Source organism: Meriones unguiculatus, chromosome 7 (assembly GCF_030254825.1).
Source record: "Meriones unguiculatus strain TT.TT164.6M chromosome 7, Bangor_MerUng_6.1, whole genome shotgun sequence".
Classification (NCBI taxonomy): domain Eukaryota; kingdom Metazoa; phylum Chordata; class Mammalia; order Rodentia; family Muridae; genus Meriones; species Meriones unguiculatus.
This window is the reverse complement of record NC_083355.1, coordinates 100,696,551-101,273,266: the sequence shown is the minus strand read 5'-3', so window position 1 is coordinate 101,273,266 and position 576,716 is coordinate 100,696,551.

Sequence of the window (576,716 nt, the reverse complement as noted above, 5' to 3'; positions counted from 1 at the left end):
AGAATGGCAGCAGATTTTGTTGTTAACAGGAGTCCTATTATAATAACTTCATACCTCAGCTGGAGCGGTGAGACCAGGCACAATTATGGAATATTTTAGCAAAGCAGATGGGCTTCAATTCTTTGTAGAGATTACTCAGTTCTTTCAGAGCTCAAGAGCAGAAATGACTTTCTCATAATGTTAGACTTGGGAAATCAAGGCAGAGTCATCAGCACTTTTTGCCCTGAAAACTTTATGCCAGCTCTTTATTCTACACGGGGAGAAATATTCAGAACTTATGATAATGCTATTACTTACAAAGAAGACAATGATCTGGAAAGTGGGCAGAGACGACTGAGGGATATTATGTCTGGTGTATTCATCCAGGCCAGGTAAAGGTTTTACTTGTGGGGTCACAGCACAAGATGGAAAGGATAGAAGCTCTACAAGGACCAAATATATCCGGGCACAGGGTCTTTTCTGAGACTGACACTCAACCAAGGACCATCTATGGATATAACCTAGAACTTCTGCTCGGATGTGGCCCGTGGTAGCTCAGTAACCAAGTAGTTTTCCAAAGTAAGGGGAACAAGGACTATTTCTAACAGGATCTCAAGGTCAGGCTTCTTGACTCCCCCGCCCTCCCCCAAGGGAGGAGCAGTCCTGTTAGGCCACAGAGGAGGAACTTTGCAGCCAGCCCTGAAGATACCTGATAAAACCGGGTCAAATGAAAGGGGAGGAGGTCTTCCCCTATCAGTGGACTTGGAAAGGGGCAGGGAGGAGACCAGGGAGGGAGTGTGGGGTTGGGGAGGGAATGAGGGAGCGGGATACAGCTGGGACACATAGTTAACAAAATGTAACTAAAAAGAAAAATAAAATTTAAAAAAAAGAAAAAAAAAAAGATTTGAGGGGAACACTGACATTTCTACAAACAGTATAATTCATAGTGCTTTTCCTGAACAAGCTACAGTGGAGCTGAGTTCATGCTTTGGAAGGGAACTTTGGGCAGGATTTTGGTACCCAAACTTTGCCAAGATAATTTAGAGATGGAACACACACCACCATTTTGTATATGGCTATGGAACTGATTATGGCTCTCATCCATAGTCGGGACTTCCTGCCATTTCCCTTTTTGTCTCTGCAAAGAAAGGAAACGCCCTGGCTGATAGATTTATCTTAAAATCTAGTACTGGCCAGACAAGCATGTCCTGCTTGGTGAAATGTTACTTTTTCTTGGAATAGGAGAACACAGTTTCTACTTTAATTTGGGCTGAGACTCAGTGATTTTCCACACCCTCCACTTGGGGATTTCAGCATCAGGAAATAATGATTGTGGACCTACAGTTATCTGCTTAGAAATAAATCGTTTTCCTAATGAGGAGTGAAAATTTCCAAGGTAATTTCATTCCTTCACCATCAATTTTTAGTGGAAAAGAGTATTTGCATTTGATCTCCTAACTCATAACTAATTAAGCATATGTTTACCTAAATGTAGTAAAGATGCAGAATATTTATAATTATTTATGAGAATAAAGCACTAAAATTTCTCAACTTGGAACTGGGGATATGACAAGGTCAGTTACATGCCTTCTGGAAAAGAAGGAGAACCTTAGTTTGGATGCCCAGGACCTACCTAAAGAATGCCAGATGTTGTGGTACATGTCTGTAACCTCTTGTAGGACACAGGGGTTGAGACAGATAGAGCTAGTTGACCAGGCAGTCTAGCCATTCAGAGAACATCAGGTTCAAATGCACTCAAAGGCACACACCACACACACACACACACCATTGTATTTATTTATCATTTGAGGCCAAGTCTCATGAAGGCTGAATTGGCTTCAAACTTCCCAGGTATCCAAGGAAGGACTTAACTTCGGTCCCTCCTGCTTCTGTCCCCTATGCAGAGAGGTTCCAGATATGCTCTAGCACCACCACTGCCTGTTTTGCGTGGTGCTGTGCCTGCATTTGAGCCAGTTTGTCAGAGGAGCAATATTCACAGCGGTCTTTACCTTTACTACAATTTCTTTTTACCCTGATGCCTAGCAAGTTTATCAACTGCTGTGACAAATCTGGGAAATAGTTGCTGATTCAATAGTCACTGCAAAGAGCCATTTTGGTAATTCATTGGTGCATTAATTTACTCAAAAAATAAATAAAGGATCTAGATGCCAGGGAACCAATAAATAAACAGTCTAATCTTTTTCTTTTATAGACTTTATAAACAAATAATTTTGTTCAAGAATTTTGCAGTCACATAAACATTAGTGCCCTGATGTCAGTTTTTTTCAACAACAATAACAAAAATACAGAAGTTATTTCATTGTCTTTGTGTTAAACATACTGCTGTGGATTCAAAGTCTGCAAGTAATGGCAAATGCTATTCTTTCCAAACACTTAGTCACTGTACAAGTGAGTTGAATGAGATTCTGGATGGTGAAAGGTTTACCGCCAATCCCAAGGCTGTTCTGTAAGATCTATATCATCAGTAAGTAGGTATATAATTTTTAGATTTAGTTCCATAGGATGACATTAGAATAAAAAATACAATGAAGGAGCAACTTGGTATTAATTTATTTTCTTGTGGTTCTTCTGGAGACGAATAGTGCAGAATTGATCAACCAGCACACTTGGCTGCCTCTCGGGTCTTTCGAGGAGATTCCTTTGGGTGCCTCTCTTCCGGGTTTAAGTGTGTATGAGTGTCTTTAGTTTTCCTTGACTTGTATCTGACCAACATCTACCTCTTCTTTGCATGGTAATCACTACGTTCACTTCCGTGTCCCTGTGTCTTCACACGGTTTCTTGTAAAAACAATTAAGTACTGGGTTTTGGATATGCCTTCATCTTGCCCGACCTTATCTTAACTAAATTCTATTTATAACTAATAGTATTTCCAATATGGTTTAATTCACCATCACAGGAACTAGAATTCCAAGGTATCTTTTTAGAGACAATATTTAAGGTGAACCATGCATTTTTATATGACATTAAATAGGCTGCTTCTACTCTCAAAAGAAGTGTTTTGTCTTTCTGTGAACGTTTTGTTCAAGCTAGAAAGAAAGTATACAGTGTAGAAAAAACATGGACTATGAAAAGCAACTATGTTACTTTTAAATATATAAAGCTGATTATGATTCTGTGAAACTTGTATCTAAGGTTTGGAAAGTAGACAAGTAAAATAATAGCAGTAACCAGTTCAGGGCCTTTCCCTTAATTACATACCATGGATTCTGCTTACTTTCTTAAACAAATAACATGTGCAAAGAAAAGAAAAAGAAAAATCCATAATTCTAATTAAGATTAGTGGCTTTCATGTGTAGTGCCCCATGGGAAATTGATCTGGCTTGCTGCTCCTCTGGGCTGCCTCACCTCTATAAACTCCAGGTAGGCTTACTTCCTGCCCTGGGAAGCAAGAACTACTCTTGAGAACATAACTCATTTGTAAGGTATTTCCAGAACAGAGGAAAAGTTGTGCCAAATGTTACAAATCATATATGATCTCTGCCATGAGACCCTCAAATGATTTCATTTACAAGCACATAAAGCGAACTTTAATGTGAGCTGCAGCCCTTCAAGGAGAAAAACTGTGTACACTTTGCTTTCCTGTGCTTCCCAGGCTCAGCCTTCACAGAGTGGATGCTAGTTATATTGGCCAAGACTTCTTCCCTTCACTTCCTACTTCAAAAAGGAATGTACCATATTTAATCAAGAGGACACAATAGGCTACAATGTTATCTTCCAATGGTCATAAAAAAATAAGTATAAATATTTCCATGGAAATTTAATTTACTATAAATGAGGTGATTGAATTAAAGAGCTCCTGTCAGTTGAAGGGAGACCTGGAAAAGTTGTTAATGTACCAAGGATTACAAATCAGGCTTTCCTAGATGGAGTAAAGCAAGATTTTGGTAAACAAAAACATGTGCTAAAAATAACACTACATTGGAAAATGGCTGGATCAGTCTGGGGAGAAAACTAAGATACCATGTCACATATGACTTATGTATTACTTTAGATCTTTAGAACCATTCATTTTGTTTTCACTAATGAAAGGGCCAAATTCTAACCTCTAGTCAACTTTATGAGACCAAAATCCTGATTCAAACATCTCTCACCCCTTAGCCGAGTATCCCTATGTGGTTGTGATCACACATTCCTAGCTTTTAGCATAAATATCTCAACCCAGAAAATCCATCAGTTGCAAGCACATTGGAACAATGTAACTTAGGCTCCTCAGATGTGAGCCACAGTGGAATTCAGTCCAGAGTTCACACATACATTGTCTGTGTTCATTGGGTGGTGAAGGAGGTTAGAAACATGAAAGCTTATAGGCTAAATTTGATCTACTAGAACCTTTGAGCTGATTAGCGCATTGTTTGTTCTTTAATCTCAGGGCTTTTGTCCTGAGGTGATTTGTATTTTTTTTTTCTAAAAATAGTCCCCATTGGATTAAGCAGTCACTCCATGCCTAGATACCTAGATACCTGGAAATGAATTTGACCCTTCTTTACTTTTATGGACAAAATGTCCCCACTACCAATGCTCTTGCTCCAAGGTGATGATGTTAAAGCAGAAATGTTTTTGAAGTAACTAAACCATAAAAATGAATCTTTTGTGGATAGGACAGGACGCATCCCACTGAAAGGAACTGTAGAGAACACAGCCATGCTTTCTGCCATGTGAGTACACAATGGCAGAACAAACAATGCAGATCAGACTAGTAACCGTCACAGAATACTGAAACCTGTTGATTTCTTCGTAATGACTTTGTAACCTACAGAACTCCTAGGCATATACCCAAAAGATGCCTCACCTCTCAAGCATGCCCCATTGGGCAATCATGTTCTTAGCAGCTCTATTCATAATAGCCAGAACCTGGAAACAACCTAGATTTTCCTCAGTGGAGGAATGGATACAGAAAGTGTGGTACATTTACACAATGGAATACTACTCAGCAATTAAAAACAAGGAACTCATGAAATATACAGGCAAATGGTGGGAACTAGAAAAGATCATCCTGAGAGAGGTATCACAGAAGCAGAAAGATACACATGCTATATACTCACTTATAAATGGATATTAGGTATACAATATAGGATAAACATACTATAATCTAAAGCCCTAAATAAGCTAAACAGCAAGGAGGACCCTAGGGAAGATGCTTAACCCTCATTCAGAAGGGCAAACAGGATAGACATTGAAAGTAGGATAAGACAAGGAACAGGACAGGAGCCTTCTACACAGGACCTCTGAAAGTCTCTACCCACCAGGGTTTGGAAGCAGAAGCTGAGACTCATAGCCAAACGTTGGGTAGAGTGCCAGAATCCTTATGGAAAAAGAAAGACTGGAGGGGACAGGAACTCCACAAGCAGAACAATAGAGCCAAAATACCTGGACCCAGGGGTTCCTGCAGAGACTGATACTCCATCTAAGGACATCATTTCAAGTAATTACTTGACTTGCTATATTATGATTGTCCCATAAAATTATGCATTTGCCTTAATCATCCGGTGTTAAGTATTGAATCTTAATGTCTCACTGGCCAAGGACAACACTTTGTGTTTTAGAAGGAATGTGTTTATACACAAATGGAGAAACACGGCGCATCTAACATGTGCAAGCTACTATCAGGCAAGTGCCAGGAATGGCTCACGAAAGCCATTAGAATCTATTGAAAATAAAACTGGATGGAGGAGAGAGAGCCTGTTCTCATGGTGAAACTCTACCATAATTAGAAATTCAATATTACAAAACATCATTTCACCATACAAGAATTAAACTTGGTGATGGTCACCCTACACAAAGGCGGTGAACATATCAGAAGCTTCATGATATAAATTTTGAAATTAAAAATTACAAGTCACATGTCAGAGTGGAGGTGTTAACTGAGATGCGAAACATGTCTACCAAGCTACACAGACAATTCCGAAAATGTTCCTCCCTTTAAGACAGACAGTAATGCATTAGCTGAAAACATTTTGAAAAACTAATTAATAGCTTTCTTTTGTAATTTGAAATAAAAATAAGAAGTCCAGCAATGACATCAGACTTGTTGCCATCAGTGGGATTAATGTGTTTTTGGGATGGCAGTGATTCTTAATATCAGAAGGAAGATAGATTAAATTACTGCAGTGAGAAACAGGTCTCTGTGACAGAAGGGTTGACCCTGGAGGACTGGACTCATATTTAACAAGTCACAATCTTGCAGTAGAGTTTTATTGCCATTGTGTAACAAAAGAGATTAAGAGTTGCCATGTAGACTCACACAGCTGTCTGGATAAAATTTGCCATTTCTCACCCAAATCACAATCCAGTTCTTTTCTGAGATTCATAACCCACACAACAAAAGGCAAATGTCCTCATTTTGAGGAAGATTCCTACAGAGATTTTACAAACATCCAGTGATGAGTCCTTCATTCTTCCCCCAAAGGGTAAAAAAACAAACACTAGAAGGATGTCTGGAAAAGTGAAAACACATGAGTAGAATCAGGTATGGGTTGAACTTGCATCTCACCTGTTACAGAAGTTGGGACTTCCCAGTTTCATGACAAGCAAAAATATGTATTCAGATGAGGAAGAGAGATCTGTATCATGAAAGACACAACTGGCTAAAAGGTGTTTTTCTTTCTAAACATCTTCAGTACTAGTTCGGAGCATTTTTTTTTTCAATGCAGTTTATTCAGGAATCTTGAACAATCATCTGACCTTGGAGAAAGCCAGCTCACAGCTTAAAATGCCTCTGGGTAGCCAACCCCAGCGTGCCACGTGGGCAATGCAGATAGGTCCACATACATGGAAGCAAGCCAGATCCTCAGCTTTAGCCAAATGTGGAATTGTTCGTGACAGAGAGCACTCACCATCGGGAAGGTGGAAGGCAGAAACCAGCTCCATCTTTAAGGCACAGCATTCCGCAGCTCTCTACAGTTCCCCCTTTTTATTTTAGATGCATCAGGCAAGAGTAGAGGTCTGATCTCTGATATTAGAAATAAATTGGGACTTTGTACCGATGTTCATTTAGGTGTCATCCACCCAAAGAGCATCAGACCCGTCCGATACCTTTTTCTCAGAGGAGTCCCGCCTCTGAGTTCGGAGCATTTTATCTTTCTTGATCTAGCAATTACCAGAGCAGCAAAGCATGCAATGTTAGTGACTGGCAATGCAAAGCAATGTTGGCAGCAGCCAATGGAATGAGTCAATATCAACAGCTAACAAGCAAGTTAAAGATGGAAATAGGATGGGGGATTCAACATGTGACTCTCCATCTTATTAGGAGAGTAGCATGTGAATAGCAAAGAATAGATCATCTCTTTGATTTGGGGACAAGGAGAATGTATGGAGCTCTTGGATATCATTGACTCAGCCTACAATAAGCCAAAAGAATAAACCAATCTTATTATCAATTACTCCAGCCTTTCTCAGCTTTTGCCATAAGTAGTATAAAAAAGCCTCTGGAGCACCAGCTCAATGGTAACTCCATTCTTAGGTCCCTCCTATTTATTACATGTAGGGGTTCTAATGTTCCCTATGAACCTCCTGCTATGTAGGAGTTCTATTTTCTTTCTGTCTGCAATAAATTCTCTCTTTTTTCAAAGCTTTATCTATGTAATAAACTCCTTAAATATATGCTTCATTGACCATGAAACACATTTTTCAGTTTTCTGAGGCAAAGAAGACAGAGCTATTGACTCAGTAGATGCACTGGTCACTGTGAACTTCCATTGACCTAGCCATGGAGTTAAGGCTGTTTGGGAAAAGAAAATCTCTGTGTTCTAAAAATTTCCACTTTCTGGTTTCATCATGGAATAGCAAAATGTGTCTGATTCAATCATGACCTACTTGGGCATTTGTCTTTATATTTGCTTTCTCAACATTCTTTACTCATGGTAGGTAGAATTTATTGAAATTGCTTGCGTTCATTTTTGTTTTGAACAAACTCAGTATTACAAGGTAAAATATTTACACATTGGGGGTAAATTGAAATATTTAAGCAGAAAAATTATGTGTACTTTGTGGGGGTGAGATAAAGTAAAATTGAAGAAGATAAAAAGTTAAATTCAGAATGAAAAACACTACACAAATTGAAAGAAAAAAGAAAATTCATTCTGTATAGTTTATGTGCATGTTGTCCACCCATATTAAAAAAGGACATGACTTAAAATGTCCCTATTTAGCCTGGAGCAATGGCACATACCTGTAAAACCAGCACTTGGGGAGGCAGAGGCAGACCTATCTCTCTGAGTTTGAGGACAGTCTGGTCTGGTATACAAAATGAGTCCAGTATATGCAAGGCTGTGCAGAGAAACGCTGTCTCAAAAAATCAAAACACACACACACACACACAAACCAAAAATAAATATCTCAATTTATATCTTGCTGCCAACACTAACCTAAATTGAGTATCTTTGGAGATGAAGCTACAAAGTATTAGCTTACAGGGTGCTTTACTCTCAAAAGCCAACTATAAGGGTAGAAGAAGATATGAAATATAAAGATTGCCATTCTTAAACATGTAGGAATCAGAGCAATAAACACAAAATGTACGGTAGTTGTCAAAGACAGTGTTGTGTCTCTAGAACCATGTCAAGCAGAAGATAATGTTTCTCCAAGTGTTAGAATGTACTAGGGATGCTGCTGTTGCTCTTCTAGGCCCACATCCTGTTGGCACATGTGAGCTCACTGGCTTCCACGAACCGTTCAATAGCTTCCCCAAACTAGGTTGAGTACTTTTTTCTCTCTTGGTATATTATCTCTAACAGCAGACACATTGTTTATAGATGCAACCTAAAATAAAATGGCAGTTTTTACCTAGCTGATAATGATACTACTGGGTCCTGAAAAGTAGATTTCCATTATGAGAACTGAACCATAACAGATTGAAACCTAGGCAAGGTCTACGTGGTTTGTTAGAGCTTCTGTAGTGGAGTTGAGGTCTGAGGGTTCTCAGGAGCAACTCAGGTATAAAGGTATCATTTCCTTGCAGTTACTGCTCTGTTCACACGCACTCCCATTATTTAGTGTTTGCTTCATAAAAAGGTAAACTGAAACACTCAGCAAAATGGAAAACTTGTGATCTTTCTTTTGGTGTGGTGCAAATAAATCACATACTGGTTTGAGAGGCAATTTCCTTGAACCTGACTTGGAACAGCAACAAAGTGAGGAATAGATACTAGAAGAAGAGTGGTAAGAAACTTAGTGTTTGCAGGAAGCATCAGTTGATGAGATAGCAAAGCAACTTCACATACAACTTCACATACAACCTCATAGCTACCAATAAGGATTGGTAGCAGTAATGGTCTACAGTCATGACCATTGATGTGTGGGTTGTTCAATGACGGATTCATAAGAGTATGTCTTCTATCCTTGACAACGATAGTTATCGCTATTTACTTGACAGTTTGAATCAGGACAGAAATTGTGATGTGGACTGTATTATTACACAAAACCCTTGTAACAATGCTATATACTGGTTTCTGTTGACCTCCAGGTTTCAGAAAGGGAAACAACAAACTTAGATAATCAAGATTTTATAGTTGTACTTGGAAAACAGAATAAAATACATTAGCATTTTACTTTACCTTCAGCATTCAGAACAAATAGTTTTTTCTGTGTCCTGTGTATATTACAGGCTAGAAAATATAAGTTTAGGGATTTCATTACCAAAAATCTGGGCACCTAAGATTCCTGTGTGAAAGACAAAACTTTATGACTCTTCTATTCTACTGTCCCTCACCATAAGTCTTTGTGAATAACAAGACAATTTTTATGGGGACATTTGAACCATTTCCTGATATCTGATATGTGTGCATAATGAAAACATGATCAAAGTTCTAAAAAGTTCTAAATTATAAGTTTTCTCTCCAATCTTTTCAGTAGACCAAGGTTTAATTTGTGTTGGGTCCTTCCAGAGAATTCACACACACACACACACACACACACACACACACACTTGTATATTATCCATCTAAAATATTTTAAAAAAATTTTGTTTCACTATATTTCCAAATACGTATGGACATACCTCAAGAATCTTCACTGTCTCACTCCATTTCATATACAAGCATACATATCATATATTATATATGTATATATATATTGTGTTTATTATATATATGTGTGCATATATGTATACATATATACATATAGCATCCACACTTTTGCACACATTTTTACACTAGCAGCAGTCCTGGAGATCACTCTGCTCTAAACAGCTGCAATGCTCTTGTCCATCTATTTTAATAGCTTTTATTACCACCACCAAGGTTCCATGACTTAGTCAGCATTTACTCGTGGCCATGTCTACATTTCATCCTTCCGCTATGACAGACAGAGCTGCAACAAGCATGTGTGATGTAAGCACTGTCAGTAGAGTAATTTATTGGCGGATCATATGGGAAGATCAAAGGCTATTTCTGTCTTGCTTTCTGTTAATTACCAGTTGACATATTAAACATACTAATTCCCTGAGGATGTTTTTGGGATTGATGGATTGTGACATTTCTTTCTTCAAAGAGGACAGAGGCCATTTTCGGTGGCAACTGTCTTTGTAGTGTTTTTGACACGCACGGCTGCTGGGTCACCCCTGGCCTCCTCCAGTTTCTCTGTGCTCCTTAGTCATTGTTTCAACGCAAGGCTACCCCTGTGCAGTCCCAGGTGCAGGACAACACCATGTAAACAGACATTCCAGAAACCAGAACATCGCCATGGGGTGCAGGAGACTGCTGCCAAGCCTCAGATTAATTCAGGAACAGGACACATTCTTCGAGGAGAAACACATGACCTTTAGGTCCATAGCTTAGTATGTGGTTAAAAACAAAACATCTGATTTGTCTTGAGAGAGGCTTGAATAATCCAGACTTCATTTAATTAAAAAAAGGAGAGAAGGAGAAACATTTCAGCCACTCTCAATTAATTTTATGACTTCTTGAAATAGTTCTGGAGATAGTCAAAGTGGAAAGTTAAAAGCTAATAAATATATTCAGAGTTATGACACATAGAACACACACACCCTGGCTTTAGTTTCCTCACAAGGCAGGAATTCATGCATTTGGCACACTCGGTTCACTCTGTCTGTGTCTCCCTGTGATGTGCCAAACATCCAGATTCCTTTCCCAGCCTGTCTCTTTTCTTTCTGACCTTCTGACACCATCTATAGGTGATGCTGTTTCCAGGAATGTGCCACTCCTTTGTTCCTCGGATGCCACCTTTTTAAGCTCTCCAAATATGAAAAAATAAGTACTTAGTTCCAGAATGTTTAAAATCTCCTGTGCACTTACTCCCCCCTTCCCCCAACAGGCACTGGCAATGTACATTTCAGGCTTCTTTCACAACTATCCGGGAGGGTGCCAGAGATAGAGTCTACTTCCAAGCCCAATAATGAACAGTCCATTAGTGTGTTTAATTGTTTTCTTAGAGTGTTAATTCTCCTTATTGGATCTGCGTGTCTTTTGATGTTGTTGCTACTGTTTCCTCTCCTTTAAATACAGGCTCATTTGATTTCTGAGCTACTCGCAAATACAGTTCCACCCTAACTGCATGTTTGCTGGGTGAAGGGACAGGTACTGTGTAACTTCCTCCCACACTGCACAATCAGGAAAACTAAGAACTTCCATCTCCTCAGCTACCTTCACAATTCTGTCAAAGTGTCTTTAGACTGATCTACATCCCTGGGCAGGCACTGCCAGATCTGAAGCAGATGAGGAATTCAGAGGTAGGTTTGTGACAGAGACAAAGCTGTTTTCCTTCTTGAGACTTGGGTGATTTGACATTGACAGAAACATCTGCAGGCTGACATGTCCCTATTATGTTCCCAACCCTCCAAAGTTGGGGACTTACAAAGGGTTGGCCTTAAATGGGTTATTAGAGATGAGTGGACAATTTATGACATGAAAGCATTACTCTGTGGGGCCTTTCCATTGCATATATCCATTTATCAATGAGCTTGGTTGTCAGTCCCATGTTTTGCAAGCTATAGATGAAGACACTCCAGACCCCCCCCCCAAAAAAAATAAACAAAAAACAAAACAGCCTTATGTTTTATATCTTGATGAACCTAACAGAGACTGGAAATGTCAGTCAGTTACTTAGAGGTCATTGCCAGAAAGTTTGTTTATAAATACCGTAAACAGAGTGACCATGACAAGGGCATTTATAAATAATGAATTATGCTTGTTTTACTTCATCTTAATTTCAGTGGGGACTTGCAAACTTGTAATTGGAAAGCCAGGAGTCATGTAAGTTTTAACATGACTGGCATGTCTAACTTGATTCCATATCAACGGTAAAGAGTTCACCATCAATCTCTACAGTTACTATAACTGATCAATTTGCAAAGGATCAAAATGAAATAACTCAGTGTTGCTGTGAGGACTCTATTCAAATGCCACTTCTACAGATTGTTTTGAGGCCATCTGCCAAGTTTATGGGGATCTAGCAATGGAACAAAGCAGGTAGCAGCCTTGAAGAATTGCTGATTCTTCTGTTATAACAACTAAGTCCAGAAATGACATTTTCTTCAGCTGCCTTGTGCCTGTTCATAGTATTATCATAAATATGGCCAATATACCTCCAAAATAACACAGAAAAACAAAGTGATAATGGAAACAAACCTAAAAAAAAAAACACCTTACCTGTGTCATCAGAGGAACAAAAGCAAAAGAAACATGTGTTGCAAAAACAGTACTGTCTTAAGAAAAATTTTCACCTCCCAACAACATTTATCAGGATCACTTAACACTCCCTAATACCTTTGGCATGATGTGAAAGACAGAACGGGTGTGACTTCTAAAGATAAATTATCAACAGTAATGGAGGAAATATATAGAACATGAATGAACGTAAAGGCTCAAAACCTGTTCATACAGCCTGAATTTCACAATCTCTTATGTGATCTTTCAGTAACCTGGGACCTGCTATTTCTTTCGCTAGAATGGAGCAGACATTTGCCATGGAAGGCTCCCAGTTATCCAATGAGGGTGCATAATCCAGTCTGCTTTGATGTAACATAAGTTGGAGAGTAGCAGGTGGCCTTTGCCTGCTGTTTATCGTGGAGCTGGGGGAGGGGGAGGAGTTCTGTCAGATGTAGCATCTCCTCTTCATCTGCACGGAATTTGTGTAAATCACAAAGGAACACATGGAGAAAGAGTCACAGGTCCCTGCTTACCTCTAAGAAGCACAAAAACCCTATCCCACTGGCTCTTCTGCAGAAAACCTCCAGGGGTGGATCACCCATCATCAATAACATAATCATTGTGCTTACAAAATATCTAAATACATGAATTAGACAAAGAAAACAAAGACACAAAATGGCTTAAATGATTACAGCTCTCTAATATGTGTATTTTTTTACCATTAAATTCTAGATTTATGTTAAATCAACAAAGTAACTGTAGAAATGCTATTCTTTCTACCACATTATGTGTCTTGTGGATTATTTCGTTGATGGCTCATGAGTGTACTAGCTCAGCTAGCATGTTCCTTTTGCTTTTGGGTCAGAAATACAACCACAACATTATCTGTCAGAATAGTCTCACTAAAACTCTGAATAATTTTCTAAGACTGACTAGTGTTGATCTATCCTGGAAATCATAAGAAAACTCATACCATTAAAGGAAAAAAAAATCTTATTTTCAGGTATTTTTGATTGAAGCATGTGCAATTGAAGCTAATATTTCAATGCACACAATCATTTAAATCATGTTTAATCTTTTTAACTTTTACCAGAGTGCATGCTGTGTGTGACTATATGCATAGATCTAGTAACCAAGAGTTAATCACTCATCTACTTATAAGACATATATGCGTGAAGCAATGTAATTAATCAATTTGAAAGAAATAAAAAAATTAAATTAACAAAGTTTGACCTACTTAATTACTAGGTTTTTAAGAACCTAAGCTATAATAGCAGGAGAATAAAGCATTCATTCCCAAAAGAGAGGTTACATGAAAAAATGTTTTAGAGTATGGCTTGCAAGAAAATGTGTTGAAAGACAAAGCTCTGTTAGGGAGGTATTGACACAAAATATTTTGAAGCTCTCATGAGAAACGCAGGCTTTGACCTACATGTGATCAATGTTGTCTATTTACTATTGACTTTAGTCTATTTATAATTTAGAAGTCTGTACAAACAATGCACATTAAAAATATATAAACTTGCTATCAGATCCAAAGGACATATGATTGCTCATTAAAGAGACGTTATTTTTCAAAATGAAACTTTTTTTTTAGGTATCTACAGTGTGTGGAGGGACAGTGTCATGAAGAATGATCACAGTGTGTTAATTAACTTATAAATCAAAACAGGAAAATGCAGTGCACAATGAAATGCTGAAGTTTAATAACTATAGTCGTAATGTTCTCTCAAGGATTTCAAAAGTCTGCTATTTGTAAATTTTAAGATAGAAAGAAGGCATCAGGTGTGACACTGAGAAGTTAATACTTGAATCTCTATACCTTCATGTCCGAAGAAAATAACAATTTTAGACCAAAGTTCCCAGGTAGAGGTACTTTATTTTTTTCTTTATAGATGACAGCTGGTAATTTCTGAAGACATTGTTTTTATTATTGATGTTTGAGATTTCAATATAAATTTATTTGTGTATTATTACTATTATTATTTTAATTTTTGTGTGTCCCTGTGGGGTGCTGAGGTCAGAAGACAGCTTAGTGGGGCTGTTTATGCCTTCCACCCTTTAGTGGATTACAAGGATTAAACTCACGTGACCAGGCTTAGAAGCCCTGTGTCTTGAGACACTGATTCATCTCACTGACTTCAGAGGTATTGTTCTTACCATACCAACTAGAGCTTGTTAGCTGGTAGTTAGGAGATGGAGGGGATGCTGGTAAACTAAGTAGCCCCCATAACTCGTATCTAGATTTGATGTTGAAAAAAAAAGCTTTTGGGGACCCCATGTGAGACATTTGTAAGAGTTTGTTATAGGTTTTATTTTTAAATGAGAGAGACTTCGAAGTTTTGCCTTGTCCAATTAGGTACATGCAGAGGACACGTGAAGGAAGAATAGCTTGACACTATTCTTAAGGAGACCAAATACATGTTATTCTCATGTAGGGAAGTTTTCTTATATGAAAAGTGGCATCAATGTGTATTAACTTGTCTCTTAGTATTTATTTATTTCAGAGTGTCTTAACTAAAAACAGGAATGGCCTTATTAACCTAAATTATGCTTGAAATAAATGTGCCTCTATAATAGAACATTCCACTTTTAAAACCTTTACCTTAAAAGCAGCCAAGTAGATTTATTAGAGTTAATCTGATTCATCTTAACACATTTCTAGGTCTTTATGTTAAAACTTTTTATATCAAAACAGGAATAAAAATGGGGTCAGATTTTCATCATATGAGATTAAGGATTTCTAAAACAGGAAACCAGACAGCATAGGCTTTTGTACTTTAGGCCATTAGGAATACTTACTTTGTTAGTTTCTTATGATGCAAAGATAAAAGAAAAATTGCAGAGTGGATTTTTTTTCCCCATTAGATCCTTATTCACATTTGATATTCTCTGTTGAATGAACCTGTCTTTTGTCACAGGAAATACTACAAGCAGGAAATCTTTTCAGTTTATATTAAAAACATTTCTTATGCTTATTTTCATTATTCTTTTTTATTTCTTTTTTTATTTATTACAAATAATATTATTTGTTATTTATTTATTATTTATTATTTTATTATTCACTTTGAATCCCAGCTGTAGGCCCCTGCCTCAACTTCTCCAAATCCTTCCCTCTTTCTTCTCCTCCCATGCCCCTTCCCCAGTACACTGATAAGAGAGGTCCTCCTCCACTTCCATCTGACACTAGCCTATCATGTGTCATCAGGACTGGCTGCATTATCTTCCTCTGTGCCCTGGTATGGCTGCCAGAAGTAAAAGAAAAATAAAGGAAACATCTTTGTATGAGATAGTAGGAAGTGATTAGAATACTGTTAATGTCCAATATGAACCATAATCTCTTAGCTATAGGAATGATTACAAAGAATATTTGACCTGATAGGCTAGCGTCAGATAGGAGAGGAATAGGGTAAGGGCACAGAGAGAGAAGAAGGCAGGTGGATGGGACTGGGAGGAGATGTGGGAGGGGGTGCTGCAGGGATACAAAGTGAATAAATTGTACAGACAATAAATGAATAAATAGATAGGTAGATAGATTTTTCTAAAGCTACAATCATCTAAATTTGGCATGTGTGATTAGTTTCTTTGATTCTTGATAAATGGGGTGGGTGAATTTAGGGCATCTATTCTCTACTTTTGTCTGCAAATGTGAAATAATTGTACACCCCTAAAATAATCCTGAAGTGTGCTTTTATGCCAAGGTTTACCAAAGTAGCATGTGCATTTTATGAGTGAAAAGAATTATCCATGTCTGTTTCCTAAAAGTTTAGAAAGCATCTATGCACACTCACACACACAAATATGGTATATAAGGTGAAATAGGAGAACAGTCATCAATCATTCATAGTTGATTATCTTTTAAATTTATTCCATGCAAAGAAATTTCTGTGAAAAGATCCCTGCACAAGCAATATTTGGAATAGCATTCTGTTGCACAGTATCAACATACATTTTTTTATATGAAGAAACTGACAGAAACACGTGTTAGTTTAATTTCAGCAAATCTTCAAGGAACTGCATTTATGGAAATGGTACTTCAGAATTTCTGTTGTTATTCTTCTATTTTATTTTTGTTTGCTCTTGTCTTAAATCTTGTTCCCCAACCAAGAGCTACTTATTTTTTTTTTCCTTTTTAACTTTTTCTATTCAAAAGGCAAACAGGAGATGATGTTAAGCTTAGCTGTGTTTTCACTGATTTTTTTTTTCAAATGATTCAGTGAGGATAGGTCACTGAAGAATTTTTCATTGTCTTTGAGACTGACCCTATTCTGTGAGTCAAAACAGTGAGCAATTTTCATGCTGTGATTAGAATAAGAATGACCCACACAAGCTCATGATGTATTTGGATGCTTAGGGGATGGCACATTATTTGAAAGGATTAGGAGTTTTGGCTTGTTAAGGAAGTATGTCACTGAGGGTGGGCTTTAAACTTTCAAGGACCCAAGCCAGGCCAGGTAGCTCTCTCTTCCTGTTACCTGCTAATTTAGATGTAGAACTCAGCTTCTCCAGCATCCTGTCTGCTTACCTACTACCTTGTTTTCCAGCCATCATGCTGATAATGGATTAAACCTCTGAAACTGTAAGCAACCCCCAATTTAAACACTTTCCTTTGTAGGAATTGTCATGGTCGCACTGTCTCTTCATAGCAATAGAACATTCACTAAAACAATCCCCAAACAATTTTAAAAAACAAACATAAACATCCAACAAAAGTTGAACTTGCTTTGTATAAAAATGAAGCATCACAGTAAAGGTGTACACTACACTTTTCTCTAGACATTTAAGAATTCATTATTATATGTACCAGATAGCATCTTTGACGCATACTTGCTGTTGAATTTAGATACTTACCCATAGTCACTCCATTATTGTTTTAAGTGATGAGGAAAGTACTTCTTCCTATAGTTCATGCTTCGTTCCCAAATGTAATAAATTGTCTATTACCATCTATATTCTTTCCTATTAACCACAAAGTGCAAATGCCAGTTTGTGATAAGAATCAAGTCTTACGGAGTACATTGCTCTAAATCTTTACCTACCTATTTCCTGCCATCAAGATAGGCTCTGCTAGATAGAGATGATGTGTTCAGAGCAGAGTACAAATTGGCAAGAACCTTTGTCTAATATTCAATGAAGTTAGAGAAGACTGAATGATTTTTAAAAATGTATCATTATTCATATCCAAGGCTTCCTCTGCACTTCTGTGCACCATCTGGTCCTGATGGTCGAAGTGCCAAAATACCATAAGGAAAGTTGTTTTTGTGGTATTTCCAGTCCAACCAGAATCAGAAAGTACCAGAAATCATTTGAGAAAAGCTGTTGTCGTAGGACACAAAACCTAGTTTGTCAGATCAAGAAGTTTAAGAAAAGTAGCTAAAAAATCACACTATGTTCCAAATTTAAATCCTCAACAAAGAAAGGATATTCTGGATTCAAGGTTTACCAGATGTCACACACACAGAACCCATCCTACTACTTCTTCATGGACATATTCCATTCTTTTTTGATAAGCTAAACTACTTTGTAGTTTTTGGTTTGTTCACTTCTATTGTATTTGTGCATCCATTTTTGGAGAATGTTTACAAATAAATGAAGCAACATTTCCAACGTGAAATGAGTGGCAGAAAGAAGCATCTATTGAATGGCTTATAACACATGTACAAATTTCTGTAGATTACATGTAAAATATACATAAATTTCTACTTATAAGGCTTCTAATGGCTACAGATTTCTATTTTCTACTTCTGTATGGGGCATCACAGCTTGTCAAGGTAATTTAAATATTCAGGGCCTCAGTCTGCATTGTAAATGTACTGTCCAGAGGTTAAAAGTGAGTTGTTCAAGTTGATGGGATTTTCTCTTTCATTCAGTCCCCAAACCATCTCTGAATTATTTGACACTGACTTACTTTCTTACAGAGTAATTGAGTTCAATTAAAAAAAATATACTCCAGCACAGGTAAAGAGGTTAAATGATGTATGATTGCACAGCAATTATTAAATTAAGCAAAGCAATGTACCATTCTCCTAAAGCAAATGTCTTAGGGTGTAAATCCTAAGCTTTTGTGTCTGACAGATTCAAATCTTGGTTATACAACTGCCATTTGTGTAACCTACGGCTATTTACTGGCTTCTCTGATCTTCACATTTTTCATCTAAAAATGTAAAACCAATTATTTTACTGAGATGAAACGATCAATGAACTATAGAATAATAAAGTCTGGGGGAATAGCAGGTGCTCTGTCACCTCATCAATGCTAGTTTTATCTGAGGATTATGAAAAAATAAACAGCTGCAGGGCAGATGCATAGGGGACTGGCTATTACAAGAATGCATAGTAACTTGTGGTTAAGATCTACTTTATCCTTTGAAAGAAGAAGATGTCACTGTGGGCCTGCAACTCACAGAAGCTACAGAGGCAATAATACTGCACTCCATTATGAATACTACCCATTCAGTTCCTGTGGGCTGTTTTAAAATATTTCATTGCATTACAATGTAATGGCTTCAGAGGTGTATGATCCGAGGCGACATGTTTCTAAGTCAATGTAAAATACAACTGTCTTTCAGAATTTACAGTGTTGTTTGGTATTCTCTTGGCCCAGTGTCGAAGAGAAACTATTCTCAGATATAACTTGAATGTCTGGAGACAAGAAATGGATGTCAAGTGTCTTCCTTAATAGTTCTTCTCCAACTTCATTTTGAGACAAGGTCTCTCAATGACCTGGAAGCTCAGGGATCTAAACCCACGTTCTTATACTTGAATGGTAATTGAGCCATTTCCCAGTGCCACAAACAAATGCTTTAACTGAAAATAAAATTCTTGTCTTTTAATTTTAGGACTGTATTGTTTCTTCTATATGTATGCTAGTGTGGTTTTCCTGAAAACAAAATCTGTTCTTTAGGAAAATGGTCCACCTCATTGCTTCCTGTGGAACATTTATTTTCTTCTCCAATTAAAAGCCTGACAAGAGTCTCATAAAGACATATTCCTACATAGTTTTTCAAGAAAGTATAGTGCTGTATATACCAGTGTCTAGTCATTAAATCCAAATTCTTAATTCTCAAAGTAACAGCCTTTAACCTAGTTGCCATCATGTCTTATTCCTTTAGTATATACAAATTTACTATGATTCTTTTGCACTTCCTTGAGTCACTGAATTAAACTGATTCACTCTAATCCATGCTCCAAGAAACTATCTTCTCTTCCTACAATTCCCACATAATCAATAAAGCAATTACGGTGTCACCTTTTATGCTTTTATGAAGCATCAAAGGAGTTCAGAAACCCACCTTTTGGAGAACTTTACCTGAACCTTCCTCCTTTAACCCTGAACAGACAGAGTGGGATGTGTAGCAGCTGGTAGTTGCTTTCTTAACTGCTGTCACCCAGCACTAGGGTTCATTGCCCAAGCAAAGCTAACATAAGCATTTTTTTTTCCTTTGAATGATAAAACATACATACTATTCTGTTTGAGCTTTGAGACATTGTCTTATTAGGAATGCAACCTGTCAAGAAAAGCAAAGAATGTCAGAAAAGAACTCCATTGTCTCCGTGTTAGGTTACAATACTTTTATTAGAAGGTGGCATTCCCAGGGCTGCACCTGCCATTTGGCTTTGGGTGCTGGCCAGAAAGAAAAAGAAACCTCAATGTGCAGTTAAAATCTGAATGGCGCAACAGTGCAAGGCTGTAACAAATACCAGGGCTTGAACAGTTGCTTGGATGTTTGGAAGCACTCTGGGTGTCTGCGTGTGTGTGCGTTTGCATGTGTGTCTGCCTGTCTACGTCAGAATGCAGGGATACAGCGACACAGTGACGGTCACGTGACGTAATTGTTTCCGTTTTTCTTCCCCACTCTTTTAAGCTCTGTAGAAATTTGTGGAAACTTTAGCAGCTTGTGGTTTGAAGTGTTTATCTTATTTAATGAATTGAAAATTTAGTAATAAGTATCAGTATTAATAAAACATCAGCTAGATTAGAAATGGTCAAGAGGAAAACAACACATTTGTGCATGTGTTTAGGTATCTATTATGGCTATCTTCCTATGTAGATATTCATTTTTATACATACAGGTATTATGAATGTGCTAGATAGAGTAGTAGTGTTATTATTCTTTTGCTCTAAATGCTTTCTTCAATGTGCTTTCTTGAATTTCTGGTTCTAAATTATGTAGAATGTGTAGACGCTATGCTTGTTGACTTTACAGATGTGGCTAAATTCAGTACATTTTGCTTACCTCCCCTTTGTTTCTTGGTAGCTATAGGCTAGAGGCATGGAGAAGGAGAGGAGGTTAAAACAAAGAAACTAAGCTGATACTGAAGATAATGAAAAATATTTTATTGCTAGTTAATTCTGGATATTTAATTAAACCATAGAAAAAGTAGCTGCTTAAGGAAATCCATAGCATCTCTTAAAAAACAAACTGTAAATCAAAATAGGCAGTTTCTTTTCATTAAGTAAAGTGAGGTTTAATTCCTGGGAACTTTGATTGAGAAATGAGACAGTAAGCCAAGTTGTCTTTCCAACCAAATTAACAGCTAGTTGCTCTGACTTCCTTGTTGATGACTTCAGTAAGAAGGCTTCTTGGCCTTTGCTCCATATATCTGATGACCTTGGAAAGTGATGACTTTATAGCATGTGACCATGTGGCTCTCACCACTGTGAGTTAAGTGCAGAGCTCCCAGCAGTCTCAGTGGGGGAGCAGAAATAGTGATTAACTGGGTCCCTTTGAACAGGATGCCAAAACATTCCTCCTCAGACTCAAATGAAAATTCAACCTGGTTTATACAAGTTATTGAATATATTCTAAAACATACACGAGCTTTTGTGTGAAGATTTATGGAGGAACTGAGACTTGGTGTAAATTGAACATGCGAAATGCATTATATTCTGTTTTTGTATACCTTACTTATCTTCATAGTTCAGGATCAAGGTTAAAGAAAGGTGAAGTTTCAGGTCTTTCAGAAGTTTTAGTATGGTATATTTCCATTTCTACTGGGAATTTTTGTCTAACTGGTGTTTTTGTTTACGGTGAGAAATCAGACTTATTAGCCACAATATTCTTTAGAAAAATGAGAAGTGCTTCTGAACTTTAAAATCAACTGCATCAATTTAATATGAGACCATAAATGAAGACTAATGTTTTTTTATGTTCATTAACTGATAAAATATGTTGATATAGTCCAGAGTCTTTGTGAAAAAAATCATTTAGATGTTTTAAAGAAAATAGGTCTTCTGTTTTATTTTGTAATAGATTGATATTCCAAACATTAAAACATAAATTCTTCAACTTGAGTTCTACAATTCTCCCACCTCCTGTTTTATGAAAAAACATTTATGAACTTAAGGTTGAGTCAGGGCCCACTGTCAGCTGCTCAACTGCAGATAAAAGCAACGTAGGTCTTAGCCAAAGTTTTGCTAAAAAAAAAGAATCTCTTTAGAAAATTTTAAAGTATAGAAATATTCACCAGTCAATATAGGACTTAGAACCCTTGAAACACTTCCCACCAGAATGCTATCTAAGCAACTTCTTCTGAATATTTTTGAGGTCTCCTATGTTGCAGGAATTACTTTTTTTTATATCTAAATTTTAATCCTTTGTTGGTTTATGTTACTGACATTAAGGTGATATGAAATTATAAAACGATTATGGAAGTGAATATGCCATGTTGTTTGATCAACAGAATGTAATTTGCTTATGAAAGATTTGTAGACATTATTGAAACGATTTCTTGCCAATTTAAATTTAAAGTGAAAGTCTCTTAATATTGTGCTGAATTTTTCCTCTTTGCACATTCTGAGACTCAATTTCCACACCTACAAAAAGGATACAAGATTTCTGCTTCCTTTTTCAGAATTACATTACTTATTGTTCAGCTACTTTCATGACTTACATTTGAAAGCCCGCAATAATGAGATGTTGTTGCTTATTCTTATGTCTACAATATCCTGATCTATATTCATTCACCCCTGATATGTTTGCTCACATGGGAACACAAGTGGGTCCTCCTTTCTCATCGTTCAGGATTTGATTTTGCTGTAGAAATACATGTACTAAGGAATAAATTGGGTTGTTTTGGTTGTGGAAATACATGAAGTGAAGGATAAATTAGGGAGCTGCAAAGAATTGCAAAGTGGATATTGGAGTCACAGTAGGCATTCTTTTTGTTTGTTTGTTTGTTTGTTTTGTTTGTTTTTTCTAGACAAGATTTCTCTGTAGAGCTCTGGCTGTCCTGGAACTTGCTCCGTAGACCAGGCTAGCCTCGAACTCACAAAGACATGTCTTCCTTGGCCTCACAGGCATTCTTAGAGTTTTTTTGTTTTGAAACGTTTATTTTCTCTTTCTTGCTGAATTTAAGTTATTCTCCATTAAATATTAACCAATATTTGTGTCATAATATCTTCTCATTTCAAAGGGATCATAGTGTGGTGTCTGACAGATACCAAAGTTTATGCAAAATTTTTTGAAATAAATCTAATGCAAACTATTTGATATCAAGTAAAGCCAGCCAAGCAAGCCATGCTAAGCTGCAGAACAGGATGCTGAGCAGTGTCATTCTGATAAACAATTGACACATGGATCTCAGAGAAAGACATAAGTGTATATTCATGTCTATATTGTTATAAGTATGCCTAATAGAAAAGATGGATACAGCATACTAAAAACATAAATAATACAGAATAAGTTCTATAAAACACATAGATTAGAAAATTTGACAAAAATATTGGTTAATATTTTCAATGACAGAAAAGAGAACTCAGAAGATGCATGCTGGTAACTACTTCATAGGTCAGTTTCAGTGATCTCTTTATTTTACTGCAAAATAACATAAATTCAGCTATAAAATTTCCTCAGTGCTTTTGCTAGTTACCATGTAATGGCGTTGGATACAATATAGTTTTTAACTTTACAGATGCTATATCTTCGTTTTACTGAGCACTTTCTTTACCCTGAATAATCAATATAAACACAAATCAAACTGATTTACAGCGTCTGATAAATTTAGTGATGTAAATCCCTTTACTCTCTTCTACTTCCAAAATGAAGTGGTTGCATTTTGATTTATATAGAAACATCTTTATATAGTTCTTCAGCCACAGGAATAAAGTATGTAAAAGTATCAGTCAATGAGTAAACTCTTCAATACAAGAGAGTATTAGGGAGTGCTGTGCTTAAGGAAAATGTACTTTTATCTGTGCTGTAATTTAATTTTATACATATATATATTATTAAAGATTGAATGTGGTCACTGCCTCATGCAATCCATAGGACGTTAAAATTCTTTTCTTACAAGCTTAGAGGAGCTAACACAAACATACAACCGATTAATGAGTAACACTTTTGACAGAAGGTTAAAAAAGTCACTTTTTTAAAATTTATTCTTCTCTCATACATTACATCCCGACCGCAGTTTCTCCTCCATTTTCTCCTTCAAGCACCGCTCTCACCTGCTTTCGCCCCCAGATCCCCTTCTCCTTCTTTCCCTTCAGAAAAAGGCAGTCCTCCTCGTGGATACCAAGCGTGACATGTCAAGCTGCCGTAAGATTAGGCACCTCCCCTCCTATTAAGGCTGGACAAAGGCAACTCAGTAGGAGAAAAATAAGTCCCACAAGCAGAGAAAAGAGTTAGAGACAATCTCTGCTCCCACTGTTAGGAGGCCCACAAGAAAACCAAGCTACAGAACCATAACATATAGGCAGAGGCCCTAAGTCTGACCCACACAGGCTCTCTGATTGTCAGTTCAGTCTCAATGAGCCTCTTTGATCCCTGATGACACCTCTGGCTCTTACAATCATTCCTCCCCCGTTTCCGCAGGACTCCACAAGCTCCACCTAATGGCTGTGGGTCTCTGCATCTGTTCCCATCAGTTGCTGAATGAAGCATCTCTAATGATGAAAATGCTAGGCCTTGGTCTATTGGTATAGCAGAGTATCACTTTTTAGGCTGGCCACCTTTGGTTCTATTCTAGGTCTCTGAGATATCCAGCCCAGAGTCTCTGATTGCTCACCCTCCAGGCAGTGTCAGGCATGGGCTCCCCTCCCTTGGCATGAGTCTCAAGCTGGACAAGTTATTGGTTGGTCTCACCCATAAGTTCTGTGTCACAAGTTTGCAGGCAGGACAATTTGAAAAACTGACAGTTTTGTGGCTGGGTTGGTGTCCTGGAAGCCTTGCCTGCTTACAGAAGATGGTGGTTCAGGCTTTGTATTCCCCATTAGAAAGAGTCTTAGCTAGGGTCATCTTTATAGATTCCTGGGCATTTCCATTGCACTATTCTTTACCATTCTTCTTTACTCTTGAAATGCACCTCTCAATTTCAGTTGCCTTCAGCAGTACTCCCTTCCCTCCATCTTCCACCTCCCTTACTTGATTCCTCCTGCTACCATTCCCAGCCATCTCCAGTCCACCCATAAAATCTGTTTTTCCCCTTCTCAGGGAGATTCACATGCCCCCTCTCCACCTTGAGTTCTCTTTGTTACTTAACTTCTCTGGGTCTGTAGTTTGTAGCAAGGTTTTCCTTTACTTTACAGCTAATATCTACTTAAAAGTGAGTCTATGTCATGTTTGTGTTTCTGGGTCTTGATTGCCTTACTCAGGGTGATGTTTTCTACATCCATTCATTTGTTTGCAAATTTCATGATGTTATTTCTATAACAGCTGAGTAATTCTCCATTGTGTAAATGTACTACATTTTCTTTATTAATTCTTTGGTTGAGGGACATCTAGTTTTTTTCCAGTTTTTAGCTATCATGAATATTTATGAATATATTATGAACATAATGGAACAAGTATCCTTGTGGTCTCCTGGAGCTTCTTTTTGATATATGCCCAGGAGTGGTATAGTGGGGTCTTGAGGTAGATTGATTCCCAGTTTTCTGAGAAACTGCCATATTGATTTCCAAAGTGGCTTTCTAAGTTTGCACTCCCACCAGCAATGGAAAAGTGCTCCATATCCTCACCAGCAAAAGCTGTCACTTGTGTTTTTGATCTTACTCATTCTGACAGGTGTTAGATGGAATCCCAAAGTCCTTTTGCTTTGTATTTTCCTGATGGCTAAGATGTTGAACATTCCTGTTAGCATTTCTCAGTTACTTGAGATTTCTCTATTGAAAATTCTCAGTTTAGATCTGTACCCCATTTTTACACTGGATTATTTGGTTTGTAGATGACTAGTTTCTTTAGTTCTTTATATACTTGGGGTACTAGCCCTCTGTCAGATTTGGAGTGAGCGAATGTCTTTTTCTATTCTATAGGCTACTGCTTGGTTCTACTGACTGTGTCCTCTGACTTACAGAAGATTTTCAGTTTGATGAGGTCCTATTTATTAATTGTTGATTTCAGTGTCTTGCTGTTGGTACTCTGATTAGAAAGTTGTTTCCTGTGTCAATTATTTCTAGGTAATTTCCTATTTTCTCTTTTATCAGGTTCGGTGTATCTGGTTTTATGTTGATGTCTTTGGTCCACTTGGATTTTTGTACTGAGTAATAGATATGGATATATTTGTGTTTGAGAAGGTAAATTCTTACTTGGTCATAAAAAGTAAGTAGAAATCAATCCCAAAATGGACTTACAGTTGGAAATAGAAATTAAGCAAAATTGTCAGATAATGGAGAACGGGATATATGTAGATGTCAATGCATGAATTTCTGCACTTGAGTATGAGATTCTAGTATCAAAAAGTAAAAACATGATGATGGAGAGTCTGAAAAAAATGCACCAAGAATCTTAAAGTTAATTTATTCTCTTAGCCATCGGTAAGTGCTGTAAGTGATTTGTTCAGTTTTATACTTGACACAAGATCTCCAGGCCAATCTTTGTTAAAATAAATAAATAAATAAGTAAAGTACATATAGTAACAAGGTACAAACAAGAAAGTCAGAAAGGGAGATAGATGCTGCAAAGCTCAGGAGAACAAGGGTCCCAGCAGACTCAGGACCCTTGTGTTTAAGAAGAGAAAGGAGGTGACTGAATCCACTAATGTTTAGGAGATAAAATTGTAGGGCGAGTTATGGATTAAAAATACTGAGAGAGAAGGAGCCGATTTTAGCTTACAGGCTTGTAGTTCAGCTTTGGAGTTATGCAGTTATGGCCAAAAGATGGAAGCCGTAGAGGAAATAGGGATTTTATGGTAATGCTGGCTACCCTAGGTCCAAAATAGAAGATCAGTTAATGGGTGGCATTCATGTGGACATGCACTATAGGTCTGGCTTTAGATACTCTATAATGTATCATTGACATGTAGGAATTAGCAGAGGAGCAGCATTGCATTCGGTGGGGAACAGTAAGTAATATTTTTTTTAATAATTTTATTTATTTTATTATTTATACTTTATTTCAGTCAGAACTAACTTGAAGATACATCCACACAAAAAGGGTCTGAATAGTTGCAAGCAGAAATTCTAGCAACAGGGGAATGAATCACAGAGGAAAACACAAAGTATGCAGACCAAGAGTGAACATCACTATACAGAATAAACAAAACAACATTGAAAAAGAGTAGTATGCATGAATGAGATTATGCGATTTTATAGGTTTATATCTAAAATTAAAACATAATATATTCTCACATTGTATCAGCATTATAAATATCTTGATTAATAGTTCCACTTTTTAAGAAGCTTCAGTCACAGAGAGTAAGAAAATAGAAAAATGATAAAATATACACATAAACAGGAGAAATGAAACAGTTTCCATCACGCTTTCTAAACTTAATATTTCAATATTTATGATTCTAGGACTTTCATATGTGTGTGGTTGTATATCCACATATTAATCAATGTATTAGTTCTCAGTCCTTGGAAAATATACTATATTACTCAGAAAACATTTTAATTAAAATATGTGAGGTCTGATGATTATACTAGGCTTCTGATAATAAATACCCAGTTTGAAAACTTTATTTTAAATATCTGAGTACTTTGAGCTTTGGCATATTAATTGATTTTTTTTTTTTTACTAAAGAAATATACAGACTTAACTGAGTTAAGGATAAATACGTTTAACAATCTTAGTAGACTTTACAACATGTTTTCTAGAAACATAGATTTTGTTAAAATTTCATCACCCCATAAAACTTCTCATTTCCCTGGGATGCCATCATTCTGGAGTGCTCCCATTTTATCTATATTTTAAACTAGCCCCCACGGATGTTTCACCTATAGTGAAAAGGCAGCTTTTGATGCCAAGTATTTCTAGTTTCTATTATAAAAAAAGATCTCATGGAATCTTATGAAAGAAGTGGGAAATAGTAAGATCTGGAGAGGACAGGAACTCCACAAGGAGAGAAAAAGAACCAGAAATTTGAACACAGGGGTCTTCCCAGAGATTCATACTCCAACCAAGTACCGTGCATGGAGATAACCTAGAACCCCTGAACAGATGTAGCCCATGGCAGTTCAGTGTCCAAGTGGGTTCCATAGTAATGGGAAGAGGGACTGCCTCTAACATAAACTGATTGGCCTGCTCTTTGATCACCTTCCCCTGAGGAGGGAACAGCCTTACCAGGCCACAAAAGATGACAATGCAACCACTCCTGATGAGGTCTGATAGACTAAGATCAGAAGGAAGGAGAGGGGGACCTCCCCTATCAGTGGACTTGGGGAGGGGCATGCATGAAGAAGGGGGAGGGAAGGTGGGATTAGGAGGGGAGGAGAAGAGGTTAGGGGGGATACAAAGTGAATAAAGTGTAATTAATAAAAGTTAAAAATAGATAGATAGATAGATAGATAGATAGATAGATAGATAGATAGATAGAAAAAAGATCTCAGACCAAAATAAACCATAGTCTCAAACCCTGCCTGTTCTGGGTGGAATTGATTCTCACAGCATCCTGTTGCAGCCTCTGTTACCAAGTTGTTTCCCAAATGTGCTTCCTTCTTCTTTGACCCTGTTCAGACCTCCCCATGTCGTGCTTATATGTACAGCTTTGCTCTATTCTTCTTGTCCAGGTTGCCTACTGTTTCAACACAGTTTTGAAAATCTCACTTCTGAATGTTCATAGAAATGAGTTATTGGACAATGGAATACTGAGTGGCATATTTTCTTGATAGTGTTCTCATTAATTTTATTATTGGTGATGGAAGGTCCTGAGGAACAATAGAGAATCATTTAGCCACTGTCAGTCTTTCATCTGTGAAAATATCTTTGCATGACACTGGATAGCCAGTTGGGGTCTAAAATAAAGACCATCACACCATCACAAAGCCCCAAAGGCTTTATATGACTAATTGTGTATTACAAAAAAAAATTATTTCGAAAATAAAATCACAGATGATTTTATTTTAATTGATTTTCATATCTGTTGAGATATATGCATTGCTTCAGATTGATGGTTTTCCTAAAGACAATTTTATTCAAATTGAGCATTTTCTGAATGTAGTTGTGATTGGTTATATGAGTGTATGCAATGAAATTCTGTAGAGCCCTGGGTATGAAACTGTGTAGAGTCTTGGGTGTGAAAGGAAAACATTTGTACCAGTTTTGCATATAAATGATTTTATATACCTTTCCTCCATGCAAGGTGAGCAGGTAGGTGGAGCAGGAGAAAGCTCCTGCCCTCATACAGGGAAGAAAAGCCAATGTTCACTGGTGTTATTGCCAGCATCCCTGTGGCTATGGGGGTACAAGCCACTTATCTTTTCTGCAATTGATCTCCCTTCCAGTCACCCTGGTGGATCCAGGATCAGTAACTCCATAATACCTTTAGTTAATTCTCTGAGAATTCCAAGCAATATATTATAATCATATCCTGCCTGTCTGGAAATCCTGCCATATCCAGCTTCTCTACCTTCAATTCCATACCTACTTAACTTTGAATTTCTGTTCCTTTTGTTTTCTTTAGTTTCCTTTTCTGTTTTCCTCTTTCCTTTGCCTTCGCTCCTTCCTTCTTTCCTTCCTTACCCCCTCTCTTTCTTTTCCTCTTTCTGTTATTCTGCAAAGAGTCCAGTTACTGAGATGTGGATGGATAAAATGGATGTAGGAGGAGATGGTAGGTGGGGTAGATGGTTAAAATACATTATATAGAATTCTAAAATATATTATATAGAAATATTAATAAAGGATACTACTTAAAAAGCAATGATAGAAAAGGAACCACGATCCTTGTTTGAAAGAATAGGTTCCATGGTTTCAGACTACTGTGTTCCTATTTTAGAGCACTGGCAATGAGGCTCAGATAAGCAATAACTCCAGCTAAATATACATAGTGTGTTGCCTTTCAGTGTCTTTGAGAGTTCATTGACAAGGAGAGTACTCTGTAGGCAATTTCAATTTTATCACTCATATTGAAGGTTTTGACTCCTGTGCAGAATTTAGAATAAGAAAAAAATTTCCTTTTCCATTTCTGCTTAATTATCCCTGTATTCATTCATTCATTCATCTATCTATCTATCTATCTATCTATAATATTCCTCTGTGTGTGTGTGCATATGTGTGTGTAGGTATTAAATTTCTTCCTGGAACTTGGGTTATAGTTGTAAAGTCCCCACAAGTGGATGCTAGAAACATTACTTGGATCTTCTGAAAAACAAACAAACAAACAAACAAAAACAGGAATCAGTCTTAAGCAGTGCTTCCATCTTCTAGCCTTTCTTTTTTTATTTTTAAAAAAATATTTATTAATTTATGTATTTTTTCAATGCAGTTTATTCAGGAACCTTGAACAATCATCTGACCCTGGGGAAAGCCAGCCCACAGCTTAAATAGCCTCTGGGTAGCCAACCCCAGCGTGCCACGTGGGCAATGCAGATAGGTCCACATACATGGAAGCAAGCCAGATCCTCAGCCTTAGCCAAATGTGGAGTTGTTTGTGACAGAGAGCACTCACCATCGGGAAGGTGGAAGGCGGAAACCAGCTCCATCTTTAAGGCATAGCATTCCGCAGCTCTCTATAGTTCCCCCTTTTTGTTTTAGACGCATCAGGCAAGAGTAGAGGTCTGATCTCTGATATTAGAAATAAACTGGGACTTTGTACTGCTGTTCATTTAGGTGTCATCCACCCAAAGAGCATCAGACCCATCTGATACCTTTTTCTCAGAGGCAGGACCTGGGGCATCAACACGCATGCAATCAGACATGCTCTTCTCTGAGTCCAAAGCGGCTGACCCTGAGTGCAGTGCTTAGCTTCGCATCCTGAGCGTAACATTTTAGCCTTTTATGGTATCCAACCATGCTTGGGGAGACTTTCCTGCTTCAATGGCTGTAAAGGCCTGAATGGTCATGGCTGCATTACGCTGTTGTGAGACTCTAATCTTGCATATATACCACAGGCAAACCAAGGAGACCAACACCAGAAGGCCTGCTAACGCTCCCATGCCTGCCCATTCCTTCAGATGTTTCATGGCTGCAGCAATCCATGATGATAATCCTGTGGCTAGTCCTGCGTCCACTCTGGTAGAATTTACTGTGACAATGGCCACTCTCAGCTGCTCCACCGTAGTATTGAATTCTCCAGTCCAATTACCTAAAATATAGCTCGACAATTGTTTAGACAGATTTGCAGCACAGGAAAAATTCTCATGTTATATGCTAGTGACTTAAAGTCCAGCATACTTCCATTGACAGCCAAGTTGAGCGATTTGCCATAGGGTATCAATTTGCTCCTGCACGAGGTCAATCCTCTGATTGAACACCATCAAGCTTCCTTTTAGTTGAGCATTAATTCCTTTTTGTACAACTAAGGCATGAGCTACATTGGCTAAATGATTATTCAGGGTCTGAGCAGTCTGCCCAGTATGACTCATGGTTAATGCCCCAGTGGTAGCTCCAACAGCTGCCAATGAGATGGCAGTAACAATGGTGGCTGTAGTTCCAAGATCCCTTTTCTGTCTGAAGAGAGTCATAGCGTGAGGGGCATCAACGGGCACAGGCACCCAGCGAGGCATGCAAGTAACCAGGGCATACCTAAATTTACTACCATTCCAGCATTGGGCAAAAAAGCAAGTATCATTACCACAATTACTTGGCTCTATCTGGCTAATAATGAATAAAAATGGGGGATATAAACAAGCAGGTGTGGGCTTATAGGAAATATTATGAGAAGCCTTAACCCCCTCGTTGGAACATCCTGCATCAGTTCTAGAACTAGCAGTGGTGGTGTCCGAGGTCTGAGTAGGTTCAGGAGACCATTGCCCCCAGGGGCAAGATGTGCTCCATGCCAATTGACTAACTCCATGTTTTCCTCCCCTTTTGAAAGTCATTTAAGGTTCTTAAATTATTTTTTCCCCTTTTTTTTAAAAATTTTTCATCAATTACACTTTATTCATTCTGCATCCCGCCATAAGCCCCTCCCTCCTCCCCTCCCAATCCCACCCTCCCTCCTACCTCAGCTTGCATGCCACTCCCCAAGTCCACTGATAGGGGAGGTTCTCCTCTCCTTTCTGATCTTAGTCTATCAGTTCACATCAAAAGTGGCTGCATTGTCCTCTACTATGGCCTGGTAAGGCTGCTCCCGCCCAGGGGGAGGTGATCAAAGAGCAGGCCAATCAGATTATGTCAGAGGCAGTCCCTCTTCACATTACTATGTAACCCAATTGGACTCTGAACTGCCTGGGCTACATCTGTGCAGGGGTTCTGGGTTATCTCCATGAATAGTCCTTGGTTGGAGTTTGAGTCTCTGGGAAGTTCCCTGTGTTCAAATTTTCTTGTTCTGTTGCTCTCCTTGTGGAGACCCTGTCCTCTCCAGTTCTTACTATTTCCCAGTTCTTACCTAAAATTCCATTCACTCTGCCCAACCTTTGCCCATCAGGCTCAGCATCTGCTTTGATAGTCTGAAGGGCAGAGGCTTTCAGAGGCCCTCTGTGGTAGGTTCCTAGGTTGTTTCCTGTTTTCTTCTTCTTCTGATGTCCATCCTCTTTGCCTTTCCGGATGGGGATTGGACATTTTTGTTAGGGTCCTCTCTCTTGCTTAGTTTCTTTAGATGCACAGGTTTAGTGGGTTTGTCCTATGTTGTATGTCTATATGAATGAGTATATACCATGTGTGTCTTTTTGCTTCTGGGACAACTCACTCAGGATGATCCTTTCCAGATCCTACCATTTACCTGCAAATTTCATGATTTCCTTATTTTTCATTGCTGAGTAATATTCCATTGTGTAGATGTACCACAATTTCTGCATCCATTCTTCAGTTGAGGGGCATCTGGATTGTTTCCAGCTTCTGGCTATTACAAATAAAGCTGCTACAAACATGGTTGAGCAAATGTCCTTTTTGTGTACTTGAGCCTCTTTTGGATATATGCCCAGTAGTGGTATGGCTGGATCTTGAGGAAGCGCTATTCCTAGTTGTCTGAGAAAGCGCCATATTGATTTCCAGAGTGGTTGTACAAGTTTACATTCCCACCAGCAGTGCAGAAGGGTTCCCCTTTCTCCACAACCTCTCCAGCATGTGTTGTCACTTGAGTTTTTGATCTTGGCCATTCTCATGGGTGTAAGGTGAAATCTCAGGGTTGTTTTGATTTGCATTTCCCTAATGGCTAGTGAGGTTGAGCATTTCTTTAAGTGCTTCTCTGCCATTCGCTATTCCTCTACAGAGAATTCTCTGTTTAGCTCTGTTCCCCATTTTTTAAGAGGATTACTTGGTTTGCTGCTTTTCAGCTTCTTTAGTTCTTTATATATACTGGATATGAGTCCTCTGTCAGATAAAGTGTTGGTGAAGATTCTTTCCCAATCTGTAGGCGGTCGCTTTGTTTTGATGACGGTGTCCTTTGCTTTACAGAAGCTTTTCAGTTTCATGAGGTCCCGTTTATTGATTGTTGCTCTTAGAGCCTGTGCTGTTGGTGTTCTGTTCAGGAAGTTTTCCCCTTTACCAATGAGTTCTAGGGTATTTCCCACTTTTTTTTTCAAGCCGATTTAATGTGTCTGGTTTTATGTTGAGGTCTTTGATCCACTTGGACTTCAGTTTTGTGCAGGGTGACAAGTATGGATGTATTTTCATTTTTCTACATGTAGACATCCAGTTGGACCAGCACCATTTGTTGAAGATGCTATCTTTTTTTCCATTGTATGGTTTTGGTGTCTTTGTCAAAGATCAGGTGTCCATAAGTGTGTGGGTTTATTTCTGGGTCCTCTGTTTGGTTCCATTGATTCACCATTCTGTTTCTATGCCAGTACCATGCAGTTTTTAAAACTGTTGCTCTATAGTACAACTTAAGATCAGGGATGGAGATACCTCCGGAAGATCTTTTATTGTAGAGGATTTTTTAGCAATTCTGGGTTTCTTGTTATTCCATATGAAGTTGAGAATTTTTCTTTCCAGGTCTGTAAAGAATTGTGTTGGTAATTTGATGGGCATTGCATTTAATCTGTAGATTGCTTTTGGTAAGATGGCCATTTTTACTATTAATTAATCTTGCCAAGCCATGAGCATGGGAGATCTTTCCATCTTCTCATATCTTCTTCTAATTCTTTCTTCAGAGATTTGAAATTTTTTTCATACAAGTCTTTGTCTTCCTTGGGTAGGGTTACTCCGAGGTACCTTACGTCATTTGTGGCTATTGTGAAGGGTGTTGTTTCCCTAATTTCTTTCTCAGCCCTTTTGTCTTTTGTATACAGGAGGGCTACTGATTTTTTTGAGTTAATTTTGTATCCGGCCACTTTGCTGAAGGTGTTTATCAGCTGTAGGAGTTCCCTGGTAGAGTTTTTGGGGTCACTCACGTATACTATCATATCATCTGCAAATAGTGATAATTTGACTTCTTCCTTTCCAATTTGTATCCCCTTGATCTCCTTCAACTGTCTTATTGCTCTAACAAGGACTTCCAGCACTATGTTGAAGAGATATGGAGAGAGTGGGCAGCCTTGTCTTGTCCCTAATTTCAGTGGGATTGCTTTAAGTTTCTCTCTGTTCAGTTTGATGTTGGCTATAGGTTTGCTGTATATCGCCTTTACTATGTTTAGATATGTGCCTTGTATCCCTGATCTCTCTAATACTTTGAACATGAATGGATGTTGGATTTTGTCAAATGCTTTTTCAGCATCTAGGGAGATTATCATGTGGTTTTTTTCTTTCAGTTTGTTAATATGGTGGATCACATTGATGGATTTCCATATATTGAACCACCCCTGCATACCTGGGATGAAGCCTACTTGGTCATAGTGGATAATATCTTTGATGTGTTCTTGGATTCGGTTTGCAAGTATTTTATTAAGTATTTTTGCATCAATGTTTATGAGGGAGATTGGCCGGAAATTCTCTTTCTTTGTTGAGTCTTTGTGAGGTTTAGGTACCAAGGTGACTGTGGCTTCATAGAATGAATTTGGTAATATTCCTTCTGTTTCTATTTTGTGGAATAGTTTGAAGAGAATTGGTGTTAGCTCTTCTTTGAAGGTCTGGTAGAATTCTGAGCTGAAGCCATCTGGTCCTGGGCTTTTTTTTGGATGGGAGACTTTTGATGACCGCTTCTATTTCTTTGGGGGATATAGGACTATTTAGTTGATTTACCTGGTCCTGATTCAGCTTTGGTAAGTCAAATCGATCAAGAAAATTGTCCATTTCATTTAGATTTTCAAATTTTGTGGCATATAGACTTTTGAAGTAAGTCCTAATTATTGTTTGGATTTCCTCAGTGTCTGTAGTTATATCCCCCTTTTCATTTCTGATTTTGTTGATTTGGGTGGTGTCTCTCTGCCTTTTAGTTAGCCTGGCTAAGGGTTTGTCGATCTTGTTGATGTTCTCAAAGAACCAGCTCTTGGTTTCATTGATTCTTTGAATTGTTTTATTTGTTTCCAATTGATTGATTTCAGCCCTGAGTTTGATTATTTCCAGCCGTCTGCTCCTTCTTGGTGTGTCTGCTTCTTCTTTTTCTAGGGTTTTTAAGTGAGCCATTAGGGTGCTTGAATGAGTTGTCTCGAATTTCTTCTTGAAGGCACTTAGTGCTATGAACTTTCCTCTTAGCACTGCTTTCATTGTGTCCCACAAGTTTGGGTATGTTGTGTCTTCATTTTCATTGATTTCTAGAAAGACTTTAATTTCTTTCTTTATTTCTTCCCTGACCCAGCTGTCATTTAGTAACAAGTTGTTCAGTTTCCATGTGTGTGTAGGCTTTTTGTTATTTCTGTTATTGTTGAGGTCCAGCTTTATTCCATGGTGATCAGACAAGATACATGGGATTATTTCAATCTTCTTGTATCTGTTGAGGCTTGCTTTGTGACCCACTATATGGTCTATTTTGGAGAAGGTTCCATGAGGTGCTGAGAAGAAGGTAAATTCTTTTGTGTTTGGATGTAAAGTTCTGTAAATGTCTGTTAGGTCCATTTGATTCATGACCTCTGTCAGAGACATTGTTTCTTTGTTTAATTTCTGTTTTGTTGACCTGTCCTTTGTTGAGAGTGGGGTGTTGAAGTCTCCCTCTATTAATGTGTGTGGATCTATATGTGCTTTAAATTTTACCAATGTTTCTTTCACAAATGTGGGTGCCCTTGTATTTGGGGCATAGATGTTCAGGATTGTGATGTCTTCCTGGTGGAATTTTCCCTTGATGAGTATGAAGTGTCCTTCCCCATCTCTTTTGATTAATTTTGGTTGAAAGTCTATTTTATCAGATATTAGAATGGCTACTCCTGCTTGCTTCTTGGGTCCGTTTGCTTGGAAAATCGTCTTCCAACTCTTTACCCTCAGGTAATGTCTATCTTTGTGTCTTAGGTGTGTTTCTTGTATGCAACAGATTGCTGGGTTTTGTTTACGTATCCATTCTGTTAATCCGTGTCTTTTTATTGGAGAGTTGAATCCATTGATGTTGAGAGAGATTAATGACCAGTGGCTGTTAGATCTCTTGATTTTGATGTTGGCTGTGGTCATCACGTTGTGTTCTTGGTTGCTTTTTGTTTTACTGAAGTGAGGTTATTTATTTCCTGTGTTTTCTTGAATGTAGCTAGCTTTCTTGGGTTGTATTTTCCCTTCCAGTGTCTTCTGTAATGCTGGATTTGTTTGTAGGTATTGTTGAAATTTGTTTTTGTCATTGAATATCTTGTTTTCTCTATCTATGAGGACTGAGAGTTTTTCGGGGTATAGTAGCCTGGGCTGACATCTGTGTTCTCTTAGGGTCTGCATGATATCCGCCCAGGCCCTTCTGGCTTTCATAGTCTCTGTTGAAAAGTCAGGTGTGATTCTAATGGGTTTGCCATTATGTTACTTGGCCTTTTTCCCTTGCAGCTTTTAGTATTTTTTCTTTGTTCTGTATACTTACTGTTTTGATTATTATGTGGCAGGAGGATTTTCTTTTCTGGTCAAATTTGTTGGGTGTTCTGTAGGCCTCATATATTCTAATTGGCCTCTCCTTTAGCTTGGGGAAATTTTCTTCAATGATTTTGTTGAAAATATTTTCTAGGCCTTGGAGAAGGGAGTCTTCTTTTTCCTCTATACCTATTATTCTTAGGTTTTGTCTTTTCATATTGTCTTGCATTTCTTGTAAGGTCTGTGTCAGGAATTTTTCGGATTTAACATTTTCTTTGACAGATACATCGATTTCTTCCATTGTATCTTCTACACCTGAGATTCTTTCTTCCATCTCTTGTAGTCTGTTGGTTATGCTTACCTCTGTAGTTCCTGTTTTCTTCCCTAGATTCTTCCTTTCCATTATTTCTTCCATTTGTGTTTTCTTTAATTTTTCCAATTCTATCTTCAGGTCTTGAGTTGTTTTGTTTACTTCCTTCACCTGTCTGATTGTACTTTCCTGTTTTTCTTTTAGTTCCTTCAACTCTGTTTCTTTCATTTCATTCAGTGTTTTAAGCATTTCCTTTCTAAAGGCCATAAACTGTTTGGCTGCAGCTTCCTCTATTTCTTTACGGATGGCAATATTCTGTTTGAGTTTATCTTCCTCTATGTCTTTACGAATCTTATTTGTTTCCTCTGTTATCATCTTCATGAGCATACTTATTAGGTCATCTTCTTGGATTTCAGTTATGGTGGGGTGTCCAGGGCTACTTGCCCCTGGATAACTGGGTTCTGGAGATGCCACATTGCTCTGTCTTTTGTTGCTTGAGCTTTTAAACTGGCCTCTACCTATTGTGCTATCTTAGGTGTTTGGGGTTATTTTCTGGTGGTTCCTGGGGATCCTGTGGTGGAGAGAGTCCCCTTTGCAGAAAGCTGGTTTTTCCTGAAGGATGTCTTCTCAGCTTTTTGGGTATAGTCCCTGGATGGCTGGTGTTTTTTCAGGAGTTGCTCACCTCAGGGATATAGACCTGAGTGGTAACCGTGGTCTTTGTTAGTCGAGAGGGTTCTCCTCTCACCCAGGGAAGTGCTGAAGGCAGCTGCCCTGTTTCTGGGTTTCTTGTTGTAAATTTAATGATCAGCTGCTGTGACCCAGTTGGACATCAGGCGCACATCAACTGTTTGTGCCTGTGTCTGGAGCACAGCTGAGTGCTGGCACCTCGGCCCCACTAGTCTGCTAGACTTTTTCTAGGGAAGGATTGGGTGATTTAGGTCAGAACAGTTTCCTTCCTTCCCTGTGGATTCTCTGGAGACACGGACTCCCAGTGTCTTTTTTTTGCCCTGGTGCACACTGCTCAGTGTCCACCAGCTGGCTGGCCACAGAAACTGCCTGTGCCTGGAGCACAGCTGTGTGATGGCGGCTCAGTCTCTGCCAGCTGTCTGGTGCACAGAAACTGCCTGTGTCTGCCTTTGCAGCCTTTGGGAACCTGGGTGCCTCCCTAAGCTGGGTAATTTTCCCGGGGACCTTTTCAGGTTGGGGGTGTCGGGTGAGTGCTCTGAGATCAGACCAGCCGTTTCCCTCCCTGTGTGTTTGCACCGGATAGTGAAACTCATTCGCTGGTGCCCTGGTGCCCACAGTTCTATCTCAGGTGGCTGAGTCAGGCGCGCAGGCAGGGCTCAGTGCCCGAACCTGGGTCCCCGGCTCTGGCTCTGGGCTGGCTCCTGGGGTGCCCGTGGAACCCGAGTCTTTTCCAGGGGATGTCTGGGTGACCTAAGGCCGGTCCCAGTCGTTTCCTGTACCCTGGAGTTATTTCTCGACAGAAAATTCCAGTCTCTGATAGTGTGGTGTGCACGATTTAGTCTGGGACCATGACCAGAGGCTTGTGGCTCTGGGCTGGGGCTGGGGCTGGCGGCCGTCAGCCAAGTATCTGGTGGAACCAGGATCTCTTCCGCGGTTTAGCCGGGTGAGTTAAAAGCTGATTGAATCGCCCACCGTGGGGTATCCTCTCACCTGGGAAACACAATGACTGTGTTTTATGGCCGAGAGTTCTGATTGCTGGTCACTGTGCTGATCCTGCTGTTGCTGCTCAGAATGAGAGTCCTCCCGGCGCTGCCATCTTGCCCCTCCCATCTTCTAGCCTTTCATCTTCCCTGTTTTTCTATCCAGCCCCAATGTCTTTTGGCCTAATGTATTGTATTTGTTATGGTTGTCTCCAGAACTTGTCTTTTTGTCCATAAAATCATATGTATCAAAAGTGTTAAGAAGAAAGTCTCCCCACCCCAAATTCTCCAACAGAGTTTAGTGTTTGTGTGCACCTATGCGTGTATGTGTGTAGGTATTTTGTGCTTACAAACTCTTAATAGCAGGTTACCGAATGAAAAGGCTTCACTAATGTCAATAGTGATAGATAAGGTTATTTTCAGTAATTAGTAGCAATTTTCAAGTGTTAGACAGCTTAAGCAGTTAAACCGCTGTGGAGTTTGTCTAACCCTATTAGCACTTGGACCCCATAGGAGTGGGAGCTCTTGATGATGGTTGCTCACATCTTTCTGGAGCTCATTCCATGCTTCTTGCATTCAGAATGAGATGCACACATGCCTGTGGGTATCCTGGCACCAGTTAACGAAATCTGCTCAGTTTAGTCAAGTCTGGACAGCAAGGGATTTTCAGGCTGACCTCCAGCCCCAGCTCTCAGCAGAGAAAACAGTTCCCACCTTCTCTTTCTGCTCACTTGGACACAATTTCTGTGATGAAGGAGGCCTTGTGATGGGAAGCACTCCTGGTTCAAGCTGGGCTCTGGTATTTTTCTTCATTTCCCTGGGATGTAATTATCCTGTGATAAGCACCTTTGTGCCTAATAACTTAATTAGGTAATCACATCACCGCTATGAGTGCTGTTTTATGCAATGGAAATGTGTAAGACATAGTAAATCATCAAAGCGCCTCTATTCTGGCCAGCAAAGCAAAGCACTCAGTCCAGGAGTTGAATTCCGACCTTCCCCAGACAGGTTGTTCTATTTTTCAGGAGCTGGGTTGGAGGAAAAAACTTCTTTATATGAAGCAGGTGGAGAACGGTAAAATGGGGTTTCCTGGGTCCTGCCATTGTTATCTGCTCTCCATGCAAGCATGGAGTTTACAGAGAAGGATTGCTGCTTTTCCTCAAAATAGGCCCAGTAGAGGGATGGCAGCACCAGGTGACCAACAGCTAAGACTTCATCTTCTATGACCTGTTTATTTTTTCTTTACTGTTTGTATGTTGAGGGTGTATTCTGCAAATTAAAAAAAAAAATGGTATTTTTAGAACTGTATCATTTCTGTTTCAATCTCATATTAAGAAGCTTGTACTAAAGGGAAAAAGGACTGAAGCTACTGTTTTGCTAAAGAGAGGTAACCAGTGTAGAGTTGCTTTCTTTACAAGTGACAAATGACTTTTAGTCAAAAAAAAAAAAAAAAAAAAAAAAAAAAAAAAAAGAACCCATTATTGTCCTGATGTCCTTCCCAATGTTTTAGGTGGGCAGTGTGTTGCTGTGAACTTTGACCAATGATGTTTTGAAAATATTCACTCTGTCAGAGTATGTTAGCTCAGTCAAGATTAAGAAACGAAAATGAGGCCCAACTGAAGACATAATACAGTAAACACACTCTTCTCTTTGTAGTTTCATAGCTCTCTGATCACATTATCTTGTACTAAAATGATAGGTTGCTTTCTATTAATTATAGAAGTACATACTATATGAATTGGTCACATTATCGCTAGTGCCTAAAATTAATTGAGGCAATTACATTTTAATTTATCCTGCTGTAAATTGCTTGTGTTTTGCTCATTGGTTTGTTTGTTGTTGTTGTTGTTTTTTTTTTTTTTTTTTTTTCTCCTAAAAGGTTCTGGAAGACAGTAAAATTCACGATTGTTCCAGGAGATAACGAACTGAATTCAATTCCATGTCTCACCTGGAAGAAGGAAAAAACCTATTTCAGCAAGTTGTTTCAAATACACACACATACACACACACACAAGGACTTAAGAAGTCATATTACCTTAATCCAAGCTTCATATTATAAAGGATTCTATAACATAATCTGTACTATTTTTTATTTAAAAATTAGTGCTCTCTGTCACGAGCAATTCCACATTTGGCTAAGGCTGTGGATCTGGCTTGCTTCCATGTATGTGGACCTATTTGCATTGCCCACGTGGCACGCTGGGGTTGGCTACCCAGAGGCTATTTAAGCTGTGGGCTGGCTTTCCCCAGGGTCAGATGATTGTTCAAGGTTCCTGAATAAACTGCATTGAAAAATAAATAAATAAATAAATAAAATTAGTTTGATATATTGTTATTCACTTTTTTTTTCCTTTTTTTGGAAACAAGATTTCTCTCTATTCCTCTCTCTCAGGACAGCTCTGGCTGTCTTGCAACTCACTTTGTAGATCAGGATGGCCTCAAATTCTGTCTGCCTCTGTCTCTCAAGTACTGGGGTTAAAGGCATGTACTACCAACATCCGGCCAGCCACTTACTCACTTTTGTTAACAGAGTTTTTATAAAGTGTTTAAATTGTTTCTGGTGCCAGAGGCTCTTTTTTTATATAGTTAATTGTTGCTTCAAGTTGTTTTGTATAAAAACCCTATTTACCATTTTACACACAGTATTCTCGACTTAAGGGTGGAGTCCTCATTTAGTATAAGTTTGTTGGTTATTTTTATTCTTACTGTGACAAACGCCTGACAAAAAGAAAGTTAAGGGGGAAAAAAACCAAAACGTTTCCCATTGTTGTTGTTTCAGATTATAGTTTAAGTGATGGGCCATTTACGCTCCAACAAGTACACATAAGCAGTTATCAGTGAACGTTTTTGAAACTTGACTCTTCCAGTCTCTCAATACCTGCAGTTGTTCAAGTCAATACCACCAGCCCATTTTACAGTAAAGGCTTGCAATGGGTTTTGTGTCTTGTGTAACTTGTAGGAGTCTATTAGTTAACACCAATGAAAGGCAGTCAAGCGTGTTTCTCAGGAAGACTGACGCATACACAAGCTCAAGACTGTGCCGAGGAGTCCTGCACTTCCCCATAACACACAGAGAGGGGCCAAGATAGACGCAGGGACTTACGGCTTTGAATACAGGGGTCAGGAAGGCTTTTGGAAGTGAAAATGAACCAAAGAGATAGTGATCTTTGACAGCTTGTGAATACACATCCTTAAACACTCTAATAAAACTTTCTAAGTTCATATTATATAAATTGGTTTTTTTTTTTTTTGATTGTTTGTTTGGTTAGTTTTTTGAGACAGGTTTTTTCTGTGTAGCCTTGACTGTCATGGATTCACTCAGCAGACCCAACTGGACTTGAATTCACAGAAATCTGTCTGCCTCCGCCTCCCTGAGTGCTGGGAATATAGGCATGTGGCACTTCTGTGAGTAATTGTGTTGTTTTAAAGAGGACTTCTCAATGGAATTACTTTAGCTTGGGTTTCTTAATGGTTCCTGCACTTGTGAGACTCACCAAAAGTTTTTATTAAACTTTAGGTACTACCAGATTTCAAAAGCTAGAGTTCAGGGATCCCCCAAGATGAGAAATTCTATAAAGATGTAATCACTTAGGGATTTTTAAAAGATGCAAGCACTATCTCATGACTAGGCTGAACTCTTTGTGAAGGCTCACAATAGGTCTTTACCAGAGAACTGACAGTGATTCTCCAGAGGAACAGTGTATCAATGTTGGAAGCAAAGGGGAAATGGAGTACCCTTGACAAAGAACTCTGAAGAGGAAACTGGATGTTTGGTTGTAGAAACAGGATCCATCTTCAAACCCAATGAGTCATAAGTGTGCTTCAGTCTGGCAAAAGCAAGGGCAGTGAATACAGGTCCTGATGATTATCCTTTCAATCATCCTAGGACTGTTTGAAAACAGAAACGCATCTTATTCAGTTCATGGTACTCTAGAAAACCAACCAGAGATTGAAATGTTTGAAAACAATGGAAAATTTGTTCCCATGGTCTTAGAGGGGGGTACAATTCAAACATCAATCCCTGAGCAGGTTTGGTGTGTGAGGAAGGCTCAGTCTCTGGCTCCAATATGCACCCTCCAGAGGAAATAAACATGCTGTCATATCAAGGAAGGAAAACAAGCAAAAATACTAGGGGTCTTGTTTCAACCTCTGTTTTAAGATCAGCAATCCTATTCATGAGAGCTGTGCCCTCCTGTTTCTTACATTTCCTAAAAGATACCACCTTTTAATATTATCACATTGGCAAGTAAGTTTTAACATATGAATCTGGGGGAATATTCACACTGTAGCACCCTCCTTTCATACATAAATATGTATAAGCTAAAACAGGAAGAGCTCCAGAAAGATTTCTAATAATGCTAGATTTCATCAGGATTTTGTAAAATCCATTGCCAGCCTTGGATTGGAATAGGCAACAGAAGCAAACCCTCTTTATATGGTAATGAGATGTTCATTGCTTTGCCTCCTCCTAGAGAGGAGACTTGATCTGCCTTTGGAGACCTAGGAAGAGCATTAGCCTAACCACCCAGCCTGGCTTCAGGGTGATAGTCAGGTTGCCTAGGAGAATAAGTTTCCTGATTTCTGAATTCTGGCTATGGAATATTTATGGGTAATTTTGAAAAAGAAAATAGCCTGATAACGAGACTATTTCTCAGATGGTATAGGGGCTAGCTAGTGCAACATAACGTTTTGAAAGAGGAGGCTTTTCTGAATTTACATGAATTGAGAAAATGCTGAAATGCGAGCAGAAAATTTCTTCCTTAGAGACTGGTTATTAAGTAAACTAATGAGAGAGACATGAGAATAGAGTACTTTCGGGTAGTGAGTGTTTTGTTTAAGCTGGGTAATTTTGAGGAATAGCAGGTGCTGGCAGGACTTAGGGACCCTCCCCCCCCAGTGCCATGGTCCCTAGTGTTATGAAGCTGGTCGTCAGAGCTTGTTCTGGATTTTTGTGCCATCAAATATAGATCGAAGCATCATGCCATTCAAGTGAGAATCACCGTGCTTCTTGACCCTAAATAAAGGGTCTGATATTTCTGGTCTGATATTTCTGGTTGATTATTGGATGAAGGGATTAAATTTCCAATTTCTCAAATTTGAATGAGTGGTTTCTTTTTTTCCTTGTTAAATATTAAAAAGTAAAAGCCGGAAGTTCTTTGCCTAGTTAAAAAAAGGAACACACATCATCAACAACAAACTAAACAGCTCCACTCTCAAAAAATATTCTGGAAATGTCTCTTCTCTATAGAGGAAAGAAAGGAATGCTCATACGTCAAGAAAGGGAGGACATCAAGAAGCTTGAAGTACCAGCCCATGAAGTTTCCTGTTTGTCGTGGAGTTTACTACAGTCACCGCCTGTTGTACCACCATTCCCAGTAATGCAGTTTTCCACAACACTTCTCTCTTCATCAAATATTAAACAAAAACACTTTGGCCCATTAACGGTTTTCCAGAGTTTTCTGTAGTGTGTAAAACTTAAATAAAGTTGTTGCTTTCCCCTTGCTAATTTCTCCATTACTCTAGGATGTAAAATAAGGTGCCATGTGTGTGTAAAAGAAAATATTCTTTCACTGTGGACTTAAGTTCCTAACAAATGCTTATGCGTTTATGTAGCATAAAATTTCATAATACAGGATTTCAAATTAAGGTGACTAAATAACACCGACCTAGCCCAATTACGTGTATCTGTGTTGCGTAGTGATTTGCACCTGCTATTTTTTTTGCTGGAAGCATGCCTTTGAAGGACTGACAAAAAGCTCAAAAATTAATCACTATGTTTTGCTCTTAAAGAGATACTATTATGATATGATATAGACCAATATAAGTTACATGTTGACTTTTGCTAAGAAATATCTGGTCATATCCAACTCCTTTATCCTTAAGACCAAATCAGTTACTGGAAGGAGAAAGTAAAACAAATGTCACAGTGAGAGATCTCTGCTGTGAGGATAGAGAAATTTTTAAAAGAAAAGGGAAAGTTTAGAATGTCCCTGTCAAATTCAGTCTTTATTACTGCAATGACCTTATTGGAGAGCAGTTATTCAGATAGTAATAATCTAATTCTCCCAAATGGAAATACAGCATTGGCTAGTTCTGTTCCATGTCATATTTATGTTGTGTCTGCTATAGGCAGGTCCCATCAGGAAATTCTACTTTATGCCTAACTTGTATCCTGTCATACCACTTGTTCTGTAATGAATGCTCATATTCATGATTTCTGTCCTCGGTAGAGATTAAAAACAGCTGGCTGCAATTTGCTGTGCAAAGACGTTAAAAGAATCTTCTACATAATTGGAGACCACTATTAAATTGTTCCTCAGATGTCTCATTCCCAGGCTAAATAATCTCTGTTCTTTAACCTTTCTAATTACCCCTATCCTTTAATCTGCAAATCATCCTTTGGGCTCTCTGGGCGTGCTTGTACCTAAAGTGAAACGGGACATATACAAGTCTCCGAGTTACTCCTGCAGAGGTTCTACTCATACTTGAGCTCCCCGTACGGCCAAGACAGTAAAGCAGACTCCTATCAGAACTATCCTTTGAAAAAGGAGACCTAGTCTGAGAAAAAGACAGAGGCCATCAGTGTGGCTCTCACAAGGCCAGAAGACAAGAGAATGTTCTTTTCTCAGAACCACGCAGTTTTGTATTGTCAACCTAAGAAGGATAATTAAGTCCAGAAAGGCAACTCTGACAGATAACCTTATAACCCATGGGCCATGACCCCTTTGACAAACCTCTATCTCCAAAAATGTTTACATTACAATTCATAACAGTGGTCAACCTCTGGTGACATGCTATCTACTTACCACCAACATGCTTGGCTTTTTCACATGGGTGAAAAAAAAGACTGACCTCAGGTTTTTATGCTCACACAGAACACACTTTACTAAGTAATCTCCTCAGGCATATTGCTCCATTTTGTATATCTAGTCCTTAGGCTTTAATATATACCGAACTCATATATTCATCAACCCCCTAAGTTTAGCCAATGTGTATTGGATAAGGAAAAAGGTATAAGTATATCTGTCAATAGCGTTTAAAAGCTGTTAAGGCCATGGGACCTAAAGAAACCACTACTGCTACTTTATAAATGAGAATAATCTCTAACTGATTCTAATTTCTTATCTTTAAGTTCACATAAACACCTATCTCCTACTCTCTAATCAAAACAACTTATTTCTGCAGCCAACTCACATCATTACAGAAAGCCACGATTGGTCAGATTTCAGAGATTAACTTTCATTGTGTTCCCTGCTCTAATTAGTGCACATAACCTCTACACTCAAGGATCAGAAAACATCAAAGGGAAGGGGGAGAGGCTGGATTTCAACAGCTAGAGGATCAGGACATCTGTTGTAAAATAGTGTCTTCTAAAGAGAAAAATGTGAAACAAAAATAAAAACAAAACAGAACAAAAAAATACCCAAGAAATGTGAAGTAGGGTCTAGGCAGCAGGGGTTTGATCAGGGAGAAATTGGTGAGAAGAGTGGGAGTAAATTTGGTCAAGATACGTTGTAAAAATGATCAAATATTTAATAAAAATTACCAAAATCATTTGTATCTATTCACAAGTATTGTTAAATAACCATGGCGCACTTTTAAAAGCATGTAATTGCAACGTTTTAGGCTAGGATGAGGCCTGCATCTTGCCTTCTTAAGTAAATAGTATAACTACTAATTAAGCATACATTAATTTTAATCAATATCATAAAGTGCCAACTAACCTTGAGGTGCTTTCCACTAGATCTTACCAAAGTTTGGCAAATTTGGCAAATGCCTATTTGTGAGTAATTTCTATTTTTGGATTTTTGTTATCAGCCCTACAAAGTTAACTTTAAATACATAGAGAAGCCTAATATGTGGATGGCTCTTTGCTCAGGGAAACAAAATCTGTAATTATGTCATTTCCCTTCTGTACCATCCCTCTCCCAGATTAAGCCCTATTCACTTATCTGGTAACAGCAGTGATCTATATTAGCTAGCTATGGCTAACCCACTGGCTGTGTACTTCAATAGATGAACATAATGGAGATAGAAAAAAATATTAATAAGCTTTATTTAAAAATCTAAAATTTTCGTTTATAACACAACTATTGTTGATAACTTACACTAATATAGTACTGAAAAGTCTTATAGCATGAAATTAACATACTTATGGTATTAGTTTTCTGAAAACAATAAAATGGTAAAACCTTATGTAATGTAGAAAAATAAGTATATACTAAAAAATAAAATGTGATTAATTAATGTTATATTAACAAATTCAAATTTCAGCTATCTTCATGGAGGATATATGTAAATAATATATAATATGCAATGTAAAAATACATTATCGTAGACACTTCTTAAAGCATTTTTTGTTTCATGTAATATTTGATAATTTAAAATAGCTTTTACATTATTGAGCATACAAGATAGACTTTAAGTAACATGAAAGAAATGAGCATTAAAAAGGGAAAAGTGACATACTTCAAATGCAACCTTTTTTTTTTAGCACTTTATTTTTCAATCATTGTTTTGATTTCAGATTTTTTTTTTTTTGGTGTGTGTATTTATGATTGTGTTTTGGCTTATGAACAGAAGGGCAGAAAAGGAAATTAGATTTTCTGTGCCTGAAGGAATAGGTGGGTGGTTGTGAGCTGCCTAACCTGAAAGGCTAGAAATGAGCCCTGAACCTCTGGAAGATAAATATGGAAAGCTAAATAGTGAGTGCTCTTCAGCCCTTACAACTTTCTATAAACAAAACTGTGGTGAATGATTATTGATAATAGCTCCAGATTTGTTCTTTATAGTAACATTTTGACAATGAAATTGTTTTGTTAGCATAATTTAACTCATTTAAGGACTCCTAATAAAACGAGTTAAGCAAAGTTTCTTCAAGATGAATTGCCACTGTTTCATTGAGTAACTTATTCTTTTCAACAATACTCATAAGTGTTAATTAAAAATATCCTGACTTTAAAATAAATTATAAATGGAACAAATGAAGATTCAGAATTTGAGAAGGAATGAAACAGAAATGGAAGGTGAAAGCGTGATAATAGACAACAGTGTTTCAAACTATAAAGGTCAGATAGATCACCAGGTTCAAAGTGTTAAGCTTAGTTCCACCTAAACTTGAAAGTTGTTGAAAAATAAATCATATGTATGCTAGTGATTTGTGAATTTTAAATCATCCAGAAAAACTATTCTTCCTATGAAAGAATAGAATTCAGAATAAAGTCAATATTTTACCCAAGCCAGGAAAAGTAGAATTATGGATGTCAAGAGAAAGTTTCCTATTTTCTTTTGAATGACAGAATCAGATATCAACATTGTCATGTAAACAGGCTGGTCTGGGATTAATTCTCCAGCCAAAATGAACAGACACAAAAGACTTTTCAGGAAAGCTGTACTTTGCTGCTGTCCCTGTGGTCCTGGTCTTTAAAACAAACAAACCAACCAAAAACAAGCAGGAAGAGTTCTCAAACAGATGAAAAGTGAATCAGTGAAACCTACAATTAATCCTTTTAGAAAGGAAACGACAGGCTATTCAGTAATATCTGTCCTTTCTACTGCTTTTACTTTCCTTAGGCCATCTGTTTTGTGATTATTCCCTTGCTTAAAAACAATCAATTTAGGGATCTTACTGAATATTGTTTAATATAATACGAATGATATTGAGTTCAGTGTTCCATTTACTCCTCCTAATTTTTGGATTTAGCACTTAAGGCATGTCAACTTGTTGAGCATCTGGTCATCCCAAGATCAAAACGCAAATTTAATATATAGCTGAAATAGTTTAATTTATAAACTATTTATGAACAAATAGCAATGTTGCTTCTCTACATATTTCCATTCTCTACCCCAACCCTAACCTTTCATAGAATATGCCTTGCTAAAAAAGATTCAAATTATTTTGTTTTGTTTTATCTTTTTTCCCTTTTATTGAAAATACATATTTTTCTCAGATAATATATTCTAAACACAGTTTTCCCTCCCTCTACTTCTCTGAGTTCTTGTCTACCTCCTGCCCATCTGGATTCCCCCCCCCCTTTTTTTCTCTCTTTAGAAAACAATCAGGCTTCTAGTGGATAAAATAAAATAAGTTTAAACAAAAACCAACACACTGGAATCAAACTCTAAACAAATAAACAGAAGAAAAGGAGTACAAGAGAAGACACCCCCCCAAAAAAAAAGAAAAAGAAAAAACAGATGTCAACACAAAAATCCACTCCTTCACATGCACAGAAATCCCATAAAAACACTAAACTGGAATATGTAATATATACACAAAAGATCCTTATGGTAAAAGAGAGAAGAAGAATATATACATATAAATTAAAATTAAAGTAAATAAAATTACAAAAAAAGGAAAAAGAAGAGAAAGAAACGAAGGAAGGAAGGAAGGAAGGAAGGAAGAAAGAACAAAAACAGAATAGGTCCCTTCAGAGGACCTAATGGGACAAGGCTTCTCCAAAGATGCCACTAATTTTGTTGTCTGCTTGGTCATTTACTGCTGAGTATAGATAAGGCCTATCTTTAAGAGTGGCAGGTTTCCCCAGAGAGGCTCCTTTGGAAGAAATTAAGTTTTCCTTTGCAATTGGTTATCAATTAGACATTGATTCTAGAGTGAGGTTGGTGTCATGTGTGTGCTTCTCCTTTAATCTTTAGTGCTCATCTGGTATAGACCCATGTAGGCCTTGTGCATGTTGCCTCAGTCCCTCTAGGTCCATATATTCATTGATCCTACTGATTTAGAGGGCCTGGTTGTCTTTGTCTTCTCCATTCCATACAGATCTTACACTCTTTCTGCATCTTCATCAGAAGCGCTCCCTGATCCCTAACAGGGAGGATTTGATGGATGTATGCTTAGGGCTACATGTTCCAAGATTTCTCATTCTCTGCATAAGGTATGGTGGTGCTTCTCTGTATTTGTTCCTGTGGTGGTTTGAGTAGGTATGCTGCCTCCCCCAGGATTCCTGTGTTTAAATGTTTGGCCCATGGGGAGTGTAACTATTGAGATGTGTGGCCTTTTGGAGAAGTGAGTCACTGTGGGGTGGGCTTTGAGATCCCCTATGCTTAAGTTCCACCCATTTTGGAAGACAGTTTTCTCTTTGCTGGCTGAGGATCACAATGTAGGACTCTCAGCTCCTTCTGTTGCACTATGTCTACACACTGCCATGTTTCCTGCCAAGATGATAATGAATTAAATCTCTGAAACTGTAAGCAAGTCCCAACTAAATGTTACATATATATGAGTTGCCTTGATCATGGTGTCTCTTCACAGCAATAAAACCCCAAGACAGCTCCCATCTGCTGTAGGAGCAAGCATTGTGGATTATGGCTGAGCAAGACTGATCTATGGGCATAGCAGAAGGTTATTAGGGGTGATTTTATTGCTAACTTTTTTAGGCCATTAGTATTTGGATTTTACCTTAGGTCCCTGGATTAATTAATCTCATGTTGTTTGTCACCCAAGCAGTGTCAGGCATGGATACCATCTCATTGAGATGGAATCTCTACGGAATCTCTCTCATAGGGCTTTCAGATTTTGGTTAGTAATTTCCACTTCACAAGCATTTCTTACAGGCAGAACAGCATTTTAGATCAGAGTTGGTGTTTACCTCTCTCCTTTGGTAGCATGCAGAGTACCTGCCTGTACAAAAGATGTTAGAATGTAGGGATGAAGACTCTATGTAGGCACTGGCTCAAAATCCATAGCTTGTGTAGGTCTTATCTTTAACATTGGAGCTTTGCAGACAGTTTGTGGAGAGAAACATGTAGTTGTGGCTCTGTGCTCCCCCCATTGTTTGGTAATTTGCCTCATATGTGTAGGTATTTTAGGAAACTTCTATGTATTAGGTATCCATACTACACCTAAATGGAATTAATATTTGAGCTGTCTTGTTCATACTACCTCACTCATCTCCCTCTCACCACCCACTCTCAACTCAATTCAAGACTCTCCCATCTTACCCTTCCTATCTATTCAATTACTGTTTTCTAAGGAGATCTGTAGCTCCTATTCCCTTACTATAAATTTCACCACCCTGGTTGTACAGACTGTAGCTTGGTCAGCTTTGACTTAATAGCTAATATCCATATGTGATAGTTTGAATCAAAAGGACCAGCATAAAGAGTGGCCCTGTAAGGAGGTGCTACTTTGTTGGAGTAGGTATGGTATTGTTGGAGGAAATGTGTCACTGGGAGGTGGGCTTTGATGTTTCCAAAGCTCAAGCCAGGCCTAGTGACTCACTGTCTATTCCTGCTGCCAATGGATCCAGATATAGAAGTTTTGCTACTTCTCAAACATAATGTATGCCTACACGCTGGCATGCTTCTTACCATGACAATAATGGAATAAACCTCTAAACTATAAGCCAGATCCAAATAAATGCATTTACATTGTTCTGTTTACAGCAGTAGAAAGCCTAATTAAGACAGAAGTTGGTACCAGGAATTGGGTATTGCTAGCACAGGACAGACTGTGCTTCTGTTTGGAGGAATGTAGACTTTAGGAATTTGGATTAGAAAATCAGTTGAATGTTTAAAGCAGAATTTAATGAGCCACAGTAGTAGGAACATAAATGACAGTGGTGCTGAGGGTAATTTGAACTAGTATATGACTCAGTTTTCAGAGGAGAAGAATATTAACATGTGGTCTAAAGACTGTTCTTGGGATGTTTTGGCTGAGAACAGGGTTGCTCTCTACCCTTGTGTGAAAAAAATGTATATGTATATGTATATGTATCTATCTATCTATCTATCTATCTATCTATCTATCTATCTATCTATCTATCTATCTACCTACCTATATGCCTGAGGCTAAATTTAAGAATTATGGGTTAAAAGCTTTAGCAGAGGACATTTCAAAACAACCTATCTTCGCCAGACTTATGCAGATATGTAATAACAAGGAGCAAGCTGAGCAAGAAAAATACAAAATGTGCAATTAGAGGAGAAAAGGAGCACCAGAAAATGTAAACACATTAAAGAAAAGCCAGATGATAAGTGGAAAAATGGGAGTGGTGACCTCAGAGCAAGAACCCAACCAAATTATCTTTCAATAAAATAAAACCTGAAGAAGGATTAAAGAAAATCTTAGGGCTGTTTTATGGTGGCATACATCTTGAATCTCAGCATTCAGAAGGCAAAGTCTAGCAGATCTCTAAGTTTGAGGTCAGCCTAGTCTACAGAGCAAGATCCAGGACGGCCAAGCTTTGTCAGGGAAAAAAACATCAACACCAGAAAGCTATTGAAGCTGTAATTGAATGATGGGACCAAGTTCTACCCCCAGCAAACAGTAGAACTTGGCATCTTTGGCCTTGTGATTTTGGATTTAGAGCCAAGGATAGAAGAAAAGACTTGTGAAATCTCCCTCCATGACTAAAGGCAGCTGTTAAGGCCTATAATTAGTCAAGGGTGTCTCTGAATGGAAGCCTAGAGAGGCCATGGAGTTAAGCTGTGAAGAGGAAACCTGGATTGCAATGGGCACCTCAAAATGCTTGGAGATGCCATAGGTGTGGTCTACCTGCCAAAGAAAGTTGCTAAGAGGGAATGGAACCTACCTGTGAGGAAGAGGTGTGTTGCAGTCCACATAGATGAAAGGAAGTTTTGGTTTCTTTAAAATTTCACTTATCCTGAGATGCCATGGGCTACATCTGTGCATGGGTTCTAGCTTATATCCATGAATGGTCCTTGGTTGGAGTATCAGTCTCAGAAAAGATGCCTGCGCCCAGATATTTTGGTTCTGTTGCTCTCCTTGTGGAGCTCCTGTCCTCTCCAGGTCTTACTATCTAAAGGTAGATGGTAAGCCAAAAGCAATATACAAATTCAATGCAATTCCCACCAATATACCAACACAATTCTTTACAGACCTTGAAAGAAAAATTCTCAACTTCATATGGAAAAACAGAAAACACAGAATATCCAAAACAATCCTGTTTCTTAATTCTTGAGGAACTGCCACCCCGTTTTCCATAGCATCTGTACATTTTGATACTACCAGCTGCAATGGATGTGTGTTATCCTTACTCCATGTCCTCACTAGTATGAGCTGTCATTTGTTTTATTGACTTTTGGCATTCTACCTGGTTTAGATGAAATCTCACAGTAGAATTTAGCAGCTCAGTATCCAAGTGTGTTCCCCAGTGAGGGGAACAGTAACTATCTCTACATGGACTCAGTGGCTGGTTATTTGACCTCTCTCCCAACCCCCTGAGTGGGGAGCAGCCTTGCCAGGCCACGGAGGAGGACAATGTAGCCAGTCCTGATGAGACCTGATAAGCTAGGGTCAGATGGAAGGAGAGGAGGACCTCCCCTATCAATGGACTTGGAGAGGGGCATGGGAGGAGATGAAAGAAGGAGGGTGGGGTTGGGAATATATTAGGGAGGGGGCTACAGCTGGGATACAAAGTGAATAAACTGTGATTAATATAAAAAATAAAAATGTCATTAAAAAGGAAAAATCACTTACGTTATATATTTTTGTTCTAGTTCCAAGTATGGGATATGGGGTTGCTTTTCATTTGTTCACAGCTGACAATAGCTTCATGAAAGGGAGCTCTATCTTTGTCAGCTGGTAACTGCCTCTTGTCAGGGGAGGCATGAGTTTTCCCAGCTGGAAACCGTTTTGTGTGTACTCTGAGAGGGTATAAATAGGAACCCAAGGAAGTTGGGAGGGGGGACTTGGAGACATTCCTAGAGAAAAAAATAGCTTCCAGGAGGCTGCCGCTAATTTGCTTAGCGGCTGTTTGCTGTTTGCCACTGCTGTTTGCTGGACTGTTGGAATCTTGACAGTGAAGATTGGAATCACCTTAAGGAACTAAGTCTAAAAGATTTATATCCTTTGTCCCTACTAACTTTCTTTCTTTACTACCTACACTACATTCAGGGCCTTGAAGGAGGGTAGAGTCATTTATGAACTCCAAAATGTTGGTTTGTCTTTAAGAACTCCTATCATATTTATAAATGTTATTTTAAGGTTTCTTTTCTTTTTTTCTTGGTGTCTGTGGTCCATGCAGCAGCAGAGGTCTGGCTGATATCCTTCACGGTCTGTAATATCACAGAATACTATGCTAAGATCAGTGGCAGGTGCTGAAGCCCAAGGCCATGTGGAAGTTGGTGGTTACTAACATCCATGTGTAAACTCATGATCCGTGCTTCTGCTTCTGAATACTCTAAAGAGCAAAGAAGCTACTTTTGTCATAGTTTTGATGACTGCAGACTCACTGTTGAGAAAGAAGGACACAGAAACTTCTGTGACAATACCTATCACCCAACCCCAAAGTAACAGCCTAGACAAAAAGCCACTGAAGAGAACTCTTAAAATTTTTGATAAGGATGCTGAAGTATAGCTCTTTAAAACTGATGACTTCTGGTGGGGTTCAGGTGGGAAGAACTTGGTTTTCATTAAGGGCGGATCACTGGGAGTTTAGTAATGCTTCACTGAGTGTATGAGCAACAAAAATTGAAAAATTAGACTTGTTTCTTCTTCTTTTCTTCCTCCTCTTCCTCCTTCTCCTCTCTCTTTTTCTCCTCCTCCTCCTTATTCTCCCTCTTCTTTTACCCATCATGTTCCTCCTCCTTCTTCCTCTTCCTTTTCTCTTTTTCTCTTGGTGGTGGTGGGGGACAATGGTAGTCTTAATGGTTGGTGAGAGGACCTGGGCGGACTGAGAAGTGAAAATGGTTGGGATTCATGATGTGAAATTCATAAGTAATCAATAAAATATTATTTAAAATTAAAAACATGAGGAAGAATAAAAGCTCTTAAGATACCCTGCTTGCTTGCCTGGAAAGAGTCTCATTATTATTATTTTTTATATAAGTATTTAGACTTTGCAACTATGTGTGTGTATATGTGTGTGTGTGCATGTGTGAAGCAGACTTTTGTTCCACTTTCCATCTTTCCTTGAAGAAATACACATTTATATATATAAAATGTTTTAATAAAGAATTCTAAAAAAAAGTGAATTCTATAATCAGAGAATGCCATTTGGGACTAATACCCATTTAGAGAAAGTACTGAACTATCTCACTTGCTGATCTGACCTAATAATTTAAGAGAGAAATCTATTTTCATTTACCCAAGTTCATAATTTTAATAAAATATGACATGAGCTTTGGCTTTGTTAGGTGCATCAAACCTTTGAAAATTTTGACACATTGTTCTCTACAAACTCCATGTTTGAGAACTGCCCAACCAAGCTACTAACAAAAAAGGAAAATAACAAAATATATTTTTAGTGTTTTGATTCAGCTTACAACTTTATGTTGGGTTTATTCCTAGCTCTCCTGGAATAGATTTGGTGGGCCGTGGTTGAGACACACCTTATAGTCACTATGTTCCAAATTATAAGCATAGAGACATGTTTAGTAATGTTATGTAATAACTAGGAACTTTAAAGTACAATGTGTAATTGCAGATTTTTTCCCCTAGACTTTGTGATATCACATGACAACACTGAGGCCTGGTTGACAAATTAACTGGATTAAGAGATAGCTAAGACTAATTAAACACACCACACTGTGTGTTTATAGTGATTTCCAGAGAGACTCAAATGTGCAAGAATGACTAGTGAAGACCAGCCCCATATATGAGGTGATGTTTTCTAAAGATCTGGCAGTGCTGGAGCAAGACAGTGTGTAGGCACACACACAAAGAATTCCTCTTAGTGTGTATTTAACATCACTGTATTGTATGCTGACATTAGACTCCAGATACCTCACTCAGCCTTTCAACTTGGACATTGACTCTGTAGGGAGCTTTAAGCAGTAGTCTGAGACTACCATAGTATCCAGATTTTTATCCTGGACGGGCCTGGTTCTGTGCCTCCCTCACATGCCAGGGACCATGACTGGATAACAAGCTCCTATTGAGCAAGACAACTCAAGTCTCCCTATTTTAATAATTATTAAAACTTACTTGTGATTATAATATAGTTAGACCATTTCCCCTTCTCCTTTCCTCGCTCCAAAATCACCCATACATCTTTCCTTGCTCCTTTTCAAATTCACGGCCTCTTTTTTTCATTAATTGTTGTTAAATTCATATATGGATAGACATGCAATGATAAAGATATGAATAGAATGTTCTCAGTCTGTAAATGTTACTTGCTTGTATGTTTTCAGGGCTGATTATTTTGTATTGGATAACCAATTTGGATATGCATCCCCGGAGAAGATTGTTTCTCCTATTCTAAATATTTCTTGGCGGCCTGTAGTTATTGGTGTAGGGATGAAGTCTCTTGGGCATCCCCTTGTCAAAGTTAGTATGTCTGTTGTTATTGTCCTTTTTCAGCTTATGTTTAAATACATTGTTAATGTCACTTCTGAGATTCCTTAGGAGACACATTCTCTCAGGGTGCTTTTTGAGATAGAAGATTGTCCTGTTTTAAAATGTGCAATACTATTTATTAGTTCTGCCCCTCTTGAGAATTCTAACACATATTACCATTGCTTTATTTTATATTAAAGAGGCAAAATTCTGTAATTAAGCACATTCATTCTATACCCAAAGTTATATACACTCAAACTCACATTCTACCCTAATCAACTTAAATATTAGCCACCTTGAGCTCATTGATAACCCCTCTGTGTTTTAACTATTTTCCACATTAAATGTAGATAACTGCCAAAGTTACTCTTGGTTACGTAGTGCTGAGGCTAAATATGGTATGGCTAAGTATCACGGTACTTTACAATGGAAATAGTTAAATAGATGAACTTAAAGGGGGAAAAAAAACAAAGTAAAGGACAAAAAGAAATGATAATGAAGTAGCAATAACTATAAGTAATGGATAGTTTTTAAAATTTATTCTGAGTATAGACTCCTTACACAGTGTACAATAGTGCGATGGCATTATTTTTGACAAATACAAATAGCTTTACCATGCAGTAAACAGGCAGAGGCTGAGAGTGCTAAATTCAGATATGCTTCCCTGATCAGGGGAATCATAACAATTTATGGGAGGAGAGAAAATATAAGCTGTTTGTTAATTTGATTGTGAGAAGGAGATGTTTTAGCATGCTTTCCTGAAAGGTTAAGCTACTACTGTGCTGTTTCCTAGTCTGAGTGATGTTTTTCTGCAGGAGATGTCGCGCTTGGGTTGTCAGAAGGCCACTGACCTGTGGAGTCAACTTCTGCACGTACCCTTGAGTGGACTCTGGAGGATTTCCCTGTAAAAGAATCGAAACAATTTTGTTATTTAAGGAATATGCGTATCTCTGGGCATTATAGTTAAGGAATGTGTGAGTTATCTCATCAAAACCGCCATGTGCTGTGGTTTTGTTTCTCTGCTGCTGGAGTCACGTTGAAAGAGTCTGGAAACTCCAGAGATGAGACCACCTCTCCCCCTCCGCTTCCTATTTTCACCAAATGTTTTGCAACCTTCATGCTCTGCCCAAACACAAGTGATTATATAACCCTGGACTGAACCTTGAAAGCTTGAGCCAAAATAAATCTGTCCGTGTTTATCGTCCTTATTCTCTCAGCGATTTTCGTCAAAGCCATAAAATAGTAACACAGGGTGTGTGTGTGCTTCCACTGTTTTCAAAATTGTACAACAAAGGCGTTGCCTTAATAAGTAACAAGTATCTTGGAATATTGATGGCAGCAAGGTAATTCATAACTATAAGTTATTTGTTTGAAAAATATTAATGTTGCTAGTGATAGTTTTCTACCTCTCACGTACTAGGTGTTGGGTGGTGAGATTCCCTTTCCAGATATTTTTATCTCCTCTGAAATTTGAAAAGAACCCTATTAATTCTAAATTCCAAAAATCATATTGATAGATATCAAGCTAATGTTTGTGCTAAAGCCTTGTGGTTTTGAACCAAAATTAAGTGATGCATCTGGTTATGGCTACGGAGAACATGACTAGAGAGTTATGATTAGACTTCTGTAGCCATTTCTAGTGGTCAACGTGGGCAACTGTACTGCCTTAGCCATTCTTATGCATTCATCCTTATTTTCCTTTACTGAACACCAGCAGGCCTATTGCAGCCTCTATGTTTGTGAATGTGTGTTAGTATCATTATAAAAATAGGCCAACAAGAACCATGACCATAGGTAACTTTTGGATTATATGTATACTTGTAGAGTTTTAATTTCTTTGAATTTTTTTTTATATCAAGCCAGTATTGTTCTTTAAATCCTAAGTGTTTCAGAAAGCTCGATTCCATTCTGTTGATGGCCTCTCTGCTGTGAAGCAGACAGTCCTGAAATGAACAATATCCAGCTCATTTACAGTATTCTGCGCTCATAATTTTGGTCCTCTGGCTGCTTGCAGCTTAAAGGCTGCCTTTTACTTTCCTAAGATACTGGATGGTATCTTGCTGTCTTTTCCACTACTCCAAGAACTGGTTTTAATTGCAATGTGGAAGACACTCAGTCCTGGCACGTGTGCCATCTAGTTTGCTCCTTATCTGGGTAGCCTTCCTCCCACCTCAAATATTATTCAGATTTTTTCATACGATTTATAATTACTTTGTTGTTATATTTAAGAACATTCTATTCACATTTTTTCTGTTGCGATTATGATACAGTTTCCCATCCTAACTGAATCATGATTGATAAAATAACTTACTTGCTTGAATTGTACTTAAAATGCAGATCCATCCTTGTTGAGTAAAATCCCTCAAAAAGATTAACTAGCATACAGTAAAGGAATATCTTATCACAAGCCAGGCCATGCATTATATAAACTGCAATCTTAAATAAAGAAGAATTTTTACAGAGTGGAAAAGTGACTATGATACATAGCTTTGAGAAGTTATCACTCATATGTTCCATAACTATGTGTCTAAATGTTTTACCCGAATTTCAAGAGAAACCATTCAACTTCCACAGATGAATAAATTAAAGTAAACAATGCATATATTTACTCTAACAAGTAGAAACAGAACAGTCACTATTGTTTTTATATGTATCTATAATATTTATTCAGTTTTACATGTGTTGAAGATATTATAAACAAAAATTATGAAAAATAATGTTTAATCATTAGGATCTAGACAGCTTATAAACTCTAAAATGATTTTAAGTTATTAATATGTTGAAAGGATAGACTCAAATGTCAATCGTGGTAAATAAAAAGACAAATAAGTGAATAAATAAAAAAATATATATGTTATTGTTTAACTTTTGTAAAGCATGAGCCTTCTTAAGAAAAGAAAAATTACAAACACTACTATGCAGTGTTTTTTGTGTTTGCATGAGTCTAGGCCCATCTACTCGAGTTTGGGTACGCTTTTAGGGGCCACATCTCTGAAGAAAACATACTTTCCTTCCCCCAGCAGTCATCAATAGAGCACATGAAGTTAGGAGAAAAAAAAAATTGTGAAGGTGAGGAGAGGGGAGGATCTAAAGGGATAGGGCTAGGAGGTAGATTAGATCAAAATATGGTACGTTGAATGTATGAAATTCTCAATAAAATCATGAAAAACACAGATGCAAAAAACCCACACTTAATATTGTTTCAAGGAGAATGGCAAGTTATGCTGGTTTGGAGAAAGGAAGTCAGATTTTGAAATGAGTAATGCTCTTCCTTACATTTGGTTTGTAACCTGCTATACAGTCCTAACAAAGAGTCCTTTCTCAAATGCTCATCTCCAAAGTCCCTAAGATACACCACTTATTATTCTCTTTTTATCCCTACTACTTTTTTTTTTCTTTTTTTTTTCAATGCAGTTTATTCAGGAACCTTGAACAATCATCTGACCCTGGGGAAATCCAGCCCACAGCTTAAATAGCCTCTGGGTAGCCAACCCAGGCGTGCTACGTGGGCAATGCAGATAGGTCCACATACATGGAAACAAGCCAGATCCTCAGCCTTAGCCAAATGTGGAATTGTTTGTGACAGAGAGCACTCACCATTGGGAAGGTGGAAGGCGGAAACCAGCTCCATCTTTAAGGCATAGCATTCCGCAGCGCTCTACAGTTCCCCCTTTTTATTTTAGACGCATCAGGCAAGAGTAGAGGTCTGATCTCTGATATTAGAAATAAATTGGGACTTTGTACCTACTACTTTTTATCCATAATGATTTAATTTACCTCAAATTCTCTTTGTGTTAGTTATTTTAAAAGCCTTCTCCTTCCCTTCGTTGTCACGAGTATTCTAATCCATCTCTCAGACAATATTATCAATGCTACTGGCAATATAGCCTGGCTTTGTCGCTCAGATCTCCACTGGTATGATGCTAAGGTACTTGTACTTCTTCATCTTATATTTGCTATAAGTTTCATGTCTCTGCCAACCTAAAATTCATGCTGAAGAACAATCTTCAGTAAGATGACTACTTAGGATGTAGTCCCTCTGTGTGGAGAGTAGGTCCTTGAGGTAAGATATTTATGAAGGGAATTACCATATCCACAAGAAAAAGAAACAAGATAAGAAAATGAAAAGATACTCTCTCCTATCTTTGCCACATAGGAAAGCACCATCCAAGAAGAAAGCCCGTGGCAATGGTCACATCTCACTTCTCATCTAGATCTGAGAATAATATGTTTTTGTTATTTAAGGCACGTAATTTGTGAGACCTTGTTACAGTAGTCTAACCTGTTTCAAGTAAGATTTCTTCTAGCCTTTTGCCTTCTCATTAGCTTGAACCAGTTATTTTCTCTACTACTATTGCTTGTGAATCTGAACAAGAAACAGATATTATCTCAATTACTTTGTGTTTTCTTCACCTAGAATAGGTAGCTGCCTTAGGACGTTTGCTAAGTGTTTGTTTTATCAAATGGATATTTCTAACACTGAACAAGATGCTGAAGGGTCAGTGGTACAAGAGAGGTAAAATAATGCCTAGGAACTTCATAATCTAAATATGGAATCTCATGGTAATTACTTCCACACGTCTGTGAGGAAATTATTCAAGATGCTTTGTGACTAATGAGTAATCCATGTAAAAGGTATGTCATGTATTTCCTTAGGTATCAATTCCCTAACAACTCACAGATAGAATCATACATTTTATGTGTTGAAACAACACCTTTGAGACAGGTCTACCACTTGCCTTGAAGAAGTCCCACCCCAGATTCAAGGAGTTTATTGATCAACTACTTAGTGTAGTGATAAAATAAAGAGTGAGGGAGTGGCTTAGGAGGGCATTTCCAAGGTGACAGTTCTATGTTTCAAAATCATAGAATAACAATATATCGTTCACTGTTGAATGTTTTAAGTTATATAAACAAACAATGATTAGTAGAGTGTAGAAGCTCAGAATTAACTTTATTTATTTATCAATTAAGCAAACACATCTCACAAATGTGGGATCTAAATATTTGCTGAACATTTTATCCTATTTTCAAGATTTGTACAATAACAAATATCAATTTTATCATCTAAAAACCCAACACTGAAGGGGTTACTTAGATTCATTCATGTTAAAACAATACTTGAATGCTATTATATGTAAAACACAAATTCTTGCAGTGCACCAGCAGGTATCTATATGTAGAGATCCTTTAAAAATTGTTAATCAGGGTAGTGATGACCTTAGAAAAAGTTGGGTATGGAAGAGAGAGGGGTATGTGGCAGGTAAAGTTGGAAGGAACAATTTTTAATGTAACGAATTAAAGCTGAGATAGGCAATTAATCAAGTACTTTCAACTTTATCAACAGTTACATACAAATCTCATAAATATCAAATGTGTATAACTCTTGACGTCAGAATAATCACAACGTGTTTTATACAGAATTCATCTACACTTTTACTACAGCTTCTGGTGAGTTGTAATACAATAGCTATGTAGAGTTATAATTTTTACATTAATTTGCTAATATGAACACTTTTAACACATAACAACATTCATTTAAGAGTAGACTTTTAATACTTTTTGGGTAGCAAAGAATAAAGACACATGTTTTAAAACCTGTGTTTGTTGTTTAAATAGATTTTCATCACTCCTTCCCTTTTGTAGATTTATTTATTATACTTTAGCTGTGTGGGTTAAAATGTACAAGAGCAATGCAAATGTATACATATGGATATAATTTATACTATATTCATTACATATAATATATGCATGAAACATGAGTTCAGACAAAACAGATTCATTAAAATTATACAGAACTTTGATTTGCATTTCCCTGATGACTAAGGGTGTTGAGCATTTCTTTAAGTGTTTCTCTGCCATTCAATATTACTCTGTTGAAAATTCTCTGTTTAGCTCTGTACCCCATTTTTAATTGGATTATTTGGTTTGTTGGTGTTTAATTTCTTGAGTTTTTTTTATATATTCTAGATATTAGTCCTCTGTCAGATATAGGGTTGGTAAAGATCTTTTCCCAATCCATAGGCTGTTGTTTTGTTCTGATGAGAGTGTCCTTTGCTTTACAGAAGATTTTCAGTTTCATGAGGTCTCATTTATTGATTAGAGCCTGTGCTGTTGGTATTCTGTTCAGGAAGTTGTCTCCTGTGCCAATGAGTTCAAGGTTCTTCTTCACCTCTTTTTTTTCTTCTAACATATTTAGTGTGTCTGGTTTTATTTTGTAGTCTTTCATCTACTTGGACTGTACTTTTATACAGGGTGATAAATATGGATCTATTTGCATTTTTCTACATGTAGACATCCAGTTAAACCAGCACCATTTTTTTTTGAAGATGCTGTTTTTTTTGTTTTTTTTTTTTTTTCCATTGTATAGTCTTGGCTTCTTTGTCAAAAATAGAGGAAGATGATACAGGCAGTCCTGATGGGACCTGATAGGGTAGGGTCACACAGTGGGGAGGTCTTCCCCTATTGGTAGACTAGAGAAGAGGGATAGGGGAGGAAGAAGGAGGGCAGGTGGTACTGGGAGGAGATGAGAGAGGACATGCTACAACTGGGACACTAAGTGAATAAATTATAAATGATTATTAATACAATAATAGAAGAAATATAATACAGAGCTGTTCAAAAATAATTTAAAACCTCAAAAAATTGGAAACCATGCTGAGTGTTCTACAAAACAGAAAACAAACAGAAAAACCTTCTCCAGAAAATTGATTATAAATAATGAGGCAGATAATTTATCAGAAAGACAAGATTTAGTAGTTTTATTAGAGATGTGATTTAAGTGAATGATCAACATATTAAAAGTTGAACTAGGACTTTAAAATGTAGTTCACTTATATGCTTTAAAGCAACAAGCCTTGAGAATATCCAGGAGCTACCTCAGATTATAAATGAAGTGACACTCAGTGTCTTCAGTTCAACTATAATTATTTGGGAGGGACTTGGAGCATGAAAGCCCAGGAAATAGGAAAATCTATGCACACATGCTTCGTACATATTGTTCCTGCCTTGAAGAGGGGACAGATTTTTTTAGACATAATGAATTTAATAGAAGAGAAAGTACAATATCACAACAAACCAGGGAATTTTTGTCAAAGACTAAAATCTTCTGAAACTTCTAATAGTACAACTTTGTTAAAACACAACATTTCAAGAAGTGATGATTCATGCAGTTTAGAGTACACAGAGGCCAAGGAAGAACAGCCCTGCAGGTTCTGATGATGGGAACTGGTGGTGAATTTATCTTCCCTGCGCATAGTGCCAAATGAGAACAGATAAGGAGGGAGTGATTGGATGCCTTCTGAGTTTTCATTGGAAAAAAAATAAAAACCAGTGAATTGACTTCGAGTCAACATTCCATAATCTTATCATGTTGAGATAGTGGGATTTATTTCTCTCAACAAATTTTTTTGTTGAGTTTGAGAAAAGTTCATTCTTGGTAGCACTGTGAATGTATTATTTGCCCCTGTCCTGTAAATGATTTAGAAATTCCACTCACATCCACCTTAAATGGATATTCACAAGAATCCAGACAAGGTTCCGAAGATCATCCAACCCCCTAAATCTATACTAAGTGTCCTTTTAAGTAAGACACAAGACTCAACATTTAGAGATATTTAAGTAAAATTAAATGAATATACTGCTCTTAAAAATACTGAAAACTCTGAATGGAAAAGTTGAACTTGTCTTATCTATTGTCAGTAAATACAGAAGTCCTAATTACCAGGGTTGTTGCTACAAGAGGACACAAATGAACAAGTATTGACACCATGCTTCACATAACCCCTGACTTAAGTTCAGTGAGATTCACCAGACACTCCTATAAAATAAAACTATTCACAAGTCTTCAACTTGTATCATCTTGGAAGCCTAGGGGTAAGTCTGTCCTCTAAGGAGCTGTCCTGTGGCATTGCAGAGTCTTAGGTGGCATCCATGGACTCCACTAAAAGAATGTAATTCCTACTCAGTTCCTCCCTTCAGCTTGAACACAGCTTCAAGTAGGGAGGAGGCAAGCCGTTCCACTTTGGTTATAATGGTTTGGTTAAGAGTCTCCTCCCTACTTTCAGGTTGAATGTTTCCTTTATTCTAAATGACTGCTATATTACTGGTCCTCAAAAGTTATGTAAAAATGAAATAACATAATGGGGACTTCTTACAAGAATCCAGGGTAGGTGTTTCCAGTCTGTAGTGAAGAACTGGAAAAAATATATATATATATACACACACACACACACAAAATGACACATTCCTTTGTGTTTCATGGTACTTACCAGCCCAAGGAAATGCCTAAGCAGCAGAATTACATTTCTTCCCTCCCAGGAGAGTCTGCCTGGTGGACTCTCCCAGGCGTTCATTAAGATCCCACTCCCCAGCTTCTGCTCAGATTTCTTCTAGGTCTTTTTCATTCAGCACTCAATCACATTTGCATCCTTTTCACTTCCCTATTAGATAACTTCCCTGTTGTTCCCAAGGAGAAAATCATCCTACTCTAGTTTTTCTTTCCTGTATTTACAATCAGTTCTTACCTATGCATTCTTCCTGACTGTGAACTCTGCTTTCATCTCCTTGATGATCTGATTGCTTGACGTATTCAACTACCTCCCACACTGGAATAGACTGGAAATTAGAGAAAGTACTGATCCCCCTTTAACAGAATAGGGAGCCATCTTTGTTTGTAAGTAGGTGCTTCCCTCCTTTGAAATAGTAGAACCCAAAAGAAGCCAGCCTAAGACCAATTAGGTCCGAACTTTTCTTTCTTTCCTAGACATTCATGATTTCTTTTTTTTATTTTTATTTTTTTATTATTAATTACACTTTATTCACTTTGTATCCCCCCCATAAGCCCCTTCCTCCTCCCTTCCCAATCCCAGCCTCCCTCCCCCTTCTTCACGCATGCTCCTCCCCAAGTCCACTGATAGGGGAGGTCTTCTTCTCCTTCCTTCTGATTTTAGTCTATCAGATCACATCAGGAGTGGCTGCATTGTCATCTTCTGTGGCCTGGTAAGGCTGCTCCCCGCTCAGGGGGAGGTGATCAAAGAGCAGGCCAATCAGATTATGTCAGAGGCAGTCCCTCTTCCCATTACTATGTAACCCACTTGGACACTGAACTGTCAAACGAGTTTGTCTTTTGAGCTGGAAATTGAACCCACTGCATTGAGTGCACCAGCCAAGCATTGTATCACTGAGATGTATTACCTCTTCTGAACTCATTTGTAGCAAACCATATCTCCAAATCACAAGTCGTCAACACATCACCAATTACCAGTTAAGTAGACTGCCTATATCTTAAGGTTATGAGAACCTTGAGAGCCTACAAAATTTTTATACCTCATATTTGATCCATTTAATCACAGAATAGAAATGCTATCCTCCTCTTTGGGGGAGGCTACTCTTCATTTCTGATGAATCCTTTTGGTGCATTGTTAGCTCTGATATTCATAGCAATGTATCAGGAACTGTGCAGTTATGACAGAGTGACCCTTGAGCTACTGTAAGTAATGGGACCATAGTTTCTATCAGTCTTCATTTGGCCTCAAATCCTATGAGAGTCGAGTGTGAGGAGCTGAGGTCTAGAGGCTTCCATGTTCTTGAGGAAAGTTCCTACTTATGAACAAAGCTTCATTCTGCTGGTTTTCAAGGTAAATTACACATACTTAATCTCTCGTTCCTAATCCATATAAGGGGATTAGTCTATCCAGTAAGAAATGGGTGTCTTTCCCGAAGAAAAGTTTAGCTAATGAAGTTGTTTTCCAGTTTTAATGATGAAATATGGCTATGGTTTTTAAGCCATCTAATGATACTTGGCAGCTAAAATACATTTTTCTCTATTTCTGAAAAAAATATATAAATACCCATACGATGACCTCTCCAGTAGCCAGTGAGTATTTTATGCATGTATATAGTAACTAAATCAATAAAGTCTACAAATAACTATAGTAGCATCTTTAATTGATTTAGTTAACTTTGTTTTCTTCCATGTAGAAACTAAACAAAACTCCACATATTTCATTCTTTCCTCCTCTGAATATCTTCCCAGAACTTGTTTCTCTCCACCCTCCTCCTTAATAAATAGACCCAGTGTTGCACACATGCCTTTTGCGCCTCTGTTAATCTTGGCAGACAGCAGAATGCTGAAGCATGCTGGCTGGTGTGAAAGAAGAAGCTTTTCATGTGGCTTGGCAGTGAACACATTGGAGAGTGTTCACTTCTCTTCCATGGAACATACATTGATTGAGTGCCTATGGATTAATTAATTAATTTATTTATTTATTCATTTATTTATTTTTGTAGGAGAAAGACAATGCTTTAGTGCAGAACCCTACTAAATGGTAAAGCTACATTGTAATATGTTTTAGAAGTGAAAAAATATTCTTTCATAAAAGAACTGAATAATTTTTAGGTTATAATTTTAAAAATTACTTTTATTTCTTACATTACATTCCTTCTGCAGTTTTCCCTCCTTCCTTTCCTCCCAGATCCTTCCCCCAACCTCCCCTCTACTGAGATCCACTCTTCCTTTCCCTTCAGTTAAAGGCAAGCCTCCCACTGATATCAACCAAACAGGCAAATCTCCTCATATTAAATCTGGACCAGGTAACCCAGTAGGAGAAAAATGGTCCCAAAAGCAGGCAAAAGAGTTAGAGACAGCCCCAACTCCCATTGTTAAAAGTTCCATAAGAACAGCAAGCTACACAACCATAACATATATGCAAAGGAACTAGGTTGGACCAATACAGGCTCCCTGGTTGTCAGTTCATTCTTAGTGAATCAAGGGTAGTTGATTCTGTAGGTTTTCTTGGCTGTCTTTGACACCTCTGGCTTCTACAATCACCACCACCCCTCTCCACAGAATTCCAAGATCTCTGCCTAATGTTTTTGGACCTTCGCATCTGTTTCCCTAAGTCTCTGGACGAAACCTTTCTGATGACAATCATGTCATCATGTAGGATCCTGTCTACAAGCATAGAAGAGAATCTTAAGAATCATTTCTTAAATTGTGGTACTTTTACACAATGGAATACTATTCAGCAACTAAAATAAGGAAATCATAAAGTTTGCAGGCAAATGGTGGGATGTAGAAAAGATCACCTTGAGTGAGGTATCCCATAAGCAGAAAGACACACACTGTATACAGTCACTTATAAGTGGATATTAGACCTATAATATAGGATAAACATACTAAAATCTGTACAGCTAAAAATGCTAAGCAATAAGGAGGACTCTGGGTAAGATGATAAATCCTCACTCAGAAAGACAAATATAAGAAACAGGACAGGAGCCCTCCACAGAGGGCTTCTACCTAGCAGTGTATCAAAGCAGATGCTGAGACTCATATCAAACTTTGGGATGAGTGCAGGGAATCCTTTGAAAGAGGGGGAGTTAGTAAGGAGATGACAGGAGCTCCACAAGGAGAGCAACAAAACCAAAATATATGGGCACAGGGGTCTTTTCTGAGACTGATATTCCAACCAAGGTCCATTCATGGATATAACCTAGAACCCATGCTCAGATGTAGCCCATGGCAGCTCAGTGTTCAAGTGAGTTCCCCAGTAAGGAGAACAGGGACTGTCTCTGACATTAACTCAGTGGCTGGCTTTTCAGCAACCCCCCCCCCCGAGGGAGGGGCAAACCTGCCAGACCATAAAGGAGGACATTGCAGCCAGTCTTGATGAGATCTAATAAGCTAGGGTCAGATGGAAGGGGAGGAGGACCTCCCCTATTAGTGGACTTGGAGAGGGACATGGGAGTAGATGAGGAAGGGAAGGTAGGATTGGGAGGGAATGAAGGAGGGAGCTACAGCTGGGATACAAAGTGAATAAAAAGTAACTAATGTAAAAAAATTAAAAATTTCACAAAAAAAGAAGAATCATATTGTTGACTTTTTTTTTTTTTTCTGGTCATGTTTGTCTCTATCCCAGGTCTCTGCATTCTCCAGCCTCTGGTTCCTGACCATGCAGTCAGTGTCAGTGTAGGCTACACCTTGTGGCATGGTTCTCAAGTTAGAGCAGTCATTTGTTGACCATTCCCACGAGTTCTGTGCCACCTTTACCGCAGCAAATCTTTCAGGCAGGACAAAATGTAGATTGAAGGTTTTTGTTTTGGCTGGTTTGGTGTTCTGTTCCTTCCACTGGAAACCTCATCCTGTTACAGGAGATGGCTGGTTCAGGCTTTGTATCCATCATTCCTAGGTGTCTTCCCTAGGGTCACCCTCATAGATTCATAGGAGTTTCTATTGGATTAGTTTTCTACCTCACTCCCTGAATTGAGCCCCAAATTCCAGTCATCCTTTCCAGGTACTCCCTCCCTCCTTACCTTCCCAAACCTGTTTCCTCCTTTTCCCATACCCGCTCAACCCATATTAGGTGGGTATTTTTTAACAAATAGGTTAAAACCCCTTGGTGATGCATTCGAGGTGGATGATTGCACTTTGTACGATTCTGTTTGGAACTGTCCCAGAAAGCAGGAATATTCAATATCCAATGAATAAGGCTGAGATAAGGCGTGACATTTTCAGGAAGCGTGAGCTGGTTTTGATTTTGGTTGGTAGGTTTCTTGGGACAGCATACACCTCTGTAGTCCTATAGAGCCTGCACCTGAAATGTAGACTATGCTGGCATAGAATTCACCTGTTTCTCCTTCCCAGGTGCTTCAGTTCCTTTACGTTTGTGGGTTCTCTGCCTGGCAAAGAAAGCATGTGGTTTTAAACCAAGATTGTGACAGTTTGTTTTAATTAATGTGTTCATATATATATATATATATATATATATATATATATATATATATATAAAAATTTGTCTGATGAGGGATTCGTTTGAGAATGGGAGAGGCTTTCTGAATGAATATGCTGATGTAACAGGGGGTACAGTGTCCCTGGAAAATGTCACCCAAGGATGCGGTAGTTTCATTCTGCACAGATGATCACTTGAAAGGTAGTTTATAGCATGAGTGAGTTTTTCAAGATAAAGATAGCATATTGTAAAGCATTCAGCCATGCTATTATCTTCTTGTTTGATTTGTTCTCAAAAATTATATGAAATATGCAATAAAATAAAATTTCAGAGTATAACACCTATTTAATTCTGCAGGTTGCTCTTTACCTTATTTGTAAAGAATATGGTAAACATTTGGACTTTGTAAATCAAAGACATTTCCAAAACATAAATGCTGAAAAGCTTTTCAAATCAATGGCACTTGTTCCTGCAGAAAACTAGCCTACACTCACGAGCAATTGTTTTCCCACATGTCTAGTTGTCCTTGGTGCAAATGTAATCGGCATTTCATAGTTATGCAATGTATAAGAGAAAGCGATCATCTAGTTGAGGATATGTAAGTTCAAATATAAAACTTGGAGATAAGAAAGTACCCTGGGGCCTAAATGTTGTACACAGCAATAGGATAGGAAGTTGAAATGTAACATTTGGCATAACTGCCTGCTAAAAGTAAGCTTATACATACAGATATTCTTTATTAAATATTTAAATCGAAATACAATTATATTACCTCCTCCCTTCCCCATTTTAACACCCCCCTTTTTTTGCCTCATTACACTCTCTAAAATTGATGGTAAATGCACATCCATCCATACATATTACATAAATATATAACTATGCCCTGCTATCTCTGTTTACTGTGGCTTGTGTGTATATACCTCTAGGGAAGATCACTTTTTAAACAATTTTTGCTTAATTTTTATTAATTACAGTTTATTCACTCTGTATCTCAGCTGTAGCCCCCTCCCCCAACCTTTCCCAATCCCATTATCCCTCCTTCTTCTTCCCCTGTGTCACTCTCCCAGTCTAATGATAGGGGAGGTTCTCTTCCCCTTCCATCTGACCCTAGTTTATCAGGTCTCATCAGGACTGGCTACATTGTCTTCCTCTGTGGCCTGGTAAGGCTGTTCCCCCCTGAGGGAATGGTGATAAAAAAGCCAGCCACTGAGTTTATGTCAGAGACAGTATCTGTTCATCTGACCTAGGGCGCCCACTAGGACACTGAGCTGCCATGTGCTATATTTGTGCAGGGGTTCTAGGTTATCTCCATGCATGGTCCTTGTTTGGAGTATGAGTCTCACAAAAGACCCCTTTGCCCAGATTTTTTGGTTCTGTTGCTCTCTTTGTGGAGCTCCTGTCCCCTCAAGGTCTTTCTGTCTCCCCCTTCTTTCATAAGATTCCCTGAACTCTAACGGGCAGATCACTTTTTATTACTTAACAGTTAGGGCACTCTTACCAGGGGAAGACTAGTTGTGCCCATCTCAGCAGTCAAGACGTATCACATCTCCCGGGCTTTCCACTGTAAAATGAAAAAAAAAAAATCATGCATTCACTCACTTGTCCATGTAATCAGTCTTTCCACATATATTTAGTGGAAGCATACAAAATACAACACCTTTCTTAAATTTTGAAAATCTTAACGAACAAAGCATATTCAACTTAGATGAGGGAGAAATATGATGCAGCTTGGACTAATTGTGTAGGCTACTGCAAATGATATGAGTATGCTTTTAAAACTTTGTCCATACCCCCTTAATATACATGTATGCTCCCATGGAATTATTAATGTCTTTTACTGTGATGTGGCAAGATCTCTTTGGGATATTACATATTACGTAAATATCTAAAAATTCTAAATTCTAAATTGCTTTTGATCTTAGGCGTTTTAAATCACAGTGGGTCAACTGCTTTCATTGTATGAGGAGGAGGATTTCGGCGAATTCACAGGGGGTGGTGTGTTTTGTACTTCACCATGAAGCTTCATTCAGAAATTGTCAGCTGGTATGCATCCCTCCATGGGGTTGCCTGCCTGTGTGGGGCTAAGGTTTGCTGAACAGCCAGAGAATGGAAGTCTTTCTCTTTGAAGAGCACCAGGCGCCTACCAAGGAGCTACAATGACATCCTGTTTAACAGAAGTGACTAGCCTCTACCCATGTGGTCAGAAATAAAAAATAATTGAAACATGGTGTTACTGAAGTTTCCTGCTTCCTCTCCTGGTACAAGAAATGAAAGAACAGAGTGCAGAGGGTAGGGTTTCAGGTTTCAGCTTTTCCTGTCTCTCAGACATGAACCCACTAAGGAGACTAAAATTCAGAAAAGAAAATCCGAAGGATTCGAGCTTTATCAAGTAGGATGTGGGAATTAGAGGCTGAATATATCATACATTGCCACTCGGTATTCACTGTGCTCTAACAAACTCACCATTGCTGAGGTCAGATCACTGTATTGAACCACTATAAATCATCGTACCAGTGAAATGGAAACTGCAGCAATTAGCATACATATCATGCTCATGAGTCAAAGGGATTCCTCAGTCCCAAAACATTGTGACACTCCTTGTGTAATCGCTGTCCAGTTTGGGCTTGAGTGTCTCTTCGTCAATTGTCCGAACGAAGAAAAGCAATGCATTTCAACACCTACATACAGATAACCACATGAAAGCCCTACACACCATACGCATGGTACTCTTCCAAACATAGGAGCAGATATAATTCATTGGTACAAATGCTTTTGTTCCAAAGCTTCTTGCTGGGTGTGAGTTTTCAGAACCATATTAGGAAAGGACACTAGCTTTAAAATTCTTACTACAGACTCTGCTGTAAAATGTACAAAAGTAATTTAAGTGATTTTGAGGGAAAGACATGAGAACTGTCTAAGGCACACACTAACACTATTCTATTGGAATTAGATTGAATTGAGCTCTCAATTACAGAAGATTCTTTTAATATAGGAAATGAATGTCATGTGGCTCATTCCATCTCAGAGATTTAAAAAGACATAGAAAGCTGAAATGAAATAAGCACTTGCTTCCAATGTCTTCTGATTTAATTTTCTATTTTAAAGGCTGTGAAAACCAACGTTTAGGAGAGAAAGGACGTTCAGCGGGAACTACAACAACCAAAAGACTGCACAAGATTAAAAGGATGATCCTGCATTACAAATGATTTCAGAGGGCAGTTCAGACATTTTGTGTACTGTGGGAAGCAATAGAAAAGAATATGAACCAACGACAACTGAGCTTGTGTTTGATTTTTCATGAGGATTTAAGTGGCAATGTAAATGTCCGCCCTTAAATTCAGGGGCTCATTTTGAGTAGAATAAAAATATTAGATGGGAAGCACTCTAAGCATTTCTCTCAATACACAAGCATCCACAGAACTGAGTCTAACACAGCCATAGGTTAGCATTTCTGCATATAGATCTATCTTGCTTTGTATTCTGGGGAAAGCACGTTGAAAACCAAAAGACTTCAAGTTGTACAATACATTCCTGTATCTTTATAAGAATATTTGATTTTTAAAAAATGTAGCTTTTACTTATTAGGCCATCATAGCTTTTCTAAGGTCTAGATGATAAGACCTTCATTATCTTGAGAAGCCCAAAGCAGCATTGATCTATCCATAGCCAGTATCTAGTTATTCTAAAAGCTACAGTGGAAAAAAAAAATGCGCCTTTTTTTGTCTTCACAGTATTCTTAGAATTCAGCCCAAGCAGAATAACCTCTTAACATACACCACAATGTAATTATTCTTTCTGTGTTCCATGTAGCTTTAGATACTCACATGGTGATTGTACATATCCAATATTCTCAGGGTATCTTTGATCAACCCTTTCAGGGACAAGGAGCAATATCTCTTGGAGGAATACAAGGGATCTCAGTTGTTTTAATGGCTATTTTTATATCATCTGGGTTTCTCCTTTCAAGGACTGTTATTTCATTTTCCCCTTCTCTTTACTCCACAGAATGTTGCTATAATAGTTATCTCCTGTTCCTAGAAGAGATGACATCTGATTATAGAATGAATGATCATTTTTTTTTAATTCAGACTGTTAACTTAAAAAATGGTGTATGCTACTATGTAGAGTGAAAAAAAAATACTGGGTGAATGTGTTAAGAGAGGGTAAATTCACTAGCAATTTTTTTTCTGACATAGTTGTGTCCATATCAAGGAATAATGCCTCCCATCTCACTGAAGTAAGGTTCAGTAAAGTCTTCTTCTTGGTAAATGTGAATGTTAACCGCACGTGAAAGCATTAATGTTTACGAATAATTGAGTGACTTTTGCAAAAACTAGCATCTAAGTCTCCTCTTCCTGGATGTTTACAGCTTGGGACTTTTTGCCTATGGGGACCTCTTACTAATATTAGCTAGCTCCTCATGCCTTGTGTTATACACAATTAACACGCTGACATTCTGAGTTGCTGTGTAGTTGGTACCATTCCACCAGAGTGCAAACAGCAAACCTGACCTCAGCTTTTCTCTACACGTGTCTGTCCTGTCTTCCTTCCTGTAGCTTACAGTAGCTACAAGAAGCTGCCCCAGTCAGCTTTATAGTATCAAACAGTAGGAATCACTCTATGGTATAAAGTGTCTTCTTTCACAGTAGGGATTGGGCCGAGACCTGTTCAATGGAGCTTCGATCTCTTCCCCTGCACTTCAGTCATAAGGATGATGGCAACAGCTATTCATCACCATCACTTTCAGAACAAAGAGAAGAAGATAGAACAAGGGTAGACATTTAAAGTGAGAGAAAAATAGTAGATCAAGATTCTCTGTCTTCTTCCCCTTTGCCCATTCCCTAGTTCCCTGATAGGAGAAGACTTCTCCCTTTCTAGCTGACCCTAGCTTATCAAGTCTCGTCAGGGCTGGCTGCATCATCTTCCTCTGTGACCTGGCAAGGTTTCACCATACAGGGGAAGGTGATCAAAGAGCCGGCCATTATTATCTGTCTTACCTGCCTTCAAATCTCAACCATTCATCACAAGAAATGTGTCAGTCCACCATCTAATCATGTGAATTTTATCTACATGTTTTGTTTTTTTTTTTCTATTTGATTTCTTCAAGAAGCATATTTTTATTTATTTTATATTTTATTGATTCTTTGTGAATTTTACATCTTGCACCCTAATCCCACTCATCTCATCATGCCTCCAATCTACTCTCTACTCTTGCAACCTTTTTCCTAAAAAAAAAAAAAAAAAACAAAAGAAGCAAACAAACATTTTACTGTGAATGTTTCAATGTGTCACCCAGCAAACTCTTTTGTCCAACCAAGCAGCTTCACTTACAAATGTTTGTTGCAATGTGGCATTGATCTGGTTAAAGGCCTTTGGCTTCTGCCACACTTTCCTCTCTCTCTTGCAAGGATGATTTATTTTGTTGTTTTGTTCTTTGCTTTGCTTTTTTCTCCTCCTCCTTCTATTATTTATTTATTTATTTATTTATTTGTTTTGTATCTTAGTTGTAACCTCCTCCTGGTCCCCACCCTCTATCTCTCTTCTTCACCCCTTTTTCCTTCCCTATCTCTCCACCCTAGTCTACTGATCAGAGAAGACTTTCTCTCCTTCTGTCTGACCCTGATAGGTCCCATCAGGACTGCCTGATGGCTCATCTTCTGTGTGCTGGCTAGGTCAACCCACAGGGAAGATGTGATCAAAGAGGAAGCAACAGAGTTCATGTCAGAGACTGTATCTTTTACCCTTACTAGGGAACCCACATGGAGACTGAGCTGTCTATGGGCTACATCTGAGTGAGAGACCAATGAATTTTGGGTATTGGTTTAAAGTTAAGCCTGAACGAAGGCTAACCAGATGGAGACATGTCCAGCCACCTTCAGAGAAGAACCAGCCTTACTGCACTCTTTTCCTGCCCAATAGAGATACAGTTGCTAGGAAACAGGCCCCTCTCACCTAGGACAAGTAAACAAGGGAAGCCAGAACATTAATGGTTTGGGGGTCTTCCTATAGCCAATCAGTTCAAAATGCAACATCCCCTTTTGTGTTTTGACCAATAAATGCTTGCCAGGCAGGAATCCCCCTGCTTTGGGCATGCTGGGAGGGACCAGACTCTTTAAATCACCCACCTAACCTGAGCTTGGGGCTCTCAGCTCTCAACCACTTTGGTGGTGAGGGTGTGTGAGCCCAAGCTGGCTTATAATAAAAAGAACCTCATGTGTTTTGCAAGAAACTTGACTCCTGGTGGTCTTTTGGGGTCTCACGAATCAGCAAAACATGAGCAGTGGATCTAGGTCCTCTGTGTGCATGGTCTTTGATTGATAACTCAGTCTCTGCAGTCCCCCTGGGCCCTGCTTTTGTTGTTGTTGTTGATGGTTTTCCTATGGGGCTCCTGTCCCCTCTTGGTCTTTTTATATCTCCCCTCTTCCATAAGACTCCTTGCTCTCTGCCCAAAGCTTGGCTGTGAGTCTCTGCATCTGCCTCTATTCCCTGCTGGGTGGAGTCTTTCAGAGGACATCTGTGGTAGGCTCCCATCCTGTTCCCTCACCTCTACCACTTCTGATGTCTATCCTGTTTTCCCTTCTGAATGAGAATTAAGCATCTTCCCTAGGGTCTTTCTTGTTGGTTAGCTTCCTTAGGGTCTAAAATTTCAGTATGTTTGTCCTATATTACATGGCTAATATCCACTTATAATTGAGTATATATCATGCCTGTCTTTCTGCTTCTGGGATACCTCACTCTTGATAATTAAGGGTTGGAGAGAGATGGCTCAGTAGTTAAGAGCGCTGTCTACCACACTTCTACTGCTCTCACACCCTTGGGGCCTGGTAGTCCCCACTCACACCACCAAGGTTCTCCTCTTTGGAGGCCAGCTCTTTCACACTTCCCAGGCAAGGAATGGGACCAGCTCTGCTCAGCTCTCAGACATCTACAAAGCCCCAGGCATCCTCATAGACTGGGACCATACCCATGGCCTTTGATTGTAAAACGATTGCACAGGCCAAGGACATCAACACCAAGCCTTGTTTCTATAGGGCCATGGACTAGGAAGCAGACATAACCATTGGCAGCAGCATGGACTGAGATTTCACAATGGCCTCAAGTGTGCAGTGAAGGCTACTCACATCAGACTACTCCTCAACACCCTCATGTTTTCAGCTCCACATCTCTTCATAGTGCACAAACTGTTCTGCTTCTCTTTCTCTCCTATCTCTCCATCACATACTTACTCATCGTAGTGATGCCACATGACATCTTCTTTTGAAAGGCAGGATACTTAAACGTTTCTCAAACCAAAAGATTCCAAAGGTATTACATCTATGGCCAAAGTTAAACACAGCACATAAAAACTGTAATTCAATATAGAGTTGTCCAGTCTCATGGTTGACCCACCACCACAAACCACTACAGAGATTAGCAAATAGCCCACTGTTGAGAATTAATCACAGCAAGACATGTCCACTCTTCAGGTACTGCTCTTCTTCCTGGGCTAGGGGGCAGCTCTTCTGGGTGTGACAGTGACTTATGAAGAGGTAGGTTTCCACAAAGGAAGAAGGCATAGGCCCACTGCCACTTGCATTTGTTACTGGCTCTATTGATAGAAAGTGTAATTTCACCATTTCCCAAAAAGCAAGAACGGCAACTACTTTTCTATCTCTAGTTTCCCCACTCTGCATAGTGCACAAACCACAAACCTCTTAGCTTCTCTTCATTTTCCATCTCTCCACCACCTATATGCTTGTTTTTTTTCCTCTCCCACTCTACCACCAGCTTGCTTGCTTCTTGCCATGAAAGCATATTTTTAAATCACAGAATAAATTAAAGTTTTGTTATCTTATCCCTAGCATCTTCCTTTGATAGTCTGGTAAGTTCAGCATCACTCCTAAATTATAAGTTGTTACAAAAGTCAACCTCTGAGTGTTTTCAAGTCAATGAATTCACCATTTGACTATACAGTGGCACATAACCCAAATTTTGAGTGATTTACAATCTCCTCCCAGTTTATATTTCTATTTTCATAATGGAAGTGTGTTTAAGGTGTGTGAAACTTTGCTTCACTTTGCAAACTATTTTGAAGTGCTTATAATCTCCTGGAAGCTGCAATAATATTTCATATTTTATCATTAGTATGATCATTGGGATATCAAATAAATTAAGCAGATTCAATATCATGTTTTCAAAGTCATCAATATATTAAAGAATTCAGAACACTTTACATAGTTTCTGCAATAAGGTTAATTTAAAGTCCTTTAGTTATTATTGGCCATCAAACCTGATAGAGTCATTTGCCATTAATTCATTAGGACCATGATGTCATTTACACATAACGACGGCTAGTCTTTACAGTAAAGAAAAAAGATTAAAAACATTATGTATTTTAAATGTCAAAAATGAGAAGTTTACATAATGTGTCAGTTTTTAGAAGGTTAAATTATCTAATTTGAAAAAAAAATTAATGACATTGATGGATTCACAGTGATTACTTATAATTTAATACATATAGTCTTTAAAATTTAAATATATCATTTTATTAATTTATCAGGAGAAATAAATAAATTTATAGCTTTTATTGTTCTCAATTTGGAAAGAAAAGAAGTGTTAATCTATTTGAGTTGTCCACAGTTGTCTGGAGACCTTACTTCTGACCAAATTCAGATTTTACTTAGGGAAATTTCTGTACATTTACTTTGTTTACATTCTTTTGTTTGGTACACTTTAAATTGGAAAAAAAAGATGAACTTTTATTTAAAATCTGTTTTCTTCAATGAGTGTCATGGAATATACCAGCCTTTCTCCAGCAGACCACATGCCAAAGAAGATATATCCAACACAAAAGAGAATCCTTGATTTTTGTGTGGATTTTGTGTTGTTTTGGTATGAATAAGAATTTGAAGTACTGACAGGACTGTAGTGATTGTTGTTGCAATTTATTATCTCTAAACTTACAGGCTACTTTTGATAGGGACCTTTACAGAAAACTGATGAAAATATGGACTCTTTGGGTCAGACAGTTTGGGACAGACAGCATCAATAATTTCAGCTACCCGTGTCAATCCTTCTTTAAAAGATTCATTTACAAGCCCTGAGGATTATCTGAGAAGCAAAACAATTTCTTCTCAAGTAAGTTATAATTAGATCTAAGTAGATTTATGTAGGCTTTTAGAATCTTCATGTTTTCACCAATTATTCCTCTGACATATATTGTCATGCTTTAAGTAGTACAAATGACATGTTAAAGACTGAACTCAGTAGCTGGCTCTTTGATCATCTCCCCCTGAGGGGCCCGGGGCAACCTTACCAGGCCACAGAGGAAAACAATGCAGCCAGTCCTGATGAGACCTGATAGGCTAGGGTCAGAAGGAAGGGAAGAAGGACCTCCCCTATCAGTGGACTGGGAAAGGGGAAGGAGAGGAGAAGAAGGAGGGGCCAGGATTGGGAGGGGGCAAGGGAGGGACTACAGCTGGATACGAAGTGAATAAATTGTATTATATAAAAATAAAATATAAAAAATGCTGGAAAAAATTGCTAGTTTGAGCATTCTCTAACACAAATTGGAATTGTTGTTTTCCTCCTCCTTCTTTGAATTGAAGTGGTCTGGGGAGGTCACATGGCTGCGGGAGGACACCTGAGAGGACTGGAAAGCGAGTATTAGGGTAAATGACGTGAAATTCCTAAATAACCAATAAGCATATTATGTTGAAAAATATCACTATCATATATATCATTCTGCTACAAAAACAACAAAACTCTAGTTGTTCTATTTAAGCTTGGTTCTTCTTCTGTGTATCTTAAACTATAGGATATCAATTGTTTTAGAAACTGCTTGCAAGTTATAGTAAAAGGTCACTTTGTTGAAAATTCAGTATTTTTCTTTCACTGGGATTTCAATAGTCCTATTTCTGACTAAGTGTGGCACTGAGAGCAATTTGAAGAATGCAGGCAAGCTTCTTCATTTCAAAGCAAGCCTATATGATAGAAATCAGGACTTGTGTAAGCATGATCTTCTATTCCTCAGGGGACCAACTTCACAGAGTGAGTCAGTGGCCTTCTATTTAGACTCCTGAAGGATTGCAATCAGTACATTGACTTGAATACTTGGTTGTAATTTATAAATGAATCTTGACCTGAGCATATAAGAAAATAAAATTAACTTCAATTCTACTTTCTCTTTTGATTCTCATGGCCATGAATGCATTTGTTCCTTTTAAAAACAAAATGCATTAATGATTCTCACATATTAAATGCTATCCTTGAAATCTTGTGTATGATTTGCGTTATCCAATTTAGAGTGAAGTGTTGAAGGATAGGTCCAAGGGTGGGAGAGACAAAACTACAGACTTAAGTTTCTGTTTTCCGGCTCCTTAGTCATCATGTTTCTCATGATCATGCTGACCCTTTTGCCTCCTAAACTGCCCTATATGATGCATACAAAGTTATTTCCCTTGACTATTCAGATCTTTCAGTGAGTACACATGAGCCCTCAGTCACACAAAACCGCAGTAGGGAATTCAAAGAAATACAGTACAAGCTCTCCAGTGTTCAAACAATTAGGTTGGTGTTTATGCAGAACTGGTGGCCCTTTTTAACCCTGTTCAAAACAGCATAAAAAACAAATATCGCTGGCTCACAGGAGAGAAGCAAGGCCACATGGACATAATTTATAAGTTAATTAGCACAGTCTACTGGTCCAAGAAAAGACAGACGTGGCACCTGCTTCCAGGGAACAAATGAGGAAAGATGAAAGAGAAATACAGGCGAGCTTCTTCTCTCAGGAGGTGTGTGGTCACACACAGGTCACATTGTCTGCTGTACAATACAGAATTTTAATAGACCAAAGTGACTTTGCAAGTCTAGCTATAAATATGTATGCAATTAAAGCACACACACTGAAATTTCCAAACAGATGAACTATGGTTGGTATGTAACAACAGTTGGCATTTATATAGAATTGTTTCAGATATCAAAAATACTTTTTAATTTTACTTTTTTGTGTATTTTCAAAAAAAACATTCTTTTAAACTGAAAGCTATTAATTTTCGTAAGTGCTTATAAAGAAACAGCACAAAGGATAAATTCATAATATTTTTGACCTATGTATGTATGTATGTATGTATGTATGTATGTATCTGTCTGTCTCTACCTATCTGTCTGTCTATCTATCTATCTATCTATCTATCTATCTATCTATCTACTTATGTATTTATTTTAGTCTTTAGGAAGTCTAAAGTGGGTAAGAATACAATCTGTAGAGGAATATGTTAAATTGATCCAGCAATATGACTGCTCTGGCAAGGGATCACATTCAAAGACCTTCTAGGTCTATACCATAAGGCTGTAATTTAGACAAGCCATGGATTACATTATGATCTGGATGGAATACATAACTTTAATCTCTCTGGCTGGAATACAGATATTCTCTTAGTACATACCTTTAATCCTGAACAGTAACATCTAATTGACGGTCAGACAAAGTGAGGGATCAGAGAAAGATTTGACCGAATGAGTCAGAGAGAGTAAATGCCCAACTCTCAGGAGAACAGATAGGAAGGAGAGGATACTTAAGAGCAATGCAGGGAGAGAGAAGGAGTTGAGTTTGGTGTAATCCAGTTGAATGCTGTTGAGTTCAGTTGAGTTTGTGTTGTCCCATTTGTTTCTGTTCAGTTCATGCAGATCAGTTCACAGGGTTCAGAGGAAGATTTTTCTAAGCAGAGAAATTCTATCACAAGCCAAGAGAAGCCACATTGAATCAGCCAGCATTATGTCTCAGAGACTGAAAACGTTCTAGGCTTACATTAGCAAATGGAGGCTGGAAGTTGAAGTCTTCAAGACCTGGGTTTGCAGGAAATTAGATTGAGGAAAGGCTAGAAGCTTCCAGGCCTAGGCCTAGGCCTAGGGGGTACTTAGATAGAAATGGTCTGGGCTCAGCCCAAGCCATGCAGTCATAAAGCTTGGGAATGCCTCTCCTCTCATCCTATCATCTAAGGAAATAAAAACAACATTTACAACTATCATTCATATTCTGAGGTCACCTATTTTGACTGAAACTAGGATTTTCTTTTCACCATACGTTTAGGCAGAAACTATTGAAAATCAATTGCTGCCTTTTAAGGAGACAGAAATCTCAGCATCTCTTTGTATAACAAACATGCAAAATAAAAATGTCAGTAACCATACACAAAGCTGCTAGAACAAATAACAGATAAGTGGGGTTTGTTCCCTACCTAAGGGGTCTGAGGTGGGCATTTTCAAGCAGCTTGTATGTTAAAATTTATTATGGAGTGTAAAGTCTGTGGGAGAGAGAAAAGAAGGAGTCGGAGGGGTTGGAAGGCAGAGCACTTGCAACAGAGGCTCAAGCAAATTCCACTATAACCTCAGACTGGATAAGCCCTAAGGGTGGTCTCAAGTTAATACTGAGCTATTGGCTTTTACCACCCCAACTCTGAACATTATCCATACATACTAGTAAGTTTGTCTGGTGTGTGTGTGTGTATATGTGTGTTTATTATACCATGGAAACTTAATCTCTTAAAAACAACTAAATAAGCATTTTTTTAAAAAATAAAAAAGACATGATGTAAGATTTATCTAATACAGTGGTTATCAAAAAAGAAATAGCAGCTGTTCCTCAAGTACATTAATAATGAACACCTGGGAAAGTTCTAGAACTACTCCATTCCAAGCCCAGGATAAGTGAACCAAAAGCTCCGGTTTATGCCCTTGTGGTTCGCTTCAAGAAGCCCTCCAGAGAGTTCTGAGACACTCAGAAATTTGAGAACCACAGACATAGCACAATACTTTTAAAACAAATTTGGGCATTTGACAAATTACAAAGGTGATCAAAATGTCTCAGAACTCTGGGATGCAGTTCGGCCTCAGAAGAGGTCACTTGCATGGTTAGATTGGTTCAATTTTGGTGTCTGTGATTTTTTTTCTCAATTCTTTCTTGACTGATCTGTTTCAGGTGTTGTCTGGCAGCATTGCACCTGCAGCAGGTACTGTGTCTGAGGTTCACCCATCTGTGCCTTAAGAGAGTGCTCAACAGGAAGACCTTGTCTCCTTATTTGGATTGATAATAAGAAATAAGGCAGCCTTGAGACTGACAAGGATTTTTTATTTCAGCAAGTCTTGTCAAGACTGGGAAGTGGTTTGTCTGAGATTAACAATGACAGTGCAGAGAAGAAGATTTGTCTGAAGAATTATTTTTGCAGCAAGGATTTTGCCCTATAAATTTGTACCTAACCCTTTCATTGTGGAGCTTCAGCTGACGGCAATCTGAATGGAGATTCTTGAGCATTAAACACCTAAACGAAAGCTTTCAAAATTTAGAAATACAATAAAGTCTGGACAGAAAGAAAGGAGTCATTTTACAGTGGGAACATCTGGCACATTTTTCTGAACAAGGTATTAAAGATTAATGTTCCCAGTGGATTGTGTATATGTAAGAGTACATTTCATTTCATATTCATTCTGACATTCACAGTATAGTCACAAAGTCATTATATATACAAGGGCTATGTACTCTGGGATCATTACTATAGTTCTTTGCGTGAATAATACTATTATTGTCTCAATAAACAGTAAGTAGTACTATGTAATTTACATAGAGGCAAATTCCAACCATTTTAGTAAAAATTATTGTTTTTTGTGTGTGTGTGTGTGTGCATGCATGTGTGAGTGTGTACGTGTTTGTGGGTACACATTCACAAGTATATGGAGACCAATGGTGGAAGACCAATGAAGTCTTCCTTTATTGATATTTATTTATTTATTTATTTATTTATTTATTTATTGTGATGGGGTCTTTCACTAAACCCAGAGCTTTCCCATTAGGCTAGACTACCTGGTCATTCAGCCATAGGAATCCTTTTCCTCTTGTGTCTAGAAATAGGATTATAAATCTATGCCAAAACACATGGCTCTTTCACACATATTCTTATGAGTTTATCTTGGGTCCTCATAATTGCTAGATAAACACTTTATCAACTAAGCCATTCCCCTAGCAGTACATCCCTAATTTTATAAATGAGGATTAGAGCTTCAGAGATAGCCAATTTATCCAAATTTATATTTTTTTAAAATATCAGGCTGTATAATTGTCTGCACTGGATATTCAAATTCTCAAAAACTTCTCATCGGTAGTTAGAAATTCTTTTAGCATTACATGGAATATCTTCAAATTCTGGGTTCCCTGGTTCATCTTCAGAGACTTATCTGAGCAGAATAATTGATCTCAATTACCAGATCAGTTCATTCCATATTCATAAAGCAGGTGATGCAAACACTTCATTTCTCTACAGATTTAGGAGCTCATATTACACTAATGCCATAGGGTTATGGCAGTGGGTGAAAGGAGAGAGCATTTTGAGAAAAATCCTGCTGAAGTTTGATTATACTGAAAGGCATGCTCAACTCAGATAATGAGTCATGGATAGCAATACACTATTCCCATGACCTTACAGTCAAAAATCACTTCAAGCCTAGGTCGATTAGCCTTTGGGGATAGATTAGATCAGAAACCCAGTATTTCTAGTTCTAGGGTATCACAGTCTCTTTCGGATGGAATGAATGTCTTCTCACTCAGAAAGGTGATGAGAGAGCACATTTCCTAATAGGTGTCTTGGGAATGTAGAAACAGGGGCCAACTTTCTTTTTTTTTAATTAATTTATTTTTTATTACTTACAATTTATTCACTATCCCTGCTAAAGCCCCTTCCCTCATTTCTTTTTTTTCCTGTACTTATGCATATCTTTATTTTTATTTTTATTTTTTTATTTTTTATTAATTACAGTTTATTCACTATGTATCCCCCATAAGCCCCTCCTTCCTCCCCTCCTAGCCATACCCTCCCTCCCCCTTCTTCATGCATGCCCCTCCCAAGTCCACTGATAGGGGAGGTCCCCCTCTCCTTCCTTCTGATCTTAGTCTATCAGATCCCATCAGGAATGGCTGCATTGTCATATTCTGTGGCCTGGTAGGGCTGCTCTCCCCTCAGGGGGAGGTGATCAAAGAACAGGCCTATCAGGTTATGTCAGAGGCAGTCCCTCTTCCCATTACTATGGAATCCACTTGGATACTACGCTGTCATGGACTACATCTGTGCAGGGGTTCTAGGTTATCTCCATGCATGTTCCTTGGTTGGAATATGAGGGAGTCATATTCCTTCCCTCATTTTAATCTCACTCTTTTTCCATCTTCTCCCCTTATGCCCCTCCCCAAGCCCACTGATACTAGAGGTTCTCCATCCCTTCCATCTGACCCCAGCCTATCAGGTCTCATCAGGACTGGCTACATTGTCTTCCTCCATGGGCTAGTAAGACTGCTCCCTGCTCAAAGGGAGGTGATCAAAGAATCAGCCATTGAGTTAATGTCAGAGAAATCCCTTGTTTCCATTACTAGGGCACCCACTTGGAGACTGAGTTGCCATGGGCTACATCTGTGCAGTGATTCTAGATTATCTCCATACTCCTTGGTTGGGGTATCAGTCTCAGAAAAGACCACTGTGCCCAGATTTTTTGGTTCTGTTGCTCTCCTTGTGGAGCTCTTGTCCTCTCCAGGTTTTTCATCTTCCCCTCCTTTCATAAGATCCCCTGCACTCTGCCCAAAGTTTGGCTATGAGTCTCAGCATCTGCTTTGATACCCTGCTGGGTAGTGTCTTTGAGAGTCCCTCTGTGGCAGGCTCCTGTCCTGTTCCCTGTTTTCTCCCTCTTCTGATGTCCATCTCATTTGCCTAATTTGCAGACAAATGGTGGGAACTAGAAAAGTTCATCCTGAGTGAGGTATCCCAGAAACAGAAAGACACACATGGTATATGCTTACTTATAAGTGAATATTAGACATATAATATAGGATAATATAGGATATACTAAAATCTGTACACCTAAAGAAGCTAAGCAAGAAGGACCCTGGGTAAGATGGTCAATCCTCGTTCAGGGACCAACTTTCAATCTTTGTGGACAGAGACTTGCCATTGACATGCCTGAGTTTTGACAGGAATACTGCAGCTGCTTGTACTCAGGCCTTAAATTGGAGAGAGGAAAGGCAGGGTCTGTCATTGGCTGATGATGGATTTTCATCTGCTCATAACAAACCCGAGTAGCTCCGACAGCCTGTTGAAATAAATTTAATGTTATTTTGGAAAAAGAGAAAGAAAGCAATAGTGGATTCTTTTTTTTTTTTTTTTTTTTTTTTGGCAGCTAAATTCAATCCTGTGTGGAAGTAAAGCTAACATAATTTGAAGTGCCACAAGAACCTTAAATCTCCCATAGGACTTTTTAACTTGTCCTTTTCTTCTTTTCCCTCCCAGGCTTCTTCTTCTTCTTCTTCTTTTTTTTTTTTTCTTCCTTCAGGGAGTTGGGTTTCCTATATCTTGTGTCTGAGAGTCCTTCCCCTTCCTTAATGGAAGTTCTTCATGGTTATATAATGCAAGCATGTACTTAGTTTGATTTTATCTCTCTTAATCCCCAGGGGATTTTTATCTTCCTACATAGATGGAAGGTCAAATAAACCCAAAAGAGCTTACTAGTTGGCTCTGTACTTTCTGTGTCCCTAAAGTGGTAGATAGTGAGAATAGCTATGCAACCATCCCTTGGGGCATTATTTGATTAAAATGGCTTTTCTATTTTCTGACAGGCTGATGATTATGATATCAGATAATTGTCTTTTTTTCTTCCCCAGACAAAATAAGCCGTCTATCCTAGAGTATATTCTGCATCAAATTAGAAATACTCACATTAGACCTCACTGAGTTATATTTATTGACATGCTAGAAACGAATATGTTATGTATGAAGAAAATGACAAATGTCATAACATCATTATAGCAGAGATAACCTCACCTAACATTTTGGTTATGGCTATAACTTTGTAATCTTTTTTGCTCTCCTCTTTTTCTCTGTCTCTCTGTTTCTCTCATGTGTTCATACACACACTAAATAAACAAATCTTTGGAAAAAAACTGTCTTTTGAAACATGTCTCCAGTATGTTTATGATTTTCTTTCTTTTTGTTTAATGTATAGTTTCTCCAACTGTGGCTCTGAGTCAAACATCATCACTACTACCCGGATTAATGAGAGGGATTCGCTGGTCAATACCTCAGATCTACTCAACCAGAAATTCTTGAGTCAAGGCCAGCAGAGTGGTGCAATATCATCTTAGTAATTCCAATACAGGCCAGTAAGTGAGAACAGCTGGTAAGTAGCATTTGGTATTAGGAGAGAATTCCCAGCTCACGACATAATGCCACTGGGAGCTATTGTAAGTTTTGCAGCAATACTGGGATATAGTTATGGGAACAGACAATATCTACAAAATCCAATTATTTATTCTCTGTTTCTGTTTATTATTATTATTATTTTTAGTATCTCTGAAACTATCAGTTATTCTGTCAGACTTCATATAAGGTCCTTGTTATTTTTACATTTAGGATATTTATCTTTCAAAAATCCAGCCACTAGCTCATGTCAGAGACAGCCCTTGAATACCTTCCCCTGAGGGGGATGGGGGCAGCCTTGGCCACAAAGGAAAACAATGCAACCAGTCCTGATGAGACCTGATAGGCTAGGATCAGATGGAAGGGGAGGACCACCCCATCATTGGACTTGGGAAGGGGCATGGGAAGAGAAAAGGGAGGGAGAGTGAGTGGTATTGGAAGGGGGTAAGGAAGGGGGCTACAGCTGGGATACAAATTGAATAAATTGTAATAAATAAGAATAATAAATAAATTATAAAAAGGAAATAAAAGAAAAAAGAAAAAAAACATTGATAAATTTTCAAAAAAGAATAATTATCTTTATTGTGTCTCATGTGAAAGATCCTTCTAATCTCTTTACATTTTCCCCTGTGAGCCTTTCTGCATTGATAACTACGTATGATTTAGATGTAGAATGTTCTCCACAGATTCATGGGTTGAAATACTTGATCCCTAGATGAATGCAATTGTTGGCAAGGTAGTGAAACATTTACCAGCTGGATTTTCACTTGAGGAAGTGAAACACTGAGGATAAGTTTTGAGATGTTAAAAGCCGATTCCATTTTCTATATTCTTCTTCCCAACTGTGGATACAGCATGATCACATGCATCTCTTCTGTGTTTTTATGCTTACTCCACCATGATGGATTCTAACCCCTTGGACCATAACCCAAGTGGAAACATTGCTCCTTCCAATTGTTTACTTTTTGCTCTTTGACCCTTATGAGTAGCCCTGACAATTATAGAAGAATGAAACAAAATTTTAACGTTAGTTTTCCTAATTTGGGAAGCTTTGGTTAGGGTACCTTAATTTTGTAAACAGTGCTAGAATAATAAGAGAAAAGCATGCATATGTTTGAAACTTGTGTACTTCCTGTATATATTGTAGATACTTAGAGAAATGAATAAACTTAGGAGAGGTATGATGGTTAATTTTGACAGTCAATTTGGCAGTACCTAGAATAATCTAGAAGACAAACTTCTGGGAATGCCTGTGAATATGTTTCTGGATTATGTTAATTGAGAAGGGAAGATGCACTTTTAATATGTATGACATTATTTTATTGGCTGGGATCCTGGACTTAATTAAGAAGAAAAAAATCAAACCAACCAACCAACCAAACAAACAAACGAACAAACAAAGTAATAATCAAGCAATGTGAGTGTCAGCATTCATTTCTTTGTGATTACTCACTATGGATGCAATGTTACTGGTTTCCTCAAGCTCCTGCTTACATGTCTTCTATTCCATCTTGGATAGCATCCTCACAATTGTACTTAAGCCAAAATAAGCCCTTCTTGTATTAAGTTGCTTCAGGAAGAAATTTAATTGTAGCATAGGTAACTAGTATAGGAGATGACTTTCAACTTAAAAACTATTTTCTCCTGAAATGAATACAGGTGTTAGAAAGACAGTAATAGGAAATAAAGGATAAAACACAGCCAAAAAAAAAAAAAAAAAAAAAAAAAGAAGGTTAAATTAGTCTGGTTGACTTCGGTCTTCTCTTGCCATTCTAATTTCTCCAGTGATCCCCCAGCCTTGTTTCACAGCACAAGAGGAGAGACTTTAAAGAAAGCTCTACTTCAAGATTGCCAAGTCAATTTAAAAAGAACAAGTTCTACTTAGACTCAGAACATTTCCTGTGTCTGTACTTTCTTAAAATAATGAGCTCAAAATAATCCTTATGGCAAATAGGCATGGTTTGGAAATGGTTTATTCTGGTTTTCTGCATCCCATTTCTTTGACTGTCCTACTCTGATCTGCTACATATCTCATCTGCTGCTACCTACTCTTCCAGACTCTGATTTAGCCATTGATTTTCAGGAATTCATGCCTTAACAGAATCATCCTGAAGCATGCTTCCAAATCTTGTAGTGAAGAAAGATTTTATCACTCCTTGAGGCTTCATTTCATCATTACAGTGCTTGAACAGGCTTCTGTTATTTGAATGCATGTGATTTCTCATGTTATTTACAGCACAATATGAATTTATGCTCAGTGTTATGTATTTATTTTTTACAGGATATTTCTGCATAGGTGTGACTGTCTTATAATTTACTAGGCTCACCTGAAAGCCCTAGAGTTCAACTCACCTCTGCCTCCAAGTGCTTGAATTAAAGGTGAACACCATGACATCTGGCTGTTCAGTGTCTTAAATGAGATTTAGTAGCCTTTTTCTAAAACTTGACAGGAATGAAGGAAAAAATATCACTTTTGAAACTCTTAATACAGAACAAAGCAACAAGTATTTTTTAAATGTTGAATCTTAAAATAAGGGCTGGTGACAGGGCTCTCTGAGTAAAGACACTTGCCAAAAAACTTGACAACCTGGGATGATCCTCAGGATGCATTATAGTTTTCATTAAGATTAATCATTTGTAACTGACAGCATGAGGTACAGACACCAATATTAACAGGAGTTTGGAACAGTTCATTCAAGCTCTTTTGGGTAATCAATAGTAGTTCAAAACTTCAGTAGAGAAAGACCAGGTAGATGGAGTGAACACAGTAAGAGAACAAAATTTATAAGTGGATTCTGAGGATGTGACTGTATTTCTGCATCTGGTATAAAATGATTACAGATTAGGTATTGATTCTGACAGAGGAGCAAAGAATGTTGTGTTGAGATGGAATCTGCTTCCAGCGAAGGAGATGTAAAAAGCTTGGGGCCAACACAAGCTAGAGATTGAAGTCCTGTCTCAGACAAGCATACCAACAAGTCATATTACTACCTCCTCTACCACCATCACCAACATCAACACCACCACCACCACCACAACAGTGACAACAACACAAAGAAAACACCACAGTCTTTCAAGAATGGTCAAATGCTGTGACAAACTTCATTGGTGCCATATGGTGAGAGGTGGGCAGTACAACTTCCTGGAATCTCAGAGGGTGACCCTAGTGAGGACTCCTGGTAGTGTGGGGTGTGGCATCTGAACTGGCCAAGTTCTGTACCGAGTCAAGGCTTCCAGTGTTAGATCTCAGTTGCATTCTTTTGAGTTGGTAATTGAGGGAGTGCCATGGAGACCTGGTAACAACTCAGGCTGATGCTAGTAGGGCAGAGGGTTGCTTTCTGAAAATTGACAGTGGGGGCCCACTGTTCAAGACAACATCCACAAAGCTCATTGAATGTAAAGTTGGATAGCTCGTCCCTGCTTAGAGCTTTCACCCCTACATTCTAGTCTTTTTGGTGTGGGAAGGTACTCTTCAGATCATGGAAAGAGAATCCCAGCCACAAAACGTTGAGATGAGGCCTATGCCCTACATTGCTTGGATGGCCTGGAACCTGAGGGAGATGGATAAGACAGAGACCTATAGTAAAACTAAACACAACTGGAAAAAAAATCAAGGAAATGTTTCCCAATGATAATTTGTTATACTCATTGATCTGAACCTTGTTCAGTTGTCATAAGAGAGGTTTCCTCCAGCAGCAGATTTGAGTGGGTGCAGAGCCCCACAAACAGATGTTATTCAGAGACAGTCTAAATGGAATATATCCATTGGGTCCCTCTGCTTTCCTCACCTTGGAGCTCCAGGAATCTTGCAGAAGAGGACAGGGAAGAGTTTGGGAGTCAAAGAGAATGGAGGAGACCAGGAGAACATGGCCCACTGAGTCAACTAAGCAAAGATCACTTGGGCTGACAGAGACTGAAGCTGCAGGCAGGGACCTGCTTGATTCTGCACTAGATTTTCTGCACATGTAGCATGGTGGTTACGTGGTGTTTTTGTGAGACTCCGAACAGTGGGAGCAATGTGTCTCTGACTCTTTTGCCTGCTCCTGATTCTCATTTCCTCCTATTCGGTTTCCTTGTCGAGACATGATTTGAGGGATTTACCTTGGCTTATTGTGTCTTACTTTGTTGTGTTTGGTTGTTGTCTCTTGGAAGCCTGTTCCTTTCTGAAGGGAAACAGAGGTACAGCGGATGCTAAGAAGTCATGAGGTGAAGGGAAGCTGGAAGGAGTAGAGGGAGAGGAAATTGTGTTCAGATGTACATTATATACATTTAAAAAGTATTATAATAACCACTTACTTAACAGACACCACACTGATCAAGACCATGACCACCAAGATAAAACTCGCAGAAAATTCAGGCTATTAGTACTAGTTTTTAACAATAAACTACTTAAATTATGGCATGTACGTTGCTGTTTTAGATCTAAAGTTGCACAGTTTTAGACTGCACTGGATTATAAACATAGCTTTTATATGCACTGGAAAACTAAAAAATTCATGTGGGCTTACTTTATTGCATTGCTTTAGTGCAGTTATGGAACCAAACCTATAACATTTAAAATATGCATTATATTGAGAATCTGGAAGAGAGTAGATTATTTATCTAATAGGAAATAAAATAGATGTTAAACACTTCATATATCAAGATAATGTGTTTAAAATATTTTATTAAAATCATTCTGAAAAAAACTCATAGAAAATTAAACAATTCAATGTAAATTTTGTCTTATTGTTCTCATTTCCTTGTAAAAACGATGTTTGAAAGTTACGTTGACCAAGGTCAACGTAAAGCAAAGTTGGACTAAATAACTTTGTTATAAAATAAACTTGATCATAATAGAATGATACAATACTTTTTGAAATAACACTTACAAACAAAGCATTTTTTTAAAAATATTTTTCTCACTTTTAATGATGAGGATTCCATAATTTGTTAAATAATTTATTTATTTCAGCATTCTACCTGAACTAAAAGCCCCTTTTTGATTTGTTGCTTCTTATCTAGATTTTTAAAATATTTTTATTAAGCAAATCTGAAACATCCAATTGCACCTTGCCATTAGGAGATATTTATTCATTACTTTAATCAAGGCAAGGTAGGACTAGTTCTCAGGGTCCATTAAATCATGGGCATTGATTGAAGAGCATAAGTTCTGCCTCCTGCATTAGTAAGTGATCAGAAGCAGCAGCTAGACATGAAGTAAAGAGATAGTATGACTTAGTGGACACATCAGATAACTGTAGCGAGAATTTTGGTTTCTTTAAAAACATGGAAATGTTGTGTGAATGTTTTTTGTTTGTTGGGTTTTTGTTGTTGTTTTAAAAACATATTTCCAGGTGTGGGGTATGTGGCTGCTCCAGATTGTCCAGAGCAGCTGACAATTATTCGTCTTATTCACTAGCAGGGGTGTGGTTTTGGCAGTTGAGGAGAGTTTAGCTTTTACATTCTGGGCACTCTTCAGAAGTTATACAATGCCAGAGCCCCGCGAGACGTGGTGGTTGCTGCTGCTCCTGCTGCTGCTGTTCCTGCTGCTGTTGCTGTTTGCCATTTGCTGGATTGTTTGTTGCCATTTGGAGATAGCCTGATCAAACTTTTCCCAAGGAACTCAGTATCTTTAATCGGCAGGAAGCAGCATAATGATATTGTTTCCCCCTTTCATCTCTAGTTTTCTTTCTTTCCTACCTAGTGTTGGGGGATTGGAAGGGATAGGGGTGGTGTACAAAGATAAGATAAAGAACCCAATAAAGTGATCAAAAGTCTGGTGAAAGATAACCCTTCACATATGCCTCAGACAAGTTTTCCATCTGAAATAATTGCACCCAGCTTAAGATGTCATCTCATATTGTTAGAAGGCATTACAGATTCCACAGTGTGCCTGCTCCTTATTCAGGTTTATATTCAGACCTGAAGGGGTCCAGTGGATGCCACCCCAAACATGACCCATTTATATGCTGAATAAGTATTTAGAGATACTGAAGAATTGGGATGTGTTCAAAGAAACTTGTCTCTGAACTCTCACTTGTCTACCACAAAAACAGATCTCCTAACATGGGCTGTAGTTGATATCTGATCAACCAAAATAAAATTAAACTCATGTAACAGAAACAAAAAATTAAAAGTGAACTACCCTTAGGGACAAGCCAAACTCTGTATTTTTTTCTTGTCCAAGTTCCTACCTAATTTATTTTTCTTTAAACACTGATAATTTACCTAAAGGGCCCATTTCTCTCTCCTCCATGAATCACTCACTATACCTGAAATTTGTATCTTGTTATTTTGCTTGGCACTTAGCTTCTCATGCTGCATGTAGAGAATAATGTTGTCATCCTCATAGGCTATAGAATCCTTGAGGGGATACTCCTCAGGACATATCTGTGAGGAATTACCTACAGCAGGTTAATTGAGGTAGAAATAACCACCATAAGTGTAGGCAGTGTCATTTTGTGGCTAAGGGTACTGATCTGAATTAAAAGAAGACAGAATTCTTCTACACAAGGACATCCAGTTATTCCAGCACCATTTGTTGAAGATGCTGTATTTTTTTTTTTCCATTGTATGGGTTTGGCTTCTTTGTCAAGAATCAAATGTGTTATGATCCACACAAAAGTCATCTCACCTGGGGCTTTCCAGTTACTCCACAATAGACTGGTGAAACCTTGGTAACTTGGGTTACAGTGCAAAATCCCAAAGGATTGATTGTTTACTGGATTTTTTTGTCTGACCCTGTTTTCAATGTGACTTAACGTCATTTTCTGGGGCTTAAGACTATGAAAAATAGGTAGAAGGCTGAAGCTCCTTTGGGAATCTTATGGTTCTTGAAAGATACTTAGTTTACAATTCAAAAATGTAGAGAACAACAACAAAAAAATCTTCTTTCTATAGGCAGAATCCATGGTCATTATCACAGGCCTTTCAAAACTGTATTCCAAAGTTCCTATCCACCACAGTCATGAGTCAGACACTGAGATTTATGTCCTTTTCCAAAGGACAAAATGCTAATTATTAAAACATTATAAAAATTAACTTACTAAGAAAGACACAAAAATACCTACCTGAATATATATTTATTCCAGAATCTCCCACCCAATGCTTATGGCAAACATGGACAAACAATATATTATTAGAAGGATAATAAAAATTAGCAACTTTTATGCATTTGTTGATGACTAACAGTAGAAGGTAATATTTTAATGGATTTGCCAATTTTTATTTAGAAACTGCATTAAAAGAGTAAACAGCATGATTCCCAAGTAACTAGCTTTCTATATGCACAACCTCTTTGGATTTTGCAGACACCCTTATCAGTCATAAAAATAAATGAATCTACCCCCACTCCATATGGACAATGTTTCCTTGTTACCTTTGAGACTCTTAATATATGTGGTGATTCTTTTTAAATACAAAAGCTTGGCACTCTTTTCCAAACGCTAACTGAAACTTTCTTCAAAAATGTCCCCTTTAATGGTGCTTTTCAAAACCAGTCAAGTCAAAATCTGCATTGCTGAATACTCTTTGCAGGTGTCTTTATGGTGTTCCTGCCTACTCTGTCAGTCCCTCAGACTGGCCACTTACCAGAAAGCCTTAGATATCTAAGTCAAGCTTTTGAGCAGAGACGTTTCCAATTCTATAACTGTGAGATGACAGCCAAATGTTTAAATGCACATGAATAGTGTCATGTCTTGATTAACCATGGACGCATGTGAAAGCAAAAGGCCATATTTCCTGGTGGAGAACACCGAAGCCATCAAGTACTGGAGTGTGTTTTCCTGTATTGGCCAAGAGTCTGTGTGAATGGACAAAGCTAAATCAATCTTGAGGTTTTCAAGATGAGCTCTTAGTCTTAGGCCAACATCCAGCTGGGATATAACACAGATAGAGATAAAGCTGGTAAGCACGTAAAACAAAATGAGTTTAAATACATTAAAAATGATAATTCATATTCAGACAAAAATATTTTTGATAAACATTAAATTTAATATTTCTGGCAGGAACTGGTATCTGGTATGCAATGAGTATGCGTGTTCTCTTGGACTTAACTGTTAATATTAAGCCATACAAAACCAAAGGTTAGTCGTTCTCCATTAGTTAGTGGTGATTATGGCTGTCCTATAAGAATATTCAAATTTAAATGACTTCTGAAGGAGAATTAAATAAAAATTTCTAGGTCTACATGGAAATAATATTAGTCTGATCTCTACTTCTTGGTTTATAAAGCTTTCGTCTTCTCATGAAGCCTAACCTGAGAGTCTTTAGGTTATGTCTCACTTCCCCTGCACAGCTACAGGTATGAACCAATTTTGATCATGCCTATTTGCCTGTCACACAGAGAACGGGCAAAGCCTGAGATCTTTACCTGGAAAGATACATGGAGATTGATGTAAAGGAGGTCTCTCACACAGAACTCAGGCTTGGAGCAACCATACTCTCTGTAGCATGGAGATGTCCGATGTGCATTTAGAGAAAATGAGATAAGCATGGACAAGCAAAAATGAGAGCTGGTTATCATAACTTAGCCATAGAACTCACATTCACACATTGCTGAATCTGGTCTTCAAAAATTAGTGATAAGAAAGCAAGACAGTCAGTCAGAATGAAAGAAAGAAAGTGCTGAGCCAGCACACTGAATTTTAAATTTATTTTTTTTGTTTGTGGTGTGTGTGTGTGTGTGTGTGTGTGTGTGTGTGTCTATGGAGGCAAGAACAGAGCAGCTGTGAGTCGCCTGACCCAATGTGTGTGCTGAAAATTGAACTTAAGTTCACTGCAAAAGCAGCAAGTGCTAACTGATGAGCCATTACTCCAGCCCCCACAACACTGAATTTTTAAGTTCTTGTTCTTCTTGTATTATCAAATAAAATTTGCCTCCTTGTAACTCTCAAACAGAACAGTTCTAAAAAGTCATGAAGGAACCTACTGAAAGTATCGTATGGCTGTCCTGTACATGCTTAAAGATCTCCTGTATGATGGAGCCTCATATTCCTAGACAAAATATCACTTAGCTCCACCGAGAGAAACAAAGCTGGCTGGTGTTGAGCAGGAATGTGACACTGCATGAGAAATCCGTTTTTCCTCTAAGGCTTCTCAGCCAGGTCAAGGGTAATAACTACATAGAACATAGATCTAAGATGTACTCTAAGTGCGGAAGTGAAGTAAAACAGAACACTGCACACTGGAGAGAAATGATCAGAGTTGGCCGCAAGAACACCACCACACGCATCTTTTTAAAAATAGTAGGTAAGATAATACATCTGAGAAAGATTTAAAATTCCATCTAAATTCAGCCAAAGCCTAGGAAGTGCCAGAACGAGTCAGTAAGGAAAAAAAAAAATCAGTTACAAACTATAAATGGAAACATGAAGTACCAGTTTGAAAAAAAAAATGAGTATTTCAAGAATTTTAAGTTGATCAACCAATTGACAGAAAATTCCACTTGTTCTAAAAAAAAGTCAGGATATAGAAAATGCATGAGATTGAATTGAGATTATCAATGTTTGAAGATCAGGTGAAATAAGAAAGTGTCATCCCAGATTTTTTGGTTCTATGAAATTCTGGGCCTGGGGGTCTTTTTTTTTTTCCAACCAAGGACCACGTGTGGAAATAACCTAGAACCACAGCACAGATGTAGCCCATGGCAGATCAGTGTCCAAGTGGGTATCCTAGTAAGGGGAACAGGGGCTGTGTCTGACATGAACTCAGGGGCTGTGTCTGACATGAACTCAGTGGCTGGCTCTTTGATCACCTCCCCCGTGATGGGGCAGCAGCCTTACCAGGCTACAGAGGAAGACAATGCAGCCAGTCCTGATGAGACCTGATAGTCCAGGGTCAGATGGAAGGGGAGGAGGATGACCCCTATCAGTGAACTGGGGGAGGGGCATGGCAGGAGAAGAGGGAGAAAGTGTGGGGTTGGGAAGGGACAAAGGAGGGGGCTACAGCTGGGATACAAAATGAATAAATTTTAATTAATAAAAAAATTAATAAAAAAGGAATTAAAAAAAGAAAGTGTCATCCCTACTGATAACATAGATGTAAACAGAGTAGTCACAGGTAAGAAGGGATAGATTTCTTTAGCTTCACATAGCCAGTCTAAAACCCAAATTACATATGTCAGCTCTAAACAGTTCATGGATCAGTTTGTAATCTCTCACAGTAGAAATCGTTATCATCAAAGATCTATTAAGACTTTCTAATTTAGGCACTACGGATAACCTTCAATTCCTTCCTATGGGAAGAGTTTCTGGAGCAGGTGGGCAAAGGCTTCAGAGTTGTGACCTGTGATGTAATATGTGATTAGATTTATTTACAGAAGAAAATAAAGAGAGATTTTTAGAATAGATCAGGAAAATGATCTATCTATGGAGGCTTTTAAGAAAAGGTTTTGTTCCATCATAGTATCGAATTCTCCAGTCCAATTACCTAAAATATAGCTAGACAATTGTTTAGACAGATTTGCAGCACAGGGAAAATTCTCATGTTGTATGCTAGTGACTCAAAGTCCAGCATACTTTCATTGACAGCCAAGTTGAGCGATTTGTCATAGGGTATCAATTTGCTCCTGCACGAGGTCAATCCTCTGAGTGAACACCATCAAGCCTCCTTTTAGTTGAGCATTAATTCCTTTTTGTACATCTAAGGCATGAGCTACATTGGCTAAAAGGTTCTTCAGGGTCTGAGCAGTCTGCACAGTATGACTCCTAGCAGCTGAGAGTGGCCATTGTCACGGTAAATTCTACCAGAGTGGACGCAGGACTAGCCACAGGATTATCATCATGGATTGCTGCAGCCATGAATCATCTAAAGGAATGGGCGGGCATGGGAGCGTTAGCAGGCCTTCTGGTGTTGGTCTCCTTGGTTTGCCTGTGGTATATATGCAAGATTAGAGTCTCACAACAGTGTGATGCAGCCATGATCATTCAGGCCTTTACAGCCATTGAAGCAGGACAGTCTCCCCAAGCATGGTTGGATACCATAAAAAGCTAAAATGTTACGCTCAGGATGCGAGGCTAAGCACTGCACTCAGGGTCAGCCGCTTTGGACCCAGAGAAGAGCATGTCTGGTTGCATGCGGGTTGATGCCCCAGGTCCCGCCTCTGAGAAAAAGGTATCGGACGGGTATGATGCTCTTTGGATGGATGACACCTAAATGAACATCGGTACAAAGTCCCAATTTATTTCTAATATCAGAGATCAGACCTCTACTCTTGCCTGATGCGTCTAAAACAAAAAGGGGGAACTGTAGAGAGCTGCGTAATGCCGCGCCTTAAAGATGGAGCTGGTTTCCACCTTCCACCTTCCCGATGGTGAGTGTTCTCTGTCACTAACAACTCCACATTTGGCTAAGGCCGAGGATCTGGCTTGCTTCCATGTATGTGGACCTATCTGCATTGCCCACGTGGCATGCTGAGGTTGGCTACCCAGAGGCTATTTAAGCTGTGGGCTGGCTTTCCCCAGGGTCAGATGATTGGTCAAGGTTCCTGAATAAACTGCATTGAAAAAAAAAAAAAAGAAAGAAAAGGTTTTGTTTAGGGTAGATTTCAAGAACAGGCAGAAACTGTCTAAGGAATACCAAACTATTTAAGAAAACTGGACCAGCATATATCAACTAGCTAAGGATCAAGGACCTATAAGGTTTTTAACAGTACAAGACTAAGGGATTTTCAGAGCATGTTTTTCTAGGCTTTAGAACAATATTGGATTCTAAGATTTATCGTCTTTTCAGAGCATACAAAAATATATGATACATTTCAATGTAATTACTAAAGTCAGCATATATTACATTTATGGTTTTGAGTATATATCAAAAATTCCAATATAATCAGGCAAAGGATGTATATCACTATTACATAGTTTATGTAGCAATGCAACAAGTTAACAGACATACTATTGGGGTCAGTATCAAGGACAATAGAAAATGTTTGTCTATTACAAGAATCCTTCTTGAAAAGTCTAAGAAATTAAAACTATTAGACTAAAATCTTATATTTGGCTTTATCTGCTTAAATAGCAAGGTTAAGGAATTAAGACATGAATTGTATTATCAGTTATAAATCTGATTATGGTGTGGTAAACATGTTCATTAATAAACAGCAACAAAAAAATGCTTGAAAAACTCCGTAATAAGAACTTTTCAAACTGAACTAATATGATTTGTTTTGCTGAGACATGCAGAAGAGGTCTTAAAAATGGAGAGACATACCAAATCCACAGATGGGAAACTGAATATGATAAACCAATTTTCCCTTTTTAGATTTTATGCAAATCTAGTAAAATCATAGCATAGTGTTTTTGAACTTGACAATACAAATTTATGACTCATTTAGAGAAATGTTGATTGAGAACTCTAGAGAAACATTTTAAGCATCATAACTAGTGCATTTGTGACTACATAGCCATCAGTTATATACATTTGTAATGCAATTATAAAAGATAGAGCTTCTCAATACTTACACAAATTTAGATGAACCAAATCACCTATTCACATAATTAAAAAAATGAAATCATTATGTAACAGCTAGGAGGTAGATGCAGAACAATACAGCATTATTTATAAATAACACTATGTAGGCACTTGAAGCCTTTAATTGAAAGTTCCAAATGTCATATGTAAACATGGACAAATTACATGCAACATGGAGCAAAGACAATCAAAGCAATTGTGTCTAAACTGGGCTAAACAGCTGAAATAAGTCTGAGGGATGACTGTGTAATCAGAAGTAACATAACAAGATGATTTCTTTGCACAAATTTATGTCTGTAGTGCTTCAGAAAGAACTGTAAATGCAAGTAGAAGTTCAAGAACAGTATTTTGTTAGAAACAAGATGAAGACTGAGAGTTTTCATGTATAGAGAGATTAAAATGTAAAATCTCACAAATACTATCTACAGAATGCCAAACACTAACATCAATAATCACTTCAATGAATTGCTACCCTGACTGAAAAGAAGACAGGTGAATACACTGATACTCTAAAGAAGCTAAGCAACAAGGAGGACCCTAGGGAAGATGTTTAATCCTCACTCAGAAGGGAAACAGGATAGACATCGGAAGTAGGTGAAGACAAGGAACAGGACAGGAGCCTTCCACACAGGACCTCTGAAAGACTCTATGACCAGGGTATTTAAGGAGATACTGAGACTCATAGCCAAACTTTGTGCAGAGTGCACGTAACCTTATGGAAGAAGAGGGAGAAAGAAAGACCTGGAGGGGACAGGAGCTCCACAGGGAGACCAACAGAGCCAAAACACATTGGCTCAGGGGGACTTGCAAGACTAATACTCCAACCAAGGACCATGCATGGAGAGGACCTAGACCCTCTGCTCAGAGGAAGTGCATAGGCTGCTCAGTTTCCACATGCATTCTCTAGTAAGGGGTACAAGGACTGTCTCTGACATGAACTCAGTGGCCCGCTCTTTGATCACCTCTCCAAGGGGGTGCAGCCTTGCCAGGCAATAGAGGAAAATGATGGAGCCATTTGATGAGACCTTATAAGCTAAGGTCAGATAGAGGGGAAGGAGGTCCTCCCCTCTCAGGGGGCTAGGAAAAGGGGCATAGGGGGAGGAGAAGGAGGGAGGGGGCTGCAGTGAGGATAAAAAGTGAAAAAATTGAAAGAAAGAAAGAAAGAAAGAAAGAAAGAAAGAAAAAGATGAATAAAGAATGGTTAGTGTTAGTATTTAGGCAGCCTGCTTCTGAGTTGCCTAGTAACCTATGATGTCATCATGTGTCACCTACCACACCTGACAGGTGTGGTTCAGTTGCTTCATTAAAGGATCAACCCGCCATTTTGTTGCTGTCTGGCTCTCATGCCCTCTTGCCCTCTTACTCTCTTACTCTCCTAGTCTCTCCCCTTTCTCTGTCTGGGTACCCTCTCCCTTCCCCCTATCATGTCTCGCTTTCTCCTTTTCTTTCTCTCTTCCTCTCCATCCGATAAACCTCTGTCATATATAATCTGTGCACATCATTATTTCGTTGGTCCTAATATTGATGCATTGGCCAGGAAGGGCTCTCCTTAATTGGACCATGATATCTGCAACAGATTTTTCTTCTGCTCTACCTATCCTTAACCAACAGTCAACCATATATGTCTTAAAACCTACACTTTCTCTCAACTTCCCTGCCTTTTTTGGCACACCTGTCCCTCTGCTTGTGGCCCCTCAGACTAGGTGTCCTGCCATGTACTCTGAGCAACTGAGACAAGGCAGACACTCAAGTTGTGCCAAAATTGGCTTGGAAAAACTAAAACGCTCATGCCAGAAGCTAAAACCACCACTTCTAAATTGCCTGCTTCTAAACTATTGTTGTTACGTAAGCAAGTGCTGGGGACCCTACACACACACACAGAGGGCTTTAGATTGTACTGCTGCCTCATGTGCCATGGCTAGGTTTTAAATCTCCCACTGCTGCCAGAGGCTGGCGTGCAAAGGAGGGTTTTTAGTTGTATAGACTTCCAATCAGACATGCCACGCATGCTTTTCAAACTGGGCAGGGACAGCTTTCCCGCCAGAAAGCACCTGATCTCGCCCTGCCACCTCAATTGCACACTGCACGTGGCAAGCCATTTTAAAATAGAGAAGCGGTGCCGTGGGCACACCCCTCCCCAACTCCCGCAAAACTCCAAGCTGCGCATTCTAAATACTGGCTGTCAAAATATTTCTGACCTCTAAGCCCCTACTTCCCAGCTTTTAAAATTTTTTTCCCCTGATTTCTGTAGACTCTGCTCTTTAAGAAAAAAAAATAAAATGGTGTAAATTCTTATCTAACAATTTATATAATTTGCTCATTGGATTTACATTCATAAGACTTCCTTAGTCATAACTGTTTATTTTATCTCCTTTTAGACTAAAAGCAACAAGTCTTATTTAAAATGAGTGTGAATTTTTATGTAAATTTAAAGTTATATTTTTACAACATGCTATATATATATAACGCTAAAATTTCAAAGTTATAAAGGTCTATTCAAATTAAGCTAATTCAAAATGTACATCGAACTGCCTGTCTTTGTCAATTTCTGAATTAATAAATAAATGCTGTTTCTCCTGCCATGAGCTGCCTGTGATCCAGATTCACCACTAGGCTTTCTGGCTAATAGGTTTGATATAATGAATTAAAATGTAATTTTAAAATTGCTTTATACTGCCCTCCTATATTATTAGTATTAAAACTCATAACTTAGGGGTTACTACATACAAGTTTTTAACCAGTACTCTAAATTAAGATCTATTAATTTTAGAGACACTTATTTGTTTATATTAAAATGATCATTATGCTATATCTTCACTGTCAAAAGATTAAAATATGTTTGGTCTTGTTTTCTAAAAATGATAATATTATTAATCTACAGGATAGTCTTAGACTTTTATAAGCTATGTATTTGTACTAAAACTTACATATACTAAATCATACGGGAAACTTTTATGCTCTCTCTTTAACGGATTATATTTGTGACTGTAAGGCTCCAACTTAACAAGAACAAAACCTGAAGTCCCTTTATTTAATGGTTAACAAATGCAAGTTAATACTCATCTCATAGATGATCAAGTCCTTTAACATGTTCAAAAATATATTTATAATCCTACTGATTCAGACATGGCTTTACTGCCATCTTTGATTAACAGCTAAGGATGGTCCCTGAGTCAGAAGTTGGGTAAAAATAATAAGAGAAAAGTCTTCCCGATAGGCTCATCTACTGCACAAAAACTATGCTCCAGACCTTGGCTGCTGCTCTGAGGCTGTTGGCATTCCACACAAAAACAAGAGGTCTGCAATGCTCCATCTCATCTTGGGATAGCCAAAAATCAACTCTGCCAGGTGACTGTTTCAAATGCAGCCAGGAAGGACGCTAGTCCCATGGCTGCTTCAGTAAGCCACAGAAGGCCTGTTGGCACACTGGCTTCTGGAAGTCAAAATGCTCCCATGCAGGCTTGTCCTCTGTTCCCAGCCATGGAGTCTCAACTAGTACAAGAGCCACAGACACTGCCAGCCTTCCAGCTCCTGGGCATGGCGGAGGACAAATGGCTTCTTTTTTAGCGACCTCCACCACTCTCGCCCAGCCCAGGGTAACATTGCAGGTCTGTTTTGGCCTCACACTGGAGTCCCAAGGACATATTGCCAACTTCTGTCTTGGGAGATATCAGATGCCTTCTCAGTTATTTTCATATGCAGGAGACCAGGCCTTAAGCCTGTATCAGGCCTACATACAATAAGCCTTGTTGCCAGACTCAAGAAACAGGCCTCAGATGTAACATTTTACCATCCCTTTAGCTGAAGGACAATAAATGTTCATAGCACCCTATGTCTCATGGTACATAACTAGAAACAAAGGTCTAAGAAAATATTGTTTGAGGGTCTAAGAAAATGTTTTAAGGTTGGTAAATGCAAGTTATTGATGTTTGAGGATATAAGACAGTGTTTTAAGGTTGATAAAAAAGTTGCAAGGTTTAAGGTATCCTAAATAGGTAAAAATGCTTAATATTTCCCCCTGTTGCTATACTACTGTTATATTGACTGTCCTGATCTTTAACCTTTATCAATAGATTTTTTTAATCTAACTCTAATACAAAAGCATTACACTATACCACCCACTATCCTGGTTCCATGTTCAAGATTTTAAATCTCTTTTAAATCTCCATAATATGTAATCATACTAAAGGTTATAATCAAGTGAGCTTTTGTCCCTTCTACTTCACAAAAGGCTTCTGCCTTTTCAGAGCTCACCTTAAAGAATGTTTATGCTGATAACACAAATGGGCATGTCTACTGTCCTTTCTACAATGCATATTTCAGTGCAGATTACAACTGTGATGCTAGCATGTCTAAAGTTTTGTCTCCTTTGTAAAACTTAAAAGCATGGAATCTTATGTAAGAAGTGGAAAATAGTAAGAGCTGGAGAGGACAGGAACCCCACAAGGAGAGCAACAGAACCAGAAAATTTGAACACAGGGGTCTTCCCAGAGATTCATACTCCAACCAAGGACCATTCATGGAGACAACCTAGAACCCTTGCACAGATGTAGCCGATGGCAGTTCAGTGTCCAAGTGGTTACATAGTAATGGGAAGAGGGACTGTCTCTGACATAATCTGATTGGCCTGCTCTTTGATCACCTCCCCCTGAGGGGAGAGCAGCCTTACCAGGCCACAGAAGATAACAATGCAGCCACTCCTGATGTGATCTGATAGCCTAAGATCAGAAGGAAGGAGAGGAGGACCTCCCTTATCAGTGAACTTGGGGAGGAGCATGCGTGAAGAAGGGGGAGGGAAGGTGGGATCAGGAGGGGGTGGGGCTTATGGGGGGATACAACATGAATAAAGTATAATTAATAAAAAAAAGTAAAAAGCAGAAAACAAAAAAGTAATTCCTGTAAGTTGCAGAAAATCCACCTGAATCTGCCTGTCAGGTCAGTGGGCTATTGCCTATCTCAGTGGATGTGATTCCTCCCCTTTCCCTGGTGTTTTGGATTTCCCTTTCCTAACTACTTGCTTGCTACATGCCTACATCCAACACCATTTGATTGGTGAGTCTTCCCTTCTGGTTGGTATCAATTCCTGGCTACCGATTGTTACATTTGTACGCCCAACACCAGCCATTTGGTGAATCTTCACTTCTGGTTGGTGCAAATGCTTCCTACCATTCTTGCCAACCTACATCCAGACCCTTCATCTAGGACAGTCCTCCTTTGAGTAAAATTTTCCCTCTACCAGCATGGTTTCTCTCCCTCCCCCACTCAGTCATCTATGAAAATCCTACCTCAAGGCAAACCGTGTCTGCTGTAACTGTGCCTTTGGTCTCTGGACAACACTGACCAGTTGTTGGAACAGATTTTACCAATCTACTGAGTCAAACCTTGCTCTTGGGACACCTTGACAGGTCACTGACTCCTAGCTGCCCAATGGGAATATTCCGTTCATCTGTTCTTCCAGATTTTCTTCTGGGATATTGTCTGGAGAACTTCAGATTTCTACACCTAGTGTCCGCTTTAAGAGCCTCTAATCTTACACACCTTTGTAACCAAACTTGGCCTCAATTTCCTTAGATAACATATCCAAATCAAACCCTTTTTAATTACTGCCAGTAATTGGGTAAATGGAAGTTCCCTCAGGTAAATGGAGGTTCCTGTGTTCAAGTCTCTTCAGATCCAAACCTTCCACCTCTTTTCTCTCTCCCAAAAGTTTTAAATGTACACCTAAAGAAATTTTCTCCATAACTTGCTTAACTTTGTCTTCTGCCTCTACATATGTTTCACTATCCTGACCCAGGTGTTTCCTACATCCAGAGCAGTGCCAAAGCAGCTACCACAGGTGTTCTAGTCTGACCTCACAGCCTTCCATCCAGCTGGACCTGCACTTTACCTCCCAGCCATAGATGTTCTCATAGACCTTGGACAGCATCAAAACAGCCTATTCTTCCTGGACTTGGCCAACATTTCAGCCTTTTAACCTCCCTACAGTGGCCCCAAGTCAGCAGGAAGTAGCCAAAAGAGAATCTTAATCACTTATTACTAACAAAAAGGCTGGAATTATGTGCTTCAATTGCAGGACAAGTAGTTCCAGGTTCTCCCAGCATTCCCCAGTCCATACCTGCTGCCTTGCCTGGCTGGCAACTCTCTACTGGCATCCTTCTACCCTGAACTTTTCAAGACAGGGGCTTCCTTCTCCTCCTCCTCCTCTTGACCATGTAATCTGGACATTTTCTTGCTATTTTTTTTTCTCTCTCTCTCTTACCCCCTTGCATGGCAACCAAGAGCTGCTTCCAGTGAACCTAAATTTATATACTTTAACTTACCTCACATGAGAAGCAGCCCAAGATTCTCATTTTTTAATAATAGAAAAAGGGAGGAATGTTAGTATTTAGGCATCCTGCTTCTGGGTTGCCTAGCAACTTGTGATGTCATCATGTGTCCCCTGCCAGGGAGCCACACCTGGGAGGCGTGGTTCAGTTGCTCTATAAAAGGATCAACAGCCACTTTGATGCTTTCTTGCCCTCTTACCCTCTTACTCTCTCACTCTCCTGCTCTCTCCCCTTTTTGTATCTGGGCACACCTTCCCTTTCTCCTATCATTTCTCACTCTCTCCTTCTCTCTCTCTCTTCCTCTCCATCAAATAAGCCACTTTCATATAAAATCTGTGTGCATCATCATTTTATTGGTCCTAACAGTTAGTCTATATTTTATCATTGTATTTGTGTATGTACTTGTGTTCAAACCTGTACATTTTAATGACAAGTAAAGGTCCATGCGTGTTCCACACCAACAAAATACAGTTTCATATGTTATCACAGAAACTCTCCATGTTACCCTTCTACCTACCTCCTTTTTGTCCCTGTGCATCCATTTGTCATTCATAGAAACTACTTGTCTGTTCTTCATCTCTATGATGTTATCATATTAAGACTGGTAAATAAGAAACACTTTGACTTTTTAAGATTAGGTTTTTTTTCTATTACTTGTTAGTGTATAATTCCTTTAAGAAACATGTGAGTTTTGCATGTAAAAAATATTTCATTTCTACTGTAGGATGGTGTGTCCCATGGTGTAAAGATTCTGCTATTTAATTAATTATTCATTGTTTGAAAAAAAAGTGTCTGTGTTATATCCATCGCTGGCATTCTTGGGATACTATGAGAGTTAATAGTGCTATAAACATTTCATGAAAGTTTTGGTGTGAACATAATTCTTTATTTCCCTGGGACAAAAGCCCAAGTATAAAGAGCTGCCCAACTGTTTTCTTTTACAAAGGTTACCCTCCCAAATCCTATTAGGAGACATAAAAAAAAATAATAGCAGTAGCTAAAAATGCTCATTACAAATTTCCAGAAGATGTTTTTTTTTTTTTTTTTAAATACAAATTGTATCATAGTGCAGTATGCTATCTTTAATTGTCAGGATTTTAAATGAGGGTTAGTGGTTTCCAACATAATGTCTTTCCCATGTAATCAGTACCTCTAGTAGGTAACAGAATGTTGCTGGGATCTCAAGTCATAGGTAGAAGGTACCATAACTAATAGTTTCAATATAGCTGCACCCATATTTTCGACTCCTAAAACTGTTCTTGTTATCAACTTTGGAATTTGCTAATGTAGGTTCATAAAGTACATATATATAAATCTGTATACTTTTATGAGCTTAATCCATATTTTGGCATACTGTGGTTTGCATATGTTTTATTCATTTGCACCATTGTGTGGGGTTCTAACCTATGAAAATTTTATTACTTGTTCTACCTATGATTTTCAATTTTTAGCTATTAACTACAAACTATCCTGTTTCAAATGTATTCTGCATATCTATAAACATATAAAAACACTTGTTTTAAATATCTGTCTCAGAGAAAACTTAAGATTTCCAAATTCAGAAGGCATGTGTATATTCAATTTTCTGAGATTTTGGCAAGTAGTCTTCTTAACTATATATGCTAATTTATGTTCTCACTAGTGGGGTATGAGATCTCTTTTTCACATATGTGTCTACATTTTTTTTCACACAAAAAATCTAAGATAAAAATGTTTAAAAGTTTTTTAATGTCACAGAAAGAGTTTTTGGTTTAAACATCAGGTTTGTTAGGCCTAGTGGCATAATTTTTGTGTTAGAACATAGTATTGATTGTTTGATGTCAATTAATATAACACAACATATATCCAACATTCTCTGTAAATAAATGTCTCACTCATTTTTTTATGCTGATATTTTTTTCTATTTAAAGATGAATCCAGCATTGTGAGCTCTTCTTGGTTCTGTCAGCATGCAGTCCTACCCATTGATTTCTGCTAAGATAACCTGCCATATCCATCACTTCAGTGAATGCTTATATTTTTATATTTAACTTTTTTCTAGTCTTTAGTAGCTTGCCACAAACAGTTTGTAACTTTTGAGAGTAGACACAGTATGTATTTAAACATATAGTAACATAATTTATTTTATATATTTATAAATATATATTTAAATTAATTAACCTGTACCTCAAAGGGTATTTAAGATTTCAGTCAGATAACAGATAAATGAAAGCTGAGGCAAAAAAAAAAAAAAAAAAAAAAAAAAAACAAAAACAAAGCTTGGAGACAATCTGTTGTTTGAGCTGGCAGGGATGCTGAATCCAAAACACTGATCAGAGTTGAAATTAGTGCCTTTGTGATTTATAAATTCCCACAGATCATGGTATATAACATTGTCTACAGAAGGAATATGAATTTAAAATTGTCATTAATTTGCTATAAATTTGTTTTAAATGTGGTTTGAGTAATGTGAAATTAATATGAAAAAAAAAGATGTGAAGTTAATGAAAGGTATAATATCTACCAGTAACTATTCTCAAACATACGATTAATAAGGGAAGGGTTTTTTAACCCATGGAAAGGAATAAATTTTCATGAGTCCACATGTGTTTGTAAGTATCTCATAGGTGCACTTGGACTGCTTTAAGTGTTCTGAATGTGAAGAAAGGGAAAGGAGAAATAATCTGTAAATGATGGAACTAGATGCTTCAAACTTCTTGTATGACCTGAAACTTGACCATCTTACTTGACAATGTACAGGTCTTTGCTGGACATTATTAGCATGAACAACGCATTGTATTATTTCTATAGGACCCAGTTCTAGTCAGTAAATCATATCTTAAAAAGTGAAAACTGTAAATGATTACATAACAATTATTGGAAGATGCTAACTTTCTTAGTAGCTAGGATGAGACAAATTATAGTAATAGAAATGTGTTTTATTCATTGGTTTGCAAAATTTAGCTTTCTCTCTCTTTTTTAAACAGTGTTATTTTCATTGAAAAAGACATTTCCATATAGTATCTTCTCATCACAGTTTCCCCTCCCCTTGCTCCTTCCAGTTCCTCCATACCTATTCATGTCACATGATTTTCTCCTCTCTTTAGAAAACAATGGGCAGGCAAACAAATAACAAACAAATCATAATAATAATCAAAAAATCACAAGAAATGCACACACAGAGAGGTGTATACATATAAACAATATTCCTAAAAACACAAAATTGGAACTAATAATATACAAGCAAAGAGCCAATAAGACATAAAGAAAATGCTTAAACCAAGTGATTTGAGACAAAAATGTCTATGAAAATACCATTGAATTTGTTTTGTATTGCCAATTTACTTCTAGACATGAAGACTCCCCTTGAGTGTCATTTACACACCCAGTGAGATTCTACTAAAGAAAACTGGCTTTTCCTTTGTAAAAAGGTGTTAATTAAAGAGACAGCTTCTCTGAAAGACTCTACCTAGGAGTATATCAAAGCAGATGTAGAGACTCATAACCAAACCTTCGGCAGAGTGCAGGGAATCATATGATAAAAGGGGGAGTTAATATGAGTGGGAGAGGACAGGAGCTCCATAAGGACCAAATATATCAGAGCACAGGGGTTCTCTATGAGACCATGTATGGATATAACCTAGAACCCCTGCTCGGATGTAGCCCATGGCAGCTCAGTAACTAAGTGGGTTTCCCTAGTAAGGGGAACAAGATCTACTTCTGACATGAATTCAAGGACTGACTCTTTTACCTCCCCCCCACCCCCTGAGAGAGGAACAGTCTTGCTAGGCCACAGAGGAGGACATGGCAGCCAGTCCTGAAGAAACCTGATAAACTAGGGTCAGATGGAAAGGGAGGAGGACCTCCCCTAGCAGTAGACTTGGAAAGGGGCAGGGAGGAGATGAGGGAGCGAGGGTGGGATTAGGAGGAAATGAGGGAGGGGGCTACTGTTGGGCTACAAAGTAAATAACCTGTGATTAATATAAAACATTTTAATGATGAAAAAAAAAAGAGAGGCAGCTCCTTGTTTATTGATAGGAAATTGTGTCCATTTACCCGTCTGGGTGCTAGGACCTCATCTGATTTAAACCTGTGTAGACACTGCATGCTGCCACAGTCTTGACATGTTCGTATGTACACCAGTCTTTTTCTAGGACTCACCTATCCTCCTTGGGTCTTACAGTCTTTCTACCTCCTCTTCCATATACCTCTCTGAGCCCCGAGGAAAGAGGTTTAATAAAGACATCTCATTTAGGAGTGAGTGTTTTAAAACCCCTCACTTTCTGAATATTGCTCATTTGTGGGTCTCTGTCAGTTTCCATCTACTGTAAGAGAAAGTTTCTCTGATGATGGCTGAAAAAGACACTAACTGATGGGTGTAGAGAAAAGCCATTAAATTCTTTGGATTTATCAATGTGAGCATTTGGGATAAAGGATTAATCCAATACATTCTTAATAGAAATATGATGGTTACCACATTATGGAGTGCAGTCAAAATTGGAAATTCAAGTATATGTTCACTTAGCAATTTCATAACTTGAAAACTTGGATTTTAAAATATCTGCAGAAGGGTAGGGAATATAATTCAGTTTTAAAGTGATGGCCAGATGGACAATCCCTAGAATTATCTCAATAAGTAAAAGATATAATAAGGGGGTTAACACTAAAGGAATTTTTACAAAGTCCCTACCAAAGTGCTTAAAGATTTATAATACGGAAAACTCGTTAACTGACTCTTGACTATCATACCTCATTAAAAATAGCCATGCTAGGAGAGGAAGAGACAGGCAGATCTCTGTGAAGTAAAGGCTAGCCTGGTCTATAGAGGTAGCAAGTCCTAAGTCAGCCAGAACTACATAGTGAGACCCTATCCCAAAACAAACAAAAAAAGCTCCATTTTTGTGCTGCCATTGAGGGATGAATTCCAATTATTAAATAGTACATAAAGACTAAGTGCACAAATTTGTATATTATTTGATTTCCTATTTTGTAAGTTAAAATATACATACCATGTTATAAATTAAATACATTTATATAAATATACATACATACATACAATATATTGCATAGAAGTTTAAGTGGATGTATTTACTAACTATTATACACATCTCTGTACCAATTTACATTTATAATATCAATCAAAATCTAGTATTTCAGTAATAATAAAATAGAAAAACTAAGTCCTGTTATCAAAGTGTAGATGGTAAAACATCTGTAAAGAGAATTAACTGCGGGTTAACTAGGAAAAGCAGCTTATCCTGAGGACTCTTAGTTTGGAGAAGTTTGAAAGCCAGAAAGACATCTCTCATTGTCTGTCATTCTTCTCAGTATTGTCCCACACCTGCTTAGGACACCTCTAAGAGGTACCAATAGGTCACCTACCTCACTTCTGGTAGCTTTGAATTCTAAGCATATCTCAGATAAATCTTCCTATCTAAAATTTACCTCCACTTCCCTTAGTTTAGTTTCCTTTCGTGCCCTGCTGTTAGAGAACAAATAAACCAGCAGTCAGTTCCTTCCCAGAGATCTGGGAATGACAATTGAACTTGCCCATCGATGGACGTTCTCCTGGTGAACTGTGGAGAATATTTCAAAGCGTGTTTGTGTGTGTGTGGCGGGGGGGGGGGGGGCTAAGGAATTGGTTAGAGAAGTCAGAAATAATTCTGAAATAAAGTGACATTTAAGCATCTGTTTCTCTGAAGTAGGTGGCTATGGCTGTTGAGGACTTATCAGAAATTACATTTTTTTCTTATTTCAGTGTTTATATTGAACGTAAGTTTATTTTATTTTTGTGATTCATTGTTTCCCTCTTTAATTTCATTGAAAATTGATAAAAATAATAACTTTTAAATAGGGAATATTAATATAATTTAAGATGCATTGATCTGTACTCATGTTTACAATAATGTGTTTCTTTTTATACCTTTCTCTGTGTAACCACCTCCTTCGCATTAAACTGAGTCTGAGAATTAATGTGTGCTCTTTACCAAAATTTAATAACATTACTTTCGAGGTGAGCTTCTCTCACAGATTTCTGGCAACTAGGAGCCCATGGATCAAGAAGAAAATCAAGTGTAAGAGTAAAGTGGGCCATCCTTAAGTTTAATTAGCTGCTTTTCTATACCTGTTCCTCTGAAAGGGAACACAGATGGAAAAGTAATTAATGTTCAAGCTAATTAGAGATCTCATTTGCCAATTTTACAAGATAAATAAAACAGATTGCAGGAAACACTCAGCTGGCTGAAAGCAAGGTGAAGAGATGTTTATCACTGGCTTATTACAAGCTGTGTGGCACATGATGTATTTCCCTGTCTGTCATTTTAGCAGGGAGGGCAAGAGAAAGAGTGAATCTTTTTTTTTTTTTTAACTATAACACAATTTAAGCTAGCACATATTACAATAGTTGGTTTTCAAGTATTTGATTTATTGAAAAATGGTATCTGTATGTTCAAATTCAGTTTTAAAAAATTGTCTGATCTTCTAAGAATATACACCAGTTCTCTCTAAAATGCCAAACCCTTGAACACTAAAATTCAGTGTTCATGTATGCATTTTCAACTTAAGCCTTCTTTTTGAAAACTTTTAGTTGGAATTCATCATCCTCCAGAAAATATTTCCCAACTGGTGTCACAAGAGTCAGCTCATGCTATTGCTGGGGTTTCCATGTGCTTCACAAAGAAAACTACGGTTGATGAAACATGAAAGTCAATGATTACCGTAAGTGTCCCATGACCCAAACTTTAAAGTGCTTTGTGTCCACAGCACCGTGTGGATGCAGGGCTCCTCTTCACACAGTGATAGGCTCTTAGACACCTGTCACGGTTCACTGAAGTGTAGATAACTGAGAAGCTTCCGAGGCTGCCAGGAAAAAATCTTGACGGTGGACAGGATTTTTGTCCTTTTTTTGGACTATCTTCCCTCATTTTGAGGATTCGTAAAATTGTTCAACCATTTCCCTAGATGAATAATTTTAATATCTTTTAATTATTTTAATTTTTTAAAACATTTAATCACTTTACAGCCTGATCCCAGCTGTCTCCCTTCTCTCCTCCCAGCTCCACTCTCACAGCAAACCTCTCTCCATCTCCTCTCCTCCATATTCTCAGGGAAGGGAGGCTACCAAGAGGTACTATCCAACCTTGACACCTCAATTCACTGAAAGATTAATCTCATCCTCTCCCATTGAGGCCTGATGAGCTCCCCTGCCCCAGCTAGGGGAAAGAGATCCAACAGAATCAGAGACAGCCCCTACTCCCATTGTTAGGGGACTCATATGCTGATCAAACTGCATATCTGCCACATGTGTGCAGGGGGTCTGGTACAATGGAGGCTCCCAGGAGTCTATGGGGTGACCCTAGCTGAGACTCCTAGCAGAAGGGGTTAAGGAGCCTGAAGTTGCCACCTCCTGTAGTCAGGAAAGACTTCCAATGGAGGGAGGGAACATCAACCCACCAAACTACTACATCTTCCACTGACCGAAGGTGACACTGAATATCAATAATTATTGATCTTCCCTATTCCAACATCATTCCTTTCTCTCCCTCCAACTCATTTCTTTTCTCTCCAGTATAATATCAGAAGGCATGATGTATATTGGAAGGAAAAGGCTGACATTTTTGTCTCAAAATAGAAAAACAGCCAGAAATCCCATGTGACATACGGCATAATGTTCTAGGAAAATCTATAGAATCCATTTGCTTTAAAATAGTGAATGGAAGGTTTCACTCTTATTTTGTCATAAAAAAAATGGACTGTTGAGTGCACACACTATCTCTGATTTTTTTCCATCATTTATACTGGTGATTCCGCAAACCATATAACATTAAAAGACAAACACACTTCCGAGAATTAACTGGGAATATGACGCTGTACCTTAGCTAGCATCATTCACACTGTTCTAAGTAGACATTTAGTTGATTTTCAGATTTTAAAATTCTATGGACATTTAAAAATATAGTTCTTCACTTATGAGAAAATCTGGAAAGATTTCTTTCAAAGTTAAATATGGGGATATATTTTAAAGCATTTAATTTTGTAATAATGTAAAACAAATTATTTAGTTTACTTACCTAACTTTTAAATATACTCTTATATAATTATTAATTATATTTTAACAGATAATGCCATGTTAAAGAAAGAATTCTTCATTCTTCCTAGATCTAATAACTGAGAAATCTATCATGTAAGTAAATTTTTTGGTTCCTGCCATGTCAATGAAGAGCCTAGAGCTTCAGTTTTATTCTAAATTGTGTAGGTCAAGGGTGCATAGAAGACCCATGATGCTATAGTTCTACTACAAGAGAAACTCTGCTATGATCTTTTCACAAAATGCACATTGTTTTTGTCTTTGAGTGAAACATCTGGAAGATACAATTTTTTGACAGAAAAATTTACAGAGCACTTATTTAATACAGTCTTTTCTGAACTTAGTATACAATAAATGTTTAAGAGTTATCTAGCTATACATTTTGTAGGTGCACTAAAGTCCCTTCTAACCCCAACTCCAAAAATGGTCACTGCTGGCAATTGATCTTTCCTCTTCATAACTTTTTTTTGTGTGTGTGTTGGTATAAAAGGTACACCCATCATATGCTTATGTCATCTGCTTTATAGTTGACTTACCTACTGATGGTCATGGCGATATCTTATTCCATCTTACTGGGTTTCCTTTATTGTCCTCCAAGGTCAATAAGGCAACAAGAGTAGAGAACCTTAGCTTTTCTCTGACTTTATCTCAGCCAATCTCAAAAACGATTTGGGTTTCAAGTCTTGCGGAGAAAGTGGTACAAGGATTAGCAGCCTTATAGGCTGCTGAGGTTGGATACATCGCTTTGGTTTGCTTTAGACCTCCCACTTCCCATTTTTCAAGTAAGGCTAAGCATAAGCTTTATCACTCATTGGGATTTAAAACACTATATGAAAAGAGAAAAAGGTCTGAACTTCGTGAAAGAACAGAATCTCTTTTCTGGTCTTAGCTGGTAAGAGAACATTTTGATGGCCTCAAAGATTAGCATATGATGAACTATTTTTATCTCCCTGAATAGCTGGTCCTTTCAGTCTTCTGGCCAGCAGATTACCACATAGATTCACAACAGACATGCTAAGGAAATGAAAGTGATAATTATTACCTCAATGAGAAAGCATACTAATGATCCCCAGAAACCATCTCCAATATGAGTGTCAACAAAGCTTCCTTGTACAGCGTTTGTATGCTGGGCTAATTCTTTTTCTCACTGTCCCCCTGTCCTTCTGTTATGCTGCTGCTTGCAGATTTCTGGTATGAAGCATGTCAGCTTTCTTGGACCCAAGCACAAAAATCATGGTCTTCCCTCTTCCTCTTCTCCACTTTCCTTCTTTTAGGAATTGTCAAGTCTTAAAGCTTGAATTCCCCGACTTTCCTCTTCAAATCTAGTAATATTATCCCCAAAGTTTCTTCCAAGACCATTTATAAATTCTTTTATTAATGAGAAACTGAGAACCCAAAATGTAACCTTGGTTGCCTTCTTAACAAAAAGACTGCTTGTTATATATTATTCAAAGCCCACTTTAGAAATGCAAGCTTTAGAATGGTAAGAATTCTCTGTTCTCTTGATATTTGGAACTGAAGATGTACCATGTGGGTCTGTATTTTCTTTTTGGGGGGCTGCAGTTTGTGACACTAAGAAATTTAATAGGGTAGTCTAGTGTGGTGGTGCATGCCTATTATCCCAGTACCCTGGGAGGCAGAGACAGGCAGATATCTGTGAGTTCAAGGCCAGCCTGGTTTACAAATTGAGTCTAGGACAGCCAAGCTACACAAAGAAAGCATGTCTTAAAAGAACAAAACAAAACAACAACAACAACAAAAAAAAATTAATAGGGTGAGGCCTATTGCTTTGAACCACAATTTTTTTGTATCTTAAAGCTTGTGATATTTCATACAGGAATTGTTATGCATATAAAGAATAAGTACATTACACAATTTGCATTTTATTTTCTAATAAAAACATTCTTTTTGAAATTTATTTTGTTCTCTTTAAAAACCTTCCTCAGTACCCTCATTTATTTTTTTTTTAATTTACTCTTTCATTTTGCTCTTTACTTTGTTGTAGAAAGGCTGATACAAGGACAAACAAGTTTAGTTTTACATGAAATTTCTTTTTTTCATTTTCATTTTAATTTTTTTACTCACAATTTATTCATTATATATCTCAATTGTAGCCCCCTCCATCAACTCCCCCCAGTCCCAACCTCCCTCCTCTTCCCTAGTCCACTGAAAGGGATTATTCCCCTCTGCCTGTAGTTTGTTATGTCTCATCAGGACTTTCTGGATCCTGTTCCTTGGTAGCCTGGCAAGGCTGCATAATCAGGAGCCAGTGATTAAAGAGCAGTCAACTGAGTTCATGACAGAGGCAGCCCTTGATCCTCTCATTCAGAGATCCACATGGAGACTGAGCTGCCAATCTACAAAATGGAATATTACTCAGCTATTAAAAACAAGGAAATCATGAAATTTGCAGGCAAATGGATGACTAGAAGAGATCATCCTGAGTGAGATAATCCAGAAACAGAAAGGCAGGCATGGTATACATTCACTTTTAAGCTTTTATTAGCATTATGATATAGGATAGCCACCTACTGACCTAAAGAAGTTAAACAACTCGGAGGACCCTAGGAAGTTTTTCTTTTTAAACATAGATCAGACTAAAACAAGACTCTTTCTATACCATGAGACTTTATGGGAAATATGTGTTGAAATGTCAAGCCAGATACAGTAAAATGTCTTCTACCTAGTACAAAAACTCTTTCTCTCAAAACCTTTTAAAATTTAATTGAAAGTATATATCATATCAGCACCCAGGCTACTACATTAAAGTAGCATTACTATTATAGACACAAATCTTATGATCTAGTAAATTCTGAGGAGAAGAATCCACTTCTTGTTTCATCAGCCCCATTCAGCATTGATGGTCTATAAAGGAGGACACTCAGCACAGGAAGTGATTTGTATTTACCAGTGGACAGGTTGGGTCCACCAAGGTTATGCAATTGTGTTTTTCAACAATTGTCAGGAATATGCAGTGAAGATCTGTTAACTTTATGCTTAGTAGGTTCAAAGAATAAAGTAGACAGGGACTTTTTTCAGAGTCTTACGGATTCTTAGAAAGGATCCATAAATCAAGTTGGATACAATATTAGGTGACTTCCAATACTTTCCCAATACCAACTTTTCTAACAATCTTCTATAATTTTCTTCATTGGTATATTTTAATTTTATCTTTCTTTTAAAAAGGGTTCGTGTGTCTTTTCATAAGGGATCATTGTTATTGGAGGATTGGAAAGTAATGAGTCAATTCTAACAAAATCTGAAGAAGATGGCTGCCTTAACTGAACATTAAGTTATATAGTTTTTAGTTTATGGCAGAGATAGGTGAAATTCTTAACATTCCACATTGAAGTAGAAAAGAAGAAAGAACAAGGAGCTTCCTACCAATGATCTCCAAACTTACTTGATTCATGTCTGAGGAAGAACACTCATACTCTCATGAAGTTTTCTCCCATGAGGGTGATGGTTATTCCAATCAGAACAAAATAATTCTTTACTGAATCCTGTTGGCCTTCATCAGACAAGTGGAATGAACAGAACCATGGTTGTCTTTGTCTATTTGAAACTAGAATGTTCTTATATGTGAAGTAAAATTGCAGGTAATATTTTAGTTAGGCTGCACAGCAAGACTAGGACATACGTCTTGAAATGTCATGTCTAATTGTTTTCAGTCACTATAAAAGAATGACCAAGTCTCTGCTCAATGCATAAAGAATAAGGATATATTTTGGATTTTAGTTCAGGAGGCAATGAGATTCAGAGCAAGGCTGTGACACCCGCTTTGCTTCTGTTAGGGGGCCTCATGATTTAAAATGAGGAAGCACAGTGGAACTGACTCACTGACTCTTGGGAAATAAAACAAACAAACAAACAAACAAACAACACTGAAAACAGCCCCCGCCATAACTTAGCTGTGCCTTTGAGAAAGAGGTAGCAATAAATCAATGAGGAAGAAACTCAATGACACAAAGACCTCTTAGCTAGTCTTACCTCCCAAAGCTGTGTAATTGAGAAGCAACTTTTCTGATGTATGACCTTAAGCAATATTTATTACTCAAAGCACACATGTGAAAAGTTTTGTTTGTCCCTCATACTGAAACTTTTTCTGTAGATGTGTTCTGCTTAGTACTATATATTATACCACAGTTAACCAAAACTCTGAACAATATTTGTCAACTTTTTTTTTCAGCTTTTGGAGGATGTTAATATGACAAATAAGTTTGCACAACAAGAACTAACTTTATGATTACTTTTCAAGAGCTGGTTGTGAGGAGGTAACAGAGATTCTGGAAAGGGCCTAAGAGGTGGAGGTACTTGGCATGGATTTGTGGAATTCCTCACCATTTACAAAAATTCTCTAGTGTCATAAACACAAGCACTTTCATTCTTTACAATAACAACCTTGAGTATTAAATTTCATGCGATTTTAGATAGACATTACTTTATGCCCTTTGAGGTATATAATAAAAATGTCTTGAATAGGCATTTAAGATGTGAATGTAGTTTTCATATGGTTCACACTTTTTACCCAGCCTGAAACAATGCTAACGGTTATATAATAAATTACAGTTTAGTTAAAGAGTATCTGTGCATTGCATTAGGTTTGGAATGGACTCCCGAAAGTCCCAAGAGATGACTCCTTAATAAATTGACCACTGAAAGCACTTACTGAGTCAAGTTACAATTTTTTTGCTGTTGTTGTTTGTTGTTTTATTTTTTCCTTTTCATTTAAAATAGTCAAGAAACTGAACATTCTTTGTAAACTGACAACTGAGTAATCAGTCTTAAACTGATTGTTGTATTTTTTTTTCTGTTTCAGAAACAGCATTACTGGATAAGACAGGGTGTATGATTCTTCAAGATCAGGATATGAATAATTCCTGGGTCAGAGTTTGGATCCAAGCCCACAGGGTTTTCCAATCAAAAAACTTTCCGCTACAAAGTGGTTATTTCATAGTGATAAATGGATTTCTCCTTTTGAGTCTCCTATAATATCCACAGTCTAATATAATTTGAATTGTATTTATATTAGTTCTCATGAATCCTATTAAGCTTTTTAGGCTGTCCTAGATGCTGTTTTCACACTCTTGCCCCTAATAATATTTAACCCAGAGCTATGGGTATTATATAGATAAAATAAAAACCCTCTTTTTATGTGAGTGTTCTTCTGTTCTTGCCAGTTTAAGTGAAATTGTATGAGCTGTTTTTTATTTTAATGTGTGTTGTTTTGTTTTGCTTTGTAATGGAAACTTGTTACTGTTTATTTATGGAGAACAAGTTTATGCAGATACAAAGTGCAGGACTAATTATAAATCATCATGACGGCCTGTTGAAATTTAAGTTGATTGGAATTAGTCTGTTTAGTTACAAAAGAAATGCTTTAAGAGATTAATAAGTTAGATGCCAAGATTTGAGTGCATGCAGAAAAATGGATTGAAAGAGGCTATTGGGATTCAACGGTTCAAATTTACTGCTTGAAATCACTGAAGGGCTCATGCTTTCATGAGAGGATACATCATGTACAGTGGTCACATAGAAGCAGGACAGAGGTGTCATCAGCAAGGTTGGGAATAAAATAAAGTCTCCAGCATGCCATATACCAAGAAACTATGGAGATCAATGTTCTTTTCCCCCTTTATAACAAATCAATACATTAATATTTTATTCTTATTTACAGAAAAACCAAATAAAACCAAACAAAGATCTCTTAAGACTCGAAAAGCTCGTAGTTTTAACAGCTGAATAATATTCCATTATGGGAATGTACCATACCATATCTTCTTTACCCATTCTTTAGTTGAGGAACATCTAGGTTGTTTCCAGTTTCTGGATTTCATGAATAAAGCTTCTATGAACCTAGTTGAGCAAGTGTCCTTGTGGTATGGTGGAGTATCTTTTGGGTATATGCACAGGTGGGGTATAGCTGGGTCTCAAGAAATAAATATTCCTAATTTTCTGAGAAAATACTATGACATCATACAATTTCCAGGTAAATGAATGAACTAGAAAGGTTATTGCAAAGGAGATGACCCAGGGCTAGAAAGACAAACATGGTATATTCTCACTTATACATGCATATTAGCCATAAAGTAAAGGCTAACCATGCTACAATCCACAGACACAAAGAAATTAAGTAACAAGGAGGGTCCAAGCAGAAACAGAATAAACAAGAGGGGTGGACAGAGGGTGGGAACTGGGTAAGTTTAAGGAGAGCAGGAAGGATCAAGTTGGGGGAGCATGGAGAGAGTTAATACTGGAACCAGCTTGTGGGGGCATCTCTGAGATGAGCTAGAAATCTAGGACAATGGAAACCCCCGGAATCTATGAGGGTGACCCACACTAAGACTGCTAGCAGTGGGGGATATGAAACCTGAATTACCCATCACTTGTAACCAGAAAAGGCTTCTAATGGAGGGACCAAACCAGCCACAAAACTTTAGATCCACAATCTTTCCTTCTAACAAGATATGCAGGGGTAAAAATGGAGCAGAAATTGAGGGAATGACCATTGACTGGCCCAGCTTGAGAGCCATGCCAAGAGAGAGAGAGCTCATTCCTGACACTATTAACACTATACTTGCAGACAGGTGCCGAACATAACTGTGATCTGAGAAGCTTCACCAAACTACAAATGGAAACAGATTCAGAGACCCACAGCCAAACATTAGGAGAAGCTTGGGGAATTACAAGGAAAGGGCAATTAAGGACTAAAGGAGCCAGAGTGGTCAAGAACAACACAAGAAAACCCCCCAGAATCAACTAATCTGGGCCCATAAGCTCCCACAGAGTCTGAAACACTAAGCAGAGGATGTGCATAGAATGGACCTAGGCCCTTAGTACATATTTAGCAGTAATGCAGCTTGGTCTTCATATGGGACTCTGAACAGCAGAAGCAGGCTCTGTAGCTGACTCTGTTGCCTGCCTTTGGACCCCTTTGTCTTAACTGGAATGCCTTGGCTAGCCACAATGGGAGAAAAGGCCCCTAGTCATACTGCAACTTGATATGCCAAGGCAGGTTAATATCCATGGAAGACCTCCCCTTTTCTGAGCCTCTTCTGAGGAGAAAGGGAAGAGGACCTGAGAAGGTCATGGCGAGAGGTGAAGTGGGAGGGAGGAACTGGGTGGAGAGGAGGGAGGGGAAGCTGTGATAAATATGCAAAGTAAGTAAATTAAAACAAACAAACAAACAAAGACCCAAAAACGCCTTAAGAGTTTCCTTTCCTCCCCCCCACACCTGTAAAATTAAATGTATGAAGCTAAATTTGAAATAATGTTTATCAAACTTTATTTATTTTTTATTTTTGGAAAGGGCCACGAAGTTGTGAAGAAGAATCTGGGTCTACAGCTGAGTGTCTAGATTTTAGTTTCAATTCTGTTCTTAGAGAAGATGGGAGTTTGTCTATGATATGATACTTTGAGCCTTCCCTTTGATAAATTGGGAATCTGGGGAAAAGAAAAGTACTTGATATATGTTACATAATACATGATGCTAAGCAAACAATGGATAGATATTAACAATTATTATGGTGATGCTGACAGGGACCTTGATGATAACAGTGTTTACTGTATGAAATGTATATTCATATTTTGATTACTAATGGTCAGCAAAAAGTAAAAAAAAAATACATTTTTTTTTTCTATGTAACACTGGTCTCAGCATACAGTTTGTGCTCAACAGATATTTACTAAATGAACAATGAATGGGTGCAAAAAGTCACAAGTGATCATTGTATATTATTTTCCTTTCTCTATGGAACACATCATGTCACCAATCTGAGAAATTGTGCATAAGCTCATATCTTCATTTGAAGAATAATTACTGTTCTTGCTCAAAAATCCAAATACTAAACATTTGAATAATATCAGATGTTATATATAATGCTTCCACTGGGCTACTAAAGGCATTTGTAAAAATTACTCAAGAAAGATACAAGTGGACAAAAGTTTTGTTTGATCCAAGTGTGGACCTGTCTGTTTTGCCACTGCTTGTAGTCTCTCAAGGACGCACAGGCCAACAGGGCCATATAAAGAGAGTCATTTGCGTTTTCTCTGCTTTTCTCTTTCCAGAACTACTCCTTTTGCTAGGATACTCTTGGCCCTAGCACCATCTTTCTCAGAACCGACCTTAAAAACAAAACAAAACAAAACAAAACAAAACAAAACAAAAACCTTCCTGATTTTCCTGTGGCCATCGTGTTTGTAGTGTGTATGTGTGTGGGGGGGGTAGGATGACAGCTCTGTTGTGGCCCTCTGCAGTGTCAGCAGGTGCCTCTCCTGCTTCCTCACCTGCCATTTCTTTGTAAGTGAAACTGTTTTTAAAATGTTACTCTGGGTGAGAAACTGCTCGCTTTTCCACTTGTGAAACGTGAGGGCGTCCTTTCTGAGGTGCCACCCCTAAACATCAAGGTAGATAACCTCTCTCTCTCTCTCTCTCTCTCTCTCTCTCAAGATTCAATGGCTTTTCATCCTCCAGTCACTATTGATGTACAATTTGAAATGGAATGTCTGAAATTATGATGGTCCTGATTTATAGGATTCATAATAAAAATGTCTGCTGAATAAATTTGGTTTTGCCTTGGGGGAAAAAAAAGAAAATAACAAAAATCAATTCCACATTTTGTGATATTTGGTGCCAACTGAATATCCAGAGAACTGGTAAGAGATTATGCTGTAATTAACTGTTCTTCTGAAGAGAGGAGAATGGCAGTACACGTACTGGGTCGGGGAGCCTGGTCACCAGTTTCGGGCTGACACCAATCAGCTGGCTCCCAGGCAGCATTAAAGGGAAGAGGAAGCAGCCTTCGAGTGTGTGTATGTGTCCAGCTTTTTGGACATACTTGAGTTCAGGCAAAGTGACACATATACTTACCTTTTATTCCTAGTGTGTCCCGTGTCTTTCCAGGATCCTGCTCCGATTTCTTACATTACAATTCTCTAAAACCACGGAAACTCATTTGTTGGAACATTCTCTAGTCTTACATTCTGTATCTTCTATATAACCTTGATTGATTTATCTCCATTTGAGGCTACTGTGAATGGATTTATCTCCATTGAAGCTACCGTGATTGTTTTGTCTGATCCAAATTTCCTGTGAATCTTCTTGTCATTGTTTTGAATTTTCCTGATATCAATGCACTTTGTTGAACAAATAATTCATGGTATTGACTGTTTTCATTTTCTTTCTATTCAATGTTTTAGATAGTTTTTTTTTTTGGAGGGGGGTCTAGAATTGTGTATCTCAGCAGTTAATGAAATAATGTGTGAAATCAACAAAGGAAAAAAATTAAATGTCACAGAAATAAAATCAAGGCTAGTTGGAACTCAAAAATATATTTGCATTACAAATGACTAAATTCAAGATTTGGGTAAAATCATCACATTTCAAGGACAGTAAATTTCATTCATACCTACACATAACCTTAAGTGTCAGAAAGGTCTTCCCTTACATTGTTTTAATATGCCCAATTCAAAGTTTGTTTATTCCCTTTGTTTTTAGCAACATCTGCTATAATTGGGAAAATAATCTTCTGTTCCCTCTTTTAAATTAATTTGTTCAACTTTATCTTAATCCAGATTAGTATTCTGAATGTGAACTAAGACAGTAGATGCACATGGCAAAGGTTTACCTTTTTGTTGCTCAGTGCTGTTGTAAGTATGATGTATAAGGTGATGATTTATATAAAAACAAGGTTATATGTGTGAATATTACTAACTCCTTATCCAAGTGGTGCAGATCCCTTGTACCTGTATTTTGCTGTAAAAAGGGCTGTTAGCCAGGATGCAATCTGTTTATGCACCCAATGAAGGGAACAATCCTTCCTGAAAGAGTTCCTAGTTCAGGCTGTGGAATTTTAGATGTTTCTCTCTGGTGGCCAAGGTGAGCACAATATCTCTAGAGGGCCAGAGGTGCAAGTTGAGATTGTTGTTTTTCTGATTTTACTTTCTTTTTTCCTCTACCTCATACAAGCTTTATTTTCATGATTAGCAGCCTGAAGTCTCAAAAGAACTTGTAACAGTTTCTTGTTCTCAAAATCGGAAAAGTAAAAAGTTGTTGTAAAGCCCCTCAAATAATGATATACATAATGTCTGAATTTCACAAGTATTCCTTTCCATCCACTACAAAAAGAAAAAAAAAAACACAAAGAAACAAAAACTGGAATCAATAAAGACATACTATACTATAGTGGAATATGGCTTTCTTGTTTAATATGTTGAAAGCACCTCACAGTGTTCTAGACCCTGTACTTTGAAAGAGATGATTTTTAATGTGCTAACTAAAGTATTCATAAATGTAGTCTACTGTGGCTTAGTTTTTAAAACCACAGTTCATCTTAACTACCATTGAGTTATCTATGTAAATAATGATTAAAAAGCAAATCCTTAAATAAGCCTCATTGGAAAACTGGAAATTAATTACCACAATATAACCAGTTAAGTGGAAATGAAGTAAATAAGGACAGAGGAATAATTGCTGCCTGTGGGTAATTTCATGGCTGCAATCTACCCTGGGAGTGAAAATTTCCTCTCAAATGACTTTTAAAGATGTCTCATAATGGGAAACGCACTTTTTCAAAGAGCAACTTTATTAAAAAAAAAAACTTTGATCATATTTTTTGGTGATATATTTTATTGAATTTTTAGAATTTGTTTTATTAAATATAGTTTTAAAACTAGTTTTGTTTACTGTTTTATGCTCTATCAGATATTAGGTGCCTTGAGAAAAAGACATCAATCACGAGGGGAAAAAACTATGCTTCTGGTTTCCTAAGGAAACATTGTTAGGGCGTATTCCATCAGTAACAGAGTGCATGGAATCTTATGTGAGAAGTGGGAAATAGTAAGAGCTGGAGAGGACAGGAACCCCACAAGGAGAGCAACAGAACCAGAAAATTTGAACACAGGGGTCTTCCCAGAGATTCATACTCCAACCAAGGACCATTCATGGAGACAACCTAGACCCCTGCACAGATGTAGCCCATGGCAGTTCAGTATCCAAGTGGGTTACATAGTAATGGGAAGAGGGACTGTCTCTGACATAATCTGATTGACCTACTCTTTGATCACCTCCCCCTGAGGAGGGAGCAGCCTTACCAGGCCACAGAATATGACAATGCAGCCACTCCTGATGTGATCTGATAGCCTAAGATCAGAAGGAAGGAGAGGAGGACCTCCCCTATCAGTGGACTTGGGGAGGGGCATGCATGAAGAAGGGGGAGAGAGGGTGGGACCGGGTGGGGAGGAGAGGGGCTTATGGGGGGATACAAAGTGAATAAAGTATAATTAATAAAATAAAATAAAATCTTTTAGGTGACTTTGACAATCTATCTCCAAAATCCCTTGCAGCAAAACTGTCTTGGGGTGTTGGTAATATCATATACTATCTTTGTCAACCGTAATCCTGAGGCCAGGGATGAAAGAATTTTCAGAAGTAAAATATAGGATATCTAGTGTATCAACCACTTGTCTGTTGCTGTGAAAAAAACACCTGACAAGAAACACCTGTAGGAAGGAAGGGTTTATTTTAGCACATTATGATGAGGAGATGAATCTTTTTGTTAAATTCATTTTCTCCTTATTATTTAGACCAAAACGTCAGTTCATAGAACAGTGCCACCCAACTTGATGTGGGGGTTTGCACCTCGATCTACCGACTCTAGAAAAATCCTTCATTAGACATTTGGATAAGTTTATTTCAATGATGGTTCTAAATCCCATCAATTGCCAATTTCAATATTAAGCTTTACACCTAGCCTCCTGATGATAAAGTTTCAGTTGGAGTAGGTTACAACTTGAGAATTTTCTCTCATCCCATTTCCAGGATAGGGTTTATCACATGAAAAGCTTGAATGATAAATCTCCTTATCATAAGGTCCCTAGTTCAAAGACATTACGGCATATCCTTCTGTATGACTACAGAATTTACCTTTCTAGGCTTATAAACATGGATTGATAGTGTGTCTATAACACTCTGATGGGGTGACAAAAATGTAGAACCTGTATACATGCTGTTCTCTGTCTTAGGACACTGTCTCTTCACTATTTCATTTCAATAAGCGTTCTCCATGCATATTGCAGAAATTTTACAGTTAAATATACAGGCTGTGAAAATTCATTCATATTGAAATTATTGATAAATCTGATCATTCATGCATTTGATGTTTTTTTGTTTGTTTGTTTTGTTTTATTGCTCTCCTATTTTTTTTTAATTTTTATTTTTTCAATGCAGTTTATTCAGGAACCTTGAACAATCCTCGGACCCTGGGGAAAGCCAGCCCACAGCTTAAATAGCCTCTGGGTAGCCAACCCAGGCATGCCACGTGGGCAATGCAGATAGGTCCACATACATGGAAGCAAGCCAGATCCTCAGCCTTAGCCAAATGTGGAATTGTTCGTGACAGAGAGCACTCACCATCGGGAAGGTGGAAGGCAGAAACCAGCTCCATCTTTAAGGCATAGCATTCCGCAGCTCTCTACAGTTCCCCCTTTTTATTTTAGACGCATCAGGCAAGAGTAGAGGTCTGATCTCTGATATTAGAAATAAATTGGGACTTTGTACAGATGTTCATTTAGGTGTCATCCACCCAAAGAGCATCAGACCCGTCTGATACCTTTTTCTCAGAGGCTAACCCTAACCCGCATGCAATCAGACATGCTCTTCTCTGGGTCCAAAGCGGCTGACCCTGAGTGCAGTGCTTAGCCTCGCATCCTGAGCGTAACATTTTAGCTTTTTATGGTAGATCTCCTATTTTATCTCTACCCTCTGTAAATTTTTTCTTGTTTACTGTAGTTGAAGTCCTATGACAAGCTGCAGAGGTTGGGATAGAAACCTTAAAGAAGTTCAGAGAGCCTTGATGTGTAGACTTCACTCTCCACAATGCGTCTAAAAAGGAGACACGTTTTAAAGTTAACAATTATTTGTTCGATCAAATATGCTCATAATTTAGTATGAAAAAATAGATGAGAGAGGATAAAATGAACCTTTGAAATGTTGGTTGCAGAATATCTCCTTGGAATTTATATACAGAATATGTACCTTGCGAAGAGACACTTTATAAACTTTGAGATTTATGATCTACTAGTACATGGAAAATAATTGGCCATGAGTAATTTACAAGAAGCTGCTTGTATAGCACCCACTGGGAAAGCTAATTTTATTTGATCTCTACATCTCATTGAAAAATTGCTAAAATGATCAAAGCCTCATGTTGTCAAAGAAAAGAAAAGTGAAATAATAACAAACTTTCCTCAAAAATATGATGATATCATATAATAGGACTCTAATTTTTCAGAATCACATAAAAGTGCTTTGAAGGAAGTATCAAGTAATGCCCTGGAAGTTGCATGCTGATCATCAAATCATAATATTCAAATACACAAAATCAAAATGTGGTTATGAAACTGAATGAGCCTCAAGAGACAAGGGGTTATAGGTAGTACTCCTTGGACTGGGGGAAGGGCATGGGAAGAGAAGAGAGAGGGAAGGTGGGATTGGGAGGAGACAAGGGAGGGAGCCACAGCTGGGATACAAAGTGAATAAATCACAACAAATAATAAATAAATAATTAATTAAAAAGTGAAATTTGAAGTCATTTGAAATAAATGATGAAGAGTCTAGAAATATCCATTTGTGCAGATTGCACTGCTGTAATTCTCTAGCATGTTTGTAAAGATTCTGGTAACTAAGGATAGTCATGTCATGACCACTTCAGGCTGAATGCCATCTGAGGGCAAGTGGGAGTGATGTCACTTAGATAAAGGAATAGCTGTGGGACCAGAACTATGAGTCCTTTTTTGTCACACTGCATCACAACATATCAAGGACCTCACATCTTCTGGAATGAATAATGCCCGAGGGGTACTTTGAGCATGAATTAAATAGCCATTTTTCATAGTTCAATAATGAATGAGGACAGATTTTTTCAGTACAATAAATGTGTCTAGCTATAAATAATAGTACTTATATGATGAAGAAAAATTAACTTTATCTTCTCTGTTCCAAAAATCTAAGTCTGGTGTCTGTAACTATTCAAATTTTGTAAGGCTTGGTGTCCATACAATTAAGTTTTTTTTTTGTTTTTTTTTTTTTAGTAAAGTCAACGTGGGAATGCACAGAAGTGAGAAAGACATTTCCAGGTTAAGCTCATTTCTTTATGTCTCCCTAAACCTCAGAGAGCTTGTCACCTCAGCTCCTTCTGGAAGAGTAAAGACAGCCACAAGCACATTCAATTTCTCTTATTTGGTGGCAGCAGACCCTGTGAAAACAGATTTAAAAAAAAAATTACAGTTGCTACATTTTGTTTTCTCCTGATCAGTCACAACTAGAACAGTAATGAGATAAGATAAATATATTTAATAATTTCCTAACATGAGGTACCTTATTTCCTTAGGTAGTGGAAATGTATCTTGAACAGTAAAGATTTAAATGATCCATCCCTTCAGATTTGTGTGAAAGTTTGTATATATACATTTGGGTGTGGGTGAGAGTGTTAATCCCAGAAGCCAGAGGTCAACCTCAAGTGTAAATGCATGTTTCCCTCCCCCAACCCAGCTCCTCAAATAACAACTCTGAGGCTTAAATATATTTACAAAAAGCCTAGGCCACTACATCTAGCCATATTCCCTGAGTTGCTCATATCTGATATCCACTTAATTTTATTCTTAGTTCTGCCATATGGATGGTTATCTGTGTTCAGTTTATGTCCATCTTCTCAGAATCCTGGGGCAAATCTCTGCCTTTGACTGTCTTCTAGAGGTGACCTCTCTCTCTCTTCAGAACTCTCACCTCTTTATTTCCTGCCTCAGCTAAAAGGCCATTAGCATTATATGGACAGCTGATTCTCCTATACAGACACAAGAGATTCCATCTAAATGCAAGTATCCTCCTCAGGAGCAGCCTATTACCTTGCTGGTATAGATAGAAGGCAGATAGATGATAGATAGATAGACAGATAGATAGATAGATAGATAGATAAATAGATAGATAGATAGATCATAGCTAGATAGATAGACAGATATATACATACATACATACATACATATGTATGTATCTATAGCTATATCTAATCTATATCGATATTGATATAGATATATAAAAATTTCCCAGACATTATATCACTGGCTAAGCTGACTGTACAACAAATTCTAGGTAACTACCTCTTTCCATTTGCCTTGTTTTGGGATGAAAAGTGTATCCAATCATCTTCAGCTTATTTTTTGTTCTTTTCTTTTCTTTTCTTTTCTTTTCTTTTCTTTTCTTTTCTTTTCTTTTCTTTTCTTTTCTTTTCTTTTCTTTTCTTTTTTTTCTTTTCTTTTCTTTCCTTTCCTTTCCTTTCCTTTCCTTTTCTTTCCTTCCTTCCTTCCTTCCTTCCTTCCTTCCTTCCTTTCTTTCTTTCTTTCTTTCTTTCTTTCTTTCTTTCTTTTTCTCTCTCTTTCCTTCTTTGAATTAAATTCAGGCCCTCATGCTTTCACAACAAGCATGTTACCAACTGACATATCTCTGAAACCTGCTAGATATATCCGATTTGAAGAAATTTTTTAATAACTTTATTAAACAAACAGGGAAAGACTTTTTTTTGCTGGAATCTTTGAGATATTCTGGCTTCATAACAAACTTTAGTATGCACATATCTGAGCACTTTAGAGAAGAGTAAGACAAGAGCATAAGAGAAGAGGACACAACATTCAAAGAAAAGACTTAGGCTGAAGGAAATTTTAGACAGGGACATTGAGCAAGACCATAAGCAGCTAATACAGGTAAATTTTTTCTTCCAGTAAAGTTCCCTTAAAGTAAAAATATAATGGACTTTACAGTTTTTTCTTTTAAATTTTTTTATTATTTTAATTATTATTATTTATTAGTTTATTCATTTTGTATACCATCTGTGGTCCCCTCTCTCAACTCCTCCCAAACCTGCTCTCCTTTCTCTTCTCTCCCTATGCCCCTCCCCTAGTCCACTGATAGTGGAGGACTTCCTCCCCTTCTTACTAATCCTAGCCTATCAGATCTCATCAGGACTGGCTACATTGTCTTCCTCTGTGGCCTGGCAAGCCTACATCCCCTAGGGGTAGGTGATCAGAGAGCCTGCCACTGAGTTCATGCTGTAAACAGCACCTGCTTCCTTTACTAGGGAATCCCACTTGGAGAATGAGTCTATGGGCTACATCTGAGCAGGGATTTTAGTTCCTCTCAATGCACGGTCCTTGGTTGGGGTATCAGCCTCTGCAAGGCACAGAGGGCCCAGTATTTTGGCTCTGTTAGTCTCATTTTGGAGCTCCTGATGCCTCCACATCTTTATTTTTTTAATTTTAATTTTATTTATATGTTTATTTATTACAGTTTATTTACTAGGTACCCCAGCTGCAGCCCCCTCGCTTGTCTCCTCCCAGTCCCACCCACTCTCTTTATTCTCCCCTATGCCCTTTCCCTAGTCTCCTGATTGTGTAGGACCTCCTCCTCCCCTTCAATCTGACCCTAGCTTATCAGGTTTTATCAAGACTGGCTGCATCACCTTCCTTAAGTGGATATTAACCATAGTATAAACATAATAAATTATTTTTTAATTCGTGAAATTACATGGACTCAAATGAGAGTCATGTTTGAAGTAGCTTGCTTGTAAAACTACATTAAGGTTCAAGGTATTTTTGTTTCTTTTCAAATGTTATAGATTCTTTTTGCTATATACTATTCCTGATATAAAAAGCATGCCAAAATTAAGTCTGGAGAGAAAAATTTATTTCTTGGCATTGTCACATGTTATAGATGCTTAGATAATCACAAATGCAAAAATGTACACTTAAATAGACATTGGATTCTCACTTAAAGGTCATGGGAAATGTTTGAGGCCCAGAGTGTCTGAAAACAATGAGATGCAACAGCTCAGTTGTCTAAGACTGTTACTGACATAACATAACTGGGATATAGGATTGGAGCAACTTTCCCACCCCCACAAATGTATAATAAAAATAGTGTAAAATTTCTTGAAAATTCAAAAAAGGAAATGTACACTCAATACAGACTTTAAAAGGTGGGTTATATGAATATGAGTTATAATGCATAAAATAGAGTATCCAGTATGTTGTAGAGTAAATTATCCACACACACACACACACACACACACACACACATACACACACATACACACACACACACACACACACACACACACACACACACACACATATATATATATATATATTCAAGGCACCGTCTGTTGAATGTGTCACGTGTGTGGAAGCCTGGACTGGCCTCAGGAAAAGTGGGGGTGTAAAACTGTATCAAGGGAATGAGGAAGATATGTTGGTAGTGACAGTTGTGTGGAGAACCATCCCAGGACCATTTTACTTGTTTATTTCCCTGGATGTCAATCAGCAACTTGTGCAGTCTGGCATGGATCTGTCAGAGCAATTTCCCTCCAGACACACATAAGCTTTGAAATGCTAATTTATCCCCTAGTTTAGACTGTGGAGTGTAGTTTCCTGTTACCTTGTAACTGACATTTACTAGTGGATTGTGAACTCTACACATTCACTAATTGGTTAAAGAGGTTCATACATATCCCATTTCTCCTCATAGATGGTTCTATTTGTTTTGTTGTCATGATTTAAATATAAGTCTGAATTACTTTCTCTTCTAGGACATGTGTATTTGGTTGTGATGCTGTTCCTTAAGAGTTATTAAATCATGAACAAATTGGACTTTATTAATCAATTATTTTAAAATATAAAATTTCTTCTTTATAGACAACTCTAGTCATTAGTTGATAATTTTGTTAAATCACTAGGACAGGACTTAGACCAAAGCAATCACACAGAAAATATTTGCAGTGGTTAAAAGAGTGATAGTTCAAGCAACATCTGCTCTGATCTACTATGGATGAGAGCAATATATATATTTTAAAATGGATATATAATTTTTTCTTTATTTTTTATTCACTTTACACCCTGGTTGTAGCCCCATTCCTCCTTCCCTCCCAGTCCTATCCTCCTTCTATCCCTCCTCACCTTTTCCTCATAAAGGGGTACTGCCTTTCCCATCCTCCTGAGCTCATCAAGTTCCATCAGGACTGCGAATGTCCTGTTCCCCTGTGTCCTGGTAAGGTACTCCTGCCAAGGGGAAATGATCAAAAAGCTAGCAAGTGAGTCCTTGCCTGTTGCAGCGCCCCCTTCCCTTATTAGGGAACCCACATGAAACATAAGCTGTTCATCGGCTACATCTTTGTAGAGAGCCTATGTCCAGTCCTTGGTGCTTCAGTATCCATAGGCCTTTCTGGGCCCAGGTTTGTTGGCCCTGTTTGTCTTCTTGTGGAGTTCCTGTCACCTCCAGCTCCTTTTCTTTCCTCCCACTTTCCCCCAAGGCTCCTTAAGCACCCCCCCCCCCCAGCCCGATGTTTGGTTGTGAATCTCAGCATCTGTTTTGAGGATCTGCTGGGTGGAGTCATTCAGAAGACAACTCTTTCCAGCTCCAGTCTGAATGCTTAGCGGAGTACCCTTCATAGTGTCAGGGGTTGGCACTCTCCCGTAGGGTTGGTCTTTGGATGGGACAGGCATTGGTTGTGCATTCCTCAATCTCTCCTCCATCTGCTCCATCTTTATCCCCGCACTCTTGTAGGCATGGTAAATTTAGGATTGAAGTTGTTGTGGGTGGGTTGGAGTTCCCCTCCTTCTACTAGGGAGCTTGTGTAGTTAGAAGGTGGCCTCCATTACTAGAAGTCTCTGCTTGAGTGCCCCTCATATCTCCCTAGGACAGTAAATGCCTGGAACAAAATGGCTAATATGGCTAGTGAGTCAAGCTGTGGATTTGACTGGGAGACTGTGACTCAAAGAAGTTTCTGAGACATTGTAAGGAAGCTGGGGCTGAGATCTATTAGTTATATCCTCCGGAAGAAGAGATCAGCTTATCACTTTATTGCTGTACTTCATGTTTTTTGAGGCTCATTTTTCTACTAGTTCTTGTGATTCTCATTTTTCTACTAGTTCTTATGAAGAAGCTACCTGAAAATAATGTATGCATTGTCTACTACATGAAAATAGCTATGATGCCTCAAGAAGGAAAAAAAAAAAAAGCAAACAACAATAGGTATTTATTTATCTCAAGAATGAATTGGTTTGCCAAGGGTGAGCTAATCTAGGTTGGGTTTGTTCTGGAGGTAGACCATGTTCCCTCATGTTGGTTTATCTCTGCCTGCAATGAGTAGGATAGCCTGGGCGCATTATTTTTGTGGAAGCAGAAACATAAGAGGGGAACAAAAGAGAGGAGGATAGGCCCAAGTTTCAGAAATGCTGGGTATAATCTGCCTGATGGATTCTCCATTTTGTTGTCCTATGTCATTGAAAACAGTGAAGCCATTAGAATGTGAACAACACACATGATGCAGGGAGAGAGGCATAGATACAGGAAAGAATAAAAACAGTGACAAATTACAATGTCAAAACAGTTGATTTCCTGTTTCTTCAGCTAGCAGCATTTCTAATTGATATAAACTCTGGCTCCTTGTCTTCATAATGTCTGCCTGTTTTATAGTTACACCTATCTAGAATCAAAAGACATCTTGAATATGTTAAAAACTAATGTTTTTGTTTTTGTTGTTGTTGTTGTTTTAACTAAGATTCCTGGTATGGGTAATGCTTTGCCTGATAAAGTGAAAAGATCCATATTGCTTTTTTTTTTTTTTCTGAAAAAATGTTTATGTTTCATAAAAAAAATATTTCTGGCTACTCTAAGTTCTTCCCACAATTTAACATTCAAACATTTGGAACTGGTTTGACTAAAAGGGAAAGAAAAAGTTTAAAAATGTTAGCTGGCAATGTTCTAACATATTATAAAACAAACAACTGAAGCTAGCGACCACCCATGCTGAGAGCTGTTGCCTGGGCTTGTGAGATCCGTCGAAACTCTCTTGAAGGGAGTGTGTGTATTACTTCAGAAAGCCTGGGAGGAGCTGGCCAGGCATGTTGATATCTGCACTTCGGTCACTAGTCATCTGCTCTATCTTTCGGCAATTTCCTCTTATTAATCAATGCTCAATTGTAACCACCTACATGTAGGATCAGATATTCTTTGTTTCACATTTTGGCACTGCTCTTTTCTGGCTGTGTCGTTGTAGACAGCATGGTTTCCCTGTACATGATTTCCTAAGAAGCATCATTTCTTCTATGTAATTCATAAATTTCTCAAAATTGGTAAAATATTGACATACCACTGGCACACAGGAAGTACTTTAAATAGAGTTATTATTTATAAGGTTATGTAGTCTATTGGTTAACTTTTTCTGAATGGCTTACAGGATTATTTCTCATTCATATTTGATGTTGCATTTGGGCCAGCTTGGGCTTGGGTCCATAACTTTTTTTATGCTTGTGTTTAGCCAGAAAAAAAGAAACGCTTATGTTATAGTGCACATTGGCATTCCTGTGGCCAAGAAAAAATGAGGGATTTAGAAAGCACATTTGATGTCAAAAACACACCATCATCGTTAACCAGTGGCTGGGAAGCAGAAAGAGCCACTCCTGTTCAGACCACATTGCCCAAGGCTGTTCTTGTAGGGGCCTACTTTCGCTTACCCAGAGAGCACAAAGGTTCTTCTATCTGAAAACACAATAAGGATAGACTAGATATAAATATTGTACGATTATGCACCACATCTTAATGAGTTTGTCTGTTTCTGAGATATACAGAATTTGTGTGTGTGTGTGTGTGTGTGTGTGTGTGTGTTAACTATACAAGAGGCCTATTTTAGAAAGTGGAATTTCCCTGATTTTACCGGACATACTAGTACTGGCATCTCAAGAATCCTGCTTCATTATATCCAATTGTTTAGTCTCTAAAATTTACATTTTGAGACATATTTACTTTTTGTGTAAATGGCTTTTCAAAATTTTGTTGTATTAATATAAGCTATAAAGTGTATATAAATTATCAAGCTACGGGATATGGAAAGAAATTATTGGTCAGCATTTCACTCCTGAGGAGACAAGAACAAATGTCTACCCATGCCAGAATAGAGTAGCAATGAAAAACTGAAGGAAAAATTACATCCATGTCTAGCTTGGTGAACCAAGTTTAGTGAGATTACATAATCATGAATAAGTAGTTGTTTATAGTAGCATAAATAGCCCAAAGACAGCTGTATCACTGAAAAGTCTTACCTCCATATGAAGTATAGCCTTCTCAAAGCTAAATAGTTTTATCCTCCATTTAAATTCTTACTACCTATTGAGAACAGCATATCCTACAACTGAAATGCAGACATAGGAGGGAAGGAAAGACTTAAATCTCAGGTAATGATCCAATGCCATTCTTCTGTAAGTTCTTTATCGGGAAGTCTTGTGTGGATCACAGCAGCTCTGATGTAGATAGTGATGAGTTTGTTGTACAATAGGGTCAGAATTCCACAATAACGAGTGAGCTACATGTAGGAAGAACCGTGAGGTGTGTGTGTGTGTGTGTGTGTGTGTGTGTGTGTGTGTGTGTGTGTTATTTTTCATCTACTGAGAAATAAGAGTGTCTGAGCAACTCATCTAGGCCTCTTTGATGAAACAAAAAAATAAAAGAAGATAGAACTCATCAGCATATGAAATTTTTTTTCAGGTAGAAATATAGATGAAAAACTATCATGAGTAAATTTACAGACATTGAGACACTTGGTGATTTGAAGAAAATAGCAGTGACAAAGGAAATGACATGGTGGAGTACAACGGTGAAGGTAAAACCAAGGATCTTCTTTGAAAATAGAACAGCTAGTCAGGGCAAATCTGTCTTTTGGGAGATCAGAATGAGTTGGGTGATTTAGGCAGAATTTCCTTGGTACAAGGCTGGAGACAATCTTCTACCCTAATAGAAAGTGTGAGGCAGTGATATTTTTGAGAAAAGAAGTGATATTATTTTACTTGCTTTTTTATTGGTAAATATATTTTAATTTTTAATTTTAAGATTTTTTACAATTTATTCATTATGTATCCCAATTGAAGGCCCTCCCTCAACTGCCCCCAGTCCCACCCTCCCTCCTTCTCCCCCATCCTCTTTCCCTTGTCCATTGAAAGGGGGAGTCCTCCTTCTCTAACATCTGTCCACAGCTTATCAAGTCTCGTCAGAACTACCTGGATTGTCTTCCTTTGTAGCGTGGTCAGAACACATCGTCAGGCAAGTGATCAAAGAGCAGTCATGACAGAGCTCATGACAGAGGCAGCCCCTGTTCTCCTTACTCCGGAACCCACATGGAGACTGAGCTGCCAATCGGTTACATCTGAGAAGAGGGTCTAGATGCTCTCCATACATTGTCCTTGGTTGGTGCATCAGTCTCTGCAGGACCCCGGGAACTTAGAATTTTTAGCTTTGTTGCTCTCACTTGGGGGCTTCTCTCCCCTCCGTGTCCCTCTACCCACTCCTCACCCCCTTCTTCCCATAAGACTCCCTGCGCACTGCCTAAAGTTTGGCCGTGAGTCTCAGCATCTGCTTCAAAAAGCAACTAAAACATGTGCTTAGTGCCTCTTGGGCGTTGATCCGCGTATTCTGGTGGGGATACACTATGAGAATGACAAATGGAGGCAGAATTGTCACGTAGGATTCAGTTGTGTGTGACATGCAAGGATAGCGGAAGCTTACAATATCATGGAGGACACAGGGTGAGGAGATGTGGATGGAATCTCAACCGAAATTGACAGCAGAGCCAAAATGAATTGAATACAGTTGAGAGAGCTTGAGCAAGGATGCTGGAAGACTAAGGATGGGGAAGAGATAGAGTAAATAAACCGTGAGCTTATGTTGAAAGTATTTACTACTTCTCAAACTGGAGGCTGAGAGAAGTGAAGACCAGAATTTAGGACCCATATATACGTTAGATTCGGGGGCTACTGTAAGCTCCGAATCCTGCAGGTTTTCAGGAGGCATCCGCACAATCTTTGTTTTTCTCTAGGATACTAGCTGAGTTGGCCTAGGAGTCCCTGCCATTCTAAGGTATTAGGAAGTACAGTTTCAGGCTTTTTCTTTTTCTTTCTTTTTTTTTTTTTTTTAAGAGAACACATATTAGTCCAAGAAAGAAAATTTAAATTATAAGAGATAAACCTTAAAAATAAAGAAAAATGCCTAGGCATTGTCATAAAATTTTGTATCAAATTCTACTTGTTTTGTTCATTTGATAAGTATTAGAATGTTCCTTATAGAATATATGGTATCTTATTCATAGTAGTCACCAAGTACACATTCGTTACTTTCTTTTCAAAATACACAAGAAACTCATTAAATAGAGCTTTGTATAATAATTGGAAGATGAAAAAGTCTAACTTTTAAAAGACAAGAAAAAATACTTTGTCTTTTTTTTTTCTGGCTGAAAGACTATATTTTCTTGTAGTTTTCAAGTTAAAATCAGGGACCAGACCATGCTAAGTAGACATTCCACTGCTGAGCTCCATCTCCAACTCACACAAAGCCACTATTGAAGAGCTATCGCTCAGAGCGTAAAATACTGACCTTCTCAATAAACCATTCCTCTGAAGATACGGAATGCTGAGGCCAGCAATGGTTGAGCAAGATAATAATAGAAAACATGGTGCAGACTTCTCAGCAAGGTAAAAGAAATAATTGCTTTAGATAATTCAGGTTCCTATACCTTATTTTGCATGACATCAGCATCTAAAATCTCTTCTGATTCTGTATTAGAAAGATGCTGGTGAGCAATCCAAACCTGAAATGTGAAAAGTAAGTTGTCAGTCCACTAGCCTGTAGTAGGCTGTCAAAGATTGGCAAGATCTTACTCCTTGACAGGCCTTTGAATGTTTACATGTGCCTAATCTCTATTTACGCTTGCCCTGTCCAGTCAAAGGGGCCACCATTACTATTTTAACAGGGAAAAGAATGTGATAGAATGTTCCTCTGTTAGGTGGAGGGAAGTGTTAATACATTTTGTCTTTGATAAGTACTTTTTGCATTTTAATCTCTTACAGTTTGCTTGCCAGATTACCCTCAGTAAGGAAAGGGAAATGGAGTGATTCAGGCTGTGTTAGCAAGGCTGTGTTCTTGATGTTCAGTAATATGGACCTGAACTAGATCTTTTCATTCTGAATTGAAACTTGTCCATTTTTCCTTCTTAGAACTCTGTTTGTGTGTGTGTGTGTGTGTGTGTGTGTGAGAGAGAGAGAGAGAGAGAGAGAGAGAGAGAGAGAGAGAGATAGACAGAGAGACAGAGAGAAAGACAGAGACAGACAGACAGAGACATAATGAAGTTATGTCACAAAGGGAGTCATAGGATGTTTCTGTTCTGCAACACTGCCAGTTCTAATATGTGGAGCAGTTCATTAGGAAGCCTTAATAAGTTATTTCAATTACCTCGTCAGGATTAAGTCAGCAGCAAATATTGGGTTTCTTTCTTTCCTTCCAAGGTGCAATTACATTTAAATGATAATAACAAGTGCCAAAGTGATGTGAATGCACAAGGCACATGAGGTGATGCCCTTCCTGGCTGACTGGGTTCCCTTGGGAGCTTGTCATATCTCATCAGCTGGAGTCCCTTTATGCAGAGAACAGAGGGATGCCCACAGGAGTACAAGGACTCCAGAAGCCTTCCTTCAGCTGGTTCTGGGTGCTGAAATTCCCTCCATCCTTTGATGGGCAGGCAGGGATTCTTTCTGTTAGTTATTGCTGGCTCAACATTATCAAGTTTGGCAAACAACCTTGTCCCTTATCTGTCACCTGCACCTAGTTTTCCTCTGTTCTTTGGTTTCATTGCTAAAAGTTAAGTTAGCTAGAGCCTCCTGAATAAGCTTTAAGGATGCCACTGCATTTCTTCCTTTTCCTAAAATAGGATTTCTAATATGTATATTAGAAGAGGAAAGATCTTAAAATGGTTTGTTTAGAGTAAAAGGAAAAAGGAGGGACAGGGATGTCAGGAATATTCTGGATGAAAAACACAACTATTCGGTTTCAATACTTCATATTTTAGAAGTGTAAAATTAGCTAAGAGACAAGAACCTCATGCAGAGGCCTCACTTTCATCTTATCTCTTATCTGGGCATGGAGACACATTTTCTAAATTGTTACATTTTTCCATGTGTGTGTACAATCTTCAATACTTATCTACGTGTTTTAAATGACTGAGGCAGAACATCAAATTTGAATACATTTCCTGTACTCTTATTAGTTGAAGAGTGGTTAAAGTAAGTCTTAACCTTTATTTCATATGTCCAATAAATTACATATTTTTCAAGTTATGTTTATGTATATCTTACATGTAATATTTCATATTTTGATTCCTATCCTTCCTTCTCACTTCCTAGGAAACTTTCTTGAAAACCTTCAGTCTAAGGAATAAAACACAAAGTTCTTACTGTGTGTGCCATGGGAGTGTATCAATAACAGAAAAAGGGGATTCAAAAGAGGAACAATTAACAGAACAAGAGCCTATTGCAGAGGGCCTCTGAAAGACTCTATCTAGCAGTGTATCAAAGCAGATATAGAGACTCATAACCAAACTTTTGGCAGAGTGCAGGGAATCATACCAAAAAAGGAGGAGTTAATATGACCAGGAGAGGACAGGAGCTCCACAAAGACAAAATATATCAGGGCATGGGGGTCCTCTATGAGACTGTTTCTCCAACCAAGGACCATGTATAGATATAACCTAGAACCCCTGCTTGGATATAGCCTATGGTAGCTCAGTATCCAATTGAGTTTCGCTAGTAAGGGGAACAGGGACTATTTCTGACATGAATTCAATGACTGGCTTTTTTATGTCCCCTCTCCCCATCCCCCTAGGGAGGAGCAGCCTTGCTAGGTCACAGAGGAGGACATGGCAGCCAGTCCTGAAGAGACCTGATAAGCTAGGGTCATATGGAAGGGGAGGAGGACCTCCCCTAGCAGTGGACTTGGAAAGGGTCAGGGAGGAGATTAGGGAAGGAGGGTAGGATTGGGAGGGAATGAGGAAGGGGGCTAAGGCTGGGATACTAAGTAAGTAACCTGTGATTAATATAAAAATAAAAATTATTAATAATAATAAAAGCAAACAAACAAAAGAGGGACAAATGATGTATAGCTCAAGGTGAAGGTCAGGAAACGCAGGTTCTTTACACCCTTGCTTTTGAATTTGAGTCTTTTATTGATACAATGGTTATTAATTATACTTTTCACACAAAGCCAAAGGAATCCTTATTCTAGGTTCCTTATTTACAGTGAAGGAACTTGGGATTCATGCTTTAAAATCCAACTTTCAAGAGACTGCCCTCAGTAAGTCAATGTCCACAATGTGCTCCATGGTAGATACAGTTACATTTTGTAGGGTAGGGGGAAAGGGTGTTGCTATATAAATCAGTACCTCATGATGAAACTCACCAAAAGAACAGGTATTTTTGGGTGTAAATGGAGGTTATGTTATTGGAGTTTAGCAAAGGAGATAACCAAGCCGCATTGGGAGTGCTTTCTTCCTCTGTCTCCCCATAAATCTTTTGCCTTCATAGAGCTAAAACATCCAACACTGGATTTTGTAGAAATATTGAATTGATGATGAATAAGCATTAAATTCACTTATATTTCAAACTCCCTTCAGAGGACCTGGGCTGTCTCAAGATTTTATTTGAAATAAGCAACACCCTTATCCTGTAAAAGCCATACAACATCTGAAGCTTTTCACAGCCTACTGGTAGTGTCTACCACACCACTTTACCCTGTAACATTTGATCTCCGTGGTTTTACCCACTGAACCAACTTTAAGCCAGAAACTATAAAGATAGTTCCAGATCCTTAAATTCCCTTCATCAGGTTGGCTCAAAAGGATTCCTAGCTAGACACGTATGCATAGTTTTATTAAGAAGCACTCTGAAGGAGGACATGTGTGAAAAGGAGACAGAGAACAGGGCTGGGCAGATGGACATGTGAGGGGTCCCTGCAATGTTGTTCTCATTTTTGTAAAAATTTTGTAAAAATAATTTTGTAAAAAAATTAAACAAAGGATTGGGATGGGCTGTCTCTATCTCAAACAGAAAGCTGATGCCTGACAGGGAAAGCTGGCTGGATTTGCAAAACAGTTTCCCTGGGCTATAAAATTCTCTTAGGTTAAAAGAAAGGACTGAATTGCTGAATGGTTTGCAACTGTAGGGTACAAATGAAACTGTCCAATTGTGTGATCTGAGGTACTTCCTTGTGATCTGTCTCAATTCCCATTTTCAAAATGATTGAAGAGTCCTCAAAAGACAGGTGCTGAGTTTAGAGAAATTGTAATTTTGGGTATTAAAACTAAGGGATATTAGGAAGGAAGAAGTCAAAATTTTATTTTCCTATCTTATAATTACAAAATTTTATTTTCCTATCGTATAATTTGTGTCTTTATGCAAAAGCAGGAATTTGGATTTGCCAGAACCAGAATTTATTAATTTGCAGGTAAACTAAAGATTAGGGCAGAAACTATGAAGAAAGAATTTTTAAAATGAAACAAACAGGATTTAAAGTGGCTAAAATGGTTCTATTGCTCTCCTTGTGGAGCTCCTGTCTCCTCCAGGTCTTTTTATCTCTCCGTTCTTTCATAAGATTTCCTGCACTCTGCCCAAAGTTTGGCTATGAGTCTCAGCATCTGCTTTGATACCCTGCTGGGAAGAGTCTTTCAGAGGCCCTCTGTGGTAGGTTCCTATCCTGTTCTCTGTTTTGTACCTCTTCTGAGGTCTATCCAGTTTGCCTTTCTGATTGAGGATTGAGCATCTTACCCAGAATCATCCTTCTTGCTTAACTTCTTGAGGTATACAGATTTTATATGTTGATCTTATATCATATGTCTAATAACCACTTATGAGTGGGTTTATAGCATGTGTGTCTTTCTGCTTCTGGGTTACCTCACTAAAGAGGGTCTTTGGCCCTAAGGGTCTTTTCTGAGACTGATACTCTAACCAAGGACCATGCATAGAGATAACTTAGAACCCCTGCACAGATGTAGCCCATGGCACCTCAGTCTCCAAGTGGGTTCCCAATAAGGGCAAGAGGGGCTGTCCCTGACATGAAAGCAGTGGCTGGCTCTTTGATCACCATCCCCCAAGGAGGGGATGGGGCAGCCTTACCAGGCCACAAAGAAACACAATGCAGTCAGTCCTGATGAGACCTGATAGGCTAGGGCCACATAGAAGTGGACTATCAGTGGACTTGGGGAGGGGCATGGGAAGAGAAGGAGAGGATTATAGCTGGTATATAAAGTGAAAAAATTGTAACAAATAAATAAAAAGAAAAAATATAAAGTGGCTTTTATGTCCTCAAAATGCATCCTTTCACTTTCCATGAAAATAAAATAAAGCTATATTAAACTTAAAAAAAATTAAAAAAATGAAGAGATACTAGACCTATATAAGAGGAAAAATAAATGAAGTAGAAATCTTTCTGGAGGGATTTTCAAAGTAGAGGTGACAGGCTTATAGCAATAATGATTCTCATGACGATAATGATAAAATGGAAATAGCTGTGATCAGGGCTTGCTGGGGAGCTATGAATGAGTCATATAATTTGAAGGAATTTACTATTGTCTTGTGGCTGGGGATCTTTCCTTTGGTAAAGTAGATATATGCCACCAAAGTGGATTCAGATGCTACATGATAAGTCTATCCATATCACTTCTCTCCTTTTATTTAATCTACCTTTTATTTCATTTTATTTTTCTTCCAAGATACCCCCCTTTCCCCTACACCCAAGAAGTAATTTTGCTTCTAAAGTTTTGCTCTTCTCCACTGAAAGCCAGAAATAAAATAAAGAACCTAGACAGATAGTTTGGAATTTTGGAGTGCTTCATGTGTTTGCTGACTCAGTATCACAGGAAAGCATTTTCATATCATATATGTTATAACACACACTTGTATGTAACATATGTTACAAATATAAGCAATATATAATATATATGATAATTTGTTTTATACATTTATATATAGATGGTATAGATACATGTATGGATATTGATAGATAGATAGATAGATAGATAGATAGATCCCTCTCTCTTCTCCTTCCAGTACCATTTGTTGAAGATGCTCTATTTTTTCTGTTGTATGGTTTTGACTCCCTGTCAAAATCACATGTCTGTAGATACTTTTTTTTTTTTTCTGGGTTTTCTATTCATTTCCATTGGTCACCTAGTCTATTTCTATGACAGTATCAAGCAGGCTTTTTTTTTTTTTTTTGTACTTTTATATTTATTTATTTATTTATTTCAATTACTATTGCTCAGTAGTATAGCTTGAAGTGAGGTTTGGAGATACCTCAGAAGTTCTTCTATTGTATATAGGATTGTTTCAGTTATTCTGGTCTTTTGTTTTTGTTTTTCCATATAAAGTTGAGAATTGTTCTTTCAAAGTTGATAAATATGTTTGTTGGTATTTTGATGGTGATTGCATTGAATCTGTAGATTGCTTTTGGTAAGGTGACCCTTTTTTCTATGTTAATCCTAACTAGCCATAGCATGGGACATCTTCCCGTCTTCTAGATCTTCCTCAGTCCATTTCTTCAGAGACTTGAAGTTCTTGTCATACAGGTCTTTCACTTGCTTTGTTAGAGATACACAGAGAGTATATATTATTAGTGGCTGTTGTGAAGGGTATAGTTTCTTGATTTTTGTTGTTGTTGTTGTTGTTGGCCCATTGGTGGCTACTGATTTTTTAAAATTAATCTGTTATCCTGCTACTTTGCTGAAGCTCCTTGTCAGCTGTAGGAGTTTTCTGGTGGAATTTTTGGGGTTGCTTACGTATACTATCGTATTCTCTGCAATAGTGATACTTTGACTTATTCCTTCCCAATTTGTAGCCCCTTGATCTTCTACTTGTCTTATTATTCCAGCTAGAATTTCAAATACTATATTGAAGAGGTAAGGAAAGAGTGGGCAGCCTAGCCCTCTTAACAATTGGGGTAGTTTTTTTTTTTTTTTTTTTTTTTTTTTTAAGTTTCTCTCAATTTAATTTCATTTTGGCTATTATCTTGCTCTGTATAGAGTTCATTATGTTTAGGTATGTACCTTGTATCTCTGATTTTTCCAAGACTTTCATCATGAAAGAGTGTTGGATTTTGACAAAGGCTTTTTCTGCGTTTAATGAGATAATCATGTGATTTTTTTCTTTGAATTTGTTAATATGGTGAATTTGATTTTGTTGATGGATTTTCATATGTTGAAACATGCCCGCATCTCTGGTATGAAGCCTACTTGGTCATGGTGGATGATATGTTTGATATGCTCTTGGATTCAGTTTGAGAGTCTTTTATTGCATGTTTTTTTTTTGCATAGATGTTCATGAGTGAAATTGATCTGAAATTTTCTTTCTTTGTTGAGTGTTTGTAGTGGTTCAGGTAACAGAGTGAGTGTGACTTCATAGAATGAGTTTGGTAATGTTCCTTCTGCTTCTATTTTTGTGGAATGGTTTGAGGAGTATTGGTATTAGCTCTTCTTTGATTGTCTGGTAGAATTCTTTGCTAAAACCATCTGGCCCTAGTCTTTTGTTATTTGGGAGACTTTTGATGCCTTCTATTTCCTTATGGGTAAAAAGGGACTGCTTAAACTGTTTACTGATCTTGTCTTAACTTTGGTAAGTGAACTCTATCAAGAAAAATGACCATTGCCTTTGAGAGTTTTCAATTTTGTGGAATGCAGGCTTTTGAAATAAGATATAATGATTTTTTTTATTTCCTCATTGTCTGTTGTTATGCCCCCCCCCTTTGTTTCTGATTTTGTTAATTTGGATACTCTCCTGCTTTTTAGTTAGTTTGCCTAATGATTTGAATATCTTATTGATTTTCCTCGAAGAACCAGCTCTTGGTTTTTTTTTTTTTTTTTTTGCTTTTTTTTTTTTTTTTTGCATTATTCTCTTTCTTTCCAATTTATTGATTTCCGTTCTGAGTTTGATTACTTTGGAGTGTAGCTTTCTATGTTCAAGAGCTTTCAGGTGTGCTGCTAGGTTAGTAGTATGAAATCTCTCCAGTTTTTTTATGAAGGTGCTTAGTGATAATACCTTTCCTCTTAGTACTGATTCCATTGTGTCCCATAAGTTTGGGTATGTTATGCCTCTGTAATTTCTTTCTTTATGTCTTCCCTTTCTAAGTGGTCATTGAGTAAGAAGTTGTTCAGTTTTTATGAGTCTGTAAGCTTTCTGTTTCTGTTGTCTCTGTTGTTGCTGAGTTCCAGCTTTAATCCATGGTGGTCTGATAAGATGTATGGGGTGATTTTAATTTTCTTAGATTGTTGAGGCCTGCTTTGCAACCCAGTATGTGGTTAATTTTGGAGAAGGTACTGTGAGTTGCTGAGAAGAAGGGATATTCTTTTGTGATTTGGGTGAAATATTCTGTAGATAAATGATAGATCAATTCGATTTATAAAGTGTGTTAGTATTCGTATGGCAGGAGTCTACTGCAGAAGGCATCTGAAAGACTCAACCTAGCCTGCTCTTAGATCACCTCCCCCTGAGGGGAGAGCAGTATTACCAGGCCACAGAAGATGACAATGCAGCCACTCCTGATGTGATCTGATAGACTAAGATCAGAAGGAAGGAGAGGAGAACCTCCCCTATCAGTGGACTTGGGGAGGGGCATGCATGAAGAAGGGGGAGGGAGGGTTGGATCGAGAGGGGAGGGGAGAGGGGCTTATCGGGGGATACAAAGTGAATAAAGTGTAAAAAAAATAAAAAAGTTGTCTATTGAATATTTCCTTCCCCAACAGCTCTTAACATATACATCTTTCTTCTGTATAAAGTATTGATGTTTGTGGTTACTATATTTGCTTTTACTTCCCATCTTCTCAAATTAGTCTTTGTAATTAATGCTCTCACTGTGACATTGCTTTGCTAATAAAAATTTCAAAAACACCTCTGTTCTTACTACAATTTCACATGAACATTTATTTCGTTACACAACCTGACCCAATCTATCTTTCAAATCTTATTACTCATGTTCTCTACCTCCTTTCATTACATAAATTATTAGTAGCATACCATATGGCCGGACATCAAAGGAGTTCTTATTAAACTCTCTGCTTTTTTAGAACTTTCAAAATTGTAGATGCCTTATCCTTCTCCAGGAGCATATCACAATGCTTGCTCTTCCTACGTGATGTCGAGTTGGTGATTGCTTCTAGTTGACATTCCTTACCTTTCCATAGACACATGATTGAATCTAGAGATCATGGGAGCCTTACCTGTCCCTGTTGGAAGCACATAATTGCCTCCATACTAGTAATGTGATTTTTACTTAGTAGAGAACATTTCAAATTAGTTCACTATATGATTATTAATTATGTGCATTTATTGTCCTTGCTAGATTAGAAGGTTCTTGAAGATAATGCTGTGTTTGAATGATATTTATATATTCTATAACAGCTGACATATTATATTAATCTGCAAATAAAACAAAGGAACAGAAATTAAAGTAAAATTAAATTGTTTAATGACCATCTATATGAATTACCTTAACAGTGATGATGGTTTTCCAAACTATCCTACCAAAAAAGAAATGTTTAATTTAAACCATGAAGTCTGATTGAACAAACAGAGCTTGGTGGGTAGAACGTGAGTGTTTGACATGAGTACTTTAATAACAATTGTCTTCTTGACAACAGTCTCACAACAGTACTCCTCTAAGCTTTCTTCTGGATATTGATTTAGGTTTTCTGTATAAATCCTGCTGAGTCAGCCTAACAAGACTGCTACCTTAGATCTGAGCATGGAAATGCTCTCCATTCTTCCGGCCAGTAGTTAGCAAATTCTTTTTTTTTTTTTTTTTTTAAGATTTATTTATTATTTATACAACATTCTGCCTGTACACCAGATCTTACAATAGATAGTTATGAGCCACCATGTGGTGGCTGGGACTTGAACTCAGGACCTATGGAAGCACAGCAAGTGTTCTTAATCTCTGAGCCATCTCTCCAGCTCCTAGCAAATTCTTATACTTGGTTTTAGTATGAAATTCCACATTTCTAAGCAAGTGTGCACTAACTTCAAACCTTGCTAACTGGTTGTCTGTCCCCACCTCCAATTGTGCTTGGAGTTTTGCCTAATGCCTCCCTCTCTCTTCAAAGAAAAATATAAAACAATGGCCTTCCTTGGATAAGTTCTTTATCTTCTTTAAAAAATTTCAAGAATAACAGTAAACACAAATTTGTATTTGATTTTATGAGTTTATTTAAGTAATCTCAGTAAAATTTATACTGCTAGTAACATATTAAATATCTTATTTGAACATTCTCCTGGGGTGTGCAACCTTATCAGGCCATAGAGGAAGACAATGTGTCCAGTCCGGATGAGACCTGATAGGCTATGGTCAGATGGAAGGAGGAGGACCTCCCCTATGAGTGGACTATGGGAGGGTCATAGGGGGAGAAGGAGGAAGAAGTGGGGAGACTGAGAGGAGACAAGGGAGAGGGCTACAGCCAGGATACAAAGGGAATACGTTGTAATAAATAACTTATTTGAAAAATTGAGAATATTCACAGTATTAATTCCTCCCTTCCTTGACATAAAAAATATGGCTCCTGTTGCTTTTGCTTTAAGGAAATGTGATCTGATAAGCCCTGAAAAAGTTCCATTGCATAGATTTAATTTTGCCAACAAATCCTGGAATTTAAAAATGTACCAGAACTCCAAAAACCCAAATGATCAGAAATAAGAAAGCATTTGTTCAGTAAGGCACCAAGCAACAGACAGAAGAAAAACCATGAGAAAGACTTTCTGGTTTAATTGTCTGGCTTAATTATTAAGTTGATAGGAAGAAGCGGAATTTAGAGGGAAAATATATGAACAAAGGGTATATGTCTACTTTTGGACCTGTATACCTAACTAACGACTGTGTTGCGCTTTTATGCGCATATTAAGAATTTTAAAATATATTTCACTTTCATTTATTTCTCATTCTTTGACAAATAGCTGATGGTGTAGTTGGCCTACCTTATGATGTTTCTATGAACACTGTGAATGACTCTGAAAAAAAAAATAGAAGCAAAGCACAAGAGCTTCTTGGGTCTTTATTGTTTTTCTTTTCTTATCGCTACTCAAGAACACAGTAAGTACTTCTGCTTATCTTTGAAGCCAGAGACATGGTCCTACTTACTACATAACTTCAAGGGCAAACACCATCAGATACTTGTCAAAACATTTCGATCTTAAACACAGCAAGGAAACTGTAAAAGGAAGCCATTCTAAGCACTTAAAAATCAATCCTTGCCTTTAAAGAATTTTTTAAGAGTATGAGGAAAAAGCAACTTTATAAGGTTTAAAATTAGATCGGCCGATTACATAACAAGCAGCAGCCTTGTTATAGTGGGAATGGGTGCCATACTCATAAATTTCCCCATGCACTAAAGAAAAGCACAAACCGTAATGAGTTGAACTAAATACCCAGAACTCTGTGGTATGTAAAAAGGAGGCTTGGCCACATTTTTTTTTTTTTTAAGTCATGTGGTAATGGCATTAAAGTGTGCAACATCAGAGCCTGGGGTAGCAGGAAACAAGGAAAACACTGGCTACATGATGAGAGGAAATCAGCAGGCTGCTGTGGACAGGAATGGGGCAAAAGGTCAAAAGGATTGTTTGACCTTTGAGGAGTCCGTAATCTCCTCAGAATAAAGGGTGCCCACAAGCAGATACCTCCCTATACGTGGCTTCTACTGCTTAACTTTGTGTAACACTAAGGATTGTCATAAGTGAGGAAATCTATTGAGACAACACTTGCAAAATTTCAAGACTTTGAAGAATGTTGTATATTTATAGCCAACATTATGACATAGTTTAAAACTGTACATTAAGAGTCTACACAGCACACGATAAAGTTATAAGGCGAGCACGACTGAGACCCCTTCACACTATTTTGTACTAACTAATTTTCTTATCCATACATTCTTGGACACTCCAAACCTGATGAACTGTGTTTTAATGCCCCATGTGTGGAAATTGATATTCTTCAAAATGAAAAAGTGCAAGAATTATAATTTGCATATCATCTTGTCCAAACTTCAAGAGCCTTTAAACCACATTAAAGAAGGTGAAATTGACAATCACTTAGAGAAACTGCATACGGAGGCCACAGAATTTAAATCTCTTCACTTGACTCCAAGGAGTATGCCTGCCAACAAATATGCCAGCGAGTGGGCGGGGGAAATGACACCTCCCTCTACGAACACAACTATTTTCAGGTGGTGACAGTAATCAGCTGAAACGGCCGAGATTCAGCTAAGATCATGAAAACTACTTTAATCTAAGATTTGAGGAGTGAATTGACTTCAGGAAAGGTCATTCATAGATAATCAGAACCTAGCCACTATGCATTTTTCACAGGGTATGTTTATGATTGAGGCACTATTTTTCTAGGCATGATATACAAAAGGGTCAGAGCAGCCTTGGATTCATATCCTCATGTTTTTGTTCTGTTTTATTTCATTTTTTTTTCCTTGAGTCAGTGTTTCTCTGTGTAGACCAGACTGTCCTTGAACTCAGCTATCTGTCTGCCTCTGCATCCAGGGTGCTGGGATTAAAGGCATGAACTACCTGGTACATTTCCTTGTGTTTTATCATTGCATAGGGAAAAGCAGTATCCCTTCCCAATACATGTACATCATTGCTGTCTATGACTTTCCAAATTCTCCATGATGATGCCAGTGGCTGTGGGAGAGACACCTAAGAAAATATGACTGACAAAGAGGTCAGTTATCAGTTTAGAAAATTACACACTTCATGGCCTGTTTGGAAGTAGAGTGGGGTGATTTAAATACATTTTCTTTGCATACCAGCACAAAACTTTGCATACCAGCAGAGAACTGCTCCTCCCTTGGGGGTTGGGGAGTCAAAGAGCCTGCCATTGAGTTCCTATCAGGGATAGTCCCTGTTCCCCTTACTATGGGAAACCAATTTATTATTGAGCTACCACGAGCTTCGTCCAAGTAAAGGTTCTAAGTTATATCCATACATGGTCCTTGCTTTAATTTTTATTATTATCATTTATTACAATTTATTCAATTTGTATTCTGGCTATGGCCCCCTCCCTCATCTCATCCCATTCCCACCCTTCCTCCCTTTTGTCTCCTATGCCCCTTCCCTAGTCCACTGATAGGGGAGGTCCTCCTCCTAGAAGGGAGGTCTCATCAGGACTCATCAGGACTGGTTGCGTTGTCTTCCTCTGTGGTCTGACCTGGCTGCAACCCCGCAGGGGGATGTGAACAGAGAACCTGTCACTGAGTTCATGCCTGAGAATACCCCTGCTTCCTTTACTAGGGAACCATATTTGAGACTGAGTCTATGGGCTACCTCTGGAGCTGGGTTTTAGGTCCTCTCCACGCATGGTCATTGGTTGGGATATCATTCTCTTCAGGGCAATCAGGGCTCAGTGTGGTCTTTGGCTCTGTTGGTCTCCTTTTGGATTCTTATCCCCTCCAGGTCTTTCTATCTCCCCCTTCTTTCATAAGATTCTCTGCACTCTGCTATAAGTTTTGCTATGAGTCTCAGCCTCTGCTTTGATACCTCAATCAAGTGGAGTCTTTCAGAAGCTTTCTGCAATAGGCTCCTGTCCTGCTCCCTATCTTCTGCTTCCAATGTCTGTCACATTTGAAATACAGGCTAGGACTGGCAAGGAATGGGTAAAGGCTAAGGAGAGATGTCAGTTTTCTTCCCTGTTATGCTTAAGCAAATATTGCGTGTTGTCACTTTTATAAGAAAAATGATTTTCAATATTTAAAAAGAAAAGTCAATCAATATTTTATCACGTGTTTTTACGAGGGAATGTCTTTGTATAAGAATGTCTGATTATTGTTTGTGTTTAGTGTATTGTTCAATTCCAAAATAAATTTGTCATTCAACTTGTCATCTCAGAATTCTACAGCTCATTTATTTCCCATAGCTTAATTAAGAGGATTTTTTTTGTGTGTATGTATATGAGACATTATTGCTGCCTCCAGATAAAAATGACAGACTAAACAGATGAAAGTTTAACAGTATTCAAAAGAAATGACTGCTGTTTTTTGAAGACAGGGTACTTTGCTTCCACAGCTTTGGCTCCAGAAATTATATGCAAATTTAATCACCCTTCATGAACACAAAGAAACCTTGCAAGATACATAGCTGGAGAGTAATGTAACTTCATACCTCATAAATCATAATCTAAAACATGCACTATTTTTAATTGCCCCATTAAATAATTAAGTTTGACTTAAGGAGCAAGTCACACCCATCCTGGAGGCACTCCAGAATAGACAGGCTGATGTTTGCTTAATGAATACCTATCTTCAGAGAGCTAACTGCGTTCATCCATTAAGCCTGAATGCTAGTGGGTATTTTGATTCATTTGAAACAGTTCATATAATCATTTAAATTAGATTAATGAGGGGCTTGTATTTTCCTCTCATCAGTTCTAAATTAAGAGTAATTACAAATCGAACAAAAGATTGGTCAAAGATTCTGCTAGCTTCTGTTTGGATATTTCCCATTAAATTGTCCACTTCAACAGGAATGAAAAGTTTGAGATCATCTATGCTTGTAGGTTTCCATGGGGTCAAGGTTTAGACATCTGGCATTTGTTTTTGCAAGGGACATCTTACTCTAAGTCTCAATAGATAAAGTAGATATTTATGTTTGACCTGAGGGTATGGTTCACCTACAGACCTCCGAGAAATCCATCAGGAAAAAGCATGACATGATATTGCCTTTCTCTGTTTTACTTGTGAGCATCAAACGTTGTGACACAAAATTTTTTCAGTTAATCTTCTAAAATAGTTCCTTTAATTTCACTGATCTTGTGTGTGTGTGAGTGCGTGTGCGCACACATGTGCACGTGTGTGCGTTGTGTTTGTGTGTTTATGGGTATGGGTGCATGATTTGTGCATGTATATATCAAGGTCAGAAGTCAACCTGAGGTCACTTCTTAAGAGACAGTGTCTCTTATTGGCTCAGAAATCCCAAATTATATTAGTCAGGCTGGCCAATTAGCCCAGGGTCCTGCTTGTCTAAGTTTTTCCAGAGGAAATGTTGGCCTTTCTTTCTGGCTTTTTGCTGTGAATTCTGGGAATCCAGCCTGGCCTTCACAGTTAGACAGCAAGTACTTCCCTGACTCGAAGAGAGTTCCCATCCTTTATTTTTACTCACTTTCAATGGTGGGACCTTGTGTCATTTTGTCCACTGAGTGAACAAAGAGTGGGAAGACGTGGGAATAGCTTCTTTATGGTATTATTGCTTTATTTTACTGTTCACGGAAAACAATTTCTTCTTGGCTCTGTGGCAGTGAAAACGTCTTGAACTTCCCCACTTAGTCTTTGTGTCATTTTCAAAGAGAGTGCCTGAATTTATCTTGGATGAATTTCAGGGGAAATGGCCACACCAATGCTGAGGTCACCACTTGACAGAATCACTTCAAATAATGAACACCTCGACACCTCCCTAAACCTAATATGCATTCCAATATTAGTTGCAGGTCATTTCAAAGAGAGTGCCGAAAATGACAGAACCACTAATTCTTTCCATACTTTAATTGCCATTCACTTTATCTTTTGCCTTACATTGAATGAGCAAGAAATCATAAGTTGCATTTGATAGATAATATAAAGCATGCAGTTGTATGCATAAAAATCAGATACATTCACCTGAACACAGCAAAAGAGTTCTGCTCCCACAGCAAAATTTTTCTCCCTGAGAGGCACTGAGGATGCTGTGTGAAATTTTGATAAATGCTTCAAACAATTTGTTGAACAAAACTGAAATTCCTGTTCGAGGTACATAGGTAGGTATATCAATGAATGCACACAGACAGAGAGATAGACACATATACATTCACACTCACACAGAATCCTACATGTTATGTGTACAGAAGAAAACATTTTTGAATGTATTTAATTTAATCTTCACTGGAAACTCTGAATTTGACTTATTTCTACTCTATGCATGAAGAAACTAAGTCAATAAGTTTGTGTGATTTGCACATATGCAGAGAGTATGGCAAGAATTCACATGAATCTGAAGTAAGTCCATAGTCCATTTTTTTTAAATATGACTTTCCCTAAAACATTTTGGGTAAAAGTCATTGTGCACTAAAATCAAGACATATAATTAATGTAGAGTAACTTATTGTTTTTTTGAAAGACAGAAGACTAAATTCATTTGCTGCTCATTGCTTTTCTCTACTTTGTGTTTATAAATATTTGGCATTATTTTTTTTTCTGTGAAACACAAAGAGAAATGTTGACTCTGCTGTATTGTCTCTTGTGGAGGTCAATAGTGAAAAGGGCCTCTCTTAGAGTTTAGTCACAGATATTCAGACTGTGGGATAGACTGAATTGTGGGAGCTATACACAATTTGTTCTGCCAAGTATGAGATCGTCCTGCAGAGTTTGTTTTGAGAAGGCTTGTGAAGAAAAGCCTGCGCTCTCCACATATTCTTTTTCTCTTGATCTTGCATACTGGGGTCAGGATGTGAAGAGAGACGACACTCAGATGTCCCAATTTCTTCCTCTGAAATTGTTTTGGAGCCCGTAGTTCCTGTTATGTTAGGTGCTTCTGCAATTGTGGTTTAGCAGTGTTCCCAAAAGCTGGAGATTATGAACGAAACAAAAGGCCATTTATGTAAGACTCACAGAACTGTACGTAGCATATAGGTGGATATCTCTATAACGACAGTGACAGGTTTAAAAGACTTCTAAACAATGGTCTACACTGAGTCACCATTCTGGGAGGAAATGAGCAATGGAACGGAGAAAACTCACTACCAGTTCTCTTAGCCCATGGTCCTCCACTCCTCCACCCGGCTCACAGCCACTCTCTCCAGAACCCGAGGATCCCTTGACCTACTGGATACAAGCACACACTACAAAAAGAGCACTTCCCAAGGAGGTGCTTCCTGTTCTAGGGATCTGTGAGGAATCTCAAAATGAAAACAAACCAAAATCCTGGTCTCTGAAGCCTTGAAGGGTTCAATGCACGTGTCTACTCGTAGGCAAAGCTAGTGTACAAATTGAAGCCATATAACCCATGCAAAATTTCCAACAAGGAAGACACTGGCGATTTGTGTTTGGTGAGCCTATTAAATACTGGTAGGTCAAACTTAGAGCACATTTGTTGCTTTTTCTTCAACAAATCAAACCTGATCAGACCTACCTCTCTTAGAATAAAGAATTTTTTTATACCTCCAGTACGTATCTTAATGATTCCTTCTCCATTTGCAATACCACTGTGAGCAAGCAATGAGTTTCCCTTTTTACAGGCAGCAGTTGGCACGTTTTCTCAGAAGGGCAGTGTGAAACAACAGTCTAACAGTATGGTTAGAAAGGAATCATCAGGTCTCTATTGATTGCAAAAAAATTATAAAACACTGTACTTGCCCCATCAGGTAAGGGTATAGATTTCTTCATGAGCAAAAGCTAGATTTTCAGAAAGTGTCATAGAGCTAGTTTGGTAAAATTTGATTTGATTAAAGGTTTTGTTTGGTTTAAACAAAATAATTTTAATATGTGAATCAGAAAAATGGCTGTGTTTGCTAGGCAAAATAATGCATAGCAATGAACAGATCTTATGTTTTTTTGGGGGTTAGGGGGACAGTAAAGATGCTAATTTAATTTTTGTATTTGCAAAGAATCCTAATAAGACAAGCAAAGAGGTAAAAAGATATCATAGAAGGAAACAGATCAAACAAAAATATGTAGAGGTATGTGAACAGTATTTGGGAGCCGGTTAACTGTCTACATACAATGGAACTCATAAGCAGAGTAAAGATGCAACAATGTTTTACCTTTAAACAACTTTAAGACTTTTATGTAAATGATGATCTTACTCTCTTTCTCTCTCTCTTCTAGTCTGACCTCAAACTCAGAATCCAAGTGTGTCACTCTTCTGAGGGCCAGTATTACAGGTACACATAAATTCTTCACATATCATTATCAGTTTAATTTAATATTTACTGGATGAGCCCTAATATTTACCCATAATATATATCTTATGAAATTCTGTGTGGAACTTTTATTTTCCAGATGCACTCTTTGTTTGCACTTAATGTGAAGTGGACATTGGACAAACAGTGAAATTAAGTTTATCTGACTGGAATCTTCACATTTATCATTTATTTGATGATGAACTATAGGCATTAATTTGCTTAACATTCAGATACAACAAATCACCTCACACTGGCTTATACAGCCTATTTCACCTAATCCCCCTCTTGGTAGTAGTGAGTAAAATTCAGAGCTAGAGGGAGGAAAGGGCTTAAAAATCTTTATCATTTAATTTAAATATTAATTTATCTAATTGTTCTTTTGCTATTAATCATGAATATATCAGCTAATAAAATGAAAATAAATATAAAATATAAATAAATCTGAGAAAAATAAAATGGAATTACATCTTAAATGTTTCTTTCAATAATAAGTCTCTATAATCTTTTCTACTGCCCACATACAAAAGTAGTTCTAGAAGACTCATTATATCATTTGGTTTCCTTATCAGAATCTGATCCAAAATCTTGTATTGAACCATTGACCTGGGTGACCAAATAAAGCAATGAGACTTGAGCCACAAAATATTTTAGTGACCTCAATCTTCCAGCAGGGCGTATAAATCCACGTGTGATAATTTGGTGTGGTATAGCAGTTAGATAGTATTGTAACTACATGTGTTACCCAATACCTTGTTCATATAATAGTTCCAGTAAGCTGCTGTCCAACAATTTTTGAAGACTGATTGAGTATATGTTAGTGTCTAGCAGTGTTGTGCATCGTTACATAAATAGATAAAAATATTACCAATGAGTATTCTTATTAATTTTGAAGAATACTATTTTTTTATCCTATTCTCGTGGTGTTACACTCAGTTTGGGAAAGACATGATGCTTTTAAAATATGTTAGTGATCTGTATTAGGAAGCCGAGATCACCTGACATAGTTTTCCTGAAATTTAAATTGAGATTGTTGCAGTTAGAATCAAATTCATTATGATGCCACTGGAGAGGTCTATCAAAATCTCTATTTGCTTCATTATGCACTTGTCTGATCAAATCCATTTATATCTAAAATTTGTTAATTCTGAAGACTGACAGGATGACAGGAAACAGCTGTTAAAAGGAAACACAGTGCTTATGCTCTTTCATATAATTACAAGCAGGTTTCCAAGAATGTTCAAAGGGATTACTTACAGTTACCGTCTATTATGATATCATAGATCTTCTTCTCATAGTGAATAGTCAAATTTATCATGTTCTTATTGTAGAAATATCAATACAAAATTTCTCTGCAAGAAAATAAAGAACAAATTACTTAAAAACAAAACAACAAAAAAAGAAACTTCTAAAATAGTTGGAATCAAACTTTTTTTTGTGTTCAGGAAATAAATTTTATGATGATAAGATTATATGTATATCAATAGAAAAATTATGAGTAAACTACCATAATAATACCTAAATGAATATATACTTTTTTTTTGCTATGTGTGGTTTTACATATCATGTGATTTTATTTCAGGCATATGAAAAGACAATTCCTGACATTTTATTTTATAAAAAAAAAATCTTTTCATTTAAAATGATTTACTTGATGTGTTTGTCTGTCTATCTATTTGTCTGAGTGAGTTCATCCATCTGTATATAGTGCCTATGGAGACCAGAAGAGAGTTCCTTTAGTCCTAGCCTAATCATGCTTTATGTTGTAAGTCTTCTTTTCTGTCTATACCAACGAGAAGAAAAGAGAAGCTCTCTGACCTATAAATAAAACTCAGCTTTCTCTAATATGTACAGGTTTTCTAACTACAAACACAATTACTGTTTGCCTTTAATTCATAATAAATAACATTCTAAGAAGCCTTCCTGATGGATGCAGAGGACCCACTGGTTTTTTTTTTTTTGTTTGTTTGTTTGTTTTAATTTTTTTCCGTAATGCATCATTAGATTTTCAAGTTGGTTTTTTCAAATAATTTTATAAAATTCAGCTTTATCATTATCTTACACAATTATGGAAAATTTGTATAAAATTCAGTAATAAAACCAAACTATTTCAGTTTGGAAGTTTTATTAAAATTTACCTGAAATTATATGTAGATGGATGAAACAAAATAGACTTTTACTTACTTGTTGGCAAATTCCCTACTGTGAGTATGAGTCTATGCTCCTTAATTTTGGCAATATGGTATCTTTTCTTGATGATGGACTTTAACAATCAAAGCCTACGGAACACTTCCCATCATTGAATAAATATTTGTACCAATTTTAGAAGAGTAGAAATATATTATGGCTGTCTGAATTAGAAACATATATTGCTTCTGGCATGTTAGGACATGTCCAAAATTCCATAACACTGAAAACACGGAAGCAGGAGGATCAGGGTTTCAAAGTTAATCTTGACTATCTAGTGATGCACCAGCCCGTCTGAGCAACATGAGACCCATTCTCAAACAAGCAAACATCAATAGATAAACAAACATTCATATAAAAAGGCAGCTGATTTGATTACAATAAAAGAGAACACTTTAGTAATGCTGCTTTCTCTCAGGCAAAGACATTTGATGGCAAATGACAAATTAAAGCGTGGTAACTTGTAATTTTCTAAAAGGCAGAGAACAGTAAAATTTGTAAATCTGTCTTACATGATTTTAGGGAACAAGCATAAACTCAATTTGAAGGTAATTTTACAATTCTCATCATCTTTTCTGTTTATCTTCCTTCTCTCCTTCTTTATCAAAATGTCCCCTGTTGTGTAATGGACATGTTTACAGAAGAATGATTAGTACTAAACAACAAGAAGATCATCATGGGTGTTTCTGATCATCATAAAGAAAAATTTATTAATAACAACTACATTAACTTGCCTTTCACACCACCTTTAACTAAAGGCTTCAGAGTTTTGTCCATAGTACCTAGAACTTATTTTTAAAGCTTTTCACTGGTTTTCATGGAAAAGCAGACATCCTCCAAAATATCTGTTATAAGTTTTCCCACAAATTTGAGATCACCCAGCATTAATTGATTTTGCTACTTTTAAGGATAATTGAAGTAACTCTGAGAGAGTTTCTCAGAGGGTAAATGGTTCTATTTATTTTTTGGTTTCATTAGTTTTTAAGTATGTTGTATATAAAAATGTTATTTCACACCACATTTAAAAAAAAAAACATGTCAAGAACTGGAGAGATGCCTCAGCTGTTCAAGGCTAGGCTCACAACCAAAAAAAAGGAAAAAAAATGTCAAAGTTGGCCCAAATTTTTATCATTTAGTAAAAAGAAGGTTTTGGTTTTGTTTTCATTATAGTTGGACTTCAATTGTTCTGTAGTGCTGAGAACAGAACTCAGAAACTTGTGTATGCTTGTTAAACATTTCTAAAATCGAGCTACTTTTAGTGAGATGTATGAAGCATTTGTAAGGTAAAGCACTTAGAGCTTTAGCAATATAAAAACAAATGAGACATGGATTTGCTACCCTCCCAAGGTTTGTGCATTTAAAATACTGCACATGATTATATAATATAGTTACAAAATATTTATTTAATAGTAAACTATTAACAAGGAATATCCTATTTAGTTGTTTAATCAGTCACATCTTTATGGTTAGGAAGGTCCTTTTTGTTACTAGACATGCCAATGAGCCTACAACTCTTCTTTTTTTGCCTTTTTTCCCCACTGGTGATGCTTCTTGAAAACCTCTATAGAGGAGACAATTCTGAACTTTCCACCTACTTTGAATGTGTTCGTCTTTCTGTATTTTCCCATTTATTGCTACAAATTATGAAACTAACTATCATTAATAAATGTATACAGAGAGATACACACACACAAACTTTACACAATGTTTTTTAATTCACTGATCATTAGACAAACTAGACTATATCTTTAATAAGAAAGAATGGGTATGGGAAATGTGTTTTTTGCAGATGTGTTTCTGACTTGGGTGTTGGGTTGAGGTACAGCCTAAAGTGTGGTTAAGTAGCTTAGTTGTCATCTCAGCTGCAAGTTCAGAAGCTACAATGTAACAAGATGGTCCACTGAGATATCAGCCTAGGATATTAGAAAAATGGGTGTTCTGGGTCAATAGTAGGAGAACATATTTTGGAAGGTCACTATGGGCTCATGGTCAAAGTTTTCACTGATTATGTATAGAGTGAGTTCTACAAAGCCAATAACAAACAGCCTCAGTGGAACTGTGAACAGGTAACCATATAGGAGCTCACATGGACTAGAATAGAAGACTAGAGGGATAGAAAATTTGGTGAGAACTTTGGGCATTAATCTGACGCCGCACTAAGTCCATACAATTATATAATATATGTTCTCTGGAATAAGAGTGATGTCTTAGGACTGAGGACCAAGCAAAAGTATACTAGCTCTAGGAACAAATAAATTCAGATTATACAAGACTAAAATAAATCTATAGTAACTTAGCTACGCAAATAGTAGCAACAACAGAAATACTTGCACATGTGTATAGACAATTTTTTTTAAATAATGTAATCATTAAATCCTAGTAGGATAAGACAAGGAGGTAAGCGAGAAAGAGGGATCCAATTATAAATATTATCAAACACAAGAGATATGACTATTTTTATGGACAATAAATAGCAATAAAGAAATCCAATGTGTCATTTTTGACAACTGAAATCATGAATACAATGGGCAAAACTCTTGAAAACTAAAATATACCCAAATTGGCAAAGATAAAATAGAGAATCTGTGAATTTTTAATAATTAAATGAATTAAATTTTCTAGAAAAGGCACCCAGGCTTCTCTGAATTTAATGTATAAATACTTTGAATACTGAATTTTTATATTCAGTCTCTGAACACATTCCAAGTTCACATAATTATTTTAAATTCAAATAAAGGAATGAAAATATATTTACAACATTTTTTTTCACAACTGGAAAACCAATATCCCTCATAAATATCAATGCATTTGCTAATATATATATACACAATTTTCATAAACTAAAAATAATTATGTGTGACAGACATATGAGAATATTTAAAAATATAGAAAACAGAGTTTTGTTTTCTTGTTTGTTTAATATTTGAACATCTAGGATGGTGCGAAGGAGGGGTTAAGACCAGGACTAGGGGAAGGCTAGCTAACAATATGGACCATTTAAGGGGTTACCTGAAAACCTACTAAAGTAGAAGCGTCTTAAAATATACACATATATGAGAGAAATCTAACTGAAGTCACCAAATAAGGAGACTTCCCATCATGAAATGAAATCATGTGTCAGGAACTGATTATATCTAACTGAATTGTTGACCACAGTGGTGCCCTGGAAACCCTGAAGCAGCTCAGGCCATGGCCAAAACTAATTGTTCCTTTCCATAAAAAGAAGGCAATGTCCTATTTCTGAAGAGTACATATTGGTGTCTCATTGAGCACACATATGCATCTGTGTATTATGTTTTTCCTGATTTTTCATAGTCTCTTTTTTGTTTTTTTCTTCTGTATAATAGTTTGCTTTGTTTTACTCTTGATTGCTTGTTTTTAAAAGAAGGAGAGAAGGCATGAAATTAGGTGTTTTGGAAGGTAGAGGGAGTATTTGTGAGGAAACAAGGGAGGGAAAAATGACCAAATATATTGTATAAAAATATTTATTTTCAAAAAAGTAAATAAATTGTTCTCCTATTTGTGTAAAGTAATTTCCAATAAAATCTCCACAGACTTTGACATTTTCTATAAAACTTGAAAAGTCCACTCAAAAGAAACTTTGAAAATGGCAACTGCTTTGGGAAGCTCTGGCAGATTTATAAAAGTATATGTACTACAATTAGAAATTTTACTCTTAGATGCAGTCCCAAATGCCCACAGAAACATTCATGCAACTTAATTAATAGTACCCCAGAATTGGAAAGAGTTCCAATGTCTATTAACTGAATGATATAACATTGTGGATTAGTTACATTGTGGGAGGCAGAATAATTTAAAGACAACATACTGACGATTAATAAAGAATACAAAAAAATGCAAATGCAGACCTCCTGTATGATGTGGTTTATACCTAGCTCCAAACAGGTGAAATTTAACTTCAGAATAATAAGTAAGGAGCCAAGTAAAGTGACTTAAACAAATATCCATTGGTTTGGCAGGCCAAGCTAGGAATCATGAATTTCTGACCAACCTGGGTAACACAGTGAGACCTTTTCTCAAAAACAAACAAAACCCCAAAAAATCCAAGTGAAACAAACAGAAAGCAAAAGGAAATGATAAAAGAGTTGTCCAATTTGGGAAAGAGATTGATACTGTGCATCGGAGAACAACTTTATGTATAAATTATTTATTTCTGCAAATTTCATGATTTCCTTCTTGTTTTTTTTTTTTTTTTTTTTTTTTTTTTTTTTTTTTTTTTTTTGGCTGAGTAATATTCCATTGTGTAGATATACCAAAATTTGTGCATTCATTCTCAACTGAGGGGCATCTGGGCTGTTTCCAGCTTCTGGCTATTACCAATAAGGCTGCTACAAACATGGTTGAGCAAATGTCCTTATTGTGTACTTGAGACTCTTTTGGGTATATGCCTAGGAGTGGTATGGCTGGCTCTTGAGGAAACGCTATTCCTAGTTGTCTGAGAAAGCACCAGAATGATTTCCAGGATGGTTGTACAAGTTTACATTCCCACCAGCAGTGGAGGAGAATTCCCCTTTCTCCATAACCTCTCCAGCATGTGTTGTCTCTTGAGTTTTTGATCTTAGCCATTCTGATGGGTGTAAGGTGAAATCTTAGGGTTGTTTTGATTTGCATTTCCTGATGGCTAATGAGGTTGAGCATTTCTTTAAGTGTTTCTCTGCCATTCGATATTCCTCTATTGAGAATTCTCTGTTTAGCTCTGTACTCCATTTTTTAATTGGATTACTTGATTTTTTTGCTGTTTAACTTCTTTAGTTCTTTATATATACTGGATATTAGTCCTCTGTCAGATATAGAGTTGGTAAAGATCCTTTCCCAATCTGTAGGCTGTCATTTTGTTCTGACGACAGTGTCCTTTGCTTTACAGAAGCTAAAGATAATCCTGAGTGAGGTATCCCAGAAGCAGAAAGATGCACACGGTGTATACTCACTCATATAGACATAAAATATAGGTTAAATCCACTAAAATCTGTACACCCAAAGAAACTAATCAAGAGGGAGGACTCTTGCTAAAGTGCTCAATTCCTATCCAGAAAGGATGGACATCAGAAGAAGGAGAAAAGAGGGAACAAATCAGGAGCCTGACACAGAGGGCCTCTGAAAGGCTCTGCCCTGCAGAGTATCAATGCAGATGTTGAGACTTATGGCTAACCTTTGGGCAGACTGCAGGGAATCTTAGGAAAGAAGTGGGAAACAGTAAGATCTGGAGAGGACAGGAACTCCACAAGGAGAGCAACATAACCAAAAAATCTGAGCACAGGGGTCTTTCCTGAGACTGATACTCCAATCGTGGACTATGCATGGAGATAACCTAAGACCCCTGCACAGAAGTAGCCCATGGCAGTTCAGTATCTAAGTGAGTTCCATTGTAATAGGAACAGGGACTGTCTCTGACATGAACTGATTGGCCTGCTCTTTAATTACCTACCCCTGAGGGGAAAGCAGCATTACCAGGCCACAGAAGATGACAATGCAGCCACTCCTGATGAGACCTAGTTGACTAGGATCAGAAGGAAGGAAAAGAAGACCTCCCCTATCAGTGGACTTGGGGAGGGGAATGCATGCAGAGGGTGGAGGAAGGGAGGTATTGGGACTGGAGGAGGGAGGGAACTACAGGGGGGATACAAAGTGAATAAAGTGTAATTAATAAAGAATAAAAAATAAAAAAAATATTTATTTATTTTTAGGGATCATATTTTAACAAGCATGTCTAGGTTTCTGTAACCAACAAATGATACATTTCATTTCAAGGAAATATTATCTGTGATTAAAAAGATTTTTTGATAGATGACCTGGCATCTTGTGTGTTCTTTCTCCACTTTCCTGCAGGCTTTCTAGCAAGAAGCTATTTCCTATTTTGTTTGTTCTTCCTCAAAAGTAGGACTTTTGCAATTATCTTATATTGGTGTTACATTGATGTGTAAGTATTAGAAAGCATTTAACAGGATAAAATATAAATAAAATCATTATACTCACTGGCAATTTGAAGGGAGGTATTTTGAACATGTTGCAATGGGAAAAATCTCATTTGCTATATGTATTGTCTGTTAGAGGTACTGGGCATTTTAACACTAGATAAAGAGAATGGTTGAAAAGGTCATTATCATATCTATCTTATTACAGGTGCACCAGTTCTCTCTGTATGTGGTGTTATAATTCTTGGTTAAGGTAACCTGCAATTAGCTTCTGTCCGATGGCATTTCATGAGAAATGGCAGAGATAAGTGATTCACTACATGGTCCCTTGTCACTTAGTAGAAGTCTTTTCCTGCTCCTTAGATCAGCTGCCACACTTCCGAAGTGCTCCTGTTTAAGTAAAACATATTTTATTTAACACAGCTCTAAAATAGTAGGAAATCTATGGTGACAATTTGCTTATAACAAAGAGCAGGCATAAAATGTTTCTTTTAAATTAAATGCTGAAAGACCTTTACTTAATAAGAAATGAGAGAAAAGAAAACCTTACTCTGAGGTTGTTAAGGTTAGAGTGAGTTTAAAATGCATGAATTTGTGAAGAAGGAAAAGGAAATTTGTGGTGCATTTGCTGTGGCATTTCAGGCTGCACAAGTTCCAGCCATGGTTCATTTTGATATCTTTGCTAAGACCAAAAATGAATTAAAGTTTTGTATAAAGGCATGGACACAAATCATATTTTGACTGAGATTTTTATGTTATGTCCTTGAAAATATGTAAAAACCATCAAAGAAACAAGCCACTCACTGCCTATGAGACCCTTACTAAGGTTTGGGAAAAGGTTTGGGAAAAGGTTTGGGAAAAGGTTTGGGAAAAGGTTTGGGAAAAGGTTTGGGAAAAGGTTTGGGAAAAGGTTTGGGAAAAGGTTTGGAGGGTGTTATTAGGAATCTTTCTTTCTTTCTTTCTTTCTTTCTTTCTTTCTTTCTTTCTTTCTTTCTTTCTTTCTTCTTTGTCTTTTCAATCTACAACTATTTTTGTATTTTTTTCAATTTTATATTAGTTTATTTACTTTACATCCTGAGGGTGTCCCCTCTCTCCCCTACTCCCAGGCCCCTCACTTCCTCTCCTTTCCTGTTGTTCCCCTCTCCCTTTCCTCCCAGAAACGGGGAGCCCCACTTCTCCCATATGAACCTTTCCCAGGCTATCAGGTAGCACTGAACATATCTTCACCCCCTGAGGCCAGGCAGGCAGCCCTGCCAGGGGGAAGTGATCTAAAAGCAGGCAACAGAGTCCGTGTTATCAACAGCCCTTCTCCTCTCTATTCACCAGGTGCTCCATATGAAGACCAAGCTGACCTTCGGCTACACCTGTGGCCGCTTTGGCTTCATGTATGCATGAGGTTTAGGTGCAGATTATTTTCATGCCCCTTAGTTTATGTCTCAGTCTCTGAAAGCCCCCATGTGGCTGTATTTTTTTTGTCTCTTATGTTATTCTAGTAAGTTTTCTGTCCCCTCCTAGTCCTTCCATCTTTCCCCTAACACTTCCACAGGACCCCCCAGAGTTCCGCCCCATTCTTGGCTGCCAGTCCCAGCATCTGTCTCCATCTGCTATTGGCTGGAGCCTCCTCAATGATGTTCATAGCAGCTTTATTCATAATACCGGACACTAGGAACAACCTAGATGTCCCTCAGTGGAGCAATGGATACAGAAATTGTGGTACATTTACACAGTGGAATACTACCCAGCTATTAAAAACAAAGAATTCATGAAATGTGCAGGCAAATGGATGGAACTAGAAAAGATCATCCTAAGTGAGGTAACCCAGACCCAGAAAGACATACATGGTATGTACTCACTCATAAGTGGGAATTAGACCTATAGCACAGGGTAATCATTCTAGGACGTACAGATCCAAAGAAGCTAAGTAACACGGAGAGCCCAAGGGAGGGTCCCTGAATATCACTCATAAAGTGAAACAGAATAGACAGCAAAAGGGGATGAAGAGAGGTAACTGGGCAGGAGAGGGAATGGGGCAGAAAACACAGGTGGGGATCATATGTGGGGGGAAGGGAGGATGGGGGTGCAAGGGCTGAGAAATAGAAGGGAAACTGGGGAGGATATCTCTGGGTCAAGCTGAAGACCTGGCTTCTTGAAGAATATGGGTGTGATTCTAGCTGAGACTCCTAATGGGGGGGGCATGAATACTGAAGTGACCCCCTCCTAGCTAGGCAGGACTAATGGAAGAAGGAGGTCAATAACCCACGGACAAAACTTGTGAACCAAAAATTACCCTTCGTACAAGACGTGTAGAGATAACAAGGGAACAAAGATAGAGGGAAAGTCCAAATAATAATTGGCCCAACCTGATACCCAAACCACGGTAGAGAGCCAATCCATGACACTAACAATGATACTCTGCTATGCTTTCAGTCAGAAGCCTAACCTGACTAGTGATATTTCCTGTTCCTCTGACAAAACACCAGACAGAAGTAATTTCAGGAAAGGCGAGCTTTTCTCCACCCATCCGAAGTAGTCTGCTGTGTTGGAGAGGCGATGGTGGCGAGAATGACTCTAGCTGGTGTTGCAGCACTGAGATGCAGTTCCACAGCATCATCCGTCAGCAGAAAGCTTCACTCATTTTTACAGAAATCCCGCAATCTGAGACTCCCGCACACGAGCGCTGTCCATTCAAGGTAGGTCTTTGTTTTTCCTGTAAAACTCCTTAGAATACTTTCACAGACACTCCTAGAGGTTTCTCTCCTAGACTGCTCTAAATGTAAACAAGTTGATAATCAAGGTTAACTATCATAGTTTGAAATTTTAAACAGAAAATAACAGAGATGCTCTCTCTGCTACAGAAATCACTGCTATCATGCTCTTGCTAAATTGAGCCAGTCAGTTAAGGAGAAAAAATATTTCAAGCAAGTTCCCGAGTTATGATGAAGTTGAAATATTCTATAGAAGATGTCAAAAGAAACTATATTCATAAAAGTGTAAAAGAGATACAAAGTTTTCAATATGGAAGGACAGATAAATTTTGGGATTATGTCACAACAATAGGTTGCCTTATGCCACCTATTGCAGAGTCTATGTACACTAAAACTAAACAAAACATGAGATGATAGACAGACAGACAAACAGACAGACAGATAGATAGAATAGATAATAAATAATCGTTATATGTACAGATATATAAAACTATACTCATGGAACCTTTAAGTATAAGTGGGTCCATCATTAGCTATTTTTAATCATCTTTTAAATATATAATTTAATGCTTATATTTTATTATATAAACATGTATATATAGAAAAATCCATCACACTTATATGCTTTGATAATATTCGTGGTTTCAGATATTAACTAGAACATTGCAAAATGTCACCCATTCATATTGGTAACTGGTATACCTTTATTTCTTGTATATGATTTAAATTTACTTACTTGTAATCTATACACAAAAGTAGAGTATACTTGAGTTCATTTAGTGTTTGAATCACCATTAAGGAAAAACTAAATGTCAAATGTAGTAGAATAATGGAATTCTTATCTTAATGGCATAAAATGCATAGTTAGTCACTAATGAGTTTAAATGTCGTTATTAGAAATGCCAATGTAATCAGATATGTTAGTGCAAACCAATAATCCCAGCAATTAGAGGCAGGACCAAGCAGAAAAATGATGATAATATTTGTATTCAGGAATTATGGGAAACTACAAATGGAATTGCCTGTTTAAAATTACTTTAAATATTTAATACAGCTGAATGCAGATGAAAAAAACTGGCTGTAAGCACTTCACTATCCATGTGTTAGGATGAATATTCATGTTTTTGTGAATATACTCATTGTCTATTCTTTGTGTGTTCTCTAACTTTTTATTATGTACAGAGACTGGTGTTGGTGGTAGGAACCTCAAACTGCTTAACAACCATCATGGGCACTGGGCCTGACCAAATGCAAAGAGGGAGGGGGTAGTAAACAGGGAGCTTTTCCCAGGACGTGGTAGAAAATAGATCATAATAAATGGTTCCTTCGCCCATTTATGTTCATGTGTAATTAAAAAAAATGTCACCACATGTATGAAAAATGTAAAAAGTAGATAATTAAAACCTTTTTTTACAAATAATTTGCTTGACCTGTTTATTTAGTAAACTCTGTATGAATATTTTAAGATTTAAAATGAAATTGAGCTACCTCATCTAGCTGACTCTTGTTTTTCACAGTTTCTATATAGGTTTTTTTTTTTGTGATATAGTTATATTTACTTTTTGAGTATAAGTAAAAAGGTTATAGACATAAAGGAAAAATATATGAACTAAAGAAGAGAATTTAAATAGTTTATTGACATTTTCAGTAATGTTTCAGATTTGTTCTTCACTGTAATGACAAATGTAATTCAATTTTGAGAAATCCTGATAATGAAAATTGAAATTCATCAATGTAAATGATTTTATCCACTCTAAATATATACATAGTATGTAGTTTGCTAAAATGCTTATTAGAAAGATTGTTTTGAAACAAATTGTGTATGAAAAATTATCCAAATACTCTGAATGAATTGGAATTACTGAATGAATTTAAATGATATGCAGTAAGAGAAGATATTGCAGATATAATTTACTGTCCCACTTGATGTTCAATGACCATGGAAAACTGGAGAGAAATTAGAAGGCTGAAGACTTACAAATACAATTATATCCACCACATTCTTAATCTGAGATTAAGGAAAGTTTTTTTTTTTGTTGTTTTGTTTTTAAAGAAAGAATGAACCTTTGAATTTGTTTATTGATTCTTGTAGTATAAATGTTAAGCCTTATTTCTTTTAGAGTGTAAAGATTTTTGTAAAATTCACTAGTGTTTATGAATAATCAGCTACTTCTAAGGAATAATACCCTGCTTTCAGTATTTTAAAATGTAGGTGTTGTTGTCATGGGTCCTTTAATATACTCTCCATAAACAAAGTGCTCATGAGCCTGGAAAAAGAGGAGGTAAAGAGAGGTAAGCATTATTTTGAAATCCTAAACTCTGAGTCATCATAAAATAGTTATTTACTTATAGCCTATTTGGAATTATCTTGGTTTTCTACCATGTCCATTAGGTGACATGTCTGTGGCCAATAACAGTGAAGAATGCCTTGAGCTGTCTGTTGATACAGTCCAAGACTGTCACACATAGGACTGTGTTTCTTTGGACTTAACACTGTAGAAAGTGTTACATTAAAGACACTAATTTTATTGGCTTACATTCATAGTGCCCACCAATTTCTTTGGATCCCAGAAGTCTTTTACTTGCATTAATTTTTAACCGATGGTAAACATTCTGAAAGGCTTGTGATTAATAGGACTAAAGGAAAGACTGTGGGTAACTGCATTGCAGCGCAATGGCAAAGTGTGTTTTTGATGACTGAATCTTGTAGAGTCACTTGCAGACAGTAATGAAACAAAGCATTGAGTTTGTTGAAAATAAAATAAAGTCACTGTAACTCATCTAGTAAAAATTAAGAAAAGTAAAGATTCCAAGAAAACTTGATAGTCTTTAGATTTAAAGAAAATTAGGAGGATGTTTTGCTGTAACAATATTCCCATGTGCCAAGTATTCCCTACAAAGAGGCTGTTTAATGAAGAGGCCTAATATTCTAAAGTTTGATTTTGTTGGCAGGATTTATTCCTAAATGTTGAGGTGGTTTTCATCTGATGACTTTTAAGTTCTGTTTTTCTTGTGGGAGGGTAGAACATAAATGCTCAAAGCTAGAGATTACTTCATTTCTTCTGACTTGTGAATAATTTTAGAAATAGAAACGCCTTCGCATAAAAATAGTCAGCTATGAAATATGCATTTTGTTTTGAAAAGATATGACAGAGTATTTGTTTTTCCTCTTATTTATTAGCTTTAAAGTAGACCTGGTTCTGTGGTCTCTTTCAAAAAACCTAGTAAGCTTTGTCTGTTGGATGAAACAGATTGGATATGATTATGAACTTACAAAATTTAAACAGAGCTAATGAGTTTAAATTTACTGGAAACACTATTTAGACTGATATTCACCTACTTCTACCTTTATAGAACCCTTTAGAGTTGACTCTGTAGTAATTTCACATTGGTTAGAAATTGTTGATAGCTGCCTTGAACTACAAAGGACTTGACTCATGATCACCAATCAGTACGCTGAATGAACCATTTTTTAAAAATATTTTTTTCTTAGAATCTCTGATTGTTTTATTTCATATATCTTTCCCAGATGCTTGCATTGTTTATTGTTGCTGCCTTGATTATTATTTCTAGCCCTTTTCACTGATCTGGGACAGTACAAAAGCAAAAATCAAAACATGGAAAATTGTACATGAGGAACTTCTTTATTCTGCAAGCAAACAAAGTGAAACAGAAAAATAGTACTAGAGAGTCAACCAGATAGTTGGTAGACAGGCAGATAGATGATAGATTGGTCTTAAAACTGTGTTTTGAATCTTGCCACTTTACTGCAGGTAATTATTAGGTCCAAAACATTCTAGTTGATTTTTTTTAAGGCCTTCTAAGTAAAAAATCACATAATTTGAAAATAGAGATAGATTGGCATCTACATTTCCTATTTCTTATTACTTTTGTATCCTTTTCAGGTGAAAGACTTTAATCCCTATATCAAATAAGAGAAGGGAGACTGGGCATACGTGTCTTACTCACAATTTTAGAAGAAACACTCTCACTTTGTCCCCATTAAATATAGTGTTGGCTTTAAGTTTGTTTTATACACCCTATACAGGTTAGTAATTTGAGGACTTTTTACTTAGTGTATGTTATGATTGTGTAAAACTGAAACATTACATCTACTACTTGAAAATGAAGTTATAAAAGAAGCAAAGGAGTGATGATTATAAAACTCAGGAAAATACATTTTTTGGGGGAGAAAGGCATTTCTGTTCCTATGCATATGGAGGCACAGAAGGGATGTATGCAATCTTTGTAGTTTGTCTGGTTTCTGTATGCTTGCTAATGTGATGATATTAATATGTCTGTTTTTTATTAACTTATGTATTAGTCATGGTTGACCAGAGAAACCACAATGCATCTGATTTGTTATAAGATACTACTCCATGCAATTAAAGACACCAGTAACTGATGCCATCTTCACTAGACTTTAGAGACCTATGACACTTAGCTGTGTAGATCCACAGCCCGAGATCCAGAGGAACTTGATGTCGATGGCAGTCCAGGCTGAGGGCTGAGACTTACGGCCACCAGGGCAGGGGAGATTAGTGTCCGAGTTCAAAATGGGCAATTCCACTCTTTCCAACACTTGCTTCATTTAGACCTGCACTCTTAGGATGATGTCCACTAAGAGGTGTGGACATCACTATGTGTGACTGCTGCCAGAAACACAGCACAGCACGCACATACACAGACACACACACACACACACACACACACACACACCATACACAATAGTAAAGTAGATATTTCAGTATCTCATGGTCTGATATTAATCTTTACAATGTGAATTTTTGTGAAATGTTTAATGATATAAAGTGATTTACAAAAATAAGCCAGAAAAATTAAGACTGTAAAATGTATTTATTGAAGCAGAATGGGGAAGTGCAAGTACATTGCAGAAAACTATGCCCTCATATAATCTGAAGATTCTTAACATGGAAGATGATGAAAACAGCAGTGTCAGGGTGTAAGTCAAGTAACTAGCAGCTATTAAAAATATTAAAGTTTAAATTACTTATAACTTGAATATGTTTCTCATGATTACTAGTATTTTTACAGAGATCAGAAGAAACATGTAGTTGTTTTAGTGAGTTTTAGGCTAGAGAAATATTTGAAGTGAATGATGCAATGGCCAATTGTATTTAGCTCATACTTCAAACCTATTTTTTCTCTGTTCATCATTTCTTCTTCAAATTCCCTTTAGTTCTCCTGAAAGTGTTTAAATTGTCTCAGAACATCTAGGTTAAAACATGTTGTATGGTATTTAGAGATGCTATAATTTGATGCTAGGATTTCTTTGAAATCCCTTTTGCTTTCTCTGCCCTCTCAGTTCCTCCCTCCCTACCTCCCTGCTTTCCTTGTTCCCTTCCTCCATATGTCCCTTACTCCCTTTTTTAATTATTTTTTTCTCTTTTCCTTTTTTTCTAGCCCTGCTGATGAAATCTAGAGGCCCAAACATGCTAAACATCTACTCTGCTATTGAGTATAATCAAGGTAGTACACTTTTTAATTGTCCACCCCTTTTTCTGAAGAACAAAATATATGTGGTAGTTTTTCTTCATTCCCATTGATAATTCTACTAAAATCTCCCTTGTATGTCATCTATTACTGGGAGAGAGGACTTTTCTATTAAAGTTCAGCAAACCAAGAGTCTCTAAAGTTAAGAAATTATAAATAGCACAAAACCTTAACAAAGTCTTAGAACATGAAAATCCATTTTTTCTTTTTTTTTTGCAGTTATTAAAAGAACATAAAGAGGAAACGAATAAAAAATAGAGGCCATCATGGATATAAAGAAATCCACACTGAAACAGGTGAAGGAAAAGAATAAAAGTTTTAAAGACATGAAAACAGAGAGAGTCAATAAAGAAAACACAAAACTAGAATGTCACAGAGATGGAGAACTTAGAAAGCAGATCAGGAACCACAGAGTTAAGTCACCAACAGAATTCAGGAGATGGAGGAAGGAATCTCAGGCACTGAAGATACAATTGATGAAAGTGGTAAAGCTCTCAAAGAAAACATAAAAACAGAAATGTTCCTGGCATAAAACATCCAAGAAATCAAGGACTGCTTAAAAAGATGAAACCTAAGAATAACAGGAGTAGACAAAAAGGAAGACTAAGGTTCCAAGGTCCAGAAAATATTTTCAAGAAAATCATAGAAGAAAATTTCCCCAACCTTAAGAAAGACATGCTCTTAACCTTACAATAGACTTACAGAACACCAAATAGTCTAGACCAGAAAACAAATTCCTCCTGCCACACAAGAATCAAAACACAAAATCTACAGAACAACAACAACAACAACAAAAAATTAAAAGCAACAAAGGAAAAAGGCAAAGTAACATACAAAGTTAGGCCTATCAGAATCACACCAGACATTTAAACAGAGACTATAAAAGCCAGAAGGGCCTGGACAGATATTATGAAGACTCTAAAAACACCACAAATGCCAACCCAGACTGCTATTCCCAGCAAAACCCACAGGATAAAGACAAATTCACGACAACATTAACAAAAACAAAAGAAAAGATGCCTACAAACACTCAGTCACCACCACCACCACAATAAAAGGAACTGGAAGTCATTGGTAAGTAAGTAATAGCTATCAACATCAATGGACTCAACCCTTCAGTAAAAAGATACAGACTAACAGAATGGTTGTGGAAACAGAGCCCAGCATTCCGCTGCATTCAAAAAACACACCTCAGCAAAAAGATAGATACTACCTCAGGGGAAAAGACTGAAAAAAAGCCTTTCCAAGCAAACAGACCCAAAAAGCAAGCTGGAGTAATAATCCTAATACCTAATAAAACAGACTTTCAACCAAAATTCATCATAAGAGTTGGAGAGTGACACCTCATTCTCATCAAAGGAAAATTCCACCACAATCCTGACTAGCTATGCCCCAAATACAAAAGCCCCTATATTTATAAAAGAAACATTATTAATGATTAGATCACACCTCAACCCCAACACCTGTAGTTTGAGACTTCAACCCTAACTCTCATCAAGGGACATACCATCGAGACAGAAGCTAAAGAGAGAAATAATTACACTTAGTGATGTCTTAAAACAATTGGACCTAATAGATGTTTACAGAACCTTTCACCCGAACACAAAAGGGTATACATTCCTTTCAGCACCTCACAGAACCTTCTCCAAAATTGACCACATTGTTGGGCATGAAGCAAGCCTCAACAGATATAAAGAAGTTTGAAATAATCCCTTGTATCATATTAGGCCACCATGGTCTTAAACTAGACATCAACAGTAACAAAAATAAACATAACAAACAAACAAAAAACCCAACACAGGCATGGAAACTGAACAACTCTATACTCACCAACAACCGGGTAAGGGAAGAACTAAAGATGAAAATAAAGACTTTCTAGAATTCAATGAAAATGAAGGGACAACATACCCAAACTTATAGGACACAGTGAAAGCAGTTCTAAGAGGAAAGTTCATAACACTAAGTGTCTTCAGAAAGAAATTCAAGACATCTCATACAAGCAACGTAATGGGACACCTGAAAGCAATAGAAAAAAAGAGAGAGAGAAGCAGACACAGCCACGAGGAATAGACAGCTGGAAATAATCAAACTCAGAGCTGAAATACTTAAGTTAGAAACAAAGAAAACAATTCAAAGAATCAAAGAAACCAAGAGCTGGTTCTTTGAAAAAATCAACAAGATAGACAAACAGTTTGCCAACTAAAAGCTGACTAACTAAAAGGCAGAGAGATACTATCCAAATCAACAAAATCAGAAAAGAAAAGGGGACATACAGACAGACACTGAGTAAATCCAAACAATCATTGGGTCCTACTTCAAAGCCTATATGCCATAAAATTTGAAACTGAATGAAAAGGACATTTTTTCTTGATAGAATTTACTTAGTAAAGCTGAGTCAAGGTTAGCTGAATCTAGGTAAATAAGTGAAATATTCATATAACCCCCAAGAAAATAGAAACTTTCATCAAAAGTCTTCCATAAAAAAAAAAAAAAAAAAGCCCATGGCCAGCTGTCCAGATGTTTTCAGCACAGAATTCTACCAGACCTTCAGAGACAACCTAATTACAATGCTTTTCAAAATATTCTGCAAAATGGAAACAGAAGGAACATTACCAAACTTGTTTTATGAGGTCACATTCACCTTTATATCTCCACGGCATAAGACCCAACAAAGATTGCGGCTTTTGGGAGCCTGACTCAGACCAGTATCTGTAATGAACATTGATGAAAACTCCTCAATGAAATACTCTTAAACTGATTCCAAAGAACACATCAAAGATATCATCCACCATGCATGACCAAGTAAGCTTCATCTCAGTCATTCAGATGTAGTTAATATATTGAAATCCACCATAAAAACAAACTGAAAGAAAAAAGAAAACCACGTGATCATCTCCTTATATGCTGAAAAAAAATTTGACAAAATCCAACACCCATTCATGTTTAAGGTTTTGGAGAGATCAGGGATACAAGTCATATACCTAAACATAGTAAAAGCAATATACAGCAAGCCTATAGCCAACATCAAACAAAATGGAAATAAACTTAAATTCAGTCCCACTGAAACCAGGGACAACTCAAGGCTGCTCACTCTCTCCATATCTCTTCAACATAGTACTGGAAGGATTAGCCAGATCAATAAGGCACCTAAAGGAGATCAAGGAGATACAAATTGGAAAGGAAGAAGTGAAAGTATTACTATTTGCAGATGATATGATAGAATACATGAATAACGCCAAAAATTGTACTAGAGAACTCTTACAACCAATAAACATGTTCCACAAACTGGATGAATTCAATATTAATTAAAAAATCAATAGCCATCGTATTCAAGAGACAGAAGGGCTAAGAAAGGAATTAGGGAAACACCACCCTTCACAATAGCCACAAAAAATCATGAAGTACCTTGATGTAACTCTAACCAAGCAAGTGAAAAACTTACATGAAAAAAATAAAACTTCAAGTCTCTGAGGAAAGAAATTGAAGAAAATATCAGAGGATGGAAAGCTCTTCCATGCTCATTGCTTGGTAGGATTAACATAGTAAAAGTGGCTATCCTACTAAAAGCAATCTACAAATTCAATGCAATTCCCATAAAGTCATCAACACAATTCTTTACAAACCTTGGAAGAACAATTCTCAACTGCATATGAAAAAACAAAAAGGCAGGTTAGCTAAAACGTCCCTGTACAATAAAAGATCTTCTGGAGGAACCTCCATCCCTGATCTCAGGCTACCCTAAAGAACAATAGCAATAAAAAACCTCATGGAACCAGCATAGTCAGACTGGTGGATCAATGGATTCAAATTGAAGTCTCAGAAATAAACCAGCACACCAAATAAATAAATAAATAAATAAATAGATAGATAGATAGATAGATAGATAGATAGATAGATAAATAAGAACCAGCGCACCTCTGGACACCTGGTTTTTGACAAAGTATCTGAAGGATACAATAGGAAAAAATTAGCATCTTCTACAAATGGTGCCGGTCAAACTTGGTGTATGCATGTACAAAAATGCAAGTAGATCCATACTTATCACGCTGCACAAAAGTAAAGTGCAAGTGTATCACAGACCTCAACATAGAACCAGTCATATTAAATCTGTTAGAAGAAAAAGTGGGGAAGAGCCTTGAACACATTGGCATAGGAAACAACTTCCTGAACAGAAAAGCAACAGCACAGCCTGTAAGATCAACAATCAATAAATCTGAAACTGAAAATCTTCTGTAAAATAAAGAACACTGTCAAGAGAACAAAATGACAGCCTTCAGATTGGGAAAAGATCTTCACCAACCGTACATCTGACAAAAGGCTAATAACCAGAATACATAAGGAAATCAAGAATTTAAACACTTTGTTTTTGATAGGTGAGTAGTATTCCATTGTGTTAAAGTACCATAATTTCTGTATCCATTCTTCCAGTGAGCATCTTCTAGGTTGTTTCCAGCTTCTGGCAATTACAAATAGAGCTGCTATGAACATGGTTGAGCGAATATCCTTGTTGTATAGTTGAGCATATTTTGGATATATGCCTAGGAGTGGTATAGCTGGATCTTGAGGTAGCACTATTGCCAATTTTCTGCGAAAGCACCTAATAAATTTCCAAAGTGGTTGTAGAAGTTTGCACTCACAATAGCAATGGAGGAGGGTTCCCCTTTCTCCATATACTCTCCAGCATGTGTTGTCATTTGGGTTTTTGATCTTAGCCATTCTGGTGGGTGTAAAGTGAAATCTCAGAGTTGTTTTGATTTGCATTTCCATGATGACTAGGGATGTTGAACATTTCTCTAAGTGTTTCCCTGCCATTCGATATTCCTCTACTGAGAATCCTCTGTTTACCTCTGTACCCCATTTTTAATTGGATTACTTTGTTAGTGTTTAATTTCTGAAGTTCTTTATATACAGTGGATATTAGCCCTATGCCAGATATAGGGTTGGTGAAGGTACATTCCTAACCTGTAGGCTGACATTTTGTTCTGATGACAGTGTCCATTGCTTTATAGAATTTTTCAGTTTTATGAAGTCCCAATTATTGATTGTTGATCTTAGAGCCTGTGCTGTTTGAAGTTGTCTCCTATGCCAATGAGTTCAGGCTCTTTCCCACTTTTTCCTCTTTTGCAAGCAAATTGTAGGAACTAGAAAAGATCATCTTGAGTGAGGTAACCGTGAAACAGAAAGATATACATGGTACATGCTCACTAGTAAGTGGGTATTAGCCATATTATATAGGATACAAATATTAAAATCTATGCTTCCAAAGAAGCTAAACAAAAAGGAAGACCAGAGGTGAAGATTCTCAGTCCTCATTCAGAAGAACAAATGGAATACACATTGGAAGCAGGAGAAGACAGGGAATAGGACAGGAGCCTACCACAGTCATCCTCTGAGAGACTCAAGTGATTGAGGTTTTGAAGCAGATGCTGAGACTCACAGCCAAACTTTGGGCAGAGTGCAGGGAAACTTATGAAAGACTTGGAGGGGACAGGAGCTCCAAATGAGACCAATGGAGCCAATTAAACTGAGCCCTCAGTGCCATGCAGAGACTGATACCCCAACCAAGGACAATGCATGGAGAGGATCTAAAACCCCAAGTCAGAAGTAGTCCAGAGACTCATTCTCCAAGTGGGTTCCCTAATAAGGGGAGCAGGGGAATTTTATGGCATGAACTCAGTGGCAGGCACTCTTCACCTTCCCCTGAAGAGTGCAGCCTTGCCAGGCCACAGAGGAAGATAATGTAGACAGCACTGATGAGACCTGATAGGCTGGGGTTAAATAGAAGGGGAGGAAGACCTCATCTATCAGTGGACTAGGGGAGGGCACTAGGGATAGAAGAGGGAGGAAGGGGGGGATTGAGAGGACATGAGGAAAGGGGACACAGCCAGGATACAAACTGAATAAAGTGGAATAAATGATAATAATAAAAAATTTAAAAAAGAAGTTAAAAACCAACAAACCAAATAATCCAATTAAAAAATGGGTACAGTGCTAAACAGGATTTTCAACAGAGGAATATCGAATGGAGGAGAAACACTTATAGAAATACTCAATGTACTTAGTCATCAGGGAAACGTAAATCAAAAGGATGCTGAGGGTCCATCTTACACCCAATCAGAATGGCTAAGAACAAAAACTCAAGTGACAACACTTGCTGGAAAGAATGTGGAGAAAGGGGAACCCTCCCCCATTGTTGTTGTGAGTACAAATTTATATAACCACTTTGAAACTTAATTTGGCACTTTCTTGGGAAAACTAGGACTAGTGCAACCTCAAGATCCAGCTATACCACTTTTTGGCATATATCTGAAAGATGTTCAGCCATACAAGTACATTTGCTCAACTATGTTCTTAGCCACTTTATTGGCTATCACCAGACTCTGGAAACAACTTAGATGTCTCTCAATCAAAGAATGGGTACAGCAATTATGATACATTTACACAATGGAATTACTACTTAGCTATTAAAAACAAGAAAATCATGAAGTTTGCAGACAAATGGCTGGACCTAGAAAAGATCTTCTTAGTGAGGTAACCCAGAATCAGAAAGATATGTATGTTAAACACACACATATATTAGCCATATAACATAGGACAAACATTCTTAAATCTACAGACCTAAAGAAGCTAAGAAACAAGGAGGACTCTAGGGAAGATGCTTAATTCTCATTCAGAAGGGAAAACAGAATAGACACTAGACGTGGTAGAAGAGAGAGAACAGGATGGGAGCATATGCAGATGTCCAAACTCCACCCAGCAGGTAATCTAAGCAGACACAGAGATTCACAGCCAAAATTTGGCTAACATAGGAAGTCTTATTAAAAATGGGCAAGATAGAAGGATCCCAAGTGGACAGGAGCACCACAAGGAGACCAACAAAGCCAAAACAGACAGGGCAAGGCAGGGACTACAGAGAATGATACATAAACCAAATATGCGTAGAGGAGACAAAAACCCCTTTCCAGTTTTAGTCCATAGACAGCTTGGTCTCCTTGGGGATTCCCTATCAAGGGGAAAAGAGACAGTTTCTGACAAGAATTAGGTTGCCTGCTCCTTGATCACTTCTATGTAGGGGAAAGACTTAGCCAGCCCTCAGAGGAAGAGGATCCAGACATTCCTGATGGGACCTGATAGGCCAGGGTCAGAGAGTAGGGGAGGAGGACTTCCCCTATCAGTGGAGAGAGATAGGGGAGGAAGAGAGAGTGTGGGATTGGGAGAGCATAATGGAGGGGGCTACAACTGGGATACAAAGCAAATAAATTGTAAAAAAAACAACAAACAAAAACAAGAACAAATCAGACTTTAGAATACCATTGAGGAATTAAGTGAAATGATTAAGTAGTTAGAGAGAAAGTGTGTAAATTTGAACTGGCATGTGGAGAATAATTAAATTGTAATTACAGAAGTTTTATGCTGCAAAGAAATATCTGTTTTTCTTTAGGTTTAATTTTGTGGTGTGATCTCTTTAATTTTTATCTTTGACATGAAAAAACATGTTTCTTTCATTTTCATAAACGTTGCATTTTTAAGTTGTTGGTAAAATTCATTTGTTTCTCTACCAAGTCTGTTGTCAAAATCCTGAAATCACTGAGTTTATCAACTTAAACTTTGGGCCTTTACTGCTCCAGCTTTGGAGACATGGAATGAATGAGTCAACACTTCTTTCCTTCAAGCAGAAGCGAGATCTGACTTTTCTAATATCATATTACTGTTGTGATGGCATTCTAGAAAGAATGTTTGCAGCACGTCTCTGAGTGTTTGCATAATCTGTCTATTCATGCTTTTCTGTTCTGTGATATTCTGCTGACATAATCTCAAAGTGGTGACCTGAAGTTTCCAATGTAATTAATAAAGAACAAAACTCTGCAACAAAACCAGTGATTATGGTCAACGTGCTTAAGATTTTCAACCATTAATGCTTTTTAGACTTATATTTTATTTTCCATTTGAGTCTGTGTTTTACAATAAAAAATAGTATATTTCATTCTCGTTACTTAAACTTTTTTATTAGTTTTTTTCCACTTTTTAATTTATTTATTACAATTTATTCACTTTGCATCCCAGCTGTAGTACCCTCTCCCATCCCCTCCCAACCCCACCCTCTCTCCTCTTCTACTCCCATGCCCATTCTCCAGTCCACTGATAGAGGAGGTCCTCCTCCCTTTCCATCTGACTCTAGCCTATCAGGTCTCACCAGGAAACTTTTATTTACATTTATATCATCCTGATTTTTGGTTTCTAAACAAGACTACTTTCAGTCTATTATTTTAAATGTATAGAATAAAATAAAACTAATTCAGTTAAAAGTGGTAAGCTGAAGAGAAAAACAAATATTGAGGATCTGTCTCAGCTTACATTCTCACTCTAAGGAGCAAGCATCGGAATGCAGTCTGGAACTGCATTTCTCACACCTCCCGATTGAGACAACATGCAATAAAGGGCATCATTAGGTAAAATCTATAATAGTGTCCTTAGCAATTTGTTGGCCAGTATCTAGGGATACGACGAGAAACTGCTGGCATTCCATATTTTTCTGTGATCACTTCAAAATAATATCTCACGATATCCATCCTTTTTATTTATTTATTTATTTATTTTTTATTTATTTATTTTTTTTATCAGTTACATTTTATTAACTCTGTATCCCAGTCGTGTCCCGATCCCTCATTCCCTCCCAGTCCCTCCCTCCCTCCCTCCCTCATCTCCACCGTGCCCCTTTCCAAGTCCACTGATGGGGGGGACCTCCTCCCCATTCATCTGATCCTGTTTTATCAGGTATCTTCAGGACTGGCTGCAAAGCCCTCCTCTGTGGCCTAACAGGACTGCTCCTCCCTTCGGGGGTGGGGAGACCAAAGAGCCAGTCATCGAGTTCCTGTTAGAAATAGTCCCTGTTCCCCTCCCTTTGGGAAACCAATTGGTTACTGAGCTACCACAGGCTACATCTGAGTGGAGGTTCCATCCTAATACACTTTAATTTTACAAATGGAGAAATTTAAAATTTAATATCCACTTTTGACTCTACAACTAAGCACAACATTTTCATCATTTTAGAACTGTCTTCACATGCTGCGGCAAAGCTATGTGAACCCTCTCACCATTCATGCCTTGTTCTTCTAGCCTAGGGGTGAACTGTGAGTTATCATTATTATACATGGATTTCTGGTTCTCTGATTGGCTATTTTTAACTGCAAGACCAATGCAGAGGCTAGTCAGTATTACAAGGGAGGAAGTTAATGCTCATGTGACCGTAGATGCTTAGCAAGGCCATGGTAGTTAAGAGAGAGAGAGAGAGAAAGAGGATGGCCTTCATTTGCAGATGCCATTTTATACCTTTTTGCAAAGATGTGGACTTGGAAACAGGAAGAAAAAAGAGGTACAGAATTTGAATCAGTGAAAAACTGAGTGGAAGTGAAAATTTACAGAACTTATCTACATTCAATAAAGAGCTGAAAAAACACACAATAAAGAAGACTTTAGAGTACAAAATAATTAATAATACAAGTGCAAACTGACATTTCTGACCGCCCTGTTGAGCCGCAAGCACAAAAAAGATAATAGAAGCTGGCACCCTCAACACCATACTAAATGTGTATTGGATTACTACTGTAAGAGATTTACTTGTAACAGTGTTGGCAAATAAAAAGCAGAGAGAAGAAAAGAGGGAGAAAAGGGAAAAGATGAGTGGGTAGGAGAAAGAGAAGAGAAGTGAAAGAAGAAGGGAAGGGTAAAGAATAAAGAGAAGATAGAAAGGAAATGAGGGAATGAAGGAGAGGAAGGGGTTTCAACTAAAACTAAAACAAATAATATGTAATTTTGAGGATGCAATTGTAAGGAACTTTTATTTGCCAGATTCAATTGCTGTCTTGGAAGCTTATTGACTCTGTCTGCTAACCTAGACCTAGTCCTGGAAGCTTGTAACCTCCTAGCCTCCACACAATCTAACCTAGGCTCAGAATGTTTTCCTCCTCTGAGATTTAACTGCTGAATAAACTCACCCTTTTTGATCTTACTGAGCTCTGTTCTGGCTAGTTCAATTCAGCTGTTCTGGCTCAAACTCCTCTCCCAGCTAATTTATTCAATCTGTCTTTTCTCTCAGCCTCTGAAATGTTCTGTGTGGCCTTAAACTAATTCCAGCAATCTTTTCTAATCTGGCCCTCCTCCGGATCATTCAGTTTTCACCTGAGTTCTCTCTCTGAAAACAGACTCTATTATTGCCCCAGAAAAATTGCCTCCTGCCTCTCTCCCCTTCTCTCTATCACCCCTTAAGTAGCTTCACTTTCCTCTCTCCTCTTCTGAGAGTTGGACATATCCTATTCTGTCACGTCTTTCTCTGATTTATCACTGTTTCTGCCACTCAATTACACATAAATTTCAAACATGGATGCTTCCTTATACAAACTACTTTTAGCTTCATTGTTTGGTATTAAAGGCATGCACCACCATGCTTGGACCCATGTTTTTCTTAACCTGATACTTGCTGTATACCAGGCTGGCCTTGAATTCTGATCTTGCCTCTGTCTCCTGGATTAAAAGTGTGTTTGTATTCCAGCCAGATCTCGCAGACCTAGAAGGTTTTTGGATGTGATCTCTTGCCAGAGCAGCCATGTTCTGAATTAAAATTCCTCTACATGCAATTAATAATTTCATTTGTATTCTGAGTGCATTTTCATTGGCTCCCCAGCAAGGAATTTTCCAAATGCCTATATAAAGATAGAATTTTCAGATTAACTGTAATTGTTCCATAACAGCAGTTATTATTCCTATGAGGAATAAACGTTAGGACTGTTAGAACTCTTTTGCATAGCTCTATCTTTTTCTATTGGGAAAATAGAGTAGAGGAGACACAGTCTGGCAATTGATACCCAGAAAATGATGTATTGGTTTCATGGTATGGTAGTGGTAATGGGCATGTTTGAGGTTTGAATGCTTACCAAAAGGTGACGTTGTGGGGACATTCTTTTTTATTTATTGAGAATAGCAAAAATAGACAGTTGAGAAAGAATAAAAGGGAGATGAGTAGGAGCAGGATCCTGGAAGAGAGACTTGCTTGTGTCTGTCTAAGTGTCCAAAGTTGGACCATAGTACTCTAAGGTTCACAAGCTTATAGAGTCCCAGAAATATAGATAGATATGAATTTGGTTGATCATAATCAAATAGTTCTGAATACTGTATCCCACCTCACAATAAATACAACCTTGGAAACATCAGCAACCTTGCACAAAACGCCTCTGACTGGAATAAGCCTGGATGCATTCAGCAGGGAGAGCCTTGATTTGAGTGCTGATCAGGTTCAAATTTGTGAACTCTGACAGGACCTGAGTAGATAGCTAGACACAGTGGTTGAAGCCTCAGGTTGCCTGCTGTTTTCTCTAGACAGCTGTCAAGGCTGATAAAACCTGTCACGCTTTCCCAGGCTGTGAAACCATTTAATAGCAAAAAGACATCACCCTAGGAAGCACAGTCAAGAGGCATAACATTTTTAGAGCTGGATGGATGAATTCTTTGTTGGTGTCTCCTTACAGCTTAAATGTTGACCCATTCCTGGAAGGCATCCTCACTTGCCCCTAGTAGCTGCTTAGGATCTTACTTCCTGATGTTTGAGGTGTTTGACGAGCACCTTGTCACTTAGCTGTTGGAGAGATACAAAAGGCACAGGTCAGGTATAGAGCCGTAAGGTAGTGTGTTAGGCAACGTTTAACAGCAGGGTGGTTCAGAATGTCTAAAAGAGCTTACATTTCTCAACCTGTCTCCAAAAGTATTTGATTTCCTTTTGAATGTCAAAAATAATAATAATTTTTAAACAGCTTGCAAACCACATCCAATGGCTGCCTGGATTTGGGTTCACAAAATGAACTGAAATTAAAAATGAGATAATGTCTTTGCCAACTGGTTTGCAATGCCCCCACCTTTGGAATGAAAAAAATCTTGTTTACCAGAGGAGTTGTGAAATTCTGTTTTTCAAGGGTAGTATATTATTATTATTCAAGAAGAACAAGTCCTAAGAAGTGAACTAATTTAATGAGCTCTCACAGAAAATATTTAAATGATTGCATAAATAAGATGAGGCCCAAATATAATTAGAGTTTTCAAGGTTACAAAATAGTTGGGTGAGGAGCAATTACATAGAAACGGATGAACAGCTTGTCTTTTCATATTTAGTCCATTTTTACACTTTTGTATTTTTCTCTTCTGTATGTATGACATTCGTACTGGCCCGTGTGGATCTCTGTGCATACATGTTGAGGCCAGAGTTCCATATAGTGTTCTTCTTTTTCTACAAGTTCTAACTGTTAATCTTTCTGTTTGAGATGGAGTCTCTTACCAAACATAGAGTTCATTCATCCATTTATCGATGCTGGTTCCCAGCTGAACCCCTAGCATCTACCTGACTCTGCCTTCTCAGTGCTGGGGTTATATAATCTTGATGGCTTTCACCTAAAACATGGAAATCCAAGCTCAGGTCCTCTTGTCTATATGAGAGGCACATTATTGACTGAGCTGCCTCTCCATTCCCAATCTGTTTCTTTGTCTGTGTGTGAACTTTTATGACTCCTCACCTCTAGCCTTTCTTTATTTTCATCATTATACAATAAAAGGAAGATCATAGTTCCTATGTTGCTTTGGGTTGCTTTCATACTTGGTGAAAGGTCAGAGCTTGCTGGTCCCAAATCACTATAGATGTTACTGCAGACGAGGATAATAGAAAGATTTTAAGAGCCAGAAGCAGTGGATGACTACCAGGAAACAGAGTATTCAGGACACATCAGGAGAGGTGACCATATGATCTCACAGAGATTGTGGGCAGTATGCAAGTTTAATCTAGATACAATATAGCATGGAAGAAGCTGGAACAGAACCTGAAATAATTTTATTGTTAACAAAATTTAACAAAGAATTAAAGGACTCTTGTTCTAAAATGACTAGAAATGGTCTAAGCAGCCAACTGATTTCAATCATCTTAAATATTTTGAAAGCCCACCTTCAAAAATCTGTGAACATTTCTGAAATCATGATCTTGTTCAAGACTCACTATTGAAGCAGGACGGGTGGAATTTTCTACAGGTGGACACTGTTTTGGAAATTCCCACTAGTAAAACCTAATGAAAGGATGGAGAGATATCTCAGGGACTAAAGCAGAGGAGTCAGTAAAGTGTTGGCCTTGTAATAGTGAGGGCCTGAGTTTGATCTCCAGAACTCAACTCTAAAAAGGTAAGTATGGGGTGAGGATCCAAGATGGCAGTGGCCCTAGCACACCGTATCTGATCAGCGGGCAGAAGCGACCAACAGACTGGACTGTGGGTCCCAAAAACACCGGCCACTATGTTTACCAGGTGGGAGGAAACCTCAGTGTGAGGGAAACACTTGGGACCAACCTCATGTAATACAGCTATTTCTCTGGGTGACCTTATCTCCTGCAAGTACCTAGTCTCCAGCACCTAGCCAGAGACCTACCTATTGTGCTCACCTTCCCAGTCTGAACTGTGGGCCCCCAAACACCAAAGACTGGGCCTCCTAGTCAAGAGGAAATATCACAGGGAGGGAAACAATCAGGTAAGACCTCAGGGCACCCAGCTAATCCCTGGAAAATTTTCAGAATTCCCTCAGGCTCAGAGTATCTAGGCGTTAGCCACAGGCCTGTGTGCTATGCTCACCTGCCACTGATTACTTTCTGGGTACTTGTAAATAGATGTCCAGTGTCAGACATATTAATTCCTGAGAGCCACAGGATCAGCTCCAGACATTGTTCCAAAGCTCAACCTGTCTCCCTAGTGAGCAGAACCACACTTGTAGGCTCCCTGGTTCTTCTGGAGGGCTTTACCCAGCAAACACAGTGTCTGAGCAGCTGCTGATCATTAAATTCAGAGCAAGAAGGTCAGTGGCAGGCTAACTCTCTCTGGGACTTACCCTGGTGAAGGAGAGACCAGGGGATCCAAAGAAGCCCAGCTAGCCCACAACACCATATATGTTAGGAGAGCTGCAGCAATTCCCTGAGAAGTACCATCCACTCAGAAACCATATCCAATAATCTGAGGAGGGCTCCTCTGGAACAACCAGCTTCCTGCCCAGGAAATTTTCTGAACCATCCCCAAGCTTCAGGACTTCAGAAGGCACCTGAAACTATCAGTCAATACCTGAGATAGTCAGATGGGTCATGGCCAGCACAAGAACACAATCAACAGAAGCTGAAGCTGGCATCTCCAGAACCCAATTATCCAAGGGCAAGTATCCCTCAACACTTGAACACAAGGTAATCTCAAGAAAATGACCTAAAATCTATGCTTATGGAGATAATATAAGAGGAAAGAAGATATGTGAAAAAATACAGGAAGATAGAGTCAAACAGGTTCCTCAGAGAGGAAATAATTACATCGCTGAAATAAATAAAAGAAATAGAGGAAAGTTCAAACAAACAAGAGAAGAATTGAATGAAAGGCAGGAAAATAGAAATAAACAGGTGAAAGAAATCAACAAAATGATTCAAGATCACAAGATGGAGAATGAAACATTTAGGAAAGCACAAATTGAAGAATCCTAGAGAGGGAAGAAAATATGAACTACGGAGGTAATCCTCTCCAACAGAATACAACAGATGAAAGAAAGAATCTCAGTGTAGAAGATACAATGGAAGAAATCAGTGCATCTGTCAAAGAAAAAGTTAAATGAAAAAATAATTCTTGACACAAACCATCCAAGAAATCAAGGACAACATGAAAAGAGGAAACCAAAGAATAATAGGAATAGAGGAAAAAAAAAGGTTCCTGGCTTCAAGGCCCAGAAAATATTTCCAACAAAATCATAGAAGAAAATGTCCCCAATTTAAAGAAAGAGATGTCTATAAGCATACAAAAGGCCTTACAGAACAATTAATAGATTAGACTAGTAAAGAAAATACTACCACAACATAATAATCAAAACACTAAATATACAGAACAAAGAAAAAAATACTAAAAGTGGCAAAGGAAAAGGGCTAAGTAACATATAATGACAAACCCAGCAGAATCATACCTCAGCAGAGACTATGAAAACCAGAAGAGTTTGGATGGATATCACGCAGACCCTAAGAGAACAAACATGTCTGCCCAGACTACTATACCCAGCAAAATTCTTAATCATCATAGAATGAGAAAACAAGATATTCAACCACAAAAACAAATTTAAATAGTACCTACCCACAAATCCAGGCCTAAATAAGACACTAGAAATAAAAATACAAAAGAAGAAGGTTAACTACACCCAGAAAAACACAAGAAATAAATAACTTCACTATAACAAAATTAAAAGTAGAGAAGCACAAAAACACACTTTAACAACTGACATCAAAATAAAAGGAAACAACAGTCACTGGATATTTATCTTTATCAAAATCAATGGATTCAACTCTCCAATAAAAAGACACAGACTAAGAGAATGTATTCTTAAACAAGACTCAACATCCTGCCTGCGTAAAAGAAATACATCTCAGTCAAAAATATAGACATTACCTGAGAGTAAAGGGCTGGAAGATGGTTTTCCAAGGAAATGGATCCAAGAAATAAGCAGGAGTTGCCATTCTAACATCGAATAAAATAGACTTTCTTCTTCTTCTTCTTCTTCTTCTTCTTCTTCTTCTTCTTCTTCTTCTTCTTCTTCTTCTTCTTCTTCTGATGTCCATCCTCTTTGCCTTTTGGGATGGGGATTGAGCATTATAGCCAGAAGAAGAAGAAAAACAGGAAACAAGTTAGGAGCCTGCCACAGAGGGCCTCTGAAAGGCTCTGCCCTGAAGACTATCAAAGCAGATGCTGAGACTTATGGCCAACTGTTGAGCAGAGTGCAGAGAATCTTATGTAAGAAGTAGGAAATAGTAAGATCTGGAGAGGACAGGAGCTCCACAAGGAGAGGAACAGAATCAGAAAATTTGAACAAAGTGGTCTTCCCAGAGACTCATATTCCAACCAAGTAACATGCATGGAGAAAACCTAGAACCCCTGCACAGATGTAGCCCATGACAGTTCAGTGTCCAAGTGGGTTCCATAGCAATGGGAACAGAGACTGCTTCTGACATGAACTGATTGGCCTGATCTTTTATCACCTCCCCCTAAGAGGGGAGAAGCCTTATCAGGCTACAGAGGAAGACAATGCAGCCACTCCTGATGATGTCTGATAGACTAAGATCAGAAGGAAGGAGAGGACCTCCCCTATCAGTGGACTTGGGAGGGGCATGTGTGGAGAGGGAAGGTGGGATTGGGAGGGGAGAAAGGAGGGGTTAATGGGGGGGATAAAAAGTCCCAATTTATTTCTAATATCAGAGATCAGACCTCTACTCTTGCCTGATGTGTCTAAAACAAAAAGGGGGAACTGTAGAGAGCTGCGGAATGCCGTGCCTTAAAGATGGAGCTGGTTTCTGCCTTCCACCTTCCCGATGGTGAGTGCTCTCTGTCAGGAACAACTCCATATTTGGCTAAGGCTGAGGATCTGGCTTGCTTCCGTGTATGTGGACCTATCTGCATTGCCCAAGTGGCACGCCTGGGTTGGCTACCCAGAGGCTATTTAAGCTGTGGGCTGGCTTTCCCCAGGATCAGAAGATTGTTCAAGGTCCCTGAATAAACTGCACTGAGAAAAAAAATAAAATAAAATAAAAAATAAAAAAGGAAAGAAAGTAATTAAAAAAAATAATTATAAAGGTGAAAATTCTCACTGTGAAATTAAAACCAAAAGGAGCCAAAAAAAATGGACTTTCAACCAAAATTAATGAAATGACATGAAAAAGTCACTGCATACTCATCAAAGGAAAATCCCACCAAGAAAACATCTCAATTCTCAATATCTATGCCCCAAACACAAGGCCACCCAAATTTGTAAAAGAAACATTAATAAAGCTTAAACCACATATAGATCCCCACAAACTAAAAGTGGGAGACTTCAACACCCAACTCTCACCAAAGCGTAGGTCAACTAAACAGAAAGAAACAAATACACAATGACACTATCAGATGTCATAAATATAATGGACCTAACAGATAACTACAGATTTTTTCACCCAAATAAAATACAACTTAACTTCTTCTTAGCACCTCACAGAACCTTCTCCAAAATAGATCAAATAGTCAGTCACAAAGCAAACCTGAACAGATACAAGAAGACTGAAATAATTCCCTCTATCCTATCAGACCACCATGGACTAAAGCTAGACATCAGCAACAGGAATAGTGAAAAGCTTGCATACTCATGGAAACCAAACAATTCTCTATTCAATGACATCAGGGTCAGGGAAAAAAGTAAAGAAAGAAATCAAAGTTTTTCTAGAATTCAATGAAAATGAAGGCGCAACATACCCATACTTATGGGACACCATAAAAGCATCATTAAGAGAGAAAGTTCATAGCACTAAGTGACTTCATAGAGAAATTCGACACATCTCATACAAGGAACTGAATTGAACTCCTGAAAGACCTAGAAAAAAATATAAGCAGACACACTCAAGCAGAGTAGACAGCTGAAAATAACCAAACTCAGTGCTGAAATCAGTAAACTAGATATAAAGAAAACAATTCAAAGAATCAACAAAACCAAGAGCTGGTTCCTTGAAAAAAAATCAACAAGATAGACAAACTTTTTCCAAACTATCTAAAACGCAGAGAGATGCTAACCAAATCAACAAAATCAGAAAAGGGAGACATAAGTACAGACACTAAGGAAATCCAAACAATCATTAGGTCCTACATCAAAAGCCTATATGCCACAAAATTTGAAATTCTAAATGAATTCAACAATTTTCTTGATAGATTCCACTTACCATAGTTGACTTAAGGTCGGTGAAATAGGTTTTTTTTTTAAGTTTATTTATTTATTTTTAAATCACATCCAATGCCAGGTGAGCTGGAACACATCTTTCATCTTAGCACTCCATAGGCAGAGACAGGCAGATCTCTGAGTTCTAGGCCAGCCAGTTACATGATAAGTTACAGTCTAAAAACACCCACAAGAGAATAATGTTCAACTGAGAACAATATTGAGACTACATGTGACAGGGAGGGGTAGAAAGAATTGACTCCCCCCACACACCGTGTCTTCCAAGTAGTTGGAACTACAGGTATCATTCTTGTGTCTGGCAAAGGAGGCCTACTTTCTGATAGATTCGTGCTTTACATGTGGCAGGCGGTCTTCCTCATGTGGCAGAAGGGACAGGAAGAGGTCCAGTGACAGTCTGTGACCACCCTCGCAGCAGCAGCTCACCCTAAGGAAATAAAAATAGTCATCAAAAGTCTCCAATCAAAAAAAAAAAAAATTCCAGAGCCAGATGATTTCAGCACAGATTCTACCAGCTCTTCGAAGAGCTAATTACAATACTCTTCAAACTATTCTGCAAAATAGAAACAGAAGGAACATTATCAAACTCATTCTAAGAGGTCACAGTCACTTTGATGCCTAAACTGCACAAAGACCCAACAAAGAAAGAAAAGTTCAGGCCAATTTCCCATGTTAACAATGATGCAAAACTATCAATAAAATACTTGCAAACAGAATCCAAGAATACATCAAAGTTTTTATCCACCATGAACAACAAGCTTCATCCCAGGCCTGGAGGGGTAGTTTAATATACAGAAATCTATCAATACAATCCACCATAAAAACAAACTGCAAGAAAAAAAAAAAAAAAAACAAAAACAAACAAACAAACAAAAAAAAACATGATAATCACCTTAGATGCCAAAAAGCATTTGATAAAATTCAACACATATTGATGTTTAAAATCTTGGAGAGATCAGGGATACAAAGCATATACCTCAATACAGTACAAGCAATGTATAGCAAGGCAATAGCCAACATCAATGTATCCAATTGATGGAATGCAATCAAAGACCCAGAAATTAAGCCACTCACCTAGGAACACCTGATTTTTTACAAAGATGCCAAAATCATACAATGGAAAAAGATAGCATCTTCAACATATTGTGTTGCTCTACCTGGATGTATACTTTAGAAAATGCAAATAGACCCATATCTATTACCCTGCCCAAATTAAAGTCCAAGCAGATGAAAGAGCTCAACATAAATCAAGACATATTAGATATGTTAGAAGAAAAAGTGGGGAAGAGCCTTGAACTCATTGGCACAGGACACAGCTTCCTGAACAGAGCACCAAGAGCTCATACTCTAAGATCAACAATCAATAAATGGTACCTCATGAAGCTGAAAAGATTCTGTAAAGCAAAGGTCCCTGTCATCAGAACAAAAAGACAGCCTACAGACTGGGAAAGGATCTTCACCAATCCTACATCTGTCAGAAGGCTAATATTCAGAATATATAAGAACTCCAGAAATTAAAGACCAGCAAACCAAATAAGCCAATTAAAAATGGGGTAGAGAGATAAACAAAGAATTCCCAGCAGAGGAGTATCAAATGGCTGCAACACACTTAAAGAAATGCTACACAGCTTTATTAATCATTGAAATGCATCTTATACCCATCATATTGGCTAAGGTCAAAAATTCAAGTGACAGCATATGCTGGAGAGGATGTGGAGAAAGAGGAATCCTCCTCCATTACTGTTGTGAGTACAAACTTGAATAACCACTTTGGAAATCTATTAGGTGTTTTCTCAGAAAACTGGGAATAGTGCTACTCCAAGATCCACTCCTGGGCACATACTGAAAAATGCTTGACCATTCAGCAAGGCTATTTGCTCACTTATGCTCATAGCAGTTTTATTCATAATAGCCACAATCTGGAAACAACCTAGATGTCCCTCAACTGAAGAATGGATACAGAAATTATGGTATATTTACACAATGGAATACTACTCAGTTATGAAAAATAAGGAAATCATGAAATTTGTAGGTAAATGGATGGAACTAGAAAAGATCATTCTGAGTGAGGTATCTCAGAAGCAGAAAGACACACATGGTATATACTCACTTATAATCTGATATTAGCCCTATAATATAGGGTAACTGTACTAAAATCTACATACCTAAACATGCTAAACAACCAGGAGGACCCTTGGGAGAAGGCAAAAATCTCATTCAGAATGGCAACAGGAAGAGAGGGAACAGGATGGGAGCCTACCATAGATGTCCTCTGATAGGTTCTACCCAACAGGGGGTTGAAGCAGAGGCCGAGACTCACATCCCAACTTTGGGCAAAGCAATGGAGTCTTATGGAAGAAGGGGGACTAGAAGGAGCTGGAGGGCACAGGAGATCCACAGAAGACCAACAAAGCCAAAACATCTGGGTTCATTGTGGCCCGCAGAGACTCATGCACCACCCAAGGACCATGCATAGTGAGGACCTTGAACTTCTGCTCAGATGTAGCTGGTAGGCAGCTCAGTCTCCATGTGGGTTACTGAGTAAGGGAGTAGGGACTGTCTCTGAAATGAACTGGGTTGCCTGCTTTTTGATCACTTCTTTCTGGTGATGTGGCCTTGTCTGGCCACAGAGGAAGAGGATACAAGCAGCCCTGATAAAACTGATAAGCTAGGGTCAGATGGCTGGGTAGGAGGATTCATCCTTTCAGTGGACTAGGGAAAAGGAATAGTGGAGTAGAGAAAGGGAGGACAGAAGGGAGAGGAGGTGAGGGAAGGGGCCACAATGAGGATATGAAATGAATAAATTGTAAAAAATAAAAATTAAAAAAATAATAGTCAAAAATTATTAAAAGTAAGATAATAGCTCACCTGTATTACCAGACCTGGAGACGGAGGGATGAACAGCTCTCTGGGTATCAACTGGGCATAAAATTGGTGAGTTTCAGGCAAGTCAGAGGCCCCGTGTCAAAATATATGAATAAATAAATAAAAGATGGATGGTGCTCAGGAGCAAAACCTCTGGTTTTGTACGGTTTCCACATGCATGTACTCACTTTTGCAAGCATATACACACCGTACCAAACCCAAATACAGATCTGACTACAGTTTTAACCACCTTCCCTCCTCTCTCTCTCTCTATATATATATATACATGCATATGTATATATACTTATTTTATTTTTCTTTGAAATTAAAATATACATTGAAAATTCAAACTTAAAGAAGATTGATTTGCACGATATTTATCTGCTATAATTTTAAGTTATTTGAAGAAAGTTTTCAAACCATTTAAATGATTCACAAAGGTCAGGTTCAGTATATTAAAACGTTTTTCAAACACATCTGGCTGTAAGTATACTTATTGTAACCTCTACCTTCATATCTCATAAAACAAGGCTCTTAATTCTTTTTCTTACATACCATGTTATGTGCTTAGAGGAAATATGTTAAGTCAAATGAAATTGACAAATGGATTTAGCCTAGGAACAGATGCATATAAAATCTAACAGATGGGTCTCTATTTTCTTAGGTGAGCTGATCTAGATCCATTTTATCAAATTACAAAAATGATGGAATATGAAGCTCAAATGATATATAAATAAATCGAAATAAGAATGGATTGATGCCATAAAGTGAATGAACCAGAATGTTTATTAAAATTGAAATATACATGTGTGGTGTTTGAAAAATGTTCCCTCATTGACTAACTTGTATTAAATATTACAAATCTGCATTGTATGTGCATTTGTTTTTCCTATTTTGCTGGTTTTCTTACCTCTACTTTTCAGAGGACAAAGGGGACATAGACGTCTATAGGCTACTTCTTGCTGATTGGAGACATAAAGTTCATTGAGTGAAGTACAATCTTCATAGTTAGAATATCCAAAAGTCCAGCAAACCAGTAATCTAGCAATAACAAAGGCAGCAGCATGCAGAGAAACAGGATGAGCCAGCAGCTCAAGAAACAGCAGCAAGACAAACAAGCAGAAACATGGGAGCAGTAGCCACCTTTCTGGGTAGTCTCGTCTTTTTATACCCTCTCCACCCAGAATTAAACTATCTTCAGCTGGAAACTAGGCTGCTTCTGTGGACATTCTGAAGCAGTCCCATATCTGACACCTGGAATTAAAAGACCATTCATGGAGATAACCCTTGCACAGCTGTAGCCCATGGCAGCTCAGTCTGCAAGTGGGTTCCCTGGTAATGGAAACAGGGACTGTCTCTGACATGAACTCAGTTGCTGGATCTCTGATAACTTCCCCCTGAGGGGAGGAGGAGAGCCTTACCAGGCCACAGAGGAGGGCAATGATGCCAGTCCTGATGAGACCTGGTAGGCTAGGGTCAGATGGAAGGGGAGGAGGACATCCAGAATCAATGGACTGGGGAAGGGCCATGGGATGAGAAGAGGGAGAGAGGGCAGGATTGGGAGTGAATAAGAGAGGAGACTACAGCTGGGATACAAAGTGAATAAATTGTAAAATAAAAAAAAAATTAAAAAAAAAAAACCAAACATGTTTACGTATCATAACTGGGTTTTTAAAGCAACCAAAACTCTTAATACACCATATTCCAAAGCAATATTGGTATGCAGAAGAGTGCCTACCTTGTAATACAAGGATACATTTGTATCCTGTACTCTACAAACATATGCCACAATTGTTTAGTTAGATTATCTAAAAATGCAGTACCCAGGGGGTACTGCTGAGACCATCAACCAAAGTAATCACATTCAGAGGCCCTCCACCCCCTGCTCAGATATAGCCCATACACAGCTCAGTCGCCATGTGGGTTCCCTAGTAAGGTTAGAAGAGACAGGAATTAAGTTACCTGGTCCTTGATCACTTTTCTCAGGTGGGGCAACCTAGCCAGCCCTCAGAGGAAGAGGATTCAGGCAGGCCTGATAGGCTAGGGTCAGACAGTAGGGGAGGAGGACTTCCCCTTTCAGTGGACTAGGGAAGAGAGGGGAGGAAGAGGGATACAGAGTGAATTAATAATAATAATAATAATGATAATAATAATAGTTTTTTAAAGAAAACACATTTCAATGGGGAAAAATCGGAGTCGTTCAAGTAAGAGTATTGAATTTCCACCTCCTTCTCGGTTGGGGGGTTGCGGCCATGCCAGGCCACAGAGGATGATGAAGCAACCAGCCTTGATGAGACTTGATAAGCTAGGGTCAGATAGAGGAGGAGGAGGTCCTCCCCTATGAGGGGACTAGGGAAAGGTTACAGGGGAAGAAGAGGGTGGGTGCCTGGAAATGGGAGGAGACCACAGAGGAGGCTGCAGCAGGAATACAAAGTGAATAAATTGTAATTGATAAATATATAATAAAATTAAATTTAAATAAGAGATCTATAGTGACAGGATTCCATCCCTCCACACCTACTTCTCACAATATTGCTTTTCAAAACATGACATTTATAGCATCCCTGCTTATTTAGTTTTTTCCAAGTTTCACTTTTCTTGGTCAGTATTATTTTAAGATGTTTTCAATTGGTCTTTATGTAAAAAAAAATGCTGATGTCTCTCTCTAAACAATTGTCGAGCTATATTTTAGGTAATTGGACTGGAGAATTCGATACTACGATGGAGCAGCTGAGAGTGGCCATTGTCACGGTAAATTCTACCAGAGTGGACGCAGGACTAGCCACAGGATTATCATCATGGATTGCTGCAGCCATGAATCATCTGAAGGAATGGGCGGGCATGGGAGCATTAGCAGGCCTTCTGGTGTTGGTCTCCTTGGTTTGCCTGTGGTATATATGCAAGATTAGAGTCTCACAACAGCGTAATGCAGCCATGATCATTCAGGCCTTTACAGCCATTGAAGCAGGACAGTCTCCCCAAGCATGGTTGGCTACCATAAAAAGCTAAAATGATACGCTCAGGATGCGAGGCTAAGCACTGCACTCAGGGTCAGCTGCTTTCGACCCAGAGAAGAGCATGTCTGATTGCATGCGGGTTGATGCCCCAGGTCCCGCCTCTGAGAAAAAGGTATCGGATGGGTCTGATGCTCTTTGTGTGGATGACACCTAAATGAACATCAGTACAAAGTCCCAATTTATTTCTAATATCAGAGATCAGACCTCTACTCTTGCCTGATGCGTCTAAAACAAAAAGGGGGAACTGTAGAGAGCTGCGGAATGCCGTGCCTTAAAGATGGAGCTGGTTTCTGCCTTCCACCTTCCAGATGGTGAGTGCTCTCTGTCACGAACAATTCCACATTTAGCTAAGGCTGAGGATCTGGCTTGCTTCCATGTATGTGGACCTATCTGCTTGCCCACGAGGCACGCTGGGGTTGGCTACCCAGAGGCTATTTAAGCTGTGGGCTGGCTTTCCCCAGGGTCAGATGATTGTTCAAGGTTCCTGAATAAACTGCATTGAAAAAAAAATGCTAATGTCTAAAATAAAATACTAATGTGAACATTTAAAACTTAATTTAAAAAGTGTATCAAGCATTAATTGTGGTAAGGTACTTCAAAAGTTTGCAGAACACTTTTTGTCATTTATGTTTAATTTACATTTGAAGTATCTGAAATGACAAACAATTAAGAAATGCAGTTTCACCAGAATCATTCCAAAATATTTGATATTCAGCAAAAGTATGGGTGTCTATGGGTATCTTTATTCTTTCATTTTAATAGTCTTATTTAAGTAAAAATTTTATTGAAATTTATGGCTGACTTTTTCATGAGTTAATGCAATGATAGTATTTAAAAAGTAACCAAAGTGTTAGGCTATAAATGAATAACAGAGTCTTTAATATCTGTTACTTTGCATAAACCAGATCTACAACCTTGATTTTAATTGAGAGCTGAATTGCTTGCTTTTGCTATGGGAAAACTTGTAGCATTTTTTCGATGATAAACTCCCCGTCCTCTGCACATGGCACAGAACAAACAACTTAGCTGAAACTACTTTGTCCAGAATGTTGTACTTGCCCATTAAAGGTGGCATGACAAATAAGCTCTGTGAGCTTAGAGACTCACAGACAACAGCAAATGATTTTCTCCCCTTTAAAAAGTTTAGGATAAAAATAATGGAAAATTACTGTCTACTACTAGCATACTTCTGGATTCATGACTGTCTTTGAGTGTTGCCCTTGTGTACTTAAAGAGATGAAGAAACTTTCTGGTTTCCCTTCATAGTATCCCTAATCCAATTCATTTGATTGTAGTTTTATGCCTTATCTACTTCTCAAAGATGGCACCACTAAAATGGGGAAAATTCTCTCATAAGAAGTACTGGGGGAAATACGCAATGGTTTGCTTAAATTTATTGCTCTGGGTTTGGATACTTGTTGGAATATACTGTTTCTCATCTTTGTGATTTTTCTCTCTACATGTTCTAAGGCAGTTCCTGCTTCTTTGTATAATGTGTGACTTCTGGGTAGGCAAAAATACATCACTCAACTTTACAAATATAGTTCAGAATCCACCAAACATTATATTGTTTTCCATTTTCAACAGAACCAGTGAAAAATCACTTGGATAAAAAGAGAGTTTAAATCTTGGTGATAACATTGAAAACATGACAGTAATAAAAAGAATTGTTTTGTTATTGGGATGAGGAATGTTCTCAGTTCAATAATCTATTTCCCAAGAACATCCTAAATGAGGAAAGGATATGACAAATTTCATAGAAGAAAACAAATGAAATTGAAGGCAAAAATGCAACAGAGAAAATGGATGAAACAAATATTTATGAATAATTTTTTATACCATCAATAAGATTGAACAACCTCCTAGTAACAGTAAAAAAAAACAGTATAAAAATAAATGTAGAGAAGACGTAAGATACCAATATAAGAAATGAAAACGGAGACATGAATGCAGAATCCATAAGCATTAAAATGTTCAGTCAAGAATTATTATTCACTTTAAAATTGTCAAGTGACTTAAAATGAACACTGAAGGTCAAAAATACCAAGATTCAACAAAAGTAATTAGCTAATCTTGATAAACCTGGATTATTACAAATTGAAAATAATTTAAAAGCTTTTCCCACATAGATAAGATGACTTTAATGTATTTTTCTTCCAGTACTAGACACTGAGTATATTGTCCCATGGATGTCTAGATAGTGTTCTACCAATACAGTATTTCCAATTTCCTTTTATTTTGAGAGAGGACCACATTGCCCAGACTAGCAATGAAGATATGAATCTTTGTCAACAGGCCCAATTTTTAGCTGCTTCTGTGAATAGGCTGTGGCAAGCATTTAAATAATTGTCACAATTTTTGCAGAATCTTTTCCACAATGTATGTGCTTGAGGAACATTTACTACCTAACACAGAAATTCTACAAAATATACAAAATAAAAACTCTAGATCAAAATGTTTCATTAACTTAGACACAGAAATATTATGAAGATGCATTTTGTGAAGTCAAACAATGTCAAGGGTTTATATGCCATGTTAAAGTAAAAAGTACCTCTGTCATGTGAGATTAATTTGCAAAAGCAACTGAATGCATTCAATCATATCAACATCCAGGAGAGAAATCTACAAGCTTTAACCACTGATGGTACATAACACTGCACTGTAAACAAAATCAAGGCAAGATAGCCATGGAAGATTATTATCTAAACTTAAAAAAAAAAACATAGGAAACATCTATAACCACCTGGGAGTAGAGAAAATGCCTTCATTTAAGATCTGAAACAAGAATGGAATGTCTATTCTCATCAGTGTTATTCAGCATTGCACTAAAAATTCCTGTTTTGATAAGACAGAAGAAATAGATGATGAAGAGGAAAATACGAAGAAGTGATATGTGCTTGTTTGCAAATGAAGTCACCATCTATTTAGCAGTTTCTAAGAAGTCTGCTAACTTACCTGCTGTAATAAGATGAAGTTATATATGTCCACGAAGAAATTATTCATGTTTGTATAATTAACCTTGTACATGTGAGAGTCAAAATAAAAATAGTAGCACATAAATTCTCTCCTAAGGGAATAAAATTCAAGGTTTGCACTTGATAAAACATGTATGTTAGAAATTGCTAAGCTGTTGCTGAAGAAAATATAAAACCTAAATCAACAAGAACGGGTATTGTATGAGAGAGTTAGGCGTTTCGTGGGGTAACAGCATTGACACTATGCTCCTCATCTGTTTAACAGAGTTCCTAGAGAATGTCCAGTGATGTTTCATTGTGTACATGCACAAGCTGATTTTAAAGCATAGACACATAGAACAAAACAGCGTTTAGAACAGGAGAGGAAAGTATGGCAAAATGAACACACCAAGGAGGAGTCCTACTATGTGCTGTTAATGCTTCTTCTACATCTACAGTAGCAACACCAGACCCTCTCATCAGAAAGAGGAATGGGTGGAACAGAACAGGCAGAATACAGAGCATTCAAATACAGTTCTGCACAAATGAAAAAGCTATGCTGAAAACCTTGGTGTGATGTACATATAAAAACAAAATATGTGACTAACATAGTCCTTCAATTGCACAGCAGGACACTTATAACAGAGGAATGAAAGCAAATGCCCACTTAGATATATCAATACAGAATTTATTTCACTGTTTTGCTGTAGTGCATCCCTCCCCCTAATGAAGACAGCAGAAATGTCTTTCAACAGATGAATGAGGAAGCTATGGAACGTTCATATGAAATACATAATGATACATGCAACAACTGGAATGGATTTTCCAAATTAAAAAAACTCATATTTTAAATAAAAAATTACTCCCTATATATTTCATCTACAAAGCACCTAAAATAACAAAATTTAAAAGACGGACAGTCATGGTAAAACATTGAGGAGTCAAGTGGGGAAAGAGGTGGTGTCTTTTAAAGAAGCAATGCCCATAAGAGAGATAGGCCTGAAGTTCTCTTTTTTTGTTGGGTCTTTGTGTGGTTTAGGTATTAAGGTGACTGTGGCTTCATAGAATGAGTTTGGTAGTGTTCCTTCTGTTTCTATTTTGTGGAATAGCTTGAGGAGAATTGGAGTTAGCACTTCTTTGAAGGTCTTGTAGAATTCTGCGCTGAAGCCATCTGGTCCAGGGCTTTTTTTGGAGGGGAGACTGTTAATGACTGCTTCGATTTCCTTGGGAGATATAGGGCTATTCAGTCTTTCTACCTGATCTTGACTTAGTTTTGGTAGATGGAATCTTTCAAGAAAATTATCCATTTCATTTAGATTCTCAAATTTTGTGGCATATAGGCTTTTGTAGTATGACCTAATAATTGTTTGGATTTCCTCAATGTCTGTGGTTATGTCCCCATTTTCATTTCTGATTTTGCTGATCTGGATAGTTTCTCTCTGCTTTTTAGTTAGTTTGGCTAAGGGTTTGTCTATCTTGTTGATTTTCTCAAAGAACCAGCTTTTTGTTTCATTGATTCTTTGGATAGTTTTATTTGTTTCTAGTTGTTTGATTTCAGCCCTTAGTTTGATTATTTCCAGCCGTCTGCTCCTTTTGGGTGTATCTGCTTCTTTTTGTTCTAGGGTTTTCAGTTGGGCCATTAAGTTGTTTGTATGTGATGTTACGAATTTCTTCTTGCAGGCACTTAGTGCTATAAATTTTCCTCTGAGCACTGCTTTCAGTGTGTCCCATAAATTTGGGTATGACAGGAGTCTACTGAGCGCATCTGAAAGACTCTAACTAGCAGTGTTTTCAAAGCAAAGACTCATGACCAAACCTTTGGCAGAGTACAGGGAATCATAAGAAAGAAGGGGAGTTAGTCTGATGGGGAAAGGATAGGAGCTCCACAAGGACCAAATATATCTGGGCACAGGGTCTTTTCTGAGACTGACATTCAACCAAGGACCATGTATGGATATAACCTAGAACCTCCACTCAGATGTAGCCTGTGGTAGCTCAGTAACCAATTGGTTTCCCAAAGTGAGGGGAACAGGGACTATTTCTAACAGGAACTCGATGACTGGCTCTTTGGTCTCCCCACCCCCGAAGGGAGGAGCAGTCCTGTTAGGCCACAGAGGAGGGCTTTGCAGCCAGTCCTGAAGATACCTGATAAAACAGGATCAGATGAATGGGGAGGAGGTCCCCCCCATCAGTGGACTTGGAAAGGGGCACGGTGGAGATGAGGGAGGGAGGGAGGGAGGGACTGGGAGGGAATGAGGGATCGGGACACGGCTGGGATACAGAGTTAATAAAATGTAACTGATAAAAAAAAAAAAAAGCCAGCCACTAACTTAATGTCAGCAACAGTCTAAATTTTTTAAAAGAAACATTAAAATAAAAAGAGCTATACTATGTAAAAAAAATAAATAAATAAATAAAGAAGCAATGCCGTAGATTTCTGCAGGGAGTCATGACTGTAGAGTTAACAGATCTCTGTATAAGTAAAGACACACACGGACACAATCATAGAATTAAACTGAGAATATCTATAGAGTATTGTTAATTTTATCACTATCAAGGTCCTGCTTATAAATTGCCAAATCTTGTGAAGTATTATTGTTGGTATATGGGGAGAAACATACACAGGGTCTTCTACATGTTTTTAACTTAAAGTGTCATGTGTATTTATATATGAGAAAACAGGTGATTAGAAGGCATTAATTAATGTTATCTTAAGAATTAGCCCATGACCGAAAGTTCTAGACTCTGGTGAAGTCCATAATGGTTGTCATCATGCCTGCTCAGGATTAAGCTCATTTAAGCTTCTTCCGTCATGATTGTGAGTTTTCTAATATGAGGTTTAATGTGAGATAGTAGAAGTACATAGTGTGAATGTTTGGTTATAGTATGAGCCATAGCAGACGGATCAGCAGTTTGGATAGTCCAGCCTAGAAACCATGGAAAGCATATCATAAAGAATTGGGAGATTTAAAAAAATTCAAGGAGTTTTACAGTTGAAGCATACTTTATTCACTATGGATGAGGTTGATGTCATAGAGGTATTATAAAGAAGCACAAAACTGGCATTTTAACAGTGTTCTTCATAATTCTGTTATGCTTTATGTCATTTGTCATATGCGCTGCTTACTTACATCATATTTTGTCCAATATCCAGAGTCTGTCATATACAGACCATTCCAGATAGCTATGCAAGTGGCATATTATCTAAACTTTATATATGTCCATTATACCTGGTTTTCAGAACTTTTCATGGACCTACAAGAACAAACACTCATTTCCCCCCATTTTTTCCATGCTATTTTGAAAAGGGACTATCCTGGACCTAAGGTAATAATAATTTCTGATGATTATTTAACACCCATATTAGTTCCATTTGTCATTACTGTTAAAACATGCTGAACTAAAGGACAATAAGGAAGGAGGTAATAATTTTTTTTTGTTCTTAAACTGAAGGTACAGTCCTCTGTGGTGAAGAAGATGTGTTAACATGGACATGAGGCAGCTGCTCTATTATCAAGCACAGGAAGCAGAGAAAGATGAAGTGCCAGTACTCAGCACATTTCTTCCTAAAAGTCTGGGAACATAGCTGGTGGAACGGTGCCTGCATTTATTTAGAGTCAGTCTTCTCACTACAGTTAACTCCATTTAGAACTTTTTCTTACAAAGATTTGTCTCTGAGATGATACAAGATCCTACCAAGTTGATGATCAAAATTAATTTTAATTACGAAGTATGACATTTTCTTTTAAATATGTAGCTCAGGTGTTTCACACAAAATTTATCTAAAAAAAAGAAAAAGAGGTTAGGCAATAGGGCTATTTTGTATCTTTCAATTTCTCTTAATAAAATCTGCAACATATCAGGTATCTTCGGGACTAGCTGCAATGTCCTCCTCTGTGGCCTAGCAAGGCTGCTCCTCCCTGGGCGGGGGAAGGAAGGAGAGTTCAAAGAGTCAGCCAGATACCTGATAAGCTATGGTAAGATGGAAGGGGAAGAGGTCCTCCCCTAGCAGTGGACTTGGAAAGGGTTAGGGAGGAGATGAGGGAGGGAAGATGGGATTGGGAGGGAATGAGGGAGTAAGCTACAGCTGGCATACAAAGTTAATAAACTTTAATAAATATTAAAAAATTAAAAATTTAATTAAAAAATGTGCAGTATAGAGTCAAACAACAGATGTTTAGCATAGGCATCTCTAGGAATATCTATCATATTTTTCTTAATACATATCTTCATTACTTGTATGTACACATGTGGGAGCCTGCACATGCCATGACACACATGTGGGAGTCAGAGGGTAGATTGCAGAAATGTTTTATTTCTACCATGTGGGTTCTGGGATTTGAACTCATGTCAAGCTTAGTTGCAAGCACTTTTACACACTGAACCACTGAGCATAACTTACCTATCTGTCACTTGACCCTTTGCAAATATGAATCCCAGTGAGATGGTGCAAAGGTACCACTGTGATCCACAACACTTGACACCATCAATGGAAACTCCTAGAAGATAAGGTATTTACTTTTGTGTAAGGACTACTAAGCTGTGTGTAACAATGATATACATTTTAATACATTATCTCATTAGAGTATTTGAAAAGTACTAGTTTTGCTAATGTGTAGGGCAAACCTTATCTTCTAGCTGTAGTTTTACGTAGTCATAATCACTGCCTAAGAACATTGCTGAAATCCAGTACAAGATAAACATACACGTTGTAAAATATTTAGTCAACTTTTCTATCTAAAATATTTAGTATATTCACATGCTAGTCAGTATGTTGAGTTATGATAAAACTAAACAACTGTAATTTTAATTTCCCTGTTGATGTAAACATCTCTATTTAAAACATTGAATATGTAAAACGTTTAGTAAGTTTTGCAATATCATTTTGTGTTCTACTAATGCAATACCTGCTGTTCATGTACTCAGATACAATTATGTGATTGAGTGATTTAACTGCCCTTTTTCAAATATAAGATAGTAACATAATTTGAGAATAAATAAGTATTAGGCAAAATCATTTTATGTGAAAATTGTGGTACTTGTAGGAAGTTTTAGCAAACATTTATGTAGCAGGTTTCTGCATCTCTATAAGCTGTAATTATTAATCCTGGATCTCGGGAACATTTAAAGTTCCCAGATGCAGACACTAATTAAATACTTCAGTCAAATAGCTTAAGGGGAAATAAACCAATATATATCTAGGTTAAGGGTGGTGACATATTGAATTATCTTCTAATACTTCTCTTTAAAGGGATAACTTCACCCAGAATGTATAAGCAACAGCAGTACAGTTGGATTTTATTCTCAGGAACTTGTGTTCTTCACTTGGAATGTCACAATTAAACATATGCAAAGCCAAATAGATACATGTGTAAGAAAACATCAACCACCACTCTGTAACAGTCCGTCTTTTCAGTCTCTTCTTCACAGAGCTCAGTTTTAATTTTTAATATCACAGCTGAATTGTTTCTTTCAAAGCTGTTCCACTTCACATATGTCTCCAGATTTCATTATCAAGACTCTCTCTAAAGGGACGCTAAATGGTCACATGTTTAATAGAATTTGAGAGCTGATATTGAAAGACATACCATTCAGAATGAATTCCCCATCTGTCTTCCAGGGTCTCTAAAATCACATTACTTCAGATGTATCCTTTACTTACAGTCATCATGTTTCAAGAATATCACTTTTAAAATAAAATTAGGATGAATGAGAAATTTGAAAAATATGACTATCTTTTTAGGTTAGCATTCAGAATTTGCAGAATTAAGATTGGCTAAAATCTTTAAAACACCTTTAGAATATTGTAAATATACCATGAGTTCTATAAGGCAAAATTTTAGAAATTCAAGGAGCATTTGAGAGAATCTTATCCCCTGTAGCCTAAACAGATAAGATACTTGAGAGAAAACACATTATCATACTTCATAGTTTTTTTTAAAACACTATGCATTATGGTTCAGCACTTTAGCAATCAGTTATTATAGCCCAACAGCAGGAAAAAACTTCAAGGTCATGTGAAAACTAACATCTCCTTTTACTTGATTTTTACGTTACTCTGTGCAATTGAGATAATCTCAATTACAAGCACTTCACTGATCATTAGGTTGGCTGTAAGTGGCAAATTTAGGCTCAACTTTCCTGAGGTTGGCAATATAAACCAAGTTTCAAATAGTCAGATTAGGACTCTTACGTGTCTCCTCCAACTTGGACCACAGGTAAGCTATCATCATTTCGTATGGCAATGGGATATCATGACAGGCAAATGCCTGATGCTTGCTGAGAGTCAATAATTGAATTTTAACATTGCCATGGATTATTATATGGTGGGGACCTTTCAAAATATTTGTAAGGTGTTCTGGAAAGTAATGAGCCTGAACATATGTCTTGGAGAATGGTTATATTAGATCACTCTTTCTACTTCCAAGCAGTGCTACTGATTATAATTCTTATAATATAATTCATGGAGAACATTGTACTAAAAAGTTGACCTGTAGAAATATGCAATAGATTGTGATAAAACAGACAGTGAGTGTGCTAAAGGATAACTAAGCATTTGGCAAATTTTGGAGAGACCGTACGTGTGTGCTGAACCATGCTGGTAGAGTTAAGCTATTCCTGTTAACTCAATTAGAAAACAAAATTGAGATATTTGAAAATCCAATGGGTTTTTGGGATCTGTGAGTCACTTGGACATGAAATGGTGGGCTGTTGTGATGGTGCTGTTGGCAGCATCTTCCAGATAGTTCAGGAGCATAGAAGAATGAAAACTGAGGACCTATGGGAGGAGGTGGATCAACCATGAGTGCACAGTGTGCTAGAATCGGAAACCAGAAAATGAGACAGTGGAGTCTGAAGAGCCTAGATAACTTTTTGATGTCTAAATTCTGTTGGGATTTTAAACAAATGTGGCCTGGGTCCCCTTGACTGAAACGCTGTGCAAGCCTTACACAAAGATCCCTCATCCTGGATTCCAATGGTTCCTGTGACAGCAGTGCTCTGGAATGCACCGTTTCAAGGGTGGCTGAGTGAATGCTCTGAGATACACTATTGCACATCCAATTGCTTTCTTCCATCAACAAACAAACAAACAAAAACACATTACCACGATGCGACCTGATAGGCTAGGGTTAGACAATAGGGTAGGAGAACTTCCCCTACCAGTGGACTAGGGAAGAAGGGTAGGGGAAAAAGAGAGAAGGAGGTTGGGACTGGGAGGAGACAAGGGAGGGGACTACAACTGGGACACAATAAATTGTAAATACTACTAGTAATTTAAAAAAGAAAAAAAAAGAAAATTTAAAGTAATAACAAAGAATATACAATAAGCTGCAAGGAACATGGCGTTTCATGTGTCATAGGAGAAGCTCCACAGGTTTGGATGAATCGATATGTTGTGGGCATTTAATTCTCCAAAATGAGACTGCACCCAAGGAAACATCTGTGAACAAGTATGATTTAACAAAATAAACATACCAATTTTTCCACAAAGTTTTATTTCCTCAGTTTCTAGGATTGCAGTTTATTACAAGACAATCTTTCCCAATTAAAAGTCCACATTCATTTTATCGAAATGCTTCTGAGTTGAAGAGCAGTGTGCTTGGACACTTGAAAAGTGCTAATGAACTCGTCCACATCTCTGAAGTTTTAGTCTTAGATCATTGGTGTGACTATGGTGGATATTCACTCGCCCTCCTTGCTCTGACAAAGAGCAGAGGCTGTTTGTCTCATCGCTAGACCTTGGACAGTAATAGTCTACACTGGACACCCAGTGGTTATTCTGTGTAGGAAAAAAAAAACAACAACAATAGGTCACACTGACAAAACTTCCTACAGCCTCTGAAGATCACATTTTTCTTAACACACAGTTGTCTAATCTTCTGACCAATGGTGAATGGTCATGATAAGTGTCCACTATTGACTGTTTCTAGACTTTGAAGTTTGCTGTAAGTAACATATAATAAAGAGTGTTTATTTACATAATGTTTATTATTAGCCCTAAGATTATCACGGCAGTATTATTTAACCTGTTATTACAAATAATAAGATATAGACACCTATTAGATTTATAATTGCCGTATTTACCTTGGGCTGGGCAGATATTTCAGTTACACTGTCTCAATAATCTCACCATCCATTTCCCAGCCTCCCTCCAATGCCATCATCTTGATCTTCCTCATCTGGTCTTCCTTTCATCCATAGTCTCATAATGCTTGCTTGTCTTTCTCAACTGGACCTTTTCAAGCCATTATTGGAGTCCTTCCTTCCAGCTCATGTGGTTCGTTATCCACAATAACCCATCATGGCATTCTCCTTCCTCCTCTCTTCTCATCTGTCTCTGTCCCATGATTTTCCTTTCTGAAGGCCAGAAACCTTAACCACATCTAACCCATTCTGTTCTGCCTAGGTATAGGCTGTTTAATCAACCAATCAGATGTAATTACTTGGGCACCTTTACACAGCAAGGATAGGTTTTACCATGTCTTGAGGGTTATCATAAGAACAACCTCCTACAAATACACTCAGGATTGACAATCGAAATCTTTCCATGCAAGAGGCTCTTGGCCTCTTTATGCATCTGTTGTGAAGTCTCATCAGTTTATTTTTGTACTTTTATTGCTTAAATATAAAGTTGGTTGATATGGTGGTTTTTGTACTGTTGGAGGAACTTTCTGGCTTTTTATCAAATAGTCTAACATATTAGTTATGATGAGGGAGGTTACCTGAAGATGTGCTAATGTCTTTCAGCAAGCCAGTCAGTGCTAGGGATACAGACATACTATTTCTGTCACTTGGACCTCTGCTCCAAGCAATATAATTTTCTAACAATTGCTTGAAATTAATAAGGGATTCATGTTACTTTTAAAGTATTATTTCTGTTTTAGGGAACTGATGAATTTCTCTTCTATCATTAGATTAAGGCTAGAAGTAAATTAATTTCATTAGTTAATGTTTAATTAATTACCACAAATTGTATGTCTACAGCTACAGAACTGAAAAACCTAAGAACAAATGGGAGCCTAGTAACTTCCTGTTTTCAGCAGGTTTTTTTTTTTTTGTTTGTTTTATATATATATTTTTTAACTCCAAACAGTATCCCTGCATTGAGATGATACTCAGGATTTTGTAATTTTGTAAATCCCTCATAAAAAAAAGAAAAAAGAAAAACAACACTCATGAGCTTCTGGTGTTATAGCTTTTCCTTAGTAATGAGGTTTTAATACAGTGTCAGATATTTCTGTCTGTGACTCTGTTCCTTCTGGCCTTGGAAGAGTATTGTCTCCTGTTGAGAGTGTATGAAAGGAAACATCCACAACAATTTAAATCTATCAGAACAGTGAATATCTCCTGCCAAATAATATCCGTTCTTATACTCTTTCACTTATGTTGCTGAATAGATTAAACGATGTAAGAATGTGACTAAATTACAGCTAATCTTTTCATAGCCAACTTACTAACATGATTTCAGTTGCCCTCGGAGTAGAATATTTCCCCCCAACTTTATATTGCTTTTGCTCCCCATTAGAGGCTGGTAACAATAATAGCTATCATTATGGAAGATCTGCCATTTCTAGCTGCAGCCATTATTACCTCTTACTTCAAGTTATATACCATAGCTTCTGATTTACCTAGGGGAAACTGTGAGATGACAAATAACTTCCTCAAGGCCGTAAGGGCTGTGCGCTGCTCAGCCAAGATTCAAGCTTAAATTCTGTTCTTTTCCCTGTACTTCACAAAGAATATCTGAAGAAAAACTATGCTACGATAAGATGGCCAAAGTGCTCAGTTGGAGCAGTGCTGGTGTTTATTTCACTGTATAGAGACTTCTTTCACAAAACCCTGTGCAAAGTATATTTTTCTTTTAAAAAGCTTCAATTACCATATATCGTGGGTTTAAATGAAACAGCCATATAAAAATGACTCGCATTTTTCTGTATAAACATTCAGATTTGGATTTAGTGTGGAGGTTTACCTAGCCTGCTGCTACTCTAAGCAGTTGCAGCCCTGGGGCAAAAAGTAGGAGCTTCACTGCTTTGGGTGGAGTTGCTCATTAGACCTCACAGGGACAGAAAAAGTAGGCAGCAAGCTGGGATGAAGGCACAAGCTTCCTTCAGTGGTCCTCTCACTCCCATGGACTATCAGACTAAGAAAAGACGTACAGAGTGACTGAGGAGAGGGCTCAAGGGGTAAACTGGTTGCACAATTAGAATTAGCATGCCCGGGTCTTTCAGCAAATATGAATTAAATCCAAAGAGGTATAAGAAATATAATCTACATCTCATTGTCTAATAATGAATAGGCAGAAATTGTAAAGTTAGAGAGTCATAAAAATGTACACACAGGAAGAAAGAAGTGATTACTTACACTCCAGCGATTACTTACACAGCCATGGAGACCTGCACCTTGATTAGCAGAGTTTGTGTATAAACCAGACATGCTGAAAAAAGTCTGTGCTTGAAGCACTGGGGGTGGTCACAGACTGATTTTTGGGGTGTTCTGGCCAACTAGTCTAGAATAATCAGTTAGTTCAGTGTGAAATCCTATCATGTACAAGTAAGATGCTTCAGCATTAAAGATACTTGCAGCAAAACCTGACAACCTGAGTTCAATCCATGGGTCTCAGGTGGAAGGAGAGAAATGAGTCCCAGAATTTTCCCTCTGATATCCACTTATATGCACAGCACAGCACACACACAAACAAACACACACTCATTCACGTGCACACATACATGCATTCGTGCATACACAAACAGGAAAACAAAAATAAATGAATAAATTAGTTAAAATACGTGAAGATTTGATTGGAGAAGCCATACCAAGTCAATGACTAGCCTTTACGCGCCCTGTACAAATGAGTGTATCTGCACTGATAAGGGAGGTCCTCCTCCCCTTCCATCTGACCCTAGTTCATCTGGGACTGACAGCACTGTCTTCCTCTGTGGTCTAGCAAGGCTGCTCCTACCTCAAGCAGGTGGGAGGTCAAAGAGCTCACCACTGAGTTCATGTCAGAGACAGTCCCTGTTCCCCTTACTAGGAAAACCCACCTGGATGCTGAGCTGCTGTAGGATATGTCTGAGCAGAAGTTCTAGGTTATATCCGTGCATGCTACTTGGTTGGAGAATCAGTCTCAGAAAAGTCCCCTGTAGCAATTGTACCAGTCTGGTCTTATAGAGGCATTTTCTCCTTTGAGAATCCCTCCTCTCAAATAACTCTAGCCTGTGTCAAGTTGGCAGAAAAGAAGCCAGCACATTGTGGTTTGAATAAGAAATGTTCATCTTAGGCTATGTGTTTTAGCTTTTGATAGCTGGTGGTGTTGTTTGGGGAGGTTGTATAGCCTTTGGAAGAGAGAGCCTTACTGGGGAAAGTTGGTGACTGGAGAAAGATCTTGGGGTGTTATAACCCAGTCTCACCTTGCAGTCTCTCTGTTGCTGTTACTATAGACAGCTGGCCTCCTACTCTTGTCTGAATGACCTCCCCTCTGTGACAGAATTTATTGTTTCATATTTTAAACCTTAATAAACCATTCCTTTTTAAGTTGTGTTGTTCAAATGTTTCCTTAAAGCAAGAAAAAAAAAAAGCTAAAACTGTGGATTTGTTTCTTCCCTCTGTCTCTCTCTCTCTCTCTCTCTCTCTCTCTCTCTCTCTCTCTCTGTCTGTCTCTCATTATTTTTGGCATTGCTTTTCATGAGTGAATCAACAGATTTGCTTAGGTGTCAATTTGGAGAAATCTTTGCAATATTACCTTTTACAGGCTTGTTTAAGAGCTAGATTTGTTCTGGTCTGTGCTTTGACAATGATGAAGGTAGTTGAAATGCAAGGAATGATAGGTTAACCATGGAGTATGTTGGTATATGACCTCAATAACACTATATTTGGAGAGATCTGAATGAGCTGATTTTGCTGAACTGTTCAAATTGGTGAAACAGTTCACTTTTTAATTTTTTTTCTTTTCCAAACAGACCTATGTTAGCATTAATTCGTTGCTTCATTGTTTTTCTACAACAATATAGACATGGATTACAACACACACACTTCATGTGTATGTTTATTTACTTGTATCTTTATACATATACAGTTGCATACTGCTTTAAGGTTTAGTTACATAATATTTTAGGTCAAGAGTTACAAAGTAGTTCTTAGGGGTTAGGAAATAAGGCTTACATATTCCTTTCTGCAAGTTTTATTTTTGTATATTCTGATGCTTCCACTATCCTATACCCTAGAATTGGAAAAAAATATTTAACTGTGGCTCATATCCATTAAAAAAGTAGCTTTCACAATGATTATTTTTCACACCCCCACTTTGTATTCATAAAAGACATGAAACCAGAGGATCTTGTGGAAAGAAAGGGGGGAGAACTTAGAGCTTACTGAATTTTAAATCAATTTCAGTAGAATTCAGTGGTGGTGTTGGCTGCTTTATTTTTTTTCCTATCTCTGAGATACAGGCAGCCATGAAAGCAGAGGGATTGAAGGGAAGAGCTATAGCCACCCTCAGCTGCTAACAAACTGTTAGCTGGTGTCAGCACACACAACTAACACAAGCCCCTGCATGAACAATGAATTAATTATTTTTTCGCTCTATTGGCCTCTTATTTGGGTTTTTTATGCCTGTGTTTGTTAACAGTACTTGCCTCTTCTCTGTTTGTTTTTAATGAGTCCTTTGAAAATGGACTTAGGACTCATTCAAATTACTAATTCTAGTACTGTAGGATTCATTCTCATTTTCATAGAGAGAACAACACACAAAATAGGACACCCATTTGACTCAAGGGGAGATGAAGTTTGTGCACCATCATGGCGAAGATAAGACAACTCACTAATGGCTTTGGGAGACCTGGGATTGGATTTTTAAAATGTAGAAACGATTAACACATCCCAATCTTTGTGGGGGAGACCTTTTTATTCCTCATAGATTCAGCCTTATGTACCTATTTTATTGTTGGGTCATAATTAAAACCTTGATTTCTTAGGAGGCCAACAGGGGGACTACAAACTGTTGTTCTCTAACGTGAAGTCGATTGTGTGTCATCATAGACTGCAATATACTGTTCTCTGTCCATCATTATTGTAAATTCTCTGAGGTCAATGATCATCATGCCTTAAGTATTTTTGTATCATCAATACTTAGTATATATTTTGAATGTAATCCTGGAGTTTTGTTCACAGAATAAATAAGTATAATCTCTATTAAGTATTAGCTCATCAAGCGGAATGACCCTTCTTGACAGGATACATCTAAAAACCTCGCAATTTGATTTTATGCTGGTGATTAAGCTGATATGTTATGTATGCAGTGTGGATAGGAGGGGATTTTGTAAAAACTTATCATGAAGTAGTTTGTTTAAATCAACCAGAACTGATTGTGTCAATGTAGTTGGTTGTCGGAGGAATCGAATTTACATATCAGGAAGCTGTTTGGAATGCTCTAGGATGACTCCCACTTTGCTTTCCTGGCATTATAGTGTTGATGTTAGTACTTGTCCATCCTGGCTCATAGCTCTGTCTCTGAGCAGACTACCTTCTCTGTGTGGGTGTCCATATGACTATGACTTCTCTGATAATGACATCTGGTTTTGGGTTATGTGTATTGCTAACCTAATATAACATTATCTTAAACAACTATATTTTAAACTGCATTTTTAAATAATGATACACCAAGAGTCATGGTAGACATAGATAAAAAAGTATTATTCAACCTGGACTATCTTCTGGAGTTTACTCACTTACTGCTTGGGGGGGGGGGAGTACCTCAGAGCTCCAAGTCTCAGTTTCTTTTCCTGAAAGAATAAAGATCTGGCTTCACATCTATAGAACTGGTTAGAAGGTCTATTTGAAGCTATGTGTATTAATTTTAATATTATATATCACGTGTTTAAAGGAAAAAACCCAATTTCCTCTTAAATTTATATAGTAAAAAATCTAGTAGAATTACGTTCAGAATTTTTTTATTTGTATGTCTCTGTGTGTAAATGAATGAATGTGCGCATGTTGCTTTGTATGTACGTATGTGTGTGTATCTACGTGTTTATGTAGTTGTGTGTGCTTTCAGATATGTACATGCCATTTCACATACATAGAAGCCACAGAGGGACAGTGGATGTCGTCTAGTCTTCTGGTCATAATTTCTTGAGATACGGTCTCTAAGAACCTGAAGTTCACTGAGATGGTGGCCAGCAAGCTCACAAAGTCTTCTTGTCTTCTTTCATCTAACACCAAATGCACAGTCCTGGGCTACAGATGTATGTGCCAACACCAGGCTTTCTGAATGAGTGCTGAGGATCTAAACTAAGTCCATCTGTTTGAAGAGCAAGTACTTTCCCCACTGAGCTCTTTGCTAGCCCCTAGTGTGATCCTATTTCTGACAGTACCTTTCAGGACATAAGAGTGACAAAATGCTAAAGCAAAATTTCCTGCCAAGAGCTCAGTGAAATGACAAAACAGAGTATGGATGACGTCTCAAGAGAAATCGTAAGAGTAAATTTAAGTCAAGAAACAAATGTTCACAAATGTTTGCTTTGGATAACACACCCTTCTGAGAGGATGCTCTCAGAAATATAAGGTAAAAACCAAACAACTAACAGAACAGGGCATTAAAAGCTGTCTGTTGTGGCTTAAAGATAATGGAATCAGCACTGACTTGCAGTAGTCAAAGGGGCATTTCGTAAAGAATAAACCTGGGAAAAGGATGACATTCATCCTCTTCAAAAACACCTTTTTAGTATATAGCATTAGATTTACACTTGAGAAGAATTAGGTAATATAAAATGACAAGGTACACGCAACCAACCAATGGGAGAACAATTTAAGTTGTTCAGAAAATAAATCCATAAGGCAACAGCCCCAGCAATTTTAATACTAAAACATGTGCTGAGATTCTTCTGCACAATGTTCCAGTCATCTCCTATCATCTAGAAATTGTGCAATAGGGTGTACTGTCACGTGGCCATATTTTTTAAAAGTGGAACTGAGGCACAGAAAACAGAGATGTGTTGATGAAGCACAAATTAAAGTGATCAACAACATTGTTGTGGGCAAAATGATTTTTACTGTGTGCTGTTCTTATCTAACTAAAAAAAATCAGTATTTTTAGGACCTTTCAGTATAAGTAACTGATGATTTTTTTCATTAGCTAGAAGATTTCCCAGTCAAAAAATAAATGTGAATCTTTGGGATGGTGTCATAAACTTAACTACATTCTGCTAACGGTGCTCACAGATATAACTATTGTTCAAAAATTCAGATATGATTCCTGACTTTCAAAGTGACCCAGAGGTTCAGGCAACCATCTTGAGTCCAGATTCCATCTTTGGCTGATGTTGCTATTTATAGACATCCACACAGAGGTAAAGCGAGCAAAATCACTAAGGTAAAAGTAATGAGCTGGCTTTTTTTCCATTGTATGATTTTGGCTTCTTGGTCAAAAATAAAGTATCCATAGGTGTGTAGGTTTGGTTTTGAGTCTTCTACTGATTTCATTGATCCACCATTTGGCTTCTATACCAGTGCCCTGGAGTTTTTATTACTATTGCTCTGTAGTACAATTTAAGACCAGGCATGACCTCCAGATGATCTGTTGTTGTACAGCATTGTTTTAGCAATTCTGGGTTTGTTTCTTTCCATATGAAATTAAGAATTGTTCTTTCAAGGTCTGTAAAGAGAGCATCTTCAGCAAAGGTCTAACTGGATGTCTACATGTAGAAAATGCAAATAGATCATATTTATTACCCTGCACAAAACTAAAATCCAAGTGGATCAAAGACCTCATCATAGAACCAGACACACTAAATCAGTTAGAAGAAAAAGTGGGGAAGAGCCTAGAATTTATTGGCGTAGGAGACAACTTCCTAAACAGAATACCAATAGCACGGGCTCTAAGATCAACAATCAACAAATGGGACCTCACGAAACTGAAAAGATTCTGTAAAGCAAAGGACATTCTCATTAGAACAAAAGGACAGCCTACAGACTGGGAAATGATCTTCACCAGCCCTACATCTGATACAGGGCTAATATACAGAATATATAAATAACTCAAGAAGTTAAACAGCAACAAAACAATTAATCCAATTTAGAAATGGGGAACAGATCTAAACAGAGAATTCTCTGTAAAGGAATATAGAATGGCAAAAAAATACTTAAAGAAATGTTCAATGTCCTTAGTCATTGGCGAAATGCAAATCAAAATGACCCTGAGATTTTACCTTAACCCATAGAATGGTGAAGATCAAAAACTCAAGTGACAACACATGCTGGAGAGGATGTGGAGAAAAGGGGAACCCTGCTCCACTGCTGGTGGGAATGTAAACTTTTACAACCACTTTGGAAATCAATCTGGTGTTTTCTCAGACAATTAGTAATAGTGTTTCCTCGAGATCCAGCTATAACACTGCTAGGCATATATCCAAAATATGCTTACGTATCCAAGAATATTTGCTCAACCATATTCATAGCAGCTTTATTGGTATTATCCAGAATCTGGAAACAAACCAGATGTCCCTCAATAGAGGAATGAATACAGAAAGTGTGGTACATCTATACAATAGAATACTATCCAGCAATTAAAAACAAGGAAATCATAAAATTTGCAGGCAAATGGTGAGAACTGGAAAAGATCATCCTGAGTGAGGTATCCCTCAGAAATCAAAAAGACACACAGGGTATATACTGACTTATAAGTAGATATTAGACATATAATATAAGATAAACATACTAAAATCAGTACAACAAAAGTAGCAAAGCAAGGAGGAGGACCCTGGGTAAGATGATCAGTCTTCACTCAGAAAAGCAAAAGGGATGGACATTCGGGAGAGGGAGAAAACAGGGAACACGACAGGAGCCTACCACAGAGGGCCTCTGAAAGACTAACCAGCAGGGTATCTAAGCAGATGCTGAGGCTCATAGCCAAACTTTGGGCAGAAGGCAGGGAATCTTATGAAAGAAGAGGGAGACAGAAAGACCTGGAGGGGACAGGAGCTCCACAAGGAGAGCAACAGAACCAAGAAATGAGGGCCCAGGGTTCATTTCTGAGAGTGATACTCCAACCAAGGACCATGCATGGAGATACCCTAGAACCCCTGCACAGATATAGCCCATAACAACTCAGTGTCCAAGTAGGAACAACTCAGTGTCCAATAGGTTTTCTAGTAAAGGGAGCAGGGACTGTCTCTGACATGAACTCAATGGCTGGCTCTTTGATTACCTGCCCCTGAGGGCAGAGCAGTCTTACCAGTCCACAGAGGAAGACAATGCAGACAGTCCTGATGAGTCCAGATAGGCTAGAATCAGAGGGAATGGGAGGAGGACCTCCTCTATCAGTGGACTTGGGGAGGTAGGATATGGGAGGGGATGAGGGAGGGAGGATGGGTTTGGGAGGGGATGAGGGAGATTGGTACAGCTGGGATACAAAGTGAATAAATTGTAATTAATAAAAAATAAATAAATTTTAAAAATAATGAGCTGGGAATAGTTAAAATTATATAAGTAGGAGAACAACAGAACAAGAAAATTTGAACACAGGAAACTTCCCAGAGACTCATACTCCAACCAAGGACTATTCATGGAGATAACCTAGAACCCCTGCATAGATGTAGCCCATGACAGTTCAGTGTCCAAGTGGGTTGCATAGTAATGGGAAGAGGGACTGCCTCTGACATAATCTGATTGGCCTGCTCTTTGATCACCTCCCCCTGAGGGGGGAGCAGCCTTACCAGGCCACAGTAGAGGACAATGCAGCCAACTTTGATGTGAACTGATAGACTAAGATCAGAAAGGAGAGGAGAACCTCCCCTATCAGTGGACTTGGGGAGTGGCATGCATGCAGAAAGGGGAGGGAGGGTGGGATCAGGAGGGGAGGAGGGAGGGGCTTATGGGGGGATACAAAATGAATAAAGTGTAATTAATAAAAAAAAATTTCAATCACACACCAAGTTATTTTGTTGCTTTGAATAAATAAAAAAAATATTGGTTGAGTGCTTTTTACTCTTATACATCAGGGCTGTCTTCATAGTCTTCCTCTGTGGCTTGGTCATGCTGTTCCCATCTCAGTGAGAAGTGATCAAAGAGGCAGTCACTGAGTTCATGTCAAAGACATCGCCTGCTCCCCTTATTAGGGGGCCCATCTAGAAACTGAGCTGCCATTCCTACCTCTGTGAAGGGGTCCAAGTTATCTCCATGAATGGTCCTTGTTTGGAGTATCAGTCTCAGAAAAGACCTCTAGGCCCCAATTTTTTGGTTCTGTTGTTCTCCTTGTCAGGCTCCAGACCCTATTTTCATTCAGGACAGTCTCCCCAAGCATGGTTGGCTACCATAAAAAGCCAAAATGTTACGCTCAGGATGAGAGGCTAAGCACTGCACTCAGGGTCAGCCGCTTTGGACCCAGAGAAGAGCATGTCTGATTGCATGCGGGTTGATGCCCTAGGTCCCGCCTCTGAGAAAAAGGTATCAGATGGGTCTGATGCTCTTTGTGTGGATGACACCTAAATGAACATCAGTACAAAGTCCCAATTTATTTCTAATATCAGAGATCAGACCTCTACTCTAGCCTGATGCATCTAAAACAAAAAGGGGGAACTGTAGAGAGCTGCGTAATGCCGCACCTTAAAGATGGAGCTGGTTTCTGCCTTCCACCTTCCCGATGGTGAGTGCTCTCTGTCACAAACAACTCCACATTTGGCTAAGGCTGAGGATCTGGCTTGCTTCCATGTATGTGGACCTATCTGCATTGCCCACGAGGCACGCTGGGGTTGGCTACCCAGAGGCTATTTAAGCTGTGGGCTGGCTTTCCCCGGGGTCAGAAAATTGTTCAAGGTTCCTGAATAAACTGCATTGAGAAGAACAACAACAACAAAAAAAAAAAGATCAGAAAGAAGGAGAGGAGGACCTCCCCTATCAGTGGACTTGGGGAGAGGCATGCATGCAGAAAGGGGGGAGGGTGTGACCAGGAGGGGAGGAGGGAGGGGCTTATGGGGGGATACAAAAGGAATAAAGTGTAATTAATAAAAGTTAAATAAAAATTAAAAAAAAAAGAAATCTAAAATAAAACTAAAGATTAATGCTTAAATGTATGTTTTAACTCTGAATCTATCACTAACCACAATAATACTCATTGTTCCAAATGACCCTCTCAGTTGAATTGCTTGGCCGAATAAATATATTTCTTATTTAAGTTAAAATGTGTAAGCCAAATTTAGCACCACACCTTCCTCATTCACCACTTTTCACAAAATGATTAAACTGGTAAGTGCTAATTTTCATTGCATAGATCGGTTGCTTTTGGGTATAATAGACCAACCTGAAGCTCCATGACATTAATGGGCAAGAACATGGAGATAGGATGAATACGCCAGTAAGGGAAAGATTTAGCAAGAATGCTATCAAAGGCTTTCTGTGCCGAGGATAGTTTTGAGATTCATATTTACTGCTGCATACTTGCCCCATAGAATGAACTAAGCAACAGAAAATTAATATGTACCCATCATGTTCTTAACATTAACATCATCCTTGCTGTCAGCTACAATCTTTCATTAAAAAGCTTATTAAATTATGGAGATCTTATTCTCCAAAACTAAGGGAAAGCCAGAAAATGGATATTTAATATTATTCTCTACGTCTAATACACATGATTTTGTGTGTGTGAATGTGTGCATTCATGTGTTGATATAGTCTTAGTATATAATGTTTTTTTTGAAAAATTGTGCCCCAGAAACTATTCTAAGAACTTGAATAATGAGGAAGAAAAATAATTTTAATTGAAAAGGGTTTATTGACATTCCATACCATGTAATATGTTCAGAGAAAAACAAAAATGAAGAAGAAAATGATTTTCTTCTCATGAAACTCAGTCACTTCAAAGAAACATAAGTAGGCAAAACATTCTGACAATTTAGCATATATTTAGGGGAAGATAGATCCCGAGGAGATTTATTGAAAAAATGTATTAGAGCCAATTTTTAGAGTGAGTTGACTGAGCCATTGGATCTTTTTTCACTTTTTTAAATTAATTACACTTTAGTCACTTTGTATCCCCCCATAAGTCCTTCCCTCCTACTCTCCTGATTTCACCCTCCCTCCCCCTTCTTCAAGCATGCCCCTCCCCAAGTCCAGTAAATGGGGAGGTCCTCCTCTCCTTCCTTCTGATTTTAGTCTTTCAGACCTCATCAGGAGTGGCTGCAGATCTTTACATGGTAGAATTGATAAAGGAATAAGTTTCAAACATTTATTGGGCCTCCCCTCCCCCCAAGGGAGGAGCAGTCCTGTTAGGCCACAGAGGAGGGCTTTGTAGCCAGTCCTGTAGATATCTGATAAAACAGGATCGGATGAATAGGGAGGAGGTCCCCCCTATCAGTGGACTTGGAAAGGGGCACGGTGGAGATGAGGGAGCGAGGGAGGGACTGGGAGAGAATGAGGGAGCGGGACACGGCTGGGATACAGAGTTAATAAAATGTAACTGATAAGAAAAAAAAAATAAAATAAATGACACCTAAGTTAAAAAAAAAAAGAAAATGCAAAACCAAACAAACAAAAACAAACAAAACAAAACATTTATTTTATTTTTGTTGTATTTCACCTGTAGAAAATTTTAAAAAATGAGAAATATTTGAAAATATACATGTATTCATGTATTTATATTACATAGAGCACTCACAAATATGAACTCTCTTTTTCAAGTAAATATTCCTTGAAGATAAGGACAGGAGAGGAATTTTATAAATATTGCCAACTGTTCCCCTGGACCTCAATTAAGACATATTGGTACAAGTGGTGTATGTTAGAATGTATTATTCTTTAGGCATTAAATCTTTGGCTCTGTGGAAATCAAAACAAGATCTATTGGAATGTGAGTGTTTGAGCATGTGTGTATATGTTGTACCTGTGTTGTGTGAACACAGTAAAATGCTGTTGGTAGTTCATAATTTAGAGGAGATGAAAAGTTTATCCACTTTTAAAAAGTAGTATAAAGAAGCATATCCTCTGAAATTCTGTCAGCTATGTGAAGCTTGCAATTTTAGTTTGTAAATATTGCGTATGACATCAGAATGATATTATTTCTTAGCGCTTCTCTTTCTCTTTTCTTTGTGCACAGGTAGCTTGCCTTAGAAATGACCTTTGCTTTACCATGTTCTAATGCTTATTAAGTAAATTAATAGTACAACATTCTGAAACCTATAGCTACTTTGATTACAACATACTTCTTATTTGCAAAAGGATGAGATATTTTCATAAAGAATGAATAAATTTTTAAATTTTAAATTACATTTTGAAAAATTTTCAATGTGCTAGCACCTTTTATTTATTTGCTTATTTTTTATCAGAGCTGTTTGGCTCTCTTTCTCTTCTCTCTTCATAATTGAGTAAATGGCCTTTATTTTTAAGAATGCATGTTATTTCTGCCCACAAGGCCTGCTTTGAAGATAAAATAAAACACTTTAATTTTCATGATTATATGACATCATTTTCAAACTCTTGTTTACTTAGTGAACCAATCTTTTCTCACTCTTTTCCTCCTTATTGCAAGGGCAATCATGCCAAGCCTCATTCATATGGAAATGTACTGAAAACAAATTAAAATGGTATTAATGGAATTTTATATGCAGGAAATTCTTACCAAGGCATGTATTTGTGATTCATTACTTAAAAAAAAAAAAATACCATTGTCATGTCCTTTCCTGAGCAAAGGGTAATGCTTTAATTAGCTATGCATGTTTTCACATGCCACATATTTGCACTTGGGCACATCCAACCATATATTTCTGCCTAGATATCCATTAGAGACCTGATTCAACAACTGCTACCAATTCAGTCTAGGACATGGGTAAGGTGATTCGTCTTCCTTGGACTCCTCAGAGATCATTCTGGATAATTTATCTCCTAATGGCATTGTGATAATGAAGTAAAATATTACCGGCCCCAGTCTGGTACACAAGAGTCACTAGTAAAAACACAGGGGAAAACAAAAAAAAAAAAAAAAAAAAAAAAAAAGGAAATGATTCATCATTCAGAGATGATTAGGTGCTGTAAGGGGAAATGGCTGTGATGGAGGAGAACATTTGGGAATTTCCTTTTCACCTAATTATCATACCTTGAATTTCAGGAGGGAATTTTTTGAGAAATAAGAAATCTGTGGTCTGAGAAGGGGAAAAGGGTTTCCATTTTCCTTTATCATTATTAATTTTTATTTTTATATTAGTTACAGTTTATTTACTTTGTATGCCAGCAGTAACCATCCTCCCTCAGTCCTTCCTAATCCCACTCTCCCTATCTCATCTCCTCGATGCCCCTCTCTTAAGTCCACCAATAGGGGAGGTCCTCCTCTTCTTCCATCTGATCCTAGCTTCTCAGGTATCATCAGGACTGGCTGCAATGTCCTCCTCTCTGATCTAGTAAGGCTGCTTCTCCTTCCCTGGGGTGGGGGTAATAGAGCCAGCCACTGAGTTCATGTTAGAGATAGTCCCTGTTCCCCTTAGTAGGGACACCCTCTTGGACCACTGAGCTGCCATGGGCTACATCTGAACAGGGCTTCTAGGTTATATCCATGCATGGTCCTTGGGTAGAGTATCAGTCTCAGAAAAGACACCTGTGTCCAGATATATTTGTTCCTTGTGGAGCTCCTGTCCTCTCCAGGTCTTACTAACTCCTCCTTCTTTCATATAATTCCTTGCACTCTGCCCAAGAATTGGTTATGAGTCTCAGCATCTGCTTTGATACACTGCTAGATAGAGTCTTTCAGAGGCCCTCTATGGTAGGCTTATGTCCTATTTCTTGTTTTATCCTACTTCCAATGTGCATCCCATTTGTCTTTCTAAAGGAAGATTGATCAACTTACCCCAGGTCTTCTTTCTTGTTTGTCTTCTTTAGGTGTATAGATTTTAGTATGCTTATCCTATTTTATAAGTCTAGTACCCATTCATAAGTGAATATAAAAATACCACAATTTCTGTATCCGTTCCTCTGTTGAGGGACATCTGGGTTTTTTTCCAGGTTCTGGCTATTACAAATAAAGCTGCTACGAACATGGTTGAACAAATGTCTTTGTTGTGTACTAGAGCAAATTTTGAATATGTGCCTAGGAGTGGTATAGCTGAATCTTGAGGAAGTGCTATTCCTAATTGTCTGAGAAAGCACCAGATTAACTTCCAAAGTAGTTGTCCTAGTTTACATTCCCACCAGCAATGGAGGAGGGTTCCTCTTTTTCCACAACCTGTTCAGCATGTGTTGTCACTTGAATTTTTGATCTTAGCCATTCTGGTTGGTGTTAGGGGAAATCTCAGGGTCGTTTTGATTTGCATCTCCCTGATGGCTAAAGAGGTTGAACAATTCTTTAAGTGTTTCTCTGTCATTCTCTATTCCTCTTGAGAATTCTGTTTAGCTCCGTACCCCATTTTTTAATTGGATTACTTGATTTATTGCTCTTTAACTTCTTTAGTTCTTTATATATGCTGGATATCAGCACTCTGTCAGATATAGGGTGGGTGAAGATCCTTTCCCAATCTGTAGGCTGTCGTTTTGTTCTGACAACAGTGTCTTTTTTTTTTTTTCAATGCAGTTTATTCAGGAACCTTGAACAATCATCTGACCCTGGGGAAAGCCAGCCCACGGCTTAAATAGCCTCTGGGTAGCCAATCCCAGCATGCCATGTGGGCAATGCAGATAGGTCCACATACATGGAAGCAAGCCAGATCCTCAGCCTTAGCCAAATGTGGAGTTGTTTGTGACAGAGAGCACTCACCATTGGGAAGGTGGAAGGCGGAAACCAGCTCCATCTTTAAGGTGCGGCATTACGCAGCTCTCTACAGTTCCCCCTTTTTGTTTTAGATGCATCAGGCTAGAGTAGAGGTCTGATCTCTGATATTAGAAATAAATTGGGACTTTGTACTGATGTTCATTTAGGTGTCATCCACCCAAAGAGCATCAGACCCGTCTGATACCTTTTTCTCAGAGGCGGGACCTGGGGCATCAACCCGCATGCAATCAGACATGCTCTTCTCTGGGTCCAAAGCGGGTGACCCTGAGTGCAGTGCTTAGCCTCGCATCCTGAGTGTAACATTTTAGCATTTTATGGTAGCCAACCATGCTTATTTGCAGAGGATATGATAGTATATGTGAGTGACCCCAAAAACTCCACCAGAGAACTCCTACAGCTGATAAACACCTTCAGCAAAGTGGCCGGATATAAAATTAACTCAAAAAAATCAGTAGCCCTCCTGTATACAAAAGACAAAACGGCTGAGAAAGAAATTAGGGAAACAACACCCTTCACAGTGTCTTTTGCTTTAGAGAAGATTTTCAGTTTCATGAGGTTCCATTTATCGATTGTTGCTCTTAGAGCCTGTGCTGTTGGTGTTCTGTTCAGGAAGCTGTCTCTTGTGCCAATAAGTTCTAGGCTACTCCCCACTTTTTCTTTTACCCGATTTCGACTATCTGGTTTTATATTGAGGTCTTTGATCCACTTGGACTTTAGTTTTGTACAGGGTGATAAATACGGATCTATTTTCATTTTTCTGCATGTAGACATCCAGTTGGAACAGCATCATCTGAAATTTGCAGGCAAATGGTGGGATCTAAAAAAGATCATTCTGAGTGAGGTATCCCAGAAGGAGAAAGACACACGTGGTATATACTCACTCATATAGTTTCATAAGATATGATAAACATAATGAAATCTATACACCTAAAGAAGATAAACAAGAAAGAGGACCTGCTGTAAGATGATCAATCCTCACTTAGAAAGACAAATGGGAGGTGCATTGGACATAGGAGAAAACAAGTAGCAGGACAGGAGCCTACGCAGAGGGCCCCTGAAAGACTCTACCTAGCAGTGTATCAAAGCAGATACTAAGACTCATAACCAAACCTTCAGCGGAGTGTAGGGAATCATATGAAAGAAGGGGGAGTTACTATGATGTGGAGAGGATAGGAGTTCCACAAAGATCAAATATATCTGGGCACAGGGGTGTTTTCTGAGACTGACACTCCACCAAGGACCATGTATGAATATAACCTAGAACCTCTGCTTGGATGAAGCCCATAGTAGCTCAGTAATCAATTGGTTTCCCATAGTAAGGGGAACAGGGACTACTTCTAAGATTAACTCAATGGCAGGTTCTTTGACCTCCCACCCCCAAGGGAGGAGTAGTCCTGCTAGGCCACAGAGGAGGACTTTGCAGCCAGTCCTGAAGATACCTGATAAAACAGGGTCAGATGAAATGGGAGGAGGTCCTCCCCAATCCGTGGACTTGGAAAGGGGCAGGGAGGAGATGAGCGAGGGAAGGATTAGGAGGGAATGAGGGAGTGGGATACAGCTAGGATACAGAGTTAGTAAAATGTAACTAATAATAATAATAATAATAATAATAATAATAAATTATAATAAAAATAAGTGAATATATATTACGAGTGTTTTATTGCTTCTGGGATACCTCACTCAGGATGATCTTTTCTAGATCCCACCATTTACCTGCAAATTTCATGATTTCCTTCTTTTTCATTGCTGACTAATATTCCATCGTGTAAATGTTCCACAATTTCTGTATCCATTCCTCCTTTGAGGAACATAATAGCCAGATTCTGGCTATTATGAATAAACCTGCTACAAACATGGCTGAAATAATGTCCTTGTTGTGTACTTTGGATATATGCCTAGGAGTTCTATTGCTGGGTCTTGAGGAAGCGCCATTCCTAATTGTCTGAGAAAGCCCCAGATTGATTTCCAAAGTGGTTGTACAAACTTACCTTTCCACCAGCAATGGAAGAGTGTTCCACTTTTCCACAACCTCCCGAGCATGTTTTGTCACTTGAGTTTTTCATCTTGGCCATTCTGGTCGGTGTTAGGGGAAATCTCAGGGTCATTTTGATTTGCATCTGCCTGATGGCTAAAGACATTGAACATTTCTTTAAGTGTTTCTCTGCCATTCTATATTCTTCTACAGACAATTCTCTGTTTAACTCTGTTCCGCACTTTTTAATTGGATTACTTCATTTGTTGGTTTTTAACTTCTTTAGTTCTTTATATATTCTGGATTCAATACAGTTCCCATCATAATACTAACACAATTCTTTACAGACCTTGAAAGAAAAATTCTCAACTTTGTGTGGAAAAACAAAAAACCCAGAATTTCCAAAATGATCCTGTACAACAACAGATCATCTAGAGGTATCTCCATCCCTGACCTCAAGCTGTACTGCAAAGCAATAGTAATAAAAACTGCATGGTATTGGCGTAGAAACAGAATCAATGGATCAATGGAACCGAACAGAAGACCCAGAAATAAACCCATACACCTGTGGATACTTGATTTTTGACAAAGAAGCCAAAACCCTACAAAGGAAAAAAGACAGCATCTTCAACAATGGTGCTGGCCTAACTGGATGTCTACATGTAAAAAAATGAAAATAGATCCATATTTATCACCCTGCACAAAACTAAAATCCAAGTGGATCAAAGATATTAACATAAAATCAGACACACTGAATTGGTTAGAAGAAAAAGTGGGGAAGAACCTAAAACTCATTGGCACAGGAGACAACTTCCTGAACATAACACCAATACAGGCTCTAAGAGCAGCAATCAGTAAATGGGACCTCATGAAACTGAAAAGCTTCTGTAAAGCAAAAGACAGTGTCTTCAGAACAAAAAGACAGCCTACAGACTGGGAAAAGATTTTCACTAACCTTGTATCTGACAGAGGGCTAATATCCAGAATATATAAAGAACTAAAGAAGGTTTTCCAGTTTTAATGTTTAAAAATTTTTGTTGGTGATGGAATTATCATTTCTTAATTTTAATGTGAATCAAAAGATTCTGGGTTTGTATGAATGATATTTGTATGATATATGTATTAATAGAATCAGAACCAAATATCACTAGGAGTTTCATAAAACGTTTTATAATTAGGATTATATTTATATTTAATAGACTCATAGAATTTAAAATGTACCGGAAATTCATTTCAATTAGATATTATAGAGAAAAATAACACTTCACTACTTAAATATATTTTTCCTATCCAAAACTGACTTGAAGTCAAGACCTGGACTTAAGGGCTTGGTAATACGTGTATACACATGTGTATATAGACACAAATATTCACACATAAATGCAAACTATTAATCTATATCACCTTCCATTTTCAGCTACCTCAGGATGCCTCAAAGTTGGTGTACAGGGTTTCAATTTTATTCTGCTCATGCATTAGACTATGAAGCCCCTGTAATATAAGTTCTAAGTATATGTGCCTAGGAAATCCTAAAACCATCTTGGGAAGAGGGGTAGATTTTTTTAATCTGTTTATTGTTTTATACATAGAAATGCGGGCCTCAGAGAAGTTAAATAACTTAGCCAAATTAAAGGGTCATCAAAGTACCTGGTACTTACTGACACACAATCAAAAATTCCTAGGAGTCTGATTTGTACATTACCTAATTCTAACATATGAGAGGAACCTATGACTGCCTTTTGCCTGTGGGAACATGGCAATGATGAAAAATATCATTTGTTATAATATATTTATTTGAAAGTATTTATCTTGAGTAGGCAGAACCTAATGGTACTGGGACCCTGAAAGGAGGGACTAATATTTTCACCAAGTAAATGGTTTGTCTGCTGACCATGAGAAACCACTGTACTGTACATCCACAATGAGTTTTCAATTATTTTGGAAGAAGACATATCAAGCTTCACATGAGAACACAGCTAGGTCAGCTCTTGAATATGACATTGGAAAACCAGAAAGAAAGGATTTGGTCATTGATATTTGGACTCCTGAATCACGGGTCCTAGGGGACATGCACAAATGATGCTATATCCCACTAACTTAGATTAATTTTTACATAGCAATAGAATATTGATGGAGTTATAAAGAAAAGCCCTGATGTCAGAATGTCTGCTTTCCAGAAATGCAACCAATAGTCACTGTCTGACCCAATCTCTCAGAGACATTCCATAGTCTTGTATCTTAGAGCTAAACAGGTGCTCTCCAATGTCATAGTGGTTTAAATTATGATAGTTTTATATTCAGATTTGGTTGTCATGGGGGGCAGAGTATCATAAGCTTCATCAGTCGTTGACTTCCAACCAAAATATAGCCTAAGCTCGAATTTAATCTTGACCTTCTTGTCTTCAATGTGCAATAGCTGGGATTATGGGAAATCATAAACACATCTATCTACCCTGTCTTTAAGATTTTTGACTGGAGAGTATTATGACATTGATACACATCCAGAATAACCCATAGATCAAATTCTAAGCTTTAAACATCACCTGCATAGTAAAAACACTTTTTCTTGTCCGTTTTTGCAGATATAATAATATGTATTTCACATGAGACGTGCTTACAGGGCAAACAACAGTTATGCTACCAAATAGAAAATTGCTAAGCCCCTATGTCAGTAGGCTAGGTGCACATGCTGTTTTTGTTTACAAAGTTTTCAAATTCCATTGAGTTTACTGTAATACAACCCCATCATAAGGTAAAGCATGTCTACAGAGAAATCTGTGGATTTTCCAGTATTTTTTATCTTTGGTGTTTTGGAACCCTGTTACTGACTTCTGTGTTAATTTTGTATGCTGTTATGTTACTCTAAGCATTCATCAATTATAAGATATTTCTGGCAGAATTTTATGCTTACCTTCATACAGAATCTTATCATCTTCAGATCAAGATACTTTGACTACTTTTTCTATTTGTGTCCCTTTTTATTTTCTTCTCTTGCTATGGTTTCAAGCTATATGTTGAGCAGGAGTGGAGAGAACCGATACCTTTGTCTTGATCTTGAAATTAGAATAGTTTGAAATTTTCTCCATTTATTATAATATTTGCTGTCAGTTTGTTACAGGCCACCTACATTCTGCTTCTCTTTCCCCTCACCTTTTCTAGTTTTACTGTGAATTTTATCAGAATGGGATGCTGGATTTCCTTTAAGGCTTTTTCTATATCTTCTGAGATAATTATGCAATTTCAGTATTTCAGTTCATTTTATGTAACGAATTACATTTATTAATTTACGTATTTTGAAATATTTCTGAAATTAATTCAATTTGACTGTGATGAATGATCTCTTTAATTTAAGCTTAATCTTAAATTAAATTTGCAAGTAATTTCTTATCTATGCTCATAAGGTTAGTCTATAATTTTTTTTTTATTTGTTGTATCTTTGATTTGTAAAAAAATAATGTTGGATTCATAAAAAGTCTTTGGAAACATTGAAAGTACCACTTTATTTTCCATTTTAGATAATAATTTGAGGGGTATTGGTGTAAGTTTTCTTAACTTCTGGTAGAATTTTTCTCCGGGGAAATGATAGCAGTTTATACACTATTGCTGATAGTGTAAACTAGTATAGCCACATAATAAATCAGTCTGAACATTCATTGTAAAACTAGAAATAATACTACCAAATTACTTAGCTATATCACTCCTGGACATATACTCAAATTAATGTATATTCTATGACAGAGCCATTAGTATTTCCGTGTTCATTACCAAACTAATCATAATTGAATAAGTTTAGGGGCATATCAACTGGTTACTAAGTGATACAAATATAGTAACTATACACAAATGAATATTATTCAGTCATATATAAAATGAAATTGTGAAATATACAAGTGAACGGATGGACTTTGAAAAAACGATCCTGAAAGTAGTCCAGGCTAGGAACCTTGAACACTACATGCTCACTATCATACGGAGCCTGGATTTCTCGCATTAGTTTTGTGTGTTTAAATTGAAGTGCCTCTGGAAGCCAGGAAACTGAAAATGTCCATTGAAGTGGGGTGTCTAAAGGGAGGGAGGTAGCAGAATGCACGTAAACTGAAAATACAGGGCAGGGCAGATACTGGGTACAGGAATGTTTAAGTAGAAACAAGGTGACAGGATTATGGAAACAGTGGAATGGAGAAGGCTAAACAAATTACAAGGCTTATGAAGAAGTCCACATGTAATTCTACTATACTAGCATGGAAGTCAACTAAAATATATAAGATAAAATACAGTCTGAAGGGAAATATGATGCATGGCTATAAGATAAATAAATGTATCTGTGAAGTTACAACTCTAGCTTCAGTGTTCAATGTGCTTTTCAATGCTCTGAGCACAGTTCTTGAGACTGGATAATTCAGAACAGAAACGTATGTCTGTTGAGTCCAGTGATCAACATACTTTCTAGATCATTTTCTTTTTCTGATAGGACATGTACTTCTCTTCCAAAATAGTATTATCCAAAGGGAGGTAATGATAAATTCTCTCAGGATGGGAAGGATGGACAGTGAAAAGGGGGAAATAAATAAATAAACCACTCCCTGAGTGTCTTTTTAATTAATTAATTAATTAATTGATTGATTGATTTTATATTCTACCTCCCCTTCTCCTCCTGTTCCTAAAATCCCTCCCTCTGTCCCCACCCCCCTACCCTCTTCCTCAGAGAAGAGGAACCATCTCCCCAACACCCCAAACAACCTACTCGAGCTCATCATGAGTTTCTAATTTTGCCTGTACAGGAGGTTTTGCTTAACTCAATCACCAACTAAAAGGCACAATGCTAGATGCTATTACAGTGATCTATGCTTCAACATAAATATTGGGTAGGACAAGAACACTGAAACTGCCATTATATCATGAACAATGGACTGTTCGTTGTCTTTGTTTCAGTCTTCACTTCATCTGTGTTCTTGTACCCTGTACTTCTTGTAAAGTATTTAGATCAACTTTTTAACAATTTCAGATACAAATGGGAAGCCATATTTATTCTTGGTATGAGCTCATTCTTACCTTGCTTGAGTTATTCTGGAGGTCTCTTTAGTTTGCTTTGTGACACTGGGGATATTCATTGAGGAACAGTTAATGCTATTAACTATGCCATCTAAGAATGATTAAAAATGATTCTTTTCTAAGTGAGAATAACTTAAAATAAAATGTTACCTTTCATGCCTAAAAATCCTTGTAAAAGTTCACTTAATGATTAATTATTCAGTACTATATAATATTAATCTTCATAAATTTCCTAAATATTGATTCTTTTTTTATTATCAAACTAAGATGAGCTAGGGTTGGGTATCTTACTTTTTGACCCTAACAGAAATCCTCGGTGGGTTTTAGTTCATTGTTCCATAGATAATTCCATCTTCTACTAGATCCTTAAATCCATATTCACCTGCTGCAAAGCTTGAGTATCTAAAGAGGGATAAAAATGTCAGATGATTTCAATTGTATTAATTTTTATTTCTACCAGGTGATGTATGTCACTTGTAACTATCAGAAAAAGAAGGCACGTCTCTGCCTTTATACATGGTTCTCATTTAAGAGGCTGGTCTTTAGAAAGCAACATAATTTTAAATTTGTCTCTTCCTTCTTCTCTTCTTTAGAAATGCATCACTGCCTCTCTCAGGAATTTAGAAACATCAATCCTCTTGTCAGCTTCCTCTCCAAACACGCATTCCAGAGAGCTGCTAATTTAATTTTCATTCTGTTTAGTTTCATTTCTTCCTTCTTGGGATTCCTGTTTGAAAGAGCTTTTAACAGTCTTCTCTGGCATATGGCGCATATGCTTGTAGGATAGGGAACCAGCTTGAGTACAACAAGAATAAAAATAAACTGCACAGGACCAAACTCCAAACTTTTTGGGAGGTCCTCAATGGTGGTGCCGTTTTGTTTTCTGTCTTTCATTTCTTTGCTTGCGCATGTCATGGATTTCTGTTTGGAACCAGAGACAAATTTCCCTCAAATACACAAAGACAGAAAAAAAAATACATTGTTTCACAAATCAAAGAATCAAGCAAAATCTAAGAGCTTTGAAATTTTCTTCACTTCAAGAGATCTTCAGGACCTTGTTTCTTCATCAAAATCCCATAGCAAAGGATAAGAGTCATTGAATGTGCTTCTCAAAATGGAGGAAATAGGCAACTTCTTTTGACATTATGTTATAAAAGAGACAAACAGGAAACAGAAAGCCACACACTAAAGGGTAAAAGCCCCCAAAGCCAAATATTTAAGTCTCAGCTACTCAAGAAGCAATGGAAAGAAAACGAAAATTTCTCCTGAAATCCCTTTGGCATTATATTCCTACTGAATGTTTTCAAAACACACTAAGCAGTCTTCATCCCTAGAGATTGCCTTTCTCTCTTGATTTATGTGTTTACACTTGTTCAACTACTCATGGTATGGTCTATTATAAAACAAAATTCAGACCATGCCTGTGGGTTAGGGTCCAGGTGATTCACCGAGTGATTCAAGATGTGGGTGTGGAAGGCTTTAGTGCTTGGATAGTGTTTCAGCCTGAGTGGTAACAGTGAAAATCTATGTACAACAGAAAGGGAGAGAGAATGTATAGGGAGCAACTTTTTTGTTTGAAACATGCTGACAGTTCTTTGGGGTTCTGAGTTGTCTGCACTGAGTTGTTTGAATGATTATCAATCAACAAATTTTGTAGGAGCAAAGCAAGGAGGTAGGCAGAAAATCTGATTATCACTATCTATACTTCATAAGTTTGATGGGGATGATAACACAAGAATTTAAACACAGAAGTCACTGATAGGACTAAAGTTTCTTTGTTTGCTATTGCTTTCAAGACATTATGACTGAGATAGAGAATTAAGGAAAAGATGAGAAGTTCCTCAGCATGAGAGGAATTTCAACATCAAGAGGATAACATGAGTGCCAATGGACGTAACAGCTGATATGGAGTACGCTGGAAAATGGCACTTGTCTTCTGCTAGGGATGACAAGAAGAATCTCTTCTTTGAATTTTGGTTTAACTGGGATACAGGTTGCACACTCAAATGCCTTGTAGAGCAACAGATAGCAAATGGGCCATATAACTGCACAAAGACGGTTACTTGAAAAGATAGTGATTGCTGAGTAGTATTCCATTGTGTAAATGTACCACCATTTCTGTATCCATTCCTCCATTGAGGGACATCTAGGATGTTTCCAGCTTCTGGGTATGACAACTAGAGCTGCTACAAACATGGTTGAGCAAATTTCCTTGTTGTATACTTGAGCATATTTTGGATACATGTGTAGGAGAGGTAGCTGGCTCTTGAGGTAGCACTATTTCCAATTTTTTGAGAAAGCACCAGATTGATTTCCAAACTTGTTTGTACAAGTTTACATTCCCACCAGCAATGGAGGTGGGTTCCCCTTTGTCCACATCCTCTCCAGCATGTGTTGTTACTTGAGCTTTTGATCTTAGAAATTCTGATGGGTATAAGGTGAAATCTCAGAGTTTGTGAAATTTCCAGGCAAATGGGGGGAACTAGAAAAGATCATCTTGAGTGAAGTAACCCAGAAGCAGAAAGACACCATGGTATACACTCACTCATAAGTGGATATTAGCCACATACTATAGGATAAACATACTAAAACCTATACCCCTAAAGAAGCTAAGTAAGTAAGACTGTTCAATCATCATTCAGAAGGATAAACTCAATAGACATAGGAAACAGGAGAAGACAGGAAACAGGACAGGAGCCTACCACAGACAGCCTCTGAAAGACTACTGATTGAAGCTTCGAAGTAGAAGCTGAGACTCATAGCCAAATTTTGGGCAGAGTGCAGGGAATATTATGAAAGAAGAAAGAGACAGAAAGACCTGGAGGGGACAGGAGCTCCAAAAAGAGACCAACAGAGCCATAAAAACTGAACCTTGTGGACCCGGAAGAGAATGATATCCCAACCACGGACCATGCATGGAGAAGACCTAAAACCCCTGGCTCAGATGTACCTCATAGACTCAGTCTCCAAGTGGGGTCCCTAGTAAGGGGAGCAGGGACTTCCTCTGGTATGAACTCAGTGGCAGGTTCTCTGATCACCTACCCCCTGGAGGGTGTAGCTTTGCCAGGACACAAAAGAAGACAATGCAACCAGTCCTGATGAGACCTGATAGGATAGTGTCAAATAGAAGGGGAGGAGAACCTCCCCTATTAGGGGACTAGGGTAGGGGCACAGGGGGAGAAGAGGAAAGGAGGGTGGGATTGGGAGGAGATGAGGGAGGGTCCACAGATGGGATACAATTTGAATAAATTATAATAAATGATAATATTAAAATGGGAAAAAGATAGTGATCATTTTAAATAAATCAAAATAATCTTTCTGTCTAAAGAGAAAACAGCTCCTTCCCTCCATAGAATGGATTGAGAGTCAGAGGAGTGAGAGGTGGAGAGAATCGGACAGGAGATGGGAGAGGGGAAACACATCCAGAATATATTTTATGCATTTTGAGGTAAAAATTGGGATTTTTTTGCTGTAAAATATACAACAGAACTAGCATGGGGTCAAGTACAGCTGAAAGCATATAGCTTCAGGAGACAGGGAGTTATGGGAAATCAAAAGGCATGGACTCCTGATTTATAGGGACAATTGCAATTGTTGGTTCAGCCCTTTTAAAGGTACTCTATAAAAGCAAAGCAAATAAGCAAACAAAGACCTCGAATCAAAGAGCAACAACAACAACAAAAAGCCAACATGCACAGTCAAGAACAGAAGCTCCCGTTAGCCCTAACCTATAACCTCATGTTGTAAAGGAACATGCTGGAGATATTTGAACAAAACTATTTTTCAGGGTTCCATATGCTGGTTCCAAACTGAAGTTATTTACGAAGCCCGGATTTGATTCATCTGGTAAATACTAAATGCTTTCTTTTGGCATAGCACGCTCTCTAAATCATTTTTGTTCGGAACTGCTTTTATATTTGAGATTAGATAAAATATGTAGTCAGGCAAGTTGATATTTCTGTCTGAAAAGAGTGGCCTCATCGAGGGACTGACTGACAAACACCCATCTCATCCCCTCAGTGTATCTCCATGGACTGAGCGGCACATAGATCACCTATATTGCAGAACACAATATGTTTGATAATAAACTTTTAAGCTCTATTCTTCTGGCTACACAAAACCATTACTTTCTTGGATATCACCAATATATTATCTAATGGGAAAGATAAAGACAATTTCAGTAAGGTACTTTGAAGAACATTTGATACACGAGGGGAAAAGAAAAGCAGGATTTGATCACTTAAATTCATTTTCTCTGATGTGCTTAGCCGTATAATATTGATTGATACCGTATTTCACACATCTTATACATAAACATGCGGTAGTGTTTTGTGTGTTGTGAGTTTTAAATGATTATTTCTTTGGCATCAGAGAAACAAAGTTTACTGCCTGAGCAAAAGACATCTGATAATTAAGGTGCTTTTCCAATGACAGCGAGAGGAGAGAGGAGAAATAACAACCTTTGATGCTTCGCTATTTGAAGCTGTGCAATGATTACTGGATAATTTATGAAATGTTGTCCTCCTTTAAATATAGATGTACCAAAGACTGTATATTGTAATTCTGGATGAGAGGTAAAGTGTACATAATGCTTCATTATCTGTGATCAACATTTTATGTCATCGGATATGCAAAAGAGCATTGTGAGCCCTGCTAAGGAAGTGTGATATCTGTGTGTATCTGTACTTGTGTAGCATATGTGTGGAAGAGGTGTCTCCATAACTGTGCTAGTGTATGCATATAGTGTGTGTTGTGTTCTGTCTTTGTCTATATTTTATATGTATGTGTGTTTGCAGGGTGTGTAGAATGTGTTTGTGTATGGTGGTTGGTGTAGGTGTGCTTGTCATATGTGAGTGTGTGTTTAATGTGTGCTGTGAGCATATCTGCTTACGGTACACATGTGCATGTTCATGGGTATGGTATTTGAGACATGTGTATCTGTTTAGTATGTGGTGTGTCGTGTGTGTTTGTAGAATGTGTTGTGTATGATATGTTTGTATGTGTGTTTCTGGCATGTAAGTATGGTGTATTTGTATGTATGTTTATATGGCATATAGTTTGTGAAAATGTATACATACACACATACATACTTATATAATGTGTATAATGAGAATTATAATCAGTCTCAGAAATGTTGTCATTTAGTCTAGTTTGAGGATAGACCTACAGTTCCTCAGCTGGTTAGTAGTGAAACTAAGTCTTCTGCTACCTACTTACAATGATTTATTATTGTAGTAAATATACTTGCTTGTCCAGGATTCTTAGGTGGATGCTTCATTGATCTATTATGTAGCTGTCACTCTTTTACAGGGAATGTTATCTATCTCTTGATCTAAAGTAATATTTATAAATTGTATATGTATGTGTGTTGTTTGTGGGGTGTGTAGAATGTCAAAGTAATTGGTTCAAGATGTACACAATGAACTAAGAGAAGCATAAAGTTATTGTTTTTTAATTACTGGAGGAGAAAATTAAGGAAACAGAAATGAGAGCATCCAGCCCTAGTAAGTAATCATACTCCTCTTGAAGAATCCTAGCTTTTTGGCTAAATGGAGATTGTTGTGGAGAATAGCAAAGGTTAGAATTTCTTTGGCAACAGTTAATGGTTTGTAAATTATTCTAAAATAAAAATTTCAATGTGTAAAATAATGACTCCAAAGGATTTTGATTCCAGGGACCATGCTAAAAGGTCCACAAGTTGTAGTCTACAAATGCATGAGTTGTATGATATAAAAAGCTTTATAAATCATTAATCAATTCTAAAATTAAAAATACTTTGCAAGTGAGTATTGTACAATTGCTTAAATGCTAAAAGTGACTAGATTCCATTGTCATAAACAAGATGTACTAATCAGTGTGAGATTATTGGGGCATCAACTATTCTGTCCCCAGGTCCCATAAGGCCAATCCTAGAGTATCAAGACTACGCTAAACACAGAAGAATTCACATCACACCTGAGAAAACTTGATGGTAAGAAACTTACCTTATTAAGTTTCTTGATGTTAAGAAACTTACCTTATTAAGTTTCTTGATGTTAAGAAACTTACCTTATTAAGACATTGGAACTCATTGGCACAGGAGAAAACTTCCTGAACAGAACACCAACAGCACAGGCTATAAGAGTAACAATCGATAAATGGGACCTCGTGAAACTGAAAAGCTTCTGTAAAGCAAAGGACATAGTCATCAAAACAAAATGACTGCCTACAGACTGGGAAAGGATCTTTACCAACCATATATCTGACAGAGGGCTGATATCCAGATTATGTAAAGAACTAAAGAAGTTAAACAGCAACAAATCAAGCAATCCAATTAAAAAATGGGGTATGGAGCTAAACAGAGAATTCTCAGTAGAGGAATAGAGAATGGAAGAGAAACACTTAAAGAAATGCTCAACCTCTTCAGCTATCAGGGAGATGTGAATCAAAATGACCCTGAGATTTCACCTAACACTGACCAGAATGACTAAGATCAAAAACTAAAGTGACAACACATGTTGGAGAGGTTGTGGACAAAGGGGAACCCTCCTCCATTGCTGGTGGGAATGCAAACTTGTACAACCATTTTGGAAATCAGTCTGGTGCTTTCTCAGACAAATAGGAACAGCGATTCCTCAAGATCCAGCTATACTACTCCTAGGCATATATCCAAAAGAGGCTCAAGTACACAACAAGGACATTTGTTCAACCATGTTTGTAGCAGCTTTATTCGTAATAGCCAGAACCTGGAAACAACCCAGATGTCCATCAACGGAGGAATAGATACAGAAATTGTGGTATTTTTACACAATGAAATACTACTCAGTAATCAAAAAGGAGGAAATCATGAAATTTGCAGGCAAATGGTGGGATTTAGAAAAGATCATTCTGAGTAAAATATCCCACAAGGAGAAAGACACACACCATATATACTTACTTATATAGACCTATAAGATATGATAAACATAATGAAATCTATACACATAAAAAAGATAATCAAGAGAGCGGACATGGGGTAAGATGATCAATCCTCGTTTAGAAATGTGCATTGAACGTATGACAGGAGTCTACTGAGGGCATCTGAAAGACTAACTAGCAGTGTTTTCAAAGCAGATACAAAGACTCGTGACCAAACCTTCGGCAGAGTACAGGGAATCATATGAAAGAAGGGGAGTTAGTATGATGGGGAAAGGATAGGAGCTCCACAAGGACCAAATATATATGGGCACAAGGTCTTTTCTGAGACTGACATTCAACCAAGGACCATGTATGGATATAACCTAGAACCTCTGCTCGGATGTAGCCTGTGGTAGCTCAGTAACCAAATGGTTTCCCATAGTGAGGGGAACAAGGACTATTTCTAACAGGAACTCAATGGCTGGCTCTTTGACCTCCCCACTCCCCAAGGGAGGAGCAGTCCTGTTAGGCCACAGAGAAGGGCTTTGCAGCCACTCCTGAAGATACCTGATAAAACAGGATCGGATGAATGGGGAGGAGGTCCCCCCCCATCACTGGACTTGGAAAGGGGCACAGTGGAGATGAGGGAGGGAGGGTGGGATTAGGAGGGAATGAGGGAGTGGGATACAGCTGGGATACAGAGTTAATAAAATGTAACTGATAAGAAAAAAATAAAATTAATAAAATAATATCTGTGCTGTAATTGCCTAGCCCTGGATTGTTTTTTATGGGTGAGTTTTGATGAATGTTTCTATTTTCTTAGGGAATAAAGGACTTTTTAATTTAATTATCTGACCTTGATTAATAGTTGATAAGTGGAATCAATCAAGAAAATTGTCCATTTCATTTAGAATTTCATATTTTGTGACATACAGGCTTTTGAAGTAGGACCTAATAATTGTTTGGATTTCTTCAATGTCTGTCCTTTTGTCCCCCTTTTCATTTCTGATTTTGTTGATTTGGATAGTGTCTCTCTGCATTTTAGTTATTTTTGCTAAATGTTTGTCTATCTTGTTGATTTTCTCAAAGAACCAGCTCTTGGTTTCATTGATTCTTTGAATTCTTTGCTTCATTTCTAGTTTATTGATGTCAACCCTGAGTTTGATTATTTCTAGCTTTCTACTCCTGTTGGGTGTGTCACTTCTGTATTTTCCTGGGCTTTCAGGAGTACAGTTAAGTTGCTTGTATGAGATGTCTTGAATTTCTTTATGAAGGCTCTTAGTGCTGTGAACTGTCCTCTCAGCACTGATTTAATTATGACCCATAAGTTTTGGTATGCTCTACCTTCATTTTCATTGAATTCTAGGGAGTCTTTAATTTGTTTCTTTATTTTTCCCTGACCCATCTGTTGTTGAATAGACAGTTCTTTCATTTCCATGTGTGTGTGGGTTGTTTAGTTTTTTTATTATTGTTAAGGTCTAGTTTTAGACCATGCTGGTATGATAGGATACAAGGGATTATTTCAGTCTTCTTGTATCTGTTGAGGCTTGCTTTGTGTTTGACTATATGGTCTATTTTGAAGAAGGTTCTGTGAGGTGCTGAGAAGAAGGCATATTCTTTTGTTTTTGGATGAAAAGATCTGTAGAAATCTATTAGGCCCATTTGATTTAAGACCTCTGTAAGTCCTATTATTTCTTTATTTAGCTTCTGTCTCAATAATCTGTCCTTTGGTGGGAGTGTGTTGTTGAAATCTTCCAGTATTAATGTTTTGGGATGGATGTGTGATTTAAGCTTTAATAATGCTTCTTTTAGGAATGTTCAGGATAGTTATGTCCTCCTGGTGGACTTTGCTTTTGAAAAGTATGAAATGTCCCTTCAGATCTTTTTCGATTAATTTTGGTTGAAAGTCTCTTTTATTAGATATTAGGATGGCTACCCCAGCTTGCCTTTTGGTTTGAGCCTGTTTGCTTGGAAAGACTTTTTCCAGTCCTTTACTCTGAGTTAGTATCTATCTTTGTTGCTGAGGTGTGTTTCTTTTCTTTTTCTTCTTTCTTTCTTTCTTTCTTTCTTTCTTTCTTTCTTTCTTTTTTGAGGTGTGTTTCTTGAATGCAGCAGAATATTGGATCCTGTGTTTGCAAATAATCTGTGTCTTTATTTTGTAGGGTTGAGTCCTTTGATGTTGATAGACACTAGTGAGAAATGAATGTTAGATCCTTTACTGTGAAGTTGGTGGAGATAGTGTATTTGTGTGCTGTTTTCTTTTGATATTTTGTTGTGGAGTTATCTTTATCCTGTGTTTTCTTGGGTGTGGTTGATCTCCTTTGATTGGAGTTTTCCTTCTATTATCATCTGTAGGTCTGAGTTGCTGTGCATACATTGTTTAAATTTAGCTTTACCATGGAATATTTTGTTTACTCCATCTATGTTGCTGGTTTACTCCATCTATTTTCTGGGTAGAGTATTCTGGGTTGGCATCTGTGGTCTTTTCATGTTTGTATTAACTCTGCCCAGGCCCTTCTGGCTTTCATATTCTTTTTTGAGAAGTCTGGTGTGATTCTGATAGGTCTGCCTTTATCTGTCCCTTTGCCTTTTTCTCTTGCTACTTTTAATATTTTTTTCTTTGTTCTGTAGATTTAGTGTTTTGACTATTATGGTGCAGGAGGAATATTTTTTCTGGTCTAGTGTATTTGGTGTTTTATAAGTCTCTTGTATGTTGAAGGGTATCTCCTTCTATAGGTTGGGGAAATTTTCTTCTATGATTTCCTTGAAAACATTTTTTTGTCCAGATCATATTAATTCCCCCTTCTGTAATATGACCTAAAGAGGATAGGAACTCCACAAGGACCAAATATATCTGGACACAGGGGTCTTATATGAGACGGTTTCTCCAACCAAGGACCATGTATGGATATAACCTGGAACCTCTGCTTGGATGTAGCCCGTGGTAGCTCAGTAATCAAATGGGTTTTCCTAGTAAGGGAAACAGGGATTATTTTTGACATAAAATCAATGCTGGGCTCTTTGAATTCTGCCCCCCGCCAAGGGAGGAGCAGCCCTGGTAGGCCACAGAGGAGGACTTTGCAGCCAGTCCTGAAGATACCTGATAAAATGGGGTCAGATGAAAGGGGAGGAGGTCCTCCCCTATCAGTGGACTTGGAAAGGGCCAGTGAGGCAATGAGGGAGAGAAGAAGGGTGAGATTAGGAGGGAATGAGGGAGTGAAATACAGCTGGGAAACAGAGTTAATAAAATGTAACTAATAATAAAAATAAATAAATAAAGACAAAACAAAACAGAAAAGCATGCAGAAAAAAAAAAAGAAAACATTTTCTGGACTTTGGATCCTAGAGTATTCTTTTTCGTGTATTCCAATTATTCTTAGGTTTCATTTTTCTCGTGGTGTTCTTGAATTCTTGGATGTTTTGTGTCTGGAACTTTTTTGTGCTTATGTTTTCTTTGATAGATGTATCAATTTCTTCAATTGAATTTTCAGTGCCTGAGATCTTCTCCTCCATCTCTTGTATTCCGTTGGTGATGCTTACCTCTGTGGTTTATGATCTCTTCTCTAAGTTTTCCATTTTCAGGATTTTCTTGGGTGGTGTTTTCTTTATTGATTTGAATTCTGTTTTCATGTCTTGAATGATTTTATTCATTTCCTTCACCTGTTTTATTGTATATACCTGTCTGTCCATGATGGCCTCTATTTGCTTGGTTGTATTTGCCTGAGAGATTTGTTCCTTTCTTCTTTATGTGCCTCTACTAGCTGCAGAATCATAGATTTAAGATAATTTTCCCATGTTTCATCTGCATTAGAATATCTATTGATTTATGGGGTTTCTGGTGAAGCCATCATGTCCTGGTTTTTGTTGCTTGTTTTCTTAAGCTGGCCTCTAGCCATCTGGTTGTCCATAGCCTTGACTATCTGTTCATGGTGCCTCTCTGCCTGTCACTGGAATCTGGAGTAGTCTTCAAGATGAGCTATATCCAGGGCCTCAAGAATGGGTGCTGGCGATTTGGATGCAGCTATTGAAGGCAAGGTTCAGGCAGAGTTGAGGGGCATGGTTAGGGAGCTGGGGCAAGTGCCTTGAAGGGAAGCACACAGGTGCATGTGCATGGGAGTACATGTGGATGTCCACATGCTTGGAAATGTGAGTGGAAGCTCAGGAGACAGGCTTTTTCAGATGCCTTGAAAGGCAGGGTGCAGGTACAGGTTTTTGTATGAATGCGGTGCACTTGCACAGGTGCCTTAATGGGCTTGGTGGGGCTGGCAATTTGTAAGGTGACTCATAGAGGAGAAGAGTTGTGGCTTACAGGCCTGCCAGACTGCTTTTGCCGATTAGATTCCTCTGGGCTGTGCCATCTTACATCGATGACCAGTGTGCTTCTATTGTTTGTCTGGTATCCTCGGGGTGATCAGCAAAACCATGGCTTGGATGGTGGGAAACCTGTCCCTGTAATCCTGATGCTGACCTCAAAGGGCAGGATGGATCCATTGTCTGGCTACTAGAGAGGAGGGTCTCTGAGCCTGGAGCTCTGCACTCCCTGGCATATGCAGAAAGTGCTGGAGGCACAAGTTAGCAACTCTTAGATCCTGGAGATGGCCACAGTGGGCCAGGATCCAATTGGCCCCAACTCATGGGATGTCCTCTCTAGTCTGGGAAGCCCCAAAGTTGATATTCTGTATCCAGCCACCTGTCCAGTCACCAGTTTCAGAGTGTGGGATACTCTGCCCCTCAGATACTGTGTACACTGGTCACCACCATGTTGCATTCTTGTTGTTACAGTTCTTTATTTTAAATTTAATTTTATTTATATATTTATGTATTAGTTTATTCATTTTGTATCCCTGCTGAAGCCCCCCCCCATCTCCTCCCAGTCCCACCCACCCTGCCTCTATTCCCCCTATGTCCTTTCCCTACTCCCCTCAAAGAGGAGGACCTCCTTCCCTTCTACCTGACCCTAGCTTATCAGGTCTCATCAAGGCTGGCTGCATCATCTTCCTCTGTGGCCTGGCAAGGCTACACCCCTCAGGAGAAGTTTGGTTCTTAACCTCTAATTACGAAATCAAATTAAGATGGTAGTTTAGCAGAACACAGTGTGTTTTGTACCTGCAGTTGAGATGTTATGCTTATGTCCTTGTTTATTTGAAGTGCATTGTTTTGGTAATTTCATAATGAAATCTCTGGAAGCAGAGAACGCAAATATATATATATATATATATATATATATATATTTTATTTTTTTATCAGTTACATTTTATCCACTCTGTATCCCAGCCATGTCCCGATCCCTCATTCCCTCCCAGTCCCTCCCTCCCTCCCTCATCTCCACTGTGTCCCTTTCCAAGTCCACTGATAGGGGGGACCTCTTCCCCATTCATCTGATCCTGTTTTATCAGGTATCTTCAGGACTGGCTGCAAAGCCCTCCTCTGTGGCCTAACAGGACTGCTCCTCCCTTCGGGGTGGGGAGACCAAAGAGCCTTTTTCTTATATCTGTCACACTGGCATGCATGCTATTCATACTACATAGTGTTAAGGTAATATTTTGCCTCTTGGTTGAATATTTAACTCAGTTATTGCATGGAAAAGGCAAAGTAAGCAACTTTGTCAAATGCATATGGATTAACTTATTTTTTTTTGTTTTTGTTTTTGTATTTCCATGCCATTCAAGGCAAATCACATACAGGCAGTAATCAGTATGAAAAGACTAAAAGGATGGTCGCCATGCTAGAGGTTTGTGATTACTAAATTACTGACAAAACCATACACAGAAAAAAATGTTCTACCATCAAAGGATTCATATTTAGTTTACAACAATCATAAATTCATCTTGTTTTTTAACTTCAGTAATCTTATACACACGTGATATGTAATTAAATATATTAATCTTAAAGAATTTGATTTAATGAGTGGCTAGAGAGATGAGTAGCATTTATTGACTCAAAATGGGAGAACTGAGAAAGTTTAGCCTAAAGTCAAAATAATGATTATTAGATACTGGAAAGGTGAGAACAAGTAGAGAAAAGGAGCTGGATTTGGTCTGTTTAAACATGTACCAATAATGAGCTAGCACCTTGAAAACCTGAAATATAATTTTTTTCTAGAATTTTTTAGTTATTGTATATTAACTCATAGGTGCAGTGAGTTTTATCACAGTAATATCATGGTTTAGCAAACAGGTAACCTATGTCTATAATTTGTTCTGTTCATAAAAGCTTGAAAAAGATCAGAAAGTTGAGTGCCTTGGGATCCAAATCAGTACATTAACTGTGTCTGATACCTGAAGATTTTCTTTGCAAACTTTACCAAAGTGTTTGGTCTCTAACTTTTGAATCAGATAGCCTTTAAAACAGTCTCTCTTCTCCCATTAAATATACAGCTGACCTTGTGTAGTTCTCTAACCTCTGAGATTTTCAATTTTCTTATCTGTAAACCTGATTTGATAACAAAACTTCAAAGGTTTTCTATGTGCTATATCTTATAAAACTTTACAGGCGGAGAGGTATGTCATAAACTCTAACTGCACGAAGAGTGATGCATATTAATTATGGGTAGTAAAATCTGTTGACAGTATAAGAAAACAGAGAAAGAATAAGGGGCAGAAATGAAGTGTTTTCAAATCGATATTTCCCCAAGTGTCCTTTGTGTTGAAGGTGGAACCAACAGAATTCGGAATTAAAGGCACCTTGTGTGTCTAGCCTGCTTTCTGGATGTCAGTTTGAATATCAATGCTGGTGACAAGTTTTGGAAAATGTTTCCAAATATCTCACAGTTGTCTTAAGACTTTTCAAATACGGAGCTGATGAGCTATCAGATTTAATTGATAAAGCTCTACTAAACATATTGTGAGCATGCAGTCATTTAACTGGGCATGGGTTCTGGCAGTAAGAAAAACAACAACAATAATGAAGTGAGATTAGGGATAGGATACTCAGGAAGCTCAGGCCCAGAAGGGACATTCTGAGGTTGTAAGCACCATAGCAATGCTATTTATGGTTGATTTAAACAGAAATGGCAGCTTAAAAAATTAACAAAACAGACAATTTTATAAGCAATGGCATGTGTCTGATATGCTGGGAAATAATAGTGTCAGCAAATTCCGCATGGGTAATTGGTTGTCATTGTGTATATTCACAGCAAATTGGGCCTTTTGCTCCTAATTTAAATACCCAATTTTGCCTAATTATGTTGTGTATTTACATTTCACATTATCTTTGTTAACACGTGGAAATCCAGCTGGTGACCTAGCAGGAATTCCCTTGAAGCTATAACTCTTAATTACCTACCCTGGAGCAAGACTGGTCTGAATTTAGAGGTAGTCAAAATGGGTTTACAGAAAGGATGTTGCAACATTGCACAGATGTGCCAGTCCTGGTGCTTTTGACATGTAAGTCCTTTCTGAATATTTTATGGTAGTTAGGAGCAAAACTTGTATATTCAGATTGAGCAGAGTTCCAACACAAATGAAAACTTTAACTGGTTTATGTGACAGGAACAAGAATCTTGATTCTTCTGTGCCGCAGTGTCCAGTACTAAGATGGATAAATAATGATATCCAAACTGAAAACTCTTGAGAAGAATGGAAATGTAGGAATCTATCAAAATTGAAATACAGGGCATATTCAATTATGTATTATATAATTTCATATTTTATTATATTTCTTGTGTGTAATGAGAAAAACATATGTCACCCAAACTTGTTACTATATAGCATAATGGCCAATATTTTTTAGTAATAAATAAAACATTAATCCCATTCTTAATCGAAAGGATTTAGCAATTTTATACTCTCTATTTTTATTAAATATACCTTTTTGTTGGTTTTGTGTCTAAGATACTGAAGGGCTGGCTCAGTGGGTGGATATTTGTTCATTGCTAATTCAGATTAAAGATATTCTCATAGAACTGAGTTGGTGTTGGAAGGTTTTACTTAGTATTTGGCTGATTTTTTTGTACTTGACCACCTTAAGAGATTGAGAGAGTATTTATGCTGCCTTTAGAAAATATATCTCAATTAGAAGAGACTGCATTTAATATAAAGATGGGAAACAAATGGACATGTCATTCTGAAATCTGTTTTCACTCTGCCATTTTGTGCTCTTGTCATGTAACCCATTATTTGTTTTCCCTTTTTAAGGTAATTAATATTGGATTTCTGCAGACTGCAATTAAAAGACTCTCCTATTTAAATCAAGTAGGCTAGGCACATCACCTACAATTACATAGATATTTAGTTGTTCAGGTGGGAGACAAATTCAGGTCATTACAGAAAAGTCAATTATATAGTTACTGGATATTCAAGTTAAAGAGTAAAAATATTGGAACTTTACCATTGCTAATACTACTACTACTATTTTTTATTAAAGTAAAATACTTGGACCTTGTGGAGATCCTGGCACAGGGGTCTTTTCTTAGACTTATTCTCTAACCGAAGACCATGCATAGATATAACCTAAAACGTCTGCTCGAACGTAGCCCGTGACAGCTCAGTTTCCAAGTGGGTGTCCTAGTAAGGGGAACAGGAACTGTCTCTGACATGAGCTTAGTGGCTGGCTCTTTGACAACCCCCCCACATCCCCCGAAGGAGGAACAGCCTTGCTAGGCCACAGAGGAAGAAATTGCAGCCAGTCCTAATGAGACCTGATAAGCTAAGGTCAGGTAGAAGGGGAGGAGGACCTCCCCAATCAGTGGACTTAGAGAGAGGCAGGGAGGAGATGAGGGAGGATGGGACTGGGAAGGAATGAGGAAGGGGCTACAGCTGGGATGCAAAGTAAATAAACTGTAATTAATATGAAAATGAAAATTTAGTATAAAAATAAAATACTTGGCATTTTTAATCTATGTGTTTTATAGTTTGAAATGTTTACCTCTTACCACATGTATGTTTTCAAGTATTTTTCCTAGTCTGTAGACTTCCCCTTCCATTTTTGATTCTATAGTTTGCTATGCAGAAACTTCTTAATCTGATACAATTCTACTTGTCTATGTTTGCTCATGTCAGCTGTATACTTGAGTTGAATAGGAAAAAGGTTCAGCCCAATTTTGAATAGTGTTGCCAATTCCTCTGGTAGTTTTAGCATTTTAAATGTTACTTATTATTATTTTGCATGTATGCAGGTACATGCCATGGTGTGCATTTGGAAGTCAGGCAACAACTATGAGAGTCAGACACATCCTTAGTTTGTGGATATGAAACTCAGATGTTCAGGAATAGCAGCAGATACCTTTACCTATGGACCAATAATGGCAGCCTCATTTTAGAACTCTAAGTTGTATGTTTATATTTTTATTTATTGTTTTGTTTATGGACTTTCAATAATTATGGCAGTAATGCACAGTGGAAACAGTTTTTATTCTTAATAATATTTTAGGGAACTGGATGTTTGTATGCAGAAAATGAAACTGGATCTTTTATGTCATATATGAACCAATTGACTATAAATGTTTAGGTTCTCTGGGTTTTCTATTCTATCCCATTCCTCTATGTGCCTGTGCCATATTATATTGATTATTATAGATCTAAAGGAAAGCAAATAAGCTAATAATATTATAGGAATATTTAATAAATATTTATCAAAGAAGACCCACAGTAACCAGTATGCAATTGACAAAAATGCTCAGCATTCATAATCATCGTGGGATTGCACATCAAAGCCACAGTGTGGTATTACCTCCTCTTCTCTAAATATACAAGGTAAGAAATGCCGAAGGTAACATGGGAAAATGGCTTCCTCTGTGCACCATGAATGTGGATATAAGTTGTAATACCATCATGGAAAACTCAATGGAGAGTTTAAAAAATCAGCTACGACATAGCTGACATATGATTAGTGTAGACATGCCACCTGTCAGTATGCAGTCAGAGGATTTCAAGTCGGTATAACTAGTGTATTTATGGGACCACTTTGCTCATTTCAGCACTATATGCGGTAGTCATGTAAACTCAAGCTAAATGCCCACCAGTGAGTGGACAAAAACATGCTACATCTCCCAATGGAATGTTTTTTATGCCTACAAAGAAAGGTTATATCGTGACAAGTTCAGTGAAACTGAAGGAACTGTAAATAATATAAATACAGAAAAAATTAGAAAAAGTGAGATTCAAATTATAAAAATCTAATTGTTCAAATCACAGTAACAAAGTAGAAGGATATTTTCTAGAGGCTGGAGAATGACATGGGATTAAGTCCTCTTTGCTCAGTGATACAAAGAAATTTTAACTTGTAAAAAATGAAATTTTTTTTCACAGTAATTGCATACCTTGTGACTGTAATTAATAAAAATGTGGAGTTAAATGTTGCTAAGTCAGTAAAATTGAAATGCTTTCCAGACTGAAGCAGAAGAGTAGATGATGCAATGGATAATTGCTTAGCCTGGTTGAAATGTTGCTCAGGTCCTAATGATGACTAAATGATGACTAAAACACAGAAAGGTATTGTTATGTGAATAAGAGTTAACCATTCCAAAATAAAGATAAATAAGAAAAACACCTTCTAATGATTAGTAAGCATTTCTTTCATCCTAATGTAGTAACAAATGGAAGAAATATATCTCTGAGAACTCATAATAAAAAACTACTTTTACAATAAGATATTTTTAATAAAAATAACAAATAAAGACTATCGTAACAGATTATTGAATAATCACCCCAACAAAGTAGCATTTCCTGAACAAAACATCATTTGTTATGTAAAACAGAAATATCTCCAGACAGATGTCTGGATTTTGTTTTCAGAGATGATAGTTCTGAACTAGTAACTTTCAGGAAGCTGAGCAAGAGCAGAGTCTAATCTCTGATTATGTTACAAGGCAAGAAGAAGTAGACTATCGTGACTTTATGCTGTAAATAAATAACTTATTGCTACATACAATTCAACTAAGGGGCTAGAGACAGGGACAGACAGTGGAATTTATTGTTTATTCTTTTGATTTGCGGTGAACAACTTCTCTAAATTAGTAGCAACCATAAAGTTCATATGTAGATGGGCATGTAGATGTGAAAAAAACACATGCTATTTCGAATATTATTCATATGATTAGGTTAGATTAAGAGCCTTAACCCCTTGTTATTGTGAAGCAAGTCTTTCAAGTTTTTTGTTACAGGTGGCACCAGTAAGTCAGTACCTAGGGTGAAGTTATTCCCAAAGGAAGGTGATAAGATTTGCTTTTTAATCTTAGAAAGTCGATTGATCTGGGATATATCCTGAATGCTCTTAAACACCATCCCACAGTGAGCTAATACTTTATCTTAAGTGTAGATCTGGTTATACAAATGGAAATGTTGGGTTAGAAATATAACAGGTACCGTGGCAGGGGAGTGTTTTGATTTTGAATACAGAGAATCTCAAGAAAACATGTTCTGCCCTTTAATTTCTTTCCTTATGGTTTTAAATCCATATTTTTTTTTATTTTGCTATAGGAGACACAGTATTATCTTGATTAATGTCTGTATCTTAAGGAGATGATGAATGAGAACTCACATCCATCATTCCGGCTCTCACTCACTTTAAGGTGATCAAAGTAAATATATTTTATTCTGCTAAGAATGTGTGGGCTTGGTTATGTAATTTGAATGGTGATGTGTTTGGAGTGCTGCTTTACCCTTATAAATGCCTGGGAACAAAGAAGAATTACCTCTCAGGGTCAAGGTTTTTTTTCTTCTATATGAGATTTTATTCCTACTTAATATGAAAAGTTATAAAAGCAATACAATTCATTTCCTATCTATTATTCACTCTCAAAGTATTTTTGAAAAATAAAAGAGAGAAGATAAAGCTTTTTGTGAAAACAAATCCAAACACACTATTTCAACATTTCTGTTCTTCTAGGTTGATGTTCTAAACTTTTCTTAATTATAATAAAACTGTTATCTTAATCATGTACTGAAGAGAGTCATGCAGTGGACATGTGATACTCCTATTTACCTATAAAAAATCACTGGAAATACTTTTCTGAAATGAATGTATGCTTTTGTTTTTTTCATATAAATATACCTTGAATTTCCTTAAATTTAAAACAATTTGTTTCTTTGTCTAGTTATCACCTTGAAAGCATCTAGTATTGCCTGTGAGAAGAGCCTCTTGTAATGTTTGTGTGACATTATCTACATTAGTAGAGTTAGGAAGGCTCTCTCTCTCTCTCTCTCTCTATATATATATATATATATATATACACACACACACACATGTTGTGCATGTCTATATGGCATCATTCTGTCGGTTGAGATCCTGACCTAAATAAAAAAGGAAAAGGCAAACATTAATTGTTCTTCCTTTCTTGATTGTGCATGCAGTGTGACTAGCTGTCTCCGATACCTGCTGCCTTCACTTTACCACCTTAATGAACTGTAGCCCTGAATACTGAGACAAATTAAAACATTCTTCTTAAGCTGCTTTTGTACAGTGATATTTTTGTTATAACAATAAGATAATTAATGATTATATATTGTAAGCTATCAAAAATGCAACTATCTAAAGCATAATATGTTGTGTATTGTATACATTAGAAAAAAAAAAGAAAAGAGGGAACAGGACATAAGCCTACCACAGAGAGCCTCTGAAATATTCTACCCAGCAAGGTATCAAAGCAGATGCTGAGAATCATAGCCAAACTTTGGGCAGAGTGCAGGGAATCTTATGAAAGAAGGAGAAGAAATACCTGGTAGGGACAGGAGCTCCACAAGGAGAGCAACAGAACCAAAAACTCTGGACACAGGGGTGTTTTCTGAGACTGATACTCCCACCAAGAACGATGCATGGAGATAACCTAGAACCCCTGCACAGATGTAGCCCAGGACAGCTCAATCTCCAAGTGGGTGCCCTAGTAACTGGAACAGGGACTGTCTCTGGCATGAACTCAGTGGCTGGCTCTAGGATCACCTTCGCCTGAGGTGTGTGTGTTGGTGGGGAAGCAGCCTTATTAGGCCACAGAGGAAGACAATGCAGCCAGTCCTGATGAGACCTGATAGACTAGGGTCATAGGGAAAGGGAGGAGGACCTCTGATAAGAGTAGACTCAGGGAGGGGCAATAGTGGAGAAGAGGGAGAGAGCATGAGATTGGAGGGAAAGAGGCAGGAAGCTACAGGCAGGATACAAAGGGAATAAACTCTAATTAATAAAAGTACAAATAAAATATATCTTAAAAAAGAAAGGTTTAATATATTCTAACTGAATTTTGAAAATATTGTGTTTCCTCATTATATTTTCTTCTTTTATTTTTGTTACCTACCTCTTTGCATATACTTGAAAATAAGTTTTCTTTTTTTTTAGGCTATTGGAAATTTAATAATATATAATAAAATGTATTATTATTAATTATATAATATATAATTATACAGTTTTGTGATGCTTTTTTTATTTTTTATTTTTTTAAGTGTCCACGACTTTATTTTCTTAGTCTTTTCTTATGCTTACAATATTTCCTTGATTCATTTTTTTGCTTTCTGAGAACAACTACAAACATAAAACACAAAGGGTTGTAGTTCTGAGTCTAGCACCTCAGTGACTTCTCCCCCTCTCTACCAAAAGCACACTAGAGTTTCTACACATGAGGCATTTGCTTTCTTTTTTTATAACTTTTTTATTTTTTATTAATTACACTATATTAATTTTGTATCCCCCATAAGCCCCTCCCTCCTCCCTTCCCAATCCCACCCTCTCTCCCCTTTCTGCATGCATGCCACTCCCCAAGTCCACTGATAGGGGAGGTTCTCCTCTCCTTTCTGATCTTAGTCTATCAGTTCACATCAAAAGTGGCTGCATTGTCCTCTACTGTGGACTGGTAAGGCTGCTCCCCCCTCAAGGGGAGGTGATCAAAGAGCAGGCCAATCAGATTATGTCAGAGGCAGTCCCTATTCCCATTACTAGGTAACCCACTTGGACACTGACCTGCCATGGGTTACATCTGTGCAGGGGTTCTAGGTTATCTCCATGAATAGTCCTTGGTTGGAGTATGAGTCTCTGGGAAGTTCCCTGTGTTCAAATTATCTTGTTCTGTTGCTCTCCTTGTGGAGTTCCTGTCCTCTCCAGCTCTTACTATTTCCCACTTCTTACATAAAATTCCATTCACTCTGCCCGAGAGTTGGCCATCAGGCTCAGCATCTGCTTTGATAGTCTGCAGGGCAGAGGCTTTCAGAAGCCCTCTGTGGTAGCTTCCTAGTTTGTTTCCTGTTTTCTTTTTCTGGCTTTCAGAGGCCCTCTGTAGCAGGTTTATAGGTTGTTTCCTGTTTTCTTCTTCTTCTGATGTCTATCCTCTTTGCCTTTCAGGTGGGGATTGAACATTTTAGTTAGGGTCCTCTCTCTTGCTTGGTTTCTTTAGATGCATAGATTTTAGTGGGTTTGTTCGACGTTGTATGTCTATATGAGTGAGAATATAATGTGTGTGTCTTTTTGCTTCTGGGACAACTCACTCAGGATGATCCTTTCCAGGTCCCACCATTTAACTGCAAATTTCATGATTTCCTTATTTTTCATTGCTGAGTAATACTCCATTGTATAGATGTACCACAATTTCTGCATCCATGCTTCAGTTGAGGGACATCTGGGTTGTTTCTAGCTTCTGGCTATTACAAATAAAGCTGCTACAAACATGGTTGAGCAAATGTCCTTTTTGTGTACTTGAGCCTCTTTTGGATATATGCCTAGGAGTGGTATGGCTGGATCTTGAGGAAGCGCTATTCCTAGTTGTCTGAGAAAGCGCCAGATTGCTTTCCAGAGTGGTTGTAAAAGTTTACATTCCCACCAGCAGTGGAGAAGGGTTCCCATTTCTCCACAACCTCTCCAGCATGTGTTGTCACTTGAGTTTTTGATCTTGGCCATTCTCATGGGTGTAAGGTGAAATCTCAGGGTTGTTTTGATTTGCATTTCCCTAATGGCTAATGAGGTTGAGCATTTCTTTAAGTGCTTCTCTGCCATTCGATATTGCTCTATTGAGAATTCTCTGTTTAGCTCTGTTTCCCATTTTTACAAAATTAACTCAAAAAAATCAGTAGCCCTCCTGTATATAAAAGACAAAAGGGCTGAGAAAGAAATTAGCGAAACAACGCCCTTTACAATAGCTACAAATGAAATAAGGTACTTCCGAGTAACCCTAACCAAGGAAGTCAAAGACTTGTATGAAAAAAATTTCAAGTCTCTGAAGAAAGAATTAGGAGAAGATATGAGAAGATGGGAAAATCTCCCATGCTCATGGCTTGGCAGGATTAACATAGTAAAAATGGCCATCTTACCAAAAGCAATCTACAGATTCAATGCAATGCCCATCAAATTACCAACACAATTCTTTACAGACCTGGAAAGGAAAATTCTCAACTTCATATGGAATAACAAGAAACCCAGAATTGCTAAAACAATCCTCTACAATAAAAGATCTTCTGGAGGTATCTCCATCCCTGATCTTAAGTTGTACTATAGAGCAACAGTTTTAAAAACTGCATGGTACTGGCATGGAAACAGAATGGTGGATCAATGGAACCAAACAGAGGACCCAGAAATAAACCCACACACTTATGGACATCTGATCTTTGACAAAGATGCCAAAACCATACAATGGAAAACCGATAGCATCTTCAAGAAATGGTGCTGGTCCATGTGGATGCCTACATATAGAAAAATGACAATAGATCCATACTTATCACCCTGCACAAAAATGAAGTCCAAGTGGATCAAAGACCTCAACATAAAACCAGACACATTAAATTGACTAGAAAAAAAAGTGGGGAATACCCTAGAACTCATTGGTACAGGAGAAAACTTCCTTAACAGAACACCAACAGCACAGGCTCTAAGAGCAACAATCAATAAATGGGACCTCATGAAACTGAAAAGCTTCTGTAAAGCATCATCAAAACAAAACGACTGCCTACAGATTGGGAAAGAATCTTCACCAACCCTTTATCTGACAGAGAACTCATATCCAGTATATATCAAGAACTAAACAAACCGAAAAGCAGCAAACCAAGAAAATAAGTTTTCAAAAGAAAATTATTTTCCTAAGCTTCAAATGTAGTCTAAATTTAAAAATAATTACAAATTTATTATCTAATCTGATATTGATGCGTTTTTATGAAGGAAAGTTTCTGTAGGCACACACATTATATGTAGCTATATAGTTTGTGAATTTATGTCATTTTAGGCAACGTAGAATTGGGTTTTGCCTAATAAGATTCATCCTAATCCAGGACAAATAAAGAAAAAAAATTATTAATAGTTTAATTTTATATATAATTTCAATTAATAGAAATTAATTTCTCTGTAAGGAAAGCTGAGTAGAAAACAAGTTTAATTATTTTCCCCTAATGCTAGTAAAGTAATTGTTATGGCTGATTTCTTAGTAAAAGTAATACACGAAGCAATCTGTTATCAGAAACAACTATTCAGCAGTAAAAAACTTTCACCCATTTTTTTAAATTTTTCAAGACTTTTCTTAAGCTACATTCTCAAGGTACAAATTGATTCACATATAATTTTATTTAGCAAAAAAAAAAAAATCCACTCCAAAAGTTCTATTATTATATAGAACAAGTTATGTACACTGGAATACTTATTGGCCATGCATCAAAAGATATTGTCCTGCTTCAGATGTCTATTGCATTTGTCCTTCTGAATGAGAATTGAGCATCTTCCCTAGGGTAATCCTTGTTCTTAGCTTCTTTAGGAGTACAGATTTTAGTATGTTTATCCTATATTATATAGATAATATACAATTATGAGTGAGTATATAGCAAGTGTGTCTTTCTGCTTCTGGGAGAAGACAAGGAACAGGACAGGAGCCTACCACAGATGGTCTCTGAAAAACTCTGATGATCCAGGTATCAAAGCAGATGCTGAGACTCAGAGCCACACTTTGGGCAGGGTTCAGGTGATGTCAAGAAAGGGGGAGATACAAAGACCTGAAGGATACAGGACCTGTAAAAGGAGACCAGTAGAGGAAAAAAAATGGAGCCCCTGGTGGCCCTGACACTTCAGTCAAGGACAATGCATGAAGAGGACCAAAATTCCCAGCTCAGATGTAGCCCATAGACTCAGTCTCCAATTGAGTTCCCTAGTAAGAGCAGCAGGGGCTATCTCTGGCATGAACTCAGTAACAGGTTGTCTGATTACCTCCCCCGGGAGGTTGCAGCCTTGCTAGGTCACAGAGGAAGACAGTGCAACCAGTCCTGATAAAATGTGATAGGCTAGGGTTAAATAGAAAGGAAGACCTCACCAATCAGTGGACTAGGGGAGGGGCATATAGGGAGAAAAAAAGATGGAGGATGGGTTTGTGAGGAGATGAGAGAGGGGGCACCAACAGTGATTCAAATTGAATAAACTGTAATAAATTATAATAAAAAGATATTGTCATGAGAATATGAACAATATGAATAAAGTGTTATTAGTCCATTCTATCTGTGTGGGAGGGTATTTAATTTCTAAGTGGCAGAAAACAACTGTTTTACTATTAGCAACCACTTCTTTTGACCCACACCCTGCAACTGAAAACCAGCATACACTGGTTACCTGAGACATTTCAGCTGATTGAATTTATATGACAGGCTTGGAAACTCTCTCATTTTGTAGCCATAATCAATCGATAAACAAATATTGGTAAGTAATACTCATTGGAGTAGTCTATCCTCCTGAGATTGGGAATTGCATTTCAAGTTTATTATAACTATACCAGAATGGCAAATAGTTAGCCATCAGGAGTTATAAATTTTAAAGATGTGTGCATGTCAGTATACTTGGGTTTAAATTCTTGAAGTTCAGCATATCTAGTAAGATGTATATTCTGTACACATCTTGTTCTGGTTGCAGTAAGAAACAGGAATGGAATCAGGGAAGGAAACTGTATAGAACTCAACAGACAGGTTGCCCAAAGGGGCCCAACATTCTTTTAATGGCATAATGCCAACACAATTTCAAAGGTCATAAATAAAATGTGATGGAAATAACAAAGAAGAAAAAAAACATCATTTCAATGGGGACAGAAAGAGTGGTAACATTTTTAAAACATTTATGTAAAATTTTGTCAAAATCAATTTTAAATGGAACATTAGAGATGACTTTTGTTAAAATGAAAGAAATGTTATATATATATACATATATATATCATAATATCATATATATGATGCATTATATGCTAATCATCCTTAAATTTCAAGAAGAAAATGAATCTTCAGTTGAGTGAACTATATATGATTTTAAAAAAAGGTTTGCTTTTATAAAAAACATGAAATCAGTTCTTTGGCACTTCAGTAGTCCCGAATTTATAGGTTGGTTATCCAATCTTCCCAGTGTGACAGCCTATAGGGGATTCAGGGAAATAATTGGGGATAGTATCCTGTTTGGTCTTATGACTCAATTTTTGAGGTCATTTTTCTCCTTCTTCTGTCTTTGTATTGTTCCTTCTGCTTTGTGAGGATTCAATTAAAAGTAGTATGAATAAAAAATGCTGCTGAATAAATATCAGATTTGTCAGTTCATTGACATTGAACATTCAGCTGTTAGAACATTAAAAAATTTATTTCTCTTTCATATAAAGTATCCCAACTCTGCTTTCAGTTAGAGCAGCACCAATGGTCCAAGACACAGTGCTATGGACCAAATGTGATCTTTCCAAAATTTGTATGTTGAAGTCCTCAACCCCAAGTACCACCAGACTCATGTTATATTTATTTTTTAAATTAATTAATTTTTAGTAATTACACTTTTTTCACTTTGTATTCCAACTGTAGCCCCTCCCTCATCCCCTCCCAATTCCACCCTACCTCCCTCATCTCCTACCATGCCCTTCCCCAAGTCCACTGATAGGGGAGGTCCTCCTCCCTTTCCATCTGACCCTAGCCTATCAGGTCTCATCAAGACTGGCTGGATTGTGTTCCTCTGTGGCCTGGTAAGGCTGCTCTCCCCTCAGTGGGAGGTGATCAAAGAGCCAGCCACTGAGTTCATATCAGAGACAGTCCCTGTTCCCATTACTAGGGAACCAACTTGGAGACTGAGTTGCCCTGGACTACATTTGTGCAGGGATTCTAGATTATCTCCATGCATGGTTCTTGGTGGGAATATCAGTTTCAGAAACAACACCTGTGCCCAGATTTTTTTTTGGTTCTGTTGCTCTCCTTGTGGAGCTCCTGTCCCCTTCAGGTCTTTCTATCCCCCACCCTCTTTTCTTAAGATTCCCTGCACTCTGCCCAAAGTTTGGCTATGATTCTCAGCATCTGCTTCGATACCCTGCTGGGCAGAGTATCTGAAGAGGCCCTCTGTGGTAAGCTCCTGTGGTATATTTAAACTTTACCTCTAACGAAGTAATTAAAGTAAAATAAAATATTGTTTTTGCACGTATCAAATTTGAATGGTGTCCTTACAAGAGAACACATCATAAAAATAAAAGTACAAAGACACAAGGACAAGATACTTTTAAGACAGGAAAGAAGATTCAGCATAAATAAGTCCCACCAGCATCTTAATCATGAAATTCTAGATTCAAGAATGATGACAAATTTTATTTAGGCATATGGTGTTACAACGTTCCACCACCCTTAGCAATTTTTTTAAATTCTTTATTAATTACACTTTATTCACTTTGTATCTCCCTTGTGATTCCGTCCCCCCTCCTGTCCCAGTCCCTCCCTTTCTGCACCTTCTGCATGCATGTCCCTCCCCAAGTCCACTGATAGGGGAGGTCTTCTTTTCCTTCCTTCTGATCCTAGTCAGTTAGGTCTCATCAGGAGTGGCTGCACTGTCTTCTTCTGTGGCCTGGTAATGTTGCTTCCCCCTCAGGAGGAGGTAATTAAAGAGCAGGCCAATCCGTTCCTGTCAGAGACAGTCCCTGTTGCTATTACAATGAAACCCACTTGGATACTGAACTGCCATGGGCTACATCTGTGCAGGGGTCTTAGGTTATCTCCATGCATAGTCATTGGTTGGAGTACCAGTCTCAGAACTAAAGCAAAGGACACTGTCATCATAATAAAACCACTGCCTACAGATTTGGAAAGGATCTTCACAAACCCTATATCTGACAGAGGACTAATATCCAGTATATATAAGGAACTCAAGAAGTTAAACAACAACAAATCAAGTAATCCAATTAAAAAATGGGGAACAGAGCTAAACAGAGAATTCTCAATAGAGGAATATCGAATGGCAGAGACTCACTTAAAGAAATGTTCAAGGTCCTTAGTCATAAGAGAAATGCAAATCAAAACGACCCTAAGATTTCACCTTACACCCATCAGAATGGTTAAGATCAAAAACTCAAGTGACAACACATGATGGAGAGGTTGTGGAGAAAGGGGAACCTTCCTCCACTGCTGGTGAGAATGTAAACTTGCACAACCACTCTAGAAAGCAATCTGGTGCTTCCTCAGACAACTAGAAATAGCACTTCCTCAAGATCCAGCTATGCCACTCCTGGGCATACATTCAAAAGAGGATCAAGCACACAATAAGGATATTTGCTCAACCATGTTTGTAGCAGCTTTATTTGTAATAGCCAGAAGCTGGAAATAGCCTAGATGCTCCTCAGTGGAGGAATTGATACAGAAATTGTGGTACATCTATACAATGGAATATTACTCAGCAAATGTTGACGACTAGATTCATGTGTGAATTTTTCTTCTGGTTTCGTATTTTTCATTCATCATGGCATTTTTCTCTCATATCCATGAGGGTTGAGGAAACAATCTACAAAGGTATAGTCTTTCTTTTATTACCCTAATAATATAGTTATCTTTTAGCACATAAATACTGTCTTTACAACTATACATAGTTGTAAAGTTATCTTATCCTTTTTATTTTAGCTTCCTTGTATCTGTATTATCAATTCTAGATGAGAAAAAAAGTGGTATTTAAGACAGTTTAAGAATTTATATTTTACATGTCCTGTTAGTTACAAAACTATTGACTAGGATTGATCCAAGATGGCACCCACCAGCATGCAATATGTCTGGGAAGCAGAGGATCTGAAACTCTGGAGTTGGTGAGTGGAGGGGCAGCTGAAGCCAGAACATCACCATTGAGGCTTCCTGGGCAAGAGGGGACAACATGTATGCTGAGACCATTTAGATCCAGGTACCTGTGGACTTCTCTGGGGACTAAGAGTGGTGAACATTCTATCCACTTGACTTTCCCTTGTCAGGCCTTCCTCCTCCTCAGGGGAGGTGGCACACAATACCCACTTCATAGCACAGAACCTCCTGCCTGGAGACTGAGACAGCAGAGGTGGCCTCCTAGTTCCTCAGTGGCGGCTGCCAGCTGTACCAGCCTTCCAGATCCCAGGTCCCATACCAGCCTCCTGGTTCCTGGGTCCAAGAGCAGCTGTAGGGACTCCCAGCCAGTGACTGTACAAGCTGCCCAGTCCATCAGTGGTGGGCAGCCATTGGTAAGGGATACCCAAGTCCACCAGGCGTGCAGGGCCACCCTGCTCTGTGGACCACTGTAGGAGCTCCCCAGGAATTCCCAGCAGGCATCTGAACCAGCCTCCCAGTTCTGCTGCTGTGGCTGGACTTCCAGTGGACTGCTTCAAAAGCATAAGTTCTACGACAGCAGTGCCACTGAGCTCGCTACACTTGCATTTGCCCCCGCAGGCCCAAATCTGAGAGTAGTGAACAGGGGGAACCCCTGTGCTTTCTGATTAGACATGCTAGAGAGTGAGTGTGACTTCAAGTGCATGCCTGCAGAGCCCCGGATCCAGGGTCTCTCTGAGCTAGCAGCCAGACGTAGGATCTCTCCCACGCACACACCCACTGTAGGCGACATAGGGATTCTTGGGACAGCATCCTCAAAACTGAAGCCCCTGTTCTGCTGGTCTCAGTCTAGTTCAAGCAAACAACTCCTGAAGCCCAGACAGAGCTGAATACCTCAGTGGCCTATAGTCTTCACAGGTATTCAGGGAATCTGTACCTGCTCATTGCGCCACCCACAAACAGCAAGAGCAGCCACAACCCCTCCTATGCATCCAGTACCCCTTGTCTCACATTCCAAGCATCTACTCTCTGTAGCACCCTGTCCTTTAAGGCACACTTCCACACACACACACAGCCTTGCTTGTCTGCATTTGTGCTTCTGCACCAGCAAATCTTTTTTCTCTTAGAACAGCTGAAACACCAATGCACACTCTTAAACCAGTGGACCTCTCTCTGAAGAATACTCCAGACACCAGCAAAAGACAGATCCTGGCTGAACCACAAACTCCAGGAACAAACAGTGAAGGTTACAGATAAGCAGATGGCCAGAAGTTGGTGTTAGAACACAACCAACAAAAATCAGAACATCAGCAACCCCCAAATCAGTGGATACTCCAATTGGAAACACGGGAAAATGATTTTAAAGCTATGCTTATTCAATTATTAGAGACATTTAAAGAGGAAAAGAGGAAATGTCTCAAAGAAATAGCCCCACAAATGGAGACACAATTAGTGACATATAGAGAGGAAACGAACAACAACAACAACAAAATAGAGACCATCACAGAAAGACAGGAATCTGCATTCAAACACATGAAGGAAATGGTGCAAGGCACAAAAACAGAATTAGAATCAATAATAATAATTAAAAAAAACACACAAACAGAAAAATCCTGGAGCTGGAGAACTTAGAAAAAAAATTAAGAGCCACAAAGGTAAGCATCACCAATACAATACAAGAGATGGAAGAGAGAATCTTGGGTGGTGAAGATCCACATACAGAAATTGATACTTCCCTCAAAGAAAAAGTATAATTGGAAAACTTCCAAACACAAAACATCCAAGAAATCAAGGTTGCCATGAAAAAGACAAAAATCTAAAAATAATAGGAATTGATGAAAAAGAAGATTCTAGGCTCCCAGGACCAGAAATTAATTTGAAGATAATCATAGAAGAAAAGTTTCCCAACTTAAAGATATGTTAATAAACATACAGGAGGCCTACAGAACACCAAATAGACTAGACCAGAAAAGAAACTCCTCATGTTATATCATAGTTAAAACACTAATTCTACAGAACAACAAAAAAGGTATTAAAAGCAACAAGGGAAAAAGGCCAAGTAACATATAAAGGTAGAGCTATTAGAATCACACCAGACTTCTCATCAGAAATTATGAAAGCCAGAAGGGCCTGAGTAGAAGTCATACAGACTTAAAGGGACCACAGATGCCAACCCAAACTACTATACCCACCAAAGCTTTCAATTAACATAGATGCAGAATAGTAGATGACAAAACTAAATTTCAACAATATCTACAGAGCAACCCAGCCCTACTGAAAATACAGAAAAATTCCAATCCAACAAAAGCAACTACACCCAAGAAAACAGGATGCAGATAACTTTTCAACAAAAAATTAAAAGAAAACAAGCAAGGAATCACAGTACCACCACCAACCCCATAAGAAAAGGAACTAACATTCATTATGTCACTATTATCTATCAACATCAATGGACTCAACTCTCCAATAAAAAGACACAGAATAGTAGAATGGTTGCAGAAGCAGGATCCAAAAACCTGGTGCATCCAAGAAACCCACCTCTGCAACAAAGGTAAACACTACATCAGAGTAAAGGGCTGGAAAAAATCTTTTTCCAGTAAATGGACCCAGAAAAGAAGCTGGGGTAGTTATCCTAATATCAAATAAAATAGACTTTTAACGAAAATAATCAAAAAAGATAAAGCGAGTCATTTCATTCTCATCACTGGACAAATCAATCAGGACATCACAATTCTGAACATCTATGCCCCAAACACAGGAGCACATACATTTGTAAACGAAACATTATTAAAGCTGAAATCACATATTGATACTATATATCCCAAGGAAACAGAAGCAGTCACCAAATTCTTCCTTCCAGAAAAAGCCCAGGGCCAGATGGTTTCGGTGCAGAATTCTACCAGACTGTCAAAGAGCTAACTCCAATTCTTTTCAAATTATTCCACAAAATCAAAGATGAAAAGATCTCCCGTGCTCATAGATCAGTAGGATTAACATAGTGAAAATGGCCATTCTGCCAAAAACAATCCACAGATTCAATGCAATTCCCATCAAAATACCTACACAGTTCTATACAGACCTTGAAGAACAATTCTCAACTTCATACGGAGAAACGAAAAACCCAGAATTGCCAAAAAGATCCTGTACAACAAAAGATCGTCTGGAGGTATCTCCATCCCTGATCTCAAGCTGTACTACAGAGTAATAATTATAAAAAACTGCATGTTATTGGCATAGAAACAGAATGGTGGATCAATGGAACCAAATAGAAGACCCAGAAATAAATCCACATACCTATGGATACTTGATTTTTTACAAAGATGCCAAAACCATACAATGGAAAAAGACAGAATCATCAACAAATGGTGCTGGTCCAACTGGATGTCTACATGAAGAAAAATACAAGTAGATCCATATTTATCACCCTGCAGAAAACTAAAGTCCAAGTAGATCAAAGATCTCAACATAAAACCAGACACACTAAATCAGTTAGAGGAAAAAGTGGGGAAGAGCCTAAAATTCATTGGCACAGGAGACAACTTCCTGAACAGATCACCAATAGCACAGGCTCTAAGATCAACAATCAGTAAATGGGACCTCATGAAACTGAAAATCTTCTGTACAGCAAAAGACACTGTTCTCAGAACAAAACAACTGCCTACAGATTGGGAAAGGATCTTCAAGAACCCTATATTTGACAGATGTCTAATATCTAGAATATATAAAGAATGCAAGAATTTAAAAAGCAACAAATCAAGTAATCCAATTAAAAATGGGGTACAGAGATTAACAGATAATTCTCTGTAGTGGAATATAGAATGGCAGAGAAACAGAGTTACCTTCAATGTCCTTAGTTATCAGGGAGATGCAAATCAAAACAACCCTGAGATTTTATCTTACACCCATCAGAATGCCTAAGATAAAAAACTCAAGTGACAGCACATCATGGAGAGGATATGGAGATAGGAGAACCCTCCTCCACTGCTGGTGGGAATGTAAACTTGTACAACCAATTTGGAAATGAATCTGGAGCTTTCTCATAAAATTAGGCATAGCACTTCCTCAAGATCTAGCTATACCACTCCTTGGCATATATCCAAAATATACTCAAGTACACAACTAGGACATTTGTTCAACCATGTTCATAGCAGCTTTATTCTTAATAGTCAGAACCTGGAAACAACCCAGATATCCCTCAACAGAGGAATGGATACAGAAATTGTGATCCATTTACACAATGGAATGCCACTCAGCAACTAAAAATAAGGAAATCATGAAATTTGCAGGCAAATGGTGGGGTCTAGAAAAGATCATCCTGGGTGAGGTGTCCCAGAAGCAGAAAGACACACATGGTATATTTTCACTTATAAGTGGGTACTAGACCTATAAGATAGGGTAAACATACTAAAATATGTACACCTTAAGAAGCTAAGCAAGAAAGAGTTCCCTGGGTAAGATGATCAATCCTCACTTAGAAAGACAAATGGGATGGACTTTGGAAGAAGGGGAAAGCAGGAAACAGGACAAGAGTCTACCACATAAGGCCTCTGAAAGACTCTACTCAGCAGTGTATCAAAGCAGATGCTGAGACTCTTAACCAAACTTTGGGAAGAGAGCATGAATCCTATGAAAGAAGGGGAAAATAGTCAGACCTGGAATGGATAAGAGCTCCACAAGGAAGAGCAACAGAACCAAAATATCTGGGCACAGGGATCCTTTCTGGGACTTAAACCTAGGACCATTCATGGATATAACCTTGAACCCCTACTCATATGTATCCCATGACAGCTCAGTCTCCAAGTGGGTACTCTAGTAAGGGGAACAGGAACTGTCTCTGACATGAACTCAGTGGCAGGCTCTTTGACTCCCCCCCCCCCCCGAACTCCAATGTGAGAGCATCTTTTCTAGGCTACAAAGGAGGACAATGCAGCCAGTCCTGATGAGACCTGGGAAGCTAGGGTCAAATGGAAGGGGAGGAGGACTTCTCCTATCAGTGGATTTGGAGAGGGGCAGGGAGGAGATGATTGAGGGAGGGTGGGATTGGGAGGCAATGAGAAAGGGACCTACAGCTGGAATACAAAGTGATTAAACTGTAATTAACATAAAAATAAAAATTTAATTAAAAAAGGAAAAACAAAACAAAACTAGTGACTGAAATCAGATATTCCACCATCTAAAATATTTTGCTTTAGTGACTTTGCTATATTTGTGTGTGCAGTTCTCTTATAAAAGGATTCTCAGTGAGAGTTCAAACTGCCAAAGGCTTGACTAGGAACAAGATGAAATTACAAGTTGAATGAATTACTCACAGGTTGTTTCCTCTCAGTTTTAGAATAGAATAAATTGATGATGCATTACTAAAAACTCAAGTTCATGGTTAGAGGTTTTCTAAAGAAAAGATGTCTTGTTAGTAAATGAACAACAGTATCCAATGTGAATCTTTCTTTTCTAGGTCTCATTTTTATTGTAAATACAGCATCTTAGCCTGTATGCAAGGCTGTGCTCAAAATTATTATTTTTCTCCTCTGAATCTCCTAAATTTGGGGATTTCAGATATACACCACCACATAGAATGTATGCAAATTCATTGAGCAATTTTCCTGAGAGAGTGTATAGCATCTAGAGACATGCACTGTTCTGACTTCACAGATGTTCAGACCTGGGTGGCTAAAAACAGACAAATTAAAACATTTGTTGTTGTTGTTTGTTTGTTTGTTTGTTTATCAGTTCTAGGGATCAGACCCAGGAGTTTGTGCATCCTCAGCAAGCATTCTATCATTGAGCTGCAGCCATGCCCCCTTCCTACTACCAAAGTTAAATATTACCAACAAAGTGCTCAAAGTTTTGATTATCTAAAGCAGCATGGAAGCCTTCTGATTGCTACTAATCCAGAATCTCTAAAAATGATCCCATGCAGAATAAATAGTGCCTTGATTGACTAAGGAAATTCAGAGAGGTGCTAGGGTCTCACTGTCACAATCCTAAAGTTTGATGCAAACGCAAACTATGCATCATTGACCTGACCTCATATGGGCGCTGTCAGAATTTGAGTAGAGAGCCATAGATCTCATTTGTCTGGTTTTCCTTGGAGCAAGTTAGAGTGATTTCAAGGAGACAGAAACACAAAATGTTGTTTTTCAATCCCGTACTTGTGTTGATTTTACTTTAATCTTATTATCCAAAGAAGTAATGGATTCAAAAGTCAAATCAGAGCATAACTATTATAAGTGCATGTCAGGGAGAAACATGTAGAGAAAGATGAAATCATAAGGCTTTTGGATGATCTAATTTTCTAGAACATTCTGGGCTTTATGTCATACTTCTCTGTTTAATCTTTATTTTCAATTTTGTCAATTATTCTTTATATTTCACTCTCTCATATAACTAATCTGACAACTATATTTTTGTCATTTCCTCTTATACCCATTTAGATTTTTTCTGTATTTCTTCTTCTTCTTCCTCTTCTTCCTCCTCTTCTTCTTCTTCTTCTTCTTCTTCTTCTTCTTCTTCTTCTTCTTCTTCTTCTTCTTCTTTCTCTTGTGCTTCTTCTTCAGAAAAAACATAATTTACTTCAGTTCTAACAATTATACATCACACACTAGATTATAAAAAACATTCTATAAGCCATCCTTTGTTTATTACAATGTGGCTTTGTCCCTGTAGTTCCACACTCACTAGAGAACATCAGGTTTCTCTAGACTCATAAGGTGGGTTCAGGCAAAAGAAGCCTTATTTCTTCAAGATGGTTTTTAGATTTATCTCTTGCCCCACAATCTTAATATAGTGAATAAGCTCATATTTTTTCCTCTGATCTATCTTTTCTTTATAATCTGTCCCAAAGAATGAATTATCTCTGATGATATTTTCACTTTCACATATTTCCCGATGTTTTAATTACTAAGGAACACTCATTTTTTGCATTGATATTGGATTCTCTGGCTCTTTACTATCTCACCCCCCTCTATCTTTGTATTTCATTTATTACTATTCATGCATTAGATGTGTATTATTAGTGCTTTTCTTTCAAAAGTGTGGCCTTAATAGGTACAGAGAAGTAGAATCCAGACAGCCCTGATGAGACCTGATAGACTAGGGTCAAATAGTAGGGGAGGATATCCTCCCTGTCAGTGGACTAGGAGAGGGACAAAGCAAGGATAGAGGGAGGAAGGGTCTGAAAGAAAGGAGATTAAGTTCAGGCTACAGCCAGGATACAAAGTGAATATATTTTAATAATCGTAATTTAAAAATGGAAAAAAAAAGTCTACTCTAAAGATAAAAGAAAACAATTTAGAAAATTGACTAACTCCATGTTTTCCTCCACTTTTGAAAGTCATTTAAGGTTCTTAAATTATCTTTTTTTTCCTTTTTTTTTAAAATTTTCATCAATTACACTTTATTCATTCTGCATCCCCCCATAAGCCCCTCCCTCCTCCTCTCCCAATCCCACCCTCCCTCTTCCCTCTGCATGCATGCCACTCCCCAAGTCCACTGATAGGGGATGTTCTCCTCTTCTTTCTGATCTTAGTCCATCAGTTCACATCAAAAGTGGCTGCATTGTCCTCTACTATGGCCTGGTAAGGCTGCTCCCCCCGAGGGGGAGGTGATCAAAGAGCAGGCCAATCAGATTATGTCAGAGGCAGTCCCTCTTCACATTACTATGTAACCCACTTGGACTCTGAACTGCCCTGGGCTACATCTGTGCAGGGGTTCTGGGTTCTCTCCATGAATAGTCCTTGGTTGGAGTATGAGTCTCTGGGAAGTTCCCTGTGTTCAAATTTTCTTGTTCTGTTGCTCTCTTTGTGGAGATTCAAAGATTGTATGTGGTGAGAGGGGAAGTAAGAAAACCAAGTGACTAAGGTGAAACATCGTAATCACCAGGATAGAAATGTTGACTATAACTGTGAAACGGACACTGGCCATCATGGGGAGGGGGGAAACAGGATTTTCCTAAGGAAGGCAATAGAATGGGAATCTTCAAGCAGAGAACGGAGAGAGAAGATCATACTGCAGGAAAATGCTGGCGTGGAGGAAAACAACAAACAATATTTTCTGAAGCATTTCCTGTCATTAGTTGATAGGACACAGATTAGTGGGAGGCCATGTAAGCATGGCTTTTATTTCAAGATGCTTTAGAAATTTGTAAGAACTTTTGAGCAGGAGGATAACAAATGCAATCTTACCCTTCAAATGTAGAACAAACCATGGGATCCGGTTCCTTGGAATTATAGGTCAATTATATCTTGATATATTTAATATACTTTTTCCTTCTTCGCTTTGATCTCAGTAATTTTAGTAGTGGATGTCAGTGTTAGGTGGGCCCCTCCGGTGGGATTCCAGCTTCTGGTGTCCTGAAACAAATATTTGAATGGAGACACAGGTGTAGTAAGAAGCAAAGGGATAACATTTATTAAAAAGGAATATGTTTTTCAGGGAAAAGAAAAAGGGAGTAGGAGCAGAGAAATAGCTTAGCAACACATTGATAATGATACTTAAGGGGTCTTTTATGTCTAATGGTAATAGCTTTATGAGATTTTCAGGTTATTTGCAAAGAACATACATTTTACATATGCTCTATCTGCTTCATGTAGATCTACATGAAATTTCTCACTAGTCTTAAAGATAAGGGCTTTCTGTGTTAGTATTATACTGTATCACAAGGAACCTTCAAGTATACTGAGCTGTCTTTTGTGTCTGACACAGCTGCTCTAGCAAGTTCTATTCAGTCTTGCCCTGGAGTTTCTAGAATTTGATTTTTTTCCAGTAGGTTTTGCTCATGCTAAATTTGTAGGCTCTGTTTACTGATTTCCTGACCTTATTCCTTTGATAGTTGAATCATTTTCCTCAATGACTATTAAAATGCTTTTGTTAATGCATTTAATGATTGCCTCAGTTGGCCTTATTCTTATTTCTAATATTTGGCACATTCTTCTTTTATAAACATTGGGAAAAATAAAAGCAAAGTCTCAAATCATATAGTAAATATTATAAATGATAATTATGGAATAATTCTAATCTCGGGGAAGGCTAAACACTTATGAAGATGAAAAGGCATTTGGGGCACATAGAGAATAAAATTACCCATTGATTATATTATTTTAAAGACCATTGATTAAGATACTTAAATGAATGAATAGGCATTTTTCTAAGAATAGCTGAATAAGTTGTCTTTCATACTTTGGAAGAAATAGGGTAATTTTCACTTTTATTTTGGTTTGAAAAATATAGAAAAAGAACCAACAAATGGCTCAGCAGGTACAACTGCTTGTTTTAAACCTTGCCCATTTGAATTTGTAGCCTTGGGCATGCATGCTAGAAAGAGAGAATAAACTCTTGATGGTAGTCCTTTGACTCCAAAGTGGTGCCTTTGCATGGCAGCGTCCCTCCTCCAAACAAACAAAAACTACACTCAGGCATGATAACTGGAAACTGGAATCAGTTCATATGAAAAGAATAGATTTGTGTGAAAGCTGGATCAACTCCCATGCTTTTGTATGAAATATTACTGCCTGTCTAGCTATTGTATTATGTGTTCATAATAAAGTAATCCATATGTGCAAAATGGATGTGTCACACCGAAAGAAAATGTTTAAAATGCCAAGTAAATACCACAACAAATGCCTGAAAAATGCTTAGCTGAAGGTTTCACTTTGCAAATTCTTTTGATGTCCCACTTTACCCATATTTTTGGTTTAGCAAATGCAAGGGTACTGTTTTTGATAAAGGAATAGGGTTTTCATGCATTTTAACATCTATTCAGTTTATATTTAACCAGAAATGTAGCGTAGCTGTTATGGTTGGTAACTTTTTAAAGTATGCTTTTCAAAATATGGCCTCGTGTATCAATTTATCAAAGGACGGACAGGGCTTGGTTATTGCCTACTTGTTCTCTGAGTTTCTTCCTGCGTTTAATTTTTACTTTTCTAGTTTTCGTTACTTAGGATAAAGTTTTAGAAGATGGAACTTCACTCTTGTCTTTGAATTAAGGCTTCTTGCTTTTTGTAAATATTCATTCATCAAAATTTGCCCATGTGGGTCTCACAGAGATTTCAATTTGCATTAATTCAATAATCTGTCTAATAGGAACACACGCTACCTCTAGCTCTAACCTTTCATTGTGACATTGTGCCCCTGCTTGTGCAAAGTCAAGAGGGACCTTTTGCTTCATTGAAGACTTTTGTTTCTTGACAGTTCAGGTCTTCCCTTAAAGTATCATCAAGTTTATTTCTCAATATTTTGTTCTTTTCATAATATTTATTTATGTGTTAATTTTATGTGCACATGCACAAATGGGCATGAGCGTTGTGTCACAGTAAATATTTGTATTTTTAAAGAAAATATCTAGGAAAGTAGTGGATATCACGTTTTACTTTGTAGTTTCTAGGAACTCAAGTTGCATGTTTGGGCCGTAAGCATCATTATCTTTCAGCCATCTCACTGTCCATGTATTTTACTAGGTTTTTTTTTTTTTTGTATTTTATGGAAATGACAGTTTTAGTTATATGTATGTATACATGTATACTACATGAGTGCCTAGTGTCTCTGGAGGTCAGAAGAAGGTGTTGGTTCTCTTAACACCGGACTTACAGATACTTTTAAGGCACTGTGCAAGTACTGGGAATCAAACCTGGGGCCTATATCTTAATAACTGAGCCATGTACTTAACCTGTTTTTATAATTTGTAACACTCACACTCCTATATTTTAGAATATGACAAATAGTTGAATTTTTTTGGTCCTACAATTGACCTTATATAAGCTTGCATTTTTTTAATGTTCTGCTTTTCTTTTATCATGTTTCAGTGTTCGACTAAATGGTAAAATTAAAGGGCAATTTCATTTAAGACTCTTTTATGGAGTCTTTAGCCAAAAACATTCATGTGCTGTGATTGAAATATTCACCCTATCCACAGGATTAATGCTTCTATAAGATTAGGGTTCTTTCAACACTTCTTTGTTTATAGTAACTTCTGTGTCTGGTATTTTAAGAGAACACGGAAAAACACAGCTTCAGCGAGATAGTTGTTGTACCTGTTAGCATTTTCCCAGAATCTTAACCTTCATGCCCACACAGCTTAGTGTATTTGTGAAGGACACAGACTGTGGAGTACATAAAAACTTGGTCGTAAGGTTTCCTCTGCTAGTTATTAACTATACCACACAATTACATAATCATTCTGAGTTAAACACAGTAGTGGGGGCTTCTGTATTGTCAGTTATGGACTAGGTTAATCCAGGATGCAAAATCATCTGCATTAGTTTCAATGGGATACACCAGAATATTTTAAAGTATAAAATGAAGTGCCTGGAGATATTAAAGGAAAGCAAGGGAACTGCAACTCACGACATCAATAGAAATATGGACATGAAGGTAATCCTGGGATCACAAGATATCAGTGTCATTTATTGATCTATCAAAAAAACGTGCCCTAAAGTAGAAAGTTAAAAGTAGTGTAATATCATTAATAGATTTACAGGATAAAACAAAAAATTGCTTAGCCAGTTCCCATTAAAAAAAATAACAAACAATAGGCTAGAGTGTGTGCCATTTCAGTTGAGGTCATAAAATACTACATCAAAGAAGTAAGGGTTAATGAAAGGAAAAGGAGATTGACATTGCAGAGATTGACATCCAGCTTGCCAAACTTTTCTTCTCGAGTGAAATTTGATTTTCTACAGGGGATTGTAACAGTATATTTAGCTTCAAATTACTTCTCTATTTTCATATTCTGTTCACTACTTAGTCATAATACTAATAATGGCGTCCCTTACTCAAGTAGTTGATAATTCCTTTGAGGAACAGCGTGTTGTGCTTGGGCTGGGGAAAGCTGGTCATGCAGACAATATCACGGGCCACAGGATCACAAGGCAACAACAGGTCGAGAAAGTTTATAGGTGGCACCATGAAATATTTTAGGCTGAAATAAAGATTCCCAGAAAAGCATGAGATAACAGAAAGGAATTATGGATAAGCACATAATACTCCTCAGGAAACGTAAATACAATGACACCCGTGATTTGTGGTCTATGTCCTTCAGTCCCTTATTTTGTCTATGGCAGAGATGGGTTAGTGAATGGTCTGTTACCTGTGAAAAGGGTGTTTTATATGATGCTACCTTACTGTTGATCTAAGCAACTGTTGATCTGGGAACTGTAGAAGAAACATGCCACTAAGGAATAGTAAATTAATCTATAAAGATCTTACAACCAATCATAATGTTTCCCTGCATTTCATGGTCCAAGAAAAATTGCTCAGAAGAAAGCTTGTTGATTTCACAATCAGATGTTCTTCTTTTTCATGTGCAGAAGTGACAGCTTAAAATTATACTGTAGGAGAATGCCACAAGGTGCTGTGAAATAGGAAATTATATAAATAGTTTATGATTAAATTACTTAAGTTACATATTTGACAAAATTAAACATGTGCCATATCTCTAGAATATAAATGAAGAAGACATTATGAAAGACATTGAAACAAACTGTCCAGCAATGGTGGGAATTAATATTTTTCTTTTCACAAATAAGGTGTTTGGCTTACAGGCATTTATTTTGGAATAATTTTCATATTTTAACATACAAAAATCAAGAATATTAAGTAATTTAATTTAAATTTGTTACATAAATATTTTAATCAATTTGTTACAATAATGTCTATTTTTATTTTAAAGAATATTATATGGTAAAAATCAAAGTTTTAATGACTTTTTAATTATAATAATGAGAAAAATGTCAAGGCATTCAAGATGGATCAACAAAAAGTAAAATTATGTTACAGAAATTAAATTTAACTGAAAATTATTGGTATTTACCTGCTAATTCTAGCAACCTTGAAATTGGAATTTGATTTTGATGCCCTATTTGAATTAATTGAAATTGAAATTGAAATGAATGCCCTATTTACTAAGCATAAAATAAAATAGTATACTAGAAAAAATGCATAATAAATAATGACAATTTTATTATTTATTTATGTATTTATTTATTACATTTTATTAACTCTGTATCCCAGATGTATCCTGCACCCTCATTCCCCCCCAAACCTTCCCTCCCTCCCTCATCTCCTCCCTGCCCCTTTCCAAGTCCATGGATTGGGGGGATCTCCTCCCCTTTCATCTGAACCTGTTTTATCATTTATCTTCAGGACTGGCTGCAAAGTCCTCCTCTGTGGCCTAGCACAGCTGCTCCTCCCTTGGGTAGTGGGGAGGTCAAAGAGCCTGCCATTGAGTTCCTGTTAGAAATAGTCCCTGTTCCCCTTACTATGAGAAACCAATTGGTTACTGGGCTACCACGGGCTTCCAAGCAGAGGGTCTAGATTATATTCATACATTGTCCTTGGTGGAGTGTCAGTCTCAGAAAACACCCCTGTGCCCAGATATATTTGGTCCTTGTGGAACTCCTATCCTCTCCACATCATACTAACTCCCCCTTCTTTCATATGGTTCCCTGCACTCTGCTGAAGGTTTGGTTATGAGTCTTAGTATCTGCTTTGATACACTGCTAGGTAGAGTCTTTCAGGGGCCCTCTGCGGTAGACTCCTGTCCTGTTACTTGTTTTCTCCTATGTCCAATGCACCTCCCATTTGTCTTTCTAAGTGAGGATTGATCATCTTACTCAGGTCCTCTTTCTCATTTATCTTCTTTAGGTGTATAGATTTCGTTATGTTTATCATATCTTATAAGATTATATGAATGAGTATACACCATATGTGTCTTTCTCCTGGGATACCTCACTTCGAATGATCTTTTCTAGATCCCACCATTTTCCCGCAAATTTCATGATTTCCTTTTTGATTGCTGAGTAGTATTCCATTGTGTAAAAATACCACAATTTCTGTATCCGTTCCTCCATTGAGGGACATGTTTCCAGGTTCTGGCTATTACAAATAAAGCTGCTACAAACACAGAGAATTCTCTGTAGAAGAATATAGAATGGAAGAGAAACACTTAAAGAAATGTTCAACATCCTTAGCCATCAGGGAAATACAAATCAAAACAACCCTGATATTTCACCTTACACCAATCAGAATGGCTAAGATGAATAAGTCAAGTGACAACACACGCTGGAGAGGTTGTGGAGAAAGGGGAACCCTCCTCCATTACTGGTGGGAATGTAAATTGGTACAACCACTTTGGAAGTCAATCTGGTGCTTTCTCAGACAATTAGGAATAGTGGTTCCTCAAGATCCAGGTATACCACTCCTAGGTATATACCCAAAATTTGCTTAAGTACACAACAAGGATAATGACAATTTTAAAGAAGTAAATTGGAAGAGTACAAAGGCATTGGGGAATTGATAAGGAAGCTCAATATGTGCAAATGATGACTAAAGATAAAGAAGAGAGAGAATGGAAGACTATGAAGAAGGAGGATAACAAGTGAGAACTAGAAAGGGTTAGGTGACAGGTTAGAGTAGATCTATGCCTCTCAATTTGCAATATAAAAAGAAAACTTCACTAGGTATATTGAGTAAAACTACTAAAAACAAAATCCATAAGCAGGCACATGAAAAGCATCCTGAGAAAAGAAAATAATGTGCTGGTAGTTTTGGGTAGATGGTCAACTTACATTCACGCCCACATTGAATGCATAGAAATTGGAAAGAAATATCACATAAAATAACCTATCCATTCTATCAATAAAATCTGAAAAGAAATATGAAAGACCTTTCTCACTGTCATAACTAATGACAATTAAATGGTTTCTGACCCACAGGCTCTAAGAGTAACAATCAATAGATGGGACCTCATGAAACTGAAAAGCTTCTGTAAAGCAAAGGACACAGTCATCAAAAGAAAATAAATGCCTACAGATTCGGAAAGAATCTTCACCAAAGCTTAATCTGATAGAGGGCTAATATCCAGTATATATAAAGAACTAAAGAAGCTGAGTTCAACACTTCCCAAACAGATCAACTTTTATCACTATATAAAAACGTATAAATCATCAAATCCCTTAGACATTATAACCTTACTGTGTTAAGTGTATAACTGATCTACATAGTACTTGCAGTTTCTTCATTTGTAACATCATTATCATTAATCAACTAGAGTCCCACAGCTATTGAAAATTCTTCTAGCTACTGCATTTCTTCTGTCTCACATTCTATATTTCTTAGTGAACACATAAAAATGGTTCTAGTTGATTAATGATAATGATGTTACAAATGAAGAAACTGCAAGTACTATGTAGATCAGTTATACACTTAACACAGTAAGGATATAATGTCTAAGGGATTTGATGATTTATGCATTTTTATATAGTGATAAAAGTTGATCTGTTTGGGAAGTGTTGAACTCTAGGCTTAATAAAACACTCTTTGAAGACAAAAAAAAAAAAAGAAGCTGAAAAGCAACAAACCAAGTAATCTAATTAAAAAATGGGGAACAGAGCTAAACAGAATTCTCAATACATGAATATTGAATGGCAGAGACTCACTTAAAGAAATGCTCAACCTCATTAGCCATCAGGGAAATGCAAATCAAAATGACCCTGAGATTTCACCTTACACCTATCAGAATGGCCAAGATCAAAAACTCAAAAGACATCACATGCTGGAGAGGTTGTGGAGAAAGTGGAACCCTCCTCCACTGCTGGTAGGAATGTAAACTTGTACAACCACTCTAGAAATCAATCTGGTGCTTTCTCAGACAACTAGGAATAGCATTTCCTCAAGATCCTGCATATATCCTAAGCATATATCCAAAAGAGTCTCAAGTACACAATAAAGACATTTGCTCAACCATGTGTATAGCAGCTTTATTTGTAATGGCCAGAACCTGGAAACAACCCAGAAGTATCACAACAGAGGAATGGATACGGAAATTGTGGTATATCTACACAATGGAATATTACTCAGCAATAAAAAAACAAGGAAAACATGAAATTTGCAGGTAAATGGTAGGAACTGGAAAGGATCATCCTGATTGAGCTATCCCAGAAGCAGAAAGACACACATGGTATGTACTCACTCATATAGACATATAATATAGGATAAACCTACTAAAATCTGTCCACCTAAAGAAACTAATCAAGTGGGTGGACTCTGACTAAAATGTTCAATCCCCATCCTGAAAGGCAAAGAGGATGGACATCAGAAGAAGAAGACAACAGGAAACAAGTTAGGAATCTTCCACAGAGGGCCTCTGAAATGCTCTGCCCTGCAGACTATCTCAGCAGATGCTGAGACTTATAGCCAACTGTTGGGCAGAGTGCATGGAATCTTATGAAAGAAGTGGGAAATAATAAGATCTGGAGAGGTCAGGAGCTCCACGAAGAGAGCAACAGAACCAAAATTTTGAACACAGGAGTCTTCCCAGAGACTCATACTTCAACCAAGTACCATGCGTGGAGATAACCTAGAACCCCTGCAAAGATGTAGCCCATAACAGTTCAGTGTCCAAGTGGGTTCCATAGTAATGGGAACAGGGACTGCCTTTGACATAATCTGATTGGCCTGCTCTTTGATCACCTCCCCCTGAGAAAGGAGCAGCCTTACTAGGCCACAGAAGATGACAATGCAGTGACTCCTGAATAGATCTGATAGACTAGGATCAGAAGGAAGGAGAGGGGGACCTCACCTATCAGTGGAATTGGAGAGGAGCATGCGTGAAGAAGGGAAATGGCACGCCTGGTTTGGCTACCCAGAGGCTATTTAAGCTGTGGGCTGGCTTTCCCCAGGGTCCGAGGATTGTTCAAGGTTCCTGAATAAACTGCATTGAAAAAAAAAAAAAAAAAAAAAAGAAGGGAAATGGAAGGTGGGATTAGGAGAGGAGGAAGGAAGGGTTTATGGGGGGATACAAAGTGAATAAAGAAAAACAAACAAACAAACAAATTTATCACTGTGGACTTTCTTGACAAGAAAGGCTGAGACCTTTTAAAGGAAGATAAAAACAGAATAAATAAAACTTGCTAATATTCTTTGTGTGCAATAAAAAAGCATACATATATAAATGTAATTGTTTGTTGTTGTTTGCTATTTTTGTTCTGTTTTGATTTGCTTGAGACAGGGTTTCTCTGTGTAGAGCTGGCTGACCTGAAAATCACTCTATAGACCAGATTGACTTTAAAATCATGGAGATCTACCTGTCTCTGCCTCAGAAATGCTGGTCTTAAACACATGCACCACCTTGGCCTAGGTATGTACAGTGATATTTTAAACAAGTATTACTATATTTCAATAGATATCAAATAACAAACATAACAAACAGTGCATGATGTTGTGTTCTAGAATGTCCCTAACCTTCAGAAAATAGTAAGAAATTGTTCTCTTTGTTATTAATCATTTCCTTCTAAAATAATAACTGGAATATAAAATTTGAAGATAATATGTGTGGGTAATTCAGTTGTTATTAACTTCATGTTGTTCAATATCTGGGTTAAAATCTACTGCAAAAAAAAAGACAAGAGAAAGGACAAAAATATGAAAGGGACAGAAACAAAAGAAATCAAACCAATAAATGTAATCAAGTGTATTTAGATCAGTTATTTAAGAGGTTTCATACTTTGTCATGGGGAAAAAATTCCAATTGTTAACAAGCAAAAATGCCCCATTAATGTACTGTTTATAAGACATGCACTTAACATATATTACAAAAATATTTAAAGTAAATGGAAAAGTGCATACTACACTAAAAATGTTACTGTGGCTATAACTATCAACAAAGAAAGTATATTATATCATAAAAGCATTAGTAGCTTGTAAAGAACATTTAATGATCCTTTAAGAAGGTGTTCTTCCTAAAATTCTTATGATTTAAATTTACTTAGATATGAAAATGGCCTCAAAATTGTTAAAGCAAATATTTGCCAGGCTGACAGAAGAAAATAATAAAAAAGAGATAAGATGATAATCATTGTTTCCAGCTGCAATATTCTATGACCATTTCCATTTGCTGTAAAGAAAGGCTTCTTGGATGAGGGGTGGTAGCTGCACTTTTACAGATTTAGACCCAAAAATACAAATGAGTGAGAATGTGGGTTTCTCTTTCTGGACCTGAGTATCCTCATTCAATCTAATTTTCCTAGTTCCATTTATTTTTAAAATTTCATTTTTTACTTAAAGCTGAATTGTATTGCATCGTGCATACACACACACACACATACATACACACATGCACAGATATATCAGATTTTCTTTATCCACTTATCTAATGAAGATTTCAGTTTTGGTAGTTTCATTTCTTGCCTGTTGTGAATAAGGCAGCAGTAAACACGGATGAGCAAGTATCTGTGGAGCAGGAGGTAAAGTTTTGTTTGGGCAGATAGAAAAGAGTAGTATCAGTTGGTCATTTGATAGATTTATTTTTAATTTTTCAGGATTCTAAGAAGTGATTTTTAGAATGGGTCCAACAATTTCCCTTCCCAGCAATGGTAAATGAAATTTTCTTTTTCTCCATAACCTAGCCAGCATTTTTTGGAAAGGGGAGGGCATCAACTATTTTGTTATCTAAGCCATTGTGTCTAGATTGAGATGAAATCCCAGAGCTTTTTAAATTTACATTTCCCTAAGGATGACGAACACTTTTCTTTTCTCTATTATTATTATTTTTTAAATTTATTCACTTTGTATCCTAGATGTAGCCCCTTCCTTTGTCTCTTCCCAGTTCCAACCTTCCTTCCTCTTGCTCCCCTATCCTTCCTCCCTAGTCCACTAATAGGGGAAGTCCTCTTTCCCAACTGTCTCATCCTAGCCTATCAGGTCTCATAAGGACTGTATGAGTCCTCTTCCTCTGTCGGCTGAGTAGGTCATGCAAACAGGGAGAAGTGATCAAGTAGCAGGCAACAGAGTTCATGTCAGTGACTGCTTTTCCCCTTACTAGGGAAACCACATAGAGACTGACTTGTCTATGGGCCACATCTGAGCAGGGGTTCTATGTCCTGTCTATGCATGATCTTTGGTTGATTCATCAGTCTCTGTAGTCCCCCCGGGCCCAGAATTTTTTGCTCTGTTGTTCTCCTTCTGGGGTTTCTATCCCTTCTGTGTCCTATCTTCTCCCTTTTTGATAAGACTCTCTATGCTCTTTCCAAAGTTTGGCTATGAGTCTCTGCATCTGCTTTGATCCCATGTTAAATGGAGTCTTTTAGAACAGATCTGTGGTAGGTGCTGTGTTGATGAAAAATTACTCAATGAAATACTTGTAAACTGATTCCAAGAACATATTGAAGATATCATCCTTCACAACCAAGGAGGCTTTATCCCAGTTATGCATGATGAACACTTTTTGAAGCATTTCAGTTATTTATATTTCTTCCATTGAGAACTCTATGTTCAGATCCCTATCCCATTTTTTTTTAGTCATGTCATTGGTCACCTTGATTTTTATTATTATTATTATTTGTTGTTTTATGAGTACTTTTTACATTTTTGATATTAACCCTCCTATACACAAATGACAAACAGGCTGAGAAAAGAAATTAGGGTAACATCACCCTTCACAACAGCCACAAATATATATGAAGTATCTTGGTGTAATTCTAACTAAGCAAGTTAAAGACCTGTATGATAAGAACTTCAAGTCTCCGAAAAAAGAAATTGAAGCAGGTAACAGAAGATAGAAATATCCCCCATGCTTATGGATCAGTAGGAATAACATGGTGAAAATGGACCTCTTACCAAAAGCAATCCACCGATTCAATGCAATTCCCATCAAAATAACAACACAAATTCTTTAAAGACCTTGAAAGAACCATTCTCACCTCAACTTTGTATGGTAAAACAAAAACTCAGTAGCCAAAACAATCCTCTACAATGAAAGATCTTCTGGCGGTACCTCCATCCCTTGTTTCAAGGTTACTACAGAAAAAATAGTATTAAAAACTCCACAGTACTGGCATGGAAACAGATTAGTTGATCAATGGAATTGAACTGAAGACACAGAAATAAACCCACACATCTACTGGCACTTTATTTTTGAGAACAAAGCTCAAACCATACAAATGAAAATAAATAAAGTTTAGCTACATGGATTGGGGATGTCTGCATCTAGAAAAATGTAAATAGATCCATATCAATGGCCCTGCACAAAACTCAAATAAAGTCGATCAAAGACCTCCACATGAAACCAGAAACACTAAGTCTAGTAGAAGAAGAAGTGGTGAACAGCTTTGAACTCATTGGCACAGGAGACAACTTTCTGAACAGGGCACCAACAGCTCAGGCTCTAAGAGCAACGATTAATAAATGGGGCCTCGTTAAGTTTAAAAGCTTCTGTAAGGCAAAGAATACTGTCAATTGAACAAAATAGCAGCCTACATATTGGGAAAAGATCTTCATCAATCTTAAATCTGAAAAAGGGCTAATTTTTAAAGTAAATAAAGAACTCAAGAAATTAAACACCAACAAAACAAATAATGCAGAGAGATAAACAGAGAATTCTCAACAGTGGAATCTTGAATGGCAGAGAAGCATTTTAAAAAATGTTTATTGTCCTTAGTCATCAGGAAAAGGTAAATCAAAAAGATTCTCAGATCCCGCTTTATACACATCAGAATATCTAAGATCAAAAAACATAAATAACAACACATTTTCAAGAGGTTATGGAGAAAGGATAACCCTCCTCCATTGCTAGTAGGAATGTAAACTTGTACAACCTCTTTGGAAACCAATCTGGCTGGGAGGAACCTCCACAGTGAGGGAAACATCAGGTACAACATCAGAGCATTCAGCTGAACCTACCTCCCCCAAAAAGTTCTTAGGAAATGTTCCTGGGTTCCTGAAGGCACACATTCACCAGCACAGAGCCACTCGCCTGCTCCTGCATGCTCTGCTAACCCTCCCAGACTGAACTGTGGATTCCTGTTGGTGGAAACCCCATGGTGGCAGAAACATGGTGGGGGGTGTCTAACCTTAGGAAACCCAGCACTGGAAGTTTCTGGGTTCTGGAAGACTCCAGGCTCTAACCTCAGGCTGCATGCAGCAGTGCTGTGGTCACCTTCCACTGATTACCACTTGGGTACTGGGGCACAGAGCTCCAACCTCAGACATATGGAAGCCTGGGATCCAAGGGATCATCCTGAGACACTGCACCAAGGCACAATCTGTTTCCCTAGCTAAACTGACCAAACCACAGGGTACCCTTCTTCTTCAAGAGGGCTGCGCCCAACATACACAGCCTAAGAGCAGCAGCAGCTCATTGAATTCAGAGCAAGAAACCCAGCAGCCTGACAACTGTCTCCAGGACTTCTGCTGGTGGGAGGAGAACACCCATGACCACCAATGACCACAGCTACCAAACAGGTTCAGAAGCCTGAGGTGAGCTGTGGCAACTCCCGAGAAGCACCATCCATTAGGTGACCATACCCAAAAAGCTGAGGAGGCCTCCTTTAGGCAAAACCCTTTTCCTGTCAAGGGGATTCTCCCCACCCTAGGATTCCAGGAGGTACCAGAAACTAACAGACAACACTTGAGACAGCCAAATCATTATAGGCCAGCATAAAAGCACAACCAACAAAACCCAAAGCAATATGGTATCTCTAAAACCCAGTTATCCAGGAGCAAACATCCCTGGACACCCTATCATAATTGAAATTTAAGAAGATGACCTTGCGTATATGTTTATGAAGAGGATAATAGGGGAAACTAATAAAATGCATAGAGAAATAGAGGAAGATGAAGTCAAAGAGATGACAGCCATCAGTAAAGAAATAGAAGAAGATAAAGTCAAACAGATTAGGGCTATCCATAAAGAAATAGAGGAAGAAAAACTCAAAAAGAGTATGGCCATCCATAAAGAAATACAGAAAGATGCATCCAAAGAGTTTGTGGCCTTGAGAGAGGAACTAATTAAGGCACAGAAGGAAATAAAAGAAACAGAGGGATGTTCAAACAAACAGGTGAAGGATTTGAAAGAGGACATCAACAAAACAGCTCAAGATCTGAAGACAGAACTGGAAAAATTTAAGAAAACACAAATGGAAGAAATCATGGAGAGGAAGAACTTAGGGAAGAAAACAGGAACTACAGAGGCAAGCATAACAAACAGACTATAAGAGATGGAAGAAAAAAGTCTCAGGTGTGGAAGATTCAATGGAAGAAATCAATGTATTTGTCAAAGAAAATAATAAATCTAAAAAAATTCCTAACACAAACCATACAAGAAAGCCAAGACAACATGAAAAGAATAATAGAATAATAGAATAAGAGGAATAATAGAAATAGAGGAAATAGAATATTCCTGTTTTCATGGTCCAGAAAATATTTTCAACAAAATCATAGACAAAAATTTCCCCAATTTAAAGGAGAGGCCTATAAGAATACAAGAGGACTACAGAACACCTAATAAATTAGACCAGAAAAGAAAATCCTCCCATCACATAAATAATCAAAACAGTAAGTATACAGAACAAAGAAAAAAATACTAAAAGTTGCAAGAGAAAAAGGCCAAGAAACATATAATCTCAAACCCATCAGAATCACACCTGACTTTGCAACAGAGACTAGGAAAGCCAGAAGGGCCTGAACGGATATTATGCAGACCCTAAGAGAATACAGATGTCAGCCCAGGCTACTCTATCCAGCAAAACTTTCAGTCCTTATAGACAGAGAAAACAAGATTTTCAATGACAAAAACAAATTTCAGCAATGCCCATACACAAATCCAGCATTACAGAAGATACTATAAGGAAAAATACAATCAAGGAAAGCTAACTACATTCCAGAAAACACAGGAAATAAATAACCTCACTACAACAAAACTAAAAGTAACCAAGCACACAAACATACTACCACAGCCAACTGCAAAATTAAAGGATCTAGCAGTCACTGGTCAATAATCTCTCAATATCAATTGACTCAACTCTCCAATAAAAAGATACACACTAACAGAATGGATGTGTAAACAAGACCCAACACTGTTGCATACAAGAAACACACCAAAATCACACAGATAGACATTTCCTGAGAGTAAAGGGCTAAAAGATGGTTTTCCAAGCAAATGGACCCGAGAAGCAAGGAGTAGCCATTCTAATATCTAATAAAAGAGATTTTCAACCAAAATTAATCAAAAGAGATGGGGAAGGTCACTTCATAATCATCAAAGGAAAGTTCCACTAAGAAGATATCACAATCCTGAACATCTATACCCCAAACACAAGGGTACCCCCATTTGAAAAAGAAACATTAATAAAATTGAAACCACACATAGATCCCCACACATTAATAGTGGGAGACTTCAATATACCACTATCAACAAAGGACAGGTCAATGAAACAGAAATAAAACAGAGAAATAATGATTCTAACAGAGGTCATAAATCAAATGGACCTAACAGGCATCTATAGAACCTTTCACCCAAACACACAATAATTTACCTTCTCAGCACCTCATGGAACCTTCTCCAAAATAGAAAATATAGTTGGTCAGAAAGCAAGACTCAACAGATACAAGAAGATTAAAATAATCCCTTGTATCCTATGTGACTACCATGGACTAAATCTGGACCTCAATAACAACAGAAATAGCAAAAAGCCTACATGCACATGGCAACTGAACAACTCACTGCTCAATGACAGCTTGGTCAGGGAAGAAACAAAGAAAGAAATTAAAAACTTCCTAGAATTCAATGAAAGTGAAGGCACAACATACCCAAACTGATGGCACACCATAAAAGCAGTGGCAAGAGGAAAGTTCATAGCACTAAGTGCCTTCAAGAAGAAATTTGAAACATCTCATATAAGCAACTTAATGGCTCACCTGAAAACCCTAGTGCAGAAAAAAAAAAAAAAAAAAGAAGCAGACACACCCAAGATGAGTAGATGGCTGGGAATAATCAAACTCAGGGCTGAAATCAATCAATTAGAAACAAATAAAACAATTCAAAGAATCAGTGAAACCAAGAGCTGGTTCTTTGAGAATATCAACAAAATAGACAAACCCTTAGCCAAGCTAACTAAAAGGCAAATCAAACTGAATCAAATCAACTAAATCAGAAATGAAAAGGAGGACATAACAACAGACAATTAGGAAATCCAAACAATCATTAGGTTTTATTTCAAAAGCATATATACCACAACAATGGAAAATCTAAATGAAATGGACAATTTTCTTGATCAATTCCAGTTACCAAAGCTGAATCAAGAATACGTAAATCAGTTATATAATCTTATATCCCCTAAGTAAATAGACGCTGTCATCAATAGTCTCCTATCCAAAAAAAGCCCAGGGCCAAATGGTTTCAATGCAGAATTCTACCAGACCTTCAAAGAAGAGCTAACACCAATACTCTTCAAAATATTACACAAAATAGAAACAGAAGGAACATTTTACCAAACTCATTCTATTAAGCAACAGTCACCTTGACACAGAACCTCACAAAGACCCAACAGAAAAAGAAAATTTCAGGCCTATCTCCTTTATGAAGTTTAATGCAAAAATACACAACAAAATACTCACAAACCAAATCCATGAAAGGATCAAAGATATCATCCAGTATTACCAAATAGGAATAGGCTTCATTTCAGGTATGCAGGGGTGGTTAAATATATGGAAATCCATCAATGTAAAGCACCAAATAAACAAATTAAAGGAAAAAAAAAAAGACACATGATAATCTCCTTAGATACTGATGAGCATTTGACAAAATTCAACATTCCTTTGTTTAAAGTCCTAGAGAGGTCAGGGATACAAGGCACTTACCTAAACTTAGTAAACGCAACATACAACAAGCCTATAGCCAACATCATACAAAATGAAGAGAAATGTAAATCAATCCCACTGAAATCAGGGACAAGGCAAGCCTGCCCACTCTCTTCACATATCTTGATCATAGTTCTTGAAGTCCTTATTGAAGAGCAATAAACAATTAATGGAGATCACCTTACACCCATCAGAATGGCCAAGGTCAAAAACTCAAATAACAACACATGCTGGAGAGGTTGTGGAGAAAGGGGAAGCCTCCTCCACGCACTGCTGGTGGGAATGTAAACTTGTACAACCCTCTGGAAAGCAATCTGGTGTTTTCTCAGACAACTAGGAATAGCGCTTCCTCAAGATCCAGCTCTACCATTCCTAGGCATATACCCAAAAGAGGCTCAAGTACACAAGAAAGACATTTGCTCAACCATGTTTGTAGCAGCTTTATTTGTAATGGCCAGAAGCTGGAAAAAACCCAGATGCTCCTGAACTGAAAAATGGGTACAGAAATTGTGGTACATCTACCCAATGGAATATTACTCAGCATGAAAAACAAGGAAATCATGAAATTTGCAGGTAAATGGTGGGAACTGGAAAGGATCATCCTGAGTGAGCTGTCCCAGAAACAGAAAGACACATGATATATACTCACTCATATAGACATATAATATAGGATAAACCTACTAAAATCTGTACCCCTAAGGAAAGTAATCAAGAGGGACGACTCTGACTAAAATGCTCAATCCCCATCCTGAAAGGCAAAGAGGATGGACACCAGAAGAAGAAGAAAACAGGGAACAAGTTAGGAACCTGCCACAGAGGGCCTCTGAAAGGCTCTGTCCTGCAAACTATCAAAGCATATGCTGAGACTTATGGGATACAAATTGGAAAGGACAGCTGATAAACACCTTCAGCAATGTAGCCGGATTAAAAAAAAAATCGGTAGCCCTCCTGTAAACAGAAGACAAATGGGCTGAGAAAGAAATTAGGCAAACAACACCCTTCACAATAGCCACAAGGACATAAAGTACCTTGTTGTAATTCTAACAAGTCAATGACTTATATGAAAAACCCACCAACCAAAAAAATAAAATAACCTTACAGTCTCTGAAGAAAGAAATAGAAGTTATCAGAAGATGGAAGATCTCCCATGCTCATAGCTTGGCTTGGCAGGATTAACATAGTAAAAATGGCCATCTTACCAAAAGCAATCTACAGATTCAATGCAATCCTCATCAAGTTACCAACACATTTCTTTACAGATCTTGAAAGAGAAATTTTCAACTTCACATGTAATAACAAGAAACCCAGAATTGCTAAAACAATCCTTTACAATAAAAACATCTTCTGGAGGTATCTCCATCGATGATCTCAGTCTGTACTACAGAGCAACAGTAATAAAAACTGCATGGTACTGGCATAGAGACAGACTCGTAGAAAAATGGAATCAAATAGAGACCAAGAAATAAACCCACATACTTATGGACACCTGATGTTTTTACAAAGATATCAAAACCAAGTGGAAAAAACGATAGCATCTTCAACAAATGGTGCTGATTTATCTGGATGTCTTCCTACAGAAAATTGCAAATAGATTCATACTTATCACCCTGCACAAAACTAAAGTCCAAGTGGAATAAGGACCTCAACATAAAACCAGAAACACTAAGCCTGTTAGAAGAAAAAGTGGGGAAGTGCTGTGAACTCATTGCACAGAAGACAACTTCCTGAACAGAACACCAACAGCACAGGCTCTAAGATCAACAATCAATAAATGGGACCTCATAAAACTGAGAGGTTTATGTAAGGCAAAGGACACTGTCATCAGAACAAATGACAGCCTGTAGATTGGGAAAGGATCTTCATCAAACCTATATCTGACAGAGGCCTAAAACCCATAATATATAAAGAATTCAAAAAGTCAAACAGCAACAAATCAAGTAATCCATTTACAAAATGGGCACAAAGCTAAACAGAGAATTCTCAATAGAGGAATATCCCAGATAGAAGAATAACCCAGATGTCCCACAATGGAGGAATGGATACAGAAATTGTGGTACATTTACACAATGGAATACTACTCAGCAAATAAAAGCAAGAAAATCATGAAATATACAGGCAAATGGTAGGAACTAGAAAAGATCATCCTGAGTGATGTATCCCAGAAGCAGAAAGACACACATGGTGTATACTTACTTATAAGTGGATATTAGACATATAATATAGAATAAATATATTAAAATCTACATACTTAGATAAGCTAAGAAAGAAGGAGGACCCTGGGTAAGATGCTCAATCCTTATTCAGAAAGGCAAGTGATAGAGACTTTGGAAGAAGGTGAAAACATGGAATAAGGCAGGAACTTTCCACAGAGGGCCTCTGAAAGGCTCTACCCAGTAGGGTATTAAAGCAGATGCTAAGACTCATAGCCAAACTTTGGGCAGAGTGCAGGGAATCTGATGAAAGAAGGGGGAGATAGAAAGACCTGGAAGGTTCTGGAACTCCACAAGGAGAACAACAGATCTAAAAAAATGTGGTCCCAGGGGTCTTTTCTGATACTCCAACTAAGGTCCATTCATGGACATAACCTAGAACCCCTGCACAGATGTAGCCCATGGCAGCTCTGTGTCCAAGCGGGTTCCCTAGCAAGGGGCTGTCTCTGAGTTGAACTCTGTGGCTGGTTCTATGATTACATGCCCATGAAGAGGGGGAGAGCCTTACAGGTCACAGAGGAAGACAATGCAGACAGTCCTGATGATACTTGATATGCTACAGTCAGATGGAAGGAGAGGGGGGTCTCCCCTGTTGGTGGACTGGGGAAAGGGCATGGCAGTAGATGAGAGAGTGAGGGCAGTATTAGGAGGGATCCTGTGTGAGCTGGGATACATAGTAAATAAATTGTAATAAATAAATAATTATTAAAAAATAAAATCAAATTAAAAATATCAAAAAGAAAAGAATGAGGGAAAGAAAAAGATAATGAATAATGAGTAAATCTGACTTGACTGGCATTTACATGTGGGTATCTTATTTAGACCTTACCAAAATAAAAATGAACATTCTTTTCAAAGAAAAAAGGTACATGCATTAATGTTGACTACCTGTTTGTGTGTGAGACTTGTTGATGCAAGTTTCTCACAGCTGTCAAGTCTATGTGACCTTCAGAACCTACCTGATCCACCTGGTGTCATGTTTTCAGCAGCATGAGTTTCTGTTATATAGTTACTTCCTCTAAATTGATACAAAGCATTTATAGTGGAAAAAGAGAAGACTCAAGGCCTTCTCAATAGAATTACAGGACTCACGAACACTCACATGTTATACAAGCAGTGATAATTTGCCAGAAGCAATGAAACTCCTCTTTGAAGCTGTCTACTCATTGTCCATGGAAATTCGGTGATGGTTTTGGTGAGCTATGATCCTTATTGTTGTGCGATTGTTCTATTTGATGACACAACTATGCTCCTACAAGTAACCCCAATAAACTCATTATTTCAGCAAGGCAGATGTGTGCAGATTTGTCAATGGAAGTACCTTATCTAGAGTGAGACCATTTGTTCATGTCTCTCTTAGGACATATTTTGTAACAGTAAAGCAGAGAACCCAGCAAAGGTGTCTGGATTATAAAATCTGGGTAGAAAGAAATGGGTATTGTTTAAAGTTCTTAATTGTGTTGTAATTTGTTACAGAGAATAAAAAGCTAACACAGTCCCTGTTGCTGTAAAAATCACTATGAATATCTTCATTACTAAAATGTGGAAAATCAAACTCATCACTGAAAGTTATCATGTACTTGTGCGGATGAAGGCCAGATGTCAGCTTTCACTGCTACTCCTCAAGAGCTATCCATCTTGTTCTTTTGAGATGGGGTTTGTCACTTGCCTGGAATTTACCAAAAAGGCTAGATTGCTTGGCGAGGGAAATCTGAGGAGTCCTCTTGTCTGACGTTTTTAACCATTGGATTAGAACAATGGACAACCATGCCTGGCTCTGGAAATTGACCTCAGCTCCTCTTGTTTTTGCCACAGGTGCTTTGCTAACTGACCCAGGTCCCGAGCATTGTCCTGTGGCTTGGCTCCATGAGTCTATATCACATATTAGCTTATTTCTTCTCCACCTCCCACTCATTCCTGCTTTCTTTAATAACAGCTGATAAAGACACCAATCAAAAATATTCTCTCCACACCCAAATTTCAACCACCAGATGAAAAGGAGATTTTCTTTATTCTGAGACCAGGTCATGAAAACTATACACAAAATCCAACACATATCTATTTGTACATTTCTTGAACTATTCTGCAACCTTTCTTCTTTTCAGGAGTCTCTAATGTCTAAATGCAAGTTGCTGGTAGCAGATAGGTTAAAGTAAGTTAATTGTTTTGATTAAATTCTAAAAATAATTGATTTTTTACTCATTAGAAGAAAAGAACTAATATTGTGCTCATGTTTCAATATGATGAATATGAATGTGGTTTGTTGGCATCAGTTTGGGCAGGGAGTTTTGCTACCCACTGATAAGGATGGTGGGTAATGAGGAGAAAAATAGGATGAAGTAAGGATTGCCATTTTAATTTTTTTTATGGTATTATGAAGTGAGCTATAAATTGCTTCTCAGAGGATGGAGACAGTTGTGTCATTAACTGACTCTCAAATTCTACCTTAGTTATGAGAGCTATCTCAGCTTATTTTCTGTGCTCAGGCAGGCCATTCCAAACCCTGTATAATTTTTTGAGGTCCTTCTGAACTCTTGAAGCAAAGGAATCTATCTGAGCAAAATCAACCTGTTGGAAAAGGACACAAACCCGAGGAGCGACGAGGTCTATCACCCCCAAATTGTCTTTCCCTGGAAATTCTGCATCTACTAGGGGTGAATAGCTCAGTTTTTGATCTAATATCACCATTGTGGGAAAGTTTTCTCTGGATAAATTATCTCTCTTTCCTCCCCATCTGTTTTCTTTCCCTTGAGAATGTGAGTCTAATTTTCACGGGTTGTTTTGTAATGTTGGTTATAAATATTTCTGTGCTGGGAATATTCATGAGTATATCACTCTGAAAGAAAAATCAGATTAATATAAATTGAAACTGACTGAGCTAACATCTTCGATTTTCAAATATGATTTACTCATCTCATATTTATGTTTATAAATACATGTACTATCTTTATTACTACTAGTAGTAATTTTGAGTATTCACCATGTTACGTCTTCATTCCTAAGGATTAAAATAAAAGATTAAAAATGAAAATTTTCATCTCATGATAATTCTGAAGCTCAGAGGTTTGTGCTCTTGCTTGGGAGACACCGCCAACCAGAAGAGTGTAGTGTTTAAGTACTGGTGGGGAAGTCCATTCCAAGTTAGCTATTTTCTCTCTAACTGTGTATGTAGAAATACACATGTCTGTAGGCATGAGGATGCAAAAGCATGAACCACAGTTCCCTTATTTGGGTCATCAGGGTTGTTTGTCATTTTGTGATTTTGGTAGAAAGTTGTCAGATTCCTGACATAGTTTATTTATTAATCTGCAAATCTTGTATAAAAACACATTTGTTATAGGACTATTGTGATGAAAATTATATATGCTGCCTGGTATTGGGTTAGTTAGCATGATCATTATTTTTTATTTTTATTTTTATTAATTACACCTTGTTCACTTTATATCCCCCTGTACCTCCCTCTGTCATCCCCCCCAATCCCACCCTCCCTCTTCCCCACCTGTGTCCCTCTCCCAGTCCACTGAAAAGGGAGGTACTCCTCCCCTTCCCTCTGATCCAAGTCTATCGGGTCTCATCAGGAGTGTTTTATTTTTCTCCACACTATTTGCATCAGAGAATCTCTCTTACTATTTGCTCTATGTAAATACCCATCCTACTGTTACTCTCCTTACTATCTGTATGGTAACAGGAGTGGATTTCAGTGGTTCACACTTTCTGAGAAGGAAAAACAAAAATAGACATGAGAGGAATGCATGCTATTGTTTCCCCAAGAATCACATCTTGACAAAGAAACCCTCTATCTGTAGAAATTGCGCGTGCGCACACACACACACACACACACATATGTAACAAAAGCCACATTTCTCTCATGTTCTTATGTTGATTCAGCCCTTTTGTTAAACCTCAGTGTCTTTGGGAATGGCATAATAGGTCAAGGAGCTGCCTCAAAATCAAACAGCATCAAGGGGCAAAATTAAGAAGGTGACATCACTGAGTCAAGTATCTTGTGTATCAGAAAGCCTCATTTCATTGACACTTCAAAAACATTCAATTTAATTTGAGGGGTTAGAGAGGATAGATTTTTGTCCAGAAATTGCATATCTCCTTAGATTTATTTAAGAAACACTTGTATAATTCTTCTAACAATGGTCCCAAGCCCTTAGTAATGCCTGCTGACTTACTAGATGTCCATTACAGTTACCTGCAATGGTTCTTTCTCTTATTTTTTATTTAATAAATGTGAACATAGAAAAGCAGAGTGCCAAGTCATTCATTTAAGAAGTTTTGGTCAAGGATTCCAACACAAAACATACACACCACTAGCAGCCTCATTGTAAAACTACACTGGGTAGAATAGTATACACACACTTGGGCCTGAGATGATCACTTTAAACAGCAAAAATATAGTCTTCTTGGAGACAATCCCATAAACTCAGTAGAGGACTATATTATTTTCATTGCTACGAGCAAAGAAACCAAGGTTCATAGGTTCAGGATTCTGCAAAGATCTTATTAACATCTTAACAAGGAGAGGGCCTCACCAACTCTTTTCTATATTTAAATCTCTCCTTTGCTTTGTTAAATTTTTGTATGTCTTGCTATAGCATCATGAGCAGATGGAAAGGTCTCAGTGTGGAAATCAGTGAAGTGTTTCATTTTAGTTTTAGGGGGGAAAAAGCTAATTTAATACCAAGACTGGTTGCCATTCAATTTCAGTATGAAATTGTTTAATGCTGTCCTCCTTGCCTGAAAGAAACTTGTTACCTACCAACTACCACTTTTCATATAAAGTGACCATTTACTATTAAGGAATACCTCTAGAAACAGACTGTCATGTATTCCCCCGGGGAGCTGTATCTTAGGCTATATGAAGCTCCCTGCAGAGCCTAGGAAGAAGCACGCAAACAGAAATACAAGAAGGATAATATATCTTTAAAAGCTGTGTTTGCAATATCCAATGTGTAGACTTAGAGACCATAGCTCCTTTTGGGTATTATATTTTCGGCTCCTGACATATGAGGCTGACTCACTGCGGCAGTCAGACAACTTAGAGCAATCTGAGGCTCGGCAATATTTCACACATCTCCCATTGGTTTCCCCCAAGAAACTTTGCCTATTAATATGTCTGGCAGAGTTCTGACTTAAGCACTCAGCAAGGCTGTAAAAGACACTCACATAGGGTGACAAGCATGGGAAGTGGCTGCTCACAAAGGCGACTTGGGTTGCCTATAGAGAACCACAGCTCTAGGGAGCGATAAAAGTAGTTTCTTTCTATCAATGTTGGACATTCTTGAGGAATCTACAATTTTTATAGCAGTGTTTCCAAAAAGACTGTCATAACTTTAGGTGTCTTTTTTTTTTTTTTTTTTTTTTTTTTTTTCAGAAAGTCTCACCTGCTGTCTTGAAAAGTTAAGGTCAGTGGTATGATACTCTGTCCCTATTATATTACAGATTGTGTTCTTTGGCATTTTATTAGAAGTACATAGTTCGCAGTTTCTTCTAGCAAAAAGGCAGAGAAGCAAACTGAACAGAAATTAGCAAACAATGAAGCAATGCGTTCGAAAGAGAGCAAGGAAGGGTGTGTGGGAGGGTTTAGAAGGAGGGAAGGGCAATGAAAAAAATAATGTAATCATGTAGCTTAGTCTCAAAAAAAAAAAGAGAGAGATAAGAGAGGGAGGCAAGGGTTGTTTTGGATGATTATAGTCCCGTTTCTACCCAGAGAAGCAAAATTTTGAATCCTGACTCTGCTGTGTGATTTTGGTCATTTGATATTTTGCAGCTATCACTTGACTATTTTTAAACAGAGTTTTTTTTTTTTTTATGGAAACAGTCACACAAAAAGGAATCATGTATAGAAAACACTTAGGAAATGACTAGGTATATCAAACCACTCAAGTCAACTAGCTTATTGCTAGTTATTAAATTACTTCCTTCCATCGGCTTCCTATTCATGCTGTTTGAATAGAAAGACTTTTTTTCTCCCTCAGGAAAATTCTTCTAGGAATAAAATTATTTCATTATAAAGTCTCTTGACACTTGGGACTTTCCTGTCTAAAACTAAGTAATTTAAACTCCTGAAAGAAAAAGGAAAGGAGAAGTCACCTGAAAAGAAGAGAGATAGGAATGAGCTTAAAGTACAATGAACAGACGTAAAGTTAGGGAGGTCAGGAATTAAAAGAGGGAATTAGCAAGGTGACTGAAGGAGGAACAATTCCCAGATGGGGAAAAAGTTGAGATGAAAGTCTAGCATTAGCCTGGGCCTCTGCAGCCACTTACTGCTGTGTTCATTTGTTTTAAGGAAAGGGACTCTGAGGCATTGTCTTAAATTCTTAAGGCTAAACTCGTGATTGGTATCATGATTAATATTAAGGGCAAAGGTAGCATATTAAAAATGCCAAAACCATTGGTCTGTGAGAAGACAATAGAGTTTTAGTCAGAAGGGTATCAGATGAAATCAGAGGAAAAGAAGCCCAGGAATTACAGAGGCAAGGGTATTAGAAAACTTAACTTCTGTCCCATGAGACTGAAAGACTTTGGGGTAAGGAGCAGCAATTGCTTGAAGTCAATGAATTTCAGAACATCAGGGTGCCTTATTATCCACTGTTCTTTTTGGCTCTCATTCCCGAAGCACAGGCTGAAAAATGTTATGCTAACAGAGAGAGAGGTGAAATTGATGGGCTGTGAAGAGAGCTGTGGGCTGGTCACACAACCATAATTTTCTCTTGCTGTCAATTCCCCTATGAATTAAGTGATTTGACCTTGGACAAATTGCTTAAGCTCTTTGAATATAGGTGTCTTTAGCCATAAAACAGGGGATGTTACACTTATCCATAAAAGGCATTTGTGGTGTATTTAGCATACCTCACAAAGCATCTATTTGCATTCTATAAATTTATTTAGCTAATATTTTTTTTTAGCTAATATTTTTCATTCTGAAAATTAAGCTTGCTGCAGCTAAATTGTAGGCTGATGCTGAGGGCTGTTTTTATTTGTATGTGATCTACCTGTGCCTTGGTATTTTATGTCAAATTATTCCTATCTGTCCTCAAGGTTTTTAATAGTGCAGGCTGGCAAAACACTGTAAAAACAACCAAATTGAAAGAGTCAATTAGATAATGCATGGATGCTAATCATCACCAAGAAATCTTCACTAGAAAGAAGTTTTTACAAAAAGTCAGAGCAGAATAAGTCCTTGTCTTTGAGTGCTAAACTAAATAAAAACACACACACACACACATACATATTATATTCATACATCCTCCCCTTCACACAGACACTCACTCTTAACACACATTTACATCACTCATTACAGTGAATTTTAAAATTAGATATTCATTTTATTTTTGTGTTAGTATCATTAGATATTATAGCTTTCCCCACTTTGCCAAAGCTCTCCAGTTCCTCATTGAGAGGAGGGATGGAACTTTATTAACTGTTTGAAGTTCAATTGTCATTAAAAAGAGTGAGAAATTTTGTTTTAAGCACATGGATTTATCAAAATGAAAAGTCTTAAAATTTTAGAAAATGATTGACATATTTTTTATTACATAGCTGTTGTGGGTATGAACATGTTTTTGTTTTGATACCGGGTATAGGATATGGGACTAATTCAGATTGTCCACAACAGCAAAGTATTTGCTTCATGTGGGTTGTGAGAGGGGCTCTTTGTCAGGTATAGATAGTTTAAATCTGAGAAATCTGGAAAGGGAAAAAAAATGCTAGAGCCCTGATAGTAAGGGATCTCCAAGAAAGAAGAAGGCTGCCAAGGCTTCCCCACTGCCACTCCTGGTTGCTGTTGGTGCAATGTGATAAGAAGTTGGACACAGAATGAAATTAAGATTGGACTTTCTCTGAGGTTCCCAATGAGCTTAACAAGCAGAAAGTGGCCCAAGAGAAGTTCACTTCTTTTTCCCACTAACGTCTCTGTCATACCTGGTATTAGGGTGATGGAAGGAATTGGGGTGGAGAAGGAAGAAAGATGTATTAAAAAGGTAAACAAAATAGTTTTTTAAAAAGTAGTGTCAAAATTTTGGTCAGAGTGCCAGACTCCTTATAGAGGAAGAGGGAGATAGAAAGTCCTGGGGGTCAGGAACTCCACAAGGAGAACAGAGGCAAAATACTTGGTCCTACAGGGACTGATAACTCCAACCAAGGACCATGCATGGTGTGGACCTAGACCCCCTGTTCAAAGGAAGCCCATTGACTGCTCAGTTTCCAAGTGGGTACCCTAGTAAGGAGTACAGGGGCTGTCTCTGACATGAATTCAGTGGCTGGCTCTTTGATCACCTCCCCCTAGGGGGTGAAGTCTTGCCAGGCCACAGAGAAAGAAGATGCAGCCAGCATTGATGAGACCTGGTAAGGTAGGGTCGGATAGAAGGTGAGGAGGTCCTCCCCTATCAGGGGACTAGGGAAAAGGGACTGGAGAGGGTGGGTGGGAGTGTGAGGAGACGAGGGAGGGGGCTGCAGTGGGAATACAAAGTGAATAAATTGTGATAAATAGATATATAAATAAAATTAAATTTAAAAATAAAATAAATATATTTAAAAGAAAAAAAAGTAGTGTCAACAGGTGGTGCCCAGACTACCTGGAATAATGGGAAACTAAGTTTCCAATGCCCTAGAAGAAACAGTAGAGTATGGAGAAGTGAATATATTGTATCAGGATATAAGAAAAGGTTTACTGTGGCTGCTACCTCTGATATGTTTCCCACTTTCCTGGGGGGGGGGGGTTCTGGTTTTGTGTTTTTGTCTTTATTTTTTAATAATTAATTTGTTTTTTTATTAATTACCGTTTAATTCACTTTGTATCCTAGCTATAGCCCCATCCCTCATTCCCTCCCAATCCCACCATCTCTCTCATCTCCTATGCCACTCTCCAAGTCCACTGATAAAGGAGGTCCTCCTCCACTTCCATCTGACCCTAGTCTATCAGGTCTCATCAGGACTGGCTTCATTGTCTTCCTCTGTGGCTTGGTAAGGCTATTCCCCACTCTGGGGGAGGTGATCAAACAGCCAGCCCTGTTATATCAGAGATAGTCCCTGTTCCATTTACTAATGAACCTGCTTGGAGACTGAGCTGCCATGGGCTACATCTGTGCAGGGGTTCTAGGTTATCTCCATGTATGGTCCTTGGTTGGAGTATCACTCTCAGAAAAGACCCCTGGGCCCAGATTTCTTGGTTCTGTCACTCTCCTTGTAGAGCTCCTGTCCCTTCCAGGTCTTCCTATCTTCCCCATTCTTTCATAAGATTCACTGAACTCTGACCAAAGTTTGGTTAAGAGTTAATGAGGATCCTCAGTCCTCATTCAGAAAGAATACATTACTTTTTTTATTTTTATATTAATCACAGGTCATTCACTTTGTATCTCAGCCATAGCCCCCTCCCTCTTTCCCTAACAATCCTACCCTCCCTCCCTCATCTCCTCCCTGCCTGCTTCCAAGTCCACTGATAGGGGAGCTCCTCTTCCCCTTCCATCTGACCTTAGCTTAATAGGTATCTTCAGGACTGGCTGCAATGTCCTAATCTATGGCCAAGCAAGGCTGCTCCTCCCTCGGGGGTGGGGGGTGGGGAGTCAAAGAGCCAGCCATTGACATCATGTCAGAAATAATCCTTGTTCCCCTTACTAGAGAACCCACTTGGATACTGAGCTACCATGGGCTACATCAGAGCAGGGATTCCATGTAATATCCATGCATGGTCCTTGGTTGGAAAAACAGTCTCACAGAAGACCCCTGTGTCCAGATATATTTGGTCCTTGTGGAGTTCCTGTCTTCTCTAGGTCATACTAATTTCCCCTTCTTTCATATGATTCCCTGTACTCTGCCCAAGATTTGGTTATGAGTCTCAGCATCTGCTTTGATACACGGCTAGGTAGAGTCCTTCAGAGGCCCTCCATGGTAGGCTCCTATCCTGTTACTTGTTTTTTCCTACTTCCAATGTGCATCCCCTTTGTCTGTCTAAGTGAGGATCGATCCTGTGTTCTCTTTTTTTGTTTATCTTCTTTAGATGTACAGATTTTAGTATGTTTATCCTATCTTATGGGTCTAGTACCCACTTATAAGTGAGTATGTACTCTGTGTGTCTTTCTGCCCTTGGGATATTTCACTCAGGATGATCTTTTCTAGAGCTTACCATTTTCCTGCAAATGTCATGATTTCTTTGTTTTTATTTGCTGAGTAGTATTCCATTGTGTAAAAGTACCATAATTTCTGTATCCATTCCTCAACTGAGGGACATCTGCGTTGTTTCCAGGTTCTGGCTATTATGAATAAAGTTGTAATGAACATGGTTGAGCAAATGTCCTAGTTGTGTACTTGAGCATATTTTGGATATATGCCTAGGAGTGGTATAGCTGGTATAGGTGGTTCCTAATTGTCTGAGAAAGCACCAGATTGATATCCAAAGTAGTTGTACCAGTTTACATTCCAACCAGCAATGGAGGAGGGTTCCCCTTTCTCCACAACCTCTCCAGCATGTTGTCACTTGAGTTTTTGATCTTAGTCATTCTGATGGGTGTAAGGTGAAATCTTAGGGTCATTTTGATTGGCATTTCCCTGATGGCTAAGGACATTGAGCATCTCTTTAAGTGTTTCTCTGACATTCTATATTCTTCTACAGACAATTCTCTGTTCAACTCCATACCTTATTTTTTTTTTAATTGGATTGCTTGTTTTATGGCCCTTTAACTTCTTTAGTTTTTTATATATTCTGGATATCAGCCCTCTGTCAGATATATGGTTGGTGAAGATCCTTTCCCAGTTTGTAGGCTGTCGTTTTGTTCTGACAACATTGTCCTTTACTTTACAGAGCTTTTCAGTTTCATGAAGTGCCATTTATTGATTGTTGTTCTTAGAGCCTGTGCTGCTGATGACTGTTCAGGAAATTTTCTCCTTTGCCAATGAGTTCTAGGCTCTTCACAAGAATACATTTCTTAAGAAATCATGAAATTGAAAGGATACCACAAAAATGAAAAATCAATTATTTTCCTATTTTCTTTTAGAATTTTTGTGCACTTTCAAATACTTAGGTTGTATATATCAACACACTTCTTAATATCTCATATTCTTGTCTAGATACTTTGTCTTTCTACATTCCATTTTAAAGAGGGTTGGACAAATGGTTGAATAATTGAAATACTTTCGAGTAGATATAAAGGGGTTTGAGAAACAAAACAAAAATGGATGAAATAAAATAATCATAACCTGCACTCATTTTTAAATGATTGCACAGTTGGCAGTGCAACTAGAAAGTTTTCAGGTAGAGGTTGAACTGCTGGAAAAAAAAATTGCCCTTGGTTATGGAGAATACCTGTTTCTGAATGGCAATTTTGCACAATTGCCACTCAGCACTGCTCCTCAAACTTTTGGTGTCAAGTTCCCACAGCTCCTAGAAAGCTGTACAGGGTGAAAGGGTTAAAGAAAAAAAGTCCATTTCAAGACAACAAACAAAAAAGCAAACAAACAAAAGTTAATTTTTAGGAAATTAAGACTCCAGAGCACCTCATCAACAGATTGCCACCATCAAATTTTCCAGCAGCCACCAGAAGTCTTAGATATCAAAATTCTTGGTGCTTCAATTTCGGCAAATTTTGTCATTTGGAAAGAAATTGTGACCAACATTTCTAGTAGCCCGGGATTCTTGGTGAAAACTGGAGTTTGTAGACTCTGTGATAAAAGGTTTCTTTTGACTATTGAATGCATGTTCAAGAGAGACATATGAGGTAACTTCCTGCTGTTAGGAAACAGCTTTGGAAACCTAGCTCAAGACTCAACAGCCAAAAAGTAGGAGCCATTCCAGACAAGAACAGCCAAGAGTTACCAGCTTATAACAGAAATTATTGATCCAAAAAGCATTTGGTTCCTTTAAGAAAGCAACAGCAAGTCTCATTCATATTAAAAGAAAAGCCATTTTGTCTTTAACAGAAACAGGGAAATTTTGTGGATGTAAACATGTTTTTGTTTTGACTCCAGATGTGGGATATGGGACAGATTCAGACTGTCCACAGCCGCAAACTATTTGGCCACATGCAGGCTCTGAGGGGGGCTTTTTGCCAGCTGTAGATAGTTTAAATCTGAGGACTCTGAGAGACAATAAGGGCCAGATCCTAGAGAGCGTTGGAGGGGCTTCAGGAAAGATGGCTGCTGGTGTTTCTCCCCATGCTGCTCTTGTTGCTGGTGATGCTTTTGGATGAGAAGAAATTGGAGATACCCTGAAATGAAGATTGGACTTGCCCAAGGAACCCAAGAACCCTAACCAGCAGGAAGTAGATAAAAAGAACTCTGATCCCATTCCCCACTAACCTCTTTTCTCTTCTACCTAGTATTGGGGAGTTGGAAGGGATTTTGGTGGAGAAAAAAGAAAGAGGGTTAAACATCACAGATTAAATAGTTTAAAAAGTAACACTAACACATAACAGCTACTGCATACAGAAGAAGGGTATAGCACCAGCAGAATTGGAAGACGTCAATAGATATGTTTCAAAATTATATGGCAAGAGCTAATTTGCTCCTCTATTTCTAAAATAGTGCTCCACAACACTCATTGAATCTTGCTTTTGTAACATTAATTATGAGTTGATGTGACTTTCAGCAATATTAAAATATGAACAAATCAAGGGAAAGTTGTATCCCAGTACAACTTTGTTTTTACCAATAAACAGAAGATACAAGTATCTTGACTCTATTTGTAGATTAATCTCTTCTCTCTAATACAAATTATCAAGTAAACAAAGTATTCTTTTGTTTCTGTTATTTGCTTTACACTCCATTTGTAGCCCCCTCCCTTCTTCTTCCCTCTATGACCACTCACTCGTCTTCCCCTTAGATACCAGACTCCCTGCTCCAACTAACTCACCCCAGCACATATAGTCACATCAAGACTGAGTATATCATCTTTCACAGTGTCCTGGCAAGCCAGGCCGAACAGGGAGAAGTGATCAAAAGGCATGCAACAAAGACTATGTCAGAGACAGCCCACATTGCTCTTTCTAGGGGATCCACATGGAGACCAAGCTACACATTTGGTAGATATGTGTAGAGGGCCAAGGTCTAGTCCATGCATGTTTCTTGATTGGTGCCTCCATCTCTGCAAGTCCCCTGGGCCCAGGTTATTTGGCACTGTTGGTCTTCTTGTGGAGTTTCTGTCCATTTCCAGGTCCTTCTATCTCTCCCCAACTCTTCTACGAGTTTCCCTGCTCTCTTCCCAAAGTTTGACTCTGAGTCTCAGCTTCTGTTTTGACTCATGTTGCTAGGTGGAGCCTCTCAGAAGACAGCCATGCTAAACTCCTATATGCAAGCAAATCAGAGTGTTGCTAATAGTGTGATGGGTTAGCCCTCTCCCTTAGAGTGAGACTCAGATTGGGCCAGGCATTGGTTGCAGATTCCTTCAGTTGTGGCTCTATCTTTATCCTTGCACATCTTACAGGAAGGATAAATTTTAGATAGGTGGTATTCCCTTCCCTCCACTAGTAGTCCTGTCTGGTTTGAGGGTGGCCTCTTTAGTCTCCATGATGCCTGCTACTAAGGGTTTCAGATGAGGGACATCTGGGTCATTCCCAGTTTCAGGCTATTATGAATAAAGCTGCTAAGAATGTAGTTGAACAAATGTCTTTTGTTGTATGGTGGAGCATCCATTGAGTACATACTCAGGAGTGGTATGGCTGGCTCTTGAGGTAGAGCTATTCTCCATTTTTTGAGAAACCTCAGAAAATTGATTGATTTCCTAAGTGGTTGTGTAAGTTTGCACTCCCTGCAGACATGGAGAAGTGTTTCCCCCTTCTCCACAAACTCACCAGCTTGCACTGTCACTTACTTTTTTGATCCTGACCATTCTGATGGGTGTAAAATAGAATCTCAGTGTCATTTTGATTTGCCTTTCCCTGATAACAAAGGACACTGAATATGTCTTTAAGTGGTTCTCAGCCATTCGAGATTCCTCTGTTAATAAGGGGAGCAGGACTTCCCTTATCAGTGGACTGGGAGAGGGTCTAGGAGAGGGTGGCAAAGAGGGAGGGTGGGATTGGGAAGGGAGGAGGGAGGGAAGTACGGGGGGATACAAAGTGAATAAACTGTAATTAATAAAAAATAATTAAAAAAGAATTCTCCATTTAGTTCTATACCCCAATTTTTAGCTTGATTATATGGTTTGTTGGTGTTTAATTTCTTGAGTTCTAAATATATTTTGGATATTTGTACTCTGTCAGATGTAGAGTTGGTGGAAATCTTTTCCCAAGCTGTATGTTGCTGTTTTACTCTATTGATAGTGTCCTTTGCTTTACAGAGCTTTTCGGTTTCATAAGGTCCCATTTATTAATTATTGATCTTAATGCCTGAGCTGCTGGAGTTCAATTCAGGAAGTTGTCTCCTGTGCCAGTGAGTTCAAGGCATCTCCCCACTTTTTCTTCTAACAGATTTAGTGTTTTAGATTTTATGTTGAGGTCTTTGCTCCTCATGGACTTTAGTTTTGTGCAGAGTGATAAATATGGAATTATTTGTATTCTTCTACACATAAACATCCAGGTAGTCCAGTACTATTTGCTGAATATGTTTTCTCTTATTCACAATATGGTTTGGCTTCTTTGTAAAAAAAAAAAAAAATTAAGGTTCTGTCAGTGTGTGGGTTTATTTCTGGGTCTTTGGTTCAATTTCTTCATTGATCGATCTGTCTGTTTTTTTGCCAGCACCAGGTAGTTTTTATTACTGTTGCTATATAGGACAACTTGAATTCAGGGATTTTTATGCCTTCAGATGACTTTTTTTTTTTTTTTTTTTTTTTTTTTTTGTAGAGGAGTGATTCCAATATCCTGGGTTTTTTATTTTTTACATATGAAGTTGGGAATTGCTTTTTGAAGTCTGTAAAGAATTGTGTTTGAATTTTGAAGGGAATTGCATTGAATCTGTCAATTGCTCTGGTAAGATGGCTATTTTTACTATATTAATCCTACAGATCCATGAGCATGGGAAATCTCTCCATCTTCTGATATCTTCTTCAATTTCTTTCTTGAGAGAAAGTTTTTGTCATACAAGCCTTTCTCTTGATTGGTTAGAGTTACACCAAGATATTTTATATTATTTGTGGCTATTTTAAAGGGTGTTGTTTTCTTAATTTCTTTCTTAGCCCTTTTATCATTTGTATAAATGAGGGCTACTGATTTTTGTTGTTGTTTGTTTCTTTGTTTTTTTGAGTTAGTTTTTTATCCTGCCAATTTGCTGAAGTTGTTTATCAGCTGTAGAAACTCCTGGTAAAAATGTTTGGGTCACTTAAGAATGCTATGATATAATTTGTGAAAAGTGTTATTTTGACTTCTCCATTTCCAAATTATATCCCTTTGATCTCCTTTAGTTGTCTTATTGCTCTAGCTACAATTTCAAGTACTATGTTGAATAGATATGGAGAGAGAGTAGGCAGCCTTGTCATGTCCCTGATTTCAGTGGAATTGCTTTAAGTTTCTCCCCATTTGCTTTGATGTTGGCTATTGGTTTGCTGTGTATTGCTTTTATTGTATTTAGGTATGGGCCTTCTATCCCTGATGTCTTCAAGAACTTTTAAATGAAGGTGTGTTGGATTTTGTCAAAGGCTTATTCAACATCTAATGAGATGATCATGAGGTTTTTTTCCTATCACTTTGTTTATAAGGTGGATAATATTAATGGATTTTCATATGGGTTCACCATCCCAACATCCCTGTGATGAAGTCTACTTGGTTATGACCAATGAAGTTTTTGATGTGATATTGGATTAGGTTCACAAGTGTGTTTTTTAATTTTTTTACTATTAATTACACTTTATTCATTTTTTATTCCCCCATAAGCCCCTCCCTCCTCCCCTCCCGATCCCACCCTCCCTCCCTCTTCCTCATGCATGCCCCTCCCCAACTCCACTGATAGGGGAGGTCCTCTTCTCCTTCCTTCTGATCTTAGTCTGTCAGATCACCTCAGGAGTGGCTGCACTGTCATCTTCTGTGGCCTGGTAAGGCTGCTCCCCCCTCAGGGGGAGGTGATCAAAGAGTAGGCCAATCAGATTATGTCAGAGGCAGTCCCTCTTCCCTTTACTATGTAACCCACTTGTACACTGAACTATCATGTGCTGGTTCACAAGTGTTTTATTGAGAATTTTTGAGTCAATGTTCATGAGGGAAATTGATCTGAAATTCTCTTTCTTGGTTGAGTCTTTGTGTGGTTTAGGTATCAGGGTGCCTGTGGCCTCATAGAATGAATTTGGTGATGTTTCTTCTGTTTCTGTTTTGTTGAATAGTTTGAGATGTGTTGGTAATAGCTGTTCTTTGAAGTACACAGAAACCATTTGGCCCATAGGCATATTTTTTTTTTGGTTGAGAGATATTTAATGAGTGCTTCTATTACCTTAGGGTTCATGTGACTATTAAGAATGTTAACATGATCTTGACTTAATTTGATATATAGAATTTATCAAGAAAATTGTCCATTTCATTTAGATTTTGTATTGAAATCTAACTTCAATCATGGTGGTCTGATCAAATTCAAGGTGTTATTTCAATTTTCTTCTATTTGTTAAGGCTTGCTTTGTGTCTGAATATGTAGTCATACCTTTGCAGAAGGTTCCGTAACTACTGATAAGACGGTATATTCTTTCGTATTTGGATGGAATGTTTTGTTGATATCTGTTAGGTCTAACTGATACGTAACGCTGGTTAGTTTCATTATTTCACTTATCAGTTTCCATTTCAATGATCTGTCTATTGATGAGAGAGGTGTGTTGAATTCTCCTACCGTTAATGTATGTGGTTTGATGTGTGATTTAAGCTTTAAGAGTGTTTCATTTACATATGCAAGTGCCCTTGTATTTGGGGTAAATATGTTCAGAACTGAGACATCATATTGGTCAATTTTTTCCTTTGATGAGTATGAAGTGCCTTCTCCATTCCTTTTGATTGATTTTTATTAAAAGTCTATTTTATTAGATATTAGAATAACACAGAATGTTTCTTGTGTGTGTTTGCTTGGAAAAACTTTATTGATCCAGCCCTTTTTTTCTGAAGTAATGGCTATCATTATTGCTGAGGAGTGTTTCTTGTATGCAACAGAATGACGGGTCTTATTTAACATCCATTTAACCTGTGTCTTTTTATTGAGGAGTTGAGGCTACTGATATTGAGAGATATTAATGAACAGTTGTTACTTCTTGTTACTTTGATGTTGGTAGTGATAAAGTACATGTGCATGCTTCTTTTCTTTAGGTTTTGCATCTGTTTGTTTCCTGTGTTTTCCTGGTGTAGTTAGCGTATTTGGGTTGGAATTTTTCTTCTAGTATCTTCTGTAGGGCTGGGTTTGTGGCTAGGTACTGTTTAAATTTGGTTTTGTCATGAAATGTCTTGTTTTCTCCATCTATGGTAATTGAAAGTTTTGCTGGCTATAGTAGTCTGGGTTGACATCTGTGTTCTCTGCTTCCCATTAACATAATCTGCTTTAGATGTAACCAGTCCTAGGCTATTTATATTGGAATAGGAGAACCCCAGTTTGAAGTATCTGTAAGTACTGGAGCAGTGTGGCCCCTGCTTCTGTGCCTGGTCAGCGATGAAAAACAATGATAACCAACTGGGAAACCTTCCGATCCCAGAGTATTTACTTATAGGACATAGTGAGCACATGGCATGCATGGTGGGCATAAAAACTTACTTCCGGTTAGAGACACATACTTCTGTTGTAGATACATACCTCAGGCTAATCCATATCTCACTTTGAAAACCAAGCTCAGTCCTGAAGATACCTGATAAAACAGGATCAGGTGAATGGGGAGGAGGTCCCCCCCATCAGTGGACTTGGAAAGGGGCACGGTGGAGATGAGGGAGGGAGGGAGGGAGGGACTGGGAGGGAATGAGGGATCGGGACACGGCTGGGATACAGAGTTAATAAAATGTAACTGATAAAAAAAAAAGGCCCTATCCACCAAGGGAGAAGTTATTATAAGAATCACCCAGAGCCCCCTGTCACCTGAGAATCCCTTTGTGGTCATGCTAGCTACTTTGGCCTGTGCATCTGCAGTGAGTGTTTCTCAGCATGTGTGTTGGTCATCCTCCATTGCTTCAACTTGTAGATTGGATGGATCCAGCTTCAGTTATCTTTACTAATAACTCTGTTTTTATGACTGGACAATGGGACTGTAATAGACTCTTTTTTTTTTCATCTGAAGAAATAACTGCAATTAATTTTTCATTAGAATTTGAATCACTTCCTATTTGCAAAAGATATCATGACATTTGTATTCCTATTGCAAGGCAAATATGGGCTTATATGATACAGGATATCAGAACTACTAATCATATGGATCTCTTTGCAAGTTATTCTCTAGGTTTCTATGATCAATATTAAAATGTAACTAATAGTCCTGGACATAATTTGGATGCCTGTGTTAGGTGGCAGAACATTAAACAAAATCCTTTCACTGTTTTAATATTATTAATTGCTCATGTGTCAAAATACAATTAGATTTATCTACAACACCTCAAAACTACTCTGGATATCCTGCTATTAAAAATAATAATAATAATAATAATAATAATAATAATAATAATAAAGAATGGAGCTGTGTGAGGAGAAAAAAAAAAAAAAAAAAAAAAAAGAAAACCAAGCTCAAATTAAGAACATATAGTCTTTATGTTTCAGCTTCCTGAAAGTTGAATTTACAGATATTAGTGATTGGGTCCACTGAAAAGTTTACATCTAAGACCCAAAAGTGTAGGGAAAGATAAGAGATGACTGGAGTGGATATGCTTTTAAAATTGGACAGAATCCAAATTAATTTGTACCAAAACCTAATAGTTTGGTATTTATAAGCATGTCTCTATTATTATATATACATTTATTTGGTATGAATGTATATGTCAGGGGCAAGGGAGACACATGTGTGCCATAATCTTTGTCTAAAGGTTAGAACATAACTTGCCAGAATCAATTCTCTCTATTCTTCACTTGAATCTCTGGGATCGAACACAAATCTTTAGGCTTGGTGGCAAGAGCTTTTACAAACAGAGGCTTTTTTTTTTCATCACAGAAGCACATTTTTGTATCATATGTAGTCAATTGTTACTTCTTAGCCTCACAGCCTTCAAATCTCAAAGAAAGAACACCATTGTTCATGTGTGTTCTGAGCAAAGGTTATACTAGAAAAAGTGTGGATGAAGACACTAGGGGATGAATCATTGGGCACTGTGACAAGCACTGGGACCAAAGCCAACTGTTCCCCAGAAACAACCTGATAAATGAGAGAGATAGAATATCACAAAAATTTACAGAGCAAGATGTTTGGTGCTGTGCTTGAAATGTGAGATGTCGGGTAAGTTCCACTCAACAGTACAAAATCTGAGAACTTCCCTGAAACAGAAAAAGAAGTGGTATAAAGAAAAAAAAAAAAGAAACATGTGGAAGAATAAAACAGAAGCAAATGGAAGATGCAGAGAAAAGTTGAATAAATCAGCATTCACTACACGAAAATAAAAGAAAATAAAAAGGAAATATGGAGAGTAGTGGCACAGTAAAAACAGAATCTCAGTAAAGAACATTTTATGGACTGTATTTTTTCAGGTAGAAAAAAGAGGAAATGGGTGATTCAAGACGATGCTTTGTTATCTAATGCATAATGCATAATTTCCCTGAGTGTATGCTGGCTAGCTTTCCAGGTTGGTTCTGAAGATTTAGAAGCACATCCACTGAGCCATCTCTGCAATCATAGGATTCAACCTCTATGAGAAGCTTCTGGAACTTTGATCTAATCAGACTGTAAGCCTCTTCCTCCTGTGATTCTTACTGAAAGCTATAGCATGACTTTATATATTATCAATCAGGATTGTGAAGATTATCCTTAAAGAAAAAGTAATGCGCAACTACCAGGATACAGCACAATGAGTGTTTGTAGTCAGTGTTGCCAGAGTTTTAGCACTGAGTTTGTGAATAAGATTGTCTTTATTTAATGTTCAGGGCAATACTTAGTTCTAAATGTTTTCACCCATTTATTTCCCATCAGGCACAATCACGTCCCAACAGTCCCAAATGCTCCATCTCTTTGTTATCTGAGGTCAAATACTGTCAACAAGAAACCCTTGGTTGTTTCAAATGTATCCACATTGCCTTGGGGATATAGTTGGTAGAGTGTCTAGCATGCACAAGCATAAAACCAGGTGTGCTGGCATGTCTTTGTAACTTCAACATTAAAAGGTGAAGCCAGGACCTTCGGGAGTCTGAGTTCACTGTCAGCTAAATAGGCAGTTCAAGGGCATCCTTGACTACATTAGACACTGCCTCCAAAACATTTTTACATACCATTGTCAAAACTGTTCCCATACACAGTATTTTGTTGTTGTTCTTTCTTCTAGGTTGGTTTATACTTGGAATGATGAAAAAAGGCTGATTGTGTGCAAGAATTTGTATGCAAAAAAAATCACACGTAGTTTAGGAATGATACCAGAGCAAAACTGTGATATATATATTACCTCCAGGATATGTTATAGATCACAAGTTAAGTTTGCAGAAGTCAGTTTCATGTCTCAGCCTCAGTTCCCATATTTATCAAACAGAGCATCGTTGTCAACCAACTTAATATAATTATGATGCATTTAAATAATTGTTTAAAATAGCTGCACATTTAGCAATGTAAAAGCCGTACTATAAAACTGATATGAACTGATATGAAAGAGAAAGGTTAAGAGTTGATTTTGTCTTTCTATTCTTTGTCTTACTAGTACATTTTTTTTTTCTGAAACCCACTGCATAGTAAATATTTGTAGCATTGGGCTACATTTTATGCATTAACCTGAGAATGGGCCCCGATTTAACATTTTTGAATCATTACGTATATTCAGTTCATCCTAAACAAATGACAACCTGTACTTTGCATATGTTTATGCTTCCCAAGACCCTAGAGTCTATTTAAACATACATCGAATACTATATGACTCAATAGAGATGTCTTAAATTACCTCAGAATAATTGACCCATTCATAGTACTAGATTGCTTCACATGGCATTGAAGCCTATAGTGTAGCAATCACCTTGTGTGATAGGACATAATGTACTCTGGGACAAATGGTTTACAAAATTCTCAAAGGTTAAGGCTTGTCAGTGGCTGAATATGCCTATTGTGTTTCAGTAATTGCCACTTAGTATTTGATTTAATGAGCACTTGGGAATAAAGAATGTTTCTATATAGACATGGCTGTTATGCTAATTTTTACTCTACTGTTCTCTCTATTTCCAAATTGTGTCTATAAACCTCCATTTTCTGTTGTAAATCTCTCTCTCTCTCTCTCTCTCTATCTATCTGTATGTGTGTGTGTGTGTGTGTGTGTGTGTGTGTGTGTCTCCTTCTTTCTGCATACATTCTCCAGTCAGTGGCCTCATTAAAAACAACTACTGCAAATTATAGGGTTTCTAGTTAACTATTGAGATCTAAAGATGCAAATTCTATTGTAAAGACACAGTAAAATAGATGCCTATCTTCTTAACATTTTAGGTTGCCCAATTTTCTTTACAAAGTACTGTTTCTGTGGAATTTGTTAAGTTTTTCTAATTATATGACTCTTGGAGGGAACCTGAGCATACATGTTTATAAAAACTTTAGTCCATTCTTTCAAGCTAGAAAAAGTACTTAAGGCTTCTCTAAAATGCTCACTGATGTTAGCAAAATGAGAACGTTGAGAGGGGCTACTTCCATCTCACTAAGACCTTCAAATTCTGGAAGCCTCTAGAGGGAATTTCTTTCACAATAAACATTACTAACTTCATATGGAAACTGAAATCCTAATCTCTGGACAAGTTAGCCATCATTAGGTTATCATCTATTCTATTTATATTCATAAATCTGTCATGGACAGTTCCATAAACTAGAAAAAAATTAATTTTCTTATTAATGTTTGCAATGATATTTCTGTACAGGTGACAGTAAGATATTTATTACTCTTTCTTAATTGTAAAGTGCATTGAATACTGCCCCCACTGTGCATGTATATGAATGAAAAAGAATTTAATGAAGGCAAAAATATATAAAAATCAAAAAACTGAAAAAGATTTTGACCAGGTTTTGTCATACTAATTACCTTTTAGGGTTCTTAATAGCAAGTTAAATCTGTTCTCTATTTCTTAATCTAACTGAGACTAGCAGACAAAGGCAACAGATTTATGTTATTTTCTAATCAATAAATTATTCTTCTTTCTGAGCAAATTGTGCATGCCATAAAAGCTACAAGAGGTAAGCTCTCTGTGTTAGACTAAACATTAAACAAACTCTTCTAGACATTGAACAAGGCCCTATGTTGAAACTTTAGACCATTCTCCTTCACTATCATTAGCAAACTGAGTTGCCTTCTGTCACCTCCATCTTGATAAAGCAGGGAAAGTCAGTTTCTGAAGATAATATTGTTGTATGCACAAACAACTCCATGAGGAAATAGTTAGAAACTGGCCTATAAATCCCTGAGGCTGTACTAACTTTCCATTTTCAAACATCTATATAAACTCCAAGTATCCCCTTCCTTCTTGTCAGAAACACCTTTCACATGGGAGAACGTCTGCCCTTTACTGTTTGAAATAAATAACATAGTGTATTGAGGACAGACTTCAGTCTCTTTTCTACCTCTGTTTCCTTTTAGCTCCCTCAGGAATCCAACACTATGGACCGTAGTTTTGAAGAACATCAAAGCAACAAGTTTTTCTTAGAAAAATAAAAAAGAATATATCTAAAATTACCATTTGGAATTTGATCAAATCATTTCAAACCTTAGAGAAGCAACTTTGCAGAATATTGATAATTAGCAATGCAGTCAAGGACTTCAATTGCAACAATTTATTCATTCAATAAACCAACACACAGCTACAGATGGTTCTTTAGTAATATAAAATATGTAAATAAAGAAAAAGTAAATCCTCAATCTGTTTTTATTTTTGTTGTAGTTTGAAGTTACTTTTTGAATGACTAAACCAGGCAACTTGTTCTGAGCATCATAGGAAAACTTGAAAACCAATAAGGGCCCAGCTAGCTCTAGCGTAGACTTGCAACTTCTCTCAAATTCTGGACTCTGAGGCTGGAAAGCTGGGTGTAACACAATCACCAGAATTATTGTGTGACCCTCCTTTGAGGTATAATAATACTAATGCACCAAATCTTAAGAAAAGTTGAATGAAAGTATAAGAGAAAACTATGCAGAATTCATTTTTTAATTTTTAATATGTAATAAAATCTGTATTTATGAAAAACACGTTTATATACATGCATGAATGAAGAGGTCTAGGATAATAATGTAAATGCATAGATGTAAAGAATATGTGTATTTTTTTGTAATTTTCTTTTTTTTAATTTTATTGTTTTCTTATCAGTTACATTTTATTAACTCTGAATCCCAGCTGTATCCCTCTCCCTCATTCCCTCCCAATCCCACCCTCCCTCCCTCCTCTCCACCCTGCCCCTTTCCAAGTCCACTGATAGGGGAGGACCATAACCAGACACTAGAGATAGAGATACCACGAAGATATGACTGTCAGATAACATAAAAAAATCTTCATCAAATGTATTTGAAGAGGCATATAACAGCAAGACATTGAGTTCATATCAGTTAACAACATAAAGTAATACTGTTGAAAGGATATATGCAATTAGAAAATCCACAAAAAGCAATTCATTGGTCCTACAATGTAATGTTTTCTCAACATGCTTTGCCTAACTACGATCTTTTAAATTGAATGCTGGGGAAGATATTTTTTCTTTTTTATTTTTTATTAATTACAGTTTATTCACTTTGTATCCCCCCATAAGCCCCTTTCTCCTCCCCTCCTAGCTCTACCCTTCCTCCCCCTTCTTCTTGCTTGCCCCTCCCAAGTCCATTGATAGGGGAGGTCCTCCTCTCCTTCCTTCTGATCTTAGTCTATCAGATCCGATCAGGAATGGCTGCATTGTCATCTTCTGTAGCCTGGTAGGGCTGCTCTCCCCTCAGGGGGAGGTGATCAAAGAACAGGCCTATCAGATTATGTCAGAGGCAGTCCCTCTTCCCATTACTATGGATCCCACTTGGATACTACGCTGTCATGGCTGGGGAAGATTTTATAAGGTAAATGGTACTTAGGATGGTAGTTAAATATAAGACCTAAGTAGTTCTTGATTTTCAATTTGAAGTTGATTGGTAAAACAGAAAACAGACCTCTATATCCTCGGCAAAGTGAGGAATCTAGCTTATCATGCCACTGTATGAAAACAACTGCCAAAAATCCAAACACTCCCTGTGTACCTAAATGGAGAATCAGATGTCTCAGGCTTTTGCTTTTCTGAATCTGTATGTATCTGAATGAATCCTTAGCTGAAATGAGACAGGACAGTGTCCAGTGAAGCCAGAGATAATGAAATATCAAGCAGCATAGTAATCAATAGGTGTTTCTTAAGTAATTCCGAACCAAAGAGACCAGAATTCCCCAGGGCAACAGATGCATTCAGGGGAGAACTGTCCTCCATAGAAACCTCACTCTTAATAAACAAAGTTGGGAATTCCTCTATATTAGCCAGTCGACCAATGGTTAAGAACCCTCCCTTCTTTAATGTGGCGTTTGTTTCAGACCTTTATCTTTCCAGTCTTACATCGCATTCCCAAGAGCATTTTCAGTAACTCTTAGGCTTTATTATCTCATCTCCTTCAGATTTCCATTTCTGTGCTGCCCTGTTCTTGGTACAGAGTATTCTTCCCCAAACCACATACATTTATTACTACTTTCAAGCACAATTTAAGCTAAGTAGTCACAGTGGGTTATTTGACAAAATGAGCAGAATTCATCAGTAGGACCACAAATGCCTCAGTGGATATTTTCCTTCTTTTAACATCATTGGCTATTGAATTAGGAAATGATCTCTTCTTAATGTTATTAAATTATGAGATTCCCTATGGCACATTCTCATTAAGTCTCACAAGGTTTCCAAAAGAAGCAAGGTAACTTTTTTTTTGTGACGGAAGCAATAGCAGATATTATGGAACAATCCACTGTAAAGATTGGCCACTGGCCACAAAAAGGAGAGCCCTTAAACACTCTCATTATTTTCGTAAGGTTTTCTTTTATGGGATTCAAGCAGAGGAGCATGAATAATTTAGGTATCATTATTTAAGTATCTCTATACTTTTATTTGTGGGTTAGTTTATATATTCTTTTTCCTTGCTGAGCATATATATGTATCTGATTTTAACCAAATGCACGACCAATTACATACAGACATATGATAAAGGAAAGGGGGATTGTTCTAAAAGTTTATTTGATAGATATAGTTCTCCTTATTTTCCATTCTAAACTGGACCAGGTAAGCTTGATCAGCTCTTCTAATTCTTTGTCACAGAGAGTTGGGAGTACAGTTGAATAGAAATGTCTATATTTGACCATTACTTTGATGGAGAAATGTATACTAGTGCTCAGAGCTAAATGTTTGAGTAGATGTTTTATAGCTGTTTTGAGGCTACTTGCTAGGTTTCCTGCACAGAAAGGGTTGTGTTTGCCTAGTGTGTGCTGATGAAGAACTAGGCTTCTAAGTACATTATTACAAGACAGGGGGAAGTAGGTAATCAAAATCAAATATGGTCCCTGACTACACTATCTGCTGTACTGCTTCAGTTCTTTCTTATTCCTTCCATGATAATCCATTCACTTATTTCTTCCTATTGTTGAACCTTCTTTTTCTTTTTTTTTTTTTATCTCTCTGGCCATTTTTTAATTGCCACTTCCAAAGCGAAGTTTTGAAATTCGTATAAGTAGAAAACATTCCATATACTTTATCTTGGGCGCTTAAAAAAATTAGCTAAGAAGAGAACACTGTTATTAAAAGTATCAAGAGTTTTTGATCTTAGACCTTCTTATTGGTGTAAGATGAAATCTTGGAGTAATTTTGATTTGCGTTTTGCAGATGACTAATGACACTGAACATTTCTTTAAGTGTTTCTCAGCCATTAGAAATTCTTTTGTTGAGAATTCTCTGTTTAGCTCCATACACCATTTTTAACTGGATTATTTTATATATTGCTGTATAATTTTTTGAGTTCTTTATATATTTTGGATATTAGCTTTTTGTCAGATGCAAGATTGGTGAAGATCTTTTCCTAGGCTGTAGACTGTCCTTTGCCTTACAGAAGCTTTTCAGTTTTAAGAGGTCTCATTTATTAATTATTGATCTTAGAGCCTGAGCTGTTGGTGTTCTGTTCATGAAAATCTCTCCTGTGCCAATGAAGGCTCTTTCCCACTTTCTCTTCTAATAGATTTAGTGTATCTGGGAGATGATAGGAGTTCCACAAGAAGAGAAACAGAGCCAACTAACCAGGGCCCAGAGGGCTTGCTGAGACTGAAGCACCAAACAAGGACAATGTATAGACTGGACCTAGATCCCCTACACAGATGTAGCAGATGGGCAGCTCTGGCTTCATGTGGATCCAGTGTGGCCTGTATCTGACATGGACTTGGTTGCCTCCTTTTTGATCACTTCCCCCTGGATGGACTGACTTGCAGGGGAGAGGATGTGCTCAGTCCTGATGAGACTTTTTGAGCTGAGGTGGGGAGACATTCCTCTTTTCTAAGGAATAGGGGAAGGGGAATGGTGAAAGAGGAAGGAAGGGCAGGACCGGGAGGAGAGGAGGGAGGGGAATATTATCTGTATGTACTGTATGCAAATTGAATAAATATATTAATAAATAAAAAAGAATAATGAGATGCAACCTGGGGGAAGATGGTGGGACTTGGATGGCATGCTACACTTTGGGGGATAGAGAGATGGCAAGGCCTCAGCCCTTTGACCTCCCTCAGTTGCCTGGATGCCTCAGCTCAGGCCCACACCCCAGAGGACATTGACTTCAGTAATCTGGAAGAGACACAAAGAGTTCTGGAGCTTTGGAACTTCATGCAGTGCCGTGGCCAGAAGAGCAAAAGGGGTAGAGCCTGTCCAGATGGCAGACCTACTGAGAGATTTCATGGAGACAGATCCCAAAGACAAAATTGACATTGGGCTGCCCTGATCCAGAGTCAGCCGGATCCAACAGAGTAGAAACACTTTGTCCAGGAGCTTCAAGCCAACGTGGAAGCCTCCTCATAACCAGCATCCCATTGGAAGCAGAATGGGCAGCAGAGTGGGCAGCCTGGGGAAGGACATGCGACCCCTACCTCAAGCAGTACCTGGCTGAGTGCTGTGGCCTCTGCCAAGCGCACCCCTACCTTCTAGTCTTTTTGTTGTGAAACATAATCTGCAGGCTACTTGAAAGAGAAACACTGACACCAACCCAGCAACAAAACGTTTGACTGACAATCTGTCCTGTTTGCAAGACATGTTGGGACAATGTGGGAGCTGCCAACCAGTGTCTGATTTAACACGAGGCACAGTTGATAAAAGAGACACGGTGCTCAACCGTGCTTGGATGGCCCGAAACTTGAGACTGTCTAGCCTAGAGACATGGGGTTGAACCAAAAACAACTGGAAAAAAAAGAGTAAAAGAGAAAAATCAATGAAATGACTCCTAATAATATATTTTTTATACTCAGAGATCTGTGCCTTGTCCAGTCATCATCTCACAGACTTTCTTTGGCAGCAGATGCGAGAAAATGCAGAAACCCAAAGACAGACATTATGCGGAGAGTTAAATTGGAGGTATTTATCGGATCCCTTCCCTCAGAACTCAAAAATGCTCCAGAACAGGGGTCAAAAAGAGAATAGGAGTCAGAGAGGATGGAGAACACCAAGAGACCATATAAACAGGACATATATGAACTCACAGAGACTTGTACCAGGTCCTCTGTGTATGCTGTGGCTGTTAGTTTGGTGTTTTTTGTGATACTCCTAAATGTGGGAGCAGATGAGCCTCTAATTTTTTTGCTTACTCTTGGGTCTCTTTTCCTCCTGTTGGGTTGCTTTGTTCAGCTTCAGTGTGAGGGCATTTCCCAAGTCTCAATATATTTTGTTTTATTGTTTGGTTATCATCTCTTTCAGGTCTGCTCTTTTATATCGGGAAAAGAATGGGGAGTGTATCTGGTGGACAGCAGAGATGATGGGAATCTGTGAGGAGTGGAGGGAGGGGAAACTGTTTTCCAAATGCATTTTTATGTATTTCAATTTCAAAAAAATAAAACTGCAAGGACCATGCCTATGGAGTTACATAAAAATAACTATGTATGTATATATACACACAAAAAAAATAGAGAAAGCAAGGAAGGAAGGAAGGAAGGAAGGAAGAAAGAAAGAAAGAAAGAAAGAAAGAAAGAAAGAAAGAAAGAAAGAAAGAAAGAAAGAAAGAAAAGAAGGAAGGAAGGAAAGAAAAAAGAAATAAAGAATCCATTAGTGGTGTAGGCATACAAGGCAAAGCCTAAGGAAAGCTTAAAAGGTAGCCAAAGCACAGATTTTGACACTTAGATCCACTAAATCTAGATGTGACTTCTTAGTGAATGTAATACAACTGAAAAAAGCTGCAAAGAGAAAAGCATAACTATGGACAAAGAAGCCAAATCAAGTCATAACAAAAACAGATCCATTTTTAAGTAAAATGCTTGTAACTGTCCCTCTAGTCCTAATTGACACAGATGAATACTTCAGTTTCCTTTTTTTTTTTTGTCAGCTTTTACTTACATTTATTTTTTTATGTAGATAAGAAAAATCTTGATTTTTGGGAAGATGAAAGGAAACCATATCACTTGACTAGAAAGATAGTTAAACCACAAATTTTCTCAAAGAGTGCTGATATTGCGGAGTATAACTATCTAAACTTGGTATGAAAATGGAAACTGAATCTGTTATGTGCTTCTTTCTATTCTTACCAGGAAGTCTGGAAAAAAAATCTATCTGTGCTGTAAGCATATCTATCTTAATGGTAATAGAATCACAAATTCTGTTGGCACATTGGAGTTCCCCTGTGATGACTTTAATTTGTCACTTTGTATTTCTAAAGCTTTAAAGAATGTGCAGCATATGTTTCTCTATTTTATTGTAAAATTTCTTATAACTAGTCAATGATTTTTATAGTACAAATTAGGTTGAACCAAATGAAAATTATTATGCTCTAGAAGTTTTATCTACCACAAAACTAATTTCATAAGTATCCATGAAGCATAGTTAAACAACTTTTCTCCTGCATAATTTCCTGATGGACTCATCACAGTGTTTTTCTATAAATACATTCATCATTAATTCACCCATTAAGCGAATATTCATTAAGAATATTCAATGTGAAAAAAGGTCAAGTGATATGACTCTAGAAAATATACAAAGCGTATTTATTTCCTTGATTAATCTTAAGTACAAATGAAGTGCAAATCAAAAAGTCCAAATGTTTTAAGCATTCAAATGCTATTTAGGAAACCCATAAGTGCTTCAACACTGGGTGCCATGGACAAGGAAGTGACAATGAAAAAAAAAAACATCAATGACCACTATATTCTAAAGGCTTAGACTGCCTTTAATCTAATAAAATGAAAATTATCTTCTGTGATCAACACTTTAAAGAAATATTCCAGAGCTAAAAGGTTTATAATTTATAATTACCATCTCCTGCAAGATAAAGCTCCTCTGCTGATGGTTAAGCAATGCACTGATATAACTTAGAAAGACTTCTTCTGGCTCTATATATCTAATTGAAAACTTAATAAATTTATTTTTAGTACATTTAGGAAATTATTCAACTTAATAAGCTGAATAAGATTCCATTATGTAAATATACCACATTTCCTTTATCCATTCATCAGTTGATAAACATTTAGGCTGTTTCCAATTTCTAGTTATTTTAAATAGAGAAGCAATGAGCATGGGTAGGCAAGAAGAATATGACAAAAGGTGAATAGAAGAATCTGATAATAGATCAGTTTTCTAATTTTTGGGAAACCTCCATATGGCGTTTCATATGTGTGCCAGTTTGTACTCCCAGCATCAGTGAATAAGTCTTTCACTATCTCCATATCCTTAACAGCATGTTCTGTCATTGGTTATGTTGATCTTGGTTATTCTCACTGAAATTAGATAAAATAGAAAAAAAAATTTTAAAAAAGCATTACACCCTAAATGAGATGTCTTTATCAAGCCTCTTCACTTAAGGCTCACGGATCTATGTAGAAGAGGACAAATAGAATGCAAAATGTTCTAGAGCCAGAAGTCATGGATGATGACCAGAGAGCATTGTCTTCCAGAACACTACACATGGGATCACAGAGACTGTGGTATCATGCACATGACCCGCACACTCACAAAACATAAAATCTCAAGACAAATAGACATAAAGGCCTTAATCAGGAAGGTGCTGCAACTGATATCTACTGGGGGGAGGGCAACAACAAAAAAGCCAAAACCACTTTTTTTAAATGAAGTTTGTCCGGCTATATCAACCAGTGGTTTTGAAATTTTGTCTTAATTGCTTTCTGTTTTTTTATTTTTTTTTAATTTAAATATTTTTAAATTTTTTCTGAGAGATACAGACAGACAGACAGAAGGCAGAGAGACTGGTGTTCAGGGAGATGGCATAGGGCAAATGTTCAAAATATACTACACTAAAATACATTTTTTTAAGATTAGAAAGCATTTATGAGGTAACATTTGACCTTATTTTTCATCAAATTTTAGGTTGAGTGTGAATTCAATAGATCAAGACATGTGCTGGTGTGGTTGTGGATGGAAGGGTGAAGTGTTAGAGCAGAGTTTGTTTCAAGAATGTGAGCCAATGGCTGAAATGAGGATGAAAGATAAGGAGTGAAATATTAGCAGATTATGCAAAGAAGGGCTCTGATGGTATCTTTAAGGTTTTTGGTCTTTCTATTAAATTCAAGTATTTAAACATTTGTTCAGAAGTGTTTAGGAATCAAACTCATATTTTAAAGAAGTTCTTATTGCTACATTCAGTCAAGAATCCTTTGAAGCAAAGCTAGAGTAGAGGCAGGTTACTGGCAAGAGTTTATCAAAGGATATTCAGGTAAAGGTTTGGAGAGTGGGAACTGAACACATCTCAGCCATCTTAAGATGAATTCTGTTGAGGGACTGCTCAACCTGAGGCAGTGTGACTGCTGCACATCCAGAACAGCTCCTTCCTGGAAACATGACTGCGTTTTAAGGGAATGAAGAAAGAACAGGCACACTATATATTTAGAAAAATAAAAACTGTTATCAGTTGGGCCGTGCTCACTCAGACAGAATGACACTAGCTATGCAAGCAACAAGCATCCTCAGCAAGTTTGTAAAGGAACTTCAGCAGTGCAGTCTATTTCTGTATTCTGTATGTCTTGCACATGGACCAGAGGAAGACCTTGACAATTTCTCGCCTGACCCAAGAACGGCTTCGGCAGCTCTAATGGTTCTGATGCATTGGTCCTTGTCAATAATATACATTTAACCAGGACTTCATCTGTTCTTTATACATTCACTCAGGAATTACCTCACACCAAAGAGGGGTTTATTACTCAGAGGGGTTAAATGCACAGTGTGAACTTGAAGATCATTTCACGGAAGGATCTTGAAAGGCTAAAGTTTCCTTGAATTATCAACCCCCAGCTGTTCTGAACCAGATACAGCATCTAATAGTATTAGAAAATGTGGGAATGGAAGGGTATCTAAGTCCCTCAGCCATCTGTTCATTGGTAAGGTATCTTGCCTTTCCGGACCTCTTTTGAAATATAAAAACATCAAGTATTTTATATTTCTCAGTAATAAGGATTCATTCCTACAACTCAATACAAAAGAATTTGGCAATGGAAAGCATAAAATTTGTTGTAAGTCATTAATATTGTGCATGATTTTGAATTAGCCTATTTCTAAACTATAAGAGAAAATACAACTTATTTTATTGCTTTTGCACATAGAAAAGATACATCATTTTCCCCTTTTCTACTGCATGACATTAGAGGTTTTAATTCTAAGTCTTTTGTATAAAACTTTGAAACCTGTGGATAATAAATAATTACTTCTAAATGACCTGTTATTAAGTGCTCTTTTTAATCACCTTGCAGAATGAATTTAGCTTAGGATAGAGTAGGACAAGGATGACAAAGAATGGGTTTTAAATGTCTCTTAGTCAGCTGCATTGCATCTGAATTTGTGAGCTATAAAAACTTCATTTCATTAGAGAGAAACTAGTGCTCCATGAACTTTTCTTTTTACAGCAAAAGTTTGAAAAAAAATCTTCTCAGAGAAAAATAATTTTGTTCATGGGTTGACATTTCCTTCCGACACCTATAGCTGGTAAATCTTTTTAGTTTTACAGAAAGAATGAAGTCTATTGAACAGCCCCTGTATTAACTTTTGAAACAAATTAAGGACAGAGATAATATAAAAAAGCGTTACATGACATACCCCAAATCCAAAGGCAGTTCACTAGTAATCTGTCTACATATAAGCATTTACTCTCACAACTCATAGCAGCAGCCTTCCTACTTACAGGGATTTTCTGAACCCTAATAACTCTAGATTTCGACTGATGCTGCCTCTCCTAGATGGTGAAAGAACTGTTACATACATGGCAAGGTTTTCTTCCTGGACAAACTCAACTTGCTTCTTGATGAAAGAACAATGGTCTTTAGTCTTTGATTAATAGCCTATTTGTGCCTGTTACTCAAAGGAAACTTGGAGGAATTAGTCAACTTTTTAGATTCTTGCTTTTCTTAGGTAAAAACCCTAGATAATTTGTAAGCATCTAAGGGTCAGAATTTCTATATTAAGCTATTAAGCTTTAAGATTTCAGGCCTACCATATGTGTCTTTCTGGGTCTGAGTTATCTCACTTAGCATGATCTTTTTTATTTCCATTCATTTGCCTGCAAATTTTATGATTTCCTTTTTTTTTTTAATTCCACTGTGTAAATGTGCCACAAATTTTTTAGCCATTCTTTGGTCAAGGGAAATCTAGGTTGTTTTGAGATTCTTGCTATTACTTATAATGGAATTTTAGCCATGTAATACAGGATAAACATGCTAATAAGCACAGACCAAAGAAGATAAATAACAAGGTCATCCAAGGGAGGTTGCATAAATGTCACTTGAAATAGAATAGATAAAGGTGGTGGTTGAAGAGCAAGGTAGGAGAGGGGACATAGAGAGTTAAGAGGATGGAGATCAGTCCGAGAGAGAGAGAGAGAGAGAGAGAGAGAGAGAGAGAGAGAGAGAGAGAGAGAGAGAGAGAGAGAGAGAGAGAGAGAGAGAGGAAGAGAGAGAGAGAGAGAGGAAGAGAGGACAGAAGTCCTGTAGAGAAAAAAGAAACTGAGGGTGGGGACATCTCTATGACAAGCTGGAGACCTACATCAGGGTAGGCTCCTGGGAGAGTATGAGGGGGGCTCAAGCAGAGGCTCCTAGTAACAGAGGCCATAGATACTGAAGAGGACATCCTCTAAGGAGACTAGTCTCCTAGTAGAGAGAGAGGAACACCAGCTCACCCACAAAAGCTGACCCCAAATTTACCCTGCCTATAAGATATGCAGTGATAAAGACAAAGCAGATAGATTGGAGATTGAGGAACTACCCAAGCAATGCCTGGATCAACCAAAGACTCACCCTGTGGGAGAGTGCTAATCCCTCACATTATGAATTCTGCTAAACTTGTGAACAGGAGCTTGTCAGAGTTGTCTTCTGAGAGACTCTATCCAGCAATGCCTCAAAACAGACAGTGAGATTCACAGCCAAACATTGGGAGATGAGTAGAAAGTCTTACAGAAAAGTGTAAGGAAAGAGAAAACGACCGGGAAGTGACAGGAGATGCACAAGAAGACCAACAGAGCCAACTAACCAGGACCCAGAGAGGCTTGCTGAGATGGAAGCATCAACCAAGGACCATACATGACTGGACCTAGGTCCCTACAAAGATGTAGTAGATGGAAAGCTTAGGTTTCATGTGGATCCTCTAGGAAGAGAAGTGGGGACTACATGGGAAGTGGACTCACTTGACAGCTTTTTTATTAATTTCCCCTGTCAGAATTGTCTTGCCAGGCCACAGGTTAAGAGAACATGCTCAGTCCTAATGCAACATGGTTAGCTGGGGTGGATGGGAAAGGAGCTCCCCTTTTCTGAGGAATAAGCAAGGAGTGAGAAGGGAGGAAGGGACTGGTAACAGAGGAGAGATTGGGCTACAACCAAGATGTCAAGTGAATAAAAAACAAATTAATTAAAAACAAAGACACAAAGAGAGATCAGGCCTAGACACCTGATGAAACCTGATAGACTAGGGTCAAATGAAAGGGGAGGAGCACCTCCCCTAACATTAGACTGAGGGAGGTACATAGGAAAAGAAGAGGGTGAGAGGGTGGGATTGGGAGGGGATAGGAGAGGGGGGTATAGCTGGGATACAAAGTGAATAAACTGTAATTAATGAAAATAAAATAAATTAAAAAGACATTACTATGAATGTTGAGGTTGTCTAATTTAAGCAATAAGAAAATCTTATAGGACCAAAATAAATGAGTAATACTCACATCACATGGGGGTTACACTTCTAAGCTCTTGAGTTGTAGACAAGGTCATTTTGAGCTGTACTGAGAGAGTAGGTAGGAAGGAAAATAATAAATATAAACACTTTTATCAGTGAGTCTTTTAGATTTTATACTTGTTCAATGACAATCAAGCATATGCAGATTTCTATTTATGGAAGTCCTTGCATGATTCTGTTATGTGATTGCAGCATACTTTCAGAAACAAATATTCAAGGGCACATCATGATTAAGAATTTCCCCACTTCCCATTTTCATCCTTTCCATTCCTTTACTTTAAGTCTTGGTTCTGCTTGACTCATCAATCGTCTGTGTTCCCAATATTGTTTTAGGCTATTTGTTCACTAATTCTCATGTACTGAGGCAAAGAGAAAATTCATTTATTATTTGCCATCCAAATTGGAGATAGAGCCTCCACTGGGCAAAGCAAATAAACCTCTACCATTCTTTAGCTTTAGTGCCAATCCTTCCCTAATTACTCTGCACAAAAGGCTCAGTTTAAAATCAAATTGTCAAAGAAGTCCTAATGAGGTTGGAGAGTGTGATCCAGGGACAGGGACCAGAGACAAAGGCTTGCCAAGGACAAGGAAGGAGAGCTTGGGTGGAAGCAGCTGGCTTAATCTGCCAGCACAAGAAACTAGTGTGTCTTAAGAGGATTGAATGTTAGGCACGAATATTTGGTGGCAGCCACACATTCACCCTGTTTGGCAAGTTCCTTAGTCGTCCTTCCTATCATTTTCTTCATCTGTAAAATGAGGATTTAATAAATAAATCATATATATCTATATCAGATAGAGTTAACCTCTGGCTTAATAGTTTATGTTCGTTCCTTTGTATCACTCACAGAGAATAACAAAGAGCAAGCAAGGTGAGGAGTAAACAATTTGTGAGAATATTGACTTTTATTCTGGTTTAGTTGGGAGACTATAGGTTTTGGACAGAGCTCCTGTGAGATCTGACACACATTTGAAGTGAGCAAGTATTTGACTTTTGTTGCATTCTCAGCTGAACACCCTTGGTGGGGGAAAACTCGAGAATCAAAGGTGACTTTTCATCATTGATTTCATTTTGTCCTTGCAACTTTTGACATCTTAATGACAAAACATTTATTTTTAAATATCCCTAGGGATTTCAAGGGGCTAATTTATTCTCCACCACCTGTTATCCTGGCAATAAATATTAGAATACCACGCCCACTTTCCACGTAACTACAATGAATTAATAGTTCTTAACTTCCTGACCTGTGCTTTCCTCATCCATATTACAGGATACATACGTTTTTTCAAGTTATCTCACTGTGCTGTTTCAGTGTCAGCAGAGATGAAATGTATATGAGCTCAATGAAATTACTCAAACTATAGAAATAAATGTTTAATAACCTATGATGCTGCTCAGGCCTTTCTAAAGTTTTAAAACCCGGTAATTTGACTTTTGTGTGTTTTCACATTAACAAAAACTTATAGAAACAGAAAAGATCTCTTTATTCTTCCATACATATCAAGCTAAATAATCAGTAAATCCATCATCAAAATATAAAGACTATGCTTTCTGAAGTGCTTAGAAATCAAGTTGTTTTCATTAACAGGCTCTCAGGAATGTCTATAATGCTTCATTTCCTCCTTACATAATGTCTGCATCAAGCTGACTCTGTTCTTTCCCAAACTGAAGTTTGTCAATATACTCATTTATTCCTACACATTTACTGTCATTCTTTATCTTTTCACTTTTGGGGAAAATTGGGATGTTTTTGTGTTTGCTTACAGACACTTCTATCCACTCTGTATACTTTCAAAATTCCTCTTATGTCAAGTTGTATCATTTGGTTTTCTCTCTCTTTGCAAGTCAATCTCAGATTCAGAAGTTTGGATTTTTTAGTATCCAAACTTTTGTCTGAGAACTGGCCAAGAGATTTCTCAACAGTTCCAGAGCTGAGCTTGTATGAAGCAAAGACAGATACAACCTTCTATCACATGATATTTCTATATGAATTCATAAAGGAATGCAGAGAACTCATTGGTGCTCATACACAATCACTCTGTTTTTGCAACATTTCAGGATTTCACTTTAAAAGTCTCCTAATCTCTTAGAGTCTCACTTTCAATATATTTAACATTCTCTTTAGATTCCATCATGCCCACTTATCTGATAGTTTTCCTAAGTAGTCAGTATTCATGTTTAGACTCACCTTTGGTGGAAATTTTTCAATGTTGTCACTACCTGAATACTAAGAAGCCCTGTGATATGAATTGTTAGAACAGAAATGGGAAGAGAGACACTGTTTAGACAGTGTTTCAGTAATATCTGGGCTCAATGGCCCACTTCATAGATTACAGAATGTAGCTTGTCCATGCTCTTGCTGGGCTTGTCTTTTCCAAGCTTCAGTTTCCTCAACTGCAAGTTGATATTCATGCAATATCTCAATCAGAGACTTGTTAAGACCTAACAAGGAGTGAGTCATTACTTAGGGAAAGCATTGAAAACTTCCATGTCATTGCAATTTCTTAAGGTATGTCATTCTTTAGCAGTGCAATTAAATGCTGTGGGATTTTGTGGGAATTTTTATTTAATTCATTACCGAGAAATTGAAATCCTGAACATGTAAGAACCAGACTAAACTTCCCCTTCAGATGTTAAGTTTGTTTCATATTAAATAATGCTCAATACTAATTATGCTACCAAATTTAACTCCAGTTTTGTTAGTGATGACGATGACAAACAAACATTTTCTTGGCAAAGACTATGTAGTTTATAACTAAGTGGAAGGAAGAATATAATTAACAGCATCACTAATAAGTATATGAGTTTGGGTGAGAAACAATTGATCAGGGAGCCTTTAAAAAATAGATTATACAGAGTAAAGGAATGCAAACTGCTGCCTTTCCTGGTTGTTACAAACTCATTTTCTCAAGTGTCTATGTGCACTGTAGGATTCTGCTTTACAAAATTATTGTGCTTGCCATGATTTACATGGCATGATTAATGTCTGAAACCTATTTAAAAGAGTTGTCATTGAGAATTTTGTAGCACAAGACAGTTTACATCAGCAGGGAAGTAATTTCAAAGCCTTAGATCGCACTACAAAGTGGATGTCAACATTGCATCAAATAGATCCCTTCACTGAAAAAGTGGTTTCAAAATCAGCCTGCTCATGCTAGTGAATTCATCTGCATATGTGAATGTATTTGTGTTTACTTTGAGTTGGTGAACACAGATGCCTTAATGTGGGCTGAAAATATTGCTGTTGAAAAAAGAATTAGAAAGTTACATCCTGAATTTGTCTGCTCCCCGCTGTGCTTCATTTTCAATTGAAATGTTCACATAAAAGGAAAGATAATTATGTGATTCATTTATTAGCTGGCTAGAGGATGTGTGACTTCACACAGTGGCTGAATGACTTTGCTGGGCTTTGAGTTTTTCTCAGCGAACTTACACTTTTCAGACAGGATACTTCCCTGGGTCTTTGTTGCATCAGTGTTGCTAAAAACATAAATGGCTGCTCATTTCTCAGTTTCCTTACTGCAAATGGGTCCCACAAAGATCTTTGAAAATAGGCTACTCTTTGGAAATGAGTGAGCAGACCCCCTGCTTGCCCCTAGAAAGAAACCAGTCTTTCAAGAAACAAACCATTTCATGTAAGAACCACAGAAAATATTTTAAAAAACTGAATACAAACAGTTATTTCCTTGAGCGATGTCTTATGTTTTATTCTTAATCCATGTGTGTAACCTTTGTTTCCTGAGAAGAAAACATTGTGATGATTCACTCAAAGAAATAAGAATGAGGCAATTGCAGTCAACTCATTGTCAGCTCCAGTAATATGTTTTGGGGGCTGTTTCTATTATTTATGGCTGTGTAGCAAATTGTTCCTTGGCTAAGTGTCTCCAAACATCAGATGTGTTAGTTGTTCATGATTTTAAAAGTCAGAATATTCAGAGACCAATTATGTGAATTATCTCTTCAACTTCATGCCATCTAAGGTATTGGTGGAAGTTTCATTGTGAACTTATGGATACACTTTAGAGATGTGACTGCCCATTGAATACACACAGTAAGTCTAACTCAGTATTCTTTTTCACAATTTTCTTTTTATGTGGCTCCTCATTGTATAGAATCTTGATTTCAGGAAACAGCATTCCATGAATGAGGATACGAGACACTGTAACATACAAGAAAACATGGAAGAACTCAGTATGATAATGTAAAGGTGCTAAGATCTGGAGCTCAAAGCAGTAGTTCTTACTTGTCTTATTTTTTAAGACTTATTTTAGTGAAAGTAATATATCATTTTAAAAATATCCTTGAGATGCCCAAGTACATGCTTTATCTTTCTGAGGTAGATTTAAAGATGAGCTCACAAACATGAAACTTCACATGTGACAACTGCTTTGTAATCCTGAGATGGTAAAGATCACAGCTTTAAAATTGTGGGGTGGGGTGGGGTGGGAAACCGTCTGGCAATGTTTATGGCACAATGCCTAAGAAGGAGAAAAGCAATGTCTTTGATCATCCTTGGTGATTTGGTTCTGTTCCCCTAGAGAGACTAGATGCAATCAGATAAGCATTTTTTTTTTTTTTAAGTACAGGTTTGACAAGTCCAGGGGGCTGCTAAAGACTCTCATACGCATTCCACTATTCAAACACCAGGACCAAATGCTGCCTCAGATGCATTTTCCCTTCCCAACCAAAAATTCCCAGCCCTCCTTCCCAACCAAAATTAGCGTTATTAATTTGTCCTATTTTTAAATATCAAAGGTATCCCCAGAATGGTATGAAGTCTCTTATTATTTCTGTCTAACCTGTGTGAAATTTTTATTGGCATTAAATGATTTGCTTGCATATGACACACAGAGAATAATAATAATAAAATTACAGTTGAAGCTCTCTTTTCCTCTGTCTTTGTGAAGAGTTCTCATCTACCACTGGCATATACTGACAGACCTATTATGTTTAATTAAATAAATTCCCAAGGGAACAAACCTTACTTTTAATTAATTGATGTTGTCAAGTTCAAGACATGTTAATGATCTTAATTACTAACCATGAAGTAATATTTCTTAAGTCAAAGGTAAGGGGCTCTTGGTCCTGATGATTACAGTAAAGTTCACCAAGGTAAGAAATACTAAGTTAAGAAAAGAGAAACAAAACCAGTATCTACTTATTCATTTTTTGTTATCTTTCTACACAGCCTGCTGTGTAGAAGATATTAGGAGATACAAGCACATGCTGATAAACTGAGAACTCCAGACCCATTTAAAGAACTCATACCATCACTGAATTGTCAGGTGGCCATATGAATCTAGTGCAGCCAATTCCTTTGATATTTTAAGAAATGCCAAGAATCCAGATTTTTCCATGTGCTCCCATATTTTTAAATGTTAGAAATAATTCAGATTTAAAACAGTGTGTGGGCAAGTTCTCTACAGATCAAACAGAAATTTTAAGGGAAATAAAAAGTACACACAGATTTGCAAGGTCAAATCAAGTAATATATATTAGGCTTAAGTTTGAGATCCTCACATGGTTTTGGTTTTCTATTTAATGTAAGAGAAATTATTAGAAGATTATATATGAAAGTTAAACACAAATGCGTAATATCCATAAACAAACACTCTGATATGCTAGATGCCTCTATATGACATATTTCCAAAAGCACCACAAATTCATCTTTTCCTGTTGTACATCTGTCTGATTGCTTCTGTTCCTAACATGAGATAAAGAATCTGAACTTGACTGTATGACCTATTTAGTTATCAAGATGGTAGCCTATAAGATTAGGTTACAGTCCTCTGAAGTGATTGTATACAATGCTTCTCTCTCTGTCTGCTTTATGAAGCTGTTGTGATATCACATGAAAGAGATGCACTGGCTCACTGGAGGAAGATAAACCACGTGGAGAGAGTGAGTGTCCAGACCTTCTGGATAGCCCGGTATATCCGGCAGAGGTGGTTGAAACTCAGCTGTGTACCAGTACAGTCTAATGTATCCAGCACAGCCACACAGAAGTCCATGGAATGACAGGAAATACATGTTGTATAGAGCCACTTTGATCCACATACTTTTAAGGTGAAATATAAATCTTTAGTAGTAAAGATTTTTGTCATTTAATTTTTAAGATGTTTTAGAAAGGCTACTGAGTATCTGTAAATTCTAGTTTCCCCAGTACATTTTTACAAATTATCTGTGCATGAAATTATACATAAATGAACATAGCTATATCAGTAGTTCCAAATTCACCCATACTATCTGTCTATGTATCTATGTATCCATGTATCTATGTATCTATCTGTCTGTCTGTCTGTCTATCTGTGTGTCTATCTATCATACAGAGAAATTTTAATTCAGAACATGGATGCTCTGGCAAAAGATCACATCCAAAGACCTTCTAGGTCTGTGTGATCAGGCTCTCAAGAAATCACATCCAAAGATCTTCTATATCTATGTGAAAACAAATGTGCCTTTAATGCAAGAGCCAGAAGCAAGCTTAGTCCAAGACCAGTCTGATATAGAGCAGGTTTTAGGTAAAGAAATGCTTAGATCCAGGCATGGTGGTAAATGCTTTTAATATCAAACAATGAAGTTTAAGTAAGTTTGTAGAAAAAAGCACTTATGTTTGAAAGTGTTGTGTATTTGAGTGACAGAAACAGTTACAAATCAGAGAAAGAATTGACAGAATAGGATATGCCTAACTCTCAGGAGAAGAGAGAAAAGGTGGAGCTACAATACAGAGAGGAGAAGGAGCACTTTTTACCAGGACAGTAATAGAGAGACAGAGATTACACAAAGAGAGAATTCAGGTGAAGACTGAATGGTCCAGAGATTGAAAAGGAGCCAAGAGTAGTCCCTTTTCCCCTTCCTATGGGAAACCCTTTGATTACTGAGCTACCATGGGCTTCATCCGAGCAGAGGTTCTAGGTTATATCCATACATGGTCCTTGGTGGAGTGTCAGTCTCAAAAAAGACCCCTGTGCCCAGATATATTTGGTCCTTGTGGAGCTCCTATCCTTTTTACATCATACAAACTCCCCCTTCTTTCATATGATTCCCTGCTACTTCTGACAGGAACTCAATGGCAGGCTCTTTGACCTCCCCATCCCCCAAGGGAGGAGCAGTCCTTCTAGGCCACAGAGAAGGACTTTGTAGCCACTTCTGAAGATACCTGATAAAACAGGATCAGATGAATGGGGAGGAGGCCCTCCCCAATCAGTGGACTTGGAAAGGGGCAGTGAGGAGATGAGGGAGGGAGGGCTTGGGAGGGAATGAGGGAGCAGATACAGCTGGGATACAGAGTTAATAAAATGTAAGTATTAATAAAAAAATAAAAAATGAAAAAGAAAAAAGAAAAGGATCCAGGAGATTAGAGCAGATTGCTTGACTTAGTTTGAAGCCAAGCAGAGCAATGAAGGGCTGAGAGAGGCCAGTCTGAGTAAGTTAGCTGGGAGAGGAGTTTGAACCAGAACAGCTGAGCTAACTCAGCCAGCCCAGAGCTCAGAAGAAAAATTAAGGATGAGCTTATTCAGCAGTAAGTCTCAGAGGCAGAAAACATTCTAGGTCTATGTTAGATTGTGTGGAGGCTAGAAGATTCTATGACTAGGCTTAGGTTAGCAGAAGGAGGCAGTATGCCTCTGAGATGATAATTGAAACAAGCAAATATACTATCATCTATCTTCATCATTCTACTTATTTATCTACTATTTTTTATCTGTTTTTGTCCCTCTACCTGATATTTAACAGTTTGTTTTATGACCATGTGATTATTAAATGAGATGTGAGAACTTCCTCATCTGCTCATCTCAAAGTTTCATGTAGATGATGTTAGCAGTATAACAATGTTTTATACTTTCCTAGTATTTTCATAGATGTATTTGTTTTGTATATTTCTTTTGCTTGTAACAGAAAGGCAATTTGAATAAACTGAGACATTCTGAGACCACAGCTCTCAGACTGAAACAGCTCACTCAGAAGCCTGAGCTAATGATTCTGCAGGCTTCTAAAACTAACCTAGTTGACTGACACACTTTTTAGGGTCTTAATTACCCTCTAGACCCCAGAGACACACACTACAATAATATTCAGGGACAATCCATCTAGCATTTATATCATAAGTTGAAGTAGATTTTTGAGACTAGTTGTAAATTAAGAAATTTTGATCCTGAAGGGGTCATTATTTTTTTCCCAGAGGGTCTTCTGCTATAAGAAATAAATCTAAAAGACGTACATAGTGGGGACTGTGGTGCTGATTCTAATCAAGACTGTGGCATCTTGTGGGAAAGTATCAGGTCACACATATTCTTTTTTTTTTTTCATTTTTGAGGTTACCTTGATAAAATCGACTAATGATTCACTGAATATATTTAAGAGAAAACAAAAGACATGAACAGAGAAATTGGGAGGAAGGTTAGGAGGGAGGGAGAGAGAGAGACAGAGAAAGAGTGAGAGAGAGATATTTTTGTTTGGCAAATCGATAATTCCCTTTTACATTTAAGAGTACCCTGGTAGTACATCAAAGCAGATGTTGCTTGCTTCCTGGGCCTGTATGAGTTTTGAGCCCTCACCTTCTGTATCCTACTTCTGCTTTAACTTCCATGTCAGGTTTGTCATTTGCAACACCATTACTGTAAATATTGCTAATATCGGAGTTTCCTCTAGATCCTTTATATCACTCTTTAAATATGGATAATAAACCTGCTCATCTTCATGAATTTTCTATTAATTTGCCTTATGTGACACAAAACCAACCCAGATTCATACCTATTCATAAAGTCTTGAGTATGTTTTTCTTTTTATTTTGCAAAAGCCCACTGGCTTAAGTTAGAGCTCAACTGCTCATCCTTTTATTTGTGATTATAATTGTAGAATTTATAGAATCAACACTTGGGGCAAAATATTCTAGTATTATGGTTTATATGCCCCTTTGTTTCAGTCGATGTGCTTTGAGCTGCTAAAATGCCTCCTTCCTTTTTCTTCTTCCCTCTTCGGCACATGTGAGAATGTCTTACCGTCATCAACATCTGGTCTGTGATTTCTAAAATTCAGCTATAAACTTGCTTAAAACAATACATGTGCTCCAAACACAGCTGTCTTTACATTTCTTTTGATCCCAGTGTAAAAGAAGCTACATGTCATTTTGTGATTTGAGGCTTTTCAAAGTGAGGGAACTAATAGATCTTGAACTTCTCAGTACCGTCCTTTTCATCTTCCTCCTAAGGGCACAGCATGTGCCAAAATTGTGTGCAGAAAAAAAATTCCTCCATGCATTAATGATTATGTTACGGTTTGGAAGAAAAGTAACTTGGACAAACTGAGGCATTCATTGGCTCCCTTGGTCATTCTTTTAAAAGTCACCCAACCCTGAACATGTTTCAAATTTGCTTTTCTTTACGTATTTTGCTTTGGGGAGGAGATAGACTCATTATGTGAGTTTATTATGTGATCAGACTAATTTCAGCCTTAATTTCCTCGCAGGCAAAGCTCCTACATTTCTGAACCCCTCAATTAATATCATAAATATACTAAAATCATGCCCCGCCATGGTCTCCTTTAAAAATATCAGTGTCAACTGGCACAGTGTCCTTTTATTTTTCTTGTTTATACATAATGGAACAAAACATAAAGTTAGAATCATTAAACTTCACGGGGTAGAAATCAAGATTACATGAGAAATGGACCTGTCAAAACTCACTACCCTGCTATAGAGGCATGAGGAAAACAACAATATTGTTTACATATTGTTTAAAAGATAATTTTGTTTACTTGACATGCAAGTTTCATTGATACTTTTTTTTTTACAACAGAGAAACAGGAGTTGGTTTTCAAAAGTAGTGGTAGAGAAGTAACATATTTTAGAGAGTATGTTTTTAAAAATGAATAATAACAGATCAAACACATTTCAGTCAAGTAGTTAAATGAATTAGAAAAACATATTTTAAATTAATGTGGTTTTCAGACTGTTTCTATTTGTCACTCAGTCTCACTAAGAGGAATCACTGTGTTGTAAGCAAATACATCTTCTGTTTGCTTATAAAGCCTTTGGGAAGACTTTGCTTATCTCAGACTGAATCAACCATCTAAATCCTGATTGATGTGAAATATGAAGAACCTTCTTTAGATTTTACTCACATAATGTATGTTTTCCTTGCCACAAACATTGGTATAAAATATGTAAGTATGAATTTAAGTTTGCAGTTTCCAATATTTTGTTTCCAGGTATTAATTTTATTTTCAAAAAATAACAAGAATGCCTCATTTGATAACTTGAGCTTTCATAAACTGCATTATATAAAACTTGTAAATAGAAAAAGAAATCACATGCCAAAATTAACCAGATCTGAAGAATATACACTTTTGTGGATTTCTAAACAGTTAGAAAATATATTTACAACAGAAGCTGTGAAGCTTCACATTAAATGATACATTTCCCATATTGAAAATACTTTATGAGCTTATCCGCCACAAACAGCAAAACACAAAACAAAACAAAAACTACTACATGCTTAGAACTATAAAACAGTTAACCTTATTGTAGAGGACTTTTAATCCAGCAACAGAGCTATTCTGGGAAGGGATCACTTCCAGAGACTTTTCAGGTCTGTGCAATCCTGCTGGAATACGGACACCCCAATAGCACACACCTTTAATCCCAAACGATGCCATCTAATGGCAGACAAAGCGACCAATCAAAGAAAGATTTGCCACAATGAGTCAGAGATAGGATGTGCCCAACTCTCAGGAGAACAGCCAGGACAAGGAGGCTACCTACGAAGCAGAGAGAGAGAGAGAGAGAGAGAGAGAGAGAGAGAGAGAGAGAGAGAGAGGAGAGTCGTTGAGTTCATCCAGTTTGTGCGGGTTGTGCATTTAGTGCAGTTCATTGTGTGAAATACAGAAACAGTTTTTCCAGGCAGAGAAATTTGTTCAGTGGACAGGATAAGCCAGTTTGAACTATTCAGCATGGAGAAGACTTTGAGCCAGAGCAACTGAGTTGAATCAGCCATTCATTCAGAAAGGACTAGAAAGCGTGAGCTTATCAGTACAAAGTCTCAGAGACTGAAAACATTCTAGGTCTAGGTTAGCAGACACAGCTAGAAGCTGAAGCTGTCAAGATCTGGGCTTACAGAAGATTAGGTTGTATGCAGGCTATATAGGATAGAAGCTTCCAGGCCTAGGCATATGGGTAGCTAGAACAGAGAAAGACGTGCTCTGAGCTCAGCCCAAGCCCTTCATTCTTACAGTTTGAGTAAGCTCTTGTCTCATCACCTCTTCTGAGGAAATAAAAACAAAACAAAACATTTATACATTATATTGTCTTTCAGAAATCATTGGTAAATTTAAGTATAAAACTTTAATGATGTTATTTTAAAAAGATAAATGAAAAGATTCTTTGAGTGGTAATCAATATTTATTTATTTATTATTTTTTTATTTTATTTGTTTATTTATTGATTGATTGCTTTTATTAATTTTTTAATTTTTTTAGAGTGGTAATCAATTTTAAGCTGATTTAGCTTCAAATGATGATACTGAAATCATCAAGCTTCTAAATATGGCACATTTTTAATATAATTGTGATTAATTTTCCCTCCCTGACAAAAGTTTAACATTGTAGTATACATGACACTTTTATCTTTGCAATGAAGGTTTCCCTCTATCATCCCACACAAAACTGTGACGTTGGAGGCATGAATTGACTGACTGGTTAATGTCCACTGAAGGAAGAGCTGATCAATGTATGGGACCTTCGAATGTTTCTGTTCTGACCAACAGATGCTTTAACAGATGCTTTGGAACTTAAGGGTAACACAGAGGGTGATGGGAACATAAAAGAGGAACTAAAAACAAACAAACAAACAAAAAAAAACAGCATGAAGAAATTAGACTGACAAGACAAATTAGATGTGGATACAGAAAAAACTATATTTTTTTTGCATTTCCTTAAATAGATTTATGCTACTTTCAAATATCCACAGAAATTAGAAATCTTGCCAGCTATTTACATATCCTTTCAAGTTTTCCTAAAGTCCATAGTCATAGGCAAGGATATTCTCTGAGATGGTCTGATATCCTTAAGTTGATAGAAAAATGTGAGCAAAGGTATTTTCAGTAGTAAGAATGAGTTACTTGTCTGATCTGGGGTGGGGGGAAGCTACTTGTGTTTCTGATATATCTGTAGATATTTCCTAAAACTCAAAATTTACAAATGTTGCTCCTAACATTGGTGAAAATGACACATATGTAACAGAACTTCCAAAACTTCACATGTTTGAAAAGGCTCCATAGTGCTATCTCAAATCAAAGAGAAACAGCCAACTCAAAATCAGGTTTTTTGTGACTATTCCAGGAAGACAATGAATTTGTTTTACTACATCTCTTTATATAAGATCTTTGACTCATAAAATATGAAGGGGAGGAGGACCCCCCCATCATTGGACTGGTGGAGGGGCTTAAGAGAAGAAGAGGGAGGGAGAGTGGGATTGGAAGGGTATCCAGAAGGGCGCTAGAGCTGGGATACAAAGTGAATAAACTATAATTAATAAATATAAAATTTAAATTAAAAATATGATATAGACTCCTAGATCATCATTGGACTTTAGATAATTGCATTTAAGCAGTACTCCTTTGAATGGGACCTCTTCCTACAATGGTGCATACATTTCTTATTAATTATTTCATGTAATAATTTATTCAATACACATAATTAATAAAACGACACACATTGTCCTACTTTTTCTGTGATAAAAAACCATGACTAATGATAATGATAAAATGTGAAGTTCAAAGGCCCTTACAGTTCTAGAGTGAAGGCATGGTAGTGAGTGGCTAAAGGGCATCTGGAAGCTCACATTTTCGGAGGTAAAGAGAATGGGGATGTTGGGAGGCTTCCAACGTTGCCCCTGTGGCATACTTCCTCCAACAAGCCCATACCTCTTAATCCTTCCCAAATAGCTCTACCAACTGAGGACTAAATATCCAGGCGTGTAAGCCCATGAAGGCCATTCTCATTCAAACTCCTACACATTATAAGCCATAAAATTGTTGAGGCTGCAGGGATGACTCATTGTGGGAAGAACCCATTGCACAAGTGTGAGGACCCGAGTGCTTAGTCTCAGACTCTGGAAATATGCATCTGTAATCCCAGTGCTCCTAAGAGAAGATGGGAAGCAAAAATAGAATCGCCAGAAACTTTTGAGCCAGCTAGACTCGAATATACAGTGTCAAATAACAAATTACAAATTCTGCTTCAAACAACGAGGAAAGTGAAGGCTGACCATCAATTTGTGCTCCGACTTTCACAAAAACATGGTGGAATGTGCACACATGTACTCATACATGCTCATGTACCACACGCATGCACGCACGCACACACACACACACACACACACACACACACACACAAAATGAGAGGAATGGTAATATGAGCCTCCAAAAAGCTCAGATATTTAAGGTGAAATGTGTGATATGTACAGTGATAAGGAAATATTGGCCTCATGAGGGTGGTCTGGAGTATTGTTTACTGAAAATTAAAGATGAGAGAAATCATATATGATTTACTTCCTACCACACTGTGATACATTCATAATAATAATAATAATAATAATAATAATAATAATAATAATAAATGCAAGTATAGAATGATCATTTTAGCGTGATATGTTAAGACAAGTGGCTGCTAAGAAGTCACAGGGAATTCAGTATTACTATAATGTAATTGGTGAGAAATGCCAATCACACATTTGGAGTATTTGAAAATCCTTGTCATGTGAAGAAGGTTACCGTTATGCAACAGAGAGTGTACTAGCATGCTTACAGAAATAAAGTATTTTCTTGTAACCATTGAGGGTGGCAAAGTAACAGGCAGAGCAACAGATGTCTATGACATAGAAAAACTAGTGAGTTATGAAAAAAGACTAATCAAGATAAGGAGGAAACTAAAAAATGTAGAATTCAGGAGCTGATATGTGGACACAAAATATATCCTTGGTCATATATTGTTTCTTTAACAGGATAGCTGACACTGGACAAACTTTAGAGGAGAGAGGGTGAGTACAGCTCCTGGTTTGGAAATGGCCTTTTCTCAAAGTCTACCAAAGAAGAAAGACAAAATTCCCTAAAAGCTCATTCTAGTAAGGAAAATATTAAGCTATTTACTAGAGTAGATCTGTCTCATCTCTCTAAATCTTTAAGGCCCCACTCCTACTAACCAACATCAGTATCACAGGATAAAATACTTTATTGCAAGTTTTAGTAGTTTAAGAAGATAATGCACAGAGAGGAATTGATAAATAACCAATCATTGCTTAAGTGTGAGGAAGATGATGCTACCTACATGTGCTGATATCAGAGCTTTGAAGGAAATAGTGACTTTACTGTGCTATCATTTCAGTGTCTGGTGGCTTTTACTGAACATTTCTACAACTCCTGTTTGAAGTCATTTGAATCCCTACATCAAGAGGTAATTTTCTTTATCATACACTGTATGGCCAATATCATGCAATGAAATCCAACGGCTTCATAGTTGGGACAAATGACAGAAAACATCCAATCCAAACATGTAATGGAATAAATTCTTCTTACAAAAGCACAACGGTTAGAATTATTTTGGGATAGAATATGGTAAAGATCTGATGACTTCTTGGTCGTTGCAGTGTAGGAGCCATCTTGATAGACTTTGGTTCCATGGAACTTATGCTGTAGTTGGATACATTTCTGCTCACAGAGACCTTGCAAGTGAACTTATGGATGGTAGATTAGAATGCAGGCCAGCTGGAGGTGATAGTAAATTAAACATTGCTGAGCATCAATACAGAGAAACACAGGTGTTTACACCAAAAGAGATTCATTTACGTCAGGTTCACTAAAAGTGAAAAATGCTTCTTTGTGGTACTTTCTTCAGGGAGAAATCACACACTGGAGAATGTAGACAAATATTAACAGGTTGCTATTTCTTTGCTTGCATTTTCCTTTACATATTTAAATCAAATAATGATGGGTTCACAGATGTTTTGAGGTCTACACATACCCTTTTATGAGGTTAAACTGAGTGGGCTCTCTTTAAAATAAACATCATTCAATTAAGTTCATGTATGAGCTCATTATTGTTCATTTACATGTCTTGTATGGAAAAGAATACACATATATTTCCTTAGCTAAGAGTTATTTTAAAAATTCTATTAGTAAAACATTTAGCATTTGAATATGCCTCAAGAAACTAAAGGAACATGAAGTCATCCATTTAGTCATAAAAGTGCATATAGACATATGAACATGGATTCAGGTATATATGAGTAGACAAATATACAGACACTTAATTCATTATCACTGGTTTTGCACATCACTGATATTGGTTTGGGCATATATTATAGTTTTAGGGGTTCAAAGAATCATGGTGGGCCTTCTCCTAACATCCTATGAGAAAATTTCTAGGTAAGGCAAGATGAAAGCAGAGATTTCTTGCACCTAAAGCAAACAGCAAAAACTTTGTACATCTTAATATTTTGCCGATATTTATTTGTTCAATTCTCATCAGAAATGGCATAATATACTTATTTCACTGAAAGAAAAATAGAGAATATTTTGTTTATAACTAAGTTTTATTTTTCTTTTTGTCAATTTTAGTGTAACTGTCACCTGACTGGCTAGTGTCACAGTTCTTTTCTCATGACATTGGCTTCCTTAAGAAATTGATATTTTAGGAGTTTTTAATAAAAATGTAATTGCTGTTCATTGACTTCTTGTTAACCGAATAATGTCAATATTGACATCCTTATTCATAATCAAATGTATCTTCAAATTTGCTGCTTGAGTGATTGGCTGGCTTCATACCTAGTTAATTAATGCATGGATGGATGGATGGATAGATAGATAGATGGGAGGGAGGCCAGATACATGCATGAGTGGGTGGATATATAGAGAAACAAACCAGTACGTGAGTATGATCTGCAAGGAGCATCACATTTACTTAGTTGGGAAGCTCATGCAATGAAAGGGCAAAATCAATCACAATAACATTTGGGTTTCAGAGAAATCAATTTGATAGAAATCATTTGCCTACCGGTCGGCATTTCCTCTGAATTGCTAAGTACTACCCACTCTACTGATTGAGAACAGCTTCCTATACATGAGATCGGCATATGCAAATTAAAATATCATTGACTAAGGTGACATATGGCTTAATCTTTGCTTTAAGTGAAATCTTATCAGGCGTGAAAATGTTTAGTTGGAAATAGAATTCATCCTGACAGCATGAACTTTAGATGTTTTCTTTTTTTTTCTTTTTTTCCTCTCTTTTGAGCAGCAGTTATTGGTTTATCGTTAGCTTAATCAGAGTCAGATGAAATTGTGTTTGTTTTACTTCCTCTGTGCAGCCCACCAGCAAAAATCAAGAAGATTATATTGGAAACATAGCACACAGTGACATTCAGAGATTGATGGCTAATTTTGTCCACCTGTTCCCAGGTATGTGGTTGGAGGCAGCTTCTCAATCACTTTGGAAAACTCTATGCACCTCGCCAAATACAGAAAAGATAAAAGAATATGTTTTTCTCTTTAGTGTACATATGCCAGGAATCTATTCTCCTAACCAGAAGAGACAGTCTGTCATTTGATATTTCTCCACCACTAACTTTGCTGAGAAGACCTGTCTTCTCTGACTCCCTTTTATCTCGATTCTCAAAAATCTCATTTCAAGAGTGAAGGAGTGAACATCATCTCACTTTCTTATTTGCACTGATTTTCTTATAACTACTCTTTTCCAAGGGGTTTCATTAATGTCCCTGCTACTCTCTCTTCTGCAGTTAATATTTACAGTGACAAAACAGAGAACAGGCACATAAATCTTCTATGTTCATTTTGGCTAATAGCTGTTTTTACAGAGAAGAGGGTAAATATGATTTCTTAAAAAGACTTTACATGGATGAACTGTTCACACCCGACCTCCTAAAATGGCATTAGTAGGTATTAGCTAATCCATGTCCACAGATGAGGCATAAATTAATTCATTAGGAGTGTCATAGTGAACAAGAAGCAGGACAGGAGCCCACCACCGAGGGCCTCTGAAAGACTCTACCTAGCAGTGTATCAAAGCAGATGTTGAGAGCTGGCCAAATTTTGGACAGAGTGCATGGAATCACATGAAAGAAGAGGGTGTTAGTAAGACTTGGAAAGGACAGGAGCTCCGAAAGGATCAAATATATCTGGGCCCAGGGGCTTGTCTGAGACTGATTGTCTAACCAAAAAACCATGCATGGATATAACCTAGAACCCCTGCACAGATGTAGCCCACGGCAGCTCAGTATCCAAGTGGATATCCTAGTAAGAGTAACAGGAACTATTTCTGACATGAAATCAATGACTGGCTCCTTTACCTACCCTCCTCTCCTAGGGAGGAACAGCCTTACTAGGTCACAGAGGAGGACATGGCAGCCAGGCCTGAAGAAACCTGATAAGCTAGGGTCAGATGGAAGGGGAGGAGGATCTCCCCTATCAATGGACTTGGAAAGGGGCAGGGAGGAGATGAGGGAGAGAGGAGGAGGTTGGGAGGGAATGAAGGAGGAGGCTACAGCTGGGATACAAAATAAGGAAAATGTAATTAATATAAAAAATAAAAATTTAATTAAAAAAGGAGTGTCATTGTCAGTGATGTTCCACAGTTGTGATTATCGCTGTGACCTCTGATATATGACAAACGATGCATGTCTCATCACTAAACATGGCTAACATGTAACGGTTTCTAGTTTGTTCTTTTGGAACTGAACAGGTTCAAGCTTACAATCTTGTTCATACAAAGAACATAACGGTAGGCTTCTGAACATATATCTTGAGTTAAAAAGTGCTGAGAAAATGCTGGATCTCCTCACATGTGTGACCATGGAGACATGATCATGTAAACTATATTGATGAGATATCAGCTGTAGCTATGTTCTCTAAGACACACAACCAAAATCATTTTCTGTTAATGAATACAGACTAAAACTATTATTTATAATATTTTCCATGTTTTTTTATAAAATATAAATTGTGGTTACACATTTAGAGACTTTCACATGCTGCCTTACAAATAAATTCTCTCACACACGCATACACACAAAACTTTTTGTTAATGAGATAGATGATATAAATATAGATAGATAGATAGATAGATAGATAGATAGATAGATAGATAGATAGGCTGATTGATTGATGATGTCCAACAGACATGTTAGAGTGTAAATATGGAATGAAGGCTTGGCTTCTCTGGAACTCATTCTCTATTCCTGGTTGGTTTTCAGTTTACAATCAACTAATCTCAGCCTCCTGGTTGTTGATCTTATAAGCCACCATGATCAGATATGAAAATAATTTAAAGCAAAAATGCTATCTTTAATACTGGGTTTATATATTGGGCTGTTACTATCTTTTGATTTGACATGAAATGATAGTAAGTCCATAACATTGTTTTCTGAAATAAAACAACATAAATAGAAAATATAAACATTCCTTATTTATGTAAGTCAAAATAACATACTATTGCAAATGTGGTTGGCTCTCTTTAAACCTATTTTTTTTTCTGGAGAATTTCTTCTCATTCTTTATTTTGATAAAGTACTTACCATGTTTTAAAAATAATATCTATACATGGTCCTTGGTTGAATGTCAGTCTCAGAAAAGACCCTGTGCCCAGATATATTTGGTCCTTGTGGAGCTCCTATCCTTTCCCCATCAGACTAACTCCCCTTCTTTCTTATGATTCCCTGTACTCTGCCAAAGGTTTGGTCATGAGTCTTTGCTTTGAAAACACTGCTAGTTAGAGTCTTTCAGATGCGCTCAGTAGACTCCTGTCATACGTTCAATGCACATCCCATCTGTCTTTCTAAATGAGGATTGATCATCTTACCCCATGTCCGCTCAATTGATTATCTTTTTTAGGACCATGTATGGATATAACCTAGAACCTCCACTCAGATGTAGCCTGTGGTAGCTCAGTAACCAATTGGTTTCCCAAAGTGAGGGGAACAGGGACTATTTCTAACAGGAACTCGATGACTGGCTCTTTGGTCTCCCCACCCCCGAAGGGAGGAGCAGTCCTGTTAGGCCACAGAGGAGGGCTTTGCAGCCAGTCCTGAAGATACCTGATAACAGGATCAGATGAATGGGGAGGAGGTCCCCCCCATCAGTGGACTTGGAAAGGGGCACGGTGGAGATGAGGGAGGGAGAGAGGGAGGGACTGGGAGGGAATGAGGGCTCGGGACACGGCTGGGATACAGAGTTAATAAAATGTAACTGATAAAAAAAAATAAAAGAAAAAAAAAGAAAGAAAAAAAAATAAAAATAAAAATAATATCTATTCTTGTTTTTTGTGTTGATTATATTATGGATATTTGCATTCCTGATAAGTATTTTAACTCTTTACTATTTAACATTTAATTTCATAATATAGCTATGCAGTAACTTAGTTCAACTTTAATCTTCCTGAAACCGTAGGCTGTTGAACGATTTTTATCATTATAATAATGTTGAATAAAACTACGTCAGGGTACTCAGTGTTCTAGTAGAACAACAAAATACCAGAGATAACTACTGAAGGTGTTTAAGTTGGCTCACAGATTCCAAGCATGCAGTCTATGACCAGTTAGAACTATTGTTTTAAACCTATGCCAATTTAGTGTGCATGAGGAGTAGTATGAAGTGATGCCGAACGCTTACCTCATGGTGGCTTGGATACAGACCAGGCAAAGCTGGAAGGAGCTGTCATCCAGTGTCCTGTTGAAGACTTTGCCTAAAATGACACCTTGAGCTAGAAACAAGAAAGTTCCTTATAGGAAAAATAATTTAAGAATAATATTAAAATTTCATATGTATGTTATTACAAAGTGACAATTTCTCTGCAGAAGAGTATGTCCTCTCATTTGTACTTCAATAGTTTGTGAGAATAATTGCTTCGATAACCATCTATAACATTGATTCCCACCATTATTTTGTTGGCAAGTATAGTATACCATTCCATTTGGTCTTATTATTTATTTGTTTACTTATACTTTATAGATATTTGCATGAGTTTTAGCTAATTTTAATTCTCCTATACTATGTTGTTTCATATTCTCTTTTGTACTTTTATGTGTTCTTCTCTACTAATGAAGTGAGATGCTGAATGATCTGAAAATACTTTAAAAGAATATAATTCATAGAGAGATATGTTTTATGCACTTTAAAACTTGAAAAATCTGCTCAATAACATTCTCAAATTTACCCTATGATAATATGCTTAAAACAGAATGGTGGCACCCCAATAAAATAGCATTAAGTTTCCTGAAATTTTACATTGTCATGTATCTGCAAGTGGTTTTAAAGATTTACCAAAGGCCTCTTGATATTTTCTGTAAAAGGAATCTTTCTTTCTCCTGGTTCAGGTGTGGTCTCAGAGCATTACTGCCTCTGTCTGCTAACCTAGGCCTAGTCCTGGAAGTTTCTAGGCTCTGTACAATCTAAGCTAGACCTAGAATATTTTTAGCCTCTGAAAATTACTACTTTTTTAAAAAATTCTTTATTAATTACACTTTATTTACTTTGTATCCCCCCTGTGGTTCCCTCCCTCCTCCCGTCCCAAGCCCTCCCTTTCTCCACCCTCTGCATGCATACCCCTCCCCAAGTCCACTGATAGGGGAGGTCTTCTTTTCCTTCCTTCTGATCCTAGTCAATTAGGTCTCATCAGGAGTGGCTGCATTGTCTTCTTCTGTGGCCTGGTAATGCTGCTCCCACCTCAGGGGGATGTAATTAAAGAGCAGGCCAAAAGAGGCTCAAGTACACAATAAGAACATTTGCTTAACCATGTTTGTGGTAGCCTTATTTGTAATAGCCAGAAGCTGGAAACAACCCAGGTATCCCTTAGTGGAGGAAAGGATACAGAAATTGTGGTACATTTACCTAATGGAATATTACTCAGCAATAAAAAACAAGGAAATCAAGAAATTTGCAGGTAAATGGTGGGATCTGGAAAAGATCATCCTGAGTGAGTTATCCCAGAAGCAGAAAGACACACACAGTATATACTTACTCATATAGACATATAATGTAGGAGAATTACTAGTTAATAAGCTCACTCTTCTTACTGAGCTCTGGGCTGGCTGTTCTGGATCAAACTGCTTTACCCAGCTGACTTACTCAGTCTGGCTTCTCTCTTGGACCCTGAATTGCTCTGCTTGGCCTCAAATTATCTTTAGCAATGTACGCTAATCTCCTCATTCTCAGGCTCATTCAGTCTTCACCTGAGGGATTTTGTTTTGTTTTGTTTTTTCTGCAATCTGTCTTTCTATTATTGTTATTATATTATTGTCACTGTAAAACTGTCTCTTCTCTCTGTGTGTATTGCCTCTTAAATAGTTTCCCTTTCTTGTCTCTTCTTTGAGTTTTGAGTGTATCGTATTTTTTTGTGAAACCTTCCTCTGATTTGTCTCCTTTTATCCCACTCAATTAGACATTATTTTAAACATGGGTGCTTTCTTCTACTAACTAACTGTACTTTCATTTTTTGGGATTAAAGGCATGTACCACCATGTCTAGATCTATTAGAGGGTGGCCTTGAACTCAGATCTGCTTTCTGTCTCCTGATTTAAAGGTGTATTTGTTTTCCAGCAGGATCACACAGACCTAGAAGATCTTTGGATGTGATCTCTTGCCAGAACAGCCATGTTCTCAATTAAAATTCTTCTACAATTTTCATAATCTGTATTTCAGAGCTTATAAGGCAAAGGAGAGAACATTGTGAGCTCGAGGCTAGGCTGGGCTATGTAACAATTCTCTATCTCAAAAATAATAAGATTGGTAGAAGAAAAATAAATTATTCAGAAATATGTAAAGCATTTTATGACAGATTCAGATTCACGCACACCAGGGATTTATTAGAACTTCACATACGAAATCAATTACAGTCATTCCCAATCTCAGGGAGATGAAATAAAGGCTATGTTAACTAGATAACTCTTTCACAGGTCTTCCTATTTTCAATGTAGTAAAATCTGAGAATTTCCAGTTAAATTGACAATCTGATATGAACATTTGAAACCAATTTATGAGAAATATCTGTTCACCTTTTCTTGTTAAAGGAAGTTAATTATTCTTCAATGAAGTCACCATGTTAAAATGAGAGACTGAATTTTTCTTAGGTTTGGAGTCTTCTTTTGCCTCCTCGGTGAAAACAAATGAGCTGAAGAGAGTTCTATGTCTAGGCAAGGTGGGATTAAATAGTTTGCCTCATAAAAGAATGGCTAAATTATAAACAAACTGACATGAGTAAAATTTACTATAAATATTTCAGTGAAGACTTTCCCACAGTTTCTCTAAAATGGATTGTTCTCGGCAGCATCTTCTTTATCTCATTATAAATTGAAATGTGGAACTTAATAAAGAGCATCAATATCCCTGATCAATACTTAAGTTAATCTTGCTTTTATTTGATTTACAGAACATGTTATTTCGTATGTTTTGTGCCAACTGCCATTGTTTAAAATGGTTTTTTAGTGATTGATAACTCATTACAATTAGTGAGAATGTTAATTTTTTTATGTTTAAGTTTCAGCAAATTATTCCCTCTGAAATTGTATATAAGGAATGCTTCTTTTGTTTAGTGTAGTATGGCTTTGTGGTTCATCTGAAGCTCTACAAATAGTGACTGCATGTTTAGGTGATATTTCCATTTCTCTCTCTCTCTCTCTCTCTCTCTCTCTCTCTCTCTCTCTCTCACTGTCTGAAGTGTTCATCAGACAAAATGACATTTCAAACATGGAAGAACTGGATTTTAGGTCTAAGCTAGATGTGTTCGTGTGACTTAATTCCCAACAGGTCAGATTCTCAAATCTGTTTCTTTAGAGCTTTGGAAAATTAGGTATATGTCCAACTCTCTGATGAGCAAAGACTCTACCATAGTATTCTCTGAAGAGCAATTGGCACTATGTTTGATATATTTTAGACAATGTATAGTCCTTCTTTCTCTTCTTTGCCACTATCATTCCTTTGTGGAAAAGAAATTTGATTCCCAGAATCATCTTCCTTCCTTTCTTTCTTTCAAAACTACCATTATTTACTTTGCATAAATACTTGTGGACGTGTGTGGGTGTGATTGTGCCATGTATTGTAGGGGTCAGAGGAAAATTCCAGAAAGTGCTTCTCTCCTTTCAACATGTGTGTCCGAGGGCTGTAACTGAAGTCCTCAGGGTTGGGAGCACATGGCTTTACACACGGAGCCATCTTGCTCTTCCGTTCAGAGTATTTTGTAGTATGTGCTTCATAATTGACATGGTAACTTGGAAGGTAAGAGTGATACAGAAGAAAGTATTTTGTAGGGAAAACAATAAATTCTGCAATCACTTTTCTGACTTCTGGAGCTCCTCTGGAAACTATGAGATGGGACATACATCAGGATTTGGGCAGTCCTCTATGTATGTTCACAGCAAGCTCCTGTTAGATTTGTCTTACAATTGCTGTGTTTTGGTTTGTGAAAGACCACAGGAAATTTCAAAAACAGCAAAAGCACAAAAATCTAGAAAAAAAAACATAAAACTTTGCATTAAAAATTTGCTCAATGGGAGCATTAGCAGGCCGTCTGGTGTTGGTCTCCTTGGTTTGCCTGTGGTATATATGCAAGATTAGAGTCTCACAACAGTGTAATGCAGCCATGACCATTCAGGCCTTTACAGCCATTGAAGCAGGACAGTCTCCCCAAGCATGGTTGGCTACCATAAAAAGCTAAAATGTTACGCTCAGAATGCAAGGCTAAGCACTGCACTCAGGGTCAGCTGCTTTGGACCCAGAGAAGAGCATGTCTGATTGCATGCGGGTTGATGCCCCAGGTCCCGCCTCTGAGAAAAAGGTATTGGACAGGTCTGATGCTCTTTGGGTGGATGACACCTAAATGAACATCGGTACAAAGTCCCAATTTATTTCTAATATCAGAGATCAGACCTCTACTCTTGCCTGATGCGTCTAAAACAAAAAGGGGGAACTGCAGAGAGCTGCGTAATGCCATGCCTTAAAGATGGAGCTGGTTTCCGCTTTCCACCTTCCCGATGGTGAGTGCTCTCTGTCACGAACAACTTCACATTTGGCTAAGGCCAAGGATCTGGCTTGCTTCCATGTATGTGGACCTATCTGCATTGCCCACATGGCACGCTGGGATTGGCTACCCAGAGGCTATTTAAGCTGTGGCCTGGCTTTCCCCAGGGTCAGATGATTGTTCAAGGTTCCTGAATAAACTGCATTGAAAAAAAAGAAAATTTGCTCAAGTACACAATAAGGACATTTGCTCAACCATGTTTGTAGCAGCTTTATTTGTAATAGCCAGAACCTGGAAACAACCCAGATGTCCATCAACGGAGGAATGGATACAGAAATTGTGGTATTTTTACACAAAGGAATACTACTCAGCAATCAAAAAGGAGGAAATCATGAAATTTGCAGGCAAATGGTGGGATCTAGAAAAGAGCATTCTGAGTGAAGTATCCCAGAAGGAGAAAGACAAACATGGAATATACTCGCTTATATAGACCTAAAAGATATGATAAACATAATGAAATCTATACACCTAAAGAAGATAATCAAGAAAGCTGACAAGGGGTATGATGATCAATCCTCATTTAGAAAGACAAATGGGATATGCATTGAACTTATGACAGGAGTCTACCACAGAAAGCATCTGAAAGACTCTACCTAGCAGTGCTCCAAAGTAGATACTAAGACTCATAACCAAACCTTCAGCAGAGTGCGGGGAATCATATGAAAGAAGGGGAGTTTGATGTGGAAAGGATAGGAGCTCCACAAGGACCAAACATATCTGGGCACAGGGTCTTTTTGAGATGGTCACCCAACCAAAGACCATGAATGGATAAAACGTAGAACCTCTGCTCAGATGTGACCCGTGATAGCTCAGTAATCAATTGGTTTCCCATAGTAGGGGGAACAAGGACTATTTCTAAAAGGAACTCAATGACTGGCTCTTTGACCTCCCCACCCCCCAAGGGAGGAGCAGTACTGTTAGGCCACAGAGGAGGACTTTGCAGCCAGTCCTGAAAATACCTGACAAAAGGGAGTCATATGAAAGGGGAGGAGGTCCTCCCCTATCAGTGGACTTGGAAAGGGGCAGTGAGGAGATGAGGGAGGGAGGGTGGGATTGGGAAGGGAATGAGGGATACAGCTGGGATACAGAATTAACAAAATGTAACTAATGAGAAAAATAAAATTAAAAAAAAACAAAAAAAACCTTCACCCTAATATATATATTATCACCCTAATATATATATATATATATGCTAAAATATATTGTCTAGATTGTAGAAATGTTTTCTTGAAAATTGGAAACAATTATTTTGGTGACCTAAAGCTGAAGGTTGAAGCTGCCCACATTGGCTCACAGCCGTGAACTAGAACAAGGATAGCAACAGAACCAAGAAATCTAAGCACAGGGGTCTTTTCTGAGACTGATACTCCAAACAAGGATCAAACATGGATATAACCTAGAACCCCTGAACAAATGTAACCCATGTCATCTCAGTATCCAAGCGGGTGTCCTAGTAAGGGGAACAGGGACCGGCTCTGACATGAACTCTGTGGCTGGCTCTTTGATCATCTTCCTCTGAGGTGGGGAGCAGCTTTACCCGGCCACAGAGGAAGACAATGCAGCCAGTCCTGATGAGACCTGATAGGCTAGGATCAGATGGATGGGGAGGAGGACCTACTCTATCAGTGGACTTGGAGAGGGGAATGGGAAGAGATGAGGGATGGTGGGTTTTTGAAGGAAAGAAGGAGGGGGCTACCGCTGGGATACAAAGTGAATAAACTGTAATTAATAGAAATAATAAAAAAAGAAAACAAAGCAACAACAATGAAAGGATTGATTGGAGTTTGAGGAGAGTATGAGTTAAAGACAATCATAGCTACAGAGTGAGGCTTGTGTAAAAAAAAAAAAAAAAAAAAAAAAAAAAACAAAAAAAACTAAAACAACAACAACAAAAAAAAACAAATAGAAACCAAACATTAAATCTGAAGTTGTAAGCTAGGTGTCTTTATTTGATTGACATTATGTTGTCAGCAATGATGTTTTCCAGGCTGCCACAGTGTATCATCAGGCAGGTACTCTCAAGTCTGATGTCCTGAGTTGTATCCATGAAAGCCACACAGTAGAGAGAGAACTGACTATTGTAAGCTGTCCTCTGACTACATCTGACCTCTGTGGAAAACATGCATACTAGAAATGCATGCACATGTCATACACACACACTCACACACAGTGTAAAAATAAAATACACGACAAAATTTTAAAAGGAATGTTTCAGAATTAAAGGGAATACATGAAATATATTCACAAAGGTTTTAGAATTAAAATATCATTTCTAGAATTCTGTATAGACATATGTTACATATGTCTATGTATTTCAGTGATGACATTATGACTCGTTTATTCCTTGTGCCTGTCTTTTCCATTTTTTCTATGATAAACGGGTATTTACTGGGTAATTAAACTGTCATTTGTCATGGGAAAAATCCAATAGATTTGTGTTTATTGACACTAACTTGTGTTTGCCATATGGAATTTTAAATGAGAGAAACATATTAGAATACTCAGCACTGTTTTATTTTTTTTAGAAAAAAAAATGGTCATTTTTATGTTATGTCTATGACTGTTTTTTTTCTGTGTGTGCTTATGTGTGGCTGTTGCCAGGGAAGTCCATAAAAGGTCATCTGATATCCTGGAACTAAAGTTACAGCTATTTATGCACCACCATTTGGGTGCTTGGAACTAAACTCAGGTCCTCTTCAAGAGCAGCAAGGCTCTTAGCTACTCAACATTCTCTCCATATCTACATGACATATTAAGCACACACACACACACGTGAACTAATGTATTCTTTCAGATGAGGGGGCTGTGTGTAGCCTTCTTTAAGTTCCTGCTCTATATTTCAATAAAAGCAACATTACCAAGAAAGTTATGTCAAATATGATCAAACAGTTATAAGTTCAACTATTAAGTCACAGGAATGCATATTTCTGTGTGGAACTCAGTTGTATAACTAATGTGTTCAGGAAGAACTGTAGCTACTATTATGTCACAATTTCTAGTTTTCATAATAAAAATTTTCCAATTCATAATTATATCCTGATTCTTCAGGCAATACCATTAATATTACTTCTTGTACTTAAAAATGAAAAATGATCTACATATCTGATGTATAAAATGATGATGATAACAAAGTTCAATGGGTGCTTTCCTATGTTTTTCCTCTTAGGATTAAAAAAATGGCATTACCTTACTGATGCTTGTCTTGGTCATTTGTGGAAAAATGCAAGAACTTGTCTATTTTTCTTCATCTTCCCCTTCCATTAGAATAATGTTATTATAACATTTACTGCATTTCTGGTCTTATGACATTTATTTATTATGATACATATGTTCAATTGCTATAATATGCTCACTTTATTTCTTTATTCATCAGAGGTTGGAGAAATTTTTGAGCATGCTTATCTGGTTATGTAAAGTGTTCAGATTCATAGCTGAGAAATGTATTTGGGGTCAAAGTCAGAATTATCCATAATATTTTATAAGAAATATTTCTTGCATTGTTACTATTGTGTATACTTAGAACACAAATCATTCCAAAATACCAGCTCTTCTGAATCTTTCATTCTACTCAGAAGAAGAAAGTAACATGAAAAATAAATGTGTTTCAAAACAGAAGCTTTGATCATAATCCTCTCTTGGAGGTCTATATGGTAAAGGCTTTGTTTAAGGATGGTGTTATTTGGTTTCAGTGCAAACACCCCCCCCACACACACACACAAATACAAAGTACTGTAAATGTTACAATAATGGAAAAATAACTAACACTGTACAATAGATGGTATGACATACCGAGAATGAAATTACAGATGAGAAAAATGGGGGTCCTAACTACATTGTTATTAAAGACTTCCTTTAAAGCCACACACAGAATGTTATGTTTTCCAAAAGTGATGGTATTTCAATATTAAACAAAATACATAAGGTAACTGCAAATTAACGATGGCCACTTAAGGGTAAATGTTTATTGGGTTTTTATAATGATGTTTGAATATCTTGCAATTTCTACTTTTACAATAGCCACCTTGCTATGATTTTTTAGATAATGATTCTGCAATATGAATAGTATTTCTAATTAATGTTTTAAAATCCAGAAATAAATATTTCTGAAAGGAAAAAAAAAGAAAAAAAAAAACAGTACATTCAATTCATTCAATTCGTTATTACCTATACTGCTTTGAAAGGTGTTGAAGTTATGGTACTCAAAGAACAAAATAACCAAGGGTAATACAAGACAGAATTATACATCAGGAGAGAAGTTGTAGTAATTCACACTAAAAGAGTTAATTATGATCTTGTAGAAAGCACTTATCACCTGACAGAGTAAGAGTTCACTTAGGTAGAGGATGTTGGAATAGTCAGTGTGGAGTCAACCAGATGTGCTGATTTCCTCTAATATCTTGCTTCAGTAAATAAAATGATACATTGAAAAGAAAAGAAATGGAAACCTATTCAGACTGCTGAATACAATAGTTGGTGCTAAGGGTCAGAGACATTTGGAGGAGGGTGAAGCAAATGTTCATTTGGAGTTGGCCAAAGAACATAAAATATCTGTTATCTAAAGGAAGAAACTTAAGTGGTCTAATGTCTATAGTAAATAACAGTGTATAAAAATCTTTAAAATGCTGATGATTTGGATATTGTATTCTCACCAGATAATTATTAATTCTATGAATAATGCATACAGCAATTAATTAAATGTAGTTATCCCACTGTGCATACTAAAACATGATGGGGTACATCATACACGAGTAAAATTTTATGTCAATTTAAATAATAATAAAGATAAAATATTTACAATCAGAAGGATGGATAAAAGAAATGATGTGATTGTGTTCTTTCAGTGGGAGCTGAGGCTGAAGGGTTGGCTTTGCTGGTTACTTGAGGGAATGGTAGAATATTAGATAACTGGGCTTGAGAATTTTATGATCCTAAGGAGGGGCTGGTGAGACTGGAGAACCAATAAGTGCCATGAGTTTACATACCATGGAAAGACAGGAGAATGAAAGTCACACACAGGCAAAGACAAATCACAGGCAAACAGTGGCATCATTGTGGCCAAGAAGAGGGATGACAGACACTGAATACATGTCACTGTGGTGTGTTTCTGATAGCTGTATAAGTGTGAGCCAGCTGTCAGCCCTTGGCAGCATTCAAAGGCAGGAAGTCTTGGTGGTGGGTGTCATATGTAAATAATACTAATTCCATTTCCTACTAAAGACACTTTTGGAGGAACACAACTTCTTAAGAATAGCTTGATTCATTTACATTCTCTGTAAAAGCGGGAGTAATAAATAACTGGGATTCCATGCACATGGTACCCTTGGTTGTACATTACAGTCAAAGCGACTCCCACCTGCCAGCATCAGCATCACTCTTCCATCAGGTCAAACTTCTACCTTGGTCACACTTCATTAGTTAAAATAAAATAAATCTAGTAAGGTTTCTCCTCCTCCTCATCTTCTTATTCTGACTCTTATTATTATCCTCCTCTCCTTCTCCTTCTTGGTGTCAGTACTCCAGAAAAGACGTGTTTATAGATTTCCAAGTTATCCTTACTCTGATGACTCAAGAGGGGGAGAAATATGACTATATAAAGCAAAGTTTTTCTCTGATTAGCTCTTCAGAAATTTTGCATGAAATGGGAAATTTCGTGGTGAGAGCACAAGCAATATGATCCCAGGATTGGTACTAGTTTGCTGACTACCTGAGAGTAAGAGTCAGGGCCAAGACTAGAGCTGTTGGTTGGGTCCCCGGTATATCAGAAACACCATGGAACCTTGTCTTGTTGTTCTCCTAACTCTTAGCATTTAATTGGTGAAAGGAGTGTAATCAGGGCTTCCTGACAGGAGTCTTGTAAGGGTTAGTTAATTGCTGTTTGTTAAGGATACTGGGATTGTCAGATTACAGCATTAAGGAAGTGTCAAGTTTGTGTTATTATGGAATTATTTTTCTTTGTTTGATAGGAAATACCATTCCTGTGTAATTTGCTTGAACAGTAAAATAAGCCATTTTAATCAGTGCACAATCAAGCTCTTATTCACTGAGGACAAGGGTGTATACAATCGGCAAGAAGACGAGTGTCAGCTGACACAAGGACAAGAGTCTGAAAAGTAGGCGCTGAATACAAAGACAGCCCAGAAAAGGGAACTTGGGGTAATCATTTCCTGAGTGCCCAGAGGCCTCATGTTACAGACACAACATAAACCACTAATAATAGAGGAAACAGAAAATATGTAACCTTAGCAAGTAGGACAACCCCTCTAAAATTTATCCATGTCACCAAGAAATGGCTGAAGTATTTGTTCATATGACTTTGTAACTGTGTCAAATGTTTCATCAAAATCTAAATGGGACTTTGGCATGCAGAGTTATTAAACACTTAGCAACCAAAAGCCATATGTGTTTGGGTGTTATTTTATGCATATAAATATACATTAGCTGTAACTTAGGCATTTCTACTTTTTTTGACCTAAATTTCAGTTTAATCGGTTAATATTAAGTCTCAGATGAATACATTCACTATTAATTTATTTTAAAAATTTATCAGAATTCTTCTAACATTTTGTTTGAGGTTTTTCAAATTTGAATCTCAATTAGGAATTATGAAATGGCAGAGAAACAGTGATAAAAGGAATTTTGCTTTATCCATTCCGACTCTACTTCCTGAATATGACGGATTTCAGCTCCTCTCTTCTTTTTTTTTAATTATTTTTTTTTTCAATACAGTTTATTCAGGAACCTTGAACAATCATCTGACCCTGGGGAAAGCCAGCCCACAGCTTAAATAGCCTCTGGGTAGCCAACCCAGGTGTGCCACGTGGGCAATTAAAGCAATCCCACTGAAATCAGGGACAAGACAAGGCTGCCCACTCTCTCCATATCTCTTCAACATAGTGCTGGAAGTCCTTGCTAGAGCAATAAGACAGTTGAAGGAGATCAAGGGGATACAAATTGGAAAGGAAGAAGTCAAATTATCACTATTTGCAGATGATATGATAGTATACGTGAGTGACCCCAAAAACTCTACCAGGGAACTCCTACAGCTGATAAACACCTTCAGCAAAGTGGCCGGATACAAAATTAACTCAAAAACAATCAGTAGCCCTCCTGTATACAAAAGACAAAAGGGCTGAGAAAGAAATTAGGGAAACAACACCCTTCACAATAGCCACAAATGATATAAGGTACCTCGGAGTAACCCTAACCAAGGAAGTCAAAGACTTGTAGGCATTTCTACTTTTTAATAGTAGTTACATTTGAATTTTCAAAGAAAATATTGACTAGTTTAATATTTAAACATTGTGTAACAACTTATTTAAATTATAGTCATTTTTCAAGTGTTGTTTTCCTACTACACATATCCCTACCTATAATAAATAGGTCGGTAAGCATATTTACTAGAAATAATCATTTCAAAAATATGTGAAATGGTGGAATTACTATAATATATGTGATACCTACTTGTTTCCAGATAATTATTTTCTAAAAATATATGTAACATAAAATGATTGTCATATGTTGTATCAAAAGATATTTAATATTTTTGAAAGCTTTAAAAATCTTGTTATAGTTAGGTAAAATTCTAGAAGCTTTACAGTCTTGTTAGCACTCATTGTTCAGTTTAAAAATGTCTACAATCTGAATTATGAAATATGCAATAATACACTTGACACTTAACCTGTGTGTCAACACAAACTGAAGAGGGAGCTATCATCATAGTCCCCTTGGACAGTTTTAGAGGAGCCTCACAGGTCCCTACTTAACTCTTTAATTTTACAATCTAGTTACAAAGGTTCCACGTTCATCTCTTCCACAATCATCCCTTTAAAACGACGGTCAGATGTTGGTACAGCACTAATTTAAATGTGCTAGTCACTGCTCACTTTCCTCCGTTCTCAATAAATCCCATCCATGTCTCTCCTGAAGCGTCTTCAGTGTGATCCTGGACTATGTTCTCACAGTTGCCTTGTCACAGACACTTTTCTGCACTCACCGCTTCCCTAGGAAAATCTCAGAAACAGGATGCTAGGTTTACCGGATGGCATTAGATCTTTCTGTTGCTTTTGCAGGGCTTCTGTCTCACTTCATTCAAATTTCTGCTAAAATTTTACCTGCGAGTACTTTCCTAGCAATGTGCTACATAATAGTGACACTGACACCTCCTTGTCTATACCTTATTCTGCTTTTAGCTTCTTGATACTGTCAACCATTATCTGCTGTAATGTACATTCATCTTTCTTTGCTAGCAAGGAATTTATTCACTTGTTCATTGTATAACACAAATTTGTGGAATAATTGAATATTAAATATAAATACTTTCCTCCAAATACAGAGGTTCTATCAACAATACCTTCACTCATATTTATAGTTGATAGACTTTTACAAAGTAAAAAGCAGTAATCAAGAATAGCTTTCTGCTGCGGAATGCTATGCCTTAAAGATGGAGCTGGTTTCCGCCTTCCACCTTCCCGATGGTGAGTGCTCTCTGTCACGAACAATTCCACATTTGGCTAAGGCTGAGGATCTGGCTTGCTTCCATGTATGTGGACCTATCTGCATTGCCCACGTGGCACGCCTGGGTTGGCTACCCAGAGGCTATTTAAGCTGTGGGCTGGCTTTCCCCAGGGTCCGAGGATTGTTCAAGGTTCCTGAATAAACTGCATTGAAAAAAAAAAAAAAAAGAAAAAAGAAAGAGGGAGATACAGCTGGGATACAAAGGGAATAAACCATAATTAATAAAAATAAATATTATAATAAAAAAGAATAGCTTTCTGTAGACATTAATATGTGACAAAACTGTACCAAATTCATTTAATTTTCAGCACAATTTATAAAAACATTGAAACAATATCCTATTGGGTTTAATAGTTGCTTATTCCAACCAAGGTCTATGCATGGAGATAACCTACTTCTGTACCCCTGCCAGATGTAGCCCATGGCAGTTCAGTATCCAAGTGGGTTCCATTGTAATAGGAACAGGGACTGTCTCTGACATGAACTGATTGGCCTGCTCTTTAATTACCTCCCCCTGAGGGGGAGCAGCATTACCAGGCCACAGAAGAAGACAACACAGCCACTCCTGATGAGACCTAATTGACTAGGATCAGAAGGAAGGAAAAGAAGTCCTTGGGGAGGGTCATGCATGCAGAGGGTGCATGCAGAGGGTGGAGGAAGGGAGGGATTGGAATGGGAGGAGGAAAAGAACCACAGGGGGGATACAAAGTGAATAAAGTATAATTAATAAAGAAAAATATCAATTAATTATATTAAACTAAAATATTGCTTATTATAATAATTTTGGATGTTAATATACCATAATATCTTATTTTTATAATATAATTTTCTAATGAAGAGTCTAATAAAGCAATATAGATATTATTGAAATCTAGTGATATTTTGTTTCTGTAAGAGAATAATCAAATCTGACAATGACGTTTTCTGAATACAGCCATAAAATTCTATATAAGCTTCGTAACTGATTTCTTCAAATCATTCAGAATCTATTTAAATCCCAAGTAATTGTAATGAAGTCAATTATTATATATTTAAACAAAATATTTCAAATGATTATTTCTTTTAATATATATACATATATATATACATATACATATATCAGTGGAGCATACTGATTTCTATAATAAGAATAAAGAAACTTGAGGAAGTGAGAGGGCTCAGCAGGTAAGAGCACCTACTGGCAAGATGAATTGAATATAATTCCTGGAATCCACATGGAGGAGAGAACCAACTCTCATAATTTCTCTTCTGACCTCACCTGCACACACTGGCATGGGTTCCCACTCATATATGAGGATAGATAGATAGATAGATAGATAGATAGATAGATAGATAGATAGAAGATAGATAGCATTCTTTGAAACAAAGATGTGTCCAAAGGGGATTCAAAAGGTGACTAAGACCTTAAAAGGGAAAATTTCACTTGCTATTTTTTGGGCAAAGCACTGAAGCTATTTTAATTAAACAATAATTAAAAAGCTAGCATCCAGAAAAAGAGATGTCACGAAAATAGAAACGTCACATGTGGAGTAAATAGAAAGAGCCTTGGGAAGGGAAAGAGGAGGAAACTTAAGGGAGGGAGTATAGCAAGAAACAGATGCCTTATAGATGCCGTTGGGAAATGGGGTGAGGTGACTATTACTGGAGATGAGTGAAGAAGGAAAATACAGGGAGAAAGGGAAGAGCGACAAATGACAATAATAATAGTTTAGAAATCCATAAGAAATATACTATTTTTATAACTTACTTAAAATACATACATAATGTGTGTGTATGTGTGTGTGTTTGTGTGGGTACATAGATAGATACCACTACAGGTGATCAATGATTGCCAAGAGAGGGATAATCAGGCTCCATACTGGTTGTTTAATCTCATTTGTTTCACTGGACATTTGCATATATGAGCCATGATAAATGGGCTTATTATGTTATATATGTATGTATATACACATATACCCTAATGCATATATATATACATATATATATACATGTCTATTATATATTATCATTTGTGTATCTATGTATCTCTCTGTGTTTCTCTATATCTCTTCTGTTTTTCATATATATATATTATATTGAGAAAATGTGAATTTAGGAGGGATGGAAACTGGAGTTTGAGGGGAGAAGAATGTGGTTTAGACGTACAAGTTATATATTAGGCTCTCAAAATTATAAAATTAAGATTAAATACAAAAGAATGCTCAATATAAATACTTACATATGTTTCTCAATATTGAATAGACATTGAATATTCTAAATTAAGATCTGTAAGCATAGTGGCATGAACCTAGTATTTACAAATGTCAAGATGTGCTTCATGGAATTTAAAGATTTAGTGATAATGAATGAGATGTCCTCTAAGGTTAATTCATGGAGTTTTCAAGTTGCAGAGAAGTCAGTTTTGCACAGCAGTTGCTGCACCATCATCAGGCCTGCCTCACTTTGTTCTGTTCTATCTACGAAGAACACAATACAAAATTTAAGCTTTGCAGGAATTGTCTCTGAGTTCATAGAGAGACAGATGTCAGTATTGACATTTGGGCTATAATTCCAGTAATGTGCCATAATCCATGACCTTTCATGTTTTCCATTTAAGGTCAGGAAGAAGAGACAAATTCAATTTTCATTATGGGGACATGTGACCAATGCTTAAGTCAGGGCTTTAATGTACTTAGGATTCATATGAATTTCTCTTGTGAAACACAGGTTTTATTTACCTAAACAGAATGCATTCATTTTCTGGCATGTCCGAAATAAAATTACCATGAATTTATTATTCTCAAATTAAAACAACTCATTTTGATGTTAAGCTTCTATCTGGCTTAACTGTTCCTGAAAACAAGTCAACATATTATCAACAGGCAGCTGTTTGGAAGAATCTCAGGAGCTGAGGCTTAGGTTTTATTTGGCAGCAAGTTGTAGGTGTGAGGGCCGTAAATCATCCCTAACACACTAGCTGAGAAGACACCTACACACAAAGCTCTAGAGCTTAATATACTCAGAAGGAAAGCAATCCCTTACCTTATTGTGATGTTTGCTGTGTCCTGCTTCAGTCTTTTATATAATTTTTTTTAATTCATAAGAGAAGTCCAGGCATGGGAGGATTAATAATGCTTTTCAATTGAGTTACCCGGAGACATAATTTGTTACATTATTTGAATTTTATTATCTTGATACCATTTTATGGTTCCTAAATAAAATGAAAAAAAGCCCCTTAACACTTATCTAAAAATTTAAAATCACAATTATCCTTTAAAAACAAGTTTGAAATGCTCTTCTGCTCTTTATTGTACTTTTCCAATGTCAACTCCTGATTAATTTCCATACTCATGAGAACAAATGACGCAGTACATGGCAAGTTATATATCTGTCCTTCTAACAATGCTGTGAGTAAACTCAGAGAAGGTTCCATGCCTTGCTTATCATTTATCTGCAGTATCTGAATTAACTTGTAGCCTGGAGTAGCTATTTAATAAGTGTTCATTGGAGTTTTACGTTAACAGCCATTCTAATTGGTTGGTTTCTAACCCATCTCTCTTCAGTGTACATCCCCTCCAAATGCGTCATATAAAAGCCAGCAATTAAAAGCACCCTTTAAAACCTTCAGGAATGTGCTGTAATATGACCTCATCATTGTTGTCAACAACAATAAACATATTAATTAAACACTTACTCTAACTCTGGGTGACAGACGTTTTTGCTAAAAAGTTAAATGTATTGTAATTTGTGTCACCCAAAAGATTTGTTCAAGCTTGGAAATGCAAATACTGTTTAGAGGAGTATTTTGTTCATTTTTTTTAAACAAAAGATTCAAACAAATTTACCAAATTAAAGTGATATATTTTCATGACAGGAAGAGATAATTTGGAGGACAGAGATAATAGTTTATATTTGTATAAGTTTAATTGGTGTAATTATTATTATTGTGAAGAGCTTCTAGATGAATGATGTCTGTGAGAAGAAGTCCACATCCTAACCAATGGACCTGGTAAATATATTGCCCCAGGTGGAAAGTGGGGGTTGAAGATAGAAATTTCGTTAAATAGCAGCAGTTAGAAATGATATCTTTATTATCCAGATGAATCAAACATAGCTCATGACTCTCCCAAAGCAAAGACCCTCTCATGGTGATGGTAGAAGAGAGAGATATGAGCATGGAGGCATGATCAAAGAGATGCCAGTTTATGGCATAGGGGATTAAGCCCTAACAAAAGAATACCCATCTATAGGAGCAGGGAAATGCAAGAAAATGAATTCCATGAACTCACTGAAGGAAGATGGCCTTGACAATTGTTGATTTTAATGTCCTGTGACCCGAACTAACTCTTCACCTATAGAATTATAAAGCACTAAACTAGCAAAAGTGTAAGTCCTTGTGTTCCCTGTAACTTATTCTAGGAGGAATACAAAATTACCATAATACCATATTGCCTTTGGGCTTGACAACTCCCTAGCTTCACATTTAAATATGCTTTGTGCTTTATTCCCGATTATCATATCATGGGTCTGTTTAAAAGTGAGATATTCAAACTGGAGGCTTCTGTTATCCAAATTATGTATTTGATACACTTCAGTAAGACTTCTCAGTTCGCTGCATGAGCAAAGGATTTTGTAGCAAACCCCTGTCCTTTCACACAATAGAAACCAAAGCTTGCAAAGCTCATGCCATTTACTTCAGTTCTGAATGACTCATAGCAAGAGTAACAACATAATAGGGCCCCATATTGTAATCTGGAGACATGTGTGCTGTGCTTTGGAAATCAAATATTGTTCCCCTTGACATTTTGACAAGTAATTTCGACAGCAATATACATTTGGCTAACTCACTGAATGTAGTACTTCTCGTCCTTTGGATTGTGCGGGGTTTGCACTATGCTAAGAATGAAAACAATTATAGCACTGACTCGCAGCTGCCAACTGAGCAGATGGTCTTAGACTTTAGGGTAACAATAGCAAAGGAAGAAAATGTGAAGGAGTCTGGTGAAGGGACATGGTAGGCTGGGATTATGTATGTAATGTATATATAAAGTGTGTATATATATATATGCATCCCTCAATCCTAAACTGATGAAATGGAGGAAGGATTCAGATAAAACATGATATAGTTTGCTAAAAATAAAAAGATATGAAAAATTAGGAGAAAACTGCTGTTAAAATCTTGTTGACCACAAGCAATAAGATTATAATGTTAACATTCTTAGCTGCAGAATGAGCCAGCTGAAAGCATGACCAGACATGACGCTTTTGTCTTAAATGGCCTCTGTGTGCTTCTGTTTTAAAAGATTAAAAGAATGATTATTTTGGGTGGCAACAAGGAAAAATAATGAGAACTAAAACTCCATCCCCATAAATCCAAACAAAATATACATGTGTGTGTGTAGAAACAATGAGGTAACTATCCTTTTAAACTATTTTGAGTAATTATATCTTTTTAAACTTTTATTTTATTTTTATTTAATTAATTTCTTTTTTATTTTATTATTATTATTTTTTATCAGTTACATTTTATTAACTCTGTATCCCAGCCATGTCCCGATCCCTCATTCCCTCCCAGTCTCTCCCTCCCTTCCTCATCTCCACCGTGCCCCTTTCCAAGTCCACTGATAGGGGGGACCTCCTCCCCATTCATCTGATCCTGTTTTATCAGGTATCTTCAGGACTGGCTGCAAAGCCCTCCTCTGTGGCCTAACAGGACTGCTCCTCTCTTCGGGGGTGGGGAGACCAAAGAGCCAGTCATTGAGTTCCTGTTAGAAATAGTCCTTGTTCCCCTCACTTTGGGAAACACATTGTTTACTGAGCTACCACAGGCTACATCTGAATGGAGGTTCTAGGTTATATCCATACATGGTCCTTGGTTGAATGTCAGTCTCAGAAAAGACCCTGTGCCCAGATATATTTGGTCCTTGTGGAGCTCCTATCCTTTCCCCATCAGACTAACTCCCCTTCTTTCTTATGATTCCCTGTACTCTGCCAAAGGTTTGGTCATGAGTCTTTGCTTTGAAAACACTGCTAGTTAGAGTCTTTCAGATGCGCTCAGTAGACTCCTGTCATATGTTCAATGCACATCCCTTCTGTCTTTGTAAACGAGGATTGATCATCTTACCCCATGTCCGCTCAATTGATTATCTTTTTTAGGTGTATAGATTTCATTATGTTTATCATCTCTTATAGGTCTATATAAGTGAGTATATCCCATGTTTGTCTTTCTCCTTCTGGGATATTTCACTCAGAATGATCTTTTCTTACTACTCAGCAATCAAAAAGGAGGAAATCATGAAATTTGCAGGCAAATGGTGGGATCTAGAAATTAATTTCTTAATACAGTTCATTTACTTTGTATCACAGATGCAGGCCGCTCCCTCATCACTTCCAACTCACACGCTTCCTCATCTCCTCCCATCCCCTCCCCAAGTCCACTGATATAGGAGGACCTCCTCCCCTTCCCTCTGACTCTAGGCTATCAGATCTCATCAGGACTGGCTGCATTTTCTTCCTCTTTGGCTTGATAAGGCTGTTCTCCCCCTTCAGCGGGAGGTTATCAAAGAGCCAGCCACTGAGTTCATGTCAAAGCCAGTCCCTGTTTCCCTTACTAGGGTACCCACATGGATACTGAGCTGCCATGGGCTACATCTGTTCAGGTTTATCTCCATGTATCATCCTTGGGTGGAGTTTCAGTCTCAGAAAAGACCCCTGTGCCCAGATATTTTGGTTCTGTTGCTCTCCTTGTGGAGCTCTGTCCCCTCCAGGTCTTTCTATCTCCCACTTCTTTCATAAGATTCCCTGCACTTTGCCCAAAGTTTGGCGATGAGTCTCAGCATATGCTTTGACACACTGCTGGATAAAGTCTTTCAGAGGCCCTCTGTGGTAAACTCTTGTCTTGTTCCCTGTTTTCTCCCTCTTCATATATCTACCTCATTTAAATTTCTGGGTGAGGTTTGATCATCTTATCCAGGGTCCTCCTTATTGCTTAGCTTCTTTAGGTGTACAGATTTTAGTATATTTATACTATTTAATATGTCTAATATCCACTTATAAGTGAGGATATGTCATGTGAGTCTTTCTGCTTCTGGGATACCTCCCTCAGGATGATCATTTCTAGTTCACACCACTTGCAAATTTCATGATTTCCTTGTTTTTATTTGCTGAGTAGTACATTGTGTAAATGTAGCACTTTTTTTTTTGTATTCATTCCTCAGCGGAGGGACATCTGGTTGTTATGAGTAAAGCTGCTACAAACATGGTTGAGCAAATATCCTTGTTGTGTACTTGAGCATATTTTGGATATATGACTATGAGTGGTGTACCTGGATCTTGAGGAAGCGCTATTTCTAACTGTATGAAAAAAAAATTGCCTGATGACACACTGGTTCTGTTTTTGTGCACTGAGTTTATAGCCTTACCAGCTATGTTCATGGCTGCTTGTAATATAAATTTAGTTTCCCTGGATTTGGTGAGAAGCACTTTACCTGCTGAATGATACCCATCTTTTTGTATTGACAACACTTCTCTACCCGAATATCAATTTAGGTACTAAACTAAAGATAATAGCTATTATTTCTTAGGCATGAATTTTATATTAAGAATATCTTCTTATATATTGCTTCATGTGATACTCAATTAAAACCTTTCATACATGTTACTATTTTAACAACTTTTAAAGGACACACATTTAAGAAGTAGCAAGTAAGTCGTGAAAACCAGGTTTATATAATTCTAGTTTCTCTAGAAGTTATCCTCTCCCCCCCAAATAAAAGGTATTCCAAGGCAATGATACTACACAACCCAAAAAAAGTTAGTAGTGATACAATTAACTATATAAGCCAGGTAACAAGCCACTCTGTCCTCAGAATATCACAAATAGAACCAAATGCCTGTGGTGTTAAAACTATGTGGCTTTTGCATTGGACATTGTTTAGTTTGCTTCCAGAAGTAGGAATAATATTTATGGAGGTATTTTTAACAGACACACACACACACACACACACACACACACACACACGTGTCTTCTTCCAGATATAGAAACAATAGTATACAAGAAGGAAAACCTATGAAAGAGATTTTTATGACACAGCACAATACACACACACATGCACACAAGACTGGATAAATTCAGTACATTTCTGCTTCCACACCTCACAGAAAATTCAGGGACATGAATACTTAAAGAAGGCTGGGCATGCAATGTAGCTGTTTGGACTAAGATAAGGGAAGATTATAGTGGATATCTAAACGTCTCTTTAATATATTCCTTACTGAGTCTTATTGATAGATTTGTGAATGATAAGAAATCTCCAGCTTGGATCTCCAAGGATTTGTTCAAAGGCCTTAGATTTTTGTCTCAGCCTAGCCTGGCCTACTGAAAGGATTTGTAATAATCTTTTGTCCTGCTCTGCCTCCGAAGAATGCTTGATCTGCTCATATGCTTTAAACGGTTCCCTAAGAATCGCACATTTGTCATTATATATTTATGTTTCAGAATTGTTTTAATATTTATATATGTTTAATATAGATGTATATAAAATGTGCTGTTTCATTTAAAGAGATGTGTGTGTGTGTGTTCAAATATTGTTCACACATGCAGAGGTCAAAAGGCAACTTGTTATAGTAAATTCTCTTTTCTTTGTTTCCTGGGTCCCAGGAAGCAAATTAAACTCATGTTTGATGGCAAACACTTTTGTTGTCTTGCCAGATCAGATTTTTGTTCACTTTTCTTCAGGGATTCTTAATAATTTTTTGTTTCTAATTTTCATTTGTTTATTGAGGGTTGTGTAAAAGTAACAAATTAATGACAATTACTCTAGAGATGTAGAGAAAATGGTACCCAAATGAGCATAAGTCAGATGAAAAGGCCTGCTTTATTCATCTCTCTCTCCCCATATCTATATCTATGTCTATATCTATATCTATATCCCTATATATATTATATATATATATGTATTATTCACCTTCCTGCTTTATTCACCTTTCTCTCCCCATACACACACACACACACACACACACACACACACACACACACATATATATATATATATATATATGTTAACACTTGGTTAGCATTCACTAGTGTTATTGAGTGTATAATTTATTGAGTGTATGAGGGAGTGGTCCATAGTCGGGATACAAAATGAATAAATTGTAATAAATAATAAATAAAAAATGTAAAAAGAAAATCCAATCATGATTTCAAGTGAATTAGCCAAAAACTAGATAAAATTAACATAATAATAAAGATTTATCTTCTGACAGCTGCAAATGGTAGGAAAAAAATGAATGTTTTAATTTTATTTTTGTTTTTGAGACATTTATTATTGAAACCATCACAGAAGTGCAAGGCTCTTAATATACAATTTATAGGTAATGTTAAGTATTTGGTCATAAGAAAAGTTAGAAGATTCTGTGAGGTTTTTGTCTTCATACATGAAGCCCAGAATAATTCTGATTTAGGAAGCAACATATTAAAGTGAGCTAACTATTTTGTTAATAATAAAAATAAAATTAAGGAACCATGGATACAAAAGAGTAGTAGAAATGAAGGGTAGGGGCCTAAACCTTAGATCCTTGAATGTCTAGGGCTACAATTAATAAGGTTTATTAACAGATAGATTAAAAAGTCTGAGGCAATAATAGAAGTCAAATGTGATGTTTCTAAAGTGAGTAAAAAATGGGGAAGAAAGAAGTTTGGATGGAGTTGATATGTTTTCCATTTTTTCAGCAGGCACAACTTGAGGTATTTCTAGCTTAGTCTTCTTAGAAAAATATAACGAGAAGCCAGGTATGGTGACCCATGTCTGTAATCCCAGAACTCTGAGAAGTAGAGGCAGGAAGAACTTTGTGAGTTCGAGGCCAGCCTAGTCTACTGGTGTACAGGGTGAATCCAGGACAGCCAAGGCTACACAGAGAAATCTTGTCTTGAAAAAAAAAACTTTTAAAAATTATTATATTAATATTATTAATCAAAATTTATTCACTTAGTATCTCAGCTGTAGCCCCTTACCTCATGTTCTTCCAGTCCCACCCTGCCTTCCACTTCTCCCCCTATGCCTCTCCCTAGTCCACTAGGTCCTCCTCCCCTAGTATCTGACCCTAGCCTATTAGGTCTCATCAAGACTGTCTGGATCCTCTTTCTCTGTGGCCTACTAAGACTGCCCAGCCAGGAGGAGGTTATCAAATACCAGAGATGGCCTTTGCTCCCCTTACCGGGGAACCCCCATGGAGACTGAGCTGCCCATGGACTACATCTGAGCAGGGAATCTAGGTCCTCTCCATGCATAGTCCTTGGTTGATTCATCAATCTCTGCAGCCTCCACCACCAACCCCAGTCCCAGATTTTTGGCTCTGTTTGTCTCTTTGTGGAGCTCCTGTCTCCTCCAAGTCTTTCTATCTCTCCTTTCTTCCGTAAGATTCCCTCAACTCTATCCAAAATTTGGCTATGAATCTCAACATCTGCGTTGATACCTGCTGGGTAGATTCTTTCAGAGGCCCTCTGTGATTTACTTCTGTCCTGTTCCCTATCTCCTCTTTATATATGTGTGTGTGTGTGTATATATATATATATATATATATATATATATATATACTCTCTCTTTCTCTGTCTGTGTCTCTTGCTTACTCTCTCTCTTCTCTCTCTGAGTATGGAATGTAAAATAAGAATTGGTGTTAGAGAGACACTACATGAAGAACTGAAATTGAATTGGGCATCTTTGAAGAAAATAGAAGCTGTCTAATTAAATAAATTAAATATGAAAACACAACAGAACAGAACTGAACAAACAATTTCATTGGAGCTGAACTAGTAAATTTAATTCATCTCACAAGTGTGAAATGAGAAAAGCATGATATAATACATCATCAATAACAGATTTTCAAAATTACATATATCTTGAATTTTCTTTATAGTATCAGTACCAAATGTATGATTTTTATAGTATCGCAAACATTTATTTATCTTTGTATAATTGTCTCCTACCCTAGATAATTTTCTTTGTAGTAGACCTGTGAATTCAGAAGGTTTATGTTTAAAAGCTCAGCTCTCTCTATATAATCAGGAGAGCTATCAAAAATATTTTTATACTGTGGGGAAGGCACTTCCATTTAGCACAACAAAAGAAAGTATAAAATAAGTATTTGATGTTTAACAGAATCCAGAAGTAGAAATGACTTAGGGATTCTTTCTCACATAGTGTGTTCTCACTTTCTGAAGTAAGAAAGCTATTGAGGCTTTGGGAATGTGAGCTGTGAAGTGAAGAACTTGATGATCATTCAGAAGTCTTCTGCTGCTCTTTGTCTATGAAAATATTTTGCATGCTTTTATTTTTTTCCATAGTTTCGGTTTTCCTGTTCATCAAACTTTGTTTTCATGAACCTAAGGAAACCCAGAAACTCTGAAAGGTGGTAATTTGTCTTTGTCTCCAGAAGTGAAGTTTTAAGACTTTGATTGGTCTAGATTCTAGATTTTCTAATTAAGAGTCAAGTCAAATTGAAATAACATAAAACTTTTATCTGCTGTCTAATATGCAAGAGTTTATATCAGTTAGGGTAATTTCTATACAAGCTCTCTCGTATGGCTCAGTAACACCACCACCAACAAAAGCAGAAACTCTATTGAAAACTATAGCAGTATATTTCCTATAAGCCCACACCTGTTTGTCTATATCCCCCATTTTTATTCATTATTAGCCAGATAGAGCCAAGTAATTGTGGTAATGATACTTGCTTTTTTGCCCAATGCTGGAATGCTAGTAAATTTAGGTATGCCCTGGTTACTCGCATGCCTCACTGGGTGCCTGTGCCCATTGATGCCCCTCACGCTATGACTCTCTTCAGACAGAAAAGGGATCTTGGAACTACAGCCACCATTGTTACTACCATCTCATTGGCGGCTGTTGGAGCTACCACCAGGGCATTAGCCATGAGTCATACTAGGCAGACTGCTCAGACCCTGAATAATCATTTAGCCAATGTAGCTCATGCCTTAGTTGTACATAAAGGAATTAATGCTCAACTAAAAGGAAGCTTGATGGTGGTCAATCAGAGGATTGACCTCTTGCAGGAGCAAATTGATACCCTATGGCAAATCGCTCAACCTGGCTGTCAATGAAAGTATGCTGGACTTTGTGTCACTAGCATACAACATGAGAATTTTTCCTGTGCTGCAAATCTGTCTAAACAATTGTCGAGCTATATTTTAGGTAATTGGACTGGAGAATTCGATACTATGATGGAGCAGCTGAGAGTGGCCATTGTCACAGTAAATTCTACCAGAGTGGACGCAAGACTAGCCACAGGATTATCAACATGGATTGCTGCAGCCATGAATCATCTGAAGGAATGGGCGGGCATGGGAGCGTTAGCAGGCCTTCTGGTGTTGGTCTCCTTGGTTTGTCTGTGGTATATATGCAAGATTAGAGTCTCACAACAGTGTGATGCAGCCATGATCATTCAGGCCTTTACAGCCATTGAAGCAGGACATTCTCCCCAAGCATGGTTGGCTACCATAAAAAGCTAAAATGTTATGCTCAGGATGCGAGGCTAAGCCCTGCACTCAGGGTCAGCCGCTTTCGATCCAGAGAAGAGCATGTCTGATTGCATGCGGGTTGATGCCCCAGGTCCCGCCTCTGAGAAAAAGGTATCAGACGGGTCTGATGCTCTTTGGGTGGATGACACCTAAATGAACATCGGTACAAAGTCCCAATTTATTTCTAATATCAGAGATCAGACCTCTACTCTTGCCTGATGCGTCTAAAACAAAAAGGGGGAACTGTAGAGAGCTGCGGAATGCTATGCCTTAAAGATGGAGCTGGTTTCCGCCTTCCACCTTCCCAATGGTGAGTGCTCTCTGTCACGAACAATTCCACATTTGGCTAAGGCTGAGGATCTGGCTTGCTTCCATGTATGTGGACCTATCTGCATTGCCCACGTAGCACGCCTGGGTTGGCTACCCAGAGGCTATTTAAGCTGTGGGCTGGCTTTCCCCAGGGTCCGAGGATTGTTCAAGGTTCCTGAATAAACTGCATTGAAAAAAAAAAAAAAAGAAAAGAAAACTATAGCAGTAAATAAAGACATACTCCTATTTACCTATAATTTGAAAGCATTCTATTTCAAATGTGTTATTCATACATGCATAGGACTAAAAACACATACACACATTTTACTTGCATGCAAATGAATGTTAATCTAAAAGTTTAATTCTTATCATTTGGACATGTAGAGATCACTTTTTGTGGTCAAGATATGGTCTCGCTATGTAACCCCGGTTGGTATCACACCTACACAGTCCTGTTACATTTTTCCAAGTTTCCAAGTGCTGGGTTGGAGAGCTGTACCAACATACTTAGCATGAAAACAGAGTCTCCAACCCAAAATTGCTGTGTTTGGATATAAGAAATAAAGACTCCATAAGCACTTATATTATAATATGCATTTTATCTAAAATAGATTGAAAAAATATAATTTCTTTTATTACTAGCAGCATTCACTTGGTATTCTTTAGACTGAATATTACGAATCCATCTTTGAATGCCTTGCTTTCCTTTTTTGTGGCAGAGAATTCACAATGGATTTGACATTGTGTACGATTCCCAAAACTACTAAAGTTCAAAAATATGATCCAACTGGTTTGAATGTTTATTAATTTTCTATGTAATATGATCTTCAATATTAAAATATTTACCAAAGTTAAATTTATTATTTATTTGTTGAGATTTTTAAAAGAGATTCTCTGTGTTAACTCTATATTTAAACCCAATAGGTCAGAGACACCAGAAAATTTGCTAAGCAATGGAACAAATAGATTAAATTTAACAAATTTATATTAATGAGAGTGATTTATTGCTCTTTTATACAACACTATCATATGTAGGCATACTTTGCATTTACTTTATTGGTTTCTTATACCTCTGCCTCCATTTCAATACTTCAACCCAAGGTAGAAGAAAAGGAAGTTTAAAAAGGAAAAAGAGATAAACCCCTTTAGACTTAGATCCTAGAGCAATTCCAATCTTTGTAGGCAGTATATCCAGCAGTTCAGCTAAACAAAAAACAAGCAAAAAGCTAACACAGTAGGGAGACTATCCAGCTGTGGCCTCTTTTCCTACACGGATTGCTTTTTCTCTCAGTTCTCTGGCATTTATACCCTTGCAGAATCTTCAGAATTAAATTATCTGCAGCTGGCAAATATGTCCTTCTCAAAGGCAATCATAGTTAACAGCCATTAAAAAAAACTAAAAGTAGCCACATATCTCACATTCTTGGGATTATACAAAAACATATTTACATAACATAGCTGAGTTTTTAAAGAAACCAAAACTACAATCATTCTTGACTAGGAGTCAATCATCAACAAGATATTTCATATATGGCATTACAGAAAATATTTGAGGAATGTTGCAAAACTTTTTCATACTTGAATAGGAGAAATAATGTGTGTGATCTTTGAAAGCTCATCCCAGAAGAAATTTATTTCTTGTAGACCATTGTCCAGGTGAGGCTTTGGTTACTCCTCTGTGAACCTTGCATTACTAGACATTCTTAAAGAGTCAAACATCCATAAGGGACACATGCCTACATGTACCACATTTCAGTAAAATCATATTTTCTTCCCCAAAAAAATTTCAATTTCCAACATACTGTTAAAGTTATTTAGAGATGTGACTGACATTGAGTCAGCTGGTTTGTTCCTTGCAAGCACAAACCACATGCTTGGTCATGATTTTGACTTACTAATCTCCAAGAATATGGAAGAAATATTTCCTTAAGAGAATCAATACAAAAAAAATTAATGGAGGAAAAATTTAGTTAAGGCTGATACAAGCAGTGGTAATGATTTGTCTTTTTTTTTTTTTTTTTTTAGAGATTTATTTGTTTTTACTTTATATGCATGGGTGTTTTTCCTGCATGTATGTGTTTGCACAATGTGCATTCATTGTCTGCAAAAGAGAGAAGAGAACACCACATTTAGTAGAACAGGAGTTATTGTAAGCCACTGTCAACTGCATGTGGTGCTGGGAATTAAATTCAGAACTTCTGGAAGAGCAGTCAGTGCTATTAACCACTGAGCCACCTTTTCAGGTAATGGTTACCATTTTTCTTAGTAAACTAGAAACAGTGAGTACACAGATGTGTTTTGTTTTGTTGTGTTATGATGGAGAGATTGCATTGCACAGGTATGTGTATGTGTTGTTTCAAGATGTGTTACTTTTTGTGGAAGCTGATTTTTTTTTAATTTTTAATTATATTTTATTTACTTTGTATCCCCCCTCTAGTTTCCTCCCTTCTCCCCTCCCAATCTCTCCCCTCCTCCTCCTTCTCCACACACTCCTCTCCCCAAGTCCACTGGTAGGGGAGGGTTTCTTTTTATTCCTTCTAATCCTAGTCTGTTAGGTCTCATCAGGAGTGGTTGCATTGTCTTCCTCTGTGGCCTGGTAAGGCTGCTCACCCCTCAGAGGTAGGTGATCAAAGAGCAGGCCAATCAGTTCATGTCAGAAGCAGTTCTTGTTCCCATTACTATGGAATCCACTTGGACACTGAACTTGAACTGCCATGGGCTACATCTGTGCAGGGGCTCTAGGTTATCTCCATGCATGGTACTTGGTTGGAGTATGAGTCTCAGGGAAGACCCCTGTGCTCAAATTTTTTGGTTCTGTTGCTCTCCTTCTGGAGTTCCTGTCCTCTCCAGATCTTACTATTATTTCCCACTTCTTTCATAAGATTCCCTGCATTCTGCCCAAAGTTTGGCCATAAGTCTCAACATCTGCTTTGTTAGTCTGCAGTACAGAACCTTTCAGAGGCCCTCTGTGGGAGGCTCCTAACTTGTTTCTGGTTTTCTTCTTCTTCTGGTGTCCATCCTCTTTGCCTTTTGAAGTGGGGATTGAGCATTTTAGCCAGAGTCCTCCCTTTTCATCAGTTTCTTTAGGTGTACAGATTTTAGTAGGTTTATCCTATATTATGTGTCTATAAGAGTGAGTATATACCATGTGTGTCTTTCTGCTTCTGGGATAGATCACACAGGATGGTCCTTTCCAACTCCCACCATTTACCTGCAAATTTCATGATTTCCTTGTTTTTCATTGCTGAGTAATATTCCATTGTGTAGAAGTACCAAAATTTCTGTATCCATTTTTCAGTTGAGGGGCATCTGGGTTGTTTCGAGGTTCTGGCCATTACCAAAAAAGCTGCTACAAATATGGTTGAGCAAATGTCCTTATTGTGTACTTGAGCTTCTTTTGGATATATGCCTAGGAGTAGTATAGTTGGATCTTGAGGAAATGGTATTCCTTGTTGTCTGAGAAAGCGCCAGATTGATTTCCAGAGTTGTACAATTTTACGTTACTGCCAGCAGTGGAGAAGGGTTCCCCTTTCTCCACAACCTCTCCAGCATGTATTGTCACTTGAGATTTTGATCTTGGACATTCTGATGGGTGTAAGGTGAAATCTCAGGGTCATTTTGATTTGCATTTCCCTGATGGATAATGACATTGAGCATTTCTTTAAGTGTTTCTCTGCCATTTGATATTCCTCTACAGAGAATTCTCTGTTTAGCTCTGTTCCCCATTTTTTAATTGGATTACTTGATGTGTTGCTTTTCAACTTCTTTAGTTCTTTATATATACTGGATATTAGCCCTCTGTCAGATAGGGGGTTGGTGAAGATTCTTTCCCAATTTGTAGGCAGTCGTTTTGTTTTGAGGACCATGTCTTTTGCTTTACAGATGCTTTTCAGTTTCATGAGGTCACATAAAAATGGCCATCTTCCTCTGAAAGGCTCTGCCCAGCAGACTATCAAAGCAGACACTGAGACTTTATGGCCAACTGTTGGACAGAGTACATGGAATCTTATGTAAAAAGTGGGAAATAGTAGGTTATGGAGAGGACAGGAACCCCACAAGGAGAGCAACAGAACCAGAAGATTTGAACACAGGGGTCTTCTCAGAGACCCATACTCCAACCAAGTACCAGGCATGGAGATAACCTAGAACCCCTGTGCAGATGTAATCCATGGCAGTTTAGTGTCTAAGTGGGTTACATAGTAATGGGAAGAGGGACTGCCTCCAACACAAACTGATAAGCCTGCTCTTTGATCACCTCCCCCTGAGGGGAGAGCAGTCTTACCAGGCCACAGAAGATGACAAAGCAGCCACACCGGTTGTGATCTGATAGACTAAGATCAAAAGGAAGGAGAGGAGGATCTCCTGTATCAGTGGACTTGGAGAGGGGCATGCATGAACAAGGGTGAGGAAGGGTGAGATTGGGAGGGGAGGAGTAAGGGGCTTATGGGGGGATACAACGTGAATAAAGTATAAAAAAATAAAAAAGTTGTTTAAAAAAATGGCCATCTTACCAAAAGCAATCTACAGATTCAATGCAATTCCCATCAAATTACCAACACAATTCTTTACAGACATGGAAAGAAAAATTCTCAACTTCATATCGAATAACAAGAAACCCAGAATTGCTAAAACAATCCTCCACAAAAAAAGATCTTCTGGAGGTACCTCCATCCCTGATATCAAGCTGTACTATAGAGCAACAATAATAAAAACTGCATAGTTCTGGCATAGAAACAGACTGGTGGATCAATGGAATTTAATAGAATATCCTGACATAAATCCACATACTTCTGGACACCTGATCTTTGACAAAGATGCCAAAACCATACAATAGAAAAAAGATAGCATCTTCAACAAATGGTGCTGGTCTAACTGGATGTCTACATGTAGAAAAATGCAAGTATATACATAATTATCACCCTGCACAAAACTAAAGTCCAAGAGGATCAAAGACCTCAACATAAAACTAGACACACTAAACTGCTTAGAAGAAAAAGTGGGGAAGACCTTAGGACTTATTGGTACAAGAGACAACTTCCTGAACAGAAGCTGATTTTTCATCAAACATTTAAACTAATTTTCATCTTCTACTATTGTGAATATCAGGTTAAAAATGTCTCTTATATTAATTGATTCAGGTTATAACACTAACAGTTTAGCTTGAATTTAAAATGAAGAAATTTCTAAGTGAGGATTGATCATCTTACCCCAGGTCACCTTTCTTGTTTATCTTCTTTCTGTAGACAGATTTTAGTATGTTTATCCCTACTTACAGGTCTAGTTCCCACTTATAAGTGAGTTTATAGCATGTTTGTCTTTCTGTTTCTGGGATACCTCACTCATGACAGTCTTTTCTACATCCCACCATTTGCGTGCAAATTTCATGATTTTCTTGTTTTTAATTGCTGAGTAATATTCCACTGTGTAAATGGACCACAGTTTCTGTATCCATTTCTTAACTGAAGGACATCTGTGTTGTTTCCAGGCTCTAGATATTACTAATAAAGCTGCTACAAACATGGCTGGGCAAATGTCTTTGTTGTGTACTTGAGCCTCTTTTGGATATATGCCTAGGAGTAATATAGCTGGATCTTGAGGAAGCAATATTCCTATTTGTCTGAAAAAGCACCAGATTGATTTCCAAAGTGGTTGTACAAGTTTACATTCCCACCAGTAATAGAGGAGGGTTCCCCTTTCTCCACAACCTCTCCAGGATGTGTTGTCACTTGAGTTTTCGATCTTAGGCATTCTGATGGGTGATTTGCATCTCTCTGATGGCTAAGGACATTGAGCGTTTCTTTAAATATTTTTCTGCCATTCTATATTCCTCTACAGAGAATTCTGTTTAGCTCTATACCCCATTTTTTAATTGGATCACTCGATTTATTGCTTTGTAACTTCTTTAATCCTCACTTAGAAAGACAAATGGGATGGACATTGGAAGTAGGAGAAAACATGTAACATGACAGGAGCCTACCACAGAGGGCCTTGAAAGACTCTACCTAGCAGTGTATCAAAGCAGATGCTGAGACTCATAACCAAACGTTGGGCAGAGTGCAGGGAATCATGTGAGAGAAGGGGGAGGTAGTATGACCTGGAGAGGACAGTAGTTCTACAAGGACCAAATATATCTGGGCACAGGGGTCTTTTATGAGACTGTTTCTCCAACCAAGGACCCCTGCTCAGATGTAGCCCATGGTAGCTCAAGTATACAAGTGGGTATCCTAGTAAGGGGAACGAGGACTATTTCTGACATGAACTCAATGGCTTACTCTTTTTTAAAATTTTCTTATTAATTACACTTTATTCATTTTGTATCCCCCCCATAAACCTCTCCCTCCTTCCCTGCCTGTCCCACCCTCCCTCCACTTTCTGCATGCATGCCACTCCCCAAGTCCACTGATAGGGGAGGTCCTCCTTCTTTCTGATCTTAGTCTACCAGTTCACGTCAAAAGTGGCTGCATTGTCCTCTATTGTGGCCTGGTAAGGCTGCTCCCCCCTCAGAGAGAGGTGATCAAAGAGCAGGCCAATCAGATTATGTCAGAGGCAGTCCCTCTTCCCATTACTATGTAACCCACTTGGACACTGAACTGCCATGGGATACATCTGTGCAGGAGTTCTAGGTTATCTCCATGAATAGTCCTTGGTTGGAATATGAGTCTCTGGGAAGTTCCCTGTGTTCAAATTTTCTTGTTCTGTTGCTCTCCTTGTGGAGACCCTGTCCTCTCCAGCTCTTACTATTTCCCACTTCTTACATAAAATTCCATTCACTCTGCCCGAGAGTTGGCCATCAGGCTCAGCATCTGCTTTGATAGTCTGCAGGGGAGAGGCTTTCAGAGGCTGTCTGTGGTAGGTTCCCAGTTTGTTTCCTGTTTTCTCCTTCTGGCTTTCAGAAGCCCTCTGTAGAAGGTTCCTAGGTTGTTTCCTGTTTTCTTCTTCTTCTGATATCCATCCACTTTGCCTTTCAGGATGGGGATTGACCATCCTCTCTCTTGCTTAGTTTCTTTAGATGCACAGATTTTAGTGGGTTTGTCCTATGTTGTATGTCTATATGAGTGAGTATATACCATGTGTGTCTTTTTGTTTCTGGGACATTTCACTCAGGATGATCCTTTCCAGGTCCCACCATTTACCTGCAAATTTCATGATTTCCTTATTTTTCATTGCTGAGTAATATTCCATTGTGTAGATGTACCACAATCTCTGCATCCATTCTTAAGTTGAGGGGCATCTGGGTTGTTTCCAGCTTCTGGCTATTACAAATAAAGCTGCTACATACATGGTTGAGCAAATGTTCTTTTTGTGTACTTGCGCCTCTTTTGGATATATGCCTAGAAGTGGTATGGCTGGATCTTGGGGAAACACTATTCCTAGTTGTCTGAGAAAGCGCCAGATTGATTTGCAGGGTGGTTGTACAAGTTTACATTCCCATGAGCAGTGGAGAAGGGTTCCCCTTTCCCCACAACCTCTCCAGCATGTGTTGTCACTTGAGTTTTTGATCTTGGCCATTCTCATGGGTGTAAGGTGAAATCTCAGAGTTGTTTTGATTTGCATTTCCCTGATGGTTAATGAGGTTGAGCATTTCTTTAAGTGCTTCTCTGCCATTTGATATTCCTCTACAGAGAATTCTCTGTTTAGCTCTGTTCCCCATTTTTTAAGTGGATTAATGGCTTACTCTTTGACACCCCCTCCCCCTTGCAAGGGAGGAGCAGCCTTGCTAGGTTACAGAGTAGGACTTTACAGCTAATCCTGAAGAAACCTGATAAGCTAGGGTCAGATGGAAGGGGAAGAGGACTTTTCCTATCAGTGGACTTGGAAAGGGGCAGGGATGAGATGAGGGAGGTAGCGTGGGATTGAGAGAGAATGAGGGAGCGGGGATACAGCTGGGATAGAAATTTAATGAACTATAACTAATATTAAAAAATAAAATAAAAAAACAAAAAAAGATTTTCCATTTTCAAATAAGGACCTTATTGCATTTCAAAAATAAAATAAAATGAAGGAATTTACTATTATATACCATTTATATATTTTAAGTGTAAAACTTGAGACGTGTTATAGTATAGTACTATACTTAAATTATAGCATCATGTCTACAAAAGGAGGGTAGACAATTTAGAAAATCAAAATATATATACAAAACCTTGGAAACTGGATACTAGAAAAGCATACATACCATATTTCTATTCTTTCAAAATAGGTTCAATAGAGGAACAACCTGTGATTTTGGGGGATTTGTGCAATTCATATAGGGGAAGCTTCCCAAGATGGGAAATAGCTGTTGGGGAGAAAGACTCAATTCTTTCCTTCCCTCTGATAATTTGGCTTCATTATCCAGTGATCCAAAGTTAATAACCTATGCTGCAAGAATAAACTTGGAGTGTTTGAATTTTCTAGTACCTAACAACAAGCAGGCTACAAGGAAATGTGTTGCATAGTTGGGTATTTTAATAAATGGTAATGGACATAGACAGCAGAAATGAATCTGGAGTACTTGGAGTCATTTCCCTTGATCAGAGGTTTAATACAAACCTGACGTAAATATTATTACTTTGCTCTGTTTTTGACAGTTTAATTTTTATTATATGTATACTTCAGCATTAACTATGAGGTGAAAGAAAATCAATGTCTATCTCTCAATGCTCTAGGGATGTTTTATAAAATGTGGGCTTATTTTTGGTATAATGTTTGACTTTTATGCATCTTCAATTAAAATACTATTTTAAGAGTTCAGAGAGAAAACATAATAAAACAAACAAGCAAACAAACAAAAAACAAGGAGGGGTATGCCTGCAATAGCCTTTAATCCCACCATTCTGGAGGCAGAGGTAGAAGCATCTCTGAGTTTGAGGCCACCCTGGTGTACAGAGGGAGTTTCAAGAATGTTAGGATTAGACAGAGAAACTCTATCTCAAAATAAAGAAGAGAAAAGAAAAAGAAAAATAAATAATTCAAAAGTGAAAAATAATATTGGAAAAATTAAATATCATACACAAACCATAATGTTTGATTCATATTTAAAACTGTATTGAACAATAAAATTCAGAATAAAGCCATTTAATTAAATCACTATATGGAAAATAAATATATCAGAGTAGAAAATAAAACATTTTTAGTAATTAAAAAAGAGAGAAAAAGCATTGTATTCTTCAGTTAGGCAAAGATTTCTTGTCTATTATTATATTCTTGTCTATTGATTATACAACTTATGATTTACATTAGAATTTTCACCCTGGAGTTTTTTTAGAGCATTTCTTCCTCTTGTGGTGACACTTTTTAAGAAGCAGGGGAACCTAGATTGTGGGGTATACAGGAAGAGATGGGTCACTAAAGGAAGGCCTTAGGAAATCACTCAGTGGATTGTATTTCATGGATCTCTGCTTCTGGCTGTGACAGGAATGATAAGAAAATGCTACTCTCATGTACAGTTGATGAGTGATAAATTGGTATACCTTTTAAAATTGTTAGTAGATTTTTAGCAGTTACATGGAAGTTTCTTTGTTGAAGATCATGCCATCTGCAAAAAGCTATGTCATACATGAAAACATACACAAGGGATTCTAAATCCTACCAAAGAAATTTTCGTTCATCTATGTTCATTGTTGAACCATCTACAGTAGCTAGGAAAAAGAATTGGTCTACATAGTTCATCAACAAAAAAACAATAAAAGAAAACAAACAAACAAACAAAAGAAACAAAGAAAATCTGGCACATAAATACAGTAGCAATTACATAGCCGTAGCAGAATCATGATTTTTGCAGGGGGGAAAAAAAGGACACAGGTAGAAATTTTGTTAAGTAAACCAGATTCAGAATGCATATTTTCTCTCATCCATGGATTATAACTTAGATGTGTTGTGTGTGTGTGTGTGTGTGTGTGTGTGTGTGTATGTGTGTGTAGTTTATAGGTATGAAAGTTGAACATGAGAGGTTAAAAGTAAAAGAAGTCTTAACAGTTTTATGAGTTAACAGAACATATATCACCTGAACTTGAAAAAGGATTATTTGTATGAAGAACACCAACCAGCACGTGGGAAAAAGGCAATGGGAGTTTTAATGGAGAAGGGAATGGCAAATTAGAATCAACAGAAAGTAAATGGGTATGTGGATGCCAGAGTGAAATCCATTACGGTGTGTACTGTAGCTAATTGAGAACTAATGAAGAAGAATGGCAAAGTTATACAAGCCTCCCTGCCTAACATACTAGACTATCCATTATATGTTAAGATAATGCAAGAAGAAATATTCAGAGTGGCTTTCTTCATAGCAGTGCCATACCGGAAACAGCACAAAGTCAGTAACTTTGTGAATAGATGAAGAAACTGGTGTACACACATCAAATTTAATTTATTTTTTATTTTTTAATTTAATTTTATTTATATATTTATTTATTACAATGTATTCACTTTGTATTCCCTCTGCAACCTCCTCCTTCATCTCCTCCCAGTCCCATCCACCTTCTCTCTTCTCCCTCTATGCCCTTTCCCCAATCCACTGATAGGGAAGGTCCTCCTCCCATTTTATCTGACCCTAGCTTATCAGGTCTCATCAAGGCTGGCTACATCATCTTCCTCTGTGGTCTGGCAAGGCTGCACTCCCCAAGGGGGGTGTTTAATCAAAGAGCTGGAAACTGAGTTCATATCAGAGACAGTCCCTGTTCCCATTACTAGAGAACCCACTTGGAAACTGAGCAGCTAATGGGCTTCCTTTGAATAGGCAGTCTAGGTCCTTCCCATGTGTGGTCCTTAGTTTGAGTATCAGTCTCTGTGCCCCTCTGGGCCCAGGTATTTTGTCTCTATTGGTCTCTTTGTGAAGTTCCTGTTCCCTCCAGGACTTTCTATCTCCTCAACCCCATTATATTTAATTTAAAGGAATAAACCACAAACCTTATATAAAGGAATATACTGGATATACTACAGTGTGAATGAATTTCAAAATAAGTATACCAATTTTTTTTATTAATTACACTTTATTCACTTTGTATCCCTCCATAAGCCCTCCTCCTCTCCCGATCCCACCCTGTGTCCCCCTTCTTCACACATGCCCCTCCCCAAGTCCACTGATAGGGGAGGTCCTCCTCTCCTTCCTTCTGATCTTAATCTAGCAGATCTCATCAAAAGTGGCTGCATTGTCATCTTCTGTGGCCTGGTAAGGCTGCTCTTCCTTTCAAGGGGAGGTGGTCAAAGAGCAGGCCAATCAGATTATGTCAGAGGCAGTTCCTCTTCCCATTTCTATGTCACCCACTTGGACACTAAACTGCCATGGGTTACATCTGTGCAGGGGTTCTAGGTTGTCTCCACGCATAGGACTTGGTTGGAGTATGAGTCTCTGGGAAGACCCCTGTGTTCAAATTTTCTGATTCTGTTGCTCTCCTTTTTAAAGAAAGAAAATAGACTACATATTGTACTCACATAACACGTAAACAGTCACACACACACACACACACACACAAACACACACAATTTCAGAAGTTGAAACAAATATTGACTTAAAAGCAAATCAAATCAGTGGTTGGCTGAGAGCACCAGGGAAGAATAAAAAATAATGAGCTCATTATTTTGTGCGATAATTTTAAACACATAACATTATGGAACCTAAATATATGTAGTTCATGTTTTCTCATTTTTCTTTAGTAGAATCATTGAAAATTATCTTGCTAAGTATCACACAATCTGGAAATCATCTTCTAGGTCTCTGAACTTCTAGACTTGTAAAAATGGCTGCATTCCAAAAGATGATTTCCCCAACCTATGCTATATATTCAGTCATGCAAATATTTCTTCCCTCTATGATTTGTATACATGTGTCTGTGTGTGTGACTTATAGAATGTGCTATGAAAATAAAACAGATGGTTTAGCCTAGCTACTGATTCTTGATCCAAATTTGTAAAAGCTAAAGTTGTTTGCTTTTATTTCAGACTTAACTTATTTTTAAATGCATGTGACTTAGTTTACTAATTAAATGTGCACTCTAATTGTTTTCAGAAGGAAATCATCAACGCAAAGTCTATAGCTATGAAGCATGTATGCACCGTATGTGCTCTGTCATGAGAAATTATTAAGCACCTGGTGTTGTAGGACTATAGTGAAGTAGTGTGCTGGAATCCAAATCTTTGCATCCATCCCTTCAAGGTATAAGAGACAGAGCTACTATCTTCCTTATTTTCAGATTCTGAAATGTTACATTTTCTTTCTCTGAGAACCAGTTCAATCAAAAGTAAAAGTTAAACTATAACAACAGAATATTTTGCCATACAGTCAACATGAGTTTACTATTAAAGAATCAATGGAATCATATTTGGATTTAGCTTGGAAAGAAATCATTCACAAGAAATGAATCAATTCAGTCTTTAATCCTGGGTGCATATCAGCGTTACATCTGTGGCTTTATCAAAATGTACATACTTGGGCCTAATTTGAAAACCACTCATTTGAATAAAGAAAGAAAAACAATTGGGGAAAAGTCACATATATGACTTTGATATTGAATGTACAGTAAAGATGAAGTGAAAGAGAAAAAGGAATCTAGACTGCAGTACATCTTTTAAGTGTGTTGAAGAAAGGAACACAAAACAACCTGTCAGCTCCTGTATTGACTTGGAAGAAACATCTGACTGTGTGTGTGTGTGTGTGTGTGTGTGTGTGTGTGTGTTAGTTTCATATCCAGATACTTATCTGAAAGTTTTTATCAGCTGTAGTAGTTTCCTTATGGAGTTTTTAAGGTCACTTATGTATATTATTATATCACCTGCTAATTAAAAAATTGGCATGTTTTTATATAGTTAAGCAAAGAGTCACCATGTAACCTAGCATATTTTAATACTATAGTGTCACCTAAGATATAAGTCTAGAAATAGTTTGTATAAGCAAATCCACAACAAAGATCTTCATAATTGTGGCATGTTTTGGATAATCTAGTTGCTCATCAGCAGGTATGTAGAGAGCAAGCATTTTATTCACATGATGTGAATTCCCACAAAGCAACATTGAGAAAGGGAGAGAGAGAGAGAGAGAGAGAGAGAGAGAGAGAGAGAACACTGAGAGAAGCAACAATGCAGCTGTATTCCAAAACATTTTGTTGAGTAGAAAATCAGACAAAAATTTTATCGTGAATGATTCTAATATAAAAAACTCAGAAGAGACAAAGCTGCTCTTTAGAGACAGAAAGCAGATGGGTAGTTATCTGCTCTGAGAGCTTTGTCTTGTGACAACAAAGAGAGACAAATAACCCTACATGAGAAATATAGTTATACTCTCTTGGAGAAGTTGAGATTTTGGTTGTAGTTGTGACGTATGCACAGATGTTTATACAAATGAATTTTATCATGTGTAAATTATACTAGAACATTTTTTTTTTCAAATGATGGAGATCAAATCAAGGTTCTTGCTTTTGTTATAATAGTACTTTAATACTGAACTAAATCTTCAACCCATAGACCCAGGTAAATTAATTGAGAGGAAAATAATCTTGTTTAGTATCTTACTGGAATTCACGTAATTGAAATCAAACTCACTAAATTCTATGTCTGCTTGCTGTCAGGTCAGCCAGGATAAATCTCTCTTATGGGCCGTGGTTTGCAATGTCTCTAGGCAATGATTTCAGCTCTATACTTTCCTCCACCTTCCAAGCCCTACACACTCTATTTGGCATTAAGCTGCTTTACCCAGATATTTTCTGAAATGAGTTATATTAAAATATTTGATAGAATCTAAGAAAAATGTGCAAAGATCTTCATTGTCCAACTCAATTTCCTATATGTAGTAATAGATAAAACAGTTCCTTAGTCACCAGATTATCATTATTAGCAAGAATTTTGAATTTTTAAAAGTTCATTCAGAAAGGAGAGGAGAACCTCCCCTATCAGTGGACTTGGGGAGTGGCATGCATGCAGAAAGGGGAGGGAGGATGGGATGGAGGGGGGAGGGAGGGGCTTATGGGGGGATACAAGATGAATAAAGTGTAATTAATAAAAAAGAAACAAAAAAATAGTTCAAAAAATAAAATATATGTATACAGGTAGCATAATTATATTTTTAACAAGTGAATGGAAATCAGAGATGTCTTTAAAATTTTGAAATGGAAATGTAGAATGTAAAAGTTTATAAAAAAAAAGTTCATTCAATTACGAGTTTCTTCCCATTCATTCTGACAAACCCTAAGAGGCAAAAATCAAATATTAGGTCATGAAATTATGACTTTATAACATCAGACATTCCTATGGATTATATTCTATTTACTAATTTTTGTAAATAATTTTAAGTTTATTTTTTAGTGGAAGATTTTATGATAAGCCAGTTAATTTTTATATACTATTTACATTCTAGGTAATCTTTCAAAAATTTTTAATTATTACCCTAAAATTGTGCATAAAGTTTGGCACAGTGTGCTAAGTGGATGTAACATGCAGAGTAGATAAACACCAACTAAAGTAACCATGATTTATCATAAAACATGCAATTTTAGGGAAGATTTCATTACGAAATATTACAATATTGAGTTTCTAGACTTACACTTGGTATTTACAAACATGGAAAACTGTGGCATTTGTTCCATATAGCGTCAGACTATTCTTGTCTTTATACACAATAACATCAAAAGTAATGAAATAATTTTCAACACCAAGACAATATTTATGCTATTTCATCCATCTCAGTGCTGAGAATGACTTGTTTCTTACTATTGTCTGGAGCATAGCAAGTTATCAGATAGAGAATGAGAATGTCAGTGAAAACATGCAGTGACTAAAGCTTAGGAAAGGCAGGCATATAAGTAGTGTCACTGCCACCTCTCAGGAAAGTGGCACCAACACTGAGAAGGCAGTGCCACCTTAAAGTGCTGATGAGCAAGGTGGAATGGTTGTTCCATTAAGGAGAATGATACTTTTTTCTGCAGAATTTCTATCCCAGCATAGTCTTGGGAATGGTGGTTGGGATGGGTCTGCTCATCCTTCTGAGTTCCAACTCAGAAAGACACAACCCCAGCTCCCCACCCCTTGTCTCTTAGATGCTAACCCGAACCTAGATACACTTGTTTCTTGGTACTTTAAGCTTCCTTACTCTTTTTATAATTCTCCTACGTTGCAGCCATGTTGCTGTCTGCCATCACGTGGCTGATCTGCTGTCCACATTAACTCAAAAGTCACGCCCTCCTTTACCCCTTCTAGTCTCCATTTTTCTGCTCTGGGCAACTGTTACTCCCTAACTCTGCTGATAAATTAACCTTTCTATAACAAAAAGAATTCTAGTAAAGTTAAGTGATTTGATTTGGAAATGGCAACCACATTTCTGAATTATGTCCTTTGATGAAGAGTTTAGAAGTTTGAATCGAACTTATTTTATACTTGAATTATATGAAAAAGTGAAGGAAATGTTATTATATGAAAAATAAAATAGTTTGGTCAATTGGAATTAAGAAAGTTCATGGTAATTGTTGACTTGTCGATTCTTCGGATGACTTTAGTCAAGTCAGTAAGGAAAATAAATTATGAGTGAATATTTACTGCACTATGTTGAATAGGTTCTCGCCCAAAGAAACATCCATGTAGAACTCTATGTTGTTGCAATTATACAATGCAACTGTCTTTGAGGATTCAACTAAATCATCTTTAGATGAAACTACTTTAGACTTATAGTGTGTCCCAAAGCCAAGTGTATGTATAAAAACAATGAGGAAGAAGAGGAAGAGAGGGAGGGATTGGGAGGGGACAAAGGAGGGAGCTATAGCTGGGATATGGGAAGGAATAAATTGTAATAAATAAAAAAAATAATAAAAGAAGTAACCCATAAAAAAGAACAGGATAGGAGATATACAAAAAAAGTCATAGATGCAGGTCATGTAACGTTGGCAGCAGAGAGTTGATTGATGCAATTGTAAGTCAGGGGACTCTAGACATTTCTGAGAGGCAGAAAAAGAAAAGAAAAAAAATCCTGAAATAGAGTTTTTCTTGTTGCTGAGAGAAGGAAGTGCGCTGGTACCATGATAGAATTTGTGGGTTCAGAAAGATGGCAGAATAAATTTTGGTTTTCAAACAAGTTTTTTTTTTTTTCTCTTTTCTTTTTTTTATTTTAAGAACTTGATGTAAATATAATAAATGTTTCTGGACATGGAAGCACCTGCCTATAAATATTTGGGGAGTTGAGACAAAAAGATTTTTAAACATAAATTTTTATCAAGGTTCAGATGGCATGGATTCACCAGCTTTGCAATATTGACTTTTGACTTAGAGTTTCTAAAGAATTAAGACTATATAATTTCTTTATGCAGATTATAACTAGTTTTGTTTGTTTACAGCAATACAAACTCTCTTTGCCTTCTGTTCATACCAGAGGAAAGAGTAATTACCAATTGAATGTATAATCTATTAATAAGACTTGTCAAAATTTGAAAATCTAAATGAAATGGACAATTTCAAACAAGTTTGATGTGATTTGTTTCACTAGCCCCAGGTAATCATTCCTCTAGTATTTCTCTTCCACCCAGAGCATCACTATGATGTATACAAGATGTGGGGAAAATCAGCTGTCTAGTTCCCAATGGCTAAATTTGACCTGGCATTAATTATTCCTAGGGAAAGCCAGTTTTATCGGTGTTAGAAAAGATCAAATCACATGTTAGAATCATTAATGTAATCATCTGGATTTATGTTAAAAAGAAAATGATCAGTTTAACTTAGAAATCAATTAGAAAATTAAAAACATAAATAAAACAAAAAATGCAGCTAGCCATTAAAAGAAATAGTTTGGGGAGGCAGGGCAAGATGGCGGTGCCAGGAGGACTCTCATTCTGACCATCAGCACAGCAGGATCAGCACAGTGACCAGCAATCAGAACTCTCGGCCATAAAACACAGTCATTGTGTTTCCCAGGTGAGAGGATACCCCACAGTGGGGGATTCAATCAGCTTTTAACTCACCCAGCTAAACCGCTGAAGAGATCCTGGTTCTGCCAGCCACTTGGCTGCCAGCTGCCAGCCTCAGCCCCAGCCCCAGCCCAGAGCCACAAGCCAGTGTCTCTGGTCACGGTCCCAGACTGAACCGTGCGTATCACACTATCAGAGACTGGAATTTTCAGTTGAGAGATAACCCCACGGTGCAGAAAACGATTGGGACCGACCTTAGGTCACGCAGACATCTCCTGGAAAAGACTCGGGTTCCACGGGCGCCCCAGGAACCAGCCTGGAGCCAGAGCCGGGACCCATGCTCCGGCACAGAGCTCTGCCTGCGCGCCTGATTCGCCGCCTGAGATAGAACTGTGGGCACCAGGGCACCAGCTAAAGAGTTTCACTGTCTGGTGCAAACACACAGGGAGGGAAACAGCGGGTCTGATCTCAAAGCACTCAGCCGACACCCCCACCCCGAAAAGATCTCGGGAAAATTACCCAGTTTAGGCAGACTCCCAGGCTCCCAAAGGCCGGAAAGGCAGACACAGGCAGTTTCTGCCCACCAGGCAGCTGGCAGAGACTGAGCAGCCATCACTTAGCTGTGCTCCAGACACAGGCACAAACAGTTGCTGCGCACCAGATGTCCAACTGGGTCACAGTAAATTTACACCAAGAAACCCAGAAACAGGGCAGCTGTCCTCAGGACTTCCCTGGGTAAGAGGAGAACCCTCTCGACTAACAAAGACCACAGTTACCACTCAGGTGTAGAAGATACAATGGAAGAAATCGATGTATCTGTCAAAGAAAAAGTTAAATCCAAAAAAATTCCTGACACAGACCATCCGAGAAATCCAAGACAATATGAAAAGACAGAACCTAAGAATAATAGGTATAGAGGAAAAAGAAGACTCCCTTCTCCAAGGCCCAGAAAATATTTTCAACAAAATCATTGAAGAAAATTTCCCTAAGTTAAAGGAGAGGCCAATAAGAATACATGAGGCCTACAGAACACCCAAGAAAATTGACCAGAAAAGAAAATCCTCCCGCCACATAATAATCAAAACAGTAAGTATACAGAACAAAGAAAAAATACCAAAAGCCGCAAGGAAAAAGGCCGAGTAACATATAATGGCAAACCTATTAGAATCACACCTGACTTTTCAACAGAGACTATGAAAGCCAGAAGGGCCTGGACAGATATCATGCAGACCCTAAGAGAACACAGATGTCAGCCCAGGCTACTATACCCTGCAAAGCTATCAGTCCTCATAGACGGAGAAAATAAGATACTCAATGACAAAAACAAATTTCAACAATAACCTACACAAAAATCCAGCATTACAGAAGACATTGGAAGGGAAAATACAACCCCCAAAAATTAGCTTCTTTCAAGAAAACACAGGAAATAATTAACCTTGTTACAATTAAACAAAAAGCAACCAAGCACACAACCTGATAACCACAGCCAACATCAAAATCAAGGGATCTAACAGCCACTGGTCATTAATCTCTCTCAACATTAATGGACTCAACTCTCCAATAAAAAGACAGATTAACAGAATGGATACATAAGCAAAACCCACCAATCTGTTGCATACAAGAAACACACCTAAGGCACAAAGATAGACATTACCTGAGGGTAAAGGGTTGGAAGACGACTTTCCAAGCAAATGGACCCAAGGAGCAAGCAGGAGTAGCCATTCTAATATCTGATAAAATAGACTTTCAACCAAAATTAATAAAAAGAGATGGGGAAGGACACTTCAAACTCATCAAAGGAAAATTCCACGAGGAAGACATGACAATCCTGAACATCTATGCCCCAAATACAAGAGCACCCACATTTGTTAAAGAAACATTGATAAAATTTAAACCACATATAGATCCCCACACATTAATAGTGGGAGACTTCAACACCCCACTCTCAACAAAGGACAGGTCAACAAAAGAGAAATTAAACAAAGAAACAATGTCTCTGACAGAGGTCATGAATCAAATGGACCTAACAGACATTTACAGAACCTTACACCCAAACACAAAAGAATTTACCTTCTTCTCAGCACCTCATGGAACCTTCTCCAAAATAAACCATATAGTGGGTCACAAAGCAAGCCTCAACAGATACAAGAAGATTGAAATAATTCCTTGTATCTTGTCTGATAACCATGGAATAAAGCTGGACCTCAACATTAACAGAAATAGCAAAAAGCCTACACACACATGGAAACTGAACAACTTGTTACTAAATGACAGCTGGGTCAGGGAAGAAATAAAGAAAGAAATTAAAATCTTCCTAGAAATCAATGAAAATGAAGACACAACATACCCAAACTTGTGGGACACAATGAAAGCAGTGCTAAGAGGAAAGTTCATAGCACTAAGTGCCTTCAAGAAGAAATTCGAGACAGCTCATACAAGCAACTTAATGTCTCACTTAAAAACCCTAGAAAAAGAAGAAGCAGAAACACCAAGAAGGAGTAGACTGCTGGAAATAATCAAACTCAGGGCAGAAATCAATTAATTGGAAACAAATAAAACAATTCAAAGAATCAATGAAACCAAGAGCTGGTTCTTTGAGAAAATCAACAAGATCGACAAACCCTTAGCCAAGCTAACTAAAAGGCAGAGAGACACCATCCAAATCAACAAAATCAGAAATGAAAAGGGGGACATAACTACAGACACTGAGGAAATTCAAACAATCATTAGGACTTACTTCAAAAATCTATATGCCACAAAATTTGAAAATCTAAATGAAATGGACAATTTTCTTGATCGATTTGACTTACCAAACATGAATCAGGACCAGGTAAATCAACGAAATAGTCCTATATACCCCCAATAAATAGAAGCGGTCATGAAAAGTCTCCCATCCAAAAAACGTCCAGGACCAGATGGCTTCAGTGCAGAATTCTACCAGACCTTCAAAGAAGAGCTAACACCAATTCTCTTCAAACTATTCCACAAAATAGAAACAGAAGGAACATTAACAAACTCATTCTGTGAAGCCACAGTCACCTTGGTACCTAAACCTCACAAAGACTCAACAAAGAAAGAGAATTTCAGGCAAATCTCCCTTATGAATATAGATGCAAAAATACTTAACAAAATACTTGCAAACCAAATCGAAGAACACATCAAAGATATTATCCACTATGAACAAGTATGATTCATCCAAGGTATGCAGAGGTGGTTCAATATACGGAAATCCATCAATGTGATCCACCATATTAACAAACTGAAAGAAAAATACCACATGATAATCTCCCTAGATGCTGAAAAAGAATTTGACAAAATCCAGCATCCATTCATGTTTAAAAGTATTGGAGAGATCAGGGATACGAGGCACCTATCTCAACATAGTAAAGGCGATATACAGCAAGCCTATAGCCAACATCAAACTAAACAGAGAAAAACTTAAAGCAATCCCATTAAAATCAGGAACAAGACAAGGCTGCCCACTCTCTCCATATCTCTTCAACATAGTGCTGGAAATCCTTGCTAGAGCAATAACACAGTGGAAGGAGATCAAGGGGATACAGATTGGAGAGGAAGAAGTCAAATTATCACTATTTGCAAATGATATGATAGTATATATGAGTGACCACAAAAACCCTACCAGGGAGCTCCTACAGCTGATAAACACCTTCAGCAAAGTGGCATGATACAAAATTAACTCAAAAAATCAGTAGCCCTCCTGTATACAAAAGACAAATGGGCTAAGAAAGAAATTAGGGAAACAACACCCTTCACAATAGCCACAAATGACATAAAGTACCTTGGTGTAACCCTAACCATGCAAGTCAAAGACTCGTATGAAAAAAATTTCAAGTCTCTGAAGAAGGAATTAGAAGAAGATATGAGAAGATGGAAAGATCTCCCATGCTCATGGCTGGGCAGGATTAACATAGTAAAAATGGACATCTTACCAAAAGCAATTTACAGATTCAATGCAATGCCCATCAAATTACCAACACAATTCTTTACAGACCTGGAAAGAAAAATTCTCAACTTGGTATGGAATAACAAGAAACCCAGAATTGCTAAAACAATCCTCTACAATAAAAGATCTTCTGGAGGTATCTCCATCTCTGATCTCAAGCTGTACTATAGAGCAACAGTTATAAAAACTGCATGGTACTGGCATAGAAACAGAATGGTGGATCAATGAAACCAAACAGAAAACCCAGAAATAAACCTACACACTTATGGACACCTGATTTTTGACAAAGATGCCAAAACCATATAATGGGGGAAAAAAAGCATCTTCAACAAATGGTGCTGGTCTAACTGGATGTCTACATGTAGAAAAATGAAAATAGATCCATACTTATCACCCTGCACAAAAATGAAGTCCAAGTTGATCAAAGACCTCAACATAAAACCAGACACATTAAATCGGCTAGAAAAAAAAGTGGGGAATACCCTAGAACTCATTGGTACAGGAGAGAACTTCCTGAACAGAACACCAACAGCACAGGCTCTAAGAGCAACAATCAATAAATGGGACCTCATGAAACTGAAAAGATTCTGTAAAGCAATGGATACTGTCATCAAAACAAAGCGACTGCCTACAGATTGGGAAAGAATCTTCACCAACACTTTATCTGACAGAGGACTCATATCCAGTATATATAAAGAACTAAAGAAGATGAAAAGCAACAAACCAAGTAATCCAATTAAAAAATGAGGAACAGAGCTAAACAGAGAACTCACTCTAGAGGAATATAGAATGGCAGAGAATCATTTAAAGAAATGCTCAACATCATTAGCCATTAGGGAAATGTAAATCAAAACAACCCTGAGATTTCACCTTACACCCATGAGAATGGCCAAGATAAAAAACTCAAGTGACAACACATGCTGGAGAGGTTGTGGAGAAAGGGGAACCCTTCTCCACTGCTGGTGGGAATGTAAACTTGAACAACCACTCTGGAAATCAATCTGGCGCTTTCTCAGACAACTAGGAATAGTGCTTCCTCAAGATCCAGCCATACCACTCCTAGGTATATATCCAAAAGAGGAGCAAGTACACAAAAAGGACATTTGCTCAACCATGTTTGTAGCAGCTTTATTTGTAATAGCCAGAAGCTGGAAACAGCCCAGATGCCCCTCAACTAAAGAATGGATGCAGTAATTTTGGTACATCTCTACAATGGAATATTACTCAGCAATGAAAAATAAGGAAATCATGAAATTTGCAGGTAAATGGTGGGCCTGGAAAGGATCATCCTGAGTGAGTTGGCCCAGAAGCAAAAAGATACACATGGTATATACTCACTCATATAAACATACAACATAGGACAAACCCACTAAAACCTGTGCATCTAAACAAACTAAGCAAGAGAGAGGACCCTAACTAAAAGCTCAATCCCCATCCTGAAAGGCAAAGAGGATGGACATCAGAAGAAGAAGAAAACAGGAAACAACCTAGGAACCTGCTACAGAGGGCTTCTGAAAGCCAGAAGAAGAAAACAGGAAACAACCTAGGAACCTGCCACAGAGGGCTTCTGAAAGCCTCTGCCCTGCAGACTGTCAAAGCAGATGCTGAGCCTGATGGCCAACTTTCAGGCAGAGTGAATGGAATTTTATGTAAGAAGTGGGAAATAGCAAGAGCTGGAGAGGACAGGAACTCCACAAGGAGAGCAACAGAACAAGAAAATTTGAATACAGGGAACTTCCCAGAGAGTCATACTCTAACCAAGGACTATTCATGGAGATAACCTAGAACCCCTGCATAGATGTAGCCCATAACAGTTCAGTGTCCAAGTGAGTTACATAGTGATGGGAAGAGGGACTGCCTCTGACATAAACTGATTGGCCTGCTCTTTGATCACCTCCCCCTGAGGGGGGAGCAGCCTTACCAGGCCACAGAAGAAGACAATGCAGCCATTCCTGATGTGATCTGATAGACTAAGATCAGAAGGAATGAGAGGAGGACCTCCCTTATCAGTGGACTTGGGGAGGAGCATGCATGCAGAAAGGGGAGGAAGGGTGAGGTCTGGAGGGGTGGAGGGAGGGGCTTATGGGGGGATACAAAATGAATAAAGTGTAATTAATAATAATAAAAGAAAAAAAGAAATAATTTGATGTTTGTTTTACAAGAAAATGAAATAGAATGACAAGTAAAAAAAAAAGAAGGAAATATTAGTTGAAGAACATAAAGAAAAAAATGTAATTTTTCTCTGTAAACTATGACTAATAGTAGCAACATCATCATGGGTTATTTTAACAAAGGCAGCAGATGCATGTGGTAAACACATATGAAGCCTTTAGTCCCAAAATAGACTGCAAATAACATGGTGAGTCTATAATGGTTTTGGTATTGGAAGATAAATTGGAGATATTTTTTCTTTTTTTTACAATTGTTTATATATTGCCTAGTTAATATTGTCTGAAAATCAATATCAATTTGTGCAAAAGAACAATAGAGACATAGGGATTATGCAGCCAATCTAACCTCTGTATAAAATATAAATTTATCAATTTTCTCCATTTACAAAACTTTTATAATTAATATCCAAAAGACCATAATTTCATAGATTGTTTCGCAGACCTTAGTCAAACCACACAGGAATCTAGAAGTAACTGCCTAAATAAATAGACTTAATAATCGCCACCTTGTTTTCATTACCAGAATGAAAATGTTCAGTGCTTATTTTTTATTTTTTTTATTTATTTATTTTTAATGATTACAGTTTATTCACTTTGTATCCCCCCACATGCCCCTCCCTACTCCCCTCCAGGTCCCAACCTCCCTCCCCCTTCTTCATGCATGCCCCTCCCCAGTCCACTGATAGGGGAGGTCCTCCTCTCCTTCCTTCTGATCTTAGTCTATCAGATCACATCAGGAATGGCTGCATTGTCATATTCTGTGGCCTGGTAAGGCTGCTCTCCCCTCAGGGGTAAGTGATCAAAGAACAGGCCTATCAGTTCATGTCAGAGGCAGTCCCTCTTCCCATTACTATGGAACCCACTTGGACACTGAACTGTTATGGGCTACATCTTTGCAGGGGTTCTAGCTTATCTCCAGGCATGGAGTATGAGTCTCTGGGAAGACCCCTGTGTTCAAATTTTTTGGTTCTGTTGCTCTCCTTGTGGGTTTCCTGTCCTCTCCAGATCTTACTATTTCCCACTTCTTACATAAGATTCCCTGCACTTTTCCCAACAGTTGGCCATAAGTCTCAGTGTCTGCTTTGATAGTCTATCAAAGCAGTTTTTATTTTTTTCAAGTAAAATGTTTTATCAAATGATTGTCTTTAAGGAAGCCTTTGAGAACATTGTTTACAATAATGCACATTTTCTCATTTTGGAAAAAAAATAATACAAGTTATTCCAGATGATTTTCTTCCTATTTCCAAGGATTCTTAAAGATTGCCAACCGAGTAATTCTTTAGATTCCACCTTCAGATTGAAAATTTTTACAGATGATATATTTTCTAACAGTTTACTTTGCTTATACTGTGCAGTGATATGCTCTCCAGACTCCAGTGAGATACACAGCTTAGAATAATTTTTAAAGCAACAGTATAATAAAATTATTTGCTATAATAGTAGAATAAAGTTTAAAGTAAAACTAATACTCATTAAAATTTTTCTATAAGGCCTTCTTCTTCTAATGTAAATGATAAGTACAATTACAGGGAAGCTTTAAGAAAGGAAAGGAATGTTTAAGGCTTCAAATCATTTCCTACTATCTAGACAAAGGAAAGAAATCAAAGACTATTTTTAAAAGTAGACTTTAAAATAGATGCCACCCTTGATGCCCTTGATGACATGATGTTCAATTACTTATTTCAGTTCTATTTTCAGTGAGTTTAATATATATATATATATATATATATATATATATAATGTAAAATGAAAAATAAATATTATTTGGGTGGCTTTGAGTTTGTATAGCTCATATTATGATATATCAAACATTCAGACAATTATCTGTATGAGTTGGCAAAGTACCCAAGTTTACATATTACAAATTTAAGAGAGTTTTAAGTCTTTTGACTGCTAATATCAGCTTTTACTAATATTTTTATCATTATGGCTTAGAATTCAGCTTCTCCTCAAAAAAGAACACTTCGCCTAAGAATGGGGTGGATGGGTGGATGGATGTTAGATTTGCTGACTATTGTAACTGAAATTACTAGCTTTCCTTATATCTTTCCTGCAAAAAGTTACCAGGGTTGAAATAAAATATTTGTAATATTGATATAATAATGTATCTTGGACTTTCTCTTAAAGTAAATTAAGAGGAAAAATATGTGTGATGTTAAGTTTATTTGTAAAAATATGAGCCAATGACAATGTTCTATTCTTTTGTACAAATAAAAGAATTTATAAGTTGTGATTCAATGAGGAAAAGTAAAACAACCTTGAAGACTTTAAGAGAATGATCTTAAATAATGTAATAGAGGTGAGTCTTGTTGTTGAAGAGTAAAGGAGAAAAGTCATGAAAATCACCAGTAGTTTTCTTGTAAATCAAGCTTTTTGTAGGAGTCAGAGACAGCTTTAAAACCCAAGTTTAAAGTGAATAGAGCAACAGAACTAATTGTTGGACAGGAAGACACCTAGGTTTCAGTATTCCATTAGTAGAGGAAAGTGGGCCCTAGCTTTCCATTTTTCTTGATTTCATTAACAAGAACCCCTTGGTGGCTATTCATCATTGAAAACTTGACTACATAATTAACTGAACCCCCAAACTGGAGGGCACACCTCTGAAGGATTTTATTTAACTTGAAGGGAAAGGATTTTCTTCTAGATTCTGAGGGCAAGCAGACACACTTTTAATTCAGATCTTTTGATCTCAGGAAACCCACGCCTAACCTAGACCCCCCTCCTGAAGTAAGCATATAATAGTACACAGAAGATTAAGCTTTTGCTCTTTGGCTGCTAGTTCTTACTTTGCCAGAAAGTCCATTTCTTCACTGGCATTAGTACATACTTCTTTGGGAGTTGAGCATATACTATGGAAAACCAGCTGAGACAACCAGTATTCTAGACTGAACAATGAATGTATTCATTGACCTTCCATTCACAGGCAACCATTGTTGCATGACATGGACCACAGAATGAACCCATCCTAATAAAACCTCTTTATATATGTTATACGAATAAAAATAGATAAAATACATATTTTGTATATTTTTATATACATAAAATGATTCCTTCTATAAATTTTATTACTCTAGAGAACTTTGACTAATACAAACTCAGTTGCCAATTATTCTGAGGATTGAAACTCCCAATTCATAAGTAACATATTAGACAGAGGAAAGTGGTGCTGTACCAAGATGAGACAAGAATGCATACCTAATTATTAATTGATTGATAATAGTACTTATATTTATACTAGCAGATAAAGAAGAATTTGTGGGAAATTTTTTTCTGCAAAATAATTTTGTTTCAGCAAAAATACACTGTTTGCAGAGGTATGGGGTTATGATTTTTGTTCAAGAATGCATCACTTTCATGGTGTCTGCCTTTAAAGTATTATGTTGTCCTATATATATATATATATAAAAGTGTGATTGATGTCATAGAAAATAATGACTTGAAAAGTCTTGTTATTGCTGAAAGTTGCAGAAAACTGAATGAAGACTGACAAGCTTCTGAAAGGGCCAATAAACTTTTGCAGACTTCAGGAAATCAGATGTCTCCATAAAAAACAAAGTCATGGTCACCCTTAAGTCACATGAAACCTGATCACTAAGGTTTTAAATGATGCCAGTTACAGATATTACAAAGATATATCTGAACCTATGGGAAATTGGTGCACAAACACACACATGAACACACAAGGTCTACTATGGGCTGTATGAAAGTGACACCTTTAAGGTTGTATGGTATAGTAAAAAGTGTTACCACTGGAGTCAGAATACAGATATTAAAGTCCAATTATAAAAACACACTCATAGAATGGAATCCTTCCTGTTTTGATTATTTCTGTGCCTGACATTTATATTAATTAAATGGAATACAAACTTTACTTTATTAGTAAGACTGCTGTAGGAATTAAATATCTCAATACTCCAGTGATTAGAATGTTATAGCTCCATATCTGAGTTTTATGTGGTCCCTAGTTGGTGTCAATCTTTGGACAGGGTTAAGAAGTATACTTTTGTATGAGGAAGTGGATCATTGGAGTTGGGCTTTGAGCTTTCAATAGGAAGTGGCATCCTCAGTATATTCTCTGCTGCCTGCTTCTGGTTCAAGGATTTATCCATCAACATGCTGCTCCAGCTGCCAGGCCTACCTGCTACCATGTTTCCCCATCATGATGGTTATCAACTCTTTCCCTCTAGAAACATAGCCTGGATAAGTCCTTCCTTCAGCCTGCCATCATTGTGCTTTATTGCAGTAATTGAAAAGTAAGCAACGTAGAGGTTGTCACCAGGAAGTGGGCTATTGCTGTGAAGAGCCTTTCCGTGAAGCTTTTGTGGAGTAAAGTGATGTGTGATGTCCTTGGTCATTCTATCCTTTAATTTGTGACAACCCTCACATCCATTTCACATGAACCTGAGAGTCATATACTTGGATTCCAAGACACCCATGCTTAGCTTCCAATTTTATTGCTTAGGTAATGGGTGAGCACATATTTGTTTCTTAGCTTTCTGTATTTTCCTTTTTTCTTTCCTTTTTTGTGATGTATGAGGAAGTTTTATTTATATTTAATTTGATGTATTCCTTTCCTTTACATATTTACAAATGTTAATAATAGTTTGGCAAATTAAGGAAAAAAGGCCAAACCCAGTTATATTTGGTTCATCATTCATTTTTTTTTTTTTTTTTGCATGGTCCTCATATATATAGTGAAAATAAGATCAACAGCATTTTCTTTGCTCTAAAAGTGAAAATACATTTGATGAAGGAATTGAAACTAATTGTTAATGTAAAAGGTTAGCTTGTGCTGTAATTGTTGTGCTCAGCATGATGCAAATGACCTCACAGACATATAGTCTCTTTTTAACTCTCAATAGTCAAAAAGGAGTTGATCATGTTATAATAAAATCCCTTGTTTAATACATTTATATTTTAGAACAAATTTTCTGTTTTAGAAATACTCACTGTGAAAATAAAAATGAATTTGCAAAAATAATTAAAAAACATACTTTGTTTCCTTATCAATATTTGGCATAAATAACAAATATTTTCTAAAATGTACTTTTAATTTCTGTGAAAACTTAAAATGCACATTTATAATGTTTATTATTTTCTTACCATATCTGCCAAACATATCTGGAAATATGATGTGTTATTTTTGCTTCCCTTTCTTTAAATGCTGTGTATGTCATACATTTTACACACATTTTAATGTACAGAAACACATGCACACACACACACACATACTGTACAAACCTAAATTGGTTAAAGGTCTCATCATATCATAAAGAACTTTGGTTTTGATGTTGTGGGAGTTTCGATGATTCCAGAGTATTCTACTTTATTTTTCTGAATTCCTTTTCTTAAATGTACCACCACATTTCTGAAGCACACAACCTTATTTAGATTTATTAAATTTATTTATTTATGTCTAATAAGCCTTGAATTCAAGTCCAGTTTTTTTCAACACTGAATCTGATCAGAAAAACAATAACAATAAAAATACTAGTAGCAACATCAATAATAACTATAATAGTGGCAGGTGTTGCTGATACTTCACAATGCTTTTGTTTGAAAGATTCTAAGTCATAAATAATGCTATTAATTTGAAATAAGAAGGTTCCTCATCAACTGTTTTGTCTCTTAATTCTGTAAGATCACTACAAAGTCTGGATTGATAAAATGTTTTTAAAATGAACAAGACACGTATCATCTTTAATCCTGAATGCCTTTTGTGCTTGTCTGAGTACTTACAATCCACTTGAGTCACTGTATTCTAGCAGAATTTTCTACTGGGTAACACAATTTCAGAATTTTTATAGAACTGTTGACAGACACAGAAATAATTTTGAACTAAGATTTTCCAAGATATGAGACAATGTTAATATGCATCATCTTCTTTTTTAAAATATCAATTGTTACTTCATTACATTATAAACTTTTCAAAAATCAGTTCTCAACAAATATTATTTACTGACCATTCTTTTGGGTCTAAAACCAGCAAGCTTATCTCCATTCTTCATTCATCAACTCACTAGCAGGATCTTGTTTTTTTAATGTATTAAAAGATGTGTTTATTTTTTATTTGTATGTGTGACAGATGTTTGTGTTTATCTGTGGGTATATAGCGTATGCATGATGATGACTGTAGAAGCCAGAAAAGTGTGTTAGAGTCTATGAATCTGAAGTTCCAGGCAGATGATAACTGCCAGTTATGGGGTTTGGAAACCCAATCTGGTCTTTTGGAATGGCGGCCAGTGCTATTAAACAATGTCCCATCTCTACAATCTCTACCACACTAGCAAGAGTCTGAAGAATCATAGAGCTTCAAATCCTGTTTGGACAATAAAACCTTACTGTTCTGCATTCTTACTGACCTTTTTCCATATTAAGATATGACACTACCTGTAACTCTTTGCTCCCCAAAGAATATCTACAGGTTTCCTGGCCATATAGTATACATCATTATGTTATAGATCAGTTTGCTTCTGACTCTATGCTACTTTGCTTTCTGTAATTTAGTGCAATTGTTTATTTATTTCTGGGTTTTGCATCTGCATGGCTTGAGTGTTAACTCTGTGATAACCTCATCACCGGAACTAAATTTGTCATCAAATTTGGGAGCCAAAGCAGAGCAAACTGCTGTAGTCAGGACGCATTTGCCCAGGAGTGTTGCTAACTACAGAAAGATATAAGAGAATAAAATAGATACAGTTTCAATGCCTAAGAAATTTGTGTTGAGCGTACTAGTTATATGACATGAACATAGGTAATCGCTTAGAACTATATTTAAATTTTGTTCTCATTATCCCAGGCTTCTATGGGAAACTCCAAAGAAAACAATTTTAAACTTTCAAGCTAATGAGGAGAAAGAAAGGAGCACAGTTAGTGTACTGAGGAAAGGAGCAACTGAATGTCTGTCTGTAGAGGGAATGGGTGTCATAGAGGACAAAGAAAGAGGCCACATGAGAAAAAGGAAATACATAGTTGAAATAATATCTAGGAGTTTTTGTGTGATACATAGCAAAAAGCATCTGTTTGCTGAGATAAAGTCAATAGTGACCGTAGCATGACCTGGTTTCATGCTAGAAGTGAGGTAGATTTCAGCCTGTAGTGGATACTGATGACAGCACAGTGGGGAAAAGAAGGAATGTAGATTCAGACAGAAGAATCTCAGTTTAAACATAAGGGATGCTGAGAAGCAAAATAATGTTTTCTTTAGCAGTAAGTAGAGTCAAAGGAGTGATATTTTCAGATAAGAAATGCAAGTGCAAAGTTCTGTTTTAATGAAACTGGTCCTGTTTTAAGGAAAAACAGTAGATTATACAGAACATAAGGTAGTTTAGCAAAAACAAATTTTGTAAATATTGCCCAAGGCACACATGAATAGCCCCGGTGAAAAGATACTCCGTGTGCTTTACCAAAGAGAAAATAGATGTTAATACAATTTGAATCATTTATTTGCTTTTGGAGTGTTAAGGAGAAACATTCATGAAGTTTTCTCTTCCTCCAGACAAATTCATTAACTCTAGTGCCACAAGAAGGAGGAATGAAGATTTGGGAAAAGCAATAAGAAAGAAAAGTTAAGAATTATGATTGTAGGTTTGAGTCAAACTGGCCATACACAACAATTTAAATCAAGCAAATTCTACCAATCATCTATAATATATCTTCAATAACATTCAGCTTAGTTTAGTCAACAAGAAAATACATGAATTGTGTCTTTGACAACCTAGGTAATTGACTGAAAAAGAAGTTGGGACACAATGGAGTTATTTGCTTTAAACATCTCCCCTCTCCCCCAGGGTCATCTTAGTAGGTTCCTGGGTAAGATGCTCAATCCTCACTCAGAAAAAAAAAATGGATGGACTTCGGAAGGGGGAGAAAACATTGAACAGGACAGGAGCCTACCACAGGGCCTCTGAATGACACTACCCACCAGGCTATCAAAGCATATGCTGAGGCTAATAGCTAAACTTTGGGAACAGTGCAGGAAATCTTATGAAAGAAGGGGAAACCAGAAAGACCTGGAGGGGACAGGCACTCCACAAGGAGAGCAATAAAACCAAGAAATCTGGGCATATGGGGTATTTTTAGAGACTGATACTCCAACCAAGGACCGTGCATGGAGATAACCTAGAACCCTTGCACAGATGTAGCCTATGGCAGCTTTGTGTCCAACTGGGTTCCCTAGTAATGGGAGCAGGGACTGTCCTGTCTCTGACATAAACTCAGTGGCTGGCTCTTTGATCACCTTCCCCTGATGGGGGAGCAGCCTTACCAGTCCACAGAGGAAGACAATGCATCCAGTCTTGACCAGCCCTGATAGACTAGGGTCAGATGGAAGAGAAGGAGGACCTTCCTTATCAGTGGACTGGGAGAGGGGAATGGGAGGATATGAGGGAGGGAGGATAGGATTGGGAGGGAAGGAGGGAAGGGGGCTACAGCTGGGACACAAACTGAATAAACTGTAATTAACATAAAAAAATAAAAATAAAAAGTCCCCAGATTTCATAGCCGCAATTAATGGAAAGAGAATAAATCAGAAGGAATGTATAAACTACTGAATATCCTAAGTCAACGGACTGAGGATCCTGACACATTCTCTTATTTTCTAATGCCATTGAAGTATTGAGTAAATTATTTGATTTTTTATCTTTATGAAATATCTGTGAAAACTGTTGTCCATTTCCCATGTTGGACACAGAAATGACCTACCCAAAGCCCCAGAAGAAAGACTTGCGTCACTATCTACTATCACCAGATCTTTCAGTTCTCACCAACTTCAAGGATTTTCTAGATGTGGACAGCTGCATTGCTTGCACTCTTGTCTTCACTCTAGGCTGTCTTCATCCAAACAGGTGGGATATACAGGTGGCCTTTGTAGCTCAGTAGGGAACCAAGATTAGACACTCGTTGCTCACGGGACACCATAAAATCTGTGTAGCACTTCATACTTTACATTCCATTTCTCTTTCTTATCCACCATTGACTGAATTTTCTCCTGTAAATGTATGTGCTGAATCAATCTCTTTTAATATGAATATTGGACTTCCCTAATCTAAATATCTACACTATTTCAAGACATTTTGAACAATGCCCTAATGTTATAGGCTTCCATTCCATGAATCTTTATTATAGACACACAACTATATTTTAATGTCACATAAAATCACTTTCAGTCCATATGGACAAATAAACTTCTTCTGTAGATGTTATTCCTGTTCTGAAGATATCCCATTGTTATGCAAATATGTTAATGCCTGAAAACAATCTAAAATTTGCAACACTTTTGGTCCCAAGATAATAAGATATTCAAAGTTTAGTGACTCAGTGTAGGTAGCATGTTAAATGAGATTTTAAAGTCTATCTTAATTGTGTTCCACAATTATAAAAAGAAGATAAAATAGTCCTCCCTCCCTTGTCTTTCTTTTTATCTCCCTCCTCTTTCTCTCTCTTTATGAAGGAAAGTGAAGGACCCAGAAGAATCAAGAACTGCTTACTTAAAAGACATCAGGAGGAATCCTAGTGGAAGTCAGTCCTGCTGATAACTTGGTTTTTACAGTCTAACGTTTGGTATGACAAAAACCAAATGCTCTTACATGAGTCTCCCATTGGTAGTTTTCTTGCAACAGTCATTTTTTTTCCATAAATTATGAAATCTCTTGCCACCTTAATGCTCATCTTTACATGGATCTAGACAAACAGCCTTCTCCTTCACTAACCACTTGATGGCCTCTCTTTGGGATCCAGCCACATGGCTTTTGGGTTTGTCTTTTTCCATTCGACTGTAATGAGAAGAAATATACCTTAAACAGTTTCCTGCAAATATTTTAGCTTCTTTTTTTTTTTTTTTTTTTTTTTTTTTTTTTTTGGTGTGTGTTGTTTTCATTTGATATTTTTTTTCCACCATAAAAATAATAAAATGAAAGAAAAAGAATGTGGTACCTGTGACAAGTGTGAACTGAGTTTTGTAATACATTTGCTTTCGTTCTTTTTTCAGTGCATTTTGTGCTTGGGTTTTGTTAACTGTCTTGGGACTGAGTTTGCCCAAATTTCATAAATATTTTGTTAAGAACTATGCCAGCATTGGGAATTTCTAGCACAATTGTGTTGTTTTCCAACAGAGTTTAAAACACATTGATTCATATAAAAGAATATATGTTATGCATAATTGTTTGAAGAACACAGCACAACAAGCAGGCCGTCACTGTAGTCTGCCTTTCTCAAATGATCAGAGAAACTTGCTGGCATATCCTTGCAATATGTAAGTCTCTGCTTTATTCAAGTCAATAGTACCCCCATAGACACTGAGTCTAGGTTTTATGATGAAATTGTCTTTATCCTGACTTTCATTTTTTTGTGTTCCTAGTATTCTGTCTTATTTCATGTCCAATGAATACATCCAGGGTCTTAAATAAGAATTCCTCTTTCCTTCTAACCCTATTCTATTTTTGCAGTTGTTGTTTGTTTACTTGTACTTTACTCTACTCTTGGAAAAAAAAGATATTCTTAGTTTTTGAAAAGAAAAATCTCATACACTGAAATCTTTAAACTTATGTCTAAATTTGGTAAGACATCATTATCAGAACTTTTAAGTGAAGGCTAGATAACCAGGTATTATCTATAAGGAGAACTACCTTGACCACTTTTTTTCTAATATGTTTCTTGTAAATGTGAATAGCAAAACACTTTGTTCCATCTGTCTTGTTTCCACATCCTTAGAGAGTAGGAAGAGTTTATTTTGCTGATGTTTAGAGAAAATGCTTATAGCTTTCATCCCTCCACTGGCTACAGGTCCATAAAACTGGATTAACTTCTTCCATAATTAACTTTTATGGTTTTCTCCAGTTAGTAACCAAATCAATTTTACATCATCTTTGAAAATATTCAGCATAAGTTCTAAGTTTTTGTTTTTGTTTATTTTTTACATAATATGATGCATGATATTTACCTTGAGGTATTGAAAAAAAAAGAAAATTTAGAAAAATGCTGATATTGTCACTTATTATTTTCTTGTCTGACCCATTTATCTACAAACTAAACACAGTTATCACATCTTTGCTGTCATCTAACTACACACCCTGTAACTTATTGTGCTAAAGTCTCCTGTATCTAATACCTTTAGCCTATTGCTATTCGTTAATTAAGCAATTTCCTTTCTCAATGGGTGAGACAGAGGCAAACTATCAAAGCAAGGTAACCTCCAATGAATTGCCAATACTGGAATGGATCTTCAAACTGGCTTTGCAGCCATTTCAAAATTCTTCAAAGTTATCTAACTATTCTTAGATATTTGAGATGCTGATGTAGAATGCTGCCTTTAAATATATTTTAATAATGAAAAAATAAGTACTCATAAGCACCACTATTGAAAATATTCTTCTCTGTGATTTACTATTTTTGCTGTCCAATAATATTTTTTTTTTTTTTTGCGCTTCAGGCATTATTACTGTTATGAGAAAACAAGATGAACAAATAGGCAAAGGAAAAGAGAAAGAGGAAGATAAGCTGGAGTGAAATGAAAGTGGTAATGAAAGCAAGCAGGTAAAAGTAAACCCCAATTCACTAATTAGCAACTGGCCAGTACCTCTTTTCCTAAATCTAGACTTCTTAATCTGATAAACTAATAATAGTTTTTCCTTACAGCAACACTAGAATGGTATTAAGATAAAAATCAATGAAGTAAAACAATACAATTTTGCAGGAACCTTTTGACCAGGTAAAAGCGCAGTTATCATGTTTGCTTTGCCTAAGTTCACTTTAGTGCCTGCTGAGGCTAGGAAGTACAAGAGCTTACCCTAAAGAATGAGTAAAATGAACTTTACCAGATTTTATGCTCAATGAACCGAAACAGGTTGTGGCCATCAGGTTTTAATCATAGTCACAATTTCAATGTTTTAAAAGTAGTTATTTATTATTTTATTTATGTAAATGTGTGTGTGTGGTGTATGTGTGTGTGTGTGTGTCTGTGTGTCTGAGTGAATTTATGGGTACCACTTGAGTGTAGATGCCCACAGAGACAAAGGTGGTCAGATCATCTAGAGTCAGAGGACAGGAGAAGCCACCTATTGTAGGTGCTGGAAACCAAGCTTGGGTCCAATACATAAACAGTAATCACTATTTTTTTGTTTATAGGAAACTAATGTGTTTTTTTGTTTTGTTTTTAAATTTTAATATTATTTTTTTATTTAATCATGTTACAATCTGATCCCACCATGTATGGATATAACGTAGAACCTCCACTCAGATGTAGCCTGTGGTAGCTCAGTAACCAATTGGTTTCCCAAAGTGAGGGGAACAAGGACTATTTCTAACAGGAACTCAATGACTGGCTCTTTGGCCTCCCCACCCCCGAAGGGAGGATCAGTCCTGTTAGGCCACAGAGGAGGACTTTGCAGCCAGTCCTGAAGATACCTGATAAAACAGGATCAGATGAATGGGGAGGAGGTCCCCTGCATCAGTGGACTTGGAAAGGGGCATGGTGGAGATGAGGGAGGGAGGGAGGGACTGGGAGGGAATGAGGGATCGGGACACGGCTGGGATACAGAGTTAATAAAATGTAACTGATAAAAAAATAAAAAATAAAAAAAGATAAAAAAAAAAAATCTGATCCCAGCTCCCTTCCGCATATCTCCCTTATCCTCTTTTCCCCTTCAGAAAAGGGGTCCCTAAGAAATAGCAAAGGACCACGATTCCTCAAGTTTCAGCTGGACTAAGGGCCCCCACTCCCTCAGAGGCCACATAAGGCATCCCAGCTAGGAGAAAGTAATGCACAAGCAGGCAGTAATCACTCTTAACTGGTGAGCCCTCTCCTCAGCCTCCACACTCATGGTTTTGCAAACACAATCTGCAGCATAAGAAAGGCATGCCTTTTATCAGGGCAGGAATTGCACTTGCTACCACTGTTTGGATTTTATCAACACATGTGATAATAGAGTCCAGATGGGATTTCAGGTGGAAGTTATCAGTGGTCTAGAGGCAGGAATCCGTATGTAGGCAAGAGACAAGGCAAAAGTAATTTATGATAGACAAATATTAAGCCCGCTTGAGACCAAATGCTTTCTACTGTATTTCGGTACTACAGGGAGGCTTGAATGCTGTGCTGCTTAAAGGCCTGCTCATCATGGGTCATGTTTCCTGCCAATTGGACCAGTCACCAGAAGAATTGGGTTTTCCTAGAATGTTTCCTTGTTTTTGACTTCCGAGTCTCTCTAAATGCAAATCAAAACAAGCAAATACACAGCCACTATTTTTGAGGTTACACTATAACATACCACTGAGACTGATGCTCAAGCTTCAAAATCAAATTCATATTTTAATACTTTCAGATTCATTTTCACTCACTTTGGTCACCCACATTCTGATTATGCCAATTTAAATAAAAACGTTTGTTAAACCCTAGATAAATTTACCCTTTGTAATTTTATAACTTACCCTTTGTATGTGTCCGAGGCAGTAGGGAGTAATGATAGCATTTCCTGATTTAAATGAAGGTTATATATTCTGCTGGATCATATTGTGAGGGCTGAGTCCGGATCCCCACAGGTAACCAAGGTGTAAGGGGCAATTAATATCATTGTCCAGAATGACCAGGATTACATGTGTAAGATTTCAGTCAAATATCAGTTCAGACTTCTGTGTGGAAATATTTTGCAGATGAAATTAATATTTAAATCACAGACACTCCTTGGAATTTCATGATTCTACAAAGCATCATAAATTAGAACATCTTTATCCAAAGATATGCCTTTTCCTACCGTCACAATGAACACCACAGCTCAGGAACACTAGGCAGAATGTCCATTCTTAGCATGGCTACTTTGAGATTTCTCTAAAGAGTATATAACAAAAGGCTTCTATTACACACCATCACAAGAACATTTTTAATATGCATTTCATGTGCAGAAAGATAAAAACTCAAAATTCTATGTGATTTTTTCCCCCAGGCATACTGAATGTTGGTTCAATCCTAATATTTGGGATTCTGAGACAGGAGGGTTGCTATCAGTTTGATGCCACACTGGAATAGAGTGAAATCTTATGAAAACCCTAAACCAAAGCAAAATATTTTGGAAGACTTTATTTTATTTTACTTTATTATTGTTGTTAATCGAAGTAGATGCTGAGACTCATAGCCTAACTTTGTGCAGGTGGCAGGGAATTTTATGTAAGAAGGGGGTGGATTTTATGGAAGAAAGGGACTCCAAAAGGAGACCTACAGAGTCAAAAATCTGGACCCAGGAGGCCCTTCAGAGACTGAAGAATCAATCAACCAAGGATCATGCATGGAGAGGATCTAGGCCCCCTGCTCTTAAGCAGCCCAGGAGCAGCACAGTCTCCATGGGGTCCTTTAGTAAGGAAAGCAAGGGTAGTCTCTGACATGAACTAGGTTGCCTGCCCTTTACCTCCTTCTGGCAAGTTGCCCTTACTAGGCCACAGAGAAATAGGACCCAGACAGTCCTGATGAGAACTGATAGGCTATGGGCAGAAGGTAGGGGAGGAGGACCTCCCAATTCAGTGGACTAGGGGAGAGACATAGGGTGAAAAGAGGGGAAGGGTCATACCAGGAAGAATGAGGGAGGGGGCTACAGCTGGGATACAAGTGACTAAACTGTAATCAATAATAACAATTTTAAAAAGTAAGACCTGGAGAGGACAGGAGCTCCACAAGGACAGCAGCAGATTCAAAAAGTCTGGGCACAGGGGTCTTTTCTGAAACTGATACTCCACTCACGAACATGGCCTGGAACCCCTGCATGGAGGTAGCCTATGGTAGTTCAGTGTCCAAGTGGCCTCCATAGTAATGGGGTCAGGGACTGTCTCTGACATAATCTGATTGGCCTGCTCTTTGATCACCTCCCCCTGAGGGTGGAGCAGCCTTACCAGGCCATAGAAGAAGAGAATGCAGCCACTCCTGATGAAACCTTATAGACTAAGACCAAAGGGAAGAGGAGGAGGACCTTCCTTATCAATGGACTGGGAGAGGGACACATGTGGGGAAGAGGGAGGGTGGGATTGGGAGGGGAGGAAGGAGGGAGGTACATGGGGGAAACTAATAAAAATAAAAATAATTAATTTTTTTTTAATCTTCCTACATTGCTGAAATCATTTCTCACCCCTGAGAGGTTGTGATTGAGTCTTATAATTTGGATTTCATCTGCAAATGGTACTTTGACTTCTTCTTTTTTGACTCTTTACATGACATGTATTTCATTCTTTTTTCTTATTCTTCTAGCTAAGACATTAAGCATGGTGCTAAATAAATGGAGACAGGGTCGCGCTTTTTCCTTATACCTCATCTTAGTGAAAACATTTTGAGATTTTCTCCATTCATCATGAGGATGGCCATAGGTTTGCCATCTACAGTCTTTATTATACTGAGGTAAGTTCTCTCAATCCTTCACCTCACTTACTTAGAATATCAAAATGATTTGTATACTCAAGTATCAATGTAAAAACATCACAGAAGCCCTGACTGTTTCTGATTGTGAACGAGGCAGCCCTTCTGAGTGAAGTTCATCCGTTCTGCAGGGCTTCTCACTCTTGCCCTGTAAATAGTTTTTTTTGAGAATGTGTAAATGAAGACCACCAGGGCCCATTGAACCCAGAGAGCATATTCTTCTAACACACCTGCCCAGTTTTCTTGTAGAACATGTCGGTAATCAGGACAGAAGAGTAAAAAAAAAAAATAAGTAGATAGTTTCAGGAAAATAATGAAATATAACCTAAATATTCATTAACGAAAATGAATTAACCTCCACAATATGTCACACACAACAGATATTGTGGGCCATGCCCCTGACTCTAAAAAGTAATAAGATCTAGTATCGGAGTTAGACATATATGGAACTAACGAAGCACTGTGATGTAGCAATCTGTGAAATTTTCATGAAGCTTGAGATGCCATTAGAGTGGAAGTGCCAAAACTCAAAAATCACACTGTACTGATGAAGTTGGATATTATCAATATTCTTCTTCACAGAATTAGGAAAACTATAGTGTTGTAATAAAAGATTACTGCATGGTGGGTGTGAACCTTCTAGAGCGTAGGATTTTGTTTCTAAAGCTTGTTTCATAATGGAGGTTAAAGCCTTCTCAACAGAAAAGAAACTAATTTCCCCTTATTCTGCCCGCAGATTCCTGAAGGCTGAGAGAAAGCAGTTGTTATGCTGGATGATCTGACAGGATAAAAAGACATTTCGTAGCATGACAATTTGACATTGTATCATTGGAGATGAGATTATTTTATAAATTGGTAATATCACAGACTAGCAGGCATTCACTTCAAATACCTTGTCCTCAGTCAGACCTGTCGGGATCTGCGTCAATTTCATGGAAATGACTTGCTTCTTTTCTCCTCAACGAAACTAGTTGTTTGTTTGTTTGTTTGTTTTTGTTATTGGTTCTATTTCAGAGGGTATTTAAGATTCATCCAAATAAAATTTTTGTTTATTGATGTATGCTGACTCTAGAATTCAATAAATTAAACTGATAATTCAACAAACATGAACTTTTGTTGAAGCAAACAAAGGATAAGACATTTGCTTTCTTGCATTTTAATTGGTTTGCTGAATGGCTTGGAATTAGTCACTTGTTCTCAAAGAAAGAAACTGAGGCAGAGATATCCCCTGCTTGCCTGTTTTCTGATCAGTTCCCCAAATGAGACTGTTCCACCAGGCCACAGGGGAAGAAGATGAACTCAGTCCTCATTTGAATAGATGAAGTGAGTTTGTTTACTGGGTGTGAGAGCTCTCCTATTCTGAGGAGGAGAGGAGGGACATGGGAGAGAGAGTTGGTTGTGAGGACAGGAGGGAGGGACCTACAGTGACCAGTGACCAAGATGCAAATTGAATAAACAAATTAATTAAGAAAAAAGAAAAAAGATAAATTGAAAAAATAAAATAAAAGTTGAGGCAGTAGACAAACAACTGTCTTCTATGGTTCACAGGTAACCCATGGAGAATTTTTGGACTTGTCTACATTCATAAAACTATGGCAATCAGTATTGTTATTATGAAGTACTTGATTGTGAAAAAAAAAAACACCTTTATTTTCCTTGTGACTCAGCAAAGTAATTTCAGTTTTAATTACCAGTATCCACAAGAAAAAACAAAGGCAGTGAGTAGGGCTTTTCATAATGTCAGTATCCACACAATGAAATGCTGTTTTTGGAAAGGCTATCAGCTTTCCATAACATATGCTCCTTTTTATAAATGGCACATTATATTTCATCATGGGTCTTAGTTTTAAGGTATGACTGTTTAAACATCATTGTCTCATCATGGGTTCTCAAAAATCAATTATAAATTGGTACATGTAAAGCAATAAGAAAAAATAAGTTCAGACAAATTGCTTATATAGTGAATATATTTAAATAAGAGAGCCGAGCTAACTTGAGTAAAAAAAAAAATACAGCAGTATTATGGATAAAAAATGATTTTTTTTCTTTCTTCATCTGCTCTTTCTCTGCTTTGCTTATTAAACTGAATGTACTTTGCCATTTCAATTTCTTTGCTGCCTCAGGAGAAAAAAATTACATTCCATGGTCCAGTAAGATCACTCACTAGGTAAAGGTGTTTAAATCACAAAACCTGAAGAGCTAAACTTGATATCATAGAGCAGCATAAAGGTGTAAGAAGAGAAAAAAAATCCATAAAATTTACCTCTGACTCGTACATGTGAGCCATTAAAAAGTCAACTTCCACCATACACCCTCCCCCAGACACACACACACATTCAAAACTATATTTATCTCCAAGAATTTCAAGCCATAAACCCATCTGTGCTTTGCTGTGTACCGGTTGAGTTCCCTATACACTGTTAATGAGGTTATGATCTTCAGTGGAATAGTGTTTGTGGATAGAACTCTAAAAAGTTCAATTCGATAAGTCCATGAGTATGAAGCTCTCATTATGGATGATGGTCCCTTCTTTAATTTTACTTTTATTTTTTCACAATTTATTCATTATATATCCCAATTGAAGCCCCCTACCTCAGCTCCTCCCAGCCCCCCCCCCCCCCCTTTAGCCCTATCCCCTTCCCTTAGCACACTGAAAGAAGGAGCTCTCGTCCTCTGCCTTCTGCCCATAGCTTATCAAGTCTCATCAGGACTGCCTGGATCCTCTTCTTCTCTGTCCTGGAAAGTTTGCACACCAGGAGCAAGTGATCAAAGAGAAGACAATGGAGTTCATGACAGAGGCAGCCCCTGCTCCCCTTACTCAGAAAGCCACATGGAAACTGAGCTGCCAATAGGCTACATCTGAGTAGGAGGTTAGGTCCTCTCCATGCATGGTCCTTGGTTGGTGTATCAGTCTCTGCAGAACCACCTGGGCTCAGATTTTTTTGCTTTGTTTGTCTCCTAGTGGTGCTCCTATCCTCTCCATGTCCTTCCATAAGACTCCCTGTACTCAGTCCAAAGTTTTGCTGTGAGTGTTAGCATCTGCTTAGATCCCTGTTGGTGGGGAGACTTTCAGGGGATCCTCTAAAGTAGGCTCCCATCCAGGTTCCTCTCTTTCACCAATTCTGGTGTCTATCCTTTTTGCCATTCTGAATGACATTTAAGCATCTCCCTTGGGTCCTCCTTAGTTTTTATCTTCTTTAGGTCTGTAGATTTTAGTATGGCTGTCCTATACCACTTCTGGGTATATACAGAAAGGATGCCCCACCATTCAACAAGGACCTTTGCTCACCTATGCTTATAGCACCTTTATTTATAATAGCCAGAATATGGAAACAACCTAGATGTCCCTCAACGGTGGAATGGATATAGTGATTGTGGTACATTTACACAAAGGAATACTACACTGCTGTTAAAAATAAGAAAATCATGAAATTTATAGTCAAGTGGATGGAACGAGAAAAGATCATCCTGAATGAGGTAAGCTAGAAGCAGAAAGACACATATTATATGTACTCCCTTATAAGCGGATATTATCCCTATAATAAAGGACAGCCATATGGTTCCTTCTTGAGATCATGTGAGTATTCTCTTTCTCTACCGTGTGGAGAGAAATGGAGAAGCTAGATATTTAGGGAACAGCAGGAGGAGGATCCTTGACAGGAAAATAATAATGCTAATATGTTTAATATGACTTTCCAGCTACCAGATCTCTGAAAAGTAAAATTGTTAGACCTCTAGTCTCTGATTTTCTCTCAGAGCAACTCCAATTAAGATATTCATTTAATATAAAAAAAAGAAAGAAAAGAATGAAGGAGAGCAAACAAAGATTCAAATAGACACATTTCAGTCTTGATGAACCATTTAAAATCCAGTGACAGATTATTGGCCTTCATTAGGATTATCTCCTTTTCTGTAAATAGTAAAAACTAAAAACTAATTTCTTTCATATTTAAGATGGATTTAAAGAGTAAATCAACACATTTTAAGAACAAAGAAGTACATAAGAATACAAATTGACTCTTTTACATAAAGATCATTTTGCTGTCATCCCCATGCCTTGTTTCATTCACATCTACTTAATGATCTTAGAACTACGGTGTTCTATAACTAGCCATGATTGTGATAGAAAAGAAACAATGAGTAAGTGAATAAGTGATTAATAATTTATGATTAATGACACTAAAAATCCTTGAGGAACATAAACCTATTACATATTAGTTGTGATTAATGTAATTTAAACTGGGGGCATCTTTATTAAAAGCTACCAGGTATTCTTGTAAAAGGTTAACTACTTTGTACTTCGCCACATGCAATGACTATGATATCAGTGAACACTGTTTCACCTTGTTAAAGTATAATCGCTGATTACCAAATTAGGTGTATTTAAATGTTTAATTAGTCAAATGAGGAAGGTATAGTTCCATTCTGTTAATTATTATTGTAGAATTAACATTGTTTACTTCCAAAGACTCCATTCTGAGAAGCATAAGGATTAGGATCTGACTCCATCTTAAATAGCTAAGTAATTACCTTTTCATGTTTTCAGTGAATTTCCTCCAAGTACGAACCAAATTAGCTTTCTTGTAGAGAAACAATTAAATGTCATCCTAGTGGACTTCCATTTCAATATTTCTTCAAAGCACCAACAATAGAGGGCTGGGAACTTTTGGTCAGCAGAGAACACTTGGTTAGCCTGTTAAGAGCCTAGGTTCCATCTCCAATACTGAACAACAAAGCAAATGAAATGCCATCTTTGGATTTCTTTACGAGTGATGGAACTCCTCTGTGGATTAGAAATTTGTTTCCAAATATGAGAACAAGCTGTGGTAAAGATTCTCTTCTCTGCAGATCACAGACCGAATGGAACTGATCATTTCCTCTCTGATTTAGTGAGGGCTGAGCTCAAGAATAGTGCTGTGCTCAAAGAGGGGAATGTCTCAACACCTGCTGGAAAATGGTGATGAATGTGGCTCATGAAAAGAATAGTCTGCAGGGTGACCTCATAGAAGAAATGAGGAGGATCCAATATCTTACGGCATGGCCTTCAAGCAGAAGAAAAGGAAAACTTCTCTATTTTACAAAAAGGAATGCACTCAGCAAATGCCAGGATCCTGGGGAAGATGTGATGTTTGAGGTTTATGAGCAATGGTGACTTCTCTCTCTCCCTCTCCCCCTCTCTCTCCTACACACACACACACACACACACACACACACACACACACACACACACATAGAACAGATATTTATTCCACTTTTAATTTTTCATTTTTTTTTTTTTTACAATTTATTCATTATATATCCTCTTTCAACTCATCATGGTCTCATCCTTCCTCCCTCTTTCCCCCCATCCCCCTCCCTTAGTTCACTAAAAGGGAAGTTCTCCTCTTCTGCCATCTGCCCATATCTTGTCAAGTCTGATCAGAACTGCCTGAATCCTGTTCTTCTGTAGGCTGGCAAGGCCATATCACCAGGGGCAAGTGATCAGAAGCATGTATACAAGCATGGTATACACTCACTTATAAGTGGATATTAGCTGTATAATATAGGATAGCCATACTAAACTCTACAGGACAAAAGAAGCTAAACAATAAGGAAGAACTAGTGGGGAGGATGTTTAAATCTCATTCAGAATGGCAAACAGGATAGACACCAGAAGTGGTGGAAAAGAGGAACCAGGATGGTAGCCTACTATAGAGGGTCTTCTGAAGGGCTCCAACCCAACTGGTGCCTGATTCTTAGAGTTTGTCTTTTCCACTTCTGCTTGGAGTTATTTCAAAATACCTGAGGAAGTCATCTTCACAAAAGGATCAGACTGAACAGAGGCAGAAAAGGATGAAGTGGCTTTAAGTGTGTATACTTGGAGAAGAATGAAAAACTGGAAGGATGGACGCAAAACACAATAAAATATCGAAAAAGGGAGCTGAAAAATTTCCACACTGAGTGAAAACTGCAGGTATGCAGTGACCAGTCTCAGTAAAGCCTACAAAAACCATTCATATAGAATATTTTATAATAGCCCTACAGAATCAAACAGAAAAGTCAGATATGAAAGTATCAGCAAATTCTTCGTGGTGTATCACATAGGATAGAAGGAGAGGTGCTAGCAGTAAAGGCCTGAAAGAAAACCGTGTTACCCTGAATTCCACACTCACAAGTGAGCTCTCGAAGTAAAAATGGAATGATGTCATGGATTTTGAGTGTGTTTGCCTAGATCCCATTTTTGGATAAAGAGCTATCTGAATGTTGCTGAGGAAGTAATTTATGAATGATGGTGATTTAAATCACCACATTCAGTAAAACAGAGAGCTTTCCATCGTGTGGATACATCTTGTCTGATCCACGGAATCTATCAGGGCAAAACACTGAAGTTCTATAAAGAAGAAAAAATATGTGCTTCCAGGTTGAATTTGGACTCAAGAATTCAACATCCTCTCTTTCCTTGCTCTCCAGTCTCCTGTCTGCTTTGTAGAGTTTTCGATTTTCCCAACATGCATACTAAAATTCCTCATAACCTCCATAGGTTGGCAAAAATACACATACATTTGTGTCTGAGTTGGTTTTATATATATATACTTATATATGTATGCAATATATGTATTATATATGTGATATATGCATATGTTTTACATATTAATATGTATATATGTATTGTACATAATGTATAATATGTATTTCCATAAATGTATGTCTATAAATAAATATACTACTGACTTTATTTTGCCTGAGAATAGTGATTAATACATAAAATATATTCAAAATAAAAATCATAATTTTTTGTTCCACAAGAACTGTAAATGAATTAATTTTATAAGAAAAAAAATAATAAAAAACCAAAAATCTAGTCAACAGAAAAATATGAGGAAATAGAGAAACAGCAAATATATGGAAAACATGTCAAATAGCTTCTAGGCAAATGTTAGTTTTTATGTATTCTTACCATAAGCACCATATAGGCACCTCTGTATATCACTTAGACATTGCCTTATGTGTGACTGGATTTATGACAGGAAAAGATTTAGGTAAATATGGTAGAACATAATCATGAGAAAGCAAAAAGAAGACTGAGAACAAGGTGATATACCAATGAGCTGTTTTCAAGACACACAAGGCAAGATGAGCCTTGGGAAGACCAAATGGTACCACAGCTCTATCTAGATGGTCAGAAGATTTGATGGGGATACCCTCTGGTTCGGGATAATAAAATTTAAAATAACTTCATATTAGGTCAAAAAAGTTTGAATCTTTGAAATATTTCCCCACGGTTTTAAATAATACCTGGGAGAAACATGAAACATGTACAGAACTCAGGATTAATTGATTTTTAAGTGTCAAAACTTGAATCTTTCTGAGGTGCTAGAAATTTTATCTGTATTTTAAAAATTCTTGAATATTACATTCTTTATAATGTTCTCACATATTTTAGTTTTCAATTAAATGTTATTAATACTTCTTTCTTTTTAATTTTTTAAAATTAATATTTTCACTATTCTGTTTTTGATACTGTTGTTCTTAGATTACCTAATAGAGAATTCTTTCCAAAGATTTGGTAACAGAGAAATCTGTTCTTGCTCACTCCTGCAATGTTTTTAATTTTTGTGTGAAGGCCAATGTCCTTCCATTCTTCCTCTGAGCTACATCCTCTCCCCTTTTCTTCTTATATACTTTCATTAATTTCTCTTCTGATCCATCTTCTACCTAGTAGTTTCTTAGTAATTACTACTGATTTAAAGTTATGACCTTAAAGTTTGAGAGAACAGGTTAATTTGAGACGTTGAACACATTTTAATTGTGATGATGGGTTTATCAAAATCTCATTTTTATTTGTCACCTTTATCATGCACTTAAGTGATATTATTAAATGCATTTGAGTTTAGAACCTATTTCTCAAAATTATTTCTCTCTAAATATATATATACATATACTTATGTGTATATGCATACAGTAGTTTTTAATATATATAGTTTTATTTTGTCTGAACTATGTTGCATCGTATTATGTGCTTTATAAAAATAACAATACAACCATTACAATATTTACTTGTGTTTGCATTATAGAGCTTTTTTGCATTCTAGCACCAACAACAATTTTTGCCTCTGTAACTGCATGTTTTAGATTTAATCTATTGTTGGACTTTAATAAGTGTTATCCAATATTTACAAAAAATTTATTGTTTTTGGTGACCTTGGCCATTTGCCTTGATTTGCTAAGAAACTCTCTTTTATATCTTCCAACTTATATTTGTTTCATTTTTAATGTGACTTTGGTTATTAATTTGGGAAAGAAAAATCAGAAAGTTAAATTCATTTTTGTATACTAATATGCATTTTCACATATTTATGAATATCTCTGCATATAAATATCATGTTTTTATGAATGTGTGTGTAAGGATGGATTCCCCAACTCTAATTCTACACAGGTTGATGATGTGAAGCATTCTTGCCTCCTCATCTGATTTGTATACCTTCAGTGCAACAGAAAGGAGTCTGGCCATAACATTCTGCCATTCACTTATGTGACTTTAAGTTTTAGTATATGACTGCACCATTGTCACTGTTGTTAATTCACATCCTTATGAATAACATCTTTAGTAATTAAGGCACACAATTCCCTTTACTTTCGGTCTTGCATAATTGACTCATTTCCAAAGCTACTGACATCAACAAGTTTGCCTCATCACCTTCCCTGAGGTCATTTCAGACATTCATAACAGAGTTAAGCTGTTTTATCAGACTCTGCAGTGTATTTGAGAATATTATGATTGTCTATACATGCATTTTCATTATTTAAATGTTATATTTGTTACATGTCATTATTTACATGTTATAATATGATTAATATATGATCTTGTATATATGCATTTATTACATTATGGTCTTGAATATATGCATTTAATTATTTACTTGTATTATAATTCATTCTTTAGCCTGTGAAGTTAAATAAACTTTGAAAAAATTCAAACTCTTTTACAGATCATTGTAATGATGCACAGCACAGTTTTCTAGATGGCTCATACTTCTCCTTCATGTTCTGACAATTATTAACCTTGCAACTGGTTGTACAATCTTAATTTTCATTGAAAATTCCAGACTGGGTCTTTGGCCTCCCCACCCCCTAAGGAAGGAGCAGTCCTGTTAGGCCACAGAAGAGGGCTTTGCAGCCAGTCCTTAAGATACCTGATAAAACAGGATCAGATGAATGGGGAGGAGGTCCCCCCCATCAGTGGACTTGGAAAGGGGCACAGTGGAGATGAGGGAGGGAGGGACGGGGAGGGAATGAGGGATCGGGACACGGCTGGGATACAGAGTTAATAAAATGTAACTGATAAGAAAAAAATAAAATTCAAAAAAAAAAAAAAAAAAAAAAAGAAAATTCCAGACTGACTTCTGATTTCTTTCACTCACTATTATATATTTAGTTTGTTTTTTTTTTTTTTTTTTGTTTTTTGTTTTTTTTTTTTTTTTTGTGTGTGTGTGTGTTTTCAGCTTACTGTTTTTGATGCTGAAAAATAGGTAATGCAACCTCTAGGTTATGTCGCGGGGCTCTTTTCATCCATATATTGAAGGGTACTTTGGTAGTTTCTAGTTTAGCAATTAAGAATAATATCACTCAGATATCTAAACATGTTTGTACAGGCATTTATATATAAAACAGTTGTGCAAGTCCACAGGGAATACATTCTAAGAAAATAATTTATTTTGCTTTGTGGGAAACTGTTAATCTGTCTTCCCCAGTGGCTTTATCATCTGTATTCTTAACAACAAAGCCTGAAAGTTCTACATATCTGCCATCAATGAATGCTGTCAAATTTTGGATTTCAGCCATTATTCACAGTATTTCATTCTTAGTTTAATGAGCTAGTCTCTAATGCAAATGATGATTGACCTCTGTTATTTTTTGTTCAGATGTTGATTGAAATCATTTGTGTGCTTTTATTTATTCATTTATTTTTTTGTTGAGTTTTGAATATCTTTCTTACATTTGACATAAGTCTTTTACTAGACTGATACTTTATAATTTTTTTTCTCTTCCTATTTTTTTTTCTTTTCATTTTCTTAACAGTGTATTTATACTTTCTTAATTTTAATAAAAAATCAGATTAACGATTGATTAATGATGGTATTTGTTATATCCATGTTAATACAAGAAAAACCAAAACATAACAAACACAGTATAGTCAGATTTTCTGTTACATTTTTTCATGCTTTCATAATCTTGCATTTTACATTTTTGTCTAAAATGTAATTTTACTTACATTTTATAAAAAAGACTGGGACTATTTTTATATCTATATCTATATATTTGCTCTTTTCTCTTATGAATATCTATTTCAAAATTATTTGTTTCAATTACTTGTTTTTAATTTTGATAAAATTTTCTATCTTTTGTTTTTTGAGTCAGAGTTTCATGTATTCTAGCCCAGCCTTGAAATTGCTATGAATCTAAGAATGACCTTGTACTTCTGAACTTCAGGCATCCACACCGCAGGTTCTGGGATTATATGTTTGTTTCGCCGTATCTGGCATGCTAAAATATTTTTTAAAAAAAGTCTCATTTGTCTTTTATCTTTCTGAAATCATTTCCTGCCTATTCAGCTCATAGAGAAAATAATATTTGTTGTTTTTACTATGAGCTAACATCATTAGTGACTCAAGTTTTAAGTAACACTTAGAGGACTAAAGTCATAAACTCAGAGTTAGTTGGCAGGGGATTTATTTATTTATTTATTTATTTGTGTGTGTGTGTTTGTGTGTGTGTGTGTGTGTGTGTGTGTGTGTGTGCATGTTTTTTTCCAGACAGGACTTCTCTGTGTTGTCTTGGCTGTCCTGAACTTGATTTGTAGACCAGGCTGGCTTCCAACTCATAGAGATCTGCCTGTCTCTGCCTCTGCTTGGACTGCAGGTATGCACCGCAATGCCAGAGTTGGCAGGGAATTTTTAATGTGACTCTGTTCCATGGGTTTTTTGTTTTTTTCCACATACACGAACTACCTGGGAGATAGATAGCTTGTGAATAAATATTGTGACATGACTTTTAAATATCAACACTGCTGTGCAAAGAATTCAAATAAGTGTGGGTGAATCGCTTCAATAAATTCTGAGTACTCTATTTTGCATATGTGATTATTTTTACAAGTTTTTCTGGTTAGGGGATGTAGACTGACTTCTCCAGTTGATGAAGCATTAATTATAATGATATTCTAAGTGCTAGGATTCAAAACACGTTTTCACATTTGACCTTACAGGAAAGTTTTAATCCATTTCATATTGGTGAATAATAGTATTTTTCCTTGCTACAGCTGCAGTCAACTGAACTGCACTGCTCTTAACTAGCCACTTTTTCCTCTCTGTTAACCTGAGAGTTGAACATATCTATCTAATCGCTGCCTCATTTTGTCAAATCTTTCTCTGATTTGTCTCTTTGTCTGCCCCTCAGTTAGAAGTCATTGTTTGGGATCAAAGGTGTTAACAATCACAACTTATAATAATCTTTTTAGACACCCTATTGATATATTGTTCTTTTATCAAACACCAAAGTTATAAGACTACACACATTTGTCCAACTGAATAGAATGATATTTCCTAATTGTAGTCCAATCAAATTAAGTTTCTTCCTAAACATTGTTGTTCAGATAAAGTGAAATGATCTATGGTTGCACAAGATGTTTAAGGGCTCCCTGCTCTATATAGTGAGCTCCAGGTCAGCTAGGGTAGCAAGACCTTGTTTAAAAAAAAAGAGAGAGAGAGAGAGGGAGACCTAAAACATAGGTATTACTGTACTAATGTAAATCAGTTCCACAGACATTCTTATAGACTCACCATAACCAGCATCTGGTGAAGTACCTGGCCTGGGGCACATTGCAGTTGTTCAATAGTTGTTGAAATAGGGAACAAGTAAATAAACATGTTTCTGTGATGGAAAAAAAAAAAAGGTGTGTACTAAAGGCATGTCTGCATTCCAACTAAAGGGATTAAAGATGAGTATTCCAGCCGGAGGGATTAAAGGTGTGTGCTAAGGGCTTCCGATTCTACGCATTCCAGCTGGATCACACAGACCTGGGTCTTTGGACGTGATTCCCTTGCCAGAGTAGCTATGTTGCTGGATTAAAACTTCTCTTCACCTCATGGCCTTTGTTTCCCTGAGGCAAATAAATTGCCTTTGTGGTGAGAATTTAGTCTTGGGGTTCCTGAGCCTGGACCCTTTTCTTTCAGTGGTAAATCTTGCCTCTGGGATTGATATTCCCTAACAGATATTCTCTTAACTGAATAATTGCCTCCATCAAATTAGCTTGTGGGTGTGTCAGTGGAGCATTTTCTTGACAGGCCTAGCTCTCTTTGCAGGACAACACTATTAGAAAGGTGGGATTAGGAACAACTCCCCTTACTTTATGTTTTGTGAAAATCTTTATTTTATCTTCCATTAAAGGATAACTTCTTGAATGCAAAATTTTAGATTAGTTCACTTGTCCCAACTATCTTAAATATTCCGTACTATTCTCTAGTTATTTACATGACACCTGGGACATCAAAGATAAAATATGATTCCTGCATTTGTTCCTCGATAGGTAAAGTGATCTCTAGTGTATTCTTTTCTGTCAGAACAATTTTTTTTTTAATTTATTTATTCAGGACCAAGCTAATGTCCCAGCACTGAGAGGAGGAAGTGGACATGGGTTCTCACTCCTAACCATGAAGCTATTTCCATTGATGCTCACTGTCAAAGGGAAGATCAATTTTCTCAAATGGAGTGTCAACCACCCTGCAGGGGAGGCTGCATTCCAGGCCAATGAACTATACATAGATCGTGTGTGTATTGGTCTGTTCTGCATTTCTTTGGAGTTTTGCTTTTGCATTTTCATGACTATTTTCTTTTTTTTTTTTTTTCAATGCAGTTTATTCAGGAATCTTGAACAATCCTCGGACCCTGGGGAAAGCCAGCCCACAGCTTAAATAGCCTCTGGGTAGCCAACCCAGGCGTGCCACGTGGGTAATGCAGATAGGTCCACATATATGGAAGCAAGCCAGATCCTCGGCCTTAGCCAAATGTGGAATTGTTCGTGACAGAGAGCACTCACCATTGGGAAGGTGGAAGGCAGAAACCAGCTCCATCTTTAAGGCATAGCATTCCGCAGCTCTCTACAGTTCCCCCTTTTTGTTTTAGATGCATCTTTTTGGAAGACAGAGGGGCTACATAAAGTTGGGTGGGGAGGAATGTGGAAAGGATATAGGAGGGAGGAATTCCAGGTGGGGAAAAACATGACCAAAATATACTGTGTAAAAAAAAAAATGTTGTAATTAAAAAAAAAAAAAAAAAAAAAAAGAGATGGCAGTAACAGTGGCGGCTGTAGTTCCAAGATCCCTTTTCTGTTTGAAGAGACTCATAGCGTGAGGGGCATCAATGGGCACAGGCACCCAGCGAGGCATGTGAGTAACCAGGGCATACCTAAATTCACTAGCATTCCAGCATTGGGCAAAAAAGCAAGTATCATCACCACAATGAATAAAAATGGGGGATATAAACAAACAGGTGTGGGCTTAGAGGAAATATTATGAGAAGCCTTAACCCCCTCATTGGAACATCCTGCATCAGTTCTAGAACTAGCAGTGGTGGTGTCCGAGGTCTGAGTAGGTTCAGGAGACCATTGCCCCCAGGGGCGAGACATGCTCCATGTAAATTGACTAACTCCATGTTTTGCTCCACTTTTGAAAGTCATTTAAGGTTCTTAAATTATTTACCCCCCCCTTTTTTTTAATTTTTCCTCAATTACACTTTATTCATTCTGCATCCCCCTATAAACCCCTCCCTCCTCCCCTCCTAATCCCACCCTCCCTCCTCCCTCTGCATGTATGCCACTCCCCAAGTCCACTGATAGGGGAGGTTCTCCTCTCCTTTCTGATCTTAGTCCATCAGTTCACATCAAAAGTGGCTGCATTGTCCTCTAATATGCCCTGGTAAGGCTGCTCCCCCCCCCCCAGGGGGAGGTGATCAAAGAGCAGGCCAATCAGATTATGTCAGAGGCAGTCCCTCTTTACATTACTATGTAACCCAATTGGACTCTGAACTGCCCTGGGCTACATCTGTGCAGGGGTTCTGGGTTATCTCCAAGAATAGACCTTGGTTGGAGTATGAGTCTCTGGGAAGTTCTCTGTGTTCAAATTGTCTTGTTCTGTTGCTCTCCTTGTGGAGACCCTGTCCTCTCCAGCTCTTACTATTTCCCATCTCATTGGCTGCTGTTGGAGCTACCACCGTGGCATTAGCCATGAGTCATACTGTGCAGACTGCTCAGACCCTGAATAATCTTTTAGCCAATGTAGCTCATGCCTTAGATGTACAAAAAGGAATTAATGCTCAACTAAAAGGAGGCTTGATGGTGTTCAATCAGAGGATTGACCTCGTGCAGGAGCAAATTGATACCCTATGGCAAATGGTTCAACCGGGCTGTCAATGAAAGTATGCTGGACTTTGTGTCACTAGCATACAACATGAGAATTTTTCCTGTGCTTCAAATCTGTCTAAACAATTGTCTAGCTATATTTTAGGTAATTGGACTGGAGAATTCGATACTACGATGGAGCAGCTGAGAGTGGCCATTATCACAGTAAATTCTACCAGAGTGGACGCAGGACTAGCCACAGGATTATCAACATGGATTGCTGCAGCCATGAATCATCTGAAGGAATGGGCGGGCATGGGAGCGTTAGTAGGCCTTCTGGTGTTGGTCTCCTGGGTTTGCCTGTGGTGTATATGCAAGATTAGAGTCTCACAACAGCATAATGCAGCCATGATCATTCAGGCCTTTACAGCCATTGAAGCAGGACAGTCTTCCCAAGCATGGTTGGCTACCATAAAAAGCTAAAATGTTATGCTCAGGATGCAAGGCTAAGCACTGCACTCAGGGTCAGCAGCTTTCAACCCAGAGAAGAGCATGTCTGATTGCATGCGGGTTGATGCCCCAGGTCCTGCCTCTGAGAAAAAGGTATTGGACGGGTCTGATGCTCTTTGGGTGGATGACACCTAAATGAACATCGGTACAAAGTCCCAATTTATTTCTAATATCAGAGATCAGACCTCTACTCTTGCCTGATGCGTCTAAAACAAAAAGGGGGAACTGTAGAGAGCTGCGTAATGCCGCGCCTTAAAGATGGAGCTGGTTTCCGCCTTCCACCTTCCCAATGGTGAGTGCTCTCTGTCACAAACAACTCCATATTTGGCTAAGGCTGAGGATCTGGCTTGCTTCCATGTATGTGGACCTATCTGCATTGCCCACATGGCACGCTGGGGTTGGCTACCCAGAGGCTATTTAAGCTGTGGGCTGGCTTTCCCCAGGGTCAGATGATTGTTCAAGGTTCCTGAATAAACTGCATTGAAAAAAAAAGAAGAAAGGTACGATTAGGCAATATTAGAAGGGTAGCTGAACACAGGCCTAGGCACAAGCCAGTAATTGAAATATTTCTTTGCTTCAGTTCCAGCCTCCTTGTTCCTACCTTGATTTCCCTTGAGAAAGGACTGTAACCTGTAAATCAAATAAACACCTTCCTTGCTGAAATTTGCTTTTGGTCAATGTTTTATCCCGGCATCGAAAAGCAATATGGAGCACATGCTTGACAACTTCTGTCTGATAATTTTGATCCCCTTTTACATTTGAGTAATTATGAAGAGATAAAGGAAAGTAAATTTTAAAAAAAAAATGCCGGGGCTGCAAGATCGAAAAAAAAAAATAACAAAAGATCCAAATAACTAGGAATTCTGCGTGTTTGAGCTTCTATTACCATTGTTTCATTTAGCTACGACAGGTAGATGCTAACCTGTACTTACTCTGTCGTAGTATGAACGTATGAACACATGTTTAACTTAGCATATTTGTTATCCACTCTTGGTAATTTACTTTAGTAAGTACTAAAGTAAAACTTGAATCCTGTTCACTTCCACTGAAATGATGACTCAGTAACAGAAGATGCATTTATAAATAGTCATGTCTCCTGTACATGCATTTCACAGGCTGGCAAAGAATTAATAACTACAATTGACTCATCATTGGATGTATAGTTGCCAAGGCATCTTTCAGTTATTTGGGGCACTTTAGGTATTCCATTTAGAATATAAAAAAAAAAAAAAAAATCAGCCTTTCTAAGGAGAGATGTAAGTGAAACAAAATTATTTGATGGACTCTTGACTGAAAGGGTTCCATGACAGAAACCTCCTATTAGAGACCAATTATGTTAAACTGTGAAATGTTAAAAGCACTTCATCACAAAGAGCAGTACTTTCTACTTGTGCCTAAGTGCAATCTAATATTTACCTCACCTCAAATCTTCTGTAGTGGGGTCTCAGAGGAACTTTGTTACAGAACATGCAAGACTCAAATGTTTTACTTTATTTCAGTTCTTTAAAACTCAAGTCTCAGCGTCTATAATAGGTATTCTGACAAAGTACAGTATATGTTTTCTGAATTATCAACGAGTCCCTTACAAGACTAACCCATAAAGGAGGTAGCAGAACTGGAGGGGTGGGTGTCTCTCCTGAACACCCCCATTGTTCTCACAACTATAGCCAAAGAGCCTCTGAAGGAAGAGGTTCTGATCTTATTTTGTGCAAAAGAGAAGCCTTAGGAGTGTAAATGCTTGCTGCTACTCTCAGTACTAAGATATGCTCCTTGCAATACCAAAGATATTAATGCTCGATAAAAAGCAAAGCAAACATTCACATTCAGACTGCTGCTGCTACAATATGCAGTTTCAAAGTGTAGTCTGCCCAGACTGTAAACCTAACCACTTCTGCTCCTTGATTGCATCTAAGCAAGCTATCCCAAACATAAACATCTTTATTGTTTTATCTGATAGAATTAAAAGTGGTGTTCAAAAATGCAGTTTTAGGACTGGAGAAACAGTTTGGCCATTAAAGGCTAGGCTCACAACCAAAAAAATATAAAAATGCTATTATATTTTATGAAAGGTAAAATTTATATCTTTATTGATGTTCATGTAAATAGATACTTAATATTTAAAACCTTATTGCACTAAGGCCATTTAACTTTCACTTGTTTTTCTCAAAGCAAGGAGACAGGAAAAGAGACACTAGGAGTTTTAAGGCTGAATTTAACCGTAATATACATGTACACATACATTTTTGTACATGCACACACATGTGTATATTGATAGTACATCATGAAGTTAGAAAATGAATAAGGAAATGATAATCTGTGTGACTATTCAAAATACTGTGCATTTTTTTATTAAAAATTTCCAAAAACATCTATTATTTCTATAGTCTAGAAAAAGCAGATTTTTCTGAGAAATATCATTCCTTTTTATAATTCCAGCACCTGAAGGCACTGTCTGAAGGATCATGAAAGTTCAAGGCTACTCTGACATAGTAGTAAATACCAGGCTGGCCAGACCTATTTTTTTAAATCCTGCCTCAAAACAGCAAAAATAACAGATGATTTGGTGTTGTGTTCCTAAAATTTCTCCCCAGTTAATTGCATCTTAAAGAAAAGAGCCAAAGGAGCCTCAGTTCAATTTTTTGTTATATTGAAGCTGTGTCTAAAAATGTCAGTACTTAGCAAATACAGAATTTAAAAATTTTTCCCATACAAAATCAATGAACAACTTATTTAGGTTATAAACCAGTCTTTCAGAATCAATGTAAATTATAAGGAAAGTGTTAGTGATAAACAAAAATAAAAGCATAGAACTCCTGAAATTGTTTTGAGAATCCATTCTATCTTATGTGTTGATGAGAAAAATTTTATAAAATTAGGGAAGAAGAATTGCATTATAAGCAATCCTATATGTCTTAGGAGACATAACTACAGTTGCAGGGGAAAATGAAGACAAGATCTAATGAGATTAAAGATTACATAACCATAGAATGGACTTTTCAAAGCAAATTTAACAAGTTTCTAACTGTACACAACATTTTGCTAGATTCTAGACATTTCTGAAAAGTGAGACATTGGTCTTTCTGCTCCAGAAACTTTAGGAGTATATTGGAAGATACTCATGTTTTAGAATTATATCACAAAAAGTGTGAATATTCTACAGATCCTGGGGAGAATCACTCAAATGTTCATAATTAATCTGACACTTGAGTTTCATCTGATATAAAAAGCATTTTTCCAGGCTGCTCTTCTCCCCTGGGCAGTAATGAGGTGACCCTAGCTTAAGTAAAATTGGTATAAGAGCAGATAGAAGGCTAGGCTACAGGAATGTGTCCCTATATGTATGCATAATGGAGCCAGTTTCTCTGGATTACGTGAAGCATGAACATTCCAAGACACACAATTTATAAAAGAGTTAGTCCAGGGGACAGGCTAACCACTCAGCTAAGGAAGCATTCCTCTGCAAGTCAGAATAGCTCCAGTAAGGCAATTCAGGTTTAAACCATGCTAAACAAGTAGTGGGCATAATTATGGATTCAATGAGAAGATGAACGTTTCCTTTCTAGGATTTATGCTGTCTCATGTAGTGGCTTCCAGAGACCAGCCATGCTGCTTTGTAAGTTATCCTACTTTTTTGAATCACTTATAAAAATGTATTTTTTTTCTTATTCATATGTTCTAACATGTTTTGCTTTACTCTTTCTTAAAGGCCTCTTCCACTGCCTGAAGCTGCTACTTCGCTGTGTAGCTGAACTTCACGCCTGTCTATTCAAAACATCATGGCCTTCTCTCTTCCCCTTGCTATCTCCCTCCTCCAGTCAGCTTCTGAGATTTACAGTGTATCTGCTTTGGAAATTTTCATTTCAACTTCTGTGAAATTGTCTTGGAGCACTGTTTTGTGTACATTCTTAAATTATGTTTAAACAGAACTGAAAGCCCCACAAAAAGGTACTTGTTTACCACAGTAACAATAATTCAAGTAAATATTCTTTGATAAAGCAATGAAAATTTGTATGTGGGCTTATACTAAAGTTATTAACAGTTTTTAAAATTCAGAAAAAAATTCCACTAGGGAAAAAAATAGAGTATAAGAAGCAGGAACTAGTATAAAATCCATATGAGCTTATAACTGAAAATCAAATAGCTACATTAACTTTTCCACTTTTCATTATTTATTATTATTATTACTTTGTATCCCGGTTGTAGCTCTCTTCCTCATCGCTTCCTGGCACCACCTTCCTTTCCTCTTTCTCCTCCATCTCTCTCCCCTAGTCCACTGCTAGGGGAAGTCCTCCTCCCCTAGTGTCTGACACTAGTCCTTCGGGTCCCATCAGGACTGCTTGGATCCTCTTCCTCTGTGGGATGGTTAGGTAGCCTCATCAAGGAGAAATGATCAAGGTGTAGGCAAGTGAGATCATGTCAGTGACTCTCTCTTCTCTTAGTAGGGGGCCCACATGGAGACTGAGCTGTCTTTGGGCTACATCTCAGCAATGGGTCTAGGTCCTATCTTTGCACACTCTTTGGCTGATGCATCAGTATCTGCAGTCCCCTTGGCACCAGATTATTTTTCTGACTTTGTTGGTTTCCTTGTCTGGCTTCTGTCCTCTCCAGATCCTTCTATATCCCCCTTTTTCCATAAGACTCCCTGTACTCTATCCAAAGTTTTGCTGTGAGTCTGTGCATCTGCTTCAATCCCTGCTGATTGGGGTCTTTTAGAGGACAACTTTGGTGGGCTCCAGTCCTGTTCTATCTCTTTTACCCCTTTCAAGAAAAAAACAAAACAAAACAAACAAACAAACAAACAAACAAACAAACTGGGGAAGAGTCTTGAACTCATTGGCAGAGCAGACAACTTTCCGGACAGAACAGCAAGAGCTCAGGCTCTAAGATCAACAATTAAGACATGGGACCTCATGCCAAGGACCATCTATGGATATAACCTAGAACTTCTGCTCGGATGTGGCCCGTGGTAGCTCAGTAACCAAGTAGTTTTCCAAAGTAAGAGGAAAAAGGACTATTTCTAACAGGATCTCAAGGGCAGGCTCTTTGACACCCTCTCCTCCAGGGGAGGAGCAATCCTGTTAGGCCACAGAGGAGGACTTTGCAGCCAGCCCTGAAGATACCTGATAAAACAGGGTCAAATGAAAGGGGAGGATGTCCTCCCCTATCAGTGGACTTGGAAAGGGGCAGGGAGGAGACCAGGGAGGGAGTATGGGGTTGGGGAGGGAATGAGGGAGTGAGATGCAGCTGGGACACAGAGTTAACAAAATGTAGCTAAAAAGAAAAATTAAATTAAAAAAAAAAGAAAAGCTTATGAAAAGCTTCTGTAAAGCAAACGGCATTGTCAATAGAACAAATTGACAGCCTACAGTCTAGGAAAAGATCTTCAGTAAGCCTACATTTGACAGAGGGCTAATATCCAGAATATATAAAGAACACAAGAAATTAACCACCAGCCTTTCCTATCTTGGTCTCTCTTGCTCCTCTCCCCTTTCTCTATTGGGGCTCCCCTTCTCTCTCTTTCTGCTTCTCTCCCCTTCTCTCTCTCTCTCTCTCTCTCTCTCTCTCTCTCTCTCTCTCCCCCCATCATGCCCTCCTCTCCCTTCCCTCTGCTCTTATCTGCTCTTATCTCCTCTCTCTCTCTCTCTCTCTCTCTCTCTCTCTCCCCGTATCCACCTAATAAACCTCTTTTACATAAAAAAGAAAGAAATTAAAAACCAACAAACCAAATAATCCAACCAAAAAATATGGACTAGGGGAGGGACATAAAGGGATGGAGAAGGGTATAATTGGGAGGAGACAAGAAGGGGTCTATAGCTGGAATACAAAGTGAATAAATTGTAATAATAGATAAATAGATAGATATAGATAGATAGATAGATAGATAGATAATTTTTAAAAAGAAAAAAGATGGGGTACAGAGCTAAACAGAAAATGATCAACAGAGAAATATTGAATGGCAGAGAAACACTTAAAGAAATGATCAACATCCTTACTCATCAAGGAAATGCAAATCAAAGGGACCCTGAGATTCTACCTTATACCCATCAGAATATCTAATATAAAAAAAACCTCAAGTAACTGCACATCCTGAAGAGGATATAGAGAAAAAGGAAGCCTCCTCCATCACTGGTGGGAATGTAAATTTGTATAACCACTTTGGAAATCAATCTGACGCTTTCTCAGAAAACTGGGAATAGTGCTACCCCAAGAACCTGGTATACCACTCCTGGGCATTTATCTGAAAGATGATTAACTATACAACAAGGACATTTGCTCAACTCTGTTCATAACAGCTTTATTTATTTAATAGCAAGAATCTGGAAACAACCTTGATGTCCCTCAGCCAATGAATGGATAGAGAAGTTGTGGTACATTTATACAATGGACTACTACTCCACAATTAAAATAAAGGAAATAATGATATTTGCAGGCAAATGGATGGAACGACAAAAAATCATCCTGAGTGAGGTATCCCAGAAGCAGAAAGACAAACATGGTATATACTTCCTTATAAGTGGATATTAGCCATATTATATAGGATAAACATGCTAAAATATACAGACATGAAGAAGCTAAATGACAAGGAAGATCCTGGGAAAATGCTTAATTATCATTCAAAAGGAAAAAACCCTTCCACTTTTCAAATAAAAATAATTATCATCTGTCATTTATAAATCATATTCATAAATTTGAATTGATGCGAAGCAAAAACTATATCGACTGTGTATAATGTTGAGATATTATGTACATAAAAGCAAGTCATCTAAGTATGAAATCATTAAATAAAATAAGTTATTTGAAATGAAAGTAATATAATTTTATGTCAGTACATGCTGGCATTTAAAATAAATTTTGTACCAGTTTAGAGTGAAGTTCAAAGACCAAAAGAGAAAAGGACTGAGGATCATGTATGTCATTGGTGCCTTTTAATAGGTAACAGTACAGTTGTAGTACAATATAAAACTGATTAATATTTTTCTTAATTATTCCTTCAAGACAATAGATGAACCTTCTGATCTCATCTGAGGTTAATAGCGAGATTACATGACATTAGAAGATGATGGGTGTAGAAAAATGCTGTCACTAAGCACTTTGTTTCTCCCTCTTATTGTCTTCCCATTTTATTTTTTTTTAACTTTTACTAATTACACTTTATTCATTTTGTATCCCCCCATACGCACCTCCCTCCTCCCCTCCCGGTCCCACCCTCCCCCCCCTTTCTGCATACATGCCCCTCCCCAAGTCCACTGATAGGGGAGGTCCTCCTCTCCTTCTTTCTGATTTTAGTCTATCAGTTCTCATCAGAAGTGGCTGCATTGTCAGGGTTCTAGGTTATCTCCATGAATAGTCCTTGGTTGGAGTATGAGTCTCTGGGAAGTTCCCTGTGTTCAAATTTTCTTGTTCTGTTGCTCTCCTTGTGGAGTTCCTGTCCTCTCCAGCTCTTACTATTTCCCACTTCTTATATAAAATTCCATTCACTCTGCCTGTCAGTTGGCCATCAGGCTCAGCATCTGCTTTCACAGTCTGCAGGGCAGAGGCTTTCAGAGGCCCTCTGTGGCAGGTTCCTAGGTTGTTTCCTGTTTTCTTCTTCTGGCTTTCAGAGGCCCTCTGTAGCAGGTTCCTAGGTTGTTTCCTGTTTTCTTCTTCTTCTAATGTCCATCCTCTTTGCCATTTTGTTTTGTGGAGCTCCCTTTCAACATGCAAATATCTAAAGTATGCTCAGAGATTACTTGGATGCATTCAAATATAAAAGCTATAATGAGGGAGTGGGATACAGCTGGGATACAAAGTTAATACACTGTAACTAATATTAAAAAAATAAGCTATAACAGTATGTAATGACAAGCATTTGAAGCCACAGTGTTTTACCTTTGCTGCTTTCTGGTGGCAATACCTGTTTGGAAGAATAGAACAAAGTTAAGCAGAAGCATGAAGGAAGATATCATTCTTGACTATGAGTGTTATTAGGGACTTTGGTAAATGTATATAACATGTGAATTACTGTCACAGTACTCTTTGGATGGTCAGAAAAAGTTGAAAAATACTGTAAATCTATGTAATGCCAATTAAATGAATTTAAAGAGTGGATGCATTCAGTAGTTTCCTGGTCATGCCTTCATACAATGTTGTTTCAAACCAACACCACACTTTTCCTTAAAAATACTATTATGAATTCTAATTGTAGAGCATATTGAGTTACAATTAATATATGTAGATATGAAAATAATTCAGTCAAACAAAATTCTATGTGTTCTTTATTTTAAGCATCTATGGAAAAATTCAGTCCATTTTCTGGGCAGACTGTAGTCAATGTTAATTCAATCTTTTGACTGAAAAACAAAGAGTGTTAAAAAATATCACGAGAAAGTGTGATTTGTCTAGTAATCTCTATTTTAAGCTTGGGTCCCTACAAATATTCTAATGAAGGTAATAGATGTTAAAATACAAATTGTTTATACAGTGAAGCCAAATTGGGCTGCAAAGGGTTACGGTGGTGATGGTCTTCCATGCACCAAAACATTTAACAATTCTGTAAAATATTCTGCGGTAACTGGAGCGGCCGGTGGGAGAATGAGTTTACAGTTGGGGATGTGGTAGTCTGTATCATCCCATTATCTCATATTCAAATCTACATGGATGAGTTACAGAGCCCACAGAAAATTTGCTTGGATAAACTCGTGGTTTTGACTCATCTCTGTGTTTTTATGTTGGAAATATTATTCCATTTGGCTGTTTGAGAATGAGTTAAATTAAAGCTCAAAATTCTGAGGAAAATCTGGCTCAGAAGTATTTTGTAAATATTTTGACAGTGAGTTTGTAGAGAAATGATTGCATCCATGTTCACAAAAGGCAATATTTAAGTGCCAAAAATCTCTAGGTGACTGGTTCAGTGAAGGCACTGTTTTTAGTACACGTGTTTTCAGAGGTTATTTTGGGGGGAATTAATTTATCAGCATACTGAGACATATATCTTTCAAATTTTATACTTTTTCTAAGTTTTTGACACATATATTCATACACGTATGGTGGTCAGAGGACAACTCTGCTCAGACTGTGTCAGTTTTAGGAATCAAACTCTAGTCCTTAGGCTTGATGGCAGATGCCTTTACTCTTTAATGCATTTTGCCATTCTGGAAACTGAAGTTTCCCTGGAAGATGTCAGGAAAGTGTAAGTTTTATGTTGTGATATTATAGCTGTCTATGTATTTGCTATCTCTGGGAGATACTTTCTAAGATCCTTGCTGCAAGGCAATGCATCATGCGATTTTATATCATCGGTTGACTTTCTGTGCAGTTCTTATGTACATGTATTATAGCACTGACTGTTCTAGCTAGTTTTATGTCAACATGACACAAAACTAAAGTCTTGTGAGAGGAGGAAATCTCAAGTAAGAAAATGACTCCATCTATTGGACTATAGGTAAGCCAGTAGGATAGTTTTTTTATTTATGGATTGTTGTGGGTGGTACTGTACATGGGCTGGTATTTCTGGTTGCTGAAAGAAAGAAAGCTTGAGTGAGCAAGACAACGAGCAGCACTCTTCTATTTACCTCTGCAGCAGCCCCAGCCTCCACATTACTGCCCTGGCTGAGTTCCTGTCTTGACATCCTTCACTGAGGAACAAAAATATGCAAGCATAAACTGATAGCCTCTTTCCTCTCCAAGTTATTTTTGACCATGGTATTTCATCACAGTAACAATAACCCCAACTAAGCCTTAAAAGTACCATAGTCTACGTTGCAAATGGTAGTGTGTATGGCTGACCCCATACCCTATGTATGTCAGGCATGCACGAATCCTGCGCTCAATTATTAGTACTAAAACTTTACAAAAGCAAATATGAGTTAAAGAATATGGTGAGAAATGGAGCTAGTGAGTTTAATATTATTTGTCACCTGATTTTTTTTTATTAATACTATAGAAAGAACCCTTTGAAAATGTCATGGACCCAGTGTTTTATAGTTTAGAAATCAAATTATCAAATGCTTCATCAAATATGACTCAATGAAACTGTAAATTATAAGAGTGAGCAAGGTTTCAAGAAGTCATAAGAATTCAAGATTAAAGCAAAAATAATTAATCATCTTTACTTTTTCTTTTAAATTTCTTTATTTTTTATGTATGTGTGATATATGCTTGCATGCATAGTTGTAAAGCATGTATGTACTTTTTGTTTCTGGAGGTTAGAAAAAGGCATCTGATTGCATGGTTCTGGAATAATAGATGGTTAAGAGGCAGGGAATGACCCCTGATCTTCTGCAGGTACACCAAATCTTTTTAGGAGCAGAGCTATCTCTCCTGGCCAACGACATCAACATTAACACTGCTTTTAGACTAAAAACTCCATTATGTTCTCAGCTATTAATCTGTCCCTCTGTTCACATGATTTTAATACTCCTTGTTCTTTACATATAAGAGTCATGCAATAACAATCATTTATTTATCATGTAAAAGTCCAAATGTTAACACAAAAACAAAGGAAATTGTTTCCTTTTAACCAATCTCATTTATTTGTTTCCGGTTTGGACTCCAAGGCATGTGGCCACAGAAGGTTAAAGTTTGATTTTGTACAACTGTCGTTTTGAAATCTGACTTTTGTTTTATAAAGAAAGTCCAATGAGCAGTAGACCATGCGCCAGAGGCTATCACACCTATGGCTTGTTCTCCTGCCGCTTCTCAAACAGGTGCTGATTCTCCACCACCTCACGGAATCTGCTGCCCCCTGCCCCTCTTACCCTGGCAGCACAGGGAAAGCCTCTAATTTCCTTGCCTTTACCTTAGGCCTTGAGCAGTATCCTATGTATGGATGAAGGGAAGTACAGGAAGACAGGGGTCTAGCACATTCCACATTCTACTTTTGGCCACAGAGGATGACATGTCTCCTCTTCTGGGCTGGCAGAAAAGAGGACCAAGCAGCCAGCAGAATTACTCATTGTCGGCAGTGAGTCCCAACATCATGGGCATTTCTAAGCTCCAAGGAGCTCAGTGTAGGAGCAGATGCACGTCCTGCCTTCATCACTGCACATACTTTCAACAAAGTGCCTGAGCTGATACTGCGCACTGGTCTCTACAAATGTCAGCATTACATAGCTGAAACTGTCCATTCATGACCTTATTCTTACTTTCTTTTTTTAAATTATTTTTTTATTTTTTAATATTAGTTACAGTTTATTAACTTTGTATCCCAGCTGTATCCTGCTCTCTTATTCCCTCCCTCATCTTCTCCCTACCCCTTTCCAAGTCCACTGATAGGGGAGGACCTCCACCCCTTTCATCTGAACCTTACTTTCTAAATGCACAAAATATTTTCAGTTTTCTCAAGTGTGTTCTGTTTTTGCATTTCTGCTAGTCTTTCCCTAAGTAAAATGTTAAACAACTACCTTGAAATTTTTTAATTGAGGACTTTGTTCCTTTTGTGATTTCTGCTTTAAGCTCATTCCTTGAGTATCTACCTTGGCTGTTTCGATTATGAATCTCTAAGCTGAAATAAATTATGTTTTTCCCACAAATTGGGTTTGGTCAGTGTTTTATCAAACAGAAACTAAATGAGAATAAATATTATTTACATAATCTTAAATTTTACACTGAATAATTTACACATTAAAAATATATAAAGAAGTCTTTTCTGTAACATATGGTCCATTTATAATTTCAAACAGCTATCAACTGCTTAAATTATGACTTCTCAAAGAATTCCTTTCTATTCTCATTTAAAGCACATTTCACAAAGCAACTCTTCTGTACAAAAATATCATTACTGAGAAAGCACACAATTTCCTTATTGAGTGCAGTAATAATTCTGCTTATTTTATTTTTAATTTGACTTTTATCTTAAACAGTCACTAAATCTAAATAACTTGACTCATAAATTTACTTGCTGCTTCTAGGTTTGGATTTCCTCTTAATCAACTACTGTATTTCTGATGACTGCATGGAAGCATTGCTCGTAGATTAAGGTCATGACTAATATATGCTACTTGAATTCATGCTTTTAAAACATGAAATTTCCTGAGTTTGCTTGAGTTGGAACTTTAAGTACCATTTAACCCATGTGGATTTTTTCCCCTATATTCATATAGTTGGTTATTTAATTTATGTTGTAGTGACTAAATTGTGTCTTGGAGAACTTGGAGAACTCCATCTAAACACAATGAAACTCTTAAAAATAAAATCAGATGGAGATATAATTAAATGTAGCTATTTAAATTAATTAAAACATCTGTTCTAAAAATAAATGCCTAAATAAAGAAAACTTTTGAAGTCCTTCAATACAAAACCAATACCATCAGTAATTTTCAAGTTTTTACTGTTTAACCACATGTATTGTCATGGTCCATAGCACAAATTTGCACCATAGCTTTGAGTTTCACCTTCATTCAGAATTTCAAATCATTTGTGAATGCAGACTGCATGACAGATATAAGCCAGAAGTCTTTTTTTATCATTGTTCTGTCCAAGCACACAGCCACATAATTTAACAGCTTCTCCTGCAATAAACTGACCAACTGGAGGTAAAGCCAAGTCAACAGTTTATGGCCTAAATTAAGTAGCCTGACTGCAGACTTGTATTAATTTTTAGAGAAGTATGAAATGATTTTAGACATTTTTATTTGATAAATACATAAAAATTAAAATAATGGACAAATATTCTTTTTTTGAAACAGGATTCAAACAATCAGTTGCAATCATGATGAAAACCATATGAGCACAAATATACTAAAATTAACAAAAGATTTTCAGTGACTTTAAATTTTTAATTTTAATTTGTATATTAATTATAATTTATTCACTTTGTATCCCAGCTGTAGTCCCCTCCCTCAATCCTTCCCAATTCCACCATCCCTCTCTCATTTCCTCCTATGCCCCTCACCAAGTCCACTGATAGGGGAGGTGTTCCTCCCCTTTCATCAGATCCTATCCTATCTAATCTCATAAGGAATGGCTGTATTGTCTTCCTCTGTGGTCTGGTAAGGATGCTCCCCTTTCAGGGGAAGGTAATTAAGAGCCAGCCACTGAGTTCATGTCAGAGACAGTCTCTGTTCCCCTTACTAAAACACCTACTTAGACACTGAACTGCCATGGGCTACATCTGTGCAGGGGTTCTAGGTTATCTTCATACATGGTCCTTGGTTGGAGTATCAGTCTATGAAAAGACCCCCATGCCCAGATTTCTTGGTTCTGTTGCTCTCCTTGTGGAATTCTTGTCCCCTCAAGTTCTTTCTATCTCCCCCTTTCTTTCATAAGATTCCCTGCACTCTGCCCAAAGCTTGGCTATGATTTTTTAAAGTATTTCTGCAAACAACATATTGGACACTTAAACTAGAAACACAGCCACTATCTAAAGAGGAGCCTGACCTATGGTACAAGCAGGATATGAACCTTTACTGTTATAACAAACTGAGATTTATTTATGTATTTATTTTTTATTATTTTATTATTCATTTTTTATCCCAGTTGTAGACCCTTCCCTCATGCCCTCAATGTCCCACCCTCCCTTTCACTTCCTACCCTATTCCTCTTCTCTAGTCCTCTGATAAGGGAAGTAAGTCCTCCTCCCCTAACTGCTGGACCCTAGCCTTTCAGGTCCTATCAGGACTGTCTGGATTCTCTTCTTCTTCTGTAGGCTGGCTAAGTCTCCCCACCAGAGAGAAGTGATTAAGGTGCAGGGAACAGAGTTCATGTCAGAGACTGTCTCTTCTCCCCTTCCTAGGGAACCCACATTGAGACAGGGCTGTCTATGGGCTACTTATGAGCAGGGATTCTAGGTCCTCTCTCTGCATGGTCTTTGGCTGATATATCAGTCTGCACCAAGGCCCCAGCTTTTTTGTTTTGTTTTGTTGGTCTCCTTGTGGGGCTCCTCTCCCCTCTGGGTCTTTCTATATACCTCTTCTTCCAAAAGATGCTGTTCTCTAACCAAAGTTTGGCTTTGAATCTCTGCATCTGCTTTGATCCTCTGCTGAGTGGACAGAGGACATCTGTGGTAGGCTCCCATCCTGTTCCTTCTTTGGCCCCTCTTCTGGTGTCTATCCTGTTTTTCCTTCTGAATGAGAATTAAACATCTTCCCCATGGTTCTCCTTGTTGTTTATCTTCTTTACATCTGTATCTTTTAGTATCTTTATCCCATATTATATAGCTAATATCCACTGGTAAAAGACATTCAGCAACCCAAAGTCTGACAGAGGCCTAATATCCAGAATATATAAAGAACTCAAGAAATTAAACACCTCAGTTCCCACTTGGATTCCCTAAAAAGGGTACAGGGGCTGTCTCTGCCAAGAACTCAGTGGCTAGCTCTTTGATCACCTCCCCCTGGTGGGTGCAGCCTTGCCAGGCCACAGATGAAGATGAGATCTGATAGGCTAGAGTCAGATCCTCCCTTATCAGGGGATTAGGGAAAGGGCACATGGAGAAAAGAGGGAGAGAGGGTAGGGAAAGGAAGAGATGAGGGAGGTGGCTGCAGCTGGGATACAAAATGACTAAATTGTAATATATAAATTAATAAATTAAAAATAAATTAAATACCATCAAACCAAATAATCCAGCTAAAAACGGGGTACAGAGCTAAACATAGAATTCTCAACAGAGGAATATGTAATGGTGGAGAAACACTTAAAGAAATGCTCAAACTTCCTAGTCATCATTGAAATGCAAATCAAAATGACTCTGAGATTCCATCTCAAACCCATCAGAATAGCAAAGGTCAAAAACTCAAGTGACAACACCTGCTTGAGAGGATGGGGATGAAAGGGAGCCCTCCTCCATTGTTGGCAGGAGTGCAAACTTGTACAATCACTTTGGAAATCAATCTAGCACTTTCTCACAAAATTGGGAATAGGTTTACCTCAAGACCCATACTCCTGGGCATATATCTGAAAGATCCTCAACCATACAACTAGGGCATTTGCTTAAACATGTTCATAGCAGATTTTCTCTTAATAGCCATAATTTGGAAACAACCTAGATGTCCCTCAACCAATGAATGGATACAGAAAATGTGGTAAATTTATTACCACATTAAAGGATTAATACTCAGCTATTAAAAAGAAGGAAATAATGAAATTTGCAGGCAAATGGATGGAACTAGAAAAGATCATCCCAAGTGCATTTACTCAGAAGCAGATTTTTATGGTGTATTTATTTATGCATTCTCTTCTAGGCTGTACTAATATAGTCAGAAAAGCTAATGTTATCTATCAAGAACATCTTACAAAGATATATTATGATAATTAATTCATAACCATATTGATATAAATGAATGTTTTCAACAAACAAATATGAGGAAATGAAAGTGATTGCCACAATATTTCTGGATGCCAATTTGCTTAAAAATTCTGTGTGGTACAAATATCTGCTTCCTTTCTAAGCACTGTTTTAAGCTTTATAAAATTTATGTGGAGACCATTAGTCATACATCTTTATGTGTAGCTGGTACTTTTAAAGTAAAGCATCTTTCCTAATTCAATCAATAGATATTATGGCATAATTATAGACATTAGGCTTATATATAAATGACAAAATCCTGGTGACGATGCACAATGGTTTACTAACATTTAATTACAGATTGGGAGCTGGCTACATCTACAAAAGGAGTCAGTCAAGGAACTCAATTCCAAAGGCAACCCATCCATTTGCTCTTGAACCCCAGTGGATGCTGAATCTGATTCTGAGGTTACAGCTCAGCAGCTGGGTCTGGGTATGTGTACAAACCTTCACTATACAAATGCCCCATAGGACATATTTATGACTCCCCATGTTCAGATGTGAGATATAGCCTCCAATTATTCACCTTCAGTCAGTTAATGAGACTTAATCTTTTGCCAAATAAACTTATCGTCTCTGTATGGATTTCGGAGTGCCCACATTTATCACACATGGCAGTTTTTCAACCTGTTTTGATAATGTGATGTATTCAAAACTATCTCAGAGTTGGGGAACAGGTACTAGGTGGATTTGCTGTCCAATGCAGTTTGAAGAGGCTCGTATAGGGACATCAATCTCTCCAATCTACTAAGATTCTAACAGTGCACTACTAGACTCTGGGAAATGTCCTGCTTTATAAAGATGTGTCATCAAAGACATTTATCAGAACATTGTGGGAAAGTAGATCTCCATGAAAATATATTTAAAAAGACATTTTTATGTCTTTATATAATGAAAAGCTGATCATAATTTTATATAGTTTACTATTTCTAAGTTATCATATTTAAACAAATTAATAAAAACATTATTTGTTTTGTAAACACTACATCTGTTAAAATAATTAAAGTAAATTATAAAATGTCTCTACCAAACATTCTGTCACTACTACAGGTAGGTACCAATTCATGACATTTTCAATTAAGCACAAATGTAATATAATAATCACATTATACTATTAATTTTTCTTGAAAAATGTTTATCCTGAATGCTTAAAGTAATTTTGTGCAGATTTATTTCATTATTTTTAATTAAATTTTTATTTGTTATATCAATTACAGTTTATTCACTTTGTATCCTAGCTGTATCCCCCTCCATTATTCCCTTCCAATCCCACCCTCTCTTCCTCCCTCAAATTCTCCCATGCCCCTCTTCAAGTCCACTGATAGGGGAGGTCCTCCTCTCCTTCCATCTGGACCTAGCTTATCAGGTCTCATCAGGACTGGCTGCAATGTCTTCCTCTGTGGGCTGGTAAGGTTGCTCCCCCTTCAGGGGGAGGTGTATTTCATTATTTTTAAAGGTATGTGGGGATTTTACTGTATGGATGTCCTAAATTATTGTCCTAAACTATGTCCCTATTGTTTTGTTAGATACGAAACCCAGAAAATGAAAATGGCTGCAGTACCTATTTAACATTTTAAAGCAGAGCTTGGCTGCCAGGTTCTTCCAGCATCCCTCAGTCCTCAGGGTCATGGGGTTCTGACTGGCTTACTCCTTCCCTGACCCTGAACTCTCTATTTCTATTGCTGGGTTGCCTTTCCCCCAGCCGATCTTCCTTAAATAATCCAGCCATTTTGGCTACATAGGGATTTTTTTTTTTTTTTTTTTTTTTTTTTTTACCTTTTAAATATTTTCTCTTTGTCCTGTTGGTTTCTTAGTCTCCTAGCTCAGGTGTACCACATTCCCATCTCTTCACATGGCCTGGTTAAGGGTCTTATTCACTTCGGACTCTCCCAAATGTCTCCAGCTCTGGCTATGCTCTCCCTCAAACTATAGTAAACGTTCTACACCATACCTAGGTACAGTAACATCCTTCCATGTTATTTCTTTTAGTTTTATTTGTGATTGGCTACTGCTTTCAGGATTTTGCTATTATACACAAAGAGATGTTTTGATGATCACATTTTATATACTTTTTTTGGTATTTTATACCATGGTATCTGAAGTTGTATCCTTTGAAGTGGAGCTCTTGTCAAAAGAGAATGTACCTTTTTCAATTTGAGGTATAAGTTTAATGCAGAGTCTAGTTTCAGATTCAGCCAAATTAACTAGTGGTGTGTCATGCAAGTGATATGGTAGTATAGACAGCCAGTCAAGTCACTTGATGAAGGGTTTGCTGAGTCAATTAATATGTATATGGACACATAGCTATATGAGATCACAAAGCCAGGACACATCTTCATATTGTAAATGAAAGAATTTGAAGGCCACAGAAGTGATGAGTGTTAAAGTATTGTACTCTGTACATTTTCTGCTGACCTCTGAACATACAGTATTTCCTGTTGCTATAGTCAAGTGTCAAAGAAGTCTTTGTCAAATTAGAATGTATAATGTAAGTTTGAGCACTTACATTCAGCAGATAAATCACATAATAACACTGGTTGATGATGTGGTCAGAAAAGTGTTAGTATATGTTACATCAATGTGGATTATGATGAATGGAGAAAATATATTGACTTGGCTAGTTCTAATATTTAAGTTCAGTTTGTAACTGAGCAAGGACCAAGGATTAAGAACAAGTACCTGGACAGTTTGCAGACATGAGGTAATTTGTACTCCTAGGACGTAAAATTGAAGGGGTCTACAGAGATAACTGTTTCAGGAAAAGAGTGGTTGATACACTGTTTAGGTGTAGTGGTGGGTGTTCACTATACATTGCTCTAGAGTTGGGAAGACATTGTTTTTAACCCTCAATATAGCATGAACAACTTGAATCACCTAAGAATCAATTAATCAATTACAGTGGATGAAAAATGACTTAGAGAAAAATGAGAAATAAGACGGAATCTAGCTATGCCAAACAAATATTATTCTTGGCAACAGGCCATGATGATCAATGATCTAGTGAATGGTGGAGAATGGAGACGTTTCTCAGATATTCAAGGCTTATTTGGAGAGGAATAATTAAACTATAATGTCTGGGTAAGGATTGCTAAAATGTAATCTTACTAGAAAGTGAAGAGAATTAGAGGAGAAGTTAAGAATCTTGGCTAGTGTTTAGCTAAGCAAAATGGCTTGGTCAGAAAAAGAACAGTTAAAAATTGTCAATAACATTAATTATGGACAATGAAGAAAAGGAGGAGAAAAAAGAGGAGGATAAAAAAAGAGATAAAAAATTATTTAGCAGGACTTCACAGTACTTAATTTATTTTAGAAGAATATATTGCAATATTTTTAATTTAAAATTATTATTTTAAGGAATAATTTCCAGTGTTTAATAACTAACTAACTAACTAACTAATTAATTCACTTTATACCCCTACCATAGCCCCTTCCCTTCTCTTCTTCCAGTCCCACTTTCCATCACTCTTCCCTACTTTCACAAAAAGGCAGCCCCCTCCCCCCATACCAACCCTTCCCAGCACATCAAGTCAAATTAGGTCTGAACTCACTCTCTTCCCCTGTGGCCAGTTGAGTCAGCCCACCAAGAGAAAGTGATTAAAAAACTGCCAAAAAACTCCATTTCAGAGACAGCCTCCTCTTCTCTTACTAGGGGAAGACCAAGCTGGCCATCAGATATAACTATGTAGAGGTCCTATAGCCAGTCCATGCATGATCTTGGTTGGTGCTTCATTCTCTGCAAGTACTCCTGGATCATGGTTAGTTGACTCTGTTGATCTTCTTGTGGAGCTCCTGTTCCCTCTGTTTTCTTCTATCCTCACTCCTACACTTCTACAGGACTCCCTGCCCTCTGCTTTGATCCACTGCTGAGTGGAGTCTCTCAGAGGACAGTTATGTTAGGCTCCCATCTGCAAGCATAGTGAAGTATCCTTACTAATGTCAGGGGCTGGCTCTCTCCCAAGGGGTGGGTCTCAGGTTGGGCCAGGCATTGGTTGGACATTCCTTTAATCTCTGCTCTAATTTTAGCCATGCATGTCTTCTAGTCAAGGTAAATTTTGGCTCAAAGATTTGGAGTTGAATTGGTGCTCCCCTCATCCACTAGGATCCCTTTCTAGAAAGAGGGTGGCTTCTTCAGTCTCCATGACTCCTGCTACTAGGAGTTTTCCCCAGTTCTGATCTACACCCTCATTTCTCTCCATGTTTCCACTCCTCCTCTAGTCCTTCTCTTCAGCAGCTTGTACAGTGTATTCTGTTTCCTTTTCCGAGTGAGATTCAAGAATCCTCCCCTCAGTCCTTCTTGTTACTTATCTTCTTTGCATCTGAGCCTGGTAGTATTATCTGTATTATATAACTAAAATCGACTTATAAGTGAGTGCATACCATGTGTGTCTTCCTGGGTCTCAGGATGATCTTTTCTAGTTCCATACATTTTCCTGCAAATTTCATGATGTCTTTGTTATTTTTTTTTTAAAGCTGTATAGTATTCCATTGTGGAAATGTACAACAATTTCTTTATCCATTCTTTAGCTGAGGGACATCTGGGTTGTTTCTAGATTCCACTATTAAGAATAAAGCTGCTATAAAGATGGTGGAGAAAATATCCTTGTTGTATGTTGGATCATCTTTTGGGTATATTTGCAGGAGTGGTATAGCCAGGTTGTGAGGTAGAGCTATTCCCAGTTTAGTGAGAAAGTACCAGGTTGATTTCCACAGTGGTTGTACAGGCTTGCACTCCCACCAGCAATAGAGGAGTGTTCCCTTTTCTCCACATCCTCTCCGGAATGTGCTGTCATGTGAATTTTTTTACCATAGCCATTCAGATAGGTGCATGGTGGAATCTCCAAGTCTTTTTTTGATTTGTGTTTCCCAAATGACTAAGGACTTCGAGCATTTCTTTGACACTGTTCCAATGAGATGTTTTCCAGTCACATTCGTAGCAGTAGAACCATCTAGCCTGCTAAGGGCACATTAGAAAAGATTTGATAAAAAGTTGATAATTTAATTTGAATCACTCAGAAAATTTTCAAGTTGTTGATACAGCTCCCATATTGACGAGGTGTAAAGGTTTAAGGAGGGAGAATCTAACCTTAGAGAGACACGAGACCATGGGAGTCAGGATGAGACGATGGTAACAGTTATGAAGAATAGATTGAGATATGTGCTGAAAGCAGCATCAATGGAAACCCCAAATATTATGTACTATACGCAATGTCTTCTGACATTGTAATATTTTGGTTTTTTTTTTTTTTACATTTTGTTGTTGCTGTTGTATTTTCATAAAATAAAAAAAAACAAAAAAACATTTTTATCATTCCAGAAATTATTCCAGGCATATCTAGGCTTATATACTTGGTTTCTATCATTATATTTCAGGATAAGATTTATTATTGGAATTAATTAATTTTATTCCAGGTAAGGTAATCTTTAATAATATGAAGATGAATAAAGCTTCCCATTATTTGACAGCTCTTTTACATACACAGTGTTCTAAAATTAGGTTGATACTGTAAAGAAGATGTTTAGAGTGAGTGTTTTGTAGTGCCTGCACACACACCAAAATAAATAAATAAATAAATAAATAAATAAATGCTGTGTAAATATAGTTACAGAAAATTAGGATATTTCCAGGCTGCTGTTATAAAGCCCAGTGATGTTTTTCTGGCTTTTCTTCCCTGCCTTTTTTGGTGCCATCAACCAGCAATTTCTGCCTGTGGATCTTATTTTTTAATGTTTCATTTATTATTATTGTTATTGTTATTATTATTATTATTATATACTATAATTTATTCACTTTGTGTCCCTACCTTAGCCCCTCCCCCTTCTACTCCTAGTCTCACCCAGCTTCCTTATTCTACCTTATGCCCCTCCCTAATCTACTGAGAGGGGAGATCTCCCCTTCTATCTGACGCTAGCCTATCAGGTCTCATCAGGGCTGGCTGCATCATTTTCCTCTGTGGTCTGGCAAGGTTGCACCCTCCAGGGAGAGCTGATCAAACAGCCAGCCACTGAGCTCATGTCATAGGGAGCTCCTGATCCCCTTACTAGTGAACCCACTTGGAAACTGAGCAGCCTATGGGCTTCATCTGATCAGGGAGCTCTAGGTCCTCTCCATGCATGGTCCTTGGTTGGAGAATTCAAGAAGATGAACAGCAACAAATGAAATAATCCAATTGAAAATGGGATACAGAGCTAAACAGGGAATTCTCAACAAAGGGATATCTAATGGTAGAGAAATACTTAAAGAAAAGTTTGAATTCCTTAGTCATCGGGGAAATGCATTCAAAATTACCCTGAGATTTTTTTTCACACCCATCAGAGTGCCTAAGATAAAAAACTCAAGGAATGAGACCTGCTGAAGAGGTTGTGGAAAAGGGGAACTCTCCTTCATTGCTGGTGAGAATATGCCCTTGTACAAACACTTTGGAAATCAATCTGGCACTTTCTCAGAAAATTAGGAATAGTGCTACATCAAGACCAAACTGTACACCTCCTGAGCCTGTATCTGAAAATTGCTCAATGACACAAGAACATTTGCTAAACTATGTTCCTAACAGCTTTGTTTTTAATTATGGTATATTTACACAATGGAATTGTGTACTCAGCAATTAAAAACAAGGAAATGATGAAATTTACAGGCCAGTGGATTGAACTAGAAAAGATCATCCTGAATGAGGTAACCAAGAAGCAGAATGACATATGGCATATATTCACATTTAAGTGGATATTAACCATATAATATACGATAAACATACTAAAATCTATATTCCTAAAGAAGGTAAAGAGTAAGGAGGTCCCCAAGGAAGAGGCTGAAACCTCATTCAGAAGGGCAACCAGGATAGAAATCGGAAGTAGGAGGAAACAGGGAACAGGACAGGAGCCTTCCACAGATGGCCACTGAAAGACTCTACCCATCAGTGTATCAAAGGAGATGCTGAGACTCATAGCCAAACTTTGGGCAGAGTGCAGGAAACCTTATGGAATAAGGGGGGAATACAAAGACCTGGAGGGGACAGGAGCTGCACAAGGAGACCAAAAGAGCCAAAAAACCTGGGCCCAAGAGAGACTACAAAGATTGATGCTGCCTGTGGATCTTGAGAAGGGAATGTGGGTCAGGAACCACTGGAAGCTAAAAAGACCTCAGGAGGCTGTGAGCACAAGGAGAACAGATTCTCAGGAGACATGCTTCAGTGACATGTCTCATTCAATTGGGGTGACAAAGACTACTTATACCTCTATGGGGTGGGTAAGAGCTTTTGGGTGAATGTATATCATGGGCTGGGGCCAGGAAGCAAAGGATACCTCATTTTCATTATGAGGAACTCCAGATACTGTGTAACAAGCCTTTATAAAGAGTGAGGAAGATTTTAACCTGGATACCTTCTATGTGACCTCCTGGGCGGGGGAAGTGGAGGTACAGGGCCAGGGCACACAGGACCAGGGCAAATAAGGAGCAATCCTACTTCTGCCAATCTCAGAATGAGATTTACAGAGTTTGGACATGCCTTGACCTCACTTTTGCCCAGGGCAGTTTTCCCCCTGTCTCATGGCCCCACACAGGTCTTCCATGATTTGTTTCAAATACAAATCATTTCTATATGTGTACAAGTTGGGTCGATAAATCAACTAAATTAGAATTACTAGGTCTAAGTAGAAACATATTTCCAATATGAAACTTTATTTTTAGCAGTTCAGATATTTTATTTTATATTTTTGAAAGTTTTATACATATACAATATGCACATAAAAATAATATGTATATGTGTATATGAATGCATATATGTTGAGCCATTTTTCAGTGCCCCACGCTGATCATTAAGTTTAATATTTACAAAAGCTTTTCGACAAATTAAAAATTTTAAATACTTTATATTTATTTCTAACTCCTGTGTACCAAAATGGCTTTTTGTGTGTGTGTGTGTTTATGTTTACTATTAACTTAGTCAAAATCATTTTGAAAGAAAGTATTTCTTATTTATGATTGAGTTCTGTATTTTTCTTGTATTGTTTTATGATTTAATTATTATTTAATTAATTATTTTTATTATCATTTATTACACTTTATTCGATTTGTATCCCTGCTGTGGTCCTCTCCTTCATCTCCTCCCAATTCCACCCTTCCTCCCTCTTCTCCCCCTATGTCTCTCTCCTGGTCCACTGATAGGGGAGGTCCTCCTCTCCTATTTGACCCCAGCCTATAAGGTCTCATTAGGACTGGTTGCATTGCCTTTCTCTGTGGTCTGACAAGGCTGCACCTCTCAGGGGCAGTTGATCAGAGAGCCTGTCACTGAGTTCATGCCAGAGACAGCCCCTGATATCTTTACTAGGGCACCCACTTGTAGACTGAGCCTATGGGCTACTTCTGAGCCAGGGTTTTAGGTCTGCTCTATGCATTGTCCTTGGTTGGGGTAGTATCAGTCTGAGAAAAGATGTGTGGGCCCAGATTTTTTGGTTCTGTTGTTTTTCTTGTGGAGTTCCTGTCCTTTCCATGTCTTTCATCTCTCCCTTCTTTCATAAGATTCCCTGAACTCTGTCCACAGTTTGGCTATGAGTCTCAGCATCTGCTTTGATACCGTGCTGGGTAGAGTCTTTCAGAAGCCTTCTTTAAGTTCCTGTCTTGTTCCCTGTTTTCTCCCTTTTCTGATGTCCATCCTATTTGCTTTTCTGAATGAGGATTGATCATCTTACCCAGAGTCCTCCTTCTTGATTAGCTTCTTTAGATGTACAGATTTTAGTATGCTTATAGTATATTTTATGTATAATTTCCACTTGTAAGTGAGTACATGCCACATAGCTCTTTCTGTTTCTGGGACACCTCCCTCAGTCTAATCTTCTCTAGCTCCCACAATTTGCCTGACAATTCCATGATTTCCTTATTTTTAGTTGCTGAGTAGTATTCCATTATATAAATGTACCACAATTTCTGTATCCATTCCTCTGTTGAGGGACATCTGGGCTATTACCACATTCTGGCTATTACAAATAAAGCTGCTATGAACATGGTTGAGCAAATGCCCTTGTTGTGTACTTGAACCTAGCACCAAATCAAGTAATCCAATTAAAAAATGGGGTACAGAGCTAAACAGAGAATTCTCAATAGAAGATTATTGAACTGCAGAGAAACACAGAGAGACCTGATAGACTAGGGTCAGTTGGAAGGGGAGGAGGACCTCCTCTATTACTGGAATGTGGGAAGGGCATAGGAGAAGAAGAGGAAAGAAAGGTGGGATTGGGAAGGGCTGAGAGAGGGGGCTTCAGCTGGGATACAAAGTGAAAAATCTGCATTTATTAAATAAATAAATCTTAAAAAAACTTTAAAAATGACATCCCCCCCCCCAAAAAGACCCTGAGATTTCACCCTACACTCATCAGAATGCCTAAGATCAAAACCTGAAGTGACAACACATGCTGGAGAGGTTGTGGAGAAAGAGGAACCTTCCTCCATTGTTGGTGAGACTGTAAACTTGTACAATCACGTTGGAAATCAATCTGGCACTTTCTCAGAAAATTAGAAATAGTGCTAATTCAAGATCCAACTATACCACTCTTAGGCATGTATACAAAATATGCTCAAGTATACATCAAGAAGAGTTCTTTTTGACCTAAAATGGTTTAGAAAAGGTACTCGGTGAGTAAAGAGGGAGACCGAGAAGCACTTCTTTTATAGATATGGGAGCTCATTCTATTTTTAGATTTAAGGACTTAAAGTTAAAAACAAAGCATGGGTGCCTTATTAAATGCATTTTTTTATGTTTTATTCATTAAATTCTATATTCAGTTACCATTTCTTGGTGTTTATAAACACCAATGCTTCTAAATATTAGAAGAAGTTAAAGAAATCACTGAATATTTAATAAAACTGGCAGCGTCTCTATCATTGACTTCCCCCTGGCTACATTTTAATTTTTTTTTTTTTACATTTTAATTTAATTTTTGATACTGTCTCTATTTTTAACATTTCATTCAAATGCATTAGCATTTTAATTAATATTTCTACCATTTCCCTGCCTTATTTTCCTCCTATACCCTCTGAAACTTTTATTTTCACATCATTCCCTTTCATACTCATGTCTTCATTTAAAAATAATTAATTGAGAATTTTACTGAGAAAAGGAAATAGAATAGATTTGATAGGTGGACAAGGGAAGGGGACTTAATGGAATTGGGTAGGCATATGATCAGGAGGGACCACGTTGCGGGAAGACAGAGGGAAAAAGTACTGGAAAAGACAACTGAAATGGGGAGAGGCTGCATCTCTTGGATGAGTTAGAAACCTAGGTCAATGGAAAATCTCAGCAATCTATGAGGGTGACCCTCTCTAAGACATCCTAGAAATGCGAGATATAGAGCCTGAACCTGCCATCTCCTGTAAGCAGGGAAGACTTCCAAAGGAGGGATTGGCACACCAACCCAGCCTCAAAACCTACAACATATAATTTGTCTTGCCTACAAGATGTGCAGGGGTAAAAACAGAGCAGAAATTGAGGGAATAGCCAGCCTATGACTGATTGGACTTAAAAGTAATGCCGTAGGAAGGAGTCCATCTGTGACATGTTCATGATATTCTGTATTATTCTTGCCTACAGGAGCCTAGCGTAACTGTCATCAGAGAGGCTTTATCCAGCAACTTATTATGCCAAGACCCACAGCCAAATTTCAAGAAAGCTTGAGGCATCCTGTAAAAGAGGAGAACGAAGGATTGTAGGAGCCATAGGGGTCAAGGACATCACAAGAAAACCTATAGAACTAATTAACCTGGACCCATAGAAGCTCACGGAGACTGAATAGCCCACCAGAGAGCATGCATGGGTCAGATCAGACTCCTCCTCATATAGGTAAGAGTCATGTAGCTTGGGCTTCATGTAAGTCTCGTAACAGCAGAAGCAGGGGCTATCTCTGACTCTGTTGCCTGTCTGGGACCCCTTTGCATAACTGGCTGCTTAATCTAGTCTCAATATAAGAAGATAAGACTAGTCTTACTGTAACTTAATAGGGCAAAGCTGCTTGTTAACCGTCGGAAGTCCTGCCTTTTCTGAGCAGAGAGGGAGGAGTGGAGGGGTAGGGGAAAAGGGACTATGGTGAGAGCATAAATTTAATTATTTAACTCTAAAAATAAAAAGATTACTAGGGTTGCTGTGTGTACATGGGTGTGAAGTCTTTACTGGATTATGGGAACTTACTTTTGGCCACACTCTTGAAGAAAAAGAGTCCTTGTCCTAATCTTAGTAGCCACTAACTGCCAATAGCTCTTCAGCAATGGGAGGATCTTCATGTCTCTATAAAATGGGATGGGTCTTGTGCAGGTAACCAGAGCTGTTCTGCATGTTTCTGTGCAATGACCATGTCATTTCCAGAAGAAAAAATTCACATCGTTTTTCCCCAATGTTTCTTAGTTGACCATGAGAACAGCAGTCCCTCCAAAACCAATTTGAGGCACTTGGATTTTGATGACATCAGGTGAGAGAGTAGATGGTATTGTGGCACTGGTAAAAGACAACAGGGCTCTGGGATACTGATGATGTTGTACTGCTAGATATCAGTGCTCAGTACACAGTAAGCCCGTAAAGTTTATTTAGATAAGTATTCGTGATAAGTGACAGTCCAAAATACGGAAAAGTAACGTTTAGTGGCTCTTAATCTCCATAACTGGGAAGAAAAAAGTTCTTCAGAGAGGTCCCTGGTGTCGTGAGGAACAGTGGCCTTGGGCTATTTCAGCTGGTCCCTTGTTACTTTTTATTCACACTTTAATCATATCAACATCATAATGACCTGTTGATTCATAGGGAGTTATGTAGCAAAATAATAAAATAAAGTGGCTTAAAACAAATCAAAATGATAGACTTTCTTATTGGTCTGCAGATGCAAATCACAAGTGGAGAAGCCAACCGTATTTGGTCTCTCCAAAGGCTGTGGAAGAGAATCTGTTCTTCCTCTGACTCCTGGAATCTTCAGACAGTCTTCATACTTTAGCCCTTGCCTATTTTGTTATGTGCTGTTTGCCCTTTAACACCTGGCCCAATTATGTGTCTCCAGACTGTCTAAACCCTTTCTTTTTATGGAAGAATCATTCATTTTTGATTAAGAGCACACTGTGATTCACTATGACCTCATCGTAACTTGATTGCATTTGCAAAGACCCATTTCTAAATACAGCCACATTATCAAGTAGTGTTTCAGAACTTCGACATATATTTTTAGGATACAGAATCAACCAACCACAGTATCTACTTAAAAAAAAAAGTTGTTAAAGTCACTGAATTAGGGGACACACTCGTATAACCCCATGAAGTCTTGGAATTTCCTGAACAATTTGACTATAAAGATGGATACATGTATAACTTCTATGCCAATTCTTATCACTCCGACCCCAGTGATAAGAAACCCAGTTTAATATGTGTTATATACATGTCTCAAAACAGCTTCCCCATTTTTCTTGATTCCTTTTTTATTTATACTATGCTATGTTTAAATGCATCAGTACTACAATAGGGTGTCAAAATACTTCCTAAGCTTCTAGAGTTGTTGATGGTTGGTTGGTGATTCAGCCTTTCCTTCTCCTACTTCCCTCTGCCAGACTAATTATGTTAGTGCTGTTCAAAGGCATAACAGGGCTTTTTCTTCTTCATTCACTCCTGAACTCTTAAAAATCCATGTTTTTTTCATAGCCACAAAAGCCACATCCTTGTTAGGCCAAGTCCAGAGCTCTTTGAGGCACACACCTGCTATTTATGTATAAATCAGCAGTGTGCTCCGGTTTGATGCTCACTTCATTAACATGATTTAGTATTTCAACACTATACAGAGGATTATAGATTTCATTTCACCTTGAGCCACATAATTCATTTTCACATATTAGATCACAAACGATTGGCAAACAGACGCTAATTGGCAAATAGCCGTTTATGTTAAATCTAGTAGCTAGTGTTAAGCTCTGACACCTTCCCCTTGAAAGGTTTTGGGAATAAAATTAAAATTCATCATTTGGAGATGAACGATTTATGCCATTGAGAACTAATTACCAACCGCATCACAGGAGCATGTGCTTATCTCTCTTCCAAGCCACTTGTCTTAAACTAGAGGGTCTGGGTTCTACAGTTAGCTCTAAATCCCTCCATTGCCAAAATGGGATAAGAGCTGTTTCAACAAATTGCATTCTCAGGAGACCTTAGTCTGATGCAGGTGAATGAAAATAGCTGCACCTGCTCATTGTCACCACTGGCATCATCCATGCATCCTTGAGTGGGGCTAATGCCTGTCAACTGTGTGATCTGCCTAAGAGAAGAGAGTGGCACATCACCAAAATAAATAAGTAAAGAGAATACATTTTAAAAGTGGAAACTTCTCTGTTCAAAATGCCTGTCAGAAAACAAAGTTGGCTGCCACTAGCATGCAGATTAAGTTTCAGTCAAGCAATCAGAGAAATATTAAAGAGGGCCCCAATGACAAAAGCCAGACAATTATTTCTTTTTTCTAGTACTACCCTGTATACCTTGCTGTATGTTATTTTGAGGAAGTCAAAGTGCTTGTTTTTGCCTCTGGACATAAGAACCAAGTCCTTTATTTCATAAAGAAACTGTTAACGACATCTCTACATAATTTTATTCTTAGACTGAGCTGCTCTTGGGCTTCCTCTGAGCAAGGGGTCTAGGTCCTTTTTATGCATGGTCCTTGGTTGGTGCATCACTCTCTACAGGCCCCCATGGGCCCAGATTTCTTGGCTTGGTTGGTCTTCTTATGGAGCTCCTGTCCACTCAAGGTCCTTCTATTTTTCTGTTCTTTCCTATGACTCCCTGTGCTCTGCCCAAGTTTGGCTGTGTCTTTTTTTAATTTTTTTCCCCAGTAGGTATTTTAGGTTTTTAATATCTATCTATTTATTTATTTATTACAGATTTTTCACTTTGCATCCCAGCTGTAGCTCCCTCCTTTGTCCCCTCCTAATCCTACCTTTCCTCCCTTATCTCCTACTATGCCCCTCCCCAAGTCCACTAATAGGAAAGGTCCTCCTCCCCTTCCCTCAGATCCTAGCCTGTCAGGTCTCATTAGGAATGGCTGCATTGTCACAGGAGCCTACCATAGAGGGCCTCTGAAAGACTCCATCTAGCAGGCTATCAAAGCAGATGCTGAAACTCACAGCCAGACTTTGGACAGAGTGAAAGGAAGCCTATGAATGAAGGGGGGAGATGGAAAGACCTGGAGGAGACAGGTGCTCCACAAGGAGAGCAACAGAAGAAAAATCTGGCCACAACATTTTTTTTTTCCTGAGACTTGGTATTCCAACCAAAGATAATACATGGAGATAAGCTCAAACCCCTGCACAGATGTAGCCCATGGCAGCTCAGTCTCCAAGTGAGCTCCTTAGTAATGGGAACAGGGACTGTCTCTGACATTAAATCAGTGGCTGTGAGTCTTAGCATCTGCTTCTATCTCCTGTTGGGTGGAATCTTTCAGAGGACATTTATGGTAGACTCCCATCCTATCCCTCTCTTAAACCACTTGCATCTGGTGTCCATTCTATTTGCCCCAATGAATGAGAATTAAACACCCTCTTTATGCTCTTCCTTGTTACTTAGCCTCTTTAGGTCTGCATATTGAAGGATGGTTATCCAGTATTACATGGCTAATATTCTCTTATCTGTGAGTATATTCCATGTGTGTCTTTCTGGTTCTGGGTTACCTCACTCAGGATGATTTTATTTTCTAGGCCATACCACTCTGAACAAGCCAGATCTCTTCTCTGGTTATTTGTAAACTGGCCTTTCATTGGGCCTTTTACACCTCTATACTGACTGATCTTCACTCACACTTATGCTTTCCTCTACTCACCCGACTCACCCGTTTTGTGAACTTTATTTTATTTTATTTTTTTAAGTTTTGAGTTACACTAAAATCACATTTCCTTTTTCCCATCTTCCCTCCAAACCATCCCACATGATCCTCTCAGGTCTCTTTAAAATCCACGGCCCCTTCTATCGTTAATCATTATTGCACATTTGTCTATTCCTAAACGTAACCAGGTCAGTCTCTGTAATGTTGCTGAGATGTATTTTCAGAGTTGTCAATTTTCAGTAGACAAACTACTCTTGTGCTCTTCCGGTGTGAAATCTACCTCTTCTACTCCAGCTTTTTACAGTTGCCGTTAGTCTTCGTGGAGCGGTGAGATCTCACGTGCTTTTACCTACCTAGTTTGGCATGTCCATTGGCATCATTTTGTTTAGCCTTCCTAACTTTTACCCTATTTTTCATTTATTCAATATCTAAGGAATTTGACTATCTGGATCATGCTGCTGTCCCTCTTTCAGACTCTTTTAGTCTCTCATAGCACTATAGAGTGTCTTCATCAATTCGTCCCAACATGTTTTACCAAAGAGACATTAGTCACAGAATATTCCATCCGATTTTACTGGAAGGCACTTTCAATTTATCAGATCTGGTCCCTGATACTGGAGCAGCTTGCTGTTTCTACCCGTGTCTGGGCCTGTGGCCAAACACCAGCTTCTCACATTTGATCCATAAGTACCCAACCTCGGATGGCTATGTGCTTGATAAACAGTGCTTAATAGAAGAAGAAAATAAATAGATGGAAATACACTAGAATTTCTTTCTTAGCCATTTAACTACAATTTGAAATTCAGAATTTAGGTCCCAATAATTTAAAATTTCAATACTCTCCTTTCCAGTGCTTAATATTACTGACTGAATGCCTGAAATCAAATATCGTATGCATAAAAGTAATACAAAAGGACTGAGCAGGTCCCTTTACATTCCTGTATTTGTGTAGGGTTGAGGCATGATTTGTGTGTGTGTGTGTGTGTGTGTGCGTGTGTGTGTGTGCAATAACAATTAAAAAAAAGGAGGCATGATTCTGAGAGGCAACAAAGAGGAATTTTAGAGATATAAAGGTAAAAAAGAACACGAGGTAATTTTAATTTTAAAAGTTCAAGAAAAAAACCAGATTTTTTCTGTGTTTTACAACTATACAATTTTGATTTGATAATAGAAGGAACAGAGTCTAACACCTTTTAAATGTCCAGAAAGGAGTAAATGTTCCAATTTGCAAAGAGTAAAAATGCTCCTATTTTGGTTTAGTCTGTTTCTATTTTCAAATATATTCAAATTTCTACTAATATTATTATATAAATTTATTGTCACTAATTTTTAATCATTTGCAACTAATTGATACTTGGGCTATGAATGTAGTATTGCATTATTATATGAGCACATACAAATATGCAAGTATAGTTATGAGTCAAAACAGATTGTTAGATTTTATACAGGAGGATGATTGATAAATAAAAGGTAGATAGATAATAGATTAATAGATTAGATAGATAGATGACATTCATATAGAGAGATCCATAATAGATAAGACAATACATACAAACATTCAACCATATATACATACATCAAATAAACAGACTAAAAGACAGTCAGATGATAGCGTGATAGATAAGGTTGGCATAGAAAAAGCTCACTTTCCCTTTTATCTGAAGTAATAAAACTACGTCTCCTTCATACTTATACAAGAGACTCAGTATATTTTCAGAAAAATGGTCATAAATATAAGCTTTACTTGGCTTTCATCACTTTTCTTTCAATTCTTCTGTGAAATATAATCATGTGTTCCATCCTGAATCACAGAATATTTTATGATGGAGACATAGTTTTGTATGAATCTCTTTGCTGGCTATTTTTTTTTCTTTTTGTAAGTTACTAGTCACCAGTTACATAAAAAGGTAAATACAACCAAAGCTATGTGTTTTGACTCACTATCTATTTCTACCATTAACATAAAAACGTGCCTCTTTCTTTTAGGATATGGCCTGATTGTTACAGTGGAACCAATTACCAGGATTCATTAATAATACCAAAGACAGATTTTCCCCCTGAGTTCTCATTTGATGCTAAAAATTAATATATAAACAAAAAGTCAGAGTAAATATGGCTATTTTGAACAATATGTAGGAGATATGATTATGATTTTAAACTCTATTATGAATTTTTATTTCCTTCTTCTAAACTTTTCACAAAGACTAGAAACATCAGAGGAAAAATAGATGCTTTCTCATAAAAAGCCTTCTACACAATTGGAATAATTTTTATTATTCACAAGGTTTGCAGTTCTTCCTGAGAAGGATTATTGATAATGTGTTTCTTATGTTAGTTTTCTTTTTTTTCTCAAAATTTAGCCTTCATTTGTACAATTTAAGTCTCTCATTGTTCTATTTTATTTTTGTCTCTTCCTGGAAGCCTTCACAGCTTTCCCAGGTTGGAAATATTTCTTTCCTTGCAGATTGTGTAATACAAATATTATATATATGACTTTCACCCTGGGGAAGCATCTTATTTGAAGCAAAAATACTCTTTGCTAATAATTTAAACAGTATTATTTGACAAAACTCTATCTGGAGAAATGAAGAAATAATGTAAGTAGTTTGAAAGCTTAGACTCAGTTCTGGCCTCTATAATAGACAAAGGCAGAAACAATTGTGTTCTACAGGGAATGTACCCTCAACATTTGATTTCAATGCTAAATATGAACAGAATTAAAATCCTGAAAATAACAAGGTACCAATGGAAGCACTTCCCCCTTGAGGTTGCTGTTCTAAAATTACCATCATACTTTCAATTAAGTGGGATATAGTTCTAATGTGCTCTTTGTAAACCTGCCACAACTTGTTCATGTGTAGTAGCTGTAAAAGAATAAAATCTATAAAATGAGACTTCACTGGCCTGAAATACACACTTAGCTTAACAAGACCAAACGTATAGGTAAAATCTGAACATTTTTCTGTGTAGGCTATATTTTATCTAGAAAGTGGTACAATGTGTACTGAATTGAAAGTTTCCGGAAAATAAACCATATTACTAGATTTTTTTTCCTCCTGTTCCCCCCCTCCCTCCCACTTCCTCCCCTATCCTTCTTTCCTAGTCCACTGATAGGGGAGGTCCTCCTTCCCTGCTGTTTGACGGAGCCTATCAGGTCCCATCAGGACTGCCTGGATCCTCTTCCTCTATCGGGTAGCTAGGTCACCCCACCAGGAAGAAGTACTCAAGGAGCAGGCAATGGAGTTCATGTCAGAGACTGCCTCTTCTCCCCTTACTGGGGAACCCACATAGAGTCAGAGCTGTTTGTGGGTTACATCTGAAAAGGGGGTCTAGGTCCTATGCACGGTCTTTGATTGATGCAACTAGATTTTTTTTCTTTTCTTTTGTTTTGCTTTCTCTTTCTTTCTTTTTTTATTTCATTCATTTTTTTAAGGACCTTTGAAGTCTAACATTTAGTGTGAATCACTGACTTTACTTACACCAGTGGTATGTAGTCTTATCTTTATCAATGAGAATGTAACCAGTGCATACATTTCTATTATATTTTATCCAAAAAGTTATAAGTTTGTGGAATGAAATAATATCTTATTCTGATGGCAAACTAAAATGTACACTTACTTGGATGAAAGTTTTCATTAAAATGTTATTAAACATCTATTTAGTAAACTGTGAACATATGCTTTAGTTTATAGTTATCATAAAATGCTTAAATTACTAAATTTGTGCAGTAGTATAAATGAGAATTAGAATGGCACCTATAAGATCATACACTTGAATGTTTGGCCTGCAATTGGTGGAACTGTTTTGAGAAGGATTGGAAAGCATGGCCTTGTTGAAGGAGGTATGTCACTAGCCATGGGCTCTGAAATTTTACCAGTTCACACAACTTTTCAGTTATCTCTCTCTGCCACCACCCTATAGGTAAATTAGTAAATTCTGCAACTACTCCACAGTAAAGCCAGCCAACCTGCTGCCTTGACCTTGGCCTTGATGCTCTTAGAGTCACCCTTTGAAATTGTAAGGCCTAAATAAACCCTTTCTTCAATAAGTTGCCTTGGTGGTGGTATTCTGTCATGGCAACTGAAAAGTAAGTCCAGTCAATGGCCAATTGCTCCCACTGCATTAGGACTTACGGCAAGGCAGCTCATGGATCAGAAGTCAACAGAAGAGCAGAATTTCTATATTTGAGGTCATAAAGGAAGAGAGTGTCGGAAAACATTATTACAGAGGCCAAGTTTAAGCTGTACTGAGTTTTCCTTCTTAGGCTGGCTTCTAGAAAAGCAAAGCTTGACTAATTCTCTAAAGAAACTTTATAAAAACTCTGCTTAGGAAGTATGGATAGAATTTATTAAAAAATCTTGTCTTCCCCCTAAAGATAAATTGATCAAGAAATACATGAGCAATTTATATGAAATGCACCTTAGGGCGGCATACTCCTGAAGGAAAAAATGATTAAGACAATGGACCATTAAATTTCATCCTCTTTTTGCTTGTGGAATGTTAGGTTGTTGGGAGTGTAAGCTTCTGAAAATTTGTGCCTGAGTATTTAGTGTTGTAATAGAAGTCATACTTGTATGTTAACAGAAGCTCATAGGTAATCTACTTACTTTATGGCTTACATGTTTTGAGTTTTGTTTTTGGTTTTTGTTTTGTTTTGTTTTTGTTTTTGTTTTTGTTTTTGTTTTTTTCCAGAGCTGAGGACCGAACCCAGGGCCTTGCACTTGCTAGGCAAGAGCTCTACCACTGACCTAAATCCCCAACCCCGACTTACATGGGTTTTTTTATGACTTTTTAAATAAAGAAAGAATATTTTCTCATTGATAGAGCTGATTCTGAAGTGGTATATGATACTCTTGAGTACTCATCTCCCATTATTTTGGGGTTTTCCAAATCTGTATTTTCTTAGATGAAATTTACCAGGTACAGAACACTGGCTTTAAAGTCTCTGAACTCTTATTTGTCCAGACATTATTTAATCCTTTAAACTATCCTCCTGCCATTTATAGTAGTCATAGAAACACACACACACACACACACACACACACACAAACATAGTCATTAATCTGAGTTTCAGATACACTTACTCATGGTTTATAAACAGTTGAACAATATCTACTTTTGGTGATTAGAACTGGCTGAGCCTACAAGAATAGAAATAACCATGTCCCTTTGTGATACTACTGGGAACAGAAAACTGTATGATTATACATAATATTAACTTCATGTCTATTGAAATGTTTATGTATAGCTAGATTATGTAAAATTAGTTTTGTAAATGCCATTGAGATAAGAACATTTTCATATCTATTAGATGAAATTCTGTAATTACCTAAAAACATCCTTAGAGTGTGAAATATGTTCCACAGTACTTCCTGGATACTTAATGGATATGAATGAATGATGTTGTCATTATTTCTATAATCTTAATAAAGCAACCAGAGAGAGCCTCTGAAAGATTCTACTGATCATAGTATCGAAGCAGATGATTCATAGCCAAACTTTGGGCAGACTGCATGAATTCTTATGAAAGAAAAGGGAGATAGAAAGACCTCAAGGGGCTAGGAGCTCCACAAGGAGATCAACAGAAGCAAAAATCTGGACCCTGCAGAGATTATATATTCCAACCAAGGACCATGCATGGAGAGGACCTAGAACCCCTGATTAGATGTAGCCCATGGTAGCTCAGTCTCCAAGTAGGTTCCCTAATAAGGGGAACAGGGGCTGACTCTGAAATTAACTCAGTGGCAGGCTCTTTGACAACCTCCCCATGTAGGGTGCTGCCTTGTCAAACCACAGAAGAAGACAAAGCAGCCAATCATGATGAGACCTGATAGGTTAGGGACAGATAAAAGGGGAGGAGGACATGCCCTATCAGTGGACTAGGGGAGGAGCATATGGGGAGAAGAGGGAGGGTGGATGGGTCTTGGAAGAGATGAGGGAGGTGTCTACATCTGGGCTACAAATTGAACGAATTGTAAGAATTAATTAGTAAATGAATGAATTAAGTAACTAATTAAAAAACCAGTGACTAAAAACAAAAAATTAAAGTAGAATAATCTGTTTTCATGTCTTTCTCAAAATTTTCTCTCATCATAAAAGTTAATATAATAACTATTTAGAGACTTATTGTTCTATCCTAATGAAAATAAATAAATAAAATAAAATAAAATAAAATGAAGAGAAATAAAGGGACCTCCATGATTCTACCAAAGATTTTAATTATTTGTGAAACCAATAATTGCAATTCTTTTTGTGTGTCATACAGATCAGTTCTGCTCTGATATCACATATATATATTTCATTTACTTTTAGGTTCAAAGGCAGTCCATTGATTCTTTCAGTGAACTCTCTGGTTATTTAAAAAAAATTCAATCTCTTGATACTGCACTTTGAACCGAGTCTTCCTCATGACTTTCTTTACATCTCTAACTGCCTCATAGGTACTTATGTAACATATAATTTTCATTTCTAACTTATGGTCCAACCTCTCTCAGTTTTGTCTTGTCATTAATATACTGCCTGCTCCCTCTTACACTCTATAGCACCAGATCTGAATGAGTGTACTCTATGCTCTGCAGAAGCCCTGAATAGCTGTTAATCATTTTCTTTATGTATGCTCCTTTAAGTTCATTTTTTAATTCAAGGGACTCCATTATTCCCTGAGCCAATTTGTAGAAAATTCATAAGGAAATGCTTAAGCTCCTTATCCTCCAAAGGTATTCAGCACCCTTTTGAAGATAAATATTATGAACATTTTATGTCTCTCTGAGTGTAACCAACCAGATTGATTATAAACTCCTTGGCAGTGAATTTAAGTTAACTCACAACTATCTATTTCTTTTTTTCCTATTTTTTATTATTTGTATTTTAAAATTTTAAATAGCCAACACCAACTCATCTGTTAGGCAACATTAATATTTCTGATGGCAATTTATATACTTTAATAACTAAGGATGCTTTGGTTAATCCTTTTATGCTTTTAGTCAATGCTGTGCTCTCTAACAATTAAAAAAAAACTTTCTTTCACAGTTATAGCTGAGTAGCTCATGACCAAGGAGTTGTTACTTAAGTATCTACTGAATGTTGTCTTTAAACAAATTCCCAAACATTCTCTTTTACCAACAAAGACCCAGGACCAAGATGCTAGGGAAAAAGCCTACTGGCTTAGGGAGGCAGAGAAATCACCAGCTGACCTTCATATTCAGCTAATATCCCAAAAGAAAAATTGCCCCTTCTTTACAGTCTTAAAAAATCTTGGAAGTGAATGTCCCTCCTTAGTTCTTCCTATGTGTCTCTCTATCCATTCTCTGGACTTCCTCTCACTCTCTATGTTTTTTTACTATATTCACTCTTTGTCATTTGGTTGTTTTCTCCACCTCTTGACCTATGGTTGACGACTTAATCCTGATTACAGAAAGTTCTTAGATTAAAGGAGTGTCCTAGAGCTGAGCCAAAACACAACCAAAAGCACACTTTTCCAGTACACCAGCTTGGGGTTCTTGGTGTGATCAAATACATTGAAACAACTGAAAGTCATTTCCTGGTTCACAGATAACAAGCTTCCTTCTGCTTTACCACAGTTGTGGCCTTCTTTGACCCTTGTTTCACTTCAGGGTTATACTTTCTTAGATTCTCTTGTCTAAAACCTGATTTTGTAACAAGATACACTACTTTTTGTTTTATATGATATGATTAGAAAAGATATATGTTTAATTTGTAATATTTCTAAATTTAAATGGCGTGCACACTTCCTGAGTCTAAGACTATATAAATATCATAATTATGGGAACTCTTCACATTTCCCTATCACTTTTTTCCTTCACCACCTACCAAACAGTTAATTGAACACTTTGGTAACATAAATTTGAGTTAATTTATACTGAATATTGTTAAAGTTTCTGCATCCAATGGTTATTTTGAGTGTGTACAATATTGATTCACATTTTATGTGTTTTATTAACTCATGGCTCTCAATAAAGAATAAAGTTTATAATTAAAAATATTGATACTATTGAAAACCAACCAAGAATTAATCCAGGGTATTTTTTTTTTTTTGAGTTTCCTTTTTTTTTCAATGCAGTTTATTCAGGAACCTTGAACAATCATCTGACCCTGGGGAAAGCCAGCCCACAGCTTAAATAGCCTCTGGGTAGCCAACCCCAGCTTGCCACGTGGGCAATGCAGATAGGTCCACATACATGGAAGCAAGCCAGATCCTCAGCCTTAGCCAAATGTGGAATTGTTCGTGACAGAGAGCACTCACCATCGGGAAGGTGGAAGGCGGAAACCAGCTCCATCTTTAAGGCGCGGCATTCCGCAGCTCTCTACAGTTCCCCCTTTTTGTTTTAGACGCATCAGGCAAGAGTAGAGGTCTGATCTCTGATATTAGAAATAAATTGGGACTTTGTACCGATGTTCATTTAGGTGTCATCCACCCAAAGAGCATCAACCCAGGGTATTTTTGTTGTGAATTTTCATTTACTTCAGACTTGTGCATTGTCTTCTTTTTATGTAGTAATTCTGTCCTAACACTCACATAACATTTATGTGACTGATATTGCCACAATTACAACCTTCATGATATGATACTTATCTAAGATTGGGTTGTTACGTATTACAAAAAAACTCAAAATCAGGCATGGGTACTTGATAATGTTTAGGTCAGTGGGATGATGTTTTGTTTTTATCTTCTTAATAATGAAACTTAATGTTAGCAATAGTGGAGCTAAGTAAATCCCCACATTGATTGAGGCTATACATAGATAATTTTATCTATAAGTAGTTGCATCCAACAACAGATCATCTGGAGGTATCTCCATTCCTCATCTCAAGGAGTATTACAGAGCAATAGTAATAAAAATTGCACGGTATTGCCATATAAGCAGAAAGGTGGATCAATGAAACTCAATAGAAGATCCAGAAATAAACCCACACACCTATGAATACTTGATTTTTGACAAAGAAGCCAAAAGAATTCGAAGGAAAAAAGACAGCATCTTCAAAAAATGGTGCTGGTCCAACTGGATGTCTACATACAGAAAAATGAAAGTAGATCCATATCTATCACCCTACAAAAAACTAAGGTCCAAGTGGATCAAAGACATCAACATAAAACCAGATACACTAGATAGGTTAAAAGAAAAAGTGGGGAACACCCTAGAACTCATTGGCACAGGAGACAACTTCCTGAACAGAACACCAACAGCTAAGGCTCTAAGAGCAACAATCAATAAATGGGACCTCATGAAACTGAAAAGCTTCTATAAAGCAAAGGACACTGTCCTCAGAACAAAATGACAGCCTACAGACCGGGAAAGGATTTTCACCAACCCTATATCTGACAGAGGGCTGATATCCACAATATATAAAGAAGTTAAAAAACAACAAATCAAGCAATCCAATTGAAAAATGGGGTACAGAGCTAAACAGATAATTCTCTGTAGACGATTATAGAATGGCAGAGAAACACTTAAAGAGATGATCAACGTCTTTAGCCATCAGAGAGATGCAAATCAAAATGACCCTGAGATTTCACTTTACACACATCAGAATGGCTAAGATCAAAAGCTCAAGTGAAACACATGCTGGAGAGGTTGTGGAGAAAGGGACACCCTCCTCTCTTGCTGGTGAGAATGTAAACTTGTACAACCACTTTGGAATCAATCTGGTGCTTTTACAGACATTTAGGAATAGTGCTTCCTCAACACCCAGCTATACAACGCCTAGGCACATAACCAAAAGTTGCCCAAATACACAACAAGGACATGTATTTGTTCAACCATATTTGTAGCAGCTTTATTCGTAATAGCCAGAACCTGGAAACAACCCAGATGTCCATCAGAGGAGGAATGGAAACAGAAATTGTGGTACTTTTATACTATGAAATACTTCTTAGCAATTAAAAACAAGGAAATCATGAAATTTGCAGGCAAATGATGGGATCTAGAAAAGATCATCATGAGTGAGGTATCCCAGAAGCAGAAAGACATACATGGTATACACTCACTTATAAGGGGGTACTAGACCTATAAAATAGGATAAACATATGAAAATCTGTACACATAAAGAAAAAAAAAAACAAGGAAGAGGACCCTGAGGTAAGAAAGATGATCAATCCTCACTTAGAAAGACAAATGGGAAGGACATTGGAAGTAGGAAAAAACAAGGAACAAGACACGAGCCTACCATAGAGGACATCTGACTCTACCTAGCAGTGTATCAAAGCAGTTGCTGAGACTCCTAACCAAACCTTCAGCAGAGTGCAGGGAATCATGAAAGAAGGGGGAGTTAGTGTGACCTAGAGGGGACAGGAGCTACACAAGGACCAAATATATCAGGACACAGGTGTCTTCTATGAGACTCTTTCTCCAGGGTAAAACCAAATACAACTGGTCTTAAAAAAAAAAAAAAAAACTGTAGTGATAAAATGCCTACTAGTGAAATTCTTCAATAATCAAAGAAGTGTTGAGGAAGAGAAAATTATACCAGATGAAAACAATTTGGGTGTTTTTCTTACTTAGTTGATACTTTGGGGAGATTTTCTTCAACATGGAAGAATTCTAGTCAGAATTAATGGCAACTGGAATACACAGTCCAGTCATTTTTGTGTAGGCATGCATAGAGAACAATGAGAAATGTGGTGAAGTAGATGGGGAGGCAAGCAGAGAAGTGGCCAGACAGACTGCATAGTATTCATATTAAAAATTTAGAGATGTATAGCTGGATCTTGATGTATCACTCTTCCTCATTTTCTGAGAAAGTGCCAGATTGATTTCCAAAGAGGGTACAAATGTTTACATTCCTACCAGCAATGGTGGAGGGTTTCCTTTCTCCACATCCTTTCCAGCATGCATAATCCCTTGAGGTTTTGATCTTAGCGATTCTGATTGGTGTGAGGTGGAATCTCAGGATTCTAATTTGATTACCTGCTTTGTTGGTGTTTAACTTCTTCAGTTCTTTATATATTCTTGATATTTGCCCTCTGTCATATATAGGGTTGCTGAAGATCTCCCAGTCTGTAGAGTGTTGTTTTGTTCTGACAGCAGTGTCCTCTGCTTTACAAAATCTATTCAGTTTCGTGACTTCACAATTGTTGATCTTAGAGCCTATGCTGTTTGTGTTCTGTTCAGGAAGTTGTTTCCTGTGCCAATGAGGTCAAGAACCATTCATGATCCAGCTACACCACTCTTGGGTGTAGACATCTGAAAAATGCTAAACCATACAACAAGGACATTTGCTCAACTATGTCATAGCAGCATCATTCATAATAAGTAGAATCTGGAAACAATCTAGTTATCCCTCAACTGAAGAATGGATGCAGAAATTGTGGTACATTTATACAATGGAAAACTACTAAGCAATTAAAAACAAGGAAATCATGAGATTTGTAGGTAAATGGTGGGAACTAGAAAAGATCATCCTGAGTGAGGTAACCCAGAAGCAGAAAGACACATATGATATATCACTTACAAGTGGATATTAGCCATATAATATAGGACAAGCATACTCAAATCTATAGTCCTAAAGAAGGTAAACAACACCCTATGGCAAATGGCTCAACCGGGCTGTCAATGAAAGTATGCTGGACTTTGTGTCACTAGCATACAACATGAGAATTTTTCCTGTGCTGCAAATCTGTCTAAACAATTGTCTAGCTATATTTTAGGTAATTGGACTGGAGAATTCGATTCTACGATGGAGCAGCTGAGAGTGGCCATTATCAGAGTAAATTCTACCAGAGTGGACGCAGGACTAGCCACAGGATTATCACCATGGATTGCTGCAGCCATGAATCATCTGAAGGAATGGGCGGGCATGGGAGCATTAGCAGGCCTTCTGGTGTTGGTCTCCTTGGTTTGTCTGTGGTGTATATGCAAGATTAGAGTCTCACAACAGCATAATGCAGCCATGATCATTCAGGACTTTACAGCCATTGAAGCAGGACAGTCTCCCCAAGCATGGTTGGCTACCATAAAAAGCTAAAATGTTATGCTCAGGATGCGAGGCTAAGCACTGCACTCAGGGTCAGCAGCTTTAGACCCAGAGAAGAGCAAGTCTGATTGCATGCAGGTTGATGCCCCAGGTCCCGCCTCTGAGAAAAAGGTATTGGACGGGTCTGATGCTCTTTGGGTGGATGACACCTAAATGAACATTGGTACAAAGTCCCAATTTAATATCAGAGATCAGACCTCTACTCTTGCTTGATGCATCTAAAACAAAAAGGGGGAACTGTAGAGAGCTGCATAATGCCGCGCTTTAAAGATGGAGCTGGTTTCCGCCTTCCACCTTCCCGATGGTGAGTGCTCTCTGTCACAAACAACTCCACATTTGGCTAAGGCTGAGGATCTGGCTTGCTTCCATGTATGTGGACCTATCTGCATTGCCCACATCGCACGCTGGGGTTGTCTACCCAGAGGATATTTAAGCTGTGGGCTGGCTTTCCCCAGGGTCCAATGATCCTGAATAAACTGCATTGAAAAAAAAAAAAAAAAAAAGAAGGTAAACAACAAGGGAGACCCTAGGGAAGAGGCTGAAACTTCACTCAGAAGGGTGAACAGGATAGACGTTAGAAGTAGGAGAAGACAAGGAACAGGACAGCAACCTTCTGGAGGGTGCCACTGAAAGACTCTACCCAACAGGGTAAGGAAGCAGATGTTGAGATTCATAGCCAAACTTTGGCCAGAGTGCAGAAAAACTTATGGAATAAGATGTAGATAGAAAGTCCTGGAGGCAACAGGAATTCCACAAGGAGAAAAACAAAGCCAAAACACCTGGGCCCATGTGTCCTGCAAAGACTGATATTTAAACCAAGGACCATGCATGGAGAGGACCTAGACTCCCTGCTCATTTTCCCAGTAGGTTCTCTAGTAAGGGGTACAGGGACTGTCTCTGACATGAACTCAGTGCTGGCTCTTTGATCACTTTCCCCTGTTGAGTACAGCTTTGCCAGGCCACAGAGGAAGATGCTGCAGCCAGCTCTGATGAGACCTGATAGGCTAGAGTCAGATAGAAGGGTAAGAGGTCCTCCCCTATCAGTGGACTAGGGAAGGGGTATAGGGGTATAAGAGGTATGGTGGATGGGACTGATAGGAAACGGAGGGGGTTACAGCCAGATACAAAATTAATATATTGTAATAACTAAATAAATAAATAAAGTTTAAAAAAATCAGGGATTTTTTTATGAGGGAACTGTAAGTTCTTAAATATAAACTGGCTTCAGGAAGTTTGTTGCTTTCAAATTATCTTGTAGGTATTTGAGGATTTTGAGAACATTTTCTGCCCCAAATGGACACAGGAAGACAGGATCCTGCTACTTCTGGCCATGTCATCTCAATACCTTTGCTTTCTCTCCCTTACACACAATTTCTGTAGTTGGGTTCTTTCCAGTCTGATATTCAGTTGAAATCAAACAAGGTGTGCTCTTTTCAAATTAATTTCTTTCATTTGAATTCAGTGAATTCAGTTTCTCCATGCTTTTTTTTTGGCTTGATGGCTGTTTTTTTTGTTTGTTTGTTTTTTTTTGTTGTTGTTGTTTATTTGTTTTGTTTTGGAATATGCATGGGTTTTCTTTTGTTTTGGTTTTGCACTAAATAATACATTAATGAATGACTGTACCATTAAATTATGGATGTAGCTCCTGAAAAATATCTGTTTCGTAGAGTTTGGTGTTGTTTCATTTGCTTTCTCTAAAGACACTCTAGGTAAGAAATCGTAGCTTGTAATCTTGATTTTTTTAATGACTAAATGAGTTGCATTTGAATATTTATAATCTATAAGGCAAAAATAACACATTATTTTTATGTTTCAGCACTGCTAACTTTGTCATTTAAAATGGCTTTAAATTGATGACCAAACTATTTACTTCTTTATAGTTATTATGTCCACACATATGTCAAAATTAGCTACTTTTATGGTTTTCTGATGAGGTGTGGGCCAGGATTAGCTTCTTCAACACAGTTTGGGGCCTTGTCAGTCTTGTGGATTATCTGTGTTCTCAGGGCTGTGGGTTGCAATCATTTTATGGATTTAGGATAGTGGTTTTTTGACTGATTGCTCACTGCAGCAAAGCGAGTATTTATTTCAGAATGTGCTGGCAATGACCTTAGATGGCCTTTAGAAACACAGAACAAGGCACACAAATGCTCAACATGTAAATAAACTAAGATTGTTTAATCTGAGATTACTTTTAACTGTGAAAAAAGAATTATCCAAAAGAATCAAGGAGAACATAAAAGCACAATCAGTGTCATATAAAAATGTAAATTAGTAGCAGCCACAAAATTATCTTGCAGTTTCAGTTCTTTGTATGAGTTTGACAAAAACTCTTACAATGGAGTAATTTTTATTTTCTTTGCAAGCATAAGCTTCCTCCTGCTGTGTGGAGCATATCTATATGTACCTGAAACTTCTATTTTGTGTGTCAGCCCAAATAAATAAAGCAAAATTGTCTCCTGAAAATCACTGGCAGAATAGCTGCAGGCCATTAATCTTCATCCATCCTCATTTCACAGCCCTGCATAAGCCACTTTCTTTGTCTACTTAGGGATCTTCCAACTTTTTTTTTTCTTTCCTTTCTCAGCTCAACTTTGCTTTAGCCTTGTTTCATTGTATTTGACAGAAGAGTATTTGTTTCATTGTATTTGACAACAGAGCAAATGTGTCAATATTAGTTAATATTTTAATCTTATTGAGTGAGAGGGTATACACCATAAATGTACTGATAGGCATGTTAACTCACTAATTAGAAGCTGTAATTTTTGTGTCTATAATTTTATTTTATTTTTTTACTTTGCTTCTTTCACTTTATTAGCATTCTCTTTGTTGCTTTCCTGTGTTTCAATTTTAATAACAATAGTTTATATTAAATATGCTTTATTTTCTCTGCTCTTTATATCACTTTTTATATAGACTCATACTTACACAATAAAACAAATAAAATTTAGCTAAATTATTTTAACTGATTACATGCAAATAATGTCAGATTTCTGGGTGCTTGTTTTGTTTTTCAGGTGTTATATAACTAGGAAATTTTATTTATTTCTTTAAAAATGAGGAATCTATTTCCTTCTGATATGAAAAACATGAAATGACATCCAACTGTTGGCTCACAGTATCCTGAGCTTTAATTTTTCTTTTCACTATTCTCTTTCCTGAGTGACCTCTTGAACTTGACGTCTGAGAGCTCTATCTAAATTCAGCAGAACAGAATCAGTAATTCCAGTTTGAGGTGCTCTGCTCATTTCAGGATGTTTTTAGGATTTACTAAGAGTGACCCCCAAAGCTTTTGAAAGTACCGAACAGCTATTGTAAGAGTGTACATCTTTGCTATCCTCAAACTGCACAGCCATTGCCCAAGAAAAAATACAATGTTGTTGCTATCAAGACAGAAAAAGGTAAAATTAAGGAGCACTTTCAACTCCATGAGTTCTTCAGAGCCTGCAATTATTTTCTGACTGCTTTTTTTTTTTTTTTTTTTTTTTTAAGGATGGGGATACTGTGTGTAAAATGACTTTTCACATTAAATATTTAGGATAAAATAAAGATGTTTTAATTCTGCATTCTACATTCTAGAATTATTCAAGAGTTTAGTAAAGTCTCAGTCAGTTTCTGATTTCATAGTGAACTTTTCCACCCGAGTCTTATTTTGGAAGGGTCAGTAGCCATCAAGAGAGACTATCAAATACAGACTTCTAAATTTTCCACTTTGTATCATTAATTAGATTAGTGCTCAAATGTTGGACAATGTAGAGATAACTGTGAATTTGTTAAAATTGTAAAAATAAAAAAAAAACAGTGTAGTGCATGTTTTACTGATAGATACACTGAGAAATTTCTGGTTATTATATGATATACAAGTTATAAATAGGAAACAAAAAGTTTTGGAAAATATAAACAGGTATTTTTAACATAAAATTTTATTATGTATATAAATACTAAATGCTCATGGAAATCTAATAGCCAAATTAACATCTTCAGAAAAGGACTTTACAACTGTGGATCAGTAATTTGTATTTTTCATTAATTTCTCATTTATTATTTCTCATAATAAGTAATTATATACTGATTTTACTTTATCTCTGCTTAGTATAATTCTATTCTTATCAAAAATTGTGCTCATTAGTATTTTTTCCTCTTCTTCATTTTCATTATGCTCTTTCCATAAGTTTACATCATGCGTGTTACAATTAATTTTATCCTTCCTTTTTTTCTTTTCGTTCTTTTTCCTTCCTCTTTTTCTTTCTTCTTTCTACCCTGCAATTCACATAATCCCACTCATAATTGTTAATCTCAGATATTAAATTGATAAATCTGGTCTCATTGGGGTGAGGTGTCTGGGCAGGCTTCTGGGATATTACACTGTGTAGGTTAATTTTGATGGAAAGACTTGCCCACTGCGGTTGGCAACATTCCTTTAGATTGGGAACTGACTGTATACAAAAGAGAAACTGTGCTGAGCTCCAGCATACATTGCTTTTGCTTCTTGACTGTGGAGTCAATGCGAGTGTCTGCTTCAATTTCCTACCACCTTGACCCCTCTTTGATTGTTTGGGCCATTAAACTCTGAAACAAAAAAGGACCTTTCTTCCTCAAATCACTTGTCTGAAGGACTCTGGTCGGTCACACATAAGAAATGCAGGGTCACAGATGACTACTAAGGTTTGACTAGATAGAGGAGCAAGTGTAAGTATGTTAGCAATATGTAGAGAAATATGCAGGATTCAGTATGTGATTCACGTTCAGTGTCTTTATGAAACTCAATATTTGCAGTCTCTATTTCAACACCTTATCTTAATTAACCTAGCTAAGGCAACTGTGTCCCTCACATTTAAAAGAAAATATGTTGATTGGCATACACCAAGATCTCATCAAATAATTACTATCTTTATTACTTTTGTACAATCAAATTTTACCCACTCTTTAAGGCTACCTAAATGTTGACTGCATTATCAGCCATCACTGCTCCTTAGGGAAAAAAAAATTCATTCTAATATAGCAATAGTACATCTCTTTATAACAGTGTTTTAATTTTACATGTACATTAACATGTAAATTCACATATTTTTATGTGTACACAATTTATGTGTACTTCACCATTAGAATATAATTTACATTTGGAAAGAGATCATTTGTTGATGTCTTACGACATACACAGTTCATCCATCTTTTGTTGATACATATTAGGCATTAACTAAATATTTAAAGAAACCATAAAATTCAAGATTTTATAGGGTCAGGTTTTTTTTTCCAACCTTTTCCCCTATTTCCTATTTTGTAGATCTTCAGACTCTATCTGAAGGGATTTTCGTGGTTCCTGCTTCAAGGAAGTGGAGAAATAGAGTTCTACTCAGATATCAATTTCCAATGGGTGGAGTTTTTCTACCTTAAAAGGTCAATGATTCTCAACCAGTCACCAACTCAAAATAACAAAACTTTTAAAGTTTGTGTCTCAAAATGATAAAATACCCTAAAATTCATATGGTTTTTATAGTTATTTATGATACAGAAAATATTCCTATGATCAGAATTCAAATGATCTATCATGATACTTGGTCTTTGCTTTTCAAACCAGGCCTCCCAGCTGTACTCAGGAAAGGGCATGGTAACCAGGGTCACAGGCCTGTGAACAAATTCATGCTATCACTTTCTCCTGAAATTTACCTGCCTTGCTGAGAGCCCATTATCCATTCTCCACCGATGCTCTAGCTAGAAATCTAACTCGGATTCTTCAAAGGCATCTGTTTAGCTAGGTGCGCTACCCTGACAGTATTAATTCAAAGTGGTGCTGAAATGACACTTTGCTCCATGGAAAGCTTGATGCCTAAGGCAATATATTTCCCTGCAGTTCTTCCAAAGGTTCTGACTATTCATTAACTCATTTATGTATTAATTGAAACCATTGTTTATTGAGTCCTTGAGATGTTCGGCATAGTACTGAGTCAGACAAGAGTGGAGAAAAATATTGAACATAATTACTGTCCAAGTTTGCTAAATCTTTCATCTATTAGTTTCATAGATACTATCCATTTTGCTGTGGTAGGCTAATAAAAAGCCATCTCTAATCCTTCAGTATAATGTAGCTGAACTTAGAGTCCTTTTTATTTCTATAATTTATGGTGAGTATGTTCAAATTTGGAGGCATGCAATTCATCAGCTCTCTACATGCTTTTTTTCTTGGTCACCATATGTGAAAAAAATTCTCATACTCACTATACAACAGCACACAGTGAACTAATAAGAAAGTCCTGGCTATCTTTTCATTGCTTGTCTCTGGCTTATTCACCCTATAATGCTGACTAATATTGCCCTCAGATGCTTCATTTTTAGTCAGTGCCTCTTCATACATACTGGGTAGCTTCAAGCGAGCATACTTTCTCAAGCAAAATTATCTGCGCAGGCTGCAGACACACTAGCATTTTTCAAGGTATGTGGCACATCCATTTTCCATTATACAACATGCATTGAGTTCAGAGCCACTGAAACCTGTCACTTTACTACACAGGGGTTCAGGCAAGTCAGGTTATTGGATAACTCCACTTCAAATTTACTACATTGAAGAATGAATGTATCAATTAACATTTACCAAAACTGATGGTTTATTTACCTTATATTTAATACCTTAAACCTGATTAAATTTTACTTTGTTCTCATTGTTAACTAATTTATGATTTCCCATCTTTAACACATGAAATATTGACAAGTGAAATTGTGAGAATAAAATAAATGACTAAACGTTATAAAAATAAGTGAAGTCACTCCCGAAAAAATACCTAAAAATAGCTCACTCCCAGAGCTGATTACTTTAGAAGAAATAGACGTTATATTGCTCTATATGAAGCTATCAGATAATTGAATGCATATATTATTAAGTGGTAAAACAACTAGGAGTCTTATCCCATAAGCACCAAATTAGATTTCAACAAAAAATTCTAAAATTTCTATGTAGAAATGTGTGCTCTATTCCAATTAATAGATGTTTCATTAGCATTGATATTAAGAAGCAGCATTTTCCCCATTGACTTTATGTAGCTATTATTTATTTTCCTGTTAAGATTGGGTTGGATACTCATCACTTCAAATCTTGACAAAGTGAGAGTTAGATAGAGTCAGATATAAACAAGGCATTGAGATGCTCCCTCCATTCTCAGCATAAACACAGTGCACTTTTTGGTGGTATCTTCTTTGTATTTTGCTATGAAGAAAAATTACACATCATCTCTCAGTATGGAAATTGTCATTTCATTCTCTTATGAAGTAGAAGCCTGACTACAATGAGGAAATATTATCTGACAATTGGCAGCAACTACAAATTTAAAAGGAGGAAAGAATCTTCTTGGAATGCTTGAATCCATCGGCTGCTTTTTTTATTTTTTATTTTTATCAATTCTGTATTTTTTCCTTTGTTCAACCTTGTCTAGATAAATGAAGCCCTTGAATTCCAGTCTATGCAAACTACTCTGAGTGAGAATTTTAGTCATTTTCATAAGGGCACTTCAGGTGTCCTTTAGTATTTGTCACACTATTTTGAAATTTCTTAGCTTTTATCATTAATCAACAAAAGTGGGTATCATATTTAACCTTCCAAGTTGCAGTGTCTCCGTTTTACTCTGCTTCTGCTTCCTTTTGTTATTTGTTGAGAACTCTTAGCTTGGACATCAAACGTTCAGGGAAATTTTAAACTATGCTGGCTGCCAGCATAAATGTTTTCTAGTCTTCCACAAAACTCCATGTATATACGCGCTCATCCTTGCATTGGCTGGTCCAGGTTCACTTGTTCTACCTGAGCATCGGTATGCAATGAGGGAAAATTTGTATCACCTGGATCCTGTTTTGGTTTCTTAACCCCATCGTTTCATTGATTTTTTTTTATTGGTGTTTATTTTCATATCTGACTTGTTCTCCACACACTGGGGAATTTCTACTGATTTGTGGTCCACAAATACCAACACACAGGACATCAGACTTCGTGCCTCCTTCACTGCCTAAATTCTACTTCCAGGGAGACCTCATCCTTCAGCTGATATTTAATTATCAAAAACTTTCCATCCTTAATGTTGCCAAAAAGTTTGTGGGTTTGCATAATAGATGGACCTTAACCTTTGCCTATGACTTTTTCTATGCCTCCAGGCCAGAGGAATGAATTATTTCTAACAGATGGCCTCGTCTAATTTTAGGGTGACTGTTTTACCTCTTTTACTTTTTGACAATAACTGGCTATAAATTTTTAAATTCTCAAATGTGGCTGTAACAAGGGAATGAGAAACAGAAGGCAAATTTTCACAGGTGGAGAAAATAGACTAAAGAGACCCTAACTTAAACTGTATAAAGGAAGACAAAAAATGTTCATAAAGATACATTTCAAAGTACTAAAACATAGTTGGCACGTTTCAACCCCAAATAGAAACTATCAAATTTGTAAGATCATATATTGGCTGTTAATATTATGTTAACTTTGTCAAAACATTGGTAACTGTTCTTTTTATTTTTATTAATTACAGTTTATTCATTTTGTATCTCCCTTCCTTCTCCCCTCCCACTCTCACTCTCTCTCCCTCTTCCCCACCTATGCCACACCCCCAGTCTACTGATATGGGAGGTCCTCCTACCCCTCCCTCTGATCATAGTCTATCAGGATCAGATGACTCATCAGGAGTGGTAACTATTTTTAAGAGAAGAAATAAAAACTTATCTTTTGTTGTCAGTGACTATTTTATAGGTGGAACTTTCATCTAACTTCATGGAAAGTGCTTTATAAATGTTGGTTTAGAGCGACTCTGCTTTATTTCTGGAGACTCTCATTTTCTCATTACAGAATCTTGAATCTAGTGTCTAGTTGAGTTAGAATAATATTCACCATCCTTCCAAATACAAATCAACTCTGTTATATCTACAGAAAATGTTAGATATTTCATCAATGCTGTTACTATTTCTGTGGGTCCCAGATAATTATATATATAAACGCACAGACACATAGTCATGTTAATCAAAATACCTTCATATTTGAAAGAATCCCATATATCTAGACACTTATTTATCATCTAAGGTGGTTATTGTGTAGAAGAAACTTGAGGTTATTGTATATACTATGAAATATACCCACCCAACTTGTTGTATTGGAGAGAAGTGTTATCTGCCAAAGGGATTGCTTAGAAGAGGTTTCCTGTCAGCAATAGTAAAGCTAAAGTAAAGTGAAATATTACGTTTGTGAGAAACTGCAGCGCCCAATGATGAAACTCTTTGAGCATGGCTTATTCTAGAAACTGCAGGGTATTACTGCTGCTGGGCACAGAGGTATTTGTGCATTGTCTTTGCTAGTTTGACTACTGCAACAAGTCATGACCTGGGTATGTTAATAGATACTCCTATGTCAATGTTATTCAGTGTGGACGTCAGTAAACAGGCTGCCGGAATGATCATATCTCGGCAATGAGTCCTTTTCCAGGACCCTCTCTAACTGTGATTCCACATAGCAAAATGACAGCTAGAGACTCTATCCTCATTTCCTGATTTTTTAAAAAAAGGGACAATAAATGTAATTATCATGAAATTAGAGCTCCCCGGGACTGATGATATTGCCCAGTTGTTTGAAACTCTGGGTTTTGTCTAAAGGAGTACTGGTTATGAATTTTCAGAAAACACAATCAGTCTACTGTGCGCACAGACGCACTTAAATTTACTGTGCCTTCAAAGAAATGAGACTAAATAAAAGATCTGAAAATATAAGTTTAGCTCATGGAGAACTCTATTGCAAACTGAACTAAACAACATGAAGTTTATTCTCCAGACAGTTATGGGTTATTGGCATAAGTTAGGCAATGATCTTACATGGTATATTGTCTCTTCAAAGGTTCACTAAATGAGCTAGATATTTTTTTTTTATCTGATGTGACTTAGTTCAAACAAACTGCTAATTCAAATGAAGTAACATAAAATGTAATGATTCTGTAAGAATTGCACAGAGGACTATATAGAAACAGTATATTAAGCATACAGAATAACAACCAGGCAGTGATGACACACACAATTATTTTTAGCACTTGTTAGGTGGAGTTTGAACCCAGCCTGTTCTACAGAGTGTGATTTAAATCAGCCAAGGCTACACAGAGAAACCCTGTCTTGACAAAAATAAAATAAAATAAAAACTGACAAAAAATAGAAAGACTAGTTCACATTCAGATTTGTATTCAGTTCTGTATTTTAACAAACTTTCTATAAAATCATTACATTTTTGTTTTATCTTCTTTTAATTTATTTTTTACAATTCATTTTTTTCTTTTTTTATTTTATTTTATTAGTTACACTTTATTCATTTTGTATCCCCCCATAAGCCCCTCCCCTCCTTCCCTCCCGACCCTACCCTCCCTTCCCTTTCTGCATGCATGCCACTCCTCAAGTCCACTGATAGGGGAGGTTTTCCTCTCCTTTCCATTCTGATCTTAGTCTATCAGTTCACATCAAAAGTGGCTGCACTGTCCTCTACTGTGGCCTGGTGAGGTTGCTCCTCCCTCAGGGGGAGGTGATCAAAGAGCAGGCCAATCAGATTATGTCAGAGGCAGTCCCTCTTCCCATTACTATGTAACCCACTTGGACACTGAACTGCCATGGGCTACATTATATATTCTGATTGAAGCCCCCTCCCTCAACTCCTCCCAGTTCTATTCCCATCCATTTTCCCCCTATCCCTTTTTCCTAGTCCACTGAAAGGGGGAGTTCTCCTCTGCCATGTACCCATAGCTCATCAAGTCTCATCAAGAAGGCCTGGACCTTTTTTTCTGTGGCCTGGCAAGGCCATATCGCCAGGGGCAAGTGGTCAAAGAGCAGACAACAGAGTTCACGACAGAGGCAACCCCCTTACTCTGGGACCCACATGGAGGTGCCAATGGGCTACATCTGAGCAGCGGATCTAGGTACTTTCCATGCATGGTCCTTGGTTGGTGCATCAGTATCTGAAGAACCACCCAGGCTCAGATTTTTTATCTTTGTTGGTTTCCTTTCTGTCTCCTGCCCTTTCTCTATCCTTCTATCTTCTACTTCTCGGATAAGACTCCCTGCACTCGGCCCAATGTCTGGTTGTGTCACTACCTGCTTCAATCCCCTTTGTGGGTAGCCTTTCAGAGGACCCTCTATAGTAGACTCCCTTCTGTTTCCTCTCTCCCACCACTTCTGGTGTCTATCCTATTTGCCATTCTGGATGAGATTTATGCATCCTCTCTAGGGTTCTCCTTAGTGTTTAGCTTCTTTAGTTCTCGAGTTTTTAATATGGCTAATATCCACTTATAAGTGAGTGTATACCATGAGTGTCTTTCTGTTTTGGGGTTACCTTACTCAAGGTGATTTTTCTAGTTCCCACCATTTGCCTTCAAATTTCATGATTTCCTTGTTATTAATAGTTGAGAAGTCATTCACAATTTCCACAATTGTGTTCCACAATTTCTGTATCTATTCCTCCATTGAGGGACATCTAAGTTATTTCCTGATTCTGGCTATTACAATTTTTCGAACCATATAGATTTTACATCAGAGTGCTATGTTGCTGTCTTTAGGGTCAATTGGTAAGTATATTTGAAAGTGTTAACATAGTTCAAACAATTTATGTTATTTATGTGATATCCACATTACATCAGTCTCATTAATTATAACTTCTAAATTCAGTAAATGGCTTAAAACTGAAAAAAAAAAAACACTTCATTTTAATTGTCTTGGGTGTGACTTTACTCCCAGTGATTATCCACATAGAGCTTTTTATTGAGTTATAAGACAGCAAGGAGTTTCTAAAGACAACATTTAATAACAACTGCACGGATCTCTGATAATTGCATCATGAAGAATCCCACACTTATAGTCATGAATGTACAAAGAGCCATCTTGTCCAGAATTACTAGTATTTGGTAGTAGGGAAGCTGTCAAGTTTATCTCCAACTTTTGTGGGAGAGTCTCTCTCCATGTTTCAGAACATCTGATTCAGGCAGCCATTGGTAGAGCTGTGGAAATAGAATGAGGTCCAAAGTGTTATCTATATGTTCTTTATTATCATATTATGTTCTTTATTATCATATTATACTGATAATAGATTACCAGTATATTATATATTATGAGCATATTATCAGTGGAATTACATTATCTTTAAATAATGATTAAAATTCTAACAGCTACATAGGAATGAAAAATAAAATGAGTTTCTTAGTGTCGATGTCTTGTCTTACCAAGGCTATGACACTTAAATTGGTTCCTCTTTCCTAGGTTTAGAAAAAAAGTGGGAGAATTGCTATAAATATGTTCCTAACCTTCTTGAGGCATTTAAACTGTCCCTTGCATAACCCCATAATTTTTCTTTTAGTTATGGATTTCCTGTAGTCCTCATATAGGGGGTTGTCATTTGAGAAGTGGCTAGGTTTAATGTGGTCTAGGAACACATTGGAATGCCAGTTGGGCTATGTTATCTAAAACAGTCCAATCCAGGCATTCTATAAAGCCATGTGCAATACTAGGTCTATTCTCAGTATTTCAGTCTGTTAAATACCCAGACAGACTGTGGTAATTCACAAATTCCTTTTTAATCCTGATTGGTCTGGAAAAAGTATTTTCTTTTTGTAGAACTGTTTCCTTACACACAACTATGATCTTTTAATCTGCCAGCAGGATTCTTCTATGGATGAAAGATACCTACCCCCAAATCCATAATGCCCATAGGTTTGACACTGTGGGCACTAGAAGCTTCTTCTCGTTTATTCTACCATTCTATGAGGGACAAGGAATTTGGAGTGACTTTACACCACCAGAGAGAAAGGGAAAGAGCGAGTTCTCAAGAGGCAGTCATCCAGGAACATGCCAAGCTAAGCCTAAAAGTCCTGGCGTCATTATAAAGACTCAATCAAGCAAGAATGGGCAACATGGGAATTACTGGAGAGCAGGGAGAGTGAGGAACTGATAATAAAACATGTTGGGCTTTGAGCCAGATCAGCTGGGCATCCACAGAAAGGTTACTAGGGGGCTCGTCAAACCTGCTACATCCCCATTACTCACTCTCTGGTAATAAACTTGATTCAGACCTATGGTGCTCCCTGGGCTTCTCTCTCTTACATTCTAAGTAATTGACCATACTTCCTTTCCCTGATTTAACTAGCAGGGCAGCCTTTGGGAAAATGGTGTTAAAGAGAGAAATCTGTAAAATGACATATCATTTGGTGTGATTTTATGTCTTTTAGTGGGTTTTTGGAAATAGTAACCCATCTATCCTCCTGTGTTTAACTCAGTTCTGTAAGAAAAACCATTTGGACACAAATGACTAACACTTTTTAAATGATTTAGTTTCAAAAGTGTATAGGAATTTTATTCTTGACCACCAAAGAGAGGAAGAATGCACCAGCCTTCAGCAGGGCAATTCAGCTTTCACCAGCTGAGACACAGTTAAGCCTTTAGAATTGTTGTCCCCTAAAGGAAAATAAAATGAAGGGAGAGGGAATTAAGATGATCTTGCATCATTACACAGTCATGTGTATGGCTGAAAGATGTCGCTTTCTTTATTGAGGTTAAGTGTGGTTTTGAATAATCACACTGAAAAGATAAGTGATAAAACCCAAGTTAAGAGAAAACATGAAAATATTAAGAATTTCAAAATTTAGATCTGGGAAGGTTAGATTCTTTTTCCTACTCTAAGTCATTATTATTGATGTACATAAATGACACCTTCAGAACAGCGAAAGGACACCTGTCCCTTCTAATATCACTTTTATACTGAACTGTCTTCTCTGCCACTTATGAACTCTTCATTTCCTCATAATTTATGTCAATTGTATTCAACTTTTAATTCTTCAAATGAGTAGTCTCAGAAAGTTTCTCAGGTTTTTTTTTGTTTGTTTGTTTGTTTTTTCTGGGAGTGGATGTTTTCTTTTCAAGTGAATGCAGTAATATCAATTCATTAGTATTTTTGTACTATAGAAAAAAAACAATGATCGATCTGATCAGTAATGTTTGCCAAATGTCTCATGTCTCCATTTTGCAGGATTAGGACCTTTTATCAGGACAATGTGGGGGTAGATACTCCCATGAACTGTGTATGTTGCTGGTGATGAATGCCTGCATTTTGTGATAGCTTGTTTTATTTTAAGAGCTGGATCATAGCCCTTTGGAAAATGTGCTAATCAGGTAAATTTTAATTATGTGGCACATGGCTCCCTAGATTAAGGTTCCTATCTCTTTGAAGACCTTGAGAGACCACAGTACAAGGAAAATGCTAATGAAAACCTGAAAGGTAAGTTTAAAAAATTCTACTTGGTGCCACATTTCCCTCAGTCATAAGTTAATGAGATTGTACTTAAAGCTCCAAGTTCTGAGAGATCTTTTGCTTAACTAACAAGTTAACTAACTCACTGGTTCCTCCGGTGCTAAGTACAGGGACGCATCAGAAATCAAGTGAAGGCACAAAGTAGAAAGCCTGTCTACAAAAAGATTGTTTACTGAAGAATTTTAGAGAAGGAATTAAAATAAAGTAAAATAAAAGTTCAAAAGACAACATTATAATGAGCCCTATGAGGCCAGCAAGGCTAGCAAATCAAAGCTAGTACATAGAAGCACCCTGAAGGTGAAATATTTTATCTGCAGGTACAGTTAGAAAAACCCGGATTTAATAATCAACTGCCTTCCATTTTCAGGAACTTCCAAAGCTTTCAGCTTTCATCAGGGTTCCTATAAATGGTAGATGCTGCCTTACTGATGAAATAAAAGGGAGGCATATTCTGGATATAGGATTCTTCAGTTTTCAAGAAGCATCAATAATTCTATCTACACTCTGCCACAGACTCTGTAAACTTGAGTCATTTTGTTTTAGAATCTCCAATTTTCATCTCAAAGGTTTCCTACTATTATTATTACAAGTTACCTAATTCCATGAGGTGGAGAAATAATGCACTTTCATTCTCAAATTTCAAAGATATCCTGAAAACATCAATTGCTCCAGAAAAATCAAATTGAATGTAGTGAGGCAGAACTGATTATTTTCCAAAAAAAAAAAAACATTTTTTAACACACATACACACACACACACATTCTTTTAACACTCGAGGATTATACTAAGTACCTCATGCATCTGGCAACCAGAAGGTAGGAGAATTTATTGGGAAAGAAAAAGGGTGCTTGCTTTTTTTGGTCAAGGCAGCTTCCATTCAACATATTTTCATATGGATATGGATTTTGATAGAGATTGAAATACAAGTAGAGATAGTGAGTGTGTGAGAGAGACAGGTAAAGAGAGAGATGAACAGAGACAGAGAGGAATATCTAGGTTTATATAACTTAGTTGATGTTGTAAACAGTGTTAAGAAAAAAGAAGATTGATAAAATAAAAGACAGGAACATTGAGGCTGGGAATGGTTGCCCATGCCTTGAATCATAGCACTCCAGATGAAAGATCAAGTGGATATCTGTGAGTAGAAAGCCAGTCTGGGTGTACACACCAAGTTCCAAGATAGTGAGACACAGTTTCAAGAACAACAACAAATGTGCTGATACCATGAGAATCATATTAGAGAAAAGATTTTTACTGTTATGATATTATCTCTTTGAAATCTCCAAATCAATAACAGAAATTCTGCATATCTTAATATGTTTGAAAGAAACTATTAATATATTTTCCAGGAGGAATCTATCTGAATGATTTTATGGGGCAATTATTATAACTATTTTATAAAATTTAGTCAATTTCATGAATGTTTATGTTTTTTAAAAAGTTAAACATATTTTTTCATTGTAGCATCATATTTGAATGGTTTTAATAATTTGTTAAAAATCATATATGGTTAATATTTATATATTTGTATCAGAACTTCTAGTCTATTCAGTTTGATTCTGTTAAATATAAAATCTTTAAACAAATTAAGACACAGCTTCCACTTTACTCCAGAAATTAAAATATTGTGACTTTGACTAAAAGTCAATGTTGTTAAGGCTCAGGTTAAATCAATAGATTAAAATGCATGGAGAGGACCTAAAGCCCCTGATCAGATGTAGCCCATAGACTCAGTCTCCAAGTGGATTCACTAGGGAACAGGGATCGTCTCTGGCATGAACTCAGTGGCAGGCTCTCCGATCACCTCCCCTTGAGGGGTGCAGCCTTGACAAGCCACAGAGGAAGACAATGCAGCCAGTCCTGATGAGACATGATAGGCTAGGGTCAGATAGAAGGGAAGAAGGACTTTCCCTGTCAGTGGACTAGGGGAGGGTCATAGGTGGAGAAGAGAGATGGAGGAAAGGATTGAGAGGAGACAAGGGAGGGGGACACAGCTGGGATACAAGGGGAATAAATTGCATTATTATTATTATTATTAATAACAACAATAATGAAAGATTAAAAGTATCTTGTCATCCTTGGCTATGGTATTTTTCATAGAATTATTTCTTCATATGAAGGTAACTGATGCGAAAGTTTAGACAGTCTCTTTACCTTGAACACAAGGAAACTGTATCAACTATCTGTTTTTATCATGCCTGCTGGGTGAACTCAAATGAACTGTCTGATATTGTGGTTGTTTGCATTTTGTTTTCTTTGTTTTACTGTACAAATTAACAAATCAACTAGATAGTGGGAGAAGTATTTATCTGTGAGCACACAGATTTTCTATCTCAAGAAATACTTGCTCACAGCATGGAATTCAAATAGAGTTTCTTTTGAGTTCTTCTGGGATTCATTTCAGGTGCCTAAGCTCCCTCTGTAGACGTTCTCTGCCCCTTAGGGTTAGACCAATTATCTCATGCATCTGGCAACCAGGAGGTACTACAGCTTGGTGGGGAATAGAAAAGGTGCTTGCTTGTTTTGGTGAAGGTAACTTATATTTTACACACTCATTGGAACAGCAGAATTGATAGGCATATGATTTAGGCATATGATTTAACCTAGTCTAACGTGCATTTTTACTAAAAGTTCAGATTTAGCACTTACTCATTTTCATCGAACCCTTGGTTGTTACATACATCTCATTGCCTATGGGAAGTAACTGCTGTTGTATCCACAGGACCTTCAATAATACTAGCTTTTGATTTTTTTTTCCTTCTACACAAATCAAATGGTGACGTTATTAATCACCTGTGGAGATTACATGTCCCATTTCTTATTATTGCCTCTGTAATCTTTTTTGTTGTAAACACAGGCACCGAGGATTTAAAGGCCTAATTCATGAAGGATACAGAACAAGTAGAGATTTTGTTTTTTCCATGGGTAAACTAAAAGTCTTTAGTATTTATCAGGTGTGCTTCTGTTGATTAGAGATGGCTAAAGTGAACCTCAGACAATATACAACAGCTGAGCTGTGAATGTGATTCAATTGGCAGAATACTTGCGAAGCCCTGTGTTTGATCTCATAACACGAGCAGGATGCTGAATGCCTATAATCACTGAAATTGTAAGAGGCAGAAGAATCAGTATTTCAAGGTTATCCTCTATCACATTTCAAATGTCCTGCACGGCGGGGCTACCTGAGACCCTATACCACAAAACCAAAAACCAACAAAATCCATAGCTTCTGCAGGGTCTGTAGACTGTTTAAAACAAAAACATGATGGGAACATTCCGCTGAGGCTGGTATGTCTTGGATGTTCATGTCCACAGAGTTGCTGATGAGATTACAGTTGGTACAGCATCTGCTGGACATATCCAAGCTTCATGACCCTGAGCATGAAAACAGAACAAAAGGAATCTTTTTCTTTAGGAAATTGATAATTTCAGGTGTTTACTACTATGACAAGAATATCACAGTAGGTACCTTCGATTTTGCCTTGTGCTCCCTATATATTCACATAAAACATGCTACCTTCAATTTAACGTCTCTGAGAGAAGAATTTAATACTGTTATAACTATACTATTTTTTTTAAATTTATTTGTAGCATGTCAAATATCTGCTCAGATTAAACCATACACATTTGGAATATTAATATTTATAAGAGTTGTTAACTACAATAGGGTGAGTTTAAACAGTATGCCCTCATGACTATCAGTTAGGGCATGCCCTCAGGATTATAGCAGAGATGAAAACGCAGACAAACAGGATTGAAACTGTCCATCTCTCTATAGCTTGAATGCGGAAATCTGGCATCTGCCGACATGATGAGCATCTCCACATCCTCAGAAAATAATTTCCTAATAAAATAAACTGCCTTCAATGTAGTATGTACCTCTACTTGTTGTTTGAAGACATGCCTAAAACAAAATATATTAGATCAAGTTATTACTCTTGTGCTGGGACTATAGCTTAATGGAAGAACAATTCAATACTTAACAGGTGTAATGGACTTAAGGTCAGCCCTCAAAACTGGAATAATACTAATTTTGAATCAATGTTTCTGAAATACAATTTTTTTTTCAAACAACTATTTTTTTTTCTCAAGATGAGGTATCATGGCTGTTTGCTGATTCACTCTGTCCTACCTCTGTTTTACAAGTAGCTATCAATATAGTTTTCCTCCTTGCCTGGCTATATATATATATATATATGTGTATATATATATAAACTTAGCTAAACTTAAACTCTTTTTAGATTGCACATCTGGGGTGGATGGGGGGAAGGAGACTATGTGGGGGAGGCAAAGGGGCTGGGAACGAGAGAGATGAGTTAGGAGGAGGACAGAGGAAGAAACAACTGGATGTCTGGGTGCATCTCTGGGACTGAAAACCTAGTACAGTGGAAAGTCCCAGCAATTCATAAGGGTGACCTTACATAAGACCCCAGCAATGAGGCATATAGAGCCTGAACCTTCTGTCTTCTATTACCAGGCAAGGTATCCAATGGAGAGGTTGAGACACCAACCCAGCCACAAAACCTTAGACCCACAATTTTCCTGCCTACAAGATGTGCATGGGTAAGAGATGGAGCAAAATTTGAGGAAAACGCCAACAATGACTGGCCTAGCTTAAGCTCCATACCATGAGAGGAAGCCCACCCCTGACAGTATAAATGTTATTTTGCTAAACTGGAAGATGGGAGCCTCGCAAAAAATGCCATCAAAGACACTTCAGCCTGCAACTGACAACTGATGAAAACTGATGCAGAGACCCACAGCCAAACATTAAATGGAACCTGGGGAATCCTGTGGAAGAGGGAGAGGAAGGACTGAAGGAGACAGAGGGGTCAAGGACACAACAAGCAAAACCTACAGGATCAACTAATCTGGGCTACTTTGGGCTTATAGAGACTGAACCACCAACTAAAGGTCACATAAGGGATGGTCCTAGGCATTGTGCATCTGGGTCTTCATGTGAGACTCCTAAATTGGGAGCAGGGGCTGTCTCTGATTACATTGCCTGACTTTTCACACCCTTTTCCCTAAGATGGCTTCCCTGTCTAGCCTCAGTTAAAAAAAAATGTGCCTAGTCTCATTGCAATTTGATATGCCAAGACTACTTGATATCCATTGGAGGCCTCCTTTTTTTCTAAGGAGAAGGGGAGAAGAGGTGCACTGGAGGGAGGAGAGGTGAAAAGTAGGTATTCAGTGGAGAGGAGAGGGGAAAGCTGCAATCTAAATGTAAAGTAAATAACTTAATCAATAAAAAAATCTAAAAAAATTTATAATTCTAATTCTTTCCCACTCCCTACATTTTTCTCTATCTTCCACTCTACCTAATTTCTGTTCTGTTTTCTACTGGTTTTTTTGTGTGTGTGTGTGTGTGTATTTCTGAAGATGTTTTCTCCTATCACATTCCATTCTGAGAATTACAGTTACTCTTGTCACACAGAGTGTAGGTATTTAAAAATGGACAAAAGTTTTAAGCAGCTTTTGCTCTATTTGTCTCATAGAAAGCTCTGCGGAAATGGTACTGATTTTCTGGTTGTAAATGAGTCAGAGAAAAAGACACAGCATTTAGCACAGAGAGTGCAAATATGATGTTGCCACTGCGTTATACAGACATGTTTATCATAGGAGTCCAATGTTTGCCAACAAGGCAGATGATAGCTTTTACAAACACTGGAATGAACAAACATATCCAAGTTTGGACATATCTGTGTTAGCTAGAGAGGGAATCTCCTTGTTCCAATCTTAAAATGTAGACAGAATAAGATATGAGTGTTTTAAGGCCTTGCTTTTAGCCCAACTGTTAAGGATGCACTTAAAATAAATGTCATTAAGTAATTGTTGTCTCATTATGTCAACAAGCCTATCTTCCTCAGGGATCTGACTCTCAGGTCTGACAAAATGTATTCATTCGTTAAAACTCATTCTTTTTGCATTAACACAGGTACTGAAGAATCTTCCTTAGTGCATCAATTTTACAAAATATCAGGGTGTTTTATGTTATTTTGGTTCATGTATAGAATCCATTTCTTGGACCAAAAAAAAAAAAAAAATCAACCTAAAGTCATGTACATCAAATATAAAACTGAAAAAACATGAGAAACTTACCAAGTGCTGTCTTGTCCAAAAACACATATTTATTTATTTTTAATTAAATTTTATTTTTTTATATTAGTTATGGTTTATTAACTTTGTATCCCAGATGTATCCTGTTCCCTCATTCCCTCCCAATCCCACCCTCTCTCCCTCATCTTCTCCTTGCCCCTTGCCAAGTCCACAGAAAGGGGAGGACCTCCTCCCCTTTCATCTGACCCTGTTTTATCAGGTATCTTCAGGACTGGCTGCAACGTCCTCCTCTGTGGCCTAGCAGTACTGTTTCTCCCTTGGGGGGTGGGGAGGTCAAAGAGCCTGCCAACGAGTTCATGTCAGAAATAGTCCCTGTTCCCCTTACTAGGGTGCCCATTTGGATACTGAGCTACCATGGGCTATATCTGTGCAGAGGTTCTAGGTTATATCCATACATGGTCCTTGGTTGGAGAAACAATCTCACAAAAGACCCCTCTGCCCAGAGATTTGGTCCCTGTGGAGCTCCTGTCCTCTCCAGGTCATACTAACTCTCCCTTCTTTCATAGGATTCCCTGTACTCTGCAAAAGATTTGGTTATGAGTCTTAGTATCTGCTTTGATACACTGCTAGGTAGAGTCTTTCAGAGGCCCTCAGTGGTAGGCTCCTGTCCTGTTACTTGTTTTCTCCTACATCCAATGTCCAACCCATTTGTCTTGCTAAAGCAGGGTTGATCATCTTACCCAGGGTCCTCTTTCTTGTTTATCTTCTTTACATGTGTAGATTTCAGTATGTTTATCATAATTAATAGGTCTATATAAGTGAGTATATCCCATGTTTGTCTTCCTCCTTCTGGGATATTTCACTCAGAATGATCTTTTCTAAATCCCACCATTTGCCTGCAAATTTCATGATTTCCTCGTTTTTGATTGCTGAGTAGTATTTCATTGTGTAAGAATACCACAATTTCTGTACCCATTCCTCTGCTGAGAGACATCTGGGTCATTTTCAGGTTCTGGCTATTATGAAAAAAGCTGGTACAAACATGGCTGAGCAAATGTCCTTGTTGTGTACTTGAGCCTCTTTTGGATATATGCCTAGGAGTGGTATAGCTGGATCTTGAAGACACACTATTCCTATTTGTCTGAGAAAGCGCCAGATTGATTTCCAAAGTGGTTGTACAAGTTTACATTCCCACCAACAATGGAGGAGGGTTCTCCATTCTCCACCACCTCTCCAGCACGTGTTGTCACTTGAGTTTTTGATCTTAGCCATTCTGATGGGTGTAAGTTGAAACAAAAGTCTGGTGGAGAAAAAAGAAATAAAAGGTTGAAGTGTAAAAGCGAAAAGAATATTTCGGTCACTAAATATGCTTTAGAACTGGTGAAACAGAAGTCAAACTTAATCCATTGGTCAGGGATTCAAATTTGAGATAAAGCAGGCAAAAGCAAATACATGCTCATAAGACAATAGTGGCTTACGTGCCCCATGAGGAATGTCTGGGTTCTGAAAATATTTGTTGTAACTAAGAGGGAGGAGCAGGAGGAAGATTAAGAAGAAAAATGAAGAAGGCCTTTCTTTGCTTAGTTTTATTTGTGTTTGGCTTAGACCATTAACAATGATTGTTTTCCTCAGTTGTATTTAATCTTCTGTTATGAACTTACAGACTGTGGCAAGTTGACAAATGAAAACAAGGGAGGCAGACTAAAGATATTTTTATTTTGTTGTTGTTTACTTTATACATGAGGGCAAACTGTGACCCAATTGTGTTCATCATTATTCAATCAATGGAAAAAAGACAGTATCATCAACAAATGGTGCTGGACCAACTTGATGTCTACATGCAGAAAAATTAAAATAGATCCATATTTATCACCCTGCACAAAACTAAAGTCAAAGTGGATCAAGGACCTCAACATAAACCAGATACCCTAAATCAATTGGAAAAAAAAAGTGGGGAACAGCCTAGAACTCATTGGCACAGGAGACAACTTCCTGAACAGAACACCAACAGCACAGGCTCTAAGAGCAACAATCAATAAATGGGACCTCATGAAACAGAAAAGTTTCTGTAAAGCAAAGGATGCCGTCATCAAAACAAAACGACTGCCTACAGATTGGGAAAGAATCTTCACTAACCCTATTTCTGACAGAGGACTAATATCCAGTATATACAAAGAACTAAAGAAGCTGAAAAGCAGCAATCCAAGTAATCCAATTAAAAAATGGGGAACAGAGCTAAACAGAGAATTCTCGACAGAGGAATATCGAATGGCAGAAAAACACTTAAAGAAATGCTCATCCTCATTAGCCATCAGGGAAATGCAAATCAAAACGACCCTGAGATATCACCTTACACCCATCAGAATGGCCAAGATGAAAAACTCAAGCGATAACACATGCTAGAGAGGTTGTGGAGAAAGGGGAACCCTCCTCCACTGCTGGTGGGAATGTAAACTGGTACAACCACTCTGGAAAGCTATCTGGCGCTTTCTAAGACAAATAGGAATAGTGCTTCCTCCAGACCCAGCTATACCACTGCTAGGTATATACCCAAAGTTTGTTCAAGTACACAAAAAGGACACTTGCTCAACCATGTTTATAGCAGCTCTATTTGTAATAGCCAGAACCTGGAAACAACCCAGATGTCCATCAACGGTGGAATGGGTACAGAAATTGTGGTATTTTTATACAATGGAATACTACTCAGCAATCAAAAAGGAGGAAATCATGAAATTTGCAGGCAAATGGTGGGATCTAGAAAAGATCATTCTGAGTGAAATATCCCAGAAGGAGAAAGACAAACATGGGATATACTCACTTATATAGACCTATAAGATATGATAAACATAATGAAATCTATACACCTAAAAAAGATAATCAATTGAGTGGACATGGGGTAAGATGATCAATCCTCGTTTAGAAAGACAGATGGGATGTGCATTGAACGTATGACAGGAGTCTACTGAGCGCATCTGAAAGACTCTAACTAGCAGTGTTTTCAAAGCAAAGACTCATGACCAAACCTTTGGCAGAGTACAGGGAATCATAAGAAAGAAGGGGAGTTAGTCTGATGGGGAAAGGATAGGAGCTCCACAAGGACCAAATATATCTGGGCACAGGGTCTTTTCTGAGACTGACATTCAACCAAGGACCATGTATAGATATAACCTAGAACCTCCGCTCAGATGTAGCCTGTGGTAGCTCCTCAGTAACCAATTGGTTTCCCAAAGTGAGGGGAACAAGGACTATTTCTAACAGGAACTCAATGACTGGCTCTTTGGTCCCCCCACCCCCAAAGGGAGGAGCAGTCCTGTTAGGCCACAGAGGAGGGCTTTGTAGCCAGTGCTGAAGATACCTGATAAAACAGGATCAGATGAGTGGGGAGAAGGTCCCCCCTATCAGTGGACTTGGAAAGGGGCACGGTGGAGATGAGGGAGGGAGGGAGGGAGGGAGGGAGGGACTGGGAGGGAATGAGGGATTGGGACACGGCTGGGATACAGAGTTAATAAAATGTAACTAATAAAAAAAATAAAAAAAGAAAAAAGAAAAAAGAAAAAAAAAGAAAAATGAAGAAGGCCTTTCTTTGCTTAGTTTTATTTGTGTTTGGCTTAGACCATTAACAATGATTGTTTTCCTCAGTTGTATTTAATCTTCTGTTATGAACTTACAAACTGTTGCAAGTTGACAAATGAAAACAAGGGAGGCAGACTAAAGATATTTTTATTTTGTTGTTGTTTACTTTATACATGAGGGCAAACTGTGACCCAATTGTGTTCATCATTATTGAATTAAGTCAAATAACATTATTCCACAGGATTTTGTTCTTTTTCTTATGATAGTTGAATTTTTTCCTATAGATGTTCTTTTGCACATTGATAGTCAAATGTGAACATTCTCCACAATTTATATAGCACATCATTCAAGCAAGAACATTTATGCCCTAATAATGTATAAGCTCAAATACATCTTTGGTCTTTGAATTTTAATATCAATGATATTTAGTTTGATCTGAACATTTTTTTCAAAAATATCAAGGCTTAGAATAAGTAATATGTTATGTAAATTAGTTTTGTGTCATTTTCAAATTATATAGAATTTATATATCACTGAGGAAACTTCATCTTATGAGCAAAATTCAGGTAGCATATGACAAGCAAATATTAATTTTGAAGTTATATTTATACATTTAATATTTTTTTATGTTTTGTCTATTCATAAGCTCAGAGGGTGACACTGAGTCAACCAGCCTGAGATTAAAATACAACTGACATAACAATTTTGTGTGATATATACAAATGCATGCCTGGGGTTTATATCCTGAATATCTTTTAATTAATGAACTAACTATTTTGAATATCTGTTCTTCTGTGATAGTAAAATGAATGTGAAGATGCTGAAAGTCCAGTTTAAAAGCTCTGTTTGAAATTATGTATGCGCACATTTCAAAGTTTATGGGTGATTTACCAAGGATATACCATCCAGAATTTTTGTTTGTTATTATTGTTAGCTGCTTATTTGATTTGAGGAGATGAAGTTTTAAGGCATAAAATATGCTTTCAGGCCTTATGATGAAAATGATTTAAAAGTTTCCAAAGACTCCACTGTGAAGGCACTAGGCTGAAGCAGGAAAGGTTGCTGTCATCTTGGACAGCTCTCATGGTGGCACAGTAGGCATTCTGAGGCAGGAAAGGTGGAATAGTCACCCTGAATAGCTCCCGCTGAGGTCCCGAAAGGAGCTGTCATTTTGCCTGATCTGGGATGGGAAGGAGGGACTGACTTCCCTGAGGCAGGAAGTGGAGTCTGGTGGTGTGCTACTTTAAGCTTTAGCGGCCTACTGATCCAGGGCTAGACACAACTTTGGGGAAGTACCTTCACAGCTGGTGGGGTAGTGGGCCACGTGGACTCGCTGTTGACCCTTGGCTGGGGGACTGGTTGGCAGTGGGTCAGGATGGCTTGGGAGCCTCCAGACTGGGGGCGCTACAGCTTAAGGGTGGACAGTGGCCTGGGTGTCCCTCTAGTTTTAGGGCACTCTCTGCTATCTCCTCTCCACTGCAGCCTCCACGCTGCTTCGGTTTGTTGCAAGGCAGCCGGGCGGCTGTCACTGCCAACTACAGCAGTGACGCAACGGGTACAAGACAGCTCACAACATCTGTAAATCTAGTTCCAGGAGAGCCTGATGCCCTCTTCTGGCTTCCAAGGTCATCACCACATACGTGGTATACGCTCAAAGATTCACACTTACTCAAAAACAAATTTATCTATCAACTCACCAATTAACTAACTGACTAAATTTTTACTGGAAAAGAAAAAAAAAATGTAGTATATACCAAATTGGGAAAGAAAGTCAATTTTTTTTTTTTTTTTTTTTTTTTTTTTTTTTTTTTTTTGCCTCTAGATCTGAACAAACTTTCTGGATATTCAGTTATTCTTCCATACAAGAGAATGAAATTCTTGAAGGCTCTTTAAGAAGTATCAGCATTCCATAAGGAGTATAATATTTATCTTAGGAGAAACTGAACTTAGTTTTAGACATTTCAGAGACTTAAACTCTTCCATAGTTAAAAACCTGCTGAGTCTAGGAGAGGCCAGCCCAGTGGCACAGGATACAGCTTTTCTCTGAGCAGAACCTCTGGGTCCATGACTGAACAAACAATGACATTGTGATGCACTCTGGTGTGGACTCTTTCAGAGAAACCACAAATCAGATCAAAGTTATCCAAGTCGATCTTGCTGTCCTCAGCCTTCCTCAGAGCAATGCCTTGAGTAAGCTAAGTGAAAAGACACTGCATCTATTCTTAGCTTCCAAAGATGATTTTTCACTGCTCAGCACCTCTGTTTAGTTAGTAGAGAAATCTTTCCATAATGTTACTTTTGATTTTACTTTGATTCTAACAGGCCAGATGGGTCCCTGTTCTGTAAGTATCTTAATGCTTCCTGTAATGAAGAGGACATATGCTCTTGGACACCATTACTGTGAGATCTTCAGATGCTGGAAACCAGCGCAGAACCTGTTCTGAAAGCAGCACTTATCCAGTGACAGAAAAAAAAAAATAAGGTTGCCTCACAAAATTCATAGAAAATGCTGACGCATGTTACAATTATCAAGATAAAGGCAGAGCTGCACTTTATTTTCAGGTTTCTTTGCTCAGGGAATGTGTGTCCACTCTGCCTACACGTTTGTCAGAAATGGGCTTTTACGATAAAAGTTTGACAACCTATGCAGAAACTCTGAAAATATTTTTGGGTCTTTGTGTTCTAACTGCATTTTTCTTTCTCTGTACAACTTTCTAGCTTGTTTGTATCCTCACACTTCAGACTGATTTATTTTGTTCCACTGGTCTCTGCAAAGCAATGAAATACGGTGTGCAGTCAAGCAAATGTGAGTCACTTTTGTAATTTTATAAAAACATGCTATTAAACAATAAATCTGGGTCATCCTTTATAAAATTAGTAATTGAAGGAACAAACATTTATATTATTTTTGTTCCCTGATTTGAGAATGAAATTTCTTTTTTTTAAACTAAAAAATAGCAGAAAAAAATGTCATTTACATTCTAACTTCTATGTGTGGTGTGTGGGTATCATATGTGTATGATATCCAGAAGCTGACAATGGATATCTTCTTCTATTGCTCTCCACACCATTTTTTGAGATAAAAATCTCTTTACACTTTCACCTCCTAGGTTGGCTTGCCGGAGATTTCCAGATATGCACCTGCCTCTACCATCCCAGCACTCAGGATACAGGCACCAACTAGACTCCTGCCCTTTTACGTTAGTGCTGGGAATCTAAAGTCATGCTTGTAACTCTGGCGATTTATCCCACTGAGTTGTGTCTCCACTCCCCAAGTCATTTTTCTTGAGCGTTTACTCTGACTTATGTTGTTAGTAGTATTGATCTAGTGTCCTCCTTGTGTTCTTCCCGACACCCATTAGGAATCAAAATATTTTTACTATGGCAGTAATTCAAAGAAACTTCTACTAAGGTCAGTGTGTGTTCTGCGAAGATGAGATTTCACTGTAGGTAGTAGACATTTTTAAACTCAATACTATTTAATATGGAAAGTAATGTTCTATAAAACCACTGGTTAATTGTATCTGTCTTACATGGATGGCCAGGATCATTGGCTGCTCAAGTCAACTCAAGTGGTACAGAAAGTGTTTCCTGTGCTGGACTCCCTTTGTAGTCTTTATAAACTTTGCACACTTTGCACACTTTGTAAAATGGCAATCTCTCACTCTGCCTGAGGAGCTCCAGCAGCCAGGTCTCCAACCCCAGATTTTCCTAGCAGCCCCTATGGTCATTGTCTAATTGCTGAAAATGTCATTCACAACTGGACCTGGGAAAGTATCCATGCTCTGCTCAACAAGAAAAATCCTACCAATCCCTGAGCTCCCCCAAGCTCAGGACTTAAAATTCCAATAATCCTCCACTGAAGAAAAAAAAAATCACCCCTAAAAAATCCTATATAAACTCTACCTACCTATTCAGTTCCCTGTTCTCTTCTCTGGGGACAGAGGCAACTCACCCTGGGTTCTTGCCTCCAAACCCTAGATCTTCCTTCCCAATAAATCTCCTTTATGAGATTTGCTACCTGGCGTGACTCTTTCATCACAAGAAGCCAAGAAACAAAGAAGTGAGGAAGAAACCAAAAAGTAAAGCAGACCCGAGGCTCCTGGGCTCCTAATCTCAGCTGGCGATTCTCTTCCCTAGGAGCTGCAATGAGGCAAAGTGGAGGTATTTCAATGTAGCACTCCAGCTCAGCCAGGGATACCCTCCTTCAGAGGCCTCCTCTCAGAGCTGTGTGATTTCTGTGCTCCTGAGTCCCAGGGTACCCTTCCATCCAAGGAGGAATGCCAACAGAGGTGACTTTAACCAAAGATAAGTTATAGTGTTTGCATCTGCGTTTTTCTCATGTATCTTTGTATAACAAAACAGTGAAATTCCACACGATTAGACAAAATTCCTCTGTGGTTAGTCTCAAGATTTGATCGTGCCGTTTGTTTAGACCGAAAAAGTACACCCTTTTGCTAACTGCAAATTATTTTTTAAGTCACTTCAAACTGTGAACCTACTTGAAGGACATCAAGTTCTATCCAGGCAATAAGCATATTTTCTCAGACTTGATCCCTGATTGCTCAGGTCTATGGACTGCTCCGAGTGTTTGAAGAATATTAGCTGCAGATGACGCAGCACGGTATGAAAAATGGAATGAGAAGTAGGAAAGTTAAATAGATTTAGAATATTCTCAGCTTAATTTCCTCTCAGCAAATACGCTGGGCCAGTCCTGGTGAGAGTCTTTATACCCCAGCTGCAGAACTTCACCATCTCACAGAAAACGGTGAGCAGCAGAAGCTTTGCACCTAGGGCTGCTGAGGCAGGAGACTGGGAGATTTGGGACAGATGTATAATGCATTTCAATATGCTCTTCATAAGGCCTATCTCATTTTGTTCCATGATAGATAGTCTGTCTTAAAGATGATTGTTTTCATGTAGGATACTTCATAAGTCCTTGAAGGTTTGGTTAAATGAACTGGTCAAATTTACAAAAAGAGAAAGACTTGAACCAATTAACTTTTCCCAAGGGGCATATCTTTTATTCAGCTACAGCTTTCTTATGTTGATTCTAACTGGACCCTGACAAAGCATCACAACCTCTCTTAATTAACCTTGGGAATCCCTGGGTGTTGCCTTTGATAAATATTTCAGCATATATTTCATATATGCTATGAATGTGTGTAAACTATGTATAATATATATAATGCATATTGGCCCTGCAATTACATTCACCTGAAGATATTTAACCTTTTGTCTACTTTGTTCTCTCTCTACCACTTCACATTTTATCACTCCTTTGCTTTCCATCTTTTTTCCCTTCTTTTCTCTATACTATCTTCACTCATCAAAGTTTTTCAGTGATTTAGTGGACTAAAAATGAGGTAAAGTTAGATCAATATCAAGTTAGTGATGGAAAACAAAAGCCTGGAACTCTTTCATTTTTGTTTGTTTGTTTTTGCTTGTTTTTTATTTCTCCTTCTGACCAACTACACTTAACTAAGTGTAATAGACAGGAACTTCACTTTGCTTCTAAAGGGCAAACTGTTAAGTATCTAATAACTTATTTTGTTAAAACACAACATAAGCATATTTTATCTCTTACCTCTTTATCTCACAATTGTGATAAAATGACAGAAACATGTTTAGCTTAGTGTTACACACTGCAGAAACTGAGTAGCATGGGCTGTTTCTCACTGTAAATACTTGTGAATTGTAGATAATATAAACCTTTTACTTGAGGAATGTTTATCATAACATTTACATAAGAATTACATTAAAAATCAAACATAAAAATATGTTCAGAAGATATAGCCATCCTTCTTCATTTACGATTTGGTGGGAGATGAATACGACTTTACTAATTTAAATGTGTAGCAAGAAGTAGTAGTAGAAAGTACCATATTCTATTGAATAAGGAGAGGCCCACAGCGAACAGACTATTGCTTCCTGGTTGTTATTTTTCTACTTTAACATCTGAGTACTGCTGAGGACTCAAGGCAGCTACTGGAGTTTTGGACATCATAGCCAGGTATGGCAGCGTGCTGGTGTTACATAGATACTCTGTCACTTGCTCTGTAACAATGTGATGACTTTGCCCAGAGCATTCTAGGTGGAAATTCTAAAGTCCTGCTGGCTTATCTCATGTAATAAACTGCAGCTTAACTAGGATATATTGGACATTGTTTATGATTGAGGTTGAAAAGTCACAATCTTCAAATGATATGGAGCCTATATCTGATTGTGGAATGTAGACAGAAGGACTCAGTGTTTGCAAGAGGAATGATTTCTAGAATTCAACTTTATTTATATATTATTAAATATTACTTAATTTCCATTCTTGAAGACCTAAAAAACCCTAAAGAAGTTGCATTTGTTTATATGAAACAAAATTAGCAAATGTGTGTTATACTCTTAAGCTTTTCAAATGTCAGTAATTAATTTGAAAAATATGCCTGTTTCTAGGAACTGTAGAAAATAGTGATTTCATTGTGATTCTATTTATTGTTCTTGATTAACCATATCTCTTATTTTTCTGCTTCCTCATTTATTATCAAAAAATACTTTCACCTTTCTCCAAACTTCACAGTACAATACCAGCATCCTACCATCACTGACTTTTTTTTTTTTTTTTTTTGTTCTTTTTTTTTTTTTTTTTTCAATGCAGTTTATTCAGGACCATTGAACAATCCTCGGACCCCGGGGAAGCCAGCCCACAGCTTAAATAGCCTCTGAGTAGCCAACCCAGGCGTGCCACGGGGGCAATGCAGATAGGTCCACATACATGGAAGCAAGCCAGATCCTCGGCCTTAGCCAAATGTGGAATTGTTCCTGACAGAGAGCACTCACCATCGGGAAGGTGGAAGGCGGAAACCAGCTCCATTGTTACTGCCATCACTGACTTATTAAAATGGGTATATAGTTCTAAGAGCAGTGTGTTGTTACACAGGTAAAACTCTCACTAAGGCACACCTGTGTGTGTGTGTCGTGTAGTAAGAGGTAGTTGTTGAACATTTATTTTCATTTGTCTGAAGAGTGATAACCAAAAATGATGAACTTGCTGCACAAAGCCTATCTTCAGCAATTAAAGTTCATGTTTTCCCTTAAGTACAATGGCAACAGAGCAAAGAAAATGTATAGCCTAAATAACTTATGAATGGTATTATCTTAGAAAATGTTTATTTGTCACAGCAACGCTGGAAACACAGAGCTATGTAAACATGTAACTAATGACTTACTTAAATTAATCTGGGATCATAATTTGTTAAATAATCTGAAAAAAAAACACTTTCCCTTCATAACAGAACATGCTGTTATGAATTTGAAATAGTTTACATTATACCAGTATTCCATTTTAAATAGATTAGCCTCACCCAAATACAGGTACTTCTTTTTCAGGAGATATTATTTATTTTTCATTGTTTTTTTAATTACAGTAGTGAAAGACAGTAATCTCCTCTTAAAGGTTAAGAAACTGAAATGCATATGCAAGGCTGTCAGAACCAGTCACTGATAACAAGGACATCTGCTTTCACTCTATTTGCTTTTGATATTATAATAAACAGAGCTAGATAGATACAGGCTAGAGGGGAATTCTTCTGGGCATTTTCTTTGATTTTTAGACTATGCAAACAAATACTGGAAGACATCAAACAAATTCTGCAAAGAATGAATATTATCAAAGATAGCTCTAAGAATTTAGGGCCATATTTTTAAATGTTTGTTTTGTTTCAGTCTTAATAAAAGTACTAGAAAAGCAAAAGTTAGAGAAAAACAACAAATACACGATAGTCTGGAAAGCTCATTTCTTTGTTAGCGTTAAATTTTCTAAATGTGTTGGCATTTTCTTTATAGCAATCAGATTTGTATATGGCTATTAAGGTATGACTGAGTTCTCTGCACTTGTCACTTAAGGTCCTTTTTTGTATTGATTTTATTTCTTTTTATTTTTTTTATTAATTACAGTTTATTCACTTTGCATCCCAGCTGTAGCCCCCTCCCTTGTCCCCACCCAATCTCACCCTCCCTTCCTCATCTCCTCCCATGCTCCCCACCAAGACCACTGATAGGGGAGGTCCTCCTCCCCATCCATCCGACCTTAACAGCCAGTCCTGATGAGACCTGATAGACTAGAGTTTTGTTTCTTTTAAAGTAGTTATGAATATTATGAAGGTAAAAGAAGCTGTAATGTTTGCAAGAAGAATAGCTTTCTGCTAGATTTCTTCCAGTTTGGAGGAAGGCTCCATACATTCACAAAGTCTGCTGTCCTTCTTGCTGAATATTCGCCGTGTCAGGTAAACGATCCAGTGAGTGAAGTCTAATCTATGACTTCTAGCTCTGTTCTCTCTTAGCCAGTTTCCTGACTCTGGAAAAAGAGACAGCCGTTTGCTTCTGCGCGTGGCTTTCCACAAAGTGAGAGTGTACAAAACATCTGGGCACAGCAGTTTGAACTTGAATGCTCATACAGATAATGACTGTTTTTGTTTCTTTTCTTTGTTTTTTACAACTATAGATATTAAAATATTAAACCACATTTTCATATACTGTCTGAGATTTTTCTTTCTTTCTTTCTTTTTTTTTGCATTTCTACAAAGCTCACAGGTTATATTGGGGTTTCTTGTCTCATCTGAATTTCTCATTTTCTCTGCCTATAAAATAGAATCACTTTGTGAAATTTTCAAAAATATAAGCACTCAATTCTCATTTAAGGTGTGGAGTTATACTCTGCATGTGGGTTTAGGCACAGATATTTTTCACATTAGCTGGGTTATTTGAATGTGATGTGAAAACTGAGAACAACCTTAGTACATGATGGTCATTTGTGCCAAAGTTCTAGAAGGATCTGAGCAGAAAAGGTGCACTTCATAAAATCACATGTTCTCTCGCAAAATGGGACTTCCTGCTCTCTAAATAACTGATACGGGAATGGATAATTATCCAGACAGTGAATTTGCATTAGTGTTAAGGGTCCCACTGCCAGAAGTAAACTGAGAAACTTGACAAATGTAATTGAATATCACCCCTTGTACCAGAGGGAGATTAGGAATGCACTTTAAAAAATGATACAGTGTGTTTCATTGATTGAAATATGAAGCACAGAACAGACAAAGGTCAAACCCACATTTAATTAATCCAGGGGAAAGACATATGTAATTAGCAGCTGTGTGGCATAAATATCCATGTCTGTGTGCCTGAAAAGGTGAAATGGATCTACTCAAGTGAGGGCCTACAACCTCAGAAAAATTCTCCATTACACTGTCCAAGCTTTACAAATAATGCTTTGTTCCTGTTGGGCAGTGTCAATAGGATACTGGGAATACAGTTATGCCTTCTTCTCCTACAATTTTTGCCTAACTTCAAGATTTCTTCTAAACATTTATCATGTAGTGTACCATAGAAAATATAGCCTGTGTTTACATTAAATTATAAAAAACAAACACTTTCACTTAAATTCCTCTTTTCATGCAAGGTGATTAGAATGATATCAAATAAAAACACATTCACTGCATATGTATACAGTATTAGGCAAGTAAATGTTGCAGAGAAAGCTATTTAGGATGGAATACCAAGTATGATACAGAAAACAGGAAAGGCCCAGTTGTGCCCTGAGATCTGAAAACCCGTTCTGACTTCTGCTGGCTGTAAGGGACTTTAAATCTTTATTCTACAGGAAACCTGACTTGTAAATTATACTGAACTACTGTGTCATGAGTATTTTTAAAATGTTTATATCATATTGCTATCACCGAGTAAAAACTTTAATTTCACATCCATAGGAGAACTATATCTTACAGGAAACGATTTATGTGATGACAAATACAATATGCTTTACCCAGGATGAAGAAAAATTCTGGCAAGAGGAGTGGATAACATAAACTTCCTAGGTGAGCAGAGACATTTTTAGACTAAGATATTGTCACATAACTTGCTCTAAAAGTTGTCAAGAACTTAATGAATGGCTTCTTTTAAAAATGACTGTGTGTGTTTATATGGTGTGTGTGTGTGTGTGTGTGTGTGTGTGTGTGTGTGTGTGTATCAGAAGGTGCACCCACCCATGCAGGACTATGCAAACCAGAGTTTCATTAGACATGGGCTATTTTTCTGCCTGATATCCATCTTTTTTGGTTTGTTTTCTTGCCTTTGATGCAGGGTCTCTCTCTGAACCTAGAGCTCACTGCTTGTACTGGGCTGTAGGTCAAGGAGTCACTCATGTCTTCTGTACTGTTCCTAGTACTGAGATTACAGGAAAAAGCCATCATGCCAAGCCCTTAAATGGGAGCTGAGACCCCCTTGCCTGCTTGGCAAACACCTTACCCACTATGTCATCTCTGTAACACAGTCCATTTATAATTTCTTAATAAAATTCATTGAAATTCTACATTGTTTTTCATTTAATTTCATATTTGTTAGCATATAGAATGGGAGACTATGCCTCCAGCTGAATTTATAGACTCTGCAATAAATCTACAATAAAGTTTTGTAACTGGATTTATTTATACCGTAGTTTATTTATATATTGTATACTTCATTCCTTCATGCTATACACACTGACTTAATCTCTGCCTTGTATGTAGTTAACAACTCATTTTTTTTTACACTCAAGACTTAAAAACATTCCCATTATCTTTAATTTTTGAGATGCTGTTAAAAATGGATGGTAGATTTAGTTCTTATTAACTTGAGTAAACAAGTACTTAGATTAAATTGTAAATTTTAAGTAAAATATATTCCTGTTTAACAATGTGGTTGAACCCATGGAGAAAGCAGCAGCCACTCATAAAGAGCAGCCCATTTCCCCTCCATTAAGTTTAATTCTAAAAACTCAGGCATAATGAATCACTGCCGACCACAGGCCACTTCATCTCATTCTGTGGTCACTGTGGCTGCTGGTGGCTGTAACTTTTGTATCTCCAATTAGTTGTGGGAAGAAAACAGTAAGCATAATTCTGTAAGTTGTAGGTATACTTTGCACACTGCTTGTGAAGCTGAGAAAGCAAATATATTTTTTATAACTCTTTGGTTTACTAAAACCTCAAATTTTGACTACATAGAAGTTGTTTAAAAATTTTCCTTCATTTTGATTCTCCAGTGTAGAAAGAACAATCCAGAAATGCATTTATGAGAAACCTTAACCTATACTGTTAGCAAACCACCATAACTATATTTTAAATTTGTTTGACAAAGCCTTAGGCAGTTCAAAAAGCCAGACAAACGATGTGAAATTTCTTTAGTTGTTTTCAAGCCTGCAGCCATGAGAATAAAACAAAACTGGCTGCTTGAGTTGATTGTAGCAGCAGGAGATGCCAACACAAGAAAGGACTTTCTAATTTATTAGTTAAGGGAAGCCGGGGGATTCAGGGGTCATGCTATCTGAAGAATGATGAGCATGCACATATAATATGGAGGGGAATATTTAATGAATGTTAATTAACTAATGTCAGAAGTCAAAGGCAAACAGGCAATCATAATGAAAAAAAATGCCCATAATAAATGTTTTCTTTAGTAGTTCTTTTCAGAGTATTTTGTGTTAAGACTTACTTGGATTTGAATTCAATGTTTAAACCAAGGAAGTATAAACAATAGGGTCTGAGAAACAAGAACTATTTTTATCTGATTATGGACAAAAGTAAAAACGTAATTATAGACTGTACATGGCTTTAGGGCTTCAATGTTCTCTCGGATTATCAAATAAGAGAGGATATTTTTCTAAGAGGTCCAATCACACACAGAAATCTCTACATACATCCAAAATGTATAACTATGTGTAAGAATGCAAAACAAGGCCAGGAAAAGTGAAAAACGTATAATATAAATCCTAGCTGTCCTGAGCCAAATTAAGACGAGCCTGAAGATGTTAACTCTTAAAATATTTAATTGTTAACAAAAATAGCTCGCTGTATTTATCATTGTTTTTAGGAATTATACAATAATAAGAGAGAAAATATAATTTAGGCCTTTGACACTGAGAGTACCAATCTGGAAGGTGATAAAGGTTCAGGCTGAAAGGAAGACAGTGTAAGCAGAGGTAGCAGGTATTTCCAAAAATGAGAGGTTCATAGGCAGAAGTCTTCTTTATATCCTTTGCTCTTACTTATTCTTTCAAATTTTACCCACAAGCTCACACGGCTTCTGGATCTCCAAGCAAACATTTACAAGAATGACATTTTTTACTTCACTTAATGGTATAGTATATCACTTTGTTGGATGGTCTATGTACTAACATATCGTCTGTTAACTTTTTTCTACCTTTTATTCTAAATTAGTTTTTCCTCTGTGGTACTCACATGAATATGCTACTTGCTTGCGTACTAGCTTATATACTCAAAGGGTTTTGCACTGTTAAGAATGGAGGGATTTTGGTACATTTTAACTTTAGCTGCATCTAATAAAGTGCAGTTCATAAAGAAACTGCTCAAACTGATTGAGTAACAGAAGGAAGAGTAAGATGGAACACTGAAGCACATTGTCAAACACACTATAATCACTGCTGAAATGTTAATTTGTTCCATTTTATCACTATTTTACATGTCATAAATGATTCCATTTGTCACCTAATATTGAATTGAGAACTTATAATAAAAATCAGAACAGAGAGAACCATGGCTTGCTGTGATGAGCCTGGCCTATCTCTTTTTGGTTGAAGTTCCCCTCAGTTGTTTGGCTTCCAATATTTATCCATTTCTACACATCAATTTCTACACAAATATAAGAAACGATGGTTTAGAAATGTGTACTGATTCATAACCACCCTACTCTAGAAACACAATATTTTATTATTATTATTATTATTATTATTATTATTATTTTACAAATCTAACACTTCTATTTGAGGACTTACTGTCAGCTGAGTTTTTGGAAAAGAGAAAGAGTCCAATTTTTAAGGATATAGCCACTTGCTAATTGATAATGCTCCAGTAGATGTTCCCATAATCATGAGTATATAATCCACAGGATATACATATACTCTAAGAAGGAGAAATGGAGGGACTATGATCAAAATAAATGGTATATATGAAATTTTGAGTGCAAGAAACCTTATGGAAGAAGAGGGAGTTAGAAAGTCCTAGATGGGACAGTAACTCTACAAGGAGACTATTAGAGCCAAAAATCTTGGGCCCAGGAGGCCTACATAGACCTATACTCCAACTAAAGATCATGCATGAAGAGGAACTAGAATCCTTGCTCAGAAGAAAGCCATGGAGTGCTCAGTTTCCAAGTGGGTTCCCTAATAAGGGGAACAAGGACTGTCTCTGACATGAAATAAGTGGCCGATTCTTTGATCATACCCCCCTGAAGGGTGAGAAGCCTTACCAAGCCACAGATGAAGACAATGCAGCCAGCCCCAATGAGACCTGATAAGCTTGAGTCACATAGTTGGGGAGGAGGACATCCCCTATCAGTAGACTAGAAGAAGGCTATGGGAGGAGAAAAGTGAGGGTGGGTGGTACTAGGAGGAGAGGAACAATGGGGCTACAGCCAGGATACAAAGTGAATAAACTGTAATAAACAAATAAAGAAAAAAAAAGAAATTAAAAAGAAAAAGAAAAAATATAGCAGTGGACTGGGCTTCACCCATGGACTGTTGTTTTTTTGTTAAGAATAACAACAAAAATATACATTTTAAAATAAAATTTTATCATAAACTCGAACTTGTTTTGTGAGTTTTCAAATACTGTCTTAAAGAGAAAACAAAATGACTTCACACTGGAGAAGGCACGCACACAGAACAAGACCAGATGAATAAGTTCAGCATCAACAGCTTATGTCATGTTGGTAGTCTGTACCCTGATGTAATGTGATGAAACAAAACCTTTCAGGGCCAGTTAGGTGAATCAAAGGCTGAGGAAAACTTGCTATCAAGATAGATTACCTGAATCCAGCCTGTAGAACTCACAAAAGGAGGGAACTTACTCCCACGAGTTGCCCTCTCACCTCACAAATGCCCTGGAGCTGACACATAAACACTAACTGAATGAATGTAGAAATGTCTCTCAAGGAGAAAGAAAGTGAGGAAGAGAAACCAACACTTTACCTGGGAGATCTTTCTCCCAAACCACTAACAACAGATGAATATAAGGCAAATATATGAGAGAGAATACTCAACTGGAGCAAAGTGAGCTTTCACATACACCAACCTGCAGGACTAAAGGGGGCTCTTGTGGCCTTTGGATACCCAATGCAACTACCAGGAGAGAAATTCCTTTCCTCCTCACACCAGAATTCCAGGAACGTTAAGGCTGCAGAAACCAATACTCTCTACTTAGCTACTGAAAACAACGAAACCATGAAATTTTCAGGCAATTGCTGGGAATTAGAAAAGATCCTCTTGAGTGAGGTAACCCAGAAGCAGAAAGACTCACATGGTATATACTCACTCAAAAGTGAATATTAGCCATTTAATACAGGATAAACATACTAAAATCTATAGTCCTAAAGAAGCTAAACAGCAAGGAAGTTCCTAGGGAAGATGCTCAATCCTCATTCAGAAGGATAAACACAATAGATATCTGAAGCAGGAGAAGACAGGGAACAGGACAGGAGCTTACCACAGGCAGCCTATGAAAGACTCTATTGATCAAGGTATTGAAGCAGAGGCTGAGACTCATAGCCAAACTTTGGGCAGAGTGCACAGAATCATATGAAAGAAGGGTGAGATAGAAATACCTGGAGGGGACAGGATCTCCAAAAGGAGACCAACAAACCATTAAAACTAAGCACTGGGGCCCTAAAGAGACTGATAACCCAACCAATGTATGGAGAGAACCTAAAACCCAGACTCAGATGTAGCCCATAGACTCAGTCTCCAAGTGGGTCCCTAGTAAGTAGAGCAAGAGCTTTTCTCTGGCATGAATTCAGTGGCAGGCTCTCTGATCACCTCCCTCTGGGTGGTGTGGCCTTGCAAAGACACAGAAGACGAAAATGCAATGAGTCCTGATAAGAGCTGATAGGCTAGGGCCAAATAAAAGTGGAAGAGAACCTTCCCTATCAGTAGACTAGGGGAGGGACACAGGGGGAGAAGAGGGATGGAGGGTGGAATTGGGAGGAGATGAGCGATGGGGCCACAGCCAGGATACAAATTGAATAAGTTGTGAAAAAAAAAGATGTTGATAATAATAATAATGAATCTGAAAAAAAAGAAAAAAATTGACATGGCATCAAACACAAATCTGAAAAGCTTATACTCAAGCAAATCTTAAAGCCAGACATGGTGGTACTCTCCTCTAATCCCAGGACCAGGAGTTTAGGGCAGAAAGATAGTGACTTCAAGGCCAACTAAGGATGTATGAGTTCAAGGCCAAATTGAACTAAACAGAGAGGCTCCCCACCACCACCTTCACACTCACAGAAGTTAAGATGTGTGACAATGAGTTCAAGGCTCTTCCCCACTTTTTCTTCTAAGCGGTTTAGTGTGTCTGCTTTTATGTTGAGGTCTTTGATCCACTTGGACTTTAGTTTAGTGCTGGGTCATAAGTAAGGATCTATTTGCATTTTTCTACATGTAGACATCCAGTTAGATCAGCACCATTTGTTGAAGATGCTGTCTTTTTTTATTGAATGGTTTTGGTATCTTTCTAAAAAATCAGGGGTCAATAAGTGTATGGATTTATGTCAAGGTCTTCTATTCAATTCCATTGGTCCATCAGCCTGTTTCTATGCCAGTACCATGCAGTTTTTATTACTGTTGCTCTATAGTACAGCTTAAGATCAGGGATGCAGATACTTCCAGAAGATCTTTTATTGTAGAGAATTGTGGCTATTGTGAAGTGAGCTATCCCACAAGCAGAAAGATGCACACGGTATATACTCACTCATATGGACATATAATATAGGATAAACCTACTAAAATCTGTACACCTAAAAAAACTAATCAAGAAGGAGGACTCTTGCTAAAATGCTCAATTCCTATCCAGAAAGGCAAAGAGGATGGACATCAGAAAGAGAAAAGATGGAACAAGTCAGGAGCCTTACACAGAAGATCTCTGAAAGGCTCTGCCCTGCAGTCTATCAATGCAGATGCTGAGACTTACAGGCAACCTTTGGGTAGAGTACAGGGAATCTTAGAAAAGAAGGAGGAAACAGTAAGATCTGGAGAGGACAGGAACCCCACAAGGAGAGCAACAGAACCAAAACATCTGAGCAGAGGGGTCATTCCTGAGACTGATACTCCAACCAAGGACTATGCATGGAGATAACCTAAGACCCCTGCACAGATGTAGCCCATGGCAGTTCAGTATCCAAGTGGGTTCCATTATAATAGGAACAGGAGCTGTCTCTGACTTGAACTGATTGGCCTGCTGTTTAGTTACCTCCCCCTGAGGGGGAAGCAACATTACCAGGCCACAGAAGAAGACAATGCAGCCACTCCTGATGAGACCTAATTGGCTAAGATCAGAAGGAAGGAAAAGAAGACCACCCCTATCAGTGGACTTGGGGAGGGACATGCATGCAGAGGGTGGAGGAAGGGAAGGTTTGGGACGGGAGGAGGGAGGGAACCACAGGGGGGATACAAAGTGAATAAAGTGTAATTAATAAAGAATTAAAAAAAAATGATGTGTGACAAATATGTATAATGTGACATGCTTGATGAGACCCTGAAATCAAGAGGACAGTAGAAAAAAATTAAGACCTGAATGAAGAAAGTGATCTGTATATTTGGTTAATAATGTTGGTTCATTTATTGTATCAAATGTGTCATATTAATATATGATGTGCGTAATAAAGAAAATGAGGTGTCAAGTATATTGCAAAAATTATTCTAATATTTTCTTTAATTCTTTCATCAATGCCTATATTGTTAATAATACAAGAAAAATAAACAGCCAAATACATGTGAGGTATTTAATTTTATGATATTTTATAATTTTAGTGACTATACATTAGGGTAAGTCCCAAGTTTTGTCTTTTGTGCTTATATCTTAGTTAAAATTCAGTGAATAGACATATTTAAAATTGCTCATCACTGCAGACTTCACAAATTTTCTCTCCATTATAGAACTGTTTTAGTACTGCATATGACAGTTTGCAAGGGGAACACTTGTCTTGCATACAATAAATAATGAAAATAGTTTTCCATAATTTCAATCAAAATGCAAATTCTGAAATAATTTATTGTTCTTTTCATGGTATGAGAGAAGCCTATGAGATACTGATATTTTATTGGACTATCTGCAGATTCCCTACCAATACTTCAAGAATTAATATTACAGTTTTAATGTTTAATTGGACATCTATATTTATGTATTAAAAAGTTTGAAACATCGGTTAAAATGTCAATGAAGTGAACAGTTTAAATGACTATGCCTCAAGTAGGCAAATAAGATAATATTTTTATTATTATGTTACAAAGTAGATTGTAAAATAATTATCAGTAACAATGATAATGGAAACTTTTTAAAAACAGACTTCTGACTTTGTGCTAATTTGAATGTTTAGGTCTGAATTTAAGTAATAGCATTTAGGTAATTGAAATTTTAAGTGTCTCTGAATGTGTTAGCATCAAAGGGGTGCAGTATGATTTTACCCTTCAGATGCAATAAAAAATTATTTTTGGTCAATTTTATCATTCTGGTCATCTTCATTTTAAAGTTTATTTTAAAATACAAATTTATTGGAATGAAGATGCTAGCCCTTTACACAAATCATTTTTTCTAATAATTTTATCTGTTCAAACTACTGAACAAACATTATGGTCATATTACAGAGAGAGCAACCCCATAACTGTGTAATAGGAACATTGAGGCACATACTCCAGTGTTCGATGTTTCTCTTATAGGCTGCCTCTCTCATAATGTTTTATATGCCACTTATCACAGGCTGTGTCAAATCCCATTTAATTTTGAAGAAATGAAAGCATTCAAATGTTAGATGTTGTTTAAATGATGTAGCATGTAATTGATAGAGCCTGGAGTTAGCAGTGGTACCAAGCAAGCAGAATTCCAAGCTCACTATGGTATGCCTTTTAGAATTTTCTTATGGCTCATCAAGGCCAAACTCTGTGGATCAAAGTGAATATAACTCACAAATGAGACTCAAATCAGTATGGAAACCTTAACAACAGTGAACTAATGGAAATTTTATTCAGAGTTGAGAAGGGCAGGAAGTGGAGAAGTGTTCATAGCTATGGCAAATGTTTCCAAGGTAGTTGCCAGAATATTCAGTGAGAATGGCTGTACCTTAAGCTCATTGGAAAATATTTTGTTTACACATAATAAACCATTTTAAAGGTAGATTGTAGAAAAATGTACTGCCATAAAACTGAAGCTTGACTTTGACTTGCTGGATTCTTTGAAATGTTAATTATACTTAAATAATTATCATGACTAGAGTCCAGGAAGCTAGAGAGGTGATAGGTAGCAAACTCAAGAGAAGTGGCCATCAAAAGCTGAGTGAACACCAGGATTGAGTTAGGGAGAAATCCTCTTAGGACCCGGATCTGCCCCAGAAATGTGGTGTGTTGATATGCATACCATTCAAAGACATAGAGTGTACGTACTTCAGGAACAATAATCGTTATTCACAATTCACAAACATTTGCTATATGTAAAGCTCCCAACTCAGTGTCATGTGTACAATCTATCTTCAGCCATCACAATGCTCTTACTCTACAATGCTACTATTTTTCATTTGAAGGGTATAAAGAAACATAGCTATTATTAGATAAATAGTAACATAATTTTAACAGCCAGATTTGACAGAAAATGTGCAACAGATTATCAAATTACTACCTACAAATCCATGTTCTTAGTGATAAGTCTTTCATGCCAGGGTACTGCAAATTAATTGAATGAAGAATTTCAATTTATAAAACAAACATGATCTAAATAATTTCAAATCATTGCACTATGAACCAAATGCATGTTGATGGTGGTAATGAGTAGGAACACAAAGGAGAAGAAATAATTACTTATATACACTGAGTTATGTTATTCTGTAAGATTTTTTTTCAGATTTAAATAAGAGGCATTGGAGAGATTCTGCTATGCAAGCAGGATCAAAAAATATAAAAGTGAAAAGATAAAGCCTTGCACAGGGTGTTTTAGGGATAAAAACTAAATACTTCCAGATGGCTTTGTGTAAATGACAGAGGGCACAGTTGACTTTAGAATCTTATCTTTAACATTCCCAATGAATTAAATAACTAGCAGAATACATAAGTAAAGTTTTTGTGGAATAAGAGCGAGAAATGAAATCGGTGTCTGCACTGAACTGATTATGAATAATCAAATGTGATAAATTCACTGTTCTTGTCCCTGATATCTTTTCTTCATGCTCTTGCTAACAGAAGTAATAGTGAGACATCCTGCTTGTTCTTAAGAATAAAAATAACCATTTTGTTTATCAGTAGAGATAAAACATATGTGTAATGTTTATGCGAATTTCTTGTGTCCATCAATTTTTGTGGATATCAGAGAGAAATAATTTTAGTGGCACAGAAAAATAATGATAAATCTTCTGAAATCTTCCCTATAGAGAGCCAAAGCATGTATCCTTTCTTAATAGGTTTATTACATGTAAGATATTCACATTTTTGGGACTATTTTCCAAAAGCTGTAAATGATATGCTCTGTTTAATGAAAAGATGTTAGAATATTACCTAATATGTGTGTTACCTCATAGCTCTATTGTGGCTTCTAAAGACATTTTTATGCCAGTACCATGCAGTTTTTATTACTGTTGCTCTATAGTACAGCTTAAGATCAGGGATGGAGATACCTCACGAAGATCTTTTATTGCGTAGGACTTTTTAGCAATTCTGGGATTCTTGATACTCCATATGAAGTTGAGAATTTTTCTTTCAAGGTCTGTAAAGAATTGTGTTAGTAACATGATGGGAATTGCATTGAATCTGTAGATTGCTTTTGGTAAGATTAACATTTTTACTATGTTAATTCTGCCAAGCCATGAGCATGGGAGATCTTTCTATCTTCTGATATCTTCTTCTAATTCTTTCTTCAGAGACTTGAAATTTTTTTCACACAAGACTTTGACTTGCTTGGTTAGGGTTACACCAAGGTTCTTGATGTCATTTGTGGCTATTGTCAAGAGTGTTGGAAATCATGAAATTTTCAGGTAAATGGTGGGAACTGGAAAGGATCATCCTGAGTGACCTGTCCCAGAAAGAGAAAGACACACATGGTATATACTCACTCAGATAGCCATATAATATAGGATAAACCTACTAAAATCTGTATATCTAAAGAAACTAATCAAGAGGGAGGACTCTGACTAAAATGCTCAATCCCCATCCCTAAAGGCAAAGAGGATGGACATCAGAAGAAGAAGAAAACAGGAAACAAGTCAGGAACCTGCCACAGAGGGCCTCTGAAAGGCTCTGCCCTGCAAACTATAAAAGCAGATGCTGAGACTTATGGCCAATTGTTGGGCAGAGTGCATGGAATCTTATGAAAGGAGTGGGAAATAGTAATATCTGGAGAGAACAGGAACTCCACAAGGAGAGCAACAAAACCAGAAAATTTGAACACAGGCGACTTTCCAGAGACTCATACTCCAACCAAGGACTATGCATGGAGAGAACCTAGAACCCCTGCACATATGTAGCCCATGGCAGTTCAGTGTCCAAGTTGGTTCCATAGTAATGGGAAGAGGGACTGCCTCTGACATAAACTGATTGGCCTGCTCTTTGATCACCTTCCCATGAGGGAGAAGCAGCCTTACCAGGCCACAGAAGATGACAATGCAGCCATAAGATCAGAAGGAAGGAGAAGGGGACTTCCCCTAGCAGTGGACTTGGGGAGGGGCATGTGTAAAGAAGAGGGAGGGAAAGTGGGATTAGGAGGGGAAGAGGGAAGGGTTTATGGGGGGAATACAAAGTGAATAAAGTGTAATTAATAAAAAAATTGAAAAAAAGACATTTTAAAATGAAATGGTCTGATATGTCCTAAAGGTTTATTACAAACAGAAAAATATATGGTTGAAACTGGTGGTATTTTACTTACTGTTGATAAAATAGGCAGAGATATGGGAAGCAGAAGTGATAAGGAGCAGCTGTTTTTTTTCTTCAGTAGCAGGCACAGCTCACTGGTGGTTGCTATCTATTTTCTTCACATCTGTTTCTCTGGCAGCCCTAGAAGCAAGCATGGGGCATTTACACAACTAGCCAAAGCTGTGACCCCGAGAAATCCAGACCCTCTTCTTTCCTAATGTAGTGTTGGTAATCCTGCAGACCTTAGCGTAGAAGCCTATACAGTCACTTACATAATCCTATCGGTTGGTGTATATATGTGTGTGCACATGTGTATGTGTGCATTAAACCGGAAGGTAAATATAGTTGTCAAAAACAGTGCTGAACAGTAAGTAGGGAAATGGCTCAGGGATTAACAGCGTTCACTGAGTTTGTTCCTAATACTGACATGGAAGTTAAGAACCAGTTTCCCTTTTCTGGTTTTTGAGGGCATTCACACCCATGATGTAAAGACATATATGTCAGCAAAACACCCATACACATAAAATATAAATAAAGAAATCTTTCAACAGCCACACAATAACAATATGTTTTAAACCTAAATGTACATAGAAGGAGAAAGATTTGGTCTGGGACAGGCATGGGGATCTGTTACAGAGACTTGGTTGCAGGATCACCAAGCAAATGATTTTCTGTCTAAAATCAGAAGTGAATATGTTCAATGATTCTGCCTGTAAGCCGTTTAGCATCATGCAAAACCCCAAGGCTTGTAAAGCTGGGGACTCTCCAGTGTGTTGCAGGATCATGGCTTGCAGAGTCCATCCTTAGGCCCATTCTTCTTTGGCACGAACATCTTTCAGAATTTCGCATAAGAAATGTTTATAAATTATGTCATTGTTAATCTACTGTCCACGCTGCTTCCAAGCTAATCTCCTGGATCATCTCTTTTCTCAGAATGTTTTCAGCAGTGTCAAGATGAGTTAAATTCTCCTTGTATCAAGAAAGCAAAAACATTCACGGCTTCTGAGTACAGGCCTTAATTAGCCGGCTTTATTGTCCAAAATCCTGAGACCAAGAATGCAAGCACACACAGTGCTTTCAGGATTCACTGGGCGCTTCACACTCTTAAGAGTGGCTCTTCTTCCTGTGTTTATTTTGCAGTCTCATTTTTTTAGGTAGTAAGCCTTCCATGAGTTCTTATTCTCTATGTATGTGTGATTGCATTTTTTTCTATTTCCTACCTGCAGCAAAAAAAAAAAGTCTCAATATTTCTTCCTTTGTGATCCTTTACAAGGCTGCCTCTTTTACAATGTCATTTCTTAATTCAGATGCTCAGCAGAACATGTAACACATGGCAGAGTTGAGAACTAATGTGTATTTTTGAAATACAAAAGGCAAATTACCATAGAGACTCATTAATATTTACTGGACACACGTACTCAAGTTTTGTTCCCTTTCTCTTAAACTTAATGAATGTTAATTAATGTACACACATTTGCAAGCTAGAAAATAAATCTCTACAGATACGATTGAAACGTATTTTAACTCAACAACTGGGATGCCTTAGGTAGCTAGCCAACCCCAGTGACCCCTGCCCAATGCTAGTGTTAATAAGGTAGCATTTCTGCACCTGCCTTTCCAGTCTCAAGTTTTCCTGCTTCCATTGGAAGCACATTGTCCACTGAGTCATCTCTCCAGTTTCAGAGCTGTCATTGAGATATTATTGTAGCTTATCCACCAGCTAAGAGAAGTGATCTGCTGATACTTTCATTGTCTTGTTGTTTGCTCTTTTCTTTATTTTGGGGAATAAAGAATGGTAGAATGCAGTCTGACAAATAATAGTAAAAAATATAAAATAAAAATTAAAAAAAAAACATTGTACAAAGATTAACATGTACTCAATAAAAGCCCTAACAGTCGTGAGACAATGAAGTGGTTATATCTCCCAGAAGTATAAAATAGGACCCAGGACAAAAAACAAACAAACAAACAAACAAAAACAATAAATCAATAATTTAATTAAATGAAAATTAGGAATACAAACTCTTAATTTTCTAATGTTGAGATAAGAGAGATGAAATGAAGAATTTGTTTAGTTTTTCGGCTAAAAGAAGTTGTGTATTTTTTACACTCATTATTCCAATAAAATTAACAGTTGGACACCAAAGAAAAGTTAAATAATTTTTTTCATGAATAACATAATTTTCTCTCTACTCTTTAACATGCACTATAAATTAAATTATTTTTTGGCATGTATTTTTTGTCAGTCACACTACTTTCCTACTAGATAACCCAAGGGTGAATGAATCAGTATCTTACCACTGCACTGCAGTAATGAAAAGATACTTCAAACTAATGTTGGCAAGTGTGACCTGAAATATTGGACATCTGTGTAATATAAAGAGATTAAGCTGACATTACTATTTCTGATAGTGAGGTGTGGTAAAAAGGCTTCGAGAATTAGGTAATGATGACACAGTAATTCAAACACATCCTTAAGAGGGGACTGAGGAATGAAAACACATAATTCTTACAAAAAAAAAAAAGGCTTTAACGATTAGCATTCAGCTATCATTATCACGCACACACACACAGGTCCGTGTTCATGTATTTGGATTCATTATTATTAAGGAAAGAATATAGCACCCATTAAGTCTTCTAATGAGTTTAACTTTGTTGAAATGCCTTAGAAACAGCACAATTTTAGCCTTTTTTAGGCCACACAATATTTTTGTCAGTGTCAATTGATATTTTTATCATATTTGATTCTTTAGAAATAAATATTACTTTCGGTGAGAAATTAATGCTTGTACACCTACTGCATATTAGGGATTTTCTTATACTCCCTTAGACTCTCAATCTTTATAGTATAGTAGGTACTATTCTAATTCTATTTGATATTTTACTTTACTCATCTTTCTTGGACATAGTTGTGTGCCTCACCGCGTCATTCTATACGTGTTCTTTGGAGACTCCTTAATTTCCATTTCTTTTATGTTATATATGAACTAATTACTTTTTTTTAACCACCTGGATCAGCTAGCTTCATGTGAGAACTCTGATGCAAATCAGGTTTACCAATGTGGACATTTTGCATACATAACTCATTACTCCTACAGAAACCAGTTTAGCCTCTACCTCGCAGAAGGTTGGTTTTGGCAAGACCCATGGTTTATTACATAGTCTTACAATCCATAAACTCTTGTAACTATCCTATCCAATTCCACACTCCCATTAGTGGTGAGCGGAGAGTCACCTTGCAGACTGTCTGTTGCTACAGCTCCAAACTGGGCAGTGATTTGGACAGCCAGATGTGGTATTTCTTCCTGATCACACAGCTCATACTCACTTTAATAATACATTGTTTTCCCATGTTGAACTCTGCCGAGTGCAACATCTGGTTTCTGAAGAAAAGCCAACATAATTTACTCAAATCCCTGGTGTGATTTACAAAAGCACCAAAGAAGGTGGAACGTTCTGACACATTGTGGAATACCAACGGGCTGTGTCTACATTGGCAAGGGTTTTCTAAATGGCTCATTTGAAGCAATCAGGGAGTCTTTTATTTGGTACCACCCTAATAGCTCAAATGTTTACATTTCTAAATGAAAACTTTTTTTTTCCTTCAGCTTAAAACATTTTCAAGAGAAAGTAAATGCCTTGGCCATTGAAGTTAAAGACAATACTTTCCTTTGTACAGTGGAGATTTTAAAGCATTTCAGAAATTATTGCAAACACTATGATTAAAATATAAGCATCTGATAAAATCTTGAATTAAAGTTCTATTATTAGAAATTTTTTAGTAAGTATGCAAGTTCTTACTTTCAGGCAGGACACCCTTCTTTTAAGACACAACTTTTTTAAGACAGTGAAAGGATATTTAAAAACAGACGCAAAGTGCAAAGATAAATTCAAGGCTGATAGGGAATCATATTATCAAGGTAACTGAGCCCATTTGCCTCGTGTATACATAAATTTTGAAAATTCTAAACATATAATTTCAATACATCTTTTTACTCATGTTATTTTTGTTTGATTGAGACAGCTTTTGAAGTAATTTTTTTTTATTTAGTTTGTGTTTATTGGGTACCTACTATATAACACTAGAGGTACTGTTAATAAAAAAAAATGGTACTTGGGTTTTGGTTATGAAAATATCTTACTCTATTTAATATTTTTGCCTTTTTATTTATTTTAAAAATTATACTGGTATATGTAGCCACTGGTTGCTACCATATGATTTTTTACTCATTGGTTTCAACATAACAAAATCAGTGATCTTGTAACCAGTGAAATATACTAGAGCTAACATTTCTACAAAAAAACAGAAATGGATAATTTTCTGCAAAATAAATATGAACTATTTTCAATAGTTATTTAAAGTTATTTTAAATGGTTTACTTTTATTTTTTTTGAGGTTAGTAATCATGAATTTATTTTTTAATTTTTATTTTTATATATTAATTACAGTTTATTCACTTTGTATCTCAGCTATAACCCCCTCCCTCACTCCCTCTCAATCCCACCCTCCCTCCCACATCTCCACCCATGCCCCTCTCCCAGTCCACTGATAGGGGAGGCCCTCCTCCTCCTCCTCCATATAACCCTAACCTATCAGGTCTCATCAGGACTAGCTACATTGTCTTCCTTTGTGGCCTGGTGAGGCTGCTCCCCACTCAGGGGGAGGTGATCAAAGAGCCAGCCACTGAGTTCATGTCAGAGACAGTCCCTGTTACTATTACAATGGAACCCACTTGAATACTGAACTGCCATGGGCTACATCTATGCAGGGGTATTAAGTTATCTCCATGCATGGTCCTTGGTTGGAGTATCAGTCTCAGAAAAGACCCCTGTGCCCAGATTTTTTGGTTTTGTTGTTCTTCTTGTGGAGCTCCTGTCTCCTCCAGGTCTTACTATCTCCCCCTTCTTTCATAAGATTCCCTGTACTCTGCCCAAAGGTTGGTTATGAGCCTCAGCATCTACTTCAATACCCACGAACAATTTCACATTTGGCTAAGGCTGAGGATCTGGCTTGCTTCCATGTATGTGGACCTATCTGCATTGCCCACTTGGCACGCCTGGGTTGGCTACCCAGAGGCTATTTAAGCTGTGGGCTGGCTTTCCCCAGGGTCCGAGGATTGTTCAAGGTTCCTGAATAAACTGCATTGAAAAAAAAAAAAAAAAGAAAATACAATCTTCCTACGAATTATAGATGAAGTGTTTTTGTCAGTAAATATAATTGATATATTTTAAGTGGTCATTTTATTATTAAATATTATTTTAAACATTTATAATTAAATCTTAATTATTGAACCAGTGATCTCCATCAAATAAAATGTAAAGAGTGAAGTGTAATGTAAAGAAGAATAATGCCCAACAGTTGGGCACTCAGTTTCTTTTAATTTTGTTGAGCCCTGGACGACATGTGCAATGAAAGCTAGAAGTACTGAAACAGCTATTTTGCCTCATGATGGATTATTGAAAGACTTTTCCCAATGGTTTACTTTTAAAATAAGTAAATAAAAAACTGATGTAAAGCGTCCTTCATGCCAACATGGATAATTACATAACGATATGAAAATACCAACTAAGAAATGCTTCTTAGTTTGTTCTGTTCATGTCACTCTGTTTGTCTATTGTGTATGTGGGTGTGAGTGTGTGTTTGTCAAATTTAAAGGTCAGTAGGTGTCTGCACTCACACTTGTATAAATATGTCAATTTAAAAAATGTATCTATAAAAATATACTGAATAAACTGAAGTATTATAAAAACTATTATTCTAATATGTTTATCCTATATTGTATTTCTAATATTCACTTATAAATGAGTGTATACCATATGTGTCTTTCTGCTTCTGGGTTACCTCACTTGATAAGATCTTTTCTAGTTCCCATCATTTGCTTGCAAATCTCATGATTTCCTTGTTTTTAATTGCTGAGTAGTATTCCATTGTATAAATGTACAATTTCTGTATCTTTTCCTCAGTTGAGGGACATCTGGGTTGTTTCCAGATTCTAGCTATTATGAATGAATCTGCTACAAACATGGTTGGGCAAATCTCCTTGTTGTATACTTAGGTATATTTTGGATATATGCCTAGGAGTGATATACCTGGATCTTGACATAGTACTATTCCTAATTTTCTGAGAAAGCACCAGATTGATTTTCAAAGTGGTTGTACCAGTTTACATTCCTACCACCAAAGGAGGAAGATTCACCTTTCTCCATGTCCTCTCCAGCATGTGTTCTCACTTGAGTTTTTTATCTTAGCCATTCTGATGAGTGTTAAATGGAATGGAACTAGAAAAGATCATCTTAAGTGAGGTAATCTCTGTTAGTTCCATGTACACTCAGGGAACTCTCCTAAGTGAGGATCAAGATATAAGTTAGAAGCCTGCCACAGAGGACCCCTGAAAGGCTCTGCCCTGCAAAGTATCAAAGCAGATGTTGAGACTTATGGCCAAACTTTGGGCAGAGTGCATGGAATCTTATGAAAGAAGTGGGAAATAGTAAGGTCTGGAGAGGACAGGAGCTCCACAAGGATAGCAACAGTACCAAAATATCTGAGCACAGGGGTCTTCCCTGAGACTGATATTCCAAACAAGTAGCATGCATGGAGATAACCTAGAACCCCTGCACAGATGTAGCCCATGACAGTTCAGTTGCCAAATGGGTTCCATAGTAATGGGAACAGGGACTTTCTCTGACATGAACTGATTGGCTAGCTCTTTGATCACCTCACCCTGAGAGGGGAGCAGCCTTACCAGGCCACAGAGGAAGACAACACAGCCACTACTGATGAGACTTAACAGACTAGGATCAAAAGGAAGGAAACGAAGACCTCCTCTATCAGTGGACTTGGGGAAAGGCATGCATGGAGAAGGAGGAGGAGGGGAGGGTTTGGGAGGGGAGGAGGTAGGGAACTAGAAGGTGTATACAAAGTAAATAAAGTGTAATTAATAAAAAAATTAAAGATATAGAAAAATATTTGGATAGAAAATTTAACACAGAGTACTCCAAATAAAAAGGTTCCAGAAGAGGATGACTCTTGTTACAGAAATATGAGGTAAAAAAAAAAAAAAAGTGTGCAAACTACTCTATGAGAAATGACCTAAAAGAAATAATAAAAGAACGAATGATCAGACAACAGCAGTTTTTATTAGCAGATAGAGATCCAGTACAGAGTGTTGAGCAGAGAACAGCTGCAGCTTATAGAGATAAAATGACATAAAGTAATGGTCTAGGTTTGTTTGTGTTTGTATGTGTATATGTGTGTATTACACTGTAAAGGCAATGGATGTAGTCTATAATGTAAGAATAGAGAACCATGGAACACAAATATATTTTTACTTTTATTCTAAACTACTGATGGGAAATAACAGCAATTATGTTTACAGAAACAAAAGCCTAAGGCAAAGAGATGGTTCCATGGCAGGTGGGAATCTAGAATACACATTTTGAATTTGTTGCCAAACTATCTAAGCAGAGATGCCCAGGGGAAAAAAAAAATAAAGCGATGACAGACATGGCAGGGACTCAGCATAGTCCGTTGCAGTAAGATAATAAGTTGGGTTGACTTGAAAAGGAATTTCAAATACTAAGACATGCCATTAGGCTGAGTTTGGGAAAATGAAAATATATTACCATAAAACAGTACTAACAGCAGCAGCAACTACAACAAGGTCACTAACAAAGCTGAATCTAAATGAACACCTTCATTTATTTCAAAAGTGCAAACAAGTGCATGCCTGGAAGATTAGTTCTGACTGCTTTGCCATCTGCTAAGGTATCCTTCTCAAAGAGAAGGGCTTATCTCACAACTCATTTTCACAGTCCTTCAGGGTTTACTACTCTCTCAGAAGTCTTAATGAGCATCTCTAGATTAATATCTTTGAGAAGATCTACAACAAATTCAGCCATTTTACCTGTCAAATTTAATATTACAAAATTATTTTATCATGGCAGTTGAATAATTCTGTTCTTAATCTAACTTTTCTGCATATTTTTAAATTGCATGCTCCAATACTGACACTGAGTAGTGTTTGCTTTGCCTTGATTTTTTTTTTTAACAGATACCTGTCAAAATTGGCTTCTACTTTTGTGGACTTTCAGTAATGATGTGCAGAAAGGGCCTTAAAACATTGCTCCACTTCATAAACAAACAGTAGTAAATAAAATTTTATTAAATCAATCCATTCTTGTTGTGGTCTGTGTCAATGAAAAATATATATACTCACTTATAAGTGGATATTAGCCATAAAGTATGGGATAACCATGCAGCAATCAATAGACCCAAGAAAGTCAAGTAACAAGGATAGCCCAGCGAGTATGCTTGAATCTCACTGGGAAGGGAAAATAAATTAGACTATCAGTGAGGGGTGGGGGGGATGGAGGAAGGAAAATGTGTGTATGTGTGTGAGAGGGAATAGGATGGGAATAGGAGAGCTCATTTGTTCGAGGGGTGAAGGGACAAAGAACTGAGAGAACTGGAATTGATGAGGGGAGGCATTTCTTGGAGGAGCTAGAGACCTGAGTCAATGGAAACGACCAGGAATCTATGAGGGTGACCTACATCACGGTAACCAGTCTTGAAGATACCTGATAGGCTAGGGAAAGATGGAAGGGGAGGAGGACCTCCCCTAGCAGTGGACTTGGAAAGGGGCAGGGAGGAGATGAGGGAGGGAGGGTGGGAATTGAAGGAAATGGGAGAGGGGGTACTGCTGGGATACAAAGTTAATAAACTGTGATTAATATGAAAAATAAAAATTAATAAAACTAAAACAAAACAAAAAAGACTCCTAGCAAAAGGATAGATGGAACCTGAAGCAGCCACCTCCTGTAACCAGTCAATATTTAAGTTATTTTTAAGAAGTTTATCACAGATTTGGTTATCAAATCTGTATCATGCAATATTAATGAATGAGATTATTAATTTTAAAATTTTGTGGGAGGAGTTTTATTTTAGTTCTTCCTGTAGTGTCCTGTATGTCATCTAGTTGGCAGAGATAATTCGACATTTTCTCTTGTGCTGCTGTATGTTATTAATACTACTGCCTAATTTTTCTGGCTGAGACTTACATTAATGTACAAAAGATTCCAACAGAGGTATATTTGTCTTTTTCTTAATTTTAAAAGAAATAATTTCATTTTTTCAAATTTGATAATATTAACTCCAGGCTTGTCATAACAGTAGTTCATTCATTCTATTGGGTTGAAATTGCTCCTATACCTAACTTGTACCGTTACTTTTTATGGCAAAATAAGCGATATGCTTTTCTGTAGTCTGTTAATGGCATAGATCAAATTTACTGATTTCTGTGGGTTGATCCATTCTTTCATTTCAGAAGTAACTGTAAAGAAGCATGGTGTAAGAGTACTTTAATAGGCTGTGGTTAAATTAGATTTGCTACCAAATAGTGAATAAGTTTTGTATCTGTGTTCATCACTGGCAGCATTCTTTATTTTTATTTATTTATTTTTTTGTTATGGCCTTTATCTTTCATTAGTTAAAGTCAAATATGACCTCATAAATTAAACTAAAGAAAGAAAACAGATATTCATCTTAGAAAGTATAAAATGCTAGTGAATGAAATTATAGAAAACACAAACAGCTAAGTACCATATGTTCTCAGTAGGAAAAGAAACACTAAATGCCTATATAACCGCATGTAACATACAAATCCAGTGTTATGCTTGTCAAACTCATTTGGTAGTTTTCACAGCAATCAAAAAAATCCTCCAAATTTATATACAAGTTAATATTTTTGATAGTCAAAGTGATCTTGCACACAATAATCAAAGCTAGAACTATAACATAAAAAAATGCATGCTCTTAAAATATGTCTCAGTGATCCAGTGACTAAAAGAGCATGGTCTAGACATAATACAAACCTGAAAACAAGTAAAAGACAAAAAGGCTAGAGTTCAGTTTATCTTGTCAAAGTTTCCAAGAATGTAAAATATGGAAAGGAATGTTTTTCTGTAAGTGGTACTGAGGTAAACATGATATAATCCTGGAAAAGAATTAAATTTCTTCTTTATGCCATGAAATATACAAAATACAAACTCAATAGGATTGAAGTAATTAGATATAGGGATTCATACTCTAATGACACTGGAAGAATATATTTGCCTCAGCAACAGTGTTTTGGATATAACAGCAAAACCCAAGCCATTACAGCACATAACAAAGGCAAATGGGTTTACAATAATATAAACAAACAAACAAAAAAAAACATATAGCATGAGAGATAATAAAAAAATGTTAAGACAGGCTATTTTATTAGATATTAGGATAGTTATCCTAGCCTGTTTTCTGGGTCTGTTTGCTTGAAAAACATTTTCCAGCCCTTAACTCTGAGGTAGTTGTTGCAGAGGTGTGTTTTTTGGATGCAGCAGAAATGTTGGATCCTGTTTCTACAACCATTTTGTTAGTCTTTGTCTTTTTATTGGAGAGTTGAGTCCATTGAGATTGACAGATGATAGCAACCAACGAATGTTAGTTCCTTTTACTATGGGGTTGGTTACTTCGATTCTTTGCTTGTTTTCTTTTAATTTTTTGTTGTGAAGTTATCTATATCAGTGGCCTTGGGGAGGGGCATGGGAGGAATTGAGGGAGGGAGGATAGGATTGGGAGGGGATGAAGAAGAGGGATAGAGCTGGGATACAAAGTGAATAAACTGTAATTAATAAAAATAATTAATTTTTTAAAAATTTAAGACAATGTACAATAGAGAAAGGATTTGGGACCCAGTCAGCTGATAATGAGTTTGCATAAAAAATATGAAAAAAATCAAACAACTGAGAAACAAAACCAAACCACCACCACCACAACAACAACAAAAAAACAGAAAACAAAAAAGCAAATCAGAAAATTAGCAATGATAGCAAACACACTTTTCCCCAAAAAATATACAGATAGCTAATAATATAAAAATAATTATGTTCAAAATCCACCAATAATCAGAGAAATTGAAATTACAATGATCAAAAGACATAATCCTTTTCTTGTTAATATGACTACAATTAAAATGATCAAAGATAATAATTGATGAATATGTGGACTCTATGACACCTTTGCATTTATGGCTAAGGATTTAAATGATACCATGATCATATGCATATTGTCTCCCTAAAACCTTAAATCAGAGGTTATTGGCATGACTATGTTGGTTGAGTGTTAACTAACATGCATAAAACACTTGGTTTGATTACCAGCACCACATAAATCAAGCATGAATCCACAAACCTGAAATCACAGCCCTTGGGAGAGAGGCAAGGGGTCAGCACTTCAAGGTCACCTTCTGTCATGCAAGGAGTTTAATGCCAGCCTATGCTAACTGAGACATTTGTGTCAAGAAATAAAACAGAAACATGAAAATATAAACAACATATGATACCTTAATTCCACTAGTTGCTGCATATCCTAAGAAAAAGGCAATAGATCAATCGATGCAATATCTACACTCTCATGCTTCTTGAAATGCAATTCACAGTACCCCAAGTGTCCATGAATCAAAAGATATGGGAATTATTATGTTTGACTGTAGTAGTCATTTCCCAATGTATCCATAAAGTTATGCTGTATAATACACACACACACACACACACACACACACACAGAGTTAAAATACATGCAACATGAGAGAAAAACACCAAAACAGACAGAGACAAAGAGAGAAAGAGAGTCACAGAGAGAGGGAGATCTGGGAGAAAAAGTATGGTATGCCTTCTACTGAATGATGAAGTTAAAGAAAATTAAAAAAAAAAATCAACTGAAGAATGACCATCAAATTCCACCCTCAGATATTTAGTAGAATTTATCATCAACATGACGAATAAGATGCAAGAAGTGAAAGCTGTGTGTAGAAAGTGTTCTGTAGGAAAAGGTTTCCATTAAATTAGTGACATATAATAAGCATGCAGTCGGCAAAGTCAACAAAGCCCGTAGACATGAGTGCAACCCAAAGACACTTTATGACCAGACAAATTTGGGAGTGAATATAAAGTATTGAGCATGAGTTCTAGGTTATCTCTATGAAGGGTCCTTGGTTGGAGTATCAGTCTCATAAAAGACCCATGCACAGATGTAGCCCATGGCGGCTCAGTCTCCAAATGGGCTCCCTACTAAGGAAAACAGGGACTGTCTCTGACACGAACTCAGTGTGCTGGCTCTTTGATAACCTCCTTCTAATGGTGGGGAGCAGCCTCACCAGGCCCCAGAGGAAGACAATGTCGACAGACAGTCCTGATGAGACCTGATAGGCTAAGGTCGGATGGAAGAGGAGGAGGACCTCCCCTATTATCAGACTGGGGAAGGGGCATGATAGTTGAAGAGGGAGAGAAGGCAGGTTTGGGAGGGGAGGAGGAGGGCTACAGCTGAGATACAAAGTGAATGAATTGTAAAAAAAAATTAAAAGTGAAAAAATGCTGAGCATAAACAAATTCAGGTATAAAAGTTGAAAATTTTACAGAAGAGACATTGTTAGAGGATGAATAACCCCTAGAACAATGGAACAAATGCAGCAGACAAAACGCAAGAAATAACTGTCCAGCAGAATGTTTTATGACACCTTTATGACAATAGTCTAATGATTACTGTGATTCCCTGTTGAACTACTGGTAATTATGAGGATTTATTTTATAAACCACTCCATAATCTGATCCTAGCAGGTTCTCACTCCTCTTAATTAAATTAATCCAACACATGTTTTCAAAAAGTGCATTATATGCAACATGTAGAGAGTTGAAATGAAAAATCTGGACAAGAAGTGCTTATTGGACTTAAATTGTCTGGCAACAAAAATCATTAAATATACAAGATGCTAGAAAACTTCTTGATTTCTTATATTCATCATATCACTATTTTTTCCACTGATTTCCTTTTGAATCAATGAATGCAAGTTTGATTGCTTGTAGATATAATCATTAGATTTTCAAAACATACTTGGAAATTTAAAAAAAATGTCTGTCTTTTTCCCTCTGTTGACTGTTATTTGACTACATGAAATTAACAAGCCTGAGATTACTTGGCATCATGTGTTTTGGATAGAGTTACTCATTACTGTAGAATGAGAAGACTGATTAAATTTTCTAAAATACTTGATAATTTTATTTATTTTTAGAGTCAAAATTAAGCAGTAGAATGCCAAAAAGCTGCAACGAGTTAATATCAAATTATTATTATAACCACTCTCAGAAGTTCTAGTGTAAAAACTGCATGAGATTGGCTCCCTCTCCATTACAAAATGACAACTTTGCGTTTTGGGAAATGCTTTGCTCCCACATGGCAGATGTGAGCTCTTCACTACTCACAGTGTAGTGACTGGTACAAAATAGTGTGTTATATAGACAATTTGATTTACTAACATATATCAAGATTAGAGAAGCCTTTGATAACACAGGAGAAAAAATAAAGTTTATAATTCTGTCTTTATACTCCATTTGCATTTGGCTTCACCTGGCAGTGGTACAGTGAGTCCTTGCTATAACTAACTCCTGTGCGTGGACATCCTCCTCCTCTCGCTGTTTTCTCATCAAGTAAAAGTCAGCAGTTAATAGAGATCCATTAAAGACGTTACAAAAGAACCAAGTAAAGCTGACCAGGCTCTGGTGATGTTTCCTGAACCCTATCATCGCTCATTGTGCGCAGAGTGTAAAGGATGAGGGGTCGCTAAGTATAAGAAGCACAAAGTGTTTTCGAGCTACTAGAATTTTGTCAGAACATCAAATAATTACTTGTGATGGTGTTTCCGTGATAAACCAAATCATTTTCCAGCACATAAAAGAACTATTACTAAAAGAGTCCAGGATTAAATGTTTCATAGGTCCTGTAGAAAATTGGACATATTTCAATGGAAAGAAAAGTTACTGGCATCGTGGTGAAGATATACCATTGAAAATATTTGGGGTGCATTGTCAGTGAATTTTTATTTGTAAGATTGAATTCACAATTCTTTTTAAGACTTCTTGGGTTTTCTTTATGCATTCTATTAGGATATCCTCAATACATTTCTTTAGTTTTATTTAACATTGTAATAGCTGTGTGAACTTAGGATACATAAACACTACCAGTACCCTGATGAAGTTCAGATTTCCCTACATTTGTTATGAAAATAACTGTAGAGACATGTTCATTGTCAAGTCTCAGAGTTTATTAAATATTAATGTTTAATCCATAATTATTGCAACCATTAATAGAATTTAAACAGTGTTTTTTTCATAGTTGCCATTTAAGGAAATATAATCAAGAGCAAAACAAGACCATTTTTATTAGCATGTTGTTTATCCTGGTAGGTGAGAGATTGCCAGTGCTGGACACTATAAGACTGAGTGAAAATAAAACCTGGGTTCTATGAAGATGAAAGAATGAACTTCTGTGTGTGCAACACTCTCCAGTAATCAATCCCAGAGAGAAAGACATATTCACGTGCTGATTCTAAACATTTCAGCAGGATCAAGGAGAAACAATTCTCCTTTCTCTTTAAAACATGACTAGACAAAATCCCTCTGTGTGTCTTTCTCTGGAAGTTTGTTTCTGCCCTTGAGGCATGTTGTCAGTCATTATGTTGCAACTTTGATTATGTGTAGAATATTCTTCTTTATGTACTCATTGGCGCTTTATCAAAACGTGATGTGAGTGCACATGAATAAGTTTACAATGATACTGATTTATTTTAGTAAAAATAAGTGTATGTCTTAAATCCACCTGAAGGAAAGTCACTCCAAATCAGGTAATGCTCTTAGAAACATTTATAAGCTGCGTACAATTTTTGTTTTCTTCTGCACTTTCTCACAATCACAGAAATGTTCCACCTTCTTAATATCTGAACAAGTAAACAGAGGATTATACTATTTCTTCTTTTCATTGTTTTAAGAGTTAATGGAGGCAGTGGCAAAGCAGAATTGACTTGATTTGCTTTATTCAAATATTTCCTATTAGTTAGACTGTATAACCCAAAACTCTATTTATCATGTAAATATTTTAAAAAAACAGATATGAGTAAATAATATATGGCTTTTATTTACTCACCAGTATAGGTTGTCTGTATCTTCAGTCAAGTCATAAGATAAACTTCCATCTTTCCTTTAACACAATGGTGAACATTATACTGTCCAGTAAAAGTCATCTTTTACTGGAATAAAAGTACTAAGTAATTTTTTTTAGCTCGAGAGTGCCTAATGTATTTTCTTGCCTATGTGGGTGCCTTCATATATGCTGAGTGCACACACACACACCCACACACAATAAATTCTTACAATAATTTTATATTAAATTAAAAGCACATGGGAGATGCATAGCCAAAGTTTGGGCAGAGTGCAGGGAAACTTATGAAAGAAGGGGGAGATAGAAAGACAAGGAGGGGAAACAAGCTCCACAAGAACAACAGAACTAAAATAGCTGGACATGGGGATATTTTTGAGACTGACAAGGCAGCCAAGGGCCATGCCTGGAGATAACCTAGAACCCCTGCACAGATGTAGCACATGGCAGCTTGGTGTCCTAGTGGGTTCCCTGGTAAGGGGTACAAGGACTCTCTCTGACATGAACTCAGTGGCTGGCTCTTTGCTCACCTCTCCCTGATAGAGAAACAGCTTTACCAGGCCACAGAGAAAGACAATGCAGCCAGTCCTGATGAGACCTGATAGGCTAGTGTCAGATGGAAGGAGAGGAGGACCTCCCCTATCAGTGGTCTTGGGGAGGGGTATGGGAGAAGATAAGTGAGAAAGAGTGGTTTTGAGAGGAGAAGAGGGAGGGCCCTGTATTTGGGATACAAAATGAGTAAATTGTAATTAATAAAAAAAATAATTTTAAAAGGCTTACTACATCAGGGAAAAGGGGAAGACTCTGTTTAGTACTAGGGAGTAACAACTATTTTCCAGACTCACAAACTTTTTTTTCTGGTTTCTGTACTTAAATGATGTTTTCTCAGTTCTCCCTTCATATTATCAGGCTGAATTATTTTCATATCTCTCATTTTATAAACCATACATTTATTGTACACTGTATTTCTTTCCCCCAAATAAATACAAACCTATTTTTATATCTGTTTACTTTTTGAGCAAGCACTCTGAAGGCATAATATGTAAGTCGAGACTTTTAATTTATATGTTTCTTTCTGTAAAACATTCTTTTAGTTGTATATTAGATAAAGGCTGGTATGAAACATGACACTTAGCCTCCAGATATAAGGAACAGTATTTAAGACTGCCTGTTGCTGAAATGCTAGGCCAGCTCAAAATTTCAGTAGGCTTTCTTCTTGAGCACTCGACTAAGCAAGAAGGCAATGAAATTAGAAACACTGTTTCCTTTTGCTGCTTTTAAACGGGTGTATTCCTACATCATCCACAGCCCAGAATATGAAAAAACAATTGTTCCAAATATTTGATATTGGTGGAAGTTTCAGTGTTGTTTCACATTTTTATTACATTTACAGTTTTTACAAAAGCCCAAATTAAGTAGCTCCCAGGGAAGGAGAGTGAAAAAGAGAAAACAATAGAAGGAAAAGGAAGTAGAAGGGCAGGAGAAAGGCAAGGTGGGAAGGACAAAGAAGGAAAAAAGAGAGGGAGGAGTGGAGAAAAGAAGTTCAAAGCAAGACATTTGGATTGTATTAACATTCTTTGATCCATACATCCATGACCTCCTTTCCTGTGTTGATCTTCGTTCCCTGAACATTGTTGTTGATTTTCAGCAGTTACCTAATCTTTCAGAATTAGTCCACAGTGGTTCAACTGAAATGATTTCAGTGAGTGAGATTTAAAAAAAAAAAAAAAAAGTTAAATTGATGGTGAAAATCACAAAACAGGCAAAAGACGAAGAACAATGTAAAGCCAGGTTCATATGCACACATGTCCGTGTATTTTCCAGTTCTTTTCAATCTTTCACATTGACTGTTTATGTTTCATATAAGGAAAACTTTAAATATAACATGTTACACAGATTTAGAGCTTATATTACATGCGATCGAATACTATTTGTGCAGCACTCGGCAGGATAGTCATGCATGCTATTACATTTGGCAGAAGAATCGCATCGGTGCTAAAATTAGACTTCAGTTAAAAAAATCTAGTATGCATTGAACCGTAGAGATGATGAAAATTCTAAACAAGTAGATCAAGTTCTTACGACTACTTTAAGATGAAAGAGAAAATTCAGAAGAATATTGCACGGTACATTATAAGGTCCCCCCATCAGTGGACTTGGAAAGGGGCACGGTGGAGATGAGGGAGGGAGGGAGGGACTGGGAGGGAATGAGGGATCGGGACATGGCTGGGATACAGAGTTAATAAAATGTAACTGATAAAGAAAATAATAATAAAATTAAAAAAAATAAATCTCAAAAAAGAAGGGGCATGGGTGAAGAAGGGGGAGGGAGGGTAGGATCGGGAAGGGAGGAGGGAGGGGCTTATGGGGAATACAAAATGAATAAAGTGTAATTAATAAAAGTAAAAAAATTAAAAAAAGAAAAAAAGAAATGGTGTTATACTTCTAATTTCTGTATAATAAGGCTGATACTGGAAGATAGTAAGTTTAAATCCAGTTTGAATTTTGCTGAATAGCAAAGTTTTCTCTTTAGAAACAAATTAAATTAAAAACATCAATGAATAAAATATCCTTCACAAACTTTTGAGCAAGACAATATTCTTCTGACACTCCCCTCCTTTTTTTTTCTGAAAACACTACTTAAATATTTCATTTTCCTCTTAAAGGGGAGTTTGTAAAATTTTATTTTTGTTCTGTACCACCACAAAACACTTTACTTTAAATTATGTCAAAAGATGGGTCTTCTTGATTTATAATAATCAATAAGGAGTGCATACTAGTCCCCATTTTTTTTTTTTTTACTTCAAAATTACTGCTTTGAAGACAACAGTTTTTCTGACTGGAGAGGAGATACAGGGCACATTCCCCTCCCTCTCTCTGCCCCTGTGATAATTTACCCTTGACCTTGACTGACTCATTTGGAGAATAAACATAACTAAACAGTGTTCTCATTTGATGAAAAGCAGAAGTCTGTGATAATGTTTAAAAGGGATGAGAAAGGAGGAGAGTTGACATTTTTTACAGAATAATTATGATTAATAAAAACAGACCCTCTAACCTTGCCTGTGTGTACTCTCTGGACAGAGTCAAAGTTAGTCACTATGATCTTCATAGTAAATTTACTGTCTATTGACAGAAATGTAGCAGATCCTGTCAACACTAATTCATCTTGATCTGAGGAGATTCTTCCCATTATGAAAATGACACATTATGAAAGGAAAAATAAAAAAGGAATTAAAGCTTAATTTTGATGTACAATTTCAAGCAGAAATTAGTGAAATCTGAAAGTGAATCATGAATTAATATTCACATACTTGGAGCAGACAGGACAAAAAACATAAGATTGTGGTAGGAAATGTGTTTTCATTTCAATTAGAAGAATTTTTTTGGTAATCAGAAATAAAAGAAAACTGATTGAAGGGAACAGACTAGGAGAAACATAAAAGCTAAGCAATAAGTGTGGTCTCAGCTAGAGACTTCTGTGTTAAATTTTGCTGTACAAGCTACACCAAATTCTATTTCATCTAGACACTAGAAAAAAATTTCCAGGAACTATTCCTTTAGTTTAGGGAGCGATTTAATGTTTATTGAAACAGTTTTGTCATTATAGTAAGAAAGAGAGTGGCTAAATAAAAAAGGAATTGCTGTGTTTCAGTGTTATTTTGATCACACAAAACAGGATATGGTTTGACTTGCTCTATAAGTTATCTAAGATTTGCTGAATCTTGGGGGAAACACCCTATTTGGCTGAAGGATATATACAAGAGAAGGACTGTCTTAAAATTGGTCAATAATCCCATTAGGTGATAGAAACAGAGGCATAAACTGTGGAGTAGATCTGGGAAAGACATGAACTTCATCAAATGGCTTCAGACAGGCTTCTGAGAGACAGTGAAAAAGGATGGTGTCTTGTTATAGAGCTAAAGGAAAGCATAGATATAAAAGATTGCATTCTCTTGATGCAAATACCTCCAAGCAGTATGAACTTCAGTTGGACACATAAGATTAAATATGAAAGGTACATAAAAAAGTTGTAGGAGACATTAAATGTCTTTTTTGAGAATACTACTCTTTAACTTATATGCAATGGTGAGCTCTGTGGAAGTTTAAGCAAAGAATTGACACAGGTTTTTAAGAGGACACTAGAATTTTTGTATCCATTCCTCAACTGAGGGGCATCTAGGTTGTTTCCAGCTTCTGGCTATTATGAAAAAAAGCTGTTACCAACATGGTTGAGCAGATGTCCTTGTTGTATTCTTGAGCATCATTTGGATATATGCCTAGGAGTGGTATAGCTGTATCTTGAGGAAGCACTATTCCTAATTGTCTAAGAAAGCACCAAATTGATTTCCAAAGTGGTTGTACAAGTTTGCATTCCCACCAACAATGGAGGCGGGGTTCCCTTTCTCCACAACCTCTCCAGCATGTGCTGTCATTTACACAATGGAATACTACCCAGAAATTAAAAACAAGGATAGACTAGGATCAGAAGGAAGGAGAGGAGGACTCCCCCCATCAGTGTACTTGGGAGGGGCATTAATGAAGATGAAGAAGGGGGAAGAAAAGTAGGATTAGGAAGGGAGGAGGGAGGGATTTATGGGGGGATACAAAGTGAATAAAGCATGATTAATAAAAAATAATGAAAATAAAAAAAAAACAAGGAAATCATGAAATTTGCAGTCAAATGGTGGGACCTAGAAAAGATCATCCTGAGTGAGGTATCCCAGAAGCAGAAAGACACACATGGTATATACTCACTATATAGACCTACAAGATAAGATAAACATACTGAAATCTATACACCTAAAGAAGATAAACAAGAAAGAGGACAAATAGGATGAACATTGGATGCAGGAGAAAACAAGTAACAGGACAGCAGCCTACCAAAGAGGGCCTCTGGAAGACTCTACCAAGCAGTGTATCAAAGCAGATAATAAGACTCATAACCAAACCTTCGGCAGACTGCAGGGAATCATAAGAAAGAAGGGGGAGTTAATATGACCTGGATAGGACAGGAGCTTTACAAGATCTTTTATGAGACTGTTTCTCCAACCAAGGACCATGTATGGATATAACCTAGAACCTCTACTCTGATTTAGCCCAGTAGCTCAGTATCCAAGTTGGTATCCTAGTAATGGGAACAGGGACTATTTCTGACAGGAACTCAATGGCTGGCTCTTTGACCCCTCACCCTCCACAAGGGAGGAGCAGTCCTGCTAGGCCACAAAGGAGGACTTTGCAGCCAGTCCTGAAGATATCTGATAAACCAGAGTCAGATGAAAGGGAGGAGGTCCTCTCCTATCAGTGGACTTGGAAAGGGGCAGGGAGAAGATGAGGGAGAGAGGGTGGGATTGGGAGGGAATGAGGGAGCATGATACAGCTGGGATACAAAGTTAATAAACTGTAACTAATATTTAAAAAAAATTAAAAAGACACAAAGTGCCATCAAAAATTATTATTACCATTCATACTTAGTGGATTAATGGTTTTCTTTTCAAGAAATATATTTCATGGACTTTTACATAGCTTAACTTGGTATTTGTATAAGAGACTAGAATGTTAACTTTAAAATATTTTGTAGAACATTTTCAAAAAACAGTACATAATAATTCACCATATGAATGATATGTGACTTGATTAATAATGAAAATATGACCATTGTGTTTGATCAAAACTTGATAATCATTTTTATAATTCCATCTCAATTATGACCTGAAAGATTATAATATCAGATAACATGAATCATATTAGCCTCAAATAAATGGACTATTTTAATAATATAAAAAAAGAGCAGACACCAGGAACTTTTCAATCATTCATTTCTCAGTTTTCATTAGTAAGTTTATTTATCTCTACAATGATTTTCTTATAACTTACTGTCAATAGAAGTTCATTAAATTTGCTTATTCCAATTTTATGTCAGGGACAATTCATGATGATTTAGGACTAGGTTTGATGTTGTCTTGAGATAGATGGTGGCATAAATTTTCAAGGCGTCTTCCTACCACTGAATGGAGATTTGTTTCATTGATCACTGGACTTTCCCCCTCAGGATTTTTCTGCGATAACCACAGATGTTTGAAAGGTATTTTCTGGATGTCAGGGTAAAGTTTATGAGCACAATGTGCTAGCATTTGCTTTTTCTAAATGCAACAAACTGGTCCAGATATGTCACACCTAAGACTATTTAGTCCCAGGCTTTGGTAAATAATCAAATTCACTTTGTTTCAAATCTCATGAAACATCTGTTCAAATCAGCTCTAATGTAAACAGCTCTTGCAATTTCTTTGAAAAACAAAATACCAACAACTACAGTCTCACCACTTTTATTGTTATTGTGGTTGCCTTAACTAATTTTTTCTTTCTTCACTATTTTGGCTAAGGCTGACAGAGAAAGCTAGCGTCTTTCATGCCTTCTGCTGCACACCTGTAGTTTGGAATAGCAGAATCTAAGAGGAATTGAGAGAAAATCCTAGTTACATTGGTGTCTAAAGTTTACATGGAAGTTAAATGAAACAAGGCAGTATAAACTGAAGGAAAATGAAGTAAGTAATTTCAGTGTACTCATTATCATTCAAAATATAAGCCAGAGAAGAGACAGATGCACCAATGGAGGACCATGCATAGAGAGGTCATGGACCCCTTGCTCAGATGTGGCCAATTGGCACTGCAGTCTCCATGTGGATCTCCGAGTGAGTGGAGCAGAGGCTGCTGCTGTCATGAACCCAACTGACTGCTCATTGATCACTTGCCCCTGACCTTGCCAGGCCAAGGAGGAAGAGGATCCGGGTAGTCCTGACGAGAGTTAACAGACTATGGGCAGACGGCATTAGTGGAGGACTCCTCTTTCAGTGGACTAGGGGAAGGTGTTGAGGGAAAGAGGGGGGGAGGGTTAGACTGGGTGAGTTTAGGGATGGGGCTTCAATCGAGATATATAATGAATAAACTGTGAAGAGAAAAATAAACAGCCAACAGGGCCTGCAAGATGGTTCAGCAATAAACCAAACCCAATGCCTAGAGTTAATCCATAGAACATATGAAATAAGGTGACAACTGACTTTACTAAGTTGTTATCTGACTTCCAAAGGCCTACTGTGCACGAACATTTCCCTCCTTTCCAACAACAAAATAAATACACGTGCATTTCTGTATATGTGTACACATACATTGAGTATGTATTAAATTAAATAATTAAATATTAAGATGTGTGTATGCATTGTACATTACAGTGCACTTTATTAAAGGAATTTAGGAACCAAATTGGTTTCCCATAGTAAGGGGAACAAGGACTATTTCTAACATGAACTCAATGACTGGCTCTTTGACCTTCCCACCTCCTAAGGGAGGAGCAGTACTGTTAGGCCACAGAGGAGGGCTTTGCAGCCAGTCCGGAAAATACCTGACAAAAGCGAGTCATATGAAAGGGGAGGAGGTCCTCCCCTATTAGTGGACTTGGAAAGGGGCAGGGAGGAGATGAGGGAGGGAGGGTGGGATTGGGGAGGGAATGAGGGATACAGCTGGGATACAGAATTAACAAAATGTAACTAATGAGAAAAATAAAATTATGGAAAAAAAAGTGCTTTCTTTGTTTGTTGTTTTTTGTTTTTATTTTGAGACAGGGTTTCTCTCTGTGTCCTTGGCTGTCCTGGACTATCTTTCTAGATCAGGCTGGCCTCTAAGTCATCACACTGCTCGATCTTGCTTGCATCTGCATCCACAAGTGCTGTAATCATAGCCACGGGTCACCACGCACTGTTTGAAAGTGCTTTCAAAGCAAACCTGAGAACGTGGGTCTAATTCTGAGAACCTGTCTATAGAAACCACGTGTGGAGGAGCACGTCTGCAATCCCTGCATTTTGACAGTAAAAAGTGATGCTGGAGACAGGAAAATGAATCTCCATGAGCTACTGGGTTCGTTATCTACCTGAGAATACACAGCACGCCGGAAACAAGGTAAACCCTGCCAACCACGGAGGAGAGATCTGTGTTTCCAGAGTTGTCCTCTAACTCCGTATGGTGTTTCACTAGTTCCTTTTCACATGTACACACACACACACACACACACACACACACTCACACACAAATCTCAAAAGCACATACACATACAAAAATGAATAAAATCCAAGGATAGTTTTTCAGTCTGAATTAGTGGTCTTATGAAAAGAAAGTCTATACTCACAAGGGTGAGGCAGGCATGCACAGTAGAAGAAAGTTATTAACATGCTCTTTTATTTATGCGAAACCTTTTCTCCAAGATGATGACTTCAGGCCTTTCTCTTGTGTTTTAGGATAGGCAAATTTTATTAGCTGTGCTTTCAGGGCCTGGAGGTCCCGTAAAATTTTGACATGCAATAACTACCGACATCTGCCCCTCAACCATTTTATTTATTTCTGAAGTAAATAATGAGTTCTTCCCCTTGAGAAAGGCAATACAATACTCAAAATTATTTATATTGAGGAGACGTATGTTTCCTAGTCAGAAGCCAGTGTTCGCTAATGGCTATTGTTATGTCTGTTCTGTACCTTCGTCTTGAGTATTAAGGTTTTGAGGGAAAAATTAAGATGTAACCAAATTTATGAAAGGTCATGAAACAGCTAAGTAATAGCAAAGTATGAACAAAATCATTGGCTTTGGTTTTCTAAATAATCATATAGAACACCTTTATGCTATTTAGGATCCCCAATGAGAAAAGAAGAGTGGTAGTCTCATCTTTTGGTTCAACATACAAAATTCTCATGAAGGTAAATTAACTTGAACTCTTTCAGATTGAATAATGAAAAAAAAAATCCCTCAACTTTTCCTTCTTCCTTTCACTTATCCACAATACTCCCTATGCATCATCCATAGCTCCACGGCTGTGAGTCTTGGCATCTGTTTTGAGCTTGGGCATAGCTCCTCAGAGGACAACTCTGATAGGCTTCTGTTTACAGGCTTAACAAACCTGTCAGCCTTTGGCACTCTTCCATAGGGGTCTTTGGTCATGCCAGACATTCATTACATATTCCCTAACCTCTGCTTTATCTTCTCTGTCTTTATCCCTGCACATTGTATAGGCAGGAAAATACTTGGGTTGAAGTTTTGTGGGGGTGTTGGTGTTTCCCTCCCTCTATTAGAGACCTGGAGATGACACGAGCTCCACAAGAAGACCAACAGAGCCAACTAACTGGGCCCCAGAGGAGCTTACTGAGGCTGAAGCATCAACCAAGGACCATGCATGGACTAGAACCTAATGCCCCTCTAAAATGTAGCCGATAGGCAGATCAGGCTTCAGGTGGATACACAAGTAGGGAAAGAGAGGAATGCATCTGACACAGATTTTCCTCCCAGCATTTTGATCAGGTCCCACTGGTGGGACTGCTTTGTAGGCCACAGGGTAAGAGGACATGCTCAGTCATGATGTGACTTGACAAACGGGTGGACAGGAAGAAGGGATTCCCCTTTTTTTGAGGAATAGGGGAGAGAAAAGGGGGCAGGGTGGGACTGGTAGGGGAAGAGGAATGGGGCTACAACCAGGATCTAAAGTGAAGATGAATAAACAAACAAACCAACAAACAAATGACAAATATTTATTCTGGAAAAAAAAAAACAGAAAAAAAAAGAAAGAAAAAAAAGAAAAGTTCTACCAGTAGACTTGGAGAGGGGCATGGGAGGAGAAGAGGGAGGGGAGGTGGGATTGGGTGGGAATATGGGAGGGGGCTACAGCTGTGATACAAAGTAAATAAACTATAATTAATATAAAAATAAAGCAATCAACCAGGAAAAAAAATATAAGAAAGAAAAGCCCTGGAAACTCATGGCTTTTCAGCCTGCCGTACACAGTTGTGAACAATAGATTCTGTCTCTTTATAAAATTAACACAATAATAATGTTAAAAACTTCAAAATGATCATTTTTAAATAGTGATACCATTTAAGTATCACTTAAATATTACTATACTAAATACCGGTAATTATTTAAATTTGTCTTAGTTGAAAGTCTTGTTGAAGATAGAAATAAATAGCCTAAATTACTTTTTATCAAGTTAAAATAAATATTATTTTTATGTTCTTGATTAGCCGTGTTACCGTTGTATTGTTTTATTACTACATGTTTCTCTTTTCATCTGAAAATAAAATATGTTAAATTATTTTAGTCATCAATACAATCTCTTTATGTGAAGGCAGTATGTGAGCTACATACACATGGATGTTGAGCATTAAAATGTAATTAAAAATGTAAACTGTAATTACATTAAAATGTAAAATGTAAATAACTAAATCTTCATTTTCATTTAATTTTAACTGAACTCAATTTAAAGTCTGATACACAGCTAGTGTCTACCTCTTTGGAACTTGAAGCTCTAGAGTATGAATTTCAATTTTTACACAGCCAGCATCACTAAAGTAATAGCTTAAGCTTTAGCATCCACACAGAGGGTAAAAGAGAGTTAATCTCTGTCAAAGTCGGCCTTCTCTATACCTTAGATTAATTGATGCATTTAGAAATAAGTAATGACAAGGTTCCCTTTTATGTGTAGATTTAGAGTGAAGAATTTAACTGCCTAGGGAGGGTGTTGAGTTTTCTTACTGAGACAAATTAATAACATGTTTTGAAGATGATTTAAGGGAGTAGGATTGACAGGCACGGTTGAGGGAAAAAAATTGATATAACTCTACCCATTATTTTGGAATGCAGGATGGTGAGATTTATGGAGAGACTCTGCCATTTGCCCTTAGAGATGATCCTATCCCCCAGGAGTTAGAAAAGCTAACTTTTCCCACTTACCTTATCGTCTCTCGATGGGGCATAATTAACATCTCCTGGGATGAAGGAGCACTTTTAAGAGCACTCTTGGAGGAATTTAAATACCATGTTTTAATTTTCTTCTTGTCTTTGGACTCTTTGTTCTTAGAAAACCACCGGAGACATATATTGGGGAGAGAAATCAAATGGCATTGTTCCCTAAGCTCTAGTAAGGTTGTTTTCTCATCGCCACTGCTTTCTTCCACGTCTGCATCTCCCTACTCCCTCCCCATATGGTGGTGATGGAACTAGCTTCATAGTCACTTTAAGAACATTGCACCCCTCCAGCAGTTGATGATCTTCTTTTAATTTACCAAGTTCTTAAGTTACCTTATGGTGTTACAAGCCAGTCACTCTTCACTGAGATATACTGAGGAGCTCAATGTCCAGAATTCTGTGTTTTGTTTTATTTTTTCACATTACCCAAGGCTTCCAGAAGAGCACACTGGATGGATAAATGCTGACTCAATAATGTTATTCGCTTCTTAAATTACAGCGCTTTGCTCTCTGTGTCCCAACATTTTAATTCAAGTACAGGAAACAACACGAGTGAAACAATTTCTACATGGGCCATGGTTTCAAAATCAATAGTACTTCAATTGCCAGGCAGATTCTTTAAACATTAATGAAGAATGGATTAGTTGCTACAGTGGAAAATATTTAAGCCTCTACCAACATTCACTCCAGGGCCTCTACAATATTTCTTAGAAACTTTTAAGCTTCTATAATACTGTCTGGTTCTTCATTTTTCAACATTTTAAAATGAGGGACATTTAAATGATTTCAAGAGAAAAGCCTATTTTTTCATTACCGGATACTTTTACTCAATATAGTGGAAATTTACAGACATTTCCTTGGACACTTCGTTTCAGCAGAGATTATTTACAAGGAAATTAAATTGCACTTTGAGTGAAAGGAAGGTCAGTGACACTCTGCCCCCCTGATTTCATCTGCCATTGTCCTAAAAGTACTTAAACTAGCCCTACAAATACAATGAAATTGAACACACTGTAAACAGTGAAATAATTCTATAAAGAACCATTTGTGCCCACACAACCTTAAAAAGAGTTTAGCAGCATAAAGAAAATTAGCCTAAAACTCTGGTATGTGTATAATGTTCAATTTAAAATTTTAATTTGTATGTGCCAAAATAAAGACAATTATGCTTAAAGAAAGATATATATGCAGGCCTCTGTCTCTGTCTCTCATATACACATACACACACACATGAAGTCTCTGAATCTAATTTGAAAATAGAGATTCAAGTAACAGATGTATTTAAAGTAGGATCCCAGTGGAGAAGCCAAACTAAAATTTTCTTGATCTGCTCGTTATGCAGTGCTTCTCTTACAGCATAGTAGATACTTTAAGTAGGAGCACAGGCATTAAAATCTGAATTCTCTTTTGACAATGGAAGCTTTAGACCCATTGCCATTGCTTTACCTATCCTTATACTAACTGTATTTTAAAAACGTGTTTATAGCGAACATGTAGAGTCATTTCTTCTTGGATTAATTACTAAATGATACATTGTCACACATAATATTTACTTTACATTTGTTACTATAAGTAACCTAAAAATGATTTAAATGTTTCAGGAGAATAGTATTGGCTAAAGGAAAATGCTATACGGTCTTCTATAAGCAATTAAAAAAATAATCTTAGCTGTTGTTATCAACAGAGAATACTGGAGTCATCCCTGTGTGGATGATGGCTGATGGCATCACAATTCTATTCAGTCGTAGGAACTATGTCCAATAATGATCAAACACTGCTTTGACTGGTTCATTCCCCCAAAGAAGACATCATGAGCGAGTTAGGACAACAAGGCATTAATTGGGATAAAGGCGTTTGTGGGAGCATCCGTTGTATGATTAAGAAGCCCATGGTGGAAAGGGACATTTGCAGAAGCAGCTTCAACACTGTGCACTTCACTGTGCCCTGGCAACCCAGTAAGGACCGTGGTCCATGTCTCGCCTCCGTCATAATAAGGTTGTTGCACTCTACAAGGTTGGCCAACCTCAGGAACCAACAAAATAATCATAAGCATTTTCTTTTTATTACAAGACATTAGAAGTAAACACCAATTACAGTGAAATGCTTGAAGACACTAAAAAACCATATTGACATAAATAAACACATTTTCACTTCATTTACAACACACATGAAAAACCAAATAATTGTAAACCAGTTGGAAGTACTTGTAAAATCTATCAGTTAACAAATGAATTCGTCTCTCTATTTTCAGTAGAAATTAGGAAGTGAAAAAAAAAAACCTCTTTACTCAATTTTTTCCAATAAATATTTTATCAACTTTATTGTCAAAAAACTTCACTGACTTTTAAAATAAGGATTAAGCCTATTAATGATTTTACTTAAAGACGCTATGTTTAAACTTTGTCACCAGAAAGAAGCACAAAATTCTAATGTTTTCCTCATAGGTACAATGCTGATAATATAATAATTTTGATGTTAATTTGAAACATATTTCATTAAAGCTGTCTAGCTATAGATTTATTCCTATTATAAAATATGTCATATATATTGCACATGTATATATACACATACATACATATGTCATAAATAAAACAAAATTTCCATTTTTTAATCAACTGTCCGACTCACATATATTTTTGAGTAAATGTCTAATTTATTTTCATTCGAAGTAAGACTCCGAATGCCTGTCCCTGTGATATTCACTGTAGATTTTACTGGTAAAATAATGAGTTCACAGTCTCTTGACATATGTTTATTCTATATGCGTATATGTATGTGTGAATGTATGTGTGTTTGTATGTGTGTGTGTTTGTGTGTGTATATAAACTCATTGCCACTTTAAATACTCTAAGAAAATGTACACTTTAGGTAAAATCATCAGATTTTTCTTGAGCAATACTAAAGTATTGCTGTAATACACATTTAATAAAATACAAACTGCTAAAACATTTTACCGTGTAATTTTAGAATACAGCACAATACACCTGGTGCCATAATATATGAGTGTTTGCTAAAGCTCACTACTCTAAAACTTTGTTTTAGCTTTTATTAAAAAAAAACCAAAATATTCACCTATATTAATGAGGTGACTTTAATAGCAATCTGGTTTTTTGTTTGTTTGTTTGTTTTGATTTTCTTTTGTTTAAGTGTGTGTGTGTGTGTGTGTTTCACAGCAAAGCACCATAGTCATACCCAGGAGGTCTAAAATGGTACAAAAAGATTATTATAATGAGCTCTAAAAGAACAATACTGATGTCTATTCTATAGGTGCATTCTTAGATCAACTAACTTAAAGAGTGCTGCACATGGGTAAAGTCTACATTTGGAAATGGATCAAAGTATTTTCTATTAATTACAGACAACACAACTCTCATATGTCATTAAAGAACAATAAGTAATGTGAAACGGAAAAGTCTTCTTGAGAAGACAAAATTCCATTTAAAAAGACATCTAGTATAATAGAAAAGAAATAACAACTTCTTTTGTCATTTACAGACAGATTTTAGTTTAAAGATTTTTAAGTGACTCAATTAGACAGAACACATCTGTGAACACATCTGTCTCACACTCCATTTCTATGTAAATATTGATACTATCCTCATTTTTATTTTGTGTAGTTTTTCTTTGCATGGTCCAACATAAGTTCTGAAATGATAATACATATTTTATCAGTTTTAAGTTAGAATTATTGTCAGTGAAGTCAAACAAGAGGAGATAAAACTTTTAGCAACTGTTAAACTACAATATTGTATACTTCACACGTAGAGTTAGTTTTCTTCATACTAGCAATGTCAGACATTTCCAAACTATTTTGTGTGGTAAAAATCATTAACGTTTTTCAGGTTGCTAAAATGACCAATGACAAAATGTAATTTATATTCACAAAAAATTTTGAATTATGAAGGCTATCAAACTATTAGTGTCATAATTTATTCTGGGAGGGTCTAATAGTCTCAGGAGACATTTTATCATTAAGAAAATCTAGCTGTCAGAGAATATTACATTTCAGTATAAATTAAAGTATCTTAAAAAATTAAGTCTGCTTACGCAAATGACAGTTTTCTTTCTCATTAGTCTAGTTATACTGGAGTGCACTGATACTTAATTCAATAAAAGAATTACATCAACACCAATAGTTTCACCACTTTTAACCATACAGTCCTGCTGTTTCTACAATAGACAGTATATAAACATCAGTTGTCTCTAAGCTTATATATACTTTATTTTGTCTTTGCTGTTGCTCTTTTTTCTTTCTTGACCATCCTATTATTTTTCCAGTAAAATTCTATCACATATCTCATGCTCTACAGTGAACTAACTGAAGTATCTACAGTAGATTATAAGGATATTCATTATTATCATAATCCCCTCTATCAGTGAACAACTAGAACCTATTTGTAGTCTTTTGCTATTTCATCTTCTTATTAATATACTTGTCATTAAGTGAGGTATATAACGCAACTTATTGTTTTATCAGTTACTAGATTTGTGCTGGGTAGTTTTAGTTCAATTTGACACAAGCTAGTGTTATCTGAAAGGAGAGAACTCCGTTTGAGAAATTGCTTCCACTAGATCTTTCTTGTAGAGCGCTTTCTTGATTACTTGTTGATTAGAAGGACCCAGTGCACTGAGAGTGGGGGCATACCTGTGTTGGTGGTCCTGGTCTCTGTAAGAAAATAGTCTGAGCAAGCCGTGAGGAGCATCCCTCCGTGGCCTCTGTTTCAGGCTCTGCCTCCGGGAGCTTCTTTGAGTTCCTGCCCTTAACTTCCTTCAGTGATCAACGGCAATACGGAAGCATAAGCCAAATAAGCCCTTTCTTTGCCAATGTGCTTTTGGCCATGGCGATTCATCACAGGAATAGAAAGCCTATCTAAGACAAGCTCATATCTATTTTTTCTTAATACTTTCACATATGATTTTTAAGCTTTATTTTATAAGTGTGGGGGTTTTGCCTACTATATGTGTGTGCGCCTCAATAGAATGGAGTTACACACAGTTGATAGCAACCACATGGGTGCTGGGTATTAAACCTGAGACTTTGGAAGAATAGCCAGTGCTCTTAGACACTGTCATCTCCTCAGCCTCGTTTCTTCTTATTTAATGTGTTTTAGATGCCTCATTCATGTTGCTCTACATAGCAATGCTATTGTGATTAATAATAACTTGTTATAAGAAGAGCAGTTTGGAAGGTGATGAACGTTCCATTCAGAGAGACTCGGCAGTGACATCATGACATCACAGTTGCCAACAATATCATAATCAACATCTCCATAACAGAATATAATTTAATAAAATAAAACTTCAACTTTACATGTATACTACCGGCATAATTAAATGATGAATATATCTATTGTGCAAATACATTTTAAATTATTGGCTCATTTTATTCTCCTCTTCTGCTCAACCCTATTCTCTCCCTCAAAAGCATTCAGTTCTCCAAATAAATTTCCAGTTTTATTATATGAGTTGTAAAATTTTCAGTGTTAATTTCATAACACATTCCTTGGGAATTCTTTTCAGGAAAATATAAAATAGACAGCCTGATTTGCCTGAGGTTAAGTGTTCTACAGACAGACGTAAATAGCATGTTTTATCTTAGTTCTTGGGAATAAAATCTAACCAATAGAAAATTCATTGGCTGAGAGGATTGGCTCAGTGAGTAAAGTGCTTATCATGCAAACATGAAGGCCTGAGTTTGAGTTCCCAGTCCAGATATCAATGTCAAACATAAGCATGCATCTGTAACTCCAGAGTTGCATGTGGTGGTTAAATAGATGGATCTCTGGGATGGAAATATTTCTGGAAAAATAATATGGAAAGCAGTAGAGAAAGACAATCTGAACCTGTGGCCTCAACAAACACACATGGATGATCACCCACACAGTACCCTCAAACTGAGAAAAAAAATTTCAGATAGCTATAAAATTTTATTTGTGGAACACCTTATTTCATGGTATTCATATATAACAAAAGTGTATATATATATATCCAATTCTCTAAGTTTTTTCCTCAACTAATTTAGTAAAACTCATTAACAGTATTTCATTAATTTTTGGTTTTGTTTTATAGAATATATGTAACATTGCCTTAAAATAATACTCAAAGGATGTTCTAAAGCTTGTCTTAAACAACTCAACATTTTGTAAATGTAAAAACTAAACATAATATATTTTCATTGATTTCTTAAACTACATTTGTTCTTTCTCCGTATATGTGGTGAGAGAATAAATATAATTTATATATATATATAAACATGTAATTTCATATATATAGTGGAATGTATTTAAATATATATATATGTTTGAATTTATATATATATGTAAACATGTAATTTCCTATATATATAGTGGAATGTATTTAAATATATATATATATATATATATATATATGTTTGAATTTCAGACTAAAAGCTCTACTGTGTGTCAAATGAACCATGGCAAGAAGGAGACACCACAACATGATTCTGAGCACTTCCTCTCAAAATGTTACTCATTCCCATTGTATGGAAGACAATTACCTTCTTGCACTGTCATATCAAATTTATCCTTAGCTGACACATCATGTTGGCCTCTCAGTCTATCCCTGTTTTTTAATATAACAAAGAATACAGATAAGACATTTTTAGCTATCTAATGTTGGCCATGCCTTAAACATACACTATTTACTGACTCGGGTGAATCAAAAAATTACTCACACATTTTTCAATTTTCTTCAAAGTAGGAAACTGACATTCCTTTTACTTTCTTGTCATTTTCAGGTACTTCAAGCCTAAGAGGGTGCTACACATGTATTTGGTGAATAAAATATCTGATCATCTGTCTTCTATACACAAGGCCGTTAAGAAAGTTATTTGGTGGAAAATGCCCTAAATGAATTCAGGAACTCCAATATGAGGGAAAGATGTGATCAAGAAATAAAACTATGCTTGAATTGCTTCCCTAAAGCTTCCTAGGCTTTTCCATTTATGTGCCATATAAGATTTTACTACAATGTTCGAAATTAAACCACATTAAAGCAATCAGAGTCCTCTCAGGCTTAACTCTGTAATAATGATGATTGAAGCTTAAAGGTACATATGGTTTTCATGAAGACTAGGCTCTTGAAAATTATTTAAAGTAAAATTAAAAAAAAACTTTTAAAATTTGTTTGCATTTAGAATATTAATGCAGAAAGTGATCAGGTGGGAAATATTGCACATTAAAGATTGCTGTAGCATTTTTCCTTTCTTCTTAATTGTGACCCTTTGAACACAAATATGAGAAAAAGGATGGAAGTTTGGCAAGCTGTTTATATGAATCCAATATTCCCCAAATTTGTTTTCCATATGCTAGCACATTTCTCCCTCATTTTGCTCCTGGCTCTTCAGGAAGCAAAATTATATTTAAAGCCTTTCTACCCACCTACAATCCCACCCCTATCCTCTTCATTCATTCAAAACATTTTGTTTTCCAATTTGCAGTTATTTCATGAAACAGTTTTTGTCTATTACTTCACAAACGGGCCAGTTTAGAATCTAGGGGCCTACAAAGCTGTAGAAGGTCATTCTTCTTCCCTGAACAATATGTATAAACCCGAAATTTCTAAGAAAATATTAATCATAGTTATAATTATTGTGACTCCACATAATGCAATGGAGTTATGACCTTTGCTTAAGTATGAAATCAATCAGGACACTGGAAGAGCCTTTTGTTGAGAATTGAACTGGAGGCCCTTGATTAGAGATAGTCCATTGATATATTCACCTTTGCAGTCAGTAGACAGAGCTTGACCATTGGGTTCTATCATAAGATTTTAGTCTGCTGCATGATTCAGATACCAAGTCCAATGAAGACTGTGTCTTTCGAGATGACTCATTTCACAAAACAGTCCCGTTTCACAAGTTATTTGTTTGTTTCATTCATTTCACAAGCCATTTCCTTTTCTTTCCTCATAGTCTTCATTTTTATTTAGAAAACCATACTTGGCTATATGATATTCCTTTCAAGACAAATGCAGTTTCTCTTCCTCTTCTAAAGGTCCTTCCAGTATTTCCTATTTCTTGGTGGAGATGTTATCTCCTATTGGTCTCTGCACTCATCTCATCCTGCCCTTTTGTCCACAAGCCGACCTGACAGGCTTCTGCCTCTTATTTCCTTTACAAAGTAAATGTGGACTAGTGACTTTTCATCCAGTGGATAGTTCAATATCTCTTGTCTGGCAGGTATGCTTATCAACTGAGTAGCTATTAGGTGTATTTTGTGAAAGTCTCAACAATATTTTTTTTCTTTCCCTCATACTGAGACATAGTGGAAAGTTTAATATAAGAGAGACACTTTTCCCTTATTTGTAATTTGATACAAAACTTCCAAAAAGAATGAATACTCTTTATGTATCAACACTCTAAGACATAAGAAAGAAATTTTCCTGTAGATTATGATCAAAATCTGTGGCATCACTGAAAGGAAACTGGCAAAAATTCAAGTCAGTTCCCTACTTAGAATTCCTACCAGATCTATAGAATCATTCTTTCCCCATGCTCAAACTTGCTAAAATATGTCAGGGGATAAAATTCCTATCCTTTCTTTAGAATTCTACACTTAGGCAGCATTTTGATCTTTCAACAAGTTAGTCTTGGATTCAATATTTACTTAATTCTTGAATAACTTATGAACATGTTATCCCTGACTCTCTTTGAGAGTTTTTCTGTAATGACTATTGAAAACTTTGTTAAGCTTTATCTATCTACTTTGCAGAACATTTTAAATAAGAATTGCACATATTTGTCTAACAAATTGGCAAATACCTTGGGAAAAACTGAAACCTGAAGTCACTCAAAATATGCAAAAATATGTAAACATTGCAAAGTTGAAACTGTATAAAAGTACATTTAGAAACATCATTGGCTTAAATTATCCTGTCATCTTAGTGTTTGTCAAAGTATTTAATTAGATTTCCCCATTTTAAAAACGATAATTTATATATGTATATTCACGTTTCTAAACTTTTACACTTAATTTCCCTTTAATAGAATGAAAAATCAAAAAATGTAATCCTAGGATAGGGATATTAATTATATATTTTGCTATCTTAAATGCTTGCTAGGTATGAGGACTGAACCCGGGACCTAACACATGCTGTCCAAGTTCTCTTCTACTGAACTACATTTTGTAGATTTTTTTTGTTTGTGTGCATATGTGTGTGTTTTGCATTTTCAGTTCAAGCATGTATTAATTTTTTCTACTCTGAACATAAATCAAAATTTAGAAAATTTCTGCATCAGAAAACATACAAATGGGGTTGGGGGAAAATTGCAACAATCAGAGTTTTTATTTTTATTTTATTTATTTTTTAAATTTATTTATTTTTATTAATTACAGTTTATTCACATTGTATCCCCTCATTAGGCCCTCCCTCTTCCCCTCCGGGTCCCATCCTCCTTCACCCTTCTTCATTCATGCCCCTTCCCAAGTCTACTGATTGGGGAGGTCCTCCTCTCCTTCCTTCTGATCTTAGTCTATCAGATCACATCACGAATGGCTGTATTGTCATCTTCTGTGGCCTGGTAAGGCTGCTCTCCCCTCAGAGGAAGGTGATCAAAGAACAGGCCAATCAGATTATATCAGAGGCAGTCCCTCTTCACATTACTATGTAACCCACTTGGACACGAAGCTACCATGGACTACATCTGTGCAGGGGTTCTAGGTTATCTCCATACCTGGTAATTGGTTGAAGTATGAGTCTCTGGGAAGACCCCTGTGTTCAAATTTTCTGGTTCTGTTGCTCTCCTTGTGAGGTTCCTGTCCTCTCCAGCTCTTACTATTTCCCACTTCTTACATAAGATTCCCTGCACGTTGTCCAACAGTTGGCCATAAGTCTCAGCATCTGCTTTGATAGTCTGCAGGGCAGAACCTTTCAGAGGCCCTCTGTAGCAGGTTCCTAGGTTGTTTCCTGTTTTCTTCTTCTTCTGATGTCCATCCTCTATGCCTTTCAGGATAGGGATTGAGCATTTTAGTCAGGGTCCTCTCTCTTGATTAGTTTCTTTAGATGTACAGGTTTTAGTAGGTTTATCCTATGATATATGTCTATATGAGTGAGTGTATACCGTGTGTGTCTTTCTGCTTCTGGGACAGCTCACTCAGAATGATCCTTTTCAGGTCCTACCATGTACCTGAATATTTCATAATTTCCTTGTTTTTCGTTGTTGAGTAATATTCCATTGTATAGATGTATCACAGTTTCTGCATCCATTCTTCAGTTGAGGAGCATCTGGGCTGTTACCAGCTTATGGCTATTACAAATAGAGTTTTTATTTTTTATTTTATTCTCATGTTGTGATGAATTTTTAAACACTGTTGGTTTACTTCCACAAATTACAATGACTTAAAACAAAAATGAATTTATTTAACCCTATACCTTTCTTTGTGTAATAAAACTAGTCTATAGAAAGTAAATATGGATTTATATGGTATAATGTATCGCTTAGAATTTTTTGAGATGAAAATATTCATTTAATTCATATATTGTTGTAGAAGATAGTTTTTCTTCAGAATATGAAAATATAGCTTAAAGGCTATAGATGTGTGACTGACCTCACAAAAAAAAAAAAAAGGAACTGGAGTAAAATTGGATTGTGTGCTACTTTGCAAAGAAAATGAGGACAGGAGCCTACTGCAGAGGGCCATTGAAAGACTCTACCTAGCAGTGTATAAAAGCAGATACTAATACTCATAACCAAGCCTTCAGCAGAGTAAAGGGATTCATATGAAAGAAGGGGAGTTAGTATGACATGGAAAGAATAGGAGCTCCACAAGGACCAAATATATCTGGGCACAGGGGTCTTTTCTGAGAGTGACACTCCACCAAGGACCATGTATGGATATAACCTAGAACCTCTGCTCAGATGTAGTCCATGGTAGTTCAGTAACCAATTGGTTTTCCATAGTAAGGGGAAAAGGAACTATTTCTTACAGGAACTCAATGGCATGCTCTTTGACCTCTCCACCCCCCAAGGGAAGAGCAGTCCTGCTGGGCTACAGAGGAGGACTTTGCAGCCAGTCCTGATGATACCTGATAAAACAGGGTCAGATGAAAGGGAAGGAGGTACTCCCCAGTCAGTGGACTTGGAAAGGGGCAGGGAGGAGATGAGGGAAGAAGGGTGGGATTGGGAAGAATGAGGGAGTTGGATACAGCTGTGATAAAGAGTCAATGAAATGTAACTAATAATAAAATGAAAAAATAAAATCAAAAAAAGAAAATAAGAATAGATTATAGGCTTCCATTTTCTCATATAAAAACATTTTCTTGCATATTTGTTGTCATCCCTTCTTTCACTTAATGATAAAAGGAGGCTTTCCCTATATAAAGAATGACAACTGAATAACCAAAGTAAATGTTACAGTTTGGACATTAAATGTGAACTCCATGATCATTTATTTCAACAGCATCACCAGACCTGATAATGGAAATGTGAGAAATTTGTGAGAAAATCATGGAAACTTGGTGTTGGATGAAGCTCACCAGAGAAATTAGGTCACTGTCACTGTCAGGTTGATATTAAATTTGTAGCTCAACCTACTTTTGTCCCAATTCTGCTTTTTAATTCTCTTGTATGTAAACAACTTCTCATTACCACAGACAAAGCTGCCTTCGTCATACTTTCATCATTGTTAAGTGTATCTACCTCAACTGCACACTACAATAAGCCCTTTCTTTAAGTTGTTCTTATCAGTAATAAAAAAGTTACAACACAGAAAATTGAGTAAAGAATTGCTTATTATGAATCAAGAAGAACCATCTGTAAGTTAAATCAAAGAGATCCACAGTTAAAAAATAAGTCTCAAAATTCACAAATAAGACATTTGAAGACATGCTGTTTCTCTGCAAAAAGAATATAATATTAGAGTCAAATGAGAACTATACCTATCCCAAGTTCTGCCATGTGAAAAATGCTCCAACATAACAAGATTTGTCACCAAAAGGAATGGCAGTGATAATAGTAATAGTTTATACTTGTTCTCACAGAAAGATTCCTGCAAAGTTTATTGTTTTTTAATTAAATTTAAAAGTTTAAGACCTTCTTGTGACTAGGGTATATATCATAAACTCATAACTCAATGATAATAAATTAAGTTGTATTGATGACTGTAGAAAAGGAACATGAATGTCTCTTAGCTTCACTTTCTCCTTCCATATGATCCACTCATCTTTATGTTCTACCTATCATCAGTGGTACTGCTGATTATTATGCACAAGTGTTCACTACTGATTTGCTTAAATATATGTTTTCTAAAGAGTATGATCTCACTCCAAATCTCCTTGCAGGACTCAATGAAATATAGTTAAAATAAGTCAGGAAATTCTGTACTTCATAGTCGCTAATTAGGTATAGTCTAAATTTTTTTCAGGACCTATAAAGAATTTGTGATTATTTTAGTCTATGGTTCCTAACAATGCTGCTTTCCATGTTGTATCTACCCAATTATTTGAACTTACTAAAAAATAATACAATCATAATTTCACCTCATACCCATTAGAATGGCTAAGATCAAAAACTCAAGGCATGATGCATGCTGGAGATGATGTGGAGAAAGGGGAACCCTCCCTCGTTGCTGGTAAACTTGTACAACCACTTTGGGAATCAATCTGACATTTCTTCAGAAAATTAGGAATAGTGCTTCCTAAAGATCCAGCTATACCACTCCTACACATATACACAAAAGTTGCCCCACCATTCAATAGGGACATTTGCTCAACACCATGCTTGTAGAAGCTCTATTTGTAATAGCCTGAATGTGGAAACACTCAACAAATGAATGGATACAGAAAGTGTGGTACATTTATACAATGGAATACTACTCAGCAATTATAAACAAGGAAATCATGAAATTTGCAGGCAAATTGTGGGAACTAGAAAAGATTATTCTGAGTGAGGTAAGCCAGAAGCAGAAAGACACATATGATACATACTCACTTATAAGTGGATATTAGCCATGTAATATAGGATAAACATACTAAAATTTATGGTCCTAAAGAAGGTAAACAACAAGGAAAGATGCTTAATCCTTATTCAGAAGGGCAAACAGGATAGACATCAGAAGTAGAAGACAAGGAACAGGACAGGAGCTTTCCACAGAGGACCTCTGAAAGACTCCACCCTCCAGGATATTGAAGGAGACACTGGGACTCACAGCCAAACTTTGGGCAGAGAAATTACCTTCTTACATTACATGAGACTGAGGAGTACAAGACCTAATGTATGGTAAAAGCCATTTTTGTTTTTCATGTAATAACAATTTGTATCCTCATGTGATAGATAAAAGAAGTCGAGGAGGATACATCCCCTCTGATTTGGCACTGTTCCAAGACGTAGCATCACATCACAAGTTAATGACAGAATCCCCTGTAAAGGCCACACTTCCTAATATTATCCAAAGATGAGATAATAAAAGCGAAAGAATACAGCTAATGGCACAAGCATTAAACTTTTAGCTGATGAGTCATGTAACTTTGTTCTGGATAAATTAAGGCTGTAATTTGCTGAAGCCCAGGGTTCCTATGAAATGCTTTGTTAAGGTGAAAGTTTTCATTCTCACTTACCTGAGAAATCCAAGCATTTTCTTGCCCTTTGATGGGTGGTAATGACCTCAATTTAAATCATGGAGAAACCAGCCCAAATTGAACAAAAACTTTTTTTTTCAAATTAAGACAAAATGCGATTGTAATTGTGCTAATATTTGGATCCTTCCTAGCATTAATCTCAGATATGACCTATGAACAGGTAATAGCAATGTGTAGGTAACAGGAATCGGAAGGTAAGTATACATTTGAAATCAGATCATTCTACTCTTCCTTAACTCTGACAGAAATGCAATATTGTGTTCTTACAAAAATATGTTTATAGGAAAAATAGTGAAAAAGATGATTATAGCAAAAACAGTGAACAATTCACCCAGGTACAAAAGTGTATTTGTTGTATGTGTCTGTGTGTGTTAGAGAGAGAGAGAAAAAGAGGGGAAGAAAGAAAGACACACACACACACACAGACTCATATATTGTATTAGGAATGAATATATTAAATTTTTATATTTGTTTTTGTTGTTTTCTTTATCTTGTTGGAAATAGACTTTTTCCTTGCATAATGTATTTTATTTATTTTATTTTATTATTATTTTTTATCAGTTACATTTTATTAACTCTGTATCCCAGCCGTGTCCCCATCCCTCATTCCCTCCCAGTCCCTCCCTCCCTCCCTCATCTCCACCGTGCCCCTTTCCAAGTCCACTGATAGGGGGGACCTCCTCCCCATTCATCTGATCCTGTTTTATCAGGTATCTTCAGGACTGGCTGCAAAGCCCTCCTCTGTGGCCTAACAGGACTGCTCCTCCCTTCGGGGATGGGGAGACCAAGAGCCAGTCATTGAGTTCCTGTTAGAAATAGATGTATTCTATTTTTAGTTTACTTTCCATTTACTCCTCCTAAGTCCTCCTCGCCTTCCCTTGTATTCTGATCTACCCCTCTTTTTTTAACTCCTTAGAAAACAAACAGGCTTCTATATGATAATATATATAATTTATAAAACAAAAGCAACAGATCAGAATTGTATAAAACAAAGAAAAGAGAAAAGAAGGCAAGAGATAGGCACAAGAGATAGATACTGTTTCCCATACGTGGAAACACGATAAAACACTTAGACAGCATGCATGGGACTGCATTAAGTCCTCTAGGTATATATTAGGGTGTAGACCCATGCATGAGGCCTCAGTCTCTGTGGATCCATATGTGCATTGATCCTGTTGATTGAGGGGCCTGCTTGTCTTGATGCCCTTGATCTCCTCTGGCTCTGACATTCTTTTTAAATTTTATTTATTTATTATTCATTACAATTTATTCACATTGTATCCTGGCTGTTGCCCCCCCCCCACCTTATCTCCTTCCACCCACCCTCTATCTCTCTTCTCCCCCATGCCCCGCCCCTAGTCCACTGATAGGGGAGGTCCTCCTTTCCTTCTCTCTGACTCTAGTCAATCAGGTCTCATCAGGATCTGCTGCATTGTCTTCCTCTGTGGTCTGGCAAGACTGCACACCTCAAGGAGAGGTGATCAGAAAGCCTGCCACTGAGTTCATTCCAGAAACAGTCCCTGTTTCCCTTACTAGGACACCCACTTAGAGACTGGGTCTGTGGGCTACATCTGAGCAAGTGTTTTAGGTCCTCTCCATGCGTTGTCCTTGGTTGGGGATATCAGTCTCTCCAGGAAGCCCAGGACCCAGGTGTTTGTTGTTGAACTCCTTTTAGGACTCCTGTCCCCTCCAGGTCTTTCTACCTCTCCCTTCTTTCATTAAATTCCATTCTTTTTTTCTGCTCTCCCCAAGGATTCATGGCCCTGAGGTGAGGAATTTAATGAACACATCTCTTTTATGCTGAGTGTTTCAAGGTCTCTAACTCTGCATAATATTTGGCTTGGGGAGGAGGGTCTCTGTGCAAGAAGATGCTGCTCTGATGATGGTTGAACAAGGCACAGGTATAGGTAGAGTTTAACAGATTGTCACTATGTTTGTTATATTTGTTTATCATTAAAGTGTAGTATTTAGTTTTACCCTAGGTTCCTGGTTTGTTCATATTGTCTCAGATTTTCTAGATGTTTTTTCCCTAGGAACTTTTTAGATTTAACATTTCCTTTGACTGAAGATCCATTTTTCCTGTTATGTCTTCAAATCCTGTTATTTCTCTCTTCTCTCTTCTGTTCTGTTGCCAAAGTTCCTGTGGTGTTTCTAAATTTTTCATTGCCACATTTCCCTCTGTTTGTATTTTCTGTAATGATTCTATTTCCACATTCAGTTCTGAAATGCTACATTCATTTTCTTCCACTGTTTTGATTTTCATGGATTTCTTTAAGGGTTTTCTTCATTTCCTCATTAAAGACATAAATAATATTTATAAAACCCCTGTAAAGATCTTTTTGTTATGCTTCAGCTATGCTGTAATACTCAATACCTGATGTGTTGTGGTTGCTGAGCTCTATTGGAAACATGGTATTCTGGCTCTTACTGATTGTGTTTTTATGATGGCATCTAGGCCTACAGGAATACAGGTTTGGGAAGATTATAGTTCTAGGTACTAATATCCAATTTTGTCTTCTTGGGTAGTGTTCTTTGGTTTCTCTTGCCCACTCTGGTTCATCAGGATAGTGTGGTGATTTTGTGCTGCCTGACAGACAGATCTGGGATCCTGATATGTGTAACCAATGAGAGTTCATGGTAAAATGTCTTCCTAGGTTTTGGGAGCTGAGACTTAGGAATGGAGATGGACTAGGAGGGGAAGAGACTGAAATAATTCAAATGAGGGCTAGACGTAGGTTTTTCACCAAAATTTGCTTTGCACCATTTGAATGAGGGCAGACCATATAAAGAGGTCATAGCATGGAGTTTCTTACAGAGCTGAGAGTGAAACTGGAGTATTGCATATGGAGAAGAGGAGGAAGAATGAAGATCTGCAGCTTGCCTGCTTTGCTGACCTACTTGCTTCTGTCTGACACTGCTGGCAGTTTCCCAGCGAATGCCTGCTTGAGTTGGGGCTGGGATAAAGTAATGTAAAAGAGGAAGGGCAGAACTTTGGGGTGAATGTGATCCACTGGAGACAGAGTCAAGGGTTGACAGGAGGTCATAGTAGGTGGTCTGCTGCAGTTCTGAAGATGAAACTGGAGTAATGAACTTAAGGAGAAGTGGGATAAATAAAACTCACAGTTGGCCTATGTGTTTCCCTAGTTGAGAGACTGCATTTTCCCAGGAAATGCCTACCAGTGTTGGAGATTGAGAAACTGTGTTGAGTCTGAGGAAGGTCGGAGAACACCATGTTTTCTGCCTTTCTCTTTTTTTTCTTTAACTTTTTTATATATCATAATATTCAATCATGTTGCATGTTTCACTCTGCATATAGGCTTTATTGATTTATTCATTCATCCATTTATAGACAGTTTTCACAAAACTTTGGAAATATATCTGGTGATTTCTCAGAAAATTAGGAGTAGTGCAACCTCAAGATCCAGCTATTGCACTCCTGGGCATATCTGAAAGTTGTTCAACCATACAACAAGGATATTTGATCAACTATGTTCATAGCAGCTTTATTCATAGTACCCAGACTCTGTAAACAACATAGATGTCCCTCAAATGAAGAATGGATATAGAAATTGTGGTACATTTATGCAATGGAATACTACTCAGCAATTAAAAACAAAGAAATCATGAAATTTTCAGGCAAATGGTGGGAACTAGAAAAGATCATCCTGAGTGAGATATCCCAGAAGCAAAAAACACACACATTATATACTCACTTAAAGGGGGATATTAGCCATATAATGTAGGATAAATGTACTAAAATCTATAGTCCTAAAGAAGCTAAACAACAAGGAGGACCTGAAGGAAGATGTTTAATCCTCATTCAGAAGGGCAAATAGTATAGACATTGGAAGTGGGAGAAGACAGGGAACAGGACAGGAGCCTACCATAGAGTGCCTCTGAAAGAATCTGCTTTTCTTTCCTTTTTTATCTAATAACTTCAGTTCACTTACTAAAGTGAACTCTATTGGTTGTCTCCTTTGCTTTTCTCCTTTATTTCTCCAGGGATTACATTTTCTGAGCTGTAAATTAACCCATATCTAAAAGAAGGTAGACTTGTTTATAAATACCTATGACTATTGTAATTTTTGTGCTATAGATCCAAGAGACCAGAACAATACAGATATTTTCTGTGTATCCTGCTTCTGTGGTACCATGAATATTTAAAGAGGTAAAATCTCAATGCATCAAAGTTAGATTTCATACTTTAAAATTCATTCAGAGATAAAGACTCAAAATGATGTGTTTCTACTCTTGAAATATTAGGGAAAAATCACCTATGTTGAAAATGTGTCATATGAGAGAGATCTTCAAGGGCACGCCTGTGGACAAACATGCCTGCATTCATGTACATACAAAATCCAGGAAAAGCACCTGACAGATTTTTTTAAAGTGTTAGAAATTTAATATCTAAAGAATCATTTATCCTTAATATCAGTCTCTAGTAAGTTCTAATTTTTTCCTAACCTGGTTGTCATTGTCAAAACTACTCAAAAATTTGTGTTTGAAATCAATTGCAGTGTTTTCTTCTGAAAATTCCCAATGGTGGTAAAACTTTATCACATAAAATCAGCTCTGTCCCTAACTGTGAGTATAGATATAATCTGAGCGGGTGTGAAATTTGGCAAGATGCCTTTCTGCTTAGTCTTCCCTAAAGAACTTACTCCTGGCAGCAGAAGTGCCTCATTATAAAGCTTTTTCAGCTGCAAGATAGGCCCGTGGCATGAATCACTAACGTCTTTTCCAGATAAGCCTTGCTTGACACTCTGGTGAAAAGTTAAATCACTGCATGCTTTAAATCTGAGATGGGAGTGTGAGGAAAAGTTCTTTGAAATTTGAACCATTAACTCATCAATCACTCATTAGATAAATGATGCATTTACTTTGGGCATATCCACAAAAAAAGTTTAGTTAATATTATCAGAATTCTCCATGGGAATACAAGTAAATGATTATTTCTCCTAGCCCTGTTCAGAAACTGATGCTTCTCCTTATATTTATCTAATCAAAATACCCTCTCTGGGGCTTAGGAAATGATTCAGGCAAAATGTTTGCTGTGCAAGCATGAAGACCTGAATTTGATCTCCAGAACTCAAGTTAATAATCTGAGCATAGTGGACCATACTTGCAACTTCAGAATTAGAAAGAGACAGGCATATTTAATGGGCAAAATTGTCAGCATGCCTGAACTGCTCAGATAATTCCAGTAAGAGATTCTGTCACCAAAAACAACTTGTATGACATCATGAGTCATGACAAGCATACTGACCTATAGCCTCAACACTTAGTCACTCACATGTATGTATGCCCAAAGGACTCTATATTCTATTATAAATATGCCAGCTCATATATCTTCATTGTTGGTGTATTCAAAACAGTAGTTAGGTAAACTGTCTAGAGGTCCATCAACTTGTTAATGGATAAATAAAAGATGGTACAAATAAACAATGGACTACTATTAAATGAGTAAGAGAAATGGAATGTTCAGGTAAGCAGATGAAGACGGACACAATTACTGTGAATTCATTCTTTTTATTCAATCAGAGAAGGAAGGACAAAAGTCATAAGGTTTCTCTCAAATAAGATGTTAGCTTTGAATCTTCAGATCTGTGTGTTCCACTTGAAACACACAGGGAGGTAGGGTGAAAGAAAATAGAACAAAATAGTATAAAGGCTTACAGAGGAATAACTGAATGGGAAGTGTTATAATGGGGTGGTAAATGGAAGGACAGAAAAGAAGAGCAAATATGAAGGGATAATTCTAATACACATTTTGAAAAATCCATATTGAAACCTATTACAATAGGAGTCTCCTAATATATGTACACGTATACATATAAAATAGTAACCAATTGGTTTCCCATAGTAAGGGGAACAGGGACTATTTCTGACAGGAATTGAATGGCAGGCTCTTTGACCTCCCCAACCCCCAAGGGAGAAGCACTCTTGCTAGCCCACAGAGGAGGACTTTGCAGCCAGTCCTGATGATACCTGATAAAACAGGGTCAGATGAAAGGGGAGGAGGTCCTTCCCAGTCAGTGGACTTGGAAAGGGGCAGGGAGGAGATGAGGGAGGAAAGGTGGGATTGGGAGGGAATGAGGGAGTGGGATATAGATGGGATACAGAGTTAATAAAACATAACTAATAATAAAAATAAAAATAAAGGAAAAGTGGCTCGGAAGAGATTTACTTTATCTAAAATGAGTTTGTATTCCATAGACGATAGATAGATAGATAGATAGATAGATAGATAGATAGATAGATAGATAGATAATAGACAAAATAAAATGGTTCATCCTTCTGTACAGAACCACTTTATTTGCATTCTGGCCTTGTTTCTATATGTATATTTTAGTGTTGCCTGATGATCATGCAGTAGCATTTTTGAAATTTTATTTTTCTTCCCAAAATTGAGTGTATTTGAATGCATTTTCACTATTTCAATGCAAAAGAATGAGATTCAGAATGTAAACACATGTAACTTCAGTGCCCTGAAGAGATTCTTGTGTCAAAAAGACAAGATCAACAGCAGGATAACTAGATAGGCGTATGAAAACATACCAAATTTATGTTTGCAATTATAGGATTAATGGCTTACATATTGGAAAAGTATGCGAATGTGACAAAATAAACTTACTTCAAATCATAAAATATGTTCACAAAATATGATCAAAGAAATAATACCACAGTTTCACATGAAAAAGATCCTATCAATATGGTCTTAACACACAAGTATTTATAAGTTTTAGGATGATCCTATTATCCTAACCTCATAAATTTGTACTAGAGAAATAAATCAGTGTTTGCATGACTATGCTCATACACACGTAAAAGTAATATGAACCCAACTGAGAATGTACATTCCAACAAGGCTCTTCACAGTAACCTATGCTTACCTAAGGGCAAAAAATGAGTTTTTCAGGGCAGCAAATGCAATCCACACTAATTCCTATTTCAGGATGAATGTAGAACACTGGGAATGTGGAGTACAGGGGCAATTTGTTAGCCTTTATTTGCTGTGCACAATAAGTCATTGTTCTTTGTTTCTCTTCTAATTAGCTTTGCTGACCACTTGATGTGATTAACCTATGGAAATACATTAGGGAAATCTGAGTAAATCCTTCTGGGTAGAGTCATAACACATACATTTATCAGTGTGTGGGAGGGATGAAACAATTGAGTTTTTTCAGGTGGTATTTTAAAATTAGGATGAATTAAGCTTCCAGTAATGTTAGTGATGTGATTGTCTGTAAACAGTATCATGCCCCAAGTAAAACTGAGAGAATTAATGTATTAGGATAATTGTAATATCAAATGTGTTAGTCAGAGCTAGAACTTTTGTAGGTAAAATAAATGACACATATAACACAGGAAGCAGGGCTTTTAAGGATACTACTCAAATAACTGTTTTTATTTTTACAGGTTTGTTTTTTTTAATTTTTAAAATTTTATTTTTATTTATTACAGTTTATTCACTTTATAACTCAGCTAGCACACCCTTCATCCCTCTTCTCCTCCCATGCCCCTCCCACAGTCCACTGATAGGTCCTCCTCCCCTTCCATCTGACTCTAGCCTATCAGGTCTCATCAGGAGTGGCTGCTTTCTCTCTGGCATGGTAAGGCTGCTCCCTCCTCAGGGGTAGATGAGCAAAGAGCCAGCCACTGAGTTCATGTCAGAGACAATACCTGTTCCCATGACTAGGAAACCACTTGGAGACTGAGTTGCCATGGACTACATCTGTGCAGGGATTCTAGGATATCTCCATGCATTGTCCTTGGGTGGAGTTACAGTCTCAAGAAGGACTGCTAGGCCCAGATTTTTTGGTTCTTTTGTTCTTGTGGAGCTCCTGTCCACTCCTGGTCTTTCTATTTCTTCCATTTTTAATTAGATTCCTGAAAATTTTGGCTATGGGTCTCAGGATATGCTTCAATCCCCTGTTGGGTAGAGTGTTTCAGAGGCCCTCTGTGGTAGGCTCCTGTCCTGTTCCCTGTTTTCTCCTTCTATCCAGTTTGCCTTTCTGAATGGGGACTGAGCATCTTAACAGAGGTCCTCCTTGATTAGCTTCTTTAGGTGTACATATTTTAGTATGCTTATCCTGTTATATGCCCTCCACTAACTTTAGAGTGTTCAATAGGAAATAAATAATTTTGCACCATCTCAAAACCTTTTAAAACAAATTTGAAAAGACACAAAACATCCAATTCTTCCTATCTGAAATGTCAGACTTGCAAAAGCAGAAAGGCGATAAAAGAGCTGTCCCAAAATGTGTAACAAAATGACCAATAAAAGTACAAAGAGTAGTATTCCATTTTGTAAATGTATCAAATTTTCTGTTGAGGCATATCTAGATTGTTTCCAGCTTCTGAAATATGAATAGAGCTGCTACAAACATGGTTGAGCAACAGTCCTTGTTGTATAGTTGAGCATCTTTCAGATATATGCCTAGGAGTGGTATGGCTGGATCTTGAGGTAGCACCATTCTTAATGTTCTCAGACTGTGTCAGGTTGACTTCCAAAGTGGTTGTAGGAGTTTACATTCCCACCAGCAAAGGAGGAGGGTTCTCCTTTCTCCACATCCTTGCCAGCATGTGTTGAGGCTTGATTTTTTGATCTTAGTCATTCTTTTTTTAATTTAATTTTATCTTATTAATTATACTTTATTCACTTTGTATCCTCCATAAGCCCCTCCCTCCTCCCCTCCTTTATCCCACCCTCCCCTCCTTCATTCCACCCTCCCCTCCCTCATCCCCCTTCTTCCCACATGCCCCTCCCCAAGTCCACTGATAAGGAAGGTCCTCCTCTCCTTCCTTCTGATCTTAGTCTATCAGATCACATCAGGAGTGGCTGCATTGTCATCTTCTGTGGCCTGGTGAGGCTGCTCCTCCCTCAGGGGGAGGTGATCAAAGAGCAGGCCAATCAGATTATGTCAGAGGCAGTCCCTCTTCCCATTACTATGTATCCCACTTGGACACTAAACTGCCATGCGTTACATCTGTGCAGGGGTTCTAGGTTATTTCCACACCTGGTACTTGGTTGGAGTATGAGTCTCAGGGGAGACCCCTGTGTTCAAACAGAACCAGAAAATTTGATCTTAGTCATTCTTATGGATGTAAGGAGGACAGAGCCTACCACAGATGCCCACTGAAAGACTTTACTGATCAAGGCATCAAAGCAGAGGGTGAGACTCATAGCCAAACTTTGGGCAGAATGCATGGAATTTTGTGAATGAGACAGAGAGAAAAAGACCTGGAGAAGACAGGAAATCCAAAAGGAGAACAACAGAGCCTAAAAAAACTGGGCCCTGGGGGCCCTGCAGAAACTGATACCCCAACCAAAGAGCATGCATAGAGAGGACCTACAAACCCTGCTCAGATGTAGCCTGTAGATTCAGTCTCCAGTGGGTGTCCTAGTAAGGGTAATAGGAGCTGTCGCTGAAATGAATTCAGTGGCTGGCTTTCTGATCACCCTCCCCTGGGGGATGCAGCCTTGTCAGGCCACAGAGGAAGACAGTGCAGCTAGTCCTGATGAGACCTGGTTGGCTAGGTCAGATAGAAGAGGAGGAGGACCTCTCCAATCAGTGGACTAGGGGAGAGGCATAAGTGGAGTAGAGGGCTGTAAGGTGGGATTGGGTGGAGAAAATGGAGGGGGACACAGCTGAAATACGAATTGAATAAATTTTAATAAATAATAATAATTAAAATTAAATAAATAAATAATGTGCAAAGAGAATTGTGCAATCAAGACTAACTTTAAGAGAAGAACTGGTATGTCTTAAAAAAAGGAGTGCATTATTTATGGCTTATGTGATATTAAAAGTTATCAGTATCTGACATTAAAAATAATATTTCAACAGCATTTTATCTGTCAGTATTACCATCTGCCCTCCTCTCAAAGAAGAGTTCTATTTCATAGTTGTAAACAAAAATAGAACAACAGTTTTCTTGATAATTGATTCTCCATGCCTTACCTCTGGAAAAAAAGAAAATAAATGATCTCAACACTCAGTGTGTGTTTTCAGGCTTAGCTAAGACATACTAAATTGCAAAGCCTGGGAATGGACCCCTGCAGTGGCTGTTTTGGACAGTTCTGTGGCTGAGTGTTCTTTTCAATACAGAAATTAATAGGATAACTTTGATTTGGAAGGAATGAATATTCAATACTGAACCATTAATGCCTGGTATATCAACGGGTGGTATACAAATATAAAATAGATAAATTTTCTAGAACTGGCAAGAGATACATTTTCTTTATTTTTTTATTTTTAATTTTTTATTAATTACACTTTATTCATTTTGTATCCACCCATAAGCCCCTCCCTCCTCCCCTCCCGATCCCACCCTCCCTCTCCTTTCTACATGCATGCCACTCCCAAATGAACTGACAGGGGAGGTCCTCCTCTCCTTTCTGATCTTAGCCTATCAGTTCACATCAAAAGTGGTTGCATTGTCCTCTACTGTGGCCTGGTAAGGCTGCTCCCCCCTCAGAGGGAGGTGATCAAAGAGCAAGCCAATCAGATTATGTCAGAGGCAGTCCCTCTTCCGATTACTATGTAACCCACTTGGACACTGAACTGCCATGGGCTACATCTGTGCAGGGGTTCTAGGTTATCTCCATGCATGGTACTTGGTTGGAGTATGAGTCTCTGGGAAGACCCTGTGTTCAAATTTTCTGGTTCTGTTGCTTTCCTTGTGGGGTTCCTGTCCTCTCCAGATCTTACTATTTCCCACTTCTTACATAAGATTCCATGCACTCTGCCCAAGAGTTGGCCATAAGTCTCAGCATCTGCTTTGATAATCTGTAGGGCAGAGCCTTTCAGAGGCCCTCTGTGGCGGGTTCCTAACTTGTTTCCTGTTTTCTTCTTCTGAGGTCCATCCTCTTTGCCTTTCAGGATGGGGATTGAGCATTTTAGTTAGAGTCCTCCCTCTTCATTAGTTTCTTTAGGTGTACAGAATTTAGTAGGTTTATCCTATATTATATGTCTATGTGAGTGAGTATATACCATGTGTGTCTTTCTGTTTCTGGGACAGCACTCAGGATGATCCTTTCCAGGTCCCACCATTTACCTACAAATTTCATAATTTCCTTGTTTTTCATTGCTGAGTAATATTCCATTGTGTAGATGTACCACAATTTCTGCATCCATTCTTCAGTTGAGGGGCATCTGGGTTGTTTCCAGCTTCTGGCTATTCCAAATAAAGCTGCTAAAAACATGGTTGAGCAAATGTCCTTACTGTATACTTGAGCCTCTTTTGTATATATGCCTAAGAGTGGTATGGCTGGATCTTGAGGAAGCGTTATTCCTAGCTGTCTGAGAATGAACCAGATTGCTTTCCAGAGTGGTTGTACAAGGTTACATTCCCACCAACAGTGGAGGAGGGTTCCCCTTTCTCCACCACCTCTCCAGCATGTGTTGTCATTTGAGTTTTTGATCTTGGCCATTCTGATGAGTGTAAGGTGAAATCTCAGGGTCATTTTGATTTGCATTTCCCTGATGGCTAATGAGGTTGTGCATTTCTTTAAGTGTTTTTCTGCCATTCGATATTCCTCTATCAAGAATTCTCTGTTTAGCTCTGTTTCCCATTTTCTAATTGGATTACTTGTTTTGTTGCTTTTCAGCTTCTTTAGTTCTTTATATATACTGGATATTAGCCCTCTGTCAGATAAAGGGTTGGTGAAGATTTTTCCCAACTTGTAGGCAGTAGTTTTGTTTTGATGAAGGTATCCTTTGCTTTACAGAAGCTTTTCAGTTTCATGAGGTCCCACTTATTGATTTTTGTTCTTTTTGCCTGTGCTCTTGGTGTTTTGTTCAGTTCTCTCCTGTACAAATGAATTCTAGGGTCTTTCCCAATTTTTCTTCTAACCGATTTCATGTGTCTGGTTTTATGTTGAGGTTTTTGATCCACTTGGAGTTTAGTTTTGTGCAGGGTGATAAGTATGGATCTATTTGCATTTTTCTACACGTAGATATCCAGTTAGACCAGCAATATCTTTTTTTTCATGGTATGGTTTTGGTATCTTTGGCAAAGATCAAGTGTAATTTTTTCAGCAGTAAGTCTTGGAGGCTGACAACATTCTAGGCCTAGGCTGGTAGACACAGGCTAGAAGCTGAAGCCTTTAAGGTGTGGACTTGCAGACCTAGGGATATTTAGATAGAAACATCTCTGCACTCAGCCTAAGCCATGTATTAAGGAAGCTTTTGTATGATTCTCATCTCATCCCATCACTTCAGGACATAAAATAGCTTCCACAGGTAGATTTGAGAACTGAACCATTTTTGCCCTCAGTTTCTTGGGAGGGAGCTTTTATTCGCTGCTTTTTTCTTTGCTTATTGTAAATTTTTTGCTTTTTGTACCATCCAAAACATCAAATATTTCATTGATCTATTCAATCTTCTTTTAGGTTTCAGTTCGTTCATTTTGTCCTAATCTTGTTTACATATTTATCTTTTTATATTATTTCTGTATTTATTTTATTTTTATATTATTTTCATTGTTTTTCTCAAACCTTGAGATGTGTGATACAATTTTTTTTTATTTGTGATTTTTCAGTTTTTAACATAAGCGTTTATAGCTATGACCTTTCCTCTGAGAAGTGATTTTACTGTGCTCCACAGAGAGAGCCTACATTATTCTGGCCAAGGACATGTCTCTGGTGATTGTATTTTTCCATCAGTTGACAGGGAATGACACACTCTAATGTTGTAAGCACCATTTTCTACACAGGGATATGGTAATTTGTGTAAAAGTGAATAAATTAAGCAAACAAATGAAAATATTTGTTTTTCTCTTTTCAAATTTGGGTACAATTTATAAGCTGCTTCAAGTTACACAATAATGAATCAAAACCTTGGATTGAGAGTTGCAATAAACACTTTTTAATATTGGTGTTTTTATGGAAATTTTATTGTAACAACAGAAATAAATCTAGGATGTTGGCCTACAGTGCAGTAATTTTGGATACCTGTCCATAAGCTCTGGAGAAAATGTATGTCTATTTGTTAAGTGTAATAATCTATGAATATCTGCTATATTTCATTCATTTTCAATATGACTTCTTCTTGAATTCTTTGCTGTTTTAGTATGCAGGACATAGATAAAAATTATAGAATTTTTATCTATATTTATATCTAAATATTTATATCTAGATATCACACTATTCTGTTGGTTTCAATTTTAAATTTATGCCTTTTAGTGTTTATGTTTAGTGTTTCATGAATTTGGGAGTGCAAATATTCAGTTCAGAAAAATTTACAGTTGTTATGTTAATATCTTTATCCACATATAGGGTTCTTTGCTTTTTATGAGTATATTGGCTGAAGTCTACTTAATAAAATATCAACAGCTTATTGACAGATTCCTCTGACAAAGAATAATGATGTCCTTTATTTCTCTTTATGGATGTGTTTTTACCAGTTATTTGTGTTTGTGGAGAGAGCAGATAGTTGGATCTTGGTTTTTAATCAAATCAATTACCCTGTTGTTTGCTTTTTTAAAATTAGGAGGTGAGTCGATTTGTAATAAGGATGTCACTAAGAAAGTGTGCTATTTCTTATAGTTTTCTAGAGGAATTTTGATCCACCAACATGGTTACTCTGGCAAGGTATCAGATCCAATAACCTTCTAGGCCTCTGTGATCTGGCTGGAATGCAGACAACTTTAGTACACCCTTAGTTCACATGTTTAATACCAACAATGAATGGAATGTTAATTTGTACAAGGAAGCACCCATTTTTGGAAGTGCCATCTAATTGAGGATCAGACAAAGTGATGAATCAGAGACAGATCTGACAGAATGAGTCAGAGATGGGATTTGCCCAACTCTCACAAGAACAGAATAGCAAGGAGAGTTTACTTAAGAGTGTCTCAGGAGAGCAAGGGACAACTTTTGCAGAAAGTTGATTTGTGGGACAATTTTTTTTTTAATTTTTTAATTAAATTTATTTATTTATTTATTTATTTATTTATTTATTACAGTTTATTCACTTTGTATCCCAGCTGTAGGCCCTGCCCTCATTCCTTCCAATCCCACTCTAACTCCCTTTTCTTCTCCTATGCCCCTCCCCCCAGTCCACTGATAGGGGAGGTCCTGCTCCCCTACCCACTGACCCTAGCCTATCAGGTTTCATCAGGACTGGCTGCATTTTCTTCCTCTGTGGCCTGGTAAGGCTGCTCTCCTCCTCAGGGGGAGGTGATCAAAGAGCTATCCCTGAATTCATGTCAGAGATAGTCCCTGTTCCTCTTACTAGGGAACCCTCTTGAGCACTAGGCTAACATGGGCTACATCTGTGTATGGGTTCCTGGGACACTTTTAAAGAGACAGGGTAGAGAGAGACAAAGCTAGACAGAATGAGTCGGGAATGAAAAAGAACCAAAAGATTAAAATATAATTTTAGAATTAATTGAAGCCAGCAAAGCAATTCAGTCAAATGCCATTTTAGTCAGTCAGCTTAGAGAGGAGGTTAGGTCAGAACAGCTGAATTGAACCAGCCAGTGAGAGTTCAGAAAGGGCCAGAAAGGCTTAGGAATGGCTTTCTTCTCATCTCCTCATCTGAATAAATAAAAACAACATTTACAAGTTTCTTCATTTTTATTCTGTTTTGTTTGTTTTAATTATTGATAGTTATTTTCTTTCTTTCCTGAGTACTCAGGATTTGGTACTTTACTGTTGGGAAGCACAGCGTTTCTGAGCTCACCTATATTCATATATTACTCCCATAAATATATTCTTTCATAAACCCTTGTGGACTATATTCTTTCTTTTTCCTCTGTGTATATAAAATATTTTACACTGCAGTCTTGTCTTGGTTGTATAAAATGCCTTAGTTTGTACTTACATTGAAATGATGTTGTTTATCAATCGGAGTTAAGAGTTACCACTGCTGTATGTAGCAATATTATTTGTCAGTTATTTACTTTAAAGCTTGAAATTTATTATTCCATAATGCTCTGGCTGTCAAACTTTCTGACAATAGAGATCTGATCAGATTCTGATGTTTCTTCCTTTGTATGTGAGTTGGCATTTCCCCTTGCACCTTAAAAAAATTTAATTTATTATGTATTACAATTTATTAGCTATGTATCCAGGCTGTGGCCCCCTTCCTTGTCTCTTCGCAATCCCTCCCTTCCTCTTCTCCTCCTATACCCCTCCTAGTACATTGATAAGGGAGGTCCTCCTCCCCTTCTATCTGACCCTAGCTTATCAGGTCACCACAAAGGACGACAATGCAGCCCCTTGTATCTTTTAACAATGATTTTTGTTTTTGTTTTTGTTTTTTGTTTTGTTTGGTTTGTTTTCACATCTTGACAATTATGTTGGGATGACATTCTTTGACCCTGTCTATTTTAGATTCTAAATTACTCTTATGCTTTGATGGCCATTTCTTTCTCTTGGCTTGGAATTTTTTTTCTCTGTCTTAATACTTTTCACTAAGATGTCAATAACAGTAGACTTTTTTTATTTTCTATGTCATGAATTCTTAAGTTTGGTCTTTTAAAGCTATCTAGAACTCTTAGAAATATTGGTAATGATCATATTTTTATTCCTTTATGATACACTGTATTATTGCATTTCATTTGTACTTTATGCCTGAAGTTTATCTCCTTGGTCTTGTCAGTTAACTATACTTTACAATGTAACTTTGATTGATTGGTTTTCAGACATTTTGTGTCTTTTTTTTTTTTGGAGTCTTAGTTTCTTTTTTTAATTTTTCTCTTATTTTTATTTTCTTTCCATATTACTAAGATTTAATTATTCTGACAGCTTTTTATCACTTCATTCTCTTAGGTAAAGGTTCTAATTGGTTACTGATCCTTTTGAAAATTTTTATTCCGAAATATTATTGTGCTATTTTAGCTACTCCGTTATCTTTGTTATCTTTGAGATATTAGTCTGTGGGGTGTCAGAGAATGTTGGAGGACAGAATGCAAAAAAAAAAAAGAAAGTAAGAAAGAATGAGGACCTCCTCTTTCAGTGGACTTGGAGAGTGGCATGGGAAGAGATGATTGTGGGATGGTGGAGTTGGGAGAGATAGAGGGAGGAGGCTACAGCTGGGATACAGAGTGAATAAACTGCAATTCATATGAAAAAATAAAATTAAAAAAGAATGAGAACAACGGTACATGTTTCAGAGGTATGAGATGGTCTATATGGAGACCGAGCTGCCTACTGTCTACATCTCAAGGATGTGGGTCCTCTCACCCACTGTCCTTGGTTTGTGCATCCATCTTCTCAAGTCCCTTTGGGCCTAGATTTCTTTTCTCTGTTGATCTTTTTGTGGATTCCCTGTCTTCCCTGGGTTCTTCTATCCCACCACCACTCTTCCATAAGACTCCCTGCATTCTGCCTAAATTTTGGCTCTGAGTTCCACCATCCCCTTGCTTGGTGGAGTTTTTCAGAACACGTCTGTGGAAGGCTGGCATCCTGTTCCCTATTTTCAACCACTTCTGGTGTCTATTCTATTTGCCTTTCTGAATGAGAATTTAGCATCCTCCTTAGAATCCTTCTAGTTCCTTAGCTTTTTTAGGTCTCCGGATTATAGTAGGTAGATAGGGCTAATATCCAATTGTATTGAGTATAGAGCAAGCACATTTTTCTGGTTCCTGACTACCTCATGCAGGATGATCTTTTCCAGATCCATCCATTTGTCTGCAAATTTCATGATGTCCTTGTTCGTAATAGCTGAGTAGTATTGTATTGTGTAGACGTACCACAGTTTCTTTACCCATTCTTAGGTTGAGGAACATCTGGGTTGTTTCCAGTTTCTGGCTATTGTGAATAAAACTGCTGTGAACTTGGTTGAGCAAATGTACTTGTTGTATGGGGGAACATACAAGTATGGGTATATGCCCAAGAGTGGTATAGTTGGTTCTTCAGGTAGAGCTTTTCCCAATTTTCTGAGACAGTGTCAGATTGATTTCCAAAATTGTTATACAAGTCTGCACTACCGTCATCAATGAAGGAGTTTTCCCCTTTCTTCTCAACCCTGCCCGATTTTGCTGTCACTTGTGGTTTTGATCTTAGACATTTTGAGAGGTATAATATAGAATCTCAGAGTCAGTTTGATTTGCACTTCCCTGAATGATTAAGAACCTAAGGAAATTGAGCATTTTTATATTGTTTCTTGGTCATTTGAGATTGCTCTGTTGAGAATCCTGTTTAGCTTTGTACTCCATTTCTAATTAAATTTTTATTTTTTATATTAATTACAGTTTATTCACTTTGTATTCCAGCTGTAGCCCCTTCCCTCCTCCCCTCCCAATTCCACTCTTCCTACCTCATCTCCTCCTATGCCCCTCTCCAACTCCACTAATAGAGGAGGTCCTCCTCCCATTTCATCTGACCCGAGTTTATCTGGTCTCATCAGAAGTGGCTGCATTTTTCTCCTCTGTGGCCTGGCAAGGCTACTTCCCCATTAGGGGGAGGTGATAAAAAAGCCAGCCACTGAGTTCATTTCAGAGACAGTCCCTGTTTCCCTCACTCCTATTTTTTCTTTTTTTTTTAATTATTAATTATGCTTTATTCACTTTGTATCCCTCCATAACCTCCTCCCCCCTCCCCTCCTAATCCCACCTTCCCTTCTTCACACATGCCCCTCCCCAAGTCCACTGATAGGGTAGGTTCTCCTCTCTTTCCTTCTGATCCTAGTTTATCAGATCTCATCAGGAATGGCTGCATTGTCATCTTCTGTGGCCTGGTAAGGCTGCTCCCTTCTCAGGGGGAGGTGATCAAAGAGCAGGCCAATCAGTTTATGTCAGAGGCAGTCCCTGTTCCCATTACTATGGAACCAACTTGGACACTGAACAGCCATGGGCTACATCTGTGCAGGGGTTCTAGATCACTCCCATTTTTTAATTAAAAAAATAACAACTTCAGGAAACGGTGCTGGTCTCACCGTATGTCTACAAGTAGAAAAATGCAAATAGATCCATATTTATCACCCTGCACTAAAGTCTGAGAGGATCCAAGACCTCAACATAAAATCAGACACTCTAAATCTACTAGAAGAAAAATTGAGAAATAGCCTCGAAATCATTGGCACAGGAGACAACTTCCTGAACAGAACACCAACAGATCAGGTTCTAAGATAAACAATTAATAAATAGTACTTCATGAAACTGAAAAAGCTTCTGCAAAGCAAAGAATGCTGTCAGTATAGCCTGGGTGAGAAAATATCCTCACCAACCCTGCCTCAGACAGAAGGCAAATGTCCAGAATATATAAAGAACTCAAAAAAAAAAAAAAGGAACAAACCAAATAACCCAATTAAACAATAAGATCTTCTATTAAGAGAAACTTGTTTGATTCAAATACATCTGTGGTCAAAAATCCCCACTCTAACAAAACTGCTACATGCACACAAATTAAAATTTTGTTTGAGGAGCTTGGAGAATCAGGCTTTCTTTCCTTTTAATCTAATTCTTTGAATAATTTTCTTATTATTTATTTATTGTAATAATTTATTCTATATAACTTATGTATAGAATTATTACGTTAAATTGTTTGTTTTATTGTGTTGTTACTAATTTATTTATTGTTCATTTATTGCATTTGTGTGTATGTGTGCAACTGTGTGTGTGTGTGTGTATGTGTGTGTGTGTGTAAGTGTGCATGTGTGTTTCATCATCTGTGTATCAAGTTCAGGACTCAATCCACAGGAACTGGCTTTCTCCTTGAACCTAGGCCAATAGCCTTTAGAGCATGTACAGTTCTCATCAAGCCATTTCAAACACCCTGTCATCAGTCTGTTTATGCAGGCCATTTTGTGACTGAGGGTCTGCGGGTATGTAAAATATGTACTGTCTAGGTTTACCTCCTCTTTGGTTGTCTCTACAAATATTCTGCATCAACACTTTCATTTGGTGTCTTCAGCCTCGTTTCTTTCTCTCTGGGTTTTGAACGGCTAATCACCTATAATTGTTCTTCTTGCAAGCGAAAGTTGGACCAGGAAAATATACTTCTGTGTGTTTTTGTTTCTGTCATTCTGTACTGTGAAGCCAACCAAAGGGGGGTTCAAGTGAATTTTGAAACAAAAATCAAAATGCAGTGGAGTGGATTTTTTGCCAAACTCATCTATGCCTTAGACACAGGTGATTCACTATTTTCACACAGAAGGTGATGCTGGAGCCAAATGTTTTATTCATCATTCTTGGCAAGTGTGTCATGGTGAAAGGCAGTTTCTCAAGGTAGTAACAGGTGCTGAGGATTTCTGTGGGTGTCTCTTTTAAGCAGTTGTAATTTAACTTGAAAGCCGCTATTAATAGATGGACAACTGGAAGGCAATCTGCTAGTTACCTTGTTTTATATGCCTTTTTCAGGAACTGAGTGTGAACAATTAGGACTAAGGTGTGACTTGTCATCCAACTATTAAAAAAAATATGAAGCAAGAGAAGTAGAACATTGGAAGTATATGAATGCCTGAAAGTTAAACAAGTTCACACTTAGGGAATGAGTTAAGGTTCAGAGATTGTTACATATGATGATGAAAATCTATTCAGGGTGCAATTAATTAACAGTCATGTGCTTATTTCTTACTTCCATAGTGACACATTGCTATAAACTTAGAGGATTAAAAATCACAAACTTGTTTTCTCAAAGACCTGGAGGGTAGAGGTGCAGTTTTTATTCTCCTTGGACTGAAATCAAGTTGTTGACAGGACTGTATTCCTTTCTGGGCGTTTTAGAAGAAATTACTTTTTTTTCCCCCTTCCTTTTCTACCACAGGGGCTTGTCCACAGGCAATGACATTCAGCCCCCTCTCTATCATAAAGACAAAAATCTTCAGGCTGTTCTAAGCATTTTAATGAAGTTGTGTGTCCCTCCCTCTACCATTTTCTACCTCTATTGATACAGTGGGCACATCGGAGTAATGCTGGGTTAACTCACCACCACATGGTTCCTATCTTTATTTCTGTTTTCACATTCATTTTGCCATTCATACTAGCAGACTGACAATTACCAGGAATTCAACATGAAGTCTGTGAAGGAATCTCATTGCGAAAATTACCAATAAGCGTCCCTGCTCAAATTGTCTGCATTTTAAATTTGCTCTATCCCTTTGAGTATTGTATTCACAAAGTTGGCATCATAACTCTTTATTTCAATCAGAAAGATAATATTGTCTCTTCATGCTTTTTAAGTTTCAATCAGGCTATATTCTGGCTAAAATAAATATTATAAAAATGAAATGGAATCAATTCTTAGAATAGGATTAGAGATTCACATGTATTCATCTTCATTTATTTAGTGATAATGTAATTATGTTATTATAAATTCCTTACCTTAAGTTCTGTAATGATCAATGAGGATGTCAATGCTTTAGAGGTCACAAGTTTCCACCCTTGAGTCAGCAGGCTCTAAAATACATTCAAGCAAAACTCGAGTCTCCCAGGGTCTTGTTGTGGAAATCACAAATTCTAAGTGGCATTTCTTTGACTTGAGCATGGGTTTTTGATTCTTAATCATTTGCCCTCTGCAAATGGAACCTCTTTCAAACTCAGCTAAGTGTCTGTCAAAGTGTATGCTTTTCTAAACATTTCAGATTATAAGAAGAGGAAATTTGGTGCCGTACTTCATTTATTTCACCCTCTCTCCAAGTTAGCATGCTTGTGTGTGGAAGTGACAGTCATGTTATCCACCAATAAAACTCAAGATTTGACAGATGAAGAAAGTCCAGCTGCACAGAGTCAGCAGGACCACACCAGGCCTTACTGCATTCAGTCACTGTGGCTGTTGTGAGCACAGGAAAGATATCTGAAATTCCTGAGGCATTTGAGAGTAACTAGGAGGTGGACGAAGTCACTTCAATACAGAGCAAATTAGGAAGTATAAAACCTGCAAGAAAGAGAACCCTGGGTAAGATAATCAATACTCACTCAGAAAGGCAAACTGGACTGACATCGGAAGAGAGAGAAAACAGGGAACAAGACAGAAGCCCACTGCAGAGGGCCTCTGAAAGACTATACCAAGGAGGGTATCAAAGCAGATACTCATAGCCAAACTTTGAGCAGAGTGCAGGGAACGTTATGAAAGAAGGGGGAGATAGAAAGACCTGGAGGGACAGGCATTTCACAAAGAGAGCAAAGGAACCAAAATAACTGGACCCAGGGGTCTTTTCTGAGACTGATACTCTAACCAAGGACGAGGCATGGAGAAAACCTAGAACCCCTGCACAGAAGTAACCCATGGCAGCTCAGTCTCCAAGTGGGCTCCCTAGTAAAGGGAACAGGGACTGTCTCTGACATGAACTCAGTGGTTGGCTCTTTGATCACATCTCCATGATGGGGGAGCAACCTTAACAGGCTACAGAGGAAGACAAACAATGCAACCAGTCCTAATGAGACCTGGTAGGCTAGGATCAGATAGAAGGGGAGGAGGACCTCCCCTATCAGTGGACTGTGGGAGGGGTATGGGAGAAGAGGGAGGGAGCATGGGTTTGAGAGGGGAAAAGGAAGGGGGCTACAGCTGGGATACAAAGTGAATAAATTGTAATTAATGTAAAATTTTAAAAATAAATAAACAAAAATAAAGTGTAACATAATGAGATGTTAAAAAAATGTTCTGTAAGACTGAGAAAAAAAAATACTTTGTTGGTTTATGTAGATGTTGGTTCCGTTGTTTAAGGAAACAGAAAAACGGAGCTAGTGCTGGATGAATACAGCCTGATGAATGAAGAATGAAAAGGATCCAATATTGTGACTATTCCTATTTCCATTCATCAAAGGAAATCAGGGCTGCTGAAGAGGGAAATGAGGGGTCTGACAGCAAAGCAACCTTGTAGTTTGCCATGAATTTATGAAAGAAATGACACAGTGTCTCATATGCTGGCTTTATTGTTCAAGTTTAGTTTCTTAATTTCATGTACCCTCTCATTATTAGTTTGGTTTCACTAATCTTTAACAATACATATGATGTTTATTATATAAAACATGTGCGTACACTACATGATAGTTACTTTAACCCCAAATTGGAACCATAAATAAGAGAATAAATATCATAAGACAGTTTGCGGTTAGAACATTTCTGTAAACTATCAACACATAAATACTTAAGAAATTCTGAATAAAGTGTCAAGAAACTCTTCCTTAGTTATAAAAAAAAGACAAAAACACATATACTGTAGCTCAAACAATGCTACAAATTATCAGTATGACTACTATCTGTTCAAAGGACAAGCCAGTTTTCCTACTTGATCTCAGGTCTTATGTCTTTCATATAGAAACATTAATGTCAACTATCTCACATAATATACACATCATGTTTGACATATAATAGATCCTCAAGAATATGTAGAGTTATTTATGATATATTTAACACTGTGGATCATAAGTGTTAGTACTATGGTTTAGGTAATACAGTTCAGTTTCAGCAAATTTGTCTAAGGGCTGAGTCTAGAATAAACACAAAATAATCTGCTGCGAGCGGCAGATCACTGATGGTAATTGATATTGTAGAAAATTGCGAACAGGAAACCTAAGGCTCATTAGAGCATGTTGTTTCTGAGTGCTGAACACTGAAAATGGTGAGCACTTTAATCTGGAATAAAGACAATTTGACCTCCAATTTTTATTGTTATCTTGGTTACAGCTGCTCAAAATATCTTTTCCATAACAGTCATACAAAAACCATGTAAATGTTCCTCTGTTCTCAGTTAAGCTGGAATAGACAATTTTTTTAACAGCCAACAATTTTCATGTTATGTAAGTTGTCTCCAAATGTATTCAGATCCAGGGCCTTAAGTTGGGGAGCAGAAAAAATAATTTGTATGGAGAATAAAAATGGCACCTTTTCCCGATTAATTTCTTTTTGCTTGTATATTTGTCTGTTTTGTTTTGTTTAAATTTCACAGCTCACTTTAATGCAAAAGCTCTTACTTTGATGATAAACCTGCAAAAACATTTAAATATATTACCCATTTGAACTCAAAATATGTTTCACAGAAAGATTTTTAAACATCCTTATGATGGATGTGATCATCTTGGAAGTAATTATGGTACATTTCTTTTCCTAAGAAATTCCTTCATCTTGAAATGTTTTAGATGTCAAGACCTTAGCTGACCCCTTGCCATTATCTGAGAAACATCTAAAGATAGCCGAATTTTGGTTAGCCCAACATCTCCTCTGCAATATTGTTTCATAAAGCATCTAGGGAATAAAGTTTGTGGAGGAGAACCTGAGGTCATAAACGTATAGACTACTTAATCCTCAATCTCTTTTCCAAATTACTTTCAAATTCTATGGATTACTTTTGGGAGGTTTTCAGGTTAGAAATTTATGGGATTTATAGATATTTTTCTGCCCACAGAAAATCAATAACAGGGAAATAATGTACTCCTTAGCTTTATAAATCAAAATGAGAGAAAGGTGCTTTATTCTGTGGCATATCATGATAATTCTCTAGTATATCATGATAATTTAAAATTCAACTCACCTCATTTAATTTTGTTCAGGAGGTTTCAGTGAAGGTAGTATTATTTTTCTGGAAATTATCCTCATGAAATATTTTTGTATTGATTTCACTTTGTAAAAAAAAGTAAAAAACACATCTAATTGAAACGTAAGGTGTGTATTTCTTGGAAATTAATAAGGATTTTTGCAAAAACCTAAGGAGATTTTTAATTTTTCTTTCACGTAATTGAATAAGTATTTACAATGTTATTCACCTCTAAATTATAAATACATTTCTACCTTTTATTGACTATTATTCACAAACTAAACAAAGCAAGGCAAGAACTGTTTCTGATCATAACTGATGAATGGAATGAAAGGGTTGTGGACTGTGATTCCTTACACATCTGAGCTTTGTGTGTGTGTGTGTGTGTGTGTGTGTGTGTGTGTGTGTATACACATTCTTACCTCCAGCACTGGTCCAAAATTAGTAATATGTTTGAGTTCTTTAAAGGGAATTTGCAACTTAGGTACATTATACAATATGATTTATATAAACATCATTGAAAACATAATCTTCCCTACAAGAATAAAAATCTTTTTAAGGACACCTATCAGCACTTCTCAAGGGGTCTGAAAACATTAAAATTTTTCAGATATTTTTGAGGCAGCAGACCTATAATTCCTTTCTGCTGAGATTTTAGCACTCCAGAGTTTTGCTTACTAATGGATTTTTCATGTTTGTAGGATACAAACCCCATCTGACCGACAGCTGGGTGCTAGGAAGAACTCACCACTTGGCATGCCCAAAGGCTTTAATGAAGGAATGGCCCAGTGTGCAAATTATTCTCCACTGACCCTTTCAGGACATACATAGTTGCACAATTTGAACCTACCCCTTACACTTCTACCCTTTTCAATATTTTCTTTAATTAATGAATTCTTCTGAATGTAATATAAAGGAGAATGCCTTATTGTTCACAGTGCAAGGTTATATAGTCTCTGATGGTAGAGAAGAAAGGCAGCAGGAGTGAGGTGCAGCAGCTCTCATGTGCCTACAGTTACTGGAGAAAAGGATGAGTGTTGGTGACTTCTAAGTCTTTTGTACTGCTGGAGCTCAGCCCATGGAATGATATGACCCCAATTGAGGGTACATCATCACTCAATTAAACATTTCAAAAAGAGGCCCTCATTCATATTCTGAGGCATGTTTTCCAGGTAATTCTAAATTTTGTCAGTATAAAAACCAAAATTCATCAGCACACCAGGATTGTATTTTCAAATATTATAACTCAAAAAAATTGTATTACTCCTCTACATCATGATGAATTTGAATAAAATTTGACGTAGCATCATGTCCAATAAACAATGGAGATGGTAGAGTGACTACATGCTTGAATGGCTGTTTCACTCATTTCCAGGTGTATTGTTTACATTTTAAATCTCTTGATTTTGTCATACAGAGGAAGACTTCAAAGCATATAATACACACAAAAGAAATGTTAGCTGTAACTGCCCTGTCCTTCCTTTCATGAAATATAATATTGGCAATTGGTTTTAAGCTGAGCAAGATTGGTAGTTATGAACAAAAGAGCAATTCAATTGCATCATATTTGCAATCATAGGCAGTACTATTGGTATAACAAAGTCTACATTAAAATGCAGTCACAAAGATGTACACCATCTCTCTTGCCTTCATTAGAATCAGAGTAAAGATGTAAAGATACACTTTGTCATTTTCATAAGAATTCTCTAGCGTCATAAAAGCCTCTAGAAGATAACTAATAAGATTTTTTTTCTTGCTTGATTTTTTTTTCTCTCAAGATATTTTATTTGAGAAAGAGGCCTTGAAAGCTAATGACCAAATACTATTCTATCGAATCATATATTTATGCATCCAATATTAAGTATCTATTCTTATGATGTCTTGCCCTATGGGCAAGAGATATAAATATAGAAGTTATAGGTATTGATTTTTCTACTATGTAGGATATATAAAAAAAAAATCAGTAATTAAAGGAACAAGGATAAAGGACGGGTGCTGAGCATTGTTCTAAAGACTCCAAAGTCAGTCTCAGAAAAGACACATGTGCCCAGATATTTTGATTCTTTTGCTCTCCTTGTGTAGCTCCTGCCCTCTCCAGGGCTAACTCCCCCCTTTTTTTCATATGATTCCCTGCACTCCCCAAAGTTTGTTTATGAGTCTCAGCATCTCCTTTGATACTGCCGGGTAGAATCTTTCAGAGGCCCTCTGTGGTAGGCTCCTGTCCTGTTCCCTGAGATTGATATTCCAACCAAGGACCATTTATGGATATAACCTAGAACCCCCTGCTCAAATGTAACCCACGGAAGCTCATTATCCAAGTGGGTTTCCTAGTAAGGGAGAAGAGGGACTGTCTCTGACAAGAATTCATCAGCTGGCTCTTTGACTACCTCCCCGCATTGAAGGGGCCACAGCCTTGCCAGGCCACAGAGGAGGACATTGCAGCCAGTCCTGATGAGACCAGATAAACTATGGTAAGATGGAAGGGGAGGAGGACATCTGTTATCAGTAGACTTGGAGAGGGACATGGGAGGACATTAGGGAGGGTGGGTGGATTGGGAACGGACAAAGGAGGAGGCTACAGCTGGGATACAGATGAACAAATTGTAATTAGTGAAAAATAAATATATTTTTAAAAAGAAAAGAAAAAAACTCTAAAAGTCTGGACATCTTCTTAGCTGGGAAGATAACATGGCATTTAGAGAGAGCTCATACCCAAAGGAAAAATTCAATAAAAAATTGAAAGTTTATTTCAACAACAACAAAATGTCTACAAGGTTTTCCTAGAAACATTAAGAAAATTCCAATTTCTAGAGTATATACTCCAATCTGATATCAAAGAAGGATTAATCTAAGAATCAGGAATGAGATGAGATAAGGCTGCAGAAACCTTGTTATACATTTGGAAATGATTTGGATAGAAATTTCTGGAGAGAGAAAGATGCCCAGAACACATGACAAATTATGTATTGTTTTGAAAAAGGAGAAACATCTTTGGTAGAAATCTCTTTATTGCCCAAGTGTGTGGGTTTTGCATGTATGTATTGGAGGAAGTTCTTGGCCAATATATTTATTCTAAAACATGAATATACACATATATATGTAAATATATTTTATGTAAATATTTTCAAATATATAAACAAATATTCATATATATATGCAAACAAATCTCTATCCTCTTATTCTTACAATATTCCTAGAGCCTGAAAAATGTGCATACAAATTTTCTCTATACTTGACTATAAAAATCAGTAATACTGAGCCATGGAAATTTCTCTGTGTATAGGAGTGCTCGCTGAATAAAAATGAGACCCTGAAGCGGGATCCCCAGCAACCACTTTAACAGCAAAGTGTAAGCACTGCGTACTGTTAACCCAATGCTAGTGACATGTCAGTAAGGCAGAGACAGGAAGGTTGCTGGGGTTAGTGAATGCCAGGTCAGCCACAGCGTCACTGTGAGATTATAGCTCAAGAGAATGAGGCAGAGAGTGGCAGAACAAGCCACTGTTTCCTACTCAAGCCTCCGTATAAAATAGGTACCCATTTAACATACATATACACACATGTATTTAATCCACATGAACACAAACATGGAATTTAAACCCTCCATATGTTAATGCTACTACATCTTCAGTGATCATCACTTGGTTAATTGGCTATAGCACATTTGCAATAGGAAAATGACATACATAAATACACATATATATATTTGTGTGTGTACTTTAGTATGAAATAATTTACATTGCAAACCATGTATGCATTGAAGAAATTGTGAAAATTAAAATCAATACATAGGCAGATATATATATATATATATATATATATATAGAGAGAGAGAGAGAGAGAGAGAGATAGGTATGGAGTGTTAAGTGAAAATTCTAAGTAACACCCAGAATACTGTAAAAAAACATGATGTTTATTGAGTAAATAAAAATAAACAACATTATCTGTCATCAAAAGAACAAATCAATAGATAAAGATAATATATAGAGAGTAACAGACAGAATTAAGACCTACGATTTATAATGAAATTTCAGAACCTAAGGACAAAAGGACAAAAACAAAACATGTGTAAACTAATCTAAGGATCAGACAGATATTTATTAACATTGAACTCATTTATGAAAATATGTTCAATGTCATGGTGACAAGGAAAATGAATACAACCAAATGATACATACTACACATCTTAGGGATGGGCAAATTTAAATTTAAAATAAAGATATATATCAAATACTGTAAAGGAAAGGGGACACAGTAGATTCACATCTCCTCTAGTAAAAGTTATTAAGTCTTATAGCCACTATGGGATCTGAAAATTCCTATGTTTACACAAAAATCTGTAGAGACTTGTTCATAGAGCCTGGTGCCACCCTGATCATCTTCAACCTATTGGTTGTTATTTACTTTCTGTTATAATCTATTTGGAAATTATTTAACAATACACAGGAAAAGGCACTCAGCCCATCTCATTATATTAAGTTTAAGAGAAGAACACTGAGGATAAAGATGGCACTGTCTAAAGAATACAAAATGTATGATTGTATTTTTGTAACTTTTTAGAAAATAGATAGTTTTTAAAACAGAAAACATATTAAGGGTTGCCAAAAACTTTTAGTAGTTGGTCAGCAGCAAGAAATTATATTTGGGGTTGGAGGGTGGGGCACCATGAGCAATCTTACCCTGGAAATCGCTTGCTGATAGAAATATGAAGATTCAAATGTACATTCATCAAATGAAAAAAAACCTAAATTGTAAGCTCCATGGATAATGAGGTTATAGAAGCATCAATACTTTAGCTGGATGACATGGGACTGGGATCATCCACTACTTTCATTTAACTACCTGCAGTTCTTCAAAGTGTCTTTTTTTTTTTTTAATTTTTTTTTTTATCAGTTACATTTTATTAACTCTGTATCCCAGCCGTGTCCCGATCCCTCATTCCCTCCCAGTCCCTCCCTCCCTCCCTCCCTCATCTCCACTGTGCCCCTTTCCAAGTCCACTGATGCGGGGGACCTCCTCCCCATTCATCTGATCCTGTTTTATCAGGTATCTTCAGGACTGGCTGCAAAGCCCTCCTCTGTGGCCTAACAGGACTGCTCCTCCCTTCGGGGGTGGGGAGACCAAAGAGCCAGTCATCGAGTTCCTGTTAGAAATAGTCCCTGTTCCCCTCACTTTGGGAAACCGATTGGTTACTGAGCTACCACAGGCTACATCTGAGTGGAGGTTCTAGGTTATATCCATACATAATCCTTGGTTGAATGTCAGTCTCAGAAAAGACCCTGTGCCCAGATATATTTGGTCCTTGTGGAGCTCCTATCCTTTCTCCATCAGACTAACTCCCCTTCTTTCTTATGATTCCCTGTACTCTGCCAAAGGTTTGGTCATGAGTCTTTGCTTTGAAAACACTGCTAGTTAGAGTCTTTCAGATGCGCTCAGTAGACTCCTGTCATACGTTCAATGCACATCCCATCTGTCTTTCTAAACGAGGATTGATCATCTTACCCCATGTCCGCTCAATTGATTATCTTTTTTAGGTGTATAGATTTCATTATGTTTATCATATCTTATAGGTCTATATAAGTGAGTATATCCCATGTTTGTATTTCTCCTTCTGGGATATTTCGCTCAGAATGATCTTTTCTAGATCCCACCATTTGCCTGCAAATTTCATGATTTCCTCCTTTTTGATTGCTGAGTAGTATTCCATTGTATAAAAATACCACAATTTCTGTACCCATTCCACCGTTGATGGACATCTGGGTTGTTTCCAGGTTCTGGCTATTACAAATAGAGCTGCTATAAACATGGTTGAGCAAGTGTCCTTTTTGTGTACTTGAACAAACTTTGGGTATATACCTAGCAGTGGTATAGCTGGGTCTGGAGGAAGCACTATTCCTATTTGTCTTAGAAAGCGCCAGATAGCTTTCCAGAGTGGTTGTACCAGTTTACATTCCCACCAGCAGTGGAGCAGGGTTCCCCTTTCTCCACAACCTCTCCAGCATGTGTTATCGCTTGAGTTTTTCATCTTGGCCATTCTGATGGGTGTAAGGTGAAATCTCAGGGTCGTTTTGATTTGCATTTCCCTGATGGCTAATGAGGATGAGCATTTCTTTAAGTGTTTTTCTGCCATTCGATATTCCTCTGTCGAGAATTCTCTGTTTAGCTCTGTTCCCCATTTTTTAATTGGATTACTTGGATTGCTGCTTTTCAGCTTCTTTAGTTCTTTGTATATACTGGATATTAGTCCTCTGTCAGATAAAGGGTTAGTGAAGATTCTTTCCCAATCTGTAGGCAGTCGTTTTGTTTTGATGACAGTGTCCTTTGCTTTACAGAAACTTTTCAATTTCATGAGGTCCCATTTATTGATTGTTGCTCTTAGAGCCTGTGCTGTTGGTGTTCTGTTCAGGAAGTTGTCTCCTGTGCCAATGAGTTCTAGGCTGTTCCCCACTTTTTTTTCCAATTGATTTAGGGTATCTGGTTTTATGTTGAGGTCCTTGATCCACTTTGACTTTAGTTTTGTGCAGGGTGATAAATATGGATCTATTTTCATTTTTCTGCATGTAGATATCCAGTTGGTCCAGCACCATTTGTTGAAGATGCTGTCTTTTTTCCATTGAATGGAATTGGCTTCTTTGTCGAATATCGAGTATTCATAGGTATGTGGATTTATTTCTGGGTCTTCTATGCGGTTCCATTGATCCTCCTTTCTGTTTCTATGCCAGTACTGAAATTAGCCCTTAATTATTGCCCAAGTGTATGAAATCATTTTAATTTTCTCATGCAAATTATTTTAACTTGCATTTTTTTGACCTGTGACTATCTATCAACTTAATAAATTTTTCTTTGTGTTGTTCATGTTTCTATGGAAAATTTCCATTGTATATACTATCACAGGACAATGCATATTTATTAAATACAGTAATGTAAATAAAAGATGTAGTTATAGCCTCAGTGCTTTCTCTTAATATAATACTTCACACTCACAGGTGTAGTCATGGGCCACATTCCTTAAGCCCTGGGTGGAGCTGATCTACAATATTTTGATATTAGTGGTCATTGATACGGGTGGTCCTCCTCCCCTTCCATCTGACTCTAGCCTATCAGATCTCATCAGGATTGACTGCAATGTCCTTCTCTTTGGCCTGATAAGGCTAAACCCCCCTCAGGGAATGGTGATCAAAGAGCCAGCCACTGAGTTCATGTCAGAGACAGTCCCTGTTCCCCTTACTAGGTCACCCACTTGGAGACTGAGCTGCCAGGGGCTACATATGTGCAGGGGTTCTAGGGCTTCTCCATGCATGGTCCTTGGTTTGAGTATCAGTCTCAGAAAAGACCCTTGTGCCAATATTTTTTGGTTCTGTTGTTCTCCTTATGGAGCTCCTGTCCCCTCCATGTCTTTCACCTCCCCCTTCTTTCATAAGATTCTCTGCACTCAGCCCAAAGTTTGGCTATGAATATTAGCATCTGTTTCAATATTATTAACTACAATTTGAATGTCACTTACCATTTAAGCTTAATGTAAATTTAGAATACTTATGGAACTGAACTCAGGAGTCACAAAAGCCATGGACACTGTAATTGATAAAAGGCAGACCAAAGCTGTTATGTTTTCATTCAGAATAGTTTGCTTCCTGATTTGAAATCAGGAACATTTGTTGTTGTTATTGTTGTTGTTTTAAAGACTGAATGCATCACAGGTTTTCCAAAATATCCTGACTACTTTGTCCCTTGAACTTTCAAATGGATCACTTGAGAAGTTACTAGAGTAGTGCTGAATTTGCTATCTTGCTAATTTTCACAAATTACTACATAATTTTATGTCACGCATAAAATACATGATTCAGTAGATAATGAGAAAAAGGTGCTGGGAAAATACCAAAACATTCCAGGACATTTTGCATGTAGAATTCCTCTTATGACAAAATATTTATAATGATAACTTTCATCAATATTATCAACTAGGGCTTTAGGACAGAATTTTCTACAAAGGTAATATATACAAATTAACAGTTTCAATAATGAAGATTTATGAATGGAAGAGAGATCTTGGCATCCTACACTATCTTTAAGGACATTGTCTTTGGTATATTTAACAAAAATATTTTGAGTGGGAGATTGAGACTTGGTTACTTCATTTAAAATCATGAAGCATATAAGAACGATAACATAGATGTTGCCCAGGTGAATGGATCAACTGGACGAGGGGGAAAGTAACAATGGGATGACTACTTCCTTTAAATGACCACCTAAGTACTCAACCCCCACGTATTTTACATTTTACCCCTTTTATTTAAACACACAAGGTAACACTCTCTTATAATTTAAACACATGTGAAAAACCTTGTCCTGATTCCAGAGTATTGGTAAAACAAATATAAAAATCTTATTATACAGATCATAGTCTTCTCTTCTCCACTGATTAAAAAGTTCGAGTGCTTACATGGGTATGAGGTATTATATTCGCATGAGTAAAGAACAAAATGTTCACATAAACTGAACTTTATCACACTGAAGTTAGTGTTTGGAGTTCTCGTTTCCATTCTGAATCTAGGCTCAGGCACTTTTTATATTCAGAACTGAAGTGTATTCCCTGCTAGGTCAACATCCATTTCACACCTATCTTATCGTAGAGTTGCTTTAATTGTGACATTATTTCTTAAATATGTTTTCAGAGATAAACACAATTTCAGAATCCAGGATTAAACTTGCTAGGCCATATTTTTCTATAGGTAACACCATTTTTTTTTTCTTTTTAAAGTCCTGTTTTCCGAAGAGATTGGAAGTGGGTTCCTGGGTCCTGTTTTCATCATTTTCAAAAGACATCCTACCCCCTCTGCCTCTGGTTACTTTTCAGAAAATACATTTGTGTCAGTATTTTTAAGTCACTTGGCCCAAGCACAAAACCAGCATAGATTTAGAAGGTGCTCAGGTACTAAGGGCTACATCTGAGCAGGGGCTCTAGGTTGCATCCATACATGGTCCTTATTTGGAGAAACAGTCTCATAGAAGAAAAACCCCTGTGCCCAGATGTATTTGGTCCTTGTGGAGTATCAAAGTGGGTATCCTAATAACGACAACAGGGATTGTTTCTGACATGAACTCAATGGCGGGCTCTTAGAGACCCCCAGGGAGGAGCAGCCTTGCTAGGCCACAGAGGAGGACTTTGCAGCAAGTTCTGAAGACACCTAACAAACAAGTATCAGATGTAAGGGGAGGAGGTTCTCCCTTATCAGTGGACTTGGAAAGGGGCAGGGAGGAGATGAGAGTGGGAAGGTGGGATTGGGAGGGAAAGAGGGAGTGGAATACAGCAGGGATACAAAGTTAACAAACCGTAACTAATATTACAAAATAAAAATTAAAAAATAAATAAAAGAAGGATCTCAGGTGCTAAGATCATGAGGGAAAAAAAAGTGTTGATGGAGCTTCTAGAATAAGTAGATATTTATGTTGTTCCTGCTTTCGGGATTTCCCTTACAAATCCCTTCCCATTTCTTTGGAAAAACCTTGAGCACAGCTGCTGTTTCTCCTCCCCCCTTTTTCTTTATTTAATTTTATTTATATATTTATTTATTAAAATTTATTCACTTTGTATCCCCACTACAGCCCCTGACCTTGTCTCCTCTCAGTCCCACCCATTCTACCTCTTCTCCCCCTATGCCTTTTCCCTAGTCCCCTGATAGGGGAAGACCTTCTCCCCTTCTATCTGACCCTAGCCTATCAGATCTCATCAAAGCTGGCTGCATCATCTTCCTTTGTGGCCTGGCAAGACTGCACCCGCCAGGGGGGAGGTGAGCAAAGAGACTGACACTGAGTTCATACTCTAACTATGGACCATGCATGGAGAAGACCTAGACCCCCTGTTCAATGGAAGACCATTTACTGCTCAGTTCCCAAGTGGATTCCCTCTTAAGGAGTACAGGGTCTTTCTCTGACATGAACTCAGCTGCTGTTTCGTAAACCCACAGTTGTATTAATTAACCGATCTCTTTATCTTCAGAGTCCAGTTAATATAGGCTCATTTAAATCAATACATATTCTTGCTTTCAGATTAATTCCTAGATACCAGCAGCTTTCCTAGATACTTTATATAGATCAACTAATCTTCTGCCCACCCTTACAAAAGCATGATACTACAATCTAGATTCTACAGGATCAAGTGGTAGTTAAGCAGCACACTCATGGACAGTAGCAAGGGCCAGTTATTGATGGGCCATATTTAAAAATGATGCTCCTATGGGATTTTATCAGCCTATGATATTGTCACTAAATCAGTTTTTATAAAAAGCACTCAATTATACATAATAACTAAGTTAAGTTACATGACAGGGCAGTTGTGTTTTTATCTCAAGTTCAGGATATGGGGCTGCTTCAGATATCCACAGCAGCAGACATTTGCCTCGTGTGCGTTTTGGCAGGGTTGTGATTCTGCCAGGTGAAGAAAGTTTAATTCTGGAGACTCTATAGAACATATAAAATGACCAGAGTACCAAGAGAGGAGGAGCAGCTGTTCCTCCTCCTGATTCCTGCTCCTGCTGCTGTTGCTGGTTTCTCGAGTGGTCATGAGAAGAGAGATGATGAAAAGAATACTAAGATTGCCCTATGGAACCCAATATTGCTATAAGCACAAGTGGTCTAAAAAGATCTCAGTGCCCATCAGGGGGAAGTGAGCAAAGGGCTAGACACTGAGTTCATGTCAGAGACAGTTCCTGTTCCCATTACTAGGGAACCCACTTGGAGACTGAGATGCCATGGGCTAAATCTGTGTAGGGGTTGTAGGGGTTCGAGGTTATCTCCATGCGTGGTCCTTGGTTGGAGTATACATCTCAGAAAAGACCCCTGTGCCCAGAGTTTTTGTATGTATTGTTCTCCTTGTGGAGCTCTTGTTCCCTCCAGGTCTTCCTATCTCCCCTTCTTCCATAAGATTCTCTGCATTCTGCCCAAAGTTTGGCTACAAATCTCAGCATCTCCTTGGACACCTTGCAGGGTAGAGTCTTTCAAGGGCCTTCTGTGGTAAGCCTGGTAGGAAAACAATGCAGCCAATCCTGAGGAGGCCTGACAGGCTAGGGTCAGAGGGAAGAAGAGGAGGACCTCTCCTATCAGTGGACTTAGGGAGGGACATGGAAGATGAGGTAAGGAGTAGGTTTGAGAGGGGATGAGGGAGGGGGCTACAGCAGGGATACAAAGTGAATAAACTGTAATTTATATAAAAAAATCTCAATACCCCTTCTCTCCTATCTGGTGTTGGGGTGTTAAAAGGGAGTGGGTTGAAGAAGGGTGGTAGATAAAAGAATCCATTAAAATGCCTAAAACATTCCTCAAACAAGGCATTTCTTTGGATTTATAACTATAATTAAATGGTGCATGACTATAGCAAAGAGAACAAAAAATATCCACATTGTATGCCGTACAAGTATCTTCTTTCTTGGGTACCAATCATTCCACTATGTGCTAATGCTCACATTAGTGCCGACCAAACCTATAAGAATTGGTTTGCCTTTCCTTAGTTTGAATTTCACAGCATATGTTAAATAATTCTGTTCTGTTTTTATTTCACATTTTATAATCAGTGTTATATGTATTGTCTCTTCTCTGTATTCTGATCAGTCCTTTCTGTCCCTCCAAAACTTCTTAGTATATACTCTTCTAAGGTTCCCTCCTCTGTCTCTGAACTACCTTATCCTCAAAACCAAAATGAGAACTACTAGATAATAATTCTTTCAACAACCTTATCTAGTTTGGGGAAATGGCTCAGCAGGCACCTTTTTCTTCCACTGACTGCCATTCCTATTTCCTCTTAATTGTCATATGATCTTGGCCCACTGGCTCTTTTTTGTTCTGTTTGTTTCTTTATTTTTCTTTTACATACTCAGCTTCTTTCTCTAACAGCTTCATTGGCTTAAA